This window comes from Phocoena sinus, chromosome 1 (assembly GCF_008692025.1).
Source record: "Phocoena sinus isolate mPhoSin1 chromosome 1, mPhoSin1.pri, whole genome shotgun sequence".
NCBI classification, from domain to species: domain Eukaryota; kingdom Metazoa; phylum Chordata; class Mammalia; order Artiodactyla; family Phocoenidae; genus Phocoena; species Phocoena sinus.
The window spans coordinates 31,738,757-32,293,748 of NC_045763.1; the positions used below are offsets into that span (position 1 = coordinate 31,738,757).

The window sequence follows — 554,992 nt, forward strand, 5'->3', positions numbered from 1 at the left end:
GTAAACCTTTATGTCCTTATGGAAAAGAAATGGGATAAAATAAACTTAACATTTGGTATGCTTAGTCATTTTAGAGTTATTTCTGCTATTTGTCAAAAATAAATGCAAGAAAACTTAACCTATGTTTGGATCTTAATAAAATTTGGAGAAATTGGGGAGGACAGAGAAGAGCAACAGAAAAGGGACAAAGAATGGGACTGAGGTAGTATCGCTCATATTCTGCAACTCAAATACTGGGGCACATTGATCTGGCATAAGGTCTAGTAAAAGAGAGTATCTGAAATTTGGACTGTTTTGGAAAACTCCAGAGATGTGGTTAGGCGGACAGATCCCTGGAGGCATGGCCATTATTTTACATATATATATATATATATATATATATATATATATATATGAATAGTTATAGAAAGGTTTTAGCCTTTTTTGGATCTAAGATCCCTTTGATGATCTCTTGAAAGTACTGAGCCTGCTTCCCAGTACTAGACATGCACATACGGTTCCCGAAAGCAGAACCCTCCTGTTAACTATTTATCTTTCCAGAATATCAAAAGCACTTTATAACTGGCACTGCTTTGAAGAATTCGGATAGACCTGAGGAAGCATCTGGGCTGCCAGGTCAGACGGGGAGACTGGCAAATCAGTTATCAGCTGAAGTTCTTAACCCTCTGACACCATTCTTGGATGATTTAAGCCAGTGGGTTGTTTTCTGTTTGTTCTTTAACTGTTTGGAGTAACAGACCCCTGTGATGAGCTGACGAACACATGGGTCATCTATCCCAAAATACGTCCACACACACACGCTATTTTGCACACAGTTTCATAGGGTTGGTGGACTTCCTGAAGTCCACCCACAGACTTTGGGTTATGTTTAAGTGAAGACTTTCCTGGACTCGGGGGATGCCCCTGCAGACCTTTTAGAATAACCCTCTCTCATCACAGGGCCTAGAGCGTTCTGGATGGAACGAAGTTACTGTACCGGGAGACAACAGAACCCCGCGGCCTCTGGACAAGCCCCGCCAACTCTCCCCTCCCCCATGCCTGTTCGCGCAGGTGCGAAAACCTAAGATGCCACCCCGGCGCGTCTGCTCAGGAAGATGGGGGGACGATGGGACCCTGGGAGCGGCAGTGGCTGGGGCCTTCCCGACCTTGCTTGGTGACCAAGCTATCCGCCCAGGCCTTTCCATTTCCTCAGCAGAGGGCGCCGCGGGCCGGAACGTGCTCACTGACCTCCCAGAGCGGCCCTTCCGGCTTCCTCCCCCTGTTCTGGGCGGTGGCGAGGGCCCGTGACGTCCCAGGAGGCGGGGCCAGCGCCTTTGCCGGTGCTGGAGCCGCCATTGGAGCCGGCTCGGCTTGCGGGCTCCGCTGAGGAGCGGGAGGTTGGGCCGCAGTTAAAGTCGCGTCGGCTCCTGGTCCCTGGCCCTTCAGCGGCATGGCGTGTGGGGCGACGTTGAAGCGGCCTATGGAGTTCGAGGCGGCGCTGCTGAGCCCCGGCTCCCCGAAACGGCGGCGCTGCGCCCCTCTGCCCGGCCCCACTCCGGGCCTCAGGCCCCCGGACGCCGAGCCGCCGCCGCTGCTTCAGGCGCAGACCCCACCGCCGACTCTGCAGCAGCCCGCCCCGCCCGGCAGCGAGCGGCGCCTTCCAACCCCGGGTAACCTACGCTGCGGGCTTGGCAGGAAGCCAGGCCCAGGCATTTTTTTGAAGGGGGTGGGGGAGGGAAGCTCATGAACGCTAGGCTAATTCACTCGCGGACCCCTTCTCTGCCCTGAGCAAAGGGAACTGGGGTGTCGCTGGGCCTGGTCGCTTCCGGGGATGGGAGACATCCGGGAGGCGTAGGGTGGCCACAGTGTCGGTTTTCGGTTTTCTTGGAGCTGGAGAGCCTAGGGGGGTGGGCAGCGGGAGGAGGATGGGAATATCCCCGGCCGCTCGGGGCCCTCGCAGCCCCCGTAGCCCTTCCTGCGTCCGCTGCCCGCGCCTGCACTGAGCCACCCTGCAGATCCAGTGGGCCATGGAAAATTGGATTCCGCTCACGAACCCGGCCTTGAGGGTGTGGGGTTGGGGGCGGGTTGCTGGGAGGGGGCCTGAGTGCGTGCTGTGCAGCACTGCTGTGGCTTGTAGGGAGACCTGATTTCCAGAAGTCTGTAGGGACTTAAGGCCGCCGTCGAAGGCGTGGAAGCCGATTTCAACCTGTTTCTAAGAGACTGGCCCTGTTTTATTGTATGGCTGTGGTCCTGTACCATATATGGCTTGAAATCGGTAGGTCGTTAGCTAGAATTTGAGAATCCTTAAACATACAGAGGTTCCGGAAGCAGGAATTCAACCATCCGTAACAGAGAGATTCTCCTTCAATAGGGATTCCACATAGGCCAAGGAAGGAGGAGAACTGGTGTGACAATAAAGTTAAAAAAAAAAAACAAAAAACCCGAACCCCTAACCATTGCGCAGGAGTAGAGGGGAAAGTGCATCAGAATGAATAGTTAGCAGTTTTAAAGGGCTTCCGGAAATGCGGGGCGGGGGGTGCCTCAAAACTGGACTTTGGCAAGTCATTTCTTTGTGTGGGTTTTTCTATTCCTCAAGCGTTGTCAAAACCTTGAGGTTGCCTTAAAATCATTCTTTCTTGCCCCTTTTCAGTTACCAGTGTCTTTAGCCATTATTTCCTCCTTCTGTGTATCCACGATGCAGATTTGAGGCCCTCATCCTCTCACACCAAGATCCCAGCAGTTGCCAGCCAGGCTCTCCTAGGCACTGTATCCTTACTTGTGTTCACCTTATCTCTTCTTTATCCTGGCATTCAAAGGATTTATCAACTCTAACCATTTCTTACCTAGTCAGTCTTTTATACATTTTTTTCCCCAAACTATGCCTTTGCTCTTTTCCCCCAGACCCACTTGGCTGTGCCTGTATCCTGTCTTCCATCATGATGTTTTCACCTTCTGTTTGTTAATCCAAATACAGTCATTTCTTCAAGTCTTCCATTACCTGACTAACCCTGCTCCATAAGGAACTCTATTCTACTTTAAATTCCCTGATCACTTATTGTTGCAAAGCCTTATGTACTGAATGAAATAATGTTTGCAAAAGCAGGGTACATAGATGTCCTCTTGAAGTGATTATTTTTTTCTTCCACTGCTCCTACAGATACCCAAGGAGAGTCACATAATCTTTCTGGATCTCTCTTCTGCAAAATAGAATTAGTACTTGCCCTATCTGTCTCAATGGAATTTATGTAAATGTTTTATTTCTTCCAATACTACCCTCTAGATTAATTTTATGGTAGTTCATAATATAGCAGATGCTTACTAAGTGATTGTTCAATGTATTTGGAAGCCTAAATATGGCAGGGTGCTGTAATGGCGTCGCTGTTTTTTTAATCTTAAAATTTAATTTTTGCATAGATTTCTTAGTCATTTTGTGTTAAAATATTTTATTAAAAATATTCATTTGTAAAGGTTGATCAGTTATGGTTCTGTCATGAAAGAAACTGAATAATTTGGTTCTTTCTTTGGCTGAAGAGAAAGATGCCTTCTGGATTAAAAAGGAAGAATGGGGGAGGAAATGTTAATTGCTAAAAAAAAAGAAAGAATAAAGCCAACTAATAGAAAAGTGAATTTAAAAATCAGTGACTTCATATCAAAATATCCTACTTGTTAACTCAAAAGTTCTCTCAAAAAAAAAAAAAGTTCTCTCAGAAATAGTCAAGAAACTATGTTCTTACTAAACTTAAAAAAAAAAAGATATGTATCATAGCACTTTTTTATGGAAGGAGCCTATAAAATTAAGCCTTTCATTGCTTAAAGGAGCTAGATGGATACCAGACATGGAAGGGGTTTGCTGATCTCCAGGAAATGTTTGTAAACATGGAGGGAGTCTAGATGCAAAGCAGTTAATTGATCATGACTTGAGGGTTGGAGAATAACTTCCAGAAAGGTAGCATTTTAGCTGGGTCTTGAATAATGTTGGGGGGAGAGACCGCCCCAGTTCAAGCAAAGGAAAACTGCTAGAGCAAAGGCTAGAAAACCCACAGGTGAAGGAAAGGATAGTTTAATGCAACTCGGTTGTAGTGGAACTGGAAAAATAATTTGGGGCCCAGTCTTGGAAGGCATGGAATGCCATGTTCAAGAGTTTGAATTTGGTCTGTAGCAACTAGGAGTCATTGTAAAATTTTGAAGATGGGCTTAGTCTGATATAAGCTGGAAGCACAACCTCAAATAATAACGGGAGGCAAGAATTTAAATTATTATCCACTGTTAAAAAGAAATTTGCATTTTTCTTTTTAAAGAAAAAAATGCCTTGGCCTGCTCGGGAAGAAAGTCACAGCTACTTCTTTTTCTCCTGTGCATACTACCATGTTTAGATTCTTGGACTTCCCAGTCCTTCTACCAGCCTTAATGTTGTGTCTTTCCATTTGTTCACTTTGCTGTACAGGAGGCAGTTAGAAGTTTATCAAAGACCTTCTGTTCTTATGAGCATTGTCCTCATACTTGTCCTTTCTTGTTTCAATTCTTTGCAGTTCCTTACATCCTTGTATTGATTCTGGCAAGTATGTGCTTGGAGAATAATGCATTTTAAAGATGAAGCAAAGACTTCATAAATTCAGGGATCTAAAATATGAACTTCATAGCATTCTGAAAGGAAAGCTTTGCTAATCCTGCATTGTTCCAGTGTTCAGGCTTGAGAGTTCTGGAGTTTAGCTACGTGTGGAGCTAGTTTGAGTTCATGTCAGTCCCTGGACTGTACCATCACTTGTTATGGCATTGTTAATGTCTTTGGTGTTGATTCTCACAACTTTATTGGGTAGGCATTTAACATTTGTTTTTTTTTTTTTTATAAATTTATTTATTTTTTAATTTCGGCTGCGTTGGGTCTTCGTTGCTGCGTGCAGGCTTTCTCTAGTTGCAGCGAGTGGGGGCTCCTCTTGTTGCGGAGCACAGGCTCTAGGCGCGCGTGGGCTTTAGTTGTGGCATGTGGGCTCAGTAGCTGTGGCTCATGGGCTGCAGAGCGCAGGCTCCATAGCTGTAGCGCCCGAGCTTAGCTGCTCCGCAGCATGTGGGATCTTCCCGGACCAGGGGTTGAACCCGTGTCCCCCGCACTGGCAGGTGGATTCCTAACCACTGTGCTACCAGGGAAGTCCCTAACATTTGTTTTGAAGTACTAGGCTAAAGATCCTGAATGATTTCCCAAGGTCACAGTCACATAGCAAAATGGCATTATCAACACTTACCCCCATTAAAAAAAAATTGTTATAGCAAAGTATATATTAGAATAATGTAAGTGGGGGGGTGATATAATTTCCTGGCTTTTGTTTTTTATAAGGAGGCTTTATGATCTGGAAAGTGAATACATATTCTATCAAAAAACCCCAAAAAACTTGTTGAAAACCACATCTTTCCAGATTCTGTGTTGTCTCTAGGAGTGGCCTTCAAGGTGGTTAGTGATTTGTATGTCCTGGACTCCGTTAATAGCATTAACAAATTAGTTTATGATTACCTTGACACAGAATAGTCATCTGAATCCTACCAAATATTGCCTCTTTTAGGATCAGAAAATTCTTTTCTAAGCTCTGACCATCAGTTCCAAGCAGTAACCTCAGGTCTTCTCTTGGTCAGTGTCCAGGCTGTGAACATAATGGTTTCCGCTCTCCTCTTCTCCAAAGATCTTAAATCCCAAACAGGACAAGAGTTTCATTGTTAGAAGGCCTTGGTGTAAGAGACTTGTTCCTAATACCCTTGTTTGTGAAGTTGTGCAACTCAGAGGAGATCAAAAATTACTTCTTATTAGGTGAAGAAGCTAAGGATGGTTTTGATTGTTTGTTGCTGTAAGTTGTCCTACTTAATCCTACAGCAAACAGCAGATCTGGTCTTCATTGTCACAGGAAAAGAAGCAAAGGGAACTACCTGGGTGGTTTATGCCAAAATAGCTGCTATCCTATGTATTACTGAAATAGTGGCAACAAGAGGAAACATTTTGGGGATTATAGGAGGAGTGCTTTATCTGGTATAAACACATTTGTTAATATAACATGGGAGGAGGGACAAGAAGCTTGAAGAAGTAACACAGTAAAGTGAATGCTCAAGTGTGTTTCTTTTTTATTAGAGCAAATTTTTCAGAACATAAAACAAGAATACAGTCGTTATCAGAGGTGGAGACATTTAGAAGTTGTTCTTAATCAGAGTGAAGCTTGTACTTCGGAAAGTCAGCCTCACTCCTCAGCACTCACAGCACCTAGTTCGCCAGGTAAGCATGTTTTAGTGTGCACCATCCATTTAAGAGTTTGTAAGTGGTAATTAAAATGATGGTTTCCTAAACCAGAATTGATTTCATCTAAAGTAATAAAATTGATAAAGTGTGTTCATTGTATTACTACTTATAAATACTTTTAAAACCATGGAGTCATGAAATTGCAAAAGACCTTAGGTTGATTTGACTGGGCTTCCTTCCACCCAGTTCAAGAGTACCCTCTATAACTGCAGCATATAATACCGTAGCCAGTAGCCACATGTAGCTGTTTAATTTTAAATTACTTAAAATTTAAATTCAGTTTCTTGCTGTGGTAGCCATATTTCAAGTACTTAGTAGCCACGTGTAACTGTTGTATTAGACAGCACTACAGAACATTTCCGTTATTGCAGAAAGTTGTGTGACAGCACTGCTCTGTAATATTGACAGGTGGTCAGAGAGGATGGCTCAAAAATAGAATCTCAGGGTTGGAGGGAACCTTCATGGTCACATAGTTCAGCCATGAGTCTTGCCTGCCATATCCCTGTAAATAGTCAACAGGCCAGGGCCCAAACATCACCACTGGTGGTGGACTCTGCCTACTTTAACAGTAGAGGAGAATATTTGTTTCCTCACAGAATATTCTACTTTATAACAGTTCTAAGAGTTATTAAAAATTACCTTGATTAAAACTTGTCTCCTTACAGAACACAGATTGATGTTGGCCAGGAGATAGGGGGAGCGGGGAATGGGGACAAACTGCTTAATGGGTAAGGGGTGTTATTTGGAGTGGTGGAGATATTTTGAAACTAGATAGGGGTGGTGGTTGTAGAAATTATGACTATACTAAATGCCACTGAATTGTTCAGTTTTAAAATGGTTCATTTTATGTGAATTTCACCACAAATAATTTTTTTAAAAATTGTCATCTTGGGACTTCCCTTGTGGCATGGTGGTTGGGAATCCGCCTGCCAATGCAGGGGACATGGGTTCGATCCCTGGTCCGGGAAGATCCCACATGCCGCGGAGCAACTAAGCCTCTGCGCCACAGCTACTGAGCCTGCGCTCTAGAGCCCACGAGCCACAACTACTGAAGCCCGTGTGCCTGGAGCCCATGCTCCACAACCTGAGAAGCCACCACAGTGGGAAGCCCACACACCGCAACAAAGACCCAATGCAGCCAAAAATAAATAAATAAAAAATAAATACATTTTAAAAAAAAATTGTCCTCTTATAACCCAAAGGTCTTGACCCTCAAACAACACCCTTTCCAATTAATTGCTCTTGCCCATACATGAGTGATAGATCCTTCAATGGTTGTAGCTAGCACGTCTCTCCTTAATATTCTCTTCGGATTTTAGTAATATCATTTTGAAGTAATAAAATATGTTACGGGTAGAGAAACAATTATAAATAATTACTGACTAGATGTTTTGCAGGTTTTATTTGTAGAGAAAAAATTTTGGTTTAAGCAAAAAACGATTTGTTTCAAGACGTTAACTGGTTTATAGACTAAGAGGGCTGAAGAAACAGATTCTAGGCTGAGCTTTGAGGAAAACTCAGAACTGGGCTGCCAACAGAGCTGCTGCTTTTATCATGATCAGGAAGCCAATTTCCATCTGGCATCCCAGGGGAAATTTTGGTTTCCAGCTGCAGTCTAATGAACATTTCATTTTTCTCAACCTAGTTTCAAAAGGGATCAAGGATGAGATGTGTAGTGCCTAATCATCTCCTTTTGTCATTCGTCAGTGACTTAGCTAACAGTTTTTTATATTGGGGAAGTCAACCATTTCTTATCAGAATCACCTGTGGAACTTAAACGATGCCTAAGACCTACCCCAGAATTAAATCGACATATGTATCTTTTTTGTTGTTGTTAATTCTACAGATAATTATGATGAACCACCATGATTAAACATAGGTGTAGACGATCTCCAAAGATCTGGGTAGCTCTTATATTGTGAATCTACTTTCTCTAATTCAAACTAGAGGCTTTGTATCAGCTTTAACCTTTTTGTTCTTGTTCTTTACCAAGTGAGCATCCTGTATGGGCTCGGATGGTTATGGCATCAGAACTGTTTTTCTGTGTGCAGATCATTTAGCACATCTGAATATACTTTCCTCCTACTTCTTAATTTACCTTCAGCCTTGCCTTGTAGAATGAATGTCAGAACTTTGTGAAACTATTCCATGTAAAGCAGTGGAAAATATCATTTTTCTAAACAATTTTTATATCCTAGGACTCTTTGCATAGTTACTAATTCAGAACCCTAGAGCTAGAATGTATATGTAAACTAAGTATGTCTTTTGGCCAGGTTCCTCCTGGATGAAGAAGGACCAGCCCACCTTTACCCTCCGACAAGTTGGAATAATATGTGAGCGTCTCTTAAAAGACTATGAAGATAAAATTCGGGAGGAATATGAGCAAATCCTCAATACCAAACTAGCAGGTAGGCTGAGGCAGTGACTATGCCATTGTTAATAGGGTTCTGTAAGGATTAATCCCAGTTAAGTAAATGGTAACTTAGAAAAAGCGTAAGACTTAATTCCAGAAGGTTTAATGAATCGTGAGTATTAATTTTCTCTCTTTGGTTACTCTCTTTTGCATTCTAAACATTTTATTTATACTTTATATGGAAGGACTTTTCATTTACGTTTCTGAAACAAGATAAGCCAAGCTTTTCTTTCAGGAATTTTCCATATGAATAAAGGCATCAAGTAGGTTATTCGGGCAAGCTGGTGGGTAAACAGGTGGTAGGAATCATGCTGACCTCCCAACAGGTGGTTGGGAAGAGTATAGTCTACACATTCAGACTTCCTGGTGGGAGTCACTTTATGGATGTGGGAAGTCAGGCATCCTGTGATTTAGAGGTACTTTAAAAGTCTGGAAAGCACCGCACAGGCTAGAACAAAGAGTGATTAGTGATGGCAACCAGTAGACCCTTTTGTGAAAGGAAGAGATCTAAATCAGGAATAGGAAGTAGTACCTGTTTAGTGAAAGAGGGTGATGTTGTGATCAGAGAGGTTTTAGGCAACAGCTTCTTCCTGTAAGTATTGTTTCCTCATGTGGTGGCCCACACCACAGAATGTTAATTGGTCGGCTTTAAATTGAGAACTGTTGATTTAACAACAGAGTTAAATGAATTTCTTTATAGTAACATTTTTTTGATCCTTTAATATACTAACAATGTGTATTATAAGAAGTAGCTGTAGTATGTCATTCCCCTATTCTACCCCCACTCCAAAATTGTTTAGACCAGCTGGCTGTAAGTCACTTCTGTGTTCTTGGATGTCTGTCTTTTTACTGAGTTTCCCTTCAGAAGGTACTTCTGTGGAACTGTCTGCAATTAGGTAATGTGGAATTTTCTCTTAGCTTTCTAGCCATTCCACCTCTATCACTCAACTCAGTTTGTATGTTGAAATTTATAGAAAAGATAGAGTGCAGAAAAGAGCTTCAAGCTTCATGTCCTATAGGAGATATACTAAAATTTGCTGGCTTGTGGTAGTGAGAACAGCTGTCTATCTTGGGAAGCCATTAGCAGGAGATGGAATTATAGCAGGGGTGAGATTATAAGGAAAATGTTAGCGATGATCAGTGACCAAACCTAGGAGCCAGGGATTTGGCTCTGGGACCTAAGAGAAAGGAACGGATCTCAGAGTGACCATTACAAGCAAGGCCTGAGCGTGGATAATATAAACTGGGAAGCTAGATGTGATTCTGACCCTTGATTCTTGAAAAACTGCGGGAGATTTTCTGGGGATAGTATATACTGTCTTTCCCCTCACAGAACAATATGAATCTTTTGTGAAATTCACACATGATCAGATTATGCGACGATATGGGACAAGGCCAACAAGCTGTAAGTATTGCCAAGTTTTTCATTGAATTTTTCAACTTCCAAGAGCAAGATTTTGACACTGAGTACCTTGTCTCCTGAGAGCAGAAAGCCCCTGTGAAGTAAAATAATAGATAACATTTAAAGAATACTTATATGTCCAGCACTGTGCTAAACCCTTTAAATCCTCACAAAGTTTATTTAATCCACAATTACCCTGTGGGGGAGGAACTATTCCTAGTCCCATTTTACAGGTAAGGATAGCATTTAAAGAATTTAAATAATTTGTCCAGGCTCATACAGCTAGTGGTTCAGCCAGGATTAAAACCCCAGGTGGTCTGACTTCAGTGCCAATTTGTTTAATACCTGGCTTTTCCCTCAGAAAGGTAGTTTCAATTGTTAATTTATGAAAGTTGAGTCCTTAAGCCAGCTTATCAAGTGTGTGGTCAGAATTTCTTAATTCTAAACATCTTGCAACTACCTGTTACTCAAAACAGAAATTATAAATAGCTATATATGTAAACTGAGTCTGAGTCAAGTTTCTTAAATTCTTGCGAATTTAGGACCTCTTTAGTGGTGATTGATATCCTCTACTGTTTATCACATTTACCGTTAGTTAATATTTAAAAAGCATGACACTATATTTTTAGTATTCTTACACTCGTTTGTTTTTTATTCCTAATTTATAGATGTGTCCTGAAGCTTTCTTGCATATCTGGGTACCAGGTTTGACCTCAAGAGATGGCTGCTGTACACTTTTTGCAACTGGTTTGATATCACATTTCAGCTCCAACTTTGCATCCTGAGAACACTTAAATGTTTCTGCAGGTCCATTTTATACAACTTGAAAGACCTTAAAACTTTCCGGTTGCCACAAGCATATGTTTCTTTTCTGCTCATCCAATAAACAGCTGTGCCCTACTGTGATAGATTTTCCAAACAAAAATACCTGGAGCAGCAGTTTAGCAAAATATGCCCTCAGTGGCACTCAACAAATGGAGTTTCCCCAAGCACAGTTCTGTAAGAAGTGTGTGTGAGAGTGTGTGTATGTGTGTGTATGTGTATTTTAAGTTATTATTTGTATTGTGCAAATTTTTTTGATCTTGGGGATTCTGGCTGTGAATTTGATGCACGACAATTATGGTTAAAAACATTTCCTTGGTCTACAGAAGATCATTAATGTTTTGTGACCATATAAGTTGTAACAGTGGATTGTTTGCTGTGTAGGTGTTATTGTTAAATACAGGGACTGGTTCCAGGCACAGAATATGAATCATAAGTTAGGATGGACATTAGATGTGATTATGACGACATAGCAAAGGTCTGTGGTCCTAGGTCTACAAATGCGTGGTGAGGAATTAGAACAAACCCGAGACAGGCCATTTGACACATGACTCTGCCTAGCTGTGTTAGAACATTACTTTGACTCCAAGCCTTAAAATACCCACGTGGAGTCTGTGCTCACCTCATTCACACAAGGAGCTCCCTGGACACTGAACCTCTAAGAAGGAAGAGAGTCTCCTCTGGAGGAGGAGCATCAGGCTTTGCTTGGGAGCATGACAAAGGCGAGCATGGGGCTGGGCCACGCCCCTGAGGCACTGCTACTTGGGAGGCGCCACTTCACCTTTGTTATCACTTATTAGAAATAGAATTTGGATCCTTTGGTCAGGTTCCCCCAAATTCTTTTAAGAGATGTCCATGTTCAATTGCTTGAGCTTTGTTTTGGCAACCCCCTGCCCGAAGTTGCTTACAGACTGTTCTTCACCTTATTTCCAAGGCTGAGGAACAGAAAGTAACCTCTGTTTTGAGGAGGTGGAAGTTAAGTATACATTTATTTTTTACTGTGACTTGTTCAGGACCACGTTTTACAAAATGCCTTGTTTCCTTTATTATTGTTTCTGGAAAGGAAAGTTCTATTAAAATTGTTTTAGTTTGAATATAGAATAGTTTTTTTAATTAAGGCTTATTTTGAAAAAAACTGTGTTTAATTCAAATGTATGCCAGTACCTTCCAAAGTAAGGTAATATTCAGAGACAGTTGTCCTGATCAGATGGCTTAGAGAAGTTTCTGGAATATTCACATTCGAAGATTCCTTATTAATGAATGTCTTTGACTTAAATCTAACCAAAAACTGCAACATTATTCTTTGTACATTTTCATTATATAGTGTTAACAAGCTTAGTTGCAAACAAATAAAATACTTAAGCTATTTGTTTACCTTGCCTTCTTAATACTGTGATAATGTTTATTAATTCAAATAATTTATGTGAGGCTGCTATAACCATTTCCCTATTTCAACATTACATTTAAGATTTAAAGACTTTTTAAAGCCCAGAAGTGATCTTTTAATAATTAAAGAATTATTTTTACTTCATATTTGAAGGGCAGTGTGTTTCATCTCTTGTTTTTCCAGGGTAGTCACTTGTTCCTGGAAGAGGAGAATAGCAGTGGCTGTAATGGGAGTGGCCTCACAGTGGGATAGTCGCCCTAAAACAAGGGCAGGGCAGCTGTGGGGGCCATCCGAAGTCCTGAAGGATGGGCCAGAAATGGGGAACGCTGCCTCACTGAAGTTTTCTTGTTACAGAATCAGTGTGATATGTTCATTCACTCTTGCAGTTGTCAGCCCCATTCCTACTAAATGGCTGCTGGGTGGGAAATAGAGTAGGTTTCTATAAGGAAAATGACAGACACCCTCTCACTGCACCTAGTGTTGTTAGGCTGTTTTATTGTCATATGGTTGCCTTTGGGGGCCACAGAGTAAGACCACGCCACCATGGCTGGGTTTTGGGATCTCCTCAAAAGGGACTGGACATGTTTGTTTAATGTTTTATGCAGAGAGAAGATGACTCCTAGGTCAGAAAATGGGGACCTGTGAGGTAAGCCTTAGACTAGTGAAAGGTGTTTTTTCCTAGACCTTGATTTCTAGGGCTTGAACATAGGGGCATTCCCAGGTGGGGATGTGTCTTTGTCTCATGGAAATAGGTCAAGGCCCGGGGAAGAAGTCAACGTACGGAGACCGTAAGGATGGGCCAGAACCTGTGGTCTCAGAAGATCTGTATCTAGTGAGCTAGTTAAAATTTTTTTCTGTTTGAATTCCATTTATTATCTTTAAGTAAAGTCTTCACCTTAAGGGGAATGAAAGGAGTAAGTGTCCATGCATACCTAGGTCAGAGGAGTACAGGGGAGATTAAAGTTTGTGAGGCAGTCATAATTGTCAAGAGCTCCCAGGAAAAGAAGAACATCAGAAGACACATGAACTTGGGCCAACCTTCCACACACAGTGAATCTTCTCTGCCCACCAGGGAGGATTGGTTGTTTAGAATAGTAGCTAAAGGAATGGCCTTTGGATGTTTGTAGCCCTAGAGTTTAGTCTGCTCTGCCACTAATTTGCTATGTGAGCCTTGCCAAGCTACTGAACTTTCTGAGCCACGGTTTCCTTATCTGTAAAATGAGGGTTAATTGTATGTACATCATTGGGGTTTGTTTTCAAATAGATTAAATAGTCCATGTAAAGAAAGTACTTATATTTAGCACAGGTTGGGGCATATAATATGCACTTGAAAATGTTACAGCAGGTTTCTTTACAGTGGTCTTCATCAGATCTGAAGACCAAAACCTCTTTCTGCAGTGGTGATTCTCAACTTTCCAGAACGAATAGCCCCTTGTTAACATCAAATCTCACATTCTCTTATTAGAATTTGTACTTTTTAAGTGTTTGACTAAAAAATAAAAGGTAAATGACAAATGAATTCAGTAATGCCTTTCAGTGAATCTGTATTTTGTTACTCAGCAGGGATCAGCAAACTATGGCCTATTTTTTGTAAATAAAGTTATATTGGAACACTGCCCACGCCTATTTGTTTGCATCTGTGGCTGCTTTCATACTGCAACTCCAGAGCAAGAGACAGTATGGACCACAGAGTTGAAAATACTCTCTGGCCCTTTATAGAAAAGTGTGTGGGCCCCTGCACTGTAGCACTGATAGACACTTGAGAAATCTCACAAACAAGGCAAATTTGGTGCATCATGGATGGGGGAGTCACACCTCAGGTTGAGGTATGATGAAAAATTCTGCTTACAAATGTAAACTGGTTGCCAAAGTGAACATCTTACAGAAAGAGCTAACGAACTTTTTAGAGGAATGATTCTCTAGGATGAGGGCAGGGAGCATACTCTTTAGAATGACCAGTTGTTGTATCTTTAGTATACTTAATTTTGAAATTTTAGTTACAAAGGTGAGTGTGAGAATTTTATCAGATAGCATGGGTTTAAAGATTGTTAAATACTGTTAAGGAACAGTGACTTCTGTGCTGCCCTGGTGGTTCTTCCCTTGAAAAGGCCTTCAAAGTATGTGTAGTCTCCTATAGCTGCAGTTGTCCCTGTCAGTCCATGAGGCTCCTAAAAGCGTAGTTCAGGCACCCAGGGGCTATTTCCAGATTGGCAAATGCCTTAAGAGAAAGAGATGCTTTGAGTTCTAGGCTCTCTGGGTTCTTATCTAGATTTTGTCTCAGTAATTCCTCATTACCTAGTTAGCCTTTTTATGCTTTTAAGAAAATGATTTTTATATTGCAGCTGTTGTCTAGTTGGTCTTAGCAGTAGGCTGATCCACATTTCCTGAGGCATGGTACCCAGTGTGCCTTCATGTTAATGGGAGAAAAGTAGGGAAAGACATGTTTATTTGGCTTTGAATGTTTTCCAGTCATTCAGCAAGCATTACTGGTGTCTTCTGAGTTATGTATTTATGGAGGACAGATATATGTGTTTTAAAATTTATTTATTGTTTATTTTTCTGCCACACTGAGCAGCTTGTGGGATGTTAGTTCCCTGACCGGGGATCAAACCCGGGCCCATGGCAGTGAGAGCACCGAGTCGTAACCACTGGACCGCCAGGGAATACCCTATGAGTTGAGTTTTAAAAGCCTGACAAGTTCTGTTAAGTAGTCCTAGTCTGTCTTATATCCCCAGTATCTTTTTTTTTTTTTAATTTTTATTTGTTTTTTTTGGCTGCGTTGGGTCTTCATTGCTGCACACAGGCTTTCTCTAGTTGCGTCGAGTAGGGGCTACTCTTCGTTGCAGTGGGCGGGCTTCTCATTGCAGTGGCTTTTCTTGTGGAGCATGGGTTCTAGGCGTGTGGGCTTCAGTAGTTATGGCATGCGGGCTCAGCACTTGTGGCTCTAGAGCATCAGGCTCAGTAGTTGTGGCGCACGGGCTTAGTTGCTCTGCAGTATGTGGGATCTTCCCAGACCAGGGCTCGAACCTGTGTCCCCTGCATTGGCAGATGGATTCTTAACCACTGTGCCACCAGGGAAGTCCTGTATCCCCAGTATCTGACTTGGAATTAACATAAATAAATACTTAGTCAGATGGATCTTGACTGCTGAGAAGGAGCTCCATCTAGCAAAGAAGGTAAGCAAGGTAAAAGCTGCTAAGTGTTGGGTAAATGGTACAGGTAGTGGACCAAGGAAAAGAAAAGATGGTAGATGGTTCTAAGTAAGCAACAGTGATCAGGGAAGGCTTCATTCAGGGTGGTAGACTTGGAGCGAGGTGTTTTTTGTTTTTTTTAACATCTTTATTGGAGTATAATTGCTTTACAATGTGTTAATTTCTGCTGTATAACAAAGTGAATCAGCTATATGTATACATATATTCCTGTATCTCCTCCCTCTTGCATCTCCCTCACACCCTCCCTATCCTGCCCCTCTACCACCCCTCTAGGTGGTCACAAAGCACCGAGCTGATCTCCCTGTGCTATGCGGCTGCTTCCCATTAGCTATTTATTTTACATTTGGTAGTGTGTATATGTCCATGCCACTCTCTCACTTCATCCCAGCTTACCCTTCCCCCTCCCCGTGTCCACAAGTCCATTCTCTACATCTGCATCTTTATTCCTGTCCTGCCCCTAGGTTCTTCATAACCTTTTTTTTTTTTTTTTAGATTCCATATATAGATGTTAGCATACAGTATTTGTTTTTCACTTTCTGACTTACTTCACTCTGTATGACAGACTCTAGGTCCATCTACCTCACTACAGATAGCTCAATTTCGTTTCTTTTTATGGCTGAGTAATATTCATTGTATATATGTGCCACATCTTTATCCATTCATCTGTCGTTGGACACTTAGGTTGCTTCTGTGTCCTGGCTATTGTAAATAAAGCTGCAGTGAACATTGTGGTACTTGACTGTTTTTGAATTATGGTTTTCTCAGGGTATATGCCCCGTAGTGGGATTGCTGGGTCGTGTGGTAGTTGTATTTTTAGCTTTTTAAGGAACCTCCATCCTGTTCTCCATTGGAGTGAGGTTTTAAAGGGTGAATAGGGCTCAGGCAAAAGTAGTAATTGGGGCTTGAAATAAGCAAAGGCTGGGTGATGGGAAATCATGCTGGTGTGCAGGGACAACATTCTTGTGTCAGCCAGAGTAGGAAATGCATGTAGATTGGGAAAAGAGCTAGAAGCTGGGTAGTAGGGGCTAGATAATGAAGGGCTTTTACAACTAGGAGTTTGACCATTCCTCTTTAGGAATCTGAAGAGTTTGGGGGAAACAGGTGAGTACAGAAGGGCAAATACCAAATTAGAGACAGATTGACCAGTTAAGGGCCTCTGTTTTTGTCCAGTCGGAGATAACAAAGGCCTGAACATTGATTGGGAAGGATGATTAAACATGGCTCTGGCTTTGCCTGGCTAAGAGCGTGGCACACATTCCCACTGGGACATTTTCAAAGATCCTTTTTCTATTGGCTTGGTTTGTCTATGCCCCCAATTTAACGAATCCAGCCCAATTCCATAGCTGCTGCTGTTGATGGGTTTTGTCTTGTGTTTTGTATTTCACAGATTCTCTTAAATCCACCTATTCTTTTTTTTTTTTTAAAGAATTTATTTATTGGCTGTGTTGGGTCTTCATTGCTGCACGCAGGCTTTCTCTAGTTGCGGCGAGTGGGGGGCTACTCTTCATTGCAGTGCGCGGGCTTCTCATTGTGGTGGCTTCTCTTGTTGCAGAGCATGGGCTCTAGGCACGCAGGCTTCAGTAGTTGTGGTTCGCGGGCTCTAGAGCGCAGGCTCCGTAGTTGTGGCACACGGGCTGAGTTGCTCCGCAGCATGTGGCATCTTCCCAGACCAGGGCTCGAACCCACGTCCCCTGCATTGGCAGGCGGATTCTTAACCACTGCACCACCAGGGAAGCCCAATCCACCTATTCTTAAAGGTTCTGGTTAGCTCTTGCATGGATTATTAAATTTTCCTCTCCAACTGTCAATTTTCATGGTGCTCCTGTTCTGCCTGGAATTAACGCCTTCTCACTTGACAAATGGCCTACTCAAGTGGCAGTTGTCTTTCTGCTCCCTTCTTGAAGGCAGTGTTACTTAGTCATTTGATGAATGTTTATTGAGCACCTACTGTTTGCCAAGTACTGTTCTGGGCACTAGGAACATATCACTGAGCTGGACAGTCCCTCCTCTCACGGTGCTTAACACTGTTGTGAGGCAAGAAAGGCAAACTAGTACACTGTTTCATCCAAGATTTAAAAGTGTTTGAAGAAAATAAAATGGGAATGAGAGAGAGTAACTGGATGCCTAAATTGGGTGGTAAGAGAGACCTTTCTGAGGAAGGTAATCATGTAATGCATTTATGGGTCTACATGACTCTTCCACTATACTGAGCCCTTAGTAGCACCTTGAGCTATTATCTATCTATTCTTGGCTCTTAAATGATGAGTGACTAAATGAATTATGTGGCTACTCCTCCCCTTTTCCAGTAGTCAGTGCACTACCTGAAACTTCCTTAACTCTCAGATCAAATTACTTTAAGCCTTCTGCAGGTTGTCTCTGCAGCCAAGGTAAGAGAGATGCCGTCCTTACCCTAGAGAGGCTCCCAGTCTCTGGGCAGGAATGTGATAAAACTTGCTTTGGTAAGTATTCTGTGCACCTGGACAGAGAAATCAGGGTGTTTCCAGGGGAAGGCCACTCTCGGCAGCTTCCCTCCAGGTAGTTTAATTACCTTGATCTGTACTCAGGAAAGCTGACTAGTAAAGCTATATTGGTCTATAAAACCAGACTCCAGTGTGTTAATTTATGATGAGAAATATGTCAGGTGCAGTAGACTTCCCCATTGGCCTTAGTGTGTTTTCTTCATGTAATCATGTCACTTGGGAAGCTTAATTGAAGTCAAGAGATAGCTCCACATATCAGAATGAGGGGAGTTTAATTCTAGGGATGGAATGTTTACCAACATCAGATTACCCCTACCACAAGCCTGGCACACCTTTCCTCCCCACTTCAGTTTGCTTCAGTGATTCTTGGTTCTGTTGCATCTTCGACTTGATATTTTATCTACCCCCAAATGGCATGATTTTACTTTTTATTTTTTTGGCCACACGACGCTGCATGTGGGATCTTAGTTCCCCAACCAGGGGTGGAACCCACGCCCCCTGCATTGGAAGCGCAGAGTCTTAACCACTGGACTGCCAGGGAAGTCCCTTTTTAACTTTCTTAAACAGTCACTCTGATTTCCATCATATTCCAGGCCTTGGGACCCATTACTTTCTCTTTCACATTACTTTGCTTATTGCTTTTGTTGAAAGTATACTATAGCTCTGACTTGGGGGTGAGGGTGGGGGGTAAGTTTCCAAACTCACTGTCTTCCCCAAATGTGCTAGGATCTTCGGGCTACCCAGTTTATTCAAATCTGTGTGACAGTGGTATCAGATACAGACCTAAAGTTCCCAATGTGCTAAATTATAGGTGGCCTACCTGTAGAAAGGTAGCGTTAAAAGCTTTTCTCGGGTTATGACTGAGGTGTGTAAACACGAGGAAATCCTATAGGTCAAGGACAGAAGTCCAGCGAATGGAGACCCAGGGGGACGTTAAATGGCCTGTGACCGTCCACGCAGCAGCTGAGGCTAGGTTTCAGAGGAGTGGGAATAGGGGCCTTCAATTAACATTGAGCCATCCTCTTATACTCTGAAGATGGGAGCAAGGCTTTGTCGCGGAAGAACAGGTCGCTGGACCCCGCGGCGAACGCCTAGTCCCGTTCCACCGGGTCTCCGAGCTTCGGGTTCCCGAATACAGAATGAAGAAAGCGACAGCTCAGGCTTGCGCCTCTGCGAATAAAACCCTTTGATTTCGTTGTAAAACTACACTTTCACGTGAGGATCTTAGAACAAGGAAAATAAAAGATAAATGACGGGCGTTACAAGAGCTGGCAACTCGCCCCTAACGTCCGAGTTACAACACTCGTAACGCAAAGCGCAGGAATCCAAGCGGGCGCCCGTTGTCAGAATAGCAACGGCGCAGGCTCCGTTCTGACGTAGGGTTTTCTGGGAATTGTAGTTTTCTCATCTTTGCGGGAGAGGAGACGATCTGTCACCGACATCTTTGCACAGCCGCGCCGACACCGGGTCTGAATGCACGGTCCAGTGGAGGGGGTCGGCGTGTTAACACCATCTATAATAGGAAACAATATATAACGGCTGCTGGGACCTCAACAAAGGCCTAGTAAATGCTCAGGAATTCGGGAAGCTTTCACAGAAAACCGTGCGATAACCGATGCGGACGAATTACGCATTCGCCTGGGAGACAGTGGGAAGGTAGCAAGTGGGATTATTACAGGCAGAAGAAACTGCTCCTACAAAGTTTGTAAGCATGAGAGCAATTCTGGATGGCTGAGAACACGAGGGTATTGAGTAGGGGTTGGTGAACAATGGGATCTGACGATTTAGAAATGGGAAGAAATCAGATCATGGTCTTGAATACCAAACCCAAGAATTTGGACCTTTTCTTGAATACACCTCACACGCAGACCAAGCAATATGAATGACCCCCTCCTTTGCGTTCTCCCTTATTTTGTTCATCTTTTGTTTTATCACTTACCACAGCATTCTGTGTCTTCGTCCCAAGAGCTCAACAAGGATCATGGCCGTGTGATAAGAGCTCAGGAAGTGTTTTTTGAATGATCAGATTTCAGTTTTTAGAAAAGCAATTAGCAACATTAAGAAGAGAGGGTAAGAAGAGAGCAAGGCTGGATGTAAAAAGTCATCAGAGTTTAAAGTAAATTGCTTTTCCAGCCTGCAATTTTCCCTCCAACCAAGGGTTGAAATCTGGCAGCTCAAGGCCATTTCCATCCTGGGTTTTGTTTGGTCAGCGCTTTAAAAAAAAAGATTAATTGCCCCATATTTTTAAAGTGGAATGTTTCACACTTAAACAATAACAAAAGATTTCTGGCTTCTCCTGAAAATTTTGAAGACTAGACAGTTTGGGGCCCTGATTCTTGACAGCAACAGAACGGAGCTGAGTAGCTGCTGCCCCCTTTAGACAGGACATATGCTCTTCAGTTTGTCACATTCCCCAACACTCCTTCCATCCCTTAAACTGAGGCCAAGTACCAGCTACTATTTATCATGATGCTTTTGTTTTCATTTATTTACAGTGAGCTAGCTCTGTTTGGCCTTGGAGGTGTTTAAGTTGCCCATCTTTGTGCTAATCTATCCTACCTGGTATCCAAGGAGTGATTCAATTAAATTAGTATTTTAGAAAGATTAGTCAGTGCAAAACAGACTGAAGTGAGGAGCCGGGAGGCAGAAAGGAAGCAAGAAATTGGAAACCTATTGAAGGAATATTTGAAAGAATTTGGCCAGTAATTAAATATTGGATGAAAGATGAGGAAAAGGCAAAATACAACTTCAGAGTTTCCTACCTGAATGGCTGGGAAGATGATATCACCAACTTAAGAAAGTGGGAGAAGTGGAAGGGGTGGTGGTGATCACTACCTTGCTACCTCTAGTATTTCGTGGGCAAGGGCCGTGAGTTACCAATTCCATAATCCTCCAGTATTGTGCCGGGCATGCATTAGGTGCCCAGGAAATTCTAGCTGAACTGAAACTGATCTCAGGTGGGCTATACCTGATGAGGGGGAAGGAAGGGAGAATTGGAATGCTGGAACAAAACCAGAACGTTGTGGGACCTTAGGAATTCTCTCCAGAGTGGATGGACCCGGGGCTTGGGGACAGTTAATCCATTTTGGAGGAAAACCTATGCAAAAGTCCTGAAGCAGAGCAGGAATTTGGCATGCAAAAATGGAGACGGGATGGGGGGAATGGTGTCATTCCAGGGGAAGGGAGAAAAAAAAAAATCAAAGAGACTGGATGGCAGGACTTTTCCTGGAAGACACGGGAAGAGCAAGCTCTTGGTTGGAGCATTAGGCAGGGGATTTGGGACAATGAGGCTGGCAAGGTTGGAACACCAGACTTCTCTAAACAGTTTTGAGAACACATCACTTGAAAAGAAGTCTCCAGCCCCGAGCTGCTGCTGCTGCCCCCAGCTCCCCTGTGGCGGGGAGGGCACCAGGTCACTGCATCCAGAGGGGCCCAGAAGGGGAAGGAGGCATAGCCTCCACCGCAGCAGCTGCACCCACCATGGAGAGCATCAAGTGTAGGGTGGTAGGCGGTGGGGCTGTGGGCAAGACGTGCCAGCTCATCTGCTACACAACGGCCATCTTCCCCAAGGAGTACCTCCCCACAGCGTTTGACAGTTATAGCGCCTGCAGGGCTGGCGCACGGTGAACCTGCACCTGTGGGACACAGCGGGCCGGGAGGAGTAGGGCCGCCTCCGCAGACACTCCTACCCTCAGACCAATATGTTTGTCATCTGTTTCTCCATTGCCAGTCCGCCCTCCTATGAGAATGTGTGGCACAAGTGGCATCCAGAGGTGTGCCACCACTGCCCCGATGTGCCCATCCTCCTGGTGGGCACCAAGAAGGACCTGAGAGCCCAGCCTGACACCCTATGACGCCCGAAGGAACAGGGCCAGGTGCTGGCCAAGCAGATCCATACTGTGCGCTACCTCGCGTACTTGGCCCTGCAGCAGGACGGCGTCAAGGAAGTGTTTGCTGAGGCTGTCCAGGCCGTGGGTCAACCCCATGCCTAGCAAGCGTGGGTGGTCCCGTGTCCTCTTGTGACCCTGACAGTCAGCTTGGAGGCTGCCCCTGCCCCCCACCAGTTGTGCCTTTGTGCCTTCTCTGCCCCCAGCTGTGCCTTTACGAATAATTCTGGCACCCCTTGCCAAGGGGGCTCCCCGAAAGCCTTTTCTCCTTAAGGAGGCCCACAGGGAAAGGGGCTTTGGGCCCTGCCCCACTCTGCTTGAGAACACTAGGTATTCTCGAGAGCTCACCCAGGCCAAGGTCAGACCCCTCCCCAAGAAGCCAACCCAGCGCCCCCTCCCCACTTTCCTCTACTGACCAGTTGATCCAGCTTTCCACACAGATGTTGCTGCCTACTGTGGTGACTTCTCTCAGGTTAGGAGCTCTCAGCCATCCCTAATCTCTCCCTCGCTGCTCTTCAAATTGCTCCCCCCTCAAGATACTCTCTCCCTTCCCCAGAGAAGGAGCCATAGAATCCTAAGATGAATGTGCCCTAACCTACCCCCCAACCCCCGAGTGCTCAGGCCTTTTGCATCCAGACTGACTCGGCCCCACCCCCACCCCCTCCGGGCTCCAGGGGGCCCCACCTACTCCCATCAGCATCAATAAAACCTCCTGTCTCCAGCGGGAAAAAAAGGAAAAGAAGTTTTCGGCCCAAACTTCCCCAAAATAAATATTTACAAGTTATTTATACGTACAACTAATGTAATATTATGCACTTTATAAACATTAACACACAAACAAGAAGTTAAAAAACACAAAAATTAGAAATATTCTAGTATTTTCTTCCCACTCCCGCAACGTATCATATCACACATTGCCTATGTTACCTCCCCCCCAGCCCCTCCCCCTCCACCATCACTTCGGAGCCCCTGCTGTAATCAAAGGGAGCCTTAGGAGTTTCTGAAACAGAGGAGGTCTCTGACGACTTTCCCGAATCCGCAAAGTAAAAACAGACTGCGACATCAAAGAACTGCAATTGCCTTAGAGCGCTTTCCACGTGCCAGGAAACGCCTCAGTGCTTTAATATAACTCATTCAATCCCCAAAGCAATCCTACTCTGTAGGTACCATTATTGTCTTTTAAGATATTTTTATCTTTTTTTTTTTTTTTTTTTTATCTTAAGATGAAACCGAGGCACAGTGAGGTTAAGAAACTTTTCCAGGCTGACACAGAAGTGGCGGAGCCAGAATTGGAACCCACCCTGGGTGGGTCCACACTCCATGAGCTTAACCGCTACTGGAGGGGGATGAGGGGGGCTCCCTTGGTTAAGTCCCTCACCAATCACTGCTGTCGTGAGAATCCAAGGTACAGCATGAGGAGGCAGCAGGAAATCACTAACCCCCGGGCCACCTCTTACTCAGTTGTCTAAGCAAGGTCGGCTTATCCGCAGCCTCTGGAGGCCAACTCAGCCGGTCGCGCAGGCGCAGATCGACAGGCTTGGTTTCTATGGTTCCAGGGCGCGACTGCGGAAGGCAGGTCGGCTCCCGTCGTCGCGCTGCAAGCGTCGCGCTGCGGGCTTCCTTTGCGGCAGGCCTCATTGTCGCCTGAGGATCTTCTAGTAACGGCGGTCAGCAAGGAGTCAAGGGCACAGCTGCTGGACGGTAGGGGCTGCGTTTGTTTGCGGGACGATTAAGCCTAAGGAGCTTCCTTCCGAGATCTCTTTAACAGATTTCCTCTTGGCTTGCTGGGTGTCCGTTCTCCCTGGCCGTGTTTTCTGCTTTTCCAGGCCCCTTGGTCCACACAGCCAGTGTCATCGAAGCTTGTAGGCCGCGCCTCTCTCGGCTCTCTCTCCAGGTTAACGTAGCTTTGTGGCGGACTCATACTTTGGCCTTCTGTTTCTTAACCTGAAGTCCACGCTCCTTGTCCCGGCTTGCATGGCCCTGCGGGATTTGGGCCCCGTCAACCTCTTAAGCTCGTTTCGTTCTTCTTCCCGACATGCACTCTGCGCTCCAGCCACGTCTGGGTGCTCAGTGTCCCCCAGACATACCCAGCACCTCCGGCTGTAACTCGTGCTGTGTGTGCCCTACTGGAATACTCTGCTCACGGAGCTTCATTTGGCAAGCGCCACCCATCTCAAAGGCATTTTCCAGTCTCATGGGCAGAATTGGTGCTTCCTACTTCGAGCTCTACCTCTTATGCTTTTCTGTTGGGTTCCTAATTCCACGTGTGTGTCCTCATTTTTGTGCTTAGGTTGCACTGCTTTTCCTCCCCATCCCAGTGTCTGGAACGTTATTACTAAGTAAATGACTGAAAGAATGGGTAGAAAAATTTTAGATTACATTCATTTGTAAATCTGCCACTCATAGGTAACTATTGACCCTTTTTTGTGCTTCCTTCCAGTCTTCTTTTGCAGAAGTTTTTTTTGGGGGGCATTATTGTAATCCCCCCTTTTTTTCATTCAATATTCAAGTGTATGTTTCATGTGTGTTCTTTTCCCTTCATGTTCTACCAGATAGGTACCAGATTTGATTATCCATTTCTCTATTGTTGCACTTTAAAGTTGTTTGAAATTCTTTTTTTTTTTTTTTCCCAACAGTTACTGAGCTCCTACCTGGTCCCTGCCCTCAAGGCACTCATTGTTCAATGGGGGAGGCATTCATGTAGATAGTGCATTACAGGGGTGTGGGAAGTACTATGAAAAGTCGATGATGCTGTGCTAACACAGGAGGGACATAACCATTTCAGGATGGCTTCTTAGAAGTGTCATCTAAATTATATGGATCGGAAAATGTAAAGAAATGTTTTCATGCTTGTGCTTTTTTGTTTACTTCAGTTATTTCTTCAGATCTATCTCAAAGAATTGGGATAACTGAGTCAAAATATAAACACTTTTTTAAACTTTTGATAAAAATGACCTTATCAGTATAGAGGATTTTAATGCATTGTTTTTTAGTTCTAGTTGTCTTTTCCTTGAGTTTTGTGAAAGCACAGAAATTGCTCATCTACCATAAACTGGAAGAACCTGTCTAATGAAAAAGTTTGAGGAGAAGTAGTTGGGAGAATAGTATGAAATAGCTTTCTTGAGAGCTATGTATCTAAGTTACTTCATTTTTCTCAGAAGTTTCTCATTTGATTGCAATTTTACGGCATTCTTTCTTTTTCTTCCACTTCAGCCATGCCTTTCTTTGATGTGCAGAAAAGGCTGGGTCTTGACTTAGACCGCTGGATGACAATCCAGAGTGCTGAGCAGCCAAACAAGATTCCAGGTCGATGCCATGCTTTTGAAAAAGAATGGATAGAGTGCGCACATGGTATTGGTGGTATTCGCGCGGAGAAAGAGTGCAAGATAGAATATGATGATTTCGTAGAGTGTCTACTTCGACAGAAAACGGTGAGGAAGTGATGGAGACAGGCACTGAATTACTTCCTCATTTCTTTGGGACTACTTTTAAGTATTTTTAATTGGTCACTGGGCATTAGTTTGCCCAATGTGAATTGGCAAAACTTTTGTGGTGAAACTCCTTCCATACTTAGGTACCATGTCAAGGAAGTTAAAAACCTTCAGATCTGACAAGGGCCTCTTATTCCTCAGTGTTCTTCCTAATGTTCTCACATATTTTCCTTAGCATTGTACCCTGCTGCAGCCACCAGGTTAGAAATTTCATGTGTATATTTCCATTTTTGCGTAGACTATAAAGTAAAGAATACCAACCAGCATTGGGGTGTTTGTCCTTGAAAATCTTTGGGTGAATATATTTCAACCCAATATATATATCCAATCCTCATTGGGGAAGAGATTAAAATTCTGTAGATCTATTACATTGAAACTGATAAAACAATCTCTGGATTGATTTCTACTCTGGGGAGGATGGAGGTGTTAATGAGATTGCTTTAGGTGAGCCTGACCAAAAATGCAGGGGGCAAAAAAAGGTTAAGGGCATGGTGTCTGCTTCCTCAAGAGTTGAATGAATTGCAGAACATGTAGGGCCCTGTTCTCCCTTAGAGAAGAAATCTTTGGCTGTGGGCCATCATTTTGCCTATTTCTGTGCTCCAGATATAACAAATATAAATGTTTTTATTACTTTTAACTCCTTGGGGTTCAGGGATACAATTTAGATTTTCACTTAAATGTTTCTCAAAGTTATCTGTATCAAAATTTTAAAATTTCTTGTTTTTTATAATCTGCTCTTGGCATTTGGATTATGTGAAGCTAAATTTGGAAGGAATGAAGGGGTGTCAGGTAATAATTTTGTATTGATCTCTAAAGGAATATTGATCATCGAGTAATATTGTAGTATTACTGAGGGACGAGGAGTGGGTCACGGTTGGCCACCTACCAGCTATTTAGTTCAGTGTGTCTTAACTTGTCTTCTGCGGGCCCCACTTATTCCTTGCTCAGATTAAGACTTTACTCATTATGGAAAATTAACACCAAGAAGAGACAGTGTGATGAGGCGGGAAGAACATTAGATTGGGAGTTTGGAGAGCTTGATTTTGATGCTGGTTTTGCCACTACTAGTTTCATGACTTTGAGCAAGTCATTTCTCTTGTAGTCTTGGTTTCCTTATCTGGAAATATAAAGTGTTACTCTAAGGTCACTCCTCATCCTGTGCGTTTATGAATAGATAACGTTACCATTTTGGAGGTCATCTAAGTGAAGAAGCTAGTGAATCAAGGAATTAGAATCAAGCGCTGTTCTAAGTTCTTAGAATGTAATAATGCATATATTTCTCACAGTAATCTCCTGTGAGATGCATTACGTTTATTTTCCCCATTGTATGATTAAAAAGTTGAAGCAGGGAAATATTAAGGCTATTACCTAAGGTCATATAGCCCAGTAAGAGGTGGAAATGGCATATGAACCTGGCAGTGCTGGTTCCAGACCCTGTGCTTGTATCCAGAACACCAAGTGGTGATTGGTTCTAGGTGGAAGAAAGATGTGACATATGATGGTGTGATAGCTCAGCCATGACTAGTCTGTTGGGAGACTCTTTAATAGAGAAATGTTAAGAATACAGTTTTTAAAATGATTATTGTTTATGTTAGTATTTAGGATACCTAGAGTTTCTTTTCCTACTGAAGTTACATCCTAACTAATTCTTTAAAGTTCATGGGATGTTTAATTGAACATACTACCTCTTCATGCCTTTGTGAAAACCTAGTCATTCACTCAAAAAATATTTATTGGATCACCTATTCTGTCAGGAACTATTCCAGGTACCGGAAATACAGCAGTAAGCAAAAGTCTCTGCCCTAATGGAGCTTATATGCAGGACAGTGGGGCAGGGGTGGGGGTGACAGTAAGCGGTGGGATACAGAAAATTTCCAAACAAGCGAAGATAGTGTGTCCGGTGTTGGTAAGTGCGGTGGTGAAAATAAACAGAAGGATAGGAAGCAGGAGAAGGCATGTATGCTCTTTTAAATAGAGTGCTACAAAAAGAGCTCAGTGATAGAAGACATTTGAGCAGAGACTTTGAGATAGTGAACCACATGCACATGAGGGAAGAATGTTCCGGGCAGAGGAAACAGCAAGTGGAAGGGTCTCTGAGCTGGAGCAGAGAGCCAGGAGAAGGGTATTAAGAGATAAAGTCAGAGATGTGGGCTTTTTAAGTCCTTCCAGGGAAGGAGTCAGCTATTCCTCTCAGTAAGATGAAAGCCGTTGGGTTTTGAGCCACGGAATAGTGCAGTCAGGATTAGTAAGTCTTTTCCATGTCACAGAATCCATGAATTAGGGTTCTCATATAATCTTGAATAGCATGGCTTTCCTCTATTGGGAATGTCCTACTGAGGAGAAGAGGCAGAACTCAAGGCTCTGCCTATCCGAGTGACTAGTAGCTGAGCACATACCACGTCTTTCTTTCAGTGTGGTCCAGAGACCTCTTTGGCTATTTCTGCTTCATTCATACCCAGTGAACAGTCACCAGCAGCAGTGCCACCTTCACATAGAGAGGTCAGGAATATATAAGCTGTGAGATGATCTCAGCTTTTAATATTTTAAAAGATTTTAATATGCACAAGTATACCTCTTAAAGCCTTTGGATCTGTATTGTTTTTGTAAATACCTGTATTCCTCTATATCATAGGAACATTTTAGTTATTAGTTTTCAAGGAGATATTATTATATATACCAGAAATTTATTTGTTAAAAGCTTGGGAAATGTGTTCTTTAAAGAAGGGATTTATCCCAGAGGCCCTCTAGGATGAAAGACTTCCATAGTTTAAAAATGAAACCAATTTTTTATTCAGCTTCTCCAGCCCTCACTTTCCAGTGCATATCTCCCCCAAGTTTAAATACTTTCTTCCTTTGACAGATGAAACGTCTGAGTGCCATCAAGAGGCAGCGGGATAAGCTAATAAAGGAAGGGAAGTACACACCTCCACCTCAGCACCTGGGCAAGGAGGATCCTTGACCCTGAGCCGAGCAGCTGCCGGTGGCTGGAGGCTGATTTTCACGTTCTCTCTTCTCTGCTGGAAACTTTACGTACTGAAAACCTTTTTGTGAAAGTGTCTAAAAATAAAGGATTGCTCTCTCCTATTTGTTCTATATTCTCTTGGATCATACTTCTCTGTACTGAGGTTGCAACCTATTTTTTAAGTTTGAGAAAATGCGTTTCTCTTAAAAATTAGCATCTAGGGAATAATAAGCAGCACTTAACGAACGCTTACTATGTAGGTACTTTAAATATGGTAACTCATTTAAGAAGTTGCAGTGTTTGATTCTGGTTTATTTTCTGTAAAGCACCAACTTGGGCCGGGAGGGAGAGGCAGTACAGAGGGTGGTTGTGTGTTTACGCTAAGGTCCGTGAAGTGTAAATTTAAGGCTTTAAGAAAATGCCAAGTTCAGATAACCTCATTTTGAAGAGGCAACACCATTGTTTCAATTTGCCATCAGTGTTGTGTGTTATACATTAGTGGTATATTAGTACTTCTAACTGGCACGGTTAGGAGCATGTTTTCTTTGGTTTTTGTTTTTATTTTATTTATTTATTTATTTTCGCTGTGTTGGGTCTTTGTTGCTGTGCATGGGCTTTCTCTGCTTGCGGCGAGCGGGGGCTACTCTTCGTTGCAGTGTGCGGGCTTCTTATTGCAGTGGCTTCTCTGTTGCAGAGCACAGGCTCTAGGCATGTGGGCTTCAGTAGTTGCAGCACACGGGCTCCGTAGTTGCGACACACGGGCCCTAGAGCACTCGGGCTTCAGTATTTGTGCCACGCGGGCTTAGTTGTTCTACAGGATTTTGGATCTTCCCAGACCAGGGCTTGAACCCATGTCCCCTGCATTGGCAGGCAGATTCTTAACCATTGAGCCACCAGGGGAGTCCTTAGAAACATGTTTCCAGATGTAGAAGGGAAGGTGTGAACCCTAGAAAATTAATGTAAGTGTTGAGAATATAATGGAAACCTCAGATATCTTGCAGCATTTCTTAAACTATTTTTTATTGTGTTAAAATACACATAACATAAAATATATCGTCTTAACCATTTTTAAGTGTACAGTTCAGTGGTATTAAGTACATTCACGTTGTTGTGCAACCATCACCACCATCCATCTCTAGAACTCTTCATCTTGGAAAACTGAAATTATATCCATTAAACAATAACTCCCTGTACCTCCTTCCCCCTAGCACCTGGCAACCACTATTCTACTTTCTGTCTCTATGATTTTGACTACTCTTAAGTACCTCATTATGAGTGGAATCATACACTATTTGCCTTTTTGTGACTGGCTTATGTCATCTAACATAATGTCCTCAAGCTTCATACATGTAGCATATATCAGAATTTCTTTCCTTTTCAAAGCTGAATAGTATTCCATTGTATGTATATACTACATCTTGCTTATCCATTCATCTGTCAGTAGACACTTGGGTTGCTTCCATGTTTTAGCTTTTGTGAATAATGCTGCTATGAATATGGGTGTACAGATATCTCCTTGAGACCCTGCTTTCAATTACATTCCCACCAGTACTGCAGAAGAGTTCTAATTTTTCCACATCTTCACCAGCATTTGTTATTTTCTGGGTTTTTTTGATAGCCACCTAATGGAAGTGAGGTATCTCACTGTAGTTTTTTTTTAAAAATTATTTTAAAATTAAATTTATTTATTTGACTGTGTTGGCTCTTCGTTGCTGTGTGCGGATTCTCTCTAATTGCAGCGAGCAGGAGCTACTCTTCGTTGTGGTGCATGGGCTTCTCATTGCAGTGGCTTCTCGTTGCAGAGCACGGGCTCTAGGTGTGTGGGTTTCAGTAGTTGTGGCTCACAGACTCTAGAGCACAGGCTCAGTAGTTATGGTGCATGGGCTTAGCTGCTCCGTGGTATATGGGATCTTCCCGGACCAGGGATCAAACCCATGTCCCCTGCATTGGCAGGCAGATTCTTAACCACTGCACCGCCAAGGAAGTCCTCATTGTAATTTTGATTTGCATTTCCCTAATGACTAGTGATGTTGAATCTTGTCATGTGCTTATCAACCATTTGTATATCTTGTTTGGATATATGTGTATTCAAGTCTTTTGTCCATTTTTGAATTGAGTTGGGGTTTTAAAAAAATTTTTTCCTGAAGTCCAATTTTCTATTTTTTCTTTTGTTGCCTTTAATGTCATATCCAAGAAATCATTGCCAAATCCAATGTTGTGAAGCTTTTGCCCTATATTTTCCAAGTTTTATGTTTTTTAGGTCATGGGCCCATTTTGAATTGATTTTTAAAAATACAGTGTTAGGTAATGGTCCAACTTCATTCTTTTGCATGTGGATATCCAGATTTTCCAGCACCATTTGTTGAAAAGACTGTTCTTTCCTCATTGAATGATCTTGGCACCCTTGTCATTTGGCCATATGTGTGAGGGTTTATTTCTGGACTCTTGTTCTGTCTGTCCATGTTTCTGTCTTTATGCCAGCACCACACTGTTTTGATTACTGTAACTTTGTAATAAGTTTCAAAGTCAACAGTCCTCCTGATTTGAGTTCTCCAGCTTTGTTCTTTTCAGGATTGTTCTGGCTATTCAGGGTTGCTTAAGATCCTATATGAATTTTAGGATGGGTTTTTCTATTTATGCAAAAAAATTGGGATTTTGACAAGGACAGAATTAAATCTGTAAATTGCTTAGGGTAGTACTGATATCTTAGTAAGTCTTCCAGTCCATGAACATGAGATTTCTTTCCATTTATTTATGTATTTAATTTCTTTCAGCAGTGTTTTATAGTTTTCATTGTACAAACCTTTCAACTCCTTAAGTTAATTCCTAAGCATTTTTTTAGATGCTATTTTTAAAATTTTTATTTTATGTTGGAGTATAGTCGATTTACAGTGGCGGTGTACAGCAAAGTGATTCAGTTGTACATATACATATATCTATTTTTCAGATTCTTTTCCCATATAATTTACTACAGAGTACTGGGTAGAGTTCCCTGTTCTATACAGTAGGTCCTTGTTGACTAGCTATTAGATGCTATTTTTTTTTCTTTTTTTTTTTTTTGGCTGCTCTGGGTCTTCACTGCTGCCCGTGGGCTTTCTCTAGTTGCAACGAGCTGGGGCTACTCTTTGTTGCAGTGCACGGGCTTCTCATTGCAGTGGCTTCTTTTGTTGCAGAGCATGGGCTCTAGGCGTGCGGGCTTCAGTAGTTGTGGCATGTGGGCTCAGTAGTTGCGGCTTGTGTGCCCTATAGCACAGGCTTAGTAGTTGTGGTGCATGGGGTTAGTTGCTCTGCAGCATGTGGGATCTTCGTGGACCAGGGTTCGAACCCGTGTCCCCTGCATTGGCAGGCAGGTTCTTAACCACTGTGCCACCAGGGAAGCCCCTAGATGCTATTTTATTTTATTTTTATTTATTTTTTTGTGGTACACGGGCCTCTCACTGCCGTGGCCTCTCCCGTGGCGGAGCACAGGCTCCGGACGTGCAGGCCCAGCAGCCATGGCTCACGGACCCAGCCGCTCCGCGGCATGTGGGATCCTCCCGGACCGGGGCACAAACCTGTGTGCCCTGCATCGGCAGGCGGACTCTCAACCGCTGCACCACCAGGGCAGCCCTAGATGCTATTTTATTTAATTAATTAATTTATTTTTTTTGCGGTACGCAGGCCTCTCACTGTTGTGGCCTCTCCTGTTGCGGAGCACAGGCTTGGAAGCGCAGGCCCCCCCGGCCATGGGTCGCAGGTCTAGCCACTCCGTGGCATGTAGGATCCTCCCAGACCAGGGCACGAACCCGTGTCCCCTGCATCGGCAGGCGGACTCTCAACCACTACATCACCAGGGAAGCCCAAAACCATCTCTTCCTTTTTTTTTTTGCGATTGCTATTTTAAATGGAATTGTTTTTGCAATTTTTTTTGTTTTTTCAGATGGATCATTGTTAGCCTTACAGCATTTTGAGTCATAAATGTCAGCTGTAAGGCTTGAATGTAAGTTCTCCTCAAAAGGGAAAGTACATTGTGTCCTAGTCTCAATATTGGAAATAGGGAATTTGGCTTTTGAGCGGGCCCTGCTTATTCCTTGTGTTAGCCAAGCAGAGTTTTCTTTTTTTTCTTTTATTTTTTTGCGGTACGCAGGCCTCTCACTGCTGTGGCCTCTCCCATTGCAGAGCACAGGCTCTGGACACGCAGGCCCAGCGGCCATGGCTCACGGGCCCAGCCGCTCCGCGGCATGTAGGATCTTTCCAGACTGGGGCACGAACCCGTGTCCCCTGCATTGGCAGACGGACTCTCAACCGCTGTGCCACCAGGGAAGCCCTAAGCAGAGTTTTCTTAAACTAATCATTAATCAGTCACAATGGAGAGTAAAGCTGGAGGCTTTCCAGCAAGATCGTGTGCTGTGGCCCTGTGTTAGGTTGTTTTACTGTGCTTTAAACACACAAACTTTTCTGAAGTTTTAAAGCCCCAAATGGCTTTAGGTGCATACATGTTTATGGAAAAGCAGAGGCCAGTTGGAAATGCCAGAGAGGAAAGTAGAATGTTAATCAAGTCTTAAGGTAGGTACATGCTCTTTCATTCAAAGATATCTTTTATTCTTGAGCTCTGGGTTGTAGAATGAACGGAAATCCCACAAGATTGTATTTACCTAAAGGTAAAAAATGAGTGATAGAGAACACTTAGTTGTGTTTGTTGGAAAGCATTGCATTGATGTGTTTACAGAATATCAGAAGCCTTTGTTTACATCAGATACCCGTAAACACACAGCTCTAGGATAAGCAACATTGCCTCTTGTCTTTGTGTATTTAGCAAACTTTGTGCCTTAATTGCTTTTTTGAGAAAGTAGGACAGCAGTGTTATGAACTGGTGAAAGCAAGGAGCCAGCTCCAAGACCCCTGTTCTTTAAGCATTTGAATAAGAACAAGCAGAGTTGGGGCTGTATCTTTTTGAACAACTACGTTGGACTAGAATAGGACTGAGATTGGGGGGTCAGGAGGGAGAGAAAGCTGTGAGGTGCTTTGCTCTTGATGATTAAACACTAAGTTACTTGCTGCCCTTGCCCCCTCTCTTCACTCTGGTAAATGGGACTCATAACTTCTTTGGCCTCTGCTTTTTAACCCTGACTGCCACAAGGGAAACCACTAAATATTTTGGCAACTGCATTTCAATTTTTCATTTAATTTTTCTGAATAGGTAATTTATGTGGCTCAAAATTCAAACAGTACAAAGGATATATAATGAAAAATCTTCCCCAGGCATCCAGTTCCCCTCCCTAGAGGCAATCAGTGTTTTGAGTATCCTAGAGATTCTGTGTCTACACATACATACACACATTTTCTTTGCCCTTTTTTAAACAAATGGCAGCAAATTGTGCACGTAGTTCATGAATTTTGCTTTCTGTCCTTACTATATTTTCAAGAATGATCCATAGCAGGCACATGACCCAGTTGGAGCCAATGAATGACTCTTGCTTGGAATCCTGGAAGAGAGGAAGGGTATTTCCTCTGGATTTAATGCTGAGGAGGTTTATTATTTATCGCTGACAAGCTTAAATAACGTAGTTGTGCACATTCTCAGGGGTGATTACATTCTGGGACCCTATCAGAGTTGACTCTAAAGATGAACCCCAAACATCTAGAAGTGCAGCCAACACCTTCCCAGCTCAAATTCTAACAAGATCAAAAAGCAGCACCTAGGAAAGTTGGCATTTAGGTTAATCACAGGTGAAATCAATCTAAAGTGGCCACTCAGCTCCAACCCTCCTCTAGGTAGAATCTGAATGATCACTTCCTTTAATGCTTAGAGGAAGGGATTTCTACTTTTTGGGAAATAAGCAAGAAGTATACTTTATTAGCTTCTATTCTTTTAGAAACAGTATCTGGAATACAATATGAAATTATGAGACATGCAAAGAAGCAAGAAAATGTTTGAAATTTATGAAAGTTTAAGAAAATTGTGACCCATAATCAAGGAGAAAAAGTCAACCAAACTATTGTAAATATAAAGAAATTTGTTACGGACAAATGAAAATTCTAGAACTGAAAAATACAATGTCAAATAAACTCACTGAATGGTCTTAACAGTAGATTGGACACTGTAAAAGAAAGGATCAGTTAATATGAAGACAGATCAATGAAAATGATCAAGACTAAAGTAGAGAGAGAAAAAAGATTGTAGGGGAAAAAAAAAGAATCCCTTATCTATGGAATAATATAAAGCAGTTTTGTTGTTGTTGTTGTTTTTACCATATGATTCCATTTATATGAAATGTCCAGGATCGGCAAATTCATAGAGACTGTGAAAGGTGAGTGGTTGCCAGGCAGGGACTGGGATAACTGCTAAGAGGTGTGGGGTTTCTTCTAGGGGGATGAAAATGTTCCAGAATTTTACATAGGTGATGTGTAGGCTCGGACCAGTTCTTCACTGTGCAGGACTCTGTACAAGGCAGGAAGTCCACCACATCCTCAAAGGGCCCAAAGTGTGACAACTGGGTGCCCTCCAGGCCACCCACCACCCCTTTCCAAACTGTCCCTTGGGGGAAGGACTGACCAGGCTTGGGAGTCACTGCTGGGGATGGAGAAGTGGAAGACTGGGCTGAGCAGATCTCAGACTTTCCTTTCTGTTGCCCTCATGGCTCAAACAACTTTGTTCCACACCATCAGGGTTTTTGCTGAGCCAAGTCTAAAATTCAAAAGCCCCAGAGTCTCAGAAGCTTTCTCACAACCCCAGGAAAGGAAAGAAGCCCCCATCTCAGGCAGAGGAACAATTTACCACCTCCTCTCAGACAACATGCCGTGGTGGGGCAACGCCAGGTTTCCAGGAAATCACTCCGCAAAGGAATGTAGGACAGATTCGCTAGTGAGTCCACCAACTCCACCATCACAGGGACAAAAAGGCACATGATTAAGAGGAAAGACAACAGGTACCTGTGGGTGAGATGGATGTCCTACAGAGCTTCTTTCTATTGGCTGCACCTAACTGTGAGCTGGTTCATCTGCATGTAAAGCAGTCTACATATAATTGGAGTCTCAAAAGGAGAGGAAAGAGACAATACAGCATATGACATATTTGAAAACAATCTGAAAATGCAGTTAAGAAAATTCCATTTATAATAATAGCCTCATAAAGATGAAGCAAAAAAAATTAACAAAAGAAGGGTAAAACTGGGACTTCCCTGGTGGCACAGTGGTTAAGAATCCACCTGCCAGTGCAGGGGACATAGGTTCAAGCAGTGGTCTGGAAAGATCCCACATGCCACAGAGCAACTAAGCCCGTGCACCACAACTACTGAGCCTGCGCTCTAGAGCCCACGAACCACACTACTGAAGCTTGCATGCCTAGAGCCCATGCTCCACAGCAAGAGAAGCCACTGCAGTGAGAAGTCCACGCACCACAACGAAAAGTAGCCCCCGCTTACCGCAGCTAGAGAAAGCCTGCACGCAGCGATGAAGACCCAACGCAGCCAAAAATAAGATTAATTAATTTTTTTAAAAAGGGTAAAACTTATACTCAAAGTACAAAATATTAGTGACAGAAATTAAAGAAAATCTTAAAAATGTAAAGGCATTCATGGATCAGAAGACAATATTGTTAGGATGGCAATACTTCTCAAATTGATCTACATATTCAGTATAATCTCTATCAGAATCCCAGCTAGCTTCTTTGTAGAAATCAACAAACTGATCCTAAAATTTATATAGAACTATAAGGGGCCCAAAATAGCCAAAACAATCGTGAAAATGCAGAAGAAAATTGAAGGACTCTCACTTCCCAATTTCAAAACTCACTACAAAGTAACAGTAATCAAGATAGTGTGGTACTGGTGTAAGGATAGACATTTAGATCAATGGAACAGAATTGAGAGTCCAGAAATTAATCCACATATCTATGGTCAATTGACTCTTGATAAGAATGCCAAGATTATTTAATGGAGAAATAATAGTCTTTTTAACAAATGGTGCTGGGACAACTGGATAATCCACACATAAAAGAATGAAGTTGGATCCCTAGTTACCATATAGAGTGTCTTTTCACAGACCCATTCTAGCACTGGATAAAATCAAGTTTCCACAAATTCAGGGAAATCAACCAGTAATATAACTGCCTGACAAAACAAAAATCAACTTCAGAAAATAATAACAGAAGTCAGAGTCTGTACAATTTTTATTATTCACATGTTCAATATACAGTAGACATGTTTACTGTAAACAGGAAGCATAACCCATAGTAAAGGAAAGAGCAGTCAACAGAAACAGACCCCAAGATGACTCAGAAGTCCAATTAGCAGACCAGGACTTGAAAGCATGTATTAAAATTATGTTCAAGGGCTTAAAGGAAAAAATGATCATAGTGCATGAACACATGGGAAATCTTAGAAAAGAAATTAAACACAGAAAAAGACCCAAATGAGGGCTTCCCTGGTGGCGCAGTGGTTGAGAGTCCGCCTGCCGATGCAGGGGACACGGGTTCGTGCCCCGGTCTGGGAGGATCCCACATGCCGCGGAGCGGCTGGGCCCGTGAGCCATGGCTGCTGAGCCTGCGCGTCCGGAGCCTGTGCTCTGCAACGGGAGAGGCCACAACAGTGAGAGGCCCGCGTACCTCAAAAAAAAAAAAAAAGACCCAAATGAAATTTTAGAAAGCAAAACTACAATATCTAAAATTTAAAATTCACTAGATGGGCATAACAACAAATTGAAGACAGTAAAAGAAAGTTTCACTGACATTAAAGATAGATCAGGACTTCCCTGGTGGTGCAGTGGTTAGGAATCCACCTGCCAATGCAGGGGGCACGGGTTCGAGCCCTGGTCCAGGAAGATCCCACATGCCGTGGAGCAGCTAAGCCCGTGCTCCACAACTGCTGAGCCTGTGCTCTACAGCCCGTGAGCCACACTACTGAGCCCACATGCCACAACTACTGAAGGCCACGCACCTAGAGCCCGTGCTCCACAACAAAAGAAGCCACTGCAATGAGAAACCCACGCACCACAACAAAGAGTAGCCCCTGCTCGCCACAACTAGAAGAGAGCCTGTGCGCAGCAATTAAGACTCAATGCAACTGAAAATAAATAAATAAAAATTAAATTAAAAAAAAAAAAAGAATCCGCCTGCCAGTGCAGGGGACATGGGTTTGATCCCTGGTCCGGGAAGATCCCACATTCCACGGAGCAACTAAGCCCATGTGCCACAACTACTGAGCCTGCACTCTAGAGCCCGCAAGCCACAACTACTGAAGCCTGCATGCCTAGAGCCCATGCTGTGCAACAAGAGAAGCCACTGCAGTGAGAAGCCCAGGCAGTGCAATGAAGAGTAGCCCCTGCTCGCTGCAACTAGAGAAAGCCCGTGTGCAGCAATGAAGACCCAACACAACAACAAAAAAAGATCAAAGAGGGATAGCAAAAAAGGCAATAAGAGAATCTCAAAATCAGGTCACATGTGAGAAATCAGACACAAGAAAGTATATATACTGTATGATTTTATTCATAGGGATTTCAAGAACAGGGAAACCAATCTCTGGTAATAGAAAACAAAACAGTAATTGCCTAGAGAAGCAATTGGATAGGGATCCGATGGGGGAAAAAAAATGAGAGAACTTTTCTATGGTGATTGTTCTATATCTTGATTGTAGTGATGATTAATGTACACAATCATCAAAACTCATGAAACTGCACTTAAAAGCTGTGTAATTCACTGTATTATGGAATTAACCTAAAAGAAGGCAGGAGAAAAGGAATAGGACAAAAAAACAGATGAAATAAATAGGAAACATAGCAAAGTGGTATACTTAAATCCAACCATATTAATAATTAAGAAATGGTACATATATGAGTAAATGTAAAGGTAGCTTTTTTCTTCTTTAACGTCTCTGAAAACTACAAAACGATGATGAGAGAAATTAAAGGTGACTGTGATAGGCTGCTTCTAAAATGACTCCCAGTGATCCCATCCCCTTACATGCATGCCCTATGTAATCGCCTTTTGTTGCGTGTTGACCTGATTTAGTGACTTGCTCCTAACAAATAGAATATGGTGAAAGTGATGGAATGTCACTTCTGAGATTAGTTTACAAAGGACTGTTAACTTCCACCTTGCTGGTTCTCTCTCTCCCTCACTCTCACTCACTCTTCTCACTTGCTCACTCTGAAGAAACCAGCTCCCACGTTTTAAGCTGCTTAGGACTTTGACACTGCCCCTCCTCCCCAGCCACCACCCAGCAGTAACAAGGTGACCCTCATCCATCCAGAGGATGATTTTTGGAAGAGAAGAAACTGATGAATGGAGTTTTTAAACCTGTGTATGAAGTCCAAGGCAGTCTCCTGAGTGACCCACATGTCAAACTGAATAGAATCAATATGGCAGATATTTTGAGAACTGAATTATAGTGTGGAATATCATGCAGCTTTTCAGATTGGTCTCTGGTAGCACACAAATGAAGCAGATCAGAATAGCACTCAAACACTATGAAAATGAAATCATGTTTGGAATGATAACCCACAAAACTAAGCCAGGACCTGCACACTAAACTAAATAGGGTGACTGCCAGCTAAAATAGAAGATTTAAATAGGATCAGAGTTCTATAACATAATATGCAAAATGCCCAGGTTTCAATAGAAAATCACTCATCATCCCCAAAATTAGAAACTTGAATGAGAAAACATAATCAACAGATGCCAGCACTAAGATAATTTAGATGTTGGAATTATCTAACAAAGATTTTAAAGCAGTCATCAAAATGCTTCAACAAGTAAGTGCAAACTCCCTTGAAACAAAATAAGAATCTCAGCAAGTAAAGAAATATATAAAAGAACCAATCTGAAACTACTGAACTGAAAAATAGAGTAACGAAAGCAAACAATTCACTGGATGGCCTCAGCAACTGAATGAAAATAACAGAAGAAAGAACCAGTGAACTTGAAGGTAGAAAAATAGCACAGTTCTAGAAGATATACAATAGAATATATTTGTGGGCTGGGGTTGGCAAAGATATCTGACAAGGAACACAGAAATCACTAACCATTATAAAAAATTGATAAATCGGAATTCATCGAAATTAAGACATTGTTCATCAAAAGACACTGTTAAAAAAATGAGTAGGTAAGCCAAGATTGGGAGAAATCTTCAAAATACATATATCTGACAAAAGTCTTATATCCAGGGTACGTATATATGTGTGTGGGGGATGGTGTACGCACACACATATGTATATATTACTTATATTTCTGCAAATCTATAATTAAAAGGCTAACAACCTTGGGTGTTTTTTGTTGTTGTTCTTGGTTTTGTTTTGTTAATGGCCAAAGACTTGAATAAATACTTCCACAAAGGAAGATACACGAATGGTCAGTGAGCACATAAAAAGTGCTCAATATCATTAGTAATCAGGAAAATGCAAATTAAAACTATAGTGAGAGGGAGTTCCCTGGTGGTCTAATGGTTAGCATTCAGCACTTTCACTGCTGTGGCCTGGGTTCAATCCCTGGTCGGGGAACTGAGATCCCTCAAGCTGTGTGGCACAGCCAAAAAGAAGAAAACAAAACAAAACAACACATAGTGAGATACCACTTCACACCCATTGGAATGGCCAAAATTGAACAAACAACTGACAACACCAAATGTTGGTGAGGATGTGGAGCATCTGGAACTCTCTTGCAGTGCTGGTAGAAGTATAAAATGGTGTTGCCACTTTGGAAAACTATTTTCCAGTTTCTTATAAAGTTAAGCATACATTTACTACATGATCAAGAAATTTCACTCCTAGATATTTTCTCAAGATAAATGAAAATATGTTTAAACAAAGTTCATAGCGTTTATACTATGAACATGAATGTTCATAGCAGTTTTATACATAATAGTGAAAAATCCAAATAATCATCAGTATAATAAACTGTGGTATATCCATATAATGAAATACTATCTAGCAATAAGAATGAATAAACTATAGAAACACACAAAAACGTAGATAAATCTTAAGATCTTTATGCTGAGTGAAAGAAGCCAGACACACAGTGCATGTTGTATGATTCCATTTATACAAAACTGTAATAAAGACAAATGGAACCTAGAGTGATAGAAGGTAGATCAGTGGTCGTGGGAGGGAGGAGGGAAGGGGACTGACTGGGAACCAACACGCGGGAACATTTGGCGTTAATGGAAATGTTCTATATTTTGATTGTGGTGGTGGTTGCATGAATGTTTACATTTGTGAAAACTCACAGAACTATATTATTTATTTATTTTAATTTGTTTATTAATTTTGGCTGTGTTGGGTCTTGTTGCTGCGCAGGCTTTCTCTAGTTGCAGTGAGCGGGGGCTACTCTTCATTGCAGTGCATGGGCTTCTCATTGTGGTGGCTTCTCTTGTTGTGGAGCATGGGCTCTAGGCATGTGGCCTTCAGTAGTTGTGGCATGCAAGCTCAGTAATTGTGGCTCGTGGGCTCTAGAGCGCAGGCTCAGTAGTTGTGGCGCACAGGCTTAGCTGCTCCAAGGCATGTGGGATCTTCCTGGACCAGGGCTCGAGCCCATGTCCCCTGCATTGGCAGGGAGATTCTTAACCACTGCACCACCAGGGAAGTCTCAGATCTATATACTTTAAAATGTGTGATTTTATTTGTAATTTTGCCTCAATTTAAAAATATTTTGGTTTATGGGACTCCAAAGCTTACATTTTTGAAAGGTATTGAATCCACATCTATCTATCTATCAGTATTCTTTGGTTAGAGCATTGTATTTTGCAGATTTCTCCCAATCTTGGCTTGCCTATTCACTTTTTAAATAGTGTCTTTTGATGATTTATCAATGGAAATAAAAAATAAATTCTGTCCTTTGAAGGACTTCCAATTTAACCATAATTCAAAACAAAATAGGATAAATACAACTGCAGAGCCACTTTATTATTTTTTTCATTTTTTTGGCAGCACAGCTTGTGAGATCTTAGTTCCCCAACCAGGGATTGAATTCGTGTCCCTTGTAGTGGAAGCGTGGAGTCTTAACCCCTGCACTACCAGGGAAGTACCCCCTTGGAGAGGCACTTTAAAAAGCTCTGAAGAGGAGCTTTTTCCTGAATTACCCTCTATGGAGCTTTATAGTTAAGTCACTTAAGCCTATCTGACTGATGTTCTAACATGAAGGGGGTTTTGGAGTGGATTATGTCTAAGTTTTCTTCCAACACTAAAGTTCATTGATCTGTGAACTCCCAGCTCATCCAATGCAGTTGCATTGAGACCTTGAAAGACGGGGCAGGATTTCCACTGGTAGACTTGTGAGAATGGCTATTCTGGCAGAGCATCGCATGGGCAAAGGTGTGGTCACTGGAAGCACAAGCTCTGTTCAGAGAAGAGCAAGAACTCCGTCTTTAGAGTGAAGGTTAGATGTGTGTTGGGGAGCAGTGGGGAGAAAACTAAAAAGGTAGATGGGGCCCACCTGGGGCCATGACTGCCAGGCTGAAGACTCTTACCCAAGAGTACAGGGTTCCAGAAATACCTGGGAAGGAGGGGTCAGCAGAAGGAAGGCAAACAGGCAATAAATTTAGTCCTTCCCTATGTGCATGTCCCTCTTACTAGTGCTTACCTATGGGAGAAAGGTCGCAGATCTGAAAGATGCTGCAGTCTTACTCAACATCAGTGCTGTATTTGACCTAAAGCAGGTTTCTAAATGTTATCCTTGGTCATATGAAAGACAGTTGCATGAGGATCAGGCTTTCAAAAGGAATTTAGAACAGCATTTCCTAAGTGTGCTGTAAAGAACTGCTTCTATGGGATTTCAATAGGTATTCTTTGGGGGAGTTGTAAGAGGTCAAATACATTAATGCTGAGTAAGCTGGGTTATTATCTTTTAACTGTAGAACGTGTTAGAACCTTAACTATGCTAATATGTTTTGTGAATCTCCAAGAAAAGGGTAGAATATAGCGTTGCCCTATTGTATTTGGAGATAGAACCCATTTTTGATGAAGCATTTCCTGGGTCCAGTGTTCTATTATACACAGTTTGGAAAATAAAGAGATAGAAATTTCTTATCCACAAGGATGAAGAAGAGATTGACCAACCTACTTTCATTTACCTAATATTTTTATTCAAGACATGGGATTAAGCATGAAACCAAGTACGAGATACTCTGTTGGGCTTTGTGGAAGAGTTAAATGGCCCTGCCCTCATGGAGCTCACAGTACAGTGAGAGAGAAAATATGGGCAAAAATAAACAGTTCATGGTAGAAAGTACTTTTCAGTTTCTTGAGGGAAACACATCTGCCTTGAGAGTGATTCTGCTGCCCCACTGGTGCCTGCAGGTTTGGGCACTGAAATGGCAGAGCTGACCAGGCTCTTGTTTGAATCCAGAACTACTTGTTTGAATCCATGAAGAGAAATAGAGCATTTTTATGCCTCTCCTTGGAGCTATTGAAACTTTCACATTACCAGGATCACCAGTCTGGCTGGAGCCACAAACACAGCATTCTTTGCTGTTTTAGAACACAAAGCTCCTTCCCCTCGGGGCTTTACTTTGCAGCCACTGAGAATCTAAGGCTTTTGCTGACCTACATGTTTCTATGGGCCAACTGGCTCACTCTGTAGGGCTTCCACAAGAATGGGCTGGGAGCTTAACTCTGGGTCATGTCCTGATTAGGGGTTTCTCAAGAGGAGGAATGAGCTAGCTGTTTCCTGAGATGAGAGAGGGGAATTTTCTTTCTCTTACTGTAACTACTCGGAACACTGTGCTAAAGCAGAGTTTTGTGCTGGGAGAGAGAACATTTCTGCAGTGAGGTAGCAGGATCCTTAAGGATTCTGCCAATAGCTCCTTTTCTGGTGTCACATCCAATCTTTGTTGTGGCCAACACTTCCTGGAAATCAAACACAAGTTCTGAAACAGAGATAGCAAGTCCAAACTCCTATGGTAATGTAAGAATTAGAAATACAAGCCTTTTGTCGGTATAAATACAGTCATTGCAAGAGGAGCGGGACCTGTGGTCAGCTCATTACAGTGTCATTACATAAGCTCATCAGAGGGTCAGGGGATGCCTAGCTCCTGCCAATCGTTACCAAGCAGAAGTGCAGGGCAGGGTGACTTAGCTTCCAGTGTTATATGAGAAACCAGAAGTCTACATTTTTATGGGAAATATGTGATTTTCAAGTGTTGCCTATAATTTTTTAAAGGATGTGGAACAACTTCCACTTCTGGAAAGATGGAATAGATACACTTTTCCCTATTCCTCCTACTAAGCACAGATAAAAATCCTGGACATTATATATTAAACACAAGACTCTGAAAAAGAAGAAAGCCGATGGGCTAGGGACCTCAAGACCCAAGGAATGACTCAGCAGTGAGCTCCCTGAGTTTTCTTTTTGCCTCATATATGTCAGACTGGGTACTGGAGAAGCCAGCAACCCAAAAATGCCAGTGGGTACAGGCAAAAGTCCCAAGAGAAAAGCCTGCTTTCTCTGGTCAAAGTACCAGAAAAGGAGAAGCCTAGAAAGACAGACAGTCCTTAGACAATATTCCCTCTACTCCAGCCCCTCCTCTATACCCATCAGCAAAGGTCAGGTAGAAAGCCTAGACCTCTACCCTCCCCAGGCTGTAATGAGGCATCTCCCCTCCCCTCTAGAGTGGTGCCAGAAGAGGCCTAGTTATCCACTCAGGATTTTCACCACTGATCAGCAATAACAAGGTCATCTCTCCCCACAATGCCAATGGAGGAAGTGAGGAGGACCTCTTTCCTCTCTCAGCCAGTGTGATATCAGTGAAGACCTAATAGGACACCTGAACTCCCACCCCTTCCCAGAAATAGGTGTTAACAGAGGCCAAGTGGAGAACCTGGACTTCCACACCCACCTGGCAGTAATGAGGCAGCATCCCCCCTTTCCCACAGAAGCAATGTTAGAGGAGACCTCCTAAAACATAAGATACAAATGAGATTCAGAGTCTTACAACTCTGAATCTGGAAATTACAAATTTCCAGGTCTTAATCAAAGGTTACTTGTCATACTAAGACCAGAAAAATCTGAACTTGACTAAGAAAAGATAAACTATAGACCCCAAAACCAAAATGACACAAACACTATAATTATCGGAAAAGGATTTTGAAACAACCATCATAAAAATGCTTTAGGGGCTTCCCTGGTGGCGCAGTGGTTGAGAGTCTGCCTGCCGATTCAGGGGACACGGGTTCGTGCCCCGGTCTGGGAAGATCCCACATGCCGCGGAGCGGCTGGGCCCGTGAGCCATGGCCTCTGAGCCTGTGCATCCGGAGCCTGTGCTCCGCAACGGGAGAGGCCACAACAGTGAGAGGCCTGCGTACCGCAAAAAAAAAGAAAAGCTTTAATGTGTTCAACGACAAACACACTTGAAACAAATGAAAAAATAGAAACTCTCAGCAAAGAAATATAAAGCCTCACAGCAAAGGAAACCATAACCAAGACCAAAAGACAACCCTCAGAATGGGAGAAAACATTTGCAAATGAAGCAACTGACAAAGGATTAATCTCCAAAATTTACAAGCAGCTCATGCAGCTCAATAACAAAAAAACAAACAACCCCATCCAAAAATGGGCAGAAGACCTAAATAGACATTTCTCCAAAGAAGATATACAGAATGCCAACAAACACATGAAAGAATGCTCAACATCATTAATCATTAGAGAAATGCAAATCAAAACTACAATGAGATATCATCTCACACCAGTCAGAATGGCCATCATCAAAAAATCTAGAAACAATAAATGCTGGAGAGGGTGTGGAGAAAAGGGGACACTCTTGCACTGCTGGTGGGAATGTGAATTGGTTCAGCCACTGTGGAGAACAGTATGGAGGTTCCTTAAAAAACTACAAATAGAATTACCATATGACCCAGCAATCCCACTACTTGGCATATACCCTGAGAAAACCAAAATTCAAAAAGAGTCATGTACCAAAATGTTCATTGCAGCTCTATTTACAATAGCCAGGACATGGAAACAACCTAAGCGCCCATCATCAGATGAATGGATAAAGAAGATGTGGCACATATACACAATGGAATATTACTCAGCCTTAAAAAGAAATGAAATTGAGCTATTTGTAATGAGATGGATAGACCTAGAGTCTGTCATACAGAGTGAAGTAAGTCAGAAAGAAAAAGACAAATACCGTATGCTAACACATATATATGGAATTTAAGGGGAAAAAATGTCATGAAGAACCTAGGGGTAAGATAGGAATAAAGACGCAGACCTACTGGAGAACGGACTTGAGGGTATGGGGAGGGGGAGGGGTGAGTTTTGACAGGGCGAGAGAGAGTCATGGACATATACACACTAACAAACGTAGTAAGGTAGATAGCTGGGGGGAAGCAGCCGCAAGGCACAGGGATATTAGCTCGGTGCTTTGTGACAGCCTGGAAGGGTGGGATGGGGAGAGTGGGAGGGAGGGAGACGCAAGAGGGAAGACATATGGGAACATATGTATATGTATAGCTGATTCACTTTGTTATAAAGCAGAAACTAACACACCATTGTAAAGCAATTATACCCCAATAAAGATGTTTAAAAAAAAAAAAAAAAGAAATATAAAGCCTCAGCCAATAAATAAGAACCAAGTGGACATTTTAGATATAAAAATATACAATAATGGGGCTTCCCCGGTGGCGCAGTGGTTGAGAGTCCGCCTGCCGATGCAGGGGACGCGAGTTCGTGCCCCAGTCCGGGAAGATCCCACATGCCGCGGAGCGGCTGGGCCCGTGAGCCATGGCCACTGAGCCTGCGCATCCGGAGCCTGTGCTCCGCAACGGGAGAGGCCACAACACTGAGAGGCCCGCGTACCGCAAAAAAACAAAACAAAAACTGAACCTTCTACCCCAAGGATCACGTTGGTTTTGTCCAGGACACCACTCATTGACATTTGACACACTTTTAATCTAATTTGTTGACTATTGAACCTCTTTGCCAAAATGAAAAATGTGTGAAGTCAAAAATTTCTGGGTTGTGCTCATTTTGTATGCCTACTTCCTACAACAGAATCACACATGGTAGATGCTCAATTCACATGTGTTGCATAAATGAATTAATTGGAACGTCTGTCCCCAAAAAAAAAAAAAAAAAAAAAAAAAAATATACAATAATGGAAATTAAAACTCAATGCATGGGCTCAACAGCAAAATGGAGAGGAGAGAGGAAAAAAATCAGAACTTGAAGACAGAAAGTAATTACTCAATCTGAACAACAAAAAAAGATAGACTGGAAAACAACAAAGCAAAACAAAACCAGAAACCCAATACATTGCCTCAGGGACATGTGGAACTATAACATGATCTAACATTCATGTCATCAGAGTCACAGAAGAAGAGGAGAAAGAGAATTCAAAGAAATAATGGCTGAAATTCCCCCCAAATTTGACAAAAAACCCATAAACATACAGATTCACAAAGCTGAGCAACCCTCAAAAGGGATATTTATGCCAAGACACATCAGAGTCAAACTTGTGAAAATTAAAGTCAAAGGAAATAATCTTGGAAGCAGCCAGGGAGAAATGACACATTATTTATAGAGAGAAAATGATTCAAATAATGGCAGATTTCTTGTCAGAAACCATAGAGGCCAGAAGAAAGTAGCACAAGATTTTTCAAATGCTAAAAGAAAAAAACTGTCAATCTAGAATCATAGCTGGTAAAAACATCTTCAGAACTGAAGAAAAAATATCGAGACATTCCTAGATGAAGGAAAACTAGGAATTAATTTCCAGCAGACTTACCCTATAGGGACTGCTAAAGGGAGTTGTCTAAACAGAATGGAAATAGTAACAGAAGGAATCTTGGAACACTGGGTAGGAAAAAAGAACAAGAAAAATATAGGGACTTCCCTGGTGGTGCAGTGGTTAAGAATCTGCCTGCCAATGCGGGGGACACGGGTTCGATCCCTGGTCCAGGAAGATCCCACATGCCTCAGAGCAACTAAGCCCATGTGCCACAACTACTGAGCCTGCACTCTGGAGCCCGTGAGCCACAACTACTGAAGCCTGCATGCCTAGAGCCCGTGCTCCGCAACAAGAGAAGCCACTGCAATGAGAAGCCCGCGCACCGCAATGAAGAGTAGCTCCTGCTCGCCTCAACTAGAGAAAGCCCCGCGTGCAAGGGGCTTTCAACGAAGACCCAACACAGCCAAAAATAAATAAATAAATAGAAATTTTAAAAAATAATAAATAAAAAAACAAAAGTGTGTGGACCAAACAAAATATGTTTTTAACCTGAGTTTTTCTAGACCAAACACTGGTATTTTCTACCTTCTGCCACCCAGTACCTTACAAATCAACATCTATTACTGAGCGCTTCAATGCAAGGGTTCCCTTGCCTCTCCAACATCTGACAGGGAATACAAATAGGTCAGTGTTTACCAATGAAGTCATGTAGAGGCCTGGTGGAGAGGAGGTAGAGGCTCTGACCTCCCCCATAATAGCATAATTCAGATTGTCTCTTGCTAACATATCTGGAGCCATTCCCTCTCCTTGTGGTCCAAAGAGTAAGCACATAAAACCAGCCAACCTTAGGTTATATCCTCTCTGTCCTAGAGAACAAATGCTCCAGGACATCAGAGAAGAAAGTCTGGACCAGGGGCGATTACTCTTTGTATCATTCAGGTTGTTATTTCTCTCTCTATGTATTGTTTCCCTATTAGACTGTGAGCTGGAGGGCAGGACTTTCCGATGTCTCTCTAACCCTCTCCATCCTTACAATACAGCAGTCACTCAAGAATCCTTTGCCACTGATGAATTGTAATGCCATTTGTTCAGGGGGATACACAGCTCTTTATGATATGAAAGGGAAGTTCATATTTAAGAACAAATTGGTGAGTGGACTTGTTTTACATGAAGACAGTAGGTAAAATACTTAGATAGAAGCCTTTCCTGTCCCAGACCAACCTACTTAGCTTCAGACAATTTATCATTTTAGCAACCAAAGACCACTCTAGGAAGAGAGCCTAAAGAAATAATAGCATACCTACATAAAAATGCATGTAGAAGAATATTTGTTGTAGCACTGTTTGGATTTAACAAATTGCAAATAATCAAAATGTCCAAGAGGAAATAGTGAAATAGATTATGGCGTACCCCAAATGTCATACTAAGTAGCCATAAAAAAGGAGAGGCAGACCTTGAAAAATTTCTACATTAAAAGAAATGCATGACGTCTAAAATAACGAACAAAAACATGATTGGCAAAAGATTAAAAAAAAAAGAAAATGCAAGCTTCAGAGTTCAGGTATATTACATGCATATATTTTCTTTGAAATTATCTATATAAATATAAATATGTGAACTTGGGAAAAAGTCTGGAAGATACACAATAACACTTTGACAGTAATGGATTTGGGGATCTAGGACTAGAGGCAAATTTTTACTTCTTACTTTAGGGAATTTTTTTTTTAACTAGTAGGATTTAAAGATATACACTTAGGGCTTCCCTGGTGGCGCAGTGGTTGAGAGTCCGCCTGCCGGTGCAGAGGACGCGGGTTCGTGCCCAGGTCCAGGAAGATCTCACATGCCGAGGAGCAGCTAGGCCCGTGAGCCATGGCCGCTGAGCCTGCGCATCCGGAGCTTGTGCTCCACAATGGGAGAGGCCACAACAGTGAGAGGCCCGTGTACCGCAAAAAAAAAGAAAAAAGAAATACACTTAGACCCATGAAAAGATGCTCACTCTCATCCACAGTAAGAGCAATGCAAGCTAAAACTAAACTGGCATTTCATTTTTCACCTTTCAGACTATCAAGGATCAAAGATTTTGGTAATATTGTTTGAATATTGTTTGAATATTCTAATATTGGTCAGAATATGGTAAGCAAATCTTCTCATGCACTTCAAGAGGGAGTATAAATTGGTACAAGCTCAATGCTGAGGCAATTTGGCGATATCTATGAAAATTATAAGTGCATATAGCTTTTGACCCAGGAATTTCACTTCTATAAATTTATATTTCAGATATGACACGTGAGAATTGACATACATGCAAGGTTATTCATGGCAGCACTGCAATAGCAAAAGTTTTGAAATCACCTAAAAGTCCACCAGTAGGGTACTGATTAAATTAATTATGATACAACCATGCAATGGAATAACATGCAGCTGTTTATTAAAAATAAATTGATTATTGTGGTCAAGAAATGCAATGTCTTGATTGGCTTAGGCTTAGCTTACAAGATCCCTCCCACTGGGTTGGGGAAGAAGCTCTGAGCTTGAATCCTGGACCTTTGTCTCTTTCCTGTAACCAAGCCTTACCTTGGGCCAGCTCCGGGCACTTGGTCCCTGCCTTGTACTCTTGTCTGATTTCACTTCAATGCCTTCCCTCTGGGCTTTGACCAGCCCTCTCAGAGGCTAGAGTCTATTCATCCATCCATTCAATAAATATTTATTGAGCACTATTATGTGCCAGGTGGTATTCTGGGGACTGGGGGTATAGCAGTGACCAAACAGGCCCAAATTGCCTTCATAGGACTTACAATCTCCCTTGGAACCATTCCCCATGGCTGAGCTCCCATTTTCTGCTGCTTATGTCCACAGTCCTTTGCCCAAATGAGAAAAGATCTGCAAAGCATCTATCTTTATTCCTGATACCTAAAAGACCGTGTGGCATCACAGAACGTAGTCAGTTTTGGGAGCTTATGACTTCCCTATGGCACTTACAAGCTATGAGACCTTGCACAAGGCACTTATGCTTTCTGAGCCCTAATTTCCTCATCTGTAAAATGGGATGATGACAACACATACCTTGTAGGGCTGTAAGGACTGGATATACTGATATTTGCGAACCCTGTGGCACCGCACTGTGCCTGAACAGTAACACACGGTAGATGTTTGAGTTTTGTATGCCAGAGCCAGGAGCCTTGTGTAGAGGGCTTGGAAGGGAGAGTGACTCAGCATGCAGGAACTGGGGCAAGAGAACAGAAGAGCGTAAAGGAGAAGCAGGCTCTAGGCAGCTGTCCCCAGCCGGAGCACAGGAGCTCTGAGCGGATGGAGAAGCGGCAGACGGTGGGCAGCAGCCCTCCCAGGATCATCTCTGCTCTGGGGGGTGTCTGAGAGCAACTAGCAAAGAAGAGTGGGCAGCAGGGCTGAGACAGCCCATGGGTCCCAGGAATCCAGATGGCGAAGGGACGGGGGCTACAGAAGGCTGGAACAGAGGCAGCCGAGCCTGCCGCCACCGAGTCCCCTACCTTCATCCCTGCTTACCCTTCTTCCACTCTGCAGCCGGTCCCTCCCGCTTCTTCAGGAGCCTCACATCATCTGTACGTCATTCTTTCCAACTTCCACCTCTTTATTCTTTCAGATCAATACTTGAACATGCTCAAATCTTTCCCTGCTTAAAAACAAATAAGCAAACAAACACCCAACTCCACATCCCCTCTGTCACTACCCTACCATTCCTCCTTCCCTTCACTGCCAAACTTCTCTGTTGCCTTCCCACTCGCTCCAGCCTGGCTTCTCCCCGCAAAACTCTGCTGAGGGCTCAGTGGTTGAGAGTCCGCCTGCCGATGCAGGGGACATGGGTTTGTGCCCCAGTCTGGGAAGATCCCACGTGCCGCAGAGTGGCTGGGCCCGTGAGCCATGGCCGCTGAGCCTGGGCGTCCGGAGCCTGTGCTCCACAACGGGAGAGGCCACAACAGTGAGAGGCCTGCGTACCGCAAAAAAGAAAAAAAAAAAAAAATCTGCTGAGCCTGCTCCTGCCCAATCACCAAGAACAACAGAAGACTTGCTGTGCATCCTGGTGCAGGCCTTCTATGTCTCTGGACCTCTAGTGTACAAATGAGAAACGAGAGGTAGCTGGTTTCCTTGTGCAGCAGAAGAGGGATAGAGGACCCCACACTGCCTCCCCCGTAACAGGAAACAGTAGAATGATAAGGAACATCTGCACTGCATTTCGTGTCACAATGGGACAGAATATGTTCCCTGCTCAGAGCCCTTTAGCGGTTTTCCAATCACACTTGGAATGAGCCTCAAACTGCTTGTACAAGGCCTCCCAGGGACTATAGCTCCTGCCCTTCTCTTCAACCAGCCTCGTCATCTGTCACACCACCCACTTACCCCTCACTCCTTTCTGTCCCTCCTGGCTCTCCTCAAACACACACAATGTACTTTTGCCACTCTTGCTTCAGCACTTTTGCACTTACTGTTTCCTTTGCCTGAAACGGTTTTCCTCTATGTTCTCCAGTGCAGAATCTACTAGCCCCTGGTGGCTCCCGAATACCTGAAACGTGGCTCCTCCAAATTGAGAGGGGCCATAAGTGTAAAATGTACACGGAATTTTGAGGACTCAGTTCACAAAAAAAGAATTTTAAATATCAAATGAATGCTTTTGATATGGACTGCATTCTGAAATGATAATATTTGGGGTATGTTAGATATGTAGGATTGTTGTGGGGACCAATATGCTGATATTCGAAATATATTATTGAAATCTATTGTTAAAGTTAATTTTACCTTTTAATTTGCTTTTTATTTTTATTTTTTAAATAGTTTTTTTATAGCGATTTTAGATTCACAGCAAAATTGAATGGAAAGTACAGAGAGTTCCCATATACTTCCTGCTCCCATAAACGTGCAATCTCCTCCACTATCAACATCCCACAACCGTTACCTTCAGTGAACCTACATAAACACATCATTATCATCCAAGGTCCTTAGTTTACATGAAGATTCAATTTTAGTGTTGTACGTTCTATGAGTTTTGACAAATGTGTAATGACATGTGTCCACTATACAGAATAGTTTCACTGCTCTGAAAATCCTCTGTGCTCTGCGTATTCTTCCCTCCCTCCCCCATAACCCTTGGCAACTACTCTGCTTTTTTACATTTCTGATGTGCTACTAGAAAATTTAAAATTGCAGGTGTGGCAGCAGTATATTTCTGTTGGACAGCACTGCTCTGGATGGTCACAGGGCTGCTCTCTTCCTCTCTGTTCAGATACCTCCTCCATGTGACTCTCTCTGACTACCCACCCTATTTAAAACAGTAGCTCACATGGGAGTTCCCTGGCCGGCCAGTGATTAGGACTTGGTGCTTTCACTGCTGTGGGCTGGGTTCAGTCCCTGGTAGGGGACTTGGCTCCCAAACTAGATCCTGGCCGTGCATGGCACCGCCAAAAAAAAAAAAGAAAAGAAAAAGCAGCTCCCACTCTCATGTTTTCCTTTCTACTTTATTCTTCCTCATAGCAGTTATTATTAACTGCACTATACAGCAAATTTAGCTATTTGTTCAATATGTCTCCCCTATTAGAATTTAAGTTTTATGAGGGCAGAAATTTCTTTGGTCTTGTTTATCACTGTATCCCCAGCTCCTCTAACAGTACCTGGCACACAGTAGGCTCCCAATAAGTACTTGTTTAATCAATTAATAAGTGTAATTGTCACGAAATCCAAAGGTCTCTTGAGTCAAGTAACTGAAATGACAACAGGGATGACAGGAACGAAATGATGATAGCAAGAAAAGCAACAGCAAAAGTGTCTCCTGGTAACTCTCTTGAGAGTAAGGAATCTTTACCAATGTTCTTTGTGTCTCTGGTCTAAAGTGGTCCCAGGTCCATGCCAAAACCAGTCCCCATGGCCAGAGGAAAACCCATCACTGACTGGGTTAGGTGATGTCAATTTCATTCCTTTTCTTTTCTTTTTTTAAAATTAATTATTTATTTACTTATTTGGTTGCGCCAGGTCTTAGCTGTGGCATGCGGGCTCTTTTAGTTGTGGCATGCAGGATCTAGTTCCCTGATGAGGGATTGAACCCCGGCCCCCTGCATTGGGAACACGGAGTCTTAACCACTGGACCACCAGGGAAGTCCCTTCATTGCTTTTCAAGTTTAACTTTTCAACCACTCCCTTCTTACTAAACGTGGCCTTTCCATTGTTCCATGACTCTCCTAGTTTTTCTCTTACCTCTCTGGGTTCTTCTCTTCCACCTAACCCTTAACTGTTGATACAGCTCAGGGCTCTGTCCTCAATCTTCTCTCCTCACTCTTCATGCTTGTCTTGGGTGGGTACAACATGGATTCACTTTCTATCCTTATGCAGACAAATTCCCACATCTATTTCCAGACCTGGCCTTTCTCCTGAGCTCCAGGCCTGGAGATCTCCACTGGGTAGCCCAAGGGCACTTCAAAGGGAACATATCTAAAAATGAACACAACATCTTTCTCCCAAACCTGCTTCTCCTTTTATGTAACCTTAGAGAATGACACTATTAATCTGCCTGAGACAGAGATCTGGAAGTCACTCTGGCACCTCTTCTCCCTCACCCCCCAAGGACTTCATCCTTAAGTCCTGTGGACGCCATTCTCTATACCTTTGATTCTATGCACTTCTCCCCATCTTCACTGCTATCACTCTCATCCGAGATCTTGTCCAGTCTCGCCAGGACACGTTTAAATGTCCTCTAACTGGCACCTATTGGTGGCTTTCTCACACTCAATTTAGGCTCCCTCTAGTCTGTTCTCCTACAGCACCCAGAGTGGTTTGTTTTCTAGAATGCATATCGGATGAAAGTCCTTCCCTGTTTCAAATGTTAGAATGGCTACCATCAAAAAGACAAGTGATAACAAGTGTTAGGATGGGGAGAAAATGGAACTCTTGTGCACTGTTGATGGGAATGTAATTTGGTACAGCCGCTACGAAAAACTATATGAAGGTCCCTCAAAATATTAAAAATAGAACTACCATATGATACAGCAGTCTCACTTCTAGGTATACATCCAAAGGAAATGAAAACAGAATGTAAAAGAGATATCTTCACTCCCATATTCATTGCAGCATTATTTACAGTAGCCAAGATATGGAAACCATCTGAGTGTCCATCAATAGACAAATGGATAAAGAAGATGTGTGTATATATATATATATATATATATATATATATATATATATACAAGGGGATATTATTCAGCCATGAGAAAGAAGGGAATTCTGCCATTTATGACAACATGGATGGAGCTTGAGGGCATTATACTTAGTGAAATAAGCCAGACAGAGAAAGACAAATACTGTACAGCATCACTTATATGTTCAATCTGAAAAAATAAAGAAAAAAAAAAGAAAAGAAAAGTCAAACTCATAGAAAGAGAGAGTAGAAAAGTGGTTGCCAGGGGCTGGGGGGTGGGGGAAATAGGAAGAGGTTGGTAAAAGGGTACGAACTTTCTGCTATAAGATGAACACGTTCTGAAGCTCTAATGTAAAACCCGGTAACTATAGTTGATAACACTATATTGTATAATGGAAATTTTCTAAGACAGTATAACTTAAATGTTCTCACCCCTCCAAAAAATAAAAAGACAAATATGTGAAGTGATGGATGTGTTAAATAAATTCAGGGAATCCTTTTACAATATATGTTAATTAAATAAATGAGGGGAATCCTTTTACAACGTATATGTATACCAAATCACCATGATGCACACTTTAAATATCTTACAATTTTATTTGCAGTTAAACCTCAATAAAGCTGAAAATAAATCAACTCTCCAATGGCTTCCCATGGAACTTGGAAGAGAGTCTGAAACCCAACATTCTCCAGCCTCATTTTGGACAACTTATTCCCGTATTGCTCTTTATGCCAATTATTCTGAACTTCTTCAATTCCTTGAGCACCCTGTCCTCTCAACTGCAGGTCTTTGTACATATTGATCTGGTTAGTCTCCTCCTCTTCTGTCCTCACTTCATTGATCCATTTGATTCAAGCTTTCATTCATTCAACAAGTATCTGTTGAAAGCCTACCATGTGCTCGGCACCGTAGGGATACAGCAGTGAAGAGCACAGACATGGTCCTCCCTCTCATGAAGCATCCTGGAGGGGGAGACAAAAAATAAACCAGTAAACACATAAGCAAGATGATGGCAAAATAATAAATGTTAAGAAGGAAATAGGGCTTCCCTGGTGGCGCAGTGGTTGAGAGTCCGCCTGCCGATGCAGGGGACACGGGTTCGTGCCCCGGTCCGGGAAGATACCACATGCCGCAGAGCGGCTGGGCCTGTGAGCCATGGCCGCTGAGCCTGTGTGTCTGGAGCCTGTGAAGGAAATAAAACAAGGTTTAAAGGAAGTCACTACTTTAGATGGGTGGTCAAAAACGCCTCTTTGTGAAGGTGACTTGTAAGCTGAGTCTTGGATGATGAAAAAGCCACCAGTGATGCATAGATTTTAGGCAGGAGGCAGGAGGGGGGTGGATTTCAGGTGACCAGAACAGCTTTGTGAAGCCCTAAGATGAGAAGAGATGTTTATTAAAGGAACAGGAAGGTCTGATTGGTTGGAATCCAGTGACCACGGAATCTTGAGATTAGGTCTAAGCAAGGGCCAGATTGTATAAAGCATTATGGACAATTATATGGAGTTGATATTTTATTCTAAGTGCAAATTGGAACTGTGTATGACATGACATGATTTATGTTTAAAAAGATTCACTTTGGCTGCTTCGTGGATTGAAATGGGGTGGGAGCCAGAGTGGAAACAGAGATGATTCAGAAGGCGAGCGCAACTGTCCAGGTGAGCGATGGATGAAGGTAGTAAGAGGAAAATGGAGGAAGTGGATGAATTCAGGATACATTGTGGAGGCCTTTTGTCAGACCTTCCTGTTGGGGCTGAGGGGAATGAGAGAAAGAAAAATCAAGAGTAACTACTAGGGACTTCCCTGGTTGTGCAGTGGTTAAGACTCCGTGCTCCCAATGCAGGGGGCCCGGGTTCCAGCCCTGGTCAGGGAACTAGATCCCACATGCATGCTGCAACTAAGAGTTCGCATGCCACAACTAAGGAGCTCACCCACCGCAACTAAGGAGCCCGTGTGCTGCAACTAAGACTAAATAAATAAATAAATATTTTTTTAAAAATAGAGTAACTACTAGATCTTTGACTTGAGTAAATGGGCAGGTAGTGGAGCCATTTTCTGAGGTGGCCAAGACTGGGAGAGAAACAGTTTTGTAGGTGGTAGGGGGCAGATATCAAGAGTTCTATGTGGGACATTTTGAGTTTGAGATGCCTATGAGACATCCAGGTAGTGATGGGGATGTCAAGGAGGCAGTTGGATGTGACTCTGGAGCTAGGAGGAGAGAGATGAGAGCTGGAGCTACAGATGGGACGTAAGTCTGGATGTCATCAGTGTATGGATGGGGGGGAATCAATCAGAGAAAGATGGAAGGAAAACATTCTAGGCAGAGCTTAGAAATCTGTAAGGTCCCACCCAGTTTGGGGATTCTGTGCTATTTCCTCTATGTGGATACTTGAACTTTACAGGGCTCCAGCCTCTACCCATGCTCATGTTTCATCTTCACCTTCAGTCAGACACCTGTCTAATTCCAGAGGGTCCAGAGCAGCAGGTGGGGATAGAGGACAACAGTGGAAGGAGGAGCCACTGTTGAAGAGCAAGCTTTTGCATGAAGCTGGATGACTGAAATTTTCCACTGGAACAAGAACCTAGAAGGACACGGATGAAATGCCTGGTAAAAATACCTGGCCTCAAGCTTCTAGAAAGTGTCCTCTCTATGATCCCTTCCAGGGTATCCTGTACTTTCCCCATCTCAGCGTGAATCAGTAGAAGTATAATTGCCCTTTTGCTTGTCTATCTCCCACCTAGGCTGTGAGCAACACAAGGACAGGGGCCGTGTTCTTCTGGTTCATTTTAAAAATGAATCAGCACAAAGCTTAGTGCTTGGCACTGAGTCGATGCTTAATTAGTGTTTGCTGAATGGAGAGTGAGTGTCATTCTTCTGATGTGTCTGGAAAGATGGTGGCCCAAGCAGCAGTCTGGGAACCTAGTTCAGGACTCCAAATAGGATAAAAAGTTGTTCTGGCAACCCTCTGAGGAGAGAACTCTGCTCAGGTGTACAGGGTGTGAGGTTCCCTAGTTCCAAGGCCACTAACTTCTGGAGGGAATTGGCAGAGACCTCCAGTTCGTGAAATAAGGGACAGTAGAGGGGAACACTTATCGGGCCCAGAGGACATTTCAGAAGGGAATAATTCTTTTTTTAAGGCTGCACTGTGTGGCATACACGATGCAGGATCTTAGATTCCCCGACCAGGGATCAAACCCGTGCCCCCTGCATTGTGAGCGCGGAGTCTTAACCACTGGACTGCCAGGGAAGTCCCGTAGAAGGCAATGATTTTTAAATGCCTGCGCCCGCTATCACCCTGTGAATCCTCAAGGACAAAGACCTGATCGGATTCACATCTGTGTTCCCAACAGAACTCAAAACTGTCCCCAGCACATAGTATTGCTCAATAAAAAATTGCTGAAATGAATCGAAGCCCAGTAGCCCAACGTTACTGGCCAGCTGCCAGCTGCAGAAAGCTTGGCGTGTCTCACCAGCAACTCAACCCCAGGGTAGCACTGCTGGAGCTGGAGCCCCAGGGAGACACAACTGAATGTCCTAAGCTCCAACTGAATGTTCCGGAAGCTCCACCTTCTCACAGCCCACAGCATGAATAATTCAGGATAGGATTGGTGGTCAGATTTGGGAAGGACACTGAGGTTGGAGAGAAGGAAAACCTTTCGATGTTCTCTAGTCAGAGAGGCTGGGACTGCTGGTGTCCTAGGGGACTTGACAGCCCTCCCCCATGAGCTCCCCTCAGCTGGCCCAAGGTCCTGCCCGCAGATCCCGGCACCTATGGAGACTCAGCTTCATCCCCAGGCTCCCCACACTCTGGCTAGGCTTTCAGCTGGTCTTCCCCCTTGGCACCCATGTTCCCGTCTCACCAGGGAAGGGTTTTTGCACTCATTTCTAAGTTGAGAGTGATTCCTTTATTGCCTCTTCAGCTTTTTGCCTCAAGGCATAAAGGAACTTTAGAATCAGGCTGAAGAATTCTCCTGGGCTGAGGCCTCTGCAGGTTTCTGTGGAGAGATATCCCACACAGGGACCTGCACTACCGGCCCAGGTACCGTTTAGGTTACAACTGTGGACTCCTGACCTTTCTCTGGAAGTCTAAGCGGTACCTGTGGTCCAAGGAAAAGAACACTTGACTGAGTCAAAGGACTTGGGTTCCTTGCTTTGGCTTCAGACAGTGGAGACTGATGGTTAGAGTAGGAGGTTTGGAGGCAGGCCTGGCAAGCCTCAACACTAGTTTGCTTTGTGGGCTTTAGTAAGTCACATAACCTCTCAAAGTCTCTATTTCCTTATTTGCAAAATGAGGATAATAAAGGTACCTACTGTTCAAGGTTATGGGGAGGATTTAACAAGATAATATATACAAAAATACCCAGGGCATTGTCTAGTTCTTAGTAGGAGTTAAGAAAGTGATAGTTCCTTTCCCTTATTTCATGGGGGAGAATGCGTGCAAACAGAAATCTAAAGGTTTCAGTGAGTGGAAATCATCCCTTCCCATCCCCACTGTCTCTACCTGGGAACAGAGCTTCCTTACCTTTTGCTGGGACTATTGAGTAGTCTCCCAGCATAACCATCCACACTTAATCTTGAGCCTGTCCTTGGTTTCTTTCACTCTTCTGCTTTCCACCTTCCTTGGCTGCTCATAACTATATAATTTAGACCAAATATCTTTTTTTTTAAGTATCGGTTTTTAAAGAAATATTTTATTTATTTATTTTTGGCTGTGTTGGGTGTTAGCTGCAGCCTGTGAGCTTCTCTATAGTTGAGGTGTGCGAGCTCAGTAGTGTGGCAGGGGGATTTGCCAGGTGGCATGTGGGATCTTAGTTCCCCCACCAGAGATGGAACCCACATCCCCCGCACTGGAAGGCAGATTCTTTACCACTGGACCATCAAGGAAGTCCCTAGACCAAACTTCTTAGCTTGAAGGTCAAGGGCCTCAGTAATTTGGACCAACTCACATTTCCCCAATAGTTACAGTGAAAAAGAACACAGGACGTGGGGTGTGAAGACACGGATTCCAGTCTTGGATTGGCTCCTTTCTTCCCAGATGACTGAATAAATCATCTAATCTGTTTCCACATCCAGAAATTGAAGTATTGATCTTAACACTGCCCCATGGGATGCACTATGATTTACAGCTAATTGTCCATCTTTATTGCTAACCCAGTGGAGCCTGCGGGCAGGGACCATATGCATCTTGCTCATCACTTATCCTTAGCGCCAGGCACAGGGCCTGGCACAGGGTACATATTTGTTGAATGAATGAATGAATAGCATGGTGAGGATTAGCTGTGGCATGACCCAGGTGAAGCACCTTGCACGGTCCCCAGGAGGCACGCCCAAATGGTAGCTGTTGCTGTGCAGACTACTAGTGAAGTGACTTTAGACAAATACCCTTCCTTCTCTGGACATGTACATGGATCTGTACTAGGAGCACATTGAAGGCACTCTTTCTTGGGTCTTATTTACTGTATCACTAGGCAGAGCATACAGAAGGAGCTCAATAAATGTTTTCTCAGTGGATGAAGCCTCTTCCAAGGCTTTGAATGGGGCTACTGCTGTCTAAACCAGAGTCTGAGTTTCTTCCTGGGGCCTGGTTCCCCTCTGCCCTTTACCCCGCGGGGAAGACGGGGCCTCCTTCTGGTCCCTCCTACATTCAGTTCCCGAAGCCTGGCGTGTAAGTGGACCCGCAGGGCGCACTGGGAGGGGGAGCTGGAGCCCCAGGAGTAGGGACGGAATATGGGTTTAGGGGAAGCAGGCAAAAGGGGGGCAGGCAGGGGGACGGGCTGTTCGAGAACCGGGTCCGGGCTGAGAGACAGCCGCGCAGCCTGGGAGAGCGACCCGGGGACCTGGGGTGAGGAGCTCCAAGGGGGCGGGCCGCGTGAGCCAGGCCCGGGTCAGCGAGCGGCCGCGGGGCCGGCACAGAGAGGGCGCCAGAGCCGAAGGCGGGGAACGTGGGTTTGTGAGTTGGCCCCGGGGACGAGGGCGGCCGCAAGGGAGGAGTCACGGGGGGAAGGACCCTGAGGGAGGACACCGGGTCAGTGCCGAGGGCTTGCGGGCTCGAGGAAGCTGCCGCGGGTGGGGTGCAGGGCGGGGAGCGCGCATCGGGGGGTGGGGGCGGCGTCAGCGCCGGGGGTGGGGGAGAGGGTTGGGCGGCTGCGCCGGCTCCGCTTCAGCCGCCGCCTCTAGGGCGCGGGGGGCGGGGGGCTCGGCGCCGCGAGCTCGGCCATTGTGGGAGCCGCTCCCCTAGACTCCGTGGCGCTCCCCTCCGCTGCGCTTCTGCCCGGGGCGCGCCCAGCCGCCGCCGCCTTCGGTGCCGCTGCCGCAGGTCCTCCGCCGCTCCGGCTCCCAGGGTAAGGCACGGGGCGCGGGGCTGGCGACAGGCTCCCCGCCCGGCTGCACGGGGTGCGCGGCGGCGGCCGGGGCGCGGTGCCTGATCTCGCGGGGCGGCCGCGCCCGAACCCGGGTAGCGGGCCGCAGCGGGAGGGCGGGTTGACGGGCACAGGCATCGCGGCCGTCCGGGCCTCGCACCTGCAGTCCCGGCGGCGGGCAGCGCCGAGCGCGCGGACCCGGGGTTTCCCTCGGCGGGCGCTGCCCGGGCCAAAGGGAGGCGTGTTCTCCGGGAAAATGGGACACCGAGCCCTCCCGGGCCGGGCGAGAGACCTGCGGGGGCGGGCAGGGGCGGGCGGGGAAGGTGGCTTCCCTGTTCCAGGTCTCGGCAGCTGGCCCAGGCGCCTGCTGGGTCCCTGGTCGCGCGTCCGCATGGCGCAGCCCCGCTCTTTGTCAGCCGCGCGCAGCGGGCACGCGGACCCACCCGCGTCGCCCCTGGCTCCTGGCGCGCCCCTCCCCTACCGTGGGGAATGGGACTAGGGACGAGAGGGAGGGAGGCCCGCCACCGGAGAGCTCCAGGTGAGGTGCCCGTCGCCGGCCTGGCCTGCGACCTTCGGAACGGGTTGGGGGCGTGGGCACGCGCTCCAGTAAATCGGGAATTGATGGAGTGGCTCAGGTGACCGAGGGGTGGGGCGGCAGCCCCGAGGTCGAACAGGTGTTTGTGAGGGTCCGGAGACTGACCCGGGTCGAGCCGAGGAGGGACGGGTTCACAGGCAGGAGGCCTTGGCTTAGCGGGCCTTTGTAGTAAAATGGGCGTCTCGGGGAGGGAGCAGGTGGTCTGAGAGGAGAAGCGTTTTCCTGCCCCGGGCTGAGGGTAGGGGTGGAAGCCCGGGCTGAATTTCCCTGCGATGGGGGCATTCATTCATGCACCTGACTAGGCTATACGATGTGGGAGGCAGGCACCAGAAGGTAATGGGGGTTACATGCTAGGATAAAAGGCGAAGCTGTGCCAGGACCTGGGTCCTTTCCTTTCTGCCTTCTGGGGCTGGATTCCTTCTTGATCTTGCACGGGAAGAAGGCCCAAATGCTGCTGGCACAGGAGGTGCCCTGGCAGTGCTGTTCTGCCTGCTGGAGGCTGCTTAGAAGCCTTCTGCACCGTTGGATGTTTCTTTTGTTATCTCTCCTCACTCTGTGCCTATGGTAGGGATATGCCAGTGACCCAGGAGTTGTTTCCGACCCTTGCTGCCTCCAGGCTGATTCCCAGAATCCAGGAGGGGCTGTGCCCAGAGACCCATGGTGTCCGGCCATTTAGGCCACCTCCCTGTCTCCACACAGCCCTGTGTGCAGGTATTCCCCATAAGGGAAAGGCGATAGTCTCCTGCCCTCCCTGGACCCTGGAGCCAAAGTGAGAGTTGGTTACTTGGGCTGGATTTGGGGCTTGCAGGGAGGCTGGTAGCTGCGGGCATGCGCCATCGGGGGGCTCTGATGAGGGTGTTGGGGTGGTGGGCCATGTGCAGCAGACGTGGTTCCGGGCAGTGAGCTTGGCCTGGCCGAGGGAAGGCCGCCCAGTCTGGCTGGTGGAGCCCAGCTGGCCCCAGAGTGGTTGTATTTCCACTCAGATCCCTCCATTGGCTAAACTGACCAGAAAAATGGACTTTCTGTACCACCTCGCCCACCCCCACGCTATGCCACTTACTTCCACAACAGCCCCTGGAATAGAATAGGCAAATGAACATTTTACCTAATGCCTGTTTTGTGCCACGCATGGCACCAGCCAGTGTTTTACATTTGCATTTTGCTGTGTTCTTAAAACGTCAACTTAGAAGTTGAAATATTACCCCATTTTGCAGATGGGGAAACTGAATCTCCGAGAAGTGAAATGACTTGCCCCAGATCACACCAATTTTTAGTGGCCAAACCGGAAGCTATACCCAGGTCTGTCTTACTTCAAGTTTAGTGCTTTTTCTAATCTCTGTCTTTTGCCAGAGACAGTACAGGAGAAATCAAGAATTTCTGCCTATTCTAACTCATGCTTTATTGCATGCCTACCACTGAGATTGTGCTTTAGCTTTTTGAAAATACTTCCCATCTGTTGCCCATTTTATCCTTATAACATTCCCAGGAGGTAAGTAGAACAGGAATGTAATAATAGATGCTGTTTGTTGAGTGCTTATTGGACACTGGGCTCTGTTAAGCACTTTACCTGCATGATCTCATATATTCCTTGCAAACAACCCTGTGAGGTAGGTGCTATTACATTCCCATTTTATAGATGAGGATGCTGAGGCTCAAAGAGGTTAAATGGCTTCCCCAGGGTCACACAGCTAGTAAATGTTGGGGTAGAATTTGAATCCATATCTATCTGTAAGACTTGAAAGCTTAATCCTCCACAAGTACTAAGTAACAAAAATAGTGGTTACTAATAGCTAACTTTTTTGGTGGGGGTGGAGAGGCTCGCGGCATGTGGGATCTTAGTTCCCCGACCAGGGATCGAACCCGTGCCCCCTGCAGTGGAAGCGTGGAGTCTTAACCACTGGACTGCCAGGGAAGTCCCTAATAGGAGCTAACTTTTACGTAGTGTTTTAAGATTTACAGGCACCTTCACATATATTACTTCACGTGATTTCCCCCAAACCCCATGAGTTAGTTTTGTCATGTAGTATAATTATCCCCATTTTCCAGATGAGGAAACTGAGGTTCAGAGAGGTAAAGAAATCAAGTCAGTGGCAGAACCAGGACTAGAACCTCCGCTTCCCAAGTACCAGCGTTCCTTTTGTGACCCCTTCGGTTTGTTCACATGCACTCCTCTCCCCTACAGATCACTGCTCCCTGGGCCCTAGGCCCTTCTGCTGCAGCCCCTGCCTGGGCCATGTCTTCCTCAGATGAAGAAACGCTCAGTGAGCGGTCATGCCGGAGTGAGCGGTCATGTCGGAGCGAGCGGTCTTACAGGAGTGAGCGGTCAGGGAGCCTGTCTCCCTGTCCCCCAGGGGACACCTTACCCTGGAACCTGCCACTGCATGAACAGAAAAAGCGGAAAAGCCAGGACTCGGTGCTGGATCCTGCGGAGCGTGCTGTGGTCAGAGTCGCTGGTAAGGAGACCCCGAGGGAGCTGGAGACCAAGGGTGTGCTGGATGGGGGTGGGGGTGTGGAGGGGCCCTCCCCGGGCTCTCTGACAGCTGGAGTCCAATTTGGTATTATTACTGCTGGAAAGATGATGAAAAGACATTAAAGAAAAATTTGGAAGAGGAAAGTCTGCCACTTCTAATGCCTGTGTGCTAAAGGCAGCCCCGTTTTCCTTTTTTTATCTTCTTCCCTGTCTTTGTCCACATGCAGTTATATTTTCCGTGTAGTCGCCTTCATGGCTCATGTACCATTCTGGATCTGACTTTTTTCACTTAACAACTCCTACATCGAAGATTTTCCATGTTACATCTTAGGCTTTACAGTTACCATTTTTAAAGGCTGTGTAATATTTCATGATTTTAAAAATCCTACTCATTTTTCACTTTTTTTTTTTTTTTTTTGCCACAATGGACAATGCTGCAGCGAACATCTTTATGAATAACAATACTTGACTTCCACTGAGTTATTTCCTTGGAATAAAGTCCTTGGAGAAGGCAGTTTCACGCACATTGCCTTCTAAAAATGTGGTCCATGTTTACCCTTTCTGCAGGGCAAGGGCTGGGGCTGCTGCCCCTTTGCCAAGCAGCAGAGCAGTGCAGTGCAGCGGTCACAAGCCCAGACTTTGGAGTCAGAGAGGGGAGGTGCTGGATTGTGGCCCTGCCACCGACCAGCTGTGTGATTGTGGGCAAGTCTCTCACCCTGCCTAAGCTTCACCTTCCTCATCTTGAGAATACTTCCTGTGCAGGGCTGTTTTGAGGATTAGATGAGATAATGTATGTAAAGCTCTTCGCACGGCTCTTGGCTCTGTAAGGGGGAAGTGCTCTCTCTGCTGCTTCCACCAGAGGCATCCAGAGCTGCCTCCGTGGGTTGTGTTCAGCATCTCAGCAGGTGCTGGTGCCAGGGTGCAGACAGAAAGACAGACAAAGCAGTGCCTGTAGTGAATTCAGTGACATCACCCACTTGCAGTCCATCACCAAGGCCTGTCCTGCTACCTCCTTTGTGTCCCTCAAACAAGGCACCCTGCCTGCCTCCACTTTGTCATCTCTCACCTGGACCTTCCAACCTCCATCCGATAGTTCTCTTCCTTCCGGTCTTGCCCCACTTCCTCCACATGACTGACAGAGTATTTTGTTCAAAAATGCATACCTGATCCTGTTACTCAGCTGCTTGCACACCTGCTTTGGCTTTTCATCCCTGTGGAATAAAGGCTGTGGCATAAACACCCATGAAAATCAGCCCTACTTCCAGGCACCCTGCCACATTGAGCTGTACCTCAGCTCCCACAGGCATGCCTCCTGCAGGATCAGGCCTCCATGCCTGAACTTTCTTCTCTGCGAGGTGCCGGGAGCCCCTCCTCCTGTTGTAAGGGCCGCCTCCCCTCTCCCTATTACCCCCTGAGGTATCCAGGGCTCCCTCCTCCGCTCTCATTTCATACTTTTCTCTCCTCTGTTCCCTGGTACAGCATAGCAGTCATCCCACGGGGGTGCCCCTCACTCCCTTAGGACTATAAGCAATTCCAGACCATGTCTTGTTTATGTTTTTACCCCCAGCTCCTTTCCCAGGGCCTTGTGCATGTTGGAGATCAACCAGTATTGAATGAATGAATGCAAGGAGTGCTTAGAGGACAATATGTGACTGATTGTGATCCAGGAACAGGCAGTGGGCTGTAGTGGAAAGCTAGGCGGGGAGAGGGCTATGTGGGCTCAAGTAATCAGGAAAGGATTTGAGAGGGGGTGAGCTTCAAGGGAGGAGACCTGGAAGACAGGCTGGAGAGCTTGAATCCCTTCTGTGGGCAATAGGAAGCCCTTGAGGAAGGACTCTTTAGTCCTTCTCGAGGCCTTTGGGCCTATGGCATCAGGCAGTCAATAGAGTTTCAGAGCTGTCCCTATGATGCAGGAAGGGCTTTATTTGTCTCCAGCCTTGAAGGGTCCCCACTGAGGGGCCTCTGGACACACAAACCCCTCATTCTCCTGAAGGCACCAGAGTGGAGGCCTCCTTCTCCCTTCCTCACACCCTGCAGCCCCATCCTCCATCACACATGAACACAGCAGGCCTTCCGTATCCATAGGTGTGGAACCCGCAGATATGGAGGATCAATTGTATTACATCAATTTGTATATAAGGGACTTGAGCATCCGTGGATTTTGGTATCTGCTGGGGTTCTGGAACCAATCCCCCCCCCCACATACCGAGGGATGACTGTACTTACAGATCCCTTTGTGATGAATTCCCCTTCCAGTCTTCTCTGAAGAACCCCAAGGGATGATTTGCCTGCTGTTTAACATTCCGAGTCTAGAACAGAAATGGAGTGGACCCAAGGGGGCTCAATCCCTCAGAACGCTGCTGGGTCCACTGAGCAAAGGGATGGGGGGTTGCTGTTCTGTTTCCGGCATCCGTGGCTGATCTTCTTTACGTCCTAACACTGCCACATAACTGTCCTGAGAAGGGGGCTGGGCCAGTGAGGCTGAAAACGGGGAGACTGCCATGGTTAAAAATAACTTGTGCGCGGCAGTTGGGCGTGTTTCGTTAGCAGGAGAGAAGAGAGGCAGCAGAGAAGAGGCGGGACCGCTACTTCAGGGCCTGGCTGAGATCTTCCTGTGATTTAGAACATCATGGGGGTTCTACCAGAGTAATTAAAAAGGCAGCCTTCCTCCTTTGGGGATTGCTTCCTGTGAGGTGCAGGAAGGGTACGTCTGGGAGTCCCTATGTGCGCTGAAGCTCTCTGAAGTTAGAACTTACATTCTGGGAGGAAATGAAGTCAGTCTCATCCTGGAAGCCAGCTGTGGCCTGTGCAGTTTTCTCCTCCCCATGGGCCTGGGTTCTGAAGCCAAGCAGGGGTGTCTGAATCAGTCTCACCAAATACACAGACCGCCCCCTTCCCTGGCCCCATTTGGTGTCCTGCGCTGGTCTCAGGGCCTCCCCTATGCTGGAGAGGCTGGATGGGGGACCCCTGCTGATCACACGTGTCAGATGGAGAGGCATGTCAGGGCGGGGAAAACTGCGGATCTCAGTCTACAAAGTCAGAACAGGTTCTAGGGGCCCCACGCATGATGTAACCCTATTCTTCCCATCCTTATCCTTTCCCTCCATTTTTTCTTTCTCTCGTCCTTGCTAGTCCTGTTCTCAACTCCTTAAGCCCGGCCACATTGAGGTGGAATAATAGTCATTAATGAGAAAACCTTGTTTCTGTTGATCACAGATATTTCACAGTGACAGTGCGTTAGGTGGGACACGTGTTAGGATCTGAGGCCCAAAGGGTTTAAGGGACTTGCCTATAGTCATACAGGACCAGTAGACCCAGATCTTCTAACTCTGGGTACATTGCGATTTCCATTCCCTTAGGCAATACCTGGCAACCAGGCCAGCCGGAAACTTCTGCAGGAGACAATCTAAATAGCTGCCTTGGTCTCCAGACTCACCAGAGAGTCATTCTGGTCACTTCTGGGAGAGGCCTCAGGATCCTGACCTATAGAGAAAAGCAGAGACAAAGATCTAGTAAACTGACTCTTCGAAGCCCTTTAGCTCTCTGTTATTGAATAGCAATGGAAATATCCTTATTCATTGGTGGGGTGGTGGGGTGATAGGAAGCGGGGAGCTGAGGAGGGTACTTGAGCAAGGAACACAACCCCATAGCGTAGAACAGGGGGGGAGGAGAGAAGGCTGTATCCCTTGGGGCTTATGAGGAGTGGGGGGAAAAAACAAGAGTGCGGGACCATGTCACATGGTTGTACACTGCACGACTCTAGGGGGCACCATGCATACTTTTGTCATTATAGGTTTGTATTGTGGCAAATTTCCTGCAGATGGCAGTAAAGTGTCTGGAGGAAGGGACCCTGTTTTGGCAGGGCTGGGTGCAGGAAGGATTCTTTATCTACCTATCAATCAGGTATTCAACCATCTTAACATCACATATTCAAGACCCTCCCTGTTCTTGGCATTTATACTTAAGGATGACTGAAGATGTGATCCCTTCTTCATGAAACTCAGTCTAGTTAAGAGGACAGAAGGGACAGAATAATTACATTCCTGTATGTATTGTGAAAGAAGAGAGCACAGGGACTCAGGGCTAAGGACTGGCCTCCCGGTGAACCAGTAGAAATCTATAGGATTTGTTTTTGGGAACCTCGCAGCAGGTGCTGGTGAAGTCATCATCCTCAACATTTGCTTCAACGTGGTCTCCTCCAGGAAGCCTTCCCTGATCTCTCCAGTCAGACAGCAATCGTATCTCTACCCAGCCCTTGTTTCAGCTGGCCTTATATTAAAGTTCATTGTTTCCACGTATGTTTCCCCCTCCAGATCTCGCTGGTGAGAGCTCGCTGTAGTCAGGAGGCCCATCTCATCCTTCATGGTGTTGCCCCAGGATCTCACTCTGAAAGCGTGGGCTCTAGAAGCTAGAGGCTCAGGGAGGGCTGTGAAATGCAGCTCGGATGCTGGTGTTTGCTCCTGCTTTCAGAGCCTAAGCTCAGCTGCTGGAGTCACTCAAGGGCTCACTCCTGGGGAGATAGCCTTAAGAGCTTGTGCCTGGTCAGAGGAAGAAGCCTAATCCTCTGTGCCCATCTCTCCTCCAGGATGGAAGCTCTCAGAAGGCGCCTCTCTGCTTGTTCATTCATTCATTCATTCAGCTTAAAAAGTGGGTTTAGCCCCAGCTATGTGCCAGGCACTGTGAAGACAAGTGGATCTGGTGTCAGAAAACTTGGGCAAATGACTTCACTTCTTAGGGCTTCGGTTTCCTTATCTGTAAAGGGGAGATAATGACATCTGCTTCGAATGATCATTGGATGAAAGTCAGAACATACTAGACAAACATGGGTTAACATGTCTATTACTGCACTTAGTGTGTCATTCTTTGTATCTTCCCTGGGCAACTAGAAGAGGCAGTGGGGACTCCAGGAAGCCAGTAGTTTCCTAGGTGAGCGAGGAAGTGGCCCCAGGCCTCTTAGTCCTGTCCCTTTCTTTTGTTCACTCCAGGGCTTTGTCAGAGAGCAGATGGAAGTGTGAGTGTGTGTGTGTGTGTGTGTGTGTGTGTGTGTGTGTGTGTGTGTGTTTCTGGCCAAGCCATTATGGGAAAAAGGGGATGCAGGGGTGGAAAATGGAGCCCTAAAAGCAATTCTATTGGGAATCCCTACTCCTGAGCCCAAGGCTCCTCCTCCTTTCTAGCTTCTCTACTTCTTCCTGGCAATATCCTCAGAGTCCCTGACCCTGTCCTGGAGCTCCGTTTCCGTAGCAGGAGAGATGAACAGGAGAGAGCCCCTGAAAGTGGGGCAGAATGGATTGCAGCTACACACCACCGGCTCAGCTCCAGCTCTTTGAAAGTAAATGTGGGTCACATTAGCTGCAGGGATGGAAAATGACCACGTGGGCAGAATTCTGTGCAGGCAGCAGAAAAGACAGCCAAGCTATCCTTTTTCTGAGGCTCAGGGTCCCTGTGGGACCGCAGCTAGTCAGGGAAGGTGGTTGTCACATTGCAAGGTGCCGTCTTTATGCCACTGGATTCCCATCATGCTTTTCTAGTGACTTCCCCGGTGACACAAAGACAGGTTTGGAATGTCAGCCTGACTCACGCCTTTCTGTTCTGGAGCAGCCTAGGACCGAGGTTAGGAATGCGGGGGAAGAATGGGTTAATTTGGGGGCTGTGGAAAGCTGTCATCTGTGGGGTTAGAGACTTGATGCCTCCAGAGGCGCTGACAGTGCAGCAGGATCTGGGGCTGCACTTGTCTTTTATTCCAGCAGTCCTCCTCCTGGGGAAAGGTCTGTGAACACACCTGGGTGTGAGTGTTAAGAACCCATCATCACCAAAGTGCTATCCTGAGCCTGGCCACTTGCTGTGGCTAGGACCTGGTGTGATTTGGCCCCGGTCTGCCTGTTGCCACCTGTCGGGTAGAAGCCAGCCAGCTTCCTGGCTCTGCCTTGGCTCTCCTGCGGAAGCAGAACTGGCGTCCCTGGCTCGAATCTCCGCCCCGACTCAGGCTGCTGCTGCAGAGAAGGTCTGGAAGCCCCTGTAACTTGAAGAGTGATTACGGGCTGAAGTTTCTGTTCTCAGCTGTGTCCCACCCCTACCCCAGAAGGTACCAGGCTTTTGCCTTGTGGTCAAGGGGAGGATTCTGCCTGGAGCCTCAGTGGGTGTGTCTCTAGGCATCCTCTTCCCTTCTCATTCCCTCTTAAATCTTCCATTCATTCACTCCAGGGAATGGCTTTGGGAGTCAGCTGGAGTGCCTGTTCCATCACTTCATCAGTTGGGTGACCCTGAGAAGTTACTAACCTCACTGAGCCATACTTTCTCACGGGTAAAATGGGGGAGCACGAGTGCCACCGCCAGGTCTTGCAGAGTGGGTTAAATGAGATAGTGGGAGTGAGGGGCCTGGCCCATGCCTGCTATGCAGTCAGACTTGATACGTGTTAGCTCTTCTCATTAATGTCATTCATTCACTCATACACTTGTTCACTAATTCACGACCGCATTGATTCATTTCTTTGCTCATTCACTGATCATGCACATGTTCGTTTAACACATATTCCTAGGACTGCTTTGTGCTAGGCTCAGACTAGGCTTCAGAACGCAGCTCCCACCTGTAAAGGCAGCTAGGATGTGACATGAGCTGCGCACATTGTAAGCCCAGAGTTGTGAGGACGTTCTGAGAGGGAAGGGCTTCCTCCTACTTCTGCCCTGCCTCCTAGCTTAGAGCAATGATGGCATTTGATCTGGGACTTGGAAAAGAAATAGGAATTTGCCAGGACAGTCTGAAAAGAAAGGGCATGTCCCTGTTGCTTGTTTCTATTCTTGCTCTCCTTTCTTTGGCCTCAATAGAAAGGAAAGAAGGGAAATGAAGAGAGAACAGCTGGTGGGAGTTAGGAGTTAAAGAATCCAGAGGTGAGTCTGGGGAGTTGAACTCTGGACTCAGTCCAGGAGCTCCTGAGAGCTGATGCCAGCTGGGATCCCCTAGTAAATAGTAGTTGGAAAAGCTCCTGTGTATTGAGTCTGAGATGTGTGCCAGGCATTTTCCATATATCGTCGAAAACTCATGGAACCTTGGGAAGTAGGTGCTCTTCTCCCTGTTTACAGAGAAGAAAGTTAAGGAACTTGTTTGAGCTCATACACTTGGCCAGTAGTGGAGCTGGGATGCAGCACTGCTGAATGTGCACAGCGTCCCCTGAAACACAACACGGGCATGTGCCCTTTGGAATTGTTCATTGCTGGGGTTCCGGTTGGCCTGACTCCAAGCTCCCAGCTTTCTTCAGAACACTTTAAACGTGTACTAAAGTAGTGAGGATACAGTGAACCCCTATCAGTCATCCAGATTCAAGAGTTATCCATTCATGGCTAGTCTTATTTCATACACACACCCCAATTCTGCCTCCCCAGTTACATAGGTGGAAGTTCCAGAAATCACATACTTGCACCTCCCACACTTTTAAACTCTGATATTATATCGCCTTTCCCCCAGTTTATCTGCTCAGTAGTTCTATCTGAAGTCTGGTCAAGTTCCACTGAAGCATTTCGCAGAAATATCAGGAGGGATCCTGCCTCCTGGCCCAGGGGTGTTTCAGTGTCGCTTGTCTGATCCTCCGTTCCTTCCAGCTTGAGGTTCATGCCCTACTCCCAGAAACACAGAGCTAGGCTGGAGCATACCTGGTTCTGGGAGTGAACTTGGTTTCTGAGGAATGTGTCTGTCTGTTTTGCCTAAAACACTTCAAATCCGCAGACCCTGGGTTTGAATCAGCGCCCTGCCAATGTACTTGAGGAAAGTACCCCTAACCTAGATTTTGAGGATTCTGTCTTGAGAGACTGAAGTTGAGATGCAGTAGGAGTGAAGTCTTTTAAATCATAGAGGGAAGGAATTTTGTTCTTGTGGGAGGGGCCTATGCCCCAGGCCTGCCCTGTTGTTGGTGAACTGTTCCTGAGGGAGTACTGGTTGGGGAGATGTTGTGTTAACTGGAGGGAGCTTCGTAGGTCACGAGCCACAGCTCCTAATCTGGGGAAGCTCCCAATTCCCCAAAGGGTACAGACTGCCCATGGCCCTGTTTGGTAGGAACTCGGGAGGCCCCACACAGGATGAGGCCCTCCCCTGCCCCGGAGCAGGAAGGGAGGTTGGGTGCGGTCGAGCAAATAGGGCTCAGGTTGGCCTGATTCCTTAAAAAGGGAAAATGGAGCAGTTATATTCACAGAGACTGGGAGATAGGCGAGGGGCCAGTACCTTTTCCAGCTACTATTGATATGTTCCAAATGCTGGGCTTTGTGCTTAGGATCTTACATGCTATGTTTGACCTAATCCTCAAAATAACTTTAGGAGGCCGACGTGCTGGAGTAGAGGAAACAGAAAGCCAGAGTGTTGGGTAACTTGCTCAAGGTCTCCCTGCCAGTGAGGGGACCAAGCTGGGAATGGCACTAGCTCTGCCTAGGGCAACCCACTGCCTTCCCCATTACAAGGAACAGTGGTTTAATGACAGCTAACATCTGTGTGCCACTTCAGGGTTCACAGAGTGCCTTAACATCCATTATCTCCACTGAGCCTCGGGAAGCCGAGGGCGGGCAAGGTGTTCCACGCCCCTTTGGGACAGCTGCCTATCAGGGGTCCAGCTTCTGCTCATTTCCCCCAGTAAAGAGGGAAGATTCTTTGGCATTGGCTCTGACAAGCCAGGGGAGAAGGCCCAGGGAGAGGCTGAGGTGGAGAGACTTGGCCAGTTGCTATGGTAACCCAGATGGCTGAGTAACCATTTTGAAGGTTGCTATGGTGACAGGGTGATGGGCTGCCCGGTGGCTGGGATCTTGTCTTCCTGGGTGGCTGGCACCATCCCGGCCTCTTAAATTAGCAGTTTTTCACTTTCTGAACAGAAGAGGGCAGCATGATAGTAGGCAAAGCCTTCCTACCCCAGAGCAGATTTGGGAACTTGAGGCAAAGTTTAGCAAGCGTTTCTAGGGTCTGGGCCGAAAAGGAGCTTTGGCTGGGATTGGCTAAAGCTGGTGTCTAAAAGGATGGTGGGGCTGAACCTGGAGACGGGTCTTCTGAGCCTAGAACTAGATTTTCTCCCAAGAGCTGGCCAAAGGATAGGGCTTGGGGCAGCCCCTTCAGTGTCTGGCTGTCTGGCTCCAGCTACTGTTAGGGCACAGGAGACAGCTAACCCCTTCAAAGAGGAACAGAGAAAACACACACACACCACCCCCCCCCCCCACTAGCAAAGAATTTATTTATAAAGCATCAATTAACACATGTAAAATAATGCAACATGCGCCAAGCTGAAGAAGTGCTAGGAGTAAACTTTCCAGAGATTGGAAGAGGAGCAGTAACAGGAGAAATGATTTTGCACTTCCCTCTTTCCTCCCTGCACATGAAATGCCGTCAGCTCTTGGCCACTGAGTGGACAGTATGTTGGACTCTGAACTGTCTTGAATCGCAGATCTAGCTCACACCCCCATCTCCATATGTCTTCAGCGAGGCATCCACGCCTTCAGCAAATATTTACTGAACACCCACTAGGTGCAAAGCATTGTGTTAGGCCCTGTGATGAAGAAGGTGAAATAGATACCTGCGCCTCAAAGAACTTATGAACCAGGAGGTTAAGGAGGCAGCGATGCAGACGTGCACAGTGCGTGTGGTTGCCCGAGGAATAGGGGAAAGAAAATGCAGTTGGGATTTTGAGAAGAGCCTCTTCTACCTGGATTGACTAAAAATAACTTCAAGTCGTTTCAGGTGAGCTTTCAAGATGGGTAGGGGTTCAGTAGGTGGAGTTGAGGGTGGTGGACATTCCAGGCAAAGGCTCCGAGTTTGATTACAGGGGAAGATGCTGAATGTGAGGGTATAAGGGGAGATCAGACTGTAAAGGAAGGTAGATGTCAAAATTTGGAGGACTTTGAATGCCAGGCAGAGATAAGGGAAGCTGTGAGAGAAGCATAGTCTCTTCTTAAAGACGCTAGCCTTCTAGCTAGTCAGAAGCTACGGGCAGCTGAGTATTTTAGGATCATCTGGTTCAGTCGTTCATGCATTTAATCAAAAATTAAAACAAATATTTAATGAGTGCCCTCTATGTGCCAGGTCCTTTGCTCAATGCTAAGGACCCTGTGGTGAACAAGACACACAGCAGCCGCAGCCCTCAGGGAGCTTAGTGATTTAGTAAGGATGAAAGACACTGAACCTGTAACAAACCAAATAACTTTGGCTATTACCAAAGGGGAGTAGAGAGGCAGGAGGGCCTACTAATCTGGGGGATGAAGGCAGGCTTCCCTGCGGGATTTTCAGCAGAGGCCTGAGTAGGAGTGAGCCAGGCCCAAAGAGGAGAGCAGTGAAGGGTTCTGGCCTGGGAGAAAAGCAGGTGGGAAGGCCCTGAGGCGAGGGAGTCCCTTGGAGGAGCTGAAAGAAGTTGAGCTTCAGGGAGAGAGGCACCTGGTGAGGCTTAAGTGGGGGAGGACACTCAGAGAGAAAGAGCTTTATTTACTTGCACTACCCCTTCCCCCCACTAGATGCCCTTCTGAGTACACCCTGCCTCCTTCAGCTTACCCCCATTGCAGCCTCTTTAGAAATGCAACAGCATTCTCACCATTGAAGCGAAGGAAAATCATAGACCAAAAGGAGAAAGCCTCAGAGCTGTCCCAGTTGTGTGGTCTGGCTATAAATTTAGACTGTTGCTTGGAAAAACCCAAAAACCTCCCCTTCCTATGCTTCCTTCTTCCCATCCCCCCCCAGCAGCCGCTTTGTTCCTCTATCCTTGTAAAATTTTCTCTATATAAAACAGGAACATCAGCCAAACATGTGGACTTCCCCCTTCCCATTCATTAGAAGAATGCATTACTTCGAAATCTCTTAGGAGCATTTAAATGCAAATCTTGTCAAGAAAGCTACTTGAGTCTGAGAAGCCCTTCTAGCCACAACCCAAACCAGAACTTTCTTCCTTGATTACCATGCTTCTTAATGGTAATCTCAACCCCTTGCCCTCTCCCCCAAATCGCCCCCAGGCCTTCAACAAAGCCTGGTTCCCAGAACAGACTGTTACTCCCTTCCTGCCCTAGTCTTTGCTCACCTTTGGCAAACCTCACTCACAATTCTTGAGGAACCTGCTAAGTGGTGAATGTAGCAGCTCCAGGAAGGGATGGAGGGACTTTCCTATTTACTGTGATGAAAATGAGGAGGCAAATGTCTGTTTGGGGGCGAGGGTGGAGGTGTGTGCCTGTGTCTGGGACTTCCTAGCCCCACTGGTATAAAATAATATAGGAAATGCCGATGACTCAGCACTGATACAGTCAAGATCCTCAGAGTTAGCGTTTCTGTATTCTCTGCTGTTTATGAAAAATGTGCTTATGCCATCAATCACCGACTCCTTCATTCTGCATTTTCTACTAAAAGCTTCTTATTTATTTTAAAAAGAATAAACCTCAAGCTTCTTCTTTTCCTTTTCTTAAACTGAGCTCATTAGCCACTGATGCCAAACTGCAAACTAGCTTTTTTTGAGCACACAGGACTAAACTGGAAGGAAATGAGCATTTGCCCAAGGATCCTCCCTGTCCGTCCTCTTTCAGGCCTTTCCCTGTATGGTCTCTATGCCTAGAACTTGGGAAGGCCAGCAAAACTTGATGGAAAAAGATATGATTAATGACTTGCTCACCCCATTTCTGATCATGGTATGATGTGGAAACAACCGTCGTGCGCCTATTAGTGAAAAGCATCATCTCTTTTTGTTTAAAGTTTTGGCTGCGTTGGGTCTTCGTTGCTGTGCGCAGGATGTTCTCTAGTTGCGGGGAGCAGGGACTACTCTTTTTTTTTTTTTTTTTTTAGGGACTACTCTTTGTTGTGGTGCGCAGGCTTCTCATTGTGGTGACTTCTTGCGGAGCACGGGCTCTAGGTACGCGGGCTTCAGTAGTTGTGGCACGTGGGCTCAGTAGTTGTGGCACGTGGGCTCAGTAGTTGTGGCACGTGGGCTCAGTAGTTGTGGCACGTGGGCTCAGTAGTTGTGGCACGTGGGCTCAGTAGTTGTGGCACGTGGGCTCAGTAGTTGTGGCTTGCGGGCTCTAGAGCGCACGCTCAGTAGTTGTGGCGCACGGGCTTAGTTGCTCCATGGCATGTGCGATCTTCCCGGACCAGGGCTCGAACCCGTGTCCCTTACATTGGCAGGCGGATTCTTAACCACTGCGCCACCAGGGAAGCCCTATCATCTCTTCTTGTTATTAATGTGCTTGCTGAGCATTGACCAAATACTTGGCACTACTCATAGCGTACTGAGATGCAGGCCTTGCCCTGGGGATGAGAAGCTTCTCTTAAAAATCTCAGAATGGGAACTGAAGTGGAAGCCTGAGTCCCAGTTTTGTCTGCTCAGTGTCACATGAATTCTCCTTTTACTTGCTAGCGTGCTGTTACTATGAGATCAGCCAGCCTAGCTTTTAACCCAGAACCACTTTTCCACCTGCTCCCCCCATCCCCCAAATCAACAGGCTTGTTGAGGCTGGGGAGGGTAATGGCTGGATGGGGGTAGATGTGGGCAAAAAATCACCTGCATTTACCTGAGTTCCTCGTTCACTGCTCTTGGCCCCAATGCAGTCTGTGAATATTGGGTCTGAAGGATACACAACTGAATGCAGGATCAGAGGATACTGGGAACTCCCTTCTCAAAATTGTCTCCAGCACATCCCTACCCATATTTACCAGCGTCCTTTCTTCATTCTTTCCTTTTCCCTGATGACGGAGAATAATTGGCTTCCCTTTTTCTTCCCTGAGCAGCTATACTCCAGAATTCTTTTCTTTGTTCCATAGCAGTCCTGATTCAGTCTCAGGTTCCCATATTTCTCCCTTTTGATCTAAGCCTTTCTGTGCCTGAGGCTGTCACAGTATAATAATCCTGTTGCATCTTTTCCCCATAGATGTGTGTCCTCCTGTCTCTCCACTTATTCACCCCACGGTGCAGTCAGAATCCTGTTTTCATTCCCTCAGTTGTCATTTCTCAGGCTCTGGCCCCTCGTTCTGGGCCTGGTTACTTCATGGTGCTGGGTAGGCTCTCTGATTTCGAGTTCAGTTTCTTCCGTTTCTGGAAAACCCTTTGTTCCTGGGATTCTTTGTGGTCTGAGTGTTCCCTTGGCCTCACCCGGCAGCCCGTCTGGATCTTGCCCCGGCCTCATTCGGACCGCGTCTGGCCCTGCGATCTATCTAGGTCTTTGGCTCGCTCCCTTCCGTTCAGTGTCTCTGGGTTCTTCTCCAGCCGCCGCACAGGCCCAGCTCGGTTTCTCTCTAGCCAGCGGGCTCCCTCCTTTGTCCCGGCTCCGGGTGTGGGTCCGCCCCGAGCGGGGCAGCCCTCCCGCCCCGCGGAGTGGGCCTCGGCCTCTCGCGGCCTCTGCGGCCGGCCAGGCCTTTCATCCCGACGCGCCAGGGGCCTCCCACCCAGCGGGGCTCCGGCGGAACGCCCCCGTGGGGGCTGGCCTCCCGGCCCCCAACCCCGGCCCCCTCCCCTGCCCGGCCGCGCGGAGGTCCACAGCCCCCGGTGTGTGTGTGGTGGCGGGGGGTGGACCTGGGGGGGGGACCTGGGTGGGCCGCCCCGGGGCCGAGGACGCTCCGGGCCGCGGAGGCGGCGGGAAGAGGGGCGGGGAGCGGGCCGGACCTGGCGCTCCTGACGGGAGGAGCCGCTGCCGCCGCCGCGGGCGGGGTGGGCTGAGGGAGGAGCGGAGCCGAGGGGTGGGGAGGCGGAAACGCCAGCGGGATCGGCGGCGGAGCGCGAGCGGGCTGAGGAGCGGAGAGCGAGCGGCAGGCCGGCAGGGCAGGCGCGGAGCGGAGAGCCGAGAGCCAGGGCGCCGCCGCCGCCGTCCCGGGCCGCACAAAGGGCCGAGGCTGGGGCCGTCGCCTCAGCGCGCGGACCTGCAAGCGGCGCCCGCCGGGGCCCCGGGAGAGCGCGGCGCGGGCGGCCATGGCCGGCTACGTGCCGGGTCAGCAGCCGGCCAACCGCAGCCAGGAGAAGGAGTTCGTGCAGGCGTACGAGGATGTGCTGGAGCGCTACAAAGGTGCGGCGGCGGGCGGGCGGCCCGGGGACTGGCCGGAGCCGGGGCCCGCGGCAGGTGGGGCGGCGGGCGGGGTGGCGCCCTCCGGCGCTGGGGCCGGGCCGGAGCCGCCGGGGGCCGGGACAGGCTCGTTTCCAGAGTTGAGATGAGCCTCCGAGCCCTCTCCCACCTGGGACGGCGCCTTCACAGCACTAGTTACATTCTAGTGCCCTGTTATCTGGCCCCCGCTGGAAGGAGGCGAGGCCGGGCGCTGTTTCGGAGACCTAACGCGGCGGGGAGTGCGGGGAGGGGGAGGAGAGGAGGAGGAGCTGGGGCGGGAGAAGCCTCCCGTTCCTGGAGAGGCTCGGACCTCCGCGTGCCCGCCGAGGGTCCCTCGTCCCCTTTTGTCTCCCTCGGCCTCCGCTCAGTCGCGTGGCAGCCGAGGTTGTGAACCACCTTGGTGACTTGGGGGTCGGGGGGGCAGCGGTCGAGCGTCGGCCGGGGTCGGTGAATGTGCAGTTTTGGTGGCGAGGCCTCCTCCCACACCCAGCCCCTGGGCTTCCAGCCTGATCGAGGCAGGGGTCTATGATCCCCCCTCCCCGCCCCCCCAAAGATTTGTCTTGGAGCTCGGATTTCCGCCCCTGGAAGCTCTTTTGCTAAGCAATTCTGCAAGTTAATGCCTTATCCAAAGCCCGGGTATCTGCAGAGAAAGTTTTGACAGGCCCAGAGTCTCGGTGGACCGCATTTCCCTAACTGCTGTAGGTGCCCCTTAGTGGAAGCCAGGGATGCGTGGCCTTAGGAGGCCCCTGCTTTGATCTTTAACATCCAGTTCTGGGGTTTTGCTTCGTGTGGTAGTTGTGCTTTCCACAGACATGGAGATTTTCCCAGAAACTACATAGGCAGCACTTTCTCCTATTTTATTCAGCTGGGGCCCTTGTGACTGGGCCTTTAGTTTCTTTTCATCTGAAGGAGAGGAAACTTCAGCCCTTCTGACCGAGTCCAGCATACTTGCTTACGGCAGCTACTCAGTGAAGGGAAACTAATGAAGAAGCTGTAAAACGTTTTTTTTTTTTTCCCTCATGCCTTTAGAGTTCTGCTTGGGAATGCAGCAGAGAGAGAGGGAGGGAGGGAGGGAGGGAGAGAGAGAGAGAGAGAGAGGTAAAATGCTGAAATGGACCTGCTTGGGAGTTCTACTTGTTCTCTTCTGCATTAGCTCCTGTAAGCTGTCCAGGTTTTCCTGCCTGCAGCAAGTTTTCTGTCACCCCTCTGTGGTCTTTCTTTTAAGAAATGTGGTTCATTTCAGAGCACAAAGAGGTTAGATTGTGCTGCTGAACTTCATTGAAAAAAAATACTACTAAGTGGCTGGTTTCCTTTGCAGGCTTTTGAGCAACTTTGCATTCTTCAGAGGGAGGACCCTCTGAGCCTGTCTCGGCTGTTACAGCTTTAAAAACCAGCAGAATTAAAACAAAAATAGGTGAAGAAATCCCAGTACCTCAATGAATCATATTGCTGGTGGCCTCCAGCTGAAAGGAAGTTGAATTGCTGCCATATGAAACTAGGAAAGAAGGGGGAAGCAGAGCGTATTCCAGGAGAGGCTCCTGTGTCCAGTCCTTTTAGCTGTCTCTCTCAGTTTGGCCTTCCTCTGAAGGACTTTGATCAGGTGTATAGGAATTTGGTCCTTCCCAGACACAGATCTCTCTCTTGAGGGGAAGAATGAGTCAAAAATGGTTGGCCAGAGTAAATTAACTTGAGCTGTATGAGTCTGTTGTGCAGTCTGCTTTATGATAGGTGTAGAAGAATTTCTCTTCCCCCCACTGCACCATTCTCACTGGGAGGTCAGGGTGGATTAGCACCCTGGCCTTTGTTACTTTGCTGTGTGGAATTTCTGCATTTTCCAGACTTAGAAATCCCCTTACCTTATTGGAGAACTGTTTGCCTAAGCTGGAATCAATAGAGTCAGCTGGGGAGGTAGTTTGTGAGGTTAAAGCCAGGAATTAGATTTGGAGAGACTTGGGGAAAGAGATATTGATGATGATGGGGTCCTAGACAGTCACTGTTTGGCCACTAAATTACTTGGATCTCTCTTTCTGCTGCTATTAATTTGTAGTCACCTCATTTCTACAAATGAAGTAGGATTTTTGTATTCTGAAGGAGAGCTAAAGTTTTCAGCTGCGTAAACTGCCCTGGAAGGGGCAAAGATGAGAAGGGAAGTGATGCATTTGCATTGTGAAGGAAATAGAGCAATATGTATTGCAGCTGTATTAAGGATGGTTGTCGAGCACTGGTTTTCCAGAATTGTGCTTGGCAACCATTTTCCTGTATGTTGGTCATGAGCATGGTTTTGGCAGGATTAGATGATTTAGCATGGACGTAAACACTCTGTTTTATTTCCTGAATATCCCAAAGCCTCTTTCAGAGCCTGACTGGCCAGCAAACAGGAGGTATTAGGTAATAACTCTGGATCCTAACATTTCAGAGTGGGCAGCACCCTGACAGAGTCAGGGTAGGTTCTTCATTCTTCCAGTCCTCCAACCAACAATTGTTATATATCTGTTAGAGATAACACAGCGTTAGCCACTGGAGATGCCAGAATTATGAATGAGATCTGGATCCTGCCCTTGGTTATTCAATCTAGCACGGGAAAGATATATGCAAAACATGATAAATGCTAGAACAGAGGTGTGGATAAAGTACTATGGAAGCAAGAGGAGGGATGAATACCCTACTTGGGGTTCACTGGGAGATTTGACAAAAGTGGTGACACTTGAGAGAGCCTTTAGGGATGAATGGGATTTAGACTGATGGAGGCCGGTAGGGAGGGGAGAAGGCAGAGGGAATAAATAACACGTGCAAAGGCATGAAGGGATGAACGGTTCGAGGAACAGGAGTAGTTGGATGCGACTGAAGGGCTAGAGTTTTGTGGGAGCAGATGATACTGTAAAGAACTCAGAGTCCAGCTTGTAAAGATTCTTTTGTGGCTTTATTCCGTAGGCACTGGGGGAGTCAGTCATTGAAAGTTAAAAAAAAAAAAAAGCAACTATTCGTATGCCAATTTTATTACTTCATAATAGAGGACATACCTGTGCAGCGATTGGAAATATTTACATTGCTATCTGGAGCACCCTTTTCCTTATACCAAAGTGCTTATGAAGCTTGTAATCAGATGGTTGCTTGGTAAACATGAAAACAAAGAAAAGAGGCATGTTTCATCCAGATGATGATATGGGCCCATCACAAAGTTCTCCGCTCTGTAGACTGTGAACACCAACGGAAACTAAGAAAGAACAGTAGTCGAAGAGGTAGGAGGACCCGGATCTGATTCTTTTCTTAGTGTAGAGTCAAACTCTATTCTAGGCCACATATGGACAGAGTTTTAGGTTTTAGGGAGGAGGTTTAAAAACAAACACAATCTGGATTCGAGGTGGTTGGTTAAGCAGCATGGGTAATATGTAAGTTGGTTCAGGAGGAATTATACTTTCTGTTTTCACAAAGCCCTAAAGACTGAAAAGCCTTCACATGCCAGGCTGGACTAGGAATAAAAGAGAACATTCACATTTCAACGTTGGTAACATGGACTGTCTGGTACTTAAAAACTTCAGAATTCTCACTAGGTGCCATGGGTTATATGAAGCTAATTAGGACTGATTTTTGTTTATCATATCATAGAAAAGAACTTAAAAAACTTACCGCACAGAGAGTTAGGAGTGAAGGGTCTACCTACTATTTAATATGTAAAACCAGCAAGGCAGTGTGATATAGTAGAAAGAGACAAGGCTTTGAATTTCTTCAGTCCTACTTTTGCCACTTAACCTTCTGCTGTGTGACCTTGGAAAAGTTGCTGAACCTCTGATCTTTGTGTTTCTCATCTGTTAAAATGGGGATGATAATACTAACTCCTTGGGATTCATGAGAATATAAATGAGCTCTTGGCACATATTAGGCCATTAATGTTTAGAAAAACCGTCATGTATATAGTACCTTGTATTTTACAGAGCAGCTTCATATTCATTATCTTATTTGACCTCCATAATATCCTGTAAAGAAAGTGTTATATATACACCTGGGCAAATTTAGGCAGAGACTTAAATTATTGCTCAAGAGCCAGAGGATCCAGGCTCCTAGATGAAGGTTTCCTATTATAATTTCCTATTATAGTTTCCTATTATAGAAGGAAATTTAAAAATCAGAGCAGTGACTTGGTTGATTGTGACAGTGCTTTAGTTGTTAGTATCATTGTATATAAGTATCATTCTTGTTACCAGTTTTTAGCCTCTGAACTACAGTCACACACCTTATGTGGCTTACTGGATCTCTGAACTGTGAAGGATTTCTTTTATTATGGGAGAGGTTTCATGGTATATAAATCACTTTGAAATTTTTATACAAAAGCAGTGTAGTGCAAAGTGATAAAGTTTTGTTAACGCAGTGGTTGGAAAATACAGGCTTAGGATTTGGTATTGTTTAAGCGATACTCTGAAGCAACCTCTTGGTTAAATGTACACTCAGTTTTTAAGTTCCTTTTTAGAACACAGCCCATGGAAATGGAGTGGATCGCTTCTAGACAGAACAATAGACTAATTGCTACTTTTGGACATGAACACTGTTAATTCAGAAAGTGAGTCAAGTCTGTCTGCTGGGAAATCACAAGCTTTGGCCACGTTCATGCTGTTGAAATCATAAAATGTGTGCATGTGCTAACAGTGCTTATGAGAGCTACTGCTTGCTTGGCAGGTGACATCATGAACACCAGGGAAATGCATCAGCTGAGGCCTTATTGTCCTGATACTTTTCAGTGCCAGTTTCAGGTTTTAGAGATCGCAGTAGAGAGAATACTTCAGAGTGCACATCTGGGAACAGGATCAAAGTCACAAGTGAACAATTATGGGTTGCACAATGAGTTGGTAGTGTTTTCTCAATGATCTTGAAAACACTCAGGCCCTCCTTTTACTAAGTAAGGTTGGCCCTTTCAGCTTCTGGTAATTATATGTTGAGCCACGTTGCAGCTAGGTTGTGTGGTGTGCTAAAGCTCCTGCTTCTGCTCTTCATGGTTTTGATTGGAGTTTAAGCCTCTGTTCTCTTGCTTCTGTCAGGGGCATTTACTAATTTCCTGGCTGTAGGAGCCCCTTCAGGCCCATTGGCTTGGTTTGCAGTATCTAAGAATGTTTATTCCAACTTTTTTTGCTACTTCTAATAAAATATTATTTTTCCTTCCAGAGCTCCTCAGTTCCTGGAATAAATTACACTGAATTTCTGATTCTTTGTCTCCAGCTTTTGGGGCCTTCCATAATTTGACTTGTCCTGCATACCTAACTATATCCACTGTGATTGGTTCTCTGCTTCATTTGGGCAGGTCTCAGTAATCCTTCCCCCTGGGTCCTCATACCTGCCTCTGTGTCTTTCTGTTCTCTCTTCCTGGAATGCCCTCTCCCTTTCTCTCTGATTCTTCAAGTCTTATCTCTTTCTTCTTAATTAAAGCTAAGCACGAGCCCTGTGTCCTCCATGCAGCTTTCTTCCATTCCTCTATCAGACATTCATCTCTCCCTTCCCTGATCTCTTAGAATGTCTACCTCATAATTAGTCCTTTAACTATATACTGTTTTGTGTTATTCTTGCATTGCCTCATGTCTGTTAGAATTGTTTCCCTAATGAGGTTTTATACTCTTACATTGTAGGCACTTTTTATACTTCTTTTGCATGTGGTCGATCGGCAGGGAATTTCTCTCAAGAGAAAGGGCAGTCATAGCACTTTTAAGTCATATTTTAAAACTATTTTCATATTGTAAAAGTAGTATGTGTTTAATGTAGAAAATGGTAAAAAAATACAGGACAGTGTATAGAACTTTAGATAATATGCCTTCCGTGTGTGTGTCGGGGCGGGGGTGGTGGGGAGTGTGGAGAGGCAGGCCAGTTAACAGCTAGATGTGCTTTAGCTGGAGAGAATGCAGCTCTCAAGGATAGGCCCTTTTTAGCCAGCCTGGGATCTGATACCCTTAGCTTGCTTTTGGTTCCATCCATTTGTCTTACATTGTGAGTCTGCTTTCACTGGGCCCAAACACTTATTTTTCTTTCTCTGTTCAAAACTGCTTTCTTCCGCATGACCGTGTGTCAGTCATCAGGGGTGTGTGCCTGTTACCAGGAATGATTCGGGTTGTTGCCTAGGACAAGTTAATTGGTCAGTCAGCGTCTTTCTTTTGGGCAAGGGCTTTGCCAGCTGTACTGCTGGCTTCCCTCTTACCATAGCAAATTTCTCTCATCATTTTTCCTCAGAAATGTAAACACAGTTCCTTTGTGTTGATGAAAAGAACAAGCTTGCTTGAAGTGTCTTTTGGAGTTCAGATGGTTTCAACCCGCAGGAGCATGTTGGATTGAGATATATAGGAAGGGATTTTTTTTTTTTTTGGCTGTGTTTTTCAGTTGGTCACTAACAGTGAATAAGCTCACTGCGTACACTGTATTCTACCAGTAGCTATAAGCAGATACTGTGTTGGGGAGTGTGTTAGTGGGGAGGTGGGAGGCACTTAGGAGCATTGAAAAAATATTAAGATTAGGGGTGGAGGGAAAGAAGGTCCTGTGAATGTTCATATGGGGAGCCTGAGTTTTATGCAATGGACAGGATTAACGTAGTGGCTGTGTAAATGATGGATGAGAGCGGAGACTGACTCTCTAGGAGGTCACTGTTGTAATTGAGTCAAGAGGTTAGATTAAGGGTTATTAAAGAGGGAGGGGCATATTTGAGAGACATTTTGGGCAGGTACAGGGACTTAAGTTCAGATACTATACTAACATTGCTAACTCTTTTCTAGAAGATTCTGCCTTAAAAAAAAGAATTAACTACCCCTCACGCCAGGGCTATTCCAAAACAAAATCTTCGTTCTTGTATAAAAATCTTCTTTTAAAGATTTTACTCCATTCTGAACTTGTTAGATAGGGCTGTGCCTTTGAACCTATGACTTGAGGTTGTGTTTCTTGGTCTTTATCTCTCATTTAAACTAACAATGCTGAGTGCCTCAGAATACCTATTCTACCCATTCTCTGGACAACCTTCATTGTATGCTTCTAGGAATACCTGCCAAGAATTGCATAAGAAATCCTATTAAATCCCTTCTAAAATCTTCCATTATATCTTGAAGTGCTAATCTCCCAGGGTGTCGGGGGGCTTGTTTGGAGGATCCATTCATTCGTTTAACTAGTAATCATTTATTGAATGTGTCTACTCTGAACCTGGCAATAGGCAAGGTGCTGAAGGAGCAAAGATACTGTCCTTGCATCTCTGTGACCTTACAGTTTAACAGGGAAAACATTGGTGAACTGACAATTACTGTCCATTGTAGGGAGTGCTATCGAACAGATGAGTCTGGTGCCATGGTAGTGAAGAGGAGTACCCATGACAGCCAGGGTGGGAAAGGGCCAGGGAAGGCATCCAAGAGGAAATGACTGAGCTGTCACCTAAAGAATTCAGAACTGTGGGCAAAAAGTTCAGGTAAAGGGCATTCTGGGCAGCATGAACAGAAGTAGGGATGAGAGAGCCTTAGGAGAGGAAATATGGAATCTTAGTAAGGTTGGAGTGCAGGATGTGAGGGAAGGAGAAACGAGATGAGGTAGGAAGAGTAGGCAGAGCTAGAATGTTGACTGACTGGCTGGGTATATCATACTGCAGAGTTTAGACTTCATCCTACAGGCTTTTGGGAGCCATTGAAGGATCTTAGGCAAGGAAGACTAGGGTTGGGTTTGCATTTCAGAAATATCCCTGCTCTGGCAGAGTCGTGAAGGAGGATTGGAGAGGGGCAAGTCTAGTGACAGACTAGTTAGGAGGCTGTTACAGTAATTTAGGAGTGATTAGAGTGTAAACTAAGGTTGTGGACCTAGTAATGTAAAGTGGACAAATCAAGAAACGTTAAGGGGTAAAATCCATATATTTATTTTTTTTTTGGGCTGCGTTGGGTCTTTGTTGCTGCGCACGGGCTTTCTCTAGTTGCTGCGAGCGGGGGCCACTCTTTGTTGCGGTGCGCGGGCTTCTCATTGGGGCGGCTTTTGTTGCAGAACACGGGCTCTAGGCACGTGGGCTTCAGTAGTTGTGGCGCTCGGGCTCAGTAGTTCTGGGTCACGGGCTCTAGAGCACAGGCTCAGTAGTTGTGGCGCTCGGGCTTAGTTGCTCTGCGGCATGTGGGATCTTCCTGGACCAGGGCTCGAACCCGTGTCCCCTGCATTGGCAGGCGGATTCTTAACCACTGTGCCACCAGGGAAGCCCCCATGTATTTTGACACCTATAATTGAATGTGGCATATGAGGGGAGAGGGAAGAACCTAGGATGACTTGCAGTTTTCTGTGTGGGTGGGGGGTGTCATTAACTAAAATTGGGAGTGTAAGGAGAGGAAGGTTATTTCCAGTGACGTGGTGGCAGTGCTGGTGCAGGGGATGGTACTGAGTTCAGCTTTGGTTGCGTTGAGGTTGAGGTTTCTGTGGGATGCTGGCAGAGGTGCCCTGTAGTAGGTGGTTGTATACAATGTGGAGCTCAGGAGAGCTATAGATGGGGCAGCTGTCAGCTTCTGGAATCAGAGCCATAGGAGTGGACGGACCAGGAGATTGCTGAGCAAGTGTGTGTACAGTGAGAAGAGGTTTGAGACAGAAAAACTCTGGGGAACTCCAAAGGGAGGGTGGTTTGGGGAACAGAGGAAGGGGATCCTGTGAAGGAAACGGTCCACCGAAAGGGAGTGGCCAGAGATGTAGGAGGAAGAGGAGAGAAGCGAGTTCTAGAAGGAAGGTGTCCCATACATTGTCAGATTATATAGAGGTCAAGCGAGGTAAGGGCTGCAGGCTCTGATAGAAAGGTCACCTATCCTGGAGCATTTCCAGTGGCAATGTGGGAAGTGCGGTCCAGAAAGCAGTGGGCTGGGGAGTGAATGAAAAGTGCGTTTTGAAACCTAGACTTTGATGGAACAGGGAGGAGGAAGGCATGACTATGTAGAGGGGGATGCAGGGTAGAGGGCGTTTTGTTTGTTAATTGTAACGCAGAAGAGACTTCAAGCGTGTTTAAGTGCTGTTTGAGAAGAGTCAGCAGAGGAAAAAATAAAATTCAAGGGAGGGGGCTTCCCTGGTGGCGCAGTGGTTGAGAGTCCGCCTGCCGATGCAGGGGACGCAGGTTCGTGCCCCGGTCTGGGAAGATCCCACATGCCGCGGAGCGGCTGGGCCCGTGAGCCATGGCCGCTGGGCCTGCGCGTCCGGAGCCTGTGCTCCGCAACGGGAGAGGCCACAGCAGTGAGAGGCCCGCATACCGCAAAAAAAAAAAAAAAAAAAAAAAAAAAATTCAAGGGAGGGAGAGAATAATCGATGAGAGCATGGAATCTGGAGTCAAAAGAGGAATGTGCCTGATGAGAAGGATAAGAGGGAGGAAGGCAAGAATGCAGGTGGTCAAGTTGGTTGATTAGAGGCGAGGGAATTTCCCCTGATGGCTCCTGTTCTCTCTAAAAGTAGGGGGTGAAGTTATCTGCTGAGAGTAGGGGCTGTGTGTGTGCGCGAGTGCAAGGGTGCATTCGTTCGTTCTTTCCCTCTGGCCCCCGAAGCACTCAACAACCTGAGTGTAGATACTGAGAAAGCAGACAGGTGGATTGATCCAGGATCCAAGTTTTCCAGTGTAGGTTTGATGGAAGAATGAGGGGTCCTTACAGAATAAGGGGTCTTTCTAAAAAAAAAAAAAGTAACATCTGCTTTGTTATAGATTGTATTCTCTGGCTGACTTGTATTTTGTGCCCGCAGCAAAATTGTAAGCTCTTTCAGGGCAGGAACCATATATGTAACTTTTGTATTCTTTTATATCATTTACTAAAGTGCATGTCAGAAATTGATTTTTCTCTGTTTGTTGACTTAATCTGACTTTTGTGGTCAGGGGCATCTTGACTCTTGACATAGAGAGAGGCTTTTGTCACCTGTGGTCTTTAATCCTCATCTCACCGTCTGATATGGAGAGTGGCTTAGCGTGAGCATACACCTCAGGGGCTAGCTTCACTTACTCTCCCCAGGGCAGTTGAGTTTAGGAATGTTTGTGCGTTCCATGAAGACTGCAGGATTAGTATTCCCTATTCTGTTTGGACCAGGCTTGTGAAGATCAGGTTCTTTGCAAGACTAGACAGAGTGGCTGTTGTGGGGGATGCAGCCTCCTTTTTGTTTATTTTGGCAGGTGGACAGCGAATGGGATGGATTTGTTCGCATGACTCAGAACCTTCCCTGCCTTGCCTTAGCAGGTTCAATATAATCACTACTTTTCAAATCATGATAGTGTCCTTCAGAGTTTATCTGACCTTTATATCTACAAAGTGTATTAGTTACCCTTTCATTTGTCCTCTACTTGCTTGGGTTCTTCACCTTTAATCTACTATAGAGGATATTTCGTAGTGTGTTAGGTTACTTCAGAGTTGACTTAGGTCTTACTTCTTTGACCCACTCTACCTGCTTTAGCTGTTAACTGGTATGTTCTCCACATTGTGAATTGTTTTCTGCTTTGTTTTGTAAATTTGGACTCTTTGTTGGGTAAACTTGATGTGAGTCACCCCTGGGAGTGGAAGGTGTGTCTCCACTAATTTGGAGAATCTTTGATCTCGTTTCTGTCCCTGGTTTGGCTGATCCGGTACAGTTTCTCTCTAAGTCCTGCAAGAGTTGTGTGTGTATGCTTGTTTGTCCCTTGCCTCTGGTTTCACAAAGTGCAGTGGACGGTCTCCTCCAGGGCAGGCTGCTTTGCGTGTATGGACGCCCTCTACTATCCTTGTCATCACCATCAGCAAAAATGCCTATGTTAAGAGCCTCTTTGAATGTAGTACAGTATCTAACACTGAATAAGTAGAGTTCATAAACCCTCTGTCTGCCCCCGAGAGTTAAAGTATACAATAGATGATACAAATGACAAGAGACAATAAAGAATGAATAAGCAGTTGAACAGATAATAGATGGCTGCTCCTCATGCAGCTATCATCTTCCCGGTAGAAGGTTTCCTAAAAAGTGACCTCGTGCAGAGGGACAGGGGTTTGACAGAGTCACGCTTATCTTCTGTTCCAACCAGAGTGACAGGGAGCTCCCATCCACGGCCCTTTGGTGCCAGGCAGTTGCTCTCAATGTCCTTTCTAGTCATGCAGGACCTTATTGCCCTGTTCCCTCTCCATACAGCTGGGTCAGGGTCCTAATGGGGACCTCACTCTCCGTGACCTGTGGCAGGAGTGGTAGGCAGGAGAACACCCGGAAGACCTGGGTCCTCTGTACAATTGTAACGTGAGGAGATTCATCCCAGACCTACTGTAAACGCTCGTGTGGACACAAACACCAGAAATGAGCCATGGGGTTAGTGTTGGGTTGGAAAGAAGCTGGTCTGGCCTGGTCTGGGGCACCTCTGGGGTAAGAATGTAGGACCCATCCCAGCCTCTGTTGCTTAGTTTCCCCAACGGAGAACAGGAACCAGACTAGTTCAGGTGGGGTGCTTTGAGATCCTCACCTCTCCCAGAGGACTGATTCATTGTTTTTATTGTTATTATTTTTAATTAGTATAATAACACTATTCATGTAGTAATGCCTTTATTAGGAAGAATGGGCGTCTGTGAGGGGCTGGAATTTCCCTCCACCTTCCCTGTGGAAGACAAAGCTAGAGGGAGCATTAGATTCCCATCGCTCAGGCCTCCTCAGCCTTTGGGCGGCTCCAGGGAAGGGCTGAGGCGGTGGAGGCCCTAGCGTGAATATGCCATTGAGAAGGGATGAGAGGCAGGAGCTGACGGAGCTGTGGCACAGTTGGTATGTTAATAAGAGACCATCGGTGTGGGGGGCAATACTAAGGGGGCTAATAGAGGCAGCGTATAATCTTTGTGGCTGTCGTTAGCTGCTTCCCTTTGCCTTTGTCTAAAAGCAGAGCCAAAACCCCTGCATTCTTTCCTCCTCTACGTCCTCCTGTTGATTACATCTCATTTTCTGACTTGTAAAGATGTATAATACCTTCAACAAATAGGCTTGTGATGATATGGAAAGTTGAGTAAATAAAAGCTCCAGAGATTAGAAAGCTGAGTGGGGATGGATTTTTTTTTTTTTTGGCTGCGTTGGGTCTTTGTTGCCGCATGCGGGCTTTCTCTAGTAGCGGCGAGCGGGGGCTCCTCTTCGTCGTGGTTGCAGGCTTCTCACTGCGGTGGCTTCTCTTTGTTGCAGAGCATGGGCTCTAGGCGCGCGAGCTTCAGTAGTTGTGGCTCGCGGGCTCTAGAGCGTAGGTTCAGTAGTTTTGGCACACCGGATTAGTTGCTCCGCGGGATGTGGGATCTTCCTGGACCAGGGATCGAACCCGTGTCCCCTGCATTGGCAGGCGAATTCTTAACCACTGTGCCACCAGGGAAGTCCTGGGGATTTGATTATTGTGTTTAAGTATAACAAATATTTTTCTTGCAATTCATCACAAACCAAAATTGCCTTGTAGCATTTCTTGGTTTTTTTGTTACTTAACTTTTTGTGTATATTTGTCTGAACTTTCCAGCCTAATTGTGATCTTGTTCAGGGTGTAGATTGTGTCAAATGAGATGCATGTGATGCACTTCACAAACTGAACCACTTTGCAAATGGTGGGGGTGGTCATATTTCTTTGTTTTTCTGGCGGCTTCCAGCACCCGTCTCAATGGGTTTTTCCACATGATTGTCCCACAGACATCTCAAAGTTGTTACGTCCCAAATGGGCATCATTGTCCTCCTCCCTGCTCCCAGACCTGCTTCTCTTCCTGGGTCCCCCAGCTCAGTGAAAGCCTTCCTCACCCACCCAGTTGTCCAAGCCAGGAACCTGGGCTTCATGCAAGCCTCCTCCCTCTCCTGCATCCTGCCCAGGGGGCCAGTCTTTCAGCAAGTTCTGTGGATTCCATCTCCTACAACTCTCTCCACCTGTCATCTCCTCCAGCCCCACTGCTAATAGATGAGTTCAGGGCCTTATCTCTTACTGGGACTGCTGTGATTGCTCTTAAGTGCTCCAACGTCACTCTTTCTTCCAAACTCCTACCTGAAAAAAAACTTCGAAAAGTGCAAAACTAATTACATTTGGTAGTATGTTAATAAGAGAAGATAGTGTGGGGGCAGTTTTAAGGGAGCTAATAAGGCAGGAAATATTTGTTGCTGTTATTAGCTGTTTCCCTTTGTTTACATATTTGAGAGCAGAGCTGAAGCTCCTGCATTCTTTTGTTTATTAACTCTTGTATTCCTAGCACCCAGAAGAGTGCCTGGTATATAGCAGGTGCTCAGTAAATATTTGTTGAATGAGTGAACTGGAAATGATCAGTTCAGCTCACTCCTGTTCCTTGGAAGGAAATGAAATGAGGCATGGAAAGGTGCAGTAACTTGCTCAGGGCCATGTACCAATTGGTGCTACATACAGCCAGATCTCACCAGGTGAGTGGTGTTTTTTTATGAAACCATGCTTAATCACAGTTCCTTTGTGTGATTTGTTACTGATGTGCATTATCAGCTTAACTGTATATCCCTGTGAGCAGGGGTGGGGAGAGGAAACTGATATGTATTAAGGCCTTACTAAATGCCAGGTGCTTTATCTCATTTAATCATCACAAATAGCATCCTATGACAGTCCAATGACATTGATTGATATTACAGAGGAGGAAACCAAAGCTTTAGGAACCTAAATAAGTTCCCTGAGGATCACACAGCTGGTAAGTGACTGCACTGGGTTTTGCACCCAGGCCTGCTGAACTCCACTGGCCCCTTTTACCTTAAGGGGCAGTATAAATTTTGATTTTGTAGTCTAAGTTGCTTTAAGATTTTCTAGTCAGACTACTCTTGAAAATGGTCTGATTTGAACTGCTCAAACAGAGTTGCAGTATTGTTTACCTTAAGACAACCCCGTGGAACAGTGGAGTCGTGGTAATAAAGAGAGGAGTCTGCAGGGCTCTTGAGTCACAAACAATCCTGTGCTCTGGGTAGTGCTGTATCCCTCCATTCAGTTATATCACGTATAACTGAATTTCACAGTTGTTTTCTAACCCAGGCATCCAGGACCACTATAGAAAGGCTCGTGCAGTGCAGCACTTTTGCGTATGTTTGGTAGAGCTAGTAAACACTAAGAGCACAAACAAAGACAATGCCTAAAATGTAGGACAGGTAGAGCAGGAGAGGACTGAGCCCGATTGAAACTAGCTGTTTCTGTAGTAAGTAGGCAGACCTTAATTACCTGTATTGCTCAGAGACCTGAGCTGAGAGTGGGGGTGGGGAGAGGTCACACACATTATCTTTGGAGAAATGATGGGAGTAAATAATCCTTAGTTTTCAGTTTACTCCAGAAACTTGCTCACTGTTCAGAGTCACAGTAGTCATGTGGACTTTGAGGTGGCACCTTGTCATCCCAGATCATCCAGCCGTCAGGTTAACATTTTCTTCGTTAGAGGTCTCCTTAGGTATGGCAGCCGTTCATTTTGAACTCCCTATTAGCTTCTCTCGGTAGCTTTGTGTAGCCTGCCTTAGAAAGGAGAGTGGAGACTGAGCTGAGGGGCCCAGGAGGTTAGAGGAAGGAATAGTGAAGGTGGCAGAGAAACAAAGGCTTAATTAGAAGGTTCCTCTGTCTTTTGGGAGTTAACATCCTATTCATTAGCTGATTGCTGCGATGAGGGTGGAGACCCAGGAGGGGGAGGAGGCGGAGTTGTCATAATGGAAGCAGAGTAGTTGGTGGTGATCCAGGACCAGCAGCATCTGTAGCACCTGGGAGCTTGTTAGGAATGCACAATGTTAGGCTCCACCCCAGACCTGCTAAATCAGTTTTTATTTTAGCAAGATTCCCAGGTGATTCCATGCACATTAAAGTTTGAGCAGCACCGAGTTGGTAATAAAGTGGTTCAGTGTAAGGGGTTTTGGAGTCTGACAAATCTGGGATTGAAACCCAGTTTGGCCATTGAATAGCTGTGTGACCTTGGATGAATTCTTTAACCTCTCAGTGTCTCAGTTTCTTATCTGCAGAATAGGGGAACTCTCTACTTCATAGTGCTCTTGGGGAGAGTAAATGAAATATTGGTTCTTTCTGCAATTGATGGTGTCTTAGATTTAACGAAATTTAGTAATGGCTGTAACATACCAAGTACTGAGCCTGGTACAGAGTAAGTAATAAATGTTATTACTAATAACTAAGTTAGGCAAATTTACAGGAACAAAGAGCTTCTTTCTCTTTTTCCTCTCTCTCTTTATCTGTCAACGAGTGCATTTGTCTGCAGTTTTATAAAACTATAGTCAGTGTGTATATACTCTTTGGTGTTTTACTTAGCATTATTTAATAATAGTTGTAGCAGAAGTAGTTAACAAACATAATGCTTATTAATGTGCCAGGCACTATTTTAAGTACTTTATGTATATATTCATTCAGTCCTAGGAGTAACCATGTAAGATAGGTATTACTATCTCCGTTTTTAGATGAGGAAACAGAACAGAGAGGTTAAGTGACTTGCCCAAGATCATGCAGTTGGAAAATTGCAGAGCCAATATTTGAACTGAGGTAGTCAGATTCTAGCATCCATGCTGTCTATTTTCATGTACTACTGTTGTCCTCAAACTTATGTGATGGAATGGAAATCAGGAGACTTGGGTTGGATACCTAATTCTGACACTAACTTAGTTGTGACTCTGGTCAAGTCAATTTACTTCTTTGGGCCCATCGCCTTACTGTAAAACTGGGAGAACTAGATGGGATTTATAAGGTCTCTTCATTGATGCACTCAACACATAGTGATTGAAATCAGAAGTCTGGTAGAAAATCATATCTGGGGAATTGGTTCAAAAGTACTTGTTCAAGCAGATTGGTTTAGTTAAAAACAAGGGTTTTGAATCTTGGCTCAGCCACTTTATGGCTGTATGATGTTGGGCAACTTACTTAACCTTTTTAGGCATTGATTTCCTCACTAGTAATGGGGAGAATAGTTCATACCTTGCAGGGATGTTGTGAAGTTTGAATAAGATAATGTGTATTAGCACCTAACATGTGAGGCACACAGTAGATACTCAATGTACAAGAGTTCTCTTATCGTCTTTCTTTTCATCCAGCAGTGGTTAGGGAAGCAGGAGTAAGAATCTGTCTTGGTCCTAGTGTCTTTTTCCCACAAGGGTATTTTCATTGTTGGTAGATGAGAACTAGCAGAGGAAAAAAGTATACGTATAGTCAGGTCCTGTCATTTATTTTATTGTTTAATTTTTTTTTTTTTTTTTTTTGCGGTACGCGGGCCTCTCACTGTTGTGGCGTGTCCTGTTGCGGAGCACAGGCTCTGGACGTGCAGGCTCAGCGGCCATGGCTCATGGGCCCAGCCGCTCCGCGGCATGTGGGAACTTCCTGGACCGGGGCACGAACCCGTGTCCCCTGCATCGGCAGGCGGACTCTCAACCACTGTGCCACCAGGGAAACCCTATCATTTAATTTTTTTTTTTTTTTTTTTTTTGCGGTATGCGGGCCTCTCACTGCCGTGGCCACTCCCACCTGCGGAGCACAGGCTCCGGACGCGCAGGCCCAGTGGCCATGGCTCACGGGCCCAGCTGCTCCGCAGCATGCAGGATCCTCCCAGACCGGGGCACAAACCCGTGTCCCCTGCATCGGCAGGCAAACTCCCAACCACTGCGCCACCAGGGAAGCGCCTCATTTAATTTTTTAAAAAAATATTTATTTATTTATTTGGCTACGCCGGGTCTTAGTTGTGGCACGTGGGATCTTCGTCATGGCTTGCAGGATCTTTTAGTTTTGGCATTCACGCTCTTAGTTGCGGCATGCGGGATCTAGTTCCCTGGCCAGGGATTGAACCCGGGCCCCCTGCACTGGGAGCGTGGAGTCTTTTTTTTTAACATCTTTATTGGAGTATAATAGCTTTACAGTGTTGTGCTAGTTTCCACTGTACGACAAAGTGTATCCGCTATGTGTATACATATATCCTCATATCCCCTCCCTCTTGCGTCTCCCTCCCACCCTCCCTAACTACCCATCTAGGTGATCACAGAGCACTGAGCTGATCTCCCTGTGCTATGCAGCTGCTTCCCACCAGCCATCCATTTTACATTTACATTTATATATGTCCATGCCACTCTCTCACTTCGTCCCAGCTTACCTTTCTCCCACTCTGTGTCCTCAAGTCCATTCTCTACGTCTGCGTCTTTATTTCTGTCCTGCCCCTATGTTCATTAGAACCTTTTTTTTTTTTTTTAGATCCCATATATATGTGTTAGCATACGGTATTTGTTTTTCTCTTTCTGACTTTACTGTGTGTGACAGACTCTAGGTCCATCCACCTCGCTACAAATAGCTCAATTTCGTTTCTTTTTATGGCTGAGTAATATTCCATTGTATATATGTGTCATATCTTTATCCATTCATCTGTCGATGGACACTTACGTTGCTTCCTTGTCCTGGCTGTTGTAAATAGTGCAGCAATGAGCATTGTGGTACATGACTCTTTTTGAATTATGGTTTTCTCAGGGTATATGCCCAGTAGTGGGATTGCTGGGTCATATGGTAGTTCTAATTTTAGTTTTTTAAGGGATCTCCATACTGTTCTCCATAGTGGCTATATCAATTTACATTCCCAGCAACAGTGCAAGAGGGTTCCCTTTTCTCCACACCCTCTGCAGCATTATTTGGTTATAGAATTTTTGATGATGGCTATTCTGACTGGTGTGAGGTGATACCTCATTGTAGTTTTGATTTGCTTTTTTCTAAGGATTAGTGATGTTGAGCACCCTTTCATGTGTTTGTTGGCAATCTGTATACCTTCTTTGGAGAAATGTCTATCTAGGTCTTCTGCCCATTTTTGGCTTGGGTTGTTTGTTTTTTTGATATGGAGCTGCCTGAGCTGCTTGTATATTTTGTAGATTAATCCTCTGTCAGTTGCTTTGTTAGCAAATATTTTCTCCCATTCTGAGGGTTGTCTTTTTGTCTTGTTTATGGTTTCCTTTACTGTGCAAAAGATTTTAAGTTTCATTAGGTTCCATTTGTTTATTTTTGTTTTTATTTCCATTTCTCTAGGAGGTGGGTCAAAAAGGATCTTGCTGTGATTTATGTCAGAGTGTTCTTCATATGTTTTCCTCTAAGAGTTTTATAGTGTCTGGTCTTACATTTAGGCCTTTAATCCATTTAGAGTTTATTTTTGTGTATGGTGTTAGGGAGTGTTCTAATTTCTTTTTTTTTTTTTTGAGAAGATGTTGGGGGTAGGATTTTATTAATTAATTAATTAATTTTTGCTATGTTGGGTCTTCATTTCTTGCAAGGGCTTTCTCTAGTTGCGGCAAGCAGGGGCCACTCTTCATCACTATGCACGGGCCTGTCACTATCACGGCCTCTCTTGTTGCAGAGCACAGGCTCCAGATGCACAGGCTCAGTAGTTGTGGCTCACGGGTCTAGTTGCTCCGTGGCATGTGGGGTGTTCCCGGACCAGGGCTCGAACCGGTGTCCCCTGCATTGGCAGGCAGGTTCTCAACCACTGCGCCACCAGGGAAGCCCCTAATTTCGTTCTTTTACATGTAGCTGTCCAGTTTTCCCAGCACCACTTATGAAGAGGCTGTCTTTTCCCCAGTGTATATCCTTGCCTCCTTTGTCATAGATTAGCTGACCATAGGTGCGTGGGTTTATCTCTGGGCTTTCTGTCCTGTTCCATTGATCTGTATTTCTGTTTTTGTGCCAGTACCATACTGTCTTGATTACTGTAGCTTTGTAGTATAGTCTGAAGTCAGGGAGCCTGATTCCTCCAGGGAGTGTGGAGTCTTAACTGCTGGACCACCAGGGAAGTCCCCAGGTCTTGTCATTTTTAAATAACCCACCTTTTGATTTTAAATTAAAATTCCTTTAAAAAATACATAGTTTAGGGCTTCCCTGGTGGCGCAGTGGTTGAGAGTCCGCCTGCTGATGCAGAGGACACGGGTTCGTGCCCTGATCTGGGAAGATCCCACATGCCGTGGAGCGGCTGGGCCCATGAGCCACGGCCACTGAGCCTGCGCGTCCGGAGCCTGTGCTCCGCAAAGGGAGAGGCCACCACAGTGAGAGGCCCACGTACCACAAAGAAAAAAAAAACAAAAAAAACCAAAAAACAACATAGTTTATTTATAATAGATAGGATAAATGCCAATTAAAAAAAATCATGGTGTATTATTACTTAACTGGGGCTGCCATAATAAAATACCACAAACTGGGTGGCTTAAACAACAAAAATTTATTGTCTTACATTTCTAGAAGCTGAAATCAAGGTGTCAGCAGGGTTGATTTCTTCTGAGGGCTGTGAGGCAGGATCTGTTCCAGGCCTTTTGCCCGGCTTCTGCTAGCCTCAGGCGTTCGTTGGCTTGTAAATGGCCTTTCTCTGTGTGCTTTCATATCACTTGTATGTGTCTGTCTTTGTGTCCAAATTTCCCCTTTTTGTAAGACCACCAGTCTTATATTGGGTTAGAGTCCACCCTAGTGACCTCATTTTAACTTGATCATTTGTAAAGACCCTATTTCCAAATAAAATCATGTTCACAGGTGCTCCGAGGTAGGACTTCAGCATCTTTTGGGGGACACAATTCAACCTGTATCAGATAGTTTAGTTTAGCTACTTCTAACCTGGAGAGAAGAGCATGTATGAAATTAACTTTTGCTTGTCTCTTAGCACTTATTACTAAGATTCTTTTGGTAGGGACACAGGGAGAACCCAGGTTCACACCTTGTCCTGCTAATTCTGCACCTTGGTTTTGGCATCCTTTAGGAAAGAGAGTGGAAATGGATCTGGTACATAGCGTTGGTGGGAGATGTCTTCCTTTTATGAACCGAATGGATTAATAATAATAATAGCTCCCATTAGTTGAGTTTTTACTGTGTGACAGGGACTGTGTTAAGCACTTTATATACACTAGCCCATTTAATTCTCATAACAATGTCGTGAAGTAGATGTTATTTTTATCATCATCATTTTACAGAGGAGAAAAGTGAGACTCATGCCAGTGAAATAATTTGCCCAAGGTCACATCTAGTAAACAGTAGAGTAGGAATTCAGATCTAACTCTGTGGGACTACAGAACTCCGGCTGTGAACCACCATATTATACATCTCCTTGAATAGAATTGTCTGGCCCGAGTCTCCTTCTTTTCTGGAAACATGCCGAGTGAAGGGTCAGGGGAGTGACCTTTACGTGCAGTCTTGGGAGCTCTTATTGTTTGTGAGTGGGAAAGGGAGTGTGACTTTAGTTGGCACTTTTTACCTAGTGGTTTAAGTCTTGCCAAGGGGCCCTAGTCAGGTGTGGGACATTGTGAGTTACTTTAAAACAAAAAATACTGTTCTAGATCTGAAGAGGAAAAAACACAGGCTTTCTATGCTTATCTAACTCTCTTTCTTATTACTACAGAATTACACGTGCTTATTGTAAATTTGAGCAGTACAAAGAAAAAGGTAAAAGTTCTCTTTTCTAGTCTTTCTCCATCTAGTGCCACTGGTTAGGGTAACTGGAGTTTAAGTTTAGTTTGTATTCTTTCAGCTTTTTCCTGGCCAGGCTTACTTTTTTTTTTTTTTTTTTAAATTGCAGGATAGTTGATTTACAATGTTGTGTTAGTTTCTGGTGTACAACAAAGTGATTCAGTTATATATGTATACATATATATTCTTTTTCATATTCTTTTTTAAATTAATTAATTAATTAATGACTACATTGGGTCTTCATTGTTGGGTCTTAGTTGCTGTGAGCGGGCTTTCTCTAGTTGCGACGAGCGGCGGCTACTGTTCGTTGCGGTGTGTGGGCTTCTCATTGCGGTGGCTTCTTTTGTTGCAGAGCTTGGGCTCTAGGTGCGTGGGCTTCAGTAGTTGTGGCACGCGGGTTCAGCAGCCGTGGCTCACGGGCTCCAGAGCGCAGGCTCAGTAGTTGTGGCGCACAGGCCAGGTTGCTCTGCGGCAGGTGGGATCCACCTGGACCAGGGCTCAAACCCGTGTCCCCTGCACTGGTAGGCAGATTCCCAACCACCGCGCCACCAGGGAAGTCCCTCATGTTATTATTATTATTTTTTTCTCATGTTATTTTTGAATATACTTTATTGTAAAGATATTGAATACAGTTCCGTGTGCTATACAGTAGGACCTTGTTGTTTACCTGTTTTATATGTAGTAGCTTGTATCTGCTAATCCTAAACTCCTAATTTATTCTTCCCCTACCCCCTTTTCCCTTTGGTAACCATAAGTTTATTTTCTATGTCTGTGAGTCTGTTTCTGTTTTGTAAATAAGTTCATTTGTATCATATATATATATTTTAAAAAATTTTTTGGCTGGGCCATGTGGCATACGGGATCTTATTTCCCCGATCAGGGATTGAACTTGTGCCCCTTGCATTGGAAGCACAGCGTCTTAACCACTGGACCGTCAGGGAAGTCCCTGTATCATATTTTTGATTCCACTTATAAGTGATATCACATGGTATGTGTCTTTCTCTGTCTGACTTACTTCACTTAGTATGATAATCTCTAGGTCTATCCATGTTGCTGCAATGGCATTATTTCATTCTTTTTATTTATTTTTTATTTCATTGTTTTTAATTGCCAGGCTTACTTTGAAACTGCCCCTCACCCTCCTTTATTCTTTTTTTTTCCTTTACTCTTTCATGTTGGTCATGTCTCCTCTTATCTCAAAGCCTGACCTTTATTTTATTTATATCTATATTATTTATTTATTTATTTACTCAGGGTGGCATTCACCTACGTACCCTGTGAAAAGCAGCCTTTTATTGGGAAGGGCTATGTAGGAGAGATAGGCTGTAGATTGTATGCCAGTATAGCATATGGCCAAAATTTCTTAGTAGAAGACACGGTCTCTCCACACCCTGGCTACTCACTGTATTTCTTGCCTTATACCCCGGTAATCCTTTGCTGTATTCATACCCCTCTGCATGCAGTTTACTCACACTCCAAATTGTTTCTAGTTCATTTGTCTTGCTCATATTACTGCCTCTGTTTGCAGAGTCCTCCTAAATCTATTCTCTTCAAAAACTTTTCCTTCCTTACTCAGTCCAAATGTTATGTTCTTAATGATAACTTTTTGAGTTTTTTTCAGAGAGTGAATTAGCCACTCTCTTCTCTCTGCTTTAATATTCCGTGCATGCATATATTATTTTTTTAATCATAGCATTTATTTATTAATTAAAAATTTTTTTTTTTGTGGTACGCGGGCCTCTCACTGTTGTGGCCTCTCCCGTTGCGGAGCACAGGCTCCGGATGCGCAGGCTCAGCGGCCATGGCCCAGCCGCTCCGCGGCATGTGGGATCTTCCTGGACCCGGGCACAAACCTGTGTCCCCTGCATCGGCAGGCGGACTCTCAATCACTGCGCCACCAGGGAAGCCCATAGCATTTATTTTTAATGCAAATGTTTTAATATATTTTTCTTATGTTTATTAAGTAAATAAAAAACCCATTATGATTATTATTGCTTTATGCAGACAATATTCATTTAGATTTACCAAATATTTACCTTTTTTAAAAGTTGCTTTTCCTTTCTCCTAGCATGTCTAGTCTTCCATTTGGGATAATTTTCCTTCTGCCTGAAAAACTCCCTGTACTAATATTCTTTAGTGTGCCCTGCTGGGTGATATATTCTCTTAGTTTATATTTGCCTCATTTATTTTTGTTGCCATATATCTGGCTTTCTTTGGGGCCTTCGTTTGGTATTTAGGACTTGTGCCTCTGCTAGAGCCATCCCCTTTTCTGTAAGTTCTTTTCTCACCTCGCCTAATGAAATCCTCCTTGTCTTTGGAGCTCAGCTTGAGTCCTCCCTTTTCCCATTAATCCTTTGCAAACCACGCTAACCTGTGATAACTCATTCTGCTTCTGAACTCACAGTGTTAATTTCTATCACTCATTGGCCAGTTGACCATGTATATCATCACTTGTATTTTATCATTTGTTATTTAACTTCCCGTGTATTTGCCCAATTAGATTGTGCTCCTGGGGCTCATAGATTATTTGTCATTTTGCCTAGCACAGTGCCCTACATTTAGCAGGTATTCACCAAATGTCAGTGCGATTGGATTTTCTTAGTACTTCACACCCTGTTAAAGATCAGGTGCTCAGAGCCGGAAGCCTGAGGATGCGTTCAACCGATGACATCACGTTGGCTGCCTATCACGAGGGGTGTTTGCCACTGAGGAGTGTTGGCAGATGAAATACTTGTGCAAGAGCTTATGCTTCCTCCTCATGAATGGGATTCAGACTACACATTGGGGAAAAGAGATAGTAAGTGTAGGAGGAGGGCTGACAAGGGGATGGAAGGGAGGATGTTATATCATTAGATATGAGGATATGACTTTATTAAAAACATAAATAAAAGGATGGTGTAAAGCAGAGAGAAGCTTCTTGGAACCAGTAGGCTGATTAGGTAAACCAGCTTCTCTGGTGCTAACCAGTTATTAATTGCCATTCATTTTCTTTGCCATAAAACTGTACCACCCAGCTACTTGCTTTCTCATTAGGGTGAGTCTGGAGAGAGGACTTAGTTTAGAATTAGGAAATCCAAGAGAGATGCAGAATAGTCAGAGTGGGCAAAAGGGTGGGGATATTCCTTTCATTTGTCTTTCCAGCCCTGGACCTTAGGGGCTGCCAGAATCTCCTTGAGTTTGCTAGTAGGGGTTGCTACTGGAGTAGTATAAAACCTCTTATTTCTACCCCTACTTCTTCCTTTTGCCCATCTTTCTTTCTTCCTTCACCGATGCCCGCCTACCACACACACTAGTCGTCAGCCGCATCTCTGAGGCCCAGGTATGCAGTGGACATTCTGCCGTTAACTGCCCAGGCCTTGAATGTAATCTGTCTTTCTATCCTCCACTCCTCTGCTCTCCCCAAATGGTAGGAAGGTAGAGAAAAGGAAATAGAGTATGATAGTTTAAACTCTTCTGTGGCTTAGAGAGCAGAATGGTTTTTGGGGTTTTTTTTTGTTTGTTTTATTTTGTTTTTTTGGGTTGCGCCGTGTGGCATGAGGGATCTTAGTTCCCTGACCAGGGATTGAACTCGTGCCCCCTGCAATGGGAGTGTGAAGTCTTAATCACTGGACCACCAGGGAAGTCCCAAGGGCAGAATGCTTTTTTTTTTTTTTTTTTTTTTTTTTGCGGTACAAGGGCCTCTCACTGTTGTGGCCTCTCCCGTTGCGGAGCGCAGGCTCAGCAGCCATGGCTTACGGGCCCAGCCGCTCCACGGCATGTGGGATCTTCCCGGACTGGGGCACGAACCCGCGTCCCCTGTATCAGTAGGTGGACTCTCAACCACTGCGCCACCAGGGAAGCCCGGGCAGAATGTTTTGATTGCTTGATTTAGGGGTCTTGGGGTCTCCTAATATGAGAATCTATTCTTTTGTTGATAGAAAGGTCTCACTTCATTCTTCATTCTTTTTCTGTGAGTAATGTGGACCTAGAAAAAGTCTTGTGTTGAGGGTTTGGTACCTGCCCCCAAAGGGAAAAAGATCACTCTTGGACTTGATTTTTTTCCATTAGTGGTTTCTCATTATCAGAAGTTGAAAATTGGTGCTTTGAACAGAGTATAAAGTATAACAGTATAAATATAGCTAAGACCGTAGTATGTTTATAGTGATTGGGCTTTTTTTTTTTTTTTTGCTGCATTGGGTCTTTGTTGCGTGCAGGCTTTCTTTATTTGAGGTGAGCGGGAGCTACTGTTCGTTGCGGTGCGCGACTTCTTGTTGCAGTGCCTTCTCTTGCTGTAGAGCACAGGCTCTAGGCACGTAGGCTTCAGTAGTTGTGGCATGTGGGCTCAGTAGTTGTGGCTCACGGGCTCTAGAGCACAGGCTCAGTAGTTGTGGTGCAGGGACTTAGTTGCCCCGTGGCATGTGGGTTCTTCCCGGACCAGGGATTGAACCTGTGTCCCCTGCATTGGCAGGCGGATTCTTAACCACTGTGCCACCAGGGAAGTCGGGCTTTGGTTTAAAAAATACCTTTTTAAAATACGTTGTTTTAGGCTAGATGTCTCCCTACGTTTTGTGGGATGATTTAGCTGTGGACTAATCTGGAGGGAATAACAATACTAAATGACTTTTTTTTTTTTTTTTTTTTTTTTTGTGCTACGCGGGCCTCTCACTGCTGTGGCGTCTCCCGTTGCGGAGCACAGGCTCCGGACAGGCAGGCTCAGCGGCCATGGCTCATGGGCCCAGCCGCTCTGTGGCACGTGGGATCTTCCCGGACCGAGGCACGAACCTGTGTCCCCTGCATCGGCAGGTGGACCCTCAACCACTGCGCCACCAGGGAAGACCACTAAATGACTTTTAAATCATCAAACATTGTGATGTTACTGAGACTGTCTTGGTGGGGAGAGTTTTGGTTCACAGGAATAATGTGGGTTTCCTTTCTTTCCCTTCAGATAAATCCTCCTACATGTCCCATTCTCTGGCTGTGGGAGGGATGGACAGTGGGGAAAAAAGTTTGTACACTCATCTCATTGTTCAGGTCATTTCCTGGGTGCGGTTCTGCAGAGCTTCCTCTGAGAGCTGACTCAAGAGTTCTCTTCCATAGTGTTCTTGTTTTTACATGCCATACCAATTTATAGCCTTGGCAACAAATTTGAGTTTGGGGCAACATCATTTGGAGGTGTCAAGTTGGGAATGAGGAAAGTAAAAATATTTTCAGAGGTTCCTTGAGAGAAAGGTTCCTTTCATTGGGCACACCAGTTCTCCCTAGATGCTATGGCTTGAGAACTGAAGCATTCTAAGTGTATGTTCTTCCTTTTTGATGTCACCGATCCCTCTGAATAACAGTTATTTGTCTTTCTGTGCCCCATGAGACTGTGCATCTTGAGAGCTAACATCTCATCCATCTTTTTGTCCCCAAAGTTTAGCGCAGTGCCCAACTTGAAGTAAGTGTTTACAAATGTTGAGTTGAATAATGGAGGGAGGCTTTAAATGCATTGTGTGCCGGCAGATGCATGCCTGGCATATTGAGTCGGGAGGCATTAGTAGAAAGCGGAGATAGGAGAGAGAGATAAATAAAGGAATTTTTGTGAATAGGACATAGGAAATTTTTGTTGCTGAAGAATTTCTTGAGAAACAGTTGTTTTGCAGTCTTCCATTATGTGAGAAAGCATTTAAAAGTTGAGCGTTAGGAGACTTCCCTGGTGGTTCAGTGGTTAAGACTCTGCCCTCCCAATGCAGGGGGCCCGTGTTTGAGCCTTGGTCAGGGAACTCGATCCCGCATGCCACAACTAAAACAATTCCACATGCCGCAACCAAGACCCAGTGCAGCCAAACACACAAACAAATAAATTAAAGAAATAAAATAAAATTTAAAAGTTGAGCGTTAGTTCCATCTGACTAGCTAATGACCTTCCATGAGGCTTCCAGTCACTGACCTTCTTTGTAGCAAGGACTAAAGATACGTGCCTGTACCTCTTAAATGGAGGGATTCAGCAAAGGGAGGGGATCAGGATTAGATTGTGCATGGGAAAGAAAGCATTGAGACCCTGCTAGCCAGCACTGTGGAAATATAAAGCTGTTATTATGGTGGTTGCTGTTGGCAAACAGAAAGTCTCAGCCTCTTCCCTGGTTTGTATCCCACACCCAGCCACAGCCTCAGATTGGGTGGATGCAGACTTTAAATACTGGGGTCACCTGTACCTGTTGGCAAATGTCCCTTGTGGTTTCTCTGAGCATTGTGCCAGCATTACTTTTTGGCTCTTTCCTACATCAGGAAAAAGTAGGAAGTTTGTGGAGTTGTGCTTTTGGTTGGCATAAGGGCATGAGGGGCCTTCATTTTCCACTTTTAACTTGTAACTATCTAAACTAGTGAATAGCTATAACAAAACAGCCCTGGCTTGGAACTTCTTACCTAGGTAGTGACTGAAGCTTGAGAGGAACTTGGCGTTCCTAAGCCCCAGCGTTGAGAAGAGGGCTGTCATTTCCCTGACATGGCTGGGATCCTGGTCGGCTGATTTCCTGTCTCTATAGGGATGTGATTCCTCCCCCTTCCTTCTGGAAGAATGGGAGTTTTTTCATTTCCTGTTGGATAGCATATTTTCTGAGTACCAGGAGACACTTGCCGGCTGTAAATCATCTGGGTTGTGGGGTGGGGTGGAAGCCGCTTTTGTTTTCAGCAGAACTGCTTTCGTCTGAGAGATATACATACACACAAACCTAAGCTTCCCCGTGCCCCCGGGAGAGACACAGGGCCCCGAGGGATTGTTTTGAATCCTTTCCTGGGCTGTACCTACTTGACCTGTGGTAGTGGAGCCCCTTCTCCCACTTAGGCCAGAAGAGCTTGGCCCCTCACGGGGCTGGCATGCCATGGATTCCACTCTTGCCTCATCCTCTGGTCAGCCCTTTTGGTGCCTGAATCTACCGGGGAGCAACTGTTGGTCCCTGGTGGAAGTGACACCATTCTTGGAATGGAACCTGGCAGGATGCCCCCCTGAGCCCTGACAGAGTGACACAGGCTGGGACTGGAATCTGGCCATCCAGATTTCCTGCCCTGTGTCCTTACTTGCAGCTTCCTCTCTGGTGGCGTGGGAGCTGGTCATTAACAAGCGGGGCCACCTGTGGACCCACAGCTGTTTCTGTTCTGCCCATCCAGACCGGCCTGCTCCTCATCCATCTGGAGTGAGAGCAGAAGACAGAAAAGGGAGGAGTGGGGAGGTAGTCACTGTGATCCCCTTTGCTTCTCCTGGAGTTTTGCTTAGTGTCTGGGGACCTGGGGTTTAATTTTGTGGCACACTAACTCTTAGGGTATTTTTTCTTGACTTTGGAGAAGTCCTTAAAAATTCTTACAAAATAGGACATTGCTTGGTAGGTTATGAGAAATGTCATTTCTGGGCTTTGAGTGTAACACAGCTTTTCTTAGTGTGCCAGGGTTTACATGACTAGGTGATTGGTATATTTAAAGTTCTTAGAGGTAATCAGAGGAAGAACAGCCTTAGAAGTGGAATTAGTGAGCATGCTGTGACTTTTTTTTTTTTTTTTTTGCGATACGCGGGCCTCTCACTGCTGTGGCCTCTCCCGTTGTGGAGCACAGGCTCCGGACGCGCAGGCTCAGCGGCCATGGCTCACGGGCCCAGCCGCTGCCGCGGCATGTGGGATCTTCCCGGACCGGGGCACGAACCCATGTCCCCTGCATCGGCAGGCGGACTCCCAACCACTGCGCCACCAGGGAAGCCCTGCTGTGACTTTTTAAAAAAAAAAAAAAAAAAAAAAATTTATGTTTTGGCTGTGTTGGGTCTTCGTTGCGGGTTTTCTCTAGTTGCGGCGAGCGGGGGCTACTCTTCGCAGGCTTCTCGTTGTTGTGGCTTCTCTTGTTGCGGAGCGCAGGCTCTAGGCGTGCAGGCTTCAGTAGCTGTGGCACGTGGGCTCAGTAGTTGTGGCTTGCGGGCTCTAGAGCTCAGGCTCAGTAGTTGTGGAGCACAAGCTTAGTTGCTCCGCGGCATGTGGGATCGTCCCCGGCCAGGGCACGAACTGCATTGGCAGGCAGATTCTTAACCACTGCGCCGCCAGGGAAGCCCCATGCTGTGACTTCTAACAGTAAATTCTTCCTTTTACCTCTGACCATGTCACCCTTCTCCTTGCTCTAGGGGCTTTCTGGTTTATGGCTATTTTATAGTATCAGATAAATTTCCCCTCTAGGGTGGAGAGCAGCATCTTATAGTGGAAAGGGTGTAAATGTTGGAATCCTGGTTCTGGTACTTACAAGCTCTGTGACCTTGGACAGTCACTTAACCACTGGGTGTGATTTTTCTGACTCCTCGTTTGCAAAATGTTAGTGATAATAACTATCTTGTAGGGTTTCTATAAAGGTTAAATGAATTAATATATGGAAAGCATTTTGCTTGACACATTGTAGGTATGCAGTTGTGGCTTTTTATTAGTAAGAGTCATGATCAAATATGATTTTTAAAATAATTTTTTAAAATAAATTTCTTTATTTTTTGGCTGTGTTGGGTTTTCATTGCTGGGCGCGGGCTTTCTCTAGCTGCGGCGAGCTGGGGCTACTCTGTGTTGTGGTGCACGGGCTTCTCATTGTGGTGGCTTCTGTTATTGTGGAGCATGGGCTCTAGGAGCGCGGGCTTCAGTAGTTGTGGCATATGAGCTTAGTAGTTGTGGCTCGTGGGCTCTAGAGCGCAGGCTCAGTAGTTGTGGCACATGGGCTTAGTTGCTCCACAGCATGTGGGATCTTCCCGGACCAGGGCTTGAACCTGTGTCCCCGGCAGGCGGATTCTTAACCACTGTGCCACCAGGGAAGTCCTAATATGATTTTTTTAATGTGGTAAAATGTACATAAAATGTACCATTTTAACCATTTTTAAGTGTACAGTTCAGTGGCATTAAGTACATTTACACTGTTGTGTAACCATTACCACTGTCCATCTCCAGAACATCCCAAACTTAAATTTCATACCCATTAAACAGTAATTTCCATTCCTCCCCTCCCCCAGCAACCACAATTCTGTTCTCTGTCTCTGTGAGTTTGACTATTCTAGGTACTTCATGTAAGTAGACTCATATAGTATCTACACTTTTGTGATTGACTTATTTCAATTAGCATAATGTCTTTAAAGTCCATCCATATTGTAGTATGTGTCATAATTTTATTCCTTTTTAAGGCTGAATAATATTCCTTTGTATGTATGTACCGCATTTTGTTTATTCATTCATCCATTGGTGGACACTTAGGTTGCTAATAATGTGATTATTTTCAGTAACAGTATTGTTGGATTGATTCTCTATAGTTAGAACTCCCAAAGCTGGGAGGAACAGGTTGAAGTGAGGGAAGATACCAGTTTGTGTGTCGACGTCATCTCTCTGCGTTTTGGTTGCAGGATATATTTTGATTGGAGGCTGACAAATAATGGAGCCCATTCTGATTGGAGCCCATATAGAGGGTCCAGGTCTGGCAGAACTCCAGGGGGAAATGTATTGCTTCTTAGCCTAAGCAAAGATTAGGCTTTTCCCCAGGAATAGACTGCTTTTCAGTGCCTGTAGCTTACCAGGTTTGCCTTTCCTCCTGCCCTCTTCTGCTCTTACTGGACTCTTGCTGTTGTGACATACCTAGACTCTTAATTTGTTTTACACAGGTCAGGGCCTGAGGGGGAATTGTCGTACGACCGTACAATGAACGGCCAGCTGTGTGCCAACCTGGCTTGTAGGATTTGTACACACACATGTGTGTACACGTATACATATATATGTGTGTGTTCATATATATGCATGTGTGTATGCACACACATATCCTGTCATTGACAGTTGACACAATATAGAAGCTGCATGCTCTCCTTTGGCTTCCCCTGAACCAGGTCCACCACTAAAATGTGTACATTGGCAACAGGGGGTCCCAGGATGATGGGAGAGGTCTCCAAGGGGATTGAAGCACAAGAATCTTAGCATGGTGGTCTTGACAGCTTGGATAGTCTCTTGCAGTTTCTACCAAAATTCTGGAGAGAGTACTCTGCAGCTCTGACTTCTCTGCCCATCTTCAGGCCTGAGTTTGTCCAAGAGCTCAGGCTTCTGCATCCTTCACTTATGCTGGACATAGTGAGTGGAGGTCGAGGAGAGGCAGCCCCTCCAAACTCCTGGATCCCTCTGTGTGGACTCTCTTGTTTGTTTATAGGGGTTAAAGGACAGTTTGTACTGATATGTCCCCAGTCCCTACCTGGGCTTAAGCGGACTTCAGTGTCATTGGGGTTTTTTGCCCCATTGTGTCAGGGATACAGGGGCACGTCCCCTCGGTGCACTCCTCCACCCATGTTGATCTACCTGCATGTTTCCTGTTCCATACCTTCATTGTCTTATACCAGTTATCTTTCAGAAGCTATTCAGGATGATTTTATGTTGTCAATATAATGTGAGTGAACTAATTCTATATTAAGTTAATGAAGATCACACTTATTATTCAGTTCCAGTTGTATAAATACTTATGATTAACGAATTATGGTCATGCTTTGTGAAGGCTGCTACAGAAGAGGATCTAAAAATAAACCTTAAAAATCTATTTTAGAGAAACATAGATTAAATATGAACGACAGTAGGGGGCACTTGTATGACAGTGGAGTAAAGACAAGCACAAGTGTGTTCAGTTTGATTTTTGAACTTTAACTTGTTCCTTGGAAAGTTAATATATTTTCCTTAGGCAGTCCTCTTTAGGTAAAACAGACAGTTGAATTTTTTTTTTTTTTTTTTTTTTTTTTTTTTTTTTTTGCGGTACGCGGGCCTCTCACTGTTGTGGCCTCTCCCGTTGCTTAGCACAGGCTCCGGACGTGCAGGCTCAGCGGCCATGGCTCACAGGCCCAGTCGCTCCGCGGCATGTGGGATCCTCCCGGGCCGAGGCACGAACCCGTGTCCCCTGCATCGGCAGGCGGACTCTCAACCACTGAGCCACCAGGGAAGCCCCAGACAGTTGAATTTTAAAGATAAAGATACTTGGCATGATCAACAAGTTATATTTACCCTTTGTTGACTAAAAATGGACTTTCTTCAAAGTTTGTTAAGTTTATTTTCTTCCTTTCATATACTCTTTGGCAAGCAAGAATTACTAGGTTAAAATTATATTATTTCATTCAACTGTAACGACATATAAAGCTTTAAAAATTTGTCTGAAACAATCTATTGGAAGCCTCAATTTCTGTATCAACAAATTTGTGCTACTCTAGATTATGCGCTTACTGGTCATTCAAGGATCTTGTTTAAACGCTTTCTCCTGCAAAAACAATGAGTGAAAACAAACAAAAAACCAAAGTAAATGTACTCATGTGTATTTAAATAGAGGTACCAGCAGACACTTGAAAAATGGCTAAGAGGGTTGAACACTTTGCACTTCATTTTGTAGCTGGTGTTAGGTGAACAAACATTTGTCTTAATTGAATAATGATGTCGAATGGTCCGAAAGGCCCAGTCTTTGTGAGCTCTCTCTCTCCTGGATTCCCGAGGAGCAGCTTTGATGAGGAATAACAGTATCGTTTTCAAGCTGGCCCCTGCACAAACTACATAATTATAGTTATTCCATTTTCCACATATACAGTATAGCTGGCTCTTGACCCCTGAAAATGGAGCAGAGGCATGCTGAATACTTCAGGCTCATAGATAAATCCTGAAACTAATTTTAACCCACTGTTTCATCATTTCCTGCTACTTTAAGTACCAAAGATGCTTATAGGAGGAAAAGTGAACAGTGAACAGATTCTTCCCCCTTGTTTGCTCTTTTCCTGCCTTTATAATGTTATCTCCCATTATTCCTTACAGCTGGAATGAACTAGTGTGGGGGCCCCCCCCGCCCCCCATATATGCCCTGTGTTTTCATGCCTTTGCTTGTGCTCTTTCTTCTACCTGGATTTTCCTTTCATTTCCATATCTTGTCCTTCCACATCCATCTCTCATGTCACTTTTTTTTGGTGCAACATTTCCTGGTCCCTTGAGGTACAAGTCATATCTTTCTAAACTTACATAATATTATTGAAAGAAATTCACTTAAAAGTAATAGCAATAGTAACAACTGACATCTGACATTCATACGGCCTTTTACAGAATGCTTTCGCATGTATTAGCTCTTTTGTGCCTCACAGGTAGTTATTTTGCTTGACAGCCCTGGAAACTAAGGCTCAAGGAGGTAAGGTGACTTGCCTGAGGTCACACATAGCTGGAACTGAGTCTAAATATTGTGACCTCAAACGCAATGTTCTTTCTGTCAAAGAATGCTATCTGCTGATTCTTATCACTTGCTGCTATGTGTTGCAGTTACTTCTGTAAATGTCATGCCTGATGCACTGCTTTGTGCTGTCCTTAAAGGAAGGGTTAACGCCTTGTTCTTTGTGGTCCTCATAATCCCATAGCACAGAGTACTGCATGTAATAAGGCATCGATAAACATTTGAAAGGCTGATGATGTGTCGGGGAGATGTTGATGAATGCATGTACCTGGCACAATGCCTGGCACATAGATGCCTAATAAATATTTGTTGAATTTAATTGTAAAATGAATCAAAGGCCATAGTTAATAAGAGCGTATATGGCACTTACCAGGTGCCACACACTTTTATAATTGCTTTGCCTGATACCAAATAATTTAATCCTCACAGCAATAAAATGAGGTGGGTACTGCTATTTCCATTTTACACTTGATGAAACTGAGCAACAGGAAGGCTAAGTGATGTGCCGAGGTCACACAGGTGGTAAGCAGTAGAGCTGGGCTTTACACTGACCGGCGGTCGGCCCTAGAATCCCTACGTACTCTTAAGCATCATGCCACAATCAGTTGTTCAGGATATTTTTACACTGTTAAGTTCCTCCTGAACTCCTTTCTGCCTTGGGTGTGTCTCAAATAAAGCAAGCAGAAGCAGTACAGCTTGTGAATTGAGCAGTGATTCTCAAACTTTAGCCTACATCAGAATCACCTGGAGGGCTTGTTAAGCCATAGATTGCTGGGCCCCACCCCCAGCTTCTGATTCAGTAAGTCTGGGGTGGGGCTTGAGAATTTATATTTCTAACCAAGTTCCCAGGAGATGCTGCCGGTGTGGGACCACTTGGGTAGAGTGTAGGGGTTGAGAGCATGGACTCTTGAGGTTAAGCTACCAGGGTTTGAATCTTAGTTCTGCTGTTTACCATCAGTCCTCATCTGTAAAGTGTCTGCACTGATAGCACCTACATGGTAGGATTCTCATGGAGAGCGAATGAAATAATACATGTAAAGTGCTTAGAATGGTGCTTGGTTCATAGTAAACGTGCATTGTTAGCTACAGTAATGGTGATAAGACATGGTTCCTGCCTTTGTAGAGTTTGCAGTCCAATGACATACAGACTTAAACCTAATAAATGATAAAATGATGTGAAATTAGGTATTAGTTCACGAGGTTCTGACTGTCAAGGGCCTTAGAGGTGAAGTGTGTGTATGCTGTGGGGCTGGAGAAGCAGTGAGGGAATAGGAGGAGGAGAGGTACCCGGGACGAGGAGGTAATGGAAAATTACACAGAATTGAGGGAGGTTGGGGTGGTCAATGGTTTCCGTTTTACAACCAGAGAATTGGGGGTGGGGGTGTTGGAGAGAGAGACACAGAGAGACTGAGAGACACAGAGAGAGACTGAGAGACACAGAGAAAGAGAGATTGAGAGACACAGAGAGAGACAGAGACACAGAGAAAGAGAGACTGAGAGACACAGAGAAAGAGAAACAGAGACACAGGGAGAGACTGAGAGACAGACTGAGACACAGAGAAAGAGAGACCGAGAGACACAGAGAAAGAGAGACTGAGAGACACAGAGAAAGAGACTGAGGGGTAGAAAGAGAGGCTGAGAGACATAGAGAGAGACACAAAAAAGACTGAGCGACACAGAGAAAGAGAGACACACAGAAAGAGACTGAGAGAGAAAGAGAGAGACACAGAAAGAGACTGAGAGAGAAAGAGAGGCTGAGAGACACAGAGAGAGAGAGACTGAGACAGAGAGACTGAGACAGAGAAAGAGAGACTGAGACACAGAGAGAGACTGAGAGACACAGAGAAGGAGAGACTGAGAGACACAAAGAGAGACTGAGAGACACAGAAAGAGACGGAGAGAGGGAGAGCTGCTTGCACTCTGTTGGCCAGAGGGCAAACGAACTCCTTTTCCCATTTCTCTGCTTAGAGCTGGTAGCTGGTCTGAAGGTGAAGCTGCTAGCAGTTTGCTCTTTGTTGGGAACAGTGGCTAAGGAAGTGGTTTGCTACTGGCTTCTGGAACTGGGCTCTGCAGCCTTTATCCTCCACAGCTGATTCACATACTTTTGATTCTTGCTGAGAAAGGCAGTTGTTAGATTTGGAAGTTTTCAGATTCCAGCGCCAGCTGGACAGCTGACCCTCTGGTAATTGTTTCCCCAACTGCCAGCCCTCTGTTGCCTTGTCTCCCTGGGCCCCTTCTTTTCGACTTTGAAGCCATATCCTATATTTAGTGAACTAGCCAGTTAGGGGGTGGAGGAGGATTGACAGGGAGTCTCTCCCACCTCAGAATTCTGGATGGATGGAGTATTTGGGCCTAGGAACAAGATGTATCCTGCTTAAAAACTTTAACCCCTTTGTCGGGCATGCTCAGGTGACAGCTTACAGGGCTAAGAATGTGCCTCTCTCGAGCTCATGAGTAAGGAAGGAGAAGTGTTTATTTTTGGGTGTCCTGAAGAAAATATTTGGGAGAAGGAGTGGGGAGAAGCCCAGACAGCTCCATTTATGGTTGAGCAATGCTTGGTATTCTACAGAGGGACCGTATGGGCCGTGGGGAAGAGCTTAGCAGTCTCGTTGTTCACCTCTTGCTCCCTCCATTCAGGGATGATCAGGGACACCGTATTAGCCATCACAGTGGGACAGGTGTTCCTTGGGCCGATATGAGCCTCACCCTCAAATCCTGGGCGTCTTCTGCTCCACCAGCCTGCTGAATCACCACCTAGGAATGGCGGTAGCCAGGATGCCTCCTGCAGTGCCTGGAGCACTCTCGGCATGGTGCGCCATTGATGGTCTTGGTCTCCTAGACACGGCTCGGGCCTCTCCAGGCCTGCTGGAGTGATAGGCTGGGTCTTAGCTCCCCCTCCAGCTTGTTCCACAAGGCGATGACCTACTTTTCAGAGACAACTAAGTGTTTGTGAGCAGAAGAAGGCGGTGACCCGAGTGAAGGTGAACCAGAGCTGCATTAAACAAACATTGGGAGTTACTTTTTTGTGTCTCGCATAGCAGGGCCCACCCACCTCAGTCCCAGTGGAACCGCTGACCAGGCTGATGTGGGGGCCAAGTTCCAGAAGCTTATGAAGATAGGCAGCCACCCCTGAATGCTCGTTTCTTCCATCGATGTACTTTAGTGTAAGAGAGAGCCTTTTATAATGATTGTACCCTTTGTCTTTTGGGTGATAGGCGAAGGCTTGAAAGGAAGTTGGGGCTCTTACAGTGAGTCAGCGCTATAAGCCAGCAGTCCCTTCTGGTGACAGTATTCTGCTTCATTTGTAGCCCCTCTGAGAGGATTTGTATCTTTTTCTTTTGTACAGGCTGGGATAATAAGCTGGATGGGAGCCCAGATCTTTAGGCAACAAGTGAGTAGCTTGTTTAGGTTTTCCTGTCCTTGTGAGACAAGGTTTAGATTCAGCTTTTGCAAGTGAAAGGAAGTGAACTCACTTTTCTCTTCCCTGGATGTCACTTACCTTATTACCAGACCTCCAACTTCTGCTTCCCTGTTGAATATGATTATTATGCTCGAGTTGTCACCCTTACAGTTGTAAGTTAGCACTGGGGGAAGGATCCAAGGCCCTGACATGAGATGGACAGTGACTCTTGTCCTATATCAGCTGGCTCTAGGGCCCTGGGGGAATTGCTAAACTTGCAATTGGGCTGTTGCCTAAACTTTTATTTTCAGCAACTCCACACACATGACAACTCCCAAATCGCCCTATTAATAAAAAGAAGAGTTACTGATGTTGCACCCAGAGATATAGATTAAATCTTAAAGTCCAGGAAGGAAGATGCTTAGGAGAAGAACTCAGCTCTGCCACTCTCTCCCTGGAATTCCTTCTGATAACCTTAGAGGTGTCAGTCCCATTTGAAGAACTAGTTTACATATCAGAGCAGGGCTTGGAAGGCAGCATGGCATCAATGTTGGTCTTGTAGATGGCTAAGTTTCTTGGGGAAGAGATTTGAGGTGACCTGAAATTGCCCCCGCTCCTCCTAGGAATCCCAGAATCTGGTCACAACCTCCTTTCTTCCACTTTTCCCATCCCTTTATGCCCAGGAAGCCCGGTCTCTGCTTATTTCGTAGTCTCTCGGCCTCTTTGTGGTGTCATTGTCCTCCCATCTGTCCTACATGGCCACTCTTGCACTGACGTTCTCAGGTCTCTTTCTTTCTGCCACACCTTCCTGTCCTTCCCGGCAGAGCCGGACCCATGTTCACTTTCCCACGGAGCTGCTGAGCTCTACTGCGTAGCATGGTGCTGACGGGCTCCTTCACAGGTTCATGAGCTCCAGCCATAGCTTGACTCTCAACCCTGCCCTGAAATCTCTCTGTTCTCTCCTGGGTGACTCCCATTCCTTTTCCTTTACAGCAGCTATTCCAGACTTGCACCACTCTCCTTCAACTTGCTGCTCCACCCCACCTTGTAAACTCTCAGCAAGCCATTTAGCCTTTTACTGTCCACAGCTCTGCCTCTCAGCTTATCTGTAATCTTCCCCAGTCCTCACCTCATTCCCTCTTGTTTCAGAGGCAGTCCTCTGGGCATGTACATAGTTTGTATTCTTAGTGTCTCCCCACCTCATGACTCTTCATAAGTTTTCTCCAGCCTAAGGGAGAAACATCTTTTAAGCTGTCTCTTCTTCGACCTAACTCTGCATTTTATTTTTTTAAACCCCTAAACCTCTTTAATAGCCTTTCTTATATTCCTTTAGTCATCTTGACCCACAATAGCATGGCTTTTGTGCTCGTTGGCCCAGCTGAAATCGCTCTCACTTATGATGACCTACCTTCAGAATTCACTGTTTCTTTTCAGTTCTCATGTTTGACCTTGTTACAGTTTTTTTTTTTTTAAAAAAAAAAAATTATTTATTTATTTTGTCTGCGCCAGATCTTAGTTGTGGTGCTCGGGATCTTCGTTGAGGCGTGCATGCAGAATCTAGTTCCCCAAGTAGGGATCGAACATGGGCCCGCTGCATTGGGAGCCTGGAGTCTTACCCGCTGGACCACCAGGGAAGTCCCTTGTCACAGCTTCTGACACTATATTTGGGCCTCTTTTTCCCCCTTCATTGTGTGTTCTCCCTGGACGAGTTTACCTACTCTGGTGATTTCATTTATCAGCATTGTCTACGTGTACAGTGATGACTCTCAAATCAAAATCCCTGAATATGAACTTTCCCCTGAGGTCCAGAATTGTATTCCAGACGACTATTGCCTTTTTCCACTTTGAAGTCTATAGAAGTTCTAATGTCATGTATCCAAAACCAAGTTTATCCTCATCCCCCTTTTTTTCCCTGCCCAAACCTGCTTTGCTTCCTATTGATATATACACTATCTCAGATACCAGTATCACTCTCTTATCTGTTTGCCCAAGCTGGGAAATTCAGGTTTGTTTGTTTTTTTGTCTTCCTTCATTCTCCACATCTGACACTAAGTTCTATTCGTTCTAGCGCAGAAACATCTCCACATCCATCCTTTCCCTCCCATCCATCCTGGCTGGACCCACTGCCCTATTTTATTTTCATTTTTTAACATCGTTACTGGAGTATAATTGCTTTACAATGTTGTGTTAGTTTCTGCTGTATAACAAAGTGAATCCGCTATATGTATACATATATTCCCATATCCCCTCCCTTTTGCGTCTCCCTCCCACCCTCCCTATCCCACCCCTCTAGGTGGTCACAAAGCACGGAGCTGATCTCCCTGTGCTATGCAGCTGCTTCCCACTAGCTATCTATTTTACATTTGGTAGTGTATATATGTCAGTGCTACTCTCTCACTTCATCCCAGCTTACCCTTCCCCCTCCCCGTGTCCTCAAGTCCATTCTCTACATCTGCGTCTTTATTCCTGTCCTGCCCCTAGGTTATTCAGAACCTTTTTTTTTTCTTAGATTCCATATATATGTATTAGCGTACGGTATTTGTTTTTCTATTTCTGACTTACCTCACTCTGTATGACAGACTCTGGGTCCATCCACCTCACTACAAATAACTCAATTTCATTTCTTTTTATGGCTGAGTAATATTCCATTGTATATATGTGCCACATCTTCTTTATCCATTCATCTGTTGATGGACACTTAGGTTGCTTTCATGTCCTGCCATTGCCCTGTTTTAGGCACTCATCATCTTTGGCTGTCAGTGATCATGCCGTATCTCTTCTTAAAAACTCCAGTGCTCACTGCCTTCTGTTCTTACACAAGGTAAAGTTCAGACTTGGCTTGGGTATGATTCTCAGTTGTATCCCTTGTTTATGTTGTTTCCTGTGCCTTGGATGTTCTTTCCATTTTATCAGCTTCACAAACTCCTATTCTTGTTGTTAAGTAATCTTCATCCCAGCTAAAATGAACTAGCTTTTTATGATGTTCCAGCTTCTTTCTTTCTCTCCAGGAAAAATTTAACTTACCTCCTCATCTGAGTTTTCATTGTACTTTATACATCCCTTTGTGACAGTACCTATCTTAGTAGACAGTACCTAACTGTCTTGTTTTACAGTTGTCTGTGTAATTGGCTCCTCTAGACCATGAACCATGAGTTCACTGAGGGCAGACCGTGCTTCTTCCTTTTTTTTTTTTGGGTACTATAATAATTGGTTGAATTGTTGGGTTGGTTGAATTGTATAGAAAGGTCTTGCTATCTCTAGTTTGGAAAGTCTAAAAGAGCTATGCTGCTGTTGGATATTAGCTGTGGTAGAATCTGCTCTACCCTTTTTATTTCACAAAATACCCTTGTTTATTGTATGAAAATTATAAAACAATAAACAAAACTATGAAATTAAACTCACCTAAAATCCCACCACTTTTGGATAACCACTGTAAGTATTTTGCTGTATTTTCTTTCAGACATTTTCTTCTGCAAACATATAAATACACATTTTGTAAAAATATACTATTTGTAACATGTTTTCTTCACTTACTGTATGGTGAAAATCTTTCAGTGTCAAAAATATATATTCTTATCATAGTTTACCTTGTCAATATTCCTGTGTGTGGTGCAGTGAGACTTGAGATGGCCTCCTAATTGTTGGACTTCTAGGTAATTTTGCATCATTTGATGTTATAAACAATGGGATGAATATATTTTGTGTGTGTGTGTATTTGCACATTTAACCACATTTCCTTTATATAAATTCCTAGGCGTGAAGTTGCTGTGTCAGAAGTTATTGGACACTTTAAAAATTTTTAGGTACATTTTGCTAAACCCCTCTCCATAAAAGATGTACCATGTGGTTGAGTTTTTATACTTCATTGAGATTTTTTCTGCCTGTGGTAGGTTTTGTGTTTCTGTCAGAGGTTTTATCTATTGGAATGATTGAATTAAGGCTGTGTTTTAGGAAGACTGATCTAGCAGCACGTGCAACACGGATTGGGTGAGAAGGAGGGAAGTCCTTTTTTTTTCTTTTTAAGGCTGTTTAAGCAATCCAGGTGAGAGGTAGTGAGAATTAGACAGGAGAGGTTGACTATTGAATAAGGGAGAAGGTGACTGAGAGGTATTTGGAAGAACCGATAGGACTTGATAGTGGGTTGAGCAAAGGATGGTGCCATTACTCAAAGGGGGAAATTCAAAGGAGGCATTGATTTGAGGAGGAAAGATGTGGATTCACTTTTAATAACTTGAGTTCTAGCTGCTGTGGCATGCTCGAGTGGAAATGCCCCACAGGCAGCAGGCACTGCAGAGCAGCAGTCAGGCGAGAGGCCGGGCTCAGTCTCCTCAGCCTGATCTTTAAAGCCCTCCATAATAACCTTCCCAGCATCCTCTCCAGCCACCTCCTCACATCGAAGCCCGACAAGACTGTCTTTCTGGAGCGTCTTCACTCACTGTGTCTGCTGTACAGATCTTACCCCTTGTTCATAACCCACCCCAAAGTCCTCTAGGAAACCTTCTCCGATCACCCCACTGGAAGTTAGTTCCTAGTTTCCTAAAATCTAGTGGTAATTTTTTAAAGTATCATTTATATTGTACTTTAACATCCTATTTGTACATATGCTTTATTTTCTTCTGCAAGATTGGAAGCTCCTAGAGGTTGAGGACTATATTGTAAACTACATTTTATCTCCAACATTGCCAGCTCTGTATTTGGCACATAAGTGTCCCAAAACGTTTGGTGATTTATGGAGTAAGTGGAACCAGTTTTAATGTAGTAGTAGTAATACACTGGATTATTATCATTCTACAGCTAACACCTAATAAAGTGCAAACACTATTTTTTGTGCGTTTTCCTACTTATTTTTCTTAAAATAATACTCAGATATATCAATATTATGGGAGGGGAAGTGGAAGGCAGGAGCTGTAAAGTGAGAATCCTCTTTTACTTGTTCTTTGTTTCCCCCAAGATCCTTAAGAGTAGTATATATCTGACCTTTAACTTTTAACCCCCTCTGCTCTCCTGATATTGCTGTTGTCAAGGTCACCAGTCATCTCCTAATTGCCAAATCCAATGGTAACTTTTCAGCCCTGATCTTACCTGACCTTTCTGTGGTACTTGACACCATGAAATGAAACACTCCGTCCTCTTGAAAGCTCTCCATCTTTAACCTTTTATGACCTCATCCTTCCCTGATTTTCTTCCTTCGTTTACAGGTTTATCTTCCATTAAATAAAGGTGCTTTCTGGGATTTTGTCTTTGGCCCTCTACATAGTTTTCTCGAGTGACCTTATTCATACTCATGGCTTCAACTGCTGGGCCTAATCTCTCTCCTGAGCTCCAGACACGAGTCTCTGAGTGCTGGAGGACTTCTTTTGGATACTGTATAGGTGTCTTTTACTCAACATGTTCCAAACTGAACCCTTCATCTTCTTTCCAGGAAACCTGCTATTCCTCCCTTTATTTAAGGCATTGTCTTCTACCCAGTCACACAAGTGACTTGACAGTCTTCCCTCTCTTGGTCCATCTACCCTACCCCACCCTAACTCAAACAGTGATCAAATGCTGTGTAATTTTACTCTCACATTCCTTCATTTCTTCCCATCCTCAGTACTACTTTCTTAGTTCAGATTCTATTATTTCTCAGCATACAACCATAACAGTGTCCTAACTAGTCTCCCTCCCTTCTGTTTTGCTTCCCTCCTTTTCACTGCTGCTAAACGCTCTTTCTAGAATTAAAATCTGATCATAAAAAAAGTCATTCCCAAGCTTAAACCCTTTCAATGGCTTTCCATTGTCTTTAGGGTGAGATACGGTTTCTTTAGCATGGCATGCAAAGCTTACATGTCCTGCCATCCTTCTTCCAGGGCAGAGTGTACCCTGCATGCTATCCATATCAAACTTTTTTTTTTTTTTTTTTTTGCGGTACGTGGGCCTCTCACTGTTGTGGCCTCTTCCGTTGCGGAGCACAGGCTCCGGACGCGCAGGCTCAGTGGCCATGGCTCACGGGCCCAGCCGCTCCGCGGCATGTGGGATCTTCCCGGACCGGGGCACGAACCCACGTCCCCTGCATCGGCAGGCGGACTCCCAACCACTGCGCCACCAGGGAAGCCCCATATCAAACTATTTTAAGTTCCTTAAATACATCACGTTTTGTTACATTTCTACTTTGTTTTCTTTGTCTATGACACTCTTGTCCCCATCAGTCCAATTCCTTCTGGCCCTGAAGTCCCAGTTCCAGCAGCATCTCTTCTGGGGAGCCTTCCCCAGGCTTCCCTGCTTCCCTGCTTCCTCTTCTCTTCGCTTCTGTGCACCTTCATCAGCATCAGCTGTGCTACATTGTGTTTGGTTCACTTGCTCGTCTCTCTCACTAGATTGTAGGCTACTTGAGGAAAGAGGCTCTGAGCTCTTCATCTCCATCCTCAGTGCTCTACACATTTGGCCCAGGGCAGACACAGGGTAGGCTTGTTGAATGTATGAATGATTGCTTGAGAAGGTTCAGTGGTCAGCGGCAGTGCTGGGGTCAGGATACAGAATCTGAAATTCTTGGCTTTTAAATGCTCATTTATTTTTTAGCTAGGCAACATGTTCACATAATTGAATATTCAAAAGGTACAAAAAGATATATAGTGAAAAGCCTTTTTTTTTAACCCCAGCCACCCTTTTCCCTCTCCTTGAAGACGGTCAGTTTATCAGTTTCTTGTGCTTCCTTCCAGAGATATGTGCATTTACATATCTTATGAATTCATTCACATATCTTGTGAATTAAGGAATTAATTCAGCAAATATTTATTGAGTACCTAACATACGCTAGGTACTATGCTAGGCTCTGGGGACAAACAGTGAACAAAACAGATAAAAATCCCTGTCTTTTGTTTGTTTGTTTGTTTTGTTTTGTTTTGTTTTTGCGGTACGCGGGCCTCACCGTTGCGGCCTCTCCCATTGCGGAGCACAGGCTCCGGACGCGCAGGCTCAGCGGCCATGGCTCACGGGCCCAGCCGCTCCGCGGCATGTGGGATCTTCCTGGACCAGGGCACGAACCCGTGTCCCCTGCATTGGCAGGCGGACTCTCAACCACTGTACCACAGGGAAGACAAAATCTCTGTCTTTGTGGAATCTCAATTCTAAATATTCTTCCTCCTTCCTCTTTTCAAAAACGTAAATGAGAGGTACTATACACACTGTTCTGACATTTTGTTTTATTGTATCCTTTTTTTTTGCGGTATGCGGGCCTCTCACTGCTGTGGCCTCTCCCGTTGCGGAGCACGGGCTCCGGATGCGCAGGCTCAGCGGCCATGGCTCACGGGCCCAGCCGCTCCGCGGCATGTGGGACCTTCCCAGACCGGGGCACGAACCTGTGTCCCCTGCATCGGCAGGCGGACTCTCAACCACTGCGCCACCAGGGAAGCCCTACTTATTGTATTTTGAGGATTAATCCATATCAGCACATATAGACCTTTTTTTCCTCCTTGCTTATTATTTCATTGAATGGATGTACTATTATTTATTTAGCCAGTTCCCTATTGATGGACATTAAGGGTGCTGCCAATCTTTTGCTCTTACAAAATGCTAAAATGAAAAACTTTGTTGTACACTTGTCGTTTTACATATGTATATCTTTAGGAAAAATTCTTAGGTGTGGAATTGTTGGATCAAAGGGTATGCATATTTGTAAAGTTGATGGATAGTTTCATGCATTGCTTTAACTTTTTATTATGACTATTTCAAGCATATAAACAAGTATAGATAATCCTGTAGCATATACATATGTATCCTCTACATATGTACCCTCTACTCATTAAACAGGTGTTGTGCTGACACCCTCATTGAGGTTCTGTCTGCTAGGTGCTTTTAGTACCTCCTTAACATTGTAGAGTACTCCAACAGAATGTTATCTTAGACTCAGAGTAAGAAGTTTCTCAGAACTCATACCCTGCCATCCTAGAGTCACCACTAAGCAGTCTATCCTGAACTTAAAAAAATATGTATAACCTCATTGTTAGCAAAAGACAGCCTCAGAGGAGAATTCCAGTGTGTTATTTTTAGTACCTGCAATCTGACTTTCAAAAATGTTTATTTTGCTTCCTTTCTCTGCTCAAAAGCAACAAAGAAATGTTACCGGAAGTTGGTGGCCTGTCTTTTTGGAGACTTGTTTTATTTGCTGGTGGAGGAGCCCAGGTGAATTGAGCCAAAGCACAGCATCCCACCCCGCTTTGTCAGAATAACTAAATGTGGTTCTCCTTAGCAGGTGCTTACCTTTAACTGACTTGGAGGTGCAGCTGTGTCTGGGTCCTCATGGAGTTGATGAGAGAAACTGTTCTTGGAGGGGGGAAGCTGTTGATCTCTATTACACCTGCATACCTGTAGCTGTTTCAGTAGCCTTTTGTTGAAATAAATTTCCTTCCCTCCCATCTCTCTGCTGGAGACCTCTAACCTTGTTCCAGTGGTAGGTGACTCTTGCTTCTGACCTTTTTTGTAGGTCCTCAGAGTGCCCAGCAGTGAGGTTTTTAACATTATTTTATGAATTTATAAACCTAGTTTCAGTTGGGGCTATTGTAATCTGAGGTCATGCAGGTTCAGATTCACCCTAGAAGCAGGTATTTCTGCCTTCCCTCCCAATTGCTCAGTTTTGTTTTTTTTTACTGTGTTTGGACTTGTACTATTACGTAATCACAGTAGGGAGGAGAGGATGCATAGGATTCACCCATTTCTCCATGGACCACACAGCCAAGAAGAAAAGGATCAAGGAGAGGGAGCTGGTTTGAGGGTCCGTGGCCTAAAGCACAAACCCCCTTTAAGCCTGTTGTCGGGCCTTAGTATAGGGCTGACCACACAAAGTACCTCTCCAGGCCACAGGCGAGTGCAGGGTGGGCAGAACTCCTTCGACCCGCACTTAGTTCCCGTTACAGCTTCCCTTTGTCTTGCCCTTTCAGTCCTTTCCTTCTAAGCAGGAGGTCTGACTTCTTTTGTCTTCAGTTCCTCAGCCCTGCAGAGACAGCCTTGGCCCTGGGGACAGCCCTTCTTCAGATAGTAAACTCATTTTCTCTGTATAGGACCAGTGGGACAAGGTGTAATTCAACCCCGTGCTCCATCAGACACTGCTGCCAGGAGAGACAATGAAGAAAGTGATCTTTGTTGCTCCCTGAATAGGACTGTGAACCTGGCACCTGCTTTTGTTACTGGCTTCTTAAGTCACTGGAAACATTTTTGTTGTCTTCCTGGGTCAGCAGCTGCTTGGGGGTAACGGTAGCAACTGGCTGTCAGGGTGTCAGTCCTGCCTCAAAGAAAATGATGTCTTTAAGCAGCATTACCTTTCTTCTTTTTTTTAAATTTATTTATTTTTGGCTGCACGCGGGCTTTCTCTAGTTGCGGCCAACGGGGGATACTCTTCGTTGCAGTGTGGCAGCTTCTCTTGTTGTGGAGCACAGGCTCTTGGCGCACAGGCTTTAGTAGTTGTGGAGCGCAGGCTCAGTAGTTGTGGCGAACGGGCTTAGTTGCTCCGCGGCATGTGGGATCTTCCCAGACCAGGGATCGTACCTGCGTCCCCTGCATTGGCAGGCGAACTCCAAACCACTGCACCATCAGGGAAGTCCCAAGCAGCATTATCTTTCATGTCTCTATCAGGGCTGGTGTTGAGAATGAGCAGCTGGGCCTTCACTTTGACCACCCGTGACCCTTATCTTCTCTGAGTCTGAGGAGACAGTTTCCTTCCTTTTTCCTTCTGCTCTCTCCTTAGGCTCTGAGTTCCGTGTTCCAGGCACGTAGGTTGGGGCCTGGGGCATGGTGAGTATGCAACAGATTTGTGTGGAATGGATGAATTCCTTAACTGACTGCATATTTAGTGTCACTGACCCTGATGACGTGAGGGTGCCTTGTCGGCGGACAACCTTTGTTTTCAAGAGAAAGGTTGCCTCAAAGGAATATGGAAGGTCTTGATTTCTAGAGGCTTTGGGGAACTCCAGCATAGGACTTGTTCTCTCCTTCTGGGCCTCGAACTTGCTCCTCAGCTGAAACTCTGCTGGTGGACTTGCCCTCCTGTTTCAGGAGTAATATCCTGAATCTGACTCAGGCCTTCTCTCTACCTGGGCTCTGGCGTCCCTGAGCCCACCCGAGGGCAGGGCAGGTAATTCCTTTTTAGCTGCCATCCTGTCACTGTCCTGTCATGGCGTCCCTGAGGACCACACCTCATGCACTGAAGTCTGGACTTCCTGATCTGCATTCAGTCAAGCTCCACTCAGCTCTTTGGTGTCTGCGCCTTTGTAGAGGCTGTTGGAGACAGCAGGGCTCCCCCTTGTCAGCAGCTGGCCAGAGTGCCTGTTAGACTGCCAGATTCTGAGCCTCTCACATTTGTCTGTCTCTGTCTGGAACTTAGGGCAGACTCTCTCTTACCACCCGAGGTTACCTCTCACTGTTCGCCATCATGGGACCTATGAGGATAAAAGATGAATGGCCACGAGGAGCACAGAGAAGTGTTGGACTGTGGTGCTTTGAAATGCTCTGATTCTGGGGAAAGGTCCCTGGTGTGCAAGAAAACAACTGGAGTCTGGGCCACTGTCCCCCCTCCCCCCTTCCCAAGAGCCTCAAGTTGGAACCATCACTCACCTCATAGTTCTAAACATCCTTGTTTTTGTTTAATTTTTATCTGATAAAATGTTACTAAACAATTTCAATGGTGAAACACACAGGAAATGACAGACTAGCATGTGTTGCCTTTTAAATGCACTTAGTTCAAGTGGCTATTTTAAAAGTCAGTTGTTCCTGCTGTTAGATTCCTGTTGTCTGGGCTGCTTTCCTCCCTTAGGTGGGAGGAGTCTCAGATAGAATTTTACAGGCGCATTAAAGGAAGGGGGCTCAGCTCTTCCCCTCCTGATTGACCATTACTTTACACCTTGTTCTTTTCAGTACTTATATTCACATTGTCCTATGTTAATTGCTCTCAGATCTTGACACAGAGGAGGTCTTAGAAATCAGTTCAGAGGTTCTTTACCTATGGTTCACTAACCCCTGTCTACTTGTAAACAAAAGTTTGTAGGTAGGTGAATATGTGCCTTTTCCTAGGGGAGAGTATCTTTAGTTTTCATCATATTCTGACTGGAGTTTGTGGCCTGAAACAAAACAAAACAAGAACTAGCATTTTATAGGAATTTGGAGCTCCTGCTCACATAGTTAGTTAACGGCAAAGTTGGATCTAGAGATAAACTCTGGAATCCAGGTATCTTGACTCTGTAACCAAAGTTATTTCCACTGTGCTCTCTTATCCATACTCTTCCAGGGGAAATAGTAGAATAAAGCCAGGAAACAGACATATGTGATCTGAACTGTCATTTAATGTTTGCCTTTCTCATCCACAGCTTCATTTCACAGATTAGGAATCCAAGGCACCTGGTCTGTTGGACTAGGTGACCTCAAAGACACTTTGATTCTCACAGTAGTATGTTGTAGAATCTATATTTGGTGTCGTGCGTGTATGTTTACTGTTTCCCACTGTCTGTTATGCTCTGTAAGCATCAAACTCCCTTTTTTTTTTTTTTTGTCGGTACGCGGGCTTCTCACTGTTGTGGCCTCTCCCGTTGTGGAGCACAGGCTTCTGACACGAAGGCTCAGCGGCCATGGCTTACGGGCCTAGCTGCTCCGCGGCATGTGGGACCTTCCCAGACCGGGCCACGAACCCATGTCCCCTGCATCGGCAGGCGGACTCTCAACCACTGCGCCACCAGGGAAGCCCTCAAACTCCCTTTTTTTTTTTTTTTTGCGGTACGCTGGCATCTCACTGCTGTGGCCTCTCCTGCTGCGGAGCATAGGCTCCAGACGTGCAGGCTCAGTGGCCATGGCTCACAGGCCCAGCCAGCCGCTCTGCGGCATGTGGGATCCTCCCGGACTGGGGCACGAACCTGTGTCCCCTGCATTGGCAGGTGGACTCCCAACCACCGCGCCACCAGGGAAGCCCTCAAACTCCCTTTTAACCTTGCCCATTAAATGGTTCTTTGAGAAAAGAAACCATGTGTTGTGTGCCCCGTGACTCCTAACACTCAAGATCTGCACAGTGGCTGGCTACCTTGTTGGCACTGTTGACTGACTAGTAGCATGGGAAGGCACAAAAGCTTGGGTTGGTTATTTTTATTATCCAGAGATTTTTCCCTTTCCGTTATATTAGTAGCTGTTAATTTTATTTAGCCTGATCTTTTCAAGTAGACATACTCCCTTTTCTCTTTGTTTTCACAATGCTACTTACACAGTTTCTCCACCTGCATCCAGTCTGCATCATTGGGAGTTCTGTGGAACATTGTATTTGGCACACTGTGAGTTCTTCCAGGTCACTGAATGGCAGCCTGCCTGGCAGGTTACTCTGAAAAACTTCAGACCTGGGAGAGGGGTGTCTTTCTTATGAGGGGCTGTTCAGTGGAGTCTGACTTGGTTGTTGCTCGTAGATACTTAGCTCAGGTTTGGGAAATGTATGTTCTTATCATGCTGTCTTATTGGCCTGATGTGTGACTTTTGGATAGTTTACTTAACCTCTGTGTATTTTCTCATCTGTAAATGAAAATTACATACTTTCATATGTATGTTACTTTCACATGTTAACTTTCCTAAAAACATTTCCAAAGATGAATATAACAGTGCAGATGAACTACTTTGCCTTACAACAAAGATGCTAAGAAATTTAAAGATGGTAAGGAATTTGAAGAAATTTGCTAATTTTTTCCTCTAATTGTAACCTGTGTAGCTTATCCTAAGAGCCTGTGACAGTTGTGGGGTTAGTCATCTTTTTGAGGCTGATGGAGTAGAAGGAAATTTGCATCAGCTACTGACATCACTAAAGCAAACTAAAAACAAATTAGCTGAGTGAAACAGTCCCCCAGAATGGGGAGAATGCAGGTGGTGTCTGGGCTGCATTTTCTCCCTTGTTGCTTTTGGGGAAGATCTTGCCTCCGTGAATTGGGCTTTTAGCATTTGGGGCGTGGCGTCCCAGAACAGTTTCTGCTTCTCTCTGGACTGTGTTCATATGCAGTGTCTCCTCTGTGTGTAGCTGTATTCCAGTCTGTAAACGTGACTGCTGTGAGCAGAGTGCAGAGTTAGTTGTTTATTTTGTAAAACCTTTCTCATTGCCATGTGATATTTGCCCAGGAGCTCGTGTTGTGACATTCTTGTCGTGAGTGTGGCCCTTTAAAAGTTTCATTCTCAGATGTTAGATGAGCCCCTAACTGGTGTCCTGAGAAGCATTTAAGCCTCTCTCCCTAGAGTTTAAACCAGAGGAGCAGTAATCCCAGTGGAGCCTGGGCTGGGGTCTAAAGAGAAGGTAGCAGATGAGGTGGCAGATGATAGGCAGGGGCTGCTGCGGTCTCCCGACTCATTTGCACAAAGGAGGGGCTGGCCTCTCCTGGGGAGGTATTTCCGCTCATTGCAACAAATGAGGGCGCACAAAGGGCTGTAATGTAATGAGGCTCCTCTGGTGACGTCACTTGCAAGTGTGGTCAAAGTCCAGTTCTTGGGGGCTAGGAGACGGCAGTGGAGCTCTCCCTTCTCAGCTGTCACTGTGCCATGGTGCCTACTTCCAGCCACTGAGCCAACACAGCTAGGCCCGGGGCATGAACGCTTACAAGTACCAGAAGTTCCTGGAGGGGCTCAACAGCCTGAGAGGTATTCCAGGGCTTCTGGCTCCCTGCCTTTTGTCCTTGCTGTTTGTGTGAACACTTGCTGTGGTGTGTGTTGTATGGGATCTTTACTCTCCATCAATCCCTAGGGGCTTAGAAAGGCCTCTGACTCAGAGCTGGCCATAGTTTTTTCTGTGTTTGGGCAATTACATAGAAGGGATAGAGTTTGTAAACGCAGTAGTGGGTGACGGGAGGGAATCCTCTCAGCTGCTCCAGCCGCAGCCTGTTCTCTTGCTTGAATGGGCACTGAAGCCACATTCCGCCCCTTGAACTCAGCAGCGCTCAGGGTGCTCCCGGCAGGGTGGGTGGAGGGCTCCTGCTTTGGGCCCTGCGGCCTCACCTAGGTGTAGCTGGGGTTCTTGGGCCAGATTTTCCACTTGCCTGTGTCTACAGTGAGTCAGAGCCCCATCTGGAGAGAACAGGGAGTCGGGAATGGTTGTGGAGGGGAGGAGGAATGCAGGTTGATAGGGCAGAGACGCCACTGTAAAGGGTAAATCAGTGACTTTAAAGGGGCCAGCTTTTTACTAAAATAGTATTTAAAGGGATTAATGTTTGCTTTGCGTGGTTGGCAGACGTTTCACTCATTATATAATACATGAGGAAAATGCCCCCAGGTATGATAATGCAAGACTCTTTTTGGCTATTAAGGAGGAAAATGAATGAACTCTTCTTACTTCCCTTTTTCTTATTAAGAGGTAGTTTTATTTCCATCTCTTAGGAAGGTGCTCAAACCATCCCTCTTCCATTGGCAGTCAGGGTTCTGGATCCAGAGTGACCATGGGGTGTGGAGAGAGTCAGGGGAAATAGAGGAAAAGGGTAAAGTTGCTTCCTTCAGGGTTGAGGGGAATGGCAGGCGATCTGGACTCACATCCTGCCAGGGTCTATAGATACTTTACTTTCTTTCATTATCTGTAGAAGAACAGTTTCTAAGAGAACATATACATGAAGAGCTTTGTTTGCTACAAAGGGATATACAACTAAAAAGTATTGTTCCATTGATCTCTATCTTTTCTTCCCTTGTCTCTCCCCGCATGCCATACAAACATTTTTTCCAGAACTTCTGACAGCTGGAGCCTGTCGCTTTTAGGTTGAGGGCTCTTCAAGCTCATCACACATCAGACAGGTCTTAGCAAGAATGAGCAACATCAACTGTTGCTTCCCTGTCAAAGGAAGTGTTGAGAGGACAGGAAGAGTCTGAACTGCTTTATCCTGACTCATTGGGAAGAGGTGGCAGGTGGGGACAGAAAACAGTGGCGCTTCTCAGTGACTCTTCCAGTTCCTGGGCCTTGTTGCGGTCTGTATGAAGGTGCAGGACTGTACCCTTGTCCCATACAAGAGCCCCTTTTCTTGCCCTCTTTCCTGTCTTAGGGGCTCCTTCTATATTCCTGGGCTTGAAGCCCACCCAACAGCAGGAGTCTTTTTTCCCCTGTGTTTACAAAACTCATGGAAGGGTTATCAAACTTAATTAACCTGCATATTCCTTCAGGAGAGGAAAAGCCTCAGAGTAGGAATCCTAGGCCTCTCCTTGGACGCTGATCTCCTTAATTTAGTTTTATTCCCTGTTATCCTTACTGTCATTCTTCTGATAAAAGGCCGGAACTTTCTAAAGACGTATTGGCGGTGGGTGGAAACTATAGGAGGTTAATATAACTTTTCCTTTTGGTTCCCCTTTTTTCAAGGGTTTAGAGGAGCAGTGAACCACAATAGGATGGCCACAGCCTATGTGGATCAGGTTTAGCAGTGACCTAAGTGGATTCCTGAGGTTCTCAGGAGACCATACCACTCATAACTCTGTCTTCCTCTGCTGTATGTGCTTCAGGAACAAAGTGCAGGTATGAGGGGTCGGGGGCACTTCTTGTTCTCCTCCCATAAAACATGCATGGGATGTTTACTCCCAAAATAGGAGTTGTTTTGGTCCCCAGTTTCCTGTAACTCTCCTGACTTTCTCAGAGGACTAATGGAACAAGTAGGTCTTGATTTGATCTTCTCAGGGCTGTAGAGGTTTGAAGTTACACCCTACATATATATTTTTGCTTTTGGAAGACGTTATATTGAAACCAGCTTGGCAATCATTTGTTTTCTCAGTTTACCAATAAAGTTTGTTTGTTTTTCTCCTTTGCCCTGTTTTTACTAGGAATGAATGAATAACATGGCTAGGAATGAATGAGTGACAGACTAGGTGTACCCTGTCATAGTGAGTGTCCTGTATGGGGCTGAAATCAGAGAAGAGAAATGACCACAACAGCAGCAGCTCCCACTCCACTCTTCCTACCCAGACACTGGGGCTCTCTGCCGTGTTATTTTGGCTCTGCACGTCTAAGGTGAACTCAGAACACTTACTGCAGTGGACACTAAGTAAGAAGACATGTGCACTTAGTTCAGTGTCTGGTATGTGCTCGGAATTTACGAAATGTTCTGCCTCTTCTTTCTCCTGTTCCTCCCACAGACTTCTTTGAATCACAGTGAGTCTTGTGCCTGCACTGGTCCAGGATGAGCTGGATCAGGGCACCTTCTGACTGAGGAGTTGTAGCCCTAGTCACCCATGCACATGTTTGGCTCCAGGTCTTACTTGATCTCACTGATTGTTGAGACTGGAAGACAGCAGCACTAGTGATATTCTTAAAAATATTTTGCACTCAGCAAATGTTAGTTATGGGCTAGGCACTGTTCTAAGCACTTCCCTGTATTAATCCATGCAGTGCTTATAATATTCCCATAACATAGGCCCTTTACAGTGGTATAACCAAAGCTTGGCTGGCCCGAGAACAGGGTCATCTGTCCTGCTAAGGAGATAACAGTGCCTGGGAGTATAGCAGCCAAGATGGTTGTATTGTATAGCTGTCTGATACTGGGGACCATATGAAGTAGGGAGAATACCCAAGTCTGACTGGGTACCAACACACTTGGTACCTTCCTCTGAGGGACAGCAGCAGTATGGTGCTTTGGAGTGAGGGCAATAGATCTTCTCTCTCCACACTCGCCTCCTTGAGCTGTGTTCTGTTTTCTAATCCTTCATTCACATATATACACTGTATAATAGTCTTTATGGCATAAAATGTATAATATACAGCAGTTTGTCCTGTTCACTCAAAGAAAGCATCTGATTAACTCCCTTGTCTCTCAGAACCTGACTCTTTTTCGGGTGGGAGAGGTGCCCGGAACGAGGGCATGTAGTTGTTTTGGTTTAGTCCTTATAATCATTTCTGGAACATTGCTATGGGTGTTCGATAAGTATTCCCCCAACTCTGAGTTGACAGGCCAACATTTAGACACAAACTGTGGCCTTTGTCAAACTCTCCTCTGGGTTGAGTTTCACCCACTGTCCCCTGATTATGGTGAATAGCTACTCCCCTTCTTCATTTCACCTGTACCTTTGTGTATTCTGGAGGGCCTGACGGAAGCAGGTAATTGGCTCCCCTCTTTGTTTAGTTACTGACTTTGCTTTTCTTGACATGGTTCAGCTTGCAGCCACTCCTCCATCTAGTGGGTAACTGTTGAAGGGAGCCCTGTGGGAGAATAGAGACATTGTGTAAGTCTTCAAGTTCCTGTCTCCAATTTCCTGTGAATCTTTGATGCCAGGATTGAGGTGCAGTATATTCCGTTGCTGCTGTTTCCTCTGGAAGGCTTTGACCTTTACTTGTCAAGCTCGCCAGCACCCACAGCTGTTGAATGATTTCTGCCTAGATGCACCACTTTTGTGGGCACGACAGGTTGAACTGTTGGCCCAGGTCCCGCCCTTTGGCAGAGCCCAGGCCTGTGCTGTGGCTGGTAATTAGGGATTAATTAGGGAGGCAGAGAGGTAGGTGAGGTTGAGTAATGAGAAAGTGGTTCTCTAGCCTTTGCTAAGAAAAGTTTGTGATAGGTCTGTGGGATAATAGCTGACTTTTTAAAGCAAATGTACCCCAAAATACCCATGTACTTTCATCCTTCTCTTCCTTTGCATATATATACTGTCCTGTTTCCTCTGCTTGGAAGACCACTATCCTTTTCTCTTTGTGTCAAACTTCTATTATCCTTTAGTGCCTAGCTCAATCTTACTTTCCCCCCATGGTTTTTTGTTTGTTTGTTTTGTTTTGTTTGCAGTTCCACATATAATTTATTCTCTCTTTCTCGTCTGTGTTACTATAGCACTTTAAACATACTTACTTTAAGGATATCACATTATGGTATAGTTACTTTATTCAACATTTGATTTTTCCTGCTAGTCTTTACTTCTTGGGCAAGTTTCCTGTAACTTCTGTAAGCCTCAGTTTTTTTTTTTTCATTTGTAAGATGGGGATGATAATAGAATTTATCTCACCAGTTAAATGAGACAGTAAATGTAATAACATCTAGCACAGATTAAGATCCCAGGAGATGTTAGCTATACTGTTGCTAAAGGTGGGAACTGTGTCTCATTTATTCTTGTATCTTTCTGACCCAGTGTAGTACCTGGCATAAATTAGGCATGAAAGAAACATTTGAAGAACTGAATTACACTAAACTCATGTATCCAAATGTCCTTCAGTAGTCACCAAATTCAGTTTTAAAAAAGAAAAATACCAAAATAACTCTGACAGTGGTGCCCATGCTCTATACATTTATAAAATCCTTTTTGTAATTTTTCTCTTCAGGGCCAGATTGTGATGCCCATAAGAAATTCCATACTCATTTTATAGTCGTACCTAATTTTTGGTCAAAACATGATATTATCTGGGGCTTTCCTGGTGGTGCAGTGGTTGAGAATCTGCCTGCCAATGCAGGGGACACGGGTTCGAGCCCTGGTCCGGGAACATCCCACATGCCGCGGAGCAGCTAGGCCCGTGAGCCACAACTACTGAGCCTGTGCGTCTGGAGCCTGTGCTCCGCAACAAGAGAGGCCGCGATAGTGAGAGGCCTGTGCACCGTGATGAAGAGTGGCCCCCGCTTGCCTCAACTAGAGAAAGCCCTTGCACAGAAACGAAGACCCAACACAGCCACGAATAAATATAAAAATAAATAAATAAATTTAAAAAAATGATATTATCCAAGATTGGCTCTTTGAAACATTAACTCCAGTCTCAAAGAATGAAATGTACTGCTCTGGAAGACGTTGGAAAGATGGTACTACTAGTCTGTAGGCACTTCCAAAAGAGGGGTTCCAGGTATATTTTGGGCAGCGGCAACGTTGTTGAATAAGTGAACTAGGTGACTCCTAAGGAGGCATGCTCATTTTTGGTTCTCTTAGTTCTCATGTGTTTGCCAAGTCATCTTTCTCATTATCTTACAGCTTTACTTTGGACATCCACTCAGTTGACCAGCCTGGAAGCCTGTTCCAAGTTGGCACATCTGTGCTAGCGGGACAAGCCCTCACATCCTGACATGTGCCCTCCCAAAGTGGCCTTTTGTGGGGGACTTTTCTCCCCTCTTCAGTGTGACTAACAAAGAACCCTAGGAAAAAAACCTTAGATTTCCCCCGCCCCTCCCCCCGCAATTAAATAGATGTGCTATTTTGTCCTTATAGAAAGAATAGAAAAACAAAACACCCAAATTACCAAAATCCTACAACCCAAAGATCACTATGTTCCTATTTTATCATATTTTCATCAAGTCTTTTTCTGTCTCTCTCTCTGTATATATAATGTTGTGTTTGTATACATTTGTTATCATTGTAATTTAGTTCTGTCTTGCCCTTTATTATTTTGTGAGCATTTTTTTTAATGCCTTTAACTATTTGTCTGCAATATCATTTCTTAAAAGCTGGGTGGAATTTCATCAAATGTAAGGATCATTTATTTAGCGTCCCCCAGTTGTGGGGCGTGTACATTGCTAATTTTTCAGTGCTATAATATGATAATGAACATCCTTGTAAAAAAACTTTTCTGTGCATCTCTGATTATATTTTTTTTTTTTTTTTTTTTTAATATTTATTTATTTATTTATGGCTGTGTTGGGTCTTCGTTTCTGTGTGAGGGCTTTCTCCAGTTGTGGCAAGCGGGGGCCACTCTTCATCGTGGTGCGCGGGCCTCTCACTATTGCGGCCTCTCCTGTTGCGGAGCACAGGCTCCAGACGCGCAGGCTCAGTAGCTGTGGCTCACGGGCCCAGTTGCTCCGCGGCATGTGGGATCTTCCCAGACCGGGCTCGAACCCGTGTCCCCTGCATTGGCAGGCAGATTCTCAACCACTGCGCCACCAGGGAAGCCTCTGATTATATTTTTTGGATAGATTTCTAGAAGTGGAATTACTGGTCTTAATACATATATTCAGAGCTCTGGATGTTGGTTTTTAACTTTATTTCACCTTTAAAAGCTACTGAGGTTACCTGTAACCCTTTAAATACCTTTTTGATAGCTCTTGGTCCTTGCCCTCCAGGGGCAGCCCTGTCTTCGGGCTTAGTGGCCAGCTGGTTCAGATGTTTTATTATCCAGTTAATTTCATCATGGGACACGTGCCAAGCGTCTCTTTCACTTAGTCAGTAGCTCCCACATGTCATCATCACATCACTGCACTGTCTTACTCTGAAGCTTTTTCCCCAGCAGCTCCAGCCTTCATTGAAAAATGGCTTCATTGATTCTCCCCACCGTAGTACCTTTTCCTTTTCTATCAGGAGAGATCCATAATGTGGATCTGGAAACTATAGTACCAAGAATGACCTAATCAGTGCTGTATAGAGATCCCACATTGGAACCCCAGATTGGTACAAGGCTGAGATTCTCTCTTTCTTTTGCTGTTCTTACTGAGCTAGCATCTACCTAGTAAATTGCGCCAGCTTAACCTGATATAATAGGTTGACAAATTCTGCTGTCTCATCACGCTTGCTTATGGTAGGTGTCTGCCTCTGGAAGAAATGGAAATGGTGCTGTGTGTTTAAATCAACATATTGCAGTCGAGTGCAAATTGGCTTCTGTTACTTGGGACTGACAGCCCTTAGGGTTATTATTATGGACATGATGAGAGTACAGTCTTGTTTCTGACTTGGAGTTGACATCCTGCAGCAGACAATGTGGGGTTTTCCAGCTGGTGATAGACTGGATAGACGGTGTTTGGAGATTAGCTTGAGGACTGAGAGAAGGAAGACATGTGTGGGGCTTTGTGTGCCGGGGTCAATAAGAACATCCCGACAGCATCCAGGATGGTGGAAAATGGCTTGAGTCACCCCCAGGATTGCATCCTTCCCAGTGAGAACTGCCTGCCTCTCCCATTCCCAGAGCCCTTAAGCAAGCCTATCCCAATGGGTTGGTTCTCTCCTCTGCAAGGAATTCAGGAGTGTGCATGCTTCTGGGGTGAGACCTGTCAACACCTTTTACACGTCCTAGACCCTCAGTATATCCTATACTTTTTGGATGCTTGGCAGTTTTGTACTGTTAATGTTTATCCCCTCCTTAATTGTATATTTTTAGGCTTACTGATTGTCACTGGGCTGGAGAGGGGCATTCTGTGCTGGTTTGAAATGTGTGGGGAATATGGGGTTCCATGGTTTAATGGTTAGTACTCTAGACTGTCAAATGTGTGGGTTAGTTCTGTGGTGGGATGGGGCTTTTTTTTTGGTTACAACAGGGGATGAGTGTTATATTCTCCCTCTTTCTAAAAGAGTGAGCCTATATGCTAACAAAGAATAAATTATCATTTCCCCCCCATCCTTGGTCTTGTGTTTTTTTGAAGTAGGCAGTTCTGAAAGGTAAGGCTCTTGTCTGCACTTTTCTGCCACGGTTTCTTTTGGCTACTCTCCTAGAGAAACCCCAGGCTAGTTGTGCTAACTGTGTATGTCCCTCGTTACAACAACTGTGGGGATGGTCCCTCTGAATGAATACCAGTTGCTAAACAGCGTCTTTTGCTCATTGTGGGGTGGCAGGAACCTTTTAGACTTCCTGGTTTGATGTATTTTGGAATCTTTTGTTGTGGAAGATCATTTTTTACAATTTGTTATCAATTAACTATTTCACTCGCTGATAATGTTCCATGCTTCCTGTCTCTTTCACTCGAAGCCCCCATATCCGTCTCTTTCCTTCCTTTCGTTGAGAACCTTCTCTGTGCCGGGCCCTGTACAAGGCATTGGGGATATGAAGATAAATGACAGTCCCTGTTCTTGAGGGGTAGTCAGTCCTATACACAGCCTAGTGGGGATGGAGATACATAAACACATTTGTGGCCGGTGCTATTATAGAAATATGAACAAAGTGCTGTGAGGACAGAGGTGGAGTGATTACTAGGGGCAGATGGTGGGGGATTGGGAAGACTTTACAGTGGAGTTGGTATTTAAGCTGAATCTTGAACTTAGATAGAGTTTGCCAGTCAAAAAGGAAGAAAAGGTATTCTGGGAAGACAACAGGGTGTGCAAAGGAATAGACTCATGAAGGTCTCTGTTTCCTCTGGGGAAGGTGAGAAGTGTTATGAAGTAGGAAGCTGGAGAGAATGGGTAGTTGTTTAGGCTAGAATGGAAAGTTGAGCCTCTGTTATAAAAGGCTAAGGAATAATGTAGGTAGTAGGGGGCACTCAGTATTTTTAAGGCAAAGGAATGATAGAAACAGAGGAGTTTTTTTGGTGGGGGAGAAGTATAACTCTGGCAGCAGAATGAAAGGTCATTTATAGGGAGGTAAGGCTGCAGCTAAAGTGGGGCTGTATGTACCTGATTTTATTTGTCTAGTATAAGAGAAGAAATAAAGAGAGCAGGCATGTGAAATTCTTCTAAAAGAGAGTTTGGTTTTTAGAAACAAACAAATTTTTGTTGAACTATAGCCTGAGTGGAGATCCACTTTCCCCACAGCTCAAGTTGAACCCGACCCCGGGTTGTGCAATGTTCTGTGTTTGGGTTGATATTTCCTGGGACTGGTCAGATGATGCACCTTGGCATGAGGCCTGTGGAGTAGCTGAGACCAGCAGCCCCAAGTGTCTGTCAGTGATAAGAGGGAAAGAAGAGGCCCATTTAGGTCTGGGTAGGACTTTTGTTTCTTGGAAATTCTCTGGGCTGCAGTACCTGGCCCAGGGCTCCATCTTTACATGACTCTACAGAGAGATTTCATGTGTTGATGTCGTTCTATGTTGAGTGTTGGCGTTTGGCACTGTTGATCACATCCCTGCCTATTTAAAATATTCTGTTAGCTTCAATGAGGGCATTTCTTGGTTTTCCTTTACCTACCTGATTGCTGCTTGTCTGCCTTTGCTGGATCTTTTCCTTCTTCTGACTCACTCTCATAGTTTCCTAAGGGGTGAGGCGGTGTGGGGAGGTGGGAAGAACATGGGCTTTGGATCCAGGCTAGGTTGGGTTACTTACTACGTTTACCAGGTGAGTGACTTAGAAAAGCTACTCACTTTCTCTGAGCTTCATCTGTAAAACAGGGATAATGATATCTCCCACATAAAATTATGAGGGCTAAAGTAATGGCATAGGTAAAGCTGCTAACAAGGCTGGCACGTAAACACATAACAAACACAGCTGGCATTATTAGTAGGCTGCTCTTGACCTTCTTTTCCTTCTCTAGCCATTTCTTCTGGCTCCAGCTTTTCTTTTAAATTGCAAACTCCCATATCTGTCTTCTACGGTTTAAAATCTCTCAATTAAAAATTAAAAAAAAATTGTAGTAAAGACCATTGAACATGAAATCTACCCTCTTAACAAATTTTTATTAACTGTATGAACATTTGTTGTACAGGAGATCTCTAGAACTTTTTCATCTTGCAGGACCGAAACTCTGTACTGGTTGAACAGCAACTTCCCATTTCCCCATCCCCCCAGCCCCTGGCAACCACCATTCTACCTTCTGCTTCTTAAAGTAGTCAGACCTCATAGAAGTGGAATCATGCAGCATTTGTCCTCCTGTGACGGGCTTATTTCATTTAGCAGAACATCCTTAAGGTTCATCCATGTTTAGCATATGAAGAATTTACTTATTTTTAAAGGCTGAGTAATATTCCATTATGTGTATAAAAATCTCTCAGGGTTTTAATCTCTCTTTTTCCAATTGTGTACAGGACATCCATACTTGGATACTGCTTTGAACTCAGCTTGGCTTCCCCCCTTCTTCCCCATTTTTGACAACTGTGCCCACATTCTCTAGTCTCTGAGATCAGAAACCCTGGAGACATCTTTGACTCTTCTCTCTTCATCAACCCCCGTTTTCATTCTGTCATCGAGATCTTTTGTTTCTTCAGAATTTCTCCTCAATTTGCCCTTTCCTCCCCGTTCCCTTTGCCAAGACTCTTGTCCGGTCACTCACTACCTCACGCCCGAATTACTGTGACAGCCTCATATTTTGTTTCCTGTGTCCTGTCTCTCCCTTCCAGTTAACACTGCCAGCTACTTCCTACTGTTTTCTGTTACCCAAAGTAAGACAGACCTTTTATGGTCTGACCCCCTTCCTCCTTATCAAGGCTTATCTCACATGATTTCCTGGAACACCTTTAGCACCAGACAGATCCGCCTCCTCATCTCCTCCTGCCCTTTCTGTGCGGTTCTCTTTACCTGGAGTGCCCTGGTTCTTTCTACTTCACTGAAATCCATCCATTCCTTCAAGCCTCACTGCAGGTCTTTCTTCTCCTCGAAGACGTCTGTGATTACCATTGTCCATGTCGATGTGTCACTTCCCCACACTCTAGTTTTGTCTGCCTATTGAAACTGAAAGCCTTTTGAGGAGACTGAGCACTTACAAGGCGTGGTGACCGAAAGCAAATCCTTCTTTCAGTTGACAAATATTTATGAGCACCTGCCATGTGTGCTGGGCTATGCACAGGGGTCCAGCAGTAAACCACATAGGGAGGAGACCAGTTACACTGTATATAAGCAGATAAATACTGGTTGGTCAACTGAATTTGAGGAAACCAGGTCAGACTCTTTAAGTGAGGACAAGTGAAAAGAAGAGGGAGACTTCAGAATACAAGGCCTAAATGAAACAATTATTGTAGGACAGAGGCATTTAATGGATTCTTCGAGCAAATAGTTTACTGAGTATCCACTGATATCGATTTATTCTGGGTATTAAGGATATACCAGAAGACAAGATCAAGTCCCTTTCCTGGTAAAGCTTATATTCTAACATTTAGAGGCATTTATTTTTTTTAATGAAAAGCACTTAATATTGGGTGAAGCCCATCTGTAAGAGGTCAGCAGTGAAGGAGTTAATATGCTCGTAGGGCTCTAGGCTTTGTTGAAACAGATGGTTTCTCAGCCCTAGGGAGTGTTTTTAAGGGGGATTAGAGGACTGGACTGAAGAGGGCCTGAGACCTCTCTCCCTCACCCCATAGCACACACACCTGCTGTTTGGCGCCTGATGAGCTATGTAACTTGTCCCACACTTGGGTAGGCACTTATTTGCAGGTTTGTGATTGTGGCTTTTGGGCTGGCTGTATGCTTCGGGCATTTTTATTTTCCTTTCCTGATTTTTATTTATCATCTAACATCAGCGAAGTCCCACTTTTTTTTTTTTTTTTTTTTTGCGGTATGCGGGCCTCTCACTGTTGGTGGCCTCTCCCGTTGCGGAGCACAGGCTTCGGACGCGCAGGCTCAGCGGCCATGGCTCATGGGCCCAGCCGCTCCGCGGCATGTGGGATCTTCCCAGACCGGGGCACGAACCCGTGTCCCCTGCATCGGCAGGCGGACTCTCAACCACTGCGCCACCAGGGAAGCCCGAAGTCCCACTTTAATTTAACAGATGTTGGGACTTGTCAGTGTTCCTTTCTGATCCATATTTACTTTTTTTTTTTTTTTTTTTTGCGGTACGCGGGCCTCTCACTGTTGTGGCCTCTCCGGTTGTGGAGCACAGGCTCCGGATGCGCAGGCTCAGGGGCCATGGCTCACGGACCCAGCCGCTCCGCGGCATGTGGGATCTTCCCGGACCGGGGCACGAACTCGTGTCTCCTGCATCGGCAGGAGGACTCTCAACCACTGCGCCACCAGGGAAGCCCTGATCCATATTTACTTTTACATAATTATGATGCTGGTCTCTATATACATTTGTTTTCAATCCAGTTTTTTTATTATGGTAAAATACTTATGACATAAAATTTACCATTGTAACAGTTTTAAAGTGTATAATTCATTGACATTAAGTACATTTACAGTGTTGAACAACCATCGTGACTACCTAGTTGCAGAACTTTTTCATGACCCCAAATGGAAATCCCATACCCATTAGGCAGTCACTCCCCTCCCCCTCCCCTCCCCTCCCCTCCCCTCCCCTCCCCTCCCCCAACCCCTGGCAGCCACTAATCTGCTTGTTCACTTGCCTGTTCTTGATATTTCATGTAAGTGGAATCATATAACAGGTGGCCTTTTATATTTGGCTTCTTTTCAGTTAGTTGTATATATATATATATATATATATGCCCTTTTCATGTGACATTATAAGGATTTTTTTAGTATTTCCTTATAGTAATTATAATTTTACATTATAATGTTGATAATGGTTTCACTTAGCCATTATGTTAAATGTTGAATATTTGGATTGTTTCCAAGTTGTTGCTGTTATCAGAACTGCTGCAATGGACGTCTCCCTGACTGTGTTCTGCCTTCTTTCAGAGGACTGTGTATGTTGCACACCAGCTGCAGAAGAACCGTTGTCATCGATTAGGATAGTGTGGCCTCTTAGCCAACTCTCAGGGAGAACAGGAGAGAAATGATTTTTATACAGAAGGGAGCATTGTACTTTGCAACAGAAGAGCTTGATCGCCAGGGAATGGCAGGGAAAAGAAAGTTTTTTTTTTTTTTTTTTCCCCGTACTGTCTAGAATTCTTCTCTGACACTCCCTCCACCCCCTTGGGTGTAGGAAGGAACTGAATATAGCAGTTGAAGATGAAATGTTTTATTAATTTATTCATTCAACAAATATTTGAGAGCCTACTCTATGCCAGACATTTGAAGCTTGCCAGTGGTTTGAGCCTGGCCAAGCAATACCTTTTACTCTATAGGCCTTTGGTCCTGCCTGGGAGCAAGATGCTGGAACTGCTTCCAGGGCAATCAGGATTCAGAGTCCTGAGCCACACAGGACCTTATTACCTCTTCGTTTAACACCTCAAGGTTTGGGAATGCTTCCTCCGGGGGATTTTACAGCCAGGCTGGTTCTCCTCATACACAGCTACTCTTTTTCCCCATTGTGACAGAGACCTGGCTGCTAGGAGATGTGCCATTGGGCCTGTGGCCTCAGAGTGGTTTTATTCACAATATCCTGGCAAAGCAGCAAGGGGAAGGTGCTGTTGCCTGGGTCTAAAGGCTTCAGGCACTTCGTTATAGTGAAGTTACCATGTTCATGCAAAGCATGGGGGCTGGAGTGTCAATTCTGAGTTTAGCCCAGATAGCTCTGGGATTAGTGCTGCCGGGACCCTCTTGTCTTCTGGCAGACTGTCCCCCCACTCCTTTTTATTTCCTTACTGACCCATTTTATAAAATAGGCTTAATTTCTCTTTACCCCGCTGGGAAAATGTCTACCACTTAAGGCCATTTAGGGCCACACTATGTCTTTAAAATCCAGTGTAAGTAGAGAAAGCACTGAATTGCCAGATCTTAACAGTTACACTTAAGAAAGTGCTAAAACTCTGAATTGTTGTTGACTTGGGGTGAGAAGCACAGAGGTTGGTGAGAGGGCCGGAGTTAGGCCTAATCCCTGCCCCTTGCACCTACCACTTGTTACATTTCTTTCACTGTCAGAACTTGATCCATTATGTGTCTGTATCTTCAGATGCATTTTTCCTAGTGTACTTTTAAAACTGTTGAACATTCCCTCTCAGGTAGAGGAGGAAGGAGTTAGACCACCAGGAATAGAGACTCTGCTGTCTCTCCCCCTACACCGTGGAGTTAAGGGAATTGGCCTAGAGTTGCTGAGGGGCTGCTGTGTTTGTGTTTCAGTGGGCTGGCTTTACTGAGTGGGACACAAAAGCCCAAAGCACAAGCCATTCCAACAAGCCTAACATTTTCATATTTCTTTCTCTGCCAAAGAATCTTTGGTTAGGGTTAAGAATAACCAGTCTGTCTGTGGAAATACCAAGGCCTTTTGTTTGCCAGAAGAAAAGGGCTTTTGATTAAGGCTGTCTTCTCTCTCTTTTTTTTTTTTTTCCTTAAGCTGCTGTGAGAAGACTTCAGAGCCTCTGAAGGTGCTGTGCTTGGGGGAAGGAAAGATAGCTAAATAGAACCAGGAGAGCCTTAATCATGCTCTGCCACCCATTTGTGAAGAGATTTAAAAAAAAAAAAAAAATTAAGTCAGTCCAATTTTTGGTGATTGCTTTTACTAGCCTTTCTTTCTTCCTGTCTTTTATGAAATCCATCCAAAACAGTAGTTCCCCAAGGACCTACCATACAGACGTCCTTGAATCCCACTCTATCACTTAGTGTGACCGTGGTCAAGTTATTTAACCTTTCTCTTTAGGTGAGCCTCTCAGCTACAAATTGAGGATTATAATAGTGCTATCTTCATAGAGTTTTAATGAGGATTGAATGAGGTAATATGTAGAAAGTACTTAGAACAGTGCTTGGCACATAGTAAGTGCTCAGTAAATATCAACAACTATCTCAGTAAATACTATTACTCCTATCTGTATCAAATGCTGAGTGTAGCTTTATTTTCCTGATTCCAGCTGTGGCTTCCTAGGGCTGTCAGAGTCAGGCCTTTGTCTTTTTAGAGTGAAAAGGAGGCAAACATTCCCATTGGGCATGATCTTTTTATCAGTCAGAGGCAAAGGGAAAGATTTATTCTCTGTGGACACTTCTTAGAGGCTCAGTGTGTCCTTAATTGAATGTCAGTAAGGGAATCCATTTCATTAGGAGGAACTTACTATTCTTTGGAAAAAGCATTTCCTGTTTGTTGGGTGGGAGTGGGTCATGACTAAAGCAGGTAATGACTTTCTTTCTTGGTCTTTGACTGAGGATAGTGAGGTTTCTTGTGCCCCAGGAGAGCCTCAACCTAAGCTAAAGAGGAGGGGCCTCTGGTCCTTCAAATATACAGCAGTGGGAGAAGCAGGAGGCATGTTAGTAGGGAAAGGGGCCATCCTCAGGGCTGGGCTGGTCCCAGTGACTTTAGTACCAGGTCTGGGAGTGTCATTAATGGAGGCTCCGAGAAAGTGCCTGGCCACTGCATTTCCCTGGCCATAAGTAAGTAAGCGACCCACTGAATGACTCACCCTGAGCCTCTGAGCTGTTTTATAAAGCTACCACCTTCTTTCCCAGATTGCTGGGGGTGGCTAAGGTAGTGACACAGAAATTTACGTTTGTTGTCTCTTTCTTGCCCTTGTCTGTATTGCCTTTAGCTTTTACCCTTGCTTCATGTAAATCAAGCAGTCAGTCAGGCCCGGGGGAAGCTTATGCAGTGTGTTCCGACACTGAGGCAGCAGGAGCTTCTGGCTGGGAGGAGCAATACAGTTGTTCTGACCTTTGCAGCCCTGCCCCAGCCATCCATTGTGAGTTTGCCCAGCTCCTTCAGCTTTTGTTGGTTCAAAACATCACATTGTAACAAAGTTCAAAGCTGTAGTCCTTGTTTTCTCAATCCTAAGGAAGGAAAATGGGTTATTTTCAGCCAGGTACCTTTCTTCTTTGTCCCAGAAAAAACTGTTAAAACTAAAAACAAAACAAAAAGATGAGCAACTAAACCCTCCAATAAAACAAAAACTTCAACAGCTGTGATAGACTTGTGGAGCCTCTGGTGTTGGACCACCTAATGGGGTTTCTTATACTACAGGAGTTTTCCAGATTGATGGCTAATGTACAAATAACTATGTCAGGCTCTGGCTGTCATCATTTTGCTGTTCAAGAAGGGAACATTGAAGAGGGGCCCAGGAACCACTCCATGTGACATTCTTAACATTTTTGTTGTTCACCGAGAAGGGGCTGGTGGTGGTGATGGGAGTGTCTGGTCATGTAGAGGAAGGTAGGTGCACGGCCCATGCCCAGTTTCTGATTGGCATCCGTAATGCAGCCTTCTCTCAGAGAGCTCCAAGACGTGACTTTGTGGAACAGTCTCAGTTCTGCTCTGTGCACTGTTTACTTTGCTATCTCCACCTGGCGCTGTGTGAATGGGAGAGCCATTGCCTTCTGAAGTACCCTTAGGCTGTTCTCACTGACCTTCAAGTCTTCAGAAGTATTTGGGTGAGAATAATGCTAAAATCCTTTAGCTATTTGGCTCAAAGGAAAAGCTGCACTGCCATAGTGATAAAGCTCCCAATTGAATAAGGAAAACGTCAATTTCCAAGAATCTGGGTGGTAGTTATTTTAATCAAGTTAAGAAATGGGAGTCATTGAGAAGGGGATTTCTGCAGTACCTAGGCTGTCAGGGAAACAGTTATTCCCGGCTGCCTTCTGTTTACAAATTCCAGGAGAGGAGCAGGAGGCCTAAGGTTGTATCCCTGTCCTCAGTAAGACAGGCAGTCCGCAGGGGCCTGCCAGCGTACTGCCTTACAGTTACACTGTAGTGTTTCCTTTAAGAAATACTTTATATACTGAACATAATCTTAGTATTTGCACGTGTATGAACATCCTTCCTAAAATCTGCAAATATAAGAAATATAGAAATACACTGTAGTCTGTAAGCCTTTGTTCTTGGGGAAGCCGACTGGGGATTTCCCTCATCTTTGTGTCCTATCAGACTCCTTGAGAGGGGTGGCAAGAACATTTCTCTCTTTTTCCCCTCTCTTTCATTCACCCAAACGGGACAAATAGTTGCTGGATTCAACAACATTCTTTCCCAAACGATTCTTAAGGCATGAAGGTCACCAAGATTTATTTTTAAACTAATAACCTCAGGCTGAGGGAAAGCAGTTGTCCTTACTGAATTCCCTTGGGGGCTTTCAGCTGCCCAGACGACCCACGTCTTTATGGGGCACATTCCAGCGGTTTTAAAGCCCTGGCCCTCAGAGTGAAATCTGGTCTGGCGTCTCACTCATAGAATCCCTGCATGAGCCACGGCCATGGCATGAAGTAGGTGTCAGATTGGAAAGCTGAAGGAACAGGTGGCCTGTGAGCTTAATATAATACTTCCGGCTTGGTAAAGTGGTTTTGGAGCCTTACGCTTATTGAAAGTTTCCTTCTGCTTTCTTGTCAGCTTTAGCCATCTCTTGATGGTTTCTTTAGTTCCCTTCCTGGATGTTTTAGGAGCATGCTGGAGACTGTCAGAATATAAGGAGTTAAAGCGCAGTGAACTTGTGGAGAATAATTAAGCAGTGATTAAGTGATATTTTAACTCCTGTTTACAGGGGAGAAATGGAAATCATCAGGAAAGAAAGTTTGACTGAGGTCATCTTTGTTGGCCAGAGTTTGTCTGCCCTTATTCAGTTTCATTTTTAGCTGTAAGGGGAACTCCCACACATACTTCTTTACTGATGTCCATCTTTGTCTTTGGTCATATTTCTCCCTCTTCCCCTTCCCCCTTCCCCCTCTCCCCTTCTCTCTCACCCCACTTCACCTCTGCCTCTTTCCCTACCTCCCCTATGTTGCTTTAATTGGTCTGGGAAAACCAGTTTCACCCAGAACAGTTGGAGTGGGACTCCCTTCTGTGTCTTCTCTTCCTTGAAGGTCTTAGGATAAAGCACAGATAGGCGATTGGGATATTTGGAAAGCCACTGGACTAGTGGGAAAAGCACCAGATAAGGAATTGAAGATGCCTGGGTTTGAATCCCAGCTCTGCTACTTATTAGCTTTATAATCCTGAGCAAGTTACTTAATCTCTGTAAGTCTCAGTTTCGTCTTCTATAAAATGGGCGGGATAATTCCTACTTGAAAGAGTTAGAATTAGAATTAGAGAGGATTAGAGTTATGTATGTAAAGATAATTGTCTGGCACACACCGTAGGCGTTTAATTGTGTTTGAAAGTAGGAGCTTTGTGGGACTTCCCTGGCAGTCCAGTGGTTAAGAACTCCACGCTTCCACTGCAGGGTTGTGGGTTCGATCCCTGGTTGGGGAACTAAGATCCCACATGCCAGGCGGCCAAGAAAAAGGAAAAAAGTAGGAGTTTTGCTGTGTGACTGGAGAGGTGAGAGTTGATGGTAGGGTTTAGATTGCCTTTGATTAGCTTTTTGCCTATTTAACTACATGTTAATTGTATAGTTTATATATTGTAATATGAAGTTATGTTATTCTTTGCCTTTATTCCTGTCTGGTAAGTGTAGTAGCAACCCAAAGGAGAGCTAAGAGGGCCTTTAGCCCCCCTCCCCATAGTCTTCATCACCTCCCCCTCCTCAGCCACTCTAAATAAAGAAATTTAAGGGAAAAGAGTTTATATATAAATGTAGAATTAAGACTTACTATGATTGCTTCTCTTCTTCCAACTGGATTGCTACATTCGAGTCCATTTTATATAAAATTTCTGTTTTCCTACTCTAATACTGATGCAGAGGTTTATTTCTCTCAGGAATGATTTGTGGCCAATTTATATAAAGGAAGATATTAATTTCTGAACACTCTTTATTTTGTCATATTTGAGGCATATGTGGTGGAGAAGTGGCTCATGGTTATTCCATCCTTTTTCCTTTACTGAAGTGGAATGAGCCAAGGCCAGTGGGGCCTGGCAGAGCACAGGGCCTTTGCTGTTCCTTTCAGCACTAGTATGCTTGGCTAAGTCTCTAGGTCTTAGGACTTTGGGTGCTCAGCTGTTTTGGAAACTTGTTATACAGCGTAATGTGTTGCTTTGCAGTATGAAAGACATGTTGTGGCTTTAATCAGTATCTTTTAGCACATCACTTCTATTTATTTATTTATTTAATATTGTCTTATTTTATTTTATTTTTTGGCTGTGTTGGGTCTTCGTTGCTGTGTGTGGGCTTTCTCTAGTTGTGGTGAGCGGGGCTGCTCTTCGTTGCGGTGCGTGGGCTTCTCATTGCAGTGGCCTCTCGTTGCGGAGTATGGGCTCTATGCGCGCGGGCTTCAGTAGTTGTGGCTCGTGGGCTCTAGAGCACAGGCTCAGTAGTTGTGGCTCGTGGGCTCTAGAGCGCAGGCTCGGTAGTTGTGGCTCGTGGGCTCTAGAGCGCAGGCTCGGTAGTTGTGGCTCGTGGGCTCTAGAGCGCAGGCTCGGTAGTTGTGGTTCACAGGCTTAGTTGCTCCGCAGCATAGCATATCACTTCTTTTGGGGAGGAATCTTCAAAATCAAGTGTCTCCAGTATATTTAATATTTGATAGAGTATAAGGAAATTTGAGTAGTTTTGTCTCAAAGTATCAGAAAACAGTGGCTCAGATTCCTTTTTATTTTATACGTTCATGAATTGGAAGACTTAACATTGTTAAGATGGCAGTACTCCCCAGATTGATCTACAGATCAGTCAGTCCCTACCAAAATCCCTGCTGGCTTTTTTTTTTTTTTTTTTTTGCAGAAATTGGCAAGTTGATCTTAAAATTCACATGGAAATGCAAGGGGCCCATAAGAGCCAAAATAATCTTGAAAAAAGAGGAACAAATTGGAGGACTCACACTTCCAAATTTGAAAACTTACTCCAAAACTACAGTAATTAAGACAGTGTGATAATGGTATAAGAATAGAGATTTAGATCAATGGAATAGAATTGAGAATCTAAAAATAACCCCCTACATTTATGGTCAATTGATTTTTGACAGAAGTGCCAAGACAGTTCAATGTGGGAAGAATTCTCTTTTCAACAAATTATACTGGGACAAATGGATATCCATATGTAAAAAAATGAAGTTGGACCCGTACCTCATACGATGTACAAAAGTTAAGTCGAAATGGCTCATAGACGTATGTGTAAGAGCTAAAACTATAAAACCGTTAGAAGAAAATTTAGTAATAAATCTTTGTGACCTTGGATTAAGCAGTGGTTTCTTGACTATGACACCAAAAGCACAAGCAACAGAAGAAAAAAGTAGATAAATCAGATTTGGTCAAAATTAAAAACTTTTGTGCTTCAAAGGATACTATTAGGGCACCCCACAGAATGGGAGAAGATATTTGTGAATCATATATATAATACGGGACTTACATCTAAAATATATTAAGTCCTCTTAGAACTTAACAGTAGGAAGACAAATAATTTAATCACAAACGGGCATGAGATTTGAATAGACATTTCTCCAAAGAAGATATATAAATGGCCAATAAGCACATGAAAAGATGCTCAACATCATTAGTCATTAGGGAAATGCAAGTCAAAGCTGCTGTGAGGTACCACTTCATACACACTAGAATGGTTACTATAATCAAAAAGACACAGAGGATGTGGAGAAATTGGAACCCTCATACATTGCTGGTGGGAATGTAAAACAGTGTAGCTGCTTTGGAAAACAATTTGGTGTTTCCTCAAAAAGTTAAAGGCAGAGTTGCCAAATGATCCAGCAATTCCACTAAATATATGTCCAAGAGGAATGAAAATGTATATCTGACAAAACTTGTACACAAATGCTTATGGCAGCATTATTCATAATAGCTAAAAAAATGGAAACAACCCACATATCCATCAACTGATGAATGGATAAGCAAAATATGGCGTATCCATACAATGGAATATTATTCATCAATAAAAAGGAATGAAGTACTAATTGGTGCTAACATGGATCACGCTTGAAAATACGCCAAGAGAAAGGAGCTAACTTGAAAACGTTCTGCTAAGCAAAAGAAGCCTGACGCAAAAGACCACATATTGTATGACTCCATTTACAGAGTAGGCAGATTCATTGAGAAAGAAGTAGATTAGTGGTTGCCAGGGGTTGGGGGAGGGTGGAATGGGAAATGACTGCTGATGGATATAGGGTTTCTTTGGGGGGTAATGTTCTAAAATTACACGGTGGTGGTGGTGCACAATTCTGTGAATATGCTTCCATTGAATTATATACTTTAAAAGGTTTGGGTATAGTATGTGAATGAAATTCAATAAAGCTGTTATGCCATAAACAAGATGAAAAGACAACCCTCAGAAGGGGAGAAAATATTTGCAAACGAAGCAACTGACAGAAGATTAATCTCCAAAATATACAAGCAGCTCATGCAGCTCAATATCAAAAAAAACAAACAACCCAATCCAAAAATGGGCGGAAGACCTAAATAGGCATTTCTCCAAAGAAGGTATAGAGATTGCCAACAAACACATGAAAGGATGCTCAACATCACTAATGTTAGAGAAAATGCACATCAAAACTACAATGAGGTATCACCTCACACCGGTCAGAATGGCCATCATCAAAAAAATCTACAAACAGGCTTCCCTGGTGGCGCAGTGGTTGAGAGTCCGCCTGCTGATGCAGGGGACACGGGTTTGTGCCCCGGTCCAGGAAGATCCCACATGCCGCGGAGCGGCTGGGCCTGTGAGCCATGGCCGCTGAGACTGCGCGTCCGGAGCCTGTGCTCCTCAATGGGAGAGGCCACAACAGTGAGAGGCCCGCGTACTGCAAAAAAAAAAAAAAAAAAAATCTACAAACAGTAAATGCTGCAGAGGGTGTGAAGAAAAGGGAACCCTCTTGCACTGTTGGTGGGAATGTAAATTGATACAGCCACTATGGAGAACAGTATGGAGGTTCCTTAAAAAACTAAAAATAGAACTACCATATGACCCAGCAATACCACTATTGGGCATATACCTTGAGAAAACCACCATAATTCAGAAAGAGACAGGTACCACAATGTTCATTGCAGCACTGTTTACAATAGCCAGGACATGGAAGCAACCTAAGTGTCCATCGACAGATGAATGGATAAAGAAAATGTGGCACATATATACAATGGAATATTACTCAGCCATAAAAAGAAACGATATTGAACTATTTGTAGTGAGGTGGATGGACCTGGAGTCTGTCATGCGGAGTGAAGTAAGTCAGACAGAGAAAAACAAATACCGTATGCTAACACATATATGTGGAATCTAAAAAAAAGAAAAAAATGGTTCTGATGGACCTAGGGGCAGGACAGGAATAAAGATGCAGATGTAGAGAATGGACTTGAGGACACTGGGAGGGAGAAGGGTAATCTGGGAGAAGTGAGAGAGTAGCATTGACATATATACACTACCAAATGTAAAATGGATGGCTGGTGGGAAGCAGCTGCATAGCACAGGGAGATCAGCTTGGTGCTTTGTGACCACCTAGAGGGGTGGGATAGGGAGGGTGGGAGGGAGATGCAAGAGGTAGGAGATATGGGGATATATGTATATGTATAGCTGATTCACCTTGTTATACAGGGGAAACTAGCGCAACATTGTAAAGCAATTATACTCCAGTAAAGATGTTAAAAAATGAAAATAAAATAGGGCAGGTGACTTGCCCGAAAGCCTTTCTCAACTTGAGGTGAGAAATTATATTTGCAATTATTTCTTGCAGGAGAATAGCTGATGGCACTTTGTATCAGGAACCAAATCTTTTAAGGTGAATGTTCTGAGGTTGAAGCCTTTGCAAGTTTTAAGTGTGACTGTCTGTGCCCTACCTTAGTGCGTATTTATCCTCTCAACTGTGTGTCCCACTGGAATAGATAGTTTATGTTTTGGGTCCCAGGCCCCATTCCCACTTCCACCAAGAACGTTGATTCTTTTCATTGATTCATTGATTGATTCATTGATTCGTTGATTCCTTTTTCCTCCTGGCTGTTCTTGCTCTGAGGCATTCTTTCCTGGGAGGTATGGAGGTAGCTGAAGGAGCCTCTGGGTGGCGCCTTGCCCCCAGAAGATTGACACACGAGAATGACTTGCCTGATAGAGGCTTAGGCCTGTGTTGGCAGGAAGAGGTGACTCATTTTTCATCAGAGGAATTTCAAAGAAAATATAATGACAGGATGATGTCAGAGGAGCAGGTGGAGACAGGAACCTTGATTGAGATGCTAGAGGGAGGTGTTGGGTAGTATGGTTGCCAAGGTAGTCAGAATGATTGACTGGCATGGATCACAAGAAACGTCACCTGTTTTTCAGTTCCTTTCTCATGAGCCCTGGTGCGGGCAGTGCTGTTCAGTGCTTTCAGAGCATGCAAGTCTATGCCTGTCTTAGGTGTACTGTGTTTCTATCTGGGTGAGACATCTCATGACATCCGGTGCCAGTCATGGACTTATTTCACACATGGTGTGGTGTGTATGGGCTCCTGTAATCTGTGCATCAGCTCCATGGCTTGTAGGGTCTGTGTCTTGAGAATTGAAAATCACATGCTCATGGTGGCTCGAGGTGTGGCATTTCCCCTGAGGTATTATCAATAGATACAGGAACTTGCCTAGATATCAGAAGGTCAGATCTCAGGGACTTTACCTTATTGCCAGAAGTGCTCTGGTTCCCTCCAGTGTTTTGGCAAAGGCTGGATCTTTGCTCTAATTTTAGCTAAGTTTCCTGTTTTTTATTTTTCTTCTTTGAGTTGGTTCCCCTGCTTGGTGTGTAGGATGAAGCTGGTAAGTGGGGGAAACTTACAGTCAGGAGGACAGATAGATAAGTTTTCCAATCTTTTCATATAAGCACTCAAGTTGGTTCAGGCTCCCATTTACGTTAAGACTGTAAGGAGTGCTCCTTGTCATCACTGTGTTTTAGCACCTACCAGAGTCTGTGTGATTGTGAGGTTGGAGGCTAAATCAGCCGTTTACAAAAAGGTAAGAGAGGGTATTTATTGCTAGTACTCTGCCTGAGGATTCAGGTCTCAAGGAATATCTGGGGAGAGACAGCTTTGCAATATCAGTTTCTGCTTTTGTGCTTTATGTACTGTTCATCTGCAAGTGGCGTGGAGATGGGGACCTTTAGGTAGCATAGGATGCTGCCAAGAAATAGGTATTGCCTCTCTTTAAGGTATATCGTAAGCAAGAAGAAAAAATAAAAACAAAACCAAACCCCCAAACAAACAAAAAAGAAAACCCCTGAAACTGGAAAGGGAGGGAGGACAGCTTTATTTATTACTTGGGGCTGTCTTTAATTGTTGCATCCTCTGGCTGATCATGAGTTCTGTTTTTGGACAATACTACTAGATACACTGTGGGACTAAAGCTGATCTTTGGAGTAGGGTATGAAGGGTATGAATCAGACAGCTTGTTTCTTAGAGAAGGGTGCTGGGCTTCCTTGGGCCCCAGTTAGCACTATTCCTCCTCCCTGCTAGTTGTGCTTCTCTCTGTATCTCTCCATGAAATAACAAGTCATTAGAAGAGACTTTTAACTTGAAGTGCCAAAGAACCCAGGGGAAAATATTCTGTAGGGTGGGTTTGATATGGGAGCCCCTTGAGGATAATTTGTGATGACAGTGTTTCAGAAATCACCACCTGACTCACTGAGCAGAAGCAGCAGTCTTGACCTGAACATGTTCTTTATATCTGCCCCATAATACATACAGGTCCTCTCTCCCTTTGGTTATGAGCTCAAGGCCTTTAATCATGAGGTTGAGCAGTGATAAGGGAGAACTATTCTGATATGCCAATTAACCAGAATGTTAAGAGAGTCCACGTATGAGCTGGGATCCCAAACATCTCTTTGATTTTTTTGGTGGGGAAGGAAAAGGACTTCTTTAGGGGCTCATTATCACCTATAGAATAAATAAAATCCAAACTCATATTGTCACTTAAGACCTTTCATAATCCAGTGCAACTTTCTATAAAATTGTATTTAGCAAAATGATATTTATTCTAACTTTAAAAGGTCAAATATTACTATGAGGCTTCTAACAAAAGTAATCTGTTCTATCCCTCTGCACGTCTGAGAACTGCTTCCAAGTCTTCTAGCTGTTTCTTTTATTATTTTCCACTACACTTCTTAAATATACCCTTCTACTAGTTATTCTTGAATTTTCAGTTTTAGACATTATCTGTTGCTGTTCTACTCTAGGAAATTAGGGTTTAGTTCTTTCATCCCTGTCCCCTTTACACAGTCCCCTCCCCCTTCTTTCTGCTGTTATACATTACTACCATTGCCTGCTACTCAGTGTTTAGATTATTATGATTATATAAACATTGCTTAAAGCTGAGCCACATAGTATTCTATAATTACATTTCCTTTCTTGACCAACTTTTAAATTTTTTTTCCTGGAATAATAATTGCCCTATTTTTATCATTTGCCTACTGTTCTATGTACCTATCTCCACACTCTCCTACAGGACTCTGAGACAACTCTTAGTATGTTGGAACATGTCAGATAATCTTTTGGTTCAATATTTTCTTTGGAGACATCCCGCAAGAGCTTTGTGTTCTCCACCTGTAGCCTTTAGTAAAGCTGTCACCCTGAGACTTCCCTTCATCATCATACTAGGAAATTCCTTTGCCTCTCTTCTGTATTGGATGCCATGTTTCCTGGATCTCATGCAGTCAGTTTTCTTGGTTTACTCCATCTCTTCATTGGAATATATCTTAGAGTAGCTTCCTGAGAAAGGATACATGAGAGGTTAATATTTTTGAGACTTTGCTTATTTGAAAATGTCTTTATTCTACTTTTCATTTCATGAGGGGTTTGGGCATAGTTCTAGGTTACAAATGACTTTCCATCAGAATTTTGAAGGTGTTCCTTCTTCTGGCTTTCAGTGTTGCTCTTGAGAAGTCCTGTGCCATTCTGGTTCCTGACTTTTGTTTTGTGATCTGTTTTCTTTTGATAGCTTTTGAGATTTTATTTTTATCCCTGGTATTCTGAAATATTATGATGATGTACATTGATGAGGATCTTTTTTCATTTGCTGAGTTGAGTTCTCTGTGGATCTTCTTTATTTGAAAACACATCTTCCGTTTATTAGTTCTTTGATAATTTCCTCTCTTCCATTTTCTCCTTTTGGTATTAGTTGGGTATTGGACTCGACTGATTTTCTGTCCTCTCCCCCCACTCTATATTCCTCTGTCTCTTTTTGTTCTTATTTATGGTGAAGATTCTCAGCTCCACCTTCCAACTCTTCTTTGAATTATTTATTTTTTCTCTCGTAGTTTTTATTTTAAGCATTTCACCCCTTATTCTCTTCATGTTCCTTTTTTATATACTTGTTCTTGTCTTATAGCAATATTGCCTTTTAGGGCTCTCTGAAGGTATTAATTGTCAGTGTTTTCCTCTGCTTCCAGTATTGTCTCTGTCTCAAGCTCATTCTGTTTGTTCTTTTGGTCTCTGTCTTTCATATTAGAGACTCTGAATGTCTGATGTTTCTTGGTGATCTTCATAATTAAGAGTTAGCCCCTAAAAAAGCTGATCGGAAGCCTAAAAAGCTGATTGGTGGGGCTTGTTGCCTGGTATGCTCTACTGAATGACCAGCTAGGGGAGGTCCATTTCCCCTGGGAGGAACTAGCTGGTCTCCTATCTGGGACCTCTTTAGCCTGGAAGCCAGGTCTCTGGGGTTGCCAAGCAGGGCAATAGGGCAGGGGGAGAGTCTTGTTGTTCATTATGTCAAATTTCATTTAATGTTACTGTTTTCAGTGAGGTGCCTCACTTCTGACCTCATGTGAGCCTGAAGACATTCAACCAGCCTGTGTTCTGCCTCACCCTGCAGCTCTTCTTCCCCTCCCCCCAGGCCTTCAGGGGTACCTAGTGCTTCTATTTCTTGAGTCTGGAGTCCTGCTGCACTGTTTGCCTTGTCGCCCCCCCACCCCCCACCCCGTCCCCCACAAGCACTTAGCAGAAACAGAATGTGGAAATTTAACAGGTACCATTTATCTTTCCATTCTCCAGTTTGTCAAATTTCTCTTGATATTTTGAATTCTTTATTCCTGTGGTTTTGTGCCATTTTTATTCCTTTACTGTCATTTTTCTGAGATTTCAGAAGGGAGTGGAGATAAATGTGCATATTAAGTCTGCCATGTGTAACCTAAGGTGGGCAGAAGTGAATCTTCCCAACTTCTCCTTCTCTCTCTCTCAAATACACAAACCCTGTGCTCTAGCTTCGCTTGTTTCTTCCTTTTTTTCCATAATCTTGCTTGTGCCATCTCTCCTCCTGGAATGTCTACTCTTCTTATTTCGGACTGTTGAAATCCTACATATTGTTCCAGGCCCCCAATCCATGGAAGCCTTTCCCCCCGCCCCCCTCCCGCATAATGACCATTCCATTGACTGAGTTACTAAAGTTCCGTTACTGAATTTTTGTGGTCTTGCCCTCCTCATGACAAAGCATATATTGCCTTATACTATCATTTTTTATGCACTTACCGCTTCCCTGTTGGATTGTGAACTCTTCAAGGATAGTGTAAGACTAGTTTGTAAATTTTCTGTTGTTGGTAACAACATAGAACCTAGGCAACTAAATATTTCACAGAACCGCAGAATTTTAGAACTGGAAAAGAATTTAGAGATCTAGACTATCAAATCATTTTATGAATAAATAAATAGATCCAGTGTGATTAAACGATGCTAGAGTCATATAATAAGCTAGGGACTGAACTGGAGCTGTAACCTCATCATCTAGCTCTCAAACTGCTAAATGTAGTGATAAAATCTGATATATGCTTAATTAAATATTCTGGTTAATCCAGAGTTAACCAGAATGCACTTTCTGTTTCATTCTTTTTTTTTTTTTTTGACAAATCAGGATATTCTGAATTTTGTCAAAAATTGAGTTGCATAATAGTTTTCTTCCAAGGCCTCAGGACCCATGGATTATAGGTGAGAAAAATATAAGCAACTGAACTGAAAATGCCCTGATTTCAGGAAAATTTAAAAAAATCTGATTACGATGTTATGTGGGGTGATCCTTTTTCTTCTTCAGTAGTAGAGTGCATACAGTAGGGGGCAGACCCAGTCTAGTTGGGTCCTAGTTAAAGTTTTGCTGTTTGATAATACATCAAGGATTATTGCTTGAAGTACTTTAAGGTAGACTGTGTCAAAGATTCTCTTTGATTTCACTGAGTTATTTAGCTCTTGGCAGTCATTTCCAGAATGTTTGAGATGGCTCCATAGATTCATCCTGTCTAAGGGGTTAGAAGATCTAGGAATATCTGTTGGGAGAAAGTTGAACAATAGCTGTGGTCCATTTAGGATTTATTGAATATCAACTGTGCCAGTCACTAATCAAAAAAGCCAGGTGCCATTCTTTTCCTCACTCCCTACTTTGGGCACTTGAGGGTGGATGGGCAAGTAATTAAGAGGCTGAGCCTCTTCCTCTGAGATGTGGTTTTCATCGTGCTTTGCCTCGCAGTATAAGGCTGCATGATAGCAGATGGTCTGATGCTGGGGCTGGCTTGCAGTCTCCATTGGGCAGAGCTGTTGCTAGACAAGCAGTCTATGGTGGAATGAACCAGAACTGACCAGTAGGCTGGGCTGGGCTCTGCTTCATGCCCGTCCCTTTTGGTTTTATCCAAAATAGAAACCGTGGTCCTCAGATTTTAGATGTACTCATTGGTGTTTCTGCCTTTGCCTGTTTCTTCATTGCCACTTGGCTGTCATCGGAGGGAATTCACTGTAGCTGAGTCCCTGCAGGGGGTTGAGAGGAGCTATCACTGTTTCCAGGACGGGGTGTGTGTTGTGTGTTCTCTTCCATTAAAACTGTTACCCACATTTCCTTTTATTACTCGTTAAGTCAGAGGCAGCTGGGAGGATGCATTGCATTGCTCACCAGGCACACACAGTGGCCCTGGCTGCGGGCGGGGAGAGTGAGAGTGAGTCAGCTCAGGGAATGGAAAAATTGCAGGGTAGCGGCGGCGGGCGGGGGTGGGGTGGGTGGGGGTGGGGTTGGGTAGGAGTTGTGTGCCAGTGACTGTTCCTTCTCTGCCTGTGATTTTCTCTTTAAGGACTCATCACAAAGCTGTGAATACTGGGCATCCAGTTGGGGGCGCCAGTAAGCCAACCAAATTGTGGTGATGATGTCTCCTGTGAAAGGAATGAGCTGACAGTCTTCTATGTTATGGGTGTATGTGGGTTTTGAGGCAAGCTTGAGCTTGTGTAATATTAAGTTCTGTGTGTAAGGGTTTCACTAGAATAAAGCAATCACAGAGTCTCTGTCTTGGTTATAAAATTCAGTCTTCTGCATCTGTCTTTGTCCAGTAGGGGTCACTGGGGTATTAAGCTCTAAATGAGAGAAACTCCTAATCCTATGATAGACCAATCAGATAGATTCCTTGTCTTTATTGTACAGAGTACTACTATTTTTTTTTTTATATTAGAGCAGAAACAAAAGATGTGAACTTGTTTTAAGAACGTTGTGGATGGGCGTCCCTGATGGCACAGTGGTTAAGAATCCGCCTGCCAGTGCAGGGGACACAGGTTCGAGCCCTGGTCCAGGGGGATCCCACATGCCGCGGAGCAACTAAGCCCATGCGCCACAACTACTGAGCCTGCGCTCTAGAGTCCGTGAGCCACAACTCCTGAGCCCACGTGCCACAACTCCTGAAGCCTGTGCACCTAGAGCCCATGCTCCGCAGTGAGAAGCCTGCACATCGCAACAAAGAGTAGCCCCCGCTTGCTGCAACAAGAGAAAGCCCGTGTGCAACAGCGAAGGCCCAATGCAGCCAAAAAAAAATAAAAAAAAATAAATACATTTTTAAAAAAAAGAACGTTGTGGATCATTAAGTATTTGAAGAGCAGATTATTCCAAAGGCTGAGATGGAATTGATTTTATGAGTAAGATTTGAAGAGCAATTTTTAAAGAAAATGAAAGGAGATGGGGGAGAAAACTGTTTATTAAGTATCTGATGTATACCTACATACTTTTCATATATGCCTTATTTAATCTTATCAACAATGCTGAGAAACAGGATTTATATACACATTGTACATATTAGGAACCCAAAGTTCAGAAACATTAAGTGGCTTCCCTAAGGTCACATAATTATGAAGTGATACTGTCAGGAGAGATCCTACTAGCCATGTTTCATTTGACTTTGGTCCTTGGACCCAGGTAAGGGGTCATGAGAGCAGAAGGTTTTATTAGAAGGTAAGCAGAGCCTGGTGGTAGACTCTCCTGAGAAAGACTAAAATAATTCTTGTGTTGAATTAGGGTTTGGAGCAGGCTCCAAGTGTTCACAAGTGGAAAGAAGCTGAAAAATCTGTCTTTGTCTTTAGTGGGCAAGTTCTACATCTTTTTCACTTAGGGCTACTGCCAGGATGTGGAAAACTGTCTCAGAGAGATCTAAAATTAGCTCTTTGTTTGTGTGCAAAGCTTGGTTTCCATGGATAAATAGTTTAAGTTGGTCTCTCTTACCTACCTCTTATCTTGGCCTGGACTCTTCTGAGCCTTGAATGTTGCTACCTTAGGCATTCTCAAGCCTGCCCGGTTACATCATTGTTGAGCTCCTGACCCCTCTGTCAGCTGCATGCTTATTCTACTCTTGCGTTCTTGATTTTCTGGTATCTCAGGAAAACTGAAGTTGATCACGTGTTCTTAGCCAGACCACACAAAAAGACATTTCCCATTGAGACCATTTTTTGTTTTTATCTGGAAAAGCATTTAAAAAATGCATTTAGGCGGGATATGAGTAAGATGCTAACTCTCCTTCAGTGTGCATTTACTTGGAATGACAGATATTTCTGGACAAAAATAACAGCCTTGGCAAAATTCACAAGCAACCCCCATCCATAGACAGGGCTTCTTATTCTTGTATCATCTTTTCTCCATTTACTTAAGATACTGACTCTCGGAGTATCCTGGAAAAAGTTTAATGGCTAGATCTTATTATTTTTACTTTCTTGGGGGAAACAGAACCCCAAAGAGAGGGATTATTTAAAATGGTAATATGGATACTAAGGTTGACTAATATTCTTGTCTTTTTCCTTTCTGAAGCAGTGCCATTGAAGCTCAATTTGTTTTATTCATGGAGTTGGTGGTTTAGAGCTGTTAAATACCACCCACTTTGCTTTGACTTACCTCCTTGCATTGGCCACTGAAGATGATTTGATGCTTTGCTAGGGCATAAATATTCTAGTGTAGGAGCAATGATAACAATAGTTAACATTAATGAGGGAATGTTTAATTTTTAAAAAATAGTTAATAGTGCTTACTGCATGCCGAATAGCCCATGCATTTTCTCACCTAATTCACACTGTAACACTGTGAAGAGGTAATTTTATTATCCCCATTTTACAGATGGAGAAATTGAGGATTAAAGAGATTAAGTAATTGGTCCAAAGATACAGCTAGAAACCATGAAGTCAGAATTTGAGTCGAGGTTTGGCTAACAGATTATGTTAAGTTTAGAGTGCTGGGAAGAGGGAGAGAGAAGGAAAGAGAAGAACGGGTCTTGGGGAGAGTTTGGCTGTTGGACAGGATCCGTATCTGGAGAGACTTCTAGAAGTGGAATTTCTGAATCAATAAATTAACTTTTTCTCTTAAACTAGAGGAGCATATTGAGTTATTTCTGCCATAAGATGAACAGTTTTCCAGGCACTTGCTCTCTGGTGTATGTTTTTGTGGTGAAAATAGATGGATTCTCAAGGAATGCTTATATTTTGGGAATCTTCATGATTTGTTGGACCCAGTTTTACTCTTTCTAGTTTGCTCCCCCCTTGTACTCCTGGCCCTCACAGTGCTCTTCAGATCCTCTTGCTTTTTGTTCATTCATTCATTCATTCATTTATTCACTCATTCCACAAGTAGTTATTTAGTGATGAGATTTTATACAGGAGACATTCATCTAACTTCAAAAACTTCAGTGGAGTCAAAATATACACACAACTATATTATAAAGTAGAAACTGCTAAATGTTATGAGAGAGAAACATTAAAGTATAAATTCAAGGGAGGTGTTTACTTCTAACTGGGATGGAGGGAGTCACCAGGGAAAATTCTGTGGAAGTACTGGTTTAAACTGACCCATAGGAGTGGGACTTTGACTTGCGGAGATGGGAAGAAAATACAGTACAATCCAGGGTAAGCGAGGGAAATATTGTAAAGCCAGAGAGTTTTGAACTTAATTTGCTGACTGTGGAGAATTGAAAACTTTAGAATTAAATTACAAATGAGCATTTATTGAGCACTTAAGATGCACCAGTCATTATGCATGCTTCAGGGAGATTAATCTCACAATGAATGAGGATAGGGTTGGCAGGTTGGAGACTGGGATCAGGTAAATTAGATTCGGTAATTTTGGTTATAGGTTAGGTAAAGTATCAGTTTACCAAGGTTTTGTAAAGTCTGAGCAGTATTCAGAAGTCTTGTGATCAGATGTAGTTTGTTTGCTGTTCCTCCAAATAATGATAATAATAGGCAATATTTATTGAGCACATACTATGTGCCAGCCACTATCTAAACACTTTAAATACATTAACTCATTTAATACTCACTACAACTCTGTGGGGCAGGTACTATTACTGTCATCATTTTACAGGTGAGGAGATTGAGGTTCCTTGAAGTCATTTAAGTAACTTGCCCACAGGTGCTAATGTGGCATATATAGTAGAGTCTGGATTTGAACTGAAGCAGCCTGGCTTCAGATTGGGCCTGTAATTGCCATTCTACTAAAATACTTATGGCATCTAGGTTACTGAGCAAGAAATTTGGATATTTTCCTAACTTAATTGTATTTGGTAACTCTGGGGTATATAGAAAATTCTTTGCAGGCATTCTGAGCCTTTGCATGTTTATTGTTGTCTCAATACCATATTGCTAAACCTTAGAGACAGGAGTCATGGATGTCTCCTAATTAGCTCCTATGAATCCCACATCCTCTGCCTTCTGGACTCACAGAATGAAACAGATGACAAGCGCTCAGGCCAGATTTTGAGGCCTGGACCTCCCATTTCCAGAAGTCCACGGTTTCCAATCCTATTAGTTATATGCTAGTCTCGCCACCAACATTTTAATCTCAGTTTTATATATATATATATATATATATATATATATATATATATATATATTTTTAAAGTCTCTCTTTGTACGCATTATTTTTCTAAATTTTGGTCTTTTAATCATATGGGTCTTAAGTTTTCAGTCAGTATCTGCTGAAGTTCTGATGCTTGTGGATGTCAGTTAATTTTGAGACCAGGTATACTCCATGACAGTTTGAATAAAACATGCAGCCTCCTTTCTCACAGGCTTGCTTTCATCTCAGTCTCAGACACTAAAGTGATTCTGGGGTGTTACCCAAGATTTCTTGTGGGTAATGGTTGTGGGTGACCATCCTAAATTCTTGGGAGTGAAGTAATCTGATAGAAAGGCAGGTCTCAAGTCTTAATGAAGTTCAGAGTCTTGCTTTTACAAGGCTTTCTGATGGTTTGGGGCCCTTCCCATTGGCTGTTAGCAAGGGATATCCTGGGGGGTGCTACATATGTCTTTAAATGGCCTATTCTTTGTATATGAAATGATCTCTAAAAAGAAAAGTAGTCGCTCCCTCCTGCCAGCTTCTAACTACTTCCTGTAAATGACAGCACACAGATCCATCTTAGTTTTTCTGAGTGAAAAAGTTACTTTCACAAAGGCAGTTTCCCTGCTCATTTTTCTTCCTTCAAACATGCATACATACCTATACACAAAGGCTGGAAACAAACGTTTTAACCTGTCATATGTAGAAAAATGGTGTATCCAAGGTATACCATATCATCTTATAAAGATCTTATGAAGAATAAATTACTTTGGGTGCTTTTCATTGTCTTCTCTAATAATAACAGTAGATTCAGAATGTATCTTGATATTTGAGTCCCTGAATTTTTTTTTTCCTTCAAATTTCCTAGGTGTTTTTGAATGGCACAAGCATGGTATATGATTTTCTAATTAAGACAGCTTTGCAGTGGCTTCAGGTAGCAGAATAAGGCAGAGAAATGGCTTTCACTTTGGGAAATGAAAATATGGTGGAGCTATTTATAAGACTGCAAAAAGTGTGGCGCGGTGGTGACACAGACAGCGCTAGCACTGTAACATTCTGTGTTGAGGTTGAGGTTCTTCCCTTAGAGCTGGGTGGAGCCACTTACAGGCTCTTGTCGTACAAAGAGGAAGTATTCCAAACATATAAATATCTAAAATGGTTTAGCTTCAGGTTAACATACTGATTTTGCCAGAACTTCTCAGCAAAGGGAGGCAGTGTGATTAAAATATATTGATTTGAAACCAGACAGATAAAAGTTCAGATGTCAGTTCATCTTCTTACTTACTGTGACTTTGGGCAAAATAATTTGAATTTTCTGAGCCTCAAGTTCTCGATTTATAAAATAGGGATATTTTAGGGGATATTACAGGGATTACATTGAAATAACAGATTGAAGATGCTTTCTAGTAGCTGCTTAATAAATACCAGTTTCCCTCCCAAGCAAGTCTGTCTTCTTTGACCATCACAGCTCAGGAGCTTCTCTACAGTAAGAGGTGTGTCATCATCATCTTTGTGTCCATTGTGTCTAGCATAATGCTCCATATTTTAAATTGAATGAATGAATGAAGTGCTCTGTTTCACAAGAGAGCCCTGCTCCAGAGGGAGCTCTGGCTTAGTCTCCACTGGATTGCACCATCAATTTTTCCTCCCTAGTGCTTATTCCCTTCAGCAGGCACAATTATTGACACATTTCACATGCCAAGAAAAATTCTCTTTTGAGCCTACATCCCTCTTTCTGCTCCCTTTTACAGCAAAATTCCTTCCTAAGAGTTGATGTTAGTTACTGTCACTGATTGTTCCCATTCTCTCTTGAGTCACTCCCGTTGGACCTTTTTCTCTGCCATGCCATCAAAACTGCCCTTGTTAAAGTCACTAGCGACCTCCACATTGCTAAATTCAATGGTCAATTCTCAGTCCTCTTCCTGACACATTAACAGCTTAGTTACTACTTAGAGCACATCCTTCACCTGGCTTCTGGGGCAGCATGCTCTTTTGGTTCTTTTAATCCACTGGCTTCTTTTTTTAGTCTCCTTTGGTGGTTCTTCCTCTTCCCTACCTAATGTTGGAGAGTTTCTAGGGCTTAGTCCTTGAACTTGACCTTTTCTCTCTCTGTGTTTACTCCCTAAGTGATCTCATCTAGTTTCCTGGCTTTAAAGCAACAGCCTGGGTCTCTCGCGGAACTCTGGATTTGTATATTAAATTGCTTATTCAGAATTCCACTAGAATGTCTACTAGGCGTTTCAAAGTTAATGTATCCAGAATGGAATTCCTACCCCACTCCCCACAAAAACCACCCCAAACAACTGCAACCACCAGTAAACCCCAAACCCTCTGTTTCTCTGGCTGCCCTTCCCATCTCAGTAAATAGCAGTTCGGTCCTTTTAATTTCTCAGGCCCCAAACCTGGAAGTCATTCTCAGCTCTGTTTTTTCCCTGCTCACCCCACATCCAGTCTATCAGCAGATCCTGATGATTCTTTATATATATATATATATATATTTTTTAAATTAATCTTTAAAAAAATTCATTCATTCATTTATTAATTTATGGCTGCGTTGGGTCCTTATTGCTGCACGTGGGCTTTCTCTAGTTGTGGCGAGCAGGGGCTACTCTTCGTTGTGGGGCGCGGGCTTCTCATTGCAGTGGCTTCTCTTGTTGCAGAGCACGGGCTCTAGGTGCGCGGGCTTCAGTAGTTACAGCACGTGGGCTCAGTAGTTGTGGCTCGCGAGCTGTAGACACAGGCTCAGTAGTTGTGGCGCACGGACTTAGTTGCTCTGCGGCATGTGGGATCTTCCTGGATCAGGGCTTGAACCCGTGTCACCTGCATAGGCAGGCAGATTCTTACCCACTGCGCCACCAGGGAAGTCCCTGATGACTCTTTAATTTGTCCAGAATATGACCACATTTCACCATCTCTGCCACTGCACCCTGGTCTCAGTTATTTCTCAGGCACCAGTTTTCACTTGGATTATTGTAATGGCATTATAACTAGTTTCCCTGCTCCTGCTCTTGTTGCTCTCTAGTCTGTTATCAATATAGCAGCAAGAGTGATCCTTTTAAAACCTAAGTTAAATCCTATCACTTGCTCACAGGAAGCCCTCCAAAGGTTTCCCATTTCACTTAGAATAAAAACCAGATTCTTTACGAATGGCCTGTACAGCCATAGATGATCCGACCTCTCTCTGGCCTCATCTCCTGACACTCCCTTTCGCTTTCAGCTTCAGCCGATCTGGTTTCCCTGATGTCCCCTGAACACACCAAGCCTAATTATGCCTCAGGGACATTGTACTTGCTCATTTCTTTTTTGGGCTTATCCTTTCTCTAAAAAGCCACATGACTTGTTGGTTTGTAATGTCATCTTAGTAGAGAAACCTTCCCTGACCATCCTGTACATAAAACTGTAAACATCCCCCCTCTGGCTCTCCTTTCTCCTCTTCATCTCCTTCAGTATATGTTTACTTGTTTATGTTTATTTTGTGTATTCTCCTATTCTCCTACTAGCATATAAGCCCCATGAAAGCAACATCTTTGTTTTGTTCACTACTCAGTTCCCAGTACCTAGAGCAGGGCCTGGTACCTGGTAAATATTTGATGAATAAAATGTAGGTTAACACAAAATCGTAGATGGTCTTGATGCCAGATTACAACATACACATTGTAAATATTAGTTCCCCCATCAAGGGCCCTTTGTCATCTTTCTGGTTAGTAGATTGTTCAAATCTAAAACCCTTCCCTTTTATTAAAAAAAAAGAGGGGGTAACTTTAGAGATATTAAAGCAGGTTGCATTTTTAAAGCTTTTTTGTGGTAAGACACCATGTTTGTATACCATAATGTAAAAGGCACTGTAGAAATAAATAAAAAAGTAGTTTGGTAGAAAGATGAGGCCATAACCCTTCTCTGAGTGAAGGGTCCTGGGTGTTAGATGTACTCTTGGCCGTTGGGTCTTCTGTGTTTTTGTGTGTCCACACTTCATTTTATATAGTATCTCTTCATAGAAAAGTAGATGAGAAGAGGGGCAGTGGTACTGCAAGAACTTTGCATATTCAGCCTAGGTTGTACAAAGTTCTTTCTAGTCTTTAAATGTGTTCCTTAGGTTTATTGAAATATAATTTATGTACAATAAAAGCCATCCATTTCGGTCTACAATGTTGTGAGTTTTGACAAATGTATACAGTCGTGGAACTATCCTCAGAGTCAGCAAATAGAACATTTCCATTACCCCATAAAGTTTTCTTGTGTTCCGTGGTAGTCTGTTCCCTTCCCTCACCCTGAGCCCCTGGCAACCACTCATCTGATTTCTGTCCCCATAGTTTTGCTTTTCTAGAATGTAATATAAATGGCATCACACAGCATGTAGCCTTTTGTGTTTGGCTTCTTTCATGTAGCATAATGCTTTTGAGATTCATCCATGCTGCTGTATGTATCGGGAGTATGTTCCTTTTTTATTGCTGGGTTGTAGTCCATTGTATGGATGCACCACAGTTTTTATTAGTTCACCAGTTGATGGACATTTGGGTTGTTTTTCAGTTTTAGTTATTCTGAATGAAGCTGCTCTAAACATTTACGTACAGGTTTCTGTGTGGACACGTTTTTCCAGTTGCTTTATATCTTGCCAGGACTCTTAGTTTTATTCATTCTACTGGGTGTGTAAGTGTTAAAGTGTTTCCAGTTGCTGCTACAGTGTCCATATCAAGTTTTCATTTGCAAGCAGGCTTTAGTTTTGTTGAAGGCATTCTTTTCTGTGGAGCTTGTTTTGCACGTGATCCTCTCTGTGGTGATGTTTGGGTCCCTTACCACCTCCTCCCGGGTTGTGGGTGTGGAAGGGTTGCCCTCCGACTACGCCAGGGAACTTGTAGACACTTACACATCCCTGCGTACTTTGCCTCCTCCCTGCAAGTGGTTCCCTAGTGTTTCTGCAACGTTTTTCTTCTGGCTCCATCCCAGCCAGGCTGGGAGAGGAAAGTTAAGAGTGTGGCGTCCTCTGACAGCCTCCCTTCTTGTAGAAGGGTCTGAGGCTTGTTTGTTTAAGCTGAACAGAGGATGCCAAACATAGAGTTTGAGTCAGCTCAGCAGTAGCTTAGACGCCCCTTTTTGCTCTCCTGGTTCCTCCTTCCCTTTCCCCTCCCCCTCTGGCCAGTTGTTTCCTGGGCTTTGTCTGAGACACACTGTAGAGTTTTAGTCCCCATCTACTACTGCCTGCTGTAAGACAGAGGCGTGATGGAGGAGAAGCCACCAGGAAGTGTCTGACAACACTGAGCTGTGGGCCTCTGCCTCTGTGCTGATAGTACAGGACAGCAGTAACCTCAGGAGAAAGGCATTTAGAGTCTGCGCTGAGCTGTGGGCTTGTGGCTAACTCAGGGGAGGAGAAAGGACGGGCCTGGAAATGCCTCTCTTAGATTCGTCTTATTTGCCACCAACCATCTTTATTTTGACGCACATTCTTGGAATTGCCGGTGTTCTATACTGGAAGAGATGTGCCAGAGGCAGAGCAGGTAATGGGTGCCCAGTGCTTCTTGAAATCTGCTGTGGGGCTTTCGAGGGTGGGGTAGATGACGGAGGCCTTCCCAGTTGCCTTCCTTAAAGGGCCAGTACAGCCTCTGGGCTGGGTGCTGTCAGACCTGAGTGCGAGTGGGATTTACTGAGGAAACCAGACTGTCCTGGGACCAGTTTGGGACCTGGCCCCTTTACTGTTTCGTGAGGTTCGTCTGGCTGGAGGGTGCTGGTTGGATGAGGTGATGTCTGGGCTGGAGGCTGAGGGAAGTGGCAATTGTGCTGACTTTTGTCCTTCCTCAGAGAATCAAGCCCTTCCATTCTTTACTTTCTCAGTCTCAAAGTGGTTTTTGATCTTTTTTTAAAAAAAAAAACCAAAAACAGAGTAACTCTATCACCCTCCTTCAGGTGTAAATGTGGGAGAACTTGTGGGGTTAGAGAAATTTCTAGATTTGGTGTATATTTGGGTGAGAAAAGGCAGAGGAGGAAAGGTCAGTGAGAGGAAAGGGTCACAGGGTGTCCTTGCTGAGGTGCCTCTGTTCTCTTTGATAGGGTTGAAACTGTTCCTTTCCCCTCAGGCAGCTACACAGTTTACTCTCTGTGTATCCAAGCCATCCTGCATCCTGTTCAATGCAAGAAAGTTAACTGTTCTTTCCCCCAGGCGAATATTTGGATCCTGATATTAAAATTTTTTTCTAAGTGGTAGCAGACTCCCCACCCCCACTCCTTATTATTTGTTACATTATATTTCTTTGGCTTCTAAACGCCCAGTGCTGGGATCAGCCCCGTGTTTAGCTGATTCTAAATCTCCGTAGTTGAGGAATAATAAAGTCCAGCTTTTGCTGGAGTACACCCTTGGATCTCAGTGCATTTAGTCCTGTCTTTGTGACCTGCTTACTGCCTTCAAGCCAACCTAATGAGACACTTGTTACTTGTATCTTACGATTAAGATGGAGGTTTGATGACATTACTTAGTTTCTTATTAGAAGTTCATGGATGCTTGACAGAATTAGAATTAGATTCAGTCATCCCCCAGTGTCTTTCCAGTAAGTCCCAGAAAAGCTTATGACTAAATACTCAGATCCCATGTGTGTCTGTATCAGCAAAAGCAGACAAACATTTAGAAATATGTTTGGTTGTGTAGTGGTGTGTTTTAAAAGGTAGCTCAAAGTGGCTTTCCTGAAATGTAAGCCTGTATTTGAGCTTATAAGGAAAGGAGTAGACAGGCATGAGTTATTTGGCTGTATATACTGTGTCATATATAATGAGAAAGTAAATATTATTTAGGCAAAGGTTGCTGCTTTCATTTTCCTGTGCATTATGGTAATGGCGTTTCTAAACCACTAGTTGATTAATATTTTAAGAAGTTTATCCTCAGTATAGGATTTGCTATTGAACTTAGAAGTCGTAGCCCTATCTTTGAAGTGCTTTCTTGTTTATGTTTTAGAATATTAATTTCATAAACAGCTGTAAATAACATTGAAATAAACAGAAGAAAAATAGGTTGTAAAAGCTTTTTATTTTTATGAAACAATATTGATTCTAGTACCTAATAGTTATATTGGAAATGTGCTATGTTCAGTTTATCTGTAAAATTAGAGCAGTGTTTTTTTTAATTGGAGAGTATGGATTCTAAAACTTTCACAGGAGTACTTAAGAGCTTCTGTACCCATTTTATTTTAATTTCAAGTTTAAGATGTATTTTATCTGTTAAAATGTGTTTTTAAATGACGTGTATACTCTACTGTACTACCTGCCAGCTGGACATCACCAGAATAAAGTTCCTCCGCCATCTCTGTATACTTGATTAAAAAAGGTGAAGATTGTGTCTTCTATTTTTTTTTTCTTCTTCCCCTAATAGGTGTGTACACTATTGCAGAACATACTGTACAACATAGGTCCTGTGCCTAATAAATTCTAGGCAAGTCTCAGGTGTTCAGTCCTTAATAGTTAGTGGGTAACACATTGTTAAGTGATAACATTGTAATATTGGCTTAGTGTGTACTACAAGGTTTTGTGCTGCTTGTTCCACTTTTCTAGTCATATTTACATATTATAGGATGAACATAGTTTTTAGATATTGAAGGTATTTAACTTTGAAACAAAGATTTCTGCAATTCCTTCATGCTCTTGTATTAATTTATTTGAATAATATCCTGAGGTTACAGGCAAACTATGAAACTGTTACTATTTGTTTCTATTTGTATAAAACAGTTTTTTAAAAAATGGTTCCCTACAGTAAAGCACAGTACAGAAACAAACAAGATGCTGAGACTGATATAACTGTAATTAAGTAATCTCTAATTTCAATCAAAATTACCTGATTGGTTATGTCATTTGGCTTTAAAATAAGTAACATAAATTTGAATGTATAAAATTGATTTATGCTACTTAATACTGAAATTATATGTTATATATGTTGAGTTCCATGTAAGATTTGTTTTAAAAAGTGCTCTGTCGGGCTTCCCTGGTGGCACAGTGGTTGAGAGTCTGCCTGCCGATGCAGGAGACACGGGTTCGTGCCCCGGTCCAGGAAGATCCCACATGCCGCGGAGCAGCTGGGCCCGTGAGCCACGGCCGCGTCTGGAGCCTGTGCTCCGCAACGGGAGAGGCCACAACAGTGAGAGGCCCGCGTACCGCAAAAAAAAAAAAAAAAAAAGTGTTCTGTCAGAGTTGAAAACTGCTAGGTTCCTTTTAGTGCTACGGTTCTAAGATACGATGTTCTAGTAAATCTTCATTGTGTTTGTATAGATTTCAGATTTCTTCCATTCTTAAAGTTGATAACAAATTCTATATTGCTCTTAGAGCTGGAAGGGACCTTACATATCAACCAACGCAACCTCTCACTTAGTACCACTCTTGTCAGAAGTTATTCTTCCTTTGCTTGAAGGCCTCTGTAGAACATACAACCGATGGACTATTTGTTATGTTGGTAATGGAGAAGTTCTTTTTTAATCTGAAAGTTGCCTCTTTGTAACTTACGCCCATCAGCCAAGTTCTGCCTGGCAAAGATCTAGTATGCCGATGGTCCCCAACTAGATTGGTTTGACTTAGATTTTTTGGCTTTAACAATGGTGTGAAAGCAATATGCATTTAGTGGAGATCATTCTTTGAATTTTGATTTTTTCCCAGGCTAGTGACATGCAGTACATAACTCCTGATGCTGGGTAGTAGCAGCAGCCGCAGCTCCCATTCAGCCGTGTGATCACGAGGGTAAACAACTGATACCACCATTCTGTACCCATACAACCATTCTGTTTTTCACTTTCAGTATGGTATTCAGTAAATTGCAAGAGTTATCCAGCACTTTATTATAAAATAGGCTTTGTGTTAGATGATTTGCCTAATGTAAGTGTTCTGAGCACATTTAAGGTAGGCTAAGCCAAGAGTTGATGTTTGGTAGGTTGGATATATTAAATGCACTTTCGACTTTGGATATTTTTAACCTGCTCTGGGTTTATCGGAATGTAACTGCAGCATAAAGAAGATCTGTCCTCCCTCTTCTAGGTGTCAGGCTTGCTTATACTTGAAGGCTATCTTTGCTAGCCTAGACACTTCCCTTTCTAATACTACATACAATTTCCTAACCCCTTATCATTCTAGTATTCCCTTTGGACAGTTAAATTGATTATTTTTGCTTTGAAAATGTGGTGGCCGCGTGTGTGTAGAGAGGTGAGGGGAGTACAGCAGGAATGTGGGGAAGGAATCTCTGATTACTATTTCTTAGCTTTCATTCGCTATTTTTTTCTAGGTGTTAGGAGTCCATTGGTGAGATCTAGTTATATGATATTAAGTACATGGCTTTAACAACGGTGTTCCCAAGTCACCATCTCTTCAGCAGATGTAAACAAGAACAGGAAGACACAGTTTGTACTGAAGCCATAATACCTGTAAGACAGAATTTAGCACTCACTTAGTATCAATACTTGGAATTTCAAATAGCTTTCAGTACACCCTGTCCACACTTGCATTCACATATATTATCTCATTGTTCCCCAAACTTCCTACTGTTTTAGCTTGCATCATCATTTTTCTTTTCCAGGACTGCTGAAATAATGTTTCACCCATTCTCTGTGTTCCCCCCACCCTCTCGCCCCTAGTCTGTCTTCTACCTGTAGCCAGAATGATCTTTCTAAACTACAGAGCTGTCTGTGTCACTCTTCTGCTTAAAATCCATTAAAGCTTTCGTTCTGCTTTTAAAAGAAAGTTCAAACTCTTCATCAGGAGATAAAAGGGTTTTCGTGATCTGCCCCCTGCCTAGTTCACTAGTTTCACATCCTGTCTTGGCCTTACAAGCAGTACTCAGTACTCAAGCATCATTTAAAAACTTGTAGATCACTACCCGAAATGCCTGTATCTTCTTAACTAACAACTTGATGCTTGTCCTTCAAGGTAAGTAGTTATCATTTCTGGAGAGCCTTCCTTGACTGGAATAAAAGTTCCTCTTCTGTGTTCCAGTAGCATTCTGTTAATACTTCCTGTTCAAACCTGTGTGGTCATCTTGTTCAGCTTGTTTCTTTCCCCACTAATTAGATTTTATTAGACTGTAAGAGCTTTAAGAACAGGAACTCTTACTCATCTCAGTTTCTCAAGTGTCTGTGACAAAATAGATGTCAATGAATGTTACTTGAACAAATAAATGAAGGAATTAAGATATCATTAGATTAAGCTGTAACAGGAACCATGCCCTGTTCATGTGTATACTTACAGGGCTTGGCTTAGCTTGATGTGTGGCCTGAGGTGAGTGCTTAGTATAGGTTAACTGAATAATACAGAGTTGCCCTGTGTATTAGTTTATTAATATCCATGTCGTGGTAGTGTAAATAAGAAAAGGGCTTTATTTATATACTTGAGAAGAACATTTGAAGTTTTTGTTTGTGAAAGGACAACTAAGGTCTTGCTTTCTTTATCTGTAAAATGAACGAGTTGGACAATCTAATCTCTTAAGGTTCTTTCTATTTCCAGCATCCCACTAGGAGGACCAGCTATAATCCCTGGATCTGGACCATATGGAGTACAATCTAGAATTGTACCATCCCTTTTTTTTTTTTTTAAGCAGCTCCATTACACTATTGAGTCTCATTAACCTAAGACAAGTTATAAAATGGCCAGACCTCGTGCATGAACTGTTGCTGTCTCCCCTCCAGAGGCTGCTGTTCCTTTGGTTTTCTTGAACCTTCAGCATAAGACTTAAAGGCATCCTAGTTAAATTTTGTCCTATGAGATTTGGTGTAGATTTTTGCAGTTGCTGTGAATTTTAATTCCTCCATTTATGACTTAGCTGTGCATCCTCCATTTGTGGTACCTAAATTTTGTTACGCATGTAATAGACATGCAAATATTTAAACAAATGGTCATATACCTGATATATCTTCGCTCAAATAACTAAAACAATAGGTGTTGTAGTCAAGATGTAGTCTTTTTCTTTCCTTAGCTATTTTTTTCTAGATTGTTCAGTGTGTAGGAAGACCACTGAACTTCAAGTCAGAAGATCTGGATTCTAAGTCCTGGCTTTTCTGCTTACTACTATGTGATGTTAGGTCACTTAATTCCTCTGGACTTCGAATTTCTAATTGGCATGAGAAGAAAAAAGACTAAAGTCTCTAGTTTTCTGCAATTCTGGCAGTACGATTATCTGGCCGACACTTGGATGTAGTATGGAATTGTGGTTGAGAGCTTGTTGAGAGTCTGGGGTCAGACTGCCTGTGTTTTCATCCTAGCTCTGCCCTTACTGGCAGAGTGACATTAATCTGTCTGGGCCTCTGTTTCCTCATCTGTAAAATAGGGTTAATAATACTGCATGGTTGCTTTGAGCTAGTTCTTAGAATATATTCTGCACATGGTTAAGGACTATATAATTGTTTGCTATCATTATACTTTTTTTTTTTTTTTAACAAAACGAAACAAAAGATATCAGTGAAGACATTGCACTTTCCTGTGGGCTCCTGGGACAAAATATAAATGCTTATTTTTACAGTTGGGAATTTAAAAATGTGGTAGAAGCCAATGTGGAAGTGTTTAAAAAGTTAGTGATATATTATGAATCATTATCTCACACATTAGAAGGAAAGACTACGTCTGCTTTACTAGCCTCAATAGTGGGTGATTTTGATGTTTTAGGAAATAAATTAAACGTATAGCGTCAGTTTTCTGTACTAGTAAGAAAGCCAGTAGCTGTAAGTTCTTAGATAACTTCTAGCCATGTGTGGAAATATTGGCTTGAATCTCTTCCTTCCATTCCGCATTTTAACGAATCTGCAGGTAGCAGCCAGATTCACCTTTTCTTGCCTCTCACATCTCTGGACTTATAGTGAACTATGAAATGGCTCAACGTTGGGCTAAAAAGGAAGTGGACTGGCCCAGGTAATCACTATACAGGCTGATTTCCTCTGGGTAATTAACAGCTGACTGTCCTCATCAGGGTCCTCTCTTTCCTGTTAGCAGCGGCTTCCCTTTTGAGGCTCAGGATCTCCTAGGATCCTAAAGGAAAGGCCTGTCTCCTGGTGGCTAGACTGACATTGTCCCCAAAACTCTCTCCTACTTTACTCAGTCTGTAGTACCTTCCGGGGAAATAAGTTCTGCCTAGATGCCAGAGGAGTGAGAAAAAGGGCACGCTTTGGTTCACCTTCCTTAAACCTTACCCAGTAATGATTATTTTGATTTTTGGAGACTGTGAAATTATTTAGTATTTCTAGAAGTTGCTCTACATACTCATTTGGGATATGCCTTAAATCTTCAGTTGGCCGTAGGTGTTTTTATTTCTTAACTTGCCAGGAACATTCTACCTCCTTACATATACAGCTTCCCTACCCCAGTTTAGTTACTCCGGTTTAGGTCCCTCTCAAAGACAGCATGGTGTAGCAGGAGGCCTAGCTTTGGAGCAGGACAGATGGATATGTAATCTTGGTCTAGTTATTTAACCTTTTAAAAGTAACTTCATCTCTAAAATGGAACTGATAATACCTTTTTTTAGAGAATTGTTGGGATTAAATGAAATGATATTTCAAGTTTTTAGCACATTGCCTGTGAACTAACAGTAACAGTAGGTGCTCAATTAATTTTAGCCTTAAAATTAATTAATTGGGTTATCGAGTGCCTTCTAAATGTGTTAGAGACTAGGATATGAAGAAGACAGTCCCTGCACTCAAGGAATTTAAATCTGATAAAGGAAAAGGTTACTAAATATGAATCAGGAAATCTTTATTCCCTTTTATTCTCTCTTCCCTATTTTTTATGCATTTCTTTTCCTAGGTTAAGGTAAATTCTAGGAGGACCCTTCCTCCAAGAGTGACCAGGGAGGCTCTAATAAGAGGAGCAAACTGAGTAGAGTTGTCACAGGTTATCGGGGTGACTGGGAGCTTAGTCAAGGAGGGATAAAGTCAGCTGTTAGTCCCGTTATTAGTAAGTAGTAACAGGATTATTACCAGAGAGATGCCTAATAGGGGGTAAGGAAACTGTCAGGGAACTGAAGCAGGTCACAGGGCTTGTTTAAACTGTGTGACCTGCTAGGTAAACTTGTGTTTACTTTTTTTCCCCACTTGCAGTCTTTTGGGCTAATTTCTGGAAACCTGCTTTCCTGGGTGCTGCCCCTCCCTCCCTGTCTTCAGGAACGGGATTGGAAGTAGCATTAGCCTGAAGAAGTTGTTCTATTTAGGGAGCTAAAGCAGAGGGCCAGTGATTAGGCCCTTATCTGCAGTGGGGCCTTTCTGAGTGGTGTGGGGACAGGATCAGAGCATCTGTCCTGACATCAACAGAGGCTCTGCTTTTTCTATCCCCTGGTTGCATCACAATTATGAAGAAGCACTGATGGGTCGGGCCATCTGAATGAAAAAGCCCTTCATTGTGTTTCTTCAGCATTCCAGTGTCTGGTACAATTAGCCAAGACTCAGAAAACAAGTTGGACAAACAAGCAAGCAGCCTTCCACTGAAGGATAAAGGGATTTCTGGCACAGCTGAGTTAAGTGCGTTGACTGCAGAGACAAAGTGGGAGGGTCTGGGAAGAGGAAGGTGCCTTTTGGGATGACATTCCTGGCTGGATGAGGGGAAAGAATGGAGCAAACAAGCAAATCGTATTTTTGAAGCTGTTGAAATCTGCTGTGCCAGATCTCCTAGAGGCTGGTTGGGGCTGGGCTACTCTATAAGGAGGTGGAATCACTGGGGAGAGACTTTTGACTCTTCGGGCAGCTCAAAGTCAGGACATGAAGCTCCCTGTGGAATCTAGGAAATCCGTTGGCAGCAGACAGCGTGTGGGCTTGCCCCGTGATAGCCTCCCCGACCGTGGGGCTTTCTCAGTCGGTTAACACTTTACACACACTTCAGCCTGAGAAGAGTCCAGCCCCAGCAACAGGTTGTTGGGCAGTGGATGCACTGGGTCTGTCTCGGCAGTTAAGCCATTTTACCTCACCAGGCCTCCTGCAACTGTCTCAGATTCACCGGGTCACAAGCTTCTGCTCTGCAAGTGGAGGGTACCTCAAAGACCAGCTTCTGCCTGCGCAGGTTTACTCACTCACTAACTCGGCTGGACTTCTGCATCGGAAGCGCCCACCTCGCCTGCTGCTGCTGTTGGTCTGAAAACACTGAGCTAGCTGGTGGCGCTTTTGAATAGGATGCCTCTTGCATGAAGACCTGGACCCAGTTTGGAGGTGCCCCAGGGAGGAGCTTCCTCTCTGACCTCAAGGGGAGGGAGGAGGTCAGTAGGAAGTGGTGGGTGGAGCCACTTCTCCGAACTTCTGCTGTCTCTGTTCACCTCGAAGCCTTTTTTAAGGAGCTGCAGGGCGTGCACAGGCCCCTAGCCGGAGCTTCTTTGGCACACCTTCCTTCTAGGCAGGGTCAGCAGACGCTGGCGACATGTGGCCCAGTTACCAAGATGAGCACGAGTTCAGCAGCCACCTGGTTTGCCGCATGTGCTGCATGGGTTAGTACGTGAAGTTTTTTTCCTTGTCTGGGCCTGAGGATCCCAAATAGCCCTTACTCTCACTGACTCATAAGAACGCATGGGCTCTGAAGCCTTGGAGGCGTTACAGCTTTGGGGCTTGCTAAAACGTGCAGTGGGAGAGACTGGGGTGCCCGACTTTCTGGGGAACTTCTTAAGCTTGTAGTGACTGGCAGTTAAGAGCCTGAGCTTTGGGTGTGGCACTTCTTTAGAGAGACTGAGTTCATGCTCATGCTTCTGTCTGTATCAGGAAACCACTTTTAAGTTATGTTGCATAGTTCTGAAAGTCCAGGGCGTATTTTTAGGAGAAGTTGGTTGGTTACAGAGTCCACCTCTGAGCAGACAGGATTGTGGGGGGGGGGAGGGTGGAGTCATGACCCAGGTTTCCTCTTTGGGGCTGATTGCTAATTCTCTTACGTTTAACTCTCTTGCCAGCTGTGAGGAGGGAAAAAGGCTTGAAAGTGGTCTGGGGATGGGGATCTTAAGAAGAGTTGGAGGCTAGGAAAAGAGTCTTGTTGGCTTAGATCTCTCTTGATAAAGGAGAGGAGTTCATTTAGATAATGTTCTGTGACCTTGAGCAAGTGGCCTAGCCTTTTTTGGCTATAGGTTTCCTTGGCTTCCAAACTGGAGGATGTACAGACTGATGCTGGAGGTATCGTCATCAATTTCCGGTAAAATGGAAAAGATAAGGAAAATGTAGTGTGCTTTTCATAAAGATAAACTTATTTAAAGAACTGTCCTTTATTCTGAAAGTGCCCTTTCTACTTTTTTGATGTTAAAATGTCCATTATTTTATGAAAGAATTGTCAGATGGTAGTTTGTTTTTAGATATCTTTACTTAGCAAAATAAAAAGTTGACAACTTTATATTAGGTTTTCTAATTTATTTTGGAATATTTACCCGTTTGTGAAATCTAAGTTTAGGAACTACTGGATTGATACTACTACTAATATCTTTTGGTTTTGTATTCTTAGTCTCTAAAGCAGAACAAAATTGTGACCCAAACAGGCAGATTTTCACTAAAATTGAGATTGCTGGTTGTTTGACCAAGAGGAGACCTCAGAAGAAATCTCAGAAGGGGAGTAGCAGAGCCAGGGTTCCGATCCTGTCTCCTGACTGCTAGACTAGTATTGCCAAATTTTTAAGTGCTTTCTGAGAAAAAGAGTTGGTACTATAATAATGTTTGGGCACAAGGAGTAGCAGTTTTAGTCAGTTACTGCCATGGAGTCTAGCTTTTTGTCTTTCCAGTATCATTGAGATTCCTTCCCTGAGATCTAGAGGAAAGACTCTTGGGCATCTGAAAATGCTTAGAGATAAAAGGGCCCTTTTTCTGTAATCAACAGAAAAGTATAAGGAAGTGTTGAATCTTTATTGAAATTTTCAGGGCAAAACATCATTCTCCTAGGTCATCCTACTCTGTTTAATCCCCTGGAGATAGATAGATATAGATATATATATATATATATATATATACACACACACACACACACACACACACACACACACACACACACACACACACATACAGAGAGAGAGAGAGATTGAAATAGGCCCTAATTCATACAGTCATTATGAGGAGTATATTGATATTAAAGAGCTTAGCTCAGTGTAAGCTCCTCTGCTGATTTTGATATTGTTGATTCACAGTTGGTATTTGGAAACCATTGACCTAGTCCAGACTCCACACTTTATAGATGAAACTCAGGCTCACAGAGGGCAGATGAGTATCCTATAAGGTAAGCCACAGAGTAGAGGCTAGGAAATCCAAGTTATAGCCCTGATTCTGCCCCTCTGTAACCTTATCTAAATTCTTAAATCTGGGCTTTGATTTCTTCATCTTTAAGATGATTTTTTTGAGGATCGTTAACCCCTATATCTCTTTGTATCTGTGAAGTATTTTATTTTTTCTGAATGTGATACTCCATTAAATATTCTAGAAGCTATTGTGTTTTTCTCCCTCTTCCCTTCTCCGTATAAGCCTCTCGTTCTATTTCTGTGGCTCTTTTGCCACCAGGCTTACTACTGGCTTATTTCTTTATCTGACTTCTGCCTTGTACTCTCTGATTCCCAGTAGGGCAAAGAATTATTGGTAACAAAGTTCAGATTTTCCTAAGAAATAATATAAAACTTTAATTTTGCACTGAAGTCCCTAGTTATCACTTCCCTAAATTCCCATGTCTCAATCCTCATTGAGACATTCTGAGTCTTCACCAAGTCTTGGTGACAGATACCTTTCATGAATCCCTATTATAGTTATAGTTTGCACCTCTCCTCTTCCCTTCATTATATAGGACTATATTGTGTTGCCTTCTGATAATTTCACAGTGGCAGGAGAGTGTGGTGGTTAAAAGTCCATGACAGACTTGGATTTGAATCTCAATTTTACCACTTAGTAGCCTTGTGACATTGGGCAAATTATTAATAAGCATTTCTGAGCCTCAGTTTGAACTATGAAATGAAGATAAATAATGTGTACTTGATAGAATTGTGAAGATTAAGTCAAATATCAATACTAAATGAGACAGGCCTTGCACAGTGCCTGATACAGAGTAAACACAATAAATATTGAGGTCATTCTTACCTCCCAAAGTTGACTTATATACTTCTAAGGAAAGGAATCATTTATAATACTAGTGCCATTGTATATTATTGGTAAATATTTTAATTGCTTGATCTCCACTTCAGACCATTTTCTTTGAGCTCACACATTAAGTGGTGTGAAGTCTCCTGGGTGTAGATGTGGGAAGAAGAATTTAGAAAAGCTGTAACTGTGGAAGGGACGTCTGAATGGAGATCCCTGCTCTACGCTGAAAAGCAGTCTTTTAATTATCATTTGAGAATATTTTTAGTCTGACTTTGAAAATACCATCATAAAGTATCCATATAGATATAACCTTGGCACACAGTGGGCTCTCACATAGTATATATGGTTAAATAAATGAGCATTCCTGAGTGCCTACTATTGTCCTAAATGTTGGATATTTAACGAAATTTAAAACATGGTTCTTGACTCCAAAGAACTAAAGTGCAGATAGAGAAATTGGATTTACATGTAAAGATATCTAACAATAGATTTTATATGTTCAGTGCCAAGTAAATTAAATAAACACAGGCATCCAGAGATGGCTGGGATAGCCAGAAAGGTGTAAAGGAAGAAGTTGACTTCAGCTGGACCTTGTAAGGAGGCTCTAAGTTAGATAAAACAAGAAGAGAGGGTAGATGTTTCAGTAGGGAGAAATAGGTGAACAAAGGCAAGAATGTGCAAGGTATGTTTGGAAACTGAGATCAGAATGGTTGCAGTTGAGTCATGCAGGGGAGAGTCTAAAGATAAATTTGGAAGAGTAGATAGGTTGTAAATTTCTTCAGGTTAGAGGCCATGTCTTATCTTTATCTCTTCCAACCACCTAATACATAGTGAATAAAAACTGGAATTGAATTTCAGAGGGTTGTAGTAGACAGTAGAAACAAAGGACTTGGGCTTGAGCCTCTGGTCGTCTGAGAGCCACTAAAGGATTTTGAATAGAGGGGTAATATGAGCAAAGTGGTGATTTAGGAAGACTTGTTGAAATAGGCTGGCTGTACTACCTGCCACGGCCTCAGCTATCAACTGTTAGCATCAAATCTGTATCCTCAATTCTGCCTGCTCTTCTGAACTCTAGACCTAAGGTTCCAACTGTCTGCAGGAAGGGCCTGCTGACATCTCATTATGTTTCTTCTACTTTACCCAACCTATCCTCACCCAATCTGTGCCACCTGTTTTCCTTATCTCCAGGTACCACTCCTCCCAGTTGCTGTGACTGGAAACTTTTTTTTTTTTTTTTTTTTTTTTGTGGCTGCACTGGGTCATCGTCGCTGTGCGCGGGCTTTCTCTAGTTGCGGCAAGCGGAGTCTACTCTTCGTTGTGGTGCACGGGCTTCTCGTGGTGGGTTCTCTCTCTTGTTGTGGAGCACGGGCTCTAAGGCACACGGGCTCCAGTAATTGTGGCACGTGGGCTCAGTAGCTGTGGCTCACGAGCTCCAGTAGTTGTGGCACGCGGGCTCAGTAGTTGTGGCTCGCCAGCTCTAGACACGGGCTTAGTTGCTCCGCAGCATGTGGGATCTTCCCGGACCAGGGATCGAACCTGTGTCCCTTGCATTGGCAGGCGGATTCTTAACCACTGCACCACCAGGGAAGTCCCTGTGACTGGAAACTTTAGAATTATCTTGAATTCTCCCTTTCTTTAACATCTAGCCAGTAGTTAAGGGCTATTGTTTCTTCCTCTACATTGGAGTTGGGGATCTGGCTGCCCTTGCCCTATTCATGCTCTTAGATTTTTCTTGGTCTGTCACACACAGTAGGCCTCTAATTGCTTCTACCTCTTAGTGTGTCTCTGCTGCAGTCTGGCCTTCCGTCCAATGCCAGATTAATCTTTCCAAAACACCCTCTGGTTCAGAAAATTTCAGTGGTGTCCTTTTATCTACTGAATTAAGTGGATACTCCTCATTCCTGCTCTCTGGAGTGATGTGGTCTCAGGTGACCTTGTTAGCTCTCCTTCTCATTACATGGCTAACTGTACGCTTTGTGTAGCCACACCATTCCTTCCAGTGTATCCTGTGTGCTCACATATCTCCAAGTCACTGCTCGTGCTTATTTTTCACTTTGGAATTCCTTAACCTCTTTTTGGGCTGCCAAAATCATACTTGTCACCCAAGGTTTACTTCAGATACCACACCTTTCATGAACTCTTCTCCTATCCCTCTGTCAGAATTAATCAGCTTTGTTTATCAGCATGATTTTGTGCAGCTTGTATCTGGTGTGCTATTTGCTTGGTGTTATTGTTAATTATTTATTTACATATTGGTCTCTGCTACTAGATTGACCTCGTGGTCAAGGAACAGGCCAATTCCAGCTTTCTATATATTTATTTCCCTGTTTATTTATTTAAAAGATTTATTTTTTATTCATTTATATTATTTACTTTTGGCTGTGTCGGGTCTTTGTTGTGGTGAGCGGGCTTCTCTCTAGTTGTGGCGTGTGGATTTTTTCTCTTCTCTGATTCAGGCGTGTAGGCTCCAGGGCGCATGGGCTCTGTAGTTTGCCGCACGTGGGCTCTAGTTGAGGCATGCGAGCTCAGTAGTTGCAGTGCGCAGGCTTAGTTGCCCCGCGGCATGTGGGATCTTAGTTCCCTGACCAGGGATTGAGCCCACATCCCCTGCGTTGTAAGGCGGATTCTTTACCGCTGGAGCACCAGGCAAGTCCCAGGTATCTCATTTTTAGATTTTCAGGTGGTTGGTGCTTCTTGGGCTTCTTGAACCACTTGTAATTTTTCTGTGGCCCTCAGGGAAACAAGCAGAGGCTCTTCTCTCTTTGCTTTTTTAATGATTCATGATGCTGTGTTGGGCTATGTTGGAATAGAACACAAAACTGTTTGCCTCAAATGCAGGCTTTCATTCCGACCCCAGGCCTATCCTCAAAATGCTCCAAGTAGAGTAGAGTAGGACAGATGGACAAGCAAACTATGATACCTTGAAATAGGCACAAGAGGGAGATCACTCAACTAGTGTATATAAGGGATGGAGGAGGTGATAGCTGAGTTGAATGCTGAAGAATGAGTAGTCCAGGAAATGGGGGAGCGATCTTCCATGCAGAGAGAACAGTAAATGCAAAGCATGGAAGCGTGAGAGCACATGCCTCATTTGGGCAAAACGGTACATTCGGCAAGGCTGGAAGTTAGGGTTTTTATGAAAGGGTGGAGAGGGAAGAGTGGCCACATCATATGGGACCTTAGATCCCAAGCTAAAAAGTTTAAATATTATCCTGAATGCAGGCATCAGGCTTTAGAATCCAGCAGAGCTGGGTTCAGACTTACCTTGTGATCTCCGACAAGTTACTTAGCCTCTGTGGGCTTTATCTTCCCAGTAAAATAATGCCTCTCAGGGTTGTTGAGCATTGGAAACAATATATGTAAGGTTCTTGGCATATAAGTAGAGACTTGGTAAATGTTATCGGTTAATATTATTAGGATAAAGATTCAGTGTGGGCAGCATTGTCCACAGTGCTGGCAGCACTGAGGAGGGTGGTGTCTTAGTCAGTTTGGGCTGCTGTAACAAAACCATAGGCTCAGTGGCTTAAACAACAGACACTGATTTCTCACACTTCTGAAGGTGGGGAAGTCCATGGTCAAGGCACCTACAGGTTTGGTGTCTCGTGAGGGCCTCTTCCTGGTTCATAGACAGCTAGCTGTCTTCTTGCTGCACCCTCACATGGTGGAGCGGGAATGAGGGAGCTCTCTGGGGTCCCTTTTGTAATGACACTAATTTCATTTATGAGAGCTCCACTCTCATGACCTAATCATCTCCCAAAGGCTTCAACTCCTACTTCTATCACATTGGGGGTAAGATTTCAACATATGAATTTCAGGAGGACACAGACATTCAAGCAGTGACAGATAGATTATAGCAGGGAAACCTATTAGAAGCAGAGAGGGAGACAAGAAGGGTTCATTTTTAGACAAGTTGAGCTTGAAATGAGCATGAAATTTTTAGGAGTCAATTGGACATATGAGAGTGGTATTTAGGATAAAGGCCTGAGCTGAAGATACGGATTGGGAATTGTCAGTGTACAGGTTACAGTTGAAACTGTGGAAGTAGATTAAATCATTCTGGGAGAATGTAGAGAACAGGTATTATTTACTTTTTTTTGAAATCTATAGGTTTTTTTTTTTTTCCATCCCATAGTGTACATAACACCAAAAATTTTGCATGCGATTTTAGGTGGTTTATGACTCCCTCCAACCCCACAAATCCATTTAGGGACCCTTAGGCCCATGGATATCTTAAGAAGCTGTAGTAATACAGAATAAAAAGGAAAGAGGGCTAAGAATGAGTAAACATTTAAGGGGTGAACAGAAGAGAGGGAACAGTTAAAGGGGAAGGAGGGAAACCAGGGTAGAATGAAGTCTCAGAATCAAGAGGGAGAGTGGGTTTAAAAGGTAAAGGAATGGTCACCAGTGTCTTCTGGGTTGGCAGCTAGGTGGCTGTGGGGAGGGCAGTTGCAGTGAATTTGTGGGGCTGGAAGCCAGGTCACATGGTGGAGCAGGAGGTGCAGCAGTAGAGAAGTGAGTGCTGTCATCACACTGGTCCGGAGCCCAGGGGAAAGGAGAGGAGTAGTTAAAGATACACAAGCTAGGGGGTGGTGGTTGGATTAAGTTCTCAAGAAGGGAAGATACAGGATCCAGATTTCAGAGGGAAGGGCTTGCCTAGGTAACAAGGAGCAACATCTCTGCCAATGAAACTAAAAGACAATTAGGGTAGGTATTGGTAGCTTGGTGTCCTGTAGTGGTCTTAATAAAGTCGGAAACAAGTAGTGAATTCCTCTAATTAAGCAACCCTCGCGTGATTAATTGGTGCCTCAACATGTTCAATCTAAGAATTTCGCAGTGGCCTGTTGGGTTCTTCGTGGTCGGTTCACAGCCTTCGGTGAGGCTGAGCTTACAAGGAGCATCTAGAGGAATATCACCTTTCCTGTGATTGACTGTTTTCTTCTTACATAAGGGTACCTTCTTAAAATTCTATCTCTAGTGTTAGGTAGAAAGATCTTCACTAGGCCTGAATTAAATGAAGGATTTATGTATAGGGAATCAAACCTAAAACTTATTAAAAACTTTCAAAGTCTGAGCCGTCTGGAGTGTTCTGAAGGTCTGTGTAATAAAGTTGCTCTTTGGCTTACCTGATGAATTTCCTTGCTGATATTAAGATCTTAAAATCCAGGCATTGCAGTATCCTCTTATCCTGCTTAAATCAGGAGAGAACGTTCATGTAATTGATTGGTCTGCAACATAGGATCCTAAAAAAGGATCCTCCAGCTTTGGGGCAAGGTTGTTCTATAAAACCCTTTCCTGAGGAACTTATAGCTTGGCTCTAAGCAGGCTAGCTGCTCTTGGGAAGGACTTGTAATCACGCTGCTTTTAGTAATTACGTTCAGAATTAGTACTTGGACCTCTTCCCTCTGAATTGAAAGTCAGTTTTTTAGCTATTCGAAGCATGACTGATTTGAGGCCATCCGGTTTCCCTAGTGCATTATCCCCATGAGAGGGCTCGGTAGGTGAACAGCATAACTATGGGTAGTAAAATTTAAAAGACTCAATTGTGTTAATCGCATCTTCAGGTCTAAAAGAAATGAGGCAGTGGACTGAACTCTTACAGGTGGCTTGGCTTTGATTTCATTCTGTGTGTTTCTTTAGCCAGTCTTCTAGTCATATATTGGCCAATCAAGAATGTTTATTTATTACCTATAAGAGTCCAGTCCAGGGAATTCCCTGGTGGTCCAGTGGTTAGGGCTCAGGGCTTGCACTGCTGGAGCCCAGGTTCGATCCCTGGTAGGGGAAATAAGATCCCATAAGCTGCGTGGTGTGGCCAAAAAAACAAAAAACAAAAAAACTGTCCAGTCCAATATGTAAAAACTCAGATACACCAGTAAGTATCACCTTTTTGCTGGGGCCTGCAAACATAATGGAAAAACAGTATTAAAGCTAACTAAAAGTTCTGCCCACCACATTTTCACCAATGCCAGGTCCACTCTGCTTTGCTCTATTTATTACCCTTATAACCAAGAATAGTCTGTTTCTAATTTTACAAAGTTCTCACTCTGAAGACAACAGGTTTTGTTTATAGAATTTCTTTTATTATAAAAGTAATATGGGCTTGCTATAATAGGTTAAACAATACATAGATGGAAAAGAAAAAGTTAACAGATTTCCTTTTAAACTAGCCAATATTTTAAAGAGGTGGAGTTCATGTGATTTCTTTTTAGTCCACTGCCTCAGCTCTTTTAGACCTGAAGATGGGATTAACACAATTGAGTCTTCTTTATTTTCTACCCATAGTTATTCTGTTAACCTACCAAGCCCTCCTATGGGGATAATGCACTAGGGAAATCAGATGGTTTCTCATCAGTCATGCTTCCAATAGCTAAAAAGCTGACTTTCACTTCAGGTAAGGGGAAGGATTTATTTTAGTCTTATAATGTAGAGCTTTAGATGTTAGAAGCTATGGGACATGGAGAAAAGTAAAGCATGATCTCTTTCCTCAAGGAGTTAATGATCTCATTGATGAGTAAGAATGAGCATATTAAGAGATCAGAATTTATATAATTATATAAGTATGGATTGAGTGATTAGCATAGTAAGTACCATAAAAATTTGGAGAACAAAGAGACTATTGAGAAATGGAATTGTCAGGAAAGGCTGCCAGAGTAATTTTTCTCAAACACAAATGTCACGTGTCATTCTTCTATTTAAAATCTTTCAATACTTTCCCTTACCTTCCCCTCACCAGTTTCTTTGTGATAAGGTTTGGACTCCTTAGCTTGTCATGAAAGGCCGTGATTTGACCCATGCCATTCTATCCAGTTTTAAGTGTCACCACTACCTATTACACGTCCTGTCTTTCAACCATCCTTAATTCTGTGCAGTTGTCTGAACATGAGCTCCTTCTTATCTCCGTGACTTTGCACTAGGTAGAACTTCATGTAGTAGCTTTGTCCCTTCTCTTTCTGGCTAACTTGTACTCATCTTTTAAGGTTTAGTTAGTCACTCACATGGAAACGTTCACTAACCTCCCATGGGTCCCTCGTCTACTCAGACAGGTTAGCCATTTCTCTTACGTTCTTGAGTGCTCTGCTTACCTCTGTTAACAGCACTTGTCAAGCTGCATTGAAGTTAGTTCTCCTTTCTGCTAGACTCTTTTAAAGGTAGGGACTGTGACTTTGTGTAGCACAGGGTATTCCAAGCAGCTAGCTCCTTAATAAGGACTTATTCAAAGAATAAATGAGTGAATGAATGAGCTGAATTTTAAAGAATAAATAGCATTTGGAGAGGTGGAGAGAAAAAAAGTAGCTTGCCATGAAGAGAAAACAAATGTCAGTGATTTAGATGAGATTGTAGCTGCAAGCTGATTCTGATTCAGTCTGCAGATGATAGAGGCTTGGAAAGGATGATGAAGAGGTCAGATAACTGAATCAGCATCTAAAGAAGATCAAAAGATCAAAATATGTTGGAATGACAGTGGTCACATCTAATAAATATTCTGGCTTCAAATACTTGCAGCACTCTATGAAGTGAAAATCAGACAAGACTTAAAAAAAAAATCCCAACGGTTCCAAGTGAGCGCCAATAGGTAGAATTTATAAGGATGCAGATTATGACATATTATGGAACTATTAAATTAGTATGTGTTACTTTATGAGGTAGTGAATTCTCTATTATCTTAAGTTTTAAGAGTCAATAATATTGTAGATGTATGCAAGATTTGGACAGACCTTTCAACTCTGAACATATGATTCTTTGTTGTTGAGGGGATTTGTGAATCAGCAGGGAATTAGACTAAATCCATTCTAATTCCTAAGTTCTGTGGTCTGTAATAGGAAGAGATCACTGTTCCTTGCAAATAAAGCAGGAAAGGAAGAGGTGGTAAAGGTAAGGTTAGAGAAAGAGATGAAGGAGCACTTACTGGATGGCTCTAGATTCAGAAAAATAAGAAGATAGAGCATCCACCTGGAAGTGGAGAGAAAGCCTTTGGGTTGTTTGGAATGGTACCTATGTGGCTTTTACTTGGGAGTCAGTAAGAAGGGAATAACTGTGGCAGTAGAGAGAGAAAACCTAACTGAAATTTATGTGAATTACTAGTGAGCCAGAGTTACTGGCTCATATATAATTCTGCTACTTTCTTCTGAAATTTCTCTGAGTTGGAGAAGAAGTGGAGGAGTCAAGCCATGGTAGTCATTCAGGTTTGGGGATTGTCCTGGTGAACATACTAGTAGAAGGTTAGGCAGGTGAGACTCCCTGGGGTATTAGTGACTGCAGCTTTGAATTGCTTAACTATGTTGTCTAGCACAGATTGGGATGATCTTAGGTGTTCTTAATAAACAGGGTGAAATAAGAAGGGAGTGATTGAAGGTTGAGAATGATGAGGAGCTATGAAAGATTGATAAAGATGACTGCTAAATAGGTATGTTTGGAGAAGGAACGAGGCTCAGGAAGTGGCATGGTGATGGCTGGCTGTGAATTGGAGCTGAAGGTCAGTGGAGCCAAGCAGGCTCACATGCACTGTCCACACATATGCTGAAGTAATTTGAGGATGACACCGTAGGATACCCTTGGAGATAGTAAGTGTGAACCAAGTTGTTAAGAGAAGTTAACGTAGATTTGCCACGTGGAGGGGGCAGGCAGCAGGGAATGGTCGATGACAGAAAGGATGATTTGAACAAGATGGTATAGTGGAGGGCAAGGGCTTCAAATAAGTAGAAAAGGAACGGAGCTGATGAATCAGTGGTCTGGAGGTGGCGTTGTGGGAGAAGGTGAGTTCTCCGCAGGATCAGGCCTCTGTGGCGCAGTCACTGTCAAGTGTTGACAGTCATGTTTCTGTTAAAGAGGTGAACAGAATTGAGAATGAAAGACAGTTTGCCTACAAAAAAAAGTGGGGCTCTGTAAGACGTGGGAGAAGGGAGGGAGGGAGGAGATGTGCGGGGCAGGGCATAGTGGGCAGCTCTGAGAGCTTGGTTGGTGAGGCTGGGGAAGAAGCTGGAGTGAGGGAGTACTGGGGAGGAGGGGGTGGGAGGAGAGCATTGATCAAGAGGACCAGTGTGTGGAGGGTGAGATGTAACCCTGCACTATAGGTGTCCCGAACGCCAAGGGCACTCCACCCCTTCTGTTGGGGGTTTTCACAGCTTTGGCTTTTTGGAGCTTGCTGGGGGCAGGGGAAGCAGGGAATCACTGTGCTCCCCGGAGAATTACGATGCGAAGGAGACTTTGCCATGACAAGATTCTTGAGGCACGTGATTCTGTCTAATGCATAAAGTGACAATATGGTAAGGACAGAAGAGGAAGTCCAGACAGACTGAACCTTCCCAACAACAAGACGCTGTCTCATAGTCTGCGGAAACTGTCTCCACTGTCCTGGAGAATCTGGGTGTGGGCAAGGCAGTGGTTGGGGAACGTCTTGCCGGGTAGCGCTAAGCCAGTGCCTTCTCCCTGTTTCCTCACAGATGAACGGGACCGTGTGCAGAAGAAGACGTTCACCAAGTGGGTCAACAAGCACCTGATGAAGGTAGGACCCCTTCGTGAATGCTGCCCTGGCCCCTCTGGCTGCTCCTGATCTGGATCTATCAGTCCCTTCTCTCAGTTCATGTTACTGGCCATGTGCTCCAGTTGATGGGGATACGCATGACTTTTTTTTTTTTTTTTTAAATATCTAACATAGTCCGAATAACGTGGAAACTTCCACTGATCAGTTTCTTGGTGAAGACAGTAACACCTCCATTACCTGAGGAGGCTGAGGTTGAGGATACCGTGGCGTGATTCCTGGGATTTCCAAGAACACTTTGCACCAAACTTTACATACTATTTTATAAGCCCCTTTCTTGTTGTAAATTTTTTAACCTGATTAATGTGGAAGGATGGGGCAGAGGAGATTTTGTTCTCTCTCTTAATGTATGCAAATCTTGAATGATCAGTTTAATGAATTTTTAAAATACGTATATTCAGGTGTAAGTCCCATACAGTTTAAAATAGAGCAAAATGGCTAGGGTTGGAGGGAGATCTTATTATTATTTTTATATTATTATGTTTAAATAGAGGAAAATCCAAGGCAGAGGCATATTACATACTCACCTAAGGATAAACAGTATGACTAATGTGGCAGTCAGATTTGAAAACAAAGTTTTTAAGTTACAATAATTACTCAGGTAACTGTGAGCTATAAAAATTACTGCTCTGGGAAAGATTACCAGTGACCTCTCAATTGCTGTATCTAGTAGCCTAGTTTTATCTTCTTCTCTTTTGATTTCTCTGTAGCATTTGACAGTGTTGACCAACTCACTGCTCCCTTTGTTTTTTTCAAAATTTATTTTACTTTACTTTATTTATGTATGTATTTATTTTGGGCTGCATTGGGTCTTCATTGCTGTGAGCGGGCTTTCTCTAGTTGTGGCGAGTGGGGGCTACTCTTCGTTGTGGTGTGCGGGCTTCTCATTGCTGTGGCTTCTCTTGTTGCAGGGCACAGGCTCCAAGGGCACGGGCTTCAGTAATTGTGGCTCATGGGCTCTAGAGCACAGGCTCAGTAGTTGTGGCGCACGGGCTTAGTTGCTCCACAGCATGTGGGATCTTCCCGGACCAGGGCTTGAACCCGTGTCCCCTGCATTGGCAGGCGGATTCTTAACCACTGTGCCACTAGGGAAGCCCTCACTGCTCCTTTAAAGCTGTCTTTTATGTTGCCTTCTGGGACACTGCTTTTTCCTCAGTTACCTCTTCCCTCCATGAATGCCTCTTTCACTGGCTTCTCTTGTTCCTTCTGAGTCCTCCATGTTGACGTTCCCTGGGTCCTAACCATTTTCTTGTTTTCTACTCTGTATTCTTTGGCAGTCTCATTTGTGTTAGCCACGGGGATCATTTGGTTGCATGGAATGCAAGGAATCATAAGTTGAAAGGGTTAGAGGGTGATCTCCAGAGTCTGGTGTCTGGATGCATCTGAGCTTTATGAAAACTAAACTTTATTGGGCAGTTACTCTCTCTTTCTCTTTTTATGAGGCCTTGTGTTTCTTCATTTTTATATCTTTCTGTGTGTCTCCTACATTTAGTTCTCTGCATCCCTGCCGTTGCTTGTGTGTGAGCCACGGTGGCTGTCCCTCAAATGGTAATGTAAACCCCTGCAGCTACATGATTCTAAAGATGCAAACAGGGCTTCCCTGGTGGCGCAGTGGTTGAGAGTCCGCCTGACAGTGCAGGGCACACGGGTTCGTGTCCTGGTCCGGGAAGATCCCACATGCCGTGGAGCGGCTGGGCCTGTGAGCCATGGCCACTGAGCTTGCGCGTCCGGACCTTGTGCTCCGCAACGGGAGAGACCACAACAGTGAGAGGCCCGCGTACCGTAAAAAATAAAGATGCAAACACAAGCAGTCTGGTTGGCTGAGGTTTTCTTCTCCTCCATGGGTCGGTGGTCTATCTATTTAGTTCCGTAAACTATGGCCGGGGAGATGGTTACATAAATCAAACATGGCTCCTTAGGGCCACTTGTTTAACTACAAATGAGGGCGATTTTCTAACTACAAGATATAGATAAGGAGGTGATGATAGAGCCTTTTCCTGCATTCTTTCCTAAGCCCAGGACCTGTATCTCACAGTGTTATTGACACGGTCATCTGGATGTTACCCAGACATGTCCTGTATTCAACACATCCCAAATTGCCCAGTATTTTCACTCATGTACCTAGCTGTCCAAGTTGGGAACCTAGAATCATACTGTATTTAGTCCTGCCCATCATCTCTCCCTGTCACCAACTACAATCAATCACTTCGAACTCAGAAAGATGCTTGCATCTGGTTTCTCTTCTCCATCCCCATTACCTCTGTTCTAGCCCAGGGCCTCTTCATCTCTTGACTTGGCCATAATAGTTTCCTAATAAAGTTTTCTATAAGAACAAATGTAATGATAATGGTAGTAGTTTATTGAGTGCTTACTGTAAATCAGACTTTCTGTACTGAGTCTTTTATATGGATCATCTCATTTAATTCTTCACTGACCTTATGCTGTAGATTCTATTAATAGTCCCATTTTATCAGTGAGGTTCAGAGAGGTTAAATAACCTGTTCGAGGTCATATCACTAGAAAGAAGAACTAAAATACTAGAACTCAGGCAGCCTAAAGTCTGGCACCTGTGCTCTCAACCTCTGCACTGCTGACACCGGTCTGCCTACCTTTCCAGGCTCATGGTGTCATATTCCTCTCAGACCTTAAGCTCTTGCTGAACTGTTTGCCATGCTATTTATGACACTGTATCTTCGCACATGGGGCTCCCTCTGCGTGGATTACCTTCCCCAGCTCTGTTCTGCCTGGACAACACCAACTTAACACCTCCTCAATAGATACTTTCCTGACTCTCCCACCTGGAATTGACTGGCCTTTCCTTTGTGCCCTCCCTGTATTCGTTATGTACTTCTGTTACAGCACCTGCAACATTCATCTTTCTGCCAGATTGTAACTTGAAGGTTGATGTTGTGTCCTGTTTTTTTTCAGTCGGGACAAAGGAGGAAGGGAGAGAGACAGGGAGCAAAAACCCTGCAATTTTCCTCTAATTTCTTCAACATTTACCAGTTAGTTGCCTCTGGTTTGGTGGCACATAACTCTGTCATGGTGCAGAGCCCTTCACAGCCTGTTTCCAACCAGGCATTGTCCCCTGCATAGCCTGTGCTGTAGCCGTACGAAACATCTCACTGCTTCCTAAACACTGTACTTTCATACCTCTTTGCTTATTCATTTCTCTCTCCCTTGAATGCATGTCTTGTCCTCCTCTGCCTGGCCATCACCCACTTACCCTTCAAGACTCAGGTCCAGTATCCCCTTCCTGAGGCTCTGACCTCCATCCCTTGGACTAAATTAATTGCAACTCCATCTCTGTGCCACACCACTTTGAAGAGATGGGCTTGTGTGTTCACACGTTGTTGTCCTCTGCTCCTTGAGGTCTAGGACTTGTGCACTGTGTCAGCCAAGTACTGCACCCGGAGCATGAGAAGTATCCAGTAAGGATTTGTTACCTTGAGTAAATAATAGCTCAGTAGTCTTTTTAGCTTACAAAGCATATTCTAATATGACTTGATCCTTACAGTAACCCTGAAGGAGGTAAAGGTATTTTATCCTTTCAGTTTTAACAGTTGAGGAAAGTGAGAATTAGAAGAATGAAGTGACTTTCCCGAGGTCATACAGCTAGTGAAGGATGGAGCTAAAGAGCAGGCATGAGGCTTCTGGCCAGAATTACTTGCTGTTACTATTAAATATGCCCCCACCTTGCTCTGCTCTCATACCTCATCTCTTAACAATTGGAAGAGCTGAATTTATCCTGCCTCAAGCTTGCCCCCCTAAACTCTGTAGTTGGATGCAAGTGCTCTACCTCCCTGCTCTTCACTTGCAGCTGATGTTGCCTGTTGAACTTCTGCCTCAGTTCTGTGTGATGACAGGAGGCCCAGGGAGGGAGAAACTAGACGAACACATAGCATTGTTAGAAATTGGAGGCCAGCCAGAGCTTTACTTAAATCCTTGGCAATTTTTCATCTCTTCTCAGGCCGCCAGCCTTACAGTTCCAATGGCATTTTCTCATCTTGGAATATTTCACAGAGATTCACTGCTCATCAGAATCATTGCTCCATGTTGGAATTCTGTGAACTTTGGGCTGAGAATTAGGGATCAGATCTGTGTTTTGTAATTCAGGCATCCTTTGCTTTGCTCCCCAAGTACACATGAACTACATTAGTGTTGCCATTGGCAAGTAGAATGATGTAAGATCAAAACAGCCAAGCCCCTCAAGTGCTAGATTTAGTTGACCTAATCTCTTGGATTCCCAAGTATCTCTTTAGGAAACAGTTTGTTCTTGCATAAGCAAATCAATTCCTCTTTATTAGCTGAGAACACTGTTGGTCCAATCATAAAAGAGATTTAAGGATGTAAGCATCTGAAATATATAAATAACCTAATTTAGAACACGAGTCCTACAAATCGAAGAGTTCTGCTCATATGCCAGAACCATCAAAAATAAAAACCTAGGGCTTCCCTGGTGGCGCAGTGGTTGAGAGTCTGCCTGCCGATGCAGGGGACACGGGTTCGTGCCCCGGTCCTGGAAGATCCCACATGCCGCGGAGCAGCTGGGCCGTGAGCCATGACTGCTGAGCCTGCGCATCCGGAGCCTGTCCTCCGCAACGGGAGAGGCCACAGCAGTGAGAGGCCTGCGTACTGCAAAAAAAAAAAAAAAAAAAAAAAAAACCCCTAGAGTTTTAAGTGAGATTTTATTCACATTATCCTTGATATATCTCTGGGTTCTGGTAGCTGATAAAGTATCCCAAAGAGAACTTCAAGAAAGGCTGAAACAATGAGACAGAACTGAGAGCATGAGCTCCTGAAAAGGAGGAGGAAGGCTTTCTCTGGTCAGTTTCTACTGCCTGCGGAGGCTAGTGGGTAGAAAGGAAGGAAAGCATTTAATCTAACAGATGGACTAATTCTTTCCATCTTTAGTCATGTATGCAGTCTAGAAGCAACTGGCCTTCCTGGAATTTTAGTTAAGAATTCCAGATAAACCAGCAAAAGTTTTTAACTCCAAAGTTTTACTAATGTTCTCAATTTTTCTCCGCCTCTTTGAGGCTCTCTAGCTGAACACAGGGTGGGGTTCCAGGCACTCTCTCTTGGGCAGCCTCTGTGCTGTGGCCACATGAGATGGAGACTGGCAGTGGAGTGTAATTTAAGAGATTGATGGAGTCGTGCTGGTCAGATGCTGAGGAGAGGAATGTTTCCTTTGTTGCCCAGCTGTGACTGTATGGTGGTGGTTTGTGACCATGTCTGCCTAGACCTGAGCTTTCAGGGCTTGATTTCACCCTGAATGCATCTCGACCCCCACTGAAGGTTTTGGTTCTACATTGGGACTTGGATTCTCTACTCCCTGAGCATTAGTGCCTGCCTATTAAGTAAAGATACCCTTGGTGGATTTTAGAATCCTCCTCATCCGCAGAGAATCTTTGTTAATCAGGGTTGGCTGTTACCACTGTCAGATTTCTTAAAAGTTAAGGAACTCTCAAAACAGGCGATAGGATTCTCATCTGCAAAGAGCCTCACACTTTGCCCCCCCATCGCACTCTACTTACTCCAAAAGGGGCCCTCAGCCCCCACTCTTATTCCCTGTGTTCGAGCACAGTTCTCTCCAGAGTGAAAAGTCTGTGACAACTGTTACCTGTTTTTTTTTAGTATTGGGCTTTTCTGGAGGATAAATTTGGCCTTGGAATCAGTATGGAATTTTCCCTCTTACAGTTTAGAAATCTATAAATTCAGAAATCCATCTGAAGCTACCAGGCTCACTCTTACTTTCCCTGTATCTTTTAATAAGTATAGATGAGAGTAAATAACATACTCTTCTCTTTAAAACTTTCTCCTCTGACCTATATATTGTTCTTCAACATAATGTGGATCAAGGAAGTTGAGCTGCTTGTGTTTTCTTTTAAGAGTCTTCGAGCAAAACTTTTCTAGATCAGGCTTTCTGCAGGTGTTAAAGAATACTACATGACAGTCATTGGTTCCCTTTTTGTGGGGGGGCTCTTATAATTTAATAATGTTGTTAATATGTTGTTTCTACCCTTCAAGCATCATGGAAGCCTTGTGAGGGGAAAGAGCATTGAACTCAGAGTCAAGAGACAGTGATCTGACACTTTCCAGCTAAATGGTCTTACAAAGTTATTTAACTTCTCTAGACAGTGCTTTTCTCATGTGTAAACTGAGCCCTTTGGGCTCAGATTCTGATTCCAAGCACTTAAGTGCCATTTATTCCCTTTGCTAAAGCCACTTAGAAATTGGGGGAAGCTGTTTATTTTTTCATAACTTCAAGCCAATCTTCTAACAATTGGGAGAGCAGAGTTTTCCTTGGCTTACTAATGCATGGTGATTGGGGAGGATTGGCTTGGTCTCAAAATTTAGTCATTCATTAATTTTTTTTTTGGCTGTGTTAGGTCATCGTTACTGTGCATGGGCTTTCTCCAGTTGCGGTGAGCCGGGGCAACTCTTTGTTGAGGTGCACAGCCTTCTGATTATGGTGGCTTCTCTTGTTGCGGAGCCTGGGCTTTAGGCGCGTGGGCTTCAGCAGTTGTGGCACACGGGCTCAGTAGTTGTGGCTCACAGGCTCTAGAGTGCAGGCTCAGTAGTTGTGGCACACGGGCTTAGTTGCTCCGTGGCATGTGGGATCTTCCCGGACCAGGGCTCGAACCAGTGTCCCCTGCATTGGCAGGTGGATTCTTAACCACTGCACCACCAGGGAAGCCCCATTCATTAATTTTTAAAAATAGCTATGTTGAGATTTAATTCACATATCACATAATTCACCCATTTAAAGTGTACATTTCAGTGGCTTTTATTGTATTCACAGAGTTTCGCAGCCATCACCACAATCAATTTTAGAATATTTTCCTCATCCCCCAAAAGAAACCCTGTACCCTTTAATCATTATCCCTAACCAACCCCCCATCCTCTCCCCCAGCCCTAGGCAACCACCAATCTACTATCTGTCTCTATAGATTTGCCGATTCTAGATATCTCATACAAATTGAATCATACAATATGTGGTTCTTTGTAAGTGGCTTCTTTCACATGTCATAATATTTAGGCATTTGGATTTTTTTGGCTATTGTGAACAATGAATGCTGCTATGAATATTCATTCATGTACAGTTTTGTTTTTGTTTTTTTCTGGACATATGTTTTTAATTCTCTTGGATATATACCTAGGAGTGGAATTACTGAGTCGTATGGCAAATTGTGTTTAGCCTTTTGAGGAACTGTCAGACTGTTTTCCAAAGCAGCTGCATCATTTTACATTCTCACTGGGAGTGTATGAGGGTTCCAGTTTCTCTATAGCCTCATCAACACTTATTATCTGTCTTTTTTTTTTTTTGCGGTACGCAGGCCTCTCACTGTTGTGGCCTCTTCCGTTGCGGAGCATAAGCTCCGGACGCGCAGGCTCAGTGGCCATGGCTTACGGGCCCAGCCGCTCCGCGGCATGTGGGATCTTCCCGGACCTGGGCACGAACCCGCGTCCCCTACATCGACAGGGAAGCCCCTGTCTGTCTTTTTGATTATAGCCATCCTAGTGGTTGTGAAGTGGTATCTCACTGTAGTTTGATTTACATTTTCCTTATGGCTAATGATATTGAGCCTCTTTTCATGAGTTTGGTAGCCATTTGTACGTATTCCTTGGAGATTTCTAAAGAACTGATTTTGATGGTGATTTTCACAGGGAGTACAAACAGGTAAGGACCTGGATAGTTGAAGTTTTTCACTCATCTTGTTTGTTAACAGAGCAGCATGATTATTTGTTGGAAAGAAACATATATATGGATGATTTCTGAGCACTCTTGGCTTCACTTGGCTGCCTCTAATACTTTTCTGGTGCTTAGTCCACCAGACTTTTTCTTAGGAGATTTGTGGAAAACTTCAGAGGCAATGTAGCATGTACAAAAACGGTGAAGACTTTAGAAGGGGGCAGACCTGGATTTGATTGGCCTGGTCATTAAGCTGTATGATCGTGGGATGTTAATTGAGCCCTCCAAATCCCCCCTCTGCATCTGAAAATTTTTTGATGTAAAAGCACTAGTAAGTGTTAGCTAGTTCTTTTTTTTTTTTAATTATCATAGTTCCTTATTTTTTATTATTTATTTTTATTTTATTTTTGGCTGTGTTGGATCTTTGTTGCTGCACTTGGGCTTTCTCTAGTTTTGAGTGGGGGCTGCTCTTCCTTGCGGTGTGCGGGCTTCTCATCGCGGTGGCTTCTCTTGTTGCGGAGCACGGGCTCTAGGCGCGCGGGCTTCAGTAGTTGTGGCTCGCGAGCTTCAGAGCGCAGGCTCAGTAGTTGTGCACAGGCTTAGTTGCTCTACGGCATGTGGGATCTTCCTGGACCAGAGCTCGAACCCGTGTCCCCTGCATTGGCAGGCAGATTCTTAACCACTGCGCCACCAGGGAAGCCCCTAGTTCTTTATCCTTCTCTAGGCAGAGCTGTGTTCAGTATGCTTCAGAAACAGACTACTGTTCTCTGTTGAAAATTATCTGAGGAAAAAAAAAATCTTACTACACTCCCTTCCCCCATTACTTTTGTCTATATCTCTCTACTGGTTTTCATAGTTACTTAGTTATTATAATCACACAAAGACTGAGAAACAGTAAACTAGGACTCATGTAAATTTCTTATAAGGTGGTTGAATTTTGCTATTCACAGGTGTAAAACATAAACCGGAATTTTCAGAAGGAGATTGGGGCCTTGATGTAAAACTAACTTTACATTTCAAGTACTTCCTTTTTCTTTTCAGCACTCCGTGGTGTTTGGTATCCTACTGATAACACGAGCTCACCTGGTCCGCAACCCTGTGTAATTTATTTAAATAATTACTTGATGACCACTCCCGATTTTTATACCCTATGTTCAGGTCTTACCTGTCAATAATAAATCCCTCATTATTGTTTCTTCTCTTCTTTTTTTTTTTTTATAAATTTAATTAAATTAATTAATTTATTTTTGGCTGCACTGGGTCTTCGTTGCTGCGTGTGGGCTTTCTCTAGTTGTGGCGAGTGGGGGCTACTCTTCATTGCAGTGCGTGGGCTTCTCATTGCGGTGGCTTCTCTTGTTGCAGAGCACGGGCTCTAGGCGCGCGGGCTTCAGTAGTTGTGGCACGTGGGCTCAGTAGTTGTGGCTCGGGGCTCCAGAGCGCAGGCTCAGTAGTTGTTGCACATGGGCTTAGTTGCTCCGCGGCATGTGGGATCTTCCCGGACCAGGGATCGAACCCGTGTCCCCTGCATTGGCAGGCGGATTCTTAACCACTGCACCACCAGGGAAGTCCCTGTTTCTTCTCTTCTTAATCCTAATAACACGTATTTAATAATTTCTGACTTTTTAAAACCTACTGTTCATTTAAAATCTGATTTCCATTCCACCACTCTCTAAAAAATTATTCTCACAAAAAGCACTCTTATTTGTAGGAAAATTCAGAAAGCCTTTCTTAGTCTTTGTCCTCCTTGTCCTGTAGCATTTGATACTGGTGATCATCTCTTCCTTGATTATACTTTCTTGGTTTGTTGCCTACCTCTTTCACTGCCTTTTCCCCTACCCGCCCCCCCTCCTTTGTTGATTGCTTTCCCATCTCCTGCCTTCTAATTTTGGCTATTCCTTCAGGCTCAGTCCTTAGCAATCCGCTCTTCTTTTTTGCCCTAACCCAGAAAGCCCAACATTTCCCATGTCTTTAGCTAGCACCTCTATGCATATGACTTCTAAACGTAAGTTCTCATCTGCCCCAGATTAAAATCTGGTATTTTCAGCTGCTTCAAGAACATTTCCATTTGTAGCTCCTTTGCTGTTGTTTTAAATTCAACATACTTCAGATTGAACTTGTCAAATCAAACTTCCTTTCCAACTCTTATGACCTGCTGATTTCTTGAGTGGTGCACTGTGGTTGAACCCTTGGACCCACATGAGGGAGGGGTCTTGAAATCTTAGAGCCACTGGTGTGTTGGAGTCAACTGTCATGGGCTTGTGAGAGCCAAATATTAAACTTTCAGGAATTTTGTGAGCTATTTGCTAAGCACAGCCATTATTAAAAATTAAATTATGTAAACTTACAATTAAATAAATTATCTTTAAAATAAAGGTAATAAATATTCAAAGCTCTCACTTCAGTTACTTTACTATGTTATTATCATCTGTGCTCTTGAGGTCAGTTATGTCTGTTGTATCTCTCTGATGGAAATTCTATATATTGGTGTGCTACTGTACATTTATTCCCAACATTGCTTTTAGTGATATTATATTAATAGCTTGAAATTGGTCATTTCAAGAGAGTATTTACACCATGGAAATCATAAGTGATACAAGTCTGGGGTAAATGTATTGTTTCATTCATTGTCTAAACTTAAGAAAGTGAGGGGGAAAATGTTAGTATTGCAGATTAAACTAAAATGTGTGTCATATTGTCAGTAGCACAAAAAAACTGAAGAAATATTCTTTAAATATTTGAAACCTATATTTAATTTTTAAATATTTGAAACCTATTATTCAATTTATCATGAACCATTTTCTCCAGTTGGGTTATCTACCTGTCAACTTCTTATTCCTTCGCGCACACGTACAAACATGCATGTCTTGCATGTTTCCACCCCTATACCTAGCCTTATGTGGTTTTCCCCTGCTCTTTCTTTCTATCAAACATTTTCTAATCCTTCAAGTCCTTTCTTTTCTAGGAAGTTTACTGAGATGTTTCCACCCTTTATCTTTTCTGATTTGCAATCTGTTTTGAATGCTAGAATATTACAGTTGGAAAGGACTTATAGTTCAATCTTCCACGTGAATGTAGAAATTCCAATATCCTAGTCTCTGCTGGAAAAACTCCAGTGACTAGAAATCCACTATTCTGAGAGTAAACCCTTTCTCTTATTGTCTAGAAAATTAATTATGTTGAAAAGAATCTTCTTCCTTGTAATTTCCAATTGTCTTCTGATTCTGTGTTTGAGCGTATCACTCGGTGAAGTTGTCACTAGACTTGGAATGAATCAGTCACTTTAGGCACTTCCCACAGCTGTGTGACCATAACTTCCCAGAGCCTTAGCTTCCTCAGTTTCTGTTATAGAATGGGAGTAATAAATAAACTTCACAGGGCAGTTGTTTGGATTAAGTAAATAAAATGAGATTATGTCTGATTACAAAGCATTGTAGTAATGGCAAAGACCTATATCAGAAAGACCAGGACTTCCCTGGTGGCGCAGTGGTTGGGAGTCCGCATGCCGACGCAGGGGACACGGGTTCGTGCCCCGGTCTGGGAGGATCCCACATGCCGCGAAGCGGCTGGGCCCGTGAGCCATGGCCGCTGAGCCTGCGCGTCTGGAGCCTGTGCTCCGCAACGGGAGAGGCCACAACAGTGAGAGGCCCGCGTACCGCCAAAAAAAAAAGAAAGACCAAACTGAGGCCCGTCTTTCCACCTGTGACCTTAGGCAAGTTACTTAACCTCTTTGTGTCTCATTTCCTCATGTGTAAAACAGGAATAATAATACCTACCTTATGGATATGAGGGATAGATGAGATAACATCTAAAGCATTAGCACAATGTTTGACATTACCCACACATTTTTCTAAAGTGGTATCTATTTGTTTTTGCATAGTTTCAGTTATAAAATTAGAATTGTTTTTTCCCAAAAGGAAAGTATTTCTCAAGTTCACTATTAGAAGTATTTGGTAAGGGGCTGCCTTGGTGGCGCAGTGGTTAAGAATCTGCCTGCCAATGCAGAGGACACGGGTTCAAGCCCTGGTCCAGGAAGATCCGACATGCCATGGAACAACTAAGCCCATGTGCCACAACTACTGAGCCTGCACTCTGGAGCCCGCGATCCACAACTGCTGAAGCCCACGTGCCACAACTACTGAAGACCTCGTGCTTAGAGCCCATGCTCTGCAACAAGAGAAGCCACCACAGTGAGAAACCCATGCACCACAACAAAGAGTAGCCCCCACTCTCCGCAACTGGAGAAAGCCCGCACGGAGCAATGAAGACCCAACTCAGCCAAAAATAAATTAAAAAAAAAAAAAGTATTTGGTAAGAAAGGGGTTAAATTAAGGTACACCGTATGGAATACTGGGTATCTAGCATTTTAGTTTCCTTCGTAGCACTCTGGAAGGCTTTTCTGACTCTGACTGGTCTCATCTGTCCATCATTGGCCGTCATTTCACATTTTGGTCCATAATAATTCCTGAGATGTTTCAGGGTGATTAAGACTCCCCATCCCTAGTCCAAACTTTCTGGAGTATTTTTCATGGTTGGCTGGAGTATGTAATGGATCTGGCTTCAATTTACTTATTAATTATAAATTTACTTATTTATTTTATATTTATTTTTGGCCACATTGCGTGTTTGTTGCTGCACGCGGGCTTTCTCTAATTGTGGTGAGTGGGGGCTACTGTTCGTTGCCGTGCGTGGACTTCTCATCGCGGTGGCTTCTCTTGTTGGGGAGCATGGGCTCCAGGCGCGCGGGCTTCAGTAGTTGTGGCTCACAGGCTCAGTAGCTGTGGCTTGCGGGCTCTAGAGCACAAGCTCAGTAGCTGTGGCGCACGGGCTTAGTTGCTCCACGGCATGTACGATCTTCCTGGACCAGAGCTCGAACCCGTGTCTCCTGCATCGGCAGGCGGATTCTTAACCACTGTACCACCAGGGAAGTCCCTGGCCTCAATTAAAAAAAAACACACATACACTTCTGTTAAGTGTTACCATTTCATATGTATTGTACTCCAACCTGAAAATTCCTGGATTTTTTTGTTGTTTCCAGTTTCAAATTCTTTAATTTGTGTTTACCTAGGACCAGAGATTCTTGCGTAGATAATAAAATAATTCAAGATAGAATAAAAATCAGTCTGTTTCACTCTCATGCACAGGTCCGGAAGCACATCAATGATCTTTATGAAGATCTGCGGGATGGCCATAACCTGATCTCTCTGCTGGAGGTCCTCTCAGGCATCAAACTGGTGAGCTTCTCTCTTCTCCTAATGAGTTGACCTCACAGGTGTGGCCCTATTAATGACATATGGGTCCACCTTGTTGAGTGCTAGGGCAGTGACTGTCACTGTGTACTCTGTTACATGGGAGGAAAAAGTAGAAGACGTAATTGGTGGACTTTATTTATAACTCAGACTTAACACTTTATAAATGCTGTAATTTCATCTTAATTTAACCTGATGTATCATATATTCTCATTTCTTGATGGAATCAAGTATCAGTTCTGTTCCTTTCATATTTGCATGTTTTCTCCTTACTTGTTCTTTATCTATTTATAGATGCTAGTGTTTCAGGAATAGCAGATTTAAAAGATTTTTGAATAAGGTGTATTTTTCTTCCTACAGCTTTATTTCTAGTCTATATAGACTCCTCCTATTTTTGCTTCTACCTATGAATTGTTCTATTTCTATATTCAACAAAGACCTGAAATTTACATTTAAAAGCCCAGGTATTTAGAGTCATTTTTTTCCAAATCACCTCACTTTCTCCCTTCTGGGATTCACTGTCTTTCACAGGGTTGGAGAAGTGCTGAAGTTGCTGTCTGAGCATAGCCCCAGATGGAGTACATCTGGGCTCCTTGGATAATTAAACATGCCTGCTTCCTCCCCAGATGTATTAAATGTGGCTTGTGGAAACACTTACCTGTCTGAGGGCAAAGGCTGTCTGAACCTCTTGGCTCATGAATTCTTATCTTCACTTTGTTTGAAGGATCAGCGTAACCTCTCTGTGGGCTCACTGTTTCCTATATGGGAGCCTAATGGAAGCCTGTGATCCTATGCAGCCCCTGCTCTAACTCGAGCATTGTAGACCACGTACTTTTCATTTAGAAAAGGCCAGGGCTGAATACTGGAAACACCTGTGAGGGAGGAGTGCTCTGGAGAGGCACACCGCTCGAGGAGCTGGTGGAGCCAGCGTGCGCACCGCCTTTGGTGAATTCTTAGTCATTGTTTGTTGTGTTTCAAGAGCAGGATTTGGCACATTAGATTTTACTCCCTAAGTAATAGCTTCTTCCACGGTTGGAGCTTGCCTTCCCCTGGGGCCTTTGTTTTGGTTTCACTTTTTTTTGGTCTTACAGTAGAATTAATTTTATAATGTTTAATGGCCTAAAATTGACAGATGCTTTTATTAACATAGCCAGTACATATGAATTCTAGTTCTTCTCTGGCCCTCATTTATAAATCTCCTAAGTAATCAGAATTTTACTTTCACTGTGCTGGACTTAACAGTGCTCACAGAGTTATATTTTGGGCAGTTTGGCTGGTATATTTGATGAACTTGTAGTGATTTTATATTGAAAAGTGATTCTTTTCAGTGATGTTGCTTAAAAAACAGGTTAAAACCACTCCAATCTGATTTCTTTTTCTAAGCTTTGAAAACCTACAGGTGTTTATGGAGATAGTCGTAAAATATCATCTTTTCACCAAAAGCCACCCAAATATGTCTTTCATGGTTATTCTCATCCTCCTCTCTGCCTTACTTGATTCACAGAAGTAGGGAGGGTGGGTGGCCGTGGAGAATTAAAGCTGTGTTTCAACAAAAGAAGTGTTCAATATAACCATCTGCTCTGGTCTTAATTTGGTTTTTGCATCTTTCTGGAGGTGGGAGGGTATTTTCATATTTATTTTCACCTTTTTTTTTTTCTGCATTCATTTCCTTTTCGTTCATGTGTTGTGAATTTCCTGTTACTCTGTCATGTCTTTCTCTTGGTTGGTGGCCAAAGGAGCCAGCAGGGCTGAAGACCCTTCGTCTGGTGAGCATGCCCTCCTGGCGCCATACAAACAGCAAGGAGCAGGAGGAAGATGATGATGATGATGTAGTAGGTTCTCCTGGGGCCACCAGCATCCCAGCCGGCACTGCAGGGCCATCAGAGAGTTTGGGGTTCTCTAGGCCTCCAAGTAGCTCAGTTACCAGTTGCCTTCTTCCCTGTCCACCTGGGAATTTGGGTCCCAAAGAAAGTGGTTAAAACTAATTGTGCCTCTTGCCACTGTTAGATGATCCTGGAGTGGGAATTGTTTTGCTTATCTGAGAGTAGCTGGCACGAAAAGAATAAGGGTGTTCGGTGGCATTAAGTCCCTTTGTGACCTGGAGACCCATGGCTTTCTGGTGGCCTTGCTGTGTTGTCTGAGTCGAGATCACAGAATCGTGGAAAGCTTAGTTGACAGCACGACAGTTATTGCTTATGACTCCACACTGCAGACTAACGGGGACTGTCCATCTCTCTGGCCTCCAGGTTCTCACCGCACACCATGTCATTTGTTTTCAGAAGAGCCTGGTGTTTGCAAACCACTCACTGCATGGAGATACTCTGCTTGGTCAATAACATCTCTAGTTGCTGTAGAGGACAGATATTTAACTTGCATGTTCTTAAGCGTATTTTTGGTGGGGAGTACTTAGGAGTAAAGATTAGAGTGTGTAAGAAGGCCATTTTCTGCTTGCAGGCTCTAAGCTATAGCCTATGATCTTTCTCCAGAAAGAGGGCTTAGACAATATCCCCATTCCCTGTCCTCTTAAAGTCATCTTTTCACCTCATTGATCTCCCTTCCCATTGCCTTAGAGTCTTCAGTTTCACAGGCTCTGTCATCTTCTAAGCTATAGTCACAATTAGTTTAGCTGAAATGACTGAGAAGAGGTTCTCACTAAGAAGATTTTTCCTAAAACTTTGACTTATGAAGTTATCCTGTTTCACAGAGAGGCCTCATCCTCTCTGTCGATTACTCTGGTTTGGAAGTTTTGCTTAGAAGGGTTAGGGGACCCCCACAGAGATGCTTCCACCGATCTTTTCATGTGGTGGGTTACTTTTGGCCCATTTCAACCTGGGGCAGTGTTTCTTGTGTGCAGGTGCCCACAACAGAGCTACCTTGTATTTTATTGGCCTTTAATTAGTACCAATTTGACATGTACAAATGAATTGGGTATGATCTAGTGAAAGTAATGTTTTAGTCCCAATTGTAGTCAAATAAAAACAACATTGGAAAGTGAGCAGGAGAAAATGTTCCAGAGGTAGGTAGCAGTCCCTGTACCCACTGGGGAAACACTTCCTGCACTTCTGGATGGATAGGAGTTGAGCAGTGGACGAGGCAGTGGGGACGGGCACCAGGGGCCCTGGGTGAAGGTGGGCCTCTCCCCCGTGGCTGTTATGACATCCAGGACTGAGTGACTGGCAGGAAATACCTTTCTTTGGAGGACTGTGTTGAACAGCCCTACATCATCAAGGTCTTTTTTGCTCTGGGTATTTCATACTGGGGTAAAGGGTGGCTTTGCTACACCAACACCCATCTTCCTAGAAAATAGGTTTCTTCCTGATTTCTGCCTTCCATTCTAGGTTTTTTCACTTGCTTGTTGAGCATGTTTAACTCCTCATTCCCTAGTATAAAGTTGGCTACCTCTAGTTTCTTTTGCCAGGTTTTAATACAGTTGGCTGTGTCCATTACTGTGCAGTATGCAATTAGGACTTTGTACCGTTCTTTACAATAGCATTTAACTGCGATTCTGGGAGCCATAGAGGCAAGTCTTTGTTCCCATTAACGTCACATCCAGATTCAAGTTCTGCCACGTACGACTGCAGAAGAACCCGTAGAGGAGCTGCGGCACTACCTAAGCCTTTGCATTCACACGGGCTGTGTGTTCACGGGGATCCTAGTGGTAAACAAGGCCTCTGGGGCCTCAGCAAGCATGGTGAAAACACACACAGGTCCTGCCCTGGGGGGTGCTTTATGGGATGCTCCCACGCCGGCTTCAGTCATGAGGAATTCTTTGTGGTCTTTTAGTCCTTGAAATGAAAGAGGAAAGTGGTTGGTCTGCACGGGTAAATTGGTGTAGCTGAAATTAACGTCCCTTTTGTTTGTTGGTTTGCAGCCCCGGGAGAAGGGCAGGATGCGTTTTCACAGGCTGCAGAACGTGCAGATTGCCCTGGACTTCCTAAAGCAGCGGCAGGTAAGAGTGTCCCGTGTGTTCCCCATTCTGCCAGGGAATGTTGGCATCGGGTCCCTAGGTGTTCTCAGTGCCCCTGGTATGTCCTCAGTAAATCTGACCGATGCAGTTCTGAGTCTTGCTTGCTAGTGAGCAGCTGTATTGTGTTTGAACAAATCATTTGGTGGTCCTTACACAGAGTTTGTGGCCTGTCTGAGGGGGGGAGAGTCTTAGAGAAGAGCAAGATATGAAAGATTGACTCACCTCGGGTGGAGGTCAAAGGGAAGATGAAAAATAAACCAGCTCAGAAGATGGGAAAAGGTACATCGTCTAGGAAGAGGGAAAACCAGAGTGCTCCATCATCTTGAGAACTGGGTGAGGGGATGGTCAGGATGGCTGAACGGCACATGGAGCTGAGGCGAAGGTCTCAGCTGTGCAGCATTGGTGATTAAGAGAACAGCCTCAGTAGAGCAGAAAAGTGTTTGGGACATAGTAAAGAAGCTTTTCCCTCTTTACTAAATAAGGAAGGAAGGATAAAGAAGGAAGATGGCAACATCTTTTTAGACATAGGGGGAGAAGCCAACGAAGAGAGGAGAACAGAATGAGAGCAAGGAGGAGTACGAGTCAGAGCCTGTTACCCCGGAAGGTGCCTTGGAGATCCTCTAGTCCAGCCTTTTTGTTTCATACGGAAGGAAACTGAGAAATGACCTGCCCCAAATCACACAAGGTAGAGCAAAGCTGGGACTTCCACCGAGGTCTCCTGACACTTGTTTAACGCTCCTTCCGTGCTGCTTTCTACACACGTTTCCTCCTCCCATTGCTTCCTAATTGATGGAACCAAGCCCAGGGATAGAGGGATGAGATACAGAGCACAGCTGACGTGGTTTCTTTGAAAAAGAAAGGAAAAAAATGCCTCTTCTGTGATACAGGGAGGAGGAAGGAAGGAGGGATAAAGACAAAGAGACAGTTTGTGGAGAGGAGGAAGGTGGATGGATGAGGGAGTCAGAGATCATCTGCCTAGAGAGCTGTTTGGAGAGACTTGGTATAGCTGCAGTCGCCAGGCAACAGCACCGGTCACGATGACATTAGATGGTACACATAGTTTTGGAGTTAGTTCATTTCTGTCACTCTTATCAGTAATTCTCATTAACTTGGGAAATTCTTTTTCTGTGTACTCCTGTAGCAGTTTGCTTCTGATATAATACTTATTACTTTGTTGTTATTTCTCTGTTTGCTGTAATGCATTGTAGGCCCGTGAGGACAGGGGACGTGATCATACTTAACATTTTTATCTTCATCACCTGTCATCCTGAATGGTCCATAATCAGCACTTAATAAATATTTGTTGAATAAATTGATAAATGAAAAGAGGTAGGAGAATTGGAGGCTGACGTGTTTAGGGGACCAGAGAGAGCAGCGTTGGAATGTCTGTATGTAGAGTTACAGGAAACCAGAGAGGGCCTTAATGGGCAAAAGGTGAATTGAGAAGAACTGATTAGCTAGAAATATAAATAAGGATGGAGAGGAGATTGGTTACTTGGCTACAGTAAAAATGTGAGCGGTTAACAGTGGACACAGAGAAGGGCAGAGAGAGCTCTAGAGCAGTTCTTGCTTATGGTGAGGTTGTAGCTGTGCAGGTGTCCAAAGCAGAGTGAAAATGAAAGTCATCAGAAGTGGGAAGGCAGACAAGTTGTACAGATGGGTGATACTTGGGTCATCGAGATGAGTGTGACAGTTATCAAGAAAGCTGGTAGAAGATGAGGTAGGAAAGGTAGGAGTTAGGTGTGAAGTCTCCGAGGAACAGATTGGCAGAGGTTGGAAGGTGGCTTGGCCAAGGAAGGTAGACTTCAGAAAACAAGGGGAAAGCTGACGGAGTTGGGACTGAGGAACGTGGACTTGGCTGATACTGCCAGCCTGCCAGCGGTGGGCTGCTTGTGATTAGAAAACCTGCACTCAGACCAGAAGCAGGTCGTCCCACTCCCAATATACAGAAGAGGAAACTGAGATACAGAAAAGGGAAAGAATTTGCCCAGGTGTCTTGGTCATTCAGGTTGCTGTAACACAGTATCACAGCCCTGGTGGCTTATAAACAACAGAAATTTATTTCTCACAGTTCTGAACGCTGGGAAGTCCAAGATCGAGGCAGATTTGGTATCTGGTGAGGTCCTGGTTCAGAGATGGCTTTTAGCTGTGACCTCGCATGGTGGAAAGGTCGAGGGAGCTTTCTGGGTCTCTCTCTTTTTTTTTTTTTTTTTTTTGCAGTACGCGGGCCTCTCACTGTTGTGGCCTCTCCCGTTGCGGAGCACAGACTCCGGATGTGCAGGCTCAGTGGCCATGGCTCACGGGCCCAGCCGCTCCACGGCATGTGGGATCTTCCAGGACCAGGGCACGAACCCGTGTCCCCTGCATCGGCAGGCGGACTCTCAACCACTGCGCCACCGGGGAAGCCCTCTGGGTCTCTCTTATAAAGATACTAATTGCATCCCCTCAAGGCCTAATCACCCCCAGAAGGTCCCACCTCCATATACCTTCAGATTGGGTGTTAGGATTTAACATATGAATTTTGGAGGGACATAAGCATTCAGTCTACAGCACCGGTCACCATAGTGTAAGGGAGAAGTGAGGCTTCTGTTTGAGGTCACTAGGTTCTTTAGTACATGAAGATTTCAGTTCAATTGAAGAGATGAAGGGAGGGCAGCTTCAGGACGGTTTGCCACAGTTGTCAGGACCTCTGTGAGGGTACAACAGACACTCGCTGGGGTGGAGGTGGAACTGGAAGTAGGCTGGTTTTCCTAGGACAGTCTTGGTTTCAGCACTGAAAGGCCCACGTCCCAGGAAACCCCTCAGTTTCCAGCACCCAGGGATGGTTGGTCACCCTGGTGGGGGAAGGGCCTGTGTGTCTGTGCACATCGTGTTGCTGGAATGAGATTTTAGGAGTAAAGCATATGCTATGGGAGGTGTGGGTAGGTGGGGATGTCTGCGACAAAGGAGGGGAAATAGATGGGAGCAGGCCAGAGACCAGTAAGGGACAAGGGGCAGATCTCGCTCTCTCAACCTTGAAGAAATAAGAAAGAAAAGGAAAAAAGTCAGGGCTGTGGTGACTTAATTAAAAAGCAACTCATAATAGCATGTGCTTGCAAGGTTGCTTTGCTGGTGGGATTGCAAAATGGTACAATCACGCTGGAAGATACTGGTTGGCCAAAAAGTGCGTTCGCTTTTAAAGTAAAAATCAGACAACATTTTTCGTTTTCACCGAGAACTTTATTGAACAAATATATTCACCCTTTTGTTCCACTGCTTTCTGCAATTTTTCAGGCAACTTCGTAATTCCATTTTCCCAAAACTTTTTATCTTTTTGAGCAAAGAACTGTTCCAGGTGCCTTTTACAGTCTTCCAGGGAATTGAAATTTTTTCCATTAAGAGAATTTTGTAAATACCTAAATAAATGGAAATCTGAAGGTGCACTGTCTGGTGAGTACAGTGGGTGAATCAGATCTTCGCAGCCAAGCTCTAACAGTTTTTGCCGGTCATCAAAGAAACTTATGGTCTTGGCGTTATCCTGATGGAAGATTATGAGTTTTCTGTTGACTAATTCTGAACGCTTTTTATCGAGTGCTGCTTTCACTTGGTCTAATTGAGAGCAGTACTTGTTGGAATTAATGGTTTGGTTTTCCAAAAGGAGCTCATAATAGAGGACTCCCTTCCAATCCCACCATGTACACAACATCACCTTCTTTGGATAAAGACCGGCCTTTGGTGTGGTTGGTGGTGGTTCATTTCGCTTGCCCCACAATCTCCTCTGTTCCGCATTATTATACAGTATCCACTTTTCATTGCCCATCACAATTTATTTTAAAAATGGAACGTTTTCATTACATTTCAGTAGAGAATCACAGGCGGAAATATGGTCAAGGTTTTTTTCACTTAACTTATGTGGAACCCAAGCATCAAAGCGATGAACATAACCAAGCTGGTGCAAATGATTTTCAATGCTTGATTTGGATATTTTGAGTATGTCAGCTATCTCCCGCGTGGTATAACGTTGATTGTTCTCAATTAATGTCTCTATGTGATCGCTGTCAACTTCAACTGGTATACCTGACCGTGGAGCATCATCCAGCGAGAAATCTCCAGCACAGAACTTCGCAAACCACTTTTGTCGCGTTCGATCAGTCACAGCACCTTCTCCATACACTGCACAAATTTGTTTTTGCGTTTCAGTTGCATTTTTACCTTTCTTGAAATAATAAAGCATTATTCGCCAAAATGTTGCTTTTTTTCTTCAACATTAAAATGGTTACACAAAAGTTCACCAATTTTGATGTCTTTTTTTAAATGCACACTGATAGGACAGCTGTCACATACAACCTAACAAAATTGTTTTGAATGAAGTTAAAGACAACTAAGTGCTACTAGAGCCATCTCACGGAAGAAAACGAACGAACCTTTTGGCCAGCCCAGTTGGGCAGTTTCTTATGAAGCTGAACATACACCATATGACCCAGCAATCCCACTCCTAGGAATTTACCCTAGAGAAATAAAAACATGTGCTCGCACAAAAAACTGTACATGAATATAGGAGCTTTATTCATAATTGTCCCAAACTGGAAACAGCGCAAATGTCCTTCAACAGATGAGTGGATAATTACAGTGTAGTATAGCGGGATAGTGGAACACTCCTCCACACGAAAAGGAGCAGACTGTTGTTACATGGAGCAACTTGGATGGGGGTCTCATGAACATTATGCTGAGTGAGAAAAAGCTATTATCAAAAGATTACATACTGTGTGATTCCCTTTATATGACATTCTGGAAAAAGCAAAATTGGGAACAGATCAGTGGTTGCCAGGATTTAGGGCTGGGGGCAGGGTTTGACTACAAAGGGGCAGCTTGAGATCACCTTTTCGGGTTGACGTACCTGTTCTGTTATCCTGATTGTGGTGGTAGTTACACAAATCTGTACATGTGTGAAAACTCAGAACCAATTTAACTGCAAAAAAACCAATTTAACTGCATATAAATAATAAAAATGAAATCAAAACCAAAAAGTCACAGAGCTCTGAGACCAGCTTTTGTTTCTTTTTCAGGTGAAACTAGTGAATATTCGCAACGATGACATCACAGACGGCAACCCCAAGCTGACCCTGGGCCTGATCTGGACCATTATTTTGCACTTCCAGGTAGGGTCTATGAAGTTTGGGGTCCTGGTTGCTTGGTTTGGACATGGCCTAGAAAGAGTTAGAGGTTGCTCTGCCTTCCAAGGGCACACTGAGGCTTGCTTCTCCATATTTGGCAGTGAATGAGGGTGAGAGTGGGAGTTGGAAAGGAAGATTAGGGTGGCCTGGAGGCAAAGCTCTTGCAGTGTAAACCCAGAACTTCCTCATCATTTGCATGATGAAATGGGATTTTTCACTTGTTTGTGCTTTGGCCCTTTCATTGGCAGTCTGGTTATTAAAAGTCTGCTCAGCTGAGTCAAAACTGTCTCTTCAGGGACTCAGAATGTGAGGGGTGGGGAGAGATGTTGGATTTGATGCTCTAGAAGGGTGGAGCGAAGCCTTATAATCCTTCTTTGTTGTAGACTTTTCCTCATCTCTAATGATCTTAAACAAGCCTAGTTAATTGTAGCACTGTCTTAGTTATTTTGGGCTGTTATAATGAAACACCATAGGCTGGGTGGCTTAAACAACAAACATTCATTTCTCACAGTTCTGGAGGCTGGAAGTCTAAGATCAGAGTGCTAGCATGGTTGGCTCCTTGGTGAGGGCCCTTTTCCTAGTTACGCCCTTGCATGGCCTTTCCTTGGGGCATGCATGCAGAGAAAGAGATCTTGTGTTCCTTCATCTTTTTATAAGGACATCAATCCCATTATGAGGGCTCCACTCTCATGACCTCATCTAAACCTAATTACCTGCCAAAGGCCCCACCTCCAGATACCATCATATCAGGGTTAGGGCTTCAATATATGAATTTCGAGGGGACACAAACATTCAGTTCATAGCAAGAACCTTGGTCTCTGGGTTTGTATATGTGTTTATAATCACAACCTTGTAGCATCCATCACACCCAAGAACAGTGGCATGTTGGTAGTGTTCACATGGTCACACAGCCTTCCTGTTGGTCCCCCCTAAGAAGATAAATCCTTTTCAAGTCTGGATTGCTATTGGAAAATCACAGCCCTATTTTTATAAGTAGACTATCTTGAATCACATTAGCTCAACTAAACAAAACTATTTCTCAGACAGTTCTCCTGTACCCAACAGCTGTATACAAGGCTGATCGATTACAGGGAGCACTTTTTTTTTTTTAATTAATTAATTTATTTTTGGCTGCATTAGGTCTTCCTTGCTGCACGCAGGCTTTCTCTAGTTGTGGCAAGCGGGGCTACTCTTGCTACTCTTGGTTGTGGTGTGTGGGCTTCTCATTGCGGTGGCTTCTCTTGTGGAGCACGGGCTCTAAGCATGGACTTCAGTAGTTGTGGCGCGTGGGCGCGGGCTCAGTAGTTGTGGCGTGGGCTTTTAGTTGCCCTGTGGCATGTGGGATCTTTTTTTTCTTTACTACAAACTTTTTTTTTTTTTGCAGTACGCGGGCCTCTCACTGTTGTGGCCTCTCCCGTTGCGGAGCACAGGCTCCGGATGTGCAGGCTCAGCGGCCATGGCTCACGGGCCCAGCCGCTCCGCCGCATGTGGGATCTTCCCAGACCGGGGCTCGAACCTGTGTCCCCTGCATTGGCAGACAGATTCTTTACCACTGTGCCACCAGGAAAGTCCCCGGGGAGCATTTCTTGAGCAGGTGGGAAAAGAAGGCTAATATAAATATCTCAAGGCAGTGACTCCCAGGGCTGTGGCTGCTGTGATGTCCCAGTTGGGGAGTCAGCGCCACCTGCTGGGTGAAGGCAGAACAGCAGGTGTCCCAGAATTCCTGAGAATCTGGGAAATTCTGAGAGCTCAGGGTTTATTTCTTGGCGCTCTGATTTGGAACCAGTGCTGGCAATCTGCAGCATAAGTAGGCTTACGAAAGTGTGGAGGTAACGTGTGTTTTTGTGGAACCACAGGATGTCCTCAGGCATGCTTCGGATATAGGGATAACCACGAACATGAACTTGGCAGTGTGCCTTGGCAGGGTGGGAACAAGAACTTTGCTGAGCTTTCATAGAGTTACCCTCTTGGCACCCTTATGAACAGAGGGGTTTTTTAGAGAAACTTTGTTGGTTGTTTGTATTTCACCACAGACCTGCCTTCACTTTGAGAGACCAATGTTATTCCTCATAGGTGTGAGGTAAGAGGAAGCTGTCCACTGGGTCTTTGTTTCTCCTGACTGCAACTAAATTCAACAAAAGGGAAATTCAGGGGTCAAGGAATGAAAATTGAACTGGCTAATTAAAATTTTCCTGGGACAGAGGAGATGGTGGTAATGTTCCTTAACTGAACACTGCATCAGGAAAATGTTCTCTCACTCTCTCTTTAAAAATTTGTTATGAAAAATTTCAAACATATATAAAAGCAGAGAAAATAGTATAGAACCACCATGTACCCATCACCTAGCCCTACAGTTACGTACTCATGGCCAGTGTTATTTTGTCTATATCCTGATCCACTCCTCAAACCCCCAGGAGATTATTTTGAAAGGAGTCCCAGACATCATATAATTTCATCTGTAAATATTTCAGTGTGTATCTCTTAAAGACTCTTCATTTAAGCAAACCACAGTGTTATAACACTGTAAAAATCAGTAATTTCTTAAAACCATTGAATATCTGAGCATTGTTCAGATTTCCCCAGTTATCTCATTTAAAACATGGCTTGTTTGAATCAGAATCCAAACAGAGTCCACACATGTATTAAATTTTCCCCTCCTCTTTTTCTCCTCTTTTGGTTTGTTGAATAAATCAGGTCTTTTGTCCTATGCAATTTATGTAAAGATGCTGGTGGCATCTGTGGGATGTTTTCTAACAGCATCCTCCATCCCTCTCTTGTATTGCGTGTAAACTGGTGTTTTAGACCTGAGGCTGGATCATACTCAGTTTCTCTTTTTTGTGGGGGGGGATGGGGACGGGCAAGGATGGTGATGTTGAGTTGTATACTGTTTTTTTTTTTTTTGGCTGTGTTGGGTCTTCATTGCTGCACTTGGTCTTTCTCTAGTTGCAGTGAGCGGGGGCTACTCTTCGTTGCGGTGTGTGGGCTTCTTATTACCGTGGCTTCTCCTGTTGTGGAGCATGGGCTCTAGGCGCATGGGCTTCAGTAGTTGCAGTAAGCGGGCTCAGTAGTTGTGGCTCACAGGCTCTACAGCTCGGGCTTCAGTAGTTGCAGTAAGCGGGCTCAGTAGTTGTGGCTCACAGGCTCTAGAGCTCAGGCTCAGTAGTTGTGGCGCACGGGCTTAGTTGCTCTGTGGCATGTGGGACCTTCCCTGACCAGGGATTGAACCTGTGTCCCCTGCATTGGCAGGCGGATTCTAAACCATTGCACCACCAGGGAAGTCCCGAGTTGTATACTTTTATTGCTACACGTCAGAAGGCACATAATGTCTGTCGTCCGTCTGTTCGTGATGTTAAGCTTGATTAGTGAGTTCAGGTGTTATCAGCCTGATCCATCCATTGTAGATCCACTCACTGTTAGCTCTTCACCTAAAACTTTAGCAGCTACTGTTTGTCATTGCTAGTTCCATTATTTCATTAGAAGCTGCAAAATGGTGATACTCAAAATTCTATAATTCTTTTGTAAAGTAGAATTTTACTTTATCCATTACCCTGAGAGATAGCTCCTATAGGAAAGGCAAGATAGAAAGATTAATGCTTTCATCTTTCCCTCTGTTTTACCAGTTTTCAGAATAATTAGTTGATCCTCTAAGTTTCTCTAAAGACCAACGAAAGTTTCTTTGTTGATATTTATTTTCCTTTAGTATCAGTGTGACTCATGGATTTTTAACAGACTTAAATGTGTTCTAATCAAATACAGCTGTAATTTTTCCTAATACTCAGCTCCATCTTTGGCCAATGACTTTTATCAAGTTGACTCTGAGTCCTTTGTCATGATCCCCATAGTCTTGATAATGTGCTTTATTTCTTGTGTGAAGAGCTGTTCCAGATATTTTTTGTATATTTCCTGTTTCAGGCCTGGGATTAGCAATTTCTCCAAGGAACTGAAATTCTTTGTTGACAACAGTCTGAGTGCTACCGGGTTGGTCACTGTCTCTAGGCGTTTTCTGTGGACAGAGCTAGCTAACACTTGTATTTTTCTCTTTTAAAAAAATCAAGAATTTATAATGATGTTTCTAATTCATACTTAGAATTACAGAGTTTTATTCAACTTCTTTGACTTTATGTTTGTATCCTGTTTTTTTCTTATGCTGAAAATCTTGATGCTATCTAAGCAACACATTACTTTTTCCCTTTTTCATACACACACAAGCACACGGATGCACGCATACATAAAATCATATATATAATAGCATATATAGAAAGTCATATATATGTAATATATTTGAATCAAAATAACAGTGACTGTTATTATTAACAACACAATTACTGAAAAATTTGTGATTTCTTTGCAGTTCTTTTTGTCCTTAGTGTTTATCTCCTAAGGACGTACAAATAATTTTGTTTTATAGTCATTTGAAGTAACTTCTCTCTGTGTTGTTAAGCCATTAATTCAATACACAATTAAGTTCATTTGTTTTTATATTCCTTCAGTTTTTAGGGATTGTTTTTTTCCCTTTCAATTTTATTTTATATTTTATAGACCATATACATTGTTCCAAAGGGAAATTTAAAAAAGTGAACACAAGGTGTGTTCAGTGAAGTCTAGCTTTCATCTCTGCCCCCTCCATCCTGTTTCTTCCCTTTCCATATAGTTAGCTTATTGTTTTAAAACATTTTTTGGTTATCATTCTATCGTTTGTTTAAGAAAATACATTCTTTTTTAAAAACAACTTTATTGAGGTATAATTTATGTACCATAAAATTGACGCATTTTCATTGTGTAATTCAGTGATTTTTATGAGTTGTATAACCATCACCATAATCCAATTTTAGAACATTTTCATCATCCCACTAAGGTCCTTCTTGTCTATTTATAGTTATTCTCTGTTCCCATCCCCAGCCTTAGGCAACCACTAATATGTTTTTTGTTTCTACAGATTTGCCTATTCCAGACATTTCATTTAAATGGAATCTTACAATATGTGCTCTTTTGTGTCTAGCTTCTTTCACTTAACATAATACTCTTGAGGTTCATCTATGTTGTATGGATATACCATATATTTTGTTTATTCAGCAGTTGATGGACATTTGGGTTGTTTTCATTTTTGGGCTATTATAAATAACGTTGATTTGAATATTTGTGTGGATGTATGTTTTCATTTCTCTTGGCTATATACCTATGGGTGGAATTGCTGGGTTATAGGGTAGGTTTATATATAACTTTTCAAGAAACTGCCAAAGTGTCTTCCAAAGTGGCTGAACCATTTTATATTCCCACTAGCTCAATTGTGAGAGTTCCTGTTTCTCCATATCCTTGTAATTGTCTGTCTTTTAGATTATAGCCATCATAGTGGGTGTGAAATGGTATCTCCTTGTGGTTTTAGTTTGCAGGAGAATGTATTCTTTTTTTTTTTTTAAGGATTTTATTTATTTATTTTTTGGTTGTGTCGGGTCTTCGTTGCTGCGCACGGGTTTTCTCTAGTTGCCGCGAGCGGGGGCTACTCTTTGTTGCCCTGTGTGGGCTTCTCATTGTGGTGGCTTCTCGTTGCGGAGCGCGGGCTCTAGGTGCGTGGGCTTCAGTAGTTGCGGCATGCAGGCTCAGTAGTTGTGGCTTGCGGGCTCTAGAGCGCAGGCTCAGTAGTTGTGGTGCACGGGCTTAGTTGCTCCATGGCATGTGGGATCTTCCCGGAGCAGGGCTCGAACCCGAGTCCCCTGCATTGGCAAGCGGATTCTTAACCACTGCGCCACCAGGGAAGTCCCGATTTTAGTTTTTAATTATGAAATTGTTAATTACCCAGAGAAGTACAGAAAAGTATATAACAGATCTTCATGTGTGTAGTCACCTTCAAAATTAAACAGATGTTAATATTTTATATTTGCTTTTATATATGCTTTTGTTTTTCTTTTCCAGTATACCTTTCGTTTTTTCAGTCACTCTGAGGCCAGTATGACTTACAGGGTTGTGTGACACATACTGCTTTGTAACGTGGTTATTTGTTTCACTCAATAAGTACTTGTTAAATGAATGGATATTGTATGAAATTGGTCTCCTCGAAGCTGTGGGGTAGGTAGAACAGATAAATAGACTGTGGTGTCTGTTTTCCTGTGCCCATTGTTCAGATGAGCAAACTGAAACACAGAGACCAACTGACTTTTTTAGGTTATACATCCAGATACTAATAATAGGATTTCTTATCTCTTGGTTTTGTCCAGGCCTGTTTCAAGGTACATGTTAGGATTTATGATTTTTCTAGAAGATAAGTTCTTTAAAAATCAGAATCTGACAAAATTAGCTTTCCAACTTTCAAATGTTTATTAAATACTAGTGTATGTATAGCACTCTGAAATTTAAGAAGTCTGGGAGTTTAGGTCAAGAGTGGTCTTAGTTGGGTTTACATTTGTGTGTACTTTATGACACGTAGTGCTTGGCATGTAGATGAGGCATCATTCATGCTTGCAGAGTGAATGAATAAGCTTTTTTGCTCTGGAGTCTTTTATGCCCGCTGTCTCTATGGGAGACCTATGGGCAGTAAACAGTTAACTAGAAAAAGCCAAAGGATAAAAGATGAAAAATATGTGGGCACTAGAAATCTGCTCTCCCAGAAGGCAGCTGGCCATGTGTTGAGAGTTCAGGCTAGATGAGAAGGTGGTCCAGGGAAAAGTCCTTGTGATCAGAGTTAACTTACTCAGTAAACTAGGGGAAGCAGCGCCCCTATGGAGAAAAACAAGCACCTAAACTTTGGACGTCAGAACATAGCTACTACTTTCCTTAGAGCCTAATCAAGAAAAAGAGTGTATTAGGACCCTGGTGGTGGTGGAGTGCCTCATACCTCTTAGCTCCAGTAGTAAATGAGGAGAAAAGGGACTTAACATAGACCAGGCAGGGAGCCGAGCACTTTCAAGACACCATCTCATGAACCCTCTCTACAACCCCATTAAGTAAAGGGTAGCATCCGTGTTTTAGAGGTAAGGAGACTGAATCACTTAGCAGGGTAGTTACTTAGCTACTGAGTTAACAGAACTGGGAATTTGAACCTAGGTCTACCTTGCTGAACTCTGCTCGTTTCCTAGACCAGTTTTCCTCTGGAGCAGAAGGAAATGAAAGCCTGATTTGCCCAACATATGCAGAAGTTTAAGAAAGAAAAGGCTCCTAGAAGTAACCTGCTCAGCTCTGTCAGGCCCGTCTGTCAGAGAAAACTGCAGCAGCAGCAGTCATATCCAGAGGCTGTCTGTCTTGCCCCTGAGTTGATCGTTTTCAGGAATTGAGTTTGCTTGTATTTCATGAGCAAAATTCAAGCTTGAGCCTTGGGGTGTACATCTGAGAAGTTCCATAGTTCCAGCGCTCTTTGTTGAAGGAGTAGAGGCCTGGTACCTGCCTGGAGAATTATATTGTAACATCAGATTTTTTGCCGATTAAGTGATTTTTCTGGAGTCTGACTGAGTTTCTCTCTCACGCTAACCTCCTTGTCTTGTTTCTTGCTGTGGTGTACAATGGCCATCAGATGGTGCTGCAGCTTCCCAGTCAGCCTTTGTAAAGGCTTAGGGGAGAAAGGACACCTCCTGCAATGGTGAGGCAGATGGGGCATCAGTAGGGTCTCAGAAGTGCTGTGGAAGAGCTGTTGCTTAGGGGTTCTTTTGCTTTCCTTTGGTGGCGGGCATTTTTCAGGTCTCCAGGAGAGGTAGGTAGGCTTACGTAGAGCCAGGCTGACTATTTCTCTCTGCAGTGTGGTCTGGATCATTTCGGTATAGAATAAATAGATTTGACCAGGAGGAAACACATATAAGCTCTGTCCTTCCACTGCATTTGGAGCCCTCTGGATTGTACTGTTATCTCACCTGTCACACGCTATGCTAAAAACACTGGGGTGGGCAAATCCCACTGGTACAACAGGGTGGTTTTTGAATCCAACGTTTTAGACTTTTTTTTTTTAAAAGATCAGCTTTAAAGTAATTCCTGTAATTATTTTTAAAAATATTTATTTAATTAATTTATTTGGTTGCACGAGGTCTTAGTTGTGGCTCGCGGGCTCCTTAGTTGTGGCATGAGAACTCTTAGTTGCGGCATGCATATAGGATCTAATTCCCTGACCAGGGATCAAACCCGGGCCCCCTGCATTGGGAGCACAGAGTCTTATCCACTGCACCACCAGGGAGGTCCCACCAACTTTTTAGACCTTTAATTCAGACTTCCTGCCCTGCTGCAATTTGAGTAAAAACCATCTGGGCCTCATTTTACTGACTTCCTCTGTTACTCCCAAAGAGCAAGAGTTATCTTTTTGTTTCAGCCCTTGGTCCATGTGAGTCTAGTTGCCAATTCAAAACAGTGGAGTATCTTCCTGTTTTACTTAACTGAGTACAGACTTCCATCCCTGCTGCAGGTAGAAGGCAGTGTAACAAGGGTTTGAAGTTCAAAGTCTTAAACAGGGGTTCATGTTCTGGCTTTGCCACTCTGTGTAGCCTTGAGCAAAGGAATCCACTTTCTTGAACCTCAGTTTCTTTATCTTTAAAGTGTAAAATAATAGTTCTGACTTCATTTGGTTACTGTGGGAATTAAGTGAGACAATCTATAGCTTAGCATGAGGCGTGGCACATGACAAATGCTAAAAACATGTTAGCTGTCAGTAGCAGCAGTAATTACTGTTGGACATTCGTGTCAAGTATTGTTCAGCAGAAACGCTGCTTCTCTGTTGTATACGGAAGTGGTATCCTTTTTACCGAGCATCCATATACTGTACTCAAAGCCGATTTCCGGGTTTTTCCTCCGTGTGTCATTGGCCAGCAGAATTAACAGATGTCTCTCTCCCTCTCTCTTTCTCTCTCAAAAGTAGGGAAATAAATGCTACAGGAGACTAGATCTTTAAAGCTTGTGTTTCTTTTTGTAACTATGAGGATTACGCTCTGGTCTCTCTTCTGGTTATAATTTTATTGTTTGTGACCTGAAAAAATCGAGAGTATGTTAATCCTGCTTGATATTTTCTTTTGGACATCTTGCTGCAGCAATTGAAATCTGTTTCACTTCACAGTTTGGGGGCCATCGTCCCCGGCCCTGGTTCCTCTTGGCCCTTCCCTTCCTGGTTGGTACCAGCCGCTGGCTTGCTTTTCCCCTCTTTCTCCTCCTCCTTCCTTCACGTTACCTTCTCCCAGGGCCTCTTTTCTTTCCCCCTCCCTTTTCCATTTACTCTTACATTCCCTCCCTCCTTCCTGCCCTCCCTAATTCCTCCCCTCCCCTGGTTTCTAGCTCCTTTTTGCTTTCTGTTTGTGTTTCTGAAGGCAGTGCTCCAATTACCTCATATTTGGAGAGAGGAAGCTGTAGCCAATCCGGTTTCTGTCTGCTTTTAGGTCAAGTGATTTCTGAACTGCAGTGAGATGCTTTGAATTTGTCTTGTTGCAGCTCTGAGCCTGTAAGATGGCTGTCTGAATCGGCAGCGGCTGGAAGAGACAGAGAGAGGCGGGGAGGGAGGAAGAATTGGAGGGATCGCCGGCATAGTGCATGTTTTTAAATGTGCATCTAATCCGATGAAGCCAAGGTTGGGATTTCTCTGGGATCCCAGGACTGGCTTAGCTGCGTTTTTGCTGAGATTAGGAGAGGAAAGCAATGGGAAATTCGCTGGGCTGCGTTAAGGAGCCGAAAGATTCAATAGCTGTTCCTGAGAAGACTCCCATATCTCCTAAGAAAAGGGTTCGGTTCAAAAGGAAGTGGAGGGGGAAGAAAACCCCTACTCCAGAGGTCTCTCGTGAGGAAGAACCCTTGCAAGGAACTGGAGTCATCGAAGAGACGGAAACCCTGACGAAGTTAACAGTGAGTCTCCAACAGGAGGAAGGAGTGGGAGGGGTAGAGCCACCCCCCACAGACATTTTACTGCCTGGGGACTCGGCCCCTGACTCAGGGGTGGGAGATCACGGGATGATTGTGCAGGTGAAGGAGAGATTCCAGGGGGAGATCCAGACTGCTCAGCTTTTGTTAGAGAATGAGTCATCAGTTGCCAGAGGGGTCTGGGATTCCCTGGAAGAGGGGATGACTGTCATCGCTCACCTGCTCGATAACCCCGCAGAAAGGAGCTGTGAGAAGTCAGTGAGCCAACTGGTGGAATTTCCGAGGACAGCGTCCTGCAGCAGCAGGGCTGTGCTGCTGCCTTTGCATGGAGGGACTGCGGTGGAGAAAGGAGATACTCAGCTTGGATTTGGGAGCAGCACTTTCCCCAGGACAGACTGCCCCACTGACACAAGGAATCAAGACCATCTTTCCGACGGATGGAGTGTAGGGGGAGGAACCAAGGGTATTTTAAGCGCCCCTCAGACAGGTGCCTGGATTGTGGAGCGTTCTCCTTCGTCACTCCCGGCCCAGCCGAGAGGCCAGAGCTGCACAGAGCCTGCCCACGTGGGTCGAGTGCCCCCTCAGGTTCCCAGACTGCCTGCTTCTCAGAGTGATTTATCCATCAGTGGCCTGACTGAGAGCATCTTGCCCTCCTCCTCTGGCTATGGCAGCGATGGGCTGCACTTACGAGGGGTCCAGCCTAAAGATACAGAGCCTGAAAAGAGCTCCACGTCCTTCTCAGAAGAGGATGGCACCCTTTCTTTGGAGGCAAGCCCCACCCCCTTAGGGGGTCTGGAGGAGGTAGGTGGGCATGTTCAAGGGGTAGTTACACAGCGGTTTGTATTACTGGCCTCAAACTTATGAAAGTGGAATGTGGCGAGCAGTGAGGAGCTTGGTGCTGCTCCTCAAACTTTACCTGCTAGTCAAGTACTAGTAGTTAGCGACTGCTGCGCTTGGCAAGCAAAATCTATTTCAGGTCTGCCCCTTGATGCTTGAAACTATCTTGTTGTCTCTGGGGGATCCCCGACTCTGGGTAACCATGCTATATAATTGCTCGAGCTATCTGGTGGGGTTATTTCTCCAGGTGCAGTGCTGGGTAATACTTAACTCTCAGCAGGTCTGTTTATTAGTGTCCCTGCTGTAGGAGGTTGTGGTATGGCACGGAGGTGATGGGGAGGCCTAGCTGATTCCAGGATGAGCGTGGAAGGGGTGAGGGGTGAGGCCCTGACTTCGGTGTGGTTGTTCTTCTCCACTGGAGAATGATGTTCTTATTGGAGGTGATGTAATTCCCCCCCTTGGGGACACTGCTAATGACAACACCCATTCAATATGTGTTTAGGTGGAGAGGCTAGTCCTCCTTTGGTTCCTAATTCCAGCATTAGAGGAGAGGGGCATGGATTTATCTGGGGATTAGTCCAGAGCTGGGGGGAGGGGGTAAAGAGGGAGTTAGGGCAGTTTGAAAGTTCAAGGCTAGAAGCAGTTTGTTTTCTGATGGAACTTGTCTCTGGCTCTAACATGTTTTTGTTTGTGAGATATATATTCAGACATAAGTGGAGGTGGTGGTAGTTTTAGGTGGTGGGTGCTGTGAGGGGTCAAGGAGCAAGTGAGAATTCAAGAGCTCTGAACACTGAGAGGGAAGGAGACTCAGCAAGACCTTGGGTGGCACAGGTTCTGGTCTGTCACATAGGGGTGTGATTGTGTAGGAGACTAAAGTTATAATTCATCAGTGACTGAAGAACTTTTATTGGCATGTCAGTCTCTGCAGCAGAAGAAATAAAAACTTAGGCTCCCAGAGCGGCAAGAGGTGGAAGATGGAGCGTGGCATTTTCCTTGCTAGGCTGTGGGCAGCTGCCCTGATGTCTGCAGAGCAGACACTGTGGCCCACCTACAGGTGCCCTGCTAATCATCAACAGTATGAGGCTGAGGAGAGACGTAAATTTTAAGGTGATCTGTGCTTAAAATGACCTTTTGGGTGATGAATTTCCCCCATGGATAGGCCCATTTCAGTGCCCTTTGTTATTAAAGAGTTTGGAGACTCCAAACAGTTGGAGGAAAAGATGGCCATTGAAAAATATTTGTTATGCGGTTGGACAGGAGGCATCCTTGGGCTTTTCCATATAAAAATGTGTGTGTGTGTGCATGTGTGTGTGTGTGTGTGTGTGTGTGTGTGTGTGTGTTAAAGCGGGAAGGGAGGCAGTGAGGCTGCTGGGGGGTGGGGTGTATTTGAGGTTCATCGGATAAGAGGGAATGTCAAAGTCAGCCTTTATCTTTGTACAGAACAGATGGAGAGTAATTGTGGCAGAACCAACTGCTGAACTGACCGCTTCTTTGATATTCCTGGGGTTAAAGTTGAAGCTGTGGAGGCATCACGATGATTTAGGATACGTGCTCATAATTCGGTGTGAGACTTTCAGAAAGTTTGGAGTATAAAATGTGAAGGGACTCCTAGTGGAAATCAGTTCTAGATAATGGCCCATAAGTGACTGTGGTGCTTTTGGTGTGGGATCTCCACCCTGGAGCGGGAAGGTTCTGGACAACTCTGTGAGGAGTCTCCAAGAGAAGGTTGGTGGGAGTAGACTGTGATCTGTAGTTTAACAGAATCAACAGCAGTGTGATTCTCGGGCTGTTCAGTATGAGAATCATACTGGTGTGTGGCGTTTTCTGGGCAGCCAGGCTCTACATCCCGTCCCAGCTACCCCTTGAGAGGAGACACAACCAGACTACTCAGTGATGGCCCAGGCAGAAAAACTAGGTGGCCCAGAGTCAGCTCAGAAGGCTGACACGTCTCTGAGGCTCTGTGTCCATCAGGTGATGCAGGGACCACTGACTGACCATTCTGTATGACAGATAAGAAGTGACTTCTCAAGATAAATGTGAAATCCCTTCAGGATGAAAGTCCTTAAGGTCACAGCGGCCTCAAACCCTCTTTGGTCTCTGAAGGCATTGTCTTCAGGGAGCTGCCCCCTCCCTGGCAGGCTGTTCACACGGCCTGGGGACAGCGGCAGCTCGAGAGACAGGGCAGTGTTTTTTTGACACTGCAGACCTCCTGTGAAATGTGGATTGAACCACAAGGCGAGAGCATCTGACTGGAGTGAGAGCCCTGGGAGGACACGGGGGTCAGAAGAGCCCGCCGCTGCTGGTCACACACCAGCTCCTTCGCGGAGAGGGGCAGCAGGCGCTCAACAGCGTTGTTTGTTTGTTTGTTGGTGTTCGTTTTGTTTTGTCTTTAACATGTCAGGGTAGTAACCCTCCGTAGAAACAGTTTGAGCTTCAGAGTGGTGTCTGTCCTTGGCATAACTCAGGCTGCCTTGTCCTTCCCGTTGATCACTCCAGGGCATGGTGATGGGAGTGGGGCCAGGCTCCGGCTGCACAGAAACTTGGCAGTGGGTTTGTTTCTTTTCAGGATAGAGAGGAATGGGAACTGATTCTGATGCTTGCTGAGTGCTGGGTTTAGGTAATAGAAGACAAATGGTCTGATTTTCTGTTCACCTGGTAGAGCTGATTCTTCTCTTGACAGGAAACAGTTAACAAGAGAAACAAGATGACAGGGGCCAGGGGACAAAAATGGTTTTCAGAATAAGTAGACTCAGATTTGGAGCCGGACGGGAGCGAGTTAACAGCAGTTGTACTTTGATGTCAGACAAAGGCCTTTGCTGGTCCATTCCATCTCTCAGGAGGACTCCCTACTCCCAGCTGCCATCAGTAGCCGTAAAACCTGGCTTAATGGAACAAGGAAAATTGTTGAAAATCCCTTTCTTTTCTCTGTCTTGGCTCCACTGCCAATTGTTAGTGGATTGTGTTGATGGAGAATTGGCTGTTATACCAGTGTCCTTGCCACAAATCCTTAGATTTCAGGTGAATAGTCAGATAACTCTGGGGCTAGGAATGATGAGAAAGAAATCAGTTGGTATATTATTTTCTGGGCTGAGCCTTTTCAGTTATAAGTATCCCTTTCCCATTTCTCCTCTTTTCATTATAAGGAAAGTAGTTTTACTAAAATTGGCTTTGTATTACAAGAAGAAAGCAAAATTAACCAGATGATACTATTGGAGGAATGTAGCAGTTAAAGTTACAATTAGAGCTTCATTTAAGAAAGGAATTTTCTTTAAAAAAATTTTTTTTAAAGAATGTATTTATTTATTTTTGGCTGCGTTGGGTCTTTGTTGCTGCCCGCGGGCTTTCTCTAGTTGCAGCAAGTGAGAGCTACTCTGCGTTGCGGTGCACGGGCTTCTCATTGCGGTGGCTTCTCTTGTTGCAGAGCGCGGGCTCTAGGTACACAGGCTTCAGTAGTTGTGCCGCATGGGCTCAGTAGTTGTGGCTTGTGGGCTCTAGAGCGCAGGCTCAGTAGTTTTGACGCACGGGCTTAGTTGCTCCGCGGCATGTGGGATCTTACCGGACCAGGGGTCAAACCCGTGTCCCCTGCATTGGCAGGCGGATTCTTAACCACTGCGCCACGAGAGAAGTTCCTTTCAAAAAATTTTACTTAATTAAAAATATTACCAAAGAATCATTTTTCAGGTGTAACAATGGTGTTGTGGCTATGTTTAAAAAAAAGAGAGTCCTTTTAGAGATACATATTGACGTGTTTTTGGAGGAAAGGATAATGTGGGCTTTGCTTCATAATAATAGGGGAGGGGTGAAGTGGGTGGAGTGTAGATGAAACAAGATTAGCTATGAGTTGATATGGTTGAAACTGGGTGATGGGTACATAGGAGTTCATAATACCATTCTGCCTTTTTTTGTATATATTTGATATTTTCGTTTCAAATGGAAAGTTGTTTTTCTGGGTTTTGATTTGCTTTTTGCTGCTCTTCTCACTAATTTGTTTTGGAAAATGTATTTTTTTTTTTTTTTTTTTTTTTTTTTGCGGTATGCGGGCCTCTCACTGTTGTGGCCCCTCCCATTGCGGAGCACAGGCTCCGGACGCGCAGGCCCAGCGGCCATGGTTCACGGGCCCAGCCACTCCGTGGCATGCGGGATCCTCCCGGACCGGGGCACGAACCGGTATCCCCTGCATCGGCAGGCGGACTCTCAACCACTGCGCCACCAGGGAAGCCCCTGGAAAATGTATTTTTTGTCAAATTGTTATTTATATTAACATGTAATGTGTTTATTATTATCTTTACTATTATTATTATTGTCTTTTTAAAAAATGTTATCCCCACATGTACCTATGGCAACCACCAATCTGTTCTCTGTTATCTATGAGCTTTTTTTTTTAAAGATTCCATGTATAAGAAGGATCGTACAGTATTTGTCTTTCTCTGTCTGACTTATTTCATTTAGCATAATGCCCTCGAGATCCAGCCATGCTGTCGCAAATGGCAGGATTTCATTCTTTTTAATGGCTGAATACTATTCCATTATGTATATGTGCCACAATTCCTTTATCCATTCATCCTTTGATGGATACTTCAGTTGTTTCCATATCTTAGCTATTGTAAACAAAGCTGCAGTGAAGGTGCATATATCTTTTCAAGTTAGTGTTTTCATTTTCTTTGGATAAGTACCCAGGAGTAGAATTGCTGGATTGTATGGTAGTTCCATTTTTAAGTTTTTGGGGAACCTCCATACTGTTTTCCAGAGTGGCTACACCAATTTACATTCCTACCAACAGTGCACAAGGGTTCGCTTTTCTCCACATCCTTGCCAGTGTATGTTATTTCTTGTCTTTTTTGATAAGAGCCATTCTAATAGTTTTGAGGCAGTATCTCATTGTGGCTTGGGTTTGCATTCCCCTGATGATTAGTGATGTTGAGCATCTTTTGATGTACCTGTTGGCCATCTGTATGACTTCTTTGGAAAAATATCTATTCAGATCTTCTCCCCATTTTTAAATTGGATTGTTTGTGTTTTTGCTGTTGAGTTGTATAAATTCTTTCTGTATTTTGGATGTTAACTTCTTATCAGATGTATGATTAGCAAATATATTCTCCCATTCAGTGGGTTGCTTTTTCATTTTGTTGATGGTTTCCTTTGCTGTGTAGAAGCTTTTTACTATGGTGTAGTCCCACTTGTTTATTTTTGCTTTTGCTTTTGGTGTCAGATTAAATACATCATTGCCAAGATCTATGTCAAGGAAATTGCTGCCTATGTTTTCTTCCAGGAATTTTATGATTTTAGGTCTTACGGTCAAGTCTTTAATCCACTTTGAGTTAATTTTTGGGTATGGTGTAAAACAGTGGTTGAGTTTCATTCTTTTGCATGTGGCTGTCTAGTTTTCCCAACACCATTTATGGAAGAGACTGTCCTTTCCCCATTGTGTGTTTTTAGCTCCTTTTTTGTAAATTAATTGAACACATATGCATGGGTTTATTTCTGGGTTTTCACTTCAGTTCCATAAGCCAAATACCATACTGTTTTATTACTACAGCTTTGTAATGTTGTTGGAAATCAGGGAGCATGATGCCTCCGGGTTTGTTCTTTTCTCAAGATTGCTTTGATTAATCAGTGTGTGTGTGTGTGTGTGTGTGTGTGTGGTTCCATACAAATTTTGGGATTATTTGTTTTATTTCTTTGAAAAATACCATTGGAATTTTGATAGGGATTGTACTGAATCTGTAGATTGCTTTGAGTAGTATGGACATTTTAACAGTAATGATTTTTCCAGTCCATGAGCACAGAATTTCCTTCCATTTATTTGTGTCTGAAATCTCTTTCATTAATGTCTTATAGTTTTCTATATACAGGTCTTTTACCTGCTTGGTTAAATTTATTCCTAGATGTTTTATTCTTTTTGATGCAATTATAAATGGGATTGTTTTCTTTATTTCTCTTTCTGATAGATTGTTATTAGTGTATAAAAATGCAACAGATTTTTGCATATTGATTTTGTATCCTGCAAATTTATTGAATTTGTTTATTCCAATAGTTTTTTGATGTCTTTAGGAGTCTTTAGGGTTTTCTGTATATAATATCCTGTCATCTGCAGATAGTGGCAGTTTTACTTCTTCCTTTCCAATTTGGATGCTTTTTCTTTCTTTTCCTTGCCTAATTGCTCTGGCCAGGACTTCCAATATTATGCTGAATAAAAGTGGAGAGAGTGGGCATTCTTGTCTTATTCCTGATCTTAGAGAAAAGACTTTCATCTTTCCATCACTGAGTATAATGTTAGCTCTGTCCTTTATTATGATGAAATACATTTCCTCTATACCTGCTTTGTTGAGAGTTTTTATAAATGGCTGTTGAATTTTGTCAAGTGCTTTTTCTGTATCTATTGAGATGTAATACGATTTTTATTCTTCCTTTTGTTAATATGTGCTATATCACATTGACTGATTTATGGGTGTTGAACCATCCTTGCATACCTGGAATAAATCCTACTTGATCATGGTGTGTGATCCTTTTAATGTATTGTTGAATTTGGTTTGCTAATTTTTTTTTAAGGAATTTTGCATCTATGTTCATCGGGAATATTGCCTGTAATTTTCTTTTCTTGTGGTGTCTTTGTCTGGTTTTGTTATCAAGGTAATGCTGGCCTCATAAAATTAGTTTGGATGAGTTCCCTCCTCTTCTGTTTTTGGAAGAGATTGAGAAGTATTGGTGTTAATTCTTCTTTGAATGTTTGATAGAGTCTATCAGTGAAGCTGTCTGGTCCTGGACTTTTGTTCGTTGGGAGGTTTTTGTTTGTTTGTTTTGTGCGGTACCCGGGCCTCTCACTGTTGTTGCCTCTCCCACTGCGGAGCACAGGCTCTGGATGCACAGCCTCCGGACACGCAGGCTCAGCGGCCATGGCTCACGGGCCCAGCCGCTCCACGGCATGTGGGATCTTCCCGGACCGGGGCACGAACCCGTGTCCCCTGCATCGGCAGGCAGACTCTCAACCACTGCACCACCAGGGAAGCCCTCGTTGGGAGGTTTTTGATTACTGATTCAATCTCCTTACTAGTAATCAGTCTGTTCGGATTTTCTATTTCATCATGATTCCGTCTTGGTAGGTTGTATATTTCTAGGAATTTATCCATTTCTTCTAGGTTGTCCAACTTGGTGTGTAATTTTTCATAGCAGTCTTTTATGATCCTTGGTATTTCTGTGGTATCACTTGTAACATCTCTTTCATTTCTGATTTTATTTGTCTCCTCTGTTTTCCTTGGTGAGTCTAGCTAAAGGCTTGTCAATTTTGTTTATCTTTTCAAAGAACCAGCTCTTAGTTTTGTTGATCTTCTCTATTGTCTTTTTCGTCTTTATTTCATTTATTTCTGCTCTAATCTTTGTTATTTCCTTCCTTCTACTAACTTTTGGCTTCATTTGTTCTTCTTTTTCTAGTTCCTTGAGATGGAAAGTTAAAAAAAAATAATGGTAGAATTATATAGTGCATATACTGAAAAAGGATTAATGTCCCGAATATATGAAGTGTAGTATAGGTGACGTGGTTAAGAGTGTGGAGCCAGATTGGCTGAGTTTGAATTCCAGCTCTACTACTGAGTAGCCATGTACCTTGGGGCAAGTTACTTAAATTCTCTGTGGCACAGTTTCCTCATTTGTAAATTGAGGTTAAGAATAGTATGTACTCAGTGTAGGGTTGTTGTGAGAATTATATGAGTAAATTCAAGCAAAACACAATAGATGTTTGTTATTAATATTATTATTTAAATAATTCCTATAAATAAGAAAAAGGTAAACACACTAGTAGAAAAATAGGGGAAAGCCCAGGAATAAGCAGTTCATAAAAAAAGAAAACCCAAATGCCTCATACGCAGGAGTCTTTCTCACTAGTAATCAAAGATATAAAACTCAAAACAACAACAGGATGCCATTTTATACCCCTCAGACTGGCAGAAAATAAAAAGTTTGAAAATACAGAGTGTAGGTGAAGATGCAGAATAATGGAAAAACCTCTTCACACCCTTGTGGATAGAAGTATAAATTTGTATTGTTATTTGACAGTAGTTTGGCAGTATTTAGGAGAATTTAAAAATGCCAGTAGTCTGTGACCTAGGATTTCCGTTCTAATTGTATTCCCTAGAGCAGCAGTCGCCAACCTTTTTGGCACCAGAGACCAGTTTCGTGGAAGACAGTTTTTCCATGGATAGGGGTGTGGGAGGGGGTGGGGGTGTTTCAGGTGGTAATGCGAAATGTGATGGGCAGATGAAGCTTCGCTCACCCGCCCGCCGCTCACCTCCTGCTGTGTGGCTCAGTTCCTAATGAGCCATGGACCAGTAATGATCTGCGGCCTGGGGTTGGGGACCCCTGCCCTAGAGAGACCGCCATGACTCTGAACTTGAATATTGAAAGGAGTACCCCTGATCTTTATCTAACTCTTCTGTAGGTAAGAAACACAGCTGCCATGAGATCCTTCTAGCCAGGCATTTGTAATGAATTATTGCATTGTGCCCTCACCTGTTTCTTGAATGGAAGTTTTCAAAGTCTGATGCCTTCACTGTAGCGGGATGAAGTCAACTAGAAACTTCAGGACATGTGAATCAAGTATCTGTTAGCTCATTACATCTAGTTCATTCCCAGAGACTTATGTAGACTTACAAAGTCCAAAATCCTCAGCCTGGTATTCCAGCCCCTCCATAATCTCTCTAATCTTCTCTCCTATATCAGTTCCCAGTTTGAGCTTTCATGTCTTTTGTTTTTAACATGCTGAAATTTTTATTTTTAATTAATTAATTAATTAGGCTGCATTGGGTCTTTGTTGCTGCCCGTGGGCTTTCTCTAGTTGCGGCGAGGAGGGGCTACTCTTCATTGTGGTGCGCGGGCTTCTCATTGCGGTGGCTTCTCCTGTTGTGGAGCACGGGCTCTAGGCGTGTGGGCTTCAGTAGTTGTGGCTCGCGGGCTCTAGAACGCAGGCTCAGTAGTTGTGGCGCAAGGGCTTAGTTGCTTTGCGGCATGTGGGATCTTCCCGGACCAGGGCTCGAACCCGCGTCCCCTGCATTGGCAGGCAGATTCTTAACCACTGCACCACCAGGGAAACCCTCTTCTTAGATATTAAAACTCAGCATAGATGTTGTCTTATCATCTCTGCAAAGTTCCTCGACACTGCTAGTTTGGGTTACTTGCTTACCTCTGTCACAGCATTGATCTCTCATTGATTGGTATATTGTCTCCCCTACTACATTGCTTGAGCTTGAGGCCCAAGGTTGTGCTTTTGTCTTGAGATACCAAGAACTTGAACACAGCTCCTAGAACATAGGTATTGCTCAAGAAATAACAACAGAATGAGTCAGTCCCATGGTGATTGACTTTTTTTTGTTGTTCTTCTCCCTCGTCCTAACATATGGTGTCTGACATAGTGTGAAGCACTGATGAGATGTTGTTCAGTAAAAACTAACTGACTTATTAGGAACATGCTCAATTTCTAGATAATGCTTCAGAGAAGGAATTCTGAGATGGTAATGAGGCTGTGCTGTCTCTCCAAATGGTTCCTTTTAAACATCCAGATGAGGGAGAAAGCTCCCTGACACTGAAGCTGGAATTCTCCATTTGGGAGATTAAGGTAGAAGCTTCTACATATCCCAAAGGACAGCACTGTGCAATCACATGTGAATATTACATGAAAAGATGGGCAAAAGCCAAATTTAATTATTGAGATGATGGTGATGATAATCCCATTTTTCTCATCCAGTTTACAATCTAGGAAAGGCCCTAATCCAAACAGGGTATTTTTCCTACCCCTGAGGGATCTAAATATTTCCCTGTCTCATTACAGCTATGTAGAAAATCTGAAGTACAGCTGTTCATTGAACAGTTTCCAATGCAGTATACAAAGATACTGTGATTGGTAGACAGGAGATGCCATCGGAGATATTGACTGTGATATTGTGGAGATACAATATCAATTGACTAACTGGAATTTCTTTTTTGGGTAAAGAACCCAAATACTCACATTTCATTTTGCTTATTCAAATTCTGTCCCTTTTCACTTCAACAAATCTATCTCCTGTTCCCAGCAATGTTTTTTTTTTTTTTTTGCGGTACGCGGGCCTCTCACCGTTGTGGCCTCTCCCGCTGCGGAGCACAGGCTCCGGACGCGCAGGCCCAGCGACCATGGCCCACAGGCCCAGCCGCTCCGCGGCACATGGGATCCCCCCGGACCGGGACACGAACCCGCGTCCCCTGCACCGGCAGGCGGACTCTCAACCACTGCACCACCAGGGAAGCCCCCCAGCAATGTTTTGCCTTAATATGTATGTGAAGCACTACAGTGGAAGAACTGGGATATGTCAGTGTGGGCGGCATTTAGCCACTGAAATAAATAGCTAGAAATGTTGTTGAGGAGAACTGGCAGAGAATTGGTACCGGTGAGGGGCTGTTTACACTGGACTCACAGGATGATGGCGTGGGCACCATAATCCATCATTGGGTCCTTGGCTTGTTTGCTTATATACATTATATACGTTATTTGCTAGGTAAGTTTGCTGTCGATAAAGTAATGGGTCTCAGGATTCTAGGTGGGTCTTACCCCCAAATACATTTATTTGTTTATTTTTATTATTTTGTTTATTAACCAAGTGATTATTAATTAAAACATGTTAAGTGTCCACCATATGACCAGTACAACACTAGGTGCAATACAGAAGGACCTTGATCACTGAGTCTCAGAGATGCATCCCAGCTTCTGCTGGGACATATCCTGTGTTGAGGAGCTCTCCTTCATAGCAGCTGCTATGATTTTAGGTCATTCTGATAGTTAAGATGTAGTATCAGCACCTCAGGAAACCTAGTCTTGGGGAGATATTAAATAATAAAAATACATTAAATAATAGCCAATAATGGGCTTCCCTGGTGGCGCAGTGGTTGGGAGTCCGCCTGCCGATGCAGGGGACACGGGTTCGTGCCCCGGTCCGGGAGGATCCCACATGCCACGGAGCGGCTGGGCCCGTGAGCCATGGCCGCTGAGCCTGCGCGTCCGGAGCCTGTGCTCCGCGGCGGGAGAGGCCACAACAGTGAGAGGCCCGCGTACCGCAAAAAAAAAAAAAAAAAATAATAGCCAATAATGCAAGATAGCATTTAATTGATGATACAGACTGACAGTGCTTTGGGAGTTAGACAGCAGTAACTGAAGGAGAACCACCATTTATACAAGGAAGAGAGAAGGGAACTTTGTCAAGCTTAGCCCCGTGTTTGGGCTGGGCACTTCACTGTATAATATCGTTGATTGTCACAGCTATCCTGAAAAGGTATTTGGTGTGGTTCCCACTTCACAGGTGGTATAACCAAGGTCCAGCTTGTAGTTGGTGAACTTGAGATTCAACCCTAGGCTTGTGTGGAATCAAAGGCATGCACTTTTCTCCTCTCTCAGACTGACATTTCTTCAAAGTAGGTCCTGTGCTAGATTTTGGAGGTTTCTTAAAATAACTTTTTTCTAAATATAAAAGTATACATAATGTAGAAAATTTGGGAAACATAAAAATCATCTATAATGCTACCATTTAGAGATAACTATGATTACTAATTTGGTATATATACACATACATATATGCATCTGTCACATACATTATGCATATATATGACTACCACTTAACTATATATTGTATATTTTTCATGTAAAATCAGTGTTATTATATATTATTTTGTTTGTATTCTTTTTCTTTTTGTAAAATGTGGTGATCATTTTCCTATCATTAACGTTTTCTAAAGCATATCTTTTTTTTCCTTAAATAAGACTTTTTATTGGTAATAAAATCAGCAAACTTTATATGGTAGAAATATCTCAGAGTATTTTTACACTAGAGGAAGACTTAGCAAAGGCAGCCAGTTTATTTGACAACACATTTCCTTTTTTATTTTATTTTATTTCATTTTGTTTATTTTTCCTCATCAGTTACTTCTTTTTTTTTTACTAAAGCATACCTTTTTAAGTGCTACAAAGAATTCTACCATGTATATGTGCTATAATTTATAACCAATCAATCCCTCGTTTTAGTTTAAGCTCTTTATAGCTTTTTGCTATAAAATATTTATCATATTTTGATAAGCATTCTTGTGACATATTTAAAGTGTACATCATGGTGATTTGATACACAGGCAGACCTTGTTTATTGTGCTTTACAGATACTGCGTTTTTTACAAATGTTTGTGGCAACCACGCGTTGAGCAAGACTGCTGGCATCATTTTTCCAACAGCATTTGCTCACTTCTTGTAATATTTCAAACCCTCCACCAGCAAAAAGATTACAACTTGCTGAAGGCCCAGATGATGGTTAGCACTTTTTAGCAATAAAGTATTTTTAAATGAGTATACATTGTTTTTTTAAGACATAGTGCTATCGCGTATGTATTGATAATATAGTATAGTGTAAACATGACTTTTATATGTACTGGGAAACCAAAACATACATGTGACTCACTTTATTGTGATTGATATCTCCTCTGTTGCTGTGGTCTGGAACTGAACCTGTGGTACCTCCCAGGTGTGCCTTTATGTGTATATTGAGAAAGGATTCCCACCTCTAGTTAACTACTAACACATCCATTACCTCACTTTTTTTGTGTGTGTGTGTGAGAACATTTAAGTTCTACTCTCTTGACAAATTTCAGTTATACAATACAGTGTTATCAACTGTAGTCACCTATCTTTTACATTAAATCCTCAGACCCTATTCAACTTATAGCTGAAAGTTTATACCCTTTTTCTATCCTCTTCCTATTTCCCCCACCACTATCCCTTGGCAACTACTATTCTACTCTCTGTTTCTATGACTTTGACATTTTTTCTTTTCTTTTTTTTTAGATTCCACATATAAGTGATATCATGCAGTATTTGTCCTTGTCTGGCTTATTTCACTTAACATAATGCCCTCAAGTTTCATCCATGTTGTCACAAATGACGGGGTTTCATTTCTCATGGCCAAATAATATTCCGTTGTATATACCACAGCTTTTGGTGGACACTTAGGTTGTTTCCATATCCTGGCTGTTGTGAATAATGCTGCAGTGAACATTGAGAGTGCAGATATCTTTTCGATATCTTGTTTTCATTTCCTTTGGATGTACCCAGAATTAAGGTCTCTAGATCATATGATAGTTCTGTTTCTAATTTTTTGAGGAATCTTCATACTGTTTTCCAGAGTGATTGTACCACTTTATAATCCCACCAAGAGTGCACGAGTGTTCCCTTTGCTCCACATTTTTACCAGTACTTGTTATGTCGTCTTTATGATGACAGCCATTCTAATAGGTGTGAGGTCATAACTCATTACGGTTTTGATTTGTGTTTCCCTAATGCTTAGTGACGTTGAATACCTTTTCGTGCACCTGATGGCCATTTGTATGTCTTCCTTAGAGAAATGTCTATTCAGATCTTCTGCCCAATTTTAAATCTGATTGTTTGTTTCTTTGCTTTGAGTTGAATGAATTCTTTGTATATTTTGGATATTAACCCTTTATCAGATATATGATTTGTAAATATTTTCTCCCATTCCATAGGTTGTCTTTTCATTTTGTCGATGGTTTCCTTTGCTGTGCACAAGCCTTTTAGTTCGGTGTAGTCCCAATTGTTTGTTTTGCCTTTGTTGCCTTTGCTTTTTCGTATTGATAAACATTATTGTATAAAATTTTTTGCACATTTCTCTAATGACTTCCTATCAAGTTTATGTGTATTTTAAGACTTCTTAAAAACCGTCCTCTAGAGAAATTATGCCCTTTATACTCTCACAAGTGGCAATGTATGAGAATACCCAATTTCAGATATTCTTTCCAATACTGAGTAGTATCATTAAAAAAAAAAAAGAAGAACGATTCTAATTTGGCAGGTAAAAAAGTGACCTCTCAAAATTTTAATTTCCATTTCTTTGACTACCAGATAGGGTGAATATATGTTGGAGTTGTCATCTTGAAGTGCTGCCAGCCTTGGATCTCCCTCTTCTTCTAAGAGCCATAATGTATGAAGAGAAGGTTAAAAGGCTTCATCTTACTTATACTAAATTACTTCATATCCTATCTTTTGGCAGATCTCTGACATCTACATTAGTGGAGAATCAGGGGACATGTCAGCTAAGGAGAAGCTGCTCCTGTGGACCCAGAAAGTGACAGCTGGTTACACAGGAGTCAAATGCACCAACTTTTCCTCCTGCTGGAGTGATGGGAAGATGTTCAATGCACTTATTCACCGATACAGGTAAATACAGTGGAGTTTCAGTGGGCCTGGAGAGGCTTCTTCTCATCTCTTATTTGTAATCAGCTGTAATGCCACATTTCCCCTCAACCAACAATCCAGCCTCTGATTCATTTTATTTATTTTAAAAAGGAATATGTATTGAACTCCTCCTATTCCAAGCACTGGGCTCATATAGCAGTGAAGAAAACAGCTGAATTCTTGCCCTCATGGAGCTTACTTTTCAGTGGGGAAGATAAGCAGTAAACAAATAAGTGTATGCTGTCTTACAGTGGTGAGTGCAGTGGAGGGAAAGAGAATGATGGAGGTTGCGGCATTTTGGACAGGGTGGTCAGAGGTAGTCTCTCTGATGAAGATGTTGGAGCAGAGTCATGGATGAGGAGTAGTGGGCCATGCAGGTCTCTAGGCTCAGCGTGTCTCACTCGGAGGAGATAACAAGTGCAAAGGGCCAGTAGTGGGGGACTTGCTTGGAGTGGGTGAGGAAGATAGGAATTCTGAATGATGAAAATCAAAATTTATTGTACTCTTAGTGGTCATAACACTCATAGGGAAAGTTGATACCTTTCCCTTGAAATCCAACAAACCTACTATTATGTAAGTTTAGAATTATGGAGCACTGGGCTCCTGGAGTGTGATTAAAAGTGGGACTAGTGCGCTTCTAAACCTCTTGCTTTCTCTCTAACTCATCCAGTGTTTTTCAGCTCTGAGTACTTTTAAGAGGGTTTCTTTGTGTGAACTCCCATGTGCTATGTATCTGAGGGCCTTTCATATACCTTGATGGACTTTTACAGACCTGACCTGGTAGATATGGAGAGGGTACAGATCCAGAGTAACCGAGAGAACCTGGAACAGGCTTTCGAAGTAGCAGAAAGACTGGGCGTCACCCGGTTACTGGATGCAGAAGGTGAGAGCTGACTGAAGTTGATGATGTTTGACATATATTCATTATTCCTTCCCCCAGCAGGTTCCTTTGTTCTAAGAAATTTCTTGCCTTTTGTCTCTCAGATGTGGATGTGCCATCTCCAGATGAAAAGTCTGTAATCACTTATGTGTCTTCTATTTATGATGCCTTCCCTAAAGTCCCTGAGGGTGGAGAAGGCATCAGTGCTACGGTAAAAGAACACTTTCCTAAAATACCTTCTGGCTATGATTTGTTTGGGTGGAATGTATTGATTAGAGTAGGTTTTTTAAGCACTCAGTGTATACAGAGCACTTTTAAACAGAGTGAACTGAATCCACATCATCTTGATACATGGTTATTGTCCTTGGTCTGTGGGAATGAGTCTAGATATCACTAATTTTGCAGTGTCCAGCATAGGCTATTCTAGGTGTCAGGAAATTAAATCCCATCTTGAGAGTCCTTGAGGAGCTTTGAAACTGGGTCTCTGAGCATTAAACTGAATGGCGGTGTCTGTGTAGGCAATTAGAGGAAAAGATTTTATGTGGTTTGGGATGGCCTGAGCTACTTTCTCCTGTGCTTGTCTTGCATACTGCTAACCAGAAGGTGTGTGATATCTACCTTTTGGCAATAGGAAGTAGACGCCAGGTGGCAAGAATACCAAAGCCGAGTGGACTCCCTCATTCCCTGGATCAAACAGCATACAATACTGATGTCAGATAAATCTTTTCCCCAGAACCCTGTTGAACTAAAGGTAAAGTCATGGACTTAAATTGTTTTTTTGTAAATTCACTCTGGGGAGTAAGTCTCAGAGCTTGTTGCTGCTGGCTCCTGGGTGAGGTGGTATGAAAAATTAGACCGGGTTGCTTGCATTCATTCACCAAATATTAATTTTGTAGGCACTTTATAATCAATATATACACTTCAAAGAAACAGAAATTCTGGCCAAGGAGAGAGAAAAAGGAAGAATTGAGGAATTATATAAATTGTTAGAGGTAAGGAAACTTATCCTTTTCTGAGACTTAGGGTGTGCTGGTGTGCTCTTTGTTGCTTCTTCGTTAGGCAGATTCCCTGCATCTTCTTCCGAACCTTCATTATAACAGCAATATTCTCAGGGTGACAAGTCGAGCATCACTCTCAGGCTGCTCTTGAGAATTTACGGTGAAGGGGAAGTATCAGCCATCTCTGTTTTGTAAAGGGCCTGCTGAAAAATGGCATACACTTATTCAGAAACCTTGAGTTTTATACATGTTTTCTTGTTTCTCAGAGGGAAGCTAATTCTTTCCCTAGGATAGAAAGAAAAGAGACTTTCCTTCACATTTTGATTCCTAGAGAATTTGAAGCTGTAGAGATGGGCATTTAACCTTTCCACAGTTGTGGGGAGGGGTATGGGGAGGACAGGAGGATTTATGGAAAGTATAGAAGGAATGGAAGGATTTCAAGCAAATGGTCTCTGTATTTTAGAGGTAATTTTTTTTAAAATTTATTTATTTATTTTTGGCTGTGTTGGGTCTTCGTTGCTGTGCATGGGCTTTCTCTAGTTGTGGTAAGTGGGTGGCTACTCTTTGTCGTGGTGCACAGGCTTCTCATCGCGGTGGCTTCTCTTGTTGTGGAGCATGGGCCCTGAGCTCACAGACTTCAGTAGTCGTGGCTTGTGGGCTCTAGAGCGCAGGCTCAGTAGTTGCAGCACACGGGCTTAGCTGCTCCGCTGCACGTGGGATCTTTCCAGACCAGGGGTCGAACCTGTGTCCCCTGCATTGGCAGGTGGATTCTTAACCACTGCGCCACCAGGGAAGCCCCCTAGAGGTGATTTTTTTTTTCTCACCTAGAGGTGAGGTACTGCTAAAATATTTGGTTGTTTTCTCTTATGAGAAAACTGCTGAATGGCTGGGTAAAGAAGCAAAAAATTAATTAAAACTGGGATCTGAGGGCATGGCTGTGTTTTTGGACTAAAAGGGTTATCTCTGGGTTTTTTAGGTATGGATTGAATTTGGCCGAATTAAACTGCCTCAAGGTTATCACCCTAATGATGTGGAAGAAGAGTGGGGAAAACTCATCATTGAGATGCTGGAGCGCGAGAAGTCACTTCGACCAGCTGTAGAGAGGTGGGTCCAGAGCCTGAAGGTGACATTACTTACTGGGCTGCTTTGAGGCCTGCATTTGACTATGGTCTTGATCTCATTTTAGGCTGGAATTGCTGCTACAGATTGCAAACAAAATACAGAATGGTGCTTTGAACTGTGAAGAAAAACTGACATTAGCTAAGAATACACTGCAGGCTGTAAGTCTGACTGTTCTATCTCACTTCTTATGTCACATGTTTTCCACTTCTAACCTTGTGCTCTAATGGTTGAAGTCAACAGTTAAGGGATCCAGCTTCCTTTCTCTTGCAATTGCAGTGGACCGCGTGGCTCCCTTGGTCCTAGTGGGTGGGAGCAATGGGAGTTTTCCCACTCTTCTTCTCCCTTTCTCTCTCAGGACGCTGCTCACCTGGAATCAGGACAACCAGTGCAGTGTGAGTCAGATGTCATCATGTACATTCAGGAGTGTGAAGGTCTCATCAGACAGCTGCAGGTGGATCTCCAGATCCTAAGGGATGAGAATTACTACCAGCTAGAAGAGCTGGCTTTTAGGTGAGAAACATGGGACTTAAATGGAGGGCTTGCTTACTGCTGAGGCTCAAGGATCAAGAGTCGGGCACTGAATCTTGTAACCTGGATGCTAGAGGTCAGCGTCTCAGTGGGGATGTTATAGGTATTTGGGGCAGGAAAATTCTCATGGTAGAAGACAGTCTCCCTTTACTGTTGGCCCTGCCCACTAAGTACCTGTAGGGTTCCCTAATCTTTGTGTGGCATCTTATAACGCCCCCACATGCTTCAGGGTAACTGCAGCCGTGTGGGACCACGTCTGCTTTAGAACTGCTGGGGTGATTCGATGTAGCATTTCATGGAGGAGGAAACCAACACCCACAGAGGGGATGAGGATCTTTGTACAGAGCCGAGACTAAGAGCCGCATCTTTTGACCCCTAATCCATGGTTTATTCTGTTATATCATCCAAGAGTTATAAGAACTGGTATTGATTTATTGCCTCGAGTTAATGCTGTGACTTGGCATTTGCCTCAGTGACAGCTCTGAACCATGAAGATGTTAATAATATCACCTTGCATTCACAGAACACGTTTTCTTTCTCAAAACACTTTTCCTAATGTGATCTCAGTTTTATTTTTACCTCATCTTTGTCAAATGGGTAGGGAAGATTTTATCTTAAAAAGCACGTTACAGATTTAATCTTTTCCTTCTCGTCTTCCATTTCAGGGTCATGCGTTTGCAGGATGAGCTGGTTACCTTGCGTCTAGAGTGCACAAACTTGTATCGGAAGGGCCATTTCACTTCACTTGAATTGGTTCCACCCTCTACTTTAACCACTACTCATCTGAAGGCAGAACCCTTGACAAGAGGAACCCATTCTTCTTCTACCTCCTGGTTCCGAAAGCCCATGACTCGGGCTGAACTTGTGTCTATCTCCTCCTCTGAAGATGAAGGCAACCTCCGATTTGTGTATGAACTACTGTCTTGGGTGGAAGAAATGCAGGTGGGTGTACATTCCAAGTGTTTATGCAGTGCACTGAGGTTTACTGGATACACCAACTTGTCTCAGAGGGTTAGGTTGCTCTGTGCCCCTTGTATAGATCCCCTCAATTATTGCTGCTACCTGGGACCCAAGCGTCCTTCTCTATTAAATTTTGAAAGGATAGGATCAGTTCAGATCCTCAGAATCCCATACTAAATGCATGGACTTTTCTAATTTGAAGCCCTTCAGGACTCTCTTCCCTTCAGCCAGCTGTGCTCTAAGTGGGAGCTGGTGGAAGAAGTTGCAGAGTCTGTAAATCTGTTATCTTTTCTGAAATTCTCTCCTTGTCAGAGGAGCTGCTTCTCTACTGTTGTTTTTGTCTCAGCTCTTAAGAGGAAGCAAGACTGCTGTGTTTCACAGTTCTCAGGGACGTTATTTACATGTATTCGAGGATAATGTTTCAAGTTCAAGATTTTCCTGTTATCCTCTAACCCTTTTGTTTTGTATTAAATTCTTCCCATCGTTGGATGATGGATTTTCCATGTACCAATAAATAAAAATATTCAAAGGCAAGCTGTTTTACAATTATCTTCCATTGGCCAATAGTTGGTGGCGTGAATGAAGCTTAGTATTTACCGATATTTATTTCTTATCTCCATTCTGATTGTGAAATGGAGAGACCCCATAAAGGGAAATGCCTGAACTATAAAGTTAAACATTTCAGCCTGTGGGAATGCCTTTCTGGTTGGTAAATGCAGGGATGTATTCCCATAATGCAGCAGCAAAAGGCTGCTTTTGCTGCTATAGGTGGTAGGGTTTATTCTCCAGCTCCTTGGGGGTGGTTATGGCATACTTTCCTGTAAGAGACCAAAATGGAGATAGTTTAGATGTCCTTTTTCTCAATCCCCTCTCCCCAGCCCCTTTGTCCAAACTGATCGTGACAGTTTTCTTTGTCTGCCAACTTAGCAGTAAATTATATTTGTAATTTTTTTCAGATGAAACTGGAACGAGCAGAGTGGGGCAATGACCTGCCTAGTGTGGAGTTGCAGCTGGAAGCACAGCAGCACATCCACGCCAGTGTGGAAGAACTGGGCTCAAGTGTCAAAGAGGCCAGGCTATATGAGGTGTGTGGCATTCAGAATCCATTATGGGAGGCTGGGGTGGCTGTGCGCGATGGGACAGTGCACAGCGCAGCTGTCCCTGTGGAAAAGAAGGATACCCACGAGCAGCACTTGACCACAGGTCCCCTCAGCACATGAAGCGTCTCTTGCTCTCTGAAATAACCTTGTGAGAAAGGTGTTTTTTATTAACCCCTTTTTAGTAAAAAGAATAGTGATACTGAAAGCTAAGGTCAGAATTAGTAAGTAGTGAATGCAGTTTCCAAACTCAAGCCCTCTGCTCCAAAAGTTCATGCTCTTTCCACTTCACCATCTCCCTGCAATAGAGAACTGGAGAGAAAAACTATTCACTTGGTCTCTCCTCTCCCTCACTCTTTCTATCTCCCCATTTTAAATTTCAGCTCTCCTCTTCCAAAAAGCAGCTGAGTAGTTGGAGGAATCACCAGGTATAGGTTTTGCTTAGAAACCTCCCAGAATTACTGGAAGCACAAGACCATGAGGTCATTCAGTTGTGCTCACTCTGCTGGACTGTTGCTCACTCAGTGCTGCTCTGAGCTGTCCAATCTCACCTGGAGATTTGCTGTGCAAGCTTCTGTTTTCTCAGAGTAACCAATCTCCGTCTATGTGCAGACATAATATTTACATAGTTGAATCATGCTGTAGATATAGTTTACTTACTCTTTCTCTAATATATTTTTATTTCATTCCTTTCTTATCAGGGAAAAATGTCCCAAAATTTTCATACCAGTTATGTTGAAACTCTTGGAAAGCTGGAGACACAGTATTGTAAATTGAAGGTGAGTTTTGCCTAACTCTCTTTTGTTCTGTTCATGGAGAATGTGGTTCCCTAATTCAGAAAGCTCTTGGTTTGAGCCTGTTTGGGTTTTCTGTTTATTAGTTTTATATTGTTCACTGTGCAGTTGTTCATATGTATCATAACATTTTCTCAATTTTCTTAATGGATCAAAAACCACTGCTCCAGAAAGTTTTAAGTAAGTAGAGCTTATCCTAGTTATCATACTTCATCAAAGCAGTGGGTGTATGTGCTCTGAGGCATCAAAACTAAGTCTCCCCCTGCCGCCACCCCTGCATGGCTTGCGGGATCTTAGTTCCCCAGCCAGGGATTGAACCAGGGCCCTCGGCATTGAGAGCCTGGAGTCCTAACCACTGGAACACCAGGGAATTCCCAAAAACCAAAAGTTTAAGATTGACAGGGAGGGGACTCCTCTTCTGTCTGTTGTTCTTCATTCCTGTCTTTCAAGATGTCCAGAGTAGGACAGTTCCAGGATCATTCTTTATCCAGGGAGCCCCACACAGGCCTGGCGTGGGATTGACACGGGCTCTCTGGGAGTCCCATACCAAACTTGTACTAAATTTAAGTCTGTGGAGAAGCACCCAGAGATTGAAAAATCAAGGCTAAGTTCATTTTCTCAGCTATTCTTTGCTTTGATGTCAAATGTGATATATCGTACAGATGAAAGCCTAGCAGTCTAACCTTGTAATCCTGCCTTTGTCTAGGAAACTTCTAGCTTCCGGATGAGGCACCTTCAGAGCCTGCATAAATTTGTCTCCAGAGCTACAGCTGAGTTGATCTGGTTGAATGAGAAAGAGGAGGAGGAACTAGCATATGATTGGAGTGACAACAATCCCAGTATCTCAGCCAAGAAAAATTACTTCTCTGTGAGTCTAGCACAACAGACCTGTCATATTTTGTAATAGCAGCAGAAGGAGCCAGAGGGGCTAGTCTGCTGAGAGCTTGGGTTTCTGGATTTGCATTTTGTTAGATAGAAATAGGGACCCTGCTTAATGCATCTGTTCCTGTGAGAAAGTGTATATGGAGAAGAGGGGAAATCGAGCCCTTGAATGAATTTATTTAGAATGCATTTAGAAAGGCAGTGTCTTGGGTGAAGAGAGCAGCAGTCTGCACATTGAATCATTTCAGAAGCAGTATAACATTGTGGTCAAGGTTATAGGCTTTGGAATGAGGTAGACCTAACATCAACTTCTTATTCCTCCACTTATTAGCTCTGTGACCTTGGCAAGTCATTTACTCTCCCTAGACCTCTGTAAAATGGGATAATAGTAGCACTTCAAAGCGCTGTGTTAAAGGTTAAGTAAGATTTAGTAAGTTAATATAGTAAAGCACTTAGTATAGGGCTTAATGTTGTTTAACTGAGGTATATTCTTGGCTTCTTACAAATTCTGAATTCTCTTTAATTCATTCAACGATTGTTTGGTCTACATCTCTTGGTTTGTAAAATGGGAAGGAAAATTCAGCATTAGCCAATGCAACAATGCTTTTTATGCTTTTCAGTGAAAGATAGAAAGTAGGATTGTTTTCCTGTTATTTTCAGTTTGCCCACATTTCAGAGAATTTTTCAGGATATTATGAACCCCATGAAAATAGGAAGATTTTTAATAGCACTTAAAACTTCATTAGAGAGTTGTATATGATTCTTTTGAAGTAAAGAAGAAACAATAGATACTGTAATACAATAAACAGTCTGTATGAGAACAGAAATTAGGCTATGATAGAGACGTAAAAAAAGGGAGCATCGAGGAGAAGGGGTCAAATCTGATAGAGAGGATCAGTACCCAGCTGCACAGAAGAGCTGGCATCTAAACCAGGTCCTGAAGTGTTAACGGAATATAGAGCCGGAGCAGGGCACTGCAGCTGAGGGTACAGTCTGAGCGGAGCCAGCCAGTCAGGGACACGGATCAGGTACCGTGTTCGGTGGGTGCTGACCTGAACCATCCACGCCAGCCACGTTCCCTCCTTTGTTGCCTTCAGTCTCATCCTGTGTGACCCCACTTACTCAGGCCTGGCTCAGATCCCATATCCTTTTGAATCATTCTGTAATTCCAGCACTTTTGCTCTTCTCTGAAATCCTCTGGCGTGTACTGTTTATGACTCTCATTTTGGCACTAACCCTGGGTTGCGGACTCCTATAAAGTAGGGCAGGGAGCACAGTTTTTTTTTTATTGCTACTCCTCCCTTAACAGCACTTACTGAATAAAATTGAATTCAATTTTCAGGAATTGACAATGGAACTGGAGGAGAAACAGGACGTGTTTCGGTCTCTACAAGATACAGCTGAGCTGCTGTCACTTGAGAACCACCCAGCCAAGCAGACTGTGGAGGTGTGTGACTTGAAGGTGTGAGGGTCAAGTGCTCAGAGGTTGTTACTATACAAGTATTCAAATCAGAGACTTAGCTCTGCTGAGGGACTTGGAGCAAGTGTCAGGGAATCATGTGTCTTGGGTCTTCTCCCTTTTCTTCCCAGCCCCCAAAAGACTGCAAACAGTTTTGTTAATAGTCTAAGGAGGATACTACGAGAAACAACAGAAACGATATTGACTCCTCGCTTCACGGGGAAAGTGACTTGAACCGTATTTTTTCTTATTTTTAAGTTTTTTTTTTTTTTTTTTTTCCTCCCACGTCGTGAGGCTTGTGGGATCTTAGTTCCCTGATCAGGGATTGAACCTGGGCCCTCAGCAGTGAAAGCGTGGAGTCCTAACCACTGGACCGCCAGGGAATTCTGAACCATAGTTTTTCAGATAACTGTCTAGACAGACCCTGCGTGCCTTTTAGTGTGGTGCCTGTGTTCAGAGAAGAGATTCAGTGGAGGAAGCCAGGAGAGACTGGCTTGGGCCTGGGTTTTGCTGACCAGGTCATTTAGTTGCAAATGAGTGTGGAAGAGGCCTTTTCTGGGTAACCCCTTCTAACAAAACCATGTTGGATGAAAGACAAACCTCTGTCTCGTGGGAAGCTTGGAGCAGATGCCAGTCAGGTATCTCCACTTATCCTCTGTTGGCCTGTCTAGCATTAGCAGAGGTGTACTTGGAAGAGTGCATCGCACATAGGTAGCAGGTCTGTTAACCCCTTGCCCTTCTGTCCGTGTGCCTGGTTGTCGCAGGCTTACAGCGCTGCTGTCCAGTCCCAGCTGCAGTGGATGAAGCAGCTGTGCTTGTGTGTCGAGCAGCATGTGAAAGAGAATACTGCTTACTTTCAGGTACGTGGGCTATTGTGTGTGTGTGTGTGTGCGTGTGTGTGCGCGCGCACGTGTGTACGCGCGCAGAGAGGATGAGGATAATATTTTTTTCATTCAGGCAAGAGATTGTGAGTGTGATTGCGTGTGTTGGTGTGTGCCTGCAAGCATGTACACGGGAGGGGTGAGGTTAGAAACACATCTGTATCAGTTACCCTTTACTGTATAAACCACCACCCCAAAAGTTAGTTGCTTAGAGCAACAACCGTTGGCTCGAGATTCTGTGAGTTGGCAGTCTGGGCTAGGCTCAGCTGAAGGCTTTTTTTCATCTTGCCTGGGTTACACGTGGCTGTAGGCAGTGGGCAGGCAGGTTGGGGGCTGATTGGCCCCAAATGGTGTCACTCACACATCTGACATTTGGTTGGGGTGATGGGGTACAAGTCCACATGCAAGTCTCTAGCATCCAGTAGGCTATCCTAGGCTCCTTCACAGAATAGCTGTGTTCCACAAGCAGCCAGAGAAGGCAGGCCTTGGTGCACAAGCATTTTTTTCTGCTCTCACGTGTATTAATGTGCTGTTGACTAAAGCAAGTGATGTTCCCCCGCCCAGCTTCGGGGAGGGGGGCAGAAATAGACTCCACCTCCTGATGGGAGGGGCTGTAAAATATTAGAACCGTTTTTTGTTTTTTTGGTTTTTTTTTTTTCTTTAATCTATTGCTACATGAAGAACATACTGCTTGGGCTTCCCTGGTGGCGCAGTGGTTAAGAATCTGCCTGCCAATGCAGGGGACACGGGTTCGAGCCCTGGTCCGGGAAGATCCCACATGCCATGGAGCAATTAAGCCCGTGCGCCACAACTACTGAGCCTGTGCTCTAGAGCCACGTGCCACAGCTACTGAAGCCCACATGCCTAGAGCCTGTGCTCCGCAACAAGAGAAGCCACCGCAATGAGAAGCCCGCGCACTGCAACGAAGAGTAGCCCCCGCTCACCGAAACTAGAGAAAGCCGGCATGCAGCAACAAAGACCCAATGCAGCCAAAAATAAATAAATAAAATAAATTAAAAAAAAAAAAAAAAAAAAAAAGAACATACTGCTTGTTTTCAGGTGAGGGTGGGAAGAGGAAATAAGCTGGTATCTCTGTTTGGATTTGCTCTTAATTAAATAAACTCCCTGATCATTTTGTAATCATATCAATGAATTGAGATACTCAACCTCTAGGCTTTTCATGAAATAAACCTGACAGTCAGGAGCTGCCACTAGCCAGAACTCAAGGGGAAAGATCAGTGATTTCTGAGGAGTGAAGCAGACTAAGTGTTCTGTTGGGTTCAGTGGGCTCTGTGGCAGTTGTCACTACTGTTTCCCCGGCATGGCATTTTGTAATCCAGGATTGTGTAATCAGCAGGCACGGTAAGGTTGTTTTTTCTCCATTATCATCTTGGTGTTGTGATGTATTGAGCACAAGGCACCCCTCCCTCTTATCCCCACAGTTCTTCAGTGACGCTCGAGACCTGGAGTCATTCCTGAGGAACCTCCAAGAATCCATCAAACGGAAGTACTCCTGCGACCACAGCACCAGCTTGTCCCGCCTGGAGGACCTGCTGCAGGACTCCATGGTGGGTGTTGTATCAGTGGAATGATTGCTTCTGAGAAACAGAGTAAACCCTTTCAGCTGCTGCTCTTTATATCCTTGAAAGCGCCAGGGCTGTGGGTCACCATTACAAAGTTTGGCTCACATTCAATTAGAGTTTAATCTGTGGTGTTCTTTTCCTTTTTTCTTTCCGTAAAGAAGTTGCTAATGAGTCCTCTGGGTATGCTGTTGAAGTAGGGGCCTAGCCATGTGCCCCTGAGCCACGTAGTGCTCATCAGAGTTTCTCTGCATCGTTCCTATTTTAATTCAGTCATTGGAGCCAAAGATGGGGGTGTAGAGCATGAAAAATAGGGTTGATGGGATTAGCTGACACCAAGAGAATAAAACAAAACACCAATGAACTAGACCTGAGCCAATTTTTTCCTCCTTGGGAATTTTCTTTTGGTAATGATGAGGTATTTGAAACATTAAAATCTTATGTAGGTGTAATGCAGTATTTGCTCAGTTTATTTACGTAGTGGTATTAACTTTTTAAAAATAGTTTTGCAAGTAGTATTTAATCCAAATCAGTTTTACATTTATTTTCTCCAGTGAAGTGTTCCTTCAGGGGTGGTGGTAGTAAAATCACCAACAGACTACTTATAGTTATTGAGCATATATTACACAGAGTTCACAAGGCAGGGCTCCAGCTACAACTCTGATTAAGATGGAAATGTATATGTAATAGGGAAATTACTTTTCCTGTGTGAGAAATGCGGGTAGTCTCACATTTCAGTAGAAAATTCTAAATAAGAGAACCAGAATAACCCAAAACAGTGTCATTTTATTCGTGGGTGAGACTTGGGAATTAGTGAACATGAGTTGATTTTTTAAAAAACACTTTCAGGTATTGTAAAGCTATGAGTGGGTTTAGATTCAGTGTTTCACCTGAGCAAATAACCTGTGAATTTAATTAATTTGAAATGAAGGGTAAAGACCTGACTTTTCCGATGTTGTCTCTAGAATGTTGCTCTTAGAGGTACATCAAGTATGAAGGAGGAATCTAATAATCCGTGGCTATTATCTCCTCCCTCCCACAGAGTACCTTCCTGTCATAGGGTAACTCCTCTGCAATTGTTGTCATATCTTCTCTTCTCGAGGGTCGCTGCTCTGTTCCCTCCTCTCCAGGTCAGGGGCATCGGGTTGGCGGCGTCATCGGGGCATGAAGTCACCTGGGTCTGCTCCTCAGCTTGTCCTCAGCTTGTCCGTCAGGTTCGGGAGCATCTGTCGTGGCTTCTGGTTCTTTTCAGACCTTTTACCACGCTGAGCACTTGGTCTCTAGAGCTTGAGACGTTTGGCTGTGGGTTAGACAGAAATTGACATCTTTATTGCAAGGAAACTGAAATGGGTAGACCAGCTCTCAAGAATGGAACAGTGTGGCTGTCTCCCTGACCTATTCCATTCCTCTTTCTTAACTAATAAGTTAAAGTTGTATTTCTTCCAATCATGCTCCCGGGGACAGGCACAGGTAGTTTATTTAAGCATTTCTTTTTATTTACTTGCATATTCTTAATTCTTTGATGGCATTTCTTAACATTATTAACTCTTTACTCTCATCACATCTACTTCCACCCTAAGAAAGCCCTCTTCTGGGGACTTTTTTATACCTCAAAATGGGCTTGAAACATCCTGGTTAAGAGATAAAGCTTATCTTTTACTCTTTAATGGAATTGGTAGTAGATTGCTACCCATTTCGTTGACAAGAAGTTCATTAGTTTTTAAGAAAATTGGGTTTGCAGAGACTTGAGTATTTCAATTTTGCATGAGACCTCTTTCAAATCAATCAAATTTATATAAATACAGCACAGCAAGACTCTAAAAGGTAAACCTTAAGTCATTTGTCCCAGTACCTTCACCAACAGCATTGGTTTATGGATTGTTGGTTGAAGAGCTAAGATCTTTCTCTAGAAAGTTTGATTCAATTTAATAAAGTAAAATATTTGTAATAGAGCTTGGGAGATAACATTATTAAAAAAAATGTAAAAGAGTGTAACTCTAACTTCTCCTAAGCAGAGAGGCAAGAACTGGCTTCTACCAGTGAGAAATTTAATAATAATAACAACCACAGCCTGGTTATTATCATTGTTTTTAACTTCCATGTTCTCTGAACCTTATTTGGCAAAATCCTTTGTTAGCTGTATAGCTGTATTTGGCAGCTAGAAATTCTTTTCTTTTAAATTTATTTATTATTTGTTTTTGCATGTGGCTTTATGGCTCATTGAAAAAGACACAGGGAGAAAGCTGCAGAATTTGAGTATAAAAGCACTTGGTAGCAGACAGAAGCATCCTCTCCTGTTTTCTTTATCCCTGTGTTTCTAAGATGGCTCCACCAAGGATCCCTACTTAACCGAGAAGTGACATTCTCGGAGGGAGTGGAGCATTCAGTTTTCTTTGTTGACTGAGTCTCCCAAGGAGCAACATTAATGTCTTTTTCGTTTTCTTCCCATTTTGTAGGATGAAAAGGAGCAGCTTATACAGTCCAAGAGTTCCGTTGCCAGTCTTGTTGGGAGATCAAAATCCATTGTTCAGCTAAAGCCACGCAGTCCCGACCACGTGCTAAAGAGCACCATTTCCATCAAGGCCATCTGTGACTACCGGCAGATCGAGGTGAGGAGGTGGAAAGGGTACTTCCCGCTCCAGAAGGAAGCAAGGGAGAAGGGAAGCCTTCAGTTAGGGTTATGATAACAGGGAAAGGTCAAATGATAGAGTTCTTCTATTAGAACTTAAACATGCTCAAATCTCTTCTATTATGAAAAAAATAAGCCTCAACTCTATGATCTTGACCTGCTCCCTGCCTCAGTAATTGGCATCATTATCCACCCAGTTGCCTAAGTGTAGATAGAAACTGTGCTTTGTAGCACCTGGGAGAGATCCATGACTCCTCCCCTCTTAGTCCCCACAGCTAGTAGGACTATCAAGTCAGTAGTATCAATACCTTGTAAATAAGTATCCCTCAAGTGTACTTCTTTCTGTCCCTGCTGCTACTACAAGTTAGACCCTAAGTTTCTTTCACTTGGATCATTGCATCAGCCTACCCATTCAATGCATTCTTTATCCTACCACCAGAATGGTCTTTTTAAAAATTAATTAATTAATTATTTAGTTTTGTTTTGGCCATGCCACACAGCATGTGGGATCTTAGTTCCCTGACCAGGGATTGAACCCACGCCCCCTGCAGTAGAAGCGCAGAGTCTTAACCACTGGACCGCCAGGGAAGTCCAGCGTGACTTTTTTTTTTTTTTTTTTAAATCACCCCCCTGCCTAAGTCCTACAACAATTCCCCATTTCTGTGTAGAAAGTCTAAATTCCTTAATGTGGCTTTAAGTTCCTGAATAATCTCTTTACCTCTCTAACCAAGGCTGGGCCTCGTGCCTTCCACGCATTCCCTGGTAAACTGCATTTGTCACACAGTGTTGTAACCAAATACTGCATCAGAATATGTGGAATATAGACCATGGTTGTTGGCTTACCATTTTTACCTCTAATGGCGTAGCATACGTCCAAGCACATAATAGGCTCAATAATATTTGTTACACAAAGGAACAAATGAACTTTTCCTGTACTTTTCTTTGTCTCAGTATTTCTGTCTATAAAATAGAGATGATATTGTTGGTTACTCGTCTCCTAAGAGAAAGAATTGGTGATTTCAAAGGCTTAAACATTTCAGGGATTTGAGTGGGGTGAGAGGAAGGGAGGAGGAAGAAGTATCAGAAATACAAAGTTGTGAGTATTATGTCCCTTTAAGTTTTACCCTGTTGGTTGTAGGTTCAGAGAGATTGCTCCTGCAGGTCTTACAGTCTCCTTATAAATTTCATATACTGTGTTACTTGACATGTAACAGGCATTTAATAAACACTTGATTTATTTCATTTCACAACCTTCCCTAGGTTGTTTATTTATACACATTATCCTTTTGTCTAAATCAGAAACTCTCCCTAGGTGATCTCCAAATGATTGGAGATCTCCGAAACAATTTTGCCTTAAGGATTTCATAGCCTTGGGATCAGCCACCAGGTAATAATCGGTTGTTGGTTTATCCATTAGCAATGATTTGTAACTTTGTCTCTTCAGATCACTATTTGCAAGAATGATGAGTGTGTGTTGGAAGATAATTCACAGAGGACCAAGTGGAAAGTGATCAGCCCCACAGGGAATGAGGCAATGGTACCATCAGTCTGCTTCCTTATCCCCCCACCCAATAAGGATGCCATTGAGATGGCCAGCAGGTAACTTAGCTCAACTGCCACTCTGTACTTCCACCTCTGCTCTTTGGCTGGGTGAACTGATGGAGGTTATGAATCTGCGTTTGTGATTTTGAACAGAGAGACCAAGTTTTGAAGATCCTTTTGGGAAAGACCTCCTATTATGATATCAAGTCTTGCACTGCCAGCCACGTAGTAGATTTTCAGTAAATGCTATGGTCAATTGAGATATATTCAGTGATAATTCTTTTTTTTTTAAAAAAAAAATCTTTATTGGAGTATAATTGCTTCACAATACCTTGTTAGTTTCTGTTACACAACAAAGCGAGTCAGCCATATGCATACACATGTCCCCATATCCCCTCCCTCTTGAGCCTCCCTTCCATCCTCCCTATCCCACCCCTCTAGGTCATTGCAAAGCACCGAGCCAATCCCCCTGTGCTATGCTGCTGCTTCCCACCAGCCAACTATTTTACATTCGGTCGTGTGTATGTGTCGATGCTACTCTCACTTTGCCCCAGCTTCGCCTTCCCACCCCATGTCATCAAGTCCATTCTCTACGTCTACCTCTTTATTCCTGCCCTGCAACTAGGTTCATCAGTACCTTTTTCTTCCTTTCTTTTTTTGAGATTCCATATATATGCGTTACATACGGTATTTGTTTTTCCTTTCTAACTTACTCCACTCTGTATGACAGACTCTAGGTCCATCCACCTCACTACAAATAACTCAATTTCGTTTCTTTTTATGGCTGAGTAATATTCCATTGTGTATATGTGCCACATGGAACCAACCTAAATGTCCATCGACAGGTGAATGGGTAAAGAACAGTGATAATTCTTTTTTAAATAATTCTTGGTTATAAACAGTTTACTCTCAATAGTTGATTTTTGTACTGACAGCTAACTTTCTTCTTTATATTTTATTGAAATACGTATAAAGATTTTAAAAAGTTGAATTATACCACAAAACTTATAGTAAAAACTAGCAATCACCTCCCCCACCCCAGAGTTCTGCTTCCCAGAGTGAACTATTTTCAACTCTTTGAGCAGATTTTTCTGGTTTTTAACATCAAATGTCTAAATAATGTGATTTTTTTCCTGTTACTTAATTTTTTTTCAACTTTGGAAATTATTGACTTCTTACTCTAGGAAATTAATGGTTTTCTACACACCTGTAATTCACTTCTCCTTTATCCATCTTCCAAATGTAGTTGTGTCATGATTTTTGTTTAAAATTGGTATCTTGTTTGTTAGTTTTACATTAAGTTGTTTACAGCTGAACCGCTTAGTACTCTAGGGCATATTGTAAGCCTTACCCAAGCAGGACTTACCTCTCTAAATCATCCTTTGCCACTGTCCTTGCTTGCGCTCAGCTCCAGTTTCTCAAGCACCACAAGCATACTCTTGCCTCAGGGCCTTTGCATTTCCTCTGCTTGCTTCATATATTGACGTGATTCACTCCCTCACATCTTTAGTTCATCTAATCACATTCATATACTACCACCTCACTCACTGCCTAGCACTCTGTATCTCCTCTCCCCATCAGAACACTTTATTTTTCTCCAGAACACTTAGTACTGTCCAAAAGATTATAAATTTGTTTATTGCCTTTCCCCTCCCCTTAGAAGTTCTAAAGGAATAGATTTTTGTCTGTTTTGTTTACCTCTGTATCCTCATCACCTAGAACCTGACATGTAGTAGGTACTCAGTACATGGTTGTTAAAGAAAAGAATGAACGAGTTAGGTGATTGAATGTATGTATGAACAAATTATTTTGTATAACTTTATGTTTCCTTGGAGCTGATAATTGTTTTGTTTTTAAGTTTGCTTAGTTGTCTATTTGTATCTTAGGAATTTATTCCCAAACTCTCCTATTTTACTGTAAAAGGCTTCTTAGTATGGCCAAACACCAGGTAATTTTCAATTTTATTTTCTCTTGGAAACGTCTCTTCTGAACCATTCTGTCTTCCTTTTCCAGTCTGAACCTGCTCTGTAGGCCTGCTTCATTACTGCCTCCCTGGCATTTCCCTTCATCTTCACCCTGAAGATTCCCTTTACATCTCTTCTGTGTTGGACCCTCTACTTCCTAGATTCTAAGTCTTATTTATTGGTTTATTCCCTGGTTTGGGAGAGTACACTCTCCAGTAGCTTGCTGAAAAAAAAGTGCAGGAGAAGTAAATTTTTTGAATCCTGTCATATCTGAAAATGTCTTTCTTCTCCCTTCATAATGAATTGGTCAGTTACAGAATTCTTCTGGAAATTCTTTTCAGTCTGAACCTTGAAGGCACTGTCCCACTGTTTTCCAGCGTCCAGGGTTTGTTGTTGAGAAGTACAGTACGATTATCATTCTTTAAGTTTATGTAACTGTAATATTCCCCTTTTGTAGTGAGCAATACTGTCATTTTGACAAATGCATAGAATTGTGTCGTCTATCACAGTCATGATACAGGACAGTTTGACACTTTAACCTTTTGAATGAAATCTTTATCTCTGAAGATTTTAAACTCCTCTCTGTCTTTAATCTTTGAAGGGGATGCTGTGTCTTCAGGTGAGCCTTTCTTGTGCTAACCCTGAACACAAACTGGAAACTCATATCTTTCGGATCTGGGGAAATTTTTCTTGGATTATTTCTTTAATTATTTCCTTTTCTATGTTTGTTTTCTGTTCTCGCTTTCAAGAACTCCCATTTGTCAGCTGTTGGACCTCCTCTCTCATTTTCTTATTTTCTTTCTGTTTTTTATTTCTTTGTATTTTTATTTTTCTTTGAGATTTCCTGAACTTTTATTTCAACCTTACAGTCACTTTAGTGGGATTTTTGGAAAATGGGTTTAATGTCTGACATCCTAGCTTCTAGTTTTCCATCCTATTCTATATATCTTACATTTCTTAACTTGAAGAAATTCAAGGTAATTTGGTGTGTGTCGAGTGTGTCCGTGTATCTGAGTTTGTAAGTCATCCGTAAGGTGAGATTGAATTAGGCATGGGATGCTACGAAAAAGATCTTCTCAAGCCCTTCACACTACAAGTTTCGTTTTATATGCCAGGTGAACTTCTTAAATTGCTATTAACTTCTAAACATTTTAGCAGTTTTGTAAAAATATAGAACACAGCAAATCGCTTTTTAAACATTGTTGTCATTTTTCAGCAATTTCAAATGGAGTTATTTTGTCTCTATTTTTCTCTATCATTACTTTCCCTGGGTATTCCTCTCTCTAACTTCTCATAATTATATTACATTCAGGTAACATTTATGAGATTGCTAAATATGTGCTGACATAATGTATATAATAGTGTAGCAGATTGCTTGAGCATCTCAATTTATTTAGGTCTAAAGATTCTTGTGTTGTTAGTATTTGACTTGTTGCCTTTCTCTGCTCAGCATATAAGCTCAGTTCTGCTAAGGCAATCATTTTTTCCTTAGAAGGTCTCTAGTGTGGAGCTGAAGCCTTAGAAAAGCTATAGCCAGGTTCTGTGTTGTTTGTAGGGTGGAGCAGTCTTATCAGAAGGTGATGGCCCTTTGGCATCAGCTACATGTTAACACCAAAAGCCTTATCTCCTGGAACTATCTGAGGAAGGACCTTGACCTTGTAAAGACCTGGAACCTAGAAAAGGTAATTATGACAGCTTTACCGCAGGCTCATAACCTATTGACAGGTTTTTTTCAGAAGGAACTTCTTACTGTGAGACTCCTCCTCACCCAATTGGTGTAAAATGGAGTCAGGGATACTGTTTTGGGGTTAGGGGCTTGAGGCTCTTAGGAACCAGAAACTTTTGCATAAGTGTGTGGAGTAGGGGAATACTGGTGAATTAACCATCATTAAGGCTTACATCCAAGAGGGCCCAAAGAGTGCTTCTCAGATACTAGTAACGTCCTGTTTCTTGATCTGAATGCTGATTTCATGGACAGGTTCAATTTGGGAAAAGTCAACATGTTTGTAATTATGGTTTGTGCACTATTTTGTATTACGTTCCCATTCCACTGAAATGTCCTCGGGCTTTTTCTCTGCAGCTCCGCTCCTCAGCACCTGGGGAGTACCACCAGGTTATGAAGAACCTGCAGTCCCACTACGAAGACTTTCTTCAGGAGAGCCGTGACTCAGCGCTGTTTTCAGTGGCTGATCGTCTGCGCTTGGAAGAGGAGGTGGAGGCTTGTAAAACCCACTTCCAGCACCTGATGAAGTCCATGGAGAATGGTGTGTGCCTTGGGAAGAGGGAGAGGAAAGTGGAATGGGAGCCCTGAAGGGTGCTGCTGGACCCTTCATGTACTCTAGACAGCATCATCACCACCTTTTTACCACTTGAGTTGCTAAAAAACTTGAGATAGAGAAAAACTTGTAGAGATGAATTCTCAAAATGAGATCATGGAAGAAGAGGCCATATTTCATTCATTATTGCTTATCAACCTATCACATTTTCCTGTGGCAATTACGTGTTTGGATCCTTAAAGAGTAGTATATAATGCAGGGAGTTTGGGAACAGGCAGAAGGTTCCCCACATAAGGCCTTGCTTTCATTCATGGAATATCAGGTCTGCTGGAACCAGTGTTGTTCTCAGGTTTGCTGATCTCTGTTGTGCTTAATGGTCTTCTGTGCTTGTGCATTCACAGAGGACAAAGAGGAAACTGTGGCTAAGATGTACATTTCAGAGCTGAAGAATATCCGGCTGCGCCTGGAGGACTGTGAACAGAGGCTAATCAAACGAATTCAATCCCCTGCCAGCTCTAGGACTGACAGAGATGCCCGGCAGGACAGTGCATTAAGGATCGCAGAACAAGAGGTAAGCCCTAAGAGCAGCGGGTGCTGGATGCAGAGTAAACAGTTTCAGAATGAATTGGAGGGCAAGAGAGTCTGGATCCTAAGGAGTAAGGCAGCAGGCTCATGGCAATCCTACTCCAGAATTCTTCCCTGAAGCCTGTAAATGCCTTTCACCCATGGAAAAGCTCCCAGGATATTGCTGAATGTTGATTAGTTTCCTCCACAGTTGGGAAGGCAGACACTGGCAAATTGTTCTCAGCGCTGCTTTTGGACTACATATTTTAAAACTACTTAGTAGAGATGCTGCTCTCTGCTCTCTCCCTTATATGTATTGATGTGTATTATATTCTGTGACACTGTTACTGTCAGTCACATGACTCCAAAAATAGTAAGGAAAGACTCAGATTCTACTATGGCTCTGGTACACACTTCTCTGTGACTGAGCAAATTCTCTTCCTTAGTTTCCTTTCTTATAAAATGGAGATAGTAATATATGAGTCACACAAGTTGTTTTGAAAATTAAGTGATATAGTACATATCATGAGCTTCCTGGAAAAGTAGAATGCTGTAAAAATGTGGGGTTGTATTCTTGACATAAAAGCAGCAAAGATTAATTGCTTTATTAAGTTCTCGTGGGCATGCAAAGAAGGTAAGCCAAAGCTCCTTGCTTTGGGCTCCTAGTGTAAAGAAGAAGAAAAGGTTAAAGTTACAGTTAGAGACTTCAAGTATAAGAGATGTCATAAGATAGTACCTAGTGTACTTCCAGATTGCCAAGCAAACATTGCTGTAGGAATGTGGAGTGTTACTGGAACATTTCTACTTGGGGTGTGATGAGGGAGCTCTATGAAGAATGTTAGATTTGATCTGGGAGCTTAAAGGAAATGGAAAGCAGTGCCTAATGAGGAGTGAGTTTTCTCAACTTGAGAAATTTCTCAGTAATTCCTAAGCCTGAAGAAGAGGATGTGAGCCCAGTATAATTTCTTTTGGTCAAGAAGGATCTAATATGTCTGTGTGAGGCATGTCATATGTACCTGCAATTCTCATATTAAAGTGTTTTTACTCTTCTGTAGTCATGCAAAATAGGACAGTCAAAGAAATACAGGTTAATATTGAGCTCTTCTAAAGGACCTTTTTTAAAAAAAAAAAATTATTTTGGAATAGATTCAGATATAGAGAAAAGTTTTTATTCTCATATAACCGTCACCTAGATTCCATAAATGTTAACATTTTTCTACATTTGCTTTATCATTTTTTCTACATATGTATACAATATTGATAATAATCTTTTTTTTTTTGAGAGTAAGTTCCAAACATGGTGCTCCTTTACCCTGTATAGTTCAATGTGCATTTCCAAAATCAAGGATAGTCTCACATAACCATGGGACAGTGATTAAAATCAGGAAGTGAATATTGGTATAATACTGTTATCCAAGACCTTAATTGAAATTTCTTCAGTTGACCTAATAAATGCCTTTTTGAGTAGTACCCCCACTCCCATAATTCCCCCCCCCCCAAAAAAGAATATTTTGGTGTAGGATTCAGTGCAGTATCCCACATTGCATTTAGTTGCTGTGTCTCTTTAGATTTCTTAACCTGAAACAATTTCTTGATTTTTCATCATCTGTCATGACCTTAATACTTTTGCAGAGTGCAGCCCATTTATTTTATAGAATGTCCCCCTATTTGTGTTTATCTAAGGCTTGTTCAAGATTAAATATAGGTTACACATTTTTGGCAGGAATACCATAGAAGTGATAGTATGTCCTTGGTGCATCCTATCAGGAGGCATGTGATGTTGATTTGTCCCATTACTGGTGATAGCTTTTATCACTTGTTGCTATTTTCCTCATTGTGATTACTAAGTATCTTGTGAGGAGATACTTTGAGACTATGTAAATATCCTGTTTTACATCAAACTTTCACCAAACTGTTATAGTATCTATTGTTGATTCTTTTTTTTTTTTTGATTTTTTTAAATAAATCTTTATTGGAGTATAATTGCTTCACAACACTGTGTTAGTTTCTGTTGTACAACAAAGTGAATCAGCCATATGCATACATACATCCCCATATCCCCTCCCTCTTGAGCCTCCCTCCGTCCCTCTCTATCTCACCCCTCTAGGTCATTGCAAGCACCGAGCTGATCTCCCTGCCCTATGCTGCTTTTTCCCAGTAGCTAACTATTTTACATTTGGTAGTGTATATATGTCTATACTAGATACTACTCTCACTTTGCTGCAGCTTCCCCCTCCCCCGCCGTGTCCTCAAGTCCATTCTCTATGTCTCTGTCTTCATTCCTGCTCTGCTAGCAGGTTCATCCTGCCCTGCTACTAGGTTTTTTTTTTTTTTTTTTAGATTCCATATATATGTGTTAGCATATGGCATTTGTTTTTCTCTTGCTGACTTACTCCCCTCTGTATGACAGACTCTAGGTCCATCCACCTCACTACAAATAACTCAGTTTCGTTTCTTTTTATGGCTGAGTCATATTCCATTGTATATATGTGTCACATCTTTATCCATTCATTTGTCAGATGGACATTTAGGTGGTTTCCATGTCCTGGCTATCGTAAATAGTGCTGCAATAAACATTGTGGTACAATGTCTCTTTTTTAAAAAATTAATAGGGCTTCCTTGGTGGCGCTGTGGTTGAGAGTCCGCCTGTCGATGCAGGGGACGCGGGTTCGTGCCCCGGTCCGGGAAGATCCCACGTGCCGCGGAGCGGCTGGGCCCGTGAGCCATGGCCGCTGGGCCTGTGCTTCCGGAGCCTGTGCTCCGCGGCGGGAGAGGCCACAGCAGTGAGAGGCCCACGTACCGCAAAAAAAAAAAAAAATTAATTAATTAATTTATTTATTTTTGGCTGTATTGGGTCCCCGTTTCTGTGTGAGGGCTTTCTCTAGTTGCGGCAAGCGGAGGCCACTCTTCATCGCGGTGCGTGGGCCTCTCACTATCACAGCCTCTCTTGCTGCAGAGTACAGGCTCCAGATGTGCAGGCTCAGTAGTTGTGGCTCACGGGCCCGGCTGCTCCATGGCACGCGGAATCTTCCCAGACCAGGGCTCGAACCCATGTCCCCTGCATTGGCAGGCAGACCCCCAACCACTGCGCCACTAGGGAAGCCCACAATGTCTCTTTTTGAATTATGGTTTCTCAGGGTATATGCCTGTGTGGGATTGCTGGGCCATATATTAGTTCTATTTTTAGTTTTTAAAGGAACCTCCATACTGTTCTCCATAGTGGTTGTATCAGTTTACATTTCCACCAACAGTGCATGAGGCTTCCCTTTTCACCACACCCTTTCCAGCATTTATTGTTTCTAGATTTTTTGATAATGGCCATTCTGACTGGTGTGAGGTGATAACCTCAATTGTAGTTTTGATTTGCATTTCTCTAATAATTAGTGATGTTGAGCATCTTTTCATGTGTCTCCTGGTCATCTGGACGTCTTCTTTGGTGAAATGTCTATTTAGGTCTTCCACCCATTTTTTAATTGAATTGTTTGTTTTTTTTGATATTGAGCTGCATGAGCTGTTTGTATATTTTGGAGATTAATCCTTTGTCTGTTGTTTCACTTGCAAATACTTTCTCCCATTCTGAGGATTGTCTTTTTGTCTTGTTTATGGTTTCCTTTGCTGTGCAAAAGCTTTTAAGTTTTATTAGGTCTCATTTGTTTATTTTTGTTCTTATTTCCATTTCTCTAGGAGGTGGGTCAGAAAAGATCTTGCTGTGGTTTGTGTCAAAGAGTGTTTTTCCTATGGTTTCCTCTAAGAGTTTTATAGTGTCTGGTCTTACATTTATTCTTTAATCCATTTGGAGTTTATTTTTGTGTATGGTGTTAGGTAGTGTTCTAATTTCATTCTTTTACATGTAGCTGTCCACTTTTCCCAGCAGCACTTAATAAAGAGGCTGTCTTTTCTCCATTGTATGTTCTTGCCTCCTTTGTTGTAAATTAGGTGACCATATGTGTGTGGGTTTATCTCTGGGCTTTCTATCCTGTACCGATGATCTATATGTTTTTGTGCCAGTACCATACTGTCTTGATTACTGTAGCTTTGTAGTATAGTTTGAAGTCAGGGAGCCTGATTCCTCCGGCTCTGTTTTTCTTTCTCAAGATTGCTTTGGCTATTCAGGGTCTTTTATGTTTCCATATGAATTGTAAAATTTTTTGTTCTAATTCTATGAAGAATGCCATTGGTAGTTTGATAGGGATTGCATTGACTCTGTAGATTGCTTTGGGTGGTATAGTCATTTTCACAATGTGGATTCTTCCAATCCAAGAACATGGTATGTTTCTCCATCTCTTTATGTCATCTTTGATTTCCTTCATCAGTGTTTTATAGTTTTCTGAGTACAGATCTTTTGCCTCCTTAGGTAGGTTTATTCCTAGGTATTTTATTCGTTTTGTTGTGAGGGTGAATGGAATTGTTTCCTTAATTTCTCTTTCTGATTTTTCATTTTTAGTATATCAGAATGCAAGAGATTTCTGTGCATTAATTTTGTATCCTGCAACCTTAACAAATTCATTGATCAGTTCTGGTAGTTTTCTGACCAAATTAATTATTAGTATGACTTTTGCCAAAAGGTGATTTTCTAATTCTGTCATTCCTTTTACATTTAAAATTTTCCATTCTATCAAAAGCGATGCGGTTGCCTCCCCCGTTCCCTCCTTTCTTCCTTTGTTATGTCAGTATGAACTTATGGATTCTTATTTTAATTCAGTGGTTTGTATAATAATTTGCTACTGTCTTTATTTTGATGTTCAAAATTTCCCAAATTCAGCCATTGGGAGCCCCTTCAAGCTGGGTCCTACGTCATTTTTTTTTTTTTTTTTAAGATGTTGGGGGTAGGAGTTTTAGTAATTTATTCATTTATTTTTGCTGTGTTGGGTCTTTGTTTCTGTGCGAGGGCTTTCTTTAGTTGTGGCAAGCGGGGGCCACTCATCATCGCGGTGTGTGGGCCTCTGACTATCGCAGCCTCTCTTCTTGTGGAGCACAGGCTCCAGACGCGCAGGCTCAGTAGTTGTGGCTCATGGGCCTAGTTGCTCAGCGGCATGTAGGATCCTCCCAGACTAGGACTCGAACCCATATCCCTGCATTAGCAGGCAGATTCTCAACCACTGTGCCACCAGGGAAGCCCCTATGTCATTTTAACATGCCCTCATCATTCTTTGAGTGCTTTCTTATTTCTCAATAAAACAGGATATTCTGGGTTCCTCTTGCCTTTACCAACCCCAACCCTGGAATCAGCGTCTCTCCTAGGAATCTTGCTTCCTTTAGGTTCCTTTATTTAGAAACCAAGGTCAGGTGCTGAGTGTGCTCATTTTTATTGGCGTGTCCACTTCTAGGCCTGCTTAGCAGATAGAGCATACAAGTGATCACAAATTCATGTATCTGTTTCCATCCAGTTCCAAACCAGTACCTCAGGGCTTATTCTGTTCTTTCCTTTTTCCAAATACGTAACTCCCCCAAGAATAAAAAACCTCCTTCACATTATCCACAGTACATTTATTTATTGCTCAGTTCTAACATGTACAGATAATGGTTTCAGAACTGCTAACTCATAGTATTACAAAAAGCAAACCTACTAACTGGAGTTTAATGTAATTCTTTTTGTGTTTATCCTGAAGGTATGTCTGTAGTCAATTCTGTGTTCAGAAGTTACTTGTCTGTATTCTTTCCCCAGCTCCCCCTGCATTGCGGTTTTCTAGTTGATTCCATCATTCTCCTATATATGGCATTTGGTTTGTTTCCAATATTTTGCTCTTATGAACAAGGACTTCTTTTTAACTTCTTTGTTCAATTCTTTCTCTGTGTTTGTTGTGTGTCTTGTTCCTGACAGCACACCCAGGAGGATTTGCAGCTACTGAGGTCAGACTTGGATGCTGTTTCCACGAAATGCAGCAGCTTTCTCCATCAGTCCCCATCTGGTTCGAGTGTCCCAACTCTGCGCTCAGAACTCAGTCTGCTGGTGGAGAAAATGGAGCATGTGTATGGTCTCTCCACTGTCTATTTGAACAAGTGAGTGAGCTGAGAATTCGGGTCCAGAGGGCAGAATTTTCGATTCAGATGGAAAAAAAAGTGCCTGGAATGTTTCATGAACAGTTCAGGGAGAGTGCACCCATAAAAAGAACTTGTACCCATAAAAAGAGACCTTGGCTTTAGTTTCAAATAACAGGGAGTGGGTTCATTTGGTCTGCAATGAACAAATGCCAGGAATACAGAAGGGGAGTTGATTTACAGTTTTAGGACTTTTGTTTTGTTTTGTTTTGTTTTGTTTTTTTGTTTTAGGACTATTTTGAACCACATTTCTGATTGATTAGATACCTCTTTTGAAAAAGAAAAAGGACACTAAAGAAAGAAAAATTTTCATCTAAACTAAATACTAGGCTTTGAGGGTCTTCCCTCTACCCACCCATCCCTGCCCATGACCTTGAGAAGCAAGATCTTAGAGTCTTCATGATATTGAGTGGATTTCTGGCCTCATGCCTTTTTTCCCATGAGACCACCGTGTGTGTGTGTGTGTGTGTGTGTGTGTGTGTCCCAGTGGCACCCAGAACTTCATTTTGTGTGTGTGTGTGGGGGTGTGTGTGTGTGTGTGTGTGGTACGCGGGCCTCTCACTGCTGTGGCCTCTCCCGTTGTGGAGCACAGGCTCCGGACGCACAGGCTCAGCGGCTATGGCTTATGGGCCCAGCCACTCTGCGGCATGTGGGATCTTCCTGGACCGCACGACCCCATGTCCCCTGCATCGGCAGGTGGACTCTCAACCACTGTGCCACCAAGGAAGCCCCAGAACTTCATTTTTAATTGGCTTAAATTGGCGGCACTACACCATGCTTTCTTGTTTTTATGAAACCCTGTCATTATTTAGTAACGGCGAAGTTGATCTTTTTTTAAAATAAATTTATTATTTATTTATTTTGTGCTGCATTGGGTCTTCGTTGCTGCGCACAGGTGTTCTCTGGTTGCGGCCAGCAGGGGCTACTCTTCGTTGTGGAGTGCCGGCTTCTCACTGCGGTGGCTTCTCTTGTTGTGGAACATGGGCTCTAGGCGTGGGCTTCAGTAGTTGTGGCTCGTGGGCTCTAGAGCGCAGGCTCAGTAGTTGTGGCTCACGGGCTTAGTTGTTCCGCGGCATGTGGGATCTTCCCAGACCAGGGCTCGAACCCGTGTCGCCTGCATTGGCAGGCGGATTCTTAACCACTGTGCCACCAAGGAAGCCTGCGAAGTTGATTTTGACAGTTACGTTTGGTGAATCTCTCTGTAGTGCTCCAGGTCTGTAGCTCAGCTTTTAAAATGTGTGTATTAATGGAAGTGATTTTATCCTCACAGGCTAAAGACAATCAGTGTTATAGTGCGTAGCATCCAGGATGCTGAACTCTTAGTCAAAGGTTATGAAATCAAGCTGAGTCAAGAAGAAGCAGTACCAGCAGATCTCTCAGCTCTGGAGTCCCATCGGTCTACGTTACAGGTTGGTTGTTCTCAGTTCTTAGGTTGACTTAACATATCCATAGCTTGGGGTTAGCAGAGAAATGCAGTTTTGGATGGCATGACACTGATGTAAGTTTGCATTTGAATTAGGCAGAATATCATACTTAATATCTTTTGATGTGGGTCCAAAGAAGAAAGGATTGAGAAATATGTCTAGCTAGAAAGGGGAGATAAAGGAATATGCTTCTCTTATTTATTTCTTCCTATTTCTCCACAGTAAAGTCATAGTTTAATTGGATATAATCAGTGGTTGTGCTGTAAGTTTGTAAATCACTTAGCTGTTATCTCCTTTGATTCTCACAAGCAACTCTGTGAGGTAGATAGAGAAGGGATTTTTATCTCTATTTACATATAGAATACCAAGATTCAGATTGGCTAAGTGACTTATCATGGTTTCATAGCTTATAAGCGGTAGAGCCAGGTTTCAGACACAAGTTCTTTGCACATTTTCTGTACTCTACTGACTGACCAGTTTGCATGAGGACTGTGGAGGCATTTCTGGCACAAACAGCATAGAGTCTAGGTTCCAAACCACAGATGTAATATGGAGCTGGTTGTAGACAACGTCCTTGTTTTTTACCTTAGTCTGAGTCCTTTTTTAGCGTGGAATATATTGAACCTGTTGCTGTGCTTGTGTTTTTATAGCACTGGCTCAGTGATGCGAAGGACAAGAATTCAGTGTTTTCAGTCCTGGATGAGGAAATTGCGAACGCCAAGGTGGTGGCAGAGCAGCTGAGTCGTCTGACCCCAGAGCGAAACTTGGATTTGGAACGCTATCAGGAGAAGGGCTCCCAGCTGCAGGAGCGTTGGCACCGGGTCATTGCCCAGCTCGACACCCGGTAAGTGGTGGCCCCACCCTTTTCTTCTCTTAGGGTTCAGGAACCAGGTTTTAAACAAAAATAGAGTTATTTCTGTGTATGCTTGTTTAAAGGCAGGAATTGATAGGGAGGGGTAGAAATTAAGTGACAGTATACCTTCTGGACAACGTAAGTGCCAGGAGGTTGGGACCACCAACCCCAAAGCAGTCCTGAGGCTTACTTTTGGGGCGTAGTGATGGTCCTATTAGCAGTGCTTCTCCTGTGTCCCTGGTCTTAACCCATTTAAGCCATGATGACAGTGGGTGTCTTAGAATATAGACTGGAAAGGTGACTTAATGATCTTTTCTCAAGGACAAAACCTGAGTTCTAGCTCTTGTTTTACCAGCTTTGAATCTTTTTTTTTTTTTTTTTGGCCGTGCTGCACGTCATGCGGGATCTTAGTTCCCCGACCAGGGAGGGATTGAACCTGTGCCCCTTTACAGTGGAAGTGCAGAGTCTCAACCACTGCCATGCCGGGGAAGTCCCTAGCTTTGAACCTTAATATGAGTTATTATTTGTAGTGGGGCTTTGTAGAATTTCTTGCTTCCTTTTCATTTGCTGATTTAGCGGTTTTTATCTGTTATTTGAAGTCCTGCTTTTGATGACTGATTTGAGTAGCAAAGATAGGAAACTACCTATCTGAGGCTAGGCTAGTTAGGAAAATATATAGGAAGTGGGGTTATAGAGACTCAAATAAGCTTGGACTGATTCTCTATAATTGAATTACTATCCCAAGGCTAGTTAGACTAACAATAGTGGTATAGGAAGCTGTTACTGTAATTAACAGTTAATTACTACTATTTTTTACCCACTCCACCCCTAGTTTTCTCCCCAGGAAACTACAGTGATTCATAAATCATAGCTGGAGTACTCTGACAGGTACTCTGTCATCAGGAGACAAAAGTGTACAGGCAGTACTACCTTATTGGCAACGTGGTAATCCTTGGCAACATAGGTGAAAAATTTGACAAGGATTATCATGGGATGCCAGGCCCCAAAGCCGATTCCAGGCCTAGCAGGGCACGACTGGCTTCTATTCACTTTTCACCCCATAGCGTAGTGGATAAATGCATAGCTCCCACTCAGTGCTGCATTGCTCTTTCCTCAAAATAAAGATGTATCCTCTGTAGTTAAGCCCAACTGGGCTTGGAGGGAATTGCCTCATTTACTTAATTGTATTTATACCAAGATAACTGATAGCAGTTTCCCTTTGCTTCTGTAGCCAATCTGAGCTAGAAAGTATCCAGGAAGTTCTGGGAGATTACCGAGCCTGCCATGGAACTCTCATCAAATGGATTGAGGAAACCACCGCCCAGCAGGAAATGATGAAGCCAGGCCAGGCTGAGGACAGCAGAGTGCTATCCGAGCAGCTCAGCCAGCAGACGGTGGGTGTGGCCGTAGCCGAGTGGAAGTTGCACGGGGGAAGCTAGCTCATCATAAAGAAGATGATATGCTAGCAATTAGCTTCCCTCCAATGTTAAGACATTCTGAGCTCCTTCTGAAAAGAGTTTAAGCAGGATGGGCTCTAGGTACTGGTTTTGCATTTAGGCCAGGTAACCTGTAAGGCCCCTTCCAGTCCTGAGTTTCTGTGAGTATATATTGAAAGCGCTAGATGGGCAGAGTAGAATTATCTTGCTTTATTTCGTTTCTTGATATTACATTTTGTTTTGCTAGGATTAGAATATAGGGGAATGAAAACCCAGGGAAAGCTATGAGTGGAAGAAAATTATTTCATTCAAAGCAGTTTTTATTTGTTGTTATTTTGGGGTTTTTTTGGGTTTTTTTTTGGCTCCCTCACTCATTATGAGAACTTGAGCAAATTACTTAGTCTCTTAGTATTCTACTTTCCTTAACAATAAAACAGACATAGTCCATTATTTGTTCAACTGCCCTCCCGAGGTTTCTGTAGTTAGGATTAGATGAAATGATACATGAAAATACTTAGAACAATGGTTTTCAAAGTGTGGACAACCAGAGTGGCAGCATCAGCATCACTTGGGAACGTGTTAGACATGCGAGTTCTCACACCCGAACCCAAATCTCTCGATTCAGAAACTCTGGAGGTGGAACCCAGCAATCTATGCTTTATCCAGTGTTCTAGGTGATTCTGACGCAGTTAAGTTTTGAACATGGTAAATGCTCAGCTGTTTCAGTGATGATAATGACAATGATAAGGTTGTGATATTTTGGTTCCCAGGAGCTGTTTGCAGAAATCGAGAGAAATCAGACAAAACTGGACCAGTGTCAAAAATTTTCCCAGCAATACTCCACTATTGTAAAGGTAATGCTACCATATCCCAGAAGGAACGTAAATCGTCTCCAGCTTAGGAAGATCTGCATGTCACTATAGATTTTGGTTTTGGACAAGTAAGCAGAGCTCTTCTCCTCCATCCTTAGGTTAATGCAGATGTGTGCTTCTCATGGCCACATATTTGGGGATGCTCAGAGAGGTACCAGACATCAGCTGAGATTTGAGGAGTCTCCATTTGGATGACCCACAGGCCTCTTAAACTTACCATGTGAAAAATAGAATGTTTGGGTTTTCTTCTCAAATATGCTTCTCACTATCTTGCATATCTCAGGAAATAGTGTCACCATTTTCCTAGCTGCTGAGGCAAAAAAAAAACCCAAGAGACATCCTTAACTCTTTTCTTTACCTTAAACTTTATGTTTAACAACAGTCTGGAAACAAGTTGCTTCATCTTCCAGTATGTCCCGGATCTGACTACCCGTTGCTGCCCCTCCCTCCCCCATTTTCCTGGTTCACATCTAAGTGAAGAATCTTCCATGGCCTGCTCCAGTACTCTGCGCTGCTCTCTTGCTTCTGCTCCTGCCCCCACAAGCTATTTTCCCACACAGTAGCCAGACTCACTTTTTAGGAACATACCACACATCACAGAACCTCAGACACCATCGATTATAAGCCACCTTATTTTATACACTACCCAAAAGGGAGAAACTCCAGCAATTAGGCACATGTCAAGTAAGACATATTGCAAATTTTAGAGATACTAAAATGTGAGGGAAATGTGTACCTTACCATAGCTAAAACATGTATAGATTAGATCCTGTCACTCTTCTGCTCAGAACTGTCTCATGGCTTCATATCATACTTGTACTAAAATTTTAAATCCTTTTGTGATTTATGAGGTTATGCAAGATCTGGCTCCCCACTCCCTATTTCTCTGATAAGGTCTTTAAAAAAAAATTACCTGAGATTCTCATATATTTATTTGTTTAACGTGTGCCTTCCCACGAGAATGTAAGTTCAAGGGGAGCAAGGTTTTTTCTGACAACATAGTCAGTGCTCAACAAATAGTTTTTTAAATGAATACATTTCTTCAGTTAATAACAGGAGACTTGGTGTCACAAAGAATTGAGTTCACATCCTAGCTTCACCATTTTCTAGCCTTAAGACTTTGAGCAAACACTTAGCCCCTCTGAGTTTCTGTTGCTATATCTACAAAATGTGAACAGTAACTACCTCGTTTGTGATTGCAAAGTGTTTGCAAAGATTAAATGGGATAATTTATACATAGGACAATGCCTCAAACTTAAAATACATTCAGTAAATGGTAGCACGTGTTTTTATTAATATTTTATTGTTACTATTTTTTTTAATAGACTGCTTATGGAACTCATTCAGTATTTTCCTCCTGCCTAGAATTTTCAAAGTCGACAATAGAAAGCAAGACATTCTAGGCAAAAGGAACTGCATAATCAAAGGCACGGAGGAATAAAATCCAATGATTATATGAGGAAATAGCAAATTCTAGCAATTCTGGTATAGCTAGAAGGTGTACTTTACATGAGAAACAGTGATTGTGGAAAATGAGAGGGGAGATTGGGGCCAACCTTTGAAAGGCCTTGTTCAGTTCCTTTGTCTTTACCATCTGTTTTTTTTTTTGTTTTTGTTTTTTTTTTAAATAAGAAAGAGCTTAACGGGTTCTCAGAACTGACAGGTTATGGCCTGGGAAGCCTGAGCAAGAAGAGTGGCATCAGATAAAGCTGAACGTGTAGACTGAGGGCTGGCTGGGGCTCAAAGACATTTGGATTTTATTCTAAGAACATAGAGGAGTCAGCCAAGAAGTAAAATAGTAAGAAGTTAAGATAAATAATCTGAATAACATTTTATTTTTTTATTTTTTGGATTTCTTTTTTTTTTTTGAATTTCATTTTATTATTATTTTTAAACAGCAGGTTCTTATTAGTTATCCGTTTTATACAAATTAGTGTGTATATGTCAATCCCAATCTGTTCTTGCCCCTCAAAACATGGTCTGTGAACCAAGAGCATCGACATCACCTGGTAACTAGTCAGAAATGCAGAATCTTCAGCCTGCTGAATGAGGATGTGCATTTTAACAGGATCCCCAGGTGAATGTTGATATTTGAGAAGATCTTCTCTAGGTCACTGAGAACTTTCAAACAGAGGGACGAAGTGGTCACCTTTTTGACTTAGAAAAGTTATGCTAGTAGCAGGACAGAAAATAAATTGGAGGTGAGACTCTAAGCAGGAGAGTAAGAGGCTATTTTGCACTGTCGTGTGAGCTATGAAGAGGGCCTGGGCCAAGGCAGCACTCTCAGGATTGCAGAGGAAGTGACAGAATAGCATGGTGACATGAGAAGAGCGTTGGTTTAGGGACGGAAGGCAGATTCCAATCCTGGCTGTGTTGCTCACCCACTGAGTTAATTAGGGAAGCTCGCTTCCTGTCTCCTGGCCTCAGTTGCCCCATGTGTGAGATGAAAGGATGGGGTCAGCACACAACAAACTGCAAATTCAGGAGCAGCAAACTGTGGCCCACAGGCTAAATCCAGCCTGCAAACCTATTTTATATGGCCCATGAGAAATGCCTATAAAAAATCAAAAGAAGAGTAATACCTCACGACATATGAAAATTATATGAACTTCAGCTTTCAGTGTCTCTAAGTCATGTTTTGTCATAATACAGCCATGCTCTTTCATTTACTTACTTTCTATGGCTGCTTTCACTTGCAGTGGCAGAGGTGAGTAGCCATGACTGAGATAGTACAACTTTCAGGAAAAGTTTGCTAACCTCTATTCCAAAGGATCGTCAAAATGCCTTTCACCATTGAAATGCTGTGATGCTACTGCATGACAGTGTGAGCTATAAGCCCTGTGTAAACGTAGTTCAATGTCTTCTTCCCCCAGGACTATGAATTGCAACTGATGACATACAAGGCCTTTGTGGAATCACAGCAAAAATCCCCGGGCAAGCGCCGTCGCATGCCTTCCTCTTCAGATGCCATCACGCAAGAGGTGAAAGGGTGGGGCAAGGACGTGTGCCGCTGTCTTCCCTCAAGGAAAGATTCGCTCATCGAGGCCTTACAGTTTGATTACTGTCGAGCGTGTGACTTCATGAAAACTTCCTCTTATTGTCAACTATTTAAATTGACTTTTCTGGCAGATAACTTATCTAAATTGTTTTTTTTTTTTTTGGAACCGTAGTTCATGGACTTAAGGACTCGCTACACAGCATTGGTGACCTTAACAACTCAGCACGTGAAATACATCAGTGATGCACTCCGGCGGCTGGAGGAGGAGGAGGTGAGGGCATCTGGGTCCTAAATCATCTTGAAAGTAGAATGAAAAATCTTGAACCTCATCTGTCAAGATTTAAAATGCACACACAGCCAGCCGATGTCCATTGTTCACAGTAGTCATGTTCTATGAAGGCACTGTACACACTGCACCAGCAAATTCTTTTTTTTTTTAACATCTTTATTGGGGTATAATTGCTTTACAGTGGTGTGTTAGTTTCTGCTGTATAACACAGTGAATCAGCTATATGTACACATATATCCCCGTATCCCCTCCCTCTTGCGCCTCCCTCCCACCCTCCCTACCCCACCCCTCCAGGTGGTCACAGAGCACCGAGCTGGTCTCCCTGTGCCAGCAAATTCTGAATTCATGCATCCAGGGGAACACAGGGTTAGGTTTCTGCCAGCTTCTGGTCACATCACAACATTTTTGTCAATGGATAATGCACAACCTGGTTTTATGTGTGTTTTTGTTTAAAAACACATTTTAAAATATATCTTATTGATTCACTAACATTGAACTCATGGCCGAGAGCAATATAACTCACACCTGAACAAAGCTTATTAAGCGCATTTTCTCCATAAGGCACATCACAGCCTTCTAGTGAATAATGAGGACAGACTGTCTTGTGTCTGACACTCCCACTTGCAAGTATCTTTATTACAGAAGCATTATAAGCATGAAAAAAGGGATATGAACAGAGATCCTTAATAAAGCATAATTTGTTAAAGAGAAATAGTGGAAATATCCAAATTCCATATGATGGAATGCTATGAAGCTGTTAAAAATAATGAAATAGATTGAAATGAACCAACAAGGAAAGATATTTATAATATATTTTTTGAGGAAAAAAACAAGTTGAAATACTATGTATAATTATGATTTCAGTCATAACAAAACTGTGTGTACCACAAAGGGACAGTATGGGCATACAAACAAGTTTAGAAATATATATACCAAATTCCTGAGGAAATGAGATTAAAGGAACATGTATTATGAATTTCAGATTATTTGAATTTGTTGTAATGAGTATGCAGTCTTTTTGTAATTATGAAGATCTTCTATGTCTTTGCAAAATAAGTTTCCACATATTCAATAACACTTATAAAAGAAATGCTGTTGGAAACATTAACCCATACCAACTTTTGCCCATGTAAATTAGCAAAAGACTTCCTTTCTGTCAGTACCTACCTCATTTAATCTCTGTAGATGTCCATCTTTTCATCTGTAAATCTAAGAATTATGAACATATGTAAGATGCTATATGTGAAGGGCTTTTTAATTAATTTATTTTATTTTATTTATTTTTGGCTGTGTTGGGTCTTTGTTGCTGTGTGTGGGCTTTCTCTAGTTGCAGTGAGCGGGGGCTGCTCTTCATTGTGGTGTGCGGACTTCTCATTGCGGTGGCCTCTCTTGTTGCGGAGCACGGGCTCTAGGCGCACGGGCTTCAGTAACTGTGGCTCGCGGGCTCAGTAGTTGTGGCTCACGGGCTTAGTTGCTCCGCGGCATGTGGGATCTTCCCAGACCAGGGCTCGAACCCACATCCCCTGCATTGGCATGCGGATTCTTAACCACTGCGCCACCAGGGAAGCCCATGAAGGGCTCTTTAAAATCAGTAAATAATTATTGACTGCCCATCACATATTAAAACAGCATGCTTTTTTAGAAAAGTGCTAACCTAGATATAATGAATTTAGCTATTAGTATCACCCAGGCGCTGGTGAGCCATGCTGTAGGCTGGGTGAATTATATTTAACTTGGGGTTATTTTAGCTATGATTTAGGTAACATTCATGTCTTTGTTTTAGGAACTCTGAATCAGGCTGGTGTAGTAAGACATTGACCAAGATACTGATTTTCTATTTCCTCTTCTAGAAAGTGGTAGAAGAAGAAAAACAGGAACATGTGGAGAAGGTTAAAGAACTTTTGGGCTGGATGTCTACCCTAGCAAAGAATACACAAAGCAAAGCTACCTCATCCCAGACCAAAGAATCAACAGACATTGAAAAAGCTATTTTAGAACAGCAGGTGAGTAGAAGGTCCATCTGTCACTTCCTGGGTAGCATAATATGTGATTACTCATTAAGTGGAATAATATGTCACATATGGGCCACCAGGAACGATTATGATCTCAATAACTGTTAACTTCCAGGACTGAAAGAAACTTAAGACATCATCTTATTTGTACTTCTGCTTTCTAGATCACTGTATATAGTGGTAATGATCATCTTACCTAAGCTAATTTTTTCCCTAGGATTTTATTTTAAGTTATTTCAAATGATTTTTGGTTCTTTAATATCTTGGGTTCTGAAACTTTTTTCTTCTACTGCATAGGTTCTGGCAGAGGAGCTAACAACCAAGAGGGAACAAGTCTCTGAGGCCATTAAAACTTCACAGATCTTCTTGGCCAAGCATGGTCATAAGTGAGTATTAAATGAGAGATTACAGCTCATCTGGGGGAACTGGATCTACCTGACTAAGACTTCAGGTCATGATCAGGATTTGGGCTGGAGACTTCAGGGTGGCAAGAGCCAGATTAGGAAGAGCCTTGTAGTTCATCCTGAGGAGTATGCATTCTACCTGCTGGCTACGGGGAAAGATTTTAAACATGATTGGACTTCGTTGATAAAGGTTTCTAGAATAGTTTTATAGAGATAGACATGGGACAAGAGTAGAGGCCTGAGAGACCAGTTAAGAGGCTGTTCTGGTAATACAGGCAAGAAACGATGAGAGATGGAGAGGGGACAAAGATTCAAAAGATAGTATATGGATAATGAACTTACAGGGTTTGGTGACCAATGAAAATTATCAGATATAACTCCCAGGTTTCTGGCTTAGGCCACTGGGTATTTGGTGATGCTGCTAACCAAGACAGAATACAGGAGAAAGTATGGGTTGAGGAAGAAGGAGGCAGCTATAGTTTCAGACATTATGAATGTGAAGAACCCACCGGACATCAGAGGGTAAGCTTCCAGTATGTATTTGGAAGTACCTGATACATTATTTATGCCTTATGTAGTTCCACTAAAGTTGTCCAGTGGGCAGCTTTATGTGTAAATTTAGAATTAATGAGAGACGTTTGAAGTGACAGAGATTTGAGTCGTCAGCATAGAAGAAACCACGACTGGATTAGCTTACAAGGGTTCAAGGGCTTCTCGGCCTATAAAGGAAGCCTTAGAGAAGTAAGAGGAAATTATGAGTGATACCTTAGAACCCAAGAGAGAACAGGGCTCCAAAAAGAAGGAAGTGGTCAAAAGTCAAGAAAAGTTAAAACTGAGACATGGCTATTAAATTTGGCGAGTTGGAAGCTTTGGTGACTCTGGTGAAAAGCTGGGGATGATGTCTGATTTAGAGTAATGGGGAGCACACGAGGCATGGAAGGTAGTGATAATGAAATCGAGACTACTCTTCCAAGGAGCTTGGGCCATGGAAAGGAGAGAAATAATACAGCAAGTACTTAGAGCAGAATTTATGTTCAAGAAAAGGTTTTGTTTTATTAAAAGATCAGGGAGACTTAACTGTGTTTATGGACTGAGTCTCAAGGACCGAAAGGGAGAGAGAAATTGAAGTCATAGGAGAGGGGTTGCAAAGGATGTAGGAGAGGATAAAATTATCCATGGGTAGAAAATACAACCTTAAACAGGAGTTGAGACACCTTCTCCTCTGAGGTCTGAGGAAAAGGAGATTAGGAAAGGTATGGATACAGATAAATATGTCCAGAAGTGAAGTCAGAAAGTGAGAGAATTAGTGCCAGTGGGTCTGTATTTTCTCTTTGAAATAGGGAGAGAGGTTGTTTGCTGCAAGTTAGAGTGGGAGCCTCCAAGAGGATTGTCCAGGAAGCACGGAAGTCCAGTAGAGGTTAGGAACCAGGAAGACCTCTTCTGTTGATATGTGGTTTGGAATCCCCCCACTAGATAGACTTAGGCTGCATGTGGGAACAGAGAAGTCCAGGGGTTTGGTTGATCTGGGACTGGAGTCTTGTTAGTGAGGAGAGAGTGCAAAGATAATAGGGACTAATTGAGATGGTGGCCTGTGGGGTCTGGACTCCAAAGAGAAGAAACTGAAGAAAATGGAGAGGACTGAATGGATTAAGAGAGGTGGAGGAGTCAAGGAAGGTTTGGGAATCTCAGTAAGCTGATGGATGCTTGTAAGATGAATCACAGGATTCAGTCTCAGAAACATTATGTAGAATGAGAAAAGGAATTCAAGATAGTGATAACTTCTGGGGAGAGAGGGATAGGAACAGGGTTGGTGACAGATACACATGGGACTTTAATTCTATCAGTAATGTCTTATGTGTAGAAAAGGATCTGAGAAAATTTGGTAAAAATACTACAATAAAATTTGGTAAGGTTGGATAGTTGGGTAATGAGTAAGGTGAGAGTATATTTTATTCTTCTCTTTTGTCTCTTTAAGAGATTTGGTTTTTTAAAAGAGAAGAGCTGTAGGAGTAAAGAAGGAAAACTAGCCAGGTAGGATTATAATCAGAAGTTACAATCCGATAGTAGATTCTTGAAGTTTAAAATTTCAGAAGTGGACGGTCCTTGCACACAGCGGAACAAGGTCTTGAGGAAAGGAATGTTGGTGTGCTGCCGCCATTTCTTCCGCCTTCAGTTTCTGTGCCTTTCGCAGGGCTTCTGGCAGCGCTGTGTTGGGACAAAGCATCCAGAGGTTCACAACCTCTGTGATCCCATAGGAGCCACTGTGAGGAGGGTCCAGGGAAGAATTTACCATTTTCAGTGGAAAACAAATGGCGGTTACTAGCTATGATGACTTTGTACTTTGGGTCTGACTTGCTGCACCTTTCTGTATAGTAAGACACCAACTGCTTAAAAAATAATCCGTGAGACAGATACGAAGAGGAGCATTTTAAGATGTGCAGTCTCTTTGGAAAAAGGATCAAACTCTTGAACTCAGCATCCTAGATATGTTTGTAAATAAATTCCTGGCATAAATCCTTAAAAAAATAAAATAAAATTTCAGAAGTGGAATGATTTTAGATGATGGTAGCATCCAAGTTTGCCATGTGTGGGTGGGGCTGAAGTGGCGTGGTGCGCATTTGGATTGAGAAGGTCGCAGGACTACAAGCACCGGGTGTTAGATAATTGGTGACGTGAGCATTGACATAACCAAGAATCATGACTTGGTTTGAGATGGACAGGAAAGCTGTGAGCTGGATGCCAAAGTGTTCAATGAGTATGGAAGAGTGACCAGATGATCCATCATGAACAGTGATGAAGGAGAATACTCTCTAAGGTGGCGAAGTCAGTTTGAAGCAATAGAGAAGAGTTTGGGGAAAGGTTTTTCTCTGAAAGAGCTTTCATGCTTCATCTTCCAGGCTCTCAGAAAAAGAGAAGGAACAGATATCTGAGCAATTGAATGCCCTGAATAAGGCTTACCATGACCTTTGTGATGGTTCAGCAAACCAGCTTCAGCAGCTTCAGAGCCAGCTGGCCCAGCAGACAGAACAAAAGGTACTTTTAGTTTTGTCTCCAAATGTTGGAAGGGTACCTTTTGAACGGTATGCAGGCAGCTTTGCTGACTGGGAGTCATGATCACTAGCTTTCCATGACAAGTGTGACTTAATTTTTAACCTCACTGTAGCAGCCATGTGTCTCGTGTTTCTTTACTGGGGTTCCACGATGTGTTGGTCAGTCAAAAATCACTAGAAGGTCCTTACGGCTAACCCGTTAGACCTGGTTCACTGTTGTGTGATCTTCCATTCTGTGGCAGACCACAGTCAAGGAGAACCTAAATGCTATATTATATCTGATCAGAAGGCAATAAGGTTACTCTGTGGCATTGTCACTCAAAAGTTGATAGCCAAGAGTTCTGAATATTGGGAAGTAAAGGCTGTGAACCTCTTCCCCCCATACTTTTTTCCCTGTCTACTACATAAATGAGAAATGTTAATTTCCAAAAGAAACTGGTGGATTAGCTGCACTGACTGAGACACTGGTTCCCCTTACCCATTGTCACCCCATCATGTGACATCTTTACCAGTTCCCTCTCATGTTCATTTCCTGGACCATATGGAAGTTGTTAAGTTTCCTGCTGGTTGTCCTCAGTTCTTCCTGGATACGTGTGGTATATGTAAACTTACCATATTATATACATGTGTCTCTGGGGATATATATGTGTGTTTGCCTGCTTGTTTCCTATGTTGTGAAGCAATGGCCGAATTCCGTGGGGCAGGCCGGAAGTGAAGCTCCTGTGGCAATCAGATTTGGTCTAGATGTTGCTCAAAATGATATTCATACAAAACATGCTTTGACTCTGGTCATGAAATTTGTGCAACGGGAGCTAGAGTTTTAAAGACCACAATGCAAAACCAGCTGTGATTTATTTGAGAGCAGATTTCCAAAAGAACGTGCTGGTTTAACATGCTCTGTGTGAGGTAGCCCACTTCTAATGGCTCATCGCTTCACCATATACGGGAGTACGTGAAGAGTTTTAACAATTGCTTGCTGAGAACATTCAGTTCTCATTTTGAAAGGTTAAAAAAGGGGAGAAGGAGAGAAAGAAAGTCAAGCTGCTGAGCACCACTACATTGAGCATGATGTGTCCCCTGTTACCGTTTGTGTGTTTCATGTGAAGTATTGTTCTGATTAACTGACATCCTTGCTTACAAGTTTCACTAACCCTTTGGAGTTTAAGCACAAATGCACAAAGGGAAAAGAGGACGACCTGTTTGGGGTTCTTTTTTGCAAAAAAACAAACAGTCGCATGCTGGACGCTAACACCAAGCTTACACTGTGTGTGCGATACGGCTGAGCTGCTCCGTAAGGCTCTCTCTCTTATCTGCCCAAGGCACACCCTGCAACCCTGGTAAGTAGAAGCCTTTTATGTTTTCTTTCCTCTTCTCCCTCTTTTTTCTGCTTGTTTAGGTCAGAATGCCCATGTTTGGGGGGCTGAAATGAATTTCTCCGGATATTTCCCAATACAGTGATTCCTGCCTCTCCTCCAATTACGAGGGTGTTAGAAAGAACAGTCTTTTCTCTTTGGTTAGACTCCAGGCCTTTTTTTTCAATACCAGCATTTCTGAGACTCTGTGAACTCACAGAAGAAATTAGAGGCTTCCCCAAAGAATCTTTTCCTTTGTCCTGTTGTCTGCTTCTGCATAGTCTTTACGTGGATTTGTAAAAAGGAATTTTTCATATATTTCAGAGAGTCACATGCCAGCGGGATTTTTCCTTCAATCTATAAAGACTAGCTAACTTGTAGGTTCACGTAGCATAACGTTTACCCTATACACGTTAAACTCCTACATTCTGGGTCAGAAAACAGAGGGAGGATGAAGAATAACACATAATATTTTAAATAGTGCGGAGAATTCTCAGTTATTCCATTATTTGAACAAATACAGTGAGGTGAAGATGCGACCCAGATCTACTTCCTCATTTGCTGTCTGTTCTGCGTCTCCGATAGTGTGCAGCTAATCAAGCTTGAAGTCCTCAGGGCATGTTTTTAAAATCTGGGGGAAATAAGTTAATGATTTTAAGGATTTCCTTACTACTTATCAGCTTATTTGTTTATTCATCAAATATTTCTTTAACTGCTGGTACTAGTCCTGGACATCCACTGGGCAAAGTACCTGCTCTTATGGAGCTTACTTCTCACTGAGACAGAAATGAAATGCATTATATAGGAGGCAAGGAAGTGATTGGCAGTTAACCTCAATAAGATCCTCCATGAATAAGTTGAGTTAAATAAGGATCAAAAAGTAACACTGACTAAAGAGGGATAGATGAAAGCGTGTATAGAAGACGAAGATAATGCTCACTAACAAGAAGTGGAAAGTTGGAGATTAATAAAAGTGATGAAGTGTCCTAAGTGGTAGAACGCTGGAAAGATTTAATTTCCGAATAACATCGTATTGCGATGAAAGGCTTCAAAAGAGGAATTCTTCAGAAGCTGTTTTCAGGCTTTTTTGTGAGGGTAATTTTGACAGTGTGTTAAGGCTTGCCTTATTCTCTGTCGTTAGTACCTAACTCCTGTGTAAGATGCAGCTCTACTGAGCTTATCCTTCCTGCTCTTCCGGATCTGACTGGGGAGGCAGTATAATAGCTTGAGATTTAGAGTAAGATCTTGGTGTAATTCTGGAACTCATTCATTTTGTGACCTTGGACAAGTTACCTAATCTCTCTGTACCTCAGTTTCTTATCTGCAAACTAAAAATTAATTGCTTTCATAGGATTGTTGTGGGGGTGTCAGTGCTTAATAAATATATTAAGTTCCCAACAAGTAGTAGCTGTCGTCATGATGATTGTGCTACCCGTTCTAGCCTGGACTAGAAGAAAAGTTATTAGTGGTTCCAGAGTCAAGTCTGCTTGACTAGTCTGCCAGAGTCAAGTCTGCTTGACTAGTCTGCTCCTTCCTTGACTTGCTACTTCCCAATTCCTAGAGCTAATTTAACTCAGAGCCATTGCCATGGGACACGCTAGCACTGGCCACCAAGAGTATGACCGCTCCAGTTGCTAAACAGCTGCCTGAGTAATATACACAGGGCCATTTACTGAGCTGCACAGCTGTTGCTGGGCTGCTTAAGTCTCTCTTCGAATCCTGTGGACCCATCGCGCTGAACTCATCGGCAGGGAGGTCCTACTTCAAGAGTCTTCTGCGTGGATTGCAAACACTGAGAAGTTTGTTGTATGGGGTTGAATTCTCACTTTGGGGGAGCTGGTATGTGTCTGTAGGAGCCTTTGTGGTGATTTAGTCTTATAAATAGCTGTCCCCTCACTTTCACTGCTTGCTACTTTGTAGAGCTTGTCACTCAGATATGCTTAATGCTACCATCCCTTGAGTAATCTGTGAACTTCTGGCCATGTTAAACATTCTGTAGTTTAGAAAAATTCTTTTTTAGCATTAACACTGCCAGGCTTCAGAATGTTTCCTACAGGTTGGGGCTCATCCAGGCTGGGTTTTTTCTTGTGGTCAGAATTTGATATACTGTAGTTCTTTGAATGATTCTTTTCAACAATTGTGCTTCTCTGATTCAGTGTTCTTTTTCATTTTCTCTTGTAGGGCTGCAGAGCAGTTGCTGGGGTGATTGACCTAGGCACAGTGGAGATATTTCCCATCTTCAGAGCCATGCAAAAGGGCCTCATTGACCAAGACACAGGCCTTGTGCTCCTGGAATCCCAGGTTATCATGTCTGGCCTCATTGCCCCTGAGACCAGTGAAAAGCTGGCTTTGGAGGAGGGCCTAGCCAGAAACCTCATTAATCCCCAGATGTACCGGCAGCTCCAGGAACTAGAGGATGCCCTGTCCTTAATCAGCAGGCTTACTGAGAACAAAGGCCCTCTTTCTGTGGTGGAAGCAATTGAAAAGAAAATAATCAATGAGAAAGTTGGACTGAAAATCTTAGAAGCTCACCTGGCAACTGGAGGTTTCAGTCTCCCCCCTGATGAGAACTGTATTAACCTAGAGGAGGCTTTTCACCAAGGCCTCATTTCTGCTTGGCTTTACTCAGTGTTAGAGTCTCACCTGAGATCATCCAAGAACCTGATAGACCCAAACACAGCTGAGAAAATCGGTTTACTGGATCTGATGAGGAGATGTATTGTCTCCCAGGAATCAGGGTTGAAATTGCTGCCTGTCAAGCAATTGGCAGGGGGAATGGTGAGCTTGAAATCAGGCCGGAAGGTTAGCATTTTCCGTGCAGTTCAGGAAGGGCTCATAGATAGGCAGGTCACTGTCCGGGTGCTGGAAGCTCAGCTTTTTGCTGGAGGCATAGTAGATCCAAGAACAGGACACAGACTTACAGTGGGAGAGGCTGTGAGACATAATTTGATTGACCAAGATATGGCCTGTGCTCTTCTCATAAGGCAGCTTCAGACAGGAGGCATCATAGACACTGTCACTGGGCATAGGCTGACAGTAGATGAAGCAGTGAGCAATGATCTAATAGCTGCTAAGATTGCACTTGTGATTCTGGAGTCCCTTTGGTCATTCATGGGGTTGCTATGGCCCGAGTCCGGAGAGATTCTCCCAATTACAGATGCCCTGGAACAAGGTATTGTGTCTACTGAACTAGCCCATAAAATCCTTAGTGGCCGACAGCATATTAAAGCCCTATTTCTACCAGCAACCACAGAGATTTGGTCCTGGAAAAAAGCAGTAGAAAATGGTATGTTAGACAAAGATCTTGCCAATAACTTGAAGTCAATTTGTATCCCCGATGTGATGCCCCACATGCAATTAGCAGACTCTTTAGAACGAAGCAAACTGAACACGAATCCTGGAGCGGCAGGTGTGCTGTGTAGCAAGGGCCAAACTGAGGGCATCGCAAGCCATAACGAGAAGCTGCTGTTTCATCTGATGACTCACAGCTATATTAATGTGCGGGATGGACAGAGGCTGCTCCTGTTGGACAATGAGCTGATAGAGGCACTAACAGCAAGAGGTGATCAAGCCGGTCCTCCAGAAGTGTTTGGAAGTGGGCACCAGAGACTAGATGCTCCTGAGAAATTACAAGAATCGGTGAATGTGAAAATCACAGAAACTTTCTGTGATGGGCTGACTGTGAGGCCACATGAGTTCCAGCTTTCTTCTCAGAACAAAGAAGATCCTGATCAGGCAAATTGCACTGAAGCAAAAGGCAAAAAGACCATTGTAGAAACAGAAGAGAACACCAAAAGGGACCTGTTTGTAGGGCAACAAAAAGTGGGAAATCCAAATGTTGATACTTTGAAGGTCATAGATAAAGTCAAGTCAGAGTTTAAAAGGCAGTTGTTAGATACCAAAAAGGAAGACCAAATAGAAGTGTCTACCAGAGAAAATGTCAACAAAGGATTTCTCCTTATGGTACCTCCTGAGGAAGCAGAAGATGTGACTTTGGTGGAGGACAAAGATCCTTTTCCTGTTGAGTCACCAAAGGAAGAATGGCAGACTCTCAGAAAGACTTCCTTTATGTGTCAGAAAGAACAAGCAGACACACTTGAAACTGAATATACTCTAGGTGAAACTGGAAGACCTCTCATAAAACCCCAAAGCAAAAAGTCACAATTTCAGGTAGAGAAAGCTCTAGTTTTAGAATCGGAACTAAAGTCTGAAAAGGATAAGAATATTCATCTGGGCAGAAAGAAAGCATTAAATAAGACTTGTTTGGGTAGGGATGACCATAAACAAAGCCCAGAAGGACACAGCATGGCAGGTGGTGGTATGAGGTTGTTAGAAAAGACAGACACGGAAGCTAATGGCAGTGAAACTTCCCTGTCATGCAGTCATCCTTCAGAGTTGCTTGAAGAAGCTACCTTAAATATATTATCTACACAATTACTAGAGGGCGGTATCTTTCATGAACAGACAGGTCAAAAGCTCTTACTAAATGAAGCAGTAGCCCGAGGCCTTGTGCCTAGTCACACTGCTGTGAAACTTTTGGGAAAGCTGAACATGTTTCGGGGCTTCTTTGACTCTCAGACCTGCGAGTCTTTGAAAACTGAAGAAGTCATTGATGAAGGTCTAATGGATGAGAAATTGTTACGCAATGTCCTCATGGCAGACAAAGCTATAAGTGGTGTCTTAGACCCTCGTACCCACACACTCTGCTCTGTGAAGGAAGCAGTTGCCATTGGACTTCTTGACACACAAACAGCCACCAGAATTTTAGAGGGGCAGGTGGTGACTGGTGGAATTGTTGACCTGAAACGAGGCAAAAAGGTTTCAGTAACTTTGGCCTCAAATCTTGGCTTGGTGGACAGTGCTGACCAGACAGAGCTTATAAATCTGGAGAAAGCTTCTAAAGGCAGAGATGCTGAAAAAGCAGTTAGAGAGAGATTAATTAGCTTACAATTGGAAACAACTGGAATTATGGACCCTGACAGCAAAGCCCCTTTAACAGTTGTGCAGTCCATTGACAGAGGGCTTTTGGAGAGGGATGAGGCCATGCAGTTGTTGACAAAGCAGGTGGTAGATGGAGGTATCATTCACCATATATCTGGGATGAGACTTTCTGTTGATAGTGCCTTTAAACATGGCATTATTGATGAAGATTTAGCCGAGCAGCTCAAAAAAGTTGAGAGCTTAAGCCTCCATCAGTTCTCTCATCCTGAAACAAAGGAAACTATTTCCCTCTCTGAAGCCATAAAATTAGATCTTGTTACCCCAGACTTGAAGAGAGAAATCCAAGAAATTCAGGCCTTGACTGGAAGCTTTATAGGTCTCATTTCTGGCCAGAGATTGACCTTGGCAGAAGCTGAAAAAGAAGGACTCTTAACTAATAAAGAAATGTTATCTTCAGGAATGATGAATGGGATTATAGATCCTGAGAATTACAGCATTGTTCCCTATGCAGAATTAGTAAAAAAGTGTAAGATTGATATTGAATCTGGACAGAGGTATCTAGAAGTAATCCCCTTCTCAGACATTAAAGATGGAGCAAGTGACAAAGTACTTACATTGTCTCAAGCAATTCAGCTTGGAAAAGTAGATTTTGCAGCTACACTGAAGGTTCTGGAAGCTCAGGCAAATGCTGGAGGAATTATAGACACTGCCACGGGGGAAAGATTGACATTGGCATCAGCTTTGGAACAGAAATTAGTGGATGAAAGCATGGTCCGAATTATTGCATCCCGTCAGGTGTTAGATGGAGGAATTATTGACATATTTAATAATCAGAGAGTAACTTTAAAGGAAGCTATTGAGAAAAGACTTATTAGCCCTGAACTGGCAACTATAATCCAAGTAGATACCTTCGAGTCCTGTGATCACCAGGCTCAGAGTGAAAAGCAAGATGGAATTGAAGTATGTGAACTAAAGAAAGAATTTCTAAGAAAGGAAATGTTAATTGCTTGCAGTCAGACTGCTGTAATGAGTTGTGGTAAAGGAGAAAGTGAGAAATTATTTCAAATTGAAAACCAATCTGCACAGAAAAAGGTTAAAGTGAGAGTTTCTAATGGGGAACAGGCAAAAAAGAGCAGGGAAATCTCATTAAAGGAATTGGAATGCAAGGGTCAGGTTAGGAGATCTTCTCGAGGTGCTAAAGAATCTTTCAGTGTCATAATTTCTAGTGATGGTAAAGGTAAATCATTGGGCCAAAGTTCAGTGACACACCCTCGCTCAGAAATTTGTGATTTGAACCCCAAAGAGGTGGCTTATAATACCATGGAAAAAAATACAAATGAAGAGCAAGAAAAAATAGTGGCACAGACAGAAATTATTTCTCAAATGAAACAGTTTATATCAGGTCTAGATTCTAAAGAAATAAGGGAAAACCAAGGAGAAGTTATTTCAGAAGTACAAGAATCAAATTGTGAAACTCCGGGCAAATTGCCTAGTCCGCAGGTTATGCAGAAACCAGTGAAAACCAGGGAGAAAGGTAAGAGAGGAAAGAGGGAGATGACTGTAGAAGAAAGTGTCAAAACACGCCAACCAGCAGTTCTTTCAGAAGAAAAGCTGAATCAGGAAACTGCCATTAGAGATGACCATGACTCTAATATAGAGAGTCAGCCTGTGGAAATAACTATAAGTGAAAAAGAGAAAGAAACTGATGGGGAGCTGGGATTTTCTGTTGTTGGTGAAGCTGAAGATTCTTCTTCCCAAATGATACCCAAAGGAATTTCTGTAAGAAATCAAGATGCTTTAACATTCTTCAACTCTAATCAGGTCAGTGAAGGAGATGTGAAAAATTTAAGCCTCTGCTTGACTTTAAAACCAGAAGAAAATTTATCTCAAGAAGTTACTGTTGGGACCCAGAGTGAAATACTCTCTTCTTTAATCCCACAACCTGAAGGATTGTGCTACCAGGAACCAGTTGGAGAAGCCCAAGTTGCAGACACATCCCCAATTTTCACAACAGAGAAGTCTTTCCAAGGAACCACCAGACAGGAGACCAATTATCATCAAGATTCTTGTGTTACTTTTAAGATTAGGGAAACCAAAGATCTGACTTTCTTATCTAACGAAAGTAAAGAAAAATCATACCAAGAAGTACCTTTTGACTCAACAAGCGCTGTTAAATTGGAAGAAATTAGAGTAGGCTCCAAAGATGTCAGTTATTTGGAATTCGCAGACAGAAAGGACCTTCATCCTCAGGACAGCAAAAGTGATGGTGAACGTTGCGGAATTCTTGAATCTAAAATAGTAACAACTCAGGAAATAACGGGGGAGAAATTTCTAAAACTGTCAATCCCTATAGTTACAGGTGCAGAAGCAGGGTCCTTTGAAGGCATAGTGACTCAGGGAGTTCCCAGAGTTTCAGTGTCTCTTCTCCCAGAGAAACTGTCCAAAGATGTATCTCGAAAAGAGAGTACAGGACAAGAGGATGCCACCATTAGTCCTATTCCAGAAACCCGTGAAGAAGAGATGGTACCCCTAATATCATACCCCACAATGAAGATGGATGAGAAAACACCACAGGAGAAACTCAGAAAGAGCTCAGAGCCTGGCAGTGAACAAACCCCCTTCATGACTGCACCGGGGGGAACGAGTGTGAACCCGGAGCCCTTCAGGGCTACCAAAGTAAGTTACCCAATGGTGTGTTTGTGTGTGTGTATCTGTTATAGCTAATTTCATGCTAAGACTCTTGACAAGATACTGAGTTTTCATGTGTATAACTGTATACACTTCAGGGCACTAGATGATTCTCTAAGATATAACTTAGTTCATCATCATCTGTTTGTAACATAGTTGTTGGAAAATTAGGCAGTGGCTCTGAATGTCTTTCTGAAATTTGCAAGGGTTTTAAGTTAGACACTAACATTGAAGCTAATTTAAAATACTGAGGCTATGGTACCTGAAATCAGAATAGGTTTTGGAAGTTTCGCTAAAATGATGCTTATAGATTGATAATTTTGAGCTTCTGCTCCCTGAGGAAATAGAATAAAATCACTTTTTTGTCTATTGATTTGAGACAGTTTAGACAAAATAACATATTTTATTTCATTCCACCCAACGTGTAGTAAAAATTTCTATTCTATTCTAAGACCCTGCCTGCTTAAAAAGCAGACTTAAAGGAGTATGTCAGATTTGAGTGAGTTTTCTTTTTGGCTCCACAGAATGTATTTAACCGGCAGCTCTGCCTAGAACATGATGAGAAGTTGGTATCCTATCTGTCTCTATTACGAGACATTGAAATGAGGACCAAACAAATTCAACCTCTAGAGCTAAATCTGGCAGAGCTACAGGATCTGCTGTGTCAGGCCAAGGTAGGTTCCCAGAGACTTCCTCCAGGCCCATCAGCGTGGAGAAAATAAAGACTATTCAGGAAGAAAAACATGTTCAAAAACACTACCATTTAATGGACAAAAAATAGATTGGAAAAGTGTAACTAGAGATCTATGAAGAACACCAGGGAGTACTAGTCTCACAAAAGCCAAAGCAGAAGAGACTCAAGGGAGGAGTAGTCGGCAGTGTTAAATGCAGTAGGGAGACCGAGTACAGTGAGGACTAAAAGGGGGTTTAGTGCCTGAGAGTTGCTGGGGACCTTGATAAGAACAGTTACAGTGGAGTCATGGGATATAAACTAGGTTGCATTGAGAATAAACGGGAGGTTGGAAGGTGTGGACAATTAATGTATGTCATTCTTTCCAGAAGCTTGATAGTGCAGGCAAGGGAAGAGAGGTAGAACACTAGCTAGAGGAGATGGACTAAAAGAGGAACGTTTTGAGTGAATTTTTAGGCTGAGGAGAAAGAACCAATAGAAAAGGAGAATTTGAAGTTAGAGGAGAGAGGAAGTACTGACTGGTGGAATGAGGTCCCTGAGGACATGGAAAGACATAGACTTAAGACAGCCTTGAGCGGGAGGAGGAATAGCTCTTCGACTGAAATTGGAGGCTGAGAGTTGTCACAGGATTGGAGCCACGATGAGGACAGAGATTGTAGAGGTTTACCAGTTCTCTCAGTATCTAGAGTATGGCCTTGGGCAGGGGGGCTGAAGGGGAAATGAGGATGATGCCCAGAACAACTACCAAGCTCTTCCACAGCTGGTTTCTGGCTTCTCTACTGAGGAGTAGCTGAGTGGGAAAGCTGGCTTGGGATATTTTTATATGCATTGGTTCTGTTCCCTTGGGCTTTGGAGTGGAAGACTTGTCCTTTGATTGACTTATATTGCATAACATTATTTAAAGCATAATGACACATATACAAAATAACATATACTTCTGCTCTGTTCTTGGAGAGGCAGCAAGTTGTAGTGCGAGGAGCATTGCACTGAGTCAGAAAACCTGAATCCAAGTCTTGGCTCTCTTGCTTACCAGGTGGGCGACCTCAGGGGAAAACAAATTCACATTTTTAAGCACTAAGGCATCTCTACTGTAAATCCAGGATAATAATATCTACTCTGCCTACTTCAAGAATTATTGTGAGAACCAAATAAACTAGTGAATGTCTATAAAAACACTTTATAAACCCTAAAGCCTGGGTAGGCTTGAGGTGACAGAAAAATGTGTTCACAGCTGATTCCTAGACAGCAAGATTTCTAGTCTTGATTTTGGAGGTAACTCCACTGTATGCCTTCAGGTGGTAGACAGGGAGCTAAAGGATCTGTCCACGGTGGTGAGTCAGGAACTGGAATGTGTGAATCAGATTATCATCAGCCAGCCTCAGGAAGTCCCAGCTCAACTGTTGAAGGCTCTAGAAAAAGATGCCAAGAATCTTCAAAAGTCCCTCAGCTCTGTGAGTGACACCTGGGGTTCCAGACTACTCCACCTCCAGAATGCTGCAGAAGTAAAAAAGGTAGCTTCTTGTTTTTATTCACAAAGGCTCACAAACTCTGGGTAGGCTTGGAGAATTTTATTATCTAATTTGCCATTTATTTCTTAGACTAGAGTTTTAAATCAGTATGAACAGCTAGAAGGCAAACTTCAAGATCTAAGAGCCTGGGTTGGCAATACCCATCTTATTCTGAACAACAAGGAGCATGTCGATGAAACAGATGCCATCGACAGCCTGAGTCACCATCTCCAACAGTGTGAGGTAAGCACTCCACCGGTTCTCGAGCATGTTTCATTTGTCCTTTTGAGTTTTTATCAATTTTATTTCTCTGCTAGGCAAACTGGTGTCTGTACTTGCCTTTCTTAGAAAGTCTGACTTTCCATTTGAGAAAGTCAGCTACATTTAGTTTTTTGTTTTTTGTTTTTTTGCGGTACGTGGGCCTCTCACTGTTGTGGCCTCTCCCATTGCGGAGCACAGGCTCTGGACACGTAGGCTCAGCGGCCATGGCTCATGGGCCCAACTGCTCCGCGGCATGTGGGATCTTCCCAGACCGGGGCATGAACCTGTGTCCCCTGCATCGGCAGGCGGACTCTCAACCACTGTGCCACCAGGGAAGCCCCCATGACTCTTTGAATTATGGTTTTCTCAGGGTATATGCCCCGTAGTGGGATTGCTGGGTCATATGGTTGTTCTGTTTTTAGTTTTCTAAGAACCTCCATACTGTTCTACATAGTGGCTGTATCAATTTACATTCCCACCAACAGTGCAAGAGGGTTCACTTTTCTCTATACCCTCTCCAGCATTTACTGTTTGTGGATTTTTTGATGATGGCCTTTCTGACTGGTGTGAGGTGATATCTCATTGTAGTTTTGATTTGCATTTCTCTAATGATTAGTGATGTGAACATTCTTTCATGTGTTTGCTGGCAATCTGTATATCTTCTTTGGAGAAGTGTCTAGGTCTTCTGCCCATTTTTGGATTGGGTTGTTTGTTTTTTTGATATTGAGCTGCAGGAGCTGTATATTTTGGAGATTAATCCTTTGTCAGTTGCTTCGTTTGCAAATATTTTCTCCCATTCTGAGGGTTGTCTTTTCATCTTGTTTGTGGTTTCTTTTGCTGTGCAAAAGCTTTTAAGTTTCATTAGGTCCCATGTGTTTATTTTCGTTTTTATTTCCATTTCTCTAGGAAGGTGGGTCAAAAAGGATCTTGCTGTGATTTATGTCTTAGAGTGTTCTGCCTATGTTTTCCTCTCACACACCAGCTTTGATCAGTGAGCTAGAGCATGGATTTGCAAACTTTTTCTATAAAGGGTTAGATAGTAAATATTTTAGGCCTTGCAGGTGACCTGTTTCTGTGGCAGCCATTCAGCTCTACTGTTGAAACATGAAAGCAGCCATAGACATGTGGACATGTTACAATAAAACTTTATTTACGGGCTTCCCTGGTAGCGCAGTGGTTGAGAATCTGCCTGCCAATGCAGGGGCCATGGGTTGGAGCCCTGGTCTGGGAAGATCCCACATGCTGCAGAGCATCTGGGCCCGTGAGCCACAACTACTGAGCCTGCGCGTCTGGAGCCTGTGCTCCACAACAAGAGAGGCTGCGATAGTGAGAGGCCCGTGCACCACGATGAAGAGTGGCCCCCGCTCACCGCAACTAGAGAAAGCCCTCGCACAGAAACAAAGACCCAACACAGCCAAAAATAAATTAAAAAAAAAAGTGAAGTTGGAAAATATGAACTTATTTTAAAAAAAAAAAAACTTTATTTACAAAAACAGGTGGCAGGCAGATTTGGCTCGGGGACTGCAGATTGCCGACCTCTGATCTCAAGAGATGGTTTTCTTTTTGTCCAACTCCAAGTTACGTGATTCTTTTTATAAGTCAGTGAGAGAAGGTTAAAGATTCTGAGATACATATGAGCCGAGGATTCTCTCCCCCATCCCCACTTCCAACATTGTTATTTCTTTTGGTTATACTTAAAGTAATATCAGGTGATACTCACGTTGTTTTATCCATGGTCTGCCATAGATATTCCTCTCCTAAAACTCTTTCTAAAGTCAGAGCAGAACTAGAGATGTTCCCTCCTATTCCATCTTCTTCATTTTCCCCAGTCTTAGGAGATACAGACCTAAATGTTGTCTGTGGTCAGGCTTCCTTGTATGCAAGCTCGTCCCTCTTTATCTTGCAAGAGTTGGCCTGCCGCCTTCTTTCATAGCCTTTTATCCATATATACCATTGGAGGAATGAGTAGCAGACTTTATCTGTTCACGGGCAGAGTACTAAAAGAAGCAAGGGTGAGAAAAATTTCTAAGATACAGTGTGAGATATGAAAACAGAGCATCTCATGCATTGGGATCCTTGCCTAGTTATACCTTATACAAATTCTGTTATAGAAAGAGAGCCACAGCCTAAGCCTCATTTTCCTTAGTGACAGTTTCCCAAATCCATGTGTTCACACATGAAGGAAGTATAGTCTTGTGATAAATATCTGGAAGCCCTCCTCCCAGCCTGCTTTTCAAGATTGCTGACTATGCTCAATTTCAAAGTGATAGATGTGTAGATATCTTACTTGTTTCTATGTTTTTTATTGCATCCAGTGTAACATAGTTGATGATCACTAAATGTTTGTGGGAAAATTGCATGCTTTTTAATTGTCTGAAAACAGATAAATTCTAGTGTTTAGGCAGTTTTCTACTGCTTTAAAGCAATATAACTATTATATAAGAAAGTCTGACTGTAATCCTTTACAGTTTTAAAATGTGTAAGCAACATTATTTACTCTAAAAGTCAAATTTCAGTGAACCAAAAATAAATTGAATATTTTCTCACTTCTGGCCTACCAGGTACTAGGGCTAGACAAATACAAATAGGTATTTGAATCTAAGAAAATACAATTAGACAGATATATCTCAGACCAGAAATTCATGTTATACTTTCCAAAACTTAAAAAAATACATTTTTTCACAGACACCTGGGATTAGCTGTACTGTAATTCTGTTATTATAAATAATTGAAAGCTTAGTGCATTTAGAAATCAAGGGCTAGTAAAGAAAACCTAACTGTAATATGCGAGGGGTTTGGAGAGGCCAGAAGTGAGAGAGACTTCGGTTTGGCCCTAGAAATTATCAGTGTCAGTTATAAAAATGCAAGAAATTAACCTCTGTTTGATCATGTTGATTCTTTGATTAGAACCAACAGCTTCTGCTTCTACAGAGAATAAGAAGTTTCTTTTTTCTTTTTCTTCCTTTCCCCACTTACCTTAGGATTTGAAACAGCCCATGGCTGAGAGGAAATCTCAGCTGGATGCACTTGCCTTTGATATTCAGTTCTTTATCTCCGAGCACGCCCAGGACTTGCCTCCTCAGCAGAACCGACAGATGCTAAGGCTTCTGAATGAACTGCAGAGGTCCTTCCAGGACCATGTGGAACGGACCACAGCCCAGGTGGATGCCTTGCAGGGCCGTCTTCAACAGATGGAGCAGGCAGCCCGGCTTAAGGTCAGGCTGAACCAGAAGCTGGGCTCAGTTGGTCTCTGGGATGTCCTCTATCTTTGGGTTTTCTGGCCAGAGTCCATTTGTCATGATTCCAGGAGCCTGCGTTTACCAGTTTTTGATTGGTTCAGGCCAGTTTGGTTCTGGTCCAGGAGGCAGCTCTTCTGGCCGTTTTTCTTGCTGTGTTTTTGGTTTTATGTGTGTGTGTGTGAGAGAGAGAATACGTGTGTTTACGTGTGTATGCATGTGCAAGCGTTTTCTTTTTAGTGAGACTCTACTGTCACTGTCTCTGACTTTCAAATGAAAATTTTATCCCTAGCCCTTATTTCTCCTCCTCTCTCCCTCAGTATTCTTTTGAGGACTGTTAGGAACATTTAGGTACTCTGAGCTCTTGAGAAGAATGGTCCTGAAATCAGTTTTATTCTGGGGCTTTTCAAATGATTAACAGTAAGATTCCTTGACCACCTTCAAACAGCTGACAAAAAGATTTTTATCAGAATCATATTAATTTTTTAGCACATTTGAAATTATTATTTTCTAGCACCGTTCTTTACACTCTTGTGCCCAGTGCTTATTCAGTTATTGGAAAACGGTGTGTAGAAGCACTCTTGATACATTCTGGGGGGTGGGGGGAAACAACTAATCATCTCACCACCTTCTATCACAAGCCTCTTCTTGCAGGACTCAACATAATTGCATTAATGGTAACATCATAACCGTATAATACCAAGAATGATGCTTATGCCATTTCTGCTGTTTGAATAATAAGTTGGAATTCAGCAAGATGATACTAGAATTGTCCTTGTCACCAGCAAAACTATCTCAGGGTCTCTTTTATTAAATATTGTACAAAGTAGAATTGAGCTTTTGAGTCAGGCTTAAAGGGTATTAAAGGCTTAAAGTCAAGTCTGTATGTCCCTTATTACTGCTTAGTTGTTTCAGCTCTATTGAATTTGAAGTAAAATACTAGGTTACCTTCCATATCTGGAAATTTGCAGTGTCCTCACTTGGGAATCTATATAGCCTGGTGTAGCTTATGGATAATTAACGAAATAGCATTGGTCTGGGCCACCTTAAGATAATAACAGCCCGCATCCAGGATAGGCTCCTGAGCTGCAGACGGTGATACAGTTGCATGTGAACATTCTCTCTAAGTGTGTAATTAATTCCACAATGTTTATTAACCTTGTTATTGTCAGAAATGCTCTGCTTCTCTCTATATTTGCCCTGAATGCATGTGTATGTCTGTGTGTTAACTTGTTTGCTTTGCTTTTTTCAGATTCAGTCTGCACCCATCCTAACCCATGAAGATCCTGTTTTACAGCTGAAGAACTCTTAGGAGTTCTCTTCCAGAGCCCTTCTATTTGTCCTAAAGAGGGGGAGAGAGGGCCAATTTGGGCACCTGTTTGTAAGTGCAGGTGACTAAAACACCATCAGAAGGTAGAAAACGGTTCTAGAAGGATGGTCAGGAGAACACATCATGCTCAATTGCTCAATCAGGTGCTTCAGTGTCATGCGACTGAGAGGTCTGGAGAAAGGATCAGGCACAGAAGCGTACTCCCTCCTCCCCTTGGGCTGGCTTTTCTCTTGGGTAATGGTATAGACACCTGAAGGACTGAGCCCGTTGCTATTCTGGGGCAGTTCCCTTCTCAAAATAGCCAAGCCCTTCATGCCTGGCATGTAATCATTCCATTTAATGGGTGTCTGCATTTGTGAGAAGTTTGACTTATATAAAATCAGCTCAATTACTAAGAAACTCAATTAGCTTATAAATTATCCAGTTTCCTGATTTTTACTCCTTGTCTAGTCCTTCTAATTTTCCATATTATGACTTAACGTGTAGTGTATCATCCAGTTCCAGTAGAATTGATCAGAACCACTAATTTATTATTACCACCAATATCATCTGTGGATTTTAAGCATCTGGGCTCTCTGTTCTCCATTTCCAAGGATAATAACAGCAGTCTGGCAAAGGAGCTTCCAGACCAAAACCTGGGAGCATTCTCATCCCAAATCACCCCGATTATAATCCCGACCATAGCCCCAGATTAACAGACGATCCAGTTGAGGGGAGCTTTCTGAATATGATTTCTGTGCCTTTTCCTCCTCTAGTCTCCCACCAACTTTTCCATCCTTGAGATATAACCTTCCTGTTTTACATTTCAGGGAGTTATCTTGTATTTATAAAATGAGAATCATTAATTGTCTCTTGGCCCCTTTGCATTTTAATTAGACCCTGCAGAAACAACAAAATACCTGTCACCAGAAACTGGAGGATCTTTGCAACTGGGTAGGACAGGCAGAAAGAGCATTGGCTGGCCATCAAGGTAGAGCCACCCAGCAGGATCTCTCTGCTTTGCAGAAGAACCAAAGTGACTTGAAGGTCAGTAAGAGTTAACTCATTTTTTTCATTCCTTCAAGTATTTATAAAGGCTTGCTATGCGCCAGGCACAGTGCTTAGTGCCAATAACATAATGGTAAACGTCCCTGCTCTCATGAAGCTTACAGTGTCTTGGAAAAGACAGACATTACACAAATAATCACAAAAATGAACATATAATTTATTCAGTATTGTATCTATAAAGGAAAAGTTACATGAGAACATATAACAGAGAGACCCAGTCTTGACTTGGATATCAAGATTACCTTAAAGAAGTGTCACTTAAACTGAGGAACAGAGGGTACATAGGGGTTGATGCATGAAGGTGTGGGAGGAAGAAGAAAATTGCCAGGCAGAGGCCTGTACATCAGTCTGGAGGTGGGAATGGGGTCGAGCACAATGTATTCAAGAGCTGAAAGAAAGCTAGTTCAATTGGACTGCAAAGAAGAAAAGGAAGATTAGTGAATGATGAGTCTGGAGGGTAGGACCCAGATCACTCTGGGCCTTATAGGCTACATTAGGATTAAGGGGTCATAACCAAGAGAGTTATAAAGGACCAACCAGGCCTTAACTCCGCTAGAATCCTGTTGTCAACTCTTCTTTATAGAAGAATGATCTCTTTGAGGATAACTCATTGCAGAATAAAAATCATGTTTATGGGCGGTCTCCTTTTTTGTCTTCACTAAATATCTTCTTAGAAATTTAAATTTTTCTTAGAAAATTAAATATTTAAAAAGTTTCTTAATTTAGAAGCATTTAAAATTTTATTATCTCCATTGGTTTAGGCATAAACCTTAAGCAAATTATACTCAGGGACATACGTCAGTTGCAGATAATGTCATCCTAGTCATTCATCTTCATGCTGTTGAGAGGTCTTCGAAGTTCTAAAGTTGAAGCCTCTGCCATCCTGTTTTCGTATGTTAAGGATTTACAGGGTGACATTCAGAATCATGCCACCTCATTTGCCAGTGTTGTCAAAGACACTGAAGGGTTCCTGGAAGAGAACCACGCTAAGCTGAGCCGCCATGAGTTGACAGCTCTCCGGGAGAAACTTCATCAGGCTAAGGAGCAGTATGAGGCTCTCCAGGAAAGGACGAAGCTGGCCCAGAAGGAGCTGGAGGAAGTGGTGACCTCAGCCTTACAGCAGGAGACTGAAAAGGTAACCAGACTGCTGTGATGCTTGGTATTTTTCAAAAAAGAAAATTTTGGTACCTACACAAATAAAAGGTAATGAAGGGAAACTGCTTTACAGAGAGCATAGAATCACAAAAAAGGGTTAATTCAGGAGCAGATCTGTGAGCCAATATTTATTTTTATAAGAAACATCCTGAAGGACTTTAAGTCAGGAATAGTTGGTAGTAAGTTCATATTCCCAATCATCACCATCATCATCATCATCCCTGGGGAAAAAGCAAATGGCATATTTCTAACCTGAATCTGGACTGGTGATCCAAGGGTACTAGTGAAAATACCTGGGCAGTCTTAATGGGCCACAAGCTATCCTCAAGCTGCCACTATAGTTTCAGTGGGAAGTCATGGCGCTGGGATAAACCTAAAAGAAGGTAAAGTCTCATGGTCTGCTGCACCCCACTCAGCACTGGCTTATTGAATCAAAGTTCTTTTTCTGGCTGTGAACTTGTACACTAATGAGGGAGGTAGAGAATGTGGAAAGAGAAGTAAGTTACCTGAAGATGAATTCTGAAATACATGAATATATCACTTGGCATAACCTGTTTTATTAAAGTACTTGAAGAGTCAGAAAATAGAATTTGAGAGACAAGTTTCAGAATTCAGTGCTCTACTTGGCAGAGAAAACGCTGGGAGTAGTCTGCATTTTCCTTAAGGAAGAACAGAAAGTTAATTGAGTGTGACTGTGCTGTTTTTTATCCTACCAAGGCAGTGTATAACTTCTGCGTACCTAGAAGGGATTCCATAAAGCTTGGAGGTGCCAGGACTAAATCATCTCTTGACAAAGCCCTTTCAAATCCTGGGATTTGCCGCCCTCCTGCTCCTTTATTAAAAGCAGTGAGATATAGATCAAATTTAGGGATTGTTTTAAATTATTTTTCAACAGATTTAGAAGATGCTTATTTTTCTCTGTGGGTGCAAAGACTGTTTATACCCAGCCTTAGAGCTGCTTCTTCTTTTTTTTTTTTTTTTTTAAGCCTAAATGTCTTCCCCTTTACTTAACCTTTGGTTCATAGCTGAGTATCTAAGGCCTTCTCACTAGACTCCCCCTGTGGCTTTCAGAGTAAAGCAGCAAAGGAACTGGAAGAGAACAGGAGTAAGATCGATGCTCTCTTGGATTGGCTGACTTCAGTGGGATCATTGGGTGGACAGATGGAGCCGGTCTCAGGAGGTAACCTGGAGAAAGGAGCCTTGGATACCACTGATGGTCACATGGGGGTGAACCAAGCCCCAGAGACGCTGGACAAGCAATGTGAGAAGTTGAAGGTGAGCATGTTAGCTTGTTCTTACAATGCTGGGTGAATCTCTGCTGCCCTGGGCAAGTCACCATAACCTCTTGCCCTAAGTCCAGTGAGCACTTCTCAGTTCATATCTTCTTTGATTTCTCAGTAGCCTTGACAGTCTTGACCACTCCCCTTGAAATAGTTTCTCCCTTGTTTCCATAGCACTATCTGCCCTGATAATCCTCCTCCCTTTCCTCTGGCCAGCTTTTGAAATACTGATATGCTTCCAGGTTGTAGCCTAGGCCTCTTCTCGTCTTTCAGAATATATTTTCCTTGGGTATTCTCATCCACCCACGACACCTCACTTCCCGTTTGTACTAGTGGTTTTCATGTATATATTTGTCTCCAGCCCAGATGCCTGCTCTGAGCTTCAAACCAGTGTATAAATCCATCTGCCTATTTGCAACTTGGAACCACAGGCACCTCAACCTGAGAACTAGACCTCCTATTTTCTAAAGTACCCCTCCCCCACTGAACATGTTCTCCTTCCTATATTCCCACTTACTTGCCTGGACTAAACATCACCCTAGATTCCTTTCCTTCCCTCACTCTCCCATATTGAATCAGTCATCAAACCCCACGCTTCTTATAGCTCTTTTAAAATCATCCACACGTTTTTATCTCCATCGAGATATTAATTGCAGTTCAGACTGCTATCAGCTCTCACTTGTGTTATGTAACTTCTGGTCTCCTTGACTCTTGGCTTTTACCCTCCAATCCATTCCCACACTATTAAGTGATCTTTTAAAGATGCTGTGTCCCTGCTTAACCCTTTTAATAGTTCCCTGCTGCCCTTAGGAAACTATTTCTTACTCATCTCTACTCATCTATTTATTCAGCAAATATTGAGGGCCTGATGCATGACAGGTATTGGAGATAAACCAGTGAACCAGCCAGATCCACCATCTCCAAGACATTAACTGATATATGCAGGTATATTGTATTACATGATTGAAAGAGTATTTAGGGAACTTGGAAGACACACAGATCACATACGTTAGTGATACCTTTATAGCGTACAAAACTGGTTTAGCTGACATGCTTCTGTTGAACAGCCTGTGTGGGCCATTGCCTTATTTTGTATTCATAGGATTTCTGCCTCTTGCATGCTACTTCTGTGCTTGGAAGATCCATTGTAGTGTGTACCCTAAAGCCATGGCAGTCTTGGCACAGAGCAGAAATGGTCCTGCTGTCACAGGGGCTTCCGGATACTGCTTGCTGGCAGCTCCATCTAGGAAGGACACTGTCTTACCTGTGGGTGGATGAGAGTGGGGACATCTGGGCAGTATACAGACAAGCTGTAGTACTGTCCCTTACTGTCTCTTTGAGCAGGATATATTTGTCACCCCAGCTTCCCTGAGATAACGTCGGAAGCTGAAGCTATCAGGTTGCTGTTGTCCTTCTCTAGGGAGTTGCATAAACAGTATAGATAGTTAAGAACACTTACTGAGCTCCCAGTGACTTCTGTTAGACTCAGGAAGAACATTTTAGGAACAAAACCAAGCAACCACAACTGTCCTAAAAGAACTTACGTTCCACTGAAACAGAAAAAAGGTCTACATGTCTACATATTTGACATAACACATACAAATAAAACGTACAGATTACCTGTACTATCCAGAAATACAGTCTATTCTCACTAATATACAAATTGTTTATTTAATGAATTAATTTTCCAACATTTTTTCTAGTAGGGACAGTCTTCAAGGATATGTGAATGCCACATTTCACAGCTTAGCATTTGCAGTTTTTATGCCGTCATATGTATGACTTATGCAGCTTACTGTCTCCTTCCATCAGTGTGGGTAGTTTTAGTTGGCCATTTGTACCTTCTGTTAGATCTGGGGTAGTTTAGTGATGAAGAGAGTCAGGTTCAAGTCACAGTTTGTCCCTTAACTATCTGCATGACCTTAGTCAAGACATACAACACCTTTTTGGTATTCAGTTATCCCATCCTTGATATGGGAATCATATGGTCGGCCTACACTACAGATGGTGGCACGAGTATTATGAGATAATACATGAAAACTGTCAGATCCTAGATGAGTCAGTTCATCTGGGATTAGTAGATGGCATAATGCATAGAGAGTGAGAGATATTAATGATTTCTGAGCAGCTGGAAAAGTGACCTATTGAGATCTCTCCCTACTTCTAGCTGTAGACATAAACAAGTTATTGTGGTTTCCCTACTGATTGTCCTTTGTTTGTGGGGATTTTTGCCAGGCTCGTCACCAAGAATTGCTGTCGCAGCAGCAAAATTTCATCCTGGCCACCCAGTCTGCTCAGGCCTTCCTGGACCAGCATGGCCACAATCTCACACCCGAGGAGCAGCAGATGCTGCAAGAAAAGCTCGGAGAACTAAAGGAGCAGTATGTGACTTCCCTGGCCCGGTCAGAGGCAGAAGTGAAGCAGGTGCAGACACTACGGGATGAGCTGCAGAAGTTTCTGCAGGATCATCGAGAGTTTGAAAACTGGCTGGAACGGTCCGAGAAAGAGCTGGAGAACATGCACAAGCGAGACAGCAGCCCCGAGGCCCTTCCCGCCCTACTCAAGCGACAGGGGAGCTTCTCGGAGGACGTAATTTCCCACAAAGGAGACTTGAGATTTGTGACTATCTCAGGACGGAAAGTCTTGGACACAGAAAACAGCCTTGAGGAAGGCAAAGAACCATCAGCAACTGGAACCTTAGTGAAGGACAAGCTGAAGGATGCAACAGAAAGATACAGTGCTCTCCATTCAAAGGTAGAGGAGAGGTTCCTGGCAGCCCCTGGTGTAACAGTCATGGCAGCCCTCACACAACTGTGGGTGGTTTCTGGGGCTTACAATAAGAACCTCAGACACAGTGAACAAGCTGATTTGTAGATTGACCATGGGTAGAATGAGTGTTTATGAGTTCTGAAAAACTGCAAAATATAGAGGCCCAGGGGCTCATGCCTGATCTGAGCAATATCCAGGGGTATGTCTCACTGCAGTGGTGAAGGTAGAAGTGCTCACCTCCCTGTGTCCTGGCCAGCAGCCATGGCCTCCCAAGAGACAGAGCACAGGGAGACTTAAACCAAATACACAGTCTTTATTACTGGACAGAACATCTAGGGTAAACCCTTATCTTCCTCCCTATCAAAGAATTCCCTTTAGCTCCCAAGATATAGAATCCAGTCAGTTCTTCTTACCTGTTTTGTGCTTTTTGCCAACATCTTTCACCCCCAAAAGGAACACATTTTGTACCTCTCAGTCCCCACCTTTGCCTGCAACCTGATGTATATTTCTTTGGTGGCTTGTCATACAACTAAATCTTCCCAGGTATATAATAAAGTGGAGGTGGATAGTATGGATCAAACAGTCAGGACCCCACTTACAGAAAATTGTTGCTACCATCTATCTGTGGGGGCCCACACTAACCTTAACTGTAGTTACAGTCAGTTCCCTGTAACATAGCCAGAGCTCTTTGGACTGTGCCTGGGAAGCTGCTGCCCTTGGCCTGACCCACTTAAGTCTGCTTTCCCTTCTTTTTTTTTTTCTTATGGCGCAGTGTACACGACTGGGCGCTCACCTGAACTTGCTGCTAGGCCAGTATCAGCAGTTCCAGAGCAGTGCCGAAAGCCTGCAGGCCTGGATGAAAGCTTGTGAGGCCAACGTGGAGAAGCTCCTCTCAGAAACTGTTGCCTCTGACCCTGGGGTCCTGCAACAGCAGCTTGTGACCACAAAGGTGAGCCAATACACAAGCTGTTGTGCTGCATGGCTTAGAGTAGCTTCAAAGCGAAGCAAATGCTTGCATAGGTTAAAGGCAGTGGTTGGGATGCCGTGGACAACATATGATTCCTAAAAACTTTATTCTGATGTCTGTGGCTATGGATAAACAGAATTTATTCTATAAAGCTGCTCAGTAGCTCTCAAGCCCTAGAACCAGCTTTGATTATGCACTGTGATGGTTTTCTTTTGTCCTTTTTCATGGATAAGCAGCAGTTGCAGGAGGAATTGGCTGAGCATCAAGTACCTGTAGAAAAGCTCCAAAAGGTAGCTCATGACCTCATGGAAATTGAAGGGGAGCCAGCCCCAGACCACAAGCATGTTCAGGAAACTACAGGTATGAAGCAGCGATAGCCAGAGTGTTCCCCTAATTCCTAGTATGTGCCTCTGTTCTGTAACATATCACATTGTGTTGTACAAGTATCTGTGGTGCTAGCTAGGGGCTGTGGATATAAACACGAATAGCTCACCCTCTAATGAACTTTATTCTTACACCATACGAGGCCTTCATGGTCTGACTTCAACCTCTTTTCCCCAAGCACTTGCCTTCTAGCCACACCCGACTTCTTTCCTTTCCCAAGTCATTTCCTCATTACTTTACCCCTGAAGTTTTTCCTATTGCTTAGCTGCTAACATTTATTGAGTCCTTACCATGCATGATGAAATCTTGCTCATGTAACCGGGAAGTTACTTCCTTTGTAAAGTCCTGACACCACCCCCGCCCCGACCCCCAAAAAGAAGTAAAAGATAAGAACTAATCATTCTTCCTTCGGGTTTCTCTAGTACAGTACTCCTAGTACCAATATAGCACTTATGATTTTATTATTGTGGTTAGTTGATGTGCCTTCCACTACCTATGCTCTCTTTTAGAGTTTTAAGGTTTGTAGAAGGCAGAGACTTTATCATAATAATCTTTAGTCCTCAGCATCGAGCACAATTTCTGGCACTTAGTAGGTGCTAGATATATAATGCTTCTTGAATTTGGTTCAAATAGTGATGTATTTAGGCTTATTTTTCTTTCTGTTTGTCTTGATTTCTGTTGTTATTATAACTAACATGTACAATTTAAATATGTTTTCTTTTTAAAGTGCAACACAAAAATTGTCCCCACTCTCTCTTCTCATGGCCTTGAATTTCCAGATTCCATACTCAGCCATTTCCAAAGCCTCTCCAGTAGCTTGGCAGAGCGCTCTGCTCTGCTGCAGAAAGCCATTGCCCAGTCTCAGAGTGTCCAGGAAAGCCTGGACAGCTTGTTGCAGTCCATCAGTGAAGTTGAAAATAACCTGGAAGAGGAGAAGGTGGCACCGCTGTCATCAGGAGTCATACAGGAGGCCCTGGCCACTAACATGGTGAGACCTGTGCCCCAAGAGTTAGCATAGAGGGTATATTTGCCATGTTCCATAATGATATCATTTTGAAAAAGTATCAGGAAAAGAATTCATTTCCATTAATCTTCTAATAAGACTTAGAAATGTTGACTAATCCATGTAAAGGTTTGTGTACCCAATTTCCAAACCATTGGTAAGCTTGAGGAAAAGTGGTGATGGCAAAGTCACTGGTCACATGGGGTGGAGAACTAAGGGTATTGATGGTATTCTGAAGTTTCAGTTGCAATCCTCCAACCTTCCTTGAGGAGGTGAGCATGTAGTTACTAGAAGCTTATTAGTTTGTGGCTCAGATATCCTGGAATAAGTGAGCCAGGAGCTGACAGACGTGTTCTTGATGACAGAAATTGAAGCAGGACATTGCTCGGCAGAAGAGCAGCTTGGAGGCCACACGTGAGATGGTGACCCGATTCATGAAGACAGCAGACAGCAACTCGGCCGCAGTGCTGCAGGGCAAACTGGCCGAGGTGAGCCAGCGCTTCGAACAGCTCCGGCTACAGCAGCAAGAAAAGGAGAGCTCCCTAAAGAAGCTTCTGCCCCAGGCAGAGATGTTTGAGCATCTCTCTGATAAGCTGCAGCGATTCATGGAAAACAAAAGTCGGTTGCTGGCCTCTGGGAATCAGCCAGATCAAGATATTGCACATTTCTTCCAACAGATCCAGGTAAGGATATATCTGCCAGATGGGCAGAATAAAGGGGAAAGAAAGGCAAGGAAAAAAATATATTTACTGAACACATAATATGTCAGTCAATGTACTGGAAACTTTACCTGCATTGTCTTAAAGAATTCTCACAGCCATCCTGTAAGCTAGATATTATTTGTTCATTTTTTAAAAACACCAACTAGATTTATTTTTCACTCATATTACATGTTCAACCCACATCAGCAGGAATACTTAGCTCATCAAGGTCACTCAGTCTTTCAAGTTGATGGAAACTTCATCCTGACATACGTTTTCACGATTACTACTGCAAGGGGAAGAGGACATATCATATCCATTTACATTTTATTAGTCAAAGCAAGTTTCACATGACCATAGCTGACTTTCAAGGGGGTGGAGAAATGTAATCCTACCATATATCTAGTAGGTGCAGAGCTGAAAATCTTTGGTGAAGAGTTATTACCTCCCGTAGATATAGCTGTATATCCAGGAACAGAATTGCTGGGTCATAGTACCTGCCTGTACTTAATTTGACCAAGTAGTAGCTAACTTGAGCTCCAGAATGGCTGCACCTGCCCACATTCCCACCTGTAGTACCTCAACATTGTTGTATTCTCACATCGCTGCCTTGGGTTTATCCAACTATCTAACATTTTCCGTATTGTACTGCAATCTCATTGTTTTGTTTGATTTGCTCTCCTAACTTTTTGCTTTTTGTTTTGAAATTTTTTAAACTTACAGAAAAGTAAAAGGAACAGCACAATAAACATCAGTATACTTTTCACCTGGATCCACCAATTGCTGTTTTTTCTCTCTTTATAAATATATAAAAGAGTATCACTATGGGCTTCCATTTTCATTATCATCATTGTTCTTTTTTATGCTCAAACGTTTTCAAATTTGGTCAGTGGGTGCCCCTTTAAGCTGTCTCCTGGTCTTTCTGACATGTCCCTACCAGTATATGAGCACTCTCTTACTTTCTGGCACAATAAGATGTGTCATGGTCACCTCGTACTTTCCCTGTCCCATACCTGAAATCACCTGTTTCTCCAAGGAGCCCTATTTCTACTGGGGAAGTGTAATTAGATATCAAAATCCAGATAACTAGATGAGCCATTAGGGTGTCATTGCTTCTAGGTCCTTTATGTGGATAGGATTAGGAAATCTTGAAAGTTTTTTATATCATGTATTCATACTGATAATCCAGCTCCAACTCAACACCATAGGATTCTCCCTCTATTCTCTATTTGTATCTTCCTCTGCCCACAGGGAGAACCCTCGTTTCCAACAACTTAATATATTATTTGCTATATCCTACAATAAGACCACTTTGGAATTACACTATTATTTCTACCAATAACAAACCTACTAAGTAAAATTCAAGATTTCTTTAGATTTCTGTTTGTCCTGAGACTCTGACCTACTGTATACTATGTTCAAAGTTACCTGAATTTTTTTTTCCCTGTAATTTCTTACATAATTAGCTTTCTTTGTTTCTATTTGTATTCAACTCCAGGATTTTATTTTTCTTTGTAAAGTTTTATTTTTAAATATGTGAAACATTAAGAAAGCTCAGATTTTCCAAGACTGCTTTCTAAAGGATCAACAGTTGACTAAAGTCTCATGGAATAATAATATCTACCTTGAAAAAACTATTTTGGGAATTAAAAAGTATCGGAGGTTGGAGATTGGTTCAGGATGGCGTAGTAGAAGGACGTGCTCTCACTCCCTCTTGTGAGAGCACTGGAATCACAACTAACTGCTAAACAGTCATCGACAGGAAGACACTGGAACTCACCAAACAAGATACCCCACATCCAGTGACAAAGGAGAAGCCGCAGTGAGACGGTAGGAGGGGTGCAATCACAATAAAATCAAATCCCATAACTGCTGGGTGGGTGACTCACAAACCGGAGAACACTTACACCACAGAAGTCCACCCACTGGAGTGAAGGTTCTGAGCCCCACGTCAGGCTTCCCAACCTGGGGGTCTGGCAACGGGGGAGGAATTCCTGGAGCATCAGACCTTGACAGCTAGTGGGATTTGATTACAGGAATTAGACAGGACTGGGGGAAACAGAGACTCCACTCTTGGAGGGCACACACAAAGTAGTGTGTGCATCGGGACCCAGGGAAAGGAGCAGTGACCCCATAGGAGACTGAACCAGACCTACCTGCTAGTGTTGGAGGGTCTCCTGAAGAGGAGGGGGGTGGCTGTGTCTCACCAGCAGCAGAAGTTCTGGGAGGTACTCCTTGGCGTGAGCCCTCCCAGAGTCTGCCATTAGCCCCACCAAAGAGCCCAGGTAGGCTCCAGTGTTGGGTCACCTCAGGCCAAACAACCAACAGGAAGGGAACCCAGCCCCACCCATCAGCAGACAAGTGGATTAAAGTTTTACTGAGCTCTGCCCACCAGAGCAACACCCAGCTCTACCCACCACCAGTCCCTCCCATCAGGAAACTTGCACAAGCCTCTTAGATAGCCTCATCCACCAGAGGGCAGACAGCAGAAGCAAAAAGAAGTACAGTCCTGCAGCCTGTGGAACAAAAACCACATTCACAGAAAGATAGACAAGATGAAAAGGCAGAAGGCTATGTACCAGACAAAGGAACAAGATAAAACCACAGAAAAACAACTAAATGAAGTGGAGATAGGCAACCTTCCAGGAAAAGAATTCAGAATAATGTTAGTGAAGATGATCCAGGACCTCGGAAAAAGAATGGAGGTAAAGATCAAGAAGATGCAAGAAATGTGTAAAAAAGACCTAGAAGAATTAAAGAACAAACAAACAGAGATGAACAATACGATAACTGAAATGAAAACTACACTAGAAGGAATCAATAGCAGAATAACTGAGGCAGAAGAATGGATAAGTGACCTAAAAGACAGAATGGTGGAATTCACTGCTGTGGAACAGAATAAAGAAAAAAGAATGAAAAGAAATGAAGACAGCCTAAGAGACCTCTGGGACAATATTAAACGCAACAACATTCTCATTATAGGGTTCCCAGGAGGAGAAAAGAGAGAGAAAGGACCAGAGAAAATATTTGAAGAGATTATAGTCGAAAACTTCCCTAACATGGGAAGGGAAATAGCCACCCATGTCCAGGAAGCGCAGAGAGTCCCATATAGGATAAACACAAGGAGAAACACTCCGAGACACATAGTAACCAAATTGGCAAAAATAAAAGTCAAAGAAAACTTATTGAAAGCAGCAAGGGAAAAATGACAAATAACATGCAAGGGAACACCCATAAGGTGAACAGCTGATTTCTCAGCAGAAACTCTACAAGCCAGAAGGGAGTGGCATGACATATTTAAAGTGATGAAAGGGAAGAACCTACAACCAAGATTACTTTACCCGGCAAGGATCTCATTCACATTCTATGGAGAAATCAAAAGCTTTACAGACAAGCAAAAGCTAAGAGAATTCAGCACCACCAAACCAGCTCTACAACAAAGGCTAAAGGAACTTCTCTAAGTGGGAAACACAAGAGAAGAAAAGGACCTACAAAAACAAATGCATAACAATTAAGAAAGTGGTACTAGGAACATACATATCGATAATTACCTTTATGTGAATGGATTAAATGCTCCAACCAAAAGACACAGACTTGTTGAATGGATACAAAAACAAGACCTATATTTATGCTGTCTACAAGAGACCCACTTCAGACCTAGGGACACATACAGACTGAAAGTGAGGGGATGGAAAAAGATATTCCATGCAAATGGAAATCAAAAGAAAGCTGGAGTAGCAATACTCAAGCAGGTAAAAGAGACTTTAAAATAAAGAATGTTACAAGAGACAAGGAAGGACACTGCATAATGATCAAGGGATCAATCGAAGAAGAAGATATAACAATTATAAATATATATGCTCCCAGCATAGGAGCACCTCAATACATAAGGCAACTGCTAACAGCTATAAAAGAGGAAATCAACAGTAACAAAATAATAGTGGGGGACTTTAACACCTCACTTACACCAATGGACAAATCATTCAAACAGAAAGTTAATAAGGAAACACAAGCTTTAAATGACACAATACACCATATAGATTTAATTGATATTTATAGGACATTCCATCCAAAAACAGCAGATTACACTTTCTTCTCAAGTGCGCACAGAACATTCTCCAGGACGGATCACATCTTGGGTCACAAATGAAGCCTCAGTAAATTTAAGAAAATTGAAATCATGTCAAGCATCTTTTCTGACCACAACGCTATGAGACTAGAAATCAATTACAGGGGAAAAAAACGTAAAAAACACAAACACATGGAGGCTAAACAATACGTTACTAAAGAACCAAAAGATCACGGAAGAAATAAAAAAATACCTAGAGACAAATGACAATGAAAACACGACGATCCAAAACCTATGAGATGCAGCAAAAGCAGTTCTAAGAGGGAAGTTTATAGCATTACAAGCCTACCTCAAGAAACAACAAACATCTCAAATAATCTAACTTTACACCTAAAGGAACTAGAGAAAGAACAAACAAAATCCAAAGTTAGTAGAAGGAAAGAAATCATAAAGATCAGAGGAGAAATAAATGAAATAGAAACAAAGAAAACAATTGCAAAGATCAATAAAACTAAAATCTGGTTCTTTGAGAAGATAAACAAAATTGATAAACCATTAGCCAGACTCATCAAGAAAAAGAGGGAGAGGACTCAAATCAATAAAATTAGAAATGAAAAAGGAGAAGTTACAACAGACACCACAGAAATACAAAGCATCCTAAGAGACTACTACAAGCAACTCTATGCCAATATAGTGGACACCCTGAAAGAAATGGACAAATTCATAGAAAGGTATAGCCTTCGAAGACTCAACCAGGAAGAAATAGAAAATATGAACAGACCAATCACAAGTAAAATTGAAACTGATTAAAAATCTTCCGACAACCAAAAGTCCAGGACCAGAGGCTTCACAGGTGAATTCTATCAAACATATGGAGAAAAGCTAACACCCATCCTCCTCAAACTCTTCCAAAAAATTACAGAGGAAGGAACACTCCCAAACTCATTCTATGAGGCCACCGTCACCCTGATACCAAAACCACACAAAGATACTACAAAAAAAAGAAAATTACAGACCAATATCACTGATGAATATAGGTGCAAAAATCCTCAACAAAATACTACCAAACAGAATCCAACAACACACTAGAAGGATCATACACCATGATTAAGCGGGATTTATCCCAGGGATGCAAGGATTCTTCAATATATGCAAATCAATCAATGTGATAACACCATATTAACAAATTGAAGAAGAAGAACCATATGATCATCTCAATAGATGCAGAAAAAGCTTTTAACAATATTCAACACCCATTTATGATAAAAACTCTCCAGAAAGTGGACATAGAGGGAACCTACCTCAACGTAATAAAGGCCATATATGACAAACCCACAGCAAACATCATTCTCAATGGTGAAAAACAGGAAGCATTTCCTCTAAGTTCAGGAACAAGACAAGGATGTCTACTCTCGCCACTATTATTAAACAGAGTTTTGGAAGTCCTAGCCACAGCAATCAGAGGAGGAAAAGAAATAAAAGGAATACAAATTGGAAAAGAAGAAGTAAAACTGTCAGTGTTTGCAGATGACATGATACTATACATAGAGAATCCTAAAGATGCCACCAGAAAACTACTAGAGCTAATCAATGAATGTGGTAAAGTAGCAGGATACAAAATTAATGCACAGAAATCTCTTGCATTCCTATACACTAATGATGAAAAATCTGAAAGAGAAATTAAGGAAACACTCCCACTTACCACTGCAACAAAAAGCATAAAATACCTAAGAATAAACCTACCTAGGGAGACAAAAGACCTGTATGCAGAAAACTATAAGACACTGATGAAAGAAATTAAAGATGATACCAACAGATGGAGAGATATACCATGTCCTTGGATTGGAAGAATCAATATTGTGAAAATGACCGTACTACCCAAAGCAGTCTACAGATTCAATGCAATTTCTATCAAATTACCAATGGCATTTTTTACAGAGCTAGACCAAAAAAATCTTACAATTTGTATGGAGACACAAAAGACCCCAAATAGCGGAAACAGTCTTGAGGGAAAAAAATCGAGCTGGAGGAATCAGACTTCCTGACTTCAGACTGTACTACAAAGCTACAGGAATCAAGACAATATGGTACTGGCACAAAAACAAATATAGATCAGTGGAACAGGATAGAAAGTGTAGATAAACCCACGCACCTATGGTCAACTAACCTATGACAAAGGAGGCAAGGATATACAATGGAGAAAAGACAATCTGTTCAATAAGTGGTGCTGGGAAAACTGGAGAGCTACATGTAAAAGAATGAAATTAGAACACTCCCTAACACCATACACAAAAATAAACTCAAAATGGATTAGAGACTTAAATGTAAGACCGGACACTATAAAACTCTTATAGGAAAACATAGGAAGAACACTCTATGACATAAATCACAGCAAGATCCTTTTTGACCCACCTCCTAGAGGAATGGAAATAAAAACAAAAATAAACAAATGGGACCTAATGAAACTTCAGAGCTTTTGCACAGCAAAGGAAACCATAAACAAGATGAAAAGACAACCCTCAGAATGGGAGAAAATACTTGCAAACGAATCAACGGACAAAGGATTAATCTCCAAAATACATAAACAGCTCTCGCAGCTCAATATTAAGGAAACAAACAACCCAATCCAAAACTGGGCAGAAGACCTAAATTTCTCCAGAGAAGACATACAGATGGCCAAGAAGCACATGAAAAGCTGCTCAACATCACTAATTATTAGAGAAATGCAAATCAAAACTACAGTGAGGTATCACCTCACACCAGTTAGAATGGGCATCATCAGAAAATCTACAAACAACAAATGCTGGAGAGGGTGTGGAGAAAAGGGAACCCTCTTGTACTGTTGGTGGGAATGTAAATTGATACAGCCACTCTGGAGAACGGTGTGGAGGTTCCTTAAAAAACTAAAAATAAAATTACCATATGACCCAGCAGTCCCACTACTGGGCATATACCCAGAGAAAACCATTATTCAAAAAGACACATGCACCCCAATGTTTATTGCAGCACTATTTACAGTAGCCAGGTCATGGAAGCAACCTAAATGCCCATCAACAGACAAATGGATAAAGAAGATGTGGTACATATATACAATGGAATATTACTCAGCCATAAAAAGGAACAAAATTGGGTCATTTGTAGAGATATGGGTGGATCTAGAGACTGTTGTACAGAGTGAAGTAAGTCAGAAACAGAAAAACAAATATCGTATATTAACACATATATGTGGAATCTAGAAAAATGGTACAGATGAACTGGTTTGCAGGGCAGAAATTGAAACACAGGTATAGAGAACAAACGTATGGACACCAGGGGGAAAGTGGCAGGGGGTGGTGGTGGTGTGATGAATTGGGAGATTGGGATTGACATATATACACTAATATGTATAAAATGGATAACTAATAAGAACCTGCTGTCTAAAAACATAAAATTCAAATTTCAAAAAGAAAAAGATAGCTCAAAAGTCAAAACTTTTCAAAAAGTTATATTCAGGCTGTAGGAAAGTGAATAAGGATATACTCTCACTCTCTTCCATGTGTCTTCTATCCCATTCACCCCCAGAGGTAGTGGATTTCACATTTATTATTTCTATTTATTTTTTCCAAAATAAACACACCATTTCCAATTCTTCGTTACACAAAAGGGGGTACGATACATAATCTTTTGCACTTTCCTTTTATACTTAATATGTCTTAGAAATCACTTAATTCATAGATATCCTCCTCTTTTTTTGTTGTTTTTAAACTATACATTCATTTTGAGGATGAACCGTAGTTTATTCCACCAGACTCTTGTTCTGGTTATTTCCAAAATTGTGCTATTAAAAATGACACTGTAGTGAATAATTCTGTGTTTTTTCCCTGTATTATTGGAAGTGTATCTTCAGAGTAATTCCTAGAGTGGAATTGTTGCATCAGAGGGTAAACGGTTGTGTGGTTTTGTTAGATGTAGCCAAGTTCCCTCCATGAGGATTTCCCCGTTTTGCATCCCTAGCAGAAGTGTATGACAGTACTATGTATTTCCCCTGCAGCCTCACCAATAGAATGTATTGTCAAGCATTTGAGTTTTTGCTAATCTGATTAATAAAACATATCTCAATGTGGTTTTAATTTTTTATTTCTTCTCTAAATTGAATATATTTTTATACATTTAAGAGACATTTATTTGTAAATCATTGGTTCATGTATTTTGCTCTCGTCTGTCAAGAGTTTGATCTTTTTTTTCTTTCAACTTACAAGAGTTCTGTATTAGGGAAATTAGTCCTTTATAACATGTTGGAAATATTTTCTCACAGTTTGTCCTTTGCCTTTTGACATTGCTTATGGTGTTTTTGGCCATATAAAATTTGTTTTTTTAAAAAAATTTTTACACAATAGATTTTATCACTTTTTTTAAACTGAAATATAGTTGACATACAATATTATGTTAGTTTCAGGTGTACAACATAGTGACTCAACATTTAAATACATAATGAAATGATTACCATGGTAAGGCTAGCAACCATCTGTCCCCATTCAGAGTTATTACAGTGTTATTGACCATGTTCCTTATGCTGTATATTACATCCCCATGACTTAAATTTATTTTATAACTGGAAGTTTGCAACTCTTAATTCCCTTCACCTATTTCACCCATTCTCCTAACCTTCTTCCCTCTAACAACCACCTGTTTGTTCTCTGTATTTATGAGTGTGTTGAGTATGTTTTTGTTTGTTTGTTCGTTCATTTGTTTTGTTTTTGAGATTTCAAGTATGAGATCAACAGTATTTGTCTTTCTCTGACTTATTTCACTTAGCATGATATACTCTAGATCTATCCATGTTGTCACAGATGGCAAGATTTCATGCTTTTTATGGCTGAGTAATATTCCATTGTCTGTGTGTGTGTGTGTGAGAGAGAGAGAGAGAGAGAGAGAGATCTTCTTTATCCATTTAGATTTATATTCTGGGGTTTCTGTTCTGTTCCATTGATGTATATGTCTGTTTTTGTGCCAGTACTATACTGTTGTGATTACTGTAACTTTGTAGTATAACTATACTGTTGTGATTACTGTAACTTTGTAGTATAGCTTGAAACCAGAGATATCACTCTTTCATTGAAGTTGTAATTTTAGTCATAGTTTGAAAGCCTTTTGCCACACCCAGGTTATGATGGAATTTACCCAATGGTTTCCTTTTTTCTTTTACATTTGAATACTTTAACAATTTAAGTTTATTGTGAGGTATAGTATGAGCTATGAATTCAAGTTCATCTTTTTTCAAAGTTCTATATAGTTATTCCTAATATCATTTATTTGAAAAGTCTATCTTTACCCCAGTGATTTGAGAATCTGTCTTTATCACATACAAAATGTCTTATGTATTGAAGTTTATTTCTTGATTTTCTATTCTATTTCACTGGTCTTTCTATTCATTAAGAATAGCATACTATTTTTAATTCCAGAGGCTTTCTGGGTATGTTTTACTATCTGGTAAGGCTAATCTCCCTTATTTCTTTTTTTTTCTTTTTCAGGATTTCTCATAGCTATAATTGTACATTTATTTTTCCATATGAACATTAGAATCAACTTTATCAGTCCTAGAGAAAAGAGTTGGTATATTTGTTTGGCTCACATTACTTTACTCATTTACACATGCATATATGCACACATAGATGCATACATACACATACATCCATAGCTTTATGGACATCTTTCCTTTTTTTCCAGGTCTGCTTTCATGTCTTTCAGAAGTCAAAGTTTTATTCATAAAGGTTTTGTACTGTTCCTAAAATTGTACGTTTTGTGTTGCTATTATATTATTCTTGATTTTTATATGTTGATTTTATATTCTTGCTTATTGGATTACTTCACTGTTCAATTTGGTTGTATTGTTGATTCTCTGAGGTTTTACAAATATACTTTCATGTAATCTGCAAGTATAGTTGTACCTCCTCAAATTCTTATGCCACAAATTGTCTTCTCCTACCTAATTGCATTGGCTAATATTGTCAATACAGTGTTAAATAATAGTGAAGAGTGTGTTTGCCTGTTTTAAAGAAGAGACAGACTGCAGAAGCTTAGAGAAGTTCAGTAGCTTAAGATCACAAGCTAGTAAAGGGCAAAGCCATGATTGATTTTCAGGTCTGTTGTACTCCAGAAACTTCCATTCTTTTTATTCTCTCATGCTGCCTCTGGAATTTTTAAAGATTTGTTTAAAGGAGATAAGACTCCTTTGTAATTTCCAGCCACTCTCAGGTGGATTGGAGAAATCCTACATATTTAATGTTTTGATCTAGCAGTTGACCCGGTGAACATGCCTCTTTTCTTTTTTGTTTTTGTTTTTGTTTTTTTTCGTGTTTTGCAATATGCGGGCCTCTCACTGCTGTGACCTCTCTCGCCGCGGAGCACAGGCTCCGGACACGCAGACCCAGCGGCCATGGCTCACGGGCCCAGCCGCTCCGCGGCATGTGGGATCCTCCCGGACCGGGGCACGAACCCGCGTCCCCTGCATCAGCAGGCGGACTCTCAACCACTGTGCCACCAGGGAAGCCCCATGCCTCTTTTCTTGTTCCCTCTTTTTCTACAAGTAAGGGAGAACATGCCCCAGCTTTAATCTAGATATCTTTCATTCTTTAGAGTCATTATTTACAAGGACCAGAGGATTGAATACATTTCCTTGTTTCCTTGACAGGAGCTCAATTTGGAAATGGAAGACCAACAGGAGAACCTGGACACTCTTGAGTACCTGGTCACTGACCTGAGCTCCTGTGGCTTTGCCCTGGACCTGTCCCAGCACCAGGACAGGGTACAGAACCTCAAAAAGGACTTCACAGAGCTACAGAAGACAGTTAAAGAAAGGTGAGTTTTCATATGTATGGATCAGTGTCATGGAGCTAATTTTTTCTTGCTTTTGAATGAAATGACTTTCTCTTCCTTCCTTCTTCACCAGAAAAGATGGCATCAAAATTCTGCTACTGAGCCGTAGGAGATTGGAAAGTGCCTCTTTCAGACAAAGCTATTCAGTCTACTGAATGCTTAGTGGTCTTTCAGTTAGTAAATAGTGAGTTCCTTCTCAGTAATGGGATTCAGTTCCCCCTCAGTACAATCAAAAGTCCAGGTCACCTGGACCAAATTTGGGGCAGCAAGTTGGATTTGAAATAATGAGAAAAATTGGAAGAGACTTCCCAGACATAATTAAGGATTATATTGGAACTCACACTGCTTGTTTTGACCACATTTAAGTTGCTGTTTCGGAGGAGTTTCTGGATTCTTCTTTTAAGGCAAACATGGGAATACACAACAAAGGTAGATGATTTCAGGTTATTAGCTCACAGTTGAAAAGCCATAATTCCTCCATTAGAAAGCCTCATGTGGGTTTAAAAGCTTGATAAGACTTCTCTTGGTTTAGCCATAAATGTCTCGATTTAGCAGATGATGGCTTTAGTGACTAGGGGAAAGCAGTTGCTCAGCGCTTATTTAGTGCAGGTGAAGGGGACAGGACACAGGCCACGAAGGCTTTGTTTTTCTTGCCCTCAGCTGAGGGCTATTTAGCTATATAAAGAGCCAGGATCTCTGGCTTGAAGTCTAATAGATGTGACCATTTCCAAAACTTAATTTCAGAATTGAATTCTCCTTTCTCCTTGATTTATTTTACTCATTGGTATGCTTAGCCTAACTTCTCTGAGCCTCAATTTTGGCATCTTCCTTGTTAAAGGAATTAGCATTTGAATTGGGCCTTGAAAGAGTCAAATACCTAAAAAGTAGCAGAGCTGGCCTTGAGATCCAAAGCCTGCATTCTTTCCATTGTATCGTAGTACCTAAATAGCAGGCTCCCTTTAGTTTTTCTCATTTTCACTTTAGCCTAGAGTAAGATTGAAGACTCCTTTCCCCAGAAATGTCCAAACAAGGGCAACAGATTCCTTAGTTTGATGCTCTCCTACATTATATGTGGTTGTTTAGCCAAAGCTGCCATGGAAAAGATTGTGAGAAGGAAAGGCCCTGTTAGGAAACTGATGCCTGGAGTCCTAGAATGAATGTAGTTGAAGTTCACGTTGACTTCTTTACAAGCTTAGTCTGGCAAGTAACAAGTTGTCTCTGTTGACAGAGAGGAAGATGCATCATCTTGCCAGCAGCAATTAGATGAATTCCGGAAGCTGGTTAGGACTTTCCAGAAATGGCTGAAGGAAACCGAAGGCAGTATTCCACCTACAGAGACTTTCACGAGCACTAAAGAGCTGGAAAAACAGATTGAACACCTGAAGGTAGGTGAACAGAGTCTCTCCAGGAATCAGGCTGGACAGCAGTTTGGAATCTTGTGTGGACTCATTTCCACCTGTGGTGGGCAAATGGTGTGAGAAATCCAAGTTATCCATGTGTATCAGAATAGCAGTTCCTCCATTTTCTCCATGTGAGTCCAACCTACCCTTACCCAAGCACTGAGCACCAAAACATCTCCTATTTAAAAGCCAAAACCAAAAAAGTAATCTGGGAATGATATCTATAAAGTTTCAGCTGTCTTGGGGATGCCTGTCATGCTGTGGCAGGTCATAAAAAAGACAGTTGTCAGAGTCCAGTCTTGAGAAGATTACACTCTCATTGTATGTTTGAGAATTAGACAATTATATGTGAGCAAGTGACCAGATATGTGATCAGAAAATTGAGGAGAGAATTTCTCCGCAACTAATAAAGGAAAAGTTACAATCACATGGTTGGAATGTACCTGCACGGGTAGCATCAGCCTTTCTCCCATCTGTTGCAGAATCCCTTCTCTCCTAATTTTGATTCATAGTCATCCAGCTCTATTTGCACCTCTAACATGTTTCTTATTTTTGTTGAAACCAGTCTCCAACTAACGCCCATGCATTTGTCCTTATTTTCTTAGTAAAACATGATTTATCTTGGATAGATGAAAGAGAAGAGCTTTCACAGAGAGAGTGCCAGGAGCATTTGCTGTGGGGAGTTCCCTAGGACAGAGGTTCCCTGATTTCTTAGTTCATGGTTCCCTTTGTGTTTCAAGACATTTTTCATGGCATCTCAAGGCAAAAACCAAAAAAACACCCAAAAAACTGAAAAACCTCACTTCCTAAGTGGTCAGGTCCAAACAGCTTAACAGTAGTTGTTCACATGGTGTCCAACAGATGTCACTGTTTTTCCCTCAAAAATTTAAAGTATCCTGTGAGTCAGTGCATAGTTTGGGAACTGCTGGCTCTTTGGAATCAAGAGTGACTAATAAAAGAACTGACACACTCTGAATTGGCAAGGTTCAGTTTGAAGCTGGGCAGCATGAGCTTGCCAGATGTTCATGGCTCGATGTCATTCTCTGCTGCTGCTTTGCAGCTTGAGGTCGAAAGCAAACTAAGTAGATTGTGAGGGAGATTCAGGATGGAGGAAAGGATTGAAGGCTAGGATGGTGTCCCAGCTTGGAAAAGAGTAAAATTCTATTTCTGTAGCAGGCAGTTCCCAGCTTAGAGACAACATGACCAGATACTTTTGTCTTAGAGTAAATGCCATTGTTTCCTAACAGCTTTCTGTGGCGGTTTGAGCTCTGACTTCAAACCCAATATAAAATTCCCTTGAAAAGGCAAGTGTAGCCTATGATTCTGTATGTTTCTCTACATCTCAATACCTAGCTCCTCATTTTACCCTCCAATTACCATTTCCTTTATATTCTTTACAAGCACGGTATTCCCTTTGTCCACCTGTCAAACGCTTACCTTAACTCCGATCTTACCTCTCTCCAGGCAGAGTTGATGTGTCTCCTTTTGTGCTCTCAGAGTCTAGTGGCTGTGCATATTTCTGTAATAGCACTATCACATTATAATGCCATCGATAATCTGAGCTCTTGGTTTTAGGAACTGTGTCATAAGCCTATTTTGTATCCCCAGTGTTTGGCACAATGCCTGGCCTATAGTAAGTGCTCAAAAAATATTTGCTTGATGAAGGAATGAATGAATGAATGAATGGGAAGGGCCTGAATATTCCAGGATATCATTCTCCCACATCTTGGCTGGCTAAACCAAGTTCTGGAAATGGCTGAATAAATGAGGATGATTGCTTAATGCTTATCAAAACTTTAGGGAGTGTATGTAGAACAGGTGTCCCTACTTATGAGGAGAAAGCCTCCAGATACTACATTTTGCTAATTTGTTCTTTAAACAGGGTCTCCTAGATGACTGGACAAGTAAGGGAACGTTGGTAGAAGAAATCAATTGCAAAGGTACTTCTTTAGAAAATCTCATCATGGAGATCACAGCACCTGATTCTCAAGCCAAGACAGGTGAGTGTGGGCTCTTGAAAATGTAGTGAATAAACATCATTCTTCCCTTTGCCCTTTGGTGATGACCGCTTATTGAATAAACATTAGAATCAAGGTTGGATATGAAAACCAAGGATACTTCATGAAGCAGTCTTCCCCTCAACCTGATCTGTTTTCCCATTTCCTTTGTAACATTGCTCCATTTTGCAAAACCCCTTCCTGTGATGGGAAAAAGTAAAGGGACTAGTTGGCCCACTTAGAACTGTGACATGAACATAGAAGAATTAAAATAGGATTTTTCATCTTGAGGAATTTCTGTCTTTTAAATATGTGAATGGATGGCTATGCATTAACTTTAAATTAGGGTCAGCCCTGGAGGGTATGAGCATGATATCTTGGGAGAGGCTAAGTGTTTAGGAGTCAGTATTGATACACCAGGAACTGACACACTTCTTAGAAGTGCATACAACGATTGTGCCCAACTATATGAATTATCTCTGCCTACAAATTAAGTCTTGCAAACAAAATGCATTCTGAGGGCTTCCCTGGTGGCACAGTGGTTGAGAGTCCGCCTGCTGATGCAGGGGACACGGGTTCGTGCCCCGGTCTGGGAGGATGGGCCCGTGAGCCATGGCCGCTGAGCCTGCACGCCCGGAGCCTGTGCTCCGCAGCGGGAGAGGCCACAACAATGAGAGGCCTGCGTACCGCAAAAAAAAAAAAAAAAAAAAAAAAAGGCATTCTGAGCTCACAGTCACTTGCTGGTTGTCAGTTGGGATCTCCTAGGTTTTATTACCAGACTATGTTAATGCATTCCTATAGTCACTTAAATAGTAAGGGCAAAGTTTACTTTCTTTTTTTCTCCTGAGAATGGCTACTTTCCTATTGTATCCTAAAGTTTAAAGATGTCTTGGAACTATCTAGAAGTGACAACATTTCAGAGAATTGGTGATTTTTATATTCTAACACTTAAATTTCTAAGTTCATTGACTTATTAGTGTGTGACATCACCCAGCAAACTTTTTCTATAAAGGGCCATAGAGTAAATATTTTAGGCTTGTGGGCCATATGGTCTCTGTCACACTACATGTCTCTGCCATTGTAGCACAAGAGCAGTCATAAACAATATATAAATGAATGGGCGTGGCTGTGTTCCAGTAAAACTTCACATACAGAAACAGGCGGAGGGACAGATTTGGCTGGTGCACTAAAGTTTTCTGACTTCTGGACTAGATCAGTGGTTGTTCGAACTTTTTACAGTACTGTAATTTTTTTAAAAATAAATTTCATGTAGAACTATAAGACAAATAAAAATATAAGTGAATTTATAGCGTTTATCTATTATGAAATTCATCAATGAGAATATTGAGGCTATCGGGACTTCCCTGGTGGCGCAGTGGTTAAGAATCTGCCTGCCAATGCAGGGGAAAAGGGTTTGAGCCCTGGTCCGGGAAGATCCCACATGCCACAGAGCAACTAAGCCCATGCGCCACAACTGCTGAGCCTGCGCTTTAGAGCCCACGTGCCACAACTCCTGAAGCCTGTGCGCCTAGAGCCTGTGCTCTGCAACAAGAGAAACCACCACAATGAGAAGCACATTTGCCACAACTAGAGAAAGCCCATGCACAGCAACGAAGACCCAATGCAGCCAAAAATAAATTAATTAATTTTTAAAAAATGATATTGAGGCTATATTAGTGAATATGAAAATTTGGAAAAAAGAATTTTTGAATGACAGCTTTATTATTTATTTCTCAATTTTTTCCTTGGTTGCATTGTATCCAGAAAATACGTTTCACACAGATAAATAGTTGCAAATGATGGCAAATGTTTTTAGAAGTTCACTTTACAATCTGAAGTGTTAAGAATTCTCTTACTACACAATTCTACCCTGATGAGAGCCTGCTCTGAGTAGATATACCTCAGCCTTTTTTGTCATTTTATTTAATGGAATTCATATGTGCTGTAGATGTTTTTCTTTGTATGTGAGTGGACATATGTAGGTTTGAAAATTATAGAGTGCTAATGAAGAACTACATCTTTTCCCATCAGTGACACTCAGAAAGAAGTTTAACTGTATGCACAGAGGTGCAGGAGCTACTTTATTCTCTCCAAAAAGCAGCGTAAATTGGCTATATCTACTGGGTTAAAATGTGGTGTTCAACATAATTGAGATGTGCATGTTTTACTGCCATTTCTAAGTACTTAGGAATACATTCTGAATATTAAAATTAAACCAAACATTTACAGAGTCTCTAAAGCACCTCCTCAGGGTGCTTTGAAAACCAGTTTGAAGATCACTAGCCTGAGTGCTCTTAAAAAGTTCTCTTCCATCTCTGAAAACCCACGCGTGTTCTAGTTCCTTATGGTCGTGGAGCTCTTTTGGTTTCGTAAAGTGCTTTCACATACACTACCTCACTACTTCTCACCAGTAACCCCATGAGAGCTGACAAGATAGGCAGTATTATCTTCATATCCCAGAGAAGATACCGAGGTCTGTCCATAGATTAGGGCTCATGTACTGAGTTAGTGACAGTCTTGGCTACGGCTGTCTTCTCCAAATTACTAGTCCAGGTTCTTTTTGGTCATCACCAGACTGCAGTGGAATATGATCTTTTGGTTTGATCCGTTTTTTAAATTGAAAATACAATAGTGTTAGCATTTCAAAGTTTTACAGTCATTATTGTCTAATATAGAACCTTGCACTTGACCTTTTCCACAGTGAAATCAGTGCATGTGAGACTCTTATTCTGCCCTTTGAATGTTACATTATGTCATGACTGTTCTTCAGATTTCTTTATAATCTTTGTAATTACACGATCTGGTTTTTACTTATTTGGGATACTCCTGAAACACAAGGAATCAACTTGGGGAGAATATAGGTGAAATTGTGGTAATTAGAAACAGAACCAAAGACCCTAAACAGAATTTATGGGAATGTTTATGAGCCAGATTTATTGACGCTTAGAATTTCTGTTTTCTGGTGGGGGAAGGGGAGCAGAAAGTCATGAAAAAAAAAAAGACGGGATCTTTTGAAACAATATAGGAAAGGCTCATTTTAATGTCTTTACTAAAAGAATGCTGCTTTCTATGTCCTTAATTGTACTTATTGTTTATTTTTATTATGTTGAAGAACATTGATGTTAAAGTTGAACCTTTTTGGCTGTATTATAAATCCTCCTCGTTCTTAAGTATGTCGAATGCCTTAGTCATTCTACTAATACTTGCTTCACAAAATTAGGGCAAGGTCCAAAGAATCCAAATTGGAGATTTAAGAAGAGAATTTGGATTTCCTCTAGAAAAGGTTAGGGTTAGGGTTAAGGAGCTGAAACTCCCAAGTGACTCTGTTGCCCGGCAGCTAAAATGATTTGTCTCTTTCCATGAGTATGTTGTCTTGTGCTGTGTTAACTTCCTGATATCTGAGCTTAAAGTGAGTGCCAAAGAATAAATTCGGTGCCTGTATGTATTCCTAACACACTTGTCTTGCCTTGTTTGTCTCTCTGTCCTTCTGCTCAGGTTCCATACTGCCCTCTGTAGGAAGCTCTGTAGGCAGTGTAAACGGATACCACACCTGCAAAGGTGAGAATGCCATTTTCAACAGTGCCTCTTCATTGGGTGTGTTAGGACAGTGTTCATGTTTGCATCTGTGTATGTTTCCATATGTGTGGAAGGATTGCTGCCAGGATGGGTGTGAGGGTAAAAGTCTGGGGAGAAGCAACTGTGATGCCTCTTTGTTGCTAGCTAGAGGCTAAACAGGTTGGCAACCAGTGAAACAAAGTTACTAAGCAAATAAACTGGACCACTAGATAAGACCAATAAGGAAAGACCTGGAAGAAAATATATGCAAATCTTTGAATTATAAAGAAGCTATACTAGAGGTGGTCTAAATCTAGCCCTCAGCCTCCCAGCTAGGTTTTCTTCTCTGCGGTTTAAAGAAGAGGAAGTAGAAGAATGCCCCAAATCCTTCACTCCCTTCACTTTTGCTGCTCCCGTGTTTGCTTAGCATTTTATTTATACATCTGAGTGTATAATGCCAAAATCAGAAATCAGATTAATGAGAGCTCTTTTGCTTTTCGTATGTAAACAGGAACTTCTGTGTGATTTAGCAGGAACATCATCTCTAGTTCACTAGAAGGAGTGGGAGAGATACTTAATCCTGATGAATAATTTAGTGAGGAACCACTGGGGATGCTTGAGAGCTATTTCCAGTCTGATCTCTGTTTCTGTGATGCTAGATCTGACGGAGATCCAGTGTGACATGTCAGATGTAAACCTGAAATATGAGAAACTTGGGGAAGTGCTTCGGGAACGCCGGGAAAGTCTTCAGGCTGTCCTCAGCCGAATGCAGGAAGTTCAGCAGGAGGCAGGCTTGGTGCTGCAGTGGCTGGAGTTAAAAGAGGAAGTCCTGAAAGGCATGGAGGCCTCTTCATCTCCAACCAAGACAGAGACAGTGAGAGCCCAAGCTGAATCTAACAAGGTACTGTGTTCCCATTAGCTGCATCTCAAGCACTAAGAGGAAGGGGCGGTTGTACCAGTGTACCCGCCTGAGCCCGGGGGCCTGAGAATGAGACATGGCCAACCACCCAGTCGTTACGAGCAGCATGTTTGACTTTCAAATGACTAGTATGCCTAAACTCTCCCAGAGAATTTTCTTACCTATGAAATTAGAAGTTGTTACACATCAGACTGAGAAACAAAACCAGATCTGTTTGCAGGAGGAGAATAGCTCTCTTCAGAAGCATCAGTTCATTGAGAATGGGATCTCATTTTCAATGTGATGGTATAAGCCAAATCATTCCGTCAAAGCACCTTTCCAACTCTTGGAGGGGTCTAAACAGCTGTGATTGCAGTTCATTCTAAAGATTGACATGTAGGCCTAGGGAAAATGTCAGAAGAAATAATACCATGTAGAAAATCTGGTAAAAATTTTTTGCCAGAAATTTTAGTATTCCTGTTGAGGCCTAGCATGTCATATCCTACAGCTGCATAAACATCTCCATCATCGTCATCATCGTCATCATCCATTCCTGACACTTTTAGTTTATAGGGATTAGCAGTTTTCTTATTGGGTTACTGATGTGTTGTACATAAAAGAAATTCGAATCTTGCCATCTAGATTTTCCTTTTAATTAAATATTCAAGCAGAAAGGTTAAGTATCTTAAAATCATGAAACAATCATGGATAGAATCAGAAGTCGGGCCTGTAATTGCTGCCCCATCTTCCCGTCATTTCCTCCACACTCACAGCTTTGTTTCCTGTCCAGAAATCTCATGGCATTCATGATGTTCTTTCTCCTAGGCCTTCCTGGCTGAATTGGAACAGAATTCTCCAAAAGTCCAAAATGTAAAGGAAGCCCTGTCTGGATTATTGATGACGTATCCCAACTCACAAGAAGCAGAAAACTGGAAGAAAATGCAAGAGGAGCTCAGTATGTTATCACTGGGGTGTTAACAAATTCACTAAATTCCTTGTCTTCAAAGTAAATACAGGCTTTCGGCATACCCAATAAGCAGGAGTGATTTTTAGTTAATTGTCATAAGCTAGCAAGAAGGGGCAGGGAGGGTTAGAGAATGAGCCTGATTGTGGAAAAAGTTTAGAGATTCCACTCAAAGGATCAGTATTGGCTTTCTTGGGCAAGTCATACTGACAATCTGCTGTGACAAAGACCATTGATGATAAAAATGAAAAGTAGGAAATAATCTAAACATTCTGTGAAGGAATTAAGTTATGCTGCACTCATAATATTGAACTATAAATGATGTAGGTGAATGTGTATTGGTATGAAAAGAATTATTGGCATGAAAGATGCTCATAATTAGTAAGCTTAAAGACAGGTTATAAAATAATATATATGTCGCATAAGGTATTTTACATGCGTCGTGTATGTATGTATGTAGTGTATGTGTGTACGTACTTCTGTGCAGTTTTATCCCATGTGTAGTTTCATAGAGCCACCACCGCAGTCAAGATACAAAACGGTTTGTTACTTTAGTTAAAATTAAATGCAGGTTATTTTTAACTTAAAAAAATATTAAATAATGCTCCAGGGGTCATTTCCTGTAGTATATTAGGAATGTAATTTAGGGACCAGGCTAGTGGCTGATGAGGGTAAAAGAACACATTCTCTCATTTCCTCTCTACAGATTCCCGATGGGAAATGGCCACTGAGGTGACAATGGCTCGCAAAGGCAGCTGGAGGAATCCGCAAGTCATCTGGCCTGCTTCCAGGCTGCAGAATCCCAGCTCCGGCCCTGGCTAATGGAGAAAGAGCTGATGATGGGGGTGCTGGGGCCCCTGTCTATTGACCCCAACATGCTGAATGCACAGAAGCAGCAGGTCCAGGTGAGCAGTATGCTGAAAGCTTTCGAGCAAAGAAATCAGAGGCACTTGAACCTGGGTCTGAATGCTGCTCTCAACAGGTAGATTTACATGACCCTGGACAAGTCATTTAACTTCTCAGAGTCTCCATTTCCTCACTTTAAATGAGATGCTTGTATGGTCTTTATCATGGTGCCTGTCAAATAGCAAACAGTATTGTTAATAGCATTAATGTCAGTAACTATATTATTAATATCGTTGACTGAGGCAGTAAGATGCGCAGATGGGAGACAGGGAACTTCTGACTAAATGATAGAATCATATTTTATTTTCAATCCCCAGTGGTAGTGATCCACATTACTTCATGCAGTATCTTATATCTGCCAGCTTTACTTAAAGATTTTCTGCTGATCAGATCTCAGTACCCAACATCTGCGAAATTTAGGTTGGTCCAGTGATGTCATTTCCAGTGAAATCCTGCCTAGACCCTTTCCTTGTTCCGTAGCCTTCCCTAAACTTGTTCTGTTTCTTCTCACCACCCACCAAGTCCCCTAAGAGTAGTTTTTGAAAGAACCCTTTCTTTTAGCCCCTGCATCCATGTTATTTATCAAGTCCTATTTAGTCTACTTACAAATATTTTTCTAATCCAGTGGTTTTCAAACTTTTTGATCCCAAAACCCTTTACACTCTTAAAAATTATTGAGGATCCCAAAGAGCTTGTGTTTATCTACTAATATCTATTAATATTAACTGTATTAAAACACTGAGGAATTTTTGAAGTATGTATTTATAAATTAATTTTTTAAAATTATGATGATACAACCATAACACTAACATACATAACATTTTTATGAAAAAATAACCTTTTCCAAAATGTAAAAAATTGAATAAGAGTGGCATTGTTTTATATCTTTGGCAAATCTCTTTAATGATGTCTGGCTTGGGGACTCCCTGGCGGTCCACTGGTTAGGACCTCCACGCTCTCACTGTCAAGAGCCTGGGTTCAGTCCCTGGTCGGGGAACTAAGGACCTGCAAGGCATAGCGATAAATGAAATGAAATGAAATAAAATAAAAATGTCTGACTAAATAGAACAGTCTCACAGATTTTCATATCTGCTTCTGCAGTCAATCTGTTGTGATATCGGATGTCGTGAGAGAACAAGAATTTTAAAAGGCAGATAACATCTTAGTATTATTATGAAAATAGTTTTTACCTCACTGACACCCATGCAAGGGCTTAGGGACTGCCAGGGGCCACCAGACCGTAATTTGAGAACCACCGTTCTAAGCTTCTCTTCTCCACTGTACATGCTGGTAGGCTGGATCTTGGGCCTGTTCCATTGCAGCAGCCCGCTAAAGGGCCTCTTGGTCTAGCTTATCCTCTACACAATTATCAAGTTATCCCCTTAAATCATATATCTGAATATATTAAAATGCTTCTGTAGGGCTTCCCTGGTGGCGCAGTGGTTGAGAGTCCGCCTGCCGATGCAGGGGACGCGGGTTCGTGCCCCGGTCCGGGAAGATTCCACATGCCGCGGAGCGGCTAGGCCCGTGAGCCATGGCCGCTGAGCCTGCGCGTCCCGGAGCCTGTGCTCCGCAACGGGAGAGGCCACAGCAGTGAGAGGCCCGCGTACCGCCAAAAAAAAAAAAAAAAAAAAAAAAAAAAAAAAATGCTTCTGTAGCTCTTGGCTGCCTATTGAACAGAGTTCAAATACCTCTCACTGTGGTGCATGAGACTTTTCACAGGCTGGTCCCAGTTTGTCTTGCCAGCTCTTCCCCCATATACCTGGGCTTCTTCCCACACCGGATAATGGGTTCTTTCCTGAACACACTGCACTCATAGATCTCAGGATCTCTGTGCCTTTGCTAATCCCAGGCCCTTCTCTGAACCAGCCTTACTCTCTGTTCTCTTGGAGAACTCACGTATTCTTTATTGTGTCACCTGTGAAGCCTTTCCTGATTTCCCTCTTCTGCTCTTGTCATCCCCGGAGGAATTTACCACCTTTACTTCTTGCTTTCACAATTCCATGTTCACGTCAGCATTTTATCATTTTAACTTCTGTTACATTCTATTATAGTTCATTATTTGCACATCTGTTAGTCCTTGAGGTCCTGTTGTATTTATTTTTATGCAGTGTAAGTGCTGAGTACTTTCCATAAGTTTTCTTGTTTAATCCTAACAACAGCAAGTAAGTACTTTACTATCCTCTTTTTGCAGATAAGGAAGCTGAGATTTGGAGAACTTTTAAAAACTTGCCTAAGTTTATACAGTTTAGTGAGTGATGGAGTCAGGATTTGAACGCAGGTGTCTAACTACAGAGCCTGTAATCTCAACTTCTTTGATGAGTGAAACAGTGAATAGAAATAAATAAAAAGGAATGGTACTTGCTTTAAAGAAGCTTTTTATCTAATTGTGCTATATTATAATGTGCAGATTCTATGTGCTGGTGGAAATTCGAGAAAGGAACTAAGAAAAGTAGGACATTAAGAGTTGAAATGGCAAGCCCAGCCAGTAATATAGCTCACTTTGGGACCCAGGGTTCCAAACTCCCCATTCAGAGGCCTGGGTTTTGCCTGGCAAAGCTGACAAGTGCCCATCCAGTAAACAAACTTTGGTTTCCCAACCAAGGCCAACCTTAGTAACTGATGTTGAAACGGTATAGGACAAATAAGGAAAAGAAATAAAATAGACACAATCAATGATCCTTTCAAAACAGGTTTTTATTAAGCAGTTGTTAAAAGTGATACTGCATTTTCCTAGTAGCCTGGTCTTTGGAGTTTTCTGGTGTATTTTCAAAAGGAGTTGGCACTGCTTGGCACAATCCAAAATCAGTTTTTGTTTTGACAGTGTTTTCAGATCTGTCCTTTTCTCTCTAAACATCGTGGTGTCATTTCTATTACAGTTTATGCTGAAGGAATTTGAAGCACGCAGGCAACAGCATGAGCAGCTGAACGAGGCAGCTCAGGGCATCCTAACAGGCCCTGGAGATGTCTCTCCTTCCACCAGCCAAGTACAGAAGGGAGCTCCAGAGCATCAATCAGAAGTGGATTGAGCTGACTGACAAACTTAATTCCCGTTCCAGCCAAATTGACCAAGCTGTTGTCAAAAGCACCCAGTACCAGGAACTGCTCCAGGACTTGTCAGAGAAAGTGAAGGCAGTCAGACTGCGACTGAGTGGCCAGTCAGCCATCAGCACCCAACCTGAGGCTGTGAAGCAGCAGTTGGAGGAGACCAGTGAGATTCGATCTGACGTGGAGCAGTTGGACCACAAGATTAAGGAGGCGCAGACACTCTGCGATGAACTTTCAGTGCTCATTGGAGAGCAGTACCTCAAGGATGAACTGAAGAAGCGTTTGGAGACTGTTGCCCTGCCTCTCCAAGGTTTAGAGGACCTTGCAGGTGAGGGATACACTGCTGCCATTATTAGTGGCAAGCCAAATGGAGGAGTGGATTAGTGGTCCCAAGAATCTAGGGTGACCCTTAAGTAGCTTTTGGACTCAGAGTAGTGTTACTCTATCCCTTTGTCCACCTACAGTGAGGACTGCCGTGGTCATTACACATTGATTGGGCACTAGCAATATGTGAAGCTTTACACACCATAATCTAAGAGATAAGAACACTAATATAAATCTAGCCAGCAGGTAGAGATTCCTAGAGGTACTTATAGGTGGAGTTACACGCATACTTTCACTGATACTCACTTAGTTTCTTCATACTATATATGTACGCACACACACATATGCCATATATACAAAATTAGAACATGTTCTAGACTTTTTAGGATGGCCTTATACAAGAAAAAATTTGTCATTTATTTGTTGCCTCTTTTTCTAGAAACATTTATGGCTTTTTACCAGCTTAGAAGTTAAAAGTTTACTTCTGTTACTCATATCACCTTACAAGGTTGATGTGAGGGTTAAATAGGATATAGTAAATGAAAGAGCCTCGCTATGTGCTTCTTTTATGGTAGGCCCTCAATTAGCATTAGTTTCCTTTTCCTAAGATTAGACCATGTACTCTCAGCAAACATTTTAAATGCCATGTTCAGACTTGATTTAAATTTGATTTTCTCATTTCAGCTGATCGCATGAACAGACTCCAGGCAGCTCTTGCCAGCACCCAGCAGTTCCAGCAAAATGTTTGATGAGCTGAGAACCTGGTTGGATGACAAACAAAGCCAGCAAGCAAAAAAACCGCCCAATTTCTGCAAAATTAGAGCGGCTACAGTCTCAGCTACAGGAGAATGAAGAGTTTCAGAAGAACCTTAACCAAACACAGTGGTTCCTATGAGGTGATCGTGGCAGAAGGAGAATCTCTGCTTCTTTCTGTACCTCCTGGAGAAGAGAAGAAAACTTTACAAAACCAGCTCTTTGAGCTCAAAAGCCATTGGGAAGAGCTTAGTAAAAAAACTGCAGACAGACAGTCCAGGCTTAAGGACTGTCTGCAGAAAGCTCAGAAATATCAGTGGCACGTAGAAGATCTCGTGCCATGGATAGAAGATTGTAAGGTCAAGATGTCTGACTTGCGGGTCACTCTGGATCCAGTGCAGCTGGAGTCCAGTCTCCTGAGATCAAAGGCTATGCTGAGTGAGGTGGAAAAGCGCCGCTCCCTGCTAGAAATCCTGAACAGTGCTGCTGACATTCTGATCAACTCTTCAGAAACAGATGAGGATGATATCCGGGATGAGAAGGCTGGGATCAACCAGAACATGGATTCCATTACAGAAGAGCTACAGGCCAAGACAGGGTCCTTGAAGAAATGACTCAGAGGCTCAAGGAGTTCAGGAAAGCTTTAAGAATATTGAAAAGAAAGTTGAAGGGGCCAAACACCAACTTGAGATCTTTGATGCTCTTGGCTCTCAAGCCTGCAGCAACAAGAACCTGGAGAAGCTAAGAGCTCAACAGGAAGTGCTGCAGACCCTGGAGCCACAGGTGGACTATCTGAGGAACTTCACTCGGGGCCTGGTAGAAGATGCCCCGGACGGATCTGATGCTTCCCAACTTCTGCATCAAGCTGAGGTCACCCAGCAGGAGTTCCTAGAAGTGAAGCAAAGAGTGAACAGTGGTTGCGTGGCAATGGAAAGCAAGCTGGAGGGCATTGGCCAGTTTCACTGCCGAGTCCGAGAAATGTTTTCTCAGCTGGCAGACCTGGACGATGAGCTCGATGGCATGGGTGCTATCGGCAGAGACACTGATAGCCTCCAGTCCCAGATCGAGGATGTACGGCTGTTCCTTAACAGAATCCAAGCCCTCAAGTTCGACATAGAAGACTCTGAAGCAGAGTGCCGACAAATGCTGGAGGAAGAAGGGACTCTGGACTTGTTAGGACTCAAGAGGGAGCTAGAAGCCCTGAGCAAACAGTGTGGCAAACTGATGGAGAGGAGTAAAGCCCGGCAGGAGCAGCTGGAGCTGACCCTGGGCCGGGTTGAGGACTTCTATCGGAAGCTGAAAGCACTCAATGACATGACCACAGCGGCAGAGGAGGGGGAGGCGCTCCAGTGGGTAGTGGGGACCGAGGTGGATGTCATCAACCAACAATTAGCAGATTTTAAAGTAAGTCTTACCCTTGTTTTTTAATCTTTTTCTGTCTAATATGTGTATTTCTTTTCTTGTAACTTGGAGACCGATTGAGTACACATCTTAACTTCTGTCCCTGGTTTCATTATTCTCACTTCTATCACCACCATAGCACACGGTTTGGAGACTAGACAGTCTCTTGGACTTCTGGGCAACAGGTTTGAACATTTTTCTATTGTAATCTGTTTTAGTGTTTATAAACAATTAAGGGTATAGAAAGAAATGTCCAAACCTTATTTCTTACTCTAAGAATCTTCTCTTATGATTTCTTGAGATTTCAGATTAACCAATTTTGTAACAATAGTGAATGTTTGTTGAGGGCCCTGTTTTTCGTATCGAGGTATGAGAATCCATAAGATAAACATGGGCTCATCTTGCTAAAGTGTGGATTTTTTCACAGATTTTGAGGGAAAATTATTGATGTGTTATTGATGTATTATGAGACAAAATGAAAAATTCTCATGAATTATTAAGACCAAACATGACGCTTCAAAGAAATTTTCCACTTGTAGCACGTAGTGCTTAAGACTACACCTTAGACTCCTCAAGAGCACAAGTTCTCTGCCCGTACGAGAGTTTGAGAAGCACTGCCTTAACTGCAAAAATATTTTGATTCTTTGCCTGAGTCAGAATTTCCAGTCCTGAGATTTTGTGAGTCTATATTAAAACAGCCGGGAAGATGAGAGGAGTTGACTCAAAAGCGCAGATTTGCCAGGTCTGGGTTTGGAACCCAGGGCTGTCTGCTGGGTCTTGGCTCTCACTGCATGAGCCTTTCACCCCAAGACTTAACCAAAAAGCGCCTCGCTTCCCTGCTGGAGGCCTGTTTGCTTGCTCCTTCCTTCTTGGTGCCTGGAGTAGATTTGGAAAGGATACCTTGCTTCCATCACCAGTGGTGATTGTTCCTACTTACACAGTAACACTCTGCCATGAGTTACTTTGTTCTCTCAGAGCCCCTGCCTGTTAGGATTCTTTCTGTTAAAAACATGGATGGAAAGGTGGTGTTGACACCAGGCCAGAGCCACGTGGTCCCGAAAAAGATCACAAACTTGTAGGCAGGATCCAGATGTAGAAAGATGGCTGTTTCAGAAGGGCCCTCTAGCTTGGGGGATGTTTAGCACACTAAGGTGAGACATTGGCCGAAGACCCCCTTACAGTGCAATGTGGAGCAACACAAGTCATCGTATTTGGGATTCTTGAGGCACCGGGTGAAGAAAGGGTAGGTAGAGAAGGTTCAAAGCCATGAGCCCACATGTTATCCTCTGGGAAATGCCTACACCTAATCCAGTGGCTGGGTGGCCTTTCCTGCTTCACCACGTGGGCTTCTCTTCCCTCTTCCATTGTAAGCCTCTCAAAAGGAGAGGCTCTGCTACAGGCATGCTTCATTTATCTGATTTACTTGGATCTGGGTTACTAGAATCAACTGTCTAACCAACTAAATGAATTTTTTAGAAAAGTGAAGCTTATCCCTTGAGGCACCAAAGTAGTTTTATCAAACTAGATTCTGGTGTATATGGAATTATTTTAACTTTTACTTGCCTAATTTCCTAAACATTATATTGTATGTAAGTTCTTATGAGTGCTGGTTAACATTACTAAACAGATTATACTGTTCTCTACTGTGGTGAGGCTGCTTTGTACTAAATGTTCTTAAATTACCACGCAGTTTGAGTTCTGTATTGAAGTCCTTGTTTAGGGCCTCTAATTGCTGAACTGGTTGGGTTGGATGTATGTGTATGTGTATGTATACATGGGGGGATGTAGTTTCTGCCTTTTCCCCCATTGCCCTGCTATCAGGTATTATTTCTCACTGCTTTACTTTTCACTGCTGTCACTGAGTCTGCCTTGAGCAGTCTGTCCCTTCCTTCTGATCTTCTGTGAGCTAGAAAACTAAACAAGCCTGTTAAAATTGTATTAAATATGACCTAGGATATAAAAAAGAATCCACAGGCAGGCATATATAATGTTTGGATTTGAGGACAAGCGATTGTTTCCTTTTCATTTAATCCTTGGTTTCTAGAGACATTCAGAATTTTGACGCTGCTGAAAGCTTTTGAGAAATTATTGGACATTCCCATATTTTATTTGTATCCTAGTGTGTAGCCCAGCAGCACTCAGGGTTCAGTAGCCGCTTAGTTGCTTGGGATAACAGACTTGTTCTGCTGCTTTCTAAGAAGAAGCCTCCCACCACCGATACTGTGGATATGGCAGCTGGGGCCAGTGTGTGTATCTGCAGGGAGCTGGTGGTGACAAGGCAGGATGAGAAGATGAGTGCGAGAAGGAGGGTGGTGAAGTTGAGTGCCCGTGTGTACCCTCCTCCAGCTGGGGGTACAAATCAGAAGCCTGGTTCCACAGGTCCACCTTGTAAAGTCAAGGGCTTTGGGAAGAGTTTTTGCCTCCTCCCAGCAAAGGTTTTGAGGCAGGAGGGGAGGAACACAGTACTGGCTTAGCTCATGCTGAGCTCATGGGAAGTGAAAACAATGAGAAGGGAAAAGCTCTGTGTGTCAGTTCACAGTTCCCTAGAGGCTGAGCCAAGGGAAGGTCCTTTTGGACCCATTCTGAGGACTGAGTCATTTTCGTGATCTGAGCGTTGAGTTCCTGGGTTGATGTGCGGAGTAGTCCAGCGATAGATTAATCTTCCCTCACACCAGCAGCAGGCCGGATGCAGACAGTGTGACTCTGCTTTCAGATTCAATTTTTTTTTTAATAAGAAAAAGCAGAGATGAAGGTAAGTATTTTAAAAACAGTGTTCGCTTTAAGTTTTCAACTCTTGTCTTTTTACAATGGGATCACGCTCTCAGCACAGAATCTGCTGTAGAGAAGAGGGTATGAAATCTGTGAGACGGAAACGTGGGCTGTGCTTTGACCTAGCTGACTCCACGGGGGATGGTCAGAATAGAGAAATGAGTCAGGTCTGTGGAGAACCCCAGGCTTACTTGGGACTGTGCAACAGTGCTGAAAAATGCTAGGAAAGGCAGTTAGCCTCTGGGAAAAGTTACTTCCTTCTTAAATGAATGTGAAAAACTGAAAGTCATTATTCCTAGGAAAGACTTCCCCCGATTGCTTCTGAATAATTGATAGAATCTGGACAGCCAGCGAGGACCTATCAGATGGGAATGGAAGAGAGTCCTTTCCCACTAAACAAGCAAAAACCTCAAACCTCCTGAGTTAGGCACTTTACTGAGTTCTGCTCTCTGTTGGAAGTAGAAAGGAAGAAGCCATTCCAGGAATCACGAAAGAGAATATTGAGCATGTTTGCAGAAAACTGGAAGGAAAAGACTTTTGGCTAATCTCTTCAGGAAATTCTGTTTTCCTGAACAAGAGTGTCTCTGATTAGTGACGAAAAGGAACTGTATATATATAACTAGAGTCTAACAAGAAAGGAGGGACCTTTATTTCACTGAAACTTAAGTCAAAGAATTCCCCCAGGGTGACCTTCCTAGGAAGGGAAGAGAAAGACTCCAGATTTGGAGAAGAAATCTGTTAAGTCTGATGGTAACAAGAAGCTTTCCTCATTTTGAAATTCCCTATGTAGGTTTTGTAATCAAGAATTGAAATCATGGTTGTTGTTGTTGTTGTTGTTGTTGTTTTTTGCGGTACGCGGGCCTGTCACTGTTGTGGCCTCTCCTGTTGCGGAGCACAGGCTCAGCAGCCATGGCTCACGGGCCCAGCCGCTCCGCGGCATGTGGGATCTTCCCAGACCGGGGCACGAACCTGTGTCCCCTGCATCAGCAGGCGGACTCTCAACCATTGCGCCACCAGGGAAGCCCAAGAATTGAGATCATTCTGAGTCTTACACCAGCTCCTCCCTTGCACCCCCCTCAGGAACCACGCCTGCCTCTCAGTCAGGACGTGTGGAGGTTTGGGGTTTGGTGGGCTACAGGTAGGGCAGCAGGCTTTCTTAGGACTGTTCTCAGTCCTGATTCAGTCTGAGTAGAGCCCAGGGTCAGGGACTGCATACACTTGCAGCTTCTGTCTGGGGACCTCTATCCTACTTTGAAGCCAGAACAAGAAAGCCCCATAAACCTGTTCATCTGATTTTTTGGCCTCATGGAAAGCAAGCATAAGCTTCACTGTGAGCACATGTGAAAACCCTTGGAGGACAGGGCCTGCCATGGAGCTGAGAGACTGCCAGTTTGCACAATGATAGATATTCACTCCTTACTTTCAAATAATTACAAAGACAGTATCAGCTCATCTTTGTCTTTGCCAGTTAGATTTACCAGAGAAGAAAGCAAGTGAGGTTAGCATTATCTACCTGCCCTTGGAGAGAAAGGAAATCACACTTGGTGTGACCTGTCTGTCACTGGAGGTTTAGGTATCTCCAGCTTTACAGCCATCAGGATAAGATGAGTAGACCCTCACCACCCCTGCCTGCTCTGCCTTGTGCTGACCCTTGGCCTGCCTTGGCTTTTTCCTTCTTCCTTAAACAAGGCTACTCCAATAGGAACTACTGGGGTCCAAGGAAGTAAAACGAATGCCCTAGAACAGGGTTTCTCAACTTGAGCACTCCTGATATTTTGGGCTGGATGATTCTTTGTTGTGGGCAGCTGTCCGGTGCATTGGAGGATGTTTAGCAGCATCCCTGATCTTTGCCCACTAGATGCCAGTAGCAACCTTTCCCCAGTGTGACAGCCAAAAATGCCTCTAGACATTGCCAGATGTCCCCTGGAAAGAAAAAATATCCCTTAGTTGAGAACCATTGCCCTAGATAGGAGAAAAGTGCCACCTGTATGTGGGAAATTTAGGACTCAGTTGGAAAAGGTGCTCGTTAAGATAAATATTGACGTGGCACGCTACCTTGTGGTAATCTGGTTATGACTGTGTAGTTAGCAACACCCTTAGGCCGGGCCCTGGATTCTTTATTTTTGCTGGTGCTGATCTGTGTTTGGTTTAAAAAAGTCTCGTCCCTTTTCCTGGCATCTGCGGTTTCTTTTGCGTAGAGTGGTTGTTGCAGGTGTTCAGCTGAGCATTTCTGTGGAGAAGAGGAACTTCCTTTGTGGAAATACTTGAGGGAGCTTCCTTGCTCTATGCCTTTAAGGGGAGACTACAGTCTGTCCTCAGCCCAGGAGCTCACAGTTCTGCTGCTGATATTTATAACCCTTATGTGACCATCCCCCTCTGCACCTCCCCCCCCCCCCAAGAATTCCAATGCTCTGTAATAATCCTCTCCACCCACACCGTAGCAGCTGGGTGGGGAGAAGGTGAAGGAGCCTTTAAGACCCTTAAGTTTGCTTCGTGTTGAACTTTTTCCAGCCCCATTTTAAAGTATTGCCATTAATATTTTAAATATCAGCACCACAAGCAAAATCCCAAGATTGTAGCCATTACATCATCTTGAAGGAGCCTCACGCCTCAGTGACGGTAGTAAAATCAAATGGAAGGGCGTCAAGAAAGTGTTGATGGATTTCACAAAAATCCATCTGGAAATTTTGATAGCAAAGGGAAGATCTTAAAGCAAAAGCGAATATATCCTCAACCAGAAGGAAGGAGTGAGGAGTTTCTCTTTGAGTTTACTGAAATTCTCCACATGTAGTGTCAACATGTAGCATTTGCAACCAAGATTGGTCATCATGTGAAACATGTGTGTCCAGAAAAACTAGAATTTATCCTGTGCAGAACTTGTGTTTATTGTTGAGTTTTGATTAGTGGACATGATTGAGATAAGCACAGACTTGCAGAGCGGGGCTGTTTCTCGCTGTGTCTAGAATGCATGGTAAGTGGTCTCAGCCTTAGCCTAGTCCTGGGCACTTTCCAGCTAGCTGGCTGGCACACGAGCCATAAGTGGTGATTCTCTAGGAGGTACGATGAGTTGCTTTTTTTTTTTTTTTTTTTTGCGGTACGCGGGCCTCTCACTGCCGCGGCCTCCCCCGCCGCGGAGCACAGGCTCCGGTCGCGCAGGCCCAGCGGCCATGGCCCACGGGCCCAGCCGCTCCGCGGCACGCGGGATCCTCCCAGACCGGGGCACGAACCCGCGCCCCCCGCATCGGCAGGCGGACTCCCAACCACTGCGCCACCAGGGAAGCCCCGATGAGTTGCTTTTAAGGGCGTTTTGTTGTTAAAGGTGGTTGGTTTACCAGGAATAAAATCAGTCCCACAGGGAGTCAGGTCAGGTCAGGTCACTGCACCAAAGCATTACTGCACCAAAAGGCTGTCTCCTGCCAGACAAACTCTTCCCAAGTCTCAGCTGTCCTGGTTGGAAAAACCTAGCTATGGGGAGAATGTGCTCCCTCCCCACCTTCCTTATTACTTTGCCAGTGCCACTACCGAGTACTTTTCAAATACCAGTCTCTGTTAGTGGCTGTGGCAGATTAATGGGATACACTTAACCCCTGGGCCTTCACAAGCTATTTTCCTACCACCAGTACTGTGATTTGAAATGTGGACCTTTCAGAACTTTGGCCACCCAGGGATGAGAATAAGTGCTGGGCTGCAAGGTGATGGTCCGTGGATCACTTTTGGGGGGTTAGGAGGAAGGGGCTCTGTATTCCTTTCAGTCCATCCTTGCTGAGCATTTGCTCTGGGCCAGTCCTTGTGGTGAGAGCTGGGGTCTCAGATAGTCTCTAGTTAACAGTGCAGTAGGAGAAACAGGCACAAAGAATTGCAGTGGTGGTGATATAGTGGTAAGAACAGTAAGAGAGACCTAAGTCTAAATTATCTCTGATCCTAACCCCCCGTAAATCAGACATTTAAAATCCCAGTTGCAGGTAAGAAAACTGAGATTTGAAGATGTTAAAGTAACTTGTTCAAGCACAGAGCAAATAAATGTTAGTGCCGGGATTGGAAAGATCTGTTTGGCACCAAAGCTCGTGCTTGACCAGTGGCCCTCAATGGGGGTGGGAGGAGCAGTTTTGGCCCTTGGAGGACATTTGACAATGTCTAGAGACATTTTTTACCGTCACAACTGGGGAGGCTGCTACTGGCATCTAGCGGGTGCTGCTAAATTTCCTATAATACACAGGATAGCCCCTTACAATAAAGGGTTATTCTAGAGATATAGGGGGTTTTGATATTTTGCCCTTTTCAGATTCCATAACAAGTAAGAGTTAACTGATGAAATAGTCCCATTGCCTGGGGAAGCTTCGTGGTTTTCCTCCCTTTTTTCAAAATTTAGTTAAGAAACAGTGTTGGTTCTGAGAATGACTTGTACAGATCTGTTGGATCAGGTCAGGATCTTGGTGAACTAATTTGAGTCAGTGGCTAAAGAATTCTCTCCATGCTTGACCAGTCCCCACCCCACCCTGCCTGCCACAAGGTTCCTGCTGTGGAAATCAATCAGCTGTGTATCTCAAGCTGCTTCCTGTAGGGTGTGTTATGGAATGGCATCAGCCCTGCACCAGCTGGGAGTACTGACCTCAGTGTGATTTTATCAGACTGTCTCTTTTGAGCCTTGCTATTTGGAACAAAAGATCCTCTGTTAGGAATGCAGAGAGCTAGTGTGATTGGACAGCTAGCGTGTATGCACATGGTTCCCACGGAAAAAACAGACATAAATTGTGCTGTAGCCTTCTAATACTTGGGCCTCCAAGGTGGTTTTCCCTTAGCATCTGTCTGTATTCACCCTTCTTTCTGTGAGTGCTTATCCTTCCCCCAGATCAATGCAGGAGGCATCCGATCTGATGGATTAAATGGTGGCATCCTGCAAAACTGGTCTGTATCTGTGCCTCCACTTTTTTGCTTCTCCAGTCTTAGGAACCACATTTTTGATCCCTGCTGTCTATCCAGTCTTGTTTCCTATATAGACCATTCACTCCATCCACTTATCCCAAACACTTCTTATTCATTTTACCTATTTGATTTCTACTCATACCTGACCTCCTCAAAACCTTCTTGATCGCCCCCCCCCACCCCCCCGGGCTAGCTCACTACTTCTCCCGTTCTCTTAAATCACTTAATATGTGTAACTCATTTGGCCTTCATCATATACTGCCTAATTTTGGCGTTTAATGATTATATGTATTGTCCCATCCCTCATCTTAATATATCCATTTTTGTGTCTCTCAAAGTAGTTAGCATATGGGTATATGCATAGTTGGAGATTAGTGAATATTTGACTGATTGAGTGAATGCTCTTTACGCCACGTGAACTGTAGGATTCAAAGTGCTGACTGTTCCGCAACACTTGTGTGTCCTGAGAAATTCTAATCCTAACCTGGATTCCTCACCTCTACATCTTGCCTCTGGGCTCCCTTCCTTCTCTACTAGTTAGCATATGTTAAAGAAACACAGTTTCATTTCAGTATTAGCCTGAACAAAGTAAAACTAAGGAGTTTACTACTTGAGATGCACCTGAAGAAAGCCAGGTTCTGAAATACTGTCTTGTAGTTACCCATTACATTAGAGTCATTGTCATTTACTCAACCAGTTGACACCAAGAAGAATCTTCATACTTCATTCAGCTTGGCGTAGTGAGAAAAACTGAATACGAGGTTGTGCCAGAAATATTCAACTTTGAATTCTGGCTCTATCGTTTACTAGCTGAGTGACCTTGTGGGAAATCACTTAACCTCTCTGTATAGTTATTTCAACTGTAAAATGTGAACAGTGGTAAATCCTACCTTTAGGGTTTTTATGAGAATCAAATGAAGTGATGTAGATGAAAACCCTAGGCAGATATTAAATGCTCAGTAAATGATAATATTCTTTTAAGAAGTTTATCCAGACACACAAATTATAATATTATGAAATCTTTTTAATAACAAAAGTTATTCCCTTGGTGCCTACAGCTTGATCATTCCCTAGAAGATTTGATCTAAGACCCAGCACCAGATTAAATTAGTTCTTTTTCTTCTTGAAAAAATGGAAATGAGGAAGATAAAGTAAATTAGTTTGATGACAGCAGTGAAACAGGTGGATGGACAAAGAGCCTTCCTGAGCAGTTTTTCTGGGGAACAAATGAAGAGCTTGTTTCCAGCCCTATACCAGCAATACATAGGCAGGTTTAGGTCATGACTCCTTAACACAGCTTTAAATATACTATATGTACACATACATACATATACATGGTTATTAATTAATTTATTCATTCATTGATATCAGAATCCCACAGCCAGCAAGTTTCTCTGAGACCATTTTGACCTTGGTTTATGTGCTCTACAAATCAGTATTATTTTCAAATCATTAACCAGAATTAACCGGAAGCCATTACCAGCTCAGTGACTTCCCCAGTCACTCAGTTACCTAGCAGATCAGCTTTAATGATCTCAGGGTCCTTGGCCTAATTAGCTTTTAGCATAGACCATGTTACCTTCCTCTGTTGCCATACAATGGCAACTACCAAGTCAGCATCTTTGAGAGAGACACCTCTTAATATTAATCAATCTTTAATTAAAACATTAAGATGTGAGGGGAAAAAATATCAGCTTAATTTCAGAGGAAGCAGCTTAAAAACACAGATATAATTAATCTCTCTGCCAAGCACATATACCAGATCAAGATGTTTTACAGAAAAGCGTTCAGCAAATATATGTTTCTAGTATTTGGTTGCGTGTATTTGTGAGCAAGGGAAGAAGAAGATAAGAATTCAAAGAAATTGAACCTGTCTTAGGTCTTCTCCAGCTTGAATTCATTGCATCCATTCAAGTAAACCATTTAATATCTCTCTCATCTTGCAGTTCACTCCCAGAGAAAGAGCTCTGATTTGGGTCTAATTCTTTAAATTCAAACCTAAGTTGTTTGTTTGTGATCAGTGATAAGAATAGCTTTAGTGGGCTTCCGTGGTGGCGCAGTGGTTGAGAGTCCGCCTGCCGATGCAGGGGACATGGGTTCGTGCCCGGGTCCGGGAAGATCCCACATGCCATGGAGCGGCTGGGCCCGTGGGCCATGGCCACTGAGCCTGTGCGTCCGGAGCCTGTGCTCGGCAACGGGAGAGGCCACAACAGTGAGAGGTCCGCGTACCACAAAAAAAAAAAAAAAAAAAAAAAGAATAGCTTTAGTAACAAAATGAAAGAGTTTTCAAAAATCTCTTGACTCTGTATTACTTATTTTACCTCCTTTTCTAACATTGGAGAGAGGACCCCTACAGCAAGATTCCTTAGAGATTCAGCCCAGGGATATGTTTCATAGAAATAGCTAAGCACCTTTGTGAAGTTGCTACTTTGTGAAAGTTGTGAAGTCATGCCATCCTAGAATTGGAAAGGCTACTCTTGGTGTTAAGTGAAAGCCCACATGGTCACTTTCTCAAGGAAGCCTCCCCTGAACCTCCAGACCACATCAGGGCCCTTGACAGTTGCTCCCATAGCACTGTTTGCTTTTCCTTCAGAGTACTTATTGCAATTGAACTAAAATGAATGTCTGTCTCCGCTACTAGAACGTAGGCTCCTGATCATGTCTTGCTCATCACTTTCTCCCTTAGTGTCTGGCATAGTTTAGGGCACGTAGTAGATCCCAATAAATATTTGTTGAACAAATGAAAAGAACCAAGGCTACACCTTGTGGAATTACTTGCCTTAAGAGGATGGGAAAGAGGAGCCCAAAGACACAAAAGAAGGACTAGCTAGAAAGGTACCATCAGTATAGCACAGTGTCATGGAAGCCAGAAGAAGAGTCACAATAAGGGAGGGCCAATACTTACTTTCTCACCACTGCTTATCCTTAATCCCCCACAGTCTGACCCAGCCCCCATCGCTTCACTGAAACCATTCTTTCGGAAGTACCCCCTGACGTCCTAGTTGCCAAGGCTAGTGGCCTTGTCTAACTCATTGTCTTCCTCATTCCTTGTGCACCATTTAACATCATATCTTCTTTCTTAAAACCCTCCTGTCCGTTGACTTTCCTGACCTTGTGCTCTCTCCGTTTTCTTCTCTGGCTGCTCTTCTGCCTTCTGTTTTGGTTTGTCTTTCTACCTCCCCAACATGTGGTGCCTGAAATCCCGTCATCTGCCCTCTTCTCCCCTCTCTCCACACTCAGCCCCAGGATGTCCAACCCCTCACTGTTCTACAAGAGAAAGTTTGCACGTGTCTATCTCTGCCCTGAACTTCAGTCTTTCTGGACACCTCCACATGGGTAGCCTTTGAGTCCCTCACACTCAGTATGCTCCACATGGAATGTGCTGTCTCCTGCAGTGTTTTCTTCCTCCCTGCTGCTGTCTTACAGTACTACTGTGCCCTCAGTCATCCAAGAGTAATGTGACAGCCTTATTTTAAATTTATTTTTTCCCCAACCTCTACCTTCTATCAGATCAGTTGTAAAGTCCAAATCGTCTGCCTCTGCAATTTCTTTACCACGCCCTTCTTCAGTTTCATGAGTCCGGGCTTTTGTTACCTGTTAACCTAAACTGTGTAACCCTCCTAGCTGATTGTTCCACCTTCCATCTTCCCCAACTATGCTCTGTTCTATACATATTGATACCAGTGTAGTATCAGCAGACCTAGGCTCAAATCTTAAGAGCTTAGGTGTTTAATAGCTGTGTTCCTTTGGAAAAGTAAGTTTAGCACCCCAAGCGTCATTTGTAAATTAAGGATTTGGATTTTTTTTAATGCAATAATATATATTAAACAGCAGTTGAATGAGCAGCCAGGCTCAAATTCTTAGGAAACTTTCCACACACCACTCAATAACTCGCATGACCCCCTGGTAAGTTAAATAAGTAAGTCTTGGTGTAGTCATGGTGTTCTGAATAAAGCAAAAGTTCACGCTTGGCATTCAAGGGCCTTCGTGAACTGGCCTTGAGCTACTTAGCATTCTGACCTTTCATTTTTCCCTTGCATATATCCTATAACTTAAACCATGATAACCTTGAATTTGCTTCTTTAGGGTCCCTACCTCTTTAGGTTTCCTGCCTCTAGTCCTTCACTTAGAAATCCTTTCTTTACTGTCTCTGTATATCCAGATTCTAATGAGTAAATGTGATTCCCTCCATAATCCCCTGCTTTCCTTCCTCCCACTCTTCTGTTAGACCTTTTCTCACTTACAAAGCCCTGTGCTTTTGTCATCACTACTGTCTTGGGGAGTGGCTAAAGAGGGATTAATACACTGTCTTTTGGAAAGTCTACAAGCAGGAAAGGGCTTACAGAGGTCATGAGAGTTCCTGAAGAGTGTGTGGAAAGTTTTATCATGAGTTCAAAAATACACGAGAACTCAAAGAGCATCAAAATCCTTAGTATCCCATTTAAAGCAAGCTTCACATCATGCTGCATTGCTTAATGAGCCACTCTGTAGCCATCTTTATGTAATAAAAGGATGTAGTGACGGATGCCCAACAGGTTCAGACGAATACTGTGGAATTTCCACTTGCCACTAAATAAACGCTTGTGAAGTCTAGAGATCATAAGATGAAAGGCATTTTGTAAATTTTAAATGTGCAAGATCCAACCAGTCTTCTGTCCCCTCCTCTAGTCAGCACTAATCCTCCGAGAGAGAGGTGGATGAAAAGGCAGTATAGAATCTGAGGAAGTGTGGATCTAGGGTCTCCAGATTTTCCTAGGAGGCTGGTGGTTTAAAAGTCAGGAGCAGACAAAGGCAAAGTGCCAAGTCCAAAACTTGGAAAGGGAGCTGTGTTAGGCTGTGAGGAGATTCCACCTTGCTGTTTTAATTAGGAGACAGCAGGAAAGGCCAGGACTGTTCTTTCTTCCAAGTTCACCAAAGGAAAATCTGACACCAATTCTCTTCTTAGGAATTTTGAAATGAGTAGAGAATTCTTTGAACTCTGTAATCAACTAATTGGAAACTAATTTGAAATTTGGCATCAGCACAGATATTTGTGTTATAGGAAGGGGGGAAGCACCCAAAGGGGTGCTCCCTGTACTTCTCTTTTTAAAAGTTTACACACAGCATGTGAAATGAACAGATGCTTTTTTTTGTTGGAGCTGTCAGGGTAACAAGAAGTTGAAAGCTGTATCAGGTATTTATTTCAGTCACTGAGATGGCTATTGGCAGAGTTCCACATACCAAAACTAAGGAGAAACTCATGAACAGATTAAAAAAAAAAAAAAAGACATGGAGGAAAGAGACTTTGTGCCTCCTTTCCTTCTAAACACAAACTGATGATTTTACACAAGGAGCGAAGTACTTTTTGCGGGGGTGGGGGGCGGGATAATTGGCCAACTTTATGTAATCCTTTCCACAAGGCTGTGTTTGCATTTTGGGATGTGTTTGAATTTTGGGGAGATTTATCTGTAATGGTCTGCTAATACGCTAGTCAGAGAGTGTGACTTAAGCTGATAAGTAATTTGAATCTGAACTTCATAGTTGCTAAAATGCTCTGCTTATTTATTTGTATTATAATATGGAGCATTGGTGAGAGTGGTGAGAATGAGGTAGATAGGTGTGGGGAGGGATTAAGAAAAGACTGAATTGACTGGCACCTGCCTCGGTGAGGAAACAGGAAAGGAATTTCTGGCCATGAAGTTTGTGATTCCACATCAATATCATTCTTTATAATAGAATAACCACCCACCCTTAGTCCAGAGCCAGAATTGCTCAGATTCTTCCAACCAGAGGGCCCCTGGCACACTAAACAGTCTGTTATGATATCTCAACACATAAGTGAGTGTATTTGGCCAGGGAGATTTGCTAGTGAAATTGATCTTGCCTTTCCTGGGTTTTTCTAGTTGTACTTAATAATTAAAGGAAGATTAAAACCCAGATTCCCTGAAACGTAAAGTATCAGATCTGTAAGCTTATCAAGCCTTCCAGGCACATTGTGTTAGAGTTTGAAGGGACCTTAAAATTCATCTTGAACAAACTGTTAGAGGAATTGTAAATCTCGTTCCCCAAATCTCTGCCAAGTGATTGCTTGAATTTCTGCTTAGACACCTCCAGGGTCAGAAAAGTCATCCCTTTAGGGGACACCCTATTCTTTGAATAGCTGTGAGAAAGCTCTTTGTTGGTTTGAAATCTGCCCTTGGATCTTAGTGTGCCAGCTTCAGTAGACATCCAGAACAAGCTTCCTTCCTCCCACTTCCCAGCCCTTTAGATACTTCATCATACTGCTTGGAAACTTCTCTAGGTCAAGCATTCTTGGTTCTTTCTGCTGTTTGTTCCTCAGAGGACAGTGTTTCTAGTGTCTTGCAGTATAGGACCAGGAGGACTCAGGATTCTGGGGCAGCTCCTTTAACAGTTTTAGAACTAAAGAATATTCAAGTTAGAAAGGCTGTCAAGACACAATCTAGTCTGCACATTCTCCCTTTCAGTTACAGATAGAGTCTTCTGGATTTGAGTAGGCAGAAATCGATCAGCTTCAAAGTGAGAAATGAAGTGTAAGACATTTTGCCAGTCTTTTGGCTGCTTAATTCTGATCACAGGCTTCAGCTGACACCATATTTTTGTCAAGGACCTCTCTGGCTCAAGTAAGCCTAAGGCTCAGCTCAGGGTTTCATTGCCAGATCTCCATACACCAACTATTGGCTTCACTTCCTGTCTGTGTAAAGGACAGAAATAACTTTTCCGTAAGTTTTACCATCTGTATTGACCACTTGGTCAATTCAGTAATTTTAATAGACTTTTTTTCCTTCATAAAATCAGAAAATGACCATCACAAAGGGAGCAGCATATTACACCCCTTCAGATATGAAGCTGCCTCTGGTGGACAGTTTCGTGGGTTGCCCTTTGTACTTTCTTTGTTTAACGGTCACCAGATGACTAGATGGCTTTTCTTTTCTTTTTATAAATTTATTTATTTATTTTTGGCGACTTTGGGTCTTCGTTGCTGCGCACAGGCTTTTCTCTAGTTGCGGAGAGCAGGGACTACTCTTCGTTGCGGTGTGTGGGCTTCTCGTTGCAGTGGCTTCTCTTGTTGTGGAGCACGGGCTCTAGGCGGACGGGCATCAGTAGTTGTGGCTCGCGGGGTTGTGGCTTGCGGACTTTAGAGCGCATGCTCAGTAGTTCTGACGCATGGGCTTAGTTGCTCCGCGGCGTGTGGGATCTTTCCGGGCGAGGGCTCGAACCCGTGTCCCCTGCATTGGCCGGCAGATTCTTAACCACTGTGCCACCAGGAAAGTCCTACATGGCTTTTCTAAAAGCCAAAAAGCTGTGGACGGGATTGTGGGCCACTTTTCTCTAGTATTTTCCATCTTGAGACTTGAAATACCCATGCTTTTTAGCTGGCCCCAGGGAGCTCACGTTTCCTTGGATGTGCCCAGCAATAAAGGAGCCCAGGTATTTGGGCGTGGGGCACTGCTGCCAGCATCTCCACCGTCGCGCGGCCCCCCAATTCCCTACTCCTCAGTCATCAACACCATTCACATCTGTGGGCAAAGAAATCTTGGTGGGGGAATGGAACAAGACCTGACGTAACGTGAGGAGCCGAAGAGAGAAGGTGCTGGAGTTTATCCAATAACTCGGTCCGAATTTTAAGTGCCAGGTTTAAGGCTGGAGTGTTCTTGGGCCCGGCAGAGGCGCGCTAAAGGTGACATTGGAGGGACTAGGGACACCCCTTTGGCGGCAGAACCGAATCCGGGAGCGATGCGGGCGGCATCGCTACCCTGCCGGCAGATGGGGCCCAGAGTGGCCCTCGCCAGAGCCGGCTGGCTGGGGGGCGGCGGGAGCGCCCCTTCTGGGTTCGCTCGCCCTTGGGCTAGGAGCCCGGCGGGTTGGTACGCGGCGGGGGCAGCGGGGGCTCGGCCCCCGGCAGGAGGGCGGGGCTTTCCTTTGTCAGGGGATTTGCGCGGCGCGGCCGAGACTCACGCGGGTGTCGCTCCCCGCCCCTCGCCCTCTCGGGGGGCGGGGCTCTCCCTCCGGCCCGGCGGGGCGCGGTGGGTGTGGGCCTGTGAGCTGAGCGGCCGGCGCTGGGCTCCCTCGCCCGGAGCTGCGCAGAAGCCCCTCCTTCGGTGCCTCGGCTTCCAATCGCCTCCGCCGCCCCCTCCCTCCCGCTCGGGCAGCTCCCCGTCGCGGCTCCGCCCCTGCCCTCCTCCCCTAGCTGTCCGCGTCGCGCTCCCCGGCGTCCAGGGGGGCTGCCCGGGCGGGGCGGCGCGGGGAAGGGGAGGAGAGCCTTCCGCCAGCCGAGCACTTCCAGCGAGCGGCGGGCGAGCTGGCCGCGCGGCGCGAGGGAGGAGGGCTCGCCCCCGCTCGGCCCGAGAGGAGCCTTTTGTTCCCAGCCAGAAGTTTGCATGCCGGGACCGTGACAGCTGCGGGCGGGGAGGACGGCGGGGCCGGCGGCGGCGGAGAATAGAGGCGGCTGCTTGACATGCAGCCCGCGGCGCGGCGGCTGCGGGCCGGGGACTGGAGGCGGCGGTGCCCACAGCATGCGGGACTCAGCTGCCGGAGGGACAAACTAACTTCCTGAGCGCGGGACCGGAGGCCGGCGCGGCCGGGAGCCACCTGCCAGCCTGCGGTGAGGCAACCCTGGCCCTCGGGGCGCGCGGCACGGCGCGGGGGAGCAGCGCTGAGCGAGCCCTTCCGAGTGACCCTCGGCCGCCGCTGCAGCCTGCCGGCCTCTGAAAGGCCCGGCACCGGGCTCCACTCGCCTTGTTTGGCGGCCACGGCGCAGGGCTGTTCTGGGAGCCACAACAATGCCATGATGTTTTGGAGACAGGAAGCCCCAAGCTGGCCGCGAATGAAGGACTTCCTGTGTTTAAAGTTGCAGGAATATCCGCCGACCAGCCCAGTTCAAATGCAAACACCCGAAGTAGGGAGGACGAATGGCTAATTCAGACCAGCTGGACTCTCCAGGGCTGGAACTAAGGATAAAATGAAAGGAATTCCTAGGAGCTTGGGCCATACTTGAAGACCAGAGGGGCTGTGCCATTGTTATTAAAGGACACAATCGATATAAATCCTCTGCTTCCAACTCTGCTTGGGTGAGAAGTGAGTGGAACTAGATATTGAATAAGACTTGTCAATATCAGATGATTTTTTTTAACTAAGTTGGAAAGAGCAGTGCTCTTAAAAAAACAAAAAAGCCATAGAAGGAATTATTTTGTTTGTTGAATACATTGTACCACTTATTTGCCTGCAACTATGAGGCTGCTAACCTGTGAGGAAAAAGCTGTTCTTCTTAGAGCGTCTCTCAGAATGGTTTCAAAGTGGGACTTTCAGGCCTTTCTGGAGGGAAGTTCCAATTGGTGGTTTGAGGTTACGAACATGTAAAAGGATTTTTAACTTATGCAGAATGCATTTTGGGGGAACCCCTGAGAAACTTTTTAAAGGTTGATGGTTCATCTTGTTTGAAAAATATGGGTAAGCCACTCAGCAGGCCAGACTGTTTAAGGCAGAACCCCATCTGCCTGGGGAAAGGAGAGGAAGAGGATGGCTATATAGAGGATTGCTATGTTCCGCAGCGATCTATATATGATACAATGAGGATAAATGAACAAATTGACCAGGGGTCAAAGCTTAATCAGACTTCAAAAAGCACCATGGAAAAGATAGAAGGAAGTACTATATCCAGCAATGGTACATTAGGAGCAGCAGCTAATGTTTTTGAATCCAGAGCACCAGAAGGCAAAAAGTTGGATGAGAGAATAATATTTGATGCAATAAAGCTAAGCAGTGATGTGCAAAAGTCAGCACCTGTGCCACCCAGAAGGCGGCCAAATGCAGAACGCAAAGACAATGTTAACAGGAGATCATGGAAGTCCTTCATGCCACCGAATTTCCCAGAATTTGCAGAAAGGATGGAAGCTTCTCTCAGTGAGGTTTCCGAAGCTGGTGCTTCAAATCCTTGCTTGCAAGAGAAGAAAGAATCCAGTTCTGCATTAACAGAAAGTTCTGGTCATTTGGACCAAAGGGAACCTGAGTCAGAGTCCGTAACTCTGGAACATGTGTCCAAATCCATAGGTATTCCAGAAGGGCAGGATGTGAAAACCTTAGGTGGAGATTGCCAAGACTTCAGATTTCAGCAGCACAGTGCGATCTCTCCCCGTGAATTCCAGCCTCTAGAGTCAGAAGCTGCAGCAGCAAGTGGTAACACAGATGTAACGCAGGAACACAGATTCTCAAGTGCAACCTGGCCCAGAGCCATGAAAAGTTTGGCTAAGGGAGGCTTTGGCGAGAAGCAGCACACCCTTCAGGACACAGGTTGCACTGTAGAAATGCCACCTCTCTCCCCTTGCCTGAGTGAAGAGCTGTTGGATCCAGAGTTGCATATTCTCATAATCCCCAGCCTGAGAGAGAAAACAGAGTCTGAGCTGAAGTTTGAGGAGGATGAGCGATGGATCATGATGGAGGCTGAGGAGGAGTGGGAGGAAGAGAAACTGTCAGAGAGAGGAAAGACTTTTCTAATGGCAGATGAGGAAAAGAACAGCCTGGCAGATGTTTTCCAAGAAAGAGAGCAAGCAAACACTGTAGCAGTGGTGGAGGATGGAGCCGACTTCTCAGCTGCTGTCTTGGGGACTTTTGACCACCTAGCTCTTGGTCAGATCTGTTGTTCTGATGACGCACAGCCAGCTAAGAACCTTTTGGCGTCTGTTTTCAAGGATGCATCGCTTGATTACAGTTGTGTCCTAACAGGTGAGAGTGCTGTAGGAGAACTGAGAAACAGAATTGCTCAGGGGCTAGAGGGTCTTGTTTCAGATTTAGAATGCACTGTTGGTCCTGCCGATTCAGAGCAGCTCTCTGACACAGATTCAGTGCAGATGTTTCTTGAACTTGAAAAGGAGTGTTTATGTGAAGAAGGAGTAACTCCTTTAGTTGAGCTGGAGACTCAAGCCTCTTCTGAAGGGCTGGCCCCATCCCAGGATGCAGAAAATTCACTTGTAATTAGTCATTTCCCAGGGGCTGCCTTAGAAAAGGAGCATGTAGGCCTTTTAAATGTAAGAGCAAAGGACTCTGATCCTGGGTTGGATTGTGACTATTTTAATGCCCTGGATTCTTCTCAGGTGCCTAATACTTTGGAACTTACTGCCTACTCTGATACCGTGAGGGACGCTTCCACTGTTAGTGAGGAGGAGGGTGAAAAAGTGCCTTTTAGCCCCGAGACTGCAGGGGAATTTAACTTTAGACACCCAGCTGATCTGGAGTCACCAGGAAAGCCAGACACAGGAGGATTGTCCAACTCTGATCACAGGGCTTCTCGTGAAGAAAATGTATCAGGCTTTGAAGCCAAGCTGGCCAAAGAAAATGGCGGTTTGTCCCAGCTGGACTGTAGTGAAGTTGAGGGGAATGCTGAGGAGTGTGTGGACAGAGTCCCCCTCAGTTCTGCTGTTAGCTATGAACTAATAGATGTTACCTCAGGATCTGAAGTAGAGGCGTTACCATATGATTCACATTTACTAACAGATGAGATTCATTGGGAAGGTGAGAAAGGAGCTATTAATCAAGGAAATAACAGTCTGACTTCCTTGGGAGATGTGGACCTTTGTGAATTGTTGTCCGTGGAAGGAGCTTGTGATGAGGATGGTGAAGCACAGGCACTGGGTTATGATGCCAGGCTGGAGGACCGAGCCCCAGCACATCTTCCTAGAGACCTCCCAGAGTGGGTCTCCCAGGATCTCCAGAGGAAGTCCCCAGAGTCAGAGATCCTGAGTCTGCACCTGCAGGTTGGAGGACTGGGACGTAGCAGAGATGGAGTGGAAACTGTGAATGACGTAAAGCCCAAGCTGAATGTGGCCTCATTGGAGGGAGGGGAAACAGAAATGAGAGATTCAGATTCATTGCTAAATATCCTTCTGGAGGAACAAGTTACCAAGGCTAGTAATACGGAACCAGTTTTGGAGGAATGGATACCCATCCCACAGAAGCCTGACCCAACTGCTGCAGTGCCCACTGTAGAAGAAGATGCCCTAGATGCTGCAGTGCCTGCCCCAGAGGGAACTGCTGTAGCTGCTCTTACAGTGCCCTTCCCAGAGGAGGGTATACCTGTTGTTCCAGTGGCCACCATGGAGGCACATGTCCCAGCTGCTGCAGTATCAGCCACAGAGAGGGCTGCTGCCCCAGCTGTTGCAGTGCCTGCTCCTGAGGGGACTGCTCCACCTGCTTCAGTGGCCATCACAGAGGAGGATGTACTAGCTGTTGCAGAATCCTCCCTGGAGGGGACTGCTCCAGCTGCTGCATTGCCCACCCCAGAGGAGCCTGCTGCCCCAGCTGCTGCAGTGCCCACCACAGGGGAGCTTGCAGCTCCCACTACTGTGGTGCCCACCCCAGAGGAGCCTGCTGCCCCAGCTGCTGCAGTGCCCACCCGAGAGGAGCCTGCAGCTCCCACTACTGTGGTGCCCACCCCAGAGGAGGCTGCCACCCCAGTTGCTGCAGTGCCCACCCCAGGGGAGCCTGCAGCCCCAGCTGCTGCAGTGCCCACCCCAGGGGAGTTTGCAGCCCCAGCTGCTGCAGTGTCCACTCCAGGGGAGCCTGCAGCCCCAGCTGCTGCAGTGCCCACCCCAGGGGAGTTTGCAGCCCCAGCTGCTGCAGTGCCCACCCCAGGGGAGTTTGCAGCCTCAGCTGCTGCAGTGCCCACCCCAGGGGAGCCTGCAGCCCCAGCTGCTGCAGTGCCCACCCCAGGGGAGCCTGCAGCCCCAGCTGCTGCAGTGCCCACCCCAGGGGAGCCTGCCGCCCCAGCTGCTGCAGTGCCCACCCCGGGGGAGCCTGCCGCCCCAGCTGCTGCAGTGCCCACCCCAGGGGAGCCTGCCACCCCAGGGGAGGCTGCCGCCCCAGCTCCTGCAGTGCCCACCCCAGGGGAGCCTGCTGCCCCTGCTGCTGCAGTGCCCACCCGAGAGGAGCCTGCACCTCCCACTACTGTGGTGCCCACCCCAGAGGAGGCTGCCACCCCAGCTGTTGCAGTGCCCACCCCAGGGGAGTTTGCAGCCCTGCCTGCTGCAGTGTCCACCCCAGAGGAGTCTGCAGCCCCAGCTGATGCAGTGTCCACCCCAGGGGAGTTTGCAGCCCTAGCTGCTGCAGAGTCCACCCCGGAGGAGCCTGCCGCCCCAGCTGCTGCAGTGCCCACCCCAGGGGAGCCTGCTGCCCCGGCTGCTGCAGTGCCTGCTGTGGAGGAAGTGTTCCCTGCTGGCGTACCCTTCCAGGGAGATACTGCCCATACTGACTCAGTGCCTGTCTTAGAAGAAGGAAGTCCTGTTCTAGAGGAGGCTTCCCCTGCTGGAACGTGGATCAAGGAGGACCTTGATTCCCCAGCATTTGGAGTGAAAGAGGTGACTGGCACAGTGCTGCATGGGAAAGTGCCTCTGGCTGCAGTTGATGGATTAAATTCAAATGAGGTAATTGTTGCTCCTGTTGTTGGGGAAGGATCTGGAGAGTAAAGTGAGGTTTGCAAGTTCTCTGACTTGGTGGTGATTAGAAAGGGCACAGATTGTTCTTTCTGGTTCCCTTTGGGGTGTCTGGGCTTTCTTGGGCTTTTTTGGTCTTTTTATTGAGTTTATGGGGAAAATGTGTTTTTATCTGCTGAAAAACTTCATAATTCAGACTCTCTCATTGTTTTTAATTCAGACATAAGCAAAACCCAAAGAAAACAGGGATGTAAACAGTTTTTGGCTTACATTTTGAAAAAGATTATTAACAAGAAAGGGTGATTCTGCTTTTGAATTTTACAATAAGCATGTTCTTTCCTAAATCAAGAGGCTGCTTATTCATCGGTGATGTCAGCAGTCAGGTAGAGGCTAGAATGTGGACTTTGGAGTGAGACCTGGAGTACTTTGTAACCACTCTGAAACAGTTAAATGTCCTGAGGCTCCAGTTTCTTCATTTGTTAAGGCAGAAGAACCCTATGAGGGTTGTGAGGATAAAATGAGATAATCCATTCAACGCACCAAACAGAAGATTTCAATTACTATCGATATGCTCCCCCCCTTTCCCTTTCTATCTATCTATCTATTTATTTATTTATTTATGGCTGCGTTAGGTCTTTGTTGCTGCTCACGGGCTTTCTCTGGTTGCAGCGAGTGGGGACTCCTCTTCATTGTGGTGTGCAGGCTTCTCATTGTGGTGGCTTCTCCTGTTGTGGAGCAGGGGCTCTAGGCGCGTGGGCTTCAGTAATTGTGGCACATGGGCTCAGTAGTTGTGGCTTGCGGGCTCTAGAGCGCAGGCTCAGTAGCTGTGGCGCAGGGGCCTAGTTGCTCCACGGCATGTGGGATCTTCCCGGACCAGGGCTCATGTCTCCTGCATTGCCAGGCGGATTCTTAACCACTGAGCCACCAGGGAAGCCCCCCTACCCTTTCCCTTTCAAACAGATATGTTGGTTAGTTGAAAGAATTCACCAAGGCGGGTTGGAGGAAAGCCATATGTAGATGTGTGAATAACAGTTTTTTTAATACAAATGTGTGTTTTTAAAAGCCTAATAAGGCACAATAATATTTATGAAAAAGAGGCATTTTAGTCATCTTGTCAAACTTTGTATCCTGAAGCAATCACTTTTCCTTTCCTGGGCCTCTTGTTTCTTAATCCATAAAATGAGAATTGGGCTGATGTCCTCCTGGGTCTCTCTTAGCTCCAGGATTTTGAGATTCCTGATGTTAGAAAACAGAATGTGTTGTGAACCCTCTTCCCAGGTTTCCTATCCTTGAGCATTCTTAGTCAAAGGATTTTGAGAGTGGCAGCTTTCTGCAGTTCACTGTCCTGTCGTCATTTGGTCTCTGGTAAGCAGTGAAGAAGTTAGAAGTTTAGTCAGATACAGTCAGGGGTTACTGACTGAGGAGGTGGTTTTGATTTTACACCATCCCCGGGACCCAAAACAGTGCCTTCTTCATAATATGCCTTCCCTGTTGCGAGTGGATGAATATTAATCTCCTGAATATCCATGGATGCTGCAAGAAAGATGGGTTCACCCCATTGCAGAACCTTTCAGGGCAACCTTAGCTGGCGGACCAATTAAACATGCAGCTGCCAGCAATGAAAAATCGTCTTGATAGTAGGCTATAAGCCGACAACTGTGCCACAGATCCTCCTGCTTAGCTGAGTGATGGTAGTGTCACCTGGGCTTCACCAGTTATTTTGTAATTAGGCATCCCATCAAATTAGAATGCATCACCTTTCAGATTGAGGGATTTGATTCAGTTTTCAGAGTTTTACTGAATTTGGGATTGACACTAAGATCCCAGCAACCTATCCAAAGTCACCAGCATTCTTGATTATACAGAATATTTCTAGTATAAAGCCTACAGCAATAATCAATGAAATATAGGGATTACATTATAAAGAGCCAGTCAAATCTGCATAAAGGAAGAATATTCAGAGAAACCCTTAATATCAGTCTCTGGGATCTCTGTTTCCCCATCTACAAAATGAGTAGGTGGGGCTAGGTAATCTCTAAGGATCCTTCCAGCTACAGGAGGTTGTCATTTTATGAAATATTACCTGATATAAATGACAGGAGAAGGAAATAGTAGCCCAGCTGCAAAATCTATGATTTAAAATGAACTGCTTTAGATCCTCTGCATGTGTATGTACAAATGTGCACATGTATACATGGTTAAAATAGATATAAGCTTTCCAGTTGCAATGACAAGAAGGTGTGATAGAGGAAACAAAAGGCCAGAACTTGCTTGCTATTTCTGTAGTGGGATCCTAGGCCCACTAAGAACAATATGTCGTTATTTAAGCCCTCTCCTCATGTATAGACTTCCTTAGTCTTATTTCCAGTCGTTGGTTCAATGGAACAAAAAAACCTTTTGTATAAAAACAGTGGTTCTATAAAATTAAAATTTGCCAAGAAAGTCTTTTTAAGCAAAAATTGGGGAGCCCCGCAACTTCAGTGTCTGAATACTCAGCTGATCAGCAGAACTTTTATGGATTTGTTTGCTTTCTCTAACACCATTTCTATGCAAGGATTCATTCATTTACTGGATAAATATTTATTGTGTAGCTACTCTGAGCCAGGCACTGGGGCTTCTGCAGTGAATAGCATCGGCATGGTCCCTGCCCTTGTGGAACGTTTACTGTAGTAGGGGAGGCAGGCATTAAGCAAAAATGACACAAATACATGGTTACACATGTGGCAAATGCTTTGAATAAAAAATAAAGGTTATGATGAGAAACAATAGGGGTATTTAACTTCAATTGTGGTGTCAGGGAAGGAATTTTAAAACTAAAACCTGAAGGATAAGTTATTTAGTTACTTAGAGAGTCAGAGGGAAGAGCATTCCAGACAAAGGAAATGGTAACTGGGAAGAGCTTGGCATGTTAGAGCTAAAAGAAAGCCAAGTGGCTTGACCACAGTGAGCAAGGGTTCCGCAAGAGTGCCTTGCAGTAAACCTGGAGAGTTAGGAAGGGGCCAGATGATGCAGGGGCTGAGAAAGAAGTCCTCAAAAGGATTTCTACCTTAAGAGCCGTAAGAAGCTATTGAAAGATTTTAAGTAGGGGAGTGAAATGATTTCATTTACATTTTTTAAAAGATGGCTCTCAGCTTAAAGATAGAGAAAACTGGTTCACACTGACAATAAACATTCTCAACATTATCCGGGGTTTATAAATCTCAGATTTCTTTTGTCTTATATTTGTTAGTTCGTATTATGATTATTGACATGGAATACAGAAAACACAGAGTGGTTTGCAACTTAAAAAAAAAAAAATCACACTGGCTACTGTGTTTAGAGTGGATTGCAGGGGATCAAGGACAGAGTAAAGAAGCCTGCTAGATTACTGCAATTGTCCAGGTGGCTTGGACTAGAGAGATGTCAGTGGATTTGAAGACAATTGGGTGGATCTAAGATACAGTTTGGAGGCAGAATCAATAAGACCTGATAATGGCTTTCATATTGGGAGGGAGTGAGGGGGAGTTATCAAGGATGGCTTCTAGTTCTGGTTTGCACAACTGAGTGGATGGGTGTTGGAGGGTGGAGGGAACAAAAAGTACTCATTAAACCGAGAAGGCATCTTGAGACCAAAAAAGGAGGCAGGTAGCTCCATATAATCAATGGATCAGTTTATTATAGGGTAACTTACTGTCAGGGTGGGATTAGACAGACAACTCGAAGCATTCGCAGCTGCACTCTGCCCCGCCCAGGGGGCCACTGGGACAATTCTGCAGTTAACCTAGGGTTTGGGGTTTATGGGGTGGGGGCAGCAGGTGCTTGGAAACAGGACGTGCATTCCTAAGTCAAGATTTATGAATGGGTACTAGTCTCATGGGTGCCAGGAATATATGTCAGCGAAGGTTTTCATCATTGTTTGGGGACTAACAGAGCATAGGGTCTACTGGGTCCTGATGATTATTAAACAATATCTATTATCTACAAAGCCTGTGACAATAGAGAAGTGATTTACTGTACGTTACAGTCCTGGGTTGCGTCAGCAAAAGTACGCGAGAAGCTCTAAAGGCCCAAAATGGCGTCAGTTATGCTCACAGCCATACAATGGGGGCAGTAGTAAATTGCTTAGGGAAGAACAGACTTGGGGAAGAGGAAATTAGCAGGTTCGATTTTGGAATGGTTAAGTTCAAGATGCCTGTGATTCATTTGTATGGCAATATTAAGCAAGTAGTTGGATATCCAGATTTGAAATTCAAAAGATACATATAAATTTTAGAGTGATGAGCATTTATCATGGTAAGTATTTAAAGCCGTAGGAATGGATAGAATTGCCTAGAGGAGAGTGTGGAATGAGAAGAGGGCTCAGGACTGACATGCTACTCTTATCCCTACCCACAAAGGCTAGCATTTGGAGATGTAGAAGAGGAAGCGGGCAAAGGACATCAAAAAAGGATCAGTCAGGATGAAAACTGGGAGACTGTGGTGTTACCAAAGATAAAAGCATTTGAAGAAGTTCTTTGCGAAGTTTTCTGTTTTATGTCCCTGTTGCATCTTACGGCCTTGCAATAATTTTTACTAGTGTTCTGCTCTGGGAAATGTCTGCCAGCACTGGTTAGTTAATAACATGGCACAGTCCCACTGAAATAGTAAGGAGTAGGAATTTAATGTACCTTAAAAGCACTGGTTTTGCACAACAGCTTTATTTGGGAGTTGAGAGAAAAGGAGCAAGTGTTTTCAGATTTACTTTCTTTAACATTCTCTTCACTGGTGTTCAGTATAAATATTTAAACAGTACTTAGTATCTAGAGGCACTTTCATATATTTTTTAACTTCTGGGGAAAAAAATGAGACAAATACCCATTCCCTGTCAACTTAATCCATAGAGTGGGCATGGGAAATGAAGTAACCTCTAATGCTTCTATGTGAAATGTTCACGAACAAAGTAAATCCAAATTTTAAGAAAAGAATTCGCTGTGTTATATGAAAGAGATTGTTAAGCTATTTAAATTTTATTTTTGCTTTTCTGTGTCATTTACATTGATAGCCCATAGAGCTTCTTGCCAGGAGAGGAGGTGTTTTCTGGGTTGCCCAATACATTAGGCCCTAGCCACACGTGGCTGTTGACCCGATGAAATGTGGCTAGTGTGGTCGAGGAACTGAATTTCTAGTTAAAGAGCCACAAGTAGCTGTTGGCTGCCATATTGGCACAACAGAGAAAGAATTAAATGTCAGTCATAGCATGAGACAGGATTTAATTACCGAGTAAAAGGGGGCTCTTCGGTGTGGACTTGACATCTTCTCTCTGTACCTTAGGCGTTTCTGCTTTCTTTGCCTTTCCAACCCCTGCCCCACAGCCGTTTTGTTGCACTCAAGCAGCTTAAGCCGTGGGAGTTGTTTCTTCCCCCCCGCTCTGATTTTTCTGCAGTGAAAACATCTTTAACGCAAAATAGAATCATACATAGCACTTGCTTTCTCTGGGAACCATGCTGTCGGAGCAACAGTCATTTTTAACCGAACTGCCTTGTGTTGCCTAACAAAATATGGTGTAGTCGGATTATAGTGTAAAATGAAGCCCACTGGTGAGTACCTGTATAACCTTCCTTTTTCAGTGTTCCTTGGAGCCTTTCCTCCCTGGTGACTCACTTGTTCAGCCACAGACCACTCTTGCTAGAATCAGTTTCCTAATCCTAGTGTGATCTGTGGTCTCACATAGGCCAAAATTAGTCTTACCCAAACTTACAATTTTCTTTCACATTTATTTTTGTCCTCTTCGATTTTCTGTCATTCTTTGGCTTTAATTGGCTCACCTGTCTCACTGAAACTGAAGGAACTTTTTATGGAAGAGAAAAGAATGGAAATAGATCTAGACTAGTGGAAATATGGCTCATTTTATCCTCTGATAATTGAGAGAAATCTGATCTTAGGGACGAATATTTATCTCATTCTTTTCCTTAATGCCATTAGAGTGGCAAAAGTACTGTTCTCTTGTGACTCTTTGTTTCCTTTTAGAAAGTTCCGAGTAATAATGGACCTTGACTGCATTAGAAAGAAACATTCACATTGCTTGTTACACTTGTTCATATTGTTTTAAAATTCCATTGTTTCATGGTGAACATGGATATATAGTATCATTATTTTAAAAGTATTTTATGTATACCTGCATCTTACTCAGAGTAGGTGCCTGAAGTTGTTAAGGACATCTCCCAGTATTACTGGCCCATTTCCCTTTGTAATCAGAAGAATACTATTTCAAGATTATTGGCCGTGTGTGGTCTATGGCCTTGGAACAGAATGGAGTTAAATAGCCACAGGGGGATTAAGCTATGAGGTTGGTGTTCTTCACACCATTAATATATTTTGACTAATTGAGTTATTAGTCCAAGTCAGAGAAGAGCATTGCATGTATCAGTGGTCAATTAAAGCTATTCCCCAAGGTATTTTTAATCTTAAATACTAGTCAGTCTTCCCTTTTAGGACTGATAATGCATCACACTTTCATGATATCTTGAGGCTGGTGCTGCTTTTATTCTCTATAGCTTTTTGCATTAAAAATTAAGAAGATTAAAAAACAAACAAAAACAAACCATGAGTCATTGAGTTAAATGCCTAAGTAGTGCTGTAACTCTCTGTAATTACTTGTCCATAAGAGAATGTATGTATTGAAATATGAAACCACGTTTCCTTGATACTTTCCTGTACAAATGGCTCGTTTTCTCTTGTTATTCCTGGCCCTCCCTTGTTAAATCATAAATCTCCCAAGAATAACCAGTCACTGTGTGGTGTAGAGGATCTCATTGCCTTTAGATTAAATCTTCTTTGGCTTACAATTATCTAGATGTTTCAGAAAGAACAGGTGGATCCTCTTCAGTTGAAACTACAGCAGGTGAATGGACTCGGCCAGGGTTTGATCCAGAGTGCCGGAAAAAACTGTGATGTGCAGGGTTTGGAACATGACATGGAAGAGATCAACACTCGGTGGAACACATTGAATAAAAAGGTGAGTATACTGGGGATGGAGGGCAGAGGAAAGAGACATTGCAATCTCTGGTTTCCCTGGCACCTGAATGCAAATAAAAATTTGCAGTTCCAGTCTGTAGTTACAAAAAGGGGTGAGTAGTCATTTAAAAGCTCTCTCCTTTCTCGTAATGAACCTCCATGTCTGTGATACAGGTTGCACAAAGAATCGCACAACTCCAGGAGGCTTTGTTGCATTGTGGGAAGTTCCAAGATGCCTTGGAGCCGTTGCTCAGCTGGTTGGCAGACACTGAGGAGCTCATAGCCAATCAGAAACCCCCATCTGCTGAGTATAAAGTGGTGAAAGCACAGATCCAAGAACAGAAGGTAAGTGAGAATGTTGGGGCAGTGAACTGTAACAGCCGTAGGGAATGACAGACAACACATTTGCTTATGGTTTCAGGAGCATATTCAGGAGTTTTGGTAGAATCCTAACCTACCTTGTGTGATCCAGAAAAGAAAGACAGAAATTGATTTTCATCATCTTACTTTATAATCTCCTAGATTACCATGACACGTATTGAACTGAACCATTTTGCTTGTTCACTTATCCTATTTCAGTGTTTCAGTCACCACTTTATCTTAAGAGGTTTTTAGTGTTTTTTGGGTCAGCAATATTTAAATAATGTATATCATGTATAAGGCTCTATCTATATATGTATATATTTTTGGTTTAATTTCCATTACAGTGCCTTTTTCTCCTGGTTCAAACTAAGTTCCCTATCAGTCACATAATGATAGTCACTGCTCCATTTAAAACCCTAAGTGTATGAAAAGTTTATATGGGTGGTAGGAATTGTATCTCATGTTTTGCCTTAGGATGAAAAAAAAAAAACTTCATTATTCAATTAAACGTAGGGCTCAGTGGGGTGAGGTTTTGGATTTTGTTCGTTTTCCTTGTTTCAGATTTTAAAGTGACCCCATGTTATCACTTTTCGTTCCTTTTAAACATGTACATCAGTTGCTCCAGCGGCTCCTAGATGATCGAAAGGCCACAGTAGACATGCTTCAAGCAGAAGGAGGCAGAATAGCCCAGGCAGCTGAGCGGGCTGATAGAGAGAAGATCACTGGGCAGTTGGAGAGTCTTGAAAGTAGATGGACAGGACTACTCAGCAAGGCAGCAGCCAGGTAAAGCCACTGGGGTTTTGAGGAATATAGGTCCGAGGCGGTTTCTGACTTGTATCACTGAGGTGCTCTAAAAGCCCCTGGATGATTCATACAGTGCTTTGGTAGGTGTTTAACGGCTTTTGTCTTGAAGAGAGATAAGTTTTTAGAGGTGATCCTCATAACCAGAGTAACTCAGGAAATGAGCCTCAGCTACTCCATAAATTTCTGAGACCTGGAAGACTCATTGCTCTTTGGTGGTGTTCTGTTGCAATATGATCTTGGTTCCAAACAGCAGACGCAGATCCTACAATCCAGCCAAGTTATTTTCTGAGTTTTGGAAACAGATTTTTTCCATTCCTATTTATAAATAATGTTTTCGATACTTGGAATTGAAATTTATCATGTTCTTTTCTGTTAGCGTATCCTAGTATTAGATGTTCTTATATCTAGGAGCTGGTCTGTGGTTCTGTTAAATGAGCATTCAAGAGATGCATGGACTTTCTTCACTAAATGGCCACAAGACAGGCAGTATACTTTTCTCCTCCAAGGAAGTGCTTTCTCTTTCCATAGCTATAAGTTAGCCCAGTGTCACTTGAGCTTTTAATAAGTCACACCATGTCTTTACTTTTACCTTATACTGTTCTCAGTTTTAAAAATAAATGATAACTAATCAGAAATCAGGTTGAGAGTTGTAGAGCTGATCATGTATTATCTAGGTAGCCACGGGCCATCTTCAGATAACCTCCTCTTCAGTCTCTTTACTTCTACCCATCCGTGGCTTGCTTATTTCTTGTCTGAGCTACAAAGTATTTGCTTGCTCCACGTTAGTGGGAGAAACAAATGAAAGAATTCAACTTACTTTCATTTCCAAATTGCACCACTTTTCTTCTGCCTCTCCATCCATTTCCACTAATAAATAGCACCATTAACCTTGCAGTTTCCTAGGCTTAAAACCTCAACCTCATTTTTTACCCTTTTTTTCCCCCCTGCTTTGTGTCCCATATCTATCAGGCTGCTAAATTCTGTCCATTTCACTTATACAGTGTCTTTCCTTTCTGTCCATTTCTCTAATTCCCACTTGCCTCAGTTCATGACTTACAAACTCTCACTTGGGCCAGTTCTCATGAGGTAGCTCACCTGATCATCACTGTACTGCTGCTTACCCTCAGGCCTTCCCCTCTTTGCATGCTCAGAGACATTTAATGACTCCCTGTTGCCTATAAAATAAAGTCTCTTTCATCCAACATTCAAAGCCCTCTACTGTTTGGCCCTAACCTATCTTTCTTAGTTTCCACTATTCTCATTCTTTGTGGGCACAGTAAACCGTATTCGGTTCTTCAGTATCTTCTGTCAGTTCCCTAATTCTGTCTTTGCTGATGGTGTTGCATCTTCCATGAAATACTTCTGTTCATCTCCCCTGCTTTTATGAAGGTTTTCTTTATTCCCCAAGCATAGAACAATTTCACTTTCCTCTTAACTGCCATAACTCATCATCTGTACCTTGTATTATGGTCATTAGTTTATGTACTTATCTCCTAGATCCTTAAGCTCACTGAAGTCTTGGTTTGTTCCTAATGTATCTTTTTATGACTCTTTCCTTCTACCCTACTTGCTTCCATCCTCCTAGTCTAACACAGTTTCTGAGCCAATATTTTAAAGAGAAATACCAAGAGCAGTGTCATTTGTTGTAGACATCCTAAAGACTTTTGTTTAGATTCTTTAATATTGGATTTTCGATGCCTCTGAATTATTTTAGCTCTTCTCTTTGCTACCCCAAATCCTATTACATTGATTTCTTCAAACTTACAGATTCCAAAATCAGAGGTGAGTAAGAAAGACATAGAAATTAGGGGCAATTTTTTTAAGAATGAAATTTTTTTAATTTAGAATTTAAAAAAGAACAGGTACATATATATGTCCAACTGAATCACTTTGCTGTACACCTGAAACTAACACAACATTGTTACTCAACTATACTCCAGTATGAAATATAATATTTTATTCTTTTTTTAAAAAAAGAATAAAATCTATAAGCAGGTCATTAACCAATTAAAATAACCCACCAGGCAATATTTTAAAAATGAAATTCTTGATTAATAATATTTAAGATTATATGTTTTAGTTGTATTATTAATTCAAGATGTATTTTGCAAGTGGACATAAACTAAGAAAGGAAGTTCTGTACTTCATATTGACATTTAAAAATAGCATCTAGAAATATATTTTTCTTTATACTCGAGCATAATTAAATTTCCAGATAATTAAGATGGCAGATCTTTATATTAAATCATTTCTTATTAAGATAAGTTTGTCCAGAGTAGGTGTTCAGTGAAGGTTTTCTGAAATAAAAGTCACATGCTTCCAGGGCCTTTTCAGATGACATAGCACTGAGTCTGTTTTTAATGCTCCAACGTCATCATCATGGCCTTTGATTGTTAATCTGTGTGCTCAGGCAGTTCTGCGGTGGTTTTTCTGTCTGTTGCTTATTAGGCTGCCTCCAGCATTCAGGCTTCCTCTCTCCTTTTGTAATTTGCTGATTTTAATCTGCAGGGTATTTGAAATCCAAGCTAAGTGTGGATGTTACATTAAATAAGATTTAAGATTCCAGATTTAAGATTCCATTTATAAAGTCCATAGATCTTTTGGCTGCTGTTTGCCTTGGCAAATTCAGCTAGTTTGAGGTCATTTTTTGCCTTGAATCAGAATTCAAAATTATGCTCTGGGGCTTGAAATTACTAGAAGCCTGACTGGATTGGGGGAGATAGGAAGGGGGGTTCTCATTCATAGCTTGGTCTGCCTTTGCTCTTCAAATGCTCTCTCTTCTCTTCACTCACAAGTGAAGGTAGCATTGATGGGGAAAGAGAAATGAAAACTGATGTTTTTTTTTTTACTCCTTTAAACTTGATTTTGGTCACCTTTACAGAGGATGCACGTACCACATCCAATAGGAGAAAGAGTAGTAGAAGGTCTGATTATAATCCTCATTGTACTATTGCTACCCAGTGGGCGACCTGGACAGATCTTTCTTTAAGCCTTCAGGGTTGTTTTTCTCTTTTGTAATAGTGGGATAATTCTGCCTACCTTACAAGGGCATGACAGAATCAAAATAAGGTACTGCTTATGAAAGCCTTTAAAACAGCAAAGTGCTGTTTATGTGTGTTCTGTTTACTATTGATATTTCAAATGTGCCTCATTAAGGTTGGTCTTTTACTGAATATAGTTCTATTATCAGTCTTAATGTGACTTTTTGCCTGAGCAGCTTGTTCTATATATTTGTGTAGGCAAAAACAGCTGGAAGATATCCTGGTTCTGGCCAAACAATTCCATGAGACAGCTGAGCCTATTTCTGACTTCTTATCTGTCACGGAGAAAAAGCTCGCTAACTCAGAGCCTGTTGGCACTCAGGCCGCCAAAGTACAGCAGCAGATAGTTCGCCACAAGGTAGGAGGTAGTTACGGTAAATGGAAACACAGAACTGGGACCAGAAAGCCTAGAAAACTGCCCGCAGCATTCTATAAGATGTGTTTTGTGGGGGGGGTTTAATAAGTTTAATTTAAAATATGGTCCAGTTATTAATTGGACTAGTCACATTCTTGAAGTAAAAATAGAAATGGCCTAATAGGCTGCTATCAGGAAAAGCCGCTTTTGTTCTCTGTTTTTATGTTATTTTTGCTCTTCAGTAGGTGAACTTTTATATTATTATTATATCATTTGTGATTCATTGTTTCATGTCTACTTTTCATTTATTTTGTTTCTGTTATTCATTTTTTCCATCTGGATTTCCAGGCTCTGGAGGAAGAAATAGAAAGCCATGCAACAGATGTGCACCAGGCAGTCAAAATTGGGCAGTCCCTCTCCTCCCTGACATGTTCTGCAGAGCAGGGTGTACTGTCTGAAAAGCTAGACTCATTGCAGGCCCGATTCAGTGAGATTCAAGACCGGTGCTGTCGGAAAGCAGCCCTGCTTGAACAAGCACTGTCTAACGCTAGGCTGTTCGGGGAGGATGAGGTGGAGGTGCTCAACTGGCTGGCTGAGGTTGAGGACAAGCTCAGTTCAGTGTTCGTAAAGGATTACAGACAGGATGTCCTGCAGAAGCAGCATGCTGACCACCTGGTATTCGTGTTTTCCATTCTTATTATGTTACTAAGTTATTTTGTAATTTTGATTCATGTTTCTCTTCATTTCTCTCTCTTTTTTTAAATTCCAAACATTTCAACTTTATTTTATACACAAGTGCATAGTTACAGACTGGACTAATCTATTTTTTGATGATTTACATGGAAATACTTGTACTTAACAGACTGAATCAATAATCCTAGAAGATGATCCAGAATGTAATCGGGCCATCTCGATTCCAGCTCATGTTTTACAAAATCAAGGAATTATCATTCAGTTTCCACTTGAGCAGTTATGTGAAAGAATGTTCTGTAACAAAACCAGATTACCTAAATAGTAGTGCCTAGGGTTTTTTAATGGTTCTAGAATTTATATACTCGAATTCCAGGGATTCTGTGTCATCTGAGTAGGAACAACAATTTGCCCCTTTTTGTTTTCGTTTTTGTGACATTTCCTTGGAGATGGTAAAAATCAGCAAAGCAGTTTTTTGGTTTTAATAATCTTAGATTGTTCTGCTTCGTTGACTTCAGGTATTGAGAGTTTTTAACCAGGATCCTGATTTAAGTCAGCCCGTTCTTGCTGACTTTCTTCTGTTGAACTTTCCGCCTTATTCTTTATTTTGGACATAGTAGACATTTTTGCTGAATTCTACTTCTACCTTTCTTGGGTTCACGTTTGGTACCAATAGATTAGTAAAGTGGATTTAGTCCTAAATCTCTTCTCATCAAAGGAAAGTTTGCCTACAGGTAGCTGATTTCATTGTTTTGAGTAATTAAAGAAGGGGGTAACGAAAGAGAAAATGAAGGAATCAAATAGCTCATGTTTAAACTAAACTGGTATTGATCTCTTTACTTTAAATTTGGTCTCTTAAAGGGCTCACATTTCTTTCCCTTTGTTGTGCCATAGTTTTAGGATTAATGGTATTCTTTCCTTTCAGGCTTTAAATGAAGAAATTGTTAATAGAAAGAAGAATGTAGATCAAGCTATTAAAAATGGCCAGGCTCTTCTAAAACAAACCACAGGTACTTTGAAAAGTGCATCTCTTAGCACCTCTATGGTCCCACAGACAATTACATCAGCACCCTGCAGTAGCCACTTCTCTTTGCAGATAGGAGGAGCTTAGTACTCACTAAGATTGTATTACCATGTGCTCCCAGGTGACGGGCAGCTTGGCTTCCTATTTCCTGCTCAATTTTTGAAAACTAAAACACTGTTGTCTCAGATCTGGTTATAGATGAAGGCTCCCCCTGCCCTCCAATATGGTGAATGCCAGCATTTACTGAAAGGTGCTGAGAATGTGTAGGAACACCTGCAGTCAAACTCAGATCTTAATAATCTCAGAAGTCACTTCTTCTGTTGATTGAAGGTGTATTTCCCACCTCCCTTAGTGTGGGATGCTAGGTGAAACCACTGCCATAGGGAGAGAGCATCTATAAAAGTTGAGCTCTGATTTGAAGAAAGGGAGGTTAAGAGGGCTCCCTCATATCCTATTAAATGTGAATAATTGTGTGCTGTCTCCCACAGGTGAAGAGGTATTGCTTATCCAAGAGAAACTGGATGGCATAAAGACTCGCTATGCAGACATAACACTCACTAGCTCCAAGGCCCTCAGAACCTTAGAGCAAGCTCGGCAGCTGGCCGCCAAGTTCCAGTCCACGTATGAGGAACTGACCTGGTGGCTGAGGGGAGTGGAGGAGGAGCTGGCAGCCAGTGGAGGGCAGTCTCCCACAGGGGAGCAAATACCCCAGTTTCAGCAAAGGCAGAAGGTGAGCTGTCATTTCACACTGTAAAGGGAAAAAATTTTTCCTCTTAGAATACTTAAGTTCAAATTCTTGTGTTTAATACCAACTATCTATACCTTAAGTGTAAACCAAAAATTTCTGCCTGCCTCATTTTTTGTTTATTCTTGGAAAATAAAATTTGATATACAGACCTATATAAGAGCACTTGTTATGGTCTGAAGAAGAGAAAAGATTGACTCTCAAAACCCTAGGAAGGGCTTCCCTGATGGCGCAGTGGTTAAGAGTCCACCTGCCAATGCAGGGGACACGGGTTCGAGCCCCGGTCCAAGAAGATCCCACATGCCGTGGAGCAGCTAAGCCCACAACTACTGAGCCTGCAAGCCACAACTACTGAAGGTCGCGCACGTAGAGCCCGTGCTCTGCAACAAGAGAAGCCACCGCAGTGAGAAGCCCGCACACTACAACAAAGAGTAGCCCCCGCTCGCTGCAACTAGAGGAAGGCTGCACGCAGCAATGAAGACCCAACGCAGCCAAAAATAAATAAATAAAACTAATGTTTTAAAAAACTGTTAAAAAAACCGTAAGAAGCTTGCTTTATATGCAACATTTTAGAATTTACTGTCATAGTTCATTCTCTAAAAGAGTACTTCATGGTTATGTTTGATTCTCCTGCAGGATCTAGTGCAGTTCTAGATGTGCAGAAATACTGTGTAGGTACTTGTTGAGGTAAATACCTATGATTAAAGCATTATTTATCATTCCTACTGAAATAAGGAGAAAAAAAGCAAAAAGCACCATTCATGTTACCCAGCGACAGTCTGGCTTGAGAAGTCTTGCAGACAGTTCTAAGCGGCTAAGCCTAAAGTCAGGCTGTGGAGTGATTGAAAAATCTGAGACAAGAAAAAAAATAAATAAGTGAAGGAAGGAGGTCAGAACCCTGCTGGGATGTGTGGTAGAGAGAGCACTTTCCACCCAGCACAGCTGCTAATGGGCTTAATTTAGCAAGGGATGGCCTGAAAACTCTTTTCCCTCTTTAGGAGCTAAAGAAGGAGGTCATGGAGCACAGGCTGGTGTTGGACACAGTGAATGAGGTGAGCCGTGCTCTCTTAGAGCTGGTGCCCTGGAGAGCCAGAGAAGGGCTGGATAAACTTGTGTCTGATGCCAATGAGCAGTACAAGCTGGTCAGTGACACTGTTGGACAAAGGGTGGATGAAATCGATGCTGCTATTCAGAGATCACAACAGGTAATCTTTATCAACACCTCTGCATTAATATTTTAGGCAGCGTGAAGTACAAAACTATGACCCACATAAATACGGGCTCAGGAATAGGAATAAATGAGATCAAGCTAAATCTGATGCAACGAATCATTTCAGTGGTGGGAACTGATTAGGTAAAGGTAAGTGAGGATGGATCTAGGTTTGACCAAAAATACTTGACCGCTTTGAGCAGAAAAGAACCTGGAGAAGAGAGTGTGTGAGCCCTTTCCTTGCTACTGCCCTGCTAAGAGGCAGATGGTGATGGGGGTAGATAATATGTAGATCCGAAAGGTCCAAGTGCATCACAATCTTAGTTTGACATAATCAGCTGTTTTAGCATTAGATGGAAAAGGGGACAGAACCAAGAACTATAATTACTATCAAATATGCTAACCAAAATAGCAGAGCCATCCAAAATAGAACCCTCCCAAGTAAACACAGGTGTCATATTTCCCTCAATCCTTTTTCCTTCCTACTTTCTGGGAAAAGTTATTTGCTTTTCTTTATAGTTGGATATGCACCTATTAATGTGCCATGGTGCAAAAAATAAATTAATATAACATGACTCCTTGAGTTCATAGTGATAAGCAAATGCTTTCTGAACCACAGAGAAGTTTGCTCTGATGCCAGGTGCATTCCTGTTATGTCTTAATTAATATCCCTCATCCTGGCCAGATATTTCAGTGTGAAATTTACCACGCTTGGGAACTCACTTTCCTTTAAGTATTAGTGTAATTTGGCAACATTGACGAGGAAGAGGTAAAAGATTGAGGGACCTCATTAAACAATGGTCACATAGAACATGTTCCTAGGTTTTGTATTTGTTGATGGCATTGCATACGTTATTGCATTCTATTTAAAGGTTTGGTGTTCTTCTGGGGCCTTGGGGTTCTTCAGCTGAGCAAGTACTTCAAGTTAACTTGACTCAGCCCTCTGCCGCCATGTTAGTTTGTATTTAAACACATGACTGCTACTGTTTAGAGCATGGGTAGGAAAGAGGATTGGCAGAAAAAGAGCACAGCCTCAAAAAAGTACTCTCATTAGAAAGTGTATTTCTTTTGAAGAGTCTTGGTTTCCATGGTTGTTTCTAGCTGTAGAACCACTCACTGGGTTCTGTAACGTCTTTCTAAAGAAGTTGAAATAAGATCAACTCATATTTGTTGAAGTATAATCAACTCTAAATTGTCTGCATCTTGATTTGTGATTTTATGAAATTCTCACCAATTTTGGCTTTACTTTGTGAGATGTAAACTGTATTACTGAAAATCTAGGCCTTTCTATGTTGAATAAATTAGAATTCTCAGAAGGAGGACGTTGGCTGTAATATGTCCATTTTTCTTCAATATGTCTGTTAGTATGAGCAAGCTGCTGATGCAGAGCTAGCTTGGGTTGCTGAAACAAAACGGAAACTGCTGGCGCTGGGTCCAATCCGCTTGGAACAGGACCAGACCACAGCTCAGCTGCAGGTACAGAAGGTAAGTGACGTATTCACTGTGTCCTGAGCTAGAAGAATCATCAGTCTCTTAAGAGTGACTAGCAGAGAGTTTCTGACTATCCCAGGTAAAGTAGAATGAGTCAGTGTCATGATGGTGGGTAGAGACTAATTATATAAATATTTGGTTAGGATGAGGAAGAGATTTTTCGCTTTGTGAAAAGGGTAGAAATAGGCCCATTAATCCAGGAAAGAGTAGTTAGCAATTTTCTTCCTGGTTTTCAGGAGGGAAGATATTCTTGTAAGCTACTAAAAGATAAGCATTGAAGTTGTGTGGATAGGCAAAGTGTCAAACTTTATAAGAACGGTTTTTGATGTGGCTTTTTTAAAGCAAAGAATTTTTCATAGGGTTTGTCTAACTTTTCACTAACACAGGTGCGGGCTTCTTACATTTCTTGACTTAACAATAGTTTACTTTTCAAAGGCTTTCTCCATTGACATCATTCGACACAAAGATTCCATGGACGAACTATTCAGTCATCGTGGTGAAATCTTTGGCACATGTGGGGAGGAGCAAAAAGCTATGTTACAGGTAAACTACATTTATTTATTCACCATATTGTTCTTATCTTGATCATGGTGAATTAGAAGTACAATTGTGAAATGATAGTTTAAGAAGTTTTTTTTTCCCTCTGTTACTGGTAGTGATAACTTAAGTCCAGCTTGATGTTCTGGGGCATTGAGACTCCTAACCCTGTGTTCACAGATGTCTAAACAGCCGTACTGTATAATGTGAAATACACTGCAAATCCATCTTCTTTATAACAGAGGAATTGCTACTCATCCTCAGTCCCTAATGAGTTATCTTTGAGTTACCTTTCCAGGTAGATATATTTTTCAGAACCGTGTGCAGATATTAATTCCTGCTTCAGGTCCTTCTGAAAAATCATTACCCATTTCTAAAAGAATTGACCAACAGAGTCCGTTTGTACACCAGTTTTGTTTTTTATAAAGGGTATGGGTAACCACTGTTTCCTCAGAAGTCTTCATAAATTGAGCTGCTCATCCTAAACATATAAAGCATAAATGCCAGGTTTGTGGAGACTTTTATCAGAGGGAAAAAGACAAATGAAACTTGATGAGCAAATACCCATCTTAGCCCCTGAGAGATTCAGTCAAACTGGCCTGTTACAATAGTGCTGTATCTAAAGCTGTGAAAGGTATTCACTAAAAGGTTAATTTTGGTGTGTTGTGCCTGTGCTATTTTACTGTTTGTGAAACTACTTTCATATTTTAAAAATTATAAAATTATGTATGATAGAAAAATTCAGTTGAGTATAAAGAAAATAAAAATCACTTGTAATCTTACTAGATTAATCCATATTTTTTAGCATTTTAGTGTGTATTCCTTTAAACTTTTTAGTGTATATATATATATATATATATATATATACACACCTATATATACTTACATTTTTACTTTAAAGAAGGGTTCATCATGATAATAATGCTTACTTTTTTTTGTTGTTCACAGGAAAAGACAGAGTCTCTAATACAACAGTATGAAGCCATTAGTCTGCTCAATTCAGAGCGTTACGCCCGCCTAGAACGGGCACAGGTCTTGGTGAACCAGTTTTGGGAAACATATGAGGAGCTCAGCCCCTGGATTGAGGAAACTCGGACACTAATAGCACAGTTACCTCCTCCGGCTATTGATCATGAGCAGCTCAGGCAGCAACAAGAGGAAATGAGGGTAAGGAGCATGCCGAGTTTTATTTAATCACAGAACTGAAAATGGGCTCTACAATTTATTCAAAAACAGCCTATTTATTAGTACCTACTGAGTATAAGTAAATGTTATGAAATTAATTCTTAACCAGTTAGAATTTTTTTTGCACAGTAAAAATACATATCTGAATTATTTCCTTTGTCCTTTAATATGAATCAGTTAAAGAATAAGATTATGGGGCTTCCCTGGTGGCACAGTGGTTGAGAGTCTGCCTGCCGATGCAGGGGACACAGGTTCGTGCCCCAGTCCGGGAAGATCCCACATGCCGCCGAGCGGCTGGGCCTGTGAGCCATGGCCACTGAGCCTGCGCATCCGGAGCCTGAGCTCCGCAACGGGAGAGGCCACAGCAGTGAGAGGCCCGTGTACCGCAAAAAAAAAAAAGATTATGGAAATGTCAGGCACCTGGGTATTGCAGAAGTAAACAAAGCACCACGTAAAAATCAAGGGAGTTTAAAATTTTCCCAGTGACAGTGGGGTGTTACTTGGTTGTGGTTGGGTGGCCCTTTCCTTGTGGTTAGGCCCTAGCTGGAGTGAGAGCCTTCACTCAGGAGTATCAGAAAGCATTTGCTGCCTAGAGTTGAGATGAAAGGGAAATTTGTAGACACTTCAACTGATGCTGTTACCATTAAAGATAGTTTTTTTAATGTTTATTTTATTTGTGGTGTATGACTCATGTTTATTGCTATCTCTGTATTCCTGTAAGAGGAAGGATGTAAACTGGAAGTAGCCAGCAGTATAGTCAAGGAGCGGTTGGATTACCAGAAATGTTGCTGTTTGTAGCTGGTCCTGCTTAGTGTCTCCCAGTCTGGGCAGGGAGACAGACATTAAATCATGCAAACTACAGTGGAGTACAGAGAAGTATTTACAAGTACAGAAGACAGTGGAATACATTTGTATTGGAGGGTGAGAGTGAGAGACGATTTCTGGGAAGTTTCCTGGGTGGCGGAACATGTGAACTGGCTTTTGAAACTGAAGAGAATTAGAGTCAGAGTCCAAGACTTAGATTTTATTCCCTCCATAAACGGTGAGATGGTGGGACTTGCTGGGTTTTAGTAACTCAGTTTGTTCATTTGGTATGAGCTCTGATCAAAGTATTTAAACAAACTGGTATAAGAAGGCTCATTTTATTTTAATCCATATTTCTTTGCATAGCAACTAAGGGAATCCATTGCTGAACACAAACCTCATATCGATAAGCTGCTAAAGATAGGCCCTCAACTAAAGGAGTTAAACCCTGAAGAGGGGGAAATGGTGCAAGAAAAATACCAGAAAGCAGAAAATATGTATGCCCAAATTAAAGAGGAGGTGCGCCAGCGGGCCCTGGCTCTGGACGAGGCTATTTCCCAGTCAGCTCAGGTATGTGTGTGTCTTAAACTCATATAACCTTCAACTGTCCTTTAGTCTAAGCAAGAGGCTCTGTATCAGTATGCCCCTGTGCTCAGGAATGTCCAGACTAGTATGCTGGTGATACATTATCAGGAGACTGGGAGCCTTTGCATGTCTGCATTTTTATTCCAGGGAGCATTGGTTATACTGACAGCTATAAGAAGGGTGAAATGCATCTTGGCTGGTATATATTGCCTGTTGATGGTTTCCTTGAAAATTTTGTATTGTGATAATCCTTTAGCAGGGATGATTTTGGGTAAATTCATCTTGAAGCAACAAATGCCTCAAGAAGTCAGATTCCTATTGGGCCTGTGGCTTTCGAGATTTAGACAGCACATTCGTTTTCCTATTCACGAGGCCACCAGCTAGCTCCTAGTTCAGAGAAAGATGCTTGACTAGGGAGAAGGTAGAGTCAAGGAGAAACAAACCACCAGCAATGGAGTTTAAAGCATGTAACTACATACTTTCCAACTAATATATTACTGTTATGTCTGGGTAATTTATTCCTATGTTTGGTCAATATTCTTGGTTAATATTTGTACTTACTCAAGTTTTTCCCCCCCACCTTCCGTCCCATCTCTCACTCACATTGTGGAATGTGTTACTTTGTGTTGTTGCTGCCTGCTCCTGTCTTCCCCACATCGTCACATTTCATTGTTGTGTTGACCGCGCCCACCATTACAGATTACAGAGGTAAGGTACCCACCCCCTTGGGATTAGGGTGTTCTTATGAAGCTGAGAATTGAGAGGATTATTTATAAGGAAACTTCCCTTAACTTTAGTGGAATGAATTTTATTAATGCAGTTTATTATGCCAGTTTCATTTGGGGCAGAACCTAGATGTGAGGGAGTGATGGGAAGGGATTTTGTTTACCATGTTATTTCCTATAGGACATTTAACAGTTGGTAAGCGTTATTCTAATTAATGAATCCAGAGTTGGCTTTAGGGGGCAGACTTGTCTGTTTTGCTCCCTTTTGTCCCCTCTCTGCTTCATATTACAAATTAAAATTTTACAATTATAGATATGTTGTTCAAAGTACCAGAAAAGTGGAAAGGGCAGTAGTTCTCTTGGAATAAGGTTAGATTTGGCCTTCCCTAATTATCTTTCATCATTTTAGTTTCTTACTATTACACTGGTGGGTTGTCAGACTGCATGCCATGATGCTTTTAAACTCCAGGTCATGTAGCATATTGAGTTCCCCATCCATTTATACAGTTGGTGGAGGGCATCTAACTTCTTGGTCTACTCTGTTGCATGCAACTGTCATCTGAGATGTTGACACACTGACTCTCACTGATTTCATAGTCTTGTCCCTTTTTCATCACGTTAGTTGGAATTGGGGAAGTATTGTGGCAGCATTAAGGATTTGAGTTGATTTTTCGTATAGTAGGTAATAGCTTTTTGATTCTTAAACATTTACTTTTTCTGATGGGCCAGCTCTGGTGTACTATGCCCAAAACAGTTTTTTAGACAAACCCAACACTTGACAGCCATGGGGCTAGGCTGAGCATAGGTTTTATCCTAAACAGTAGTAGATTTATACACTGGCCTTAATCCCTAACATTTACCCCAGAAGTGTGACGAAGTACTGCTGTGATGGCTAATGGTCCAATATTTGTTTAGTTCCATGATAAAATTGAGCCCATGTTGGAGACTCTGGAGAATCTTTCCTCTCGCCTGCGTATGCCACCCCTGATCCCTGCTGAAGTAGACAAGATCAGAGAGTGCATCAGTGACAACAAGAGTGCCACTGTGGAGCTGGAAAAACTGCAGCCATCCTTTGAGGCCCTGAAGCGCCGTGGAGAAGAGCTCATTGGGCGATCTCAGGGAGCTGACAAGGATCTGGCTGCAAAAGGTGCTTGATTAATCTAATCATTTTTTAAAAGTCGATAGAATAAATTCTAGGCTGTGGTTAACCTCCAGCATCCCACCAGATGTACTTCATGGAATGCAAAGGCAGTTCCCAAGTAATGAGTATTCCACGAAGTCATTTAGAATTCAGAACACATCTCCCCATTGAAATAAGGTTACAATTGGTAGTTAGATTCCCAGACCAGGAAACAAACGCTCCTTTACCCCCTAGTACGAGGAAACTGCAGTACCAGTAGTGGGTAGAACATAACTACCTTTTATAACACTTTCCATGGGAAACATAGCAGGTTCAACACAGAAGACTGGAAACAGAGTTCTCATTTCAGCCCCTTTATAAGTGTCTTAGCAGTACTTTTATAGTAGATGATAACTCATTTCCAGATTACCTCTGTGATCTCTTTATGTGGGAGACCAACGTAAGTGATAAATGAGAATATAGAAATAATTAATAATAAAGCTAAGATAGAAAACTATCCTTCAGTTATACATTTTTAGAGCCTTTTAAGGATAATTTCAGTGAAAATAGAATTAGATCTAATACCTGATGAGGCTGATTTTAAGTCCTTAGAAAAGGCCTGTTCACTCTTATGTACCCCTCAGAAATCCAGGACAAATTGGATCAAATGGTATTCTTCTGGGAGGACATCAAAGCTCGGGCTGAAGAGCGAGAAATTAAATTCCTTGATGTCCTTGAACTAGCAGAGAAGTTCTGGTATGACATGGCAGCTCTCCTCACCACCATCAAAGACACCCAGGACATCGTCCATGACTTGGAAAGCCCTGGCATTGACCCATCCATTATCAAACAACAGGTTGAAGCCGCCGAGGTAAGAAACAAAACCCCTTCTCTCATGTGTTTGTCCTATGGGAAAGCACTGTATCCAACTATGTTGTGTTAACTGCTTAGCCAGGCTGAGTGCCTTAAAAGTTTTTTTTGTTTTTAAGCTTAATAGTATGTCTTTACACTAGAAAAAAAATACCTGCTCATTATAGATTTTTCTTTTTTTAATGTACAAGTTTTACCACTTTGTATAGGTACGTACAACCTCCACTGGTCATGATATAGAGCAGATCCATCACACAAAAGTAATTCTGTCATCAATTTTAAACTTAATTCATATTAGTAGCATGAGCTTTAAAAATCCAGTTTTGCTTTCATTTCTGAATTTAGTCTTCTCTTTGGTGTACTTATTTCTCGAGTAAATTTATTTACTGTAGAAAAATAGAAAGTAGAAAAAATAAATTCTGGACTCATCATCCAGAAATAACAATTGTTACTTCCACATACCTTTTTCTAGCCTTTTTGGGGATCCTAGTTTTTATTAAATGCATTTCTCACCTCATTTTGTCCATTTAGTCAAGACTGTCTTGCTGTTCTATATTCTCTCTCTTATCACTCATATCTTTCTTTTACTTCAGCCATTTCCACCTCCCCACCCCTGTCATTGCCAGTCCATGAACCATGTTTTAGGATCTGGCACAGAACTGACTTTCTTTGAGATTATATAGCCTAGCATTCCTATTATGCTCATCTCCCAGCTCTTAGATATGTGACTTTTGTACTCTATTATTTTATCCTAGTTAATTTTCTTCTCTGTAATAGACTTCTGGTTGTAGATTATAATCTCTTTGGACCTTTGGTAAATTATTGAAGCTCATTGCACCTTTCTCAGACTGTTTTATGTATTTATTGTTAATATATAAAAATATATTTGATGTATATATAAGAAAAATAACCAGACTCTGAAGCTTCACTATTTAGATGAGTGAAATATTAAGAACACTGGAAGACTTGAATGAAATTGACCGTTCTGTTCAACATCTGCTGTCGATGGGGGTATAAATTACATTTGCAAAGTTTGGGAAGTTCTCTTCTGCTTTCTGTTTTGGCTTATGTTCTGTTCATTTACATGTAGACTATTAAGGAAGAGACAGATGGTCTGCATGAGGAATTGGAGTTTATTCGAATCCTTGGAGCAGATTTGATTTTTGCCTGTGGAGAAACTGAGAAGCCGGAAGTGAAGAAGAGCATTGATGAGGTGTGGAGAAGTGGACAAGGGGTTCAGACAAAACGTTACTGGACTCACACTAAGAGTGGGATTAATTGGAGAGTCTGATCCACTGTTTTTACCCTAGATGAATAATGCCTGGGAGAACTTAAACAAAACATGGAGAGAGAGACTGGAAAAGCTTGAGGATGCCATGCAAGCCGCTGTGCAGTATCAGGACACTCTTCAGGTGAGAGGCCATGAGGTGACCACCACGGAAACACAGGTTCCGTGGTCTCTCTCTCTTTTTTTTTTTTTCCTTTTTGCGGTACGCGGGCCTCTCACTGCCGCAGCCTCTCCCGTCGTGGACCACAGGCTCCGTACACGCAGGCCCAGGGGCCATGGCTCACGGGCCCAGCCGCTCTGCGGCACGCGGGATCTTCCCGAACTGGGGCATGAACCCGCACCCCCTGCATCAGCAGGCGGACTCCCAACTACTGCGCCACCAGGGAACCCCCCCGTGGTTTCTGTCATATTCTGAGTCCAGCGTGAGTTGGTCATCTTCACAGGACTGCAACATTCTTGAACCAAAGACAGGCTATTTCTTTATTTCTAGCCAAAGTTTCCCACTTGTAGCAAGAAAAGTTCTGACATCCGAATTTCTAGTCTTCTCGCCGTGTTTTTCATCATATTATCTATCGTCACAGTGGCTGTAGAGTAAAGCTGGCCTTGCTGTCAAAGTCATTGCTTGCTAGAGGTCCCAACCCAGGTTATCTCAAAGCACAGCACAGTACGGTAGCTTCAGCACATTGTGGGCTTGCTAGCTGGCCATAAGAAATAGTAGTTTATTTTGGACATTATTCCAGTCATGTTGGCTTCATCCTTAAGTCCCCATATTACTGAAATAAAGATCATTATCCCTTATTTCTGCCCCCAACCTCAGAGCACAAACAGCACAAAGTATTGATATTTTGATTTATCTCTGCTTGTATTAGCAGAGATCATGCTAATTGTCTCCCAAGTCCTCATGGTTTTGTTTTTTGACTGTTTATTTGTATGTTTATTTTAGGCTATGTTTGACTGGCTAGATAACACTGTGATTAAACTCTGCACAATGCCCCCTGTCGGCACTGACCTCAACACTGTTAAAGATCAGTTAAATGAAATGAAGGTTTGTACCTGGGAAGGGTTTTTGAAGAAGGGTTGCTTCTTTTTCATTTTTAAAGACTTGGTTTGATGTTAACATTCACTATGTCTTTGACAGGAGTTCAAAGTGGAAGTTTACCAACAGCAAATTGAGATGGAGAAGCTCAATCACCAGGGTGAACTGATGTTAAAGAAAGCTACTGATGAAACGGACAGAGACATTATACGAGAACCAATGACGGAACTTAAACACCTCTGGGAGAACCTGGGTGAGAAAATTGCTCACAGACAGGTAAGGCAAATGGTAGAGTACATAAAGTGGACTACTATCTACTGTTTTCTAATTTCCTAACAAACGTTCCCTTTAAATCATTTTCTGAGTAGCATAAGCTGGAAGGTGCTCTCTTGGCCCTTGGCCAGTTCCAGCATGCCTTAGAGGAGCTAATGAGTTGGTTGACTCACACTGAAGAGTTGCTAGATGCTCAGAGACCAATAAGTGGAGACCCAAAAGTCATTGAAGTTGAGCTCGCAAAGCACCACGTAAGTATTTTCATTTTTCATCTCTAAGCCTATTGGTTTTGAGACCAGATATTGCCATCAGAAGCTTTTTGATGTTTCTGTACCTTTTGATGTTGTGTGTACCTTAGAGAGCCAGGCTTAATGATACCTAGAGAGGTAAATTATGTTGTTCAACATTTTTTAGGTTCTAAAAAATGATGTTCTGGCCCATCAAGCCACAGTGGAAACAGTCAACAAAGCTGGCAATGAGCTTCTTGAATCTAGCGCTGGAGATGATGCCAGCAGCTTAAGGAGCCGTTTAGAAACCATGAACCAGTGCTGGGAGTCAGTGTTACAAAAAACAGAGGAGAGGGAGCAGCAGCTTCAGTCGACGCTGCAGCAGGTACATGCACTGTCCAGGTTAGGTGGGTGGGGCTGTGCACATGACACCATTCAGAAGGAAGTCCATCTAAGTCGACAAAAGAAAAGCAGTTTGGGGTAGAACCCCCTCTGCCTTGAGGGTCAGTTCTGTGCTGGACTTGTCTGGAAAGAACAACCTTTAATTGGGTCATTCTTTTTGGATTAGTTTGTGGTCCCGTCCCTCTATCTACTATTCAAAGTTAATAGATCTTTGCTGTAACGAACCTTGTTCACAGATTGAGTTATTTTTTGGATCAAGTCAGGTCCCTCCGAATCCATATTCAACAGTACCTTACTTAGTCAGTCAATTCGTCAGGTTATATCAGGCATCTCTGTTACAGTGAGGTCTGAAGGATTCTGCTCAATTCTGAAAATAGGTAAATACATTGGCCCCATAATCATCCAGCAACAGAACAGCCCTGCGTGAGAGCAGCCTAAAATTCCTCCCTCAAAGAGATTCCTCATGTGGTCATTTAGAAAGTTTACTTGTGAAACTAGAATTGACTACTGACCTTGCTAATGTCTTTTCTCAAAAGGCGCAGGGTTTCCATAGTGAAATTGAAGATTTCCTCTTGGAACTGACTAGAATGGAGACCCAACTTTCTGCATCAAAGCCCACAGGAGGACTTCCTGAAACGGCTAGGGAGCAGCTTGATACACATATGGTAACAGATTTCTTGAAATTGAGCATAAGCATCGCATTTTCAGTATCTCCTTTCCGAATTCACAGACATATATGTAGTTGGGAGTCTACAAAGTAGTGCGTTTTTACTGACAATATAGTACTTGGGGATTGCTGCTTAGGTACAGGCTTTTAACACCCTGCGATAGGCAGCGACAGGAAAGAGTGAACCAGAAATGCCCTGGGGAGCTGGCAGATTTTGAGTTAATCAGATTGACTGGCACAAGAATATTGATGTGAAGGTGAGAGCATCAAGACAAATAGTGACACAGATATGGTTGTATTTAAGAAAAAGACTGCTGGGACTTCCCTGGCGGTCCAGTGGTTAAGACTTTGTGCTTCCACTACAGAGTCCGAGGGTTCGATCCCTGGTTGGGAAACTAAGATCCCGCATGCCACATGGAGCAGCCAAAAAACTAAAGGAAAAACCTACTTGAGGGGGGATTTAGGGAAATCCAGTAGAAGCTGACAGTATTTGCAGAAAGTGGCTGAGGACAAGGGGCAACATAATTTCTAGGCATATCCCTCAGGAAAAGGAGAAATAAATTATTGGGGGCTATTTTTGTGATCTCTGATCCTTAAAAATTCTGTTGGTGACAAAATTATTTTTATATTAAGGAAGAATGGTGGGTTTCATTTCCTAATTGTTCAGCAGTTGAATTGAATCCAAAAGAAAGGATTTTAATCAAAATGAGACCTTTCTTGGCTTTCCCAAACTGTGCTTGTAAATCTGTGTGGGTGTGTTTCAGGGAATTGGCATTACTGATCTCTTTCTTGCCCTTATAGGAACTCTATTCCCAGCTCAAAGCCAAGGAAGAGACTTACAATCAACTGCTTGACAAGGGCAGGCTCATGCTTCTCAGCCGTGATGATTCTGGATCTGGCTCAAAGACAGAACAGAGCGTAGCACTCTTGGAACAGAAGTGGCATGTGGTCAGCAGTAAGATGGAAGAAAGAAAGGTATCACCACAAAATTCAGTTTGATTACTGTTTGAGTAGTTTGCTTAATGATTACATGCAATTATCATCTAGTTTCCATGGAAGATTTTTCATTATATTGTAGCAAGCTAGCAGAACTGATACCCTCAGAACTGGCTTTGTGCTAAATCAAGCCATCTTTTCTGCCATTACATTTCTATTTTCCATCCATGTCAAATTGCATTGATGCTGATAGTTTCTGCCGATACTTGCTTTTATAATACTGCATTCCTTTTCTGCATCTACCAGTTAAGGCATTACTGCCTGTTACTGCTCAGTGATGGACTTAAAAATAGGTTTTGTTGTAGTTGGGAGGTTGGGAACAGCATGCAGGGAGTATCACTAATTATTCCTCACACGGAATTTGATGTCTAGTTACTAAACTCAAGAGCAGTAAATTGTATGTCCTCTTCTTACTCTTCCTCAAAAAGTCAAATTCTCCTCAAACGAAAAGTGATCAGAGATCAAGGCATTTGCCCCCAAACATTGTTTTTTATGAGTACAGAGTTCTAGAATATCACTCTGCATAGCGTTTCTGTGCTGGGCAGCTGAAACGGTAAACTATGTGTCCAAATCCATTGGCCACATCCATTGAAAAAGTAGTCGTTAAGCATGTATGTACCGGGCACTGTGCTAGGTGTACAGTGGAAAACAATAAAGGCATGAACTCTGTCATCATGAACTTTAATGTGCAGAAGGAAGTAAACCACATCTTCACACATATAAATGAACATTTTGAGAGAAGCATTAATTTCCTAGGGTCCCTCTAGTGTGGGGTCTGGTAACTTCGTTACATGAAGAGTGGGCAGAGGACCTGAGTGTATGGCTGTGTTCTAATTCTTGGACAGGGTCTTGTCTATAATTCCTGCTGAATGTAGAGCTAAGACTAATTAAAGAAACCAAGGTAGATTCTGGCTCAAAATCAAGTAGTTTCTAGAGGGTTTTGCCACAGTGGAACAAGTTGCCTCAAGGAATATAGTTTTGACCCTTGAACAACATGGGTTTGAACTGCGCAAGTCTGATTGTATGCAGGATTTTTTTCTTCACTAAGTATATCTACAGTACTACATGATCCCTAGTTGGTTGAATCTTTGGATTCAGAACCGTGGATGTGGAGGGCAGACTTTAAAGTTACACACGGATTTCCAGCTTCTCGGAGGATCGACACCCCTAAACCCATGTTGTTAAGGGGTCAGCTTTAGTTGGTGAATTGATCGAGCAAAGGCTAGCTGTCAATGATAGTTATTTCTGATTTTGTAAGAACATTACATTCCAGGATCGCTAAAATTATTTAAGCCCTGTTGAAGACTATATAGATAAAATGATGTGGAAAGATTTCCTGCCATGTAGGAACTTGCAATGTATTTATTGCTAAGCATTTCTATGATAGATTTGAGGTAGATTTCCTTTGTCCACTGAACTTGTTTAGACTGGTCTGGTCTATGCATTTTTATAACATTCATCACAGTGTTTTTTAGGTTACAGAAGTAACCTGAAAATACCAAGAGGAAAGTAGAAAGAATACACAGCCCATTTAACGGCAATGAACATTTTTAGTGTACTTCTGGGGTTTCTTTCAGTGAATATTTTGCATATATTCATTTTTAACAACCTGTCATTATTCTACTTTGCCTGCCTAGTAGACGGGCCAGGGTCAGAGGCTATCACCCAGATGTTCGGGATAGAGGTCTCTGAGGATGGAGCTTGTAGACTGTGGAACTGGGATGTCCTCGTGGAGAGTAGCACTCACCCTGAATGAGCCACTCTTTTTTGTCATTCTGATTTAGATCATAATGACTAAAAATTTACATCTATGTAAATTGTCACATTTTTGTTTGAAATATTCTGGCTTTTATTACCTTTGTTGCTGTAGCATAAGCATAAGTTTCAGACGCAGACATTTTCAAGTGCCATATTTTCTGAAAACATATTCAAATAGAGAGCACTGCAGTGACCGTCATCTTCACAGTCAAGTGCTTTTCATTTAGTTGTCTTATGCCACAAAAAGGACATTAAAGGAAACTGAGACTTTGCCCAAAGTAGGTTGCAGATCCTGCAGCTGTCACCACTAAAGGGTCTGTTCACTTACATTTGTTGAATGGCTTGAATGCCTTTATTCCTGTTCTTTAATGTCTCAGGAAGTGGGGAATGGCAGAGAAAGCAACTTAGCTGCAAACTGTGCTCTTTCCTTTTCCAAGCACAGTTGTTTCAGTTTCAAACACTAGCACTAAAATGTCCCCTTCTTTGCAAACAGGGCATGTTTGGAGGTTGATTAAATGAGGCTTCCTTCTTAGAAGTCATTTCATTTGGTGTACAATTCACGCCTTTGTCCTTAAAACTATAATTCTTGAATTTGGCACTTTTCTCTGTGTGTGTGTGTGTGTGTTACTTAAAATTTAGTCAAAGCTGGAAGAGGCCCTCAACCTGGCAACAGAATTCCAGAATTCCCTGCAAGAATTTATCAACTGGCTCACTCTAGCAGAGCAGAGTTTAAACATCGCTTCTCCTCCCAGCCTGATTCTAAACACCGTCCTTTCCCAGATAGAGGAGCACAAGGTAACAATGGCATTACGATGCTGCCTTCCCTTTGAAAGCGCCAATTGAAAGTGATGCTCCTTGATCTTATCTCCAGTTTAAAAAGAGCAATATTTTCCCCTCAGATGTTTGCTAATGAAGTAAATGCTCATCGAGACCAGATCATTGAGCTGGATCAAACCGGGAATCAGTTAAAGTTCCTTAGCCAGAAACAGGACGTTGTTCTGATCAAAAATTTGCTGGTTAGCGTCCAGTCTCGATGGGAGAAGGTTGTCCAGCGATCTATTGAAAGAGGACGATTGCTGGATGATGCCAGAAAGCGGGCAAAACAAGTAAGTTATTAAAGGAAGATACTAATTTACTGGACAACCTTGGGCTGCATGTTTTGAGTCTCCGCATTGGTTCACATAACAGTGCTGTGTAGTGTGCGTATTCATTCCTGTTATAACGTATTTCTTACATAATTTTAGTTCCATGAAGCTTGGAAAAAACTGATTGACTGGCTAGAAGGTGCAGAGAGTCACCTGGACTCAGAACTGGAGATATCCAACGACCCAGACAAAATTAAACTTCAGCTCTCAAAGCATAAGGTACAGCAGTTCATTGCTCTTAGGTCCTAAGCTTGGTATTCACTGATGATTGTAGCTTGATAAAAACACAGAACTAGTGAAAAGAAAACTAATCGGTTAATGTTAAACAGCCAAGATCATAGAGCCATTTTGTATCTGGACAGTGTCTAACCATGACAATTGCTCATTTAAATAAGAGTTCAAACAAAGTGACTGTGGGAGTAACCAGCTAAAACTGTGGGCTTTTAGAAATAGTCATGCACTGCTGTATGTGGCACAGACAAAACCTTATAAATTTCTTCAGGGTAAGCTGTTGTTAATTTTAGTTCAAGAAGTAGTGACATTCATACTATTACTGGTTACCCACCTGAAAACTCGATGTCATCTGACTTTTAGCGTGGTTTTTTTTTTTTTTTTTTTTAATCTTTTTGAGAACAGGAGTTCCAGAAAACTCTTGGTGGCAAACAGCCTGTGTATGATACCACAATTAGAACAGGCAGAGCACTGAAAGAAAAGACTTTGCTTCCTGATGATACTCAGAAACTTGACAACTTACTGGGAGAAGTCAGAGACAAATGGGATACTGTTTGTGGCAAGTCTGTTGAGAGGTGAGTGTGAAATGTCCCTTTCGTGGATCTGTGTGTTATCCCCAAAGTAACCAGGAGACAGTGACAGGATTCTAGAAAGTGGTAATAAAGCTAATGTATCAGTAACAGTAGCATCTTGCTATCTCCAGTTAATTCAGTGAGAGTTATGAAATAATTTGAATCAAATATATTAAAATTATCATATTTTAAACTTGAACCTTACTGTATTACAGAGAGAAGCCTATAAAATCAGGCCAACAGTAAAAGAAGATCTGTAACTCTAAATACATGTAAATCACAAATTTGTAATGCCAGTAGCTGTCTCACTGAGTGTCTCTTGTGTCAGACACTGTACAAAGCCTCCAATGTAGTATCTCATTTAACCGTCTTGAGGCTCATTAACCCTCACAACAACCACTGAGGTGTGGGTACTGTTCTTCCCCTTTTACAGATGAGGAAATGGTCACAAAGAGGTTTCTTAACTCCGGCATGCTCACTCAGCTACTAAGCAGCAGAGCTGAGATTTGGTTCTAAAAGTTGTACTTTTATCCACTTGTACCAGTTATGCTATGCCTCTGTGTTATTTGTACTCCCAGTTTTTCAGATGAAGTGACTGAGGTTCAAAGAGACAGCCAGAGTCTCACAACTGGTGGAGAGTTAGGAGTTGAACTCCTGGCTCCAAATCATTAATAGAACCACCACCCTCTACTGGAGTGGTGTAATGTAAATAAAAAGACCTTGGCTTGTAGGGTGTGCATAGCATACCGTGTGCATAGCAGTTGGACTCTAAAATGCCAGAAGGGCATCTACACCGGTCTCCTGCACTATGCTTAATCCATTTTAGAGAGTGGTTTAATTTAAAATGTCTAAACATCTCTTAGTCACTTTTTACAGTATTTCTAACTGTTCTAACACAGCAGTCCCTCTCTAGATAAAGTTCAAGCAGTATTCCTGTTCAGTGGTCAGAATTGTGAGCCATTCATAAAAGAACCTCTGAAACCAGTGAAGTTTGTGTGCTTTTCTCAGGCAGCACAAGTTGGAGGAGGCCCTGCTGTTTTCGGGCCAGTTCATGGACGCTCTGCAGGCCTTGGTGGACTGGTTGTACAAGGTAGAGCCGCAGCTGGCTGAGGACCAGCCTGTGCACGGGGACCTGGACCTCGTCATGAACCTCATGGATGCCCACAAGGTGAGGGGCGAGATCTGGGCTGCGTGGAGGGCAAAGCCGTTGGGTCCTGCACCTGTGTGTGCCTTCAGCTCATGGTACCCTTCTACGGCTCCCCTAGAAAGTCTGAAAGAGCCTGTGTCTCTGCTTGTCAGAGAGGCAGCTCCCTGCTCTGTGTGTTTAAACAAACTGTTGCAGGGTTTCTGCATCAGCCACAAGGAATTTACCAAAGTTGGTTTGATTCAGATTTGCCAGTGTGTAAACTTCACATTGAGGGCCGCCCCCCCCAGTTTCCTGTTTATATCTCTCAGTTGAGTCAAAATGGATTTAAATTCAGGAGACCCTCAAGATATCCATTTCCACTGATTCTTAAAATGAAAATAAGTGTTTTTTAAACTACTTCTGAACCTGACAGGCCCGCTCCGTGCACACCAGCATTTAGTGTAACCTACACCTGTACGTTGAACTACATACTGTCCTCCTGCTTCAGCACGAAGCGTTGAGCTTTACCTTGAAGTTACACCAGATTCTTATGTGCGTAGCAGGTGGGCTCTTACCAAGAGGGAAGCGGGGAGGGAGAGATAAATTGGGAGATTGGAAGTGACATGTACACACCACTATATATAAAATAGATATCTAATAAGAACCTACAGTATAGCACAGGGAACTCTACTCAATACCCTGTAGTGACCTATATGGGAAAAAAATCTGAAAAAGAGTGGATAAATGTATATGTATAACTGATTCACTTTGCTGTACAGCAGAAAGTAACACAACATTGTAAATCAACTATAAAAATTAATTAAAAAAAAAAAAAACTCCCCCAATTCTGGAGATGCTAGTACAGCATAATTCCTGTTTCACAGATGAGACTGGGACTCCAGTTAAGCAGCTTACCCAAAGTTACGCCTCTCACATTCAGAGCCACATCCTGTGGTGGTTCTTTCTTACTTGTGGTCCCACCTCCGTCTGTGCATAAAAGACACACAATTGGAACCTACCAAGGAGAATTGAAGGAAATGACTACTTTCTCTGTGGTTTTACTTCTTGAATTCAAAACATTTGTAAGACAAACTAATTCTCCTGTTTTCTTTTCCAGGTTTTCCAGAAGGAACTGGGAAAGCGAACGGGAACCGTTCAGGTCCTAAAGCGATCAGGCCGGGAGCTGATTGAGAACAGTCGAGATGACACCACTTGGGTGAAAGGGCAGCTCCAGGAACTGAGCACTCGCTGGGACACCGTGTGTAAACTCTCTGTCTGCAAACAGAGCCGGCTTGAGCAGGCCTTGAAGCAGGTCAGACAGCACCTGGGGGTGGGCCTGAGCAGAGTCAGTCTAGCCTCTTTATCAGGATTGGTTTCAGCCAGTCTTGTAAGGAACACAAAGTCAAAAATTGATATTCTAAATGTTCAACAAGATTTTAACCCACATCCATATAAGAGAAATAATGAATTTAGTTGGTTTTTCAAGTTGCACAGATGAAAGGTGACCTTTGTGGGGCTTTGATAGAGCCTTCAAGTGCCGTGGTACTCCACTGAGTTCAGGCCAGACCGTTCCCTGGCATACCATGTCCAGGACCTTGGCTGCAGAGAGAGGTTCAGTCTCTTGTGCTTGGTTATTTCAGGCAGAAGAGTTTCGGGACACAATTCACATGCTGTTGGAGTGGCTTTCTGAAGCAGAGCAGACACTGCGTTTTCGGGGGGCACTTCCTGATGACACAGAGGCCCTGCGGTCTCTCATCGACACTCATAAGGTAATCCATCCCCCGGGTGCAGGGACCCATGCCACCCACATGGGGAGGGTGGCCACGCCAGCAACGGAAAGCAGCTTTTGATTAGAAACGTTAGACCTCATGTGAAAAGGAGCAAAGCCAGAATGGGCCCAGCTTACTCATTATCAGGAATGAGAGGGAAACGATTGGTGGGTTTTGTGACCCCTTAAAGACCACTCATCCACTCATTCTTACAAAAGTAGCACATGCTGGTTGTAAACAAGTCAGACAGCTGGTGTTACTATAGAGGAGAACACGGGCTGCTCTACCTTTACGCCCCACCTGCACACGCCTTGTGTGACATGCCTTACGTTACCAGCTCCAGGCCCTGATCTGTGCCCCTAGAACTGCTCACCAGGCTGCAGAATATAATACAGTGTCTGTGGCTTCAGTGTGACTGTGCTAACAAGGTGGGAAATGTTTCCTTTTTTAATTTTGGTGTTTCCCACCGAGAGATTTTAATCATGGTTTTGTCATTGCATTGTGTTGTAGGTATTTTTAAAATGTTGTAGTGTTGGCAACAAAGCAGATTATTTGCCTTTGAAATTTGTAATGTAATGTGCATATATGAAGTTTGGGAAGAGGGGGTTGAGGCACTGGGGTGATTCTGATGGGAAGACAGGGCTGGGAGCTGGTGGAACTCCCAGACGTGTGTCTTCAGGAGCTTCCTCTCTGGTTGTTAGGAAGGACACTTGGTCTCTGAGTCCAGGAGAAAAGCTATGGTCATTCGATTGCCTTCTGTTCTAGTAGTATTCATAATCTTTTTCCTATCTCATCTTCAACAACAACAACAATGACAAAAATGTCGTATTGTTTTGTAGCTCTCACTATATGTGTCCAAGACAACACCATTTACACATATGGAAATGAATCCAAGCAGGAATTTATAAAAAGAGTGAGAGATCAGGAATAGGGTCATGCCTGTGTCTCTCTAGTCCTTATCATCTGTGCAGAGAAAGTCATCTTTGTGAAATCCCTCGCTTCCCCCCACCTCTGAGAACTGGAAAGAAAATGACAGAGATGCCTAAATGCAGGCTTTTAGAGTTCTGTGTCAGCATAGAGTCGAAAAACACACTAAAGTTGTTTACCTCTCTCAGTGTAAACTAACAGCGCTGCTAGACTAGGTTTAAGGTTTTGATTTCAAATCTTGTTTGTTTAGGAATTCATGAAGAAAGTGGAAGAAAAGCGCGTGGATGTTAACACAGCAGTGGCCATGGGAGAAGTCATCCTGGTGGTCTGCCATCCTGATTGCATCACCACCATCAAACACTGGATCACCATCATCCGGGCTCGCTTTGAGGAGGTGAGTTACTAGTTTTAGAGGAAGACCGCACGTGCCCCGTAAAATGGGTGAACAGCAGTAAAATACTCCAGAGCTTCCCCACTCCCACGTAAGGAATCTTTCACTCACTGTGAATATCTCAACAAGAATCAAGTTGTTCGCATTTTAGTAGTGACTGTTTTCTTGATAATGTGCAGAAACCTGGAAGGATGGTGCTGGTGTTGTGATGTGTTCCTTGATGACGCCCGGTGGACACGTGGTGTGTTCTTCCCTCCTTCCTGAGAATTCTGTGTCTAATACCACGTGCCACATGTGGTTTCAGGGGAGCTGATTTCTTATTCCAGCTCTGTCTCCAGAATAAGAGTGAAGCCTCTTGACTGCTTGGGTGGTCTTTCCCCTAAAAGTCATTGTTAGGCTCACAGAAAAAAGGGCTTTGAAAACGAGGGATGTGCTTGGCTGAGAGCCGACGGGTTCCCTCCCCCGCAGGTCCTGACGTGGGCCAAGCAGCACCAGCAACGCCTCGAAGCCGCCCTGTCAGAACTGGTGGCCAACGCCGAGCTCTTGGAAGAACTTCTGGCATGGATCCAGTGGGCCGAGACCACCCTCATTCAACGGGATCAGGAGCCTATCCCTCAGAACATAGACCGAGTTAAAGCCCTTATCGCTGAGCATCAGGTATTCTCACCACATAGTGTGGTCGCGTGTTTCCTGCACGGCTCATGGAGCCCGTTTCCTTGGCCCTGTGCATCCGTGTATTAATTGCTGCTGAACATACTCCCGCAGACTTAGCAGCTTAAAACATGCTTACTGTCTCAGAGTTTCCGTGGGGCGGGACTTTGGGCCTGAAGTAGCTGGTTCCCCGTCTAGGGGACCAGGGGACGTCTTACCAGGCTGAAATCAAGGTGTCAGCCAACACTGCAGTTCCCACCCAGGCTCTTTCAGGTTGTTGGTGTCGTTCATTTCACTGCAGTGTAGGATAGAGGTCTCCCTTTTCTCGCTGGCTGTCAGCTCCTGGAGGCCACCCTCAGGTCTTAGGCACACAGCAGTCTCGCAGTATGGCAGCATCTGTCTTCAAAGCCAGCAGGAGACCCTCCATCCTGCTCTGACAGATCTTATATAATAAAACGTAGTCCAGGGCTTCCCTGGTGGCACAGTGGTTGAGAATCCGCCTGCTGATGCGGGGGACACGGGTTTGAGCCCTGGTCCGGGAAAATCCCACATGCTACAGAGCAACTAGGCCTGTGCGCCACAGCTGCTGAGCCTGTGCTCTGGAGCCCGCAAGCCACAACTACTGAAGCCCGTGCACCTAGAGCCCGTGCTCCGCCACAAGAGAGGCCACCGCAGTGAGAAGCCCGCGCACCACAACAAAGAGTATCCCCCGCTCGCTGCAACTAGAGAAAGCCTGCGCACAGCAACAAAGAGCCTACTCAGCCAAAAATTAATTAATTAATTTTTTTTAAAAAAAACCATAATCCAGGGAGTGGCTGCCCACGCTTTGCACAGGTGTTGCCCACACTTGAGGGGGAGAGTACACAGGACATGTATGTCAGGAGTCTTGGGGCCTGGCTTAGAAATCTGCCTGCCACATCCTGTTCCTATTGACTTGCCTCTGTGCCAAGGTCCCATTACTTGGGACCTATCCCATTACACCTGGATTCAGAAAGACGTCTTGCATGTACTCAGAGATGGGCCAGACAACACATCAAACTAAACTGAACAGAGGAAAGCTCAGTTAGGAGACAAATTTGGTTTTTAACCATGATAATTTACACCAAATGCAAGCATGGATCTTGCCTAGTTATACTGTGGACATAAGGTCTTTTTAGCATATGTAATTAGCCTGGCCAGTGAGGACTCCCTGTACTTCCCATCAAGTTTACCTACATTGACCCCTTCTCTCCTGAGTGAGATTATCTTCTTCCATCAGGGCCAGTCCCTCTCCCTTCTGTTATCACCTCTCATTCCTTGTGCCTTTAAGCTCCCCCCTCTTGTGTCCCCCCATCTCTCTGACAACTCTTTCTCAGTCTTCTTAGCTGGTTCCTCTTCCTCTATCCACTTGTTAATTAACGTTGTTCCCCAAAGTTCCATTCTTGACCCTCTTCTCATACCTGAGGTTGTATCTGGCCTGACACCTTCAGCCAGCACCTGTACACCCAGGGCTTCCACATCTCCTGGCTTGTCTGCAGCATGCAGGAAGCTAGAGGCAGCTCTAAAACTCCATTTCATCCCTGCTTCCTGGCCCTGACCCCACCCCTCCCTTCCGCACCTGCCTCCTCTCTCCTCATCCACCCAGTCACCCAACACAGGAGTGACTCCTTTTTCTTTACCCCGTACATTTAGCCAGTCATCAGGTCTTACCTGTCCTACTTTCAAAATACTTCTTGGCTCCTTCTCTCCTGCCCCGGCTCAGGCCCTCACTGTGTTTTGCCTCAATTACTGCAATGGCTTCCCAACTTGCCTGCCTCCCCCCTTTCCATCCTCCCTCTTACACTGAGGCCAGAGTGATAGCTCTAAAACAGAGATCTGATTGTGTCTCTTCTCTAGATCGGAATCCTTCAGTTGCCCACCCACCCGTAAACACCTCCCCCGCGCCCCCCCCCCCCCCCACACACACAGATTGCTCTCAGAATAAAACCCCAGTCCCTTAGCCTGACACAAGGCCTTTCTGGACCCTTCTCCTGCCTACCTCTCCAGCTGTCCCTCTTGCCTCTCCTCTGATTGTATCCTCAGCCAGTGATCAGCAGGGCTCTGGCTCGCTCCGCTGTCAGGCTTCCGTGGGACTGCCCTGCCCCCGCTTTGGCTCATTCTTCATCCCGCAGCACACAGCTCAGGCACCAGCCTCCGGGCAGCCTTCCTCCCCACCTCAGGCTGTGGGTGCCTGTCCTAGGCCTTCTTTCGGAGCCCTGGGTGCCACTCGTTGCTCTGACTGCCTGGTTTCCTCACTCAGCTGTGAGCTCCTGGAAGTCAGAGCTATGTCTTATTCCTTCAGGTCTCCAGAACCTGATGAAGTGCCTCACTCAAGGCCACAATCATGTTTCTTGAAAGGAGTGCAGCCGTGTACGAAGACATTTGCAGTTGCTCCATCTGTCACAGGCTTGGCCCTTGTTAGTAAGAAGTTGCCTAATTCCATCTTAGTCCAGGAAAACTCTCAACCCTTTTCCTTGTTGTTTAACAGACATTTATGGAGGAGATGACTCGCAAACAGCCTGACGTGGACCGGGTCACCAAGACGTACAAAAGGAAGATCATAGAGCCAGCCCATGCGCCTTTCATGGAGAAGTCCCGCGGTGGCAGCAGTACGTGGCCGCCTGTTGTGCAGGATGCTTCCTTCCTGCTCACTGATGAGTGCTTCCCAAGTGCCCAGCAGAAATTTCTTTTCCATTTTCAAAAACCATATTGGATTTGAACAAAAATCTTTTTTGAAACTCACTTTTCTTACACTGACAAACAATAACTAGACTCCAGTTTTTTGAATTGGTAGAAATTTGGAGTGGTGAAGCAGGTTCTTTTGCAGTGACCTTTCCATGTTTGGGTCATCAGTGCTGACTGTTGCGCTAATTTCATCATAAAATAAATCTGCTCCTGTAGAACCACTGACATTTCCTCAGTTCGCTAAGGTAGGACAGAATTGATTGAAGGTATGAGACAGGTACCTGTTGACTGGGGAAGAGCACCGATAGCTTTTAAGTCAGTGTGCTTCCATGTCTAAGTGTAGCCAGGTCTCGACTTCCTTTTCTCGGTTACTGACCAGACGTCATTATGAAGATCTTCTAGGTTCACACAGATGGCAGTTTCTCTTTGTGAACTGACTAAACCAGCTCTTCTAATCTCATGATTATTTTTCCTTTCAGGAAAGTCTTTGAGTCAGCCCACACCTCCTCCCATGCCAATCCTTTCACAATCTGAAGCAAAAAACCCACGGATCAACCAGCTCTCTGCCCGCTGGCAGCAGGTGTGGCTTCTGGCACTGGAGCGGCAGCGGAAGCTGAACGACGCCTTGGACAGGCTGGAGGAGGTGAGGCCCCACCAAGCAGCCTTCCCTGGAGGGAGGTGACTTTTATCAAAACACAGCCCTTCCGAGGCCCTCTGAACATCACCTGTGTGCCTTGACCCCCTTATGCAGAAGGAGGAACTGAGCAGTGTAGGCCAGAACTCTGTCCTCCAGGCCCCCTGGGAGGACAGACACATGTGAGGAAACCAACAACAGATAGGCCGTAGCACTGGTGGTGGAAAGCAGGCAGCCAGCCAGTCCAGGAGGGTCCAGCCTGTGACGCGACCCTCCTCGGCACCTGGCCTTGGTTGAGGATCAAGGGGCATAACTTTGCAAGGTTACTGCCAAGTGTGGAGCTTCTCACAAAAATGACCATTACTGAGCCTTTTGTGTAGATATAAGCTACCCATTTCTGAAAAGAGTGATTTTTTTATCGTCCTGTCATTCTATCAGTATTTTTCTTCAGTAGATTATGAAAAGCGAATCTATTTTTGAAGTATCATTAACCAATCTAAAAAATAAAGTACTTCACTTCCTAGTTTCTAAAACAAATTTCTAATATCTTTTATATTTTTTTATTTGTGCGTATCAAAGCAGCTATGCCCAGAAGTGAGTGTTCTGTGTTTTTTGTTGTTATTTCTGTAGATCCGGTTGAGTTTTAAGCATATTTGGTTTTGGCTTTTTCTTTTTTCCCCATTCCTTCCAACTTTGGAGTTTGAAAGACCAGGGGGAAAACCGCTGCACTGTTGAAGTCATTCTGAGTCTGTGTCGCTGACATAGTCCAAGTAGCTCAGCATCATTCTGCCCACTGCGTAGACCTGCTGCCATCTACCAGGGCCAAATATTTAAAATGGGAGTCAGAAGGACAGTTCACTCCCTCTGCTGCCATCCCAAAGAAATGTGCTTGGGTGCAGGACTGGATTCTTGATGCTTCCAACCGGAACTCAAATTATCTCAGAAGACCAGTGGGGAGGGGGGCTGAGCCTCGAAAACATAGGCCTCTGTGTGATTATAGTTCCTTTCAAAATCACATAAGTGAGGAGTGCTAAGGACGTCTTTTCTGGGATAGAATCCATTCTCTTACATCTAAGGGGATGATCTTTTGAAAAAGTGCCAAGGGAAAGCAAGGCTGGCTCCACCCATTCTTGTTCTGCGTGCTCCGTATTTTCCATGGTGGTTGTTCAGTTACCGTTTCTCTCGCTGCTCCATTTTACCACAGCTTGTGTAAATAATCATGGCTTTAAGTGAAGGAGCCAGAGTGTGCGTTCCCAAAAGATGCAATACACAGATATCATTGTTGGTCCCCCCCTGAAAGGCCTGCATGGCTTTGCTGGATGTCTGAAAGTTTTCGTATGCTCTGGGCAGGTTTGAAGGCCAAACAGTAGGTCTTGTTGACACCTCTGATTTCTGTCTAGTTGAAGGAATTTGCCAACTTTGACTTTGATGTTTGGAGGAAAAAGTATATGCGTTGGATGAATCACAAAAAGTCTCGGGTGATGGATTTCTTCCGGCGAATTGACAAGGACCAGGATGGGAAGATAACACGTCAGGAGTTTATCGATGGCATTCTAGCATCCAGTGAGTCCAGTTATAATTCCTTGCACCTACTTTGTAGAAGCAGGCTAAATTCTGGCTAAACAGTCTTTCTCAAGTTAAAGCTGTAGTCTTAGGGAAGAAGTAATGTACCTGCTGACTGAAATTGGTCTATTGTTTTGATGGAGGGAAGAACCTCCATCATTTTGCTAGGAATAAAAAATGCAGGTCTTGTTTGACACATTATGGCAAGCAAAACACATTCGAGGTATAGAAAAGAAGCTAACTCTTGTGAATAACGAGGTTCTAAGTACAGGCAGACCTTGGAGATGTTGCAGGTTTGGTTCTAGACCACCGTAATAGAGCAAATATTGTTTCCCAGTGCATATAAAACTGTTGTTTATACTATACTGTAGTCTGTTAAGTATGTAGTAGTGTTATGTCTTAAAAAACGACGTACATACCTTAATTTAAAAATACTTTATTGCTAAAAAATGCTGACCATCGGCTGAGCCTTCAGCAAGTCATAATCCTTTTGGCAATCGTAACATCAAAGATCATTGATCACAGATCACCATAACAAATATAATAATAATGAAAAAGCTTGAAATATTGCAGGAATTACCAAACTGTGACACAGAGACATGAAGTGAGCAAATGCTGTTGGAAAAATGGTGCCAACAGACTTGCTTGACACAGGGTTGCCACAGACCTTCAATTTGTTTTAAAAGGGGGAGGGAGAATATCTGTGAAGTGCAGTAAAGCGAAGCACAGTAACATGAGATACGCCTGTAAAATGTTTTTTAAAATAAGTTTTTTACAATATCAGTTTCTCAGATTAAATTTTTATTCCTTCCGGTTTTATTGAGATATAAGTAGCATACAGCACTGTGTAAGTTCAAGATGTACAGCATAATGTTTTGATTTACAGACTATGAACTAATGATCACAATAAGTTTAGTGAATATCCATCATCTCATAGGTACAAAATTAAAGAAATAGAAAAAAATTTGTTTTCCTTGTGATGATAACCCTTTGGATTTACTCTCAACAACTTTCATGTGTAACATACAGCAGTGCTCATTAATTACATTTATCATGTTGTACATCACGTCCCTCATGATGTCAGTTTCTGGCATCTGCATAACAGCTTACAAAATGTATGATCGCATTTATTTTCAGCAGAAGGAATAAGGCATAAAGTTGTAAGTGACTTGCCAAGATCACAGAGCACATCTCACATCTGTGTTACTTCACATGGGTGGCCCAGGAAGGCCTGTCTGGAGGTAATATTTGAGCTGAGACCTAGGTGATGATAAGGTTCCAGCCATGTCAAGATTTCGGGGGAGAGATAGAGGCAGAGCCACAGCAGATATAAAGTGCTGAGATGGGAATGAAGTTGGCATGTTCTAGGAGTGGAAAGGTTAACACGGCTGGAGTGTCATGACCTTAGAGATGGTAAGATGTGAAGTTGGAAAGGTAGGAAACAGCCATTAATGCAGGGCTTTGTTGGCCATCATGAACGGATCAGATCTTATTCTAAAGTCAGTGGGCAGCCAGCAGAGGTTTCCATCTGAGAGACAGTATAGTCCAGTTTACGTTTTGATAAGTCACTCTGGCTATTGTAAACATTCACACTCTGGAAAGCAGTTGTCAAGAACCCAAGGCAGTAATCTAAATGTAGAAAAACTTTATCCTATTAATTCCAAATTGTCGCTCTCCTGAAATAATCTATATATCCAACAACAGTGGAGTGGATAAGTAGATTCTGAAGTTTGTTGGTAGGCCTCTGGTTTTAAATTGCATTGGGGAGGGGGGTAGATGAGTCTATAAGCAAAAATGCCAAAAACCTGAGTATGCTCTGTGTAATTTTTTTTTTTTTGGTGATTTTTATCTTCTTTATAATATTTTATATTTTCTAAGTTTTCTAAAAGGACTATGTACTGTTTTCTAGAAAAAAATCAAGACAGATTTTTTTTTAAAGAAGTATTTATATAACCACCAACCAACCAAGTAAGCCCTCTTAGTTAACGTTCCAAAATGTGATTAATTTTCTCCAGAGTTCCCTACTACCAAGTTAGAGATGACTGCTGTTGCTGACATTTTTGACCGCGATGGGGATGGCTACATTGATTACTATGAATTCGTGGCTGCTCTCCATCCCAACAAGGATGCTTATCGACCAACAACTGATGCAGATAAAATTGAAGATGAGGTACGGGAAAGAGTTGTATTTGGAGTACATTTTTGGCCATAGGTTACTACTGTCCTGAATTTGGTTGGGTGTAATTGCCGTATCAGCCCTTTAGCGTGTCTGTTGGGAGGTGATTATCTGGAGTTCTTTTGGGGGATCCCCTTTTGGATGGTGTTGCCCCAGTGGATGTCCGACTCTTGAGCTGTAGCTCAGTGTCAATGAATTGTTACCTAAGTGAGTCACCTCTGTGTGGTGCTCTGCAGCTTGCAGAGAACCTCTCCAGGGCACCATGTTGCTTAGAAGAGACTCATCCCTCAGTCCTGAGATCCTACCTCGGGATGCAGGAGAGCGTCTTCATGTGTAGCATTTAAGGGGTGAAACATAAAAGTAATGTTTAAGATGATGTGTACCCACCAGACTTTCTGCCTAATTAAGAACTGTATCACACTGAAAATTGTATCACACCAAAAAGTGTGAATCCATTGGTAGCACATCCTGGGATGGGAGAGGCAGTGGGCCTGGTCTTGGAGAGTGGCTTGGAGCACCCCAGGACTGACTTCCAGGGAATTTGGGCTCCTAGGTTGAAATTTAAATCAGCTCATAGTTTGCTTTACTAGTCGGTTAATATTGATGTGTGCGTATTAGCACATTTGAGGAAATTTTGAAGCAGGATGGAAGAATGTATTGTTGTATCATTACTGGGGAATTTCTTTCATACTCAGCGTTTGAGTATCCCAGTTAGTGAGACTCACAATAGAAGATAAACACATGTGTCAAAAGCCTGAGGTGCCTAAAAAATATAAAATGAAGAGCTTCTCTGATGACATATAAAAATCTTTGTTTCTCTGCAGAGGAAGTCTTGCTTTACCCTTCACACGTTTCTCTTTTTCTGTTGTTCACAACCAATAGGTCACAAGACAAGTGGCTCAGTGTAAATGTGCAAAAAGGTTTCAGGTGGAGCAGATTGGAGAGAATAAATACCGGGTAAGAAAGAGAAAACCAGTCCTTTGTGGTGGTCATTCCTGCTGTGTGGCCCTTACAGGTGAAAGCAGCCTGACACACAGCAGATGGCTGATCCCACCTTCCCGTTACCGATGCTTGGAGTACCAAAGCCAGTGGAGACTTGCAATGCGATCAGTCTCTGGCCCTCACCTCTGTAGGTGTCAATTATCAGGTGTCCTGTGGGCTGAGCTTTAGTGCCGCACATAGTTGTATCTGGAAAATAGTGCCGTATCTAGCCAGCAGTAGCTTGTATGGGATCCAACATAGGAGACATTTCAGAGCCCTCTCTTCACTGCCAAACAGGTCTTTGAGGAAATGGAGGCACCTTTATCATAAGATAAGGAAACAATTATCTAATGACTGACCATTGCCCCCAGAGAGCTGGTCATTGTGAGCCCAAGTGGCTCGCAGGCTCAGAAAGGGCTGGAGAAGCTCTGTCCAGGCCCCACAGGACGCTCAGCCTGCTCAGTAGTCTTCCCTGGAAAGCTGTGCCGAGCGAGGCCATAACTGAGTGAACTGTGCTGTGTTTTAGCTTCTTTGGGGACCAGGGTGGGGCACAGAAGGGATCTATGACAGGACCCCTAAAATGTATCCAGCAGTTTGTCAGGGTTCTCTACAGTCCTAAAGAAGATCTAGGATTGTCAAAGAGGATTTAGATGGCCAGATAGCACAGTTACGTGCACCCAGTTAGAAACAGGAAAATGAGGTTCCATTGGCACGTCACAACTGTCTTCAAGGTCCAGCAGAGCCACACTGTGCTGCTCTGAGCCAGGGAGTGGAGTGTTGGGTGACTCTGCCTTGGATCCAGCCCAGGGTTTTGCGTTAATAAGGCTCCAAGCAATCTTATAATGGTTTTCTTTCTTTTTTTTTAATTACCTGTGAGAGAAATGAGTTAACAAAGCATATGGTCAGTATGTGTTGTTCTGCTTGGAACTGGTAATATGATTACGTGATTTTCATTCCTTAGTGTTAATTTGACAAAACGTTCTTTTCTCTCTTTTTTTTTTTTTTTTTTCTTCCTTTTCCTCCATCCTTTACTCTTACTGTCTGTAGTTCTTCCTCGGCAATCAGGTACAGTGTGCCTTGCAAACGTTCTTTTTGGTGGAAATAGTCTGTGTGGCTAATGCTGCCTGTTCTTTGCTATGGGGAGAGGACGTAATCTGAAGCATGCCTGGGTCATGTCTGGTAGTCTTACCAAGTGGAGAAACTGATAGCAGGGCTAGTATTGTAAAGCTGTCTCAGAAGCAAAAGGATATAAGTATATATAATTTTCCATTTAAAATTAGATTGGCTGAAGACGATATTTTGGTGGGCTGAGTTAAAAGTAGTATGGTTCTGGGGAAGTTAAAGCTATGGTATCAATCCATCCCACTTCTAAAAAAGAGCCCAGTCTTGTCAATACCAGACAGCACAGTTCTGATTTACACCCAAGTCTTTTGACCGTTAACACAAATTTTATAATGCACACTAAGTCAGAAAAATCTTAGGGTATTTAAGATACTTGGTTTAAATACCTTACTAAAATTTTAGTTACCTGTGCTTACGTTACATTTTATAATCATAAGGGATGTGAGAAGGAATGTGGAACTCATACTTGGCTTGTAGCCTGACGTTTGCCGATTATGGCCAGCCAGCATAATCTAATGGGATCAAATTAGACTTGCAAAGATTGAATGCTTTTGACTCCACTTGGTAACTCTAACCTTTTAGATCTTTTTGAGGGCTCTGGGGTCCTATGTCTTAAAGTGGAAGGAAGTTGCATGGGTACAATCTGTCTTGTGATATGAAATCAGAAACACTAATAGTTGATTTGAAGTCTTCACTCAAAGTTCCAGGCACTGCTTTAACCACCAACTACAGTAACATTCTGGGCCAGTGGGAAGAACGAAGGATGGAAAGAAACTAAAGACAAGAACAGTCAAACTGGCTTTAAATAAGTCATTGCATAAGAGTGCCAAGTAGTACCTAAAGGTTGTACCTGTTTGCTAATGACTGCATGTGGGTACCAGGGGCCCCTTTGAAGTGGCACCGATGTCGTCCTCTACTCCACTGACCAGCAGAGGGTCAGAGGGTTAGTTCCAATGTTTGGAACAGAATTATGAAGTTTCACTTTATACACGAGGCACCTGAGGCCTTAAGGACCACTGTGCCAACAGTCACACAGCAGATGTTAGAGCAGTGACGCAGAGAAGGAAACAGAGCTTACTGTTGTTGCCTGTAAGACTGTTAGGAGGTTTTTGCCTCACTGGCAACCCCTCTCTGCCAGATTTCTGCAGGTCCCTGTTTTTAGAGCTGCTATAACTCCTTCCACATTCATCTCTCTGGCCTCCCCCAGACACTTTGGCCCCCGGCTTGGGTCAAACCTCCTTTTCCCTATAGCTCAGTAAAAGCAAGTTAGAATCTTTCAGAGAGAGCTTTAGTAAGAAATTAAGGGGGAAACAAGAATGAAATCAGTGGAGTTAATTCTAAAGGTTGACAAATAAATTACAGGGCACAGTAATGTAAGAATAAAGTACAGCTTGGGGTTCCTTCCTGATTCCCTCTGGAGGACACATAGGCCCTTATTTCCTTCTTCCCCTCACTTATCCAGAGAGGACCCCAAACAGTGACTCGGGCCGGCACTACCCTTGGGTCTGGTGGAATCCTCAGTTCCTCCCAAGGGGCCTCCCCGTTCCCACGCCAAGGGGCCAGTGTCTGAGGGCAGCTTCCTTCCCGGGACAGGACCTTTATTCCCTCATGTTTCTGGGTCCCGACTTCAGTGCTCTTTACACTACACCATGCTGTGGCTGCAGTCACTTTGTATGAAAACCTAAAACCTGCATGAGATGAAAGATGTAGGACCATTTTTATTTTCAAAGAAAAGGGCTTGGGTGGGGGATGATATTTTTTTCAATCACCTTGCCTGTATAAACAGTGAGCTTGAATCAGTGCAAAGTAATACAGAGAATTACCACAGAAATATTAATTTTGACGAGGGTTGGTTACGGGTCCTTCTTAAACATCCTTTCTGGCATTTTTAATTTTTGTGCCTTCTTTCAAAGTTATGGTTCTCCTTTATAACTTTGAAAATCCTGATTAAGTGATGAAATTACCCCCCTCAGCATTCTCCTTAAATTAAACAATTTTAGGAATTCCATTTCTCCAACCATATGTTTGATTTTTGTTTTGAGATCTCAGCATGGTTCTCTTTTGTTACCTCTTAACTTTTATTTTGGGAAGAGGATAATTTATGCAGTGGGAAACTCCAGATGTTGATAGGGCTGGGAAGTAGGAATATTTGGCAAGAAAAAAAGGAAAAATAAATATCAGAAAATCATGCTTGTTTTAACATCCCAAAATGATTGTTGAAAACTACTTACAATCAGCATGGTAGATATAAATTTTAATTTCTTCAACTAAATTTTAGTGTAAACACTAATCATTTGTTCAGCTGAAGAAAATTTTCTGCTGGTGACAACACAATTAGAGAATACTTAGGGGTTTATTTCTGAAAATGATGTGGAAAATCAAATTTCTTTCTAAGCTTGTAATAATGATGATGCTTTGCAAGGTTTTCCTTGAGACTTGAAATATGATTTGCTGTTCTCCATTTAACTTTTGAGCACACTGTATTCGGAAGCTGACATCCACCTTAGAGCTACCTTTTCTTTTATGGAAACAAGCTAGCTTAACAAAGAATTGTATCATTGGATTTAAATTTGGGCAGAATCTTTAAAAGAATCAGAGTGAGCTAATGCCTTGTCTGTCCTCCTTCCTCCCCTCTGGAGCAAGGTCGCAACCATCAACAGTTAACTTTATCCGAACAGAAAGAACGTCAAGATAATGACCTTTAGCTTTTCCATATTTTAAGTTTTTTGTGAAAAATGCAAAATAGTGAGAATTAAAATTGCCCCCAAACTGTGAAATTGTCATTCTATCTGAATACAGTCTGCTTAGGAAGGAAAGTCTAGCCCTGCTCTTGGGCGCCCTCGCTCACCGTTTCCCCTCGGCCCTGCAGTTTGGGGACTCCCAGCAGCTGCGGCTGGTCCGCATCCTGCGCAGCACGGTGATGGTCCGCGTTGGGGGAGGATGGATGGCCCTGGATGAATTCCTCGTGAAAAATGACCCCTGCCGAGGTAAGAAGCCGTTCTGAGCTCGTGTTACTTGTTAGCTACGCCCTCGCCGCTGATCTTTCATGCTTCCATAGGGTGTTGGTGGTGGGGTCTGTTTGTTGATTCTGTTGTTAAGCTGCCAGGTGTCATCCCACTAGCACAGATTGGGACTTGGGTGCAGGGCAGACCAGGGAGAGAGAGCAGGAGGGTTTGATGCTGTGAGGGGAGACGGGTTTCCAGGGACACACTAACGAGAATTGGGAATTTATTGGTGTCATCAAATGTTTCTGTGTGAGGGGTTAAATTAACCCCAGCCTAGAAAGAAGCCCTATAAAGCCCTGTCGGTTCCCTGTTAGTGCTGCAGATGACTTTGCCTGTCATTCCTGTGTCTGAAACTCAGAGAGGGTATTGGGCCCCTCCTAGGCAGGGGAGGGCTGGGAGCTCCCTTAACCAGGGAGAGGAATAGAGAGCACCTAGCAGTGAGCCTGGGCACTGCATTGTGAGGCATACGGTCACCTAAGTAAGTCCATGGGGTCTCAGTCTGCTTCAACCTAGAAAGGCCCAAAGGCCAAAGAGAATGGTCTACTCTTTTAGCCCAAAGGCCAAAGATAACAGTCAACTCAATGTGAGTGATGGCATCTGCAGCTAGGGGCGTGTGAGGGCCGCAGCAAGCAGGGGATGATCAGATTCCAATTGCTACATCCCGTTCAACTGCTCCTTTCCTTCCTCCTGTTAGCCAAGCTGCATGTGGGTACACAGGAGGCTCCCCCACTGTCTGCCAGTTTGTCTTTCTTGACCAGTTTCTGCGTTTCCTGCTCTGTTTCTTTGTGTTTATATATTTTTTATTCTAGTTCACCATCCTGGGAGTAAAATAAAGCGCTCTGATTCCAGCTCTTCGATTTCCAGCCAGTCTCCCATAGGTTGGCTTTTAAGCTTTGTCCCTCTTACCCACATCCCAGCCCGTTGAGAATGGCTTTGCTTTTTAAACTGTAGCATCTCTTGGCTCTGTGGTATCTGCTGCCTTTATGAATGCTTTGAAATAGCCAAACCATAGCTTTTCTAACTATTATAAGTTGACGAAACAAAATATGCCTGTTGAGACAGTACCCGTGGAATTTGTTCTGAGTTTCTGTTTATTTAACAAATACTTATAGCTTTATATACCACACACTGTTTATTATAAGACCTTACAAATAATAATAACACATTTACACCTCTAGGGGGTGTAGCTACTATTATTATCTCCATTTTATAGAATAGGAAATTGAAGCATAGGAAAGTTACATAACTTGCCCGAGGAGAGGCAGCTAATGGCGGAGACAGGATTCACATCCAACACAGTCTGGCTCCTGACCTCCATGCTGTGTCTCAGATGCTAACATACCCACCACCACCCTTTTTTACATGTGTTTTACTGGTTCCAACTACATAATTAAGTTAGTAAGGCTTACTTATAAACTGAGCAGAAATGTTTACAATACTGTTATGTCACTTCTTTGGAAGTGATTTATAGTCAGAATCTGAAGCATTTGAAGCTAAAGGTTCTCACGTGAATTCAGATACGCTCATGAATTAGTTCCTCTTAACTCATTCTGCATTTACTCCAATAAACCAGAATAAAAATAGAGTAATAATTTTCATTAGGATTTCCTTTTTATAAAGTAGTCTTACGAACACCTATTCTGATAAAAACTAGAGCGGGGTTAAATTAGTTTTAGAATTTAGTTCTATTGCAAACCAATTTCTTTGATATAAAAGTACCCTCTGATTGTTTTAAATGAGGAGCTATATATATATATATCTTTTTAACCTTAACTCAGTAAAGCAACATTATTCCTTTCCAAGTCTATTAATAAGGTTTTATTTTTCATGCTGTGTGTGATTGAACTAAACAGAAGAGATACTGCATGTGACACTTTGGAGTCTCTGACTGCCTGTTTGCTGCCTGCTGTACTTGCTCTCTTTACGATAACATCGTGCTGCTGGCCAAGGAGAACACTGCTTGCTTTTTCCTTATCTTGTTAGCTAGACATTGGAACCCCAAGGAGATTTGGGAGGGCCATCTAGGAGCTATTTTCTATGGAACATAGTAGCCTTTTTCAGCATCCCTTGGAGCAAACAAGGTAAGGCTTTTCCCCTGTGCCTTTCCAGGAATGCCCTCATCCCAATTCCATTGACTCCAGGGTCAAGAACTCCCAGCAGTCTTAGATATCATAATCCTTAGATATCATAATCCCTCATAATACTAGTGAGGGACAGGATGAGCTACATCTAAGCACATAAAAATTTGTGCTACGAGGGGAACACTTAAAGGCCCAGGTGGATGTAATACATGACTTAGAAGGGCATGAACATCACAAAGAGAAAAGTTCCTTGAAGCTACCTAGGGTTCTGTGAGGATTACTGTGGCTTACAGAAGCACCACTTGGGGTGGATTTTTTTTTTTTTATTCATTTGGGTTGCATTTCCTTGGCTCTCTGCACCATAGAGAATGTTATTCTGAGGACAGTACCAAATGTATGACGGGGTTATAATACCAGTGTTGCACAATCGTGTTATCTGCCTTTACACAGTTGTTGAAGAAGATGAAAGTTGTCTCAGACTGCACGTTGCTTTAGCCAAGTGTAAAAGGTAAAAGTATTCAACTAGGTAGGTTCCTGGTACTGCCAGAACTGGAGATTTCACTTTCTGAATTGAGCCATGGCAAAGGAAATCGTGATGTTTGGATGGAGGTGAAACAACGTCCCTGCCTAACGAATAGGTGCACATTTACCTTAGGGTTCCGTGAATGTTTCTGAGCATTAGACAAATTAATTCCCCAAATTTTACTGAAAATCTAGAAAAACTCTGTGAAGATTTAGAAGACACAATTTGGCTTAGAACTGATGGTTTTTTATTATTATGGTAAAATACACATAACATAAAAACTTACCGTCCTAACCGTGTTTAAGTGTACAGGTCAGTAGCATTACGTACATTCACACTGTTGTGCTACCATCACAGTCACCCATCCACAAAGCTCTTCATCTTGTTACACCGAAACTCTCCCCATTAAACAATAGAACTGAATTTTAACTAACAAGCCTGTTCCAGCCAACATCGGTGGTCAGTCTCTTAGAAAATGGTGGTCTCGCCAGTGGTTGAAAAACTGAACTTGAAATGGCTGTCTTTGGGGTCTGGACCCCAAAATGTGATCTTCAAAAAACCAAAAAAATCATGGTCAAATGCGTTTGAAAGACACTGAGTTAAAACTAAACAGGTTTCTTTGCTGCAGGACTTCTTAGAGCTTATAAAATGCTGATTGATTGCATTAGGGAGAGAAATGTAGAATCCAGTGTTTACGAAACTCCTCTTCATAGGAAACCCCTCAAAAACCTCAGTTTGGGAAATTCTGCTGTAAGCAGTGAAAGACCATGGAAAGATTTGGAGCTGTTCAGAGAGATCAGGTTTTTATTTAGAAATTCAGTGTGGGGAATGAGGAGTGAGGGAGGGATGACGTTAAGATGAGAAACAAGGAGACCATTTGGAAGCCTGTTACAGTGGTCCGGGGTGGAGGAGATACTCCGTGAACCACGTAATTGTAAGGGGTACAGGGAGGGCTCAGGGATTCAAGAAGCATTAGAAGGTGGAATCAGTAGTAGACTGAACTGCCATCAGGAGGGAGGGACCTACGTCAACAACCAGGTGTCAGGCTTCAGTCGTGTCTAATCAGTTGGGTGTAAGGCTCTGGCATCCAGGAGAGGTCTATGCTGGGGATGTATTTGAGAGTTAGGCAGGACCGTATGATGGTGCTGAAGTCTCAGATGCATGAACTCATCACCAGGTCAGAAGTCTAAGAGGGAGAACAGGACTGTGGATGGAACCAGGGGAACATCGGCGTTTGAGAAGTGGGTGGGATGGAGTAGTCGGGAGAAGGGGGAGAGGCAGGAGAGCGGGGGCCCTGGAAGCTGAGGGAGGAGAGTGTTTCAAGAACAAAATAGTAACTCCCCCGAGTGCAAATGACAACAGCAGAGAGGTGTTTTTACCTGTCAGATTATCGGGGTTCTTACCTCACACATATGTGTACACACTCTCTCTCTCTCTTAATACAGAGAGCATTGGCCGGAGTGAAGTAAATTGAATATATTCATACATTATTTTTGAGAGTGTACATTGGTATAAAATTTTGTAGGTCAGTTGACAAGTATCAAAAACCTTAAGTGTGTATCCTTTCTCCCCAGCAGATCCACTTGTAGAAATTTATCCTAAGGAAGTCATCATGGGTGGGCACAAAAACTTTTTACAAGTAGTTTGTCGCAGCGTTGTGTACAGTGTTTTAAAAATTGTGAACAAAATACAAGGTTGGTGAAATAAATTCTGTCGATATGATGAAACAATACTTTCAGCTAGCTGGAGTTATGCAAGTTATTCCTCAGGCATGGAGGAATGTTTCTGATATTTTTGTATCTTTTATATACACACACACATATACACACACCGTTGTGCAAAGCAATAAAGACACCAGCGTTTTAATAGTGCTGTCCCCTAAGATTAAGCAATTTTTATTCTTTGTACTTTTCTGTAGATCTCAACCTTTCTACAATCTAAAAGCATCCCCCTAAGGCAGAAGTTGTCCGTAACCTTTGCCAGTGGTGACAGTAGTGTGGTGGGGAAGGAAGGCGGAGTGGGATGAGCTAGCGTAGATGAATGCAAGGAGCTGGGCCGGGCAGAAGGCAGCTCAGGTGGAAGACCTTGGTTCTGGTCCCAGTTCTGCCACAGTGTCCCTTGACCTCAGCCTCTGAATGCTTCGGTTCCTTTGTGACATGGGGATGCTGACTGGTCGCTGATAACAGTCAAGTGCAGTATTACACGTGATCACACTCTGTAAACTGTACGGTGCATGGGGAACATGTTATTATCGTTACACTTAAGATGTCATTGACCTCATCTGCGATGCCATTTCAGAGTCTTCCTCTTGTATCACTGTGTTGTTTTCTGGGAGGGTGGGCTCAGTGAACTGTTAAATCTCTACTAGGTTTAAACCACATGTCTGAAGTTCTTTATGGCTTAGGGCCATAAACAGTTCTTCTGGGGTCCAAGTCCTCAGCTGAGTAATGATTTCCATTTGTCCCTGTTAACTCAGTGCTTGCTGTGTGTCCACCCTTGTGCTTGGCCCTTTAGCAAACATAAGATAAATAAGTGTTTAGCGATGTGGAATCTCACTGAAGTACCCAGGTTAGCGCTGAAGGAAATTCCCTTTGAGAACTGGACATGGAGGAAAGTGCTGGAGTTTGGAAAATGGATGAGTAACCTGGTTGGTTAGAGTAGGGAACAGAGGGCCAAGGAATGAACCTTGAAGGGCATGTTCTGTTGGAGCCTAAGAAGGGAGGAGACAGCTTAGCATTCCAGGGACCAAAAATCCTAGACCGTCTAGACAAGAAGGACTCTTGGACATCAGTGAGCCTGATTGATCACCTCTAGTGAGCCTGAGGAAACGGAGGCCCAGAGCGGGAAGGATCCCAGTTGGGGGCAGAGCCTGGACTGTAATTCAGGGGTTTTGATGATGCAAGTTAGTCCTTTTAACCTCATACTTTGATATGTTACGTCAACTGAGTATATTGAAAAGAATTTTGATTTGATTTAAGAATTTAGAACCTCTCTGCTTGGACACTCATGCAACCTGATTTAAAATCCGATTCTACCAAGATTCCTCAAATTTCTTGAGGACATGTGGAGTTGGGCAGGAGAGGGTAGGCACAATTACCTGAAATTTTCTAAACTTGTAGTTTCTGGCCAAAGTAAAAAATCTAATAGAGGAAAGAAAGACAAATACTTTGTTTCTAATGGTTCCCTTTTCCCAGGCTTTACCAGCAGTCCTGTTTGTCTAGATCTATCTAGTACATCCTAAAAAGTGAGCAGCTTGGGGATGAATGAGCAGACAGAAGGTGATTGCAGAATAGCACCTTTCAGTGAGGAATAATCTAAGAACACATTCCAGAGGAATTATTTCTTCTAAATTCATAACGTCTTTCACATTTAATGTTTGTGTTGGCTGTACTTGGTATCTTCTGACCGAATCCAGATTTTGGGTTCTGGTCTGATGGCTCCAGGAAGCCCCAGGACAGCACTGTTGGCCTTCAGTGGTGTTTCCAGACTCTCCAGCTGGATGTTCCTCTCCCACTGCAGGTGTGCCTTCAGCTTCTCATTGCTTTCAGCTTTTGACTTAACGGTTTCTCACTGGCAAGTTTTGTGCATGGTCTTGATCTCTCTCTCTCCTCCCACATGTTTACTTCTTAATGATTCAGTCCAGATCTTTTTACTGTCCTGAGTTCCTGGACCCCTTTCTTTAATAATATTATTGACTGAATTCAGATAGAAGAGTCTAGGTGATGTCAATTTCAGTGATCTGTTTTTCTCTACTATTTCATTACTGTGTATCCTGCAACAGTTGAGCAAAAAGTACACATGTACTATGAGAGAGAAAAGAGGGGTTTTGATTTAACCTCAGAGGTTTGTGAACTGCTTCATCTGCTTTCTTTTGACCCCAGGGGACAGTGGCAAGGCAAGATCGTGACCACAGCATGGGATGGTGCTTTGTACACAAAGACTTCTTTATTACAGCAAACCAAGGGGCTTATTAGTTAGTGTGTCTGCTGTGGGTGAGAATCATGACAAGGCTGATAAATCATGAGTTTATCCCTATTCTAAAAGAAACCACAGATGGTACTAAACCTATAAATTATACAACAGCTATCATGGGGCCAAGCATCTGTATGACCATCAAAGATATATTTTTTTCAAGGTTAACTGTTATTGTATGTGTGTGTTTATTCCCTTTTTAGCACGAGGTAGAACTAACATCGAACTTAGAGAGAAATTCATCCTACCTGAGGGGGCATCCCAGGGAATGACCCCTTTCCGATCACGGGGCCGAAGGTCCAAACCATCTTCCCGGGCAGCCTCCCCTACCCGCTCCAGCTCAAGTGCTAGTCAGAGTAACCACAGCTGTACGTCCATGCCGTCTTCTCCAGCCACCCCAGCCAGTGGCACCAAGGTACGTACAACCTGCAGTGTGACCTCCTTCCCCGCTCCCAGCTTTGCGGATGTCCATTGTTCAGTGTAGCCTCTGAAAGACCCCAGTGAGGAGAGGCACTTGAAGACATGCAGACCAGGCTGGCCAGCCCCTAGTGGTACACAGATCCGGACCTTTAACATGACTGAAGAGGACATTATTAAATAGGAACTCGGGTTGTTAAGTCCAAAGCGCTTCTTTCCACATATTCCCATTTTGAGTTTGAGCCCATCCAGTTACTAATCTTGAAAATCCAGGCACTATCTGTGCTGCTGGAGCTAACAGAGAAGTTTGTTGTTACGACGGGTGATGGGTGAAGAATGCTGTTGCCTTTCTGCCTGGTCCCTTTCATCCCGTTAGACTGATGCGCATTTTATTTTGTCTTCTATTTCTTTAAAATTTAGTGTCTTCTATTTATTTTTTTTTTATGTTCCCAATTTGCTCCCTTTCTGTTCCATTTTCAATTATTCCCGTCCTTCCCTTTGGATTTCCGTTTCACAGACTCCACTTCAGTTCTCTCGCTGTTATGACAAACCCTGGTTGGTAAACAGTAAAGCTGGCACCCCTGTCAGGGACAGCCACTATCCTGACCTCCAGCTGCCCAGCCCCGAGGTAGAGTATGGCTTTGCTAAGGACACAGTCAAGACCAGGCCCTCGCTCATGCCGAGGACTTGACCAGCTCTTCTTCCTGACACGAGTCCGTGCTCTTTTCCATCTCTGTGGTGCTTGCTCTCACAGCTGATTCATCTCGTCCAGTGTTTTTCAGGGGTTTCTAACTCGGATTCACCAAAATTGGAGATAAATAAGAGGTGCCTAAGACTGGATTGTTTAACAACTTCCTAACAGTCTTTAGAATGATATTTGTTCAGGGTGAGAAACAATGGTCATTTGTGGTGATTTGTTGATTGATATTGTTTATAATCAGGCCTCTTGGAGCCTCCAAACGTCATATCTGACACAGACGAGTTACGAACACTTGAAATTCAACGACGGTGCATGTTCAACAGTGTTCTATCTTTGCTTAGGACAGAAGAGTGGCTGGTGCCCCCGCCCCCCGCCCGAGCCACATCCCCGGGATGGTGGTATCGCCACAGTGATCCGGGTGTGGGTGCCGTCTCCTTCAGCCAAACACAGTATCAGTGAACACTGCTCTGAGGCTCAGGTTTTAGCTTCGAATTCCTTGGCCTAGGCACTTGGGTTTCTATAGCCTTGATTTGAATACATATGCCAGCAATTAAGCATGTTCAAGTACAGTCATTAAAATGCCCAAGTACTGTTGGAAGAGCAGTGTTTCAGAAATAAAATGTGGACTAGAGGCTTGTGTGATAGCGCTACAGTTTGCATTCTAGCTCCTGCTGGGAAACATTGGGTTCTTGTGCCGCAAAAGGTAGCGTTGCCTTTAGTCATGTAAAGCTTCAGCCAATAAACGCAGGAGGCACAAGAAGCCAATGCCCACGAATGGACTTGCTGCTTTGGGATTCATCCCACTCCAATTCAGAAATACATCTGGCTTCGAACATGATCTGGGGACCCACTGACACTAAAACCCCACAACTCAACCTGCTTATCCTGCTTTTCTTCTCCTTAAATGGCTCCAGTTTCATGAAAGTCTCAAAAGTTCTAAAATTTTTAATGTTTTAATTATGAAGTGCCAATTCTCATAGGATTCTGATGGATCAGCATTTTTGTTTCATCTTAAGGTTTTACCTATGGTTTCATTTCATTTCGAGGTTTCATCTTTCCTTACCCACTGGTGTTCTGCAGGCTGTGTCCTGACGCGGACGCCCAGCCCGGCATCTCTGGCGCCACGTCTTCCCAGCAGCAGTAGCTTCTGAAACTGGTGCTGTGCTCTTCCTCCTGTGTGGGCCAGGAGGGTTTGTGCTGGAATGTTAATCCCTCTCTGTCGCTTTTGCTCTTTCTTTATAAATTGAAGATATAAGAAACACCATGCAATGGGTTGCTTTACTCTTCTCTTTGTATAAACATCTTAAAAGTCCTGGAAAACAATTTGCACGATTGATTTCAAAGAAAAATTGGAATAGCATGCTGTGGCATGAGTGATACTTAAAACAGATTTAAAATATTCTTTCTCCAAATTAAATCTTTAAAAAAAAATACACTCAAATGGGAAATGGAGCTCCTATCAGCAGCAGTAATGATTATGTACGTCTATCCAGCTCTTCTCCAGTTTAGGAAGTGCTTCCACACATGACTTATTCACTCAACAAGTTTTTATTGAGCCCCTTGTCTGTGCCAGACGTGGTATTAGGTGCCAAGGGTGTGACAGGGAACAAAACAAAGTCCCTGCTTTTGTGGAGTTTCTGCTTTAATACAAGAGATTCAGGCAACAAACAGGGAACTTTCCTGGGCTGTTACAGTAGGAACAGCCAGGAGGCCAGTTGCAGCGGTGGACTGAACGAGAGGGAGTGTGGTAGGAATGAGGTCTCAGAGGCAGGATCCTTCTCTGGTTTCCACTGGGAGAAATGAAGGCACAGATGCCAATTTAGATAAGCCAAGAGCCCAGACCCAAGCTCAGTTCTTCTGGCTCCTTGTTCAGAGCCTTGTTCCTGATATCACAGCCCCACTCATGTGTGCTTCTCCTAATCACTTATTCGATCAAGTCAAGTAATTTAATCTGCATTCTGCCAGTGTGAAAATAGATCTTTACTTGACTGAAGTTACTGCATCTATCTAGTAGGGATTGGAGTAATATTTGGATCTCCATGTTAAATATTTGGGGTTAGAACTCATATGTCACATTTCTAACCCCAAAACTCTGATACTTGGGAGTATTTGGATTATTTTCCTTTACTCATTTACCATGTTTCTGTTTGTTATAACTACTATAATCTTACCATTTGAGGATCTTTTTTTTTAGTAGAAATTTGTCGGTAAGATAAAAGGTATTGGAAGACATTTTAAAACTTTTAATTGGGACATGAAACCTTTATTTTGGGAATCCTCAAAATACATGACCTAGGACACTTTCAAAATAAATCTTTGTTTTCCTGGACTTTTAATTGGCTTTTCAATTGATTAGACATAAGGAGGGCTTAAGTAGACCTTTGAAAGTGGAATTTCTACCAAAGATTACACCAAGTAAATATGACCTTTTTATTTTTATTTTTTTAAGATTATTCCATCAACAGGCAGCAAGTTGAAACGACCAACACCAACTTTTCATTCGAGTCGAACATCGCTTGCTGGCGATACTAGCAATAGTTCTTCCCCAGCCTCCACAGGTGCCAAAACCAATCGGGCAGGTAAGTACCTGCCCCAGCACTTCTGCATCAGGATGAGGGTGAGGCGAGTGGCCAGGCTAGGAATTTGGAAACAGCAGCCTCTCAGCAATGCTTCACTGCTCCCCAAGGAGCAAATAATGAGAGTAGCACTGAGGTGTGATGCTGAAAGACAGCCCTGCAGATATCCTGCCGACCTTGACTTCTTCTCCTGTCAGTACAAGTAGCTCGAACCTTGCCTTCTGAGAGCAGATGCTCTCACAGCCAAAGCCAGACCACCTGTTCTTGATCAGACATGATAGTATTTGAAAGTAGAAGGAGAAAAGGGCCTCCTGCAGCGGGGCCTTCCTCAGAAGCCCGTCCAGTATGGGACCTGGCAGTTTGCTAGTAATTTTTCCGACACCCCATATTTATTATCGCTGCCGGGGAGCTGAGGAAGTCAGGGAAAGATTACATCTGCTCACCTGTTGATGTTCCTTTTGGGAGCCTAGGGATTTGGCTTCCATTTCCTGCTCTCTGTTTGCCATCCCTTCGCCCCCATTCTCAGTCTGCCCATGCAACTAGCAGGCTCTCTCCTCTGTGCCGAGGCCATGGGACAGCCCTGCTCAACTCCACCATGGGGCGTGTGAGCTAACAGTGCTGCTGATAGAAGCTGGTTTCTAATTCTCAGGACGCTTCTCAAGTAGAAGCACAAAGCCAGAAAGGGTGTCAGCAACTTCTGTGTAGGTGAGAGGACCGGGGTTCAGAAAGGCTGTGGTTTGCCCAAGGTCACACAGCATATCAGGTGGTATTAGGATCAGAACCCTGGCCTCTTGTGACCACCTAGAGGGGTGGGTTAGGGAGGGTGGGAGGGAGATGCAAGAGGGAGGGGATACGGGGATATATGTACACGTATAGCTGATTCACTTTGTTATACAGCCGAAACTAACACAACATTGTAAAGCAATTATACTCCAATAAAGCTGTTTTTAAAAATTAATAAGTAATAGGAGATGCTGTACAGCAGAAATTAACACAACATTGTAAATCAGCTATACTCTAATAAAAATTTTTAAAAAATAAAAAAAAAGAACCCCGGCCTCTGGTAACTTGTTTCCCCACCCCCCAGCTCCCCGCCCCCTCCAGTGCTGTCTCTATTAAAGTCTGTGGCTTTATTCTTAAATTCCAGACCCTAAAAAGTCAGCCAGTCGCCCTGGGAGTCGGGCCGGGAGTCGGGCCGGGAGTCGGGCCAGCAGCCGGCGAGGAAGCGATGCCTCTGACTTTGACCTTTTAGAGACGCAGTCTGCTTGTTCAGACACTTCAGAGAGCAGTGCCGCAGGGGGCCAGGGCAGCTCGAGGAGAGGGCTAAACAAGCCTTCCAAAATCCCCACCATGTCTAAGAAGACCACCACTGCCTCCCCCAGGACTCCGGGTCCCAAGCGGTAACACTGCACAAGCACCCCCAAGCCTCTGTCCACTTTGAATCCTGCTCCACACATTGGGTGTATATTTATTCTGAATGGGAGAAGTTATATTGTTAAAAGTGTAAAAGAATAATTGTGTTATGAAGCTGCCTTATTTTTTTTCTTTTTGTAAGTTACTATTTTCATGTGAATATTTATGTAGATAAAATTTGCCTCCTGGTAACCCTGTAATGGATGGGGTCCAGAAATGAAATATTTGAGAAAAATAAGCGAAAAGATCAAGATGCAAATGTGTATTAAAATTTTAAAAAGCCTCTAAATAGGGTTTCTGTGCGGTGCAGGGTTGTAAACCTGCTTTATCTTTTAGGATTATTCCTAAATGCATCTTCTTTATAAACTTGACTTGCTGTCTCAGCAAGATAAATTATATTAAAAAAAAATAAGAATCCTTCAGTGTTTAAGGAACTCTTTTTTTGTAAATCATGGCCACCTCAATTAGCAAGAACTGAGGGGAGGGCACTTCTGACTGCTTTTTCCATTGTTTTTAATATTGTGTAATTTTAGCTGAAGAGAGGGAACCTCATCTAGGTAATGTTTGCACATGATACAGCAAAAGGAGTTCATTGCAATACTGTCTTTGAATACTGTTTCAGTACTAGGTGTTTAAAGGACAAATAGCTGCTAGAATTCAGGGGTAAATATAACTGTTCAGAAAACGTGAGAACGTTGGGGTTTTTAAGAGTCCTGGTTTTAAAAAAAAAAAAAAAAAAAAAAGAGTCCTGGTTTATAACTTCCTATCCAGCCCAGCCACCAATAACTCCTGTGCTCACCGGGACCCAGGCCGTCGGCAAGGGGAGACTCCTTGGTGGCATCATGAATTACAGATTTGTTTATCTGCATTTTTTGCTATTTATTTAAAACAGTCGATCAACTTCCCACAAACTGAGGAATGAATTCCACAAGCCTATTCTGAAAATGTGGACATAAAACACTCGCTCGTCCTTTAAAGGAGTTCACCAGCACACTTGTTAAGAAGTCCCGTTTGCTTCTTCCGTCTTTTCTTTTGTGCGTAATAAAGTTAGCTGCCCAAGTGATCATGAAGAGGGGCTGTCTGGGGCTCCTGGTTTTTAGCTGCTGTTCCTCTTCAGCTCCGACCACGTTGCTGTGTGATTATCTCAATTGATTTTAATTGAGGCAGAAACTGAAGCTCTACCAATGAACTGTTTAAAAACAAGACACACTTTTGTATTAAAATTGCTTGCAGTAACAAATATTTTGTATTTCCTGCTTTACTTCTGAACCATTACCTTATGTATAACATTACTCTTTTAGGTACTTCGGTGCATTATTCAAATCCAGATATCTTGATGGATAAATTATGGAGCTCATTAATAGATTTCTTCTTATATATTTTATCCTCATTAATTTTATTTAACAAGGGAACAAAGGATCAGACTGTTGTTATGTAAATCTGTAGGGCTGTCTGGCCCACTTATGTGATTAAACAAATAACCAGTATGTAAGAAGATATTTGTTTTAGAAATCACACATCCTGGGTTTTGAGAGAATGGGGCCAGTTTCTCACAGTATGCTGTTATTTCTGGTTAAGTGGTAGAATTTCAGAGGTAGAAACAAACTTGGTCATCAAATCTTACCTCCTTTGTTTTACAGAAGGAGAAACGAATGGGAAAGTGGGTGAGAAAGTCATCTGCCTGAGATCACATAATGAATAAATGGCAGAAGAGGACCTTGAATCTAGTCCTCAGCTCCCTGTCCAAGTCAGGCAGTTCTCTTCCCTCCAGTCCCTGGTTGGCTTTATAATATTTAGAATGGCCAAATATTAACTAATCCTGATGACAGGAATTAGACTAAGAAATAACTAGGGAACTTGAGAGAGAAGAGGGGTTGAACATCAGCCACCTGTGTTCTTCGTCATTAGGCCATACTCCCCTTGTGATAGGGGAGTTTGGTAAGATGGACACATGTTTGCCAAAGCTGTTGGAAGCCAAATACCCAGATTAGAAGGAATGTGCAGCCTGATGGATTCTGAAGGAAGTGCTTACTGTATTCTCCATGGAATTGGATAACTTCAGGCTGCCAGAACTTTGTAGGGTGGCGTTTCCACCCAAATCTGCTTCCCCCTCTCGGCCTTCTGGCTGCAGAAGCATGCTGAAAGGAGCTTGACCTCCATCTTCTCAAAGTCTGGACCGTGGTCACTTGTTTTTCTTACCAAGTAATTCAGGTTTTCCCTCAGTCTTTGCAACAAAGCTCAGCTAGTGGTGCAATCTGCAGGAAGTGTATTCCCATTCAGTGAACACCTGTGTACAAGACCATGTGGGAAATATAGGGATGGCGGGAAAGGGGTTAAAACTGCAGTTCTGTGATACAAGTGCTAAATAAGCAATGCAAACTTGGTGTCTGCTAGGATAGAGGAGGGCAGGTTCTGGGGCTTTGAATAACCATAGCTAACATGTATTGAGTGCTTCCTGTGTGCCAGTCACTGTGCTAAGTGCTCTGTGTACATTCTCATGTAATTCCCATCACAGTCCTACAATCGTGAGCCTCGCTGGTAGATGAGAGACAGCCTGAGAGAGGTTCAGTAACTTGCCCAAAGTCACAGAGTTGCCAGGTGGCTGGGGAAGCCCTTGTTTGACAGAACTTTCTCCAAGACACCCTCCCCATGTCAGTTCCCATCCAGTTGAGGAGTTCCAGGATTCCACTCACAGATCGCCTGTCCCCACTTCCTCTGCCCATCCAGGCAATTTGCCGGCCCCTCTGTCAGAGCACAACCTCTGTTTTGCCTTCAAAAAGACTGCATGTTCACCTGTCACCCCTGGGGTGACCCTTGGGAGCCACTAGAGGGCAGGGAGCTGGTCAGCTTCATCTCTGGCTCAGGCCACAGCACGGAGCAGCACCACTGGTTTATGGGAATGTGAAGCCATTGTTTAAAGAGCACAGCCATCTTCACTCATCCTAAATTGAGATAAATGACTTCTATGAATCAGACCAGCACTGGGCTGCTTGCAGTCTTGCTGGGAGGCCAGCAGTTTACAATACACAACTGGAGAATTACAGGCTAGATCTGAGACCTCCAGTGATGTGTGGACTCGGGGGAATGCAGAAGGATGCCCAGGGATAGTGAAGGGGGCAGGAAATTCAGAGACCCTGACCAACTCTGACAAGGGAACACCCCCTTGACTCTGCCCCCTGCCTCTGCATGCAGTCATCAAGCCCTGTGGACTTGCCCTCCTAAGAGACTTCTCTGCCCTCCATTCCTCTAATGATTCTCCATTAGAGGATCATTGTCAACATCCCCCGACCCCTCCCATTACTGTACCTGTCTCCAGCTGTGGGCCCTGACTCCAATCTCCCTCCCTCCAATCCATAGTCCCCTCTGCATCCAGGCTCTGGTCTTTTCTTGAGAACTTTCACTGGCTCATCTGTAGCATTCTCATCCAGCTTCAGCAGCCTGGTGGAGTTTTACCTGTTGAGTAGAAGGAAGACTAGGCATAGACTTAAGTCACCAGCAAATGATTGGATTTAAGATTTGATATTTTTTAAGTTTGAAGTGATCTTGGGGAAATGTGAATTTTACTGGACATCATACCTTTATTTTGAAGTTTAATCTTGAACCCACGTTGGGACGCCATAACCAGCCCCTCACCTGGCCATTTGCTCCCCAGGCTCTCCAGCCTCCACTGAACAGCTCACCTGCATGTGCCCACCTGCTGCAGCCCAGCTCCGGTGTTGTGTGACCTGAGGGAAGTCCCTTAACCCTTGTGTGCCTCAGTCTCCTCGTCTGTTAAATGAGGTGGGGGAGGGGCGGTTAGGTATCTACCCTATGACAACGTGTGAGCACGAAGAAATGGTACAGAACACGGCTGGCACATGGACAGTGCTCACTGTCACCTGCCACTGTTGTGCTTCTTGGAGTCTCCGCCTTCGCACAAGCTATTTCCTCTGCCTGGAACATTCTCCTCCCACTGACCTTTCCTTCAACCCAACCAATTCCTCCCGGCCTTCAGAGCTCAGTCTAAGTGTCTCTTCCTCTCAGCGCGGCGCCTTAACCATAAACGAATAAATGCGGTGAGAAGGCGCCTAGGGAAGAGCAGGGTGTGCAAATCGGGGCTAGTCAATGGAGGAGTTTCCGTGAGGAGCCTTCTCTCGCAAGCCGCTGAGGGCCGTGACAATTCAGATGCGCAAAGGCTCAGGAAGGGCACCACAGCTCCTTGACCGGCGGGAGGCGGGAAGCGGGTGCGCGTACCCCGCGTGCACCGGGATCCGAAGGGCCCCCAGCCAGACCTAGCGGTGGCAGTGCGGCTGCTGGAGCTGCCGGGCGGCCCGCCGGAGGCGCCAGCCGGGAGCGCGCGGAAACCAGGCGGGTGGGCGCGCCAGGAGCAGTGACGGAGCAGGCGTCAGGTGTCCGGGAAAGAGCTCCCAAAGGCGCACGCAAGGGGACTGCGGAGAAGGCACCAAGAGGCCGGCGAGGAGCTGCGGTGGCTGGGAACCCGGGCCCGGCTGCTAGCAGAGGGATGCGCCCCACTCCCGGGCCTGCCTGTCACCCGCGGGGCCCCTCTACCTCTAGACCCGACGGAGGCATTTCCGGTCCTGGAGCGACACTCGTGCACCAGGAGGGGCTGCGGGGTCAGTCCTCGGGCCGGACCGAGAGTTGGGATGCCACCCGGGCAGGGAGACCAAGGACACGCCCCGCGGGAGGGCAGGGTCCGATCTCCCCGAACCGCTCCGCTATCCTGGGTCCCCAGGCCGAGTCCCCGCGCCCGCCCGACAGCGCGGCCAGCGGCGGGAGGGGAGCCCAGGACGACCTCGAGGCCCCCGACGGCTGGGCTAGGGATTCCTCGCCGAACACCTACCAGCGGGTCGCATCTCAGGTCGCCAACACCTGGCATCCAGAGCCCCTTCCTGGGGCGTCTGTTCCGCGGCCTTGGTCCCGCCGCTGTGCCCCCATTGGTCGAGTTCGGAGGGGGCGGGACCCGACGGCTGCAAGTTGGACTGAGAGAGGCCACCTCGGCCCGGGGCGCGCGGCACAGACTGAGGGTCCGCGCCTCCCGGAGCCCGGCGGGAGCTCGCCCTCCGCCTCTGAGCTGAGCTGCCTCGGCAGCAGCCGGACTGTCTGGCGCGGCGGCACAGACAGACTAGCCGACGGTCCCCGGTCCCCGGATGAGCCCTTGCCCGAGGAGGTGCGGCCCCATCCGACTACCCGGAGCCACGACAGGCGCCGCGGGCCGGGCGCTCTAGGGACCGCGCTGCGTTCGCGGGCGACGCCCGCCCCGTCCCGCCGGCCCCAAGCCCGGCCCGCCGCTCGCCGTCGGGGCGGCCCCAGCCCCGATCCCGGCCGGGAGCGGATGCGCGCGCGGTGAGGCCGCCCGGGTCCCGCCATGGCCGCGCGCCCCGGGCGGCTCTGGCTGCTGGGCCTGGCGCTGTGCGCGCTGAGCGGCGGCGGCGCCTCTGGCCCGCGCCCCTCGCCCGGCTGCCCGCAACGGCGCCTGGGCCCGCGCGAGCGCCGCGATCTGCAGCGCGAGATCCTGGCGGTGCTCCGGCTGCCCGGGCGGCCCCGGCCCCGCGCGCCGCCCGCCGCCGCCCGGCTGCCCGCGTCCGCGCCGCTCTTCATGCTGGACCTGTATCGCGCCATGGCCGGCGACGACGACGAGGACGGCGGGACCCCCGAGCGGCGCCTGGGCCGCGCCGACCTGGTCATGAGCTTCGTCAACATGGGTGAGAGCGGGCCCGGGGTGGGCGGCGGCGACCCCGCGAGAAGGCGCGTTGGGGACGTCTGGCCGAGGGGCCCCTCGGAGGCTGAGCGCGGGCTGCAGGGGTGTGTGCGCCACCTCGGGCAGGGCGAGCGCCCTGCTGGGAGCGGGGAATCCCCTTGTCGTGGACAAGGTACCGCAGGAGGGTAAACCACCCGGGTCAGGGCAGTGAAGTCTCAGGGGGGTGGGGGTTGGTGAGCTGCTTATCCAGCAGGGACACATGAGGGATGTGAGTCCCAGAGGCGTACATTCACCCGCGGCCAAACACACCCGATGGTAAGATTCATGTAGTGCTGGGTGGATGCGGGCAGTGCCAGGAAGACAGTCTGGTCCTGGGAAGGGAGGCAGATGAGTAAACAGAGGCTGTGATGCTGTCACGTTGATAAGGGCGGTACTGAAGAGAGGGACAAAGTTCAGCGTGGAAAACCGTGGTCACATCATCAAAGCACCAGAGTAGAGATGAGGACCCAGATGTTCTGAGTCCACAGCAGCCACTTCCCTGGGCCGCCTAGGGGTGGGGTGCTGCTGCGGGGTGGGACGGTGGGGAAGGAGTAGACTCTGAGCTCAGCGGGGCAGGGACTGTGGTCTTGTCACCCTGGGCTCACACCCGGGACTTGGCTTGTCATGGAATGAGTGTCCAGGCTATTGAATGACCTGATGGGCAGCTTGGACCCTCTTTGTTCTCCCACGTAAAGCCCAGCTTTTCCTCTCTGCAGAAATTATACTCCAAATCGTGGAGCCATTTACCCTTAAAGTTCTCAAAGATAAGTTTTCCATTACTAAACTCTCTTTAATCTACATTCATGAACATATGTCCCCCACCTGCTTTGCCTCCTGTCTGTGGCCAGTGAGGGGCAGGAGTCTGGGCTGAGGCAGACACTAGGATGGACCTGGGGACCCAAGGACTACAGCTCAGCCTCAGGTGGGGAGAGCTGTGGGACCCAGAGCAGTGAGAGGACCCTTGCCATGGTCACCAGCCTCCCTTCACCTACAGCACCGCTCTTAACCCTCCCAGCAACCTTGTTAGCAACATGACATTCATCCCCATCTCCCAGATGAGGACAGGGAGGCTCAGAGAGGCAGTGTCTTGCTCAGGACAATGTGGCCTCTATGTGGCCAAGCCAGGACAAGCCCAAGTTGTTTGGCCCTCCATCCAGTGCTCAAGGAGGTGACGTTTCTGTGTCAGGAGGGCAGGCTTTCAAGGTGGAGAGAGCTTTCAGAGGGATTTCGGGAGAGGAACCCAGGGGTCAGAGTGACAGTAAGTTTTGTGGGTCTTCAGCCATTTGCCTAAAGGAGGCCCGTCTCCCCCAAACCAGAGCTTGTGATGGGCTCAGGTTGGGGAGCGAGCAGCAGGAGGCAGCCGTTAACTTCTGCAGAGAGCCCAGTGCCAGGCACAGGACTTGGGCTGGCGGGTTCTAGATGCCACCTTCCTGGTTAGAGGGCAGGGGTGGGGACTTGGGACAGAGGCGACCACATGTGGAACTGAGGCTGGAGCTCCGTGCTGGGGGCAAGCTGACCCCGGGCTCAGGACCAAGAAGAGCTGTGGATGCAGTCACCCTGAGAATGCCTCCAGGGGAGCCGTCCATCTGAGTGAGTCACCGTCTAGCCCATGCCCCTCTTCCCTCAGCATCCCCTGGGGCAAGGGGTGCACAGCCCTGGTGGGAGCTGCTGCTGTGAGTCGAGCAGCACCCTGAGCTCAGGAGGAGCTGGTTGCCCTCCAGCTTCTGCTCTGTGATCTTAGGGAAGTCCCTTGCCCTCTCTGAGCCTCAGATCTCTGCTTGTAAAATGGGGCTCCTAGTGATCCATCCTCAGAGTTGTTGTGTGATAGGTTGATAGAGGGGGAGGGGCAGAAAGTCAGCCCCCTTTTTAGGGTGAACCTGGCCCCGGTCAGTGCTGATACCAGACCCTCCCAGCTGCTGCTCAGCCTTGGTGTGGATGTGATGGAAATGTCCCCACATGTCTTATAGACATGTGAAACCCAGAAACAGATTTTTAAAGTCAGCCAAAGGTGTTTTTATCTGTTTTTGAATAAAAACTAGCATTTGAAGTTCCATAGTCCTATAAATACTCATTTCACCCATGCAGCGACTTGTGAAGCTGTTTTAGCAGCCTCATTTCATGGGCTCAGAGAGGTTAAATAACCAACCCAGGGTCACACAGCACGTCCATGGCAAAATCCAGGCTGTGGATTCCAAATCCCAGTTTCTTCCCACACCACCTCTGTGTGTTTCATGAAGATCTAAAGCCTCTGATGCTGTGGATTAACAAGCAGATCTTTGTTCAGTGGAAGCCTGGCCTGTGGGCAGTCCAGCCAGCTGTCTGAGGGCCTTCTTTATTCTCACGTACTAATTGCACTAGTAAAACTCCTTCAGTTTGAGTAGTTTTAACTGGTAATTACCTAGGCTGATGTGGGGGATTAGAACTTACCAGGATTGTTTCCTCCTTTGGAGGCCCCGGCTCCAGGCCCCTGAAGGTCAGCGGCCCCTGAACCACCGTGGAGTCTAATAGCAGAGTCGCTGTGGCATCAGCACCCACGCCGAGGCTCCCACACCTGTTGGCTCCAGCTCCACCTCTGCTATTGGCCTCATCAGCTCCTGAGAAGCCAGTCGGGCCTGGTGCTTGCCGGGCCCCTGACCGTCAGTGGCACCTGTAGGACCCAGAGGCCTGGGCCTGCCGTCCAGGGGTCAGGCCTCTGCTTTTGAGCAGATGCTTTAGGAGCCGTGTCATGACTGACAGGGCCTGTGTTGGGGGCCAGGGCTGCAGTCAGAGCTGGGCCCTGCCTGGCCTGCCTGTCGATCTCCGCCTGTGGACTCTTGGCTCCCCTTGGCCAGGACACAGTGACGGGGCCGGTGCCCTCGAGGTGCGGACGGAGTCTGTCCCTGGTGCCGCCTGAGCTCAGGGGAGGAGGCCCTGATCTGGGAGGCAGCGCCCAGGTTCTTGTCCCTCCTGGGCCTGCCGTGGACTCCTGCCCGTCCCGAGCCACATCCCTTCCCTTCTCTGGGCCTCTGCTTTCCTGTCCGGCCCTGTGGCTCCTCGGAGGCAGCTTCTCACACCACCACCCATCCCTCCACCCAGCTCGGTGTGACTGGCTGGACCCCCGAGGGCCTCAGCCGGCCCAGCCAGCCCTGAGGGAGGAATGAGGCAGCAGAGGCCACCTCTGCATGTTCCTCCTGAGCCCTTCTCTGCATCCTCTCCTTGGAGCACCAGGTGCCCATGCTCTAGAGTGAGAAACTGAGGCACAAACAGCACTGCAGGCAGAAGTGTAGTCAGAACTGGATGGGCCATCTTCACTTTTGTCCTGACCCTTCCCTGGACTGGACTGATTCACTCCCGTGATCCTGGGTGGCTGAGGACACGGGTGGGGATGAGCTGAGGCTGTCGGATTCGGGAGACGCAGGGCTCAGTGCGAGCGAGGGACCTGGCCCGGGTCCTGCTCAGCCCCCTGACCTTCACCTCCGTGAGCCCCGGGGTCACTTTCTTTGGTTCTTTAGTAGGCAATTCTTGCATATTTTCCTGAATTCACTCCACAAATTGTCATGTAGTACCTGCTCTGTGCCAGGCTCTGTTCTAGTTCCTGGAATATGACAGGGAATGAAACTAAGTCCCCCCTTGTGGAGCTGACCTTCCAGTGGGAGAGAGAGACAGATAACAGTACATCAGCCACAGGTGATTGTCACGTGGTCTAGACAGTGACGCCTCTCTCTGGAAACCGGGAGCGGATGGACAGTGGGAGGGCAGGCAGGACTGGGCTGGGGGTTCTGGCCTGGGACTCAACAGAATTTGCATCATGACTCCACCCACTACTCTCAGTGTGATCTGGATTTTCAGTCCACCTCTAGGAACCTCAGTCTTCTCCTCTGTAAAATGGAGATACTCATGGTACCCACCCTAGGGGCTGTTCAGGGATTGTGTGAGATGACACCCAGGGATGACCACATGCCCAGAACCTCCTTGTCTGTCCTTTCATCTCATCTCACATTTACTGTCACATCTTTCTTTAATAAGAGGACAGTGAGGCTCAGAGAAGCTAGGTGGTTTTCCCAAGGCCACACAGCTGGTCAGTTCCCTGCCTGCACATCTTCTGCTCTTGTCCTACACCGAAGTGTCCTCTCCCCCGAGTCCAGGGGCCATCGTTAGGTGCAGTACATGCCGCTGAATGTGACTGTGTTGAATGTGTGTTGTAAACTGAGAATCCTGTTTTGAAAGTGTCTTTATTGCTTTGGGGTTTACAAATAACGCATGCCCATTGTACAAACTTCAGACCACAGAGCAACATATAACACAAGTGCCCCTGGGAACCCTATTTCTACCAGCCAGCCTCCTCAGGCAGCCACTTTCTGATTTCTATCACGAAACATTCCTTTGATCTGTTCTTGAACTTCGTGTGAATGGAATCATACATTCCCTACTCTGGGTCTAGTCTTTCACACAACATATTTTCTTGAAATTCATCCATGCTTTTGTTATGTATGTTGTTCTCATATAAGTGAGTTGTTTGCATTGCAAACCATTCTTATTAAGGGACATTCGGGTTGTTTCCAGTTTTTGGTTGTTCATAAAGCTATCTGGACGTGCTTGTACACATTCCTCTGTGGATATATTAAACCTGGATTTTCATCCTGACTCTGCCACTGGGGAGCTGTGAGACATCACACAGTTTCATTTTAAAGTCTCTGCACCTCATTCCCTCACCTTTAAAACAAGGTTCATAAGGGCTACCTCCCAGGGTTGTGTAGGACTAAGTGAAACATGCAGTCAGGCCAGCCTCATGCCTGCCACACGGTAGGAGAATAATAAATGGGAGCTGATATATTGCGTCCGACTTCCGTGCCTTTGCTCACATTGGACCCTCTGCATAGAATATACTCACCCCCATTTCTTCTTTTAAAAGGGATGGGCAGGGTTTTCCATAAGCCTCACTCCTCCCACGGCTCCTCCTCCGAAGGGACAGACTCCTCCCATGGTTAGAGCCCTCAGCCTTGCTCGTCTGGATTCCTTTTAGGATTCTGCCTGTCTGATCTGGGGGCACATCTAACCCCTCTTTCTGCTACTCCCCAGGAAACCATGAATAACCTGAGAACAGGGGCCAAATATGCGTCTCACGGCAACCCCCAGACTGCACCCCCCGCCCCCGCATGGCCACAGGGCAGCCTGGCAAAGTTGAGGGAACGAGGAAGGCGGCGGGAAAGCAGGGAGTGCCCAGAGCCAGGCGGAGGAGGCTGGGCCTGGCGGGTGGCACAGAAGCAGGGCCAGCCTCCCCGTCTTTGCAGATCACCCTGTCCCTCCCCTGGGACCTGAGTCCCCGCAGGGCCCTGCCTGGGGGACAGTGGCCTCAGCAGGCCACCTCTCAGGTACCTGTTGACGGAAGAATCTTGTGAACAGGTGACCCCCCCATCTCAGAATTGCCACCCAGAGATAGTCCAGGGCCACTCATTTTATATGGGCTCCAAGTCTGCAAGTCCACGTGAAGGGCCCCTAACCTGACACATGACCCCCAGCAAGTCTCTGGGCCTCAGTTTCCCATCTACGCAGGGTTGCCACGAAGCCCTTTCCAGCTCCCACAAAAGAATGTGTCCCCCACCCTCCCTGCCCACTGATGGGGCTCCTCCAGGGCTGAGGCACAGGGTGGGAGGACACCCGCCACTCCTCACGGGCACCCATTCCCCACGGGCACCCATTCCCCACGGGAGAGAGGGGATGTGTCACCGTGACCACGTCCTTCTGGAAAGCCCCACAGTTCAGGCCTTTCCTGGGTTTGAACTGGAGGAACCGCATCCTTCTTGCTCACATCTCCTTGGATCTATGTTTGGCCTTGGCGGGCTTGATGTGGTGCAGTGGGCAGGTTGTTCCCTTTTAATTTGGGCTCTGAAGCCGGCCGAGGCCTGGACCAGTAATTATAAGCACAGAGCCATTTATGGAAACAGCTCTTGAAAAAGTCAGTAATGAGAACTGACTAAAAATACCCCCAGGAGTGAAGCAGGGGGCCTGCTCTGCGCAGCGCTGAGATTCCTGGGCGGGAGGAAGCCCTGAAGGGGCAGAACCGTGGGGGTGATGGATTCTACAGCTCACTCGACACCCGCACGGGCCACGGAGACCCGGGTGTTTCCTTAGGTCTGAGGGGCCCCTCGGCCTTGTTACCGGCAGGACCAGCCAGACGGGCCCAGCCCATCCGCCTCCGGGGCCCCAAGGGAGCCTGTCCTCCACCTCAGGGGCCGGGCCGTGAACGGAGGCGAGTCCCACAGTAAAGTGAGAACATGGGCGGCTTGGGTTGGAAACCCTCGGTGACGTGGAAGCCACTCCCAGACCAGGAGGACGCCCCAGCCCAGGGGCTGGCTGCTGTATGCTGAGCCGCTGTCCTGGGGACCAGGAGCCCTTGGGATGAGGGGCCGGGCCTCCCCTCTCTGGGCCCCCGGGATGAGCAGACTGCTGAGGCCTCCCGTTTCCACCCCACATTGTTCAGTCTCTGTCCTCAAAGTGGTCACCGTCCAGAGGGCAGAAGAGCCAGGGACGGGGACCCCCGGGACAGGGACAGGGAGAGACCGGCAGGCTGATGTGTGTGGGCTCAGAGGCGGGCAAGGGGGCTTTCACAGCTGGACCGAGAAGAAAGTAGCCTTTATACTTGGCGGGATGGGGCAACCCCGGAGAGAGCGGCTTCGAGGAGGGACTCCAGGGGGAGGGTGTTTGCACCAGAAGGCCCAGGAGGCCGTGAGGATGGGCAGGGCCAGCCTGTGTGGGTGAGGGGCGGAGGCTGGACAGCAGAGCCAAGCGTAAGACCCTCCCATGGGCCCTGAAGGGCTGGGGAAGGGTTTGAGGGCAGGAAGGACTGTCAGATCAGAAGATGCCATTCTGTCTCTCTTTCTAAAAATTTTATTGAAGTATAATTGATTTACAATGTTGTGGTAATTTCTGCTGTACAGCAAAGTGATTCAGTTATATATATTCTTTTTATATTCTTTTCCATTATAGTTTATCACAGACGTTGAATATAGTTCCCTGTGCTATACAGTAGGACCTTGCTGTTTATCCATCCTATATATAATAGTCTACATCTGCTAATCCCAAACTCCCAATCCTTCCCTCCCCCACGCCCCCTTGGCAACCACAAATCTATTCTCTATGTCTGTGAGTCTGTGTCATAGATAAGTTCATTTGTGTCATATTTTAGAGTCAACGTATAAGTGATATGGCATTTGTCTTTCTCTTTCTGACTTACTTCACTTAGTATGATAATGTTTAGGTCCATCCATGTTGCTGTAATGACATTATTTTGTTCTTTTTTATATATATACCTCATCTTCTGTATCCGTTCATCTGTTGATAGACATTTAGGTTGTTTCCATGTCTTGGCTATTGTAAATAGTGCTGCTGTGAATATAGGGGTGCATGTATCTTTTCAGATTATAGTTTTGTCTGGATATATGCCTAAGAAGAGAATTGCTGGATCATATGGTAGTTCTATTTTTAGTTTTTGAGGAATCTCCATACTGTTCTCCACAGTGGCTGCACCAATTTACATTCCCACCAACAGTGCAGGAGGGTTCCCTTTTCTCCACACCCTCTCCAGCATTTATTATTTGTAGACTTTTTAATGATGGCCATTCTGACCAGTGTGAGGTGGTACTGCATTGTAGTTTTGATTTGTATTTCTCTAATAATTAGTGATGATGATTATTTTTTCATGTGTCTATTGGATGTATGTCTTCTTTGGAGAAATGTGTATTTAGGTATTCTTCCCATTTTTTTGATTGGGTTGTTGCTTTTTTTGTGTGTGTGTTATTGAATTGTATGAGCTGTTTATATATTTTGGAAATTAAGCCCTTATTGGTCCCATCATTTGCAAATATTTTCTCCCAGTCCATAGGTGGCTGTCAAAAAATTCGGTTTTTCTTTTTTTTTTTTTTTTGGCTGTGCCGTGCAGCATGCGGGATCTTAGTTCCCCAACCAGGGATCGAACCCAAGCCCCCTGCAGTGGAAGCGCGTAGTCTTAACCACTGGACCACCAGGGAAGCAGATCCCATTCTCTTAATAGGCATGCTGAACTGGAAGAAGAGGGTGTCTTTTGAAACGATAAATTTTAGTCAGAAACAAGACAGATTTGGGTTGTCTCAGTGACTCTAAATTTGGTCCAGGGCACAAAAATAGCCCAAGCCTTTATTGGTGTCAGGCTGGCGGATACAGGGTGTGGCATCTAGAGATCTAGCCTGTGTGGAGGGTGCAGCCCTCAGACGTGGGAAGGCAGAACATGGATGGTGGCCGTGGTGGTGGAGGCTGCCTCGTGCCCCCGGCAGGCTCTTTCTGCAAATGTGGGATCTGGAGGCCATTTTATCAGAGGCTGGAGGAGAAGGCCGAGGGTCTGAGACTGCTTATTTTCCTAGAGCCACAATAAGGGGTTAAGAAAGTAAACACTCTGACTGCTTCCCCAAGTGGAGCTTTGTAGAAAAGAAGGTACCTGTGGAACCAGCCGTGGCATCGTGCGTCCCCAGTGCTGGGCCCATGCCTCACCACTCAGGTATCTCAATGGAGCTGGCTGTCAAGAGTCTCTGTTGGCTTCAAGAAACTACAAGTGGCTTCCAACCCACCTCACAGGGTCATGAAGTGTCATAGCATCAGCAAGAGTTGAACTTTATTAAATTCTTCCTAGGTCACAGAACTTCTTTGAATCACTGTGATGAATTCTTGAAGGCTGAGAAGTAGGATTTATTGTACATGAACTGGCCTTGCTTCTCACTCCAGCCTCATCTTGGACACCTAGACCCTGGACCACTAGATTCCAGCCCTGTGGACCTCCTGGATGTTGCTCAAAGATTCAGGGCCTTTGCATTTGTGGTTCCATCTGCCTGGAAGGCTCTTCCACCACCTCTTCACATGACTGGTTTTTCTTCCTCCTCCAGACTTGACTATTTATTTCCCTCATTTAGGGTTTAGAAGAGTGAATTGATTCCTAACATTCTGCAAAGGCGGTGGTTCTCAATCTCCCAGGAGACATTTGGCAGTATCTGGAGACATTTTTGGTTGTCACAGCTGGGGAAGGGAAGGTGGTGCCACCGGCATCTAGAGTGCAGAGGCCAGGGATGATACTAAATATTCTACAGTACACTGTACAGTCATCCACAGCAAAGAATTATCTGGCCCATAATGTCAATAGTGCCAAGTTTGAGAAATTCTGTCCAAAGATGACCAATGTTGCTGCTGATGACCTAATGGATGTTAATATACGTGATACTTTTCAATCTATTACAGTTCTCTCTGATGCTCAAGTTGTCCCTTCCATGGCTATTATGAAGCCTCTTCAGGTTAGCTTCAGAGTACTTTTAACTCTCTTCTAGGAGGTTCAGGGAGCTTCCTTGCCTTCTGGGATGAGATGTTCCAGGCTGTGCTTACGCATTTCCTGCCCTGGGTCAGAAATGGGTCATTTCTCTAAGAGCCCTGGTGCCTTGTGGTGGAGTTGATCATTTAAGACTACACTCGGGGCATTAGAGCTCCCCACTGTCCCTCATTGGCCACCATTTCTAGGCTTTTTCAGTGGACAGAGCTAGGGAATATGTATTTTCTAAGAGAAAAAAATCATGAGTTCAAACAAATATTTCCTTTTTTAAAAAAATTATTATTTTTTGGCCACGCCAGGCAGCATGCAGGATCTCAGTTCCCTGATCAGGGATCAAACCCGTGTGGAGTTTGGAAGTGCGGAGTCTTAACCACTGGACCACCAGGGAATTCCCCAAACTAATATTTCGTCTTCTTTTTTTTTTAATATTTATTAATTTATTTTAGCTTTGGCTGCGTCAGGTCTTAGTTGCCCCACGCGGGATCTTCATTGCGGCATGTGGGGTCCTCCGCTGTGGCGCGCGGGCTCCTCTGTTTGTGGCCCGCATGCTCAGTAGTTGTGCAAGTGAACTTAGTTGCCCCGCAGCATGTGGGATCTTAGTTCCCCAACCAAGGATCAAACCTGCGTTCCCTGCATTTGAAGGCGGATTCTTAACCACTGGACCACGAGGGAAGTCCCCAAATATTTCTTTTTTTTTTTTTGCGCTACGTGGGCCTCTCACTGTCGTGGCCTCTCCCGTTGCGGAGCACAGGCTCCGGATGTGCAGGCTCAGCGGCCATGGCTCACGGGCCTAGCCACTCCGTGGCATGTGGGATCTTCCTGGACCAGGGCACGAACCCGTGTCCCCTGCATCAGCAGGCGGACTCTCAACCACTGCGCCACCAGGGAAGCCCAATATTTCTTTTTTTAAATTTTTGTTTTATATTGGAGTATAGGTGATTAACAATATTGTCAGGTGTACAGCAAAGTGATTCAGTTATGCATACACGTGTCTATTCTTTTTCAAGTTCTTTTCCCATTTAAATTATTACAGAATATTGAGCAGAGTTCCCTGTGCTATACAGTAGGTCCTTGTTGGTTATCTATTTTAAATATAGCAGTGTGTATATGTCAATCCCAAACTCCCAATCTATCCCTCAAACTAATATTTCCAATTCAAGCTTAGGATTATAGACTTACTTAAATTCTTTTTTTTATATTTTATATTTCTATTTTCTTTTGCACTGAATAATTTGGTCCTAACAACATTAATATGATAATCAAACATATCCTACACGTGTAATAGGTGTAGAATAACGTCATCATAGCAATACGATTACTGAAAAATTAAGATTTATTTTTAGTTTATTTTGTCCTTAAGCTATCCCACTAGGGATTTACAGTCAAATTACTCTGTTTGAAAATGACTTGAAATAATTCCTCACTGTGTGGGTAAGCCACCAACTCAATATACCCACCATTTATTTACTTTATTCTGCATTTTAGTCTTAGGTATTACTCTTTGCTTTTGTATTTTGAATTATTCTTGTTTTATACTTATGTGAAATATTTACAAAATTTACAAAGCAAGGGACATTCAGAGAGGCCTGGCTTCCATGCCTGTCTCCTACACTCTGTCTCTGTTCTCTTCCTCCAGCAAAAGATAACTACATTTTTTAAGTTGAAATATAGTTGACATACAATATTATGTTAGTTTCAAGTATACTACATAGTGATTTGACATGTGCACACATTATGAAATGATCCCTGTAAGTCTAGGAACCATCTGTCCCCATACAAAGTTATTACAATATTATTGACCGTATTCTTTATGCTGTATATTACACCCCATGACTTATTTATTATAATAACTGCAGATTTGTATCTCTTAATCCCCTTCACCTATTTCACCCACTCCAACTATTTTTTAATTAATTTATTAGTTTGTAGTTTATCTCCGTTTTAAAAATACAATTACATATATACGTACCTATGATGTGTATGCATTTTTATAATATTTGTATTTTGATCTGTTCTTAGATAAAAGGTATATTATCTGTACTGTTCACCTTAGCTCTCTTTTTTTTTTTTGCGGTACGCGGGCCTCTCACTGTTGTGGCCTCTCCCATTGTGGAGCACAGGCTCCGGACGCACAGGCTCAGCGGCCACGGCTCACGGGCCCAGCCGCTCCGCGGCATGTGGGATCTTCCCGGACCGGGGCACGAACTCGTGTCCCCTGAATCGGCAGGCGGACTCTCAACCACTGCACCACCAGGGAAGCCCCACTTTAGCTCTCTTTAAGAAAACTGTCTCCTGGAGATCACTTTATTGCAGAATATAGATGATCTCTTTGTTCTAATTTACAGCTGTTTAGCACCCCATCATGAAGAGGTACTGTGGTTCACTTATTCCATCTTCTGTTGATAGACATTTGGGTTGTTTCCAGTCTTTTTCTGTAACAAGTTACAAAATTGGGTCATAACAAATAGTCTTGTATGTACATCTTTTTGTATTTTTGTGAGTGTGTCTTTGGGACAATTTCTTAGAAATGAGATGTTTGGGTCAAAACATGTATAATTTTGCTAGATATTGCCGGATTCCGCTCCATAGGGATTATGCCATTTTGCGTTCCTGCCAGCAATGCACGAGTGCGTGATCCAGTCTTAGAGTGTCTTTCTGGAAAGATTTTTCCAAAGTACCACATCTAAAGTAACCCCACACTGAGGGCTTCCTTGGTGGCACAGTGGTTGGGAATCCACCTGCCAATGCAGGGGACACGGGTTTGAGCCCTGATCCGGGAAGATCCCACATGCCATGGAGCAGCTAAGCCTGTGCGCCACAACTACTGAGCCTGCGCTCTAAAGCCCATGAGCCACATCTACTGAGACCGCATGCCACAACTACTGAAGCCCGTGCATCTAGAGCCTGTGCCCCATAACAAAGGAGCCACAAGAATGAGAAGCCCACGCACCCTGCAATGAAGAGTAGCCCCCACTCACTGTAACTAGAGAAAGCCCACGTGCAGGAAGGAAGACACAATGCAGCCAAAAATAAATAAATTGATTTTTTTTTTTTTTTTAACCTGTTAGCTTTTTTTTTTTTTTTTTTTAAAATATTTATTTATTTATTTATGGCTATGTTGGGTCTTCGATTCTGTGCGTGGGCTTTCTCTAGTTGCAGGGAGCGGGAGCCACTCTTCATCGCGGTGCGTGGGCCTCTCACTGTCGCGGCCTCTCTTGTTGTGGAGCACAAGCTCCAGATGCGCAGGCTCAGTAGTTGTGGCTCACGGGCCTAGTTGCTCCGCGGCATGTGGGATCTTCCCAGACCAGGACTCGAACCCGTGTCCCCTGCATTGGCAGGCAGATTCTCAACCACTGCGCCACCAGGGAAGCCCTAAATTGATTTTTTAAAAAAATAAAGTAACCCCACACTGAACTGGAACTAAAGGTATAACTCCAATTTTTAAAATAGTTATATCCAGAAAAAATAGAAATAAATACAGATGTGTGTTTATGCCTGGGTTAGTATACACACATATATTTCCTAGCTCTGTCCACTGAGAGCGCCTAAAAGCATGACACTTTATTTTAATGAGCACACCCTGTGCTCAGAGCTTGGTGTTTAAATCCCCATTTTATAAATGGTAAATGAAATGAACCAGAGCTCCTTGGAGAAGTGACTGATGTCAGTGGCGGGGAATGGGAAATCAAAAGATGGGCCTGGAGCATCTGGTGGTGCCAGACAATTAGGAAGTACTCAAAAAAAGGATGGGGGGGGGGCATGTCAAAGGGACAAGGGGCCAACCCAAAGGTGCTCCCAATGGGCAAAGCTAGAACAATCTGAGCAGCAATTGTATTAGATTATAACCTGCAGAATAAATGAAATATCCGTGAACCCATAATGATATAAATAAATAACAATAATTATGGGAAGAAGGGCAAGTCTTCCTTTCAAAAGAATTCCAGTTAATAAAAGTCGAGGGAAAGAAGGAAATAGAAAATCACTATTGCAGACATGACAGTAATAATTGCTCAAATTAGTGGGCAAAAGTTTGAGGAGAAATATACGTGCAAATCTCAAAATCTCTCCCTACAGATAGTTATTATTTCCAAAAGAAAAATAATGACATTACAGTGAAGATACCTGGCAGATACCACCAGATTCTGCAGAGAGGGGGAGTAATTTACTATCCTCTTGCTTCAGACTCAGCAGTCCCCCCAGGACGACCACGGAGAGAAGATTCTTGGCAGGACTTAGATGGCCAGGATCCAGAACATAGGCCAGGCAGGGAGCACCCCTTTCCCTGCACCCCCCAGCCTGTCTTAATCTGCCAGGGGACCCGGGAATGAACTTCCCAATTCCACAACCTGCAGCAAATTTTACCAGGAAAACCCAAGAAATCACATTGTGCAGACCTTGGCCTTTCCCCTAAACTCCCTCTACAGAGCACCCCACAGTAGCAGCGGGGCAGGAAGCAGGGACCTGCCAACTCCAAGGTGGAGGGCTTATGCTGTTTTGTAGCCTTGGACGGTGGAGGGCCACTGCAGTGAAAAGGAGCCCAGATGGGAGCCAGGACTCCTGGGATCTGTCTCCACGTGTGCATAAAGTGAGAGGAGACTGTATGCAGTGATCTGTCCTTGAGCTCTGATGTTTTGGAATCTTCACTTTCATAAAGAAGGGATCCGTTTTTGCTTTGTGCCCGAGCTGGAACACAGTGGACGGCACCACTGGCATTGCTGAAGGGCTGCCTCTCCAGGCCTGGGCATGTTTGGGAGATTCCAGACCTTGGTTATAGGGGAAGGTGGAAACTGGACACCAATGTGCACCAAAAAGGAAATGCTCCTGAATAATAGGTTAGAAGCCTTTGCTGGACCACACCAAGTGCGGCCACGGTAGCAGATAGGGCTTCTTACACTTTAATTTCAATTTCATCTCTGTATCAAACACTTTGCAGATGTGGATTCCGAGGCCCACAGGATCAAGTGTCTTCAGAAAGGTCAGGCAGGTGGAAAGGAGGCAATTTGAAGCCATCCAAATGCCGTTCGGATGCATTGATATATTTTTATTTTATATAATCTTTCATTTCGTACTTTTATTTAGAGGAAGAAAACTGAATGTCTCTCTTTTCTCTTCCATGGCTTTTGAGTCTCACACATGAAACTCCCAATGGTGCTGGCAGGATGTTATTACTTTGACATGTCAACTAAGTTTGGAAATTAGAGGTCAACACCCCTCCCACCCCCTAAGGAATGGCCATCCCTCCTATCCCATGATCCCTGTCCTTTTTAAAGCCCTTTCACAGCCTTATGTGGAAAGGATCCTAGGATCCCCACTTCCCAGATGAGCAGACTGAGGCCACCCAGGGTAAGTACCTGATTGCTGACAGGGTCAGGGCTGGGACCAGAAGCCCCAGCTGCAGGTCAGAGCATCTACCCTTCTCAATGCTGTTTTAGTGGCTAAAGCAGGGGCAGCCAGCCCAGGAACTACCGTAGGGGACATCTAGGTCCCAACAAATGCTGTTTCTTAACACCAGCTTTTGAGAAACATCTTCCCCTAATCCACAGAAGCAACTACTGAAAAGCTGTACATTCACGTGGTTCCAGCAAAGAAATGGAGTGCTCTCCTTCGGCTACTTACAGTAATGTCCAGTTTAATGACGCATCCCAGAAGTTTTATCAATTTCCGACGAAAATCATTTTCCTAAAAATGTCCCACCTCTCATGCTTGCCTGGAACACTGGGGCAGGCAGTTTCCCGTGCTGGAACTATTGGGCAGGGGTGGGGGGTTGGGGGGGGCATGTATCGATTTCACGAACCCACAGGACAGAAGCTTGGATCTGAGGTCAGTCCAGGTGAAGAGGGCTCGACTCAGCACAGGCGGGCCCCCAGGTCAGCAAGGGAGGGAGGCCACAGAGCTTGGTGCCCGCAGGAGCTGGCAGGTTTGTGGTTGTTCCCTCAGTCCTGGATCCAACATGAGTCAGTGTCAGGCCTGCAGACAGAGGCTCCCAGTGACCCACCAAGGGTCACCCACTGTGCCTTGGGGGCAGACATACTTAAGAATGCTTTGAGAGGGGTCAAGCTCAGGGCATGGCTGAGTGACCCCTCCGTATCCTTGGGGCCACACCCTGTGACAGCCAACAGCCTGGACCTATTTCATCCTGCAGATCAGGGATGCTTACACAGTCACGTAACCGAGGTGGTCTCTGCAGTTACCGAATCCACGGAAATTGTCCCCAAAGCTCTGTGTGGGAGTGTGTAGGGAGGAGGGGGCTCGTGTGGTGATATTCATGGCGAGCATCACTCGGCAAAGGTCCAGAACCCTGCCCTCCGTGCCCTGCCTGTATGGGAGGACCCGGATCCGTCCTGTGTCACGCTGCCCCTGGAACAGCCTGGCTCGTGGCTGGGCATTTACTGCGGGTCCAGCACCCTGTCAGATGATGGAGGTTCTATTTTCCCTCCTCCCTGGTCAGGGGATGAAATGCCCATCTCCTGCCCAAACATGTGTCCACTGGCCCCGCCCAGCACAGCTGTTTGCCCATCCATCACCGGACCAGGTCTCCACCGCAAGGACAGGAAGTGGTCCCCCATCCACCTCCACCACCAGGCTGGTGACTTGTGGTCACTGAGTACAGTAGTCAGAGAATTTTTAAACAGACTCACAGACATGTAATTAAAATCTCAGTGTTGGTTTTGGGGGAAGGCTCTGGGAGGCTTCCGCCTCTGCTTTGCGGAAATACAGATTTTTAGTGTTTGAAAGTGACAGGAGGCTAAAGTGAGACGCTCTAAATATACCGTCCTGGGCATTTCCGGGCAGCTGGGGAAATATGGGGTTTATTCTGCTCCTGTGGTCTCTTGCCCAGACTGTTAGAGCAGCCCTGCCACTGGCCTGCCTCGGGTCCCCTCCAGCCTGGGCTTTACCCTCGCCTCCACACATAGCTTCCACTCTACCCTTAAACCACACTCCCTTCCTGCCCAGAGCCCTGACCCCCCAACTGGCCAGAGCACAGCCCACGCTCCAAGGCCAGAATTCCAGCTCTCCGCAGTCAGGCCACAGCCAGACTTATGCCCTGAGCCGCACATTGCAGGATGATGGGCGGCCCTAGCACCTCACACCTGTGCAGGACCTCTGCCTAGAATGTCTTCTCCCCCACCTTATCCACCTACTAAGACTCAGTCCCATCCTTCAAGGCCAGTTCAGGTGTCACCTCCTCTGGGAAGCCTGCTCAGATCATGCCGTGGGACCCTCCAGCTTCCCCAGCACTTGACCCAGCATCTCCAGGAGCTGTCATCCTACCTCGCCTCTTCCTGGTTCTTTCCGTGTCTCCCTCCGGCCCCCCTTCCTGCTTCCCCTTGTTCCAAAGAGGGTCCTGCCGTCCTTTCACCCTTTGCTGGGCTTTATGGCTGCTGTTTTCCCTGCCGGTGCTGTCGTTCCTTGGCTCTAGGCCTTTGCTCAGGCTGGACCCTGCCTCTGCAGCATCCTTCTCCCTTGACATCGTGGCAAATTCACTCTCACCCCTCAAGGCCCAGCTCCAAAGCCCTCTCTCCCCTCAACTCCCATCCACATACCGGCTGACTCCGGGAGCCCCGTCCTGCCCAAGTGCACTCAGCCATGTCCCTGCTGCCACCGTGGCGCTTTCCTGCCTTGGGTCTGATGTCCATCTCCCCAGAGGAGGGACCTGTCCTGTGCCCCATCTGTGGGTCCCAGAGCCAGCAGGGTGCTGAGCGGGGCAAGCTGGGTTTGGGGCTTGCGGACCAGACATGGACACTGCCCTTGTGGCACCGCCGTGTGCCAGGTGCCGTGCCAGGCGCCTCACGACACAGCTCCCCGAGCCCTCTCGGCACCCAGGAGGCAGAGCTGGGACAAGCCTGTTCTCGAGGAGGGAGCGGTCCCACCCAGACTGCCCGGGCCCCCAGGTCCCACCCGGCCCTGCCCACCCCGGAGCCCGAGCTGGAACCACAAGTGACGGCCAGTCCCACTTTGTCTTGCAGTGGAGCGGGACCGCACCCTGGGCCACCAGGAGCCCCAGTGGAAGGAGTTCCGCTTTGACCTGACCCAGATCCCGGCGGGGGAGGCCGTCACGGCCGCGGAGCTCCGGATTTACAAGCTGCCCAGTACCCACCTGCTCAACTGGACCCTCCACGTCAGCATGTTCGAGGTGGTCCTGGAGAAGTCCAACAGGTGCCTGCCCTGAGCCCCACGGGCCCACTCAAGCCTCTGTCGGAGGGTCCGGCCCAGCCCTGGGTGCCAGGGGGTGCATTTCCCAGAGGACAGAAGGGGAGCTTCCTGGGCAGCCCACCCTCAAAGGACAAAGATGGTTGGCCCGAGGCCTCATGTCACCGTGGGGAGAGGCCCAGCATCAGTCCTGGATTCAAGTCCCCACCCTACTGTCCGAGCTGTGGGACATGGGCAGGTCACTGAGCTCCTGAGCCTCAGTTTCCGCATCTGTACACGGGCACAGTAACACCTTTGTACAGTAGCCGCAGTGAGAAAAGGCATGTAAGGCACCCAGGTCAGAGCCAGGCGGGGTAGATGCCACACTAATGGTCCCCCAGGAGGGCACTGGAAACACATAGGCAGCTGTGCCGGCCCTCAGTTAATTGTTCTTTCGTGTCCACAGGGAGTCTGACTTGTTCTTTTTGGATCTTCAGACGCTCCGATCTGGGGACGAGGGCTGGCTGGTGTTGGACGTGACAGCAGCCAGTGACCGCTGGCTCTTGAACCGTAACAAGGACCTGGGACTCCGCCTCTATGTGGAAACAGATGATGGTAAGACTCGGGTCAGCAGCGAACCTTACCCTGGGGGCTCCTCCGAGGAAGCTGCTGGCGGCAGGTGCAGCTCGAGCCCCTCACGGGGCCCTGGAGGCCTGGCCTTTTCCACCTGTGCTGCTGGGGGATACCTCCACCCCTACGCGGGGGCTCAGTGCGTAGAGAGTGAGGTTTCCGCAGTGCAGGACAGCAGGAGACCCCCTACCAGCCGAGAGTCCCTCCTCTCCTTCTGCAGGACCAACAGCTGTGTTGCTCAGAGTGAGTCCACGTTTTCCCTCCCCAAGAAATGGGAGATTCTTTCTACTCTACAGAGCTGCCTTCTGCACCAGGAGTTTCCGTCCTGGGCTGGGCGAGGGGAAGCGCTCACACCCTCAGGCTCTGAGGCAGAGGCCTGGGTGTGAATCTCAGCTCTGCAGCCTTCTAACTCGGTGACCTTGGCAGGTTACTTACCTTCCTAAGCCTCGGTTTCCTCATCTGTAGAATGAGGATTCACACCTTCATTCATTTAGCAGGTGTTTGGGGCAGAGCCTCCTGGTGGGCCCAGGGTTGGTGTGTCTGCAGTACAGCGGGGGCCACCACAGCTGGAACACAGAGGGCTAGGCAACGGCTGTGAGGAGGCTGAGAGAAGTGGGCAAAACAGTAACTCTGAAATAAATGTCATCTTATTTAATAGCAGTGGAGGGGGACAGGATCTGATTCAGCGTTCTATAAAACAACCCTCTGAGACACTCCCCCTCAAGGGGGTGTAGCATCTCTCCCCCTCCTTCAGTGTGGGCTGCGCTTATAGACTTGCTTCCCAAAGTATGCTGTGGGCTGGGGCAGTACCTTTGCAGGGGCAACCTGAGCGGCACCCCTCAGCTGGGTGCTCAGGCTCCCATGAACACGTCATGTAGCTCCCAGACACCCTTGATCTGACGGAGTGGGAACAGCACTTCACCTCCATGGTCTTCGTCCCCAAAACCCGGAACCCCAGTCTCACCATGAGAAAAACATCAGACGACCTGAAACTGAAGGGCATTCTACAGAACACCTGCCTGACCGGTACTTCTCAAAACTGCCAAGGTCATAAAAAAACACGGGAGGTCTGAGAAATTGTAACAGCCCAGAGGTGCCTAAGGAGTTGTGATGACTATATGCCAATGTGGGACCCTGGGTGGGATCCTGGAAAAAGGACGCTGGAGAAAACTACTGAAATCTGAGTAGATCGTGATGTTTAGTAAATAATAAGATACCAGTATTGGTTGATTAGTTGTGACAAATGTGGTTCCAGGACAGTACGTGCTGGGGACACAGGTGTGGGAACCGCTGACGTGCAGGTGGATCTGGGGGCAGGGGGACGGGAGTAACGCGCCGGGGAGGAAGGGTGACGATGAAGAGGAAGGAGACGGCGCCCAGGCTTCCCCGGAGGGACGTCGACTCGGGGCCTCCGTGCGCCAGTCCCCAGATCCCTCCAGTCCCGCCTGACGGTCCGGACCGGTCCCGCCTCCCGCCTTCGCGGCCCGGGAAGCTCGGCGCCTCGGGCCCTGGGAGCGCGGAGACGGAGAGGGGCGGCGGGGAGCCAGCCGGGCGGCCGCGTCACCGCTGGGGACCCCCTGCCCTGTGACGCGCGGGCGGGGCGCGCACAGCCGCCGCCTGTCCCCGCTGGGCCCGGGGCCGGAGCCCTAGCCGGAGCGGAGCGGACGATGGCAGCCCTGCGGCTCCTGGAGTCTGCGCTCGGGCGCCGGGTCCCCGCCCCCGGCTCGGTGCCCGCGCTGGCGACGGGCGGTGTGTGCGGCTTCGCCAGCAGAGCCCGCGCGCGTGCCAAGTCCTACGCGGACCCCGTGGAGGCCGTGAGAGACATCCCGGACGGCGCGAGGATCATGGTCCGGGTCTTCGGCCTCTGCGCGATCCTGGAGAACATGATAGGGGCGCTGCTCAAGACCCGCGTGAAGGACTTGACCGTGGTCAGCAGCAATGTGGGGGAGGAGAACTTCGGGCTCGGCCTTTTCCTGGGGACCAAGCAGATCACCCACATCGTCTGCCTGTACTTGGGGGAGAACTCGCTCTGCGAGCACCGGTACCTGGCAGGTGAGCTGGAGCTGGAGATCACACCCCAGGGCACCCTGGCCGAGCGCATCCGCGCGGGGGGAGCCGGCGTGCCGGCCTTCCACACCCCCACAGCCTGCGGGACCCTGGCCCAGGAGGGAGGCGCACCCAGCAAGTACTTAGAGGACGGCCACATCTCCACCCTGAGTCAGCCCAGGGAGGTGAGGGAGTTCCACGGACAGCAGTACTTTCTGGAGCACGACGTCACGGCCGATTTTGCTTTGGTGAAAGGGTGGAAGGCCGACCGGGCAGGAAACGTCGTCTTCAGGGCCAGCGCCAGGCCATGTGCAAAGCTGCGAGAACCTCAGTGGTGGGGATTGAAGAAATTGTGGACCTGGTGTCGTTTGCCCCAGAGGACATCCACGTTCCTAACATTTACTTAGAGGACATCCATGTTCCTAACATTTACTTAGGTCGAGGAATACAGGGGGGAAAATATGAGAAAAGAAACGAGCATTTAATGATCCGGAAAGAGGATGATGAAATATGCAAGTCTGCAGATAGTATAAGGACACGGATCCTCAAGCAGGCAGCTCTTGACTTTGAGGACGGCCTGTATGCCAGTTTGGGCATAGGAATCCCTCTTCTGGCCACCAGTTACATCAGCCCCAGCATAACCGTTCATCTTCACAGTGAAAATGGAATCTTGGGCTTGTGTCCGTTTCCACTGAAAGAGGAGGTGTACGCAGGTCTCAACAATGCGGGCAAGCAAACAGTCACCCTTCTTCCTGGGGGCTGTTTTTTCTCCAGCGATGAATCATTTGCCATGATTCGAGGGGGGACACATCGACCTAACCTTGCTGGGAGCCATGCAGGTTTCCAAATATGGTGACCTGGCTAACTGGATGATACCCGGCAAGAAGGTGAAAGGAATGGGGGGTACGATGGATCTGGTGTCCGGTACCAAGACCAGAGTGATGGTCACCATGGAGCACTCCACCAAGGCCAGTGAACCCAAAATCTTAGAGAAATGCACCAGACTGTTGACTGGGAATTGGTGCGTGGACCGCTTTGACAGAGAAGGTGAAATCATCACCGAGAAGGCCGTGTTTGACGTGAGAGGACTGACCCTGATCGAGCTCTGGGACGGCCTGATGGTGGAGGACATCAAAAAGAGCACGGGGAGCACCTTTGCCATCTCCCCGAATCTCAGCCCCATGCAGCACGTCTAAACCTAGCCGGAAAATGAACCTTGGTCCCAGAGCGTGTGCTTCTCCCTTTAACCTCCTGGATTGCATCCTGAGAAAGCCGCAATCACATTTCTGCATTTCACCAGCATCTGGCCGGCTTTCTCCTGCCATCCCAGACTGGCTGCCACTGGATAGGCTTTGTTCTCTCAAGAGGGACATGCTTTTAATTAAAAACAAAAGGAAAACAGAGGCACTGACCTTATATGTCCTGTGAGTTCTGAGAAAGCTCTGCTCCAATCACCCTCCTCCCTGTCTGTGGTATTTACATTAAATTCTATGCAGCTTGAGATGATCCCATGGGAAAGGTTTCACTGAAGTGCCTACTTTCGTGAGTGGATAATGAAATATAGGGAAAAGTGATGGGGGAGGAACTGTTACCGAGCCCAAGCTCACTCTGCTCACTGCATGACAGGCCCGTAAATCAGGAGATGAGTTGTTGAGATAAGGAAGAACGACTTTAATTGGAAAGCTAGCAGATGGAGAAGATGGCAGACTAGCGTCTCAAAAAACCCATCTTGTCCTAGTCCCAATTCAGGCTCCTTTAATACGATCTTGTGGGAAAAAGGGGCAATGATCTTTCTGGCTACTTCCCACTGAACAGCGGTGATGAGGGGGTAGTTGTGAAATGGAATTGATCAGTTTTGGGTCAGGAATATTCCTTAAAATTTTTAGTGAGCAATACAATTCTCTTTCTTTATCGACAACTATTTGAACCTGATGAAATCTCTTCTACAATGAAATTCTAATCTCAATACTTATGCTTTTTGAAGAGCAACCTTAAGTCTTCTAAGGGTTCACAAACCCATTGCTCTCTAGGCCTCTCAGGAGTTGGGTCATTTTCTGATGACAGTGGGGCTACTTTAACCCAAGCATGATGAATCCATGGCTTTGCTCCAGCTAACTTGACAGATGAGTGCGTGGTAAGTAATACCACACGTGGTCCTGTCCACCTTGTAGTCAGATGGTGCTCAGGGCCTTGTTCTCTCTAGATTTTAAAGAGGACTCCTGGCAGGAAAGGATGTAAGGCTACCTCAGTTGGATAGGCAGACCTACTGGAAGCAAACTCATGAACAGAGGTTAGTATAGTGCCCGGAGTTTTAACATAACTGGCAACTGCTAGATCTTTTAGAGCATTTATAGATTCTCCCTCCCTGGCAGACACCTGGAATGGCCTACCATACAATGTCTCAGTGGGGCGTAATTTGAGCTGCTTCTGGGAGCCCCTCTGATCGTGGCAGGGCAACTGACAAGGCCTTATCCCAAGGTAAATTAGTCTCTTGACATATTTTAGCAATGCTCCTTTTTAATATGTAATTCATTTTCTCAGTTTTTCCTGTTGATTGTGGCCGCCAGGATGAATGTAGCTTCCAGTTCATTCGCAGTGCTTTAGTTAATTGTTAGGTTATGGTAGAGACAAAAGCAGGCCCATTATTCACTTTGAAGGGGGTTAGGCAGTCCAAATAGGGGGATAATTTCCTTAAGGTGGACTTTAACCACTTCAGAGGCTTTTTCTGTCCTGGTGGGATATGCCTTCACCCATCCTGAAAAAGTGTCCACAAATACTAGCAGGTGTCTGAAATTTTCTGTGGCTTGAGGCATTTGAGTCAAGTCTATTTGCCAGTCCTCAGTGGGGCAGGTTCCTCTGTGTTGAGTTCCCATTTGGGGAGCCCTGATAGCAGTCTTTGGGTTATTTTTAGCACAAATCATGCAATTTTGAGTGACTTGCTGGTTGGTCCTTTGTAGGTTAGGCCCCATTATATATTTTTGTACTCTGTAGTCTAAGTAAGGGGCTCAAATTCACGTTCCTTTAAAGCCTCATAGAGGAGCTTTAGTATGAGCCTATCCATAGTTCGGGATCCAAATCCGACAAAACCCTGCCATTCCCAGAGACCCCCTTCATTTGTCTGTGAGTCTTGGGTGTTCCCAAGCCTGCAATTGCCCATTTTCTATCAGGCAAAAGACCCCGCTGTCCTGGAAGAATGACAAAACGCAGGTATGTGACTTGTTTCTTACATACTTGGGCCTTTTTCTGGGAGACCTTATATTCACAATTGGCCAAATAATTCAGGGTTCTTATGGTATTTTGTAGACACATTGTATGCAGGGAGTGCTATGAGCAAATCATCCACATATTGGAGTAAGAGTCCTTCATCCAATATTAAGTTTCTAAGGTCCCTAGGCAACATTTCCCCGAACAAGGTAGGGGAATTCTTAAATCCTTGAGGCAGGACTGTCCAACAATACTGTTGGAGTAACTGTGCTTCTGGATCCTGCCGTTCAAAAACAAACAGCTTCTGGGATTCTTCTGCAATAAGAATGCAGAAAAAAAGCATCTTTCAAGTCCAAAAGTGAGAACCAGCTGAATTCTCCCAGAATAGTTGTGAGCAGAGTGTATGGATTAGATGCTACAGGGCGCAGATCATGGACTATTTCATTAATAGCCCTCAAGTCTTGGACAAAGTGATACTCTGTTGAGTTTGGCTTCTTGACTGGGAGGAAAGGGGTGTTAAATGGGACCTACAAGGTTTAACCAGTCCTGTTTTCAAATTTTTTGAGAACTGGCTAAATTCCCTTTTGGGCCTCTTGCCAAAGAGGGTATTGTTTTAGATTAGATGTCCCAGTGTGCCTTTTTAATGGAATTTGTATTGGCCATGTATTTTTGGCCTTCCCTGGTGTGCCATCAGCCCACACTTCCAGCCTTACCTTTTCGTAGACCTCTGCCCACACTTCCAGCCTTACCTTTTCGTAGACCTCTGCCCACACTTCCAGCCTTACCTTTTCGTAGACCTCTGGTGGGTGCAGGGGAAGAGCTCTGTCTCCTTTTCTGGGGCATCCATGAATGCCATCTGTAGGCTTACAGTGTGGGCTGGTGGGACCCTGATGTCAAGCTGTCTTGGCAAAAAGTTACTTGAGCATTTAATTTACAAGGGAGACCTCAGCCCAAATGAGGGATTGGACACACCAGCATACATAAGAAACCGTGTTTCAGGGTGAGGTCCCCTCATTGGCATAGAGGTTGTAAGAAAGAAAAATTTTGTACTTCTCCAGAAACTGCCATGAACTGGATGGATTGAGATGTTTTCTGTGCCACCTTGGTGTTTATCACAGAGTTTGTTGCACTCGTATTTACCAGAAGGTCAATCAACTTGTCCCACACTATCAAAGTTACCTGGGGCTCCTGTGGGGAAATTGTAATTGGACACCTCAAGTTCAAGGGAGCCCCCAGGCCTCTTCATTCATCATCAGTGTTCCTCTCTTTCTACCATATGAGAGGCTCCCATCTTTCATTTATTGTTTTCTTTCTTATTCTTTAGTCTAGGGCAATCTTTTTTCCCATGCCCTTCCTCCTTACAGTAAGCACCCTGTTCCCTCCTCAATGGTGACTTACCTCCCTTCCAGTTACTTGCCTTCCAGGAATGCAATGCTGCTGCCAGAAAAGTGGCATTCTGTCTTGCATCCCCTCGCTTCTGTCGTTGTTCCCTGTTGTTGAACACTTTAAAAGCAACATCTACCAACTGAGAAGGTTCATTCCAACTGCACCATCTAACTTTTGTAATTTTCTTCTTATATCTGGGTACTTTGCCCAATGCAGGTCATATTTACCATTCTCATATTTTCGGGGGTCTCAGGATCTACATCAGTGTAGCACCTATAAGATTGATAAATTCCTTCTAGAAACTCTGATGGATCCTTAGTGGGTTTTTGTTGTATCTCCTGAATTTTGTTTAAGCTCTTTTGCCTAGGTACTCCCTTTGGAATACCCACTAAGATACACTTCCTATAATGCTTTAGGAGCAGGATACCTCCATTATTAGGCTCCCAGTCAGGCTCAGCGGCAGGAACTGTCAGATTTGCTTCTGGAGTTCCATCTGGATCTGCTGGATGAAGCTAGTGTGCTTCCTCTTTAGCCTTGTCAGTGACCATCCTTCTTTCATCCCCAGTAAGTATCATATTCATATGAGTGTGAATGCCCAAGAGGGATGGTAAGTGGCAAAGATAGAAGTGAAAATTTCAGTCATGTGGAGGGAGTCCTCTCGGTAAGTAGGGTTATAGTTTTTCCAATTAAACAAATCTGATGTTGAGAATGGCTTGTGCATCTGTAGAAACCCAGCTGGTTTAAGAAACGCATCTGCATTAAGGCCTCCTATAGGATATTGGTGCAAGGGAAACTGCCCTGCTCCAGAAGTGGCTCCTAGTCCAAACTGGGTGCCCTGTCAGGTCTTAGATGGTGACACCAAACCTGGCCCCTGTGCCCCGGAGGTTAGCATAGGAACTTCTAATTGATCCCCATAAGTAAATGAAACAGGAGGCGGTGAATATGTTGGTGGCATGTGGGCGGGGGGTGGCCAGAACAACTGCTGGTGCAGTCTGCTCGGCCAGTGGGGGAGCCAGGCTGGCCACAGGGGGGTGTAAGTTTCAAAATAACATGTCCCCACTCTCACTTTCTCCCCTTCCTCTTGTAGAACAGGTTTTCCCTTGGTTTTCTCTTTCGACTGCTGTACCATAAGGTGGCAGCAGTCTGACTTCTTTTCCTCCTGTTACAATAGCATAAATGCTTCTACATACAGAATCTCATCATTTTTACCTGCTCTTTCACAAAACAATTCTAACTGCAAGATCGTATAATAAGTGAGCGATTCAGTGGCCACTGCTGTCCTGATCCTAACATATATTGGGTCACACACTATTACAATAAAATATCATCTCTTCTTTGGTCATAGACCCACAGCTATATTTTGCCCATTTATTTAAGATAAGCCCCAAAGGGCTTTCCTTAGGGACAGATGGAGTGTTTCCCATATTTATAAGTTCAGTGGGCTTCCCTGGTGGCACAGTGGTTAAGAATCTGCCTGCCAATGCAGCGAACACCGGTTCGAGCCCTAGTCCGGGAAGATACCACATGCCATGGAGCAGCTAAGCCCGTGGACCACAACTACTGAGCCTGCGCTCTAGAGCCCGCACACCACTACTACTGAAGCCCACACGCCTAGAGCCTGTGCTCTACAACAAGAGAAGCCACCACAACGAGCAGCCCCCTCACCGCAACTAGAGAAAGCCCACGTGCAGAAACGAAGACCCAACACAGCCAAAAAGATAAATAAATTAGATAAATAAAATTTTTAAAAAGTTCAAGAACAACAAAACACAAAAAGCACAAGCAAATTCTAATACCAAAAGCACAAAGAGATTCCATCAAGAATGAATGCAGTATAGCTGATTCAGTTTGATATACAGCAGAAACTAACACACCATTGTAAAGCAATTATACTCCAATAAAGTTGTAAAAAAAAAAAAAAAGAATGAATGCAAAACAAAAGCCAACAAACTGGTTCACAAAGTAGGTAGAGTCCAACAACGATTCCGCTCTCCAGCAGGGTACCCCAATCAAATGAACAAATTGGCTTTTCCCTTAAAGGAAAAATGCCCAAACTGAGAGGGGAAAATGTTCCCAGTTGTATATACTGGAGCTACTTACCCTACTATGTGAGACCCATTTGGCCCCCAAATGTTGATTCCCCACTTCAGCTGCCCGGCGCTGGGGCAGCCGGTGCCACTTCAGGGAATTCTGAAGGAAAGATCCTCAGGACAAATGGTCCCGGTGGCTGCTAGGGCCTTGCCTGAAAATTCCCCAACAGAGGCCAACTAGCCACAAGCACCAAGGGTCCTGGCCGGCTCACCAAAAGTTGTTGCCGAGCCCAAGCTCACTCTGCTCAGCAGACAACAGGCCAATAAATCAGGAGACAAGTTGTTGGGACAAGGAAGAACGACTTTAATTGGAAAGCTAGCAGACTGAGAAGATGGCAGACTAGTGTCTCAAAAAACTATCTTGTCCCAGTCCGAATTTGGGCTCCTTTTATACAGAAGAGGAGAGGGAGGGGACTACTGCAGTGCCAACCAATGGCTTAGCGGGACCACTAACGGTCACTTGTTGACAGTTGCTTGCTTGGGGGAAGGGCTCACTGGGGCACTGACCAATGGCTGAGCAGGACTGCTTAGGTTGCACCTGCCCCACCCCTATTACAGAACAACTCCACCCAGAGTCTATGTAAGGCACCGTTTTATTAGAACCATAAAAACATACACACTTACATGTGAATTTGTAACTGGGAGAAACGCTGTCTGAATGTAAGATGTTTTTCCTTTGGCCCTTCTGACTTTCCTTCGGGGGCCTATCATTTTGTCACTAAATTTTGTCTCCTTGTTGCCTCACCTCCCCTGCCTCTCACATTTCTCCTCCTCGTAGCTAAATAGATGTCTCTAGAAGGGAAGCAAGACCGTCCAGGCGGCCAGTAAACTGGTAATAGGGGCAACTGAAGGGGGAGAGACCGTTGGTGCAGACATTTCTCCGAGAAGTCTCCTCTGTGAATAAACGGCCGCCTGTGTGTGGCCAAAGGCTGCGGCTTAGGATGGGAGGAGTTCTAGAAACCCGGTCGGTGGACTTAGATGGGTTTTCTCTTAAATCATAGCGTTCCTGTGTCGTCCAGATCAGACAGTTATTCCCGTCTTCTCTGTTACGGAGCCTAAACCAGCCTCTTGTTCATACTCCCTTGAAACCCATGAGGGGCGGTGACGTACTTCATCCTGAATCCACAGTCTCACAAACTAAACAGAAAAAAATGAGTTTCCGTTTGCGTGCGTGTGTGCGTGCGTGCATGCGTGTGTGGGGTTCAAACCCAGGCCTGCCATGGAGGCTGCGCTTTCTCAGTGCGGCTCTAGGGCTGCACAAAATGGATGGGAGCCCGTGGGTAAGAACAGGAAGCTCCAGCTGGTCAAGGAAGGCCTTTCAGAGAGGCTCCCTGCGGCCTCACGCTGACGGGAGGCCCGGATCCTGGAGTGGAGAGACAGTGCACCTGAGGGGACAGCCGCAGAGCGTCAGGGGACCGTGACCAGGCGGGCAGTGGATGGACGCCATCGAGTGGACTGTGCAACACCTTCTGGGGCTTCTGGGGCTTCTGGGGAGGAGGACTGATCTGCCCTGCCTGGTGGGAGACGTCCTCCAGCATCAGCCTGGGACAGGCAGAGGTTTCCAGAGGCAGACGAGTTACAGGTCTGTTCAACAGTAGCAAGAAGGAAAAGCATTGAGTTCCTAGTTCTCATGCGGTGAGGAAATAAATACCCTGTGGGACAAAAGCACACCTGGTCACAGCTGGCTCCCCTCCAAGGGTTTCAGCCAGGCGTCCTGATTGTCCTTCAACGTGGCACTAGGGTCACATCCATGACCGCAGGCTGAGGTGGGGCAGGGGCTGCAGGGAAGGGGCAGGTAGCACCCAGAGCAGAAAGAGGCCTTGGGGAGAGATGGGAGCAATCTTGGCCTGGCCCAGGGGAGGGGGCGTGAATCCCCAGGGCTGGGATAGGGCAGGGCAGCTGCCAAGACATCCGGGCCCTGATGGGGTAGACTCAGAAATGGGGGGAGGCTGGAGGTGTCAGGGGCCTTCCTGGCCCAGGGGAGCAGCATCTTCATCTGGGTCTGCGTGCCGGGGGAGGCCACAGTGTGGCCCCCATCTCGAGGTGTGGCCACACACCCCACGTCTCTCACAAAGGGGACAGCATGCCTGCCAGCACCCTCACAGTTCAGGTCTAGAGGCAGGGACCCTGGGCCTCAGAGGTTCCTGAAGTTCCTGCCTCTGCTTTCTGGAAAGGGTCCCGCCAGAGCCAGGCAGCCTGGGGGCCACCCCCTGGACAGCCGGGGCCTGCCCTGTGACCCAATCGCTCGGCGCCCAGGAGACCCCAATACGATCCTTGACCAGACAGTTGCACAAGAAAAGTCGACAGTGAGCACAGCCTCGGGAGCACCGAAGGTCTCCCTGCCCTCTCAGTGGACAGGGCTCTCCAGGGACTCACAGGACAGGGCTGCTGCACACGCAAGCCTGGAGGGCTGCCGGGCCAAGGCCACCCCATGCGTCCACCAGGTGTGGAGCTCTGCTCCAGTGCCGCGTGGACAGCCGCCCGCCTGCCCCCATCGCTCCACGGCCTCCTCCTGGTGCCCTCACGAGGCTTTCCCTCTGTGGAAGGGCTGCTGTGTGTCTTGTGGCTCTGCCTCCTCACGGGCCTGCTGTTCTTCCTCGTGACCCTAACCTGCCATGACCCAAACTCCCCGAACGGCTTCTCCCTGGGCCCCTTGCAGTGTCAGCTCCTGTCTCAGCAGGGTCATCCCTGAGTGGCACCTCTGATGGGCCCAGTGCATGTTTGTGGCAGGTGATGTCATAGGTCAAAGGTTGTTTAGTCAACCCTGGCCCATGGACTCAGGGCTAAAGCACAGCTGTGTAAGGGCCGGTGATGTCCCTGACCTGTAACGTGCAGTGGAGGCTCATGAGACCCACGAATAGAACACACATGTTTATGTATGTGCACGTGTACACTAGCTGTATAAATGCACACGTGTGTGTACACATACATATATGTGCATGTGTGTCTATGCCTGTGCATCACTGCTGCAACACTGGGGTGAAATGTAGCTGGAAGTGGGATGTTCGGCCCTGGGTTTTAAGAAACATTAACAGTGAGCTTGTAGTCATGCCCTGCTGTTTAGTGTGAGAAAATTCCACAGGGAAAGGAAAGGAAGAGGTTCTATCACATTCTCATCTTTATGATGAAAGCCAGGAAATAAATGTCTAAAGATGAACTAATATCTAAATATTCAGATGTATCTACTCAAAGGAATTTTATACATTTGAAATGTTCATAGTTGAGACTTAACAACCGAGAAAAAGTTTATGTAGAAAAATTGGGGAAAAATATAGACTTCTTTCTTACGCTCACAATTTAAATTAACATGAAAATAGCCCAGAAAAATGAAAATGATGCGTTGTAGCAGGGGAGGGGTTTTATGGGTGATATTTTTTCTAAGGTTCTTTACAGTTGTTATATATCGCTTTGACAATTAAAACACAAGAGGGCATTGGAACTGCAAAGAGGTACAGGAAGATAGTTCTACTGGTGGAGGTGACTTTTCCGGGGAGAAGCAGCGTGTTTTTCCGGCCTCCTCAGGCTTCAGCAGCTGCGGGTAAAATCCCAGCTTTACCAGCATCACTACTCCTAGGCTGAGGCCCCAGTCATGTCTCTGCCCACAGCCTTTTCTCTCTTCCTTCCTTTTCAAACCACAAACCCACTGGTTGAGAACTTAAATGGATAAGAAGGGCTCTGGAATTAGGTGCACGTGTCTGAACGTGGACTTGGGGTAAATGGCTCTGCCCGCGGAGCCTGGGGTCTCGTTTGGGGGCATCGGTGAGTGGCCTACTCTTGGGCGGTACTCAGGAGAGCAAGCACTGGGTCCTGGCAGCCGCTCCCGCCAGCCGGGTGTTGTAAATCCTACACTCATCCCCAGAAAGGATGGGGTGGAAGGTAGAACTCGGGCCTCGGGGCCCCGAGATGGATGGGAACCCTGGTTCTGAGAGTCCCCGGTAGTGGTGCTCTGAGCCGTCACCGAGGGGCTCTGATGCTTCTCAGTGAAGTGATGGGTCTGGCGTCACCATGAAGACTGGTTGAGTTCATCACGTGAACTGACTGAAAGCTGTAAAGCGCTGTCCCAACAGGCGGTGCCCTGGACTGTCACTAATCCCGAGCCTGTGCTCCCGAGGACCCTCCCCCGCTCCTGCAGACCTGCCCGCTGGGGGCTGGGGCTGGACTTGGGACTCGGGTCTTCAGAGGAGGAAACCGAGGCCCAGTGGGTCCCCTGCAGCCTCAGGCTCCGTGCTCCTGGCCCGCCCCCAGAGAGGTTCCTGCTGTGTCCCCATGCAGGGCCCCACCCTCGAGTGACCGCCCTCTCTGCTCTCTCCGTCTCAGGGCGCAGCGTGGATCCTGGCCTGGCCGGTCTGCTGGGGCAACAGGCACCGCGCTCCAAACAGCCTTTCGTGGTCACCTTTTTCAGGGCGAGCCCCGGCCCCGTCCGAGCCCCTCGGGCGGTGAGGCCCCTGAAGAGGAGGCTGCCGAAAAGAACCAACGAGCTGCCGCCCCCAAACAAACTGCCGGGGATCTTCGGTGAGGTTGGGACCAGGTGGTGGGGACAGAACCCTCCTGGCTTCAGTGGGGTCAGGCTGATTGTCCGTCACCCAGCCACCTTTCCTGACACCACTTTGCCCCTGCACCCTGGGGACCAGCCACGGCACGGTCTCCAGGGCTCTGAGCATCTGCCCTCGCCACCCTGAAGGCCCTTCCTGTCCTCCCTGGCTCACCAGGCCCCCACCCCACCCCCCCCCCCGTCAAAATCAGGTGCCCCTGGTGGCCCTCGGTGCTGCCCCGGGCGCCCTGCAGGATCCAAGCGTTTGTGTGAAGGTGTCCCTACCAGGCCAAGCCCCTGGGGATCACAGCCCCCTGGTGCCCTCCTTTCCTTCACGGGGAGCCAGGCTTTGCTTGGCCTCAGTGGGAGCCACTTGTCCTGTGGAATGGGCGTGCATGGAGAGGCGGATGAGGTCGGGGGTGTCTCCGGAGGAAAGGAGGAGGGGCTGCTGGGCGGCAGAGGGTCCCCGGGCTGCTGAGCGGACCATGGGGAGTCACAGGCTGAAAGTCAGGGGAGGCTGGGCTGAGCGTGGGGTGACTGTAACCATGGGGGATCATCTGGAGCCATCGAAGGTTCTTGACCAGGGTCACGGTGCCAGCAGAGCTGCAGAGATGGGCTTTATGAGACCAAATGGGTTAGTTTCCCATCGTTCATTTACTCAACAAATGAGCCCATCAGGGCGTCCCCCGCCCCAGGAGCTCCCCGTGGTAGGTGCACAAAGCAGGAACCCCAGCAAAGACCTTGCCCCTTCTGTCCCCCGCAGACGACGTCCACGGCTCCCACGGCCGACAGGTGTGCCGTCGGCATGAGCTCTATGTCAGCTTCCAGGACCTTGGCTGGCTGGTAATTCCTGACTCTCCTTCTTTCCTAAATGACAGTCCCCACCTTGATGATGGCAAGTGTATGTTCAAGAGGAGGTAGAAACATGGGGGATTTGCATTTTCTTGTTTTACTTTCCTCTGTTTTCCCAAGTTCTCTAAAGGGAGAATGTGTTGCTTCTGTAGTGAAAAGTGCTTTTTTGTGAAAACCATGAAAATGGAGACTGTCTGAATCCTTAGCCATAAAATGTCAGAGCTGCAGCAGGAAAACCGAGGCCAGGGTGGGCAGTGCCTCTGGCCTTTGCTGTGACTGGGGGTGAGCTGGGGAGGATGAAGCTGAGCGCTGATGGCGCATGAGGGGGACGGAGATCGTGCCCAGCCCTGTCTGCTGAGGGTCTTCCGGTGGCTGTCAGACCTCTGGGGGAAACTGCCCTGGGAGGGGCCCGAGGGTGGGCTGGTGGGCCCTGAGGCTGAGGGAGGGTAAGGGGCAGCCCTGAGTTGTGCTGTGACAGGTGCTGGACTGGGGGGCTTGGGAGGGGCACATGGATGGGACTCACCTTCTCCCATTACCTGCCCCCAGGACTGGGTCATCGCCCCCCAAGGCTACTCAGCCTATTACTGTGAAGGGGAGTGCTCCTTCCCACTGGACTCCTGCATGAACGCCACCAACCACGCCATCCTGCAGTCCCTGGTCAGTACCGCGTCCCTCTGCCTGGACGCCCAGGGGAGGGGTTTGCGGAGGAGAGGGGCGCGTGCAGCCAGCAGGTGATGGCAGCAGTGCTGTGTCAGGGAGCTTTCTCTACATGGAAACTGTAAGGAACGGCACCAAAAACGGAGGAGAGCTTAAACACGCTCTCCTCCCGGGGTACGCTCCCGGGCAAGGTTCACTGGTCCGAGAGAAAGGGGCCAGAGAAGTCGCGCCCCGGGCGAGGGTTTGGGCAGAATTTATAGGGGAAGAAGGGAAAGGGGTGTGGTGAATCCGGGAGTGCGCAGGGTATTCCTTATTTGGTGGTCTTTTCGGTATCGTGAGGGACCGTTAGTCCCGCCCCTCGAAAGGCGGGAAGGCTGGGCCGGGTGGAAAGTCCCCAGGTCAGTTCCTGGAACTGGGTGGTCCGGAAAGTTTCGGTCGGCTGCAACCTGTGAGTCTGATTGCGTTCCGCTGCCTCGGGCCAGTTGGCCTTACAAAAACCTTTCTGCGTGCACGTGCAGTGAAATCCCACAGCCCTGCAGAAACTGGTCCCCGTGTGGGCCACCCCCAACCCGTGCACCTAAACAGACGTGCACGTGGGGGACTTGCACGTCCATGCGGTGGGTACCAGACTTACAAAGGCCCGCCTGCTGGTGGTCAGAGGCACAGCCCGTGCATGATAGGCGGGCATCCCACACGGCTACTTGTGCCCTCGGAACACACACGTGCACCATGTTCACTGGCACTTTCGGCCTCCTGTGTGTCACACACGCCCTCAGGGTCGGGGTGGGTGACACACGTGTGGGTTCTGCCCCCTCTTCCTGTGCACGAGTCCCCAGGTACCCCGTGCCCTTCTGGTTTCCCCTCCTGTTCCTTTCCCGTGGCTCTTTTTTCTGGGTCCCTCTGGGCTCTTTGTGCCTCTTCAGGCTTTTGATGCCCCGGTGTCTGGGGAAACTTTAAACGCTGAAAACGTTTCTGACAGGAACACTGTTGCTGCTGCTTACCGCTAAGTGTTTGAAATGTTTTTTAGTGCTGAGGCTTCTTTCTAGAACATTGACCTGGACACTGTAGTTACAGGTTGTTCAAGGTGATGCCCTAGAGCAAATGAGTTAAGGCAGCATGGACCCCAGGATAATGCCTCCTTTCCCAATGGTCACATGGGATTTGCTGGACCCCTGGGGAGCTGCCTTCCTTGAAGAAGGTCAGGGGTGATGGAGCCTGTCCTGGCAGCAGGCTGCTCAGAGCTGGGGCTTCTGGGGTAAGGCTGGGCTCTGGGGACCGGGGGCCAGGCTGCCGGACAGGGCCCCCCATGAGACGGCTTCGCCCAGGTCCTGCTCAGCGGCCTCCGTGAGGCCTGGGAGGTCCCGGTGGATGGAAGCAGGTTCCCTTTTCTCTCCAGCCCCTGACAGGCTGGGGGGCTGCCTTCCGGGCCCTTCCATGTGGGGCCCCGATGAAGAGTCCAGGGTGAACGGCAGCTCATCCTGCCGAGTCTCCAGATAAATATTTTTGTAGAGGCTGCAAGAGCTCACTCAGTCGGACTGTCTTTAGGGGTAGAGCTGTTTGGAGGAGGGTAGCGAGATCCCCGTGCCAGGTCCCAGTCGTGCCGCGGCCTCGGCCTCAGCCATGGAACTGGGCAGGTGACTCGGTCCCTGTGCCCTCAGTGGTCATCTGCCCAGAACAATCCCTGCCTAGAAATTGTTAGGAAGGGTGGAGGTGCTTTGAGGAACAACAGTGTCGGACACCCCAAGGGTGAGCCTAGAAGTCTGGCCGCTAGCAGGTGTAACACGGACCTTCACCGGCTCCCAGTCTGGAGGGGGAGACGGACCAGAAACAGCTCATGCGGACAAGACACGATCAGGGACGTTGCAGAAGCGCAGGGACAAAAGAGGAGCAGAGGGGACCCCGGGGGGGGGCGCTGCAGGGGCGCAGGCAGGACCTGGGACACGTGCCGGGGGCCAGCAGGGTAAGGGTCGTCCTGTCTGACGGGAGGGGCTGCGACAGAAGCCACAGGTGCCCTGGCTGGGCCTGAGGGCAGCGGCGGGGCTGGGGGAGGGGTGGGGGGGGGTGGCCAAGGGGGCGGGGCCGGGGCAGAGTTCGCGCCAGCACCTGCCGGGCTGCGGGGCGAGATGGCGCCGGGCAGGGGCGAGCGGCAGGAGCCCGGGCGGCAGGAGCTGGGGGCTGGGACGAGGTCCCCGCGGTTCTCACGCCTCTGCCTGCCGCCCCCTCCCCGCCAGGTGCACCTGATGAAGCCTGACGCGGTGCCCAAGGCGTGCTGCGCGCCCACCAAGCTGAGCGCTACCTCCGTGCTCTACTACGACAGCAGCAACAACGTCATCCTGCGCAAGCACCGCAACATGGTGGTCCGCGCCTGCGGCTGCCACTGAGGCCCCGCCCCGCCTGCTGCGCCGCCCCTACCGGGTCAGGTCAGCCCTCCGCAGGGGGCACCCCCCAGCGCCCTCATAGCTCAGGCAGGGCGGCAGCGAGGGCGCCCCTCCGCTGCCCACATCCTGCCAGGGGCTGGTCCTCCCCAGGCCCCTCTGCCCCGCCCCCGCCCGGCGCCTGAGGCGGTGGTGGAACTGCGGCCTGGTGGTCTGCGTCCGCAGCAGGGTCCTACCCCAGCCCCTCCCCAGAGGCACGGGCTGACCGTTCTTTGGGGCTGACAGAGAGTCCTGTCTGAGGACCTGCCCTTGTCCACTGCTGGCCCAGCTGTGGGAGGATGTGGGACGAACTCAGAGGCACCTGCAGCCCAGGATGGCCACCTCAGGCCCTTCACCGTCCACGACAGGGTCTGGGGATGTGTAGACAGGTCCTGGTCCATCTCCAGATGCCTGCCCTTCCCAGGTGCAAAACTGGGCATTTCTGGGCACTTCTGTTAGAGTGTGGAGTTGCCCTTGGTGGGCTATATTTGTGGATCTGAATTACCAAACCGCTGGCCACAAGGAGGCGTGTGGGTCGCCTCCAGAAAGAGCTAAATGAACAGCATGATTTAGGGCCAAGGCCGATGGCATTCATCTTCCCTGTCTTCCTCCCTTGACCTGCCTCTGCTGTCTGGGGAAGACGTGCAGGGCACGGACACTTTAGGGAAACAAAAAATCCTGGGGGCTTTATTGACCCCGTCTGTCTGTCACCATGTTGAACCATCAGGAGTTCAGGTCTGTGGAAAAGTTATCTTTTTGCTGAGCCAAGTATGGTGGCTACATCGGGTGGCCCAGGGTGACAATGCCCAGCACGGGTGACATAGTTTCCCTTAACCTTCTGCATGGCAGTCATCAATAATCAACCTTGATATTTTTTCTTTCAAATCTGGAATTTCAAAATGACCAGCACAGAACTCCAGGTGGCCACCACCAACAGGTTAGAGTTGGCATGTGGAGTGAAAACTCTCGCCATCTCCTGCCTCCAGTGCTCTGGGACACGGGGCAGCCTGGGGCCAGGCGTGGAGCGAGGGCGAGGCTTGTTAGCACCTGCCAGTGTCCAGAAGCTGTCAGAAACAGACTATTCAGCCAAGTCTGCGTCACCCTGTGTGCCCAGGAGCCCCGTCCTGTCTCTTGGGGCCTGTGAGCCAGAGACAAGACCCCGGTCCCAGGGGAGTGACAGGCAGCAATTAAGCTGAGCTGGGTGGGGCGGTTCCCGGAAACCACTGCTCTCCTTGGAGCGGCTGCCGGCAGTTGGAGTGTTTATTTGATTTCTGACTTGGTAAGCCTGTAATTTACCTGGTGGAGCAGACTGCGTCCAGCTGCCCGAACCCTGAAATACTGTGTCATTAAAAGCACAGCCTGGGCCCGCCCCAACCCACAGGCACAGCCCAGGACGTGCAGCCCTGGAATTCACTCTGCGCCCCAAGGAGGGGCTCCAGGAGCGCAGGTCTGGCAGGAGGGGTGGAGGCTGGGGCCTTGCTGCAGGACAGCAGCCCCTCCGCCTGGACCTGGGAGGGCCTCTGGGAGCCAGGGCACAGGAAGTGACCCTCCCCATGGACAGAGGAAGTTGGTGGTCTCCTCTTTAGCCTGGGGCTTTGAGCTGAGGCTGGCAGTGAGCGGACCAGGTACCAGCCCAAGTGTAAGGAGACCCGTATTCTGGCTCCAGCTCAGCCACTGATGTCTGGGCAAGTGCCCCCTGATTCAGGGTTCAGTTTCCTGTCTCTGGCATGAGGACATACAAGGACTCTGACGTCTCCAAAGGCCGTTCCAGCCAGAGAATCCGCCTGCCACTCTGGCCATCTCTTCTCAGAGAGCCAAGACATGGCCTGAGTGCCCAGCTGTCCTAGGACTTGAAACCTGCCATTTCAGGGCCTTATTCAGAGCTCTCTCCTCCCAACATCAAGGGCAGTGGAGGCTTAGAAACTTTTGACAAATGTCAGTGTTAGGTTTCTTCAGTGCCTAAGCACATAACCTGGCATGGTTTGGGGCACCAGGAAAGTTTATGAAGTGAATGTTTTGAAGATGTGGACTGCCCTGCCCTCAGAGGTGTAGAACGAAAGGAACACAGGATTGTGACACGTCTCCCGTTTCATGCAATAAAGCCAACAGTCCAGCAGTCACGGCCTTCCTGACACTTCTGGCACCTTCAGCCATCCAGGTGGCCACCAAATGAAATCAAATAGAAGAGGCTTCAGAGAAGGGAGTTAAGGACGGAAAGCCGATGAGGTGGCAGTGGTCAGTCACTAGGCCCACCTCGTTTATCTGGTTGCCCTTGGCAGTCTGGGTCACATTCAAGGCTGTACATGAGAAGCATAAATGAGGGTGGTCAACTCAGGCCCACTGGTGGCAAAGTAAGCACTGCCGGAGAGGGTGGGCCCAAAGGAACAGCAGCGCCTGGGGCCACGCTGTGTGGGCACACTGCTCTGTCACCTCACCCCTGGTGCGCATCTTCATAACCGAAGCGTGATCCTGGCCCAGATGCCAGCTCATCGGGCGAAGCCCTATCCTTGTGTATCTCTATGTAGGGAAGTAGGTGACATTCTTCAAGAAATTCCCTGTAACTTCATAGGGAAGGAAGCTGTGACAGGAGAGGGTGAGCTTTGTAGCTCACAGACCCGCTGGCAACAAGCCCTGGCTCTGCCTCTTGTTGATCTGACCACACTGCGCACCGGGAAGCCGGCTCCTCCCTCTGTAGAACGGGCTACTGGCTCTGCCCTGGCAAGGCCAGCGCGGGGAGCAGGTCTGTTCGGAGCACTCGGCACTGGGTCTGCACACCTGCGCTGAATGAATAGCATTATTAGTGGCCTTATTTTATTATTTTTTTTGCGGTACGCAGGCCTCTCACTGTTGTGGCCTCTCCCGTTGCGGAGCACAGGCTCCGGACGTGCAGGCTCAGCGGCCATGGCTCACGGGCCTAGCCGCTCCGCGGCACGTGGGATCTTCCCGGACCGGGGCACGAACCCGTGTCCCCTGCATCGCAGGCGGAGTCTCAACCACTGCGCCACCAGGGAAGCCCTAGTGGCCTTATTTTAAATGAGTTTGCAAATGTGGGCCTCTCCTGCGTGCCTTCCTATTAAAACCCACTCCTCCCAGAATGTGTCCTTGGAGGTGCTGCTGTACTTACTTCAAAGCTGTGCTTTTCCTAAAAAAATAAAAACTTGGTAGTCTCCTGGGGTGAGGTGTGGACTTGCCCACCCCTCCGTGGGGGGGGGGGGGGCGTAGCGGCCAGCAGGGGACATGGCAGCGTTGCCCCCTCTCTGTCCTCCCACGGCCCTGCTCACTAGTAAAGCTCAAGGGGAAACTTCCTGGGGTTTGTCTCCTCACTGGGAAGCCTTGAGCAAGCATTTGGCCCTCTTTAAAAAAAAAAAAAGTTTTTCTCACTTAAAATATTACATGTGTGTCGGGGACACTCTTGAAAATCAAAAGCAGAATACAAACACACACAATCTCACCACGTGGAGACCACCGGGGTTAATAATTCCTTCCAGGCTTCTTTCCTTAGCACACTCCTGTCGGTCTCTTTATATAATATATGGGTATTCTACAAAGTTAGGATCGTACTCTATGTGCTGCTTGGTGATCTGAATTATTCAATCTATGACATATTTTGAACATTTCTCTTATTAAATATTCTCTGGAAACATAGTTTGCAGTAGCACTCCATCCCTTGACCTCTGCCTTAGTTTTGTCACTTACAAACCAGGGCTCACTATTACTTCCCCGGAGGGCAGGTGTGCGGCCCCCTGATCCTGTCACCTGCAGCCCTGGCCCAGCATCGGGAAGGCAGGGAGCCAGGGCACGGCCACCAGGCTGGCCATTAGCCCAGAACACCTGGGCCGGGAACCTCAGCTCTGAGGCTCAGGTCACCACCTGCACAAGGGTCACAGGTGACGACCATGCAGTAGTTTCTGGGGAAGCCCTTACACAGGCCAGGGTGAGCAATCGGCCCCTGATGATCCCCCAACCAGCCTCTCTGGCCGGTCCACTGGTCCCCCCTTCCCAGGGCCATCAGGGAGGTCCAGTGACAAAGTCCCCCTGCCCCCACCCTGCCCTTGTTTCACAAGGGCTTTGTGACCAGTCTTCCCTCCTGGGGCCTCAGGCCAGCCTGCTGCCCATCCCCACATCATCCCTAGGGCCAGCCATGCCGACTCCTGAGTACTTCACACACGTTCCCTTGTCTCTTGGACATCACACCAGCCCCGAGTGGCTGGCATTCTCCTGGCCTCACTGCTGCGTGTTCTGACAGCCACAGCTGACCACCAGTGAGAGGGACACCTCTGTTAAGTAGTGAGGGCCCCAGCCTGGAATACTGCAGCAGTGGATCCCAGCCACGGGAGTGGACCCCAGCCAGCCAAAGGGGATGAAGCCCCACCTGAAGCAGAAAGCCAGGCTGGCACAGGGCGGCAGAGGCAAGCCTGGCATCCGTCCCACCGCAGGAACTGACCTGGGGGCACTGGGGCCAGCGGGCTGCCCCACCCACCCCCGACTCAACCTGATCTCAGCCCAAAATGAGACAAAGGCTGAGGGAACCAGCCCAGCGCAGCAGTTTCTGAACGCTGAGACTCGATCCAGACAGCCACTCGCAGGCGGCAGGGGAGCGGGTGGCAGCCCTGGACAAGGTTTCTGGTGACTGAGCACCTGACGGGGCTCAGCCTCGGCACAGCGGGTTGCTGCGAGGTGGCCTGGATGGTGTGGGTGACAGGCGAGCCTAGAGCAAGTGACAGACCGCAGCGTCAGAGCGCAACTTCCAGGTGGGACTGCGGGCGGGGCAGGAACCACCTCTGGCTTCTTGTATCTCCCCGGCACCAAGCTCATGGCCTGGCAAAAAAAGGGTCCTGGACTCTGCTGTAATACAATTCTGACTGTTGGTTCACCGAATGAACAATAAGTGAACGGGTCGCTGAGACGGACCACTGTGCCCATTAGACTCAAGACCAGCAGGTGTGAGGGCAGGAACGGGGCCTGGCTCAGCCACCTCCCCCCGCCTGGCAGCAGGTCAGAGACTGGACACAGAGGCACTGCTGCAGCAGCTCTGACCTCAGCTGACCTGCAGGTCTGGCAAGGGTGTGCCTTCTGGGCCAGCCTGGAGAGGAGGGAAGCAGCACGGGAGGGACTACGGTCTGTCATCCGTTGCAGCAGGACAGGTCAGTCACAGGTGCAACCTCTGAAAACACCTGGGACCTGGCTGCGTGGCAGCAGTACAAGAACTAGGATTAATTTTACCAGAAGACACAGCCAAGATCCACACAGGCGGGCCCAGGAGAGGCCCTGGCCTGGACAGGGCACGCACAGCCGTCCACGGTGGGGAGGGCAGCACCCTGGCCCACGGCCCCACTTGGGGAAGAGCCAGAGGCGGCCCAGGCCGTGCCTGCAGAGGAGCTGCCCCACGCTTACCCCGAGGAAGGGCCAGGACACAAAGCCCTGCTTGCTGCAAACGGGACACCTTGGCTGCCGGTTCCCCGGGCTGACAGCTGCCCTCTCACACATACTCCCCACAGTCGGAGATGATGACCTTCTGCTTGGGTTTCCCATCCTTGCTGCCCTGGGCCCTTGCAGGCAAAACAGAAGAGGAGGAATCAGGGGAGGGAGGGAGGGTGGAGAGGAAAGGGCAGCTCAGGATACCCGCCCCGCCCCCTGCCCCCCCACCCCCAGCAGCAGCAGCCGTGGCCTCTCTCTCCAGGCCCCGGAGCCCCCGCTCCTGCCCTCCCACACGGCTGTGCACCGGGGGCCCGGGCGGCCGCCCACCTCAATCTGCCGCAAGACGTCCAGGCCTTCCGTGATCTCCCCAAATACCACGTGCTTGCCGTCCAGCCAGTCCGTCTTGTCACACGTCAGGAAGAACTGGGAGCCGTTGGTGTTTGGGCCAGAGTTGACCATGGAGAGCAGGCCTGGGGGAGAGAACAACCACATGGACCCCCTCCACCCTGCTCCCGGCCCTCAGGACTGTCTGGTAGTAGAGGGAGGAGTGTAAATGCTGCTGGGATGTCTGGCCCTCAGAGGGTGTCTGTGCACACTGCTGTCAGCCTTTCAGTCAGGCTCAGACTCTGGGATGTACGGAGTCTTGGATGCCTTGTCTTCCACTCAACTGATAGTCAATGAAACGCTACGCATGGCTGTTTCAATCATTTTATACTAGTTTGTCCTTTCATTAATTCATTCAACGAATACTTATTACTTCATAACCAGGCACCTGTTGAACCCTGGGGACACTGGTCCCAGGCCTGGTGGAGCCCACAGTCTAGCGGAAAAGAGTCACTCACAAGTTAAATATTGATTCATCTCAGGAATGCAAGCTTGGTTTAATATCCAGAAACCAATGTAATAAACCGTATCAACAGAATAAAGAACAAAAACCACATAATAATCTCAATAGATGCAGGAAAAAAATCCAACACCTTTTCATGATAAAAACACCCAACAAACGAGGAATAAAAGGGAACTTCCTTAATCTGATAAAGGATATCTACAAAAAAACACATAGTTTTCCAATTCTAGGTATATACTTAAGAGAAATAAATACACATGCCCACACAAAAACCTAGATATGAATGTTCACAGCCGCATCATAATAGCCGAAAATTAGAAACAACCCAAATGTCCATCAACTTATGAATAAACTGTGGTATACCCATAAGTGGAATATTAATTGGCAATACAAAAAGAATGAAATACTGATACACACTATATTGTAGATGGACATGTTTTAAAACATTATGCTAAATAAAAGAAGCCAGTCACAAAAGCCTACAATTTTATGATTCTGTTTACATGAAATGCCCATAATAGGCAAATCCACAAAGAAGATTAGTGTTTGCCTAGGGCTGGGGGACAAGGGGATTAGGGAATGACTGCTAAAGAGTGTGGGGTTTCTTTTTGGAGGTGATGAAAACATTCTAAAATTATATGTGGGGATGGCTACGTGACTACGTGAATTCATTAGAAACCACTGAAATGTGTATTTTTAGTTTTTGGCCACACCATGCAGCATGCGGGATCTGAGTTCTCCAACCAGGGATCGAACTCACACACCCTGCCTTGGGAGCGTGGAGTCTTTAACCACTGGACCGCCAGGGAAGTCCCGAAATGTATACTTTAAATGGGTGAACTGAATGGTACGTGAATTCTATCTCAATGAAACTGTTAAAAAATAAAGATAATTATGCCCTGAAATAGTGAAGCCTAGTGGCAGAGATGTTTGCTCAGCGAATGAGAGCACAAAAGACAGTCACCTCAGACACACACACACACACACACACACTGGTGACAGTATCACAGAAGGCTTTCTGGAGGAAGTGACATCCGAGTTTAGTCTAAAAGGCCCAGGTTTGGCAGGGGCTGATGGAGTGTAGCGTGAGGAGCTGCAGTTCATCTGTGGCAACAAGAAACTCCACCCACCGTGGCTGGGCCTCTAAAACGTGTACTCCCTTCAAGTGGGGACTGAGTCCCACTCTACTTTCAGGCCGGAGTTGATCAGGGTGCCTGACACATAATGGACTGGCCCTGTGAATATCTGTTTTAAATATTTAAATATTTACTGCAGGTTTACTATGTGTCAGACACTGTTCCAGAATACAATGGTGAACAAGAAAGACTAAATCCTGCCCTCATGAGGCTGACATTCTCAGGAGAAATAAGACAATAATTAAGTAAAAGAGTAAATTTATAATATGATTTCCAGTAACCAGTAACCAGTGGGTGAAGAAAAATGAAGCTGATTAAAAAGAAGCGCAAGATGGTAGGAAAGCCCATTTTAGACAGAGAGGCAAGGACAGGCTTCTTGGACTAGACGACCTGTGGGCGATGCCCAGAGGAGATGAGGGGTGAAGCCTGTGGGTGCTGGAGGAGGAAGCCTCCAGGAGAGGAGCTGGCACCTGCCATGGCCCTGTGGCAAGTGAGCTCTGGGTGTCTGAGGAACAGCCAGACGGCAGTGGGGGCAGAGAGGGTGAGCAGCACAGTCCATGAGCTTGGAGAGGGGCCAGGACCCAGGGCAGCCGGCCTGTAGGACCAGACGCTACACGAGATGCGCCACGGGGGGGCTGTCAGCAGGAGAGCAACGTGATGAGAGTTACTCTTAAAAAGGACTGCTCTGACCACCTTGCAGAGATTAGACTCTGCGGGGGAAGAGGCAAGAGTGGAAGGAGGGAGATAAGCTCGGGGACGCTGGTGGTGGTGGAAGAAGGTGAAGAGCAGCTGCACCAGGAGGTGAACAGAAGACAGATGGACCTGCCATCCAGGCAACAGAGGAGGGGGGCAAGGATGAGTCCTAAGCTTCTGACCAAGCAGCCGGGTAGACGGTGGCTGAAACAGGGGAGATGGCGAGGGAGCGCTCGGGGGTGAAGAGCAAGAGCTGCTTGGGCACGTGAGGTCTGCGACCCCGCTGGGATGTCCAGGGAAGACAGCTGGAGAGCAGCAGCGAGACATACACGGGGCCGAGAGAAATTCAGCAGACATGAGGGAAAGCCCCGGGACGGGACAGGATTGTCTAGGGCAGTGACTCTAAATAGGGTAATGCTGCCCCCTCGAGGCTATTTGGAAAGTTCAAGGCATGGTTTTGGTTGTCAGTAATACTGGGGAGGAAGCAGGCATGTCCTGCAATGTCCCACCTAATGAAGAATTATTCTAAATCCTCTTAGACTTTCAATGCCCAGACAAACATTCATGCAGATGACAAATATCTGTTTATAATGATCTAAGCCTAGAACCTAACTCCATTTTACATGTAAATCCAAAGATTTATTATGTAGAATTTTTTCAGAAATGGACCTACCACATAAACTGAGGGAAGAGTCACTTTCTTTTCGTTCAGAATATTACCAAGAGATTTTCACTGTTTCAGAAAATCATGTTGCCGTGACTCTGGTGACATGACATGCCAGTGTCAGTCCACGTTGCTAACCTGCTCCAGGCAGAAGTTCATGTGTTTAAATATTCCATACATGCAGTTGTGTCCAAGCATCTAAATACCGAAATGCATACTGTTTTATTCTAAATTACTTTCCTTTATGTTATTTATTTATTTTTTTTTATAAATTTATTTATTTGTTTGTTTATTTTTGGCTGCATTGAGTCTTCGTTGCTGCCCGTGGGCTTTCTCTAGTTGTGGGGAGTGGGGGCTACTCTTTGTTGCAGTCCGCGGGCTTCTCATCGTGGTGGCTTATCTTACTGCAGAGCACAGGCTCTAGGCGCACAGGCTTCAGTAGTTGTGGCAGGCGGGCTTCAGTAGTTGTGGTACACGGGCTCAGCAGTTGTAGTTTGTGGGCTCCAGAGCGCAGGCTCAGCAGTTGTGGCACACAGGCCTAGCTGCTCCGTGGCATGTGGGTTCCTCCCAGACCAGGGCTCGAACCCGTGTCCCCTGCACTGGCAGGCGGACTCTGAACCACTGCACCACCAGGGAAGTCCCTCCTTTATGTTATAATACTACTTTTTAAAAATTAGGTATTGGCAGGATATATTAGCTGTGACTTTCATTTCAGCATATAGGAAAGTATCAGTTCTAAGAGGTGGGCACGAGGCTAACGCGTTAAGCACCGTTAAGTAAAGAGTAAGTGTAGACAGAGAAGAAAAACCAGGGCTGAGCTTTGAGTCCCTCTAGCAACTTGGAGGTGGGGAGGAGGAGAAAGCAAAGGAGACTGAAGATGAGCAGCCTATGAGGCACAAAGAGAACGGAAGATGAGGTGTTCTGCCAGCAAGTGAAGAAAGGGGTTCAGGAAGGGCGTGATTCATAGTATCAAGTGCTACTGAGAGGTGGAAAAAGAGGGCCGAGCCTTGGCTGCTGGCAAGATGGAGGCTGTTGGCATCTTCAACAAGAGCAAGGTGTGGTGGGGAAGGAAGTCTCACTGGAGGGGGCTGAGGAAAGAAACAGAAGCCATGAGCTTACACAACTCTCAAGAAGTTTTGCTAAAAAGGGACCAGAGAATTAATGTGGAAGCTGGAGGGGGAACACAGGGTCGAGGGAGAGTTATTTTATTTCTTTGAAGGCTGGCAGCACTGCAGCATGAGGGGGACTGGAGGAGGCAGTAAAGGGAGGGGAGGACCCAGGGTCTGATGGGAACTGAGAAGAGAGTACAGCAGATCTTTCTCATTGTTCCTACCGCTCAGTGAAATAAGAAGCAAGATCATTAGCTGGGAGGGCGAGTGGAGGGGGCAACGCTGGAGATCTGAGGATCGAGGAAAAGGAGTGTTTTCTTCTCAGCCTGTGGGTGAGGATCAATCAGTGACCTGCGAGGACTGCTGGGCGTGCTCCTCAGCCTGAAGGGGATCCGGTGCGTGGGCACGTGCTTTTCTCCAGCACACGGGAGTTTTGTACCAGGTGAGCAGGAGAGAGCAAGCAAAGGCAGTGTGGCTGGAAGGCGAGTGAGGGAAGCACAGCTGGTGACGGAGCCCGGGAAATGAGGAGGCAGACGCAAACAAACATCAGTGTTTTGGGGGTTGGGGAGGGGAGGGGTTGGGCCACGACTGTGTGAGCAGATGATACACTTCAACTATAAATACCTCAGAAAGGACATTACTGTGACCACGATGAAACCTGAATATGCACTGTAGGTGACAGTATTGTATCAGTGTTAATTTTCTGCTTTTGATAACTATATATTGTGGTAATACTAAAAATGCCCTTGTTCTTAGGAAATAACACAGTGAGGTATTTAGTGGTGAAAGTGCGTGAGGTCTCTGACTTACTCGCAAATGGCTGCTCCCAAATAGGCATTGTCTATAAATATATACAGAAAGAGACCAGAATAAGTGGGGAACGATGGTCACCAGCAAACAACTGGTGATGTGGCTGAACGGCATATAAAGGTTTACAGGCAGGGGCTCCTTGTTCTGTTCTGGTAAATTTTTGGTAAACTTGAAATTATATAAAATAAAAAGTTACAAAAACAGTAACAACACATCATTGTGGCAGCAGGAGCAGGCTATATGCCTTTTCCTCTTAAAAGGAGGCAAGCATGAACTTGAGTAAGTCAAAATAAAAACAAAAAACCTTTAGAAGCCTAAAGCTCTAGCCAGGCTGAACGCCTCTCCTCCGTTCACTGGGTGCCTTTTCCTCTTAAAAGGAGGCAAGCATGAACTTGAGTAAGTCAAAATAAAAACAAAAAACCTTTAGAAGCCTAAAGCTCTAGCCAGGCTGAACGCCTCTCCTCCGTTCACTGGGTGGCAGTCTGGAGACCAGAACCACAGCCCATCACTCCCCCCGCACAGCCACCTGGCCCCAGCCCGGCCCGCCGATCACCTCCCACCGATCGGGTCCCACCTGGTCCCATGTGTTTGAGAATAAAGTTTTCATCGTCAAACTTCTTCCCGTAGATGGACTTGCCCCCAGTGCCATTGTGGCTGGTGAAATCGCTGCCCTGGCACATGAACTGGGGGATGATGCGGTAGAAGCTGCTGCCCTTGAAGCCAAAGCCCTTCTCATGGATGCACAGGCAGCGGAAATTCTCTGGCGCCGAGAAAGGAAAAGGTACCCAGGTTAAAAATATCTAACTGGAGAGTTAAACCTCCAGCTCTCAGACTCTAAGAAAGTATATATTACCTTCACTTGAAGTAAACGTTTACTAGTGGTATGGCACACAAAGGGACTGAACAGACCAGGGGAATAGAACAGACAGTCCAGAAACAGACCAAGGTACATATAATTCAGTATTTCATAAAAGTTGTCATCTTAAAATCGTTGGGGCAAAAATGGACATTTTCTAAAATGGTGCTGGGACATATGAACAAACATTTGAAAAAAGGTGAAGCTGGATTTACAACTTAGCTCACTGCAAGAATAAATGGATCAGATATCTAAATGTAAAGAAAAAATTAATTATCGGTACTAGAGGACAACATGGGTTGGATTCTTCTATAACCTGGGTGTAAGGAAGGACTTTCCAACTATCACTCAAAACCCAGGGGCAATTAAAAAAAAAAAATTCAACAACTTTTGCATGGCAAAAAAACTATAAACAAAGTAAAAACAACAACAACAAATGACAAACTGGGAGAAATATTCATTGGCAACATATACCACAGAAAATCTAATATCCCCATATATGAAGAACTCTTAAAAAGTGGAAGGAAAAAAAGGATCAAACTTAACAGAAAAAGCGACAGAAGACATAAAAAAATCATTTTGGGGGGACAGTTTTTGTTATAAGTCATTAAATATATAAAAAGATATTCTTTGACAACCATAATAAGAAAAACATAAATTAAAACTATCAATACTTTGAGACACCATTTCTTGCCTATCAGACTAGCCAAAATTCAAAAACTTAAAAACACAATCTGTGAGTGAAGCCAGGGAAACAGGTATTCCCACACATTACTAGAGGGAATGCAAAATGATACCTCTTTGTAGGAGAATTTGTCAATATCTAACAAAACTACTTGTGCATTTACCCTTTGACCCAGTAACCCTGCTTTTAGGAATGACCCTGAAGGTATACCTCCAACGATATGAAATCCACATACACATTATTTGTAACTGCAGTATAATGGAAACAACCTAAATGCCCAAGCACCAGAATCTTGTTGAATAAACTATGGTATGTCCACCTTGTGAAGTATTATGAACAAGAATAGGAGATCTCTGTGAACTGATACGGAGTGATTTCCAGGATATGTTGTTTAGTGAAAAAAGCAAAGTGCAAAAGAGAATACACAATATGCTACATGCTGTGAAAGAAGGAAGGAAATAAGGAAATACTCCTATATCTGTTCATTTTTGCAAAAGGAAACAAAAGGAGGATTAACCAGGAACTAATGAAATTGGTTACTCATAGAAGGTGGGTGGGAATAGGGGCAGAGGGAGTGGGAGGGAGTGACACATCTCCATGTGTGCCTCTTGGTATAGTTTTGATTTCTGAAGCCTGTCAGTGTTTATTCAAGAAATAAAACTAAATCAATAAGGCCGGGGGTGGGGGTGGAACCCCTAAAATGGAACACAAAGAGAAACAAGTGAGAACTTAAGTTAAATGGATAACTTAGCCATACAGAAGAAAGGAATCTAAGAACTCTTTGAACACGGTATTTGGACCCTTTACAGACTGAAGAAGAAGAACTGCAAAAAAACTGTTTGTTGGTAGTGGTACAAATGTAGCAATTCTGAAACTATTTTGTACTGTAGGATTGAACAGTATGTGAATATACTGATGTTATTGGGAGCCAAGGCTCTCGCTGTGGGAGAAAGGTGATATAAATATGTAGTATTAGACAGAAATTAGAGTATCAGTATGAATTCATGACTTAAAGATATACATACACACATACACACACACACACACACACTTCCTACTGAAAGGCTGAAAGGACCTAGGCTCAGTGACACCCCAGAAGCAGTGTACCTACTCAGGATCCAGATCTTGATTTCTTTTTTTTTTTTTTTTTTTTAAATAAATTTATTTTATTTATTTATTTATTATTTTTGGCTGTGTTGGGTCTTTGTTGCCGTGCATGGGCTTTCTCTAGTTGCAGCGAGCGGGGGCTACTCTTCTTTGCGGTGCGTGGGCTTTGCACTGCAGTGGCTTCTCTTGTTGCGGAGCACAGGCTCCAGGCGCGCGAGCTTCAGCAGCCGTGGCTCACAGGCTGTAGAGCGCAGGCTCAGCAGCTGCGACCCACGGGCCCAGGTGCTCCGCGGCATGCGGGATCCTCCCGGACCAGGGCTCGAACCCGTGTCCCCCGTGTTGGCAGGCGGACTCTCAACCACTGTGCCACCAGGGAAGCCCCAGACCTTGATTTCTAATTATTATTTCCTACTAAAAGGAACAGGAGCTTCTTGGAGAAATGGCTGATTCCAGGGTCAGAGCAGAGACAGTACCAGATAAGCCCAGATCTTTTTATTGTACCAGAAAGTAAGGAAATGCTCAAAAAATGAGTGTCAAATGGATATGATATAGGAGCAGACTTGAGGGGGCTCCTGATGGCCAAACTTAGGACAGTCTGAGCAACTGACAAGTGAGTGAGTGTAATGGAGTAGAACATGAATAAAAAGACTCACGAGTGTACACTAACACACGGACCTACTAACGCAAAACAAATAAAGGGGGAAGGAAGAAGAGAAAGCTCTTATTCAGAGCAGATGGCTAATTAGAATAAATGTAGAAATGCTAATGTTTTTAATACAGAGGGAGCAATAATTAGAAAATTACCATCACGGTAATAATTGACTTAGTCTAGAATACCAAAAATCACCAGGTAAAAAGTCTTAAAGTGTCTCCTTAAAAGTCACTTATCAATTACAAAGGGGAATAAAAGTACCTTGTGAGTGGGGAAAAACTGGCAGCCACAACCTTAACCAGGTAACCCTCACCAGTAATGGAAAAATCGACATTAGTGACAGGGAGACAGACAAGTCACTTCTGGAGTACTGCAAAGAATGCCAAAAATAACCTGAATCTAATCGTGAGGAAACAAATCCAAATGAGGAACATTCTATAAAACAACTGGCCTGGAGTCTTCAAAAACGACAATGTCATAAAAGACAAAGGCTGAGGAACAGTTCCAGATTAAAGGAGATTAAACTGACACAACAAACACAGTACATGATTCTAGATTAGGGGGAGAAAGGTTTCTATGAAGGACAGTATTAGGATATCAGAAACGATATCCTGGGGACTTCCCTGGTGGTCCAGTGGTTAAGACTTGTGATCCCAGTGCAGGGGGCACAGGTTTGATCCCTGGTCGGGGAACTAAGATCCTGCATGCTGAATGCCTCGGCCAAAAAAAAAAAAAAGATTTCCTGTAAGGACAGCCCTAAATCAGTGCTCATTAGCGAGTGCTATGTCCCTGGGGGTCCAGGAACCAAGAAGTAGAAGCTGGAGTGGTCCTGGTTACCATCACTCCTGTTACTTTCCATCCCTGCAACTCAAGCCTCTGTGGATCTAGAGGTCCTGGTTCCTAGCGGGCACACCTTCACCAGTGGAGACAACCAGACTCCCATTACACTTTAAGCTATGCCACTGGGTGATCACTTCAGGCTCCTTGTGCCAGGTGACAAGCAGGAAAGAAAAGCAGTCATCATCTTGGCGAGATTCTTGACCTTGGTCTTTAGGAGGTAGGTCTGCTGTTACACAACAGGGCTGGTCAGAATACGTTTGGGGGACCCATGGGACCTCTCTTGTACTCCCCTGCCCAATCTTGATGGGCAGCCATGGCCTGGGAAGGGCACAATGACCAGGAGCTCAAATCCCCTTGGATAAAGGTCTAGGTCACCTCATCAGGTAAGCCATGTAGACAAGCAGAGAAGCCAGCTGAGGTGAGGGTGAGGAATCTGGAATAAAGTAAAGGAGGGAGATGACAAGTATCGTTTGTGGTTCTGAGACCAAGAGCAGCAATGGGATTATAGTTCCATTAACATTCCTCTAGAAGTTTCCCCAGAAAAAGAGACCAACCAGAGTCCTGGAGGAGCTGTTCCCAGGTGAAGTAAGTGGATCTGAGTTGCGAGATGGGTGGACTGCAATGGATGCTGTGGTTAAGCCCACAGATCCTCTCCAAGACCAAGACCCGCATTCCCTCACCCCCTCACCTCCCAGGAGTGTTGGATGCTACCAGCCCCAGGATGGGTCCCACCCAGGAAATGCCTTTGGCCAAAGAGAGCTGCCTCACCACTCCTGGGAATCAGCCAGAATTCATGACTGGTCCATATGAGGGTACAAAAGCCTGGCCCCCTGGCCTAAAATTCAGAGCTGGACATTCTGGAGGGATATCCAAGCTCCCAAACTCCCCATGGGATCAGCTGAGGTCTCTGTGTGACTGCAAGGCTGGTCAATTACTCTATTTTTGCCCCATCTACTCCACTCATTCTCTTACAGAAGTTGTTCCTGAGATCACTCCCCAATAAACTTCCTGCATCCACCTCTCCATGAGTCTGTTTCCCAGAAAAACTGACCTATAACAGCCAAAAACTGAGAAAAATCAAGTAGCAGTAACATGAATATATTTTTCAGAGATAGAGCAATAAAAGTCAAAATAATCACCTAAAAGAAAAGAATGTTGCCTCTGGCAGGGCAGAAAAATTATGACGATGGGGGAGCAGAAGAATGTCATGTTTTGTAACAAACTCCAAAGAACAATTTTCTTTAAACTGTATGCAATTATGACTTTGATAAGCATTAAAAAAAAAAAAAAAGCTAGATTGAAACAAAAAAAAGGATCATGGGTAAAAAGAGTAATTATGAATATTTAAGGAAATAGGCAACATACAACAACTGTCAATAGTAGTTACCTCTGTGAGATGGGCTGGAGAGAGTGAGGAGAAAAATTTTAGCTTTTAATTTATAACTTAAAAATTGTAACCTTCCAAGGGAGAAACCTGGCAGAGATCTCCTTAACCAAGTGGTCAAAGTTAACATCACAAACATTGGAACTGACCTCAAGTACTTCCTCATACGATGCACTAACAAGGAAACAACGTTCTTCTGAGGTATTCCTGCCGAAACACATAATCTAAATCTAATCACGCGGAAGTACCAGGCAAAGACAAACCGAGAAACAATCTTAGAAACAACTGGCCTGTCTCTTCAAAGATGTCAAGATCAAGAAAGACAATAAAAAACTGAGAAACTGTTAGAAATACAAGGAGACTAAGGAGACACCCCCCCCCCCACTAAATGCAATGTGTGACTCCTTGTCAAGGAACAGAAATTGTTAACATTACTATAAAGAACAATATTGGGATAAGTGATGAAATTTGAATATGACCTGAAGATTAGTTAATAGTGTTATACTGATGTTAAATTTCCTGATTTTGATAGCTGTACTATGATTATGTAAGAGAATATTCTTGTTCTTAGGAAATTCATACTGAAGAATGATGTATGTCTTCAACTTCCTCTCAACTAGTATGGGGGTAAAAAAATACACGTATGTATGTATGTATATAAACAAAATGATAAAGCATAAGGACAAAAAAGTAAATTAATCAACAGTTAAAGGATATATGAGAGTTCCTTGTACTATTCGTATAGAATTCTTATTCTATCTGTAAATTTGAAAATATATCAAAACAAAATTATTTTTAAAAACCCCAATAAAATCAAATGGGAGAGCAATTAAAACAAATCACAAAACTTTTAACTGCTTACTCTTTCTAACAGTCCTAAGCCTTTATGGAATTTCAAAAATGCCTGTTCTGGGAGTTCCCTGGCGGTCCAGTGGTTAGGACTCCATGCTTCCACTGCAGGGGGCATGCGTCCAATCCCTGGTCGGGGAACTAAGATCCCACAAGCCATGTGGCGTGGCAAAAAAAAGAAAGAAAAGCCTGTTCTGCCTCATTTGTCACTAGATGCTGGGATCTAAGATGCCTCAGATAGACTCAGGTAGAAATAGTCAAGGGCCCAGGAGTCCAGGCAGCTTCCTCAGCCACTAGCTTCCCGGCCATCCTGACCGGAGTCCTGCTCACCTGCTGTCATGGGAACGACGTCTGAACGCAGAGCATCTGGATGCGGCCTGCTGGCTTGTTCCTGACCTTGATGTCCATGTACACCTGAGGGTTTAACTGGGCCTTTTTTACAGCGGGCTCTCCCTAGACGCAGGAGAAATGGCCAGGTTAGAGAGAACAGCCTGACTCCCTGACTAGGAGAGCGAGTGTTCTTCTGAAGACACCCCAGAACCCACTGCAGCGAGCGGGCTGAGCAAGGCACCGACGGGAAAGGCCTTAGGCCCTGATGGGGCTGCAGAAGGCGGAGGCCATGGCCACGGCCCCCAGCCAGACACCCAGTGACAGGAGACCTCAGCACTGTCTACCCGGAGCCCCACCCCTCAGGCATTTTATCTCATCTCACTCCCTGAGACACGTCAGCTCGCTTCGCCTTCACTCTCCCCTGCAGTCACAGAACAATGCTTTTCTGGCTCAAAACACACAACTCTCAACAACTTCAACTTCCAGTTCAAGCCCACCCACCTTAGTCAGTTAAACGGACCCACTTGTGCAACACCACCCCCTTCCTCTATGCTTAGCCCTGCATATCCACAGGCTGGCTGCAGTGGAAGCAAGGAGGGCCTAAGTGCTCAGAGAGGAGACAGTGGAGGAAGTTGGGCCTTGCTTAGTGCTCCAAATGGACAAGGCTGATTAGATGATAAAACATTCAATAGAAACCTTCCCACCTGTTTGACAGAGAAAACTCTACTGTCTCTGTCTGACCTCTTTGTAGTGTGGATTAGGTCAACACGTAGGTATAAGCTCTCAGGCCAAGCCCTAGGTTATTAAATAAGATAGGGCTTCTGCCCTTGAAGGACTGGCTACTCAGTGAGGGAGGGGCAGCCACAACTGTGAGAGGTACACAGATCCTAGAGCCCACAGCCTTGGTTCAAACCTCAGCGCCACCACTTCTGAGCTATGTAACGTCCACAAGTTATTCGACCTCACTGTGCCCTAGTTTTGTCACCTAGACTTGGGGATAATAATAGTACTTACCTCAAAGGACTGCCAATAGGATTAAATATTTGTAAAGCCATTAGTGCCCGGCAAAGAGTAAGCAATATTTAAAATACGTTAAATAGGGCTTCCCTGGTGGCGCAGTGGTTGAGAATCTGCCTGCTAATGTAGGGGACACGGGTTCAAGCCCTGGTCTGGGAGGATTCCACATGCCACGGAGCAGCTAGGCCCGTGAGCCTGCGTGTCTGGAGCCTGTGCTCCGCAACAAAGAGAGGCCGTGATAGTGAGAGGCCCGCGCACCTCGATGAAGAGTGGCCCTCGCTTGCCACAACCAGAGAAAGCCCTCGCACAGAAACGAAGACCCAACACAGCCAAAAATAAATAAATAATTTTTAAAATAAATAAATACTCCTGTTCTCTGTTTAATAATAATAAAATAAAATACGTTAAATAAGTAATGTCAAAACAATGCAGTAAATGCTAGGATAGTGGGTCCCATGGAAGCCCAGAGGCCATGCAAGCCCAGAAGGGAGGGATGAAAGGTGAGTAGGAATTAGCCAGATTATGTTGGAAAGGTCATTTTAGGCAAAGGAACTGCTTATGCAGAAACACAAGAGATTTGGGAACTCCCTGGCGGTCCAGTGGTTAGGATTCCGCGCTTTCAGTGTCGAGGGAGCAGGCTCAATCCCTGGTCTGGGAACTAAGATCCTGCAAGCCACGCAGCGTGGCCCAATTTAAAAAAACAGAACAACACATGAGATTTGTAGGTAACTATAAATTTGTAGATAACTACAGATTTATAGGTAACTATAGTCTCTTGTTTCCTAGAATGCAAAATGGGCTACAATATAAAGAGATGAGCAGGGTCAGAACATGGAGAGCCCTTCTGTGCCTCTGATGTAGCCCAGACTTAATCCTATACATGAGGGAGGTCCTTAAAATGCTTGTGGAGAGCAATTATCCTCAGATCCATCCTTCAGAAAGCTCCTCCTGGCTACTCAGATCAGGAGGAAGCAGGCCTGCGACAGAGAGACCAGTTAGGAAGCTACTATCATTATTCACAGGACAGAAGATGGAGGCTAAACCAAGGTAATGTAATAGGAACAAACGAGAGAGGCAAGAGTCAGGAAGACTTAAAAGATAAAAGCAGAATATGGCAACGCATCATGTGTGAATTAAAATAAACTGAAGCTTCTGGTTTGAGTGACCAGAAGGCAGCAAAATTAGCTAAAATCAGGCACTCAGGGAGACCACAGTGAAAGGAAAGAGGAAATCCACCTGGGATGTGCTTTGTTTACTTATGGTGACTGTGAGACATTCAGGCAGGAGTATGTGAAACCCAGGAGAGAGGTCAGGGCTAGGACAAGAGATAAAGAAATCACCAGAACCCTGCCTGAGTGGCTGCGGTAACCTCAGACAAGGGAGAAAAGTGGCTGAAATGCACAAGGACGGTGTGGAGAAAGGAGGCGAGCGCTACGGAAGGAACTCAGAGAAACACCACTGTGGAAAGGGTGGCCAGAGGAGAAGGAGCCCCTGTATTATTCTGAGGAGCAAGGGTCAAGATGTGTGTCAAGAAGCAGGAGAAAGCGCCCAGGCGTGGGGAGCCCTGGACCTGGGGGAGGGCCTCTGTGGAATCAGGGTAGGAGCAGGAAGACAGGGAGTCTGGAGCCAAAGTCTTCAGCGATGGAGCGGGCAAGATCGGTGGATGACGGGTACTGGTGGTGTCCTCTCTCATCTGAGATACCCCCTCGTTGAACAGCCGTCACAAATCGACACCAAGCACACATAAGGCATTTCTCACCCAGTGCCCTACAAGGACAAGACACCCACACTTTCTCCATTCAATTCCCCCAACACCATCCACAGCAGAAGTGTGCTCGGTGCAGAGCGCCAGCCTCTCTGGAAGCGCAGCCTGCAATCTCACCTCCTGGGTTTCCACTTTGGGAGGCTCTGACCCTTCTTCCTCTTTCCTCTCTTCAAGAGTCTTCCTAGAAAACATTTTCAACCAGTCATCATCTGACAAAAATGAAAGGGAAGAATCAAACAGATGTTAAGAAACTCAAGCTATCAGCCAAGTGCTCATTAGCCACGTCCAATTCTTTGCTGCTTTGGTCAGCACTACGTGGATGCATAACGTGGACTCACTACATGGACACACTACGTGGCTCTCACAGGTCATAGAAAAGAAGTTACATCTTAGGAACTCCCCAGGGCAATGAAAGCTGTCACTGGGAAATGTCGGGCCTTCAAGTCCAGCTCTTAGCACAGGTGGGTGAGAATAAGGAGGAAGGACTCAGCCGTGTCAAAAGGGGAAGTCCCAGCCCTTGTCAAGGCTGGAAGGGCACAGTCTATGTCTATGTCCCAAAGCAAGACTTTCATGGGGACAAGGCCTCTAGCTTTCTGAGAAACTCAAACTCTTTATTTCCTTGGAGGTGCTGCATTCTCTTCTCTACTCTACACCACTCTACTCATGTACACATTACCCCACAGCAGGAAGTAAGACAGAGATAAAGATGCAACAGAGGCCACAGCTGAGGACGTGATGGAGTATCTGTGGTTGCCCCCACTTACCTGGTCTGGACAAGCCTTCCTTAATTCTCACTGCTTTGGCCAAACTGACATGGATTGTCCGCCCAAACATTTCAGATTCATTCTGAAAAGGGTGCAATACAACTCAGCTGCTTAAACCTTGCTAGGCTGAAAGAAGACCTGGCAGCCTTCCATTTACTTCTAAGAAGCCTGAGACTCGCTCATGATTAGTCCTAAGTTGGGAGCCTGCAACCTCCAATGGCCAGCTAAGCACAAGGCTCACCACAGAAAGCCCCTGGGCCACCACACACTTCCTCTGTTTCACCACCAACAACAGAAAGGTCTGTGATGGCATAAGCTTTGGATCTGAGCTCAGGACTCTGAAATTAAAAGGGTAAACGCAGTTACCAAATACCTGAGTCCACCTTAAAAAGACAAGAGCAGTACTGAACTGGAAAATGATAGTATTGCTGACTGTTGAGGGGCATGTTTGATGAAAGAATGACAGAGAACATGGTAACATGGAATAATGTTTAAGAATATTTCAAAATCCAAGAATAACTGATACCAGGAAAAGGTGGGTAGACAGCTTTTTAAAAAAGGTTTGTGGGACTTCCCTCGTGGTGCAGTGGTTAGGAATCTGCCTGCCAATGCAGGGGACACAGGTTCGAGCCCTGGTCTGGGAGGATCCCACATGCCGCGGAGCAACTAGGCCCGTGCGCCACAACTGCTGAGCCTGAGCTCTACAGCCCGCGAACCACAACTACTGAGCCCAAGTGCTTAGAGCCTGTGGTCCACAACAAGAGAGGCCACCGCAGTGAGAAGCCCGGGCACCGCAGCGAAGAGCAGCCCCTGCTCGCCACAACTAGAGAGGGCCAGCGCGCAACAACGAAGACCCAATGCAGCCAAAAATAAATAAATAAATTTATAAAATACTTGAAAAAAAAAAGTTTTGTTTGGGGCCTTTTCATGAAAACTAAAAAAAGAAAGAAAAAAGGATTCCTTAATTTAATAAGATTAAATTATATTTAATAAGATTAAATTATAGCTATGTCTTTGTTCTTAGAAACCGACAAATGAAGTACTAACTTTATTTCTAGTGATTAAGAAAAGCTGAATGATGGCATGAAATAACATCCTTATTTCACATTTAGTCATGAAGAGTGATCACAAAGGTTTTTAACAAGGGCAAAAGCATTTAAGGGTTTTATGGCAGGCAAACTAATGGCCTGCCCAAAGATGTCCACCTAGGGACTTCCCTAGTGGTCCAGTGGGTAAGACTCTGCTCTCCCAATGCAGGGGGCCCGGCTTCGACCCCTGGTCAGGGAACCAGATCCCACATGCATGCTGCAACTAAGAAGTCCGCATGCCACAACTAAAGATCCCACATGCTGCAACCAAACATGTCTCAGTGAAGATCCCACGTGCCGCAACTAAGACCCAGTGCAGCCTAAGTAAATAAATAAATATTAAACAAACAAAGATGTTCACCTACTCCCCAGAACCTATGAATATGTGATATTATGTGGCAAAAAGGAATTAAGGTTGCTAGTCAGCTGACCTTAAAATAAGGATATTATCCTGGATTATTCAGATGGGCCCAACATAATCACAAGGATCCTCTAAATGTGAAGAGGGAGACAGAGGACTTTGTTTCAGAGTGACGCGCTGTGAAAAAAACTCACCCTGCCATTGCCAGCTTGAAGACAGAAGGGGCTAAGAGTCAAGGAATATGGCCATTCTCTAGAAGCTGAGGAAAAGGCAAAGAAACATTCTCCCTTATAGCCCCCAGAAGGAACACAACTCTGCTGATATCTTCATTTTAGCTCCAAAGTGAGACTCACTTTGGACTTGTGACCTCCAGAACTGTAAGATAACACATTAGTGTTGTTTTTGAGCCACCAAATTTGTGGTAATTCAGCAACAGGAATTCAAATCCTTTTCTTTTGAAGTACCCAACCTGTCATAATCCTTCTATGGGTTTTCTCTTTCTCAGTTGTTAATTGGTTTAACTTTATGAGAGCATCACTATTCAATGGCTCAAAAAAGCCTCACATTTTTGACTAGAGCCAACTACAGGAGTTTTCCACAATCCCCTCCATACGCTTCATGAGACCCTGCCTCTTATACAAGATTCACCATTTCACCTTGCAGTCAAGTTACACTCTTATTTGCAGTATTTTGCCCTAGCCTACAGGTTGGCAAACTCTATAAAGCGCTAGATAGTAAATATTTCAGGCGTTGTGGGATACAGTCTCTGCTGCATGTTCCTCTTCTTCTTCTTTTTTTTTTTTTATGACCCTTAAAAGTATAAAAACCATTTAATTCATAGGCCATATAAAAAACAGCCTGCAGGGCTTCCCTGGTGGCGCAGTGGTTGAGAGTCCGCCTGCCGATGCAGGGGACACGGGTTCGTGCCCCGGTCCGGGAAGATTCCACATGCCGCGGAGCGGCTGGGCCCGTGAGCCATGGCCGCTGAGCCTGCGCGTCCGGAGCCTGTGCTCCGCAACGGGAGAGGCCACAACAGTGAGAGGCCCGCGTACTGCAAAAAACAAAAACAAACAAACAAACAAAAAAACAGCCTGCAGAATGGATTTGGCCCATAGACTTAGTTTGCTGACTCTTGACATAGATATAAAAATGTCAGGGAGAGATTGGCCAATAAGATGGTTGACATTTATACAAATGTTAAATGGGGAGGATTTCTGAATAAGAGTTAATTTTATAAGCAGCCAGTTCCTAGTGAATACTTTCAAATAACGGCAACTTCTGCTTCCTCTATAACTTTGAAACTGTGGAAACTGGAAACACAATATGTGCATCAGGATCCCATGTAGCACCAAAAAACAGCTTCAGTGAAAAGCAAGATTCTCAGCCATACCATGTTTTTGATAGTTGCTTCAGCATCCTGCCAAAAGAATACAAGGGAAAAGTTGATGTGTGTAGTTCAACTCTTCTTGTAGCTAGCACGCAAATTAAAACTCAGTACCACAAGCTTTGGAAAAAAAGATGCTACTTCCCTTGCTATGGCCTAGATTGTATGTATTTAACAAACAGCATGTACTAACTGCTTGTTGGAGCTGGTGGTGTAAAGATGGGCGCTCAGTTTATGGAGACAGAATACACACAGGAAATAGGAAAGAGCAGTGCCAGGCCAGAAGGCTCAGGGCTCTGCAGGGCCTGTCTTTCACATTCTGACAACATGAAGAGAACTCTGAACCAGGGCCTGTGGGCCTTCCTTCAACCAGAACTTCCTGTCTCTTGGCAACTGTCACCACCAAGCCATTATAGAGGGTTGAATAGTGTCCCCCCAAATTTCAGGTCTATCCAAACCTCAGGATGTGACCCTGTTTAGAAATACTCTTTGCAGATGAAATTAGTTAAGATGAGGTCATAATGAATTAGGGTGGGCCATAACTCCAATGACTAGTGTCCTCATAAGAAGAGAAGACAGAGAGATACACGCAGTGGAAAAGACCATGTGAAGACGGGGGCAGAGACTGAAGTGATGCAGTTATAAGCCAAAAAAATGCCAAGGATTGCTAGGAAGAGTCAAGGAAGAATTCCTCAGAGGGACGCGGCCCCGCCAATACCTTGATTTCAGACTTCTAGACTCCAAGTTATGAGAATAAATTTCTGTTTTTTTAAGCCACAAAGTTTGTACTAATTTGTATGGCAGCCCCAGAAAATTACTACATCCGTTCAAATGGAGAGTGGCACCTTTTGTAACCAATGACAACAGCAACACTAGTCAAATACTAACCAGGGAAAATTTCTTACCTCTGCCAACTCAGATTCAACAAAAGCAAATCCTCGGTGCTTTTCTATAATAGCAGAAATGGGTAGTTAATATGTGGGCAATAGGAGGAAATACGCCATATCCAGATGCCATTCAAAAAGCAAAAATCTAATTTTTACATTTTTCTTGGTTTATTCAACAATGTTTCCAGAAATATTAAAGTCATTTTGTGTGTTTTAACAAACATACTAAATAGTGAACTAAGTTTTTAAATTTTGTAGTATTCAATTCTACCACTAAGAGAATGAAAGATTTAAGTTACTTTCCAAGCATTTTGGGAATCTTTGTTTACAAGACTTACAGAAAGTAGAAAAAGTTGTTGATCTGTCAATTACTCATTCCAACTGAGCATCAACTGCATACAGAGCACTGACTTCACTACCGGGTTAGGTGACTATTAAAGCACAGTGCTTGGCCTCAGGAAAAAGTTAATTTAGTTGGTGGAGAGCAAGAGCAATAGGAGTTACTAATTTATAGAACTCAGAGGTAGAAGGACCAAAAAGCCAATCTTATCCTTTCATTTAAGCATTGAGGCAATGAAGGCTCAGAGAGTTTAAGTGTCGCACAAAGTTAGTGGCAAGGCTGGGTCTAAAACTCCTATCTTAGAAAATAACAGCCAAGGATGAAATAGAAACGTGCATATAACTGTGACACCAACTGAGGGAAAACTCACCCAGGTGAGCAGAGGCCAAGGCTCCCCTGCCGAGGCTAAGCTTGTCCGCTGCCCTCTGCTATTTAAAAGCATAGCTGCCGGGCTTTCCTGGTGGCGCAGTGGTTAAGAATCCGCCTGCAGGGCTTCCCTGGTGGCGCAGTGGTTGAGAGTCTGCCTGCCGATGCAGGGGACATGGGTTCATGCCCTGGTCCGGGAAGATCCCACATGTCGTGGAGCGGCTGGGCCCGTGAGCCATGGCCACTGAGCCTGCGCGTCCAGAGCCTGTGCTCCGCAACGGGAGAGGCCACAACAGTGAGAGGCCCGCGTACCGCAAAAAAAAAAAAAAAAAAAAAAAGAATCCGCCTGCCAATGCAAGGGACACGGGTTCGAGCCCTGGTCCGGGAAGATCCCACATGCTGCAGAACAACTAAGCCCGTGCACCACAACTACTGAGCCTGCGCTCTGGAGCCCACAAGCCACAACTACTGAGCCCGCACGCCTAGAGCCCGTGCTCTGCAACAAGAGAAGCTACCGCAATTAGAAGTCTGTGCACTGAAACAAAGAGGAGCCCCTGCTCGCCACAACTAGAGAAAGCCCATGTGGAGGAACGAAGACCCAATGCAGCCAAAAATAAATAAATTAAATTAAATTAAAAAAAAATAAAAACAAAAATAAAAGCATAGCTGCCAAGAAGGGAGGTCTGGTCAACAGGGACGGTGGGGTGATAGAACACCCAGACCTTTTAAGATATTTCTAAGATTATCTTCCTACTGGCTCTTTTTTCTTTTTTTTTGAGTTTTATTTTTTTATACAGCAGGTTCTTATTAGTTATTCATTTTATACATATTAGTGTATACACGTCAATCCCAATCTCCCAATTCATCCCACACCCCCTCCCCCACCACTGGTTCTTACTATATGGTTTATATATTAAATGATCAGAAATCAAAGCCCCCAAATGATTCCAAGGTAGAGAAAGCCTTTCCTCAAATCCAACAAATTGTCAATCTCTGTCAATTTCAGCCCATAACCACCCCACCATCCTGGCCTTGCTGTCCTCAGAACATTCCATCACCAAGATCACAGTCACACTGGCCTAGAGAGATATCCTCCTGAACTTCAATACATACCAGCCATACGCAGAATGTTCGTGACTTAAAATGTCTCAAGTTCTTTTCCTGGCATTAGGCAGCTGAATGTGACACTGAATAAACACCTGTTTCATAATCCAGTGGAATCTGAGTATCTGTGATGTCTCCAGAAGGAATAAAAGCAGCACGAAGAATTTTGCCATCCATCTCTTCTGCCAGCCCACCTGCAAAGACACCAAGTGCTTTCTGAACCGATGTCCCCCACACTCTTGGTACAGCTGCTGTAACACCCTGTCAGCAAGACAGCCACAGGGAGGGCAAGGAGGGGTCCCTATAGTCTTTTGGGTATACAAATGACTTGTGAGGTACACTCCTCTCCCCATCCCTCTTCAGACCTACATCTAGCCCCTGGTTATTGTAAATGGGCTGACTGCTTCCAGTTTCTCTCTCTCTACACAGCCACTAGAATGTCTCCAAGAAAGGGCAAATCTGATTACATCACTGTCCTGCCAAATAGTCTCCAAAAGTTCACCAATGACCACAGGACAGAATCCAAATTCTTAGCATGGCACGTAAGACTTTCAGAACTTGAGCCCTGCCCACCTCTCTAGCCTCTTCTCTCCTTGCTTCCCCAATGCAAATTACTTGCCCCAAGTGCTAGACTGCTTCATCCCTCTGGGCTTTCACTCTCGCTGCTCTCCATTCAAGCAACAGCCTCTTCCAGCTTAGCTACCTGCTAATCTTTCAAATCTCTGGCCCCTGTGCCTCCAGGAAGCTTGCCCTTACCTCTCTGGATGGAGTGGTCATTTCCCAAAACCCCCAACCCGCCTCTTGTTAACACTGCCATACAATAGCATCATAGAGTTCACCAACCCGCGTAGCAAGGCTACTTCCGTAATTTCCCAACTATTCTTGGAGTTCCTTTACCTAAGGGGGCAGGGCTGCAGAATTTAGGGAATGAATGAGCATGACAGTTTGGGATGCGGTCTGAGGTCGCAATAACAGATCTCACTACCTCCCAGGGTCCAGGGTCAGAGGGAAAAGGGCTCTGGGCAGAGCTAGGGCCTGCAAAGCCATTAGGTCACAGATGCTGCTCACAAGCTGAGGGGTAGACCCCCACAAGAGACCCCGGCCCAGGCTGCCACATGTCGCCTGGGGCCCTGGGTCTGCACCCAGTCCACACGGCCCCCAACTTGGACTCAGTCCGAGCCCCGCCTCAACCCCACGCCAGCTCACCCTAGTTCAGGACCCATTTGGTGGCAGCCATCTTGCTCCTCGGCTCTTCTGCCGGAAGCCGTTACCTGGGCCCCGCCTACGCCCCACTCCCTCACCGGCTGGCACGCAAGCTTCCACACTGCTCAGGTCCCAGGAAGCTAGGTTTGGAGGGACAGTCTGACGTTAATAGAAGAAACACACACACTCGCATTAACTGCGGACACTAGAAAACAGGGGAACCTACATTAGACTGGGCCTTTACATCGGTTAAGGTGAAAGCATACCTTGAGAAAAAGGGGGAACCTACCAAGAGGCACAAACCAGGGAACATTGCAGGGAAAGGGACCACCTGGGTAAGACCCTGAGGAAGGACAGCCTGCTAAGTTTCAAGAAGGGAAAAAAAAGTGTTGCTGCAGGACAGGGAGGGCAAGTAGAGTAGTTGACCCTGACCAGGTTAAGGTCGCTTCAAGGACTGAAGGAACCACAGAACATTTAGGCCTCCAGCCACTTGGATCTCTGGAAACTTTTCCTACTGCCAGCTGCAGAATCTGAGCAAGTGGACCTGCCTACAGGATAAACTGACAGTAGGAGATAAGAGGGGACTGGCAAACCCCGAGCAACACAGTCCAAGAAGGGAGAGGCAAGATAGGTTCTGCGTGTCTCACCACGTGTCCTTGGAAAGCACGCCAATGCCACCCTTTACCCCGATTTTCCTGTGCCAGACCCAAGGTCTGCTGTGGCTGTACTAGACTTCTGTTCCCACTATAAAGGTCCTCCCACAGTAGAACACAATGGGACAGTTCTGCACACCTTGCTAATCCAAAATAATCTTACAACCATCAGGAAAGGATGGCAAGATATACAGAACTTCACTTGACCCTATTTACATCCAAAAATTACTTGCAGTGAAAACTGGAATTTATACAGAAAACTGTGGTCAGAGAAAAACAGAGGCAGTTTTATGGAGATTTTTTCTTTATTGAGAAACTTAAAACTTGGGTACATCAAATAAAACCAGTTTCTGGGGAGAAAAAAATCAAACTCACAATAGAAAAAAAAAAGTTAACACTGTTTGGGCCATATCAGAACCCAGAGAATATATTCTTTTAATTGAAAAATTCTAGGTGCTTCATAATTGACCTTTTGATACAAAATGACCTATTAAATTTGCAATTTGTGGTTCTTGGTGTTGAGGTCCATAGGACAAGCTAGGACGTCTTCAAACCTTGAGCTGAATTCCATGAGGGTTTATTTGGCTTTTGAATCCTGAAAAGAAAAGCACCGACACTATGAATACAAAATCAAAAAAACCTCAGAGACGCACGGAAATCTCTGATGTAAGTACTGTAGAGCAGGGTCTCAGCCTTGGTGCCCACTGACATTTTGGCCCAGATAATTCTTCTGTGGGGGCTGTCCTGTGTATTGCAGGACGTTTAGCTGCATCCCTGGCCTCTTCCCAACTAGATACCAGTAATATTCCCAGTTGTGACAACCAAAAATGTTTCCAGATATTGGCAAATGTCCTCTGAGAAGGCACCCCTGGTTAAGAACCAGTGCCTTCGAGGGTACTTGTATGTAAAGCCCCAACCTTGACCCTTCCTGGCCATCCTTGCTTAAACTCAAAATGACAGGGCTCAGGCCCTTGACAAGGGGCTATGACTATGCCAAGTCAAACCCTACCAACACACGAGCTCTGGCCCTTACCATGTGCTCTTTTCCCTTGCCTCTGCCCATGTTCATTTGGTCCTCTCTTTTCCCCATCTGGAGGCAACCACCAGTCCTCGTCAGAGGTCCTAGTTAAGCTTCACTGCCCCAAGTCCCTGCAGACAGAGGCCCTGGCCCCCAAATGCAGAAGTCGATGGGAACACACCTTGTAACTGTAGCCAGGTGTGTCTGTCTCTCTCACTCTGACACCAAGGCCTCTGCCCGCTGTGTTTCCAGAGCTAAACTGTGGATGCCACACAACTGACCTCACAACCTCAAGCCAAACTAGGGAGATGTTCATAGAAATGAGGCTGTGGGATCGGTTTACGACAATGCCTCATATATCCACCATTATTCGAGACAGACAAGGTGATTCTTGAGAAAGATCTAACCAGGTGCTCTTTATGGAGAAAACTGTTGTTTGTGTCTTCTAATTTACCACCAGGACTCTCTTTGTTGCATATTAACTCATCCAGGTGACAGAAAAAACCCAGGTGACAGCCTGCCCAAGTTATCAGGTTAAGGGATAGAAACATGGCTCTACATATACATTGCCCCTAATCTTTCAGGGAGATGGTTCAAGAGTCATAACCATTGCAGAAAATAAAGAGCCAAACATACGGTTTGTCCTTGTCTAAGAGGTAGCAGCAGCAACAGCGCCCACCTTCTGGGCAGCTTCTTTCTTGGCATGATGAGCCTGTAGGACCGCCACAGCTTCATCCACCTGTGAGAAGCTCCAGGTGGTCAGTGACACCTGAGGAGAGCCCCTCCGCCCCTCCCTGGCGCCCAGGCCCAGCGGTGGCCTCTCCTGGTGCTGACCACTCTCCCAGATACCCACGCGCCAGCAGCCCTCAGGTCACAGGCGAGGCACGAGGAGGTCACAGGGGCAGCAGACCCTTCTCTCTGCCACCCCTGGGTGTCCAAGGCCACCCCCTGTCCTCCTGAGCCGAGTGAGCGGAAGCCGCGGGGGTCTGGGAACCTGCTCACCTTGGAGCGGAGAGACTCGGGGGACTCCAGCATGTGCAGCAGCTCCGAGTTGTCAATCTCCAGCAGCATCCCCGTAATCTTCCCAGCCAGGTTTGAGTGCATCGTCTGGATGAGCGGGAACAAACGTTCACCTGTGGGAAGGTATTCTGTGAAAAACCCAGTGGCATCCCAGTAGAGAAGGGACGCTGGTGTCCAGGTCAGTAGCAGCTCTGACCCCCTCTTCTGCAAGCACGTGGGTCACTCACCCAGCATCTGTTTCTGTTCCTGCGGGGGTGCTGCAGCCAGCATGGAGGCGGTCAGCGGCTCCTGCCCCTGCACGTGGACCGCAGGCTGGGGTGCCTGGGAACCAGGAGAGGCGGCGGATTAGCACCCGGGTAAGTACAGGGACAGTGGTCATGTGCACAACCACTCGAGTCTACTGAGTTAAAGAGGAGAAGGAGGTAGTTGTCTTTGCTGTCAGGGAACTGACTGCAGTCTTGGGGATTCAGGGAGAGGAACAGAGTGGTGTGAGCAAAAAACACAACCAACCACAGTTAAAATGCCACGTGCTATTCGGAGAAGGGAAATGACTAAGAAAAACCTACAATGCTACACAGTCATTTACCAAATGATTTTACTTTACTCAAGGCTACAACGATCATAATTTACCCAAGGCTGCCCAAGACATTGAAGCCTTGTTAATAAGTAAGATACCATGAACATTTGTATGTGTAGCCCTTTCCTGAAAGTTAGTTTTCCTTTAGGGTGAATTCCCAGTAGAGACTGGGTCGAAGGACATGAATAGGAAAATGCTTATAATTACATCCTGTATCACTTTCACTGAACCGCATGTTTGTTTTGTTTTTTTGGCGGTACGCGGGCCTCTCACTGTTGTGGCCTCTCCCACCGCGGGGCACAGGCTCCGGATGCGCAGGCTCAGCGGCCATGGCTCACGGGCCCAGCTGCTCCGCGGCATGTGGGATCTTCCCGGACCGGGGCACGAACCCGTGTCCCCTGCATCGGCAGGCGGACTCTCAACCACTGCGCCACCAGGGAAGCCCATGAACCGCATGTTTTTATTGTATTAAATGCTGAGGACCGTCAATACCAGTCACAGTGCTAAAAGTAGGGTCTTATAGGCAAAAATATTTCTCATAGTGCCAAGTTCTGGGAAATTTCCAACTCAGAACACAGAGCAGGAGGAAGCAAGGCCCAGCACAGCTCCTCCAAGCAAACTACAGAGTTCTGCCACAAGCTCGCTGCTTGGCCTGCCTGAGAGGCACAACTCTAGAGATAGCAGCTCCAGCTTAGAGAACCTGAGATCCAGGTCCAATTCCTCCACCCAGCCTAATACCTCTGAAGATGAACCTTTCATCTAAGATGTTCTTTGCCACCCAGTCACCTGGAGAGCAGCTAAGGATCAATTCGACCACTGGATGTGAAAGTGAAATGGAAGCTTCAAAGAGCTGAGAGAGCCCACGCACACGGTGAGGAGAGCAGGAAGCACAGCTGCCTCCTCGGGGGCATTACTAAGCCAACCATTATCAGAAGAACACGTGCAAGCCCCTTCTCTCCCACTAGAGAGTCTCCCAAGGGCAGGGTCACCACACGGGACACGGCTCCCTGACACAGAGCAGGCATTTAATACCCGTTGAGGGAATCCAAGCAAGGCAGCTTTTGAATCACGTGGAAGCAGGGGGGACCCTTCTAGGGTTCTGTTTGATGGACCTCACCTGCAGGGGCTGGATGGCGGGGTGAGGGCTGCGGACACTGGAGGCGTATTTGTAAGGTGCAACAGCCCGAGGAGCAGCGGCGGCAACAGCGGCACGAGGCGCTAGGCTCTGCACAGCTGTGGGAACACCTTAGGAAAAGGACAAGTAAAATTAAAGCCCATCGGTCTGGGCAAAGACCCGTCAAATCCCATCTTTCCCCATTCTGTGTGCATCCAATACCACCTCCAGACTGGCAGCTGTCAGTCAGCCCTTGCTGGGCGGCACCAGCCCCACCAAAGTCCATAGCCAAGCGGTCCGGGCACTCAGACCCTACAACAGACCAGCAAATGCACATCAGTGTTGGCAGCAGATGTCCAACTGGCCACGTCCCACGGAAGGAGCAATTCCAAAGCATGTTCATACAGCACACATCACACATGGGGCCACTACCGCTACTTTCGAGGAAGAGCCAACAGAAAACATACAACTCTTGCCACCTCTTGGAACACAGGACATAATCTGCAAAAAAGTCCCTTGAATCTCCCAACCCCACCCAAAGAACAGGCTGCTTCTGTCGTCATTCAGCTAACAAATTTCTACAACTGACCTTGTTCAGGTGAGTCACCGATGAGGCAAAGAATCTTAAAAGGAACCAACACTCAGAACTCATACTGGTTCCCTGCTCCTTAAGTACCCACCTAAGCACACAGCTAAGAGTAAAGAACCAGGACCGGACAACACGGTGAGCCCAACGAACTGACCAACCCTGAGCAGAGCCTAGTCGTCCTGACTCCCTCCTCCCCGGGCCACACTTCAAGGCCAGTTTGCTCACCGACTCTCTGAGCGGTAGTAGGGAGGCCACGAGAGGCCGGAGCATTACCAGTTGGAGCCAGATGGCGAAGAGCTGGACGAGGCCCAGACTGGCGTATAGCACTTGGCATTCCTTGGAAGCCTGGTGAAGAGACAAAAAATGCACGTCACTCAAAGCGAGAGTGGCATGGACATATACACACTACCATACGTAAAACAGATAGCTAGTGGGAAGCAGCCACATAGCACAGGGAGATCAGCTCGGTGTTTGTGACCACCTAGAGGGGTGGGATAGGGAGGCGGGGGGAGGGAGGGAGACGCGAGAGGGAGGAGATATGGGGATATATGTATATGTATAACTGATTCACTTTGTTATAAAGCAGAAACTAACACACCACTGTAAAGCAATTATACCCCAATAAAGATATAAAAATAAATAAATAAATTTAAAAAAATGCACGTCACTGATGAACGACACAGCCGAACCTAGGCTGTGCCTCAGAGGGGGCAGGGAGGGGAGGCCAGGACAGGTACATCCTGGGCGATCAAATCACTGTTCCCCACCACCTACCTTGAGGTCTCCCACCTTGCTGCCAGCGTGGATTAGGCCTCATCTGTGCTAACTGGTTAGGTGTGTAATATGGAGGTCTTCCCTGAGCCTGTAAGAAAGAGCAGCCAAGCCCTTTTATTTAAGGACCTGAAGCCACACTCGAGAAGTATCTCATCTCACCTCATCTCACTACCGGGCCCTAGGCTAATTATTCAGGACAGAGGCGCTCTCTACTCGAGCTTGGGGGAGGGACAGCCAGTTAACAGGGACTCTTACTTTACCCCTGTCACTGTGTGTGCACAACCACGAGTTAAGTCCTTCCTTGTTTTATTTGAAGGATCTTTACTGTGACATTCTAGAATCCAATATCCAAAACTCCCTCTCCCCAACCACTGCGGACTATAGGAGCAGCTATCAGCAGGCAGGTTCCAAGCAGACATGAGCATACTGCATACCCACCTGTGGAACTGCTGGCACAAAGTAGCCCCCAGCTGCAGGCTGGAACTGATTTAAGATGGCATTGGCGGGGAGCGCTCTCATCCCGGCCACCCGCTGCATATACTGGTTGGTCAGGTGAGCCTTTCTCTCTTCTTTTCTCTGGGCCAGGGCGACGTACAGTGGCTTGGAGCCCACGATGCGTCCGTTCATCTCCGTGACTGCTTTGGTTGCCTCTTCAGGGGATGAGAAGCAGACAAAGCCAAACCCTTTGCTTCTCCCATCCTCCAGCATCACCTACAAAACGAGACCAGCCACTTAGCACAAAGGTGTCTGTGTGTTAAAACCTGGGTTCCACTCCAAGAGTTACCAGGTCTAGGTCAAGGCTTCACAGTCCAGTCCCACAATGGACCCCAGACCAACTGAGTCACCAACTGAATCACAAAGTCTAAAGGGAGAAACTAAGCTTTTTCCTTTTTAGATCCCCACGTGACTCAAGTTCCCAAATACTGTGATATGGCTAATGGTTGAACCAGGAACCCGAAGATGTTTCCTCGTACCTAGAAGCATAGCTATCTCTGGGAACTCACAGAGATCTGGACATTAGCATCAAGCAACTTATTTGTAAAACTCATCTGCCCAAGACCTTGGTGAACAAAACTTAGTAAGCTCTTAGCAAGGTTAGGACATGCTTTTGAAATACATGTGGGCAGGAGTCATAAAATCAATGACTGCCACCATTAATTCAATGAGAATAAACACAGCAGAACTACAACCAGCCGGGAGACAAGCAGCTGGATTCTAGTCTCACTCTGTAATCTCTACATTTCACTCATGTCTTAGCTCACCGCCTGGTGAGCCTCCTGAAGTGGAGGACATGGGAGTAAAGATGTGTATCAACCCAACACCTGTCTACCAACGAGGTGGACCAGTAAGGTGTGTGAAAGTAATGTGACACCTTGATCTTGGGCATGGTGCCGGGAAACTTCAAGATACGGTTCTTTTGCTCTCTTCTTGCAAATGCCATCTTGACTCCTGTGCCGGTCCGCTAAGAGAGACTATCATTCCTTGTGCTGCTGGAGGCCCGTCACGGGGGTGACAGGAGGGAGGGGGTGAGGAACTGAGGAAATTCCTGGGGGTGGCTTCTGGCCAACGCCCTGCGACCACTGATAATGCTCCTGGGTTGTGAGTGACAAGCTAAGGGCCAGGGCAGGGTCACCAAGTCTTTACCGGCCCACTGGCCTCCTTTCTCATCCCCTGGAGGACTCTGTGACATCTGCCTCACCTCTGTGGAGCAGGTATAGAGTCTGCAACAGGCTATGCCCCAAAACTTTCCGATGCCATCAGTGCCCACCACACACCCAAAGCACCAAGGACACACAATACAACTCTTCACCTAACCAGCATTCCCTTCTCATCCTTATCTTCACAAGGGGGGTTGTACTTACTCCCCCAGCTAACTCAGTTGCTATCATTATCAAAGAAAATCAAGCAGATGACGCACAATGCAAAACACGGAAAAACAAACTTTCCACTCCCCTCTCCTTCTTTAGGACACCAGATGGAAGTTCCCAACCCCAGCTCCAAAATCCTCAAACACCTTCGTTCAAGGAATAAGTGTGGCAGAGTTGTAGAGACAGGCCTCAAGACAAGTGAAAGACAACCCGTCTGGATTTCCCCTGCTCATGCTGTGGCACCATCTGTCCCCACACCAGCACAAAGCAGCAAAGAATGGGAAAGATTCAGGTGCTCTTGGGGGGCTGGCAGGGAGGCACTGAGTCAGATGCATCTCCACATCCCAGTACTTGGGAGACAGTGCAATGTTAACCTAACAAAATGTCATTTTCCAGAGCATATACTCAGATGGGTAACCGAATGCCAGGAGGAATTTGCTAGATGAATGTGGTAGCTACTCTCAGAAATGAAAATTTAGATCCTATTCCTTCAATGAAGCAAATGCAATAAACCTCTGCAAGTTTACAACTTCTGCTTTCAATCCCCACATCTCAGTATAAAATACCTTAGCACTGGTGATTGATCCAAAAGGAGAAAACTCTTTCCTTAACTTTTCATCGTCAATGGTGTCATCCAAGTTCTTAATGTAGAGGTTCACCCCCTGAAGCAGAAAGATCTGTTAATTGCACTTCTATACCTCACACATTTCCTAAGACAGTGGTTCTCCAAATATGGGCTCCAGACATGCAATAGCAGTATCTCTGGGTACTTGTCAGAAATGTAAATTCTCAGGCCAGAACCCACACCTAATGAATCAGAAGCTGTGGGACCCAGCAATCTGTTTTCATAAGTCCTGCAGGGGATTCTGATGCAGGCTCAAGGCTGAGAATCTACTGCTGAAGACTCTGACAGGACCATCGATACAGTCCCAGCCTTTCTCACAGCTGGTCTGGCTGACCACTGACCTAGCAGGGCTCTCCTTACACCGTTCCAAACAAAGTGGTATCATTTAAGTAAACAGAACGCACATGACTAAGAACAGGCTGAGGCTTCCAGAATAGAGTCCCTAAATGAATAAATTATCTTCATCCTTGTTCCAGAACCGCTGCTGTATCTGGTAGGTACATCCTGTTAAACCTGATGATCTTGAGAGAAATGAGAAGAGGAGACTCATGGTCCCCAAAAAGAAAGCCTGCCAAACTAAGGATGCTTTTGCCAACATCTCGTGGTACAGCCCCTGCTGGTAGGCTGGGCTGCGACCACCTCTTACCTGATACCGACTAATTCTCTCCTGTTTCAGCTGTTCAAATTTTCGCTTTAACTCGGCCTGCCGTTCCACTTTCTTCTGTGCACGGCCGACGAAAATGACTTTCCCACTGATTTCTTTTCCATTCATCTCCTCCACGGCCTGAAGAGGAAATACATGATTTTAAATCAAGATGCAGAGGCAGGGGCCTTGCTCTGGAGGTCTGTTAAGTCCCACCAAATATTCTGAGAGAAAAAAATCTTCCCTACAGGGCTAAAAATTAATTTCACTCTGAAGTCAGCTAAGCCAATCCAAACTTCCTCATCAGTAAAATGGGGTTAATATTTAAATGGGTCACTGGTCCAGATAATTCAGTGAAAAAACTGTACAGCTGTATAAATACAAGCACGGTAGACATGAGCCTAGGTTGATCATCTGGCTGCCACTAAATTCCTTACGTTCTTTCAGGGTATTGAGTGATACACGTTGAGGGCCTAGCACAATGGTTCTCCCGGAAGCGGCTACTGTTCTTTTATCAGATCAGCAACTCGGGGCCCTTGGTTCCCTCACCTATGAATGGGAACAAATGCCTGCCCTACTCTTTCAACCTACAGGGCTGAACAGCTGAGGTGATGGGCACATGCCAAGTGCTTTGAAAACAGTTAATGTGAAATCCCTCAGGAAGACAATTCCAGAGCACAGTGACCATGCATCACTACTAGGTACTCAGACAATTACAGCTCAGCTCTACCATGTGCTGGCAAGGCCCTGTCCACACACTAGGGCCACTCCCTACAAATCCTCCCCGACCCTCATGGTGCTCTCACCTTATTGGCATCCTCGTGTTTTTCATAACTCACAAAGCCAAAGCCTTTGGATTTCCCACTGGGATCTCTCATCACCTTGACACTTAGAGTCTTACCTGTTACCAAAGACAGAACTATTAGTAACAGCATCTCTATCACAGCTCAAGGAGAGAAGGCTTCTCTAGGAGCCCACTTGAAACAAGCTCCTGCTGAGCCCAGATGGACTCTAAGAAAGAGGCACCATGCCTGGCCTTCTACTTCTGACCAAGCTGCTGAGATGGCCTTGGGGATGGGACAAAGTAGGATGAAGCCAAGAGCCAAGGCCTGGAGTCTATTCCTATCTACCCTGTGGCCTTTGTCATACAAGGCATTTTACTTCTGGGTCTGGGTGGGCTCATCTGTTAAGTAAAAATAGAGGAATTCCAGGTCTGGTGGACCGTGAAAGGGGACACATGGGACAAAGGACCCTGACTTACCAAACTGGCTGAATAGCTCTTTCAGACTCTCATCATCCACCTCTTCCCCAAAGTTTTTGATATAAACATTGGTGAATTCCTTAGCTTTGGCTCCAAGCTCAGCTTCCCGCTCTTTTCGAGACTTGAATCTGCCCACAAACCTAAAAAGAAACCGTGAAAAACAGTGATCACTCAGAGGAACAAAACACGATTTCCAGGGGCCCGAAGGAACGCAGGTTAAAGGCTGACAGGAGAGGTTAAAACACACGAGTTCCCATCCAACCACCAAGAGAGCAAGCTCAGAGACGTCCCAACTCCCCAGCAGAAAGAGAAAGAGGCAGGACTGTCCTACAAGGACCAGCCCCAGGGCTCCTGGCTCAGGCCAGGGCTCCTCCTACCACATCACACTGCCTTCGTGAAGAAACCTGAAGACCATGTTTTTAAAACGTTCATTTCTGTGCATCTATGTAAATGCATAGAAAAGGTCTGGAAGGATACAAACCAAACTGTTAACAGTGGTTAATCCTAGGAGTGAGACTGTCGGAGTGAACTAAGAGGTAGCCTTTGCTTTTCTTACTTTGTTTTGGTGCTGTTTACACTTAACAGGGAAAGGTATCCATACATGAAAAACCTTTAGGCTTTTTTCCAGTGATACCTTTAGAAGACCTGACCACTGGGCACACGCACATCACTAACACAAGCCATCCCCTGGTCTGTGCGGTAACACAAAGGACAGAAATGACTCTTGCTTGTCACAACCAAGATTTATTGTCCCTTCTCTCCCTGCATGGCTTAACTAAGATCCCCATCTCTCCATTCTGAAATAACCACACCAAAGCAACAAGGTCTATTACGAACAGTCTTCTGCAATGGGATAAGACTTTTCATTGTAACCAAATTAATTATTGCTGTGGAGCCAGCCTCGTATTTGAAGACCACTGAGTCATAAGTTAGCCACGTGGAGGGGACAATTTGCATCAACCCCTAGCGAGTGACCCCACGGAAAGACCTGAATCACAGAAGGCCAAGGTCACATGACTAGTACACAGCTCCTGGTCAGTCCAGGGCCCTCTCCACTCTGCTGCTGGCCAAGACCCCTGCTCAGAGTGGGCTTAAGAGCTGCCTTCCAGCCAGCCCCTGTTGCCGACGCTCACAAAACCCACAGACGGATGCTTTTAAGGGAGAGGCGGCAGGCCAGCCATGGCTTGGGCAGAAAGCCCACCTTGGCGAGTCAAAAGGGCTGCCATGGCTCGGGCAGGGAGACTCACCAGCCCTGGAGTGGAGAGGTAGGAGCAGGCCACACTTGGGCCGAGAACCAGTAGCCGCCTTGTGTGTGCCAGTTAATACCGAGGTGGGGCCACGGCTGGCTCATGCGACGGCTGTTGCTCCGGACTGGGACACTCACACTTTGCGGTCATTGAGGAGCATGCCATTCATCTTCTCGATAGCCTTGTCGGCAGCCTCCTGGGTCTCGAAGTGGACAAAGGCATAACCCTTAGAGCCGTTCTCATCACACACCACCTGTCAAAAACAAGGCGGGCCACTTCAGCGCCACTGCCCAGCTGCAGAGACTCGAGAGCCGTGTGGGCTCCTGGGTCTGAGAGGCCTCTAGCCCATCCATGTTCAAAAGGCAGGAGACTACAGCAGGTACCCAATAATGTTCCATTTAAAAATGGTAGCCACCATTAAGCTCCTTCTATTCCAAATGTCTTCTTACTTCATTAAAAAAATATATTAAGATCTGGGTGCAAAACCACAGGGCTACAGAATGACAAACCAGTTTCCAAGCCCACAACAGAATTTCAGTCTAGTGTGGAGTCAGACATGTAAACCACCACCACACGAGCTGTACAAAATGCTCCACATAAACAGGTGCGTGGAGAAGGAAGAGGGTGAATTCATGCTTCTAACATGACTAAGTACAGCTTCCTGGAGACCAGAGGCATTGCTCTGGTACTTTCCAGCCCCCCACTCCCCAGGAGAAACCTTTTGATGCCTTCCAAAGCTAGAAAACAGGAAGGATATTTCAGGCAGAGGGAAGAATAAACAAAGACACGAAAGCGCCTGCTGGTTTATGCTGGGCTGTGGCACCGAGGTTTGCTGCAGTGAACTTTTAGACTTCAGAGCCATTTCCAGCATTTTGGAAATTATCATACCCGGTCACCCAATTCCAAGCAATTCCCCATCTGGTATTTGTTTTCATGATTCTGTAATTATTCTGCTGAAATCATTTAATCAGTGTTTACCTTGCAGGACAGAATGTTTCCAAAAGCCGAAAAAGTATCATAAAGTGCCTTGTTATCTATAGATTTGTCCAGGTTCTTGATGAAGACATTTCCCACGCCAGATTTTCTCAAAGAGGGATCCCTCTGAGACCACATGATACGGATTGGCTTTCCCTTAATCACATCAAAGTTCATGGTATCCAAGGCCCGCTCAGCTGCAAGAGAGAAACATATTTCAGTCAAGGATATAAAACGTTACCTGCCACCATCCCAGGAACAGATAACTCCAGAACTTTCAAGGTAAGCACTCTGATGAAATTCAACTCTATCAAAATTAAAGGACATCAGATTCCTCTAGGCTGCAGTGCTACTGAGGCTAAGTTCTAGCTAATCGTCCTCCTTCGTGGCAGAAGTCTCAACCCCTCTGGGGTAAGGAGGTTATATGCAAGATAATCTAAATGGGTTTATAGCACCAGGATCAAGTAACGCCTCACATTTGACTAAGCTTTATCATTTATAAAGGACTTTGCAGCCTAGTGCCCACCAGGATGGAGGTGGAAGAGGTGAAATGATCCCTCTTATAAAATGGACAAACTTATGTTCAGGATGGCTAAACGGTATAGCTAACTACTGACTAAGAAACTAATGGCAGACTTTCTGATTATTTTTCAGTAAGGTATTGCATCAGCATCATCAACTAGCTGTCACTTAGTTTACAGCCTGTCTATGAGACAAATGACTAAAAAAACCTGTGAGCATTCGATTGGGGAAAATGTGCTATCTCCAAATTCAGCCCAGTTTCTTATATTTTCAATTTCTGAGAACAGAAATCGATTCTGACAAAAAAGCCTCAATCATCAAAATGATGGCCACACATGGAAATGTTCTTTGTATCATCAGGACAAGAAGGATGAAACTGCAACCCCTTTCTGCCTAAGTTGACAGTGGAGGCAGGCCCTGCACCTAGTGGTTTCTAGGCTACCTAGAAGTCTTCATCTGCATTCTACGGAATTCCAGGACTTTCAAACGCCCTGGTGCCCAACGAAGTTCTCAACCCAGCGCTTGGGGATGCTTCCTTAGCTTCCCAACCCAATCCATGTATACACCACGGAGACCATTTAAAGAACCAGAGACCAAAATAACCCTTACCTGTCAGCAGAACACTTCTCTTTACTGGTAGTAAAAAGGACCCACACCCACTTCCCCTGACTTATGCACCGACATCTCCCAGAATCTCCTCCTCCATGAAGGGATGGGGGTAGAGGGTGTTTCTCCCACCTCAAGGCACCATCTCACTTAAAACAGGGACACAATCCGTAACTCTGCCCCTCCACAGGCTCAGCTGTCCAGTCAGCCAGCAAGGTATCTCCTTTGCCCTATTTCCAACCATCTTTCCCACTTTCCTCAGGTGGGCTGGTTCAGCATGAGAGGGGAGGAGATCAGGGAAAGTGGGGACGGCAGATCCAAGTCAGTGCAAGTCCGGGACAGAAAGAAGGGCTTGCTTGTGAGGACTCTGTGATCCACAGCCTGGGACCCCTAACTGTGTTGCGTGAATTAGCAGCCCATTTCAACACAGCTCCTGTCTATTTCCGGAGAGGGCTGCACAAGGCAACTCGGCTTAGTCTGACAAATCTGGCTGCACTTATTTATAGCAGGGAGAGGTCCTGCAGAGGTATGTGTTGGCAGACACACTAACCAATGGCTTCTGCTACTATCTCTAAGTGACGGGACTTTTGCTCAGAAGAGTCAAGGAGGCAGACAACAGCCAATGTGCCCACTACTCCCCCCTTAAAAGGCCACACTCAGCTACCTTCTTTGTGCCCTGTGGCCAGACACAACTCAGAGCACACTGAACTGACGGTAGCAGTGCCTTGTGTCTCTCAACAAGTCCAATTCTCTGGTCTCAGCTGCATCCTGGGCAAGTGACATTCTCTGTGCTTCACGGACAGTGAACAAAGTGGTGACAAAAATAGGGACCCGGAGATCCTTGGCCACAGAATGGCTTGTTTCTCCCAGTAATGGTCTCTACAGTTGTTCCCTTTTATTCTGGAGTCACGTGCAGCCCCTGATTAGGTTTCTTCTGGCCTCACTCGGGCCAGGCCTGCAGCATACCTCTCCACGCTCCAGGCTATGGCCCCAGTCAGGGCTGGCAGAGCACTGCACCCACAGTCCCAGCTTAGCCTCCCACCTTTTGCAGCTGCTTTTCTCCCTCAGAAGTCCTATTTTCTTCAGATGGGATGAAGTAAAAGGGTTTTGTCAAGTATAAAGCACTGTGCACAGGTTGAGGCCATAATCCCCACCAGCCTAGCGGATTTCCAAGAGGCGCTTCCCCAGACTACCTGCGGACCACGCTCCACAGCCCAGGGCTTGTCCAGAGAAAGAACTCCTCCGCCCCGGTGGCAAACACGCAGAGGAGGGAGCTGGCCCAGCACCACACACTCTCTGGTGGGGCTAACACAAGTGCCTGCTCAAGTTCAACACACAACATTGTTCCCCTACTTTCTACCTGACCGGAAAAAACCCCTTACCAGCACAAAGTCAAAGACTCTTAGCCCAGGGTACAGTAAGGGGAGGGGGCAACAGCTTTGCCTAGGTAAAAGTTTTTAAGTAATTGTGTTTCAATCATCCTGTCCCTTCCGCAGGCCTGTGAGGGGCCCGAACACCTGGCCACTGACCAGGCAAGGCTCACAGAGCAAACCGCCCACATACGGAATGACAGCGACTTCCTTCTGGTCCTGTTTTACAGCCTCCTTGGGCTCCAACCCCACCAGCACCCATTAGCCCAAGGTCACCCTGTTAGCAAGTGTTGTGGAAGCAAGACTGAAACTCTGGTCGTCTGATCCCAGGATCCCGCGTTCTCAACTCCCATGGCTCGTCCCCGACTAGGGCTTCTGTGGCAACGTGCTGTCGCGATGCCCTCTCCACGGGGGTGGGGACCTGCCCGGAGAAGGAATCTTAGGGTCCCCAAAGAGCCCACGGACTTGTGGCCACCGCTTACACTCACCGTCAGCCGGCTGCTGGAAGTTGACGTAGGCATAACCCAGGGAGCGGCGGGTGATCATGTCGCGGCAGACCCGGATGGACAGCACAGGCCCCGCAGGACTGAACTTTTCATACAGCATGGCCTCGGTGACGTCCGAGTGCAGGTCACCCACGTACAGGGAGGCCATGGGGTAGCTGCTGGCCGCAGCGTTCATCTCCCCAGCCCCCAGCACCCCGAGCCCCGCCAGGAGGACTTCTTAGGGGGGGCCACACAGGACAAAGGGGGCTCCGCTCCGAGCCGCGGCCCACAGGTGGCAGTGAAGCTCAGAGAAGCTGGAGTCGGCTCCGAGGGCCGGAGAGGAGTGCGGGGACGGCTCGGACGAGACTGCCCACCCGCAGACAAAAGGCTCTCAAAAACAATATGGCCCTCCCTGGGAGTTTGTTAATTTTCAGCTGTTCTGGTCTGGAAGCTCCCAATTGCAAAAAATGAAAACAATGAAAACGGGGACTGTCCTCCAAATTACAAAAATTCTTCCCGAGGCAACCCAGTGGTGCCCACGGCGGCCTCCGGAACGTGCGTTTCTCTATAAATATAGGCCTCGGGCTCCCGACGGTTTAAGATTACAGCAACCCAGGAAAGAGAGAAACCAAATATTTGTCGGTACCGACTCGGCAAACCCCGGGCAGCCGAAGCGCGCAGCCGCCTCCCACGCCGGGCCGGCGAAGGGCAGCGCGGACACGTGGAGCGCGGAGGCCGGCGCGCGGGGGGCGAGGGCGGCGGGCGCGGGGCTGCCACGCGGCGCGGCCGAGAGGCGGGCTGAGGCGCGTGGACGCGGGCGCGCGAGCGGCTCACCACCGGACCGACGGACGGGGACCGACGAACGCCCAGGTGCGGCGGCGGCGGCGGCGTCGGGCAGGCCGGAAGCGTGCAAAAGTGACTTCCCCGCGGGTTCTCCGAGGAGGATTCGCTCTTTTTTTTTTCTTTCTTTCTTTTTTTTTTTAAGATTTTAAAGGGTTTTCGGGTTTTTTTTTTATCTTTTTCTCTTTTTTTTTCCTTCAGGCTGCTAGGCCCGAAAGCGGCGGAGACTGCGGCGACCCGGGGCGGAGAGAGGCGGCCGGGGGAGCCACCGCTCCATTTATACCCGCCCGCCCCGGGCGCTGCTGGTCGAAGGGCGCCTCGCGACCTGGGCGCAGTCGTGCCCGCCCACTCGGCCCGGGGGCCCGAGGCGGGGCGGCCACGCGAGAGGGTCCCGGCACGGCCGCGCGGCGCCACAGCGACCCCTGGCGCGCGGAGGACCGCTCCGCTGGGGCCTCCGCCGGACCCAACGGCCGCTTTCCCTACGAGTGGGTAGAGAGTAAATCACCCGCCCCTCCGGGACTAGAACCCAGGGATAAAGTTACCCACCGGCACGCATCATATTTATAATCGATGTCTTGCCTAACTGTAAAATAAAGATGACATAAGATAAATTATAGTTACATAATAGGTGCTCCGCTATGTAAATGACTGGGCCCAAATAACGGAGAAGACGTTCTGAAGTTTTTAGAATACTGGGACCTAAAGGTAGAATCATTGGGAACACGACAGCTACTAATGCAGTAGTGCCCGTGGGTGACGGGATTCTCTGGAAAGATGAACAAATTTGGGGAAAGCTTCAATAAAACAAAATACAATCATCTTTCTATTTACAAGGTAGTGGTGTTCCTGGAAATTTAGTTGATATTTAAGGGCACAAAATATGTTCTGTTCCCATGTAAAAGGGAGTCAGGGTCTAAGCTCTGATAGTTATGAAAAGATTTTTCATCTGCATGAGGGTCTGGCAGGTCATTAGAAAGCCGTGTGGTACATGGGACAAGTCTATTCCATGTGGCCCTGTCCCCGTGCATTGCAAGATATAATAGAGATGGCATCTCTTCTTCCATAAATGCCAGGAACCACCCTCATCATCACTGTGATGACCAAAAATGGAAATTACTAAAAGCACACAGACACTCCCATTGAAAAGCATTGATTTGATTAAATGAATGAAGAAATATTAGTATTATATATTCATTCAAAGAAATGGGCTCACTCTCTGTCAATACCAGATAAAGGTGCTGGGGGATACCATGATGGACAAGGCAGAGGAAGTCCCTCTCTCCCTCATGAAGTTTATATTCTAGTTAGTGTATTAAATCAAGAAACATTTAGGGAGCACTCCATCTATAGGTAGATCCCCTCCTCAGGGAAGACTTCCTAGACCACCCAGTGGTTTAAAGCCTGCCAGCACTGTTCATCCCAGCACAGTGGGTCTGTACTGGATAGATGGTATGATCTGTCAAGAGAAAGAATGAGTCCAGGGTTGGGAAGAGGAAGGAAAAAAAACTTCATGGTGAGGACATGGCTGCAGGTGAGGTCTCTGTAGTATAGCAGGAATGTCAGAGCTTTGTTTTCTGGATTCGTTCATTTGTCATTCAACAAACTTTATGTGGCATTTCTAAGAGCCAGTCTTGCTCTGTTCCAAGTGCTGGGGAAGACATGCGAGCTAAACATTCATGGACCATCCTGCCCTTATGAAGGAGAGAGATGAAAAGCAAGCAAATATGGGTGTGTATAGAACTTGTGAAAAGGGCTTTGAATCTAGAGACTTTTTGAGTGTAAGAGCAGGGGAAACCCAGCCCCATCCTCCCAGCAGGAGGTCAGTTCCACCTACAAAAGCTCTATTTCCTATAAGCAACAATGGCTCTGCCCCTCAGGAAGGAAGACCCTTCCTTGTCCACAGACAGGGTCTTTGAGATCTTGGAGGTTTGGTCCAGGCAAAAGACAGCACAACTTTGGACCGTTGTCACATCTCTGGGCCTCCTCCATCTGTATGATGGGCTCAGTCAGCCCTTTAAGGAAGAGGGGCCCAGTATCTGCCCACTAGAGGGAAGATATTCTTCCCTTCCTATCCTCCAAGGAAAGCTTCCTGGAGGAGGTAGCAATGAAGCTGGACCTTTAAAAGAAGGTCGTGTTTTGGAAGGTAGAAATGGATGGAGGCAGGGAGATCATTCTACAGACAGAAGTACAGAGACGGATAAACCATTTGTTAGCTTAGTAAGTCATTTTACACTCTTGGGGCTTAGTTTCCTCATTGGTAGAATAGATATGATATGAGATAGTATACATATACCTTTACACAGTGCCAGGCATACAAGAAGTATTTGATAGACAGTGGATAATATAATACTGTATTATTACAACATGACATTTTCAAGGTTGCTATGAGTAGCCCAATGAGGCTAGAACGTAGGTGTGTGTGTGTGTGTGTGTGTGTGTGTGTGTGTATGTGTGTGTAGTGGGGAAGGAAACTGCAAAACAGAATTGAAATCTTGCAGAGGTCCTTGAATGCCATTCTAGAGTGTGGCATTTCCCAGGAGTAATTGATCCAATAAATACTATTATTTGGAAATAATGACATTAATAGCTAACACTGCACAGTACTTCCTACACCCCAGGCAGTATTCCAAGCTCTGTAGAGTAACTGGCCAAGATGAAAAAGCTGGCAAGAGTAGACTGAGGCTTAAGTTTTTTCTTGCTCTAAATCTCACGCTGTCTAAAATAATACAGGCAGACCTTGTTTTATTGCACTTCACTTTCACAGATACTGAGTTTTCTACAAACTGAAGGTGTGTGGCAACCCTGTGTCAAGCAAGCCCATTGGTGCCATGTTTCCAACAGCATTTGCTCACTTGGTGTCTCTGTGTCACATTTTGGCAATTCTCACAGTGTTTCAAACGTTTTCGTCATTACTGTATTTGTTATGGTGATCTGTGATCTTTGATGTTATGGCAGCCAAAAGATTATGACGTGCTGAAAGCTCAGATGATGGTTAGCATTTTTTTTAGCAATAAAGTACTGTTCAGTTAAGGTATGTACATTGTTCTTTTATTTATTTTAATTTTTGGCTGTGCCACGTGGCTTGCGGGATCTCAGTTCCCCAACCAGGAATCAAACCCGGGCCACGGCAGTGAAAGCCAGGAATCCTAACCACTAGGCCACCAGGGAACTCCCTACAGTGTTCTTTTAGACATTATGCTACTGCACATTTGACTACAGTATAGTGTAAACATAACTTTTATATGCACTGGGAAACCAAAAAGTTCATGTGACTGGCTTTATTGTGATATTTGCTTTATTGCAGTGCTCTGAAACCCAATCTCCAAGGTCTGCCTGTACTAATAATGATAACTAACATGTATGGAGGCTTACACACATCATTTCATTTCATGCTCACAACAGTCATAGAAAGTCAGTGCTATCATCCATCACTTTGCAAATGAGTGAACTGAGGCTCGGGAGGTTGAGTGACTTGTCCGCGGCTTGACCCCTGGTAGCTGGTGGGACACTGGGAGCCATGGAAACATGCCATCCTAACTCCTTCCAGAAAGCCTGCTGTAGGGGTGTATTTGATTGACAGCTGCTGCCCCTCAGGCTCCACCATCGTGTTCACGCCAGGGCCATAGCCAATGACGAGCATGGAGGACGTATGAGTGCCGGCCTCTTCCTGCCTAGCATGAGTCTCTCCTACAGGATATCCTCAGCTTTAGGACTCCCCATCTACCTGGCCAAGATTCTCTCAAAGCTACGCTGTAGTGTGAAGATTTTCCTACCCAATCCTTCCTTCCCACTCTCCCACCAGGTGTCAGATCTACATCATGGTCTGAAGGCTCTCCCTGCCTGCTTCTACTCCCATCTCCTTTATCTTTCATTGGCATTTTCCTGATAAATCTCTTGCACACCTAATCCCATCTTGGTGTCTGCCTCTCGAAGCTCTAACACACCGACCATGTGCTACAGACTCTTAACAATCCTGCCTCTTGCGGGTGACCCCTGAGCTTGACAAAGCAGTTCACGCACACTAATCCTTTCATGTCTGCAAGAAGTATGTTCAGCAACTCTGTGTCTGAGCACCAGTGAACAGGAACCTGTCATGAAATCCTGGTGGCCATAAGCAGGGAAATGGACACCCAGGAGGAATATGGATGTGTGTGCTGCAGTCAGCAGAGCCCAGGGTAGCTCTGCAGGCTGCAGCTTGGCTTCCTGACCCATAGTCTGGCTTTGACACAGAAATAGGTCCAGAGAAAAGAAGGAAGCCTCAGCAGGCTCCACTCATAGCTGGACGAAATCATCCCTCAAAAGTAGCCAGCTGCCCTTGCTCTAATTCACTCACCATGCTGACTCCTCATGTGAAATCTCTGATGTTGGGAAAGAACTCACCCACCCAGAAAGGGGTGATCTTGGTGGCTAGCAGGGTTAAAGCCAGTAGGTGCCGTGTATGAGGAAGAGCCCAAATCCCCTGCCTTGCTGGTAGAAACCCTCTGCATCTCTCGATATCACCTGGGAGCTTCTTAGCAATGCAGCATCTCAGGCCACACCCCCTGCCTATTGAATGAGAATCTGCATTTTATCAAGATCCCCAATAACGTTGTAGAAGCTCCATACTGTTGTGTCCTACTCACCACCACTTTGCTTGGCCCAGTCCCCAGGCACTTATGATATCCATACAATGCAATATTATTCAGCGAATAATAATAATAACATACTGGTACATGCTACAACATGAATGAACCTTGAAAACATCAGGCTAAATGAAAGAGTCAGTCACAAAAGATAGCATATTGTAGGATTCCATTTACATGAAATGTCCAGAAGAGGCAAATCCATAGAGACAGAAAGTAAATTGGTGGTTCCTAGGGCTGGGGGTGGGAGGACCCTGGAAGGAAATGGGGAGTGACTGCTAACAGATGGGGGGTTTCATTCTGGGTTGATGAAAATGTTCTAGAATTGATTGTGATTATGGTTGTACAGCTCTGTGAATACACTCAAGACAACTGAATTGCACACTTTAAGTGGGTGAATTGTATGACTTGTGGATTATAGCTCAGTGAAACTGGGATATATATAAAAGGGTCTGCCTCAAAGAATTGTTGTGAGAACTCAATAAACCCATGCGTATAGAGCTTTGGTTCTGCAAGAATAGCTACCATGGAGCAGGCACAGACCCTAGCTTTGAGTAGCTCGCAGTCTAGTGAAAGAAATGACACAGGCATAAGAAACCAAAAATCCAGAAATGAATGGATAATGATCTCTAAATTAGGTACAGATAACATGTCAGGCAGATCGTAAGAGAGAGAAGTAACTTGATTATTCATCCATCCATCCATCCATCTATTCATCTATCCAGTAATTGCCTGACACCTATTATATGCTGGATATGGGGAGCAGAGATGAATAGATGAGAGGCGGGCATGCAAACATATAAGTTCCATCACAGCATGATAAATGCCTTGGAGAGGACATAGTGTAAGTCCAAGGGTGGGCGGGGGTGTAATTAACTAACTAAAAAGGCCAGAAAGGGTCTCTCCAAAAGGGAACAGCTGGGCCCTTCTCTTTTTTCTGATCTAACCTACTTTTCCTTTCAAACTAAAGAACAATGCTTGCTTATTGAAACAAACTAAACTCTGAGGAAGAGAATAAAAATAAAGGCAAATTTCCCTCTCCCCGACGGAATCACTGTTTTGTGGATTTCTTTTATACTTCTCTCTGTGGTCATAGAAATGTACATCTACTTGGCACTGTGTCATGTGTGACCTGGCATGCACTCAGGTCAACCCAGGTAGATCTAACTTGTTCCTTGCCAATGAGGGTGAACCATAATTTGCTCAAACATTTTCTACTCACAGACACACATTGTTTTCAGGTTGGAGCCATGATAAAATATTGCCATGAACATCTTGACCTTAATTACCAGGGCCTTTAATTTGGCTGGATAGAGTCTCAAAAATGGGATTGCAAGGGTCAAAGAGTACATGTATTTTAAATTTTAACAGGCACTACCAGAGTTTTCCAAAAGTTTGTTGTAATTCAGTCTCCCGAGAGAAATGTATGAAAAGGCCCAGTTCCCTGCATCTTTGCCAGCTCTGAATGTTATCAATTTTAAATATTTTCCTCAGTCTAATAGATAATGGTATTTTGTTGCTGTTATGCTGTTGGTGCTAATAGGGAGACTGTCTTTTCATATGGTTATTGGCATTTCCTTGTCTTTATTTGTGAGTTGACTGAGCCTGTGTTTGAAACAAGCAAATGGCATTTACAATGCAAATGGGACCCTTAGCAGAAGACATTCTGCGTAGAGTCTGTGCAAAGAGCCCAGAGGAGGAAATCTGTTGAGAGAATTATAAGTGGTTTAATGTTGATAACTTTGCAGAAAGATGAGAATGGCAGGAAATAAAACTGGATATGTGGATAGAGGGCCAGATCTTAAAGTGTTTTCATGCCATACCCCTAGAATCCCTAGACTTTATCCCCTAGGTGGTAGAGCCACCTCTACCTGGATGGCTGGTAAGGAGTTTGAAATAGTGCGTACATTAGTGTCCTACGGCTGCTGTAACAAAGTACCACAAATCGGGTGGCTTGAAAAAACAGACATTTTTTGTCTCACAGCTCTGGAGGCTCCCTCTGAAACCTGTAGGGGAATCTATCTTTGCCTCTTCCTGGCTTCTGGTGGTACCTACAGTCTTTGGTGTTCTTTGGCTTGTAGATGCATCACTCCAAATCTGTCCTTACATGGCGTTCTCCCTCTGTTTCCATCTTCACATCATCTTCCCTTTTCTTATAAGGACACCAACTTTACTGGATCGGGGGCCCACCCTATTCCAGCATGACCTCATCTTAACTAATTCCATCTGCAACGAAACTATTTCCAAACAAGATCACATTCTGAAATGACTGGGGGTTAGGACTGCAACATAGCTTTTTGCAGGAGAGGGGGGTACTTGATTCAACTGATAAGGATGGGAAAAGGGTACTCATAAAGAGGCCATTTGATGGAGCTCAAATGAGGACAGTGAAAGCAAGGACAGACAAAAAAGGATGCATCCCAGAGAAATTTAGGAAGTAGAATCAACAGGAGTTGGTGATGGAATGTGAAGGGTGGCAGAATACGCTACTTTGGCATATTGGTTATTTTGATCTGTAGGCACCTGAAAAACAGTAAACTCAGGGAGAGGCTTTCTCTGAATTCCCCTTATCTGCCTAAAGACAGATCTTCCAGAAGGAACTGGATTGCCAAAAATCCACTCCCTGGACATTTCATCACCCAGGAAAGATTGACTCTCATCATAGGAGAAGACACTAGACATCAACACTGCACCGAGACCAACTTCGTCACAAACTGTTATATCTCCCATCTTCTAAGGGCCCATTTACTTTCCTAGAAATCATTTTCTCTCTTCTAAAGGGCCTAGATCTCCCCTCTTCTTTCTCTGTTAAGATGGTATTTAAGCCTGAACTCTAAACCACTTCAGGGAGTTACTCATTTTTCCCTGGGTGTCTCCCATGTGTACCTGAGGTATGCATGTTAATAAACTTATTTGTTTTTCCCTTTTTAACCTGTCTTTTATTACAGGGGTCTCAGCCCAGAATTCGGTAGGATAGAGAGAAAATTATTTTTCTCCCCCTACAAATGCAAGGGAAGGTGAGGGAGAAAAAGACACTTCCAGACTTCCAGCTTAGGGTATTGGATAGATGGGGACTCAGTGGGGAGGGAGGATGCCCAGCAAAGAGCTAGGTATACAAGCCCAAGTGGCCCCACAGAAGAGAGGTTGCAGGCCAGTATTTCTCACCTGGACCAATGCCATAGCTTCTTAGTTGGCTGCCTGCTCCAGTTTTTGTTGCTTTTCCAATCCACTTTTCGTACAGCGGCCAGTGTAGACTTTAAAAAATCTTTTCCCCTGTATAAAACTCTTCGAGTTTTCTCATTGCTCTTAAAATAATACCAGACTCTTTGCTGTAACTTACAAAGCCCTGCACCGAGCTAATTGACACCCTTCTCCCCAATCTCATTTCACCTCATGCCTTGTTTAAGCTGCTCCAGCCACACAGCCCTTCTTTTTGTTCTTTGAACCCTTCCCATTTCAGGGCCTTTGCACATGCTCTCCCTGGGCTTGGAAGGCTCTTCTCCCCAGTGACTCCCTGCCTGGCTTATTCACATTCTTTAGGTGCCACCCTAAATACCACCTCCCCCAAAAGGCCCTTCATGTCCATCCTGTCTAAGGCAGCATGGCCACCACTTTACTCTGTCAATTTCCTTCACATCCCATATCACTGTCTGTCAGTTCTAGTAAGGCCAATTTACTAGACTATAACCTGCACCAAGTCAAGGAACCGTGTCTGTCTTGTCCACCCTTGTATCCCCAATGCCTGGCACAATGTCTGGCTTGGAGTAGGTTTCCCTGAATTTTGGCTGAGTGAACAAAAGGCCATATGGGATTGTGAGTCACCACCATAAGTATGACGGAGGAAGTCGGTGGAGGGGAGAAGGTAGGACGTCGAAACCCTGGGGAGCATCCACTTTGAAGGGGCAGTGAAGGACACTAAGGAGGATCCAGAGAGGTGAGAACAGTGACGGTGGTGCTCGCTGGCTGGGATTTCAAACCGTAAATCCATCCAGGGAGGCTTCCTAAAATGGTGGTGCCTAGAGGTGTTCGTTACTGAAGAAGATGAGCCAATGGAAGAAATAGAAGCTCCCAGGTGGAGCGAAGAATCATGAGACAAGGTCCCCACGGCATGAGGAGGGGGTGTGGCCTGGGGCTCTGGTGAGGAGGGGGTGTGGCCTGGTGAGGAGGAGGTGTGGCTCTGGAGTAGGGATTAGCCTGGGACCGAGAAATGGCACTCCCCTCCGTGGTCCCTCCTTAGGAGGAGAGGACAGGGCTCCTGTTCAGACTCTTCTGGAAGCAGTCCTCCCTAGTTTCCTACATACACCCCAGCTGCACTGGCCTCTTGGTCCTTTAGGACCTTTGCATTAGCTGCGACTTCTCCGGGCAGGCACCTTTCTCATTCTCCTGGTCTCAGCTCAGGTATCTCCTCCTGCAAGAGACCACCTCTGTTAGGAGGTGCCTCTGCAATTCTCTATCCTGGCGCTCTTCCTTCCCAGAATGAATGAAGGTCTAGAAGGCACCATTCATCGTGACTGTGAGCTCCGTGGGCCAGGCCCGGAGGTCTTGCGCAAGCCTGTATCTTCAGTTCCTCGCATACAGCAGGTGCCCAGTGCCACCCCCCCCCCCACTCATCTAGTTGCATCCTTCCCATTTCAGGCATCAGCCGGTGTCTCTTCGCACCCCATTGCCCCAACCACCTTCAGCCAAACACCAAGTCATGGACCCTGGTCCCACCTACTAGAACCTCCAGACCTACCAACCCTCCCTTCCACTCCTGCTGGGCTCTCAGCCTGGGGGTCCTCCTCATCCCTCCCATTCTCAGCTCAGAGCTGTCTTTCCAAAGTGCAAATCGTGCCCTGCCCCTCCCTTGCTCAACCCCTTCCAGAACTCTTCTTTGCCTTTGGAATACACTTTAAATGCCTTAAAAGTTTCCCAAAGTTTTGCCTCTGCTCTCCTCTCCTCCTGCCCCATAGCCCTGCCCTCTGCCTTCCAGTAGAGCTCCAGCCTTTTCGAAATCCAGCTCAGAACTCTGTCCCTTTCCTTCCTCACGTGGCTGTACTGGAAAGGGCTCCTCCCCCACCGCCTGGGGGTGCCAGGTTGTCCACCTTCCTCACCATCACACTCCTGGTATTTAGCACAAGGCGGCACAGAGCATCCTCCTTCCCCAACCCCTTCATCAAATAGCTAATGAACTGGAGGCACGGAGGGCAGTTTTGTTTTGCAGGAGAGTGGAGGAGTAATGGTTTTCCAGCACCTGTGGGGAAGGACCACTCTCAGTGGGGGTGGGAGGTAGCAGCAGAGGGAGTCAAGACTTCCAGTAGGTAGAAAGCTTTCGAGTGAGGCAGGCTACAGAGGGTGGGTCATGAGGGTGAATGAAGCAGTGCGGTCCAGTGGTTAAGGGTGGGGTCCGAGTCATCAAGATATAGGTGATAGAAAGCCACCTTCATGGAACCCGCTCAGCTCCTGAGCACGAGTGATCATACACGGGAGCCCTTGTTGCTGGATTGGAGGCCACAGGACCTGATGAGATGTGACCCCGAAGTCCTAACTGTGATCAGCCTGCACTGGCCCAGGAAGCTGGGCTCTCGTGAGTGCACCGGACACATAGTCCAGAATCCTGGGGCTGATACTGAGATGGGAGGATCACAGAAGAATCTACTTATCTGGAAAGGCCATGAATCAGCACAGGGAGATAAAAGAAAGGAGATTTTGGGTTGGGTAGAGGGTGGGGCTCGTTTGAGTGCTGGTGGGAAGGGCTGGTTCCCTCTCCCCTCGGGTCCCCATGGCTTGTCCCTGGATGCCGGCAATGACCCCCTCATACATCTCCTTCAGGAGCCCCTGCCATACACCCTGCACTGGGCAGCCAGAATGCGTTTTAAAAAATGTAAATGAGACACGTCACTGGCCTCACACAGCTGAAATCCTGTTAAAGGCTTCCCATGGCTCTTAAGATAGAGTTGGTGATAAAATGGTGTTTTCCAAACTGAGGTGGGAAGGGGGATGATGTTAGGTAAGGCATGGAGGAACATTTTTTTATTGCAACTGTGTATTAGGAAAAAGATGTGGTATGCCAATTCTTTGATGTCACGAATATTTGTGCTTAGAGTAAGGATACAAAGGAAGCCAATTTAAAGGAAAAAATTAAGGCAATGAGAGTACAATTGGAGGCCCATGAAGGGGGTGCTCGATCTCAAGGCCCCTCTTCAATCTCATCCAGTCCTCTCACTCCTCCCTCCCTGGCTCTAGCTGTATCGCCCTGCAGGTCCTTGAAGATGTCACCCCCTCATCTGCCAGGAATGTTCTGAAATGTTCTTCCCAGCCTCAGCCCGCACCACTGCCCCCACCTTTTGCTAAGATAACTCCACTCATCCTCCAGATCTCCACTCCAGTGTCACTCTCTCGTGGGGGCATCTCGTGGTCAGGCCTGCCTCCTTGTCCTTCATAGTGTTTCCGAACTGCAGTTTGTGACGATCTGTTTTGTGTCTGGGATTAAACCTGAGGCCCTTGCCAGAAGGTAAGCTTCTTGACGCTGGATGTGTCTGGCTCACCACTGTAAGCCCAGCACTTACACAACGCCAGGCTCATACTAAACACCCATCTGAATGAATGAATGCACGAGAGAACGAATGAACCCAGTGACCTAGAGGCTCCTGCATGCTCACACCGCCCAGCTGGGGCTGCCTCTGTGGAGTTAGGCATCGCCCCTCACCAGTCTTTGAACGAGGGATTCCACATTGCCATCGTGCGCTGGCCTCACAAATGAGTTGGTCCTGAGCGGAGGGTGGAGGAGTTTGGGAAGTGGGGACATGGGGGATGGGGGGGCGTGGGGACTCCTTCCAGAAGCATGGCTAAGAAGGAAGGAGAGATGGGGTTTCAGCCTCCCTCTCTCCCTCCCTGGTCCTGGCTCTGCCACCAGCGAGAGGTCTTGGAGAGCAGATCTGAGCCCTCTTCCCGGGGGGCCCAGGAGAGACATTTGGGAGGGTCAGGGGCTTCTGAGCCAGGCTTCCGTGGGCCTCCAGCCACTCCTCCCTGGGCCTGGGCTGGGCCTCTTCCTCCGGGCCTCTCCCCACCCCCCAGTGCTTGCCCCCGCGGCCCCCAGATGCCAGACCCTTGCTGCAGGAGGGTTTAGGTCCAGAATATGTCTTTCAGTTTAAAGCATTTAAGAATATTCCAGAAAAGCCCAGAGAATAATATTCCAAACACCCATGTGCTCATCGCCCAGCATAACCAACTATTAACATTTTTGCTTCAGATAGACTTTTTTATATAAAATAAATAGAACATCGCAGATAAAGCTGAAGGTCACTCCGTTCCTCTCCCCAGTCCAATTCCTCTCCCTCCCTTTCATTCCTAGGCACAGTTGTTATTATTAATCTGATGTGTATCCTTCTAATCTATTTCTGGCACAAAACAGAATGTACAGTTTAGAGTAGCACCGCTCACAATAGCCCCAAAGTGGAAACAAAGTAAATATCCATGAACTGATGAACAAATAAACAAATGTGGTATGTCTATATAATGGAATAAGCGATAAAAAGAAATGCAGTGCTACCGTGCTAACACGGACCAGCCTTGAAAACATTATCAGTGAAAGAAGCCAGACACCAAAGGCCAGATATTGTGTGAGTCCCTATCTACAGGCAAATCCATAGACACACAAAAGAGATGAATGATTGCCGGAGGCGGGGTGAGGAGGAAGGAGGAGTGACAAGTGACTTCTTAGTGGGTACGGAGCTTCTTTTTGGGGTGATAAAAATGTACTGGAGGGGCTTCCCTGGTGGCGCAGTGGTTGAGAGTCCGCCTGCCGATGCAGGGGACACGGGTTTGTGCCCCGGTCCGGGAAGATCCCACATGCCGCGGAGCGGCTGGGCACGTGAGCCATGGCCGCTGAGCCTGCGCATCCGGAGCCTGTGCTCCGCAACGAGAGAGGCCACAACAGTGAGAGGCCCGTGTACCGCAAAAAAAAAAAAGAAGAAGAAAAAATTGTACTGGAATTAGATGGTGGCAATGGTTGCATAACTCTGCAAATATAATAAAACCCACTGAATGTTCACTTTAAAATGGTGAATTTTGTTATGTGAATTTTATCTCAATAATAAGAAAAACGGAATGTGATTTTCAAATATTTTCCTAAGTGCTTTCACACTGCAGATACATTTCCGCACCTTGTTTACTCTCTCAGCATGATATTGATACGTGTAAATCTGGTTCATTTATTTTAACTGCTCAATTATCTTTTATTGGAGGAACATGCCATAGTTTATTTTTCTACTAGTGGGCATTATCAGTGATACAGTTTTTCTGTCAGCGGTGCTCCCATGAATGGCCTTGACAGCCTCTTGGGGCACTTTTGGGGAAAATTTCTCTAGGGTATACAATTGCTGGGTGGTAGGGAGTACAACTTTTCACAATATTGTCAGTGGTATCAATTACACTCCCATAGGCAGCTTGTGAGTTTCCACAGGTCCTTACCACTGACACTTGTCATTATCCGACTTTGATTTTTACCCATCTGATGGTTGTGCCGTTTTAATTTGCAGTGGTGTTTCCTTTATTTCTGGTTATATTTTCTTTTGCTTCCCTTGCCTCCTAACCTCTCTTCATTCCTTCTTTCCTTTCCTTTTCGGTGTTTTCTTGACTGTTCTTGGATCTTTACACTTCCATATGGATTTGGAATCACTTCGTCTAGTTCCATGAAAAACCTTGTTGGATTTTTGATGGGAATAGCTCTGAGATCATAGATTTACTTGCAGGTGACCTGGCATCATTACTATATGAGTATTCCCATCCATGAACAAATAATATATTTCCATTTATATAGATCTTCCTTTACTTTTAAAAATAGACTTTATTTATTTATTTATTTATGGCTGTGTTGGGTCTTCCTTGCTGCGTGCTTGCTTTCTCTAGTTGCAGCAAGCGGGGGCTACTCTTCGTTGTGGTGTGTGGGCTTCTCTTTGCGATGGCTTTTCTTGTTGCAGGTATGGGCTCTAGGCACGCGGGCTCAGTAGCCTCGGCATGTGGGCTCAGTAGTTGTGGCATGTGGGCTTCAGTAGTTGTGGCTCGCAGGTTCTACAGTGCAGGCTCAGTAGTTGTGGCACATGGGCTTTGTTGCTCTGTGGCATGTGGGATCTTCCTGGACCAGGGCTTGAACCCGTGCCCCCTGCATTGGCAGGAGGATTCTTGACCGGTGTGCCACCAGCAAAGTCCAAAAATAGACTTTATTTTTAAAACCAATTTTAGGTTCACTGCAAAATTGAGTGGAAAGTGCAGAGGGCTCTCATAGGCTCCTTTCCCCCTACACGCACAGCTTTCTCCAGTGCCAACATCCTGCATGTCTGCACACCCCATACCAGAGTGGTACATTTGTTACAATCGATGGACCTGCCCTGACACATCATTATCATCCAAAATCGGTAGTTTACGTTAGGGTTCACCCTTGGTCTTGTACGGTTTATGGACTTTGGCAAATGTATTAATGGCATGTATCCACCATGATAATATCATATAGAATAGTTCCACTGCCCTAAAAGTCCTCTGTGCTCTGCCTTTCCCTATACCCTCCTCCCCGCAAACCCTTACAACCACTGGTCTTTCACCGCTTTCAGAGTTTTACCTTTTCCAGAGCATCATATAGTTGGAATCATGCAGTATGTAACAAAATTAACTTTTTTCACTTAGTAATACTATGCATTTAAGTTTTCTCCATGTCTTCAAGGCTCGACAGCTCATTTCTTTTTAGAGCTAAATAATATTCCACTGTCTCGATGTACCACAGTTTACCCATTCACCTACTGAAGGACATCTTGGTCATTTCCAAGTTTGGGCAATTATGAAAAAAGCTACTATAAACACCTGGGTGCAGGTTTTTGTATGGACGTCTTTTCAACACATGTGAGTAAATACCAAGGAGCACAATTGTTAAGTCGTATGGTAAGAGTACATTTGGGGGCTTCCCTGGTGGCACAGTGGTTAAAAATCCACCTGCCAGGGCTTCCCTGGTGGCGCAGTGGTTGAGAGTCCGCCTGCCGATGCAGGAGACACGGGTTCGTGCCCCGGTCCGGGAGGATCCCACATGCCGCGGAGCGGCTGGGCCTGTGGGCCATGGCCGCTGAGCCTGTGCGTCCGGAGCCTGTGCTCCGCAACGGGAGAGGCCACAACAGTGAGAGGACCGCATACCGCAAAAAAAAAAAAAAAAAAAAAAAAAAAAAAATCCACCTGCCAATGCAGGGCACACGGGTTCGAGCCCTACTCTGGGAAGATCCCACATGCCACGGAACAACTAAGTCCATGCGCCACAACTACTGAGCCTGCGCTCTAGAGCCCGCGCTCCGCAACAAGAGAAGTCACCGCAATGAGAAGCCAGTGCACCGCAGCAAAGAGTAGCCCCTGCTCGCCTCAACTAGAGAAAAGCCCAGGTGCAGCAACAAAGACCCAGGGCAGCCAAAAATAAAATAAATAATTTTTTTTTTAAAGTACGTTTGGTTTGTATTTCTTTACATTTAAAAAATGTTTTACAGTTTCCCGACAAAACATCTAGAAATCTTTTGTATATGTATTCCTAGGTCCCTTATAATTTTTGTTGCTATTGGAACAATAGCTTTTGATTACATTTTGATTATATTTTCTTGTTTCCTGTTGCTAATCCAGTAAGCATTCAATAAGAATGTCACTGATTCGGGCTTCTCTGGTGGCGCAGTGGTTGAGAGTCCGCCTGCCGATGCAGGGGACACGGGTTCGTGCCCCGGTCCGGGAAGATCCCACATGCCGCGGAGCGGCAGGGCCAGTGAGCCATGGCCACTGAGCCTGCGCGTCTGGAGCCTGTGCTCTGCAACGGGAGAGGCCACAGCAGTGAGAGCCCCGCGTACTGCAAAAAAATAAAAATAATAAATAAATAAATAAAGCCCCAGTTCTTAAAAAAAAAAAAAAAAAGAATGTCACTGATTTATGTAGGATGCTCTAGTATTCAGCAATCCTGCTAAATACTCTTATTAGTTCTAATACTTTGCAGGTAGATTCCTTTATTTACTGGGAAGAAAATAAATCATATGCATATAAGGATAGTGTAATTCTTCCTTTCTCTTTTCTAAACCTCTACTTTTTTTCTTTTATTACATTAGCTAGAAGTGCCAGTAAAGTTGAGACTAGAGAGCCTTCTTACCTTCTTTTCCATCTTTATGCTAGAATGCTAGAGTTTCACCCTTAAGTATGATGTCTAGGCATTTGGTCAAATCCTTATCAGGTTGACGTATTACCATGCTAATCCTGATTTGCTAAAACTAAAAAAAAATGAGTGTTTAATTTCATCAAATGACTTTTACACATTTATTAAAGTGATCATATGCTTTTTATCTCTTAATATATTAAGGTTCAGAATACAGGAGTTGTTACCTGGTGTTAAACTGTCCTTGCATTTTTGGCTAAACTCTACTATATATTTCTGCATTTTTATATACATTTAAAATTATTTATTTATTTATTTATTTGGCTGAGCCGGGTCTTAGTTGTGGCACGCAGGATCTTTAGTTGCGGCATGTGGGATCTAGTTCCCTGACCAGGGATTGAACCCAGGTCCCCTGCACTGGGAGCACGGAGTCTTAACCACTGGACCACCAGGGAAGTCCCTGTCTTTATATTTCTATACAATATGGATTTTGTTTTCTGTTTTATTATATAGGATGTTTGCATCTATAATTACAATTCAGCTTGTTCTATAAGGTTCTTACCTCTAGTTGCCCTTGCCTGGGCCTGATGTCAAGGTCATACTAATACTAGAAAATGAGTTAGGTAGCTTTCCCTTTTTTCCATCTCCTAAAACAGTTTGTATAAAATAGTCAGGGTTCTCCAGAGAAATAGAAACAGAACCAATAGGATGTATGTGAGTGTGTGTGTATCTATATCTACGTCTATATCGATCTCTATCTATCTATCTATCTATAGGGAAAGAGAGAAAGAGAGATTTATTATTAGGAATTGGCTCATGTGATTATGGAGGCTGAGAAGTCCTAAGACCTGCAGTTGGCAGGCAGGAGACCCAGGAGGGCTTCTAGGGTAGTTCCACTCTGAGTCTGAAGGCCTGAGAACCAGAACAACCAATAGTATAAGTTCCAGTCCAAAAGCCAGCAGGCTCGAGACCCAGAAAGATCTGATGTTTTAGTTTGTGTCTGGAGGCTGAAAAATGCCTATGTCCCGGCCCAACTGTCAGGCAGGCCAAGTCTCTTCTTACTCAGACTTTTTGCTCTAGTCAGGCCTTCAACTGATTGGATGAGGCCCACCCACATTATGCAGAGCAATCTGCTGACTCGGTCTACCAACTCAAATGTTAATGTCATCCAAAAATTCATAGACACACCCAGAATAATGTTTGACCAAATGTCTGGGTATCCTGTAACCCAGTCAAGTTAACGCATAAAAGTAACCGTCACATAAGGAGGATATGTTCTTGGCAGGTGTGGAAGACTCAACTGTGAAACCTACTTAACCTGTCATCATTTTTGTGTTTGGGCAGGGAGATTGGGTAACTTATTTTTCATGAGGATCATTTCCTTGGAGCCATTCTGCCCTTCAGGGACCCACCTGGGCTAGTCCTTCCTGTTTCCCTTTGAGGAGGCCTTATCCTCATTTAGCCCCTGAAGACTAATAGGATCCATGAGACTAAAGGAACCAAGAATCCTGAACTATTTTATTTGCAGAAACTATCGGCTTTGGGGCTACACCATTTAGGGATTCCGTATTTCACAGAGCAGGTATGAGTTATTTTAACCGACCACTAGAGGGCAGTAACTGACCAAAAACATCTATACTGGATGAAACAGCTAACACTTGGTAGATAAAAAGGTAGATTTCCCCCTTTTGGCCCATAAGGACCCTGGGATTTAGAGAAGATAAGAAACCTATCCAAATCTTGTATTCTAGTACATAGAAAATCTAGAATTTTACCCTACTTCTGTCTAATTCTAAACTTTATTGTTTCTGGTGCAGGTACAATAAATAATTACTCTTCTTTCATTCATTTATTCATTCATGCATTTGAGACCAATATAGCAGAGTGGCTAAGAATTTAATATGTGGAGTCAGCCATCTGGATTAAAATTCTGGCCCCATCACATACTAGCAAGCACCATAAGAGCTCTGTGCTTCAGTTTCCTTGTCTGTCTATGGGGATATTAGGATTCACCTCGTGAAACTATTGCAAAAGTGAAATGAGATAATACATGAAAAGTATTTTTGGAACAGCGTCTGGCACTTAGTAAGTACTTAACGCATTTCAGTTATTGTTATTATTTACTCAACCAGTATTTATTAAGTGGCTTCTGTGTTCTAATACCGCCACCATTGTAGGTTACCAGGGTTGGAGCAACCACACATACACACACACACACACACACACACACACACACCTCCTTGCCTCCTGCAGCTTACATTCTATGGAGGGAGAGCAACAACAAATACAATAAGAAAAAGTTTTTATTTGTCTTAGTATAAGTAATGAGGATGGCCAAAAATAGAGCATGGAAGGGGGACAGGGAGAGCTGGGACTGGAGGAGGACTTGCAGTTTAAAATGGGGCTGTCAGGGACTTCCCTGGCAGTCCAGTGGTTAGGACTTCGCCTTCCAATGCAGGGGGTGCAGGTTTGATCCCTGGTGGGGAGCTAAGATTCCACATGCCTTGGGGCCAAAAAACCAAAACATAAAACAGAAGCAATACTGTAACAAATTCCATAAAGACTTTCCCCATCAAAATAAAAATCTTTAAAAAGAAATAAAATAAAATGGGGGCTGTCAGGGAAGGCTTCATTGAAGTGACATCCAGCAAAAACCAGAGGAGCAGAGGGAGCCACCTTCTGGATATCTAGGAGCCATGTGGATGTCTGGAAGTCAAGCATTTGGGCAGAGAGGAGAGTAAGGGTAAAGGCCCAGAGATGGGGTGATGCCCGCCTTCAAGGAATGGCAAAGAGGCCAGGGTAGCAGAAGATGGTGGGCAATGGGGTGAATACTATGAAATGGGGCCAGAGGTGAGGTGTGGAAATAGGTAGACAGCCATGGGGGGCCTTGTAGCCTGGGGAGGGCTTTGGCCTGTATGTGGGCTGATAAGTCATTGGAAGGTTCTGAACAAATGGGTGACCTCATCTGACTTCTGTATTCCAAGCCCCCTCCGGCTGTTGTGAGGAGAATGGACTGCAGGGCAGGGTGAGGCAAGGAGCCCAGGGAGGAGGCCGCTGATGGAATCCGGAGGGGAGATGCAGACGTGCTGAGGGCTTGGACAGGAGGATAAAGGTGCCGACGGTGAGAAGTGGCCAGATTCTGAAGCTATTTTGAAGACAGAGATGATAGTATTTGCTGACAGACCCAATGTGGGCTGTGAGAGAAAGAGGTGTCAAAGACAACTCCAGGGCTTTTAGTCTGAGCAGCTTGCAGGACACAGCTGTCATTCCCTGAGACCTTGAGGATCTGGGGAGGAGAGTGTCAGGGAGGGGAGCGGGATGGGAATCAGGAGTTTGCTTTTGGACCTATTAGTTTTGGATGCCTCTGAGACATTTGGCTGTTGGGTTTCCGGATCTGGACTTCAGCGGTCTGGGCTGGAGATGTAACTCTGGCAGCTTTGAGCCAGCCTCACCCATGACCACACAGGGAGGCTGCGGAGCTCTGCCCAGGACCAGGGCCTGAGTTCTCCGCTCTGCACCTCAAGTGTGGCCTGTGTCCTAGGGAGGCTGCTGCAGCGCCCCCAGCTCCCCATACGGGGGCTCCCAACAGAAGCACCGACCTCCATGCCCGAGGCGGGGTGGGTAACACCCAGGCCTCCTCCCCGCTGTTCACAGGTCATTGCACTGCAGGCCACGGTTACTCACAGAAAACAGGAACAAACCCCAAACCCAGCTACCCATTAACCAAGCCCTGAGTAAGAGCCAAGTGGGCAGGCCTCACTTTCTCATCAAAGCTGGCTAGTCCAGGGAAGGCATCTTACATGCCAACCTCAATTAATTAGGTTTGGCCCTGGGTAGTGCTGTCTTAACAGCGGGGAAGGGGTGCATTGATTGATTAGCAATGTCTGCCATGGGGTCAGGATGGGGGAGTAGTTGCTCATGTAGCAGATATTGGTTATTCCTAATCGAGCTTCAAATACTCATAGGCTTTTGCTTGAAAGGGCCTGCTGGGCCACCATGCAGTGTGGTCAGCCAGCCAGCTTCCTGAGATTCTCAGGTTGAGTGAGAAGCTTTCAGTCCTTCCTGAATCAAACGGAAAGAGCACCCAAAGCCAATACTTGTCACTGTTTCACTCATCCCACCAGCTATATAATGAGTGCCTCTCAGCAGCCCTTTTGGTTGAATCAGCGATTCAACTTCACAAACAGAATTTGGGGCCCCGGCGAGGATGTGGCTGGTGACCACAGCCCCACAGATGTCTTTCTTAGTGGACAGGTGACTTCAATGAGTGAGAGGGCTGTGGTCTTTTTTTTTTTTAAAGCAGAAATACATCTTTCAGCCCTAGGAAGAGGAAGAATTAATTAACTTCTGCTACCTGGATGGAATTTTCTTCCTTAGAGAGTACCTGATATACAACTTAACCTCAGAAGGTTTAGGATTAAGTATATCATGCTAAATCAAGAATTAGAGCTTGAGTATTAATATTTCTGTTTAAAGAGGAAATCTCCATACATTGAGCTTTTTATATAAATATAACTTTAAAAGAACTTAAGGTTAACAATTTTTATAAGTTGGATTTATTAGATTTATAAGAATGAAACTTCAGGAAGGTTTTGTTTCTATCAGATAAGTGAGGTACTGAAAAAGGAAATCAAAGCTATTCATTTACAAATGCACTTGAAAATGTTTGAAGAAGCAAGTGTGTAAAAAGTCCCTTTAGGAGCATTTGCTAAAATCTGCTAGATTCTCAAACATGATTGGTAGGCTAAGTTTTCTTTTGTTTGTTTTGTTTTGTTTTGTTGCGGTACGCAGGCCTCTCTGTTGTGGCCTCTCCCGTTGCGGAGCACAGGTTCCGGATGCGCAGGCTCAGCGGCCATGGCTCACGGGCCCAGCCGCTCCGCGGCATGTGGGATCTTCCCGCATCGGGGCACGAACCTGCCTCCCCTGCATCGACAGGCGGACCCTCAACCACTGCGCCACCAGCAAAGCCCCTGTAGGCTACGTTTTAAAGGTTAAGAAAGAACTAGTGCTTTGAATTAGTAACGTTAATGAATAGAAACGAATGGTGTACTCTCAAAATAAACTTGTAAATAGTCTTTTTGCGTTCAAAAACCATCCTCTCAGAAAACAACCCAAATGATCATCAACAGGTGAACGAATCAACAAACTGTGCTCCATCAATGCTCCATCAATGAGTAGAATACTACTCAGCTGTAAAGAGGAAGGAACACCTGACTGACAGAACTTGACGGATCTCTAAAGCATGATGCGAAGTAAAGGAAGCCAGACTGAAAAGGTTATACACTGTATGATTCCATCTATATGAAAATTCTTTTTTTTTTTTTTTTTTTGTTACACGCCTCTCCCGTTGCGGAGCACAGGCTCCGGACGCGCAGGCTCCGGACGCGCAGGCTCAGCGGCCATGGCTCACGGGCCCAGCCGCTCCACGGCATGTGGGATCTTCCCGGACTGGGGCATGAACCCGTGTCCCCTGCATCGGCAGGCAGACTCTCAACCACTGCGCCACCAGGGAAGCCCATGAAAATTCTTATAAAGGCAAAACTGTAGTGACAGAAAGCAGATCAATGATGGCCAGGGGCTGGGGTAGGAGGAGGTGATTGACTCCAAAGAGGTAAAAGGGAACTTTTTGGGCGACAGAAATGGTCTACATCACAATTATGGTGATTACCTGCATGTGTACATTATCAAGACTCATCGAATTGCACATTTTATTTTATTTTTTAAAATATTTATTTATTTTTGGCCACGTCGGGTCTTAGTTGCGGCACGCGGGATCTTCCTTGTGGCTAGCAGGATCTTTCGTTGCTGTGCACGGGCTTCTCTCTCTAGTTGAGGCGCATGGGTTTAGTTGCCCTGCGGCATGTGGGGTCTTAGTTCCCTGACTAGGGATTGAACCCGCGTTCCCTGCATTGGAAGACGGCTTCTTTACCACCGGACCACCAGGGAAGTCCCGAATTGTACATTTTAAACTGGTGAATTTTATTGTATGTAAATTACACCTCAATACTGTTGATTTTAGAAAGTAATACTATTCTCAGGACTTCCCTGGCTGTCCTGCGGTTGAAACTCTGCGCTTCCACTGCAGGGGACACGGGTTCGAACCCTGGTCAGGGAACTGGGATACTGCACGCCGTGCAGCACAGCCAAAAATAATAATAATAATAATACTATTCTCAAGGTCGCCCCAAACCTCCGTATTCAATGTGAGGAATGAAGTAGGACCATCCTCTTCTGTTTTTGGTTTTTTGTTTATTTTGTTTGTTTTGCTTTTTGCGGATCACCGTCTGCAATGATCTGGGAAGGGGAATGGGGCTGTGAGGAGAGAGGCCAAGTAATAATGTAGTTATCTTGAAAAGCCGGAGAGCCAGCCTGGTGGAGGAGCAGGGTGCCCCCCTCATTTGAGGTTTCTGATTATGAAATAAATCAAATCATGGGCTTTTCTAGTCGGTTGAATGACTCTTTTCTAGCAGGTGTAAGACAGGCAGGAAGTTGGTTGTAACCAAGATTCAGGTTTTGCCTGATGTGTTAATTATCTATTGCTGTGTAACGGTGACCACAAACTTAGCACACTAAACAGTACACACTTATTACCTCATGGTTCTGTGGGTCAGGAATCCTGGCACGGCTTAACTGGGTCCTCTGCTCTGTGTCTTAGGAAGCTGCAATCATGGTGTTGGCCAGGCTCATCTGGAGGCTCTCCTGAGGGAAAATGCACTTTCAACCTCATTCAAGCTGTTGGCAGAATTCATCCTGTGAAGGATGATGGGGCCCTGGTTATTTGTTGGCTGGAGGACGCCCCTGAGGCCCTAGAGACCATACACAGCTCCAAAGTGGCTACTTACTTCATCAAGCCTGAGGGGAGAGCCTCTCCCACCAGTCGGCTAAGACAGACTCCTTTTTTTTAAAAAGTAAGTTGTATCTGACCATGAGAATTGTTTTACAGCTGGAAAGTCCTGCAGTGATCATCCAGTTTAAGCTCAAGGAAATTGAGGTCCACAAAAGTTAACGTATTTAACCATTGGTAGCAAAAATGAAATTAGAATTTAAATTAATTGATTCCTAGTCCAGGGATCTTTTTAACCACACCAAGGTACTTCCTGTATTTGCTTCATTGTTTAAGTGAGAATGATAACCAGTCATTACACACGATTCATAACATGTGAGCAAACACTCTCCTTAATATTGACCAATATTCTGCCATTTTGAGTAATATTTAGCCAGTGTAGACAAAACAATGCCAATAATAATAGTGAGTACCTTCTACTTTCTGGGCATGTAGAATCGTCATTGATCTTCACATAAGACACAGTCTTATACAGATGAATGGGTAAATGGATATATATATGCAATGGAATATTACTCAGCCATAAAAAAGAATGAAATAATGCCATGTGCAGCAACATGCATGGACCTAGGGATTTTCATATTAAGTGAAGTAAGTCAGACAGAGAAAGACAAATTTCATATGATACCACTTATATGTGGAATTTCAAAAAATGATACAAATGAACTCATTTACAAAATAGAAACAGACTCACAGACAACCATAAGAAAACAAACTTATGGTTGCCAAAGGGGAAAGGAGGGGGCAGGAGGGATAATTTAGGAGTTTGGGATTGGCAGATACAAACTACTGTATATAAAATAGATAAACAACAAGGTCCTACTGTGTTGCACAGGGAACTATATTCAATATCTCGTAATGAACTATAATGCAAACAAATTTGAAAAAGATATATAGATATATATAATATATATATCTGAATCACTTTGCTGTACACCAAAAACTAACACAACATTGTAAATCAACTATACTTCAATTAAAAAGTTTTTAAAGGGTGGAAAAAAAACAACAACACAGTCTTATATAAGGTAAGGTAATCATGGGAGTGACCGCCCACCACTTTTGCCACATGATGTAGCTTAAACAAGGGGTGACAATTCTCACATTGGCCATATTCTATTGACTAGAAGCAAGTTGCAGTTTCTGCCTACTCTCAAGGGGCGGGGATTATACAGGAGTGTGGGCACCAGGAGGTGGGGTCACGGGGTCCACTCTAAAGTCTGTCCCCACACCTGGTGACTGCAATGGAGACAGGGATGGGACAAGGAGTAAGGGCGTTTGAAGGGGTGATTTTGGACATGAGGGTCCGTGGGTCCTTAGCTAGGTAAGAAGTGAAGCCAAGCCAGTAAATGACCAAGGGCTGGGGAGGGAGTCGTAGGGTGATTTGAAGATCTTCTTAAGTTTGAGAGTTTTTACCACGGGAAGGTTGAGGAGAGGGAGGTTGGAGGAGAGTATGTAGTGTCTGGAGAATGGGACGTGTGAAATCAGGATTTCCTAGAGGAGCCATTTGGGGGGATGGTAAGTTCTGTGGGAGTGGGCAGTTAGGTGGTGTCAAGGAGGTCCCTGGAAATGGGGAGGTCTAGATGGTCTCCCTGCTCCCACCCTGGCCCTCTTGAGGTCTATTCTTCACTCCATGACTCCTAATGTGTACATGGGATCACGCGTCTCTTCCACACTTAACCCTCCACGCCTTCCTGCCTCACTCAGAGTAAAATCTAACACCCTCCCATGAGCTGCCCCCCACCCCCCTCAGACTTTTATCTCTCACCACTCTCCCCCTGCTGTCCACACTCCAGCTACACTGGCCTCTGGGACCAGCCCTTGATGCTCCTGGCCTGGAACGTCCTGCTCACTGATGGCCTCAAGGCTCCCTCCCTCCCTCTAGTGTCTGTTCAAACTGCTCCCCCTGGCTTTCCCTGTCCATCCTATGTAAAATAGTACTTCTCCCCCATCACTCTCTGTCCTCTCAGCCACCTTATCCTGCTTCCCCATCAAGCATTTCATGTATGTCTTTGTCTGGGTGTTTATCGTCTATCTCCCTCAATGAGAAAGTCAGCTCCAGGAATCTGGGGGTTTGTTTTATCCACTGCTGAATTCCAGCACCTAGATGAGTGCTGGGTACATGGTCAGAGCTCCCTAAGTGTTGTTGTAAAGCCAGACAGACCAGGTGTCTGTGTCCTGAGGGGTGGCTGAGTTAATCCTGATGGGTCTGAGGCCAAAGCCTTGAGGTGCAAGCCAGGAGCTGTGGTAGAGGCCCGGATACCCCATCTGAGGTCTGGAAGGGGTGACACAGAAGATACAGCGCTTGGTAGGCTGTAGAATCTGACAGTTAAGAGCTATGGTGCTTAATAGCTGTGTTATCTTGGGTAAGTTACTTAATTTCTCTGAGCCTGTTTCCTCACCTGTAAAATGGAGATAATGATAGAACCAAAATCTAAACCATGGAGTTACACAGATAAACCCACACTCTGCATGTAAAGCACGTGGTCCAGGGCCCGCATATAGTGCATGCTTAGTAGTGATCGGATCATGTTATATTACTTCTCTGTGCCTGCTTACAATCTGTGACTTTCCACTACTGTCCAAACAAGCTTTGCCATTTACTATTATTCTGATCTGGGGTGGATCATTTTACCTGAAACGAGATTCAGTTTCTCATCTGCATAATGGAGATAATAATTCCTGTCCTTGACTCCCTTGACCAAACTGCTGAGAGCTGTAAGTGAGGTGATGCATGTGAAAGCACTTTGAAATGTCATGTTGCTGTACGATGTAAAGGATCATCACTTCTCGTGCTTGTTGACTGGTTCCTTTCAGGGTTGCTGGAGTTGTAGGCAACGAGTGGTTTGTTAATTGTCAGAGGCTCCAACAGAACATCTGGGGTGCCCGGGATGGGGTGTTGCCACACTGGACTTCCTTGAACAGAGCAGTGGAATCCAGATTTTGCCCAAAGGCCTGAGTCAAACCTGAGTTTAAATGGCTCCCGGGCTCTGGGCAGCATTGGTCAGCCAGCCAGCTTTCTAAGACTGATGGCCTGAATGACAGTCTTCCTTCTTTTCACTCCTAGGTGAAGCAAAAAAAAAAAAGAGTCCAGGGAGCCTGGGTGTCTGTCTTTGGAGACCTAACACCTGGCCCCTTTTCACCTGCCACTGTCAAGTAACTAACAAGGGCATCTCAGCAGCCCTATTCATGAGAGGCTCAACTTTGACAAACAGAACCCACAGCCCTGTGAGGCCCAGAGCTCCTGGGCTGGTTGTGTCCCTGGCAGCTGGGAAGACAAGAAAGCGTGACAAGCGTCTGGGTCAGGGAAGGTGTGAGCATCTGTCAGTGCCTCCCCAGGTGGGAGCCAGGATGGGGAAAGGCCCTCTGGGCACCATGTGATACACAATCCCTTCAGGTAATGCTGATCATCAGTCAGCTTGGGACTCACTGGCCATCCTAGAGCAACAAACCCTCTTTTCTTATACTGTGTTCCCTGGGGGAATTCTCCAGGGAGCTGGGTCCAGTAGATACAACTCCATTCAGGAGTATCCAACCTACCCCTGTATCATCAGAGAGCGATAGGTGGAGCCCCTATACCTGGTTCCTCCAACTCAAAGTAAATTGCCCTCCAGATCATGTACACACACACACACACACACACACAAGCTGGGTGGTAGCTACTGATGACTCTGATTCCCACATTCCTCTCAACCTCCCAGGCTGGGAGGCAAGAGTGAAGTGATAGAGACTATCTACCGATACCCATTCACACTCATTTCAGAGAACAGGGCAGAAATGCATTTCCCAGCCTCTTTTGCAGTTTGATGTGGCCACTCATCAAAGATCTCACCAGGGGAATCTGGATGGACTGGACATACATGTGCTACTTCGGGGCCTAGGCTTTAAGTCTGTGGCCATGTCTCCACCAAGTCCTCTTTCCCTTCCTGCTGGCTTGAATCCATGGAGACCTAGTTTAATGGTGCAGGGACAGTGTTCTGGGGAATGGCAGGGAATCATGACGGAAGGAATCTGGAATGTCTGTATTGATTAGAGCTTCTGGCTGACCTGGAATGTACACCAGGCAGTTAGATGAGAGAGAAATAAAATTCTATTTCCTTTACCCACTGAGTTATTGTTGGGCCTCTTTGTTACAGCAGCTGATCTTTGCTCTGACTAGCACAGGGGAGAAGAACGTGGCCAAGCTGAAGGCTTCCCAGGCTAACATGAGAGTCCAGTCCACCAGCCCTGTATGACCTGTCACTGAATGGCTTCGGGTTTGTATTACAAGAGGCAGCTGGGGAAGGAAGCCGTGTACTGTATTGGTTAAGATGGAATCAGAGAGACCTAGGTTTTTTTTTTTTTTTGAGACCTAGGTTTTAATTTTGGCCAGGACATTCACTAGCGTCACAAACTCTGGGCGCTTTCACCAACAAATTGAGTATCAATTTCTTCTTCTGTAAAACGGGGATAACAGAACCTACCATTATATGAAATATATATCATCTCATATGATTATATGAGATAATGTAGGTCAAGGGCTTGAAAATGTTTGCTGCTATTAATGAGATCGGGTGATATCCAGACCTGATTTTTCCTGCCCTCTTTCCACAGGAAGGAGGGAAGGAAGCTAATGTCTTGAGTTTTCCACGAAGTCATAAGATATTCAGTGACTCTTGAATGAATTACAGTCATCCCTCAATAACCATGGGGATCGGTTCCAGGACCTCCCATAGATACCAAAATCCATAAATGCTCAAGTCCCTTATATAAAATGGTGTAATAGTTGCATGTAACCTTCCTGCATCCTTCTGTGTGCTTTAAATCATCTCTAGATTACTTATAATACCTAATACAATGTAAGTGCTATGTAAATAGTTGCTGGCTGGGGAAAATTCAAGTTTTGCCTTTTGGAAGTTACTGGAATTAAAAAAAATTGTTTTTGATCCGTGGTTGGTTGAATCTGTGGATACGGAAGCCACAAACACATAGGGCCAACTGCACAAGTTCCTAAGGCTTTCAACACATAAAGTTTCTTAAGTATCTACTATAGGCCCAAGACTGGGATGGGGCTGGAGGACAGACATGCCCTTGTGGAAATTAAGTTCTGCTTCACTTCTCAGAAAGCAGCAGCCTCTTCAGGCTCATAAGCTGGAGTCCAGCTCAATAATGGAACTGAAATTCACCTTGACTAGGAAAGAAATCCTGAGTCTTCACACTTCCTTATGGGGTGCCTGAGCCCCACTGCAGGTGAGTTCAATCATCACCTCTAGGGCCTGGACACTGATATGTCTCAAAAGCATCTAGGTGTTTCCAATGAATAGGTGGCACTGAGTCCAAATACTCTCCTCCCAGTCGTCCACACCACCCCAAACAGGAGTTTCTTAAACAAGGTCTAGACTTGGCATTCACCTGGCAACACTTTCCATGGCTCTCACTGCCTACAGGCTGGAGTCTAAACTCTGCATGACACTCACAACTTGGATCCAGCCTCTTTCCATTAATGACACTAATGGCTAAGATGGACTGAGTGTTTCACTTGACCCAGGCATCGTACCAAGGGCTTTATATGCGCTATCCCATTCACTTGTCACCTAACTTTAGGAGAATATGTCTTGGCCCAGTTTCCTTATTGTAAAATGGGGACATTCTAAGAAAAGCATTTAGCACAGTGTCTGGTGTGTAGCTCAGTTAACAGTAGCTATTACGGCATCATCCCTGTTCTAAAGAGGAGAGGGTTGAGGTTCAGGGGTGTTAAGTAACTCGCCCAAGGCCTCAGCCCTGATAAGTGAACAGAGATGGGGCCTCAACCCAGGAAGTCTGGCTTCAGTGCCCAGACTAGCCTGCCTTTCGCTCTGCCACTGAAGGCCAGTGTTCACCTCAGGCCAACTTCCAGAGCTGCCCTTGATGACGTCCCCCCACCCCCACCCCGGCGGTTAGAACGCCTCCCTTCGTCCTCCTCCGGGAAGGCTTCCTTCCAGCACTCTCTTCCCCCATGACCCCCCTAGGCAGAGGCTGATACCCCTCAGCCTTCTCAACAGACCTCTCTCTCCACTCTCATCCCACCCAACTGTCACTTAGACAGAGGGTGCACCCCCTCAGGGGGACAGAGTCCTCCTCACCTCTGGCTCTGCCATGCCTGGCCTGGCACGGAGCAGACCTCTGCGAAGGTTGCCTGGGTTTGTTGCAAGCCAAATCCATGGGGGAGAGCTGGGCCAAGAGTGGAGAACAAGACCTTCTGGCAGGGACGGCCCGCCTGTTCTCAGCTGTCAGCATGCACTCCAGAGCAAGCACGCTCGTGCTTTTCTTTGGCCAGAATCCCTTCACCATCTGCCAGGACTTCCAGGCCCCTGGCCCTGGCTCTCACTTTGCTCTCCAGCCCCCCCCAAAGTTGGCCAGCAGGAGATTCACCCCTAGAGGAGCGTGTACCATCCAACAACACGAGTCTAGAAGATTCCTCACCTCCCCCAGTTCATTTATTCAACAAATATATATTGAACCCTGATGTTGAGCCCATGGTTGGCACTGGATACAGGGTGGAGTGCAAACCAGGCATGGTCCCTGGCCTCACGGAGCTTACGTGCTGGTGGGGGAGCAACCAGCAAGTAAATACACAAATGGATGTGCAATGGTCATTTCCATATGAGAACAACAACAAAAAGATAGAGGACGTTGAGATAGATTCAAGCCCAGTAGTCAGGGAAGGCCTCTCTGAGGAGGTGGCATTTATGCCAAGGCCTGAGGGCATGAAGAGCTCAGCCTGCAAAGGGCAGAGGAAGAGCATTCTGGGCAAAGGACACAGCATGTGCAAAGTCCTGGAGGTGGGAATGAGGTTGGAATGTGGAAGAAATGAAGGAAGGCCAGGGCGGCAGAAGCACAGGGAACAAGATTGGGATTGGCAAGAAAAGAGCTGGAAGTGAGTTTGCGACCAGATGAGGAAGAGCTTGGATTTTATCCTTAGAATAATAGGGTAAGGATTTTAAACCAGAGTTGATATGATACGGTTTGCGTGTTTAAAGCTCTCTCTGGTTGTGTTGAGAACTGATTGGCAAAGCAGGAAGGAAGCAAAGCGACCTTTTGGAGGGCAGTGATCTGGGGAGAAGTGATGTGGCCAGACCAGGGTGAAGGCTGTGGGATCAGAGAGAAGTAGATGGACTCCAGAGATATTTAAGAAGTAGAACCTTGCAGAGGTTTCCAGAAGAGCTAAAGAAAAAAAAAACTTTATTGAATGTCTGCGACAACCCCAGTGATGGGGTGGGAGTCAGGGGCACCAGAAAGGCTTGGGAATATAAACAAACATATGAGTTCTCAACCACAGAAACCAATACACACAGTCACCTTTCCCCGCACAATCTCTCAGGGAGAATGAACCTAAGAGCAACTAAGATGCTCAAAGTTCTGGGCCATTTCCCCCTCATTCAACGGTGTCAACTGGTTCTTTTGGAGTTGGGTATTTGAAATATGAAAATGTGTTTCCCACCGTCCCGCCATGAGTAATGTTGGATACTTGGGCTAGGGAGTGGTCAAACTGAAGGACTGGAAAACTGCCCTGGTATCTTGGGAGCAGTGAGCCACCACCTGCAGTGGCCAGGGAGGGGGAGAGTGCAGGGGAGCAGGGGGAGGGGAAAGTGCAGGGGAGGAGGGGGAGGGGGAGAGTGCAGGGGAGGAGGGGGAGGAGGAGTGTGCAGGGGAGGGGGAGGGGGAGAGGGAGAGGGGAGGGGGAGGGGGAGAGGGGAGGGGGAGGGGGAGAGGGGAGGGGGAGGGGGAGAGTGCAGGGGAGGAGGGGGAGGGGGAGAGTGCAGGGGGGGGGGAGGGGGAGAGTGCAGGGGAGGGGGAGAGTGCAGGGGAGGGGGAGGGGGAGAGGGGAGGGGAGGTGCAGGGGAGGAGGGGGAGGGGGAGAGTGCAGGGGAGGAGGGGGAGGGGAGAGTGCAGGGGAGGAGGGGGAGGGGTGGGGAGCGCCGTTCTTCCCGCCCCTTGTGAAAACAGTGAAGTTGGTCTTTGCCTTCTGCCACCTCCCTCTGCCCCCCCTCCCAAATCCTGGGAGCCTGCTGACTGCCTTCCCTCCCTCGCTATTTCCCTCTATCTCTGTCTACCTCAGGAGCACTCCTGGCCAGTGACCCACTCCCTGAAATGACACCTCCTCCCTGCTGGACACGCAGATGGGTCCAGGAGGAGAGCAATATCTGATCCAACGACCTCACACTGAGGAGTAAAAGAACGACTTTAGTTCTTTATCCCTCCTTGAGGAATTTGCCTTCTCAAAAGAGCTTTCTGGGTCATTTAAATGATCTCTGCCCTCCTACCCACTTCTCTGAAAGGGCCCTTTTTCCCCAGGGCTTTTGCAGACTCTACTTTTTGAGCTCATGGAGTCTCCTCAATTCAGCCTCTGGGGAGGGCAGTTCCATCAAAGGACGGGAGTGGGAGACTCTTCCAGGGGTGACATCAGAAGCATTTAATAACCAGTGCAGAATAAGCACCAATGACTTGCCAGCTGGAGGGCCCCACGGCCTTGGGTCGGCCGGGCATTAACCAGCACGGGGTCCTGGGAGAAAAGCCATGTGGTGGGAACACTCAGGGAAAGCAGGTTTTGTCAGTGAGCACAGAAGTGTTTCTACATTTTAACAACCATCTGGCAGCACTGGGCCGGCTGTGTGTCGCTTCTGGTCTGCCCCTGTCTTGTCCAGTTCCTGCTGCTCCACTGGGAAAGGTCTCTGGGCCATTAGTTCCCTCTGTTAGAGGGAAAGTGGCCTGGGCTGAAGCTGGGTAACGCCATGCATGGCCTTTGAGCAGAGCCAGCCGCGTGGAATCCCGGGTGAACAGGATCTCAGGCCCTCGACCCACTGTGTGACCTTGAAGGGCTGAGCCGCCTCTGACTGTCCTTCTTCTCGCCCCTCCTCGCAGTTATTTTCGTCCAGCCTGACAGCCCTTGGCGGTCCCCGCAGTATGGGCCCCGTGAGTCGGATGCAAAACAGGCAGCACAAACGTCTGGTGCTGAATCCCAAGAGGATTCCTCTCGGGGCGCCATCACGTGGGAACATGGCCTTCCGCACTGTGCATCTGACGGGACTACAGGCCTGGAGGACGGTGACCGTGTGGTAGGCAGGGACCTGGGTTCTCTGTGGCTCAAGCCTGGCTCCTGTCTGGGAACGCCGTCCGAGGCCTGGTGGTGAGTACACCCTGTCACGGAGCCCAGAGACCTCCCAGCTGTGTGCAGGGAACTGCTGGTCAGCTGGAGGGTAGGTGTCGGCAGCTGGCAAGAGGTCAGGAATGGGGCCTGCTGGGCTCCCAGTCCCCAGCCTTGGCCGTGGTGGACAGCAGGTCTGTTCTGGGTTCACTGCAGTGGGCGGGAGACAGGTGGGCTGGGGCAGACAGGGTTCCCAGGAGACCTCTTTGTGGCCCCTGTGTGGTTACTGTCTCAGGAAGTGAGACAGACACTATGTTCCGACCCCTGGGGGCCTGGGAAGGCTGCAGCCAGGCAGTCACTGCTCTTGGCTGGGGTCTGATCTCTAGGGGAGCAGCGTGCCTTAGGTCATTGTGCCTTTTAGGTTAAAGCGTTGTTCCCCAACCTGAGATTAATGCCTACTGCCCATGTGTCCTGGGGCAGGAGAGGGGTCTGGGTACAGCTCTTGGGGGGCTCTCCTGGGACTCATCTCTCCAGGGAAAACATGAGACCAAGCTTCTGAGATCAGAACAGCCCCAGGAGAAGCTGGGACAAGCAGTGAGGAGGGGAGAGGGGCCAAAGGAGAAGGGGGCCTCTGCTGAGTGAAGAAGACACCTTCATATATGAACCAGTCCGGAAAACAGAGCAGAAAAGGCAACGCCATCTTTAGAGCTCCTGGAAAAAGAACTCTCCTCATTCCTGGGGGCAAAGCCAGCTCAGAAAGCCCCGACTTCAGTGATTTCAGAGACCCAGGAGTGGCAGAGCACAGCTCCTGCTGGCCTCCCAGCTGCCCCCTGGGAAGACCCGGGAACAGCCACATAAGCAGGAGACCCCACAATGCCAGGAGGGGCAGGGGAAGAGGATCGCAGGAGGGGTGCCATGTGGCTGCTCCTGGCAGCCCTGCCACTGGGGGGCAGGGGCGCGGCTGGCCTCTCGGGGGGGCGGGCCCTCCGGGTAGAAGATGCCCCTCGACTGGGCAGCAAATTCCTCCGGGCTGGCAGGATGGTGCCAGTGGCTCTGCGCAAGGGACTGGTTCTGAAGGCCGGGATGGGGTAAGCCAGAGAGGAGGTGCCGGGGAGGATGGGGCCAGGCACTCTTCCTAGGATGGCGAGCTGGCTGCTCGGGGCAGATAGCCCTGGACAGCTATGGAAGAAGGACCAGGGCCAGGCAGGAAAGGCCAGGGGCCCAGTGGGCGTGGGTGAAGGTTCCATCTCGGCTGCATAGCTGTTGAGGTGGGAGAGAAGGCGAATCCGCACCGGGTCTGCACGGCTGCTGGGCCCTTCCAGGACCCCCAGGTACCTGACGACCTCGGTAAGGCACTCCCGAAAACCGATGCTCCGGAAGTCGACTGCCAGGGCTCGAGCATCAAAGAATCCTGCAAAGTGAGGCACGATGAGGGCATGCCAGGCAGGAGACAAGCACTGAGCCTGGGGTCAGCACTGAGCTCTGGACCTGCTTTCCCCACTCACCCCCTGGGTGACCTTGGGCACGTCACCTCACCTCTCTGAGCCCCAGTCTCACCATCTTAAAGTGGGAATAATCATCCCTACTGGGGTAGAGCGGGTGGACTGTGCGGATCAAATGAGTTCACTAAACTGTGAAGCATTATAAAATGTAAAGTGTTAACTTCATCACCATTCATGATTAACCCAAAGAAGGAAATCTGCGGCCCAGATAACTTCATTTAAATAGACACCTGCCAGATGTGAAAGCGTTGTGCACGTGGAGGTGTAGAACAACCCTGCCTGTTGATGGGGGCAGATGCTGGGAGGTGGTGGCAGCAGCCATCAGAGCTGGGAGACTCCTTGGAGAGGAGAGCATAGGGTAGCAATGAAGCATGAGGTCTTTGGGGGCCAGCTGCTTGACCATGGACTTAACTAGCGCCCTGACTATGGACAAGTCTCAATCTCTCCATGCCTTGATTTCCTTAGCTGTGAAATGGGTATATTAACAGGCCCTGCCATGTACAGACGGGGCGGGGGGGCGAAATGAAATGGTGCACAGAAATGCTTAACAAATGAAAAGTTAGCTATCATTTATATGACTGGTTTGGCCCCCATAAGCATTGGAGTTTGTTCCCCAGCCCAAAGGGCAGTCTAGAAAGCAGGACCCCACTCTGGTCCTCAGCTGCTGCCCTCAGGCCAGGGACCCTGTCTTTGGTTTGACTTCAGTGTGGGATGACCAGGGGGACTGCCTGCAGAAGTATTCACATTCTCACAGCTTCTCCACACCTGCCCGTCTCTCGACCACCTTCTGGGCAAAGACAGAACAGCCCCAGTGAGCACTGGCTTCATGATCATGGTAGCAAATATCGGGTCCCTGGTTCACGGCTGAGGTCCCCACAGAGGAACAGCTTGGCAGGAGATGATGTTTGGAGCCAGGCCTCCTAGGCGGTGAGACCTGGCTCTGCTGTCTACTTAGTTGTGCAACTTTGAGCAAATCCCATCACCTTTCTCTGTTCACTGTTCTTTTTTCACTAACATTTGCTGAGTTCTTCCTAAGCACTTAATTTGCATTAAACCTCATAAAAACCTATCATTATAACCATTATGGGGAAGTGGTTAAAAATCCTCCTGCCAATGCAGGGGACACGGGTTTGAGCCCTGGTCCAGGAAGATCCCACATGCCACAGAGCAACTAAGCCCATGCACCACAACTACTGAGCCTGCGCTCTAGAGCCCACGAGCCACAACTACTGAGCCCGCGTGCCACAACTACTGAAGCCCGCGTGCCTAGAGCCCGTGCTCAACAACAAGAGAAGCCACTGCAATGAGAAGCCCGCGCACCGCAACGAAGAGCAGTTCCCACTCTCCGCAGCTAGAGAAAGCCCATGCGCAGCAACGAAGACCCAACGCAGCCATAAATAAATAAATTTATATTAAAAAAACCCCTAGCATTATTCTCATTTTAGAGATAAGGAAACTGAGGAATAAAGAGCTTAAATCATTTGTCCAAGGTCCTAAAGCTAGTAAGTAGTAAACTCAGTGTTCACATACAAAGCCAGTGCTCCAAGCCAATTCTCTGTCTTCCCATCAGCCCTTAGCCAGAAAACAGTGAGGACAGCAACACCCACCCTCGAGGTTCTTGTGAGAATCAAATGAGATAACGTTAGAGAAAGCATTTGGAAAACTATAAAATGCTGCCCAAATATTAGTCACTAGTTTTCCTTTAATTGGATAAATATAAATGTAGCTTGAAATTCCTCCCCCACTGGTTGATTAGAGACAGTTTCCACCGTTGGCTGTGCATTCCTTTGGCACAAGTTCTCCAAGTGACCACCTGCAGCAGGATCATCGGGCGTGTTTGCTAAACTGGCAGATTCCTAACCTCCAATCCACACTTACTGCTTCGGGATCTCTGGGCTGTGACCCACGACGCTGTCAGCCCCTACATGACACCGCTGCCCGCCGAGGCTCGAGAGGCACCAGGCTGGGCTGCTTAACATGCAACCATCCCCTTGAGGGGGTAGCAAGTTAAGGCTTCAAGACTTAAGGCTTTGGAGCCAAGGTCAGCGGAGCTTTCAAGGTTTCCCAATTGTGAAATTACCGAACCACACAGAGCGGCTTCAGGCACACAGAATTTCCATCTGTCCAGAAGTCTTTTAAAAGCCACAATTCCGTGACTTTTTTGTAGTGGACTAGCTCAAAATAACAGAATGCATCCTACTAAATTTGCATCCTACTAAAATCCCACGACTGATCTTCAGCAGTGAGCGTGACATATCCCCCCAGCACTGCCAAGGACACGAGCTCAGAAGCCTAGACCGGTGGCTTGGCACACTAGCGAAGTGCTGTGGCTAAAAATCTCAGGCATGTCTCTCCCACTGGGATCACAGTGAGAATAAGCTCATTCAGGCTGATGCTCAACGAGGCCCTGGTGGCAGGGGGATCAGTAATCTGTTGTAGAAGAGCTCCTCCAAGGTTCAAGGCTGGAAGGAGTGGAGTTGAGGAAAGGGCTAGGACACATGGAGACAATAAAAGCCCAGAGGGCAATGCCAAAAGAAGAAAGACAAGCTTTGCAAACGTTCCACCTGGAGCTCCTTCAGCCCCTCTGCGAACTGTGAGCTCCATGAGGTCAGGGACCACATCTACTTTGCTCACCAAAGTATTCCCAGGGCCCAGCCCCCAAATATTGGCTGCAGGAATGGTTCCAGGAAAGTAGAGCATCAGTACCTGTCCCGCCAGTGGCGTGGAGCATTTTCAAGTGATCTACCGTCATCTGCAGGACCTCGGCTTTCTCCAGCTTGGAGGAGCCCTGTGTGTACAGAAGACAGAAGAGTGGCGGCCTTCAGCTGACCTCTGTTGCCCTCCTCCCCAGCATGGCGTCATCAGCACTCACGACCTCAGTTTTCTCCTCCTCCCCCCACTCCACCACTGCCTGCGATCGGGCTTCTGCTTTAGCCAAGCCCACCAAATCTAACCCATTCTCTTCAGTTCTCATTTTAGCCCACCTGTCCACCACACTGCTGACCATCCTTCCTGAAAGCCCCCCTCCCCTGCTTTCTTGCTCTGTCTCTTAAAACGGTGGTGTTCCCAGTGGGTGATGGCTCACTTTTTTCTCGCTCTCCTCAGAGGGTCCCCTCTACCTCCATGGCTTCAGGCACCATCACCAGAATGTCACTCCTGCATCCTCACCTGCCTCCTAGACCAGCTTTACCGGGAATCCAACTTCACACTCGCCACACACACCCAAGATCGGGCTCACTGTCTTATTCCAAAGCATCTGCTCTTCCTCCATTCTCTCCTCTTGAGGAGTGTTTCCGAAGCCTCCAGCATCACCTGGTCTCCCAGATGAAACCTGAGGGTCGGACTCTCCATGTGAGTCCCTTGAAGGTAGGTACCAGGTCTAGTTCATGGCTGGACTTGTGAAGGTTTTAGTGAATGTCTGTGGAATGACTGACTTGTTCTCCCCAGCAGAAAGGAAGACACAGGACCTATGACCATGGCTTGGCACACACGGTGAGAATCTTTGAGGCTGTCTGATTGATTCAACTGTCTGACTCTCCACTGGAGTCCCTCCACCCCAGCATGTTCAATGACAGAGACTTCACTCCCCAAGTGGCCTGTTCTACTTTCAGATAGTTCTGGAAATGTCAGTAGTGCAGAGGGATAAGGCACTTTAGGATCACACAGTCTGTGTCCAGTTCTGCTCTGCTACTTACTAGCTGTGTGATCTGGTATAAGTTACTTCACCTCTCTGTGCTTCAGTTTCCTTACCTGTGCAATGTGCATAATAATCCCTACCCTTCAGGATCATTCTGAGCATTCAGTGCAACCAGATGATGGACATAAAGCCACAACCCCTGAGACACCTCAGTAAATATGAATTTCCATCCCCCTTATTCTTGGCCATCAACAGATATCAGTAAATGATATCACAGCACTTCAGGCAGCTGCCACCAATCGATAAGAGATGCCGTGAGAAGTGACCCTTATCTGCCACCCGCACAGCATTTCCTCTAGCACATTCAGCAATGTCACATACCTGCTTCTCAAAGGCAGTGGGGACCAAGCGCCGCAGTTCAGAAAGGCTGCTGTTGATGCGGTCCCGGCGCCGTTTCTCTATGATCTAAAAAACAATGATGAAACAAACAAACAAACAAAAACCAAGTAGGCACTTCATCACAGTTTCCAACACGCCTCGACAGGCACTGACTCATATCTTCCGTCACAATATTTCTGTCAGGGAGATAAATCCATTCTTATATTATGGAAGAGGAAAACGAGGCTCAGAGAGGGGCAGGATTTGCTTAAGGTCACACAGCAAGGAAGTGCGAGGCTGGGACTAGAACTCAGATCTCTTGTCTTGATCTAAGGGGTGGTATCCAAAACGTTTAACCACTGATACAGCAGGGCACCAACCAATTAGCACAGGAACACCAGCCACAGCACTGGAGCAGGTCCTGGAGGCCCCTCCTGGGCCAGGGAGACCCCTTGAGGTGCTGGGTCATGAGGTCTGAGGAGTCCCAGGCATTGCTCTCTCCAGCTGGGAAGGCCTTTCATCCCCACAAGCTCACTCTCATCTCACAATACTGGCAGCGGAATACTGAGAGCAGGACAGAAATGACAACACCCATTTTACCGATAAAGAGAACGAGGGCTGGGTGGGTGTGGCTGCTTAAGGTCTTTTGGTTAGTGATTGGCAGGGCTGGTCTCTGCCACATTCCGGTCTCTGGACTCCCAGGGCAGAAGCACAGCTGCATCCTGGGGGAAAAGGAGGGCCAAGAGCAAGGACGGGCTCTTCCTTCTTCTGTCCCCCTTCCCTACCCCTCAGCACACTAAGAGGGAAGGAAAGTTCTGAGCTCAGAGAGAAGCAGGGGGAGGCTGGAATAAACGATGGTGGCTAATGGTGCGTCAGGTTCTGTTCTGAGCGCATTACATTAATTCACTTCAAAACAACCCTTTGAGGTAGGTACCATCATTATCTCAGTTACACAGATGAAAAAACGAGGCACACAGAGACTAAGTGGCTTGCACAAAGTCACCCAGCTAGCTACTGGCAAAGCTGGGACTTGAACCCAGGCAGGGTCGCTTCCTGGTGGTGTTTCTGACCAGGGTTCTCTGCGGCAGGCCCCTGCGAACTCAGGGCAGCTCTGCTGAGATACACACTCACCCCTCTGCGTTTCTTCCTGGCTTGCATTTGTGAAGGGCTGGGGGTGGACAGCGGCCGGGCCATCTGGCTGGAGAGGAAAAGAAAGACTGATTTTTCAGAGGACCGTCTCCCTGGCCTGGGCTGACCTCGGAGGCCGGCTGTGGGCGGGCACAGACCCCTCCCAGGCGGCCGAGGTCTCCCAGGCCGGGAAGAGGCGCAGGGCAGGCGTGGGTAGGGACGCCTTCTCTCCCCTTCTCCCCGGGGGCTCATTTCTCCCCGGGCCAAGTCCTCCCCTGCACAGAGCTTCCTGCCCCAGAGTCGCCGGCGGCTGGGGCCATGGGTGGGGGGGCTTGGCTCTCGCCCCGACCTGACCCGCTCGGCCTTGCCTCCGGCCCCTCGCCCCTCGCCCTCGCTGCTGCCGCGGCCGTCGGGGGAACCGCAGCCCGGCCGCCCCGCTCCTGCAACCCGATCCCCCGGGCGGGGCGGGCGAGGGCACGGGCGGCGGCGGCGGGGCCGGGCCTGCGGGTTAGGTTTCAGAGGGAGCCGCTGGGAACGAGCGTGGAAAGAACAGATGCCGCCGCTTCCCACGGGCCGGGCGCGCCGGTCGCCCGCCCTCCACCCGGCCTGCAGCTGCCGCCTCCTCCCACGCTGCGCGGCCCGGGCTAGGGGGAGGCGACATCTGGGTCACAGGGCCCTCTCGGACTCTCGGGACGTGGCCCCAGCCTCCCCAGAAGGCTCCAGCCCCGCATCGTGTCAGGCCTCCGGTCCCCGGGCTTGGCTGAAGGATGTATGTTTGCTGGCAACCCAGGAGTTCCCATAACCGGGAGGAGGCTCAGCCCTCTGGGGCTTTTCCTGCCCAGACTGACCAAATCCTCCTCAGCCCAACTGCTTGCCCTTTTCATGGTTCCCACTTCAGAGGCTCTCTTGGAGTGAAGGAGATTCTCTGGGTTGCACTTAGGATCATTCACTTGGCCAACACGCCAGAGGCCCCACTCAGACCTAGGGCTGGACTGGATGCCCTCAGCCAGGCCCCAGCCCTCCAGAGCCCAGCTCCCACTGGAGACATCACAGCCACAAATAACTTTAGACAAGGTGACTCCCCTGCTATTTCAGAACGCGAAATGCCACCCATCTGAACAGGAACCCAAGAGCTTGCCTCCACCTCTCCTCTTCTGCCTAGGTTCCCATCTCAGCGAAGGCACCCATATCCCACTTCTGCAAGGTGGACACCCGGCCACCATCTTTGATTCCTCCTCTGTCCTCACCTACCCCATCAAAACCTGCCCATTCCATGTCTAAAATACATCTCACACCTGTCCCCCTTATCTCCACTGCCGATCTCAGGACCAAGCCTCCATCATCTTTCCAGACTGCAGGAGTCTATTACACCCACTACTTCCTACAAGTGGGCAGAGTGATCATCTAAATGCAAATCTGATCGTGTCACTCTCTTGCAGGGCCTTCCCAATGCTTTTAGGATCAAGGCTACCATCTTCCAGGTAGCCCCACAGGCCCCTGTCACCTCCTAGACTCAATTCTCTGTTGCTCTGTGTGCTCCAGCCTGTGAATGCACTAACTCCTTCCTGTGGTGGTACATACTGTTCCCCTAGCGCAGAACTCTCTGGTCCACTCCCTCTCCCCACCCCCAAGCCCCAGCCCCTTTGCCTAGTAACTTCTACCACCTTTCAGATCTCAACTCAAATGTCATCACCCGTCCCACTTGATACCCCCTGCTTTACACTATCCTAGCATCCTGCATTCATAGCATTTGTAACCCATTTGTTGGGTACACACCATATTTATATGATTATTTGATGAATGTCTAACTCTCCATCAAGTCTGTAAGTTCCATGAGGCCATGAACCATATCTGTCTCATTCACAGCTGTACCCAGTACTCAGCAAGTGACATGACAGAGCTCGTGGTTGAGCTCCTCCTCCTGCCCTCATCTTTGGCATCACCGGAGAACACAGAGGTGAGACCATAGAATCTATGTCTTGGGACTTCCCTGGCGGTCCAGTGGTAAAGAATCCGCTTTCCAATGCAGGGGATGCGGGTTCGATCCCTGGTCGGGGAACTAAGATCCCACATGCCTCGGGGCAACTAAGCCTGCGCGCCACAACTACTGAGCTTGTGCGCCTCAACGAGAGAGCCCACGCGCTGCAAACTACAGAGCCCACGCACCCTGCAGCCTGCACTACACAACTAGAGAGAGAAAAACCCGCATGCCACAGCTAAAGAGAAGCCCGTGTGCTGCAACGAAAGAACCCGCAGGCCTCAACCAAGATCCCGCGTGCCTCAACTAAGACCTGATGCAGCCAAATAAATAAACAAATATTAAAAAAAAAAAAAAATCTATGTCTGAGGCCTTTGTGGAATGGGGGCATGTGTGGCTCACCGGGAGGGTCCCAGCCCACGTGACGACCCTCTTGGCATTAGAGGTTGGATCATTTTCATCAACTGCTTAAAGAGATAAGGTTGCATGGGAGACCAGATCAACATTTGTCAAACCCACTGCTATGTCCCTGGCTTCATCTAGCTACATCTGGAAAAGGATATCTCCATCCAAACATCTGGACAAGAATGTAAGAGGCCTATGAAAGCTCGTGGGAGGGATGGGTCAGCAAGCTAGATCCAGGGCTCAGGTGGCCAGATCCTGAGATCTGTAGGGCAGCTTGTTTACAAAGCTTCAGTATGGACAAGCCACAAGGGCCAAGGTCTACTAAGAAACACGGCCTTTGTCCCCGCAGCTTGGATAAGGTGTCTCCCGGGGTATTGGGTTACCACTGCTCACGTCACTGCCTCTCAGCCTGATTCCTCCTCAGGGACCATCTGTTGGAGGCTGACACACCCCTTTCAGCTCAGCCACCCTTTTTCCACTCTCCTGGGTCTCTGCGGTGTTATCCCTCTCCCCCCACTCCCGTATCCCACAGGCAAACCTCACTTCACAGCTTTCTCGGCATCCCTACATATACTTTCCTCCTTTGAGGGGAAGCCCCATTTTACACGTGAGGATGCCGGGCACTGGGGAGGTAAGGCAGCTTGCCCAGCCTACGCAGCTGCTGAGGAGCAAAGCCAGCATGGGAATCCACATCTTCTGGCTTTAAAATCAACATTGTTTTCCCTCCTGATTCCTATTTCCTGTCTGTCTGAATAGCCCTCCAGTCCCCTTAGCCTTAAAGCTCCCAAGAGCTCAGCCAGAGCTAGCTCTCTTCCAGGCTGGGATCTGGCCCTGACATTGGGAGAGGGTGTGAGAGATTCTTGTCTGAAAATAAGGCAGATTTTCATGGACCCAGGGAAGATATGCTGACCCCCAAGATCTGCTCCGTGGGCCTCAAGGGGTCCCTAGCCAGAATTCTGGGGTGGCCTCTTGGGGGAGGCGCAGCTTTCCAGGTGGTCTGGCTGCTAGTCCTGACTACCCTCAGCGCTCACCCTCACTTCCTTTTTGGGAACTCCGCCGAGGAGCCCTTGCAGGTGACCCCGCTCATTTTCCATCAACCAAAGGCAGAATCACAATGTCTCCAATGAAGGGCTCTCAGAGAGCACTGAGCCTACTTGTAAAAGGAGGAAACTCAGAGAGGGGAAGCGATCTGCTCCAGGCCACACAGCAAATTAGAGGAAATTCCAGAACTGGAGCCAAGTCTACTGGCTTTTCATCCAGTGCTCCCCATACAGCCATCGTCCCCCCATGTACATTTCATAGCCAGTACTTTTTGTTCTAGAGAGCACTTCCACGTTCACTTGTCTCATTTATCATACAATGAGTTAAGTATATTATTGGGCCATTTCACACTTAGGAAAAATAATCACTTGATAGCTGGAGTGACAGAGACACAAAGTCCAGTCTTCAGATGTCCAGGCTTTTCATTAGACCATGCTGCCTCACGGACATGGCACCCTCCAACTGAACGGCGACCCCTTAGAGAGCAGCTTTCATTGGAAGTTGCCTTGTGCCAAAGCAGGGAGCTGTGTGCCTTAAGTCCATTACCTCATCAAAGCCTCACCCTATGAGGTAAGGTATTAGCATCCCCATTTTGTAAAGGAGAAAATTAGAATTCAGAAAAGGGTAGTCACTTACCCAAGTTAATGGTGGTGAGACTTCAAAGGCCACCATGTGCCTTAAATGATCCACAGACCCTGACCCAGTGCCTGACGTGGCAGGTGCTCATTAAATTTTTGCAGAGGGAGGGGGGAGACAATATTCTCAGTTTGGACCCCCATGTGTCAGGGGGCTGTGTTCAGATAGGAGCTCTCAGGGTGATTCCCATATATGGGGCAGGACACTGCCACCAGGCAGATGCCTACAGTGGCAATGGAACACAACCTGCTCTTTACTCTTACGGGGGGTGGGGGCGGATTTGCACCCTGCCTCTGACCCTGGGGAGGCTGGCTGCTCCAGTCCCCTGGCCCTTGCCAATGTTCATCTGGCTTTCTTTGTTCATGAAGCTCTTCTTCTCTGAGAGTTCCCTGAGGGCAGAGGCTGAGCAGGATACATCTGGGCCCCCCACGCCCAGCCCAGGGTCTGGGCCACAGCAGGCATCGTTCAGCGCTCCCTGAATTGAAGCATTGATGTCTGCTGGGGGGAGGGCCCTTTGGTGAGTGCTACAAAGAGGGGTCTATAAGTTGGCCTCTGCCAGATGTCCAACTGTTTCTCTCCTCTGGGGGGGGGCGGTCTGCTCGCCTAAGAATCTAGACAGTCTAAAAAAATGGGCTCTAGTTGAAAGGACAAAATGTATAGGAAAAAAACTGCCTACTGATCCTTTATGCCATAGTCCAAATGCCACAGTCTAAATGCCACCACCTTCAGGAAGCTCTCCCTGCACTTTTTTTTTTTTTTTTTGCGGTACGTGGGCCTCTCACTGCTGTGGCCTCTCCAGTTGCGGAGCACAGGCTCCGGACGCGCAGGCTCAGTGGCCATGGCTCACCGGCCCAGCCGCTCCGCGGCATGTGGGATCCTCCCGGACCGGGGCATGAAACCATGTCCCCTGCATCGTTAGGCGGACTCCCAACCACTGCGCCACCAGGGAAGCCCTCCCTGCACTTTTGGTTGTGAGTGACCTCTCCCTGCTCAGGTGCCCTCACAGCCCACAGTCTGTCTCTCCTTCCATCTTCCATCCTGTCCATGGACTTTGTGTGACCTGGCAGGTCACTGACCAGGCTGCAAATTCTTGGAGGACAGAAGGCAGCTCCAATCAGCCCAGCTCTCTGACACCAATTTCATGCCTCTGATTCATGAAGACCCAATGACACTGAGCTTGAGACACCTCCCCGCCAACCCCCCACCCCATGGTGCTGGGCCCTTCCCCTGCTCCTAGCAGGCACAGACTCGGAGAATTGATTCTCTGAAGAGCAGTTTCTGCTAAACAATTTTAAAAGGCTATTAAGTTGCATAGGGAATGCTATTATATACCCCAAAACCTCATGGACAGGAAATTACCTCCTATTAGAAGCTAGAAAGAATTGGAAACTGGGGGCACTTTACTGGGACTTGTGACTGAGGCAGGACCCCCTGGTCTCAGAAAACTGGATATCACTGAAAGTATGAAATACCCTCAGAAACATCCCTAAGAATGAACTGAATCCCCCTTTCAAATCTATTCTAGAGAGTCAGGTTTGGATGAGCCAGGAGGGACCAGATAGGCTTCCTTTTCCCACTCCCTGTTCTCCTTTATTTTACTGATGAGAAAACAGGCTCACAAAGGGAAAGCAATGCCCCAAGGTCACACGGTAACTTGGTGGCAGATTTGGGGCTGGGACCCAAGTCTGCAGACTCCCAGTCAGTCCCTGCTGCTCTTTCAGGGTTCTGAGTATCACATATTGGGTGCTTGATACTTCTTAAGCATTTGCTACGTGCTGGGCTCTGTGTGAAGCCCTTGACATAGGTTATCTCATCTGATTTTCCTAATTATCCTATGAGGTCAGTTCTATTATTTATACCCATTTTTCAGATGAAGAAACTGAAGCTTAGATTGGTCACAGAACTGGGACGTAACAGAACTTATACAAGTTCAGTTTGTTCTACAGGTTTGAAGCAGGGTCAGAAAACGTACCAAGAGTTAAAAGATACTGACAGCAGACTGGTGCAGTTGAAAGAGCACTGGAATCAGAGTCTAGGCGCTTGCGAGGACCATGGGCAAGTCAGCGATTATTTTCTTCAATATTAAAACCTTAATTCCAAAGATTTTCTTCCCCTGGAAGTTTTGTGTCTGTGTGTGTACTATATGAAAAGTGCACCCCAGCTAGGGTAAAATTAAGAAAGTATGGTTACTCTGCATAGTCACTGCAGAGTAGTGACTACTCTACTTCAGGACCAGGGGGTGTGATACCAACAGTTCATGAGGGTTTCCTAAGATCTTCAGGGAAAAGCCCTCCCTGGTAGCGCAGTGGTTAAGAATCCACCTGCCAACTCAGGGGACAGGGGTTCGAGCCCCGGTCCAGGAAGATCCCACATGCTGAGGAGCAACTAAGCCCATTCGCCACAACTCCTGAGCCCGCGTGTCACAACTACTGAAGCCCACGCGCCTAGAAACCCATGCTCCATAACAAAGAGAAGCCACTGCAATGAGAAGTCCGCGCACCGCAACGAAGAGTAGCCCCCGCGCAGCAACAAAGACCCAACGCAGCCAAAAATAAATTTAATAAAAATAAATTAAAAAAAAAAAGTCCTCGCCAGTAGCCTCACTTGGACAGAAAGAGATCTCCAACCGGACCTCAGACCCCGAGCTGAACTCTCCCTCCGTCCCAGCATCTCGAGCCCTAAACGGCCGAGAGCGCACAGGATCCCGGGCACTCGTGCGCGTAACGGTGGCGCCACACCTGCGTCTACCCCGGTCGCTCCAGGACTGGCTCCGCGCTCGCCTGCCCGTCGGCTTGCTCCCCAGCCTGCTCGCCCCGGCGCGCCCAGCGCCCCCAGCCAGCCTTACCTCAGCTCGCCCTCGTGGCCCACGTCGATGGGTCCGTCGGACTCGCTGTCGGAGCCGCTCGGCTCCCGGGGCCGCTTCATCGTGAGCGCGGGCTGCGTGGGTCCCCGGCCGGCGGCGCGGGCGGCGAGCCGGGAAGTCGGGCCCCGCCCCGGCCCCGCCCCGGGGGCGCAGCCACCGCCCTTTCCCAGGGCCCTTTCCTGCGTCGCAGCCGCAGCCCCGGGCGCCCCCTCGCCCCCTCCGTGACGCGCTGGCCGAGCCGTGGGAAGGCCCCGGGAGGTCGCCGCCCCGCCGACGGCTGGGAGGTCCGGCTCCGCTCCCTCGGCCGCCGCGCGCTGGGTGGCCTTGGGCAGGTGCCCTTGAAGGCCCCTGGGGAAGCCAAGGGGTCCCCGTCTGTCCCTGGTTCGCCCCCAGGGCGCTGTCGGCCTGTGGAGGCGCCGCTCCGCTATGCCCCAGCCTCTTTAGAGGTCCCCTCGCCGACTCCTGCCTCCTGGGGTTCTGGGGGCGGCAGATACATCGGTTTGGGGAGGTCAGTGGAGTGGCTGTGGCCTGACCCTCGGCCAGAATTCTCTGGCAGCTTCTCCCAAAGGGGTCCAGAGCAAGTAGAATGTGGGTGAGGGGGCCATCCCCAAAAGGGATGGCTGAAGTTGTGGCTGCGCCACCTGCACAGGACCAGCTCTGGCCAAGGTGCCTGAAGACCTGTCTTGATCGTGGGTGTCCCTGGGAATTAGTTCCCAGTTCACCAGAGGCAGAGCTGTCCTGGGAGGCCAAGAGTGCCTGGAGAGGGCCCATTCCTGAAGCTGCTGCAGGGCCTCAAAAGGGGGTGGGTGGCACCCTCCAGCCTCCTTTCCTGGGACCCTCCTCCCGCCTACAACAGACCAAACTGTTCACTGGGTAGGGGCTCTGACTGCCCTGCCCCTAGGGAGGGAGACTCAAGGAAGATTCTGAGATTCACCTGCGATCCTCATGGGCCAGTGCCTCAGAGAGACCCCCCCAAAGCTCAGAAGGAAATGGAACGGGGGCATCCTGGAAGGTGGACTTCATGAGCTGGGAGGAGGAGATGGGAAGGTGGTCTCCATGTGGTGGGTCAGAGATGAAGTCTTTCCCTTTGACTCACCCCCCAGGACACAGAGGAAGCTATCTCCTCAGTTGGGAGAGTGGGGTTAGTCATCTGAGAATAACTGCACTTCCACTCCCACTGTAAGAGCTGCCTGGGGACACTTGATTACGGTGGTGGGACAGAACAATCCCGTGCCCGCTTCCACACGTGTCCACAGACACTACCACGTGGCCAAGTATATGGACACGTAGGTATAGACATGCATGGGTACACAGCTGGCATGCACAGTCAGACCTGCAGCTTGGACTTCCTCAGGAGGCCCTGGTGTTCACCCCAGCCATACCTATGGACTCTCTTTTTCCAGATGCCCTCAGCACTCACATAACTTCCATGGACATGTACCTGTGGAGTGGAAACCTCAACCAACACAGAAGTTGTGTAGTCCGTGCACTCTGCATTCCCTGGAAAGGCAGAAATCAGCCATGTTGCCCAGAGATCTGCCCTGCGTGTGACTGAGGTCACAGGGACTGGCAGTGGAGCAGATTTGCAGGGGAAGATCAAGCTCCGTTGTAGGTATGTTCGTGTGAGATGCCCCGGGTCATCAAAATGGAGTGCACAGGGACTTCCCTGGTGGCACAGTGGTTGAGAATCCGCCTGCCAATGCAGGGGACACAGGTTCGATCCCTGGTCCGGGATGATCCCACATGCCGTGGAGCAACTAAACCCATGCGCCACAACTACTGAGCCTGCGCTCTAGAGCCCACGAGCCACAGCTACTGAAGCCTGCACACCTAGAGCCCGTGCTCTGCAACAAGAGAAGCCACTGCAATGAGAAGCCTGCACACTGCAACGAAGGGTAGCCCCCGCTCGCCACAACTAGAGAAAGCCCGTGCACAGCAACGAAGCCCCCCCCGCAAAAAAGAGGAGTGCACAGATAAATAGGAGCTCAGAAGAGGGGTCGAAGCTGAATATTTAAATCTGGAAGTCATTAGGTAATAGGTGGCACTTAAAGCTATAGGAGTAGACAGATTACCCAGAAGAGAAAGTGTGGATGGGGCCTAGCTAAATAGCTAACGTTTGGTAAGCACTTATAACACCTGAAACTGTTTTGTAAGTATTAACTCACTTCATTCTCAGCAACTCTATAAAGTAGTAAGATTATTATCATCCCCAGTTTGTAAATGAGAAAAAAAGGCACAGAGAGGTGGAGTAACTCTACAGAGGGTAAACGGAAGGGCTGGAATTCAACAAGGCAGTTTGGTTCCGGAGCCAAACCATCAGGCTTTACTACCTGTATAGCTCTTAAACATCAGGCTATAGTATCTAGTACTGAGCCTAGAGGTGTGCCATCAATACAATAGCCACGAGACACGTGTGGCCACTAAGCACTTGAAATGTGCCTGTACTGAGTTGCTTTGCTAATAAGTGAGATACACGCCGGATTCAAGAAAGAAAGAGAGAGAGAGGAAGGAGGGGAGGAAGGAAGGGAGGGAGGGAGAAAGGGCGAGTTCTCATTTATATTTTTAATATTGATAATATGTTGAGATTATAATATTTTTAAAAATTTATTTATTTATGGCTGCGTTGGGTCTTTGTTGCTGCGCGCAGGCTTTTTTAGTTGCTGTGAGCAGGGGCTACTCTTTGTTGCAGTGCGTGGGCTTCCCACTGCGGTGGCTTCTCTTGTTGCAGAGCACGGGTTCTAGGCGCACAGGCTTCAGTAGCTGTGGTGCACGGGCTTAGTTGCTCCGCGCGGCATGTGGGATCTTGCCAGACCAGGGCTTGAACCCATGTCCCCTGCATTGGCAGGCAGATTCTTAACCACTGCTCCACCAGGGAAGCCCTGAAATTATAATATTTTATACATATTGGATTAAATAAAATATATTATTAAAATTAATTTCACTTGTTTTCTTTTTAGTTGTTTTTAAAATTAATTGTTTATGCTCCTCCCCAATCTATTTCTATTGGACAGTGCTAATCTAGTACAGGGGTGGCTTGATCTCAGTCCCATTTGACATTTTGGGTTGGAAAATTCTTTATCGGTGGGGCTGTTCTGTGCATTGTTGGATGTTTAGCAGCATCCCTGCCCTCTACTCACTACGTGCCAGTAGTACCTGCCCCAGTCATGACAATTAAAAATGTCTCTAGATAATACCAAATGTCCCCTGGGGGAGAAATCACCCCCAGTTGAGAACCACGGGTCTAGAGAAACCCCAAGATTTAGATGTTGAGTAGAAGAGAAAGAGCTGCCAGGGGAGACTGAGAAGGAACAGCCAGGAGGTGGAGGAGAGCCAAGGGTGGGTGTCACAGGAGCCAGAGAGCGTTGCAAGTACTCGGTCATGATCATTTAAAATGTCAGTCAGATCACATCACTTCCTGCTCAGAACCATCCATAGGCTTCCCATCACATTGAGAATGAAATGCCAACTGTTTACCGTGGCCTATACATAGGGTGACTCTATAATTTATCATCTAAGCCTGGGGCACCTCTGAGAGTGAAAGGGGGCAACACTAACTATGCCAAGACAGTCCAGGGCATTACTGGATGTATGGCCACCCTAAGCCCTGGGCCCTGCCCCTGCCCTGCTCACTCAGCCATTAGAGCCTTCCTGCCCGCCCTTCCACCGAAATTTCCCGCTTGTAGCTGCTGCAGGACTTCGAATTCGTCGTTCCATCTATCTGGAAGCCTCTTCTCCTTGATGGTCTCAGATTAAGTATCTCACTCTCTTCAGGTCTTGGCTCAAATGTTACATCCTTAGAGAGAACTCTCCTGACCCTCTGTCTGAAACAGCGACCGATTTCCTGCTCACTCTGTGTCCCGTTTCACATCATCTTATTTGGTTTGGCCAAAAAGTTCGTTCGGTTGTTTTTTTCCGTCAGATGGCTCTAGTAGCGCTTAGTTGTCTTTAACTTCATTCGAAACAATTATGTTAGATTGTATTGTGACAGCTGTCATATCAGCATGCATTAAAAAAAAGACTTATCAAAATTGGTGAATTTTTGTGTAGCCATTTTAATATTGAAGATGGAAGAAAAAAGCAACATTTTCAGCATATTATGCTTTATTATTTCAAGAAAGGTAAAAAGACAACTGAAACGTAAAAAAAGATTTGTGCAGTGTATAGAGAAGGTGCTGTGACTGATCGAACGTGTCAAAAGTGGTTTGGGAAGTCTCGTGCTGGAGAATTCTCACTGGACGAGGCTCCACAGTCGGGTAGACCAGTTGAAGTTGACAGCGATCAAATCGAGACATTAATTGAGAACAATTAACGTTATACCACGTGGGAGATAGCGGACATACTCAAAATATCCAAGTGCTGAAAACATCTGTGCCAGCTTGGTTATGTTCATCGCTTTGATGTTTGGGCTCCACATAGGTTAAGCAAAAAAAAACCTTCTTGACCGTATTTCCGCATGCGATTCTCTACTGAAACGTAATGAAAATGTCCCATTTTTAAACAAATTGTGATGGGCGATGACAAGTGAATGCTGTACAACAATGTGGAATGGAGGAGACTGTGGGGCAAGCGAAATGAACCACCAGCAACCACACCAAAGGCCGGTCTTCATCCAAAGAAGGTGATGTGTATACATGGTGGGATTGGAAGGGAGTCCTCTATTACGAGCTCCTTTCAGAAAACCAAACGATTAATTCCAACAAGTACTACTCCCAATTAGACCAACTGAAAGCAGCACCCGACGAAAACGTTCGGAATTAGTCAATAGAAAACGCAGAATCTTCCATCAGGATAACACAAGATCACATGTTCCTTTGATGACCAGGCAAAAACTGTTACAGCTGGGCTGGGAAGTTCCGATTCATCTGCTGTATTCACCAGACACTGCACCTTTGGATTTCCATTTATTTCGGTCTTTACAAAATCCTCTTAATGGAAAAAAATTCAGTTCCCTGGAATACTATAAAAGGCACCTGGAAAAGTTCTTTGCTCAAAAAGATAAAACGTTTTGGGAAGATGGAATTATGAAGTTGCCTGAAAAGTGGCAGAAGGTAGTGGAACAAAACGGTGAATACATTGTTAAATAAAGTTCTTGGTGAAAATGAAAAATGTCTTTTATTTTTACTTTAAAACCAAAGGAACTTTTTGGCCAACCCAATACTTTATAGCATCTATTAACCTCACTGACATTATCTGTTGATATATTTATCATCTGGGTCCTCCACCACAAGATAAACTCACTGAGGGTAGACACTGGTTTCTCCTTTTCCCTGCTGACTCTCCAGCACCTAGTACAGTGCCTGCCGTGCAGTAGGTGTGCAATAAGTACTTGCTGGCAGAATAAACTCATTTAAGAAGCTTGACTGTGATGGGAAAGTAAGCTAGGACAATAGCTGGAGGGAGATGTGTAGTCTGGGTTTGTTTGTTTTTGCTTTTGTTTTGTTTTATTTATTTATTGAAAGAGAATTTTTAAAAAATAAACTTATTTATTTATTTTTGGCTGTGTTGGGTCTTCGTTGCTGTGCGCGGGCTTTCTCTAGTTGTGGAGAGCAGGGTCTACTCTTCATTGCAGTGTATGGGCTTCTAATTGCAGTGGCTTCTCTTGTTGCAGAGCATGGGCTCTAGGCATGCGGGCTTCAGTAGTTGTGGCACACGGGCTCAGTAGTTGTGGCTCGCAGGCTCAGTAGTTGTGGTGCACGGGCTTAGTTGCTCCGCGGCACGTGGAATCTTGCCAGACCAGGGCTTGAACCCGTGCCCCCTGCGTTGGCAGGCAGATTCTTAACCACTGCTCCACCAGGTAAGCCCTTTCGTTTTGTTTTAAAATGGAAGTGAGTAGGGCATGGTCCAAGCAGCAGGAAACCATCCCTCTGTGGGATTTTATGAAGAGGCTTCCACCTTGACTGTGAAGTTCTTGGGGGTAGGAATCATTTGTGTTGTTCATTATTATGTCTTTCAGAGCCTAGTAAAGTGTCTAGCGCATAGTAAGCATTAAACATTGTTGTGAAATAAATAAATGATAATAATAACAACGATAAAAATAAACTCTTATTGCACCCTTACTGCACCATGTACCAGGCACTGTACTATTTGACATGTATTAACTCATGTAAACTTCACGACAACCCTATAACAGAAGTTGCTATTATTATCTATTATAATCCCATTTTACTGAGACATAGGGAAGTTAAGCAACTTGTCAGAGATCACACAGCTAGTAAGTGGTAGAGCTGGGACTCCACCCAGACAGACTGGCACCAGAGTCTTTTTTTTTCTTTTCAATACAGTTTTTAAAAATATATTTATTTACTTACGGCTGCATGAGGTCTTAGTTGCGGCACGCAGGATCTTTATTGCAGCATGCGGGATCTAGTTCTCCCACCAGGGATCGAACCCAGGCCCCCTGCATTCGGAGCGAGGAGTCTTACCCCCTGGACTGCCAGGGAAGTTCCGGCACCAGATTCTTTCTGGAAACTGCGGCATTGTGCATTTAGAGTGGGGTAGACCAATCAGAAGCCTCCTACGATAGGCCAGGCAATAGGGACTGGTTTAGAGGGGAAGAATACAGAACAAATTCACGTGATCCTGGGCTCCTGTCTGGATGACTGATGGGTGAAGGTGACAGGCACCAATGGGAAACACAGGAGAAGGTAAGCTCAGTGTGGCCATGCTGTTTGTGAGACCCATGGGACACCCAGGAGGAGAGCCCGGGGAGATGTCTGGGCTGGAGTAGAGATTTGGGGACTGGTAGCTGAAGCCATGAGGTACATGAGGTAACTCAAGGAGCTAGTGCAGAGCAAGAAGGAGGAGAACCTAGCATAGAACCCTGAGAAAAACAGCCAGAGAAACTCTGGGAGGAGGAGGAAAATTGAACAAGGATAGAGCACCTGGGGCCGAGGTCAGAGAATGCCGAGTAAAGGGTTCGGTGGCCAGTTCAGGGGCTCTAAGAGGAAGACCTGCAAACATGAGGTCACAGAGGCCTTGGCATGAATACAGGAGTCAGAGGCAGGGGCCGTACCCCAGGGATCTGGAAGTGTCTGTGGAGGATGCAGAAGCAGGTTTGAAGAAGGAGCAGGTGAATGAGAGAGGGCAACACAGGCAACTGCAGAGGCCGGCAAGTCCTCAGGAGGAATCTGCTTGCTGATGGAGAGGGGTCAGGGAGAGGCAGAGGGGTGAGCCCAGAAGTAGCAACTAGCCTCAGTCCAAAGGGAGGGAGGCAGAGAGGGAACCTGTACTCTCTCCACTTCTCCCATCCCCCTGCCCCAGAGCAGAATGAGCAGGGGAGATTTTCAGGGGCAGGTCTCAGCTCCAGCGACACTTTCTCAATCCCTAATCCCACACTAGGTCAGCCCCCTTCTTCTCCCAGGGCTGGTATTCAGATTAGTAGACTGACAGGGCCTGGGTGCCAATGGTTGGGTTGCATGTGGACCATATGTTGGAACAGGGTTCCAGAGCCCTTTGCTGGGCCAGACACTGAGCACCTAACTGCTGAGTGATGGAGGTATTGGGGGTCCCAGGGGAGAGGATGGTTGTCACAGAGATGCTCCGGGCAGCTGTTGGTAGTTATTAATTGTGCAATAATTTATGTCTGTCTCTGGGACATAAAGGCAAAACCCAAGCTGTTCGCTCCCCATCATCTCCCCATGCCTAGCAGTGTTTGGCATGTAGTAGGTGTTTGGTAAATATTGGCGAGTGACTAGTGATGGGGGGGAGCTGGGGGGGGGAGCTGGGGGGCTCCTGAAGGCCTCTACCTTCTCTGTGGAGGAGGTGGTGCCCAATCCCAGGGAAAACAGCAGAGTTACAATAGGCAGAATCCTGGCCCAGGGCCTGGGGGGAGTGGCTGGAGCACCTGGGTGCCACTCAGCTCTCCCTCTCTAGGCCCTTGCCCCTCTCCTTGTGTCTGTGGACATTGAGACCCAGAGAGGAGCAAAACATCCTTAGGGCCACACAGTGAGGCAAGAGGTGAGCCAGGATAAGAAAGGACTTCCTGTGCCTTGGTTTTCTCATCTGTAAAATGGGATGATAACAAAGCTACTCCGTAAGCTTGTTGTGAGGATTAGATGAGGTAAGATGCATAGCACAGTGCCTGGTGTTTTTATGTTTTTATTTTTTGAAAGTTTAGTTTATTTATTTATTTTATTATATTTATTTTTGGCTGCATTGGGTCTTCGTTGCCATGTGCGGGCTTTCTCTAATTGCGGCGAGCAGGGGCTACTCTTCTCATTGCTGTGGCTTCTCTTGTCGCAGAGCACAGGCTCTAGGCACGCGGGCTTCAGTTGTTGTGGCACGCAGGCTCAGTGGTTGTGGCTTCTGGGCTCTAGAGCTCAGGCTCAGTAGTTGTGGCGCACGGGCTTAGTTGTTCCGCAGCACGTGGGATCTTCCCGGACCAGGGCTCGAACCCGTGTCCCCTGAATTGGCAGGCGGATTCTTAACGACTGTGCCACCAGGGAAGTCCCGTGCCTGGTGTTGAGAAAGAGCACTTGGTAATGTTAGCATTTGGACTCAGCCTCTGTCTCCATGTGTTTTCTTCCTAGGTGACTCATCTACTCCCATGCCTTTACCTCCTATAAGCCAATGACTCCCCAGTTTTTATCCCTAATGCAGACTTTTTCTCTGAGCTTCAGACTCATCCAACTGCACCGTCTGTCTCCTTACACTCAGTTTGGCCCACCTATACGCCAAGATCTAACCGGGTGTGCCAGGCCTGCCTTGGATGTCCCCCAGGCTCTCTTTGCCAAGGCCCACACGGACAGAGCCTCCAGCCCAGATGTCAGGTACCCCCATCACCACATTCCTGCTCAGTGTTCTGTCCTGAGAACAAACTGAGCCTCCTTGCCTCCCGTGCTTCCTGACCCCTGCTCCCCCCAGGCCCTTCCTGTCCTCCCCTTGCCCTCCTCCCCTGCTCCCCTGGGACCCATCCGTGCTCACTCCCCACCTCCCCAGCTGCCACCACAGCTGGTCACTGACGGAATGTGCAGCTGCTGAGAGCCACATGTGCGGAACAGGTGGTGCACATCCACCCCTGGGGCCACTGGGGGTGGGAGCTGGGACCATCTGTCTGTGTCTGTTTGTCTGCGTACAGCACACACACACACACACACACATACACACACACACACACACACACACACACACAATCCACAGCTCCTTGTTCAGGGGAAGTGGTGCACAGTATTGCTTTGGTTCCCTTCGCCATCCCCAGGCTGCAGAATTCATGGAGGTCTTGCTCCATCTACAGGGGTCCAGTGGCCCCAGCTCAGGACCCCTGAAAGCAGACAGGCTGGGCTGGCCCAGCTGTCTTGATGCTCATATATTCCCCAGGCCTGTGTGCAGGCAGCACAAAGATCCACAGAGGCTGCCTGGGGCCAGAACGTCCAGCTGGGTGATTAGGGCCTTCCTAGCTTTCTCAGGCCCTGGGGGGTGGCCTGCAACAGAGGAATCCGGAGACCTCAGACACATCCCAGAGCCCCCTTGGCAGCTTCCAGAGGTTCCGCTGCTGGGGTGGCGCCAGCGGCATCTGTCCTGGTTCCCACACTCTGGCCTTTCTGGAATCTCCACAGATTTCTCTTCCTTGTGTACATGATGTCAGCAGGACAAGGACACTGGTAGTGGAGGGAGGGGAGGGACTGGGGACACCGTGCTCCCTGGAGTCAGATGGCCATGAGGGGGTGGGGTGGGGGAGAGCCTGGTCCTTGGTACTGCCCACCAAATAAGGAGAGGGCGACTTGGCCTGTGGCTTCCAAGCCTGACTAGGGCCTGACACTGCCCTGTGCCTTCTCGTGCCCCTCACCATCTCTGGAGGTCTCAGTTTCCTCATCTGTAAAATGGAACTAAGACTAGCATCCACTGTCTAAGGGCAATAGAAAGGCTGTAAAATCCTCAGCCTTGATGGAGGTCCTTCATGGTCTGGGTACAGCTCACTCACTACTTCCCTGACCTCCACCCCAGTCCTGCCATTTCTCTTATGTTTTAGGACACATAACATAGGTTCATGTCTTTGAGTCTTTGTATTCTGTCTATTTTGAAAGTCTTTCCCTTTTCTATCTGGAAAACTCCTACTCAGCCTCCAAAGCCCAGCACAAAAGTCTCTCTCTCTAGGAAGCCTGTCCAACCTCCCTTGGGCACTGGTACTGCCTCCTTGTACCTCTGTGTTTCCCTCCCCATACTGCTGCTGTCTGCTTACCTCCCCTGACTGTGGCTCCTCAAAGAGCTGTCCTCCCTGGGGTGGGCTCTCAGGAGCCCAGGCACAGCACTCTGCAACCTGTGGTGTCAGACCATAATCAGGACATGGCTCTAGGCCTGGCCTCGGCTCTAATGCTGCCGGGTAGAACTTCCCACCTGTACCCTTTGGTCTGGTCTTAACAAGCAGAAGAAATAGCTTAGTCCTCACCAGCTGCCAAGGCATTTCTTAAACCCAGAGCCCTTAAATCCCCCTTTCCCCACCCAGGCCAGCCAAGCCAAAGTCCCACTGTACAGATGGGGAAAACTGAAGCCCAGAGAAGGGAACTTAGCGGCAGGGACAGGATTAGAACTGAGGTCTCTTACCCCAGTCCAAAGCCCCGAGGCCCTTTTCTCTACTCTGAACCTCCCTCCCAGACAGAGGATTGGAGGCTGGGAAGTGATGATGGGGTCGAGGCCGGGCATGGGTTGGGTGGGAGCCCCAGGCTTGGAAAGCAGCTGTCCCTCACCTCTGGCTACGGCTGTAATTGGATTCCACCATGCCCCCTAGCGGTGACATGGAAATCACACTTCTATTCCGCCACTCAGTAATGATGGAGACTTGTAAGACCATCAGACAAGCTATCCTGAGGGGCAGATGGGTGTAGGGCTTACGGCCCGGAGAGGGTGTGTCATTTAGGTCTTCTAGAAGACAGATGCTAAGGTGAATTAGAGGTGCAAGAGATTTGTTGAGGAAATGGCTTGTAAGGATAGAGGGAAAGAACAGGAGGAAGCAGGAAGAGCCTTCTGACCGTGATAGTCCGACACCTGTGAAGGGGAGGGAGCAAGCAGGAGGATTGGGTAGGAAGAGCCCCAGACTGCAATGCAGCTCTGAGAAAGTCTTGGTCAAGCACAGGGTAAAAACTGTGCATTAGAGGAGCCTCATGTAGGGAAGAAATAGCCCCAGTCACTGACCCAGAGCAGCCTAGGGAATGCAAACTATACACAGACCCACAGAGACAGCAGCTGAAGGGGTTAATGACACTCCTTGCAGCCAGTCCTCTCGAAGGCAGGTACGAGTGATGTACCCTCCTGGTAGCTGCAGAGGGTACGTGCTTTGCAAGGTCACCCAGCCCAGCAAGCAGTTGACAAGTTCTCATGCCTGGGCTGTGGCTGCAGTATCCTGACACAGGGGTGAGCTTTAAGCCACCTGGATCTTCACAGGGCTTCTAAGGGGGACTTTGTCAGACAAATGAAAGAATGAAGATTCGGGTAAAGTTGGGTGAAATTATTGTGTTTCAGAGAGAATAGCACTGAATTTGGAACAACAGCCTGGCATTAAATTTCCTTTTTGCATTTACTAATATGTGTCCTCAGACAAGTTGCTTCCCATCTCTTAAGACTGCGTTTTCACTTTTTACTTGATGTGGTTGGAAATAGCTCACCCATGCTTCTCCTGCCCAGATCCAGAAACAATGGGGCAAGGGGAACCAATAGCTTTATCTTGGGAAAGATGGCTCGGCTTCTTACAGAGGTACCCATTAAAGACCAAACTTTTCCCCTGGAGTAACCCAAATGGCAGAAAATTATTTGTACTTCCTCTGCGATTCAGGGTGGCATATCTCAAACTAGCGATGTAAGCTCTGGGAATTCCCTGGCGGTCCAGTGGTTAGGACTCCGTGCTCTCACTGCCGAGGACCTGGGTTCAATCCCTGGTCAGGGAACTAAGATCCCACATACAAGCCTCGAGGCACGGACAAAAACAAACAAACAACAAACAAACAAAAAACAATGTAAGCTCAAATTTTCTTATGTGTGTTTAATCTTAAAATGTACATGAGAAAGTCAGTATAGTGTAGCACTTAAGATACACAGTCTGGAGCCAGACAGCTTGAGTTTAAATTAAGCTCTGCAATTAACTAGCTATGGACCTTGAGTGAGTTACCTTACCTCTCTGAGCCTCAGTTTCCTCATCTGTAAAATGAGGATAATAGTCGTAACTGCTTCATAGCGTTATCGTGAAGATGAAATGAATTGGTTTGGATTAAGTGTTTAAAACAGAGTCTATTCTGTTCACTGTTAAGACATGAATTTGTAGTTTTATTTCTTGAGTGACCTGTTTATAAAAAATGGTTTTTTTTTTAAATGACTCATGGGCAAGTAAAACTGACCATCAATAAGAAAAAAAAAAAAAGGGCTTCCCTGGTGGCGCAGTGGTTGAGAATCTGCCTGCCAATGAAGGAGACATGGGTTCGAGCCCTGGTCTGGGAAGATCCCACATGCCGCAGAGCAACTAGGCCCGTGAGCCACAACTACTGAGCCTGCGGTTCTGGAGCCTGTGCTCCACAACAAGAGAGGCCGCGATAGTGAGAGGCCCGCGCTCCGCAATGAAGAATGGCCCCCGCTTGCCACAGCTAGAGAAAGCCCTCGCACAGAAACGAAGACCCAACAAGCCAAAAATAAAATAAAATAAATTTAAAGTATTCTAAAAAAAAAAAAAGAAAAAAGAAAAAAAAAAAGACAAAGAAAGAAAGCACGTAGTTCTCAGGTCTTGGAAGAGCTTTGCAAGTGGAAAAGGGGGTGCACAGAGGAGGAGAAGGACTTTTTTCCCCTATTTCTCCGTCCCATTGCTCCTTCTTTTTCTGTTCTAAGCCACAGCCACATCTCTACCATATTATGGGGGTTTTGCTCCCAAATCTGGTCCAAGATCATGTCAGAAAATAGAAGATTTAGTTCTGGCACCAGAGGGTTGAGTCTGTTCATCCAAGGTCCGGGTAGGAAAGGGTTTTAGGCCACCACCCCTCTCTCCTCCCCTCCCTCCACCTCTGCCCTTCCCCTCACCTTAAACATGGTCCATTGGCTACAAACCAGTGTAACCACCGGCCTTACGGACATTGTAAAAACTTCACAGTGAGAACAAGACGTCTCAGAACACAAAGTTTCCATGACGTGTCCAAGTGGGTGACCCAAGGGCTCCTGAAAGAGTATGCTGGATGGGGGGTATCAGGAAGGAATAAGACGAGGCGTCACATTTCTCCTTATCCCTGGTGACTTGGGTGGGAAGTGGGGAACTTCAGGTTGGAGAATCAAGGAGGCACTTTTTGGTCTAGTCTTTTTTTTAAGTATTTTTTAAATTTTTATTTTATTTTTTGCACTTGGGTCTAGTCTTAACCAGTGGAAAGGAAATGATTAAGATAAATGTAGAGGCCCCTAGTTATACCAGGCTGATGGGGGTATAATAATACGTGGGAGCCAGCCTCCAAGACAGCCCCTGACTATCTCCACTCTCTGGCATTTCCTACCCTCGTGTCATCCCCTCTCACACTGGATCAGGTTGCCCTTTGTGATCAGTAGAATACGGTAGACATGATAACATGTCACTTCTGAGGCTAGGTCATAAAAGACTTTTTGGGTTTTGTTTTTTTGCCTTTTCAAAACTTTATTTTTTTAAATTGGAGTATATAGTTGCTTTATACTGCCATCAGTTTCTGCTGTACAGCAAAGTAAATCAGCCATACATATACATATATCTCCTCTTTTTTTGGATTTCCTTCCTATTTAGGTCACCACAGAGCACTGAGTAGAGTTCCCTGTGCTCTACAGCAGGTTCTCATTAGTTATCTATTTTATACATAGTAGTGTATATATGTCAATCCCAATCTCCCAATTCATCCCACCAGCCCCACCTTTTCCCCTTGGTATCCATACGTTTGTTCTGTATGTCTGAGTCTCTATTTCTGTTTTGCAAATGAGATCATCAATACCATTTTTCTAGATTCCACAAATATGCATTTAATATACAATATTTGCTTTTCTCTTTCCGACTTCACTCTGTATGAGGGTTCTAAGTCCATCGACGTCTCTGCAAATGGCACAATTTCATTCTTTTTTATGGCTGAGTAATATTCCATTGTATATATGTACCACAAAAGACAGTTTTTTAAAGCAAGTTTGCCTTGCTCTCTCTTGGATTACTCTGGGGGAAGCCGACAGCTATGTTGGGAGGACACTCAGGCCATCCTGTGGCAAGGAACTGAGGCCACATGCCAATAGCCATGTGAGTGCACCATCTTGGAAGCAGATCCTCCATCCCCAGTCAAGTCTTCAGATGACTGCAGCCCTGCTGACAGCTTGATGACAACCTCATGAGACACTCTGAACAAGAACCACCCAGCTAAGCTGCTTCTGGATTCCTGCCCTGTAAGACTGTGAGATAATAAATATTTGTTGTTTTGAGCAATTAAGTGTTGGACTAAGTTGTTACATAGCAACAGATAACTAATCCACTGTAAGACTCCCATGCCTTTGGTTTACTTTTTTTTTTTTTTTTTTTTTTTTGCGGTATGTGGGCCTCTCACCGTTGCGGCGCACAGGCTCCGGACGCGCAGGCCCAGCGGCCATGGCCCACGGGCCCAGCCATTCCGCGGCATGTGGGATCCTCCCGGACCGGGGCACGAACCCGTGTCCCCCGCATCGGCAGGCAGACGCTCAACCACTGCGCCACCAGGGAAGCCCTGGTTTACTTTTTAGAGAGATATTCAAAATACTTTACAACCAGTTCAGAAACGACATTGGCTGCAGACAACTGGCCCAGTCCTATCAGCTCCGAATTCAATCATTCAGTTATAGGCAGGTTGATTCACAGCCACTTAGTCTGGCTCCCATAACTAATACTCTGTTGGGCTATGGGAGAAAGAACCGCAGACCTCAATATTGTTCAAGGGAGGAAGTGATCTGTCCCTCATGATACAGTTTTGAGGGAGCCTAGTTGAGGAAGTTGTGTGTGAGATGAGCCTTGACGGGGCCTCAGCGGATGGAGGTGAAGGGAAGCGTGGGAGAAATGAGGGTGATGGACAGGATGGAAGAGAGGTGTCGGCCCTAGGTTGGGTTTGTTGTGGAGGGGGCTGAGGTGCAGGAGGAAGGACGATGTGAGGGCTGAGGCTGGAGTCTGAGTCAGCCCCTTCGTCCTCCAGCTCACATGCTTTCTCAGTGCCTCTTCTTCCTCCCACTGCATCCCCCTGCCCCTCCGCCTTGGTAGTTCCAGATGGGGACGTTGAGTCCACGCCAAGAGCACTGCTGGAGGAAGCTTGCCTTCTGATGGGCTCAGGCTGCTGTCCATCACAGAATCTCACCTCAGGGTGGCCTTCGTGTGGGTGGGGAGGGTCTACGGAGAGACACTGGCACCCACGGATGGAACCAATCCCAGGCCTGCTCACTCCTTGCGTCCCCAGTGGCATTTCTTTCTTTTTTTTTTTTTAAAATTTTTATTGGAGTATAGTTGATTTACAATGTAGTGTTAGTTTCAGGTGTACAGCAAAGTGTATCAGTTATACATATACATATATCCACTCTTCCCATTGGCATTTCTTAAAGGGACCCTAAGCCAGTTTATGAATACAACTGTGAGGGGGGACAAGAAGGCAACCTAAGTTTATTTTAAAAAGTCTTCTATTTATTTGAATGGCTTTTGAGAAGCAGAAGGCCAGGTCGTAACATTAGGTACGGGACAAGAATGAGTAGTGAGAGGGATCCACACTGACCAGCACGTAGCACCCTGTATTGTGTGAGTTGGTAAATGCCGCAGAGCCAGACTGAGCTGGGGCCTTTGGAGGTTGAGGGCAGACCACAGAGGGACCCAGCTGGGAAAAGTGTGAGCAGTCTCACCTCCAGGCAAGGGAAGTCCCACAGATGAAGAAACACAGGCCCCAACTGTTTAAGGAGGCACCTATGGGTTTACCATGGAAAGCAACCCAGAGAAGTTAGGTTATAAGGAAGACGAGGGCAGCCCATGTTTACAAAAGACAGAAGTAGACCTATCATAAACCAAATGGTGTAAAATAGGGCTTCTGGGGCTTCCCTGGTGGCGCAGTGGTTGAGTGTCCGCCTGCCGATGCAGGGGACACGGGTTCGTGCCCGGTCCGGGAAGATCCCACATGCCGCAGAGCGGCTGGGCCCGTGAGCCATGGCCGCTGATCCCGCGCGTCCGGAACCTGTGCTCCACGACGGGAGAGGCCACAACAGTGAGAGGCCCGCATACCGCAAAAAAAAAAAAAAAAAAATAGGGCTTCTGACAGGTAGATACAAGCCTACTATGTGTCGAGACTTCATTTTAAATCTTGTGCTAAATTGAGGGTACAGAGATGCTTTTAGGTAGAAACTAGAACTTAAGGATGTGTGTGCTGTTAATAAAAAGTTTGTATGTACACAGTTTAAAACACACAAGGAATGAACTAGGTTATCTTTAAGTTTTCTTAAAGATCCAAAGCTCTGTGAGTCTGAGTGTAATATTCTCAGACCCAGTTACTCAATTCTGAAAAACCCCATTCACTGGGCCTGGGTCAGAGGGTGCACACTGGAAATTCAAAGGCCGGATTTGGCCTGTAAGATGTGGTTTATCTGGCATGCACAGTGTTTCCTAAATTCAGAATTCAGTTGCCAAGATTTAAAAGTCCAGATTTCTAGCTCCTCTTGGGAAATGGGGAGGAATATCTGGCACCAGCGGACCACATTCCCACACGGCAGCAACCGTGTCAGACTACAGCATATGTGTTCCGCATTTTGCTACAGTCCTTGCCTAATCCTCTTTGCTCATTGATGTTTCCCACCCAGCCCTTGGAGGCATCAGAGTTTGTGACCTGGCACAGGTGTCCAGTCTATGGCAACCTCACGATTTTCTAGCTGGTGCAGCTATAAACCTAGACTTGAGGCTTCTACCCTAATTCCGTAGCAGAGCCATCTTAGCAGTTGGCCCGTGAAGGCGTACACCTGCAGGCCAGGAGTGTGGGAATCAGCGACCCCATCTGCAGAGTTTTGGTTTGTCTTACAGTAATTGAAAAGTTGCCAGCTGTATTTCATTTTCATAAATTGAACCCAAAGGCCTCTTGGGGATGGCCCATCAGGGAGATACTTCCTGATCAAGGCCAAGGGTAAGTCACTTCTGGGCCAGACTAGAACACCCAAGCAGAGGAAGGAATCCCAGCCTAGGCTGGGCTGGGCCAGGAGGGCAGGGAAGAAGGCAGCTTTCCTAGCCATGGCCATGAGATGACCGAGGCAGCTGGGTGCAGTTGGCAGCTTTTATAGATGCCTGGGAGGTACCACTCATGGTGTGAATCGCTCCACCTGCCTTTGTTCAGTGCACAGTCTGCCCAACTGTAAATGTTGGACTCAGGACTTTGACGTCAAGGGGAGGGAAGAAATAAATGTAGATGGTGAGGCAGGTGCAGCCCAAAGTGATTCTACCACTTTGTCCCCAAGGCTGCAGGGATAAGGGAGGGGGGGGAGGCAGAGGGTTAGGAGCCAAGACCTTGTTGGCCAGAGGCTAGAAGCTGGAGAGATAGATAAGGGCCTCAGAGAGCCCCACACTGCATATGTGCAAATGCCCATGAGATGATAGGGAGAGCCAGAACTAGTCCCAGGAAGCAGGGCTGGCCATCAGTATGTGGGGCCCAGGACCCTTAGTTAACAGAGATAACCAACCTGTACACACACACACACACTCAGTCTTCAGCAGAGATATGTGCCCCATTACGTACACCCACAAAAGCATGCATACATGCAGTTTTAATCCTGTTGCACACAGTCATATGAGTGTGTCCATACATGCAGTCACAGTGGTTGCTGGTAAGAGCTGTCAGCTCATCACACAGTTATGCTTGGCAGCACCTAAAGTCCTTTTTGGCTAAGCTACTTGCGGGAGTCCAAGTAGCACGGAAGGAGAGAAAAGTAACCAGGGAAGAAAACCATTAACTATGGCCAGCAGTGGCGTGTTGGCCTGCAGTGCCACCTACTGGTAGGAGGGGTATTTGTACTTTCCTTGAAGACCATGAAACCTGGGACACTGCTTCTCAGGCAACCTCCTCTAAGGAAGCCGCCAACACAGGACGCCATTCTTCCTCCTTTTTGTGTTCTGCCTGAGTGGGGTGAGACCCTGGCATCCTCAGAGTTGCAGCACAACATTGGGGAATGAACATTCAGGGCCTTGCACGCCCCCAGGAAAGCAATATCCAACACCAATAGGGATGGCAACATAGGTTTTTCATCTTTCATGCCAACTCCAGCCCACTGGTAGTAGCTGCCTGGAATGCTGGATTGAGAAGGATTCTGAGGTCAAGTCTGGGCTTAGCGTAGAAGATGGAGCAGTGCCAGCAACCATGGCGGTAGGTAGGACCACTTCTACACTTGCCATTCCCTACATCGGCAGATTTCTCCTGATTCACAATTCCATCATAAGGGTAGGCGTGTTTGTTGCTCACTCCCTAATACCACAAGAAAACTGTCATTCCAACTTTCACTGGAGTCTTATCTCTCACTTGATCAGTAACTTCTGAGCCAGCTAAAGGCCCCACTGGGACCATCTTCTTGAAGAGCTTGTTCTCGCTTCCACAGAGAGCATATAGATGACTTGTTAGATCTGGGTCCTTAAGTCAACATGGGGCACTTCACTTTACCCAAAATTAATATTTACCTAAGGCCCATCCATCTACCAGCACTTATTGCTTCTCAAGAGGCCCCTCAAAGGCAATGATGAGCTGAGAACTACATAGCCGTGCTGAGCAGAGGCCAGCCAGCTGGGCTCAGCCCTAGCCAGGGGTCCTGCTCCCTGCCCCTCACCCAGCAGCTTGGGAGAGCACACTAAAATCAAATGTGTGCATCAACATTCCAAATTACAACAGGCCATGGGTCACTTGAAAATAGTCAAACTTTGAAATCTTCAATCCTCAGATGCCAAGGGTCTGCTGGGTTTAGCATCAAGGCTCTCAGTTAGTGCCTGCCATCCCTGACGATGCCTGCAGATGGGCACAGAGATGCCTCGTGCTGCCCCCTCTGCAAACAAGCCAGCCTCTACCTCCGAATGCTTAGGTGGATGTAAGCTGGACTCTCCCACTGAGGAGCGGGCCAGGGATGTTTGCCTTAACCCAGGGGTCAGCAAACTCTTTCTGCAAACAACCAGAGAAATATTGGGTCGGCCATAAAGTTCGTTCGGTTTTTTCGTAGGATGGAAATGAAAAACCCAAACGAACTTTCTGGCTGACCCAATATTTCCAGCTCCTTGGTCTCTGTTGAAACAATTCGACTCCACTGCTATAGTTTGAAAGCCGAAGACAGATGTAAACAAATGGGCATGACTGTATTCCAATAAAAGTTTCTTTGCAAAAACGTGGTGGGCTATATTTGGCCAAGGAGCTTTGCTTGCCAAACCCAGCATTAGCCCGATAAGAACTGGGTCTACAGAACTTGGGGTTGTCTGGAGGTGCTTTAGAAAATCTGCAAATGTTTGGCCCCAGTTTAAATTCCTCCTAGCTATTTAGAAAGCTACAACGAAGAGGTACCCTCTCAAGTCTATTATAGTATCTTAACACGCAGGGGGTCAACATGTTAACAGACTGTCAAGGGAACGCCATTGCTATGAAGCTTCTCTTGCTACGTCTATGCACCTATGGGCCGTATGGCAAAAGAGTTAAGGGCCTGAGTCCCAGCATCAGACAGACGTGAGCTTGAGTCCTCCCACTGCCACTTACCAGCTGTGTGACTTTGGGCAACTTACTTAACTTCTCCAAGCCAGCATGGCCAGGGGACCCCCAAACAGAGTGGACACTGGCCATCATGCTGGCACAGACTCC

General features: G+C 45.1%; 10 protein-coding genes, 1 non-coding gene and 2 pseudogenes across 26 annotated transcripts; 9 read left to right on the forward strand and 4 right to left on the reverse strand.

The window, feature by feature from the left end:
- The first annotated feature begins 1,292 nt into the window (after positions 1-1,292).
- AKIRIN1 (akirin 1) lies at positions 1,293-13,799 on the forward strand. Of its 2 annotated transcripts, XM_032647982.1 has the most exons (5): positions 1,297-1,649; positions 6,092-6,232; positions 8,530-8,664; positions 10,003-10,074; positions 10,740-13,799. In XM_032647982.1, exons 1-5 carry the CDS (start codon positions 1,430-1,432, stop codon positions 10,748-10,750), a joined length of 579 nt encoding a protein of 192 aa, XP_032503873.1. In that variant the 5' UTR covers positions 1,297-1,429; the 3' UTR covers positions 10,751-13,799. The 2 variants fall into 2 exon arrangements, with proteins under 2 accessions (XP_032503882.1, XP_032503873.1); XM_032647991.1 differs by lacking the exon at positions 6,092-6,232 and having other exon boundaries at positions 1,293-1,649; positions 10,740-12,267.
- Positions 13,800-21,338: 7,539 nt separating this feature from the next.
- LOC116743638 lies at positions 21,339-21,995 on the forward strand (annotated as a pseudogene).
- Positions 21,996-23,426: 1,431 nt separating this feature from the next.
- NDUFS5 (NADH:ubiquinone oxidoreductase subunit S5) lies at positions 23,427-28,434 on the forward strand. The gene is made up of 3 exons (XM_032612352.1): positions 23,427-23,560; positions 25,073-25,290; positions 28,211-28,434. Exons 2-3 carry the CDS (start codon positions 25,075-25,077, stop codon positions 28,307-28,309), a joined length of 315 nt encoding a protein of 104 aa, XP_032468243.1. The 5' UTR covers positions 23,427-23,560; positions 25,073-25,074; the 3' UTR covers positions 28,310-28,434.
- Positions 28,435-164,908: 136,474 nt separating this feature from the next.
- MACF1 (microtubule actin crosslinking factor 1) lies at positions 164,909-405,872 on the forward strand. The gene is given in 100 exon segments (XM_032613193.1): positions 164,909-165,111; positions 186,063-186,124; positions 198,998-199,087; positions 202,974-203,051; positions 208,115-208,207; positions 232,933-233,099; positions 233,888-234,000; positions 234,102-234,208; positions 234,629-234,748; positions 234,894-234,989; positions 235,972-236,099; positions 236,182-236,275; positions 236,473-236,627; positions 237,311-237,587; positions 238,562-238,690; positions 239,404-239,481; positions 240,203-240,364; positions 241,721-241,825; positions 242,602-242,697; positions 244,161-244,286; positions 246,755-246,907; positions 248,372-248,526; positions 251,989-252,115; positions 252,514-252,697; positions 253,111-253,280; positions 259,095-259,273; positions 260,583-260,721; positions 261,387-261,580; positions 262,821-262,983; positions 263,796-263,879; positions 266,771-266,878; positions 267,068-267,166; positions 269,035-269,187; positions 269,494-269,582; positions 272,498-272,633; positions 289,534-289,683; positions 290,606-290,839; positions 291,931-292,134; positions 294,375-294,893; positions 295,681-295,857; positions 296,112-296,235; positions 297,039-297,247; positions 297,628-297,945; positions 308,703-308,869; positions 310,116-310,272; positions 312,170-312,287; positions 315,780-315,842; positions 316,499-316,740; positions 317,563-317,692; positions 318,408-318,443; positions 318,446-318,606; positions 321,487-321,603; positions 321,605-321,983; positions 322,664-322,719; positions 322,721-322,771; positions 322,773-322,856; positions 322,858-323,329; positions 323,332-323,364; positions 323,367-324,136; positions 352,058-352,219; positions 352,393-352,563; positions 353,198-353,364; positions 356,625-356,784; positions 357,130-357,456; positions 358,397-358,481; positions 358,984-359,225; positions 360,239-360,445; positions 361,816-361,935; positions 362,377-362,484; positions 363,427-363,645; positions 364,834-365,037; positions 365,752-365,760; positions 366,693-366,924; positions 367,542-367,768; positions 368,858-368,980; positions 369,078-369,179; positions 369,999-370,100; positions 370,194-370,367; positions 370,460-370,615; positions 370,779-370,976; positions 371,530-371,658; positions 372,462-372,635; positions 375,054-375,209; positions 375,314-375,520; positions 375,659-375,778; positions 376,196-376,365; positions 377,371-377,530; positions 378,606-378,800; positions 379,129-379,257; positions 380,435-380,578; positions 381,044-381,232; positions 383,733-383,853; positions 384,409-384,572; positions 385,964-386,126; positions 388,142-388,296; positions 389,185-389,259; positions 393,275-393,392; positions 400,190-400,401; positions 403,553-403,682; positions 404,827-405,872. Coding segments are annotated over 100 exon segments (16,152 nt in total). The 5' UTR covers positions 164,909-165,002; the 3' UTR covers positions 405,084-405,872.
- LOC116743981 lies at positions 217,456-219,405 on the forward strand. Its single transcript, XM_032613249.1, has one exon. The coding sequence runs from the start codon at positions 217,817-217,819 to the stop codon at positions 218,897-218,899; it is 1,083 nt and encodes a 360-aa protein (XP_032469140.1). The 5' UTR covers positions 217,456-217,816; the 3' UTR covers positions 218,900-219,405.
- Positions 270,016-272,095, forward strand: LOC116757675 (annotated as a pseudogene).
- Positions 339,996-345,872, forward strand: KIAA0754 (KIAA0754 ortholog). The gene has a single exon (XM_032613206.1). It carries the CDS (start codon positions 341,269-341,271, stop codon positions 345,277-345,279), a length of 4,011 nt encoding a protein of 1,336 aa, XP_032469097.1. The 5' UTR covers positions 339,996-341,268; the 3' UTR covers positions 345,280-345,872.
- A 4,585-nt stretch (positions 405,873-410,457) lies between the features above and the next one.
- LOC116743977 (bone morphogenetic protein 8B-like) lies at positions 410,458-446,127 on the forward strand. The gene is made up of 7 exons (XM_032613234.1): positions 410,458-410,794; positions 428,122-428,311; positions 428,751-428,899; positions 441,958-442,152; positions 442,935-443,014; positions 443,570-443,680; positions 445,912-446,127. Exons 1-7 carry the CDS (start codon positions 410,458-410,460, stop codon positions 446,059-446,061), a joined length of 1,212 nt encoding a protein of 403 aa, XP_032469125.1. The 3' UTR covers positions 446,062-446,127.
- LOC116743972 (succinyl-CoA:3-ketoacid coenzyme A transferase 2, mitochondrial-like) lies at positions 430,582-432,427 on the forward strand. The gene is given in 3 exon segments (XM_032613220.1): positions 430,582-431,263; positions 431,266-431,759; positions 431,761-432,427. Coding segments are annotated over 3 exon segments (1,572 nt in total). The 3' UTR covers positions 432,157-432,427.
- A 5,375-nt stretch (positions 446,128-451,502) lies between the features above and the next one.
- LOC116743984 (peptidyl-prolyl cis-trans isomerase E-like) lies at positions 451,503-463,591 on the reverse strand. Its single transcript, XM_032613263.1, has 4 exons — positions 463,475-463,591; positions 457,346-457,531; positions 451,840-451,982; positions 451,503-451,636 (listed from the first exon to the last, which is right to left on the reverse strand). The coding sequence occupies exons 1-4, from the start codon at positions 463,482-463,484 to the stop codon at positions 451,574-451,576; spliced, it is 402 nt and encodes a 133-aa protein (XP_032469154.1). The 5' UTR covers positions 463,485-463,591; the 3' UTR covers positions 451,503-451,573.
- Positions 463,592-474,689: 11,098 nt separating this feature from the next.
- Positions 474,690-490,225, reverse strand: PABPC4 (poly(A) binding protein cytoplasmic 4). 15 transcript variants are annotated; one of them, XM_032643552.1, is made up of 16 exons: positions 489,104-489,729; positions 486,121-486,314; positions 485,280-485,395; positions 483,896-484,035; positions 483,441-483,535; positions 482,638-482,775; positions 481,933-482,028; positions 479,937-480,209; positions 479,499-479,586; positions 478,998-479,069; positions 478,361-478,447; positions 478,139-478,266; positions 476,672-476,765; positions 476,427-476,557; positions 476,061-476,163; positions 474,690-475,001 (listed from the first exon to the last, which is right to left on the reverse strand). In XM_032643552.1, the coding sequence occupies exons 1-15, from the start codon at positions 489,294-489,296 to the stop codon at positions 476,074-476,076; spliced, it is 1,935 nt and encodes a 644-aa protein (XP_032499443.1). In that variant the 5' UTR covers positions 489,297-489,729; the 3' UTR covers positions 474,690-475,001; positions 476,061-476,073. The 15 variants fall into 15 exon arrangements, 11 of the variants coding, with proteins under 11 accessions (XP_032499443.1, XP_032499436.1, XP_032499459.1 ...); XM_032643545.1 differs by having other exon boundaries at positions 474,693-475,001; positions 476,104-476,163; positions 478,950-479,069; positions 479,514-479,586; positions 489,104-490,224; XM_032643527.1 differs by having other exon boundaries at positions 474,697-475,001; positions 476,104-476,163; positions 478,950-479,069; positions 489,104-490,223.
- On the reverse strand, positions 481,528-481,662 carry LOC116745543. Its single transcript, XR_004347463.1, has one exon. It is a non-coding gene; the product is annotated as a small nucleolar RNA SNORA55 (small nucleolar RNA).
- A 30,226-nt stretch (positions 490,226-520,451) lies between the features above and the next one.
- On the reverse strand, positions 520,452-535,282 carry HEYL (hes related family bHLH transcription factor with YRPW motif like). The gene is made up of 5 exons (XM_032641524.1): positions 535,203-535,282; positions 528,301-528,367; positions 527,173-527,256; positions 525,861-525,942; positions 520,452-523,063 (listed from the first exon to the last, which is right to left on the reverse strand). Exons 1-5 carry the CDS (start codon positions 535,280-535,282, stop codon positions 522,405-522,407), a joined length of 972 nt encoding a protein of 323 aa, XP_032497415.1. The 3' UTR covers positions 520,452-522,404.
- Between the last annotated feature and the right edge of the window lie 19,710 nt (positions 535,283-554,992).

Excerpts from the sequence above, each read along its gene's own strand:
- AKIRIN1 (XM_032647982.1), top strand. The coding sequence starts at position 1,430 with ATGGCGTGTGGGGCGACGTTGAAGCGGCCTATGGAGTTCGAGGCGGCG. Across the intron at positions 1,650-6,091 it reads GCGGCGCCTTCCAACCCCGG|AGCAAATTTTTCAGAACATA; the intron begins GTAACCTACGCT and ends CTTTTTTATTAG. Across the intron at positions 8,665-10,002 it reads CCTCAATACCAAACTAGCAG|AACAATATGAATCTTTTGTG; the intron begins GTAGGCTGAGGC and ends TTCCCCTCACAG.
- PABPC4 (XM_032643519.1), bottom strand. The coding sequence starts at position 489,296 with ATGAACGCTGCGGCCAGCAGCTACCCCATGGCCTCCCTGTACGTGGGT. Across the intron at positions 480,210-481,932 it reads GATCAATCACCAGTGCTAAG|GTGATGCTGGAGGATGGGAG; the intron begins GTATTTTATACT and ends CTCGTTTTGTAG. Across the intron at positions 476,766-478,138 it reads CCGCCATCCAGCCCCTGCAG|GCACCCCAGCCTGCGGTCCA; the intron begins GTGAGGTCCATC and ends CCTGGTTCCCAG.
- KIAA0754 (XM_032613206.1), top strand. The coding sequence starts at position 341,269 with ATGGGTAAGCCACTCAGCAGGCCAGACTGTTTAAGGCAGAACCCCATC.
- LOC116743977 (XM_032613234.1), top strand. The coding sequence starts at position 410,458 with ATGGCCGCGCGCCCCGGGCGGCTCTGGCTGCTGGGCCTGGCGCTGTGC. Across the intron at positions 428,900-441,957 it reads CTATGTGGAAACAGATGATG|GGCGCAGCGTGGATCCTGGC; the intron begins GTAAGACTCGGG and ends TCTCCGTCTCAG. Across the intron at positions 443,681-445,911 it reads ACGCCATCCTGCAGTCCCTG|GTGCACCTGATGAAGCCTGA; the intron begins GTCAGTACCGCG and ends CCTCCCCGCCAG.
- LOC116743981 (XM_032613249.1), top strand. The coding sequence starts at position 217,817 with ATGGGAAATTCGCTGGGCTGCGTTAAGGAGCCGAAAGATTCAATAGCT.
- HEYL (XM_032641524.1), bottom strand. The coding sequence starts at position 535,282 with ATGAAGCGGCCCCGGGAGCCGAGCGGCTCCGACAGCGAGTCCGACGGA. Across the intron at positions 527,257-528,300 it reads CCAGGAAGAAACGCAGAGGG|ATCATAGAGAAACGGCGCCG; the intron begins GTGAGTGTGTAT and ends ATTGTTTTTTAG. Across the intron at positions 525,943-527,172 it reads CCACTGCCTTTGAGAAGCAG|GGCTCCTCCAAGCTGGAGAA; the intron begins GTATGTGACATT and ends CTGTACACACAG.
- LOC116743984 (XM_032613263.1), bottom strand. Across the intron at positions 451,983-457,345 it reads TCTCAAACACATGGGACCAG|GCCTGCTCTCCATGGTCAAC; the intron begins GTGGGACCCGAT and ends TCTCTCCCCCAG. Across the intron at positions 451,637-451,839 it reads ACGTCTTGCGGCAGATTGAG|GGCAGCAAGGATGGGAAACC; the intron begins GTGGGCGGCCGC and ends GCAAGGGCCCAG.
- NDUFS5 (XM_032612352.1), top strand. The coding sequence starts at position 25,075 with ATGCCTTTCTTTGATGTGCAGAAAAGGCTGGGTCTTGACTTAGACCGC. Across the intron at positions 25,291-28,210 it reads GTCTACTTCGACAGAAAACG|ATGAAACGTCTGAGTGCCAT; the intron begins GTGAGGAAGTGA and ends TTCCTTTGACAG.